The 521,579-nt window shown below is 44.7% G+C and overlaps 3 protein-coding genes and 1 long non-coding RNA gene across 14 annotated transcripts; 1 reads left to right on the top strand and 3 right to left on the bottom strand.

Moving 5' to 3' along the window:
- Positions 1-32,173: 32,173 nt before the first annotated feature.
- On the bottom strand, positions 32,174-33,820 carry LOC141057966 (uncharacterized). The gene is made up of 2 exons (XR_012222056.1): positions 33,387-33,820; positions 32,174-33,275 (listed from the first exon to the last, which is right to left on the bottom strand). It is a non-coding gene; the product is annotated as an uncharacterized lncRNA (long non-coding RNA).
- A 48,826-nt stretch (positions 33,821-82,646) lies between these two features.
- EWSR1 (EWS RNA binding protein 1) lies at positions 82,647-154,297 on the bottom strand. 5 transcript variants are annotated; one of them, XM_073554097.1, is made up of 17 exons: positions 154,169-154,297; positions 147,913-147,949; positions 147,760-147,811; positions 145,725-145,851; positions 125,186-125,372; positions 112,291-112,458; positions 106,791-107,098; positions 95,981-96,158; positions 93,641-93,675; positions 92,966-92,998; positions 92,730-92,848; positions 87,118-87,247; positions 85,490-85,612; positions 85,245-85,380; positions 85,049-85,146; positions 83,378-83,621; positions 82,647-83,253 (listed from the first exon to the last, which is right to left on the bottom strand). In XM_073554097.1, exons 1-17 carry the CDS (start codon positions 154,233-154,235, stop codon positions 83,214-83,216), a joined length of 2,082 nt encoding a protein of 693 aa, XP_073410198.1. In that variant the 5' UTR covers positions 154,236-154,297; the 3' UTR covers positions 82,647-83,213. The 5 variants fall into 5 exon arrangements, with proteins under 5 accessions (XP_073410198.1, XP_073410197.1, XP_073410201.1 ...); XM_073554096.1 differs by having other exon boundaries at positions 93,641-93,678; XM_073554100.1 differs by having other exon boundaries at positions 83,397-83,621; positions 93,641-93,678; positions 154,169-154,235.
- On the top strand, positions 154,275-231,350 carry RHBDD3 (rhomboid domain containing 3). 2 transcript variants are annotated; one of them, XM_073554108.1, is made up of 6 exons: positions 154,275-154,409; positions 169,253-169,418; positions 195,648-196,031; positions 201,961-202,126; positions 202,512-202,757; positions 231,098-231,350. In XM_073554108.1, exons 2-6 carry the CDS (start codon positions 169,283-169,285, stop codon positions 231,285-231,287), a joined length of 1,122 nt encoding a protein of 373 aa, XP_073410209.1. In that variant the 5' UTR covers positions 154,275-154,409; positions 169,253-169,282; the 3' UTR covers positions 231,288-231,350. The 2 variants fall into 2 exon arrangements, with proteins under 2 accessions (XP_073410209.1, XP_073410208.1); XM_073554107.1 differs by lacking the exon at positions 154,275-154,409 and adding an exon at positions 154,467-154,643.
- A 1,902-nt stretch (positions 231,351-233,252) lies between these two features.
- On the bottom strand, positions 233,253-414,695 carry EMID1 (EMI domain containing 1). 6 transcript variants are annotated; one of them, XM_073554105.1, is made up of 17 exons: positions 395,482-395,907; positions 380,486-380,599; positions 379,964-380,067; positions 340,151-340,240; positions 309,852-309,913; positions 309,650-309,764; positions 308,945-308,989; positions 308,656-308,745; positions 296,188-296,307; positions 281,616-281,693; positions 281,472-281,524; positions 280,328-280,381; positions 280,205-280,249; positions 279,220-279,264; positions 271,483-271,567; positions 244,013-244,103; positions 234,164-234,261 (listed from the first exon to the last, which is right to left on the bottom strand). In XM_073554105.1, exons 1-16 carry the CDS (start codon positions 395,652-395,654, stop codon positions 244,048-244,050), a joined length of 1,329 nt encoding a protein of 442 aa, XP_073410206.1. In that variant the 5' UTR covers positions 395,655-395,907; the 3' UTR covers positions 234,164-234,261; positions 244,013-244,047. The 6 variants fall into 6 exon arrangements, with proteins under 6 accessions (XP_073410205.1, XP_073410207.1, XP_073410204.1 ...); XM_073554104.1 differs by lacking the exons at positions 271,483-271,567; positions 395,482-395,907 and adding an exon at positions 414,118-414,695 and having other exon boundaries at positions 233,253-234,261; XM_073554106.1 differs by lacking the exons at positions 244,013-244,103; positions 395,482-395,907 and adding an exon at positions 414,118-414,694 and having other exon boundaries at positions 233,253-234,261.
- Positions 414,696-521,579: the final 106,884 nt, after the last annotated feature.

A 521,579-nucleotide genomic window follows, 5' to 3' on the forward strand; every position in this document is an offset into this window, starting at 1 on the left:
TTACACCTTCTAAGAGAAGGAGCAAAAGAAAGTCTCAGCACAGATCTAGTGTTTCCTGCCACAGATAAGTGTAATCTTAAGGGGGTTTTACACTAAGCGATATCGCTAGCAATATCGCTAAAACGTCACTGGTTTTGTGACGTTATAGCGATATTGCTAGTGATATCGCTATGTGTGATACTTACCAACGACCGGCTCCCCCGCTGTCCATCGCTGATCGCGCGAGAATGTCCGGCTCCATTTCTCGTCGGGCGCTTCCTGCTGGGCTTCCTGCTGTGACGTCCAGCGACGCGTGGAGGCGGGCGGGAGGACGCAGGATCGCTGTGTGTGAATGGTATCGTGCGCTGCGTCGCTGCTGCATCGCTGTGAGATCTTTCTGTATGAAAGCTCACTAGCGATCATTTAGCGATGCACCAGCGATCCTGACCGGGTCGGATCGCTGGTTGGATCGCTGGTGCATCGCTAAATGTAAAAGGGCCTTTAGTGTCTGGGGTGGTCCTCAGCATCTTCCCAGGCAAAGCAGTTCACTAGGATTCTAGCCCAGCGGTGTGAGACAGCGGAGGAAGGAGCCACCTTCTCTCATAAATCTATATCAGGGTCAGGCTGGGATCAGACATGTGAGAAACGCGCACGAGTCTCGCATCTCAATACCCGGCACTGCCGCCGACACTCAGGACCGGAGTGTGTGGCTGCCTGTATTTCTATGCAGCTGAGCGCTCCGGTCCAGAGTGCCGGCAGCAGTGCAGGGTATTGAGGCACGAAACTCATGCGAGTTTCTCGCATGTGTGACCCCAGCCTGACCAAAAATTTCAGTCTAATGTTCCTTCTTACAGCCGTATTCAGGGTCGGACTGGGGTGCCTAGGGCCCACCAGGGGAATTGACTCTAGGGACCCACCCTATGGCTACCATAAACGGTTTTATTACGTGTTAATTTTTTGGCCTCTCCCACTAAAACGTGTGCCTTTTAGCAAGCTGTACAGTGTGCAAAAGAGAACGCTCTCAGCCTCCTTTATATCATACAGACCGCACTCTCAGCCTCCTATATATCATACAGACCATAATCTCAGCCTCCTATCTATCGTACAGACCGCACTCTCAGCCTCCTATATATCGTACAGACCACACTCTCAGCCTCCTGTATATCATACAGACCGCACTCTCAGCTTCCTATATATCATACAGACCGCACTCTCAGCCTCCTATATATCGTACAGACCGCACTCTCAGCCTTCTATATATCGTACAGACCGCACTCTCAGCCTTCTATATATCGTACAGACCGCACTCTCAGCCTCCTATATATCGTACAGACCGCACTCTCAGCCTCCTATATATCGTACAGACCGCACTCTCAGCCTCCTATATATCATACAGACTGCACTCTCAGCCTCCTATATATCATACAGACCGCACTCTCAGCCTCCTATATATCGTACAGACCGCACTCTCAGCCTCCTATATATCGTACAGACCGCACTCTCAGCCTCCTATATATCGTACAGACCGCACTCTCAGCCTCCTATATATCGTACAGACCGCACTCTCAGCCTCCTATATATCGTACAGACCGCACTCTCAGCCTCCTATATATCGTACAGACCGCACTCTCAGCCTCCTATATATCGTACAGACCGCACTCTCAGCCTCCTATATATCGTACAGACCGCACTCTCAGCCTTCTATATATCGTACAGACCGCACTCTCAGCCTCCTATATATCATACAGACTGCACTCTCAGCCTCCTATATATCGTACAGACCGCACTCTCAGCCTCCTATATATCATACAGACTGCACTCTCAGCCTCCTATATATCATACAGACCGCACTCTCAGCCTTCTATATATCGTACAGACCGCACTCTCAGCCTCCTATATATCATACAGACTGCACTCTCAGCCTCCTATATATCGTACAGACCGCACTCTCAGCCTCCTATATATCATACAGACTGCACTCTCAGCCTCCTATATATCATACAGACCGCACTCTCAGCCTCCTATATATCGTACAGACCGCACTCTCAGCCTCCTATATATCGTACAGACCGCACTCTCAGCCTCCTATATATCGTACAGACCGCACTCTCAGCCTTCTATATATCGTACAGACCGCACTCTCAGCCTTCTATATATCGTACAGACCGCACTCTCAGCCTCCTATATATCGTACAGACTGCACTCTCAGCCTCCTATATATCGTACAGACTGCACTCTCAGCCTCCTATATATCGTACAGACCGCACTCTCAGCCTCCTATATATCATACAGACTGCACTCTCAGCCTCCTATATATCGTACAGACCGCACTCTCAGCCTCCTATATATCGTACAGACCGCACTCTCAGCCTCCTATATATCGTACAGACCTCACTCTCAGCCTCCTATATATTGTACAGACCGCACTCTCAGCCTCCTATATATCGTACAGACCGCACTCTCAGCCTCCTATATATCGTACAGACCGCACTCTCAGCCTTCTATATATCGTACAGACCGCACTCTCAGCCTTCTATATATCGTACAGACCGCACTCTCAGCCTCCTATATATCATACAGACTGCACTCTCAGCCTCCTATATATCGTACAGACCGCACTCTCAGCCTCCTATATATCGTACAGACCGCACTCTCAGCCTCCTATATATCGTACAGACCGCACTCTCAGCCTCCTATATATCGTACAGACCTCTCTCAGCCTCCTATATATTGTACAGACCGCACTGTCAGCCTCCTATATATCGTACAGACCGCACTCTCAGCCTCCTATATATCATACAGACCGCACTCTCAGCCTCCTATATATCGTACAGACCTCACTCTCAGCCTCCTATATATTGTACAGACCGCACTCTCAGCCTCCTATATATCGTACAGACCGCACTCTCAGCCTCCTATATATCATACAGACCGCACTCTCAGCCTCCTATATATCATACAGACCGCACTCTCAGCCTCCTATATATCGTACAGACCGCACTCTCAGCCTCCTATATATCGTACAGACCGCACTCTCAGCCTTCTATATATCGTACAGACCGCACTCTCAGCCTTCTATATATCGTACAGACCGCACTCTCAGCCTCCTATATATCATACAGACTGCACTCTCAGCCTCCTATATATCGTACAGACCGCACTCTCAGCCTCCTATATATCATACAGACTGCACTCTCAGCCTCCTATATATCATACAGACCGCACTCTCAGCCTCCTATATATCGTACAGACCTCACTCTCAGCCTCCTATATATTGTACAGACCGCACTCTCAGCCTCCTATATATCGTACAGACCGCACTCTCAGCCTCCTATATATCGTACAGACCGCACTCTCAGCCTTCTATATATCGTACAGACCGCACTCTCAGCCTTCTATATATCGTACAGACCGCACTCTCAGCCTCCTATATATCATACAGACTGCACTCTCAGCCTCCTATATATCGTACAGACCGCACTCTCAGCCTCCTATATATCTTACAGACTGCACTCTCAGCCTCCTATATATCATACAGACCGCACTCTCAGCCTCCTATATATCGTACAGACCTCACTCTCAGCCTCCTATATATTGTACAGACCGCACTCTCAGCCTCCTATATATCGTACAGACCGCACTCTCAGCCTCCTATATATCATACAGACCGCACTCTCAGCCTCCTATATATCGTACAGACCACACTCTCAGCCTCCTGTATATCATACAGACCGCACTCTCAGCTTCCTATATATCATACAGACCGCACTCTCAGCCTCCTATATATCGTACAGACCGCACTCTCAGCCTCCTATATATCGTACAGACCGCACTCTCAGCCTCCTATATATCGTACAGACCTCTCTCAGCCTCCTATATATTGTACAGACCGCACTGTCAGCCTCCTATATATCGTACAGACCGCACTCTCAGCCTCCTATATATCATACAGACCGCACTCTCAGCCTCCTATATATCGTACAGACCTCACTCTCAGCCTCCTATATATTGTACAGACCGCACTCTCAGCCTCCTATATATCGTACAGACCGCACTCTCAGCCTCCTATATATCATACAGACCGCACTCTCAGCCTCCTATATATCATACAGACCGCACTCTCAGCCTCCTATATATCGTACAGACCGCACTCTCAGCCTCCTATATATCGTACAGACCGCACTCTCAGCCTTCTATATATCGTACAGACCGCACTCTCAGCCTTCTATATATCGTACAGACCGCACTCTCAGCCTCCTATATATCATACAGACTGCACTCTCAGCCTCCTATATATCGTACAGACCGCACTCTCAGCCTCCTATATATCATACAGACTGCACTCTCAGCCTCCTATATATCATACAGACCGCACTCTCAGCCTCCTATATATCGTACAGACCTCACTCTCAGCCTCCTATATATTGTACAGACCGCACTCTCAGCCTCCTATATATCGTACAGACCGCACTCTCAGCCTCCTATATATCGTACAGACCGCACTCTCAGCCTTCTATATATCGTACAGACCGCACTCTCAGCCTTCTATATATCGTACAGACCGCACTCTCAGCCTCCTATATATCATACAGACTGCACTCTCAGCCTCCTATATATCGTACAGACCGCACTCTCAGCCTCCTATATATCTTACAGACTGCACTCTCAGCCTCCTATATATCATACAGACCGCACTCTCAGCCTCCTATATATCGTACAGACCTCACTCTCAGCCTCCTATATATTGTACAGACCGCACTCTCAGCCTCCTATATATCGTACAGACCGCACTCTCAGCCTCCTATATATCATACAGACCGCACTCTCAGCCTCCTATATATCGTACAGACCACACTCTCAGCCTCCTGTATATCATACAGACCGCACTCTCAGCTTCCTATATATCATACAGACCGCACTCTCAGCCTCCTATATATCGTACAGACCGCACTCTCAGCCTCCTATATATCGTACAGACCGCACTCTCAGCCTCCTATATATCGTACAGACCTCTCTCAGCCTCCTATATATTGTACAGACCGCACTGTCAGCCTCCTATATATCGTACAGACCGCACTCTCAGCCTCCTATATATCATACAGACCGCACTCTCAGCCTCCTATATATCGTACAGACCTCACTCTCAGCCTCCTATATATTGTACAGACCGCACTCTCAGCCTCCTATATATCGTACAGACCGCACTCTCAGCCTCCTATATATCGTACAGGCCGCACTCTCAGCCTCCTATATATCGTACAAACAGCACTCTCAGCCTCCTATATATCATACAGACCGCACTCTCAGCCTCCTATATATCGTACAAACAGCACTCTCAGCCTCCTATATATCGTACAGACCGCACTCTCAGTCTCCTTTATATCGTACAGACCGCACTCTCGGCCTCCTATATATTGTACAGACCGCACTCTCAGCCTCCTAAAAATCGTACAGACCGCATTCTCAGTCTCCTATATATCGTACAGACCACACTCTCAGCCTCCTATATATCGTACAGACCGCACTCTCAGCCTCTTATATATTTTACAGATCACACTCTCAGCCTCCTATATATCCTACAGACCGAACTCTCAGCCTCCTATATATCATACAAACCGCACTCTCAGCCTCCTATATATCATACAGACCGCACTCTCAGCCTCCTATATATCGTACAGACCGCACTCTCAGCCTCCTATATATCCTACAGACCGAACTCTCAGCCTCCTATATATCATACAAACCGCACTCTCAGCCTCCTATATATTGTACAGACCGCACTGTCAGCCTCCTATATATCGTACAGACCGCACTCTCAGCCTCCTATATATCATACAGACCGCACTCTCAGCCTCCTATATATCGTACAGACCTCACTCTCAGCCTCCTATATATTGTACAGACCGCACTCTCAGCCTCCTATATATCGTACAGACCGCACTCTCAGCCTCCTATATATCGTACAGGCCGCACTCTCAGCCTCCTATATATCGTACAAACAGCACTCTCAGCCTCCTATATATCATACAGACCGCACTCTCAGCCTCCTATATATCGTACAAACAGCACTCTCAGCCTCCTATATATCGTACAGACCGCACTCTCAGTCTCCTTTATATCGTACAGACCGCACTCTCGGCCTCCTATATATTGTACAGACCGCACTCTCAGCCTCCTAAAAATCGTACAGACCGCATTCTCAGTCTCCTATATATCATACAGACCACACTCTCAGCCTCCTATATATCGTACAGACCGCACTCTCAGCCTCTTATATATTTTACAGATCACACTCTCAGCCTCCTATATATCCTACAGACCGAACTCTCAGCCTCCTATATATCATACAAACCGCACTCTCAGCCTCCTATATATCGTACAGACCGCACTCTCAGCCTCCTATATATCGTACAGACCGCACTCTCAGCCTCCTATATATCATACAAACCGCACTCTCAGCCTCCTATATATCCTACAGACCGCACTCTCAGCCTCCTATGTATCATACAAACCGCACTCTCAGCTTCCTATATATCGTACAGACCGCACTCTCGGTCTCCGATATATCATACAAACCGCACTCTCAGCCTCCTATATATCGTACAGACCGCACTCTCGGTCTCCTATATATCATACAGACCGCACTCTCAGCCTCCTATATATCATACAAACCGCACTCTCAGCCTCCTATATATCGTACAGACTGCACTCTCGGTCTCCTATATATCATACAGACCGCACTCTCAGCCTCCTATAACAGATACTTTCTACAAGAGGTTGAGAGTGTGGTATGTACAGTATATAGGATGCCGATATTGCGGTATGTACGGCATATTGGCCTCGTATATGACATACAGGCTGTCGGCCTCCTATTAGGCCACCTATAAGACATACAGACTGTCGGCCTCCAGACCGCACTCTCAGCCTCCTATATATCGTACAGACCGCACTCTCAGCCTCCTATATATCGTACAGACCGCACTCTCAGCCTCCCATATATCGTACAGACCGCACTCTCAGCCTCCTATATATCGTACAAACAGCACTCTCAGCCTCCTATATATCGTACAGACCGCACTCTCAGCCTCCCATATATCGTACAGACCACACTCTCAGCCTCCTATATATCGTACAGACCGCACTCTCAGCCTCCTTTATATCGTACAGACCGCACTCTCAGCCTCCTTTATATCGTACAGACCGCACTCTCAGCCTCCTATATATCGTACAGACCGCACTCTCAGCCTCCTATATATCGTACAGACCGCACTCTCAGCCTCCCATATATCGTACAGACCGCACTCTCAGCCTCCTATATATCGTACAGACCGCACTCTCAGCCTCCTATATATCGTACAAACAGCACTCTCAGCCTCCTATATATCGTACAGACCGCACTCTCAGCCTCCTATATATCGTACAGACCGCACTCTCAGCCTCCTATATATCGTACAGACCGCACTCTCAGCCTCCCATATATCGTACAGACCGCACTCTCAGCCTCCTATATATCGTACAGACCGCACTCTCAGCCTCCTATATATCGTACAAACAGCACTCTCAGCCTCCTATATATCGTACAGACCGCACTCTCAGCCTCCCATATATCGTACAGACCGCACTCTCAGCCTCCTATATATCGTACAGACCGCACTCTCAGCCTCCTTTATATCGTACAGACCGCACTCTCAGCCTCCTTTATATCGTACAGACCGCACTCTCAGCCTCCTATATATCGTACAGACCGCACTCTCAGCCTCCTATATATCGTACAGACCGCACTCTCAGCCTCCTATATATCGTACAGACCGCACTCTCAGCCTCCTATATATCGTACAAACCGCACTCTCGGTCTCCTTTATATCATACAGACCGCACTCTCGGCCTCCTATATATCGTACAGACCGCACTCTCAGCCTCCTATAAATTGTACAGTCCGCACTCTCAGCCTCCTATATATCGTACAGACCACACTCTCAGCCTCTTATATATTTTACAGATCACACTCTCAGCCTCCTATATATCGTACAGACCGCACTCTCGGTCTCCTATATATCATACAGACCGCGCTCTCAGCCTCCTATAACAGATACTTTCTACAAAAGGTTGAGAGTGTGGTATGTACAGTATATAGGATGCCGATATTGCGGTATGTACGGTATATTGGCCTCGTATATGACATACAGGCTGTCGGCCTCCTATTAGGCCTCCTATAAGACATACAGACTGTCGGCCTCCTATTAAGCCTCCTATGAGACATTACAGACTGTCGGCCTCCTATTAGGCCTCCTATAAGACATGCAGACTGTCGGCCTCTTATTAGGCCTCCTATAAGACATTCAAAGTGTTGGCCTCCAATGAGACATACAGACTGTTGGCCTCCTATGAGACATACAGACTGTTGGCCTACTATTAGGCCCCCTATAAGACATACAGACTGTCGGCCTACTATTAGGCCCCCTATAGGACATACAGAGTGTCGGCCTACTATTAGGCCCCCTATAAGACATACAGAGAGTCAGCCTCCTATTAGGCCGCCTATAAGACATACAGAGTGTCAGCCTCCTATTATGCCCCCTATAAGACATACAGAGTGTCGGCCTCCTATTAGGCCCCCTATAAGACATACTAAATGTCGGCCTCCTATTAGGCCCCCTATAAGACATACAGACTGTCGCTCTCTTAGATAATGTACAGACCGCACTCTCTGCCAATGTACGGCATACAGGAGGATGATAGTGCGGTCTGTACGGTCGATATACAGGCCTCATATGACATATTAGGCCATATAAGAGTGTGGTGTGTGTATCTTATATAGCAGGCAAAAAATGGGGCCCCAAATGCTAACATATTGCACATCACACAGAAGCATTTCGATTGTAGTTACATGCGTTGAGTTCAGAACGCTAAATGAGTGCGATCGACAATATCGAAGTCATTCAACACTTGTTTCCCAGCCTCTTTCCAACGTCTGAGAAAGAATGATGGGGACAGAACAATCACTAATGGATCAATCTGTCCCCATACAGTATCATGTTATCAGCAGCACATCTAAAGTTTACACCCCATAGTTCTCCATATAATATAATATACCCCATAGTTCTCCATATATTATAATCCACTCCTCAGTCCTCCATATAGTATAATACATTCCCCATAGTCCTCCATATAGTATAATACACTCCTCATAGCCCTCCATATAGCATAATACACTCCTCATAGCCCTCCATATATTAAAATACACTCAGTCCTCCATATAATATAATACACTCCTCCATATATTAAAATACACTGCTCAGTCCTCCATATGGTATAATACACTCCTCATAGTGCTCCATATAGTATAATACACCGCCAGTCATCCATGTAGTACAATTCACTTCCCATAGTATAATGCATCCCATAGTTCTTCATATAGTATAATGTATTCCCCATAGTCCTCAATACAGAATAATGCAGCCCACATATAGTATAATGCAGCCACCCCTTAGAGCATAATGTAGCCACCCCTCAGAATATAATGTAACCCCCATAGAATATAATGCAGCCTCCCTCATATAGTATAATGCAGCCCCTCCATAGAATATATGGCAGCCCTTTATATAGTATAATGTAACCCCTTCATAGAATACAATATAGCCCTCCTCATATAGTATAATGCAGCCCCAATAGAATATAATGTAGCCCCCTCATAAAGTATAATAAAGCCCCCATACAATATAACCTAGCCCCCCATAAAATAAAATGCAGCCCCCATAGAATACAATGTAGCCTCCTCATATAGTATAATGTAGCCCCTTCATAGAGTATGATGCGATCACCTGCCATAGAATATAGTAAAGATAATACAGCCCCCCATAGAATATAATGTAGCCACGAATAGAATATAATACAGCTCACCTCCCCATAGAATATAATGTAGCCCCCCCATATTACATAAAACAGCCTCCCCCATAGAATATAATGTATAATGTACCCCCAATGGTATATAACACAGCCACATGGTATATAGCACAGCCACAAAGTATATAACATAGCCCACATAGTATATAACACAGCCCCACATGGTATATAACACAACCCCATATGGTATATAGCACAGCACCATATGGTATACAGCATAGCACCAAGGTATACAGCACAGCCTCACATGGTATACAGCACAGCCCTACATGGTATATAGCACAGCATCACATGGTATATAGCACAGCCCCACATGGTATACAGCACCATGGTATACAGCACAGCCCCACATCATATAGAGCACAGGCCCATGGTATACAGCACAGCCCCACATGGTATACAGCACAGCACCACAGGGTATACAGCACAGCCCCCCATTGGTATACAGCACATCCCCACATGGTATACAGCACAGGCCCATAGTATACAGCACAGCCCCACATGGTATACAGCACAGCACCATGGTATACAGCACAGCCCCACATGCAGTGGCGTAACTACAAAGTTATGGGCCCCGGTGCAAACATTCAAATGGGGCCCCTCCATGCCAAAATACACGCACATCTCCGCTCCTTACACCTTGTACACGCACGGTTCCGCTCCATACAACTCGTACACGTGCGGCTTCGCTCCGTACACACGCAGCTCCGCTCCGTTCACTTCGTACACATGCGACTCCGCTCCGTACACTTTGTACACATGCAACTCCGCTCCGTACACTTCGCACACACGCGGCTCCGCTCCGTACACTTCGCACACACGCGGCTCCGCTCCATACACTTCGTACACACGCGGCTCCGCTCCGTACACTTCGTACACACACGGCTCCGCACACTTCGTACACACGCGGCTCTGCTCTGTACACTTCGTACACACGCGGCTCCGCTCCGCACACCTCGTACACACACGGCTCCGCTCTGTACACCTCATACACACATGGCTCTGCTCCGATCACCTCCTCGTACACACACGGCTGCCCTCTGTACACCTCGTACACACACGGTTTCACTCCGTACACCTCGTACATACACGGCTCCGGGCTCCGCTCCGTACACCTCGTACACACACGGCTCCGCTTCGTACGCCCCATAAACACGCTGCTCCACTCCGTACACCTCATACACATGCGGCTACGCTCCGTACACCTCATACACACGCGGCTCCGCTCCGTACACACACAGCTCTGCTACATTCCCCCTGTAAACCTCCCCCTAACCCAACACATAAACTTCCCGGACCCTCATCCAGCACCATGACAACCTGCACAGCAGAGACCTGCAGACCCAGGCTTCTGATCATGTGACCACTGACTCCTCCCCTCCTGCGACCTCATCACAGGTCTTGTGCCAGAAGAGAAGTACACAGCCTAGTGATGCGGTGGCTCTGTGCATGGGGGGCATAGCGGCGGGTACCCAGACAGCGTGAGTGGACCCCCCCGTATCGCCAGGGCCCCTGCACTTGCCTGGGTGCTGACGCCGGCCCTGGCGCTATGGTATATGCACGTGCGTCCCTGTAAATCATGGGACGCGCTTTTAAAGGGCCCACACATTTAAAGGGGCAGCATTTTTAAAGGGCCCCAGCGACCCTCGGGGCCCACCGGGCATTTACCCGGTACCCCGCCAGGCCAGACCGAGCCTGGCCATATTGAACTTTATAAAGGAGAAGTGGTTTCTGAAGATTTCTTCTCCTCTAATGTTATTTTGTTTGCTCCTCAGGGACTGCTGTAGGTAGCTCGTGAAATTGGTCAAATGGAAAACAAATAGGGAGAGACCTGTGAGTCGAGTAGGGCCATGTGAGAAGAAGCCAACGAGAATCTGGTCCGATGACTAGTCTTCTGTTTTCCGGCACCAGTTTAGACTAGGGCCTGATTAATCAAAACTTTTACGACAGAAATCTGACATAAAAAGTTTGGGAAAGTCGCAAAATTTTGGATCAATGCAAGACTTTTCTAAAATTTGGTGACTCTTGGCGTCATCACACCATTGTCACCAGGGCCGGTTTTAGGCAGAGTGGGGCCCTGGGCAAAAGTTTAAAATGGGGCCCCAAATGCTGACATATTGCACCATCATACAAAAACATTTCGGTTGTAGTTACATCTCCCGACTATAACTAAAAGCCTTATAGAGACACACGAGGCTGTAAGTTATGTTGGAACACCCATCTTCAGATTGGAAGTGACCCCAGACTTAAACGGGAAATCCATCCATGAAATGCTGCAGGTCTCAGATGTGAAATCCGTCATCTTGGACCACCACTGATTTCCAGATTCTGTACTGGAAATCTAACATAAAGCTGTCATTCTAACTAAAAGTCCACATTTAGTTCACGGATTGCGATGGCCATGTGGTACCTAGGAGGGTCGGCTCTATATGGAATCCATTTGAGGCTTCTACCAGAAGTACATTCCCACTACATATACCTCCGACACCAGGCTCAGACACATGGCACAGACCAAGACCGGCATGTCTTGGGTTCTGTGTACAGAAGGCAGTGGACCTTTTATCATGATGGTCTTCTGTGTGGTCTGTAGAGCTTTTCTATATGATAATCCATTGTGTACAAGGCCAAAGGCTAAAGGGCACCCCTCTGCCCTCCATCAGGCGAATGGGGCCCAAGAGGTTAAAGGGTGCCCCTCTGCCCTCCGTCGGGTGATTGGGGCCTAGAGGCTAAAGGGCGCCCCTCTGCCCTCCCGTCAGATGAATGGGGGCCTAAAGGCTAAAGGGAACCCCTCTGTCCTCCGTCAGGTGAATGGGGGCCTAGAGGCTAAAGGACGTCCCTCTGCCCTCCGTCAGGTGAGTGGGGGCCTAGAGGCAATAGGACGGCCCTCTGCCCCCCGTCAGGTGAATGGGGGCCTAAAGGCTAAAGGGAACCCCTCTGCCCCCGTCAGGTGAATGGGGGCCTAGAGGCTAAAGGACGCCCCTCTGCCCTCCGTCAGGTGAATGGGGGCCTAGAGGCTAAAGGACACCCCTCTGCCCTCCGTCAGGTGAATGGGGCCTAGAAGCTAAAGGTTGCCCCTCTGCCCTCCGTCAGGTGAATGGGGGCCTAGAGGCTAAAGGGCGCCCCTCTGCCCTCCGTCAGGTGAATGGGGCCTATGGACACGTCTAACTTCTATATAGCGAGAGTTTTATTGCCGTATACAGTAATGAGCACATTCCTATATGTACAAAGGACTCTGCAGTTTTTTATACTATCAACCTAGTATCATCATCCTAAGGTGAATTTTGCAGTAGCCGTTAAGTTGTTTTTCCTTCTGAAGATTCCTCAGTTCTTAAACATGCAATGAATTGCTAAACAGATTCATCTGTAATGTGTAATGGTCATTTCAGGAGAACTTGCAGCAGAATGTCTGTGTCTGCCTCTAGGTCCCCTTCTCCTCTCTCCATAGAACTTTATGAGCACCATCTATCATCTCCTATCTCAGTATTGTGAAAATCTTTATTGCCACAAGAGAGATTTTACCGAGATTTTAGTCAAAATTGCCATGACTGTGCCTGTAGCCAGACCTTTGAGGATTTGACTTAGTAAGTTGTCCCAGAATTTATCACTTAGCACTTAGCATACCAAAGGAGACTACAATCTTTATCAACTTTAAAAATGTTTTTTTTTTGTAGGAAAAGGCTGCTACCTTACCGCATTAACCCACAGCCAATACACATGAAAAATATGGTAGATTGTTGTCACTTGCAGTACACAAACAAGGACTTTCCAGAAATTCCTGCAGCTCCTTTAATGTTGCTGTAGGCTTCATGACAGCCTCCTGGACCAATGTTCTCATCTTTTCATCAATTTTTGATGGTTGTCCAGTTTTAGTTAATGTCATTGTTCTACCAAACTTAAGCCACTTCTTGGTGACCGTCTTCACAGTGTTCCATGGTCCATGGTATATGTAATACCTTGGAAATGTTTTTGTACCCTTCAGATAACTTTCAAAAACGAAATCCCTTTGCAATTAAGGCTATGTGCACGCGTAGATTTTGGTCCTGCGGATTTTTCTGCGCGGACTTGTAAAAATCCGCAGGTAAAATCTCAGGTCAAAAGAGTCAATGGAGAAGGTGTGAAACCGCAGTGGAATCCGCACAAAGAATTGACATGCTGCGGATTTGAACCCGCAGAAAAATCCGCAGCATGTGCACAGCTTTTTTCAGTTTACCATTGAAAACAATGGTGCTGTACAACGCACCTAAATCTGCTGCGGACCCGCAGAGCCTGAAACGCTGCGGGTCCGCAGCAGAATCCGCACCGTGTGCACATAGCCTTAGAAAATTTTACGAATATCCTACTAGAACAACTAAACTTTACATGGAGTTAATCAGAATCTCTGTACATGATGGCAGCTGTGTACTGACTACTATTTAACATGAGTTTACCTGTCACCAGGTATAACTTTTGTGTTTTAATGATTTAATCATCTGCTTTTTCTGGGATTTGCAGTCCATTGGCCGATCCTATCAGTGATTGACAGCTATGCAAAATCCCAGATAGAGCAGAGGTTTAAATGATTAAAACACAGATTCATATATACCTTTGTGATAAAATATTCCAATCTACTTATCTCCCCCTGCTCTATAACATTGCCCGCATATTGGACTACATTTTCATGGTGACAGGTTCCCTTTAAATGTGATTTTATTTTTTTTGCACACAATCGCATCCTCAATTATAAGAGGGTATTAATATGTATACAACAATATTATTTTCGCTCTCTTATTTTATTTACCTCCTCAAAATTATTTCAATTTGTTTCTTATTAGTATGGATTATTGGTGACATTAAACACAACTCAGGTGAGAAATGTTCTTGCCTGGCGATAATTTAAAGCTCTCAGTCATTCATCCTAAAACAGAGTGCAAGGAACCTGCAGGCAGGACAACAAGCAAATTCGATAAATCCCATCATGCAATCCAGCGTGTCTTTAAAATGGTAACTTATTTATTCCATAATGAATAATATCCACATAGAGATAAAAACCAGAGTGAAAAAAACACTATATACAATATATAGTATAGTAATAAAATACAATCTGATTCAAAGTTTCCTACTTTCATGGGTGTTTTGGATTGTTATAGATTAGATAGATCCAATATCACTGGACATGTGGCAGCATCCCATCTGTCCCACTAATGCTATGTTCACGTGTCCAGTAATCATCCATGTGAAATGGATCCAGCAGCAGGCATAAGAAAAGTTGTGCAGACACAAGTTTTCTTGTTGGCTGAAAAAAAACTGATTTCAACTGGATCCGTTTTTTTTAACATTGAAATCTATAGAAAATTGATCCGTTAAATAGCCATCTGATTTCTTCCATTTAAAAGGATCCATTGTTTGCGTACTGGAGGTGGAAAAATAAAAATGTAACATATACTACAGGATATGTGAACTGTGAAATGATCATAAATTTGAAACTGATCTAATAAGCAAAATAGGGATCCTTTTCAAATGGAAGGCTAATTAAGGCCTCTTTCACACTTCAGTTTTTTGCAATCAGTCACAATCCGCCAGGTTTTGAAAAAAACATATCCGCAATTTTTTTTTGAGGATCTGTTTTTTTCCCCATTGACTTCCATTATTGGCGGATTGTGACGGATTGCCGTCCGTTGCATCCGTTTTTTTTGCAGTCTCTCTCTTTCTCTCAATCCTTTTCCAGGCTGCCATTCCTTTAAAATTCTTCATTTGTCGGATCCGTCAAAAAAACGGACGGGTGGCATCCGTTGTTATCAGTACTACAATGGATCCGCCATCCGTCCTTTTGGCGGATTATGACTGATGCAAAAAACTGAAGTGTGAAAGAGGCCTAGCGGACACGGTTTCCATAGACTTCAATGTTAAAAAAAAAAAAACTGATCCAGTTGAAATCAGTTTTTCATTTTTTGTCAGCGGATTGCTGCTGGGTCCATTTCACACGGATGATTTCTGGACATGTGAACTTAGGGTCCCGTTTCACATAGCGACGATCCTGCGATCCCGACAACGATACGACCTGGTAAGGATCGCTGGTGCGTCGCTACTTGGTCCATAGTAAGTTGCCAAACAGGCAGATCTATTCAACGACGCAGCAACGATCTGGCGATCCGTATAACGACCTCGGCGGTCGTTGGTACCTAGTCACACAGCAACTTTTCTGACGACTCACCCCTGCGTCCCTGAGTTCTGCGTCGCCAACGAGGTCGCTCGTTGGCGTCAAACACAGCGATGCGCGCTGGCCAGCAGGACGCCGACAACGAAAAAATGGCCCAGGACATTCGAGCACGATCAGCGATATCCAGGGGGGGGGGGCCGGTCGCCGCTATGTGTCACATGTAGCGAGATCGCTGGCGAGGTCGCTGTTGCGTCACAAAATTGGTGACATTTCAGCGATCTCGCTAACGATCTCACTATGTGAGACGGGGCCTTTAGCCAACAAGTAGTTGACTTTTTCTGGAAGAGCAAACATTTACTCTTTGCTTTATTGTTAGCAAAGATATGCTACATCAAAAGGGAAGATAATTGTCTCTAAGGAAGACAGGTCATCTCTATCCCATATCAGAGACCACACATCGATAATAACTTGATATCAACAACATCGACAGATACATCTGTGATCGCGGAACATGTTCGCTTCTGTGGGTTCAAGTGCCAGAATTTTTGTCAGAAATGTTCTATCAATCCAAATTCTGGATATATTTTAGTTGTGTTTTGTGTGTCTAGAATGGTAAAAGTATGGCAGTTAGAATATTCCACTAGGAGGTTCCTCTGGAAAACTATGACCTACATTAGAATCATAATTTTGATCAACTTGCCAAGCATACAGTTAGCCATCCTACTCTCACCTGACTAGGAGGATGGATGAGAGGTGGGTGATGAGACCCTTTATAATATTTCATCTCGAGAAACTCATTGTAAGATCACAGGAGGACAACGAGTGTTGTAGATGTGGTGACTCCATTGCAAAGAATCGCTCTCCAATCTAATCCTAAGTTTTCTCATTTATTTCTTTTATCTTAAATGCCTTCTGTTTTCATGTATCTTTTTGTTATTTCATCTTTTTGTAACATTCTAAGCACTGCACTCTTTTTGCATATTAAATCGAAAATTTAATAGGTTTTGTTTTTTGGCGCTTTAAATGTACCCACAATCCCAAAGAGGGAAAGTATAGTCTGGTTGTGTTACCTTGTGTATGCCAGAGTGCAAGAAGTGTTCCTGTCAAGTGCTTGGGGAAGCTGTGGTCTAGTGTGTTACCCAGGGCAGGTTCCTTGTTAGCCTGTCAAAACGGTGAGTGGTAGCAGTGAGAAGTGTGGTGTGGATGTGTGAAACTCCTTTGGGGTGCTCTTATGTCACGAGGGTGTCATGTTCCCCAGGAAGATCTGGAGTTAGACCGTCACATCGGGTAATGAATCGCAGGTCTTCTTTAGAGATGGTGTGATTTGTGTCCTATATTAAATGGATTTAGTTTCTTCTGGTGCTAAAGAGGTTAATGACCCTTTCTATGCTGGTCAGAAATATGCAGCTGCATTTCAGCTGCTTCTGATCTGGTCATTATCTGTGATGCATGCTAAAGCTACGTGGTTGGAGTAGAGTTGATGTAGAAGTGTTCTGTGGTTTGCTGTAGTACATGTGTGTGTTTATCTCCTGGCTGTAGAACGTGTGTGTGTGTTTATCTCCTGGTCCCTGTTCTCGTTTAGTTTTCTCGCTGTCCCTATCCTCAGCCCTATTGTTAGTTAGTACTTTTGTATGATATAGGTTTTCTGTTATTCCTGTTTTGTCCTTGTGTCTTGTTTATATTACATTTCTGTTTCAAGCCTCATGGAGTGGGGCAGGGGATAGATAAGGGTTCAACAGGACCATAGTAAGGTCAGAGACTCTGGTCTCTCTACCTTTAAGAGTACCCCCGGAACAGGGATAGTTAGGTTCCCAGTTCCAGGGACAATTTGAGGCCCCCCTTCCTTACTGAAGACCATCACAGCATGACATATAGCAATAGGTGAGTGTGAGGAGAGTTCCCCTTTACAGTCACTTCTGAGTCAGCAGTGTTTGTTTCAACATGTACTATTGATTTATGATGATAATAAAAATAAAAGTACAGATTTAAATTTTTGGTTATTATACAAGGTGGGCCATTTATAAAATGGCCGCCATGGTCACCACCCATCTTGTAAAATTTTCCCCTTCCCATATACTAATGTGCCACAAACAGGAAGTTGATTTCACCAACCATTCCCATTTAATTTAGGTATATCCATATAAATGGCCCACCCTGTATACTGGTTGTTGATCCATGTATTTATTCTTATTGTTATATTCAGAGTTGGAAAAGGATATTTTTTAGCTTGCAGCTATGTGCAATCTTTGTAGGATAGAATACTGATGCACCTTTCCAAACCACGTTTTCTGCAAAGAAATTTTCTGCGTTAAATTGCCTTTTTTCTCTTAAATTTCACAAGAAAAAAAATGATACTCCAATGAAATGCCAGTCTTAATAAATTTGTTCCTATGTTTTACCCCAACACATACCATCATCTGTGAATCTCACCTTAAGGCCGGGGTCACACTTGTGAGAAACTCGTACGAGTCTTGCATCTCAATACCCGGTACTTGGACCGAAGCGCTCAGCTGCATAGAAATACATGCAGCTGCACACTTCGGTCCCGAGTGCCGGCGGCAGTGCCAGGTATTGAGACGCGAGACTCGTGCGAGTTTCTCACAAGTCTGACCCCAGCCTAAGCCTTCTCTACACACAATGAAGAGACCAGAATTGAGTGAGGCAAAGCCAGCCGGTGACTGCATGACACTAGTAAGGACTCTATAGTTTTCTCTTGGATCTAATAGGTAACGTTTCACCTTGTGGAGACTGACAAGCCAGGCCTCCATGTCTGAGTGAGGAGACTTATACACCATGCATGCTTCTCTGGGAATGTACTGTAAATATGCAAATTGCCTCTTTAGATTGGAAGAGGACTAGAACTCTGGTGCCAGCTATTGGAAATAGCAATCTTACAAGTCAATATCGACCCTTTAACGAGCCTTGCCATATTTATCCTAAGTCATATGGCAAGGCTCGTTAAAGGGTTGATATTGCCTTTTAGAATTGGTACTACCAATAGGTGGCTATAGAGATCCAGTCCTCTTCCTCCCGGCAGTATAGAAAACGATGATTGTAGCCACTTCGTGCATGCCCCATGACTGAAGCTCCTGGCAGGTAATGAGTATTTTCTTCCAGTAGCCACACTTAAAGGCATTCAGGCAGTAGTGTAATGTTATTTACATGCAGATTAATTCCATACCTTCACATAAATAGTGTGTTGGAGGTGAAAGGTCCCCTTTAAATAATAAAACAATCTGGTCAACAAATTTCTTGTGCAAGATGAAGAATTTAGTTTTTCTACAAACTATCACCATACTAACCTATTTGTCCTTGGAAACAGAACACTGAAATACCCGAGGGCAATTTTGTTTTCTCCTTACCTGCAATGAAAGAAGTATTGAAGAAACTGGTAAGTCTGCGAGCATACAATGTTAGAGGCTTTGTTTTATATTTGGAAAATACCAGTTTCACCACTCATAAAATTTCTCTGGTGGACTATTCTCTTGTCATGATCCAAAACTAAAGAATAAATATGATGTCCAAGCAGATAGCTTGCAACTATCTTTAAGAACCAATGCACCTGTCAGTGGTAATGAATAGGTCCACATTTTAACGGCAGCTCACTAGACCTGCTGGTGTGACATCTCCTTAGCCTGGGACTGCATTTCAGCATTTTACCACGGTGATACTCAAAATACCCATTTACACATTGCAAACATGATATGCATTGCTATGTAGAAGTGACATAAGCTGCGAATACAAGTGGAGAAATCCAAAAAACTTCTATAAATATAGCAAAAATTACATATACAAACCTCTTTGTTGCCATGGCCTGTATGTGTGTACAATCTAAAGCAATTTTGGTGAAGACTCCAACAATAGTCAAGAAGGTACCTTCCCTTTTACTTGGTATTTGTTTTTTTCCATGTTTTTGATTGGTACTTTAGCTGTAAAACACTGATGCCCTTATAACAACTACACCCCCTGAGGAAGCCGAATTTTGGCGATACATGTATGGATTCTGAATTTCCTATAATTTAATTAATTTATCCTTCTAAACTGGACTGGTATTTATTTAATATTTTAATTCACACTTTATTACTGGTATTGCTCATGTGACATTTGACACTGTGCTACTTTTCTATATTGTTCATTTGTTTGAATCTCTGCATTTGTTTGCCACGTTTGTTTAACAGCTCTAGGTGGTCCTTTCTTGGATATTTATTTATATCTTCTGTGTGGGAGTCTATTATGTAATTATTTGAGCCTAAACTGTTGTTTTCATTATGGCAGATTGGTTTTATGCAGGTTTTTAATTGGTTGTAAACTGTACATATTTGATGGGGTTTTTTTTGTATTACTGAATACTGATTTTTCTTGTGTGAAAAAGTGTTTGCCCCTTCCTGATTTTCTATTCTTCTGCATGTTTGTCACTCTTAAATGTTTCAGATCACTAAACAAATTTACACATTGGACAATGATAACACAAGTAAACACAAAATGCAGTTTTTAATTGAAAATTTTTATTATTAAGGGAAAAAGAAATCCAAACCTACAGATTCATGTGACCCCCCCCCCCCTTAAAACATAAATTAACTGTGGTTTATCACATCTTTGGGAAGCTGAGTTAAAATTTCCTAGCCACACGCAGGACTGATGGGGAGAGTGATGGGGTGCTACGCCAGATGACCTGGCCTCCACAATCACCAGACCTGAACCCAATCGAGATGGTTTGGGGTGAGCTGGACCGCAGAGTGAAGGCAAAAGGGCCAACAAGTGCTAAGCATCTCTGGGAACTCCTTCAAGACTGTTGGAAGACCATTTCAGGTGACAACCTATTGAAGCTCATCAAGAGAATGCCAAGAGTGTGCAAAGCAGTAATCAAAGCAAAAGGTGGCTACTTTGAAGAACCTAGAATATAAGACATATTTTCAGTTGTTTCACACGTTTTTGTTAATTATATAATTCCATATGTGTTAATTCATAGTTTTGATGCCTTCAGAGTGAATCTACAATTTTCATGGTCATGAAAATAAAGAAAACTCTTTGAATGAGGTGTGTCCAAACTTTTGGTCTGTACTGTACATTTTCTCGTCGCTACTCATACTGTGTCCGCATGCATTACCCCATTCGATACCCCTACCTTCCTGCACCTATCCCCCCACTCACTATACTGTCTGCACCCATCCCTCATACTGTTTTCTCATCCATGCCCCCATTCTCCGATACCGTTTCCTCATACATGCTCCGCATCTCCCCTTTAGCTCCTCATCTTGTGTCCTCATTTCCCCACACACATTAAATCCTCCATCCCCATTCCAAATCTCCCCACACACATTAAATCCCCCCATTCCTACTCCAAATCTCCCCCCACACATTAAGTCCCCCACTTCCTACTTCAAATCTCCCCCCACACATTAAATTCTCCATCCCCACTTCAAATCTCCCCCCATACATTAAATCCCCCATCCCCACTCCAAATCTCCCCCCAAACATTAAATCCCCCATCCCCACTCTGAATCTCCCCACACATTAAATCCCTCATCCCCACTCCAAATCTCCCCCCACACATTAAATCCCCCATCCCCACTAAAAAATCTTCCCCCACACATGAATTCCCCCCATCCCCACTCCAAATCCTCCTATCCCTACTCTAAATCTCTCCCCACACATTAAATCCCCACTCCAAATCTCCACACACATTAAATCCCCCCAATCCCCACTCCAAATCTCCCCCACACATTATATCCCCTCATATCCACTCCAAATCTCCCCACACACACATTAAATCCCCTAATCCCCACTTCAAATCTCCACACACGTTAAATCCCCCCCAATCCCCACTCCAAATCTCTCCCACATTATATCCCCTCATATCCACTCCAAATGTCCCCACACACATTAAATCCCCCCATCCCCACTCCAAATCTCCCAACACACATTAAATCCCGCCACACCGAAGCTAAATCATCCCCCGTGCACTTAATATTCGGTGTCTTCACTGGAGCACTCACCACCAATGTGCCTCTGCAGGGCGACAAGTGATGTCACGCTGCTCGCGTCGCTCTGACCCGATGGTCAGAACTCCTTAAGACGCGAGTACAATTGTTCTCTGAGAGCAGACGCGCTGCAGCTTCTGTGTGCCGGCTGTCAGCTTGATAGCCGGAACAGGGAACAACCAACTCCCAGTCCAGGGGACTGCAAAATGCAGCCGTCGGGGGAGACACTGTGGACCTCCGCATTAGGCGGCACTACTGTGCCCCCCTTCCGGCTGTGACAGGGGCACATGCCCTAGTTGACCCCCCCTACCTAAGAGAAAAGCCCTGTACTGCACATGTGCATGTGTCATCCACATCAATCAAGCCAAGAGGAAGGCAGGGATAGAGGAGGTGCCAAGAAAAAAAAAGAAAAAGACTTCCAATGAACTAGGCCGCACCATATGCCAGAAGTATGAAAGGTATAGATCAAATGCAGGGACAGTTGGTGTCTTAGATACAGTAATAGAGAAATTAAAGGTAAGTTGTCATAAAAAAGTAAAGCATTATTTTTTTAAAAAGTATTTCTTTTTAATGGAGTAAAATATAATTTTAAAAGTTTTGATATTTTCCACTTTTAAGCACTAGGGGGAGCAGCTGCTGAAATTTGCCATAAAAACCTAGTGTAATGCTAGCTCACATTACGACTGCAGTAAATGTGGGCGGGATCTGCTCATGTGTGACATCACTCCTCTCCTCACCTTCTGGGTGTCTGCAAAACGATAAGAGAGAATTAGGTTTATGATCACAGTGGTGACTACAAAGTGATACAGAGATGTTGAAAGTGTCGCCAAGGATGGCCGGCAGCTCTGTTTCTGTAAGTCTGTTCTGCTCACTGTATCATATGCTGGGGTTAGATACAGGGCTCAGTGTAGTATCACATGATGGAGTTAGATACAGGGCTCAGTGTAGTATAACATAATGGGATTAGATACAGGGCTTAGCGGACTGTATCACACAGTATGGCCTTAGAAATACAGCATCTAACGTATGTAACTTTTGTCACCACTCTGTCCACTTGTATGGGAGCAGTGGTGTAATATGATGGACATTAGATATACATGACTCTGGTGCAGAACATGAATGATGGGCTTTAGATACAAAGTTCTAGGACATATCATACATGATGGGATTAGATGCATGGCCCTCGGGGGAATCTCGAATTATGGTAATTAGATATACGTCTCTGGGGCATATCGCACATGGTGGGTATTAGATACACAGTTGTGGGGGTATCACGCATGATGAGCATTAGATACACAGCTCTGGGGCGTATCACGAAGGATGGGCATTAGATACATAGTTCTGGGGTGTATTGCGCAGGATTGGCATTAGATACATGGTGCATTATGTTAGTGTAAGCCTCCTACAGACTTAGCCTGGGGTCACACTTATGAGTGTGATGCGAGAAACTTGCGCGATTCTCTCATATTAATACCCGACTATGCAGCTGAATGCTCCGGTCCCAAGTGCCGGGTATTGATGTGAGTTTCTCGCAATTGCACACGCAAGTGTGACCCCGGCCTTACATTGACATAACAGAGTTGTGTCAGTGTTCAGAACACAGCAGCGTGACGTTAACTCTGCTGTGCTCTGAACACAGTGAGGAGTGGTGATCAGCAGCCTGGTATTGTACTACTACGACTGGCTGTGAACACCGCTCACCACTTATATATATATATATATACTAGCTGAAGAGCTCGGCGCTGCCCGGGCATAGTAACTAACTGTGGTTAGCTATAACAAATTATAATTATCCTCCATCCCATAGTCCCGTGCCCATATACCCATCACACATCCTCCATCCCATAGTCCTGTACCCATATACCCATCACACATCCTCCATCCCATAGGCCCGTGCCCATATACCCATCATACATCCTCCATCCCATAGTCCCATGCCCATATACCCATCACACATCCTCCATCCCATAGTCCCATGCCCATATACCCATCACATATCCTCCATCCCATAGTCCCATGCCCATATACCCATCACACATCCTCCATCCCATAGTCCCATGCCCATATACCCATCATACATATTCGCCATCCCATAGTCGAATGCCCATATACCCATCATACATATCCGCCATCCCATAGTCCCGTGCCTATATACCCATCATACATATCCTCCATCCCATAGTCCAGTGCCCATATACCCATCACACAGGCCCGTGCCCATATACCCATCATACATATCCTCCATCCCATAGTTGAGTGCCCATATACCCATCACACATCCTCCATCCCATAGTCCCATGCCCATATACCCATCACACATCCTCCATCCCATAGTCCCATGCCCATATACCCATCATACATATTCGCCATCCCATAGTCGAGTGCCCATATACTCATCATACATATCCGCCATCCCATAGTCCCATGCCCATATACCCGTCATACATATCCTCCATCCCATAGTCCAGTGCCCATATACCCACCACACATCCTTCATCCCATAGTCCCGTGCCCATATACCCGTCATACATATCCTCCATCCCATAGTCCGGTGCCCATCTACTCAACACATATCCTCCATCCCATAGTCATAATGGGCGGCGGCAGGGCTTGCAACCTATGATGACATCAGCGTCGCCATGGCAACCATTGTGACATCATAATGAGGGGCGGGGTTTGATACGCAAACACTGTTTCCCCATTATGCAAATAGGGGCATTATGACATCATAATGAGGGGCGGGGCTTGATGCACACACACTTTTTCCCCCTGTATGTAGATAGGGGCAAAATTGTTTGGTGAATTGGAACGCGCGGGGTTAAAATTTCACCTCACAACATAGCTTAGGATGCTCTCGGGGTCCAGACGTGTGACTGTGCCAAATTTTGTGGCTGTAGCTGCGACGGTGCGGATGCCGATCCCGGACATACACACACATACACATACATACACACTTTGAACTTTATATATTAGATATATATATTGTACCCATAAATAAATATTATTATGAAAAAAAAGACAAAAAAAACCCAATAAAAGTACACATATTTGGTATTGTCACGTCCGGAATGATCCGACCTATAAAACTGTCCCACTAGTTCACTCCTTTAGTGAACATACAGCTGAGCAAAAAGTAGAATAAAATGTGATAAAAACAAATGTAAATAAGAATAGTATCGCTGAAACAGTCACCTTGTCCCACAAAAATCAAGCTGCCATACAGTGCCAATAGCCAAAAAATAAAAAAAAAGTTAGAACTCTCAAAATAAAGCAATGCAAAATAATTAATTTTTTAAGAATAGTATTTATTATGTAAAAGCTCCAAAACGTAAAAAACAATATACAGTTGTGGCCAAAAGTATTGACACCCCTGCAATTCTGTCAGATAATACTCAGTTTCTTCCTGAAAATGATTGCAAACACAAATTCTTTGGTATTATTATCTTCATTTAATTTGTCTTAAATGAAAAAACACAAAAGAGAATGAAGCAAAAAGCAAAACATTGATCATTTCACACAAAACTCCAAAAATGGGCGAGACAAAAGTATTGGCACCCTCAGCCTAATACTTGGTTGCACAACCTTTCGCCAAAATAACTGCGACCAACCGTTTCCGGTAACCATCAATGAGTTTCTTACAATGCTCTGCTGGAATTTTAGACCATTCTTCTTTGGCAAACTGCTCCAGGTCCCTGATATTTGAAGGGTGCCTTCTCCAAACTGCCATTTTTAGATCTCTCCACAGGTGTTCTATGGGATTCAGGTCTGGACTCATTGCTGGCCACCTTAGAAGTCTCCAGTGCTTTCTCTCAAACCATTTTCTAGTGCTTTTTGAAGTGTGTTTTGGGTCATTGTCCTGCTGGAAGACCCATGACCTCTGAGGGAGACCCAGCTTTCTCACACTGGGCCCTACATTGTGCTGCAAATTTTGTTGGTAGTCTTCTGACTTCATAATGCCATGCACACGGTCAAGAAGTCCAGTGCCAGAGGCAGCAAAGCAACCCCAAAACATCAGGGAACCTCCGCCATGTTTGACTGTAGGGACCGTGTTCTTTTCTTTGAATGCCTCTTTTTTTTCTCCTGTAAACTCTATGTTGATGCCTTTGCCCAAAAAGCTCTACTTTTGTCTCATCTGACCAGAGAACATTCTTCCAAAATGTTTTAGGCTTTTTCAGGTAAGCTTTGGCAAACTCCAGCCTGGCTTTTTTAGGTCTCGGGGTAAGAAGTGGTGTCTTCCTGGGTCTCCTACTGTACAGTCCCTTTTCATTCAGACGCCGACGGATAGTACGGATTAACACTGTTGTACCCTCGGACTGCAGGGCAGCTTGAACTTGTTTGGATGTTAGTCGAGGTTCTTTATCCAACATCCGCACAATCTTGCGTTGAAATCTCTTGTCAATTTTACTTTTCCGTCCACATCTAGGGTGGTTAGCCACAGTGCCATGGGCTTTAAACTTCTTGATGACACTGCGCACGGTAGACACAGGAACATTCAGGTCTTTGGAGATGGACTTGTAGCCTTGAGATTGCTCATGCTTCCTCACAATTTGGTTTCTCAAGTCCTCAGACAGTTCTTTGGTCTTTTTTCTTTTCTCCATGCTCAATGTGGTACACACAAGGACACAGGACAGAGGTTGAGTCAACTTTAATCCATGTCAACTGGCTGAAAGTGTGATTTAGTTATTGCCAACACCTGTTAGGTGCCACAGGTAAGTTACAGGTGCTGTTAATTACACAAATTAGAGAAGCATCACATGTTTTTTCGAACAGTGCCAATACTTTTGTCCACCCTCTTTTTATGCTTGGTGCGGAATTATATCCAATTCGGCTTTAGGACAATTCTTTTTGTGTTTTTTCATTTAAGACAAATTAAATGAAGATAATAATACCAAAGAATTTGTGTTTGCAATCATTTTCAGGGAGAAACTGAGTATTATCTGACAGAATTGCAGGGGTGTCAATACTTTTGGCCACGACGATAAATGGGGTATTGGTGTAATCGTACTCACCCGAAAAATAAAGCTGCCTTATTGATTTGACCACACACGAATCAGCATTAAAAAAGCCCAAAAAACAATTCCTGAATTGCTGCTTTTTCTTTATTCTTTCTCCCAAGAATTGAAATAGAAAGTGATTAAAAAATGTCATGTGCCCAAAAATGGTACCAATAGAAACATCAACTTATCCAGCAAAAAAAAACAAACCCTCACATGACTGTCAGCAGAAATATGGAAAAATTCTCAAAATATGGTGATGGAAAAACTAGTGCTTGAAAACAAAAAAAGTGTTTTAGTGTGTGGTAGCAGCGATATAGAAAAACCTGATATAAATCTGCTACTCACTTATACTGCACAAGGAACAGCGTAAAAAATAAATAAAACTAAAACCTCACCTGCTGATTTGTTCATTCTGCCTCTCAAAGATCGCAGTAAGGCTCAACTCACATTTATCCTGCTCTCTACGCTGAGCACTTACATTGGGGTTTCCTTATGATTCTCTGAAATACATGATTCAAATGGAAACCTTGATGGAAGATTCCCTATAATGAGGCAGATGGAGGCACTGTGGACGCCGTTTGACCTGTGATCCGGCAGTGTCCGTCTTTTTATTAGGAGTGCATAAAAGTGCCGTCGGCCGCAGTCTTCCTCACCTCTGGAAAAAAGGACACAACTGACCAGAGGACAGACTGAGTCCAGAGTATGTTTGTTGCCTCATTATAGCGAATGGATCCCATGGGGGTTTCATCTGAATTATGTCACTCGAAGATTTAAAGGGAAACCCTGATGCAAGTGCTCAGCGTAGAGCAGAGGAGAAATGTGATCCAAATTGTTAAGTAAATTGTTCCCAATATAAGCTTCAACTCAGTCCACAAAAAATGTAAATCCCCACTCAGGTCCGTCATCTTTTAATGAAAATAAAGGGGTTTCCTCATTACTGGTAGCAGAAAGGCTCTGGAAAAGCAAAATGGCCCTTGTTCCCCAAAATAAATTCAGCAAATTCTGTGCTCCAAAATCCAAATGCCCCCTCCCGAGTCCCAATGTGCCTAAACCACATACAGTAGTGCTCAAAAGTTTACATACAACGACAGAATTTTTGCATTCTGGACCTTTTTCCGGAGAATATGAATGAACACCAAAACTTTTTCTCCACTCATGGTTAGTGCTTGGGTAAAGCCATTTATTGTCATACTACTGTGTTTTCTCTTTTTAAATCATAATGACGACCCAAAACATCCAAATGACCCTGATCAAAAGTTTACATAACCCATTTCTTAATACCGTGTATTGTCCCCTCTAACATCAATGACAGCTTGAAGTCTTTTGTGGTAGCTGTGGATGGGTTCTTTGTTTTTTCAGATGGTAAAGCTGCCCACTCTTCTTGGCAAAAAGCCTCCAGTTCCTGTAAATTCCTGGACTGTCTAGCATGAACTGCGCAATTGAGATCTCCCCAGAGTGGCTCAATGATATTGAGGTAAAGAGACTGAGATGGCCACTCCAGGACATTCACTTTGTTCTGCTGTAGCCAATGACAGGTCGACTTGGCCTTGTGTTTTGGATCGTTTTCATGTTGGAACGTCCAAGTACGTCCCATGCGCAGCTTTCGGGCTAATGATTGCAAATTTGCCTCTAGTGTTTGCTGATAACATGCTGCATTTATCTTACCTTCAAATTTGACCAAGTTTCCTTTGTCTTTGTAGCTCACACATCCCCAAAACATCAGCGATCCACCTCCGTGCTTTACAGTAGGAATGAAGTTCCTTTCATCATAGGCCTTAATGACCTCTCTCCAAATGTAATGTTTATGGTTGTGGCCAAAAAGTTCAATTTTGGTCTCATCACTCCAAATTACCTTGTTCCAGAAGATTTGAGGCTTGTCTATGTGCTGTTTTGCGTATAGTATGTGAGATACTTTGTGGCATTTGCGCAGTAATGGCTTTCTTCTGGTGACTCGACCATGCAGCTCATTTTTCTTCAAGTGCCTCCTTATTGCGCATCTTGAAACAGCCACACCACTAGTTTTCAGAGAGTCCTGTATTTCAGCTGATGTTATTTGTGGGTTTTTCATTGCATCACAAACAATTTTCCTTGCAGTTGTGGACAACATTTTTGTTGATCTACCTGACCGTGGTTTTGTTTTTACAGAGCCCCTGATTTTCCTTTTATCAATTACATTTTGAATGCTGCCGACTGGCATTATCAATTCCTTGGATATCTTTTTGTATCCCTTTCCTGTTTTATACAGTTCAACTACCTTTTCCCGTAGATCTGTTGACAGTTCTTTTGCTCTACCCATCACTCACAATCCAGAAACGTCAGTGGCTGGATGAAAGATGCAAGAGTCTGTTTGTATCCCAGAAACTCACTCAGCTTTTATTCACACACACTGATTACAAACAAACAGGTCACAGGTGAGGATGTTAGCTTTAGTATCTATTCAAACCCATTTGTGTCAATTTCTGTGCATGTTATCAGGTCAAAATTACCAGGGTATGTGAACTTTTGATCAGGGTCCTTTGGATGTTTTGGGCTGTCATTATTGATTTAAAAAGAGAAAACACAGTAGTTTGACAATAAATGACTTCACCCAACCACTAACCATGACTGGAGAAAAAGTTTTTGTGTTCTCATTCATATTCTCTGAAAAAAGGCCAAGAAAGCAAAAATTCTGCCGGGGTATGTAAACTTTTGAGCACAACTGTATAGCGTCTACACATTTGGCATTTCTGTAGTGATGAGAGCCCGTCTAATTGACAGGTGCATGAACTGGGCATAATGTACTGGTCACTCCAACGGCAGTTTGCAATATTCACTCAGCAACATCCACCGCTGCTTGTTTCTGGAAAACACCCATGGAGTCAATCATCACAGAACCTGTAGATAAAATTCCAAAGGGGTATAATTTCCAAAATGGAGTCACTTGAAGGGGAGGGGGTTACTGCTCTTCTAGCACTTAGGGGTTCTGTATATGGAGTCCACAAACTATTATAGAAAAGTCTTCTCTCCATGATGACTCCTGTATAATATAGTACTGATTAGGCCTGTTTCACACATCAGTTTTTTCAAATCAGTCAAAATCCGCCAAAAAGTGAAAATGGCGGATCCGCTAAAATGTGTAAAAACGGATGCAAGCGGATGGTACGGATCCGTTTTTTGAAGGATCTGCTAGACTGATTTTTCTACGGATCCGTCAAAAACCGGATCCGTTCCATCCGCTGGCATCCGTTTTTGCCATCCGTTGGATCCGTTTTCTGACGGATCCGTTTTTCCACACCTCCAAAATGGGATGCTCCCAAATATGATTGGCTCTTGGAAAATGCTCCCAAATGTGATTGGATACTGGAAACTAGGTAAAACTATATCTATGGTAAAACAATATCTTTGAAAGGTTGTAGAGCTAGTGGCAGCGATGGAAGGAGTTATTGCGAGTATTAACAGCTTTTGTGTGGAATTTGATCTTCACTGCAATCGGTTGGCAATTATTGCTCTCCAGAGGGAGAAAAGAAGACTGCAAATCCTGCATTGGAGAAGGATGAGACGACGGCAGTGGATTCATCCGATAAATGCACAGAGGTTTACCCTTGGCGTGTTTTCTACACTGTATCTTGAATTGAGGGATAATTCGGACAAGTTCTTCAACTATGTGCGCATGAGACAGGACCTGTTCGAGATATTGGTGGAGCGTGTTGGAGCGCAAATCCGGAGACGGGATACCTACATGCGCTTTTCTACTTCACCGGCGGAGCGTTTGATGGTGACCCTTCGGTTAGTAATCTATTTTTTAAAATGTTTCAGATTCTGCAGACTTTTATTGTTATGTTATGGCTTGTAGTTTGCATAAATTTTACTTTTTTCCCTTTTTTACCAGATTCCTGGCAACTGGAGAATCCTTCACCTCCCTCAATTACCAGTTCCGGCTTGGGATTTCAACAATATCTGGAATTGTCCTACAGACCTGCCGGGCGTTGTGGGATTGTCTACACGAGGAATACATCCCACAGCCAACACAGGAGAGATGGCTGGAGATTGCGGACAACTTTGAACAAATCTGCCAGTTTCCAAATTGCGTTGGTGCTGTGGATGGGAAGCATATTAGGATTGTGAAACCCATTGGATCTGGATCAGAATTTTTCAACTACAAGAAATTCTTTTCAATTGTATTTATGGCCATTGCAGACGCCAACTGCAAATTTATTGCCGTGGACATTGGTGCGTATGGTCGTTCAAATGATTCTCAGGTCTTCAAGATGTCCGCAATGGGCCGTCATTTGTATGGAGACAATTTTGATTTCCCACCTCCAAGACCACTCCCTGGAACAACAGGCCCACCAATACCATTTGTGTGTGTTGATGATGACGCATTTCAGCTGTCCACACATCTTCTCAAGCCATATGGTAGTCATGGATTGACACACGGGAAAAAAATATTTAACTATCGATTGATCAGAGCGCAAAGTGTGGTGGAGTGCGCTTTAGGGATTTTAACTGCAAAATGGAGAGTACTGTTGACGGCCATAAAAATGAAAACTGACACTGTGGATGAGGTGGTGAAGGCATGTGTCATCCTGCACAACTTTGTACTTTCAAAGGAACCTGTTTCCATGGAAGAAAATGTTTGTGAAACCACCTTGTGGGATTATCAGCAGACAAGTGTTCGGAGTACTGGGTCAGTGTCAAGAATGAGGGACACATTTGCGGATTATTTTCTGTCACCAGAAGGAAGATTGGAGTGGCAAGATGACAAGGTATAATTTTTTTTTTTTTTACCAAGGTTCCTTTTTTGGATAAGAAATACTTTAGTAATTTTTCCTTTTTTAGTTTTGATACCTTTTACACAATTTTTTTTTATTTTTATTTTTGATACCTTTACAAAAATTTTGGATAATAACAGTGTTGTGTTTTATTACCTGTACACCACCAGTGTAATTTACCAAGTGTTGTGTATTTGTATCTGTACACCACCGGTGTACTTTGAAATGTTACCATGTGTTGTGTATTTGTATCTGTACACCACCGGTTTGCTTTGAAATGTTACCATGTGTTGTGTATTTGTATCTGTACACCACTGGTGTACTTTGAAATGTTACCATGTGTTGTGTATTTGTATCTGTACACCACCGGTGTACTTTCAACCTTTTTCCAAGAACTTATGAAAAAGAGGAAAATACACAATAAAATTCTTTTGAAACAGAAACATGTTTATTTTTCAATTTTTTTTCAAAATTATAAAATGTTTTATAATTTTTGAGAAAACTGGGTTTTTTTTTCAGAAAACTGTTTATTTTTTTAATAAAATTAAATATATAACAGATTACAGATGCCGATATTGTTGGGTGGAGATATCAGCGGAGGGGTTAACAGGGTTGACCACATCGAGGGGGGGTGGAGGACTGGGAAGGGAGTTGCTGAGGATCAGAAGTGGAAAGGGGGTTGAAAACATGAGGTTGGGACGGGAGTTGGACAGAGGAGGTTTGTGGGAACATATAAGGTGTGTGTGTGGGGGTGGGTATGGTGAGAGCATTGGGGTATAATGCAATGGGGAAGGAAGGTACTGGGAAGAATGGAATGGGGAACTAGAGAAAGGAGAGGGAGTGGTAGGAGGATGGATGGTGGTAGGATGATGGATGGTGGTAGGATGATGGATGGTGGTGGAAGGATGGACGGGGGAAGGATGGACAGAGGGAGGATGTGATGGAATAGGTGCATGGGTAGAATGGGATGCTTCGGAGAGTACAGCCACTAGAGCATTGTGACAGGCTTGCATCACATGCATCTGCTGGTGAGTAACTTAAACCTTCCATTTGCCGGACAACTGACTGAAAAAAAATATGTCTCAGCGTCTGGTTTGACTCTGCATTCATCCGTTCCATGTAGCTTCTGAGTTCCATGATACTTTGATTTATCATGTTCAACACAGAAGCTAACTGTTGTCCATAAGTGTGGAAACCATTCTGGACGGATGAGTTCAGACTTAAACAATCAGACAAGGTAATCCTTTCCTGACCTCTCAGACGCTGCCGACCAGAACCAAAAGTTGGTAGAGATGTTGCGGCAGTGTCAGAGGGGTGGGGTAAAGGGTACTGTAAGTTGTCACCAGCAGCTTCATGTGATGAAGTCTGCCCTGCTGCTGCAGAGCTGGTGGAGGAGATAGAGGGACGAGACAAGAGGGAAGGTAGAGAGGGGTCGGATACCTCGATGTGGTCACCGGTGGCGGTCTCCGAAGGGATCCCTCCAGAGGGAGGCAACTCAGAAGCAGGCTCCCGAGTGCTGCAGACGGTGCTAAAAAAATATATATATTAATATATTTATATTTCATTTAACATTGCTGAAAAAAAAATAGGTTAAACATGTAAACATTTGTACTACAGAAATGGTGTGTGGAATATTTACCTTCTGCTCACCATCGTTGACCGATCCAATGACAGATCCACTCGGGGCCTGCATCTCCTTGTTGAAGTCCCTCTTGAAGCGATCCCTGAGCGACCGCCATTATATGATAACCCTGTCACCTGTGAAGGAAAAAAAAAAAAGTGGTTAGTATTCAACACTTCACATGCTGGAATATAAGTTACTGAAATTGGAATACTTACGCACAAAATCCCTGGCCCTCGCAACGAGCTCCTCCCAGGTCTCTACAACCTCCGAACACACCTCATCCCATAGCCGTCGGGTGGTTGGTTGGTCAGCATGTAAGCGGTTTGTCATGAGGTTCATTAATCAATCACCCAAATAAAGTGTTACTTACCGCTCGCCGACCACCAGATGCAGCACCTCGACGACGCTGGGATGTCCTGGGAGTCGCTCTAGTGCGGGCACCGGATTCTGAAGACTGTAAAAAAAAAAAAAAATTAGGGTTGTATGGATGCGTAGTTTTTGTGTGTGCTGTGATGAATGTTTGTGTTGGGTGTAGCATTATGTACAGTCATATGTTAAAGTTTGGGCACCCCTATTAATGTTAACCTTTTTTCTTTATAACAATTTTGTTTTTTGCAACAGCTATTTCAGTTTCATATATCTAATAACTGATGGACTCAGTTATATTTCTGGATTCAAACGAGGTTTATTGTACTAACAGAAAATGTGCAATCTGCATTTAAACAAAATTTGACCAGTGCAAAAGTATGGGCACCCTTATCATTTTCTTGATCTGAACACTCCTAACTACTTTTTACTGACTTCCTGAAGCACTAAATTGGTTTTGTAACCTCATTGAGCTTTGAACTTCATAGCCAGGTGTATCAAATCATGAGAAAAGGTATTTAAGGTGGCCACTTGCAAGTAGTTCTCCTATTTGATTCTCCTATGAAGAGTGGCATCATGGGCTCCTCAAAACAACTCTCAAATGATCTGAAAACAAAGATTATTCAACATAGCTTTTCAGGGGAAGGATACAAAAAGTTGTCTCAGAGATTTAACCTGTCAGTTTCCACTGTGAGGAACATAGTAAGGAAATGGAAGAACACAGGTACAGTCCTTGTTAAGCCCAGAAGTGGCAGGTCAAGAAAAATATCAGAAAGGCAGAGAAGAAGAATGGTGAGAACAGTCAAGGACAATCCACAGACCACCTCCAAAGACCTGCAGCATCATCTTGCTGCAGATGGTGTCACTGTGCATCGGTCAACAATACAGCGCACTTTGCACAAGGAGAAGCTGTATGGGAGAGTGATGCGAAAGAAGCCGTTTCTGCAAGCACGCCACAAACAGAGTCGCCTGAGGTATGCAAAAGCACATTTGGACAAGCCAGTTACATTTTGGAAGAAGGTCCTGTGGACTGATGAAAAAAAGATTGAGTTGTTTGGGTCATACAAAAAGGTGTTATGCATGGAGGCTAAAAAACACAGCATTCCAAGAAAAACACTTGCTACCCACAGTAAAATTTGGTGGCGGTTCCATCATGGTTTGGGGCTGTGTGGCCAATGCCGGCACCGGGAATCTTGTTAAAGTTGAGGGTCGCATGGATTCAACTCAGTATCAGCAGATTCTTGACAATAATGTGCAAGAATCAGTGACAAAGTTGAAGTTACGCAGGGGATGGATATTTCAGCAAGACAATGATCCAAAACACCACTCCAAATCTACTCAGGCATTCATGCAGAGGAACAATTACAATGTTCTGGAATGGCCATCCCAGTCCCCAGACCTGAATATCATTGAACATCTGTGGGATGATTTGAAGCGGGCTGTCCATGCTCGGCGACCATCAAACTTAACTGAACTGGAATTGTTTTGTAAACAGGAATGGTCACAATACCTTCATCCAGGATCCAGGAACTCATTAATAGCTACAGGAAGGGACTAGAGGCTGTTATTTTTGCAAAAGGAGGATCTACGAAATATTAATGTCACTTTTATGTTGAGGTGCCCATACTTTTGCACCGGTCAAATTTTGCTTAAATGCAGATTGCACATTTTCTGTTAGTACAATAAACCGGATTTGAATCCAGAAATATAACTGAGTCCATCAGTTATTAGATATATGAAACTGAAATAGCTGTTGCAAAAAACAAAATTGTTATAAAGAAAAAAGGTTAACATTAATAGGGGGTGCCAAAACTTTAACATATGACTGTATGTATGTGTTTTTTTATCTGCTAAACTTACACTCTGCACGCCCCATCCTTGCATTTCTCCACCCTGCATGTCTCCTCCTGGAAGCTCCTCAGATTCAGCTTCCTGTGAAAACATAATACATGCATATAGGGTTTAAAAATTTTTTTTTACCTCAGCTCGCTGATGCTGTGAGGGGGAGCTCCCAGAAGAAGACATATTAAACTGCTGCGGTTTTGCTGGCGGTTCTGCTACAACCTTGCTGGCGGGTCTGCTGCGGAATTGCTGGCGGTTCTGCTGCAACCTTGCTGGCTGGATCTTTAAGTATAAAGACACTTATTTAGCTACTATACAAAGGATTAAATAAGCTTTCACGCCTTTATACTTACTTGGAAAACTGAAGTGTTTTCCTAGGATGCTCTGCTGCAACCTGGCTGGCGGGTCTGCTGCAACCTTGCTGGTGGTTCTGCTGCAACCTTGCTGGCTGGATCTGCAAGTATAAAGAGAATTTTAGTAACATAAAAAAAATCTTCATTGGTATTAATGTGTGTAATTCCCTGAAACTCTCACTGAGAGTATACCCAAGTGTTTGCATGTGTGTAATTCCCTGAAACTCTCGCTGAGAGTATACCCAAGTGTTTGCATGTGTGTAATTCCCTGAAACTCTCACTGAGAGTATACCCAAATGTGTTTGCATGTGTGTAATTCACTGAAACTCTCATTGAGAGTATACCCAAATCTGTTTGCATGTGTGTAATTCACTGAAACTCTCACTGAGAGTATACCCAAATGTGTTTGCATGTGTGTAATTCCCTGAAACTCTCACTGAGAGTATACCCAAATGTGTTTGCATGTGTGTAATTCCCTGAAACTCTCACTGAGAGTATACCCAAGTGTTTGCATGTGTGTAATTCCCTGAAACTCTCACTGAGAGTATACCCAAGTGTTTGCCCTGAAACTCTCACTGAGAGTATACCCAAGTGTTTGCATCTGTGTAATTCCCTGAAACTCTCACTGAGAGTATACCCAAATGTGTTTGCATGTGTGTAATTCATGGAAACTCTCACTGAGAGTATACCCAAATGTGTTTGCATGTGTGTAATTCCCTGAAACTCTCAGTGAGAGTCTACCCAAGTGTTTGCCCTGAAACTCTCACTGAGAGTATACCCAAGTGTTTGCATGTGTAAATTCCCTTAAAATCTCTCACTTGAGAGTATAACCACACTTGTATACCAAAAACCAACACTTAATGTAACCTTTTTTTACACGTATACACATACTTAATTTTACCTTGTTTTAAAATAATACAACGGACAGTTTTTAAAAAGTTTTTATTAAATTTTTTTATATTTTTTTTTCACAAGTAGGAGCTACTCCACTCTTTATTTTAAATACCACAATAAATGAAAAATAAAAAAACAGTAATATACAACAGAAACACCACATACAACACCACAGTTACACCACATACAATACACAGCACAATTGCAAATATGGAAATAAAATTCCAGTACTATGAAAATAAAAATGCATAATAAAAATACACACACACAGACATGCAACACTGGGAGGCCACGAACATACATGCAGGAAGGCAGACCACACACAGGCAACACAACACAATCACAGCACAATTGCAAATATGGAAATAAAATTACAGTACTATGAAAATAAAATTCAGTACACATGCAACAGAAAAACAATTAAAGTATGAAAAAAAAGGCATAATAAAAATACACACACACACACAGAGACATGCAACACTGGGAGGCCACAAACATACATGCAGGAAAGCAGGCCACACACACACGCAGGCCACACACACACAGACAGACCACACACACACATGCAGACAAGCCAGACACACAGATATGCCCCACACAAATAGTTTAATACTCACACAATTGCAGGCTTTGGTAGCAGGCCTCTCCGTCCTGGCTTGGTGCTGGGCAGGTGCTGTCAGGCCTCTTGCTCCAGGAGTCTTGCAGCTGGGGGTCTTGCTGCTGGGCAGGTTTTATAGCTCAGCTGGGGGTCTTGCTGCTGGGCAGGTGCTGTCTGTCTGGCTCTGTCTCTTCAGTGTGGCTGGTGCCGGATGTCTGGGCCCAATGATTAAATAGCCCACCTTATATAGTTTTTGGACTGTCTGGAAAAGTATCTTTTTTTCTGAGCATGCTCAGTGCGATTTAGCGGATTCCGCCGCGGATTCCGCAAAATAGCGGATCCTGGCGGATCCGCCGCCCATAGGCGCCCATTCTACCGCATGGCGGATGACGGCGTATCCGCCGTCTCCCGCCATTTTGACGGCGCCAAAAACCGTTGCAGTCCGTTCACCTCAGACAGAATCCGCCAGGAATCTGGCGGATCCACCGAATAGCGGACGTAACGGACGACCATCCGCCAAAATCTGCCACTAATGTATCTCTATGGGAAAAAATGGCGGATCCACCATAAGAAAAGCGGATCCGCCATTTTCAAATTTTGGCGAATTTTGACTGATGTGAAAAAACTGATGTGTGAAACAGGCCTTAGCCATACGACGGAGACTCAGGAAGGACAGAGCACTATTTGCCACATTTGGGGTAGTTCTTAAATCAGTAGAAATTGTGGGGAAAATTTTGGTGCCATTTTTACCCATTTCCCAGTATGAAAATGTAAAATCTGGGGCTAAAACTAAATTTTGCTGGTAAATTCTAATTTTTTTTCTTTATTGTCCAATGGTATAAAATTCTTTGTCCCACGTGTAGAGTCAGTGTGATCATAGCACTCCTAGATTAATTGAGAGGTGTAGTTTGTAAAATGGGGTCATTTATAGGAGGTTCTGCTGTTCTGGCACCTCAGGGACTCTGCCAGTGTGACATGACACCCTCAAACCAGTCCAGCAAAATGTCAATATGTTGCTTCTTCCATTCTGAGCTTTTTACTGTGCCTCAAAAGTTGTTTTCAACCACATATGGGGTAGTGGCGTACTCAGGAGAAATTACACAACAAATTTTGGGGTCCATTTTCTCCTGCTATCCTTGTGAAAATGCAAAATTTGGGGTTAAAAAAGCATTTTTGTTGGGAAAATTAGATTTTTTTTCACTGCTCAAGATTATAGACTTCTGTGAAGCATCTGGGTGTTCAAGGTGCTCACCAAACATTTAAATAAGTTCCCTGAGGTGTCTAGTTTTCAAAATGGTGTCACTTGTGGGGATTTTCCACTGTTTAGATACATCAGGGACTCTCTAAACGTGACATGGCATCTGCTTATTCCAGCCATTTTTGCATTCAAAAAGTCAAATGATGCTCCTTCCCTTCCAAGCACTGCTGTGCACCCAATCAGTAATTATACCGCACATATTTAGTTTTGTCAAACTCAGGAGAAACTGCACAACAAATTGTATGGTATAATTTTTCTTGTTACCCTTGTGAAAATGCTAAAACATTTTTGTGGGGAAAATGCAATTCTTTTATTTTCACGGCTCAATGTTCTAAACTTCTGTGAAGCACCTGGGGGTTCATTTTGCTCAAGAGACGTCTAGATACCGTATTTTTCGCTTTATAAGACGCTCCAGATTATAAGACGCACCCCAAATTATGAGGAGAAAAATAAGAAAAAAATATTTTTTAATAAAATCGTGGTGCCTTTTATAATCCATACATCTTATTGCTTACTGGAGGTGGTGGCTGCGGTGAAGCAGGGTCCCAGGGTCGCTGCTGGAGGAGTGGGGTGATGCTGCAGGTTGCAGACAGGGATGAGGGGGTGCTCCGATGGGCACTTTCACAGTTCCTTCTGTGTGATGGACTCCGGCAATATGGCCGCCGCCAGGGGCGGTGCATGCGCACATGGTGATCTCGGGACTAAGATCTCGAGACATGAGTTTTCAGCACTGAGATCACATCTCTCGAGATCTTAGTCCCGAGATCACCATCAGCGCATGCGCCGCACCCGACGGCGGCCATATTGCCGGAGTCCATCACACAGAGGGAAGCGAGAAAGTTCCCCGGGGCTGTGGCCTTTGTAAAATGTCGTCAGAGCCCCGGGCAGTGCCAGAGACACCTCTGGGCACTGGAGACACCACCAGACAGCCCTGTGGCCTTTACCCGGTAAGGCATGTATGCTTTATAAGACGCACACCCATTTTTACCCCCAAGTTTGGGGAGAAAAAGTGAGTTTTACAAAGCGAAAAATACGGTAAGTTCCCTGAGGGGATCTAGCTCTAAAAATGGTGTCACTTGTGGGCGATTTCCACTGTTTCAGCGCAAATCAGGGGTTTAAAATTAAAATTGTTGTGAAAACACCAAGGTTACTTACCGGTAACCGGTTTTTCCAGAGCCCATGACGGCACACATGAGAGAGGGGATCTGCCCAGTCAGGACAGGAACCCTACTGAAGATAAAAGGGCGGTACCTCTCCCTCACTTCAGTTGGTTTCCAGAGCATGAGAGGCCCCCCGGGTTAGTGCACATGGTAAAAGTATCACATTTTATTTACCGTATATACTCGAGTATAAGTTGAGTTTTTCAGCCCCCTTTTGGGGCTGAAAAAGTCCCCCCTCGACTTATATTCGGGTCGCGGTGCCAACTTACCTGGTCCCCGTCGTCTCCGCGGTCCCAGTCGTCTCCGCGGTCCCCGGTGTTCGTCTGCGGTCCCCTGCAGCGGCGGGTGATGATATGGCCACGGCGGCGTTCAAAATCTCTGCGCGCCGCTCTCTCCCGTCTCCGGCAGTGACGTGCAGGGGGCGCGATGACGTGGAAAGCACGCGCCCTCTGCCTGAGTCACTGAAGAGCCGGCGACGCTCAGGAGCAGCTGTCATCAACGTAGGTGAGTATATAGTGTTTTTTTTTTTTAAATTCCAGCAGGGGCAGCGGCAGCAACATGATAGGATTACCAGTAATCCTATCACTTTGGGGGCAGCATTACGGTATTTGGGCCACCATTCACTGTGCAGCATTTATGGGGGCATATGTTGTGCAGCGCTATTTGGGCCACCATTCACTGTGCAGCATTTTGGGGGCATACTGTATGTTGTGCAGCATTAAATTTACCAGTATCTTTGGCAATTCCCACCCTAGACTTATACTCGAGTCAATAAGTTTTCCCAGGTTTTTCAGGCAAATTTAGGGGGGTCGACTTATACTCGGATCGACTTATACTCGAGTATATACGGTAACTAAAAAAGCACACAAACTATAGTGCACACCAAAGAAGTGATAAGGAGGAATATACAGGTGCCGTCATGGGCTCCGGAAAAAAACAGCTACCGGTAAGTAGTCTTGGTGTTTTCCCGTCTCCCATAACGGCACAAGGGAGAAGGGTGTCTAAGGGATACCATTATGGAATATCTCAATGTTAATAAATGTTTAACTCCATATCAACATGGATTTATGAAGGATCGCTCCTGTCAAACTAACCTGATCAGCTTCTATGAGGATGTAAGCTCTCAAATGGACCAAGGAGAATCATTGGATGTCATTTATCTCGACTTCTCTAAAGCATTTGACACTATCCCACATAAAAGATTGGTAAGTAAGATGAGAAAGCTTGGGCTAGGGGAAAATGTGTGTAGATGGGTAGGTAACTGGCTTAGTGATAGAAAACAAAGAGTGGTTATTAATGGGGCATACTCAGATTGGGCCAGGGTTACTAGTGGGGTACCACAGGGTTCTGTATTGGGCCCCCTACTATTTAATATATTTATTAATGATCTAGTGGATGGCTTACACAGTAAAATATCAGTATTTGCAGATGATACAAAACTATGTAAGGTAGTTAACACAAAGGAGGACAGTTTCCAACTACAGACAGATTTGAGTAAATTGGAGAATTGGGCTGAAAAATGGCAAATGAGGTTTAACACAGATAAGTGTAAGGTAATGCACATGGGAAGGAGAAACAGATGCTACAATTACTTACTAAATGGGAAACTGCTGGGGAAATCAGACATGGAAAAACTTAGGTATCTTAGTCAATAAGAAGCTAAATTGGAGTGCCCAGTGTCAGGCAGCTGCCACCAAAGCAAATAGGGTCATGGGATGCATTAGAAGAGGTCTGGGGACACGAGATGAAAACATAATTCTCCCTCTGTACAAATCACTCGTCAGACCACACGGAGTATTGTGTGCAATTTTGGACGTCGGTGCTCAAGAAAGACATTACTGAACTTGAAAGGGTTCAAAGGCGGGCTACTAAAATGATAAATGGAGTTGGTTCACTACAATACCCAGAAAGGTTATCAAAATTAGGTCTATTTACTCTAGAAAAGAGAAGACTTAGGGGAGACCTAATATATATGTACAAGTATATCAGAGGGCAATACAGAGATCTCTCCAATGAACTGTTTGTACCAAGCACTGTGACAAGAACAAGGGGGCATTCTCTTCGTTTGGAGGAAAGACAATTTCTGCACCAGCATAGAAGAGGGTTCTTCACGGTAAGAACAGTGAGGCTCTGGAATTCTCTTCCTGAGGAAGTGGTGATGGCCAACTCACTGAATGAATTTAAGAAAGGAATGGATGCTTTTCTTGTGAGTAACAGTATAGAAGGTTACAAATAACAGAATATTATAGGTAGATGGTTGACCCAGCTTAGGAGAAGGAATTTTTTTCCCTATGGAGAAAATTGGCTTCTACTCTGTGGGTTTTTTTTCCCTTCAACAGGATCAACAATGCAGAACAGCTGCACTAAAAATAGGCTGAACTAGATGGACATAAGGTCTTCCTTCAGCCTTTAAAACTATGTTACTATGTTACATGAGAGACTTTTGTAGAATAAGACACCTTAGGGAGGGACCACCGCTTGTAGCATCCTTCTACCAAAGGTTAGGTCAGTAGAGGACGACAGATCAAGTCGGTAGTGCTTGAAAAAGTTTGAAGATGAGGACCAATTAGCGGTTTTACAAATCTGCTCAATCGATACCTCAGCCTTCTCTGCCCAGAAGGTAGCCACGGCCCTGGTGGAGTGAGCCTTGATGCCTTCTGGAACCAGAGCGCCAGTTGCAGAGTAAGATAACATAATGGCTTCCCTGATACATCTGGCAATGGTACTCTTAGCTACCCCGTACCCTTTTCTACTACCCTGAAAGGCTACAAACAGGGACTGATCTTTCCTCCACTGACTAGTCACTGACATATATTGTAGTATGGCCCTCCTTACATCCAATGTATGGAACTTTTGCTCCCCAGAGTTTCTAGGATTATCACAAAATGATGGCAAGAAGATCTCTTGAGTTCTATGGAACTTGAGGACCACCTTGGGGAGATAGGCCGGATCTGGTCTTAAAAATCTGAGTATATGGAGGGCATGCAGACAGAGCTTGTAGGTCGCTCACTCTACAGGACGATGTTAAGGCCACTAGTAACACTGTTTTAAGTGTGGGTAGTTTTGGTGACAACTCCTGTAATGGCTCAAAGGGGTCTGTGGTTAAAGCCTCCAAGTCTAGATTCAGGTCCCAGGTTGGTATATTTGGGATGGTGACCGGCCTAGACCTACCACAAGATTTTATGAAGCGGGACACCCACCTATTGGACGCTAGGTTGCAGTTGTATAGGGCCCCCAGAGCTGAAACATGGACTTTGAGGGTGCTGGTTGCTAACCCGAGTTGCAGCCCCACTTGTAGAAACTCTAGGATAGGTCCCACTGGAGCTACATCTCCTAAAGGTTCCTCCAGGAAGTCAAGGAACTTTTTCCTGGTTCTACTGTAGATTCTGGATGTGATAGGTTTCCTACTCTTCAACAGGGTGGAGACTAACCCTGGTGAGAATCCCTGGCGACTCAGTAGCATCCTCTCAAATTCCAGGCTGCCAAATGGAAGCCCTTCACCTGAGAGTGGACCCACTGGTCCCTGGGAAAGCAGGTCTGGAACCTCCGGTAAGACCAATGGATCTGTTGTTGACATGAGTCTCAGAAGGGAGAACAAAGACCTCCTCGGCCAGAACGGAGCTATGAGAATTAGTCTCGCTCGGTCTTCCCTGATTTTCCAGACTACTATCGGAATCGTTATCGGGGGGAACTTGTAGGCCAGGGAGAACCTCCAGGGTATTTGTAGGGGCAAACAGTTCCATCTCTGGTTTGCCCCAAGCTTGCACTATTTGTTGGAAAACCTGGGGGTTTAGGGACCATTCCCCCTGTCTCAGGTGTCTGCGACTCAGGAAGTGATGGATAACAGATGACGTTCGGCTAACTGGAACCGTAGGTTTGATATTTCCATGAGGCCCCAGGATCTCGCTCCCCCCTGGTGGTTGATGTAAGCTACCACTGCACGATTGTCCGTCATGATTCGAGTGTGGCGGCCCCGAAGGGGAGAAAATGTTTCACGGCTTTCTCCACTGCCCACAGTTCTTTTACATTTGAATCGTGATCCTTTTCTAGCGACGACCAGGTTCCCTGTATTGAGTGGGATCTCAGGTGTGCTCCTCACCCTGTAGCACTCGCGTCGGTTGTAATGATGTCCTCGACTGGTTTTTGCCACAGGACACCAGCTGTTAGATGCTCCTCTACCGTCCACCAGAGTAGGAAATCTCTCATGGCCGTGGAGAGAAATAGTTCTCCTAAATGCCCTTTCAATTGTTTCTTTGCTGACAGAACTTCCCACTGCAGTTGTCTCAGGTGGAACTGTGCCCACCCTAACGCGGGTATACATGATGTCAACGAGCCTAAAAGGGACATTGCATTCCTCAGTGTCATAGCCGGCCTTTGTATTGCTGTGCAAGCTGGGCCCCTTATCTTGGCCACTTTGTTCTCTGCTAGGAGGCATAGCTGTCGCTCGGAGTCCAGTATTAACCCTAGGAAGGATTGTACCTTTACTGGTGTTAATCTTGATTTGGGAATGTTTACTATCCATCCCAATTCTATTAGCGTTGACTTCACTTCCTTTACTTGCTGAGTGCAGTGGGTCTCCGACCTCCCTACCACAAGGAAGTCGTCCAGGTATGGGACGATCACTATGTCCCGGGAATGAAGAAATGACATTACTTCGGCCATCACTTTGGTAAAGACTCTGGGGGCTGTAGACAGGCCGAACGGAAGGGCTGTGTATTGATAGTATTTGACTTGACCATGAACATAGAGTGCTACTCTCAAGTACTTCCGATACGCCCGATGGATTGGGATATGGTAGTAGGCATCTTTTAAGTCTATCACTGCCATGAGGCAGTGCTGGAACAAGATTTTTATGGCCGTATTGATTGACTCCATTTTGAAAGAGCAATTGTCTACCCATTGATTGAGCCTCCTCAGATTGACTATGGTCCTCCAAGAGCCATCTGGTTTTTTATCAAAAAGAGGGGGGAGTAAAACCCACTTCCTTCTTCCTGAGTTAGGACTTACTGTAGGACTTGTTTCTGCACTAGTCTCACGACCTCCGTCTCCAGGGCCAGTTGTTCCTCCTGGGCTTTTCTTCAGGGTGTCATTATAAAGGTTTGCCTGGGCGGATAAATGAATTTTATTTTTAAACCTTCCTTGATTATACTTAAGACCCACAAACTGGGGGAGATGTTTGCCCAGGCAGAAAGGAAGAAAGCCTTCCCCCTACCTCTGACCTGATGTCATTGGGGAGATTTTTTTGGAGAACGTGGAGGGCCCTTTAAAGGAAATCAGGGAAAGCCTTTCTTCCTATCCTCTGCGTGCTCCAAAATATCCTCCAGTTTTTTTGCCGAAAAGGAATTGACCGTCACGTGGGATGGAACAGAGTCTATGTTTGGATGGCAATTCCCCCGGACACCCTTTAAGCCACAGGACTCGTCTTGCCGCATTGGCCAAGCCTGCCGCTCTAGCTGTTAATCTTGCTGAATCTGCCGAGGCATCCGCTAGGAAAGCCGCTGCTCCGTGTACCATGTCAGGTTTGATAGTATTTCGTTCCTAGGAACTTTATCCCTAATTTGGTCTTCTATTTGTTATAGCCAGACAATGAGGGCACGGGCAGTACAAGTACAAGCTATTGCCGGTTTTAACCCCCCTGCTGATGCTTCCCAAATATGTTTCAAGAAGCCATCTGCTTTTTTTTATCCAGCGGGTCTTTCAGCACGCCAGAGTCCTCTAATGGTAGAGATAATTTTTTGAGGACCTAGCCACGGCACCATCAGTTTTCGGGATCTTTTCCCAAGTTTCAGAGTCTTTCTCCTCAAATGGGTACCTCCTCATTGATGTAGAAGGTAAGGTACCCGACCTCTCTTGCTTTTTCCATTCCCTGTCCATTAAAGCCTTTATCTTGTCATTGACAGGGAAGGAGCATTTTCTCTTCTCTTCTAGCCCTCCAAACTTAACATCCTCCAATTACTTAGGTGTTTTTTCCTCCTTAAGGCCCATTGTAGACCTGATAGCTTTGACCAACTTTTCTACGTCCTCTGTTGGGAAACACGGACGGCCCCCTATATCACTGTCCAAGGAGGATTCTGAGGACTGAATAGAGGAAGAGGAGGCAGAGGGGGACAGGGATCTTTCCCGACCTTCCTGCACTAGAGAGGCTTCTGAACCAGAATCCCTTTTGCGGCTTCTTTTATCCATTTTTTTAAGGGCTGCCTTTAAGGAGCCTTTTACCTCCTCATATTATAGCCCTAAGGTTAGTGACCAAATCTGGGGTCTCATCCCGTATGGTTTTATTTATACAGCCAGCGCAGAGATTTTTCTGCCACTGGACTGCCAGCGGTTTCTTGCATAGGGCACATTCTCTGTTCTTTGTTTTCCCGCTAGACTTCCTCGACCCCTAGTGATCAAACAGAAATTTGTAACCCCATTACTATAAGGGTGACATTCACGTAGATCACTCACCACCTCTGTCAATCAAGGGTACAGATTTCGGAGGTTGATTAGATGCACGTGTGATGATCTTTCTGGACGTCAAAGGGTCTGGCCGGTCAGCACGACTGCCGTTCCGACCACTCGAGCGGCTACTCCTGGTATGCTGGCGGCTCGGCAAGGCATCTGGCGAGAGCTCCTGCAGAAAAGGCTGCTGCTGCGGCTCTTCTTGCCCCACTTCCATTGTGAAGCTTTGAGCTCGAGTGCATCTTCTGTGGTCATCCCTCATTTATGAGGGATCCACTGCACTCCCCGCCTCCACCTGTCCCATCTATGGCCCCTGCCGGGATGATTTTACACCGGCCGGCGCTTTCTTCATGGGTGCCGCCATGTTGGATCCCAGCGTGCCTTGCGTGTGACGTCAAATGGGCACGACTCAGAAGCGGCCGCCCCTCCTGGATGATCTGGATGCCGGCAGAGGGAGGAGGGCGGTGCGGCAGACATGGAGGAGCCCCCGGGGGACCTGTGGATGGCGCTTCCACCCCCGACGCCCAGGCACTACCTGTACATCCATGCTGGCACAGGGGGTGGGCAGGTATGGCAATCTTGACACACCGTCTTTCAGCAGGCAAGTCCCTGTCAGGACAGGAAACTCAACTGAAGCGAGGGAGAAGTACCGCCCTTTTATTTTCAGTAGGAGTCCTGTCCTGACTGGGCAGATCCCCTCTCTCAAGTGTGCCGTCAAGGGAGACGGGAAAATAAAGTTAAATGTTCATTTTTTTTTCTTACACATTGCTTCAGTTTTCAGCACCTTGAGGGGTGCAATTTTTAGAATGGTATCACTTTTGAGTATTTTCTGTCATATAGACCCCTCAAAGTCACTTCAAATGCAATGTGGTCACTAAAATAATTTTTGTGGAAAAATGAGAGATCTCTGGTCAACTTTTAACCCTTGTAACTTCCTAGCAAAAAAAAAAAAACGATGTTTAAAAAATTGTGCTGAGGTACAGTAGACATGTGGGAAATGTTATTTATTAACTATTTTGTGTGATATAACGCTTTGATTTAAGGGTATAAAGATTAAAAGTTTGAAGATTGCAGAATTTTCACATTTCCATTTTTTTCACAAATAAACAAGTCATATCGAAGAAATTTTACCACTATGATAAAGTACAATATGTCACAAAAAAACATACTCAGAATCAGTGGGATCCGTTGAAGCGTTCCAGTGTTATTACCTCATAGTGACATTGGTTAGATTTGTAAAATTTGTCCCGGTCATGAAGGTGAAAACAGGCCCGAGAGGGTGAAGGGGTTAAGACAAGTGTTGTGCTCATACACTTTACACTAGCAAATGCAAATTGCAGCCCCCAGTGGTTTCAGAGAAAATGAATAAATAGAAAAATGTTAAAGCAGTGCATTTAGTTTTGTATTAAATAATTACTAGCTTGGCCTGTGCAAAATTTTTGCATATTGGTCTTCGGGGGTGCAGGCAATTTCAGAAAAAGCAAGCTGGTCAAATGTATGTAAATGTATTTCATGAGATGATGAACACAGACAGGTATTTATATATGTAGATTGGTAATACAATAAATTAGTTTGATCAGTAGAGGCCAAAAAATGTCTTCCGGTTGAGGTGCCACCTGCAGGTCATTGTTTCTTTCTGCAGGTTTATGAAAATGAATGTTTAAACTGTATTTAGTGATAAAATCATGAATGTATGGTTTGTTTGGCTCTTTTCTTGCTGAAGGGGGAAAGTTTACCTTTCAAATGGTGTATCATTTGTGTGTGTGGGACGAAGTAATCAGCGAAAAAGCAGTGCATGTTTACAAATGTGTTTGCATATGTGACTCACCATTTGTGTGTGTGTGTGGTGGGGAGCAAAGTAATCACCCTAAAAGCAGTGCAAGTTTACAAATGTGTTTGCATATGTGAAGTGTGCAATCCTCCAATGGGCCTGAAATAGGCTGGGCAAGCTGGAAAGACCCCAAGGCAAATGTTTGGATTTGTTTGTGATGTCTGTAAGCAGCCTTGTGGTAGTGTGCTTTGGGGTAGTGTGCTGCCACCTGCAGGTCATTTGACCTTTCAAATATTGTATCATTTGTTTGTGTGGGTGGGGTATGAACCGAGCAAGTATGCAATTCAATAGGCAGTGCATGTTTACTAATGTGTTTGCATATGTGACTCACCTGCAGTGAAGTGTGCAATCTTCCAATTTGGCTGAAATAGGCTGGGCAAGCAGTTCGGGAAGCTGGAAAGCCCCCAAGGCAAATTTTTGGATTTGTTTGTGATGTCTGTAAGCTGTTTTGTGGTAGTGTAGTGCCACCTTTTTCCTTACTGCAGGTTTATGAAAATTAATGTTTAAACTGTATTTTGTGATCAAATCGTGGATGCGTGGTTTGTTTGGCTTTTTTCTTGCTGAAGGGGGCAAGTTTACCTTTCAAATGGTGTATCATTTGTGTGTGTGGGTGCAGTATGAACGGAGATACAAAGTAATTACAGAAAAACAGTGTTTAGAAATAATAGAATTGATTGATAATATAATCAATTACATTAATACAAAAATAAATATTGCATTGCAGCACCTTGCCTTTTAAGGGTGGTAGATGTAGAATTGTGAAAACCTGGTGACCGGTTCACTTTCAGACCGAACAGAAGTAACACTGCTGGCATCAGAAACACCAGCACAATTGATTAATTTGGTGGGCGATTATGGCCACGACCCATTCTGCCCCGACTCCACACCAACTGCGCTCATTTTGCAATGTAAATTTTGTGGCCTTTTCAAAGTGTTTTTTACGACAGTTTGGCCCCAATGTCTGTAAATATTGGAGAAATAGGAGGTAATGAACCTTTGCTGTGATGGAGACTAGTGATGAGCGAGTATACTCGTTGCTCAGGTTTTCCCGAACATGCTGGGGTGTCCTCCACATATTTTGGTGTGCTCGGAGATTTAGTTTTTGTCGACGCAGATGCATGATTTGTGGCTACTAGACAGCCTGAATACATATAGGGATTGTCCTAACAAACAGGAAACCCCCACATGTATTCAACCTGTCTAGTAGCCGCAAATCATGCAGCTGCAGCGACACAAACTAAATCTCCGAGCACACTAAAATAGAGACCACCCGAGCATGCTCGGAGAAACCTGAGTAACAAGTACAGTATACTCGCTCATCACTAATGGAGACTTCCAGGAAACCATATTACCAGCGAGTAAAATGCCTCATTTCTCCAGTCGTCTCCATGATAGCACACATGAAAGCTACCAATGAAAATCTAGGGGGCGACTATAGCCTTCCATACCCTCCTACCAAACGCCATATCCTCTAACTAAAACATCAAGTCTGTAATGCTTCCTAAAAGTATGGGGTCTAAGGGGTAATGTTTCTCCTTGTGGAGAATGACATGCCAGTGTTAGGAGAATGATGTGTGATGCAATGCTCCCCTGGGTAAATTAAAAACTGTAGGCAAATTGCCTCTTCAGATAGGAAGCATACTTGAACTCTAGTGCCACCTAGAAGCAGCAATCCTAAAAAAGTTTTGCTTTGCACAGAGGAGGGGTAATATGCCTAATTGTGACTACAAAAAGACAGTCTGGTTTGGTATTCCTTCTAAGTCATGCAACAAAACCAGGGGAAGAGTCTTGAGGAGATCATCTGCATATTCCCAGTGCCTTCTGGGATAAGTGAAGAGTCTCCGCGAGCTCATCGATCACTGGGTTTTGGCTGTTGCAGCTGAAAAGAGGAAATCGGAAAACCAGGGGAAGAGTCTTGAGGAGATCATCTGCATATTCCCAGTGCCTTCTGGGATAAGTGAAGAGTCTCCGCGAGCTCAACGATCACTGGGTTTTGGCTGTTGCAGCTGAAAAGAGGAAATCGGAAAACCAGGGGAAGAGTCTTGAGGAGATCATCTGCATATTCCCAGTGCCTTCTGGGATAAGTGAAGAGTCTCCGCGAGCTCAACGATCACTGGGTTTTGGCTGTTGCAGCCGAAAAGAGGAAATCGGAAAGCCGCGCGCCGAATTTTGGCTCATCTTTCATCGTTTTTAAGAAATCTCAATATGGAAGAGGCCAGGAGCCATTTGGTGAGCTGCATTTCTTGCTACATGTTCCCAGACTTACCAGTGGAAAAGCCAAACTTCACATGCCACAAATGCAAGCTTGTGTCCCTGTTGGAGGAAAAGTTGCAAAGTCTCGAAGAGAGGTTAGCTACGTTGAAGATCATTAAGGAAGGCGAAGAGTTCTTGGACAGAGCAGAATTATCTCTTCATGTTACAGAAAGAGAAGAAATTCGAAGTGCACCTGAAGAAACAGAGGAATGGAGACATGTGACCCAGAGAAGCAGAAGGATCAGGAGGCAGTCAGCACCCATACTCCTCAGGAACCAGTACCAGGCTCTCACACAGGAAACCAATGAAGAAATACATCAGGATAAGACTTTGCCCACAAACAGCAACCTTGTACGCCTTCAGAGTCCTCCTGGATGGAGAAAGAAAAATGTTGTGAAGAAGAAACGGAGAGTGGTGGTCATGGGGGATTCCCTGTTGAGAGGAACAGAGGCCGCTATCTGCAGACCGGATATAACTTCAAGAGAAATGTGCTGTCTTCCAGGTGCAAAAATTAAAGATGTGTCTGACAGGAAATCAGGACTCTTCAGATCTACAGATGACTACCCATTCCTGCTACTACATGTGGGGACAAATGACACCGCAAGAAACGACCTGGAAACCATCTGCAGAGACTTTGAAGACTTAGGCAAGAAAGTGAAAGAACTGGGAGCGCAGGTGGTCTTCTCTTCCATCCTCCCAGTGGATGGCCATGGAACAAGGAGGTGGAATAAGATTCTGCAGGTGAACAACTGGCTACGTCGATGGTGCCGTCAGCAACGATTTGGATTTCTGGATCACGGAGTGAGGTACCTTTACGATGGACTACTTGCTAGAGATGGGGTGCACCTTACGAAGACTGGAAAACATGTATTTGGAAGTCGTCTTGCTACACTTGTAAGGAGAGCTTTAAACTAGAACAACATGGGAAGGGACGCAAAAGACTAGAAAAAGCCATACACCTGACAAATGCTATTGAGAACTCTGCTATTAGAAGTGGAGAGGAAGAACAGGAAGAACAAAGACAAAAGAATCTAATTAATAAAAATATTGGAGATAGAGAAACCAATCACAAACTAAAATGTTTCTATACTAATGCACAAAGCATGGGCAACAAACAAGGAGAATTGGAACTACTAACGCAGGAAAAGAAATATGATGTCATTGGAATCACTGAAACTTGGTGGGACAATACACATGATTGGAATACAAGACTAGAAGGATACAACTTATTTGCAAGAAACAGACTTGATAAACGAGGAGGAGGTGTCGCATTGTATGTTAGAAACGCGTATATCTGCACAGAGATTGAAGCTTCAGAGACTGGGAGTTCTGTGGAAACTGTTTGGGTAAGAATACAAGGACAGAACAATGGAAAGGACACCATTGTAGGCATTTACTACAGGCCACCTGTGCAAGCTGAAGATATGGATGAACTCTTTATGCATCAAATGGCCAAGTTCTCCCAAAAATATGACATAGTTGTCATGGGAGATTTCAACTATCCAGACATTTGTTGGGAATCTCTCTCAGGCAAAACTAACAGGTCAAGGAAATTCTTATCCTCTCTTGCTGACAACTTTATCTTCCAAAAGGTACGGGAGAAAACAAGGGGAACTGCTACCTTGGATCTAATCCTTATAAACAGGGAGGAAATGGTTGAGGAGGTAAAAGTGGCTGGGACCCTAGGAGGTAGCGACCATGCTATTTTAGAATTTTGGATAACTAGAGGAGGAAGACCTGTGAAGACTCAGACGTCAAGGTTAGATTTCAGAAAGGCAGATTTTAAGGGATTCAGAAAGAGAATTGGAGGGATCCAATGGCTGGATATCCTTAAAGACAAAAATGTCCAGGAAGGATGGGAAATCTTGAAAAATGAAATTCTCAAAGCACAATTGTTAACAATTCCGAAAAGAGGGAAGAATAGGAAGCATTTAAGGAAGCCAGGATGGATGAACACAGAACTTAAGCACATGCTAAAAAGGAAGAAAAAAATGTTTATAAAATGGAAAGAGGGAGGCATATCTAAAGAAGAATATAATGCTGTCTGTAGAACCTGCAGGGCACAAATCAGATTATCTAAAGCTGACAATGAATTGAGGCTTGCAAGAGATGTCAAAAGCAATAATAAAGGATTTTGGGGATATGTCAAAAGTAAAAGAAAAGTCAAAGATGCTATAGGATTTTTACAGGATGAAAATGATGAAATGGTAAGACAGGATGTTGAGAAGGCCGAACTTTTAAATTCCTATTTTGCATCTGTTTTCTCTCAGAAAGGAAATGTGACATCAACTGTTCTTCACTGTCCTATTAAGGGTATAGAAGAATCCAGGATATCTATAAACAGAAAGATAGTGAGGAAACACTTAGCTAACCTAAATGAATTCAAGTCTCCAGGTCCAGATGAATTACACCCCAGAGTACTGAAGGAGATAGCAGAAGAAATTTTTGAACCCCTCTCCATAATATTTGAAAATTCTTGGAGAACAGGAGAAGTCCCAGAAGACTGGAGAAGAGCAAATGTTGTTCCTATCTTCAAAAAGGGGAAGAAGGTGGACCCAGGCAACTATAGGCCGGTGAGTCTGACTTCTATACCAGGAAAGATCTTTGAACAAATTATTAAACAACATGTATGTCAGTACCTGGATAAGAATGAAGTGATTAAACAGAGTCAGCATGGGTTTGTAACTAATAAGTCATGTCAGACTAACTTAATTTCCTTCTATGACGGAATCACTGATTGGGTGGATCAAGGAAATGCTGTAGATATAGTATATCTTGACTTCAGCAAAGCATTTGACAAAGTATCTCATACAATCCTTATTGAAAAAATGACTAAGTATGGAATGGACAAGGCAACTGTTAGGTGGATTCATAACTGGCTTAGTGATCGGACCCAAAGAGTGGTCGTAAATGGCTGCACATCCAGTTGGAAGAATGTCTCAAGTGGGGTACCACAGGGCTCTGTCCTGGGCCCTGTATTGTTCAACATCTTTATCAACGATTTAGATGAAGGAATTGAGGGTAAACTGATTAAATTCGCTGATGACACAAAGCTAGGAGGGATAGCTAATACTAGAGAAGAGAGAGAGAGGATTCAAAAAGATATAAATAAACTGGAGAACTGGGCAGCAACTAACAGAATGGTTTTTAACAGGGACAAATGCAAAGTACTACATCTGGGCAATAAAAATGAAAAAAGCATATACAGAATGGGAGGAATAGGCCTAAGCAACAGCACATGTGAAAAAGACTTGGGTATACTAATAGATCACAAACTGAATATGAGTCAACAGTGTGATGCAGCAGCAAAAAAAGCAAATGCAATTCTAGGATGTATTAACAGAAGCATACAGTCTAGATCACGTGAAGTCATTATTTCCCTCTACTCCTCTTTGGTCAGACCTCATCTGGAATATTGTGTCCAGTTTTGGGCACCACATTTTAAAAAAGACATCAACAAACTGGAGCAAGTTCAGAAAAGAGCAACCAGAATGGTGACCGGTCTGCAAACCCTGTCTTATGAGGAAAGGTTGCAGGATTTGGGATTGTTTAGTTTGCAAAAGAGAAGACTGAGAGGAGACTTAATAGCTGTCTACAAATATCTCAAGGGCTGTCACATTGTAGAAGGATCATCTTTATTCTCATTTGCACAAGGAAAGACTAGAAGCAATGGGATGAAACTGAATGGGAGGAGACACAGATTAGATATTAGAAAAAACTTTTTGACAGTTAGAGTGATCAATGAGTGGAACAAGCTGCCACGAGAAGTGGTGAGTTCTCCTTCAATGGATGTCTTCAAACAGAGGCTGGACAGACATCTGACTGGGATGATTTAGCGAATCCTGCTTTGAGCAGGGGGTTGGACCAGATGGCCCAGGAGGTCCCTTCCAACTCTACGATTCTATGATTCTAACAAGGTTCATTAATAAAGATTTTTAGGACTGCTACATCCAATAGGTGGCACTAGAGTTCAAAGTCCTCCTCCTCTCTGAAGGGGCAATTTTCATATTCTAAAAGTATACACATTTTTTCAAGTGGTTGCTCTGCAAATCAGATCTAAAGAAACAGAGGTCCTTTCAGCTCATAAAACTTTTCTTATTAGTCTCACAAATGGAAAGGCAGGATTTATAAAATCTCTAGATCTGTTAAAGAAAGTCTTAAGTTTAGGCAGAAAAAAATAGGGTCAAGTTTAAGAAGATTTTAAGGGTCAGAATTCCGATTGAACCTTTAAATTTTATGTCTAAGGGATAGGAAAATAGAGGCAGATCACCTCAACTGAGATTCCAGACAGGAAAGGAGTTATTTTTTAGACACTAGGCTGTATGGCAACACTTGACTAAGCCTTAAACAGGGATTTTTGTGTGTACTCACCGTAAAATCCTTTTCTCCGAGCCAATCATTGGGGGACACAGGACTGTGGGTGTTATAAATAGAAACACCAGCAAAAATTATATCAAATGTCCATGCTATAAGGCGACTCAATATCATACTTCAATAAAGGAGGAACAACGAGTATTTATAGCCAAAAAGTTGGATGAAAACAATTGTATTTATCAAAAGTTATACTTTAATAAATATATGCAATACAAACATCATATAGTTATTAAACAAAAATGACTTCCCCAAAGCATACAATTCCTATACCGCTAGGTAAACAACCTCCCATGGACACTAATTAGCGCCTTTACAAGTGTATAATTCAATGCACGATAAAGGAGAGATTTATAAGAGAAGTGATATAAGATAATTACCCATAGTGATATGTATAAAGTCCCGTCTAGACCTTGGTCATGTACATGACCAAGATCACAGACTGGATCCATCTGGCTATCGTGGCCTTAGAAGCAGGTAGGCCTTTTCTGTGTCCCTCCGGAAGCACAAAAAGGCATCCGATTTGCGGAAAGACACTGTTCTGGAAATGTAGTTCCTGAGAGCCCTCACCAAGTCTAAAGTATGAAGAGCTTTTTCAGTATGATAGACCGGAGCCGAACAGAACGAGGGCAGAACTATGTCCTCATTCAGATGAAAAGCCGAGACGACTTTAGGCAAGAAGGACGGAGACGTCCTTAGCACCACCTCGTCATGGTGGAAAATCAGAAATGGTTTGCAAGACAAAGGCGCCAATTCCGAGACCCATCTGATGGATGTTATTGCCACAAGAAAGGCAACTTTCCATGAAAGAATAGAGAGCGATGCATCATGTAATGGTTCGAAGGTGGTCTCTTGTAAGGCACTTAGGACCAAGTTAAGGTCCCAGGGTTCCAAAGGCATCTTGTAGGGAGGGACAAGATGCGACACTCCCTGTATGAAGGTCTTAACCTGTGGCTTGGAAGCTATCCTTCTCTGGAAAAGGACGGATAGAGCTGAGATTTGGCATTTGAGAGAGGCCAGCGCTAGGCCAGAATCCAATCCTGCATGAAGAATTCGAGGGGGTGGAAAACACCAATGGGGAGCGACCTTTATCTTTACACCAGGAGAAAAATATTTTCCAAACACGATGGTAAATGTGCATAGAAACGGGCTTCCTAGCGATGATCATGGTAGATGCCACTCAACGCGAGAAACCGGCTTGGGATCCAGGATTCAATGGCCAGACCGCTAAACTCAGCACTCTTGAGTTCTGGTGGCAATTGGGTCCCTGGGAGAGAAGGTCCGGATGATTTGGTAACTGCCAGGGGACGTCGGCGACTCCTACTAGCTCTGCATACCACTCTCGGCGTGGCCAGTCTGGAGCGACAGAAATCACCGGAATGCCTTCTGCCTTGATCTTTCGGATGACCCTTGGGATTAGCGGGAGTGGTGGAAAGATGTAAGGGAGGCGAAACTGGTTCCATGGAAGCACTAGAGCATCCGAGCCGATGACTAACGGATCGCAGGACCAGGCTACGAATGCCGGAACCTTGGCATTCAGCCTGGAGGCCATAAGGTCCACATCCGGAGTACCCCAACGCTGGCAAATCTGATGAAAGACTTCCGGGTGAAAAGACTACTCTCCTGAGGCTAGGCCCTGGCAGCTGAGAAAATCTGCCGCCCAATTCTCTACTCCCGGAATATGAACTGTAGAGATGAGCGAATGGTTTGTCTCGGCCCATTGCCGAATGTGCGTCACTTCGAGCATCGCCCTTCTGCTTCATGTTCCCCCTTGGCGATTGATGTATGCCACCGCCGTGGCGTTGTCTGATTGGATCCGGATAGGACGACCGGCCAAGAGGTGATGGAGTGATGAAGAGCTAGCCTTATTGCTTGGATCTCGAGGATATTGATCGGAAGGTTGGCTTCCTGAGTAGACCAGCGTCCCTGAGCCGTGTGGTGACGAAAGATTGCACCCCATCCGAGGAGGCTGGCGTCGGTGGTCACTAACAGCCAGTGTACCCGAAGAAATGACCTTCCCTGATCCAATGACGACATTGCAGTCCACCACTTGAGAGACTGCCTGATGCTGGGTGCCAGGCGAAAGCGGCGACCCAAGGAGGCTGGATTTCTGTCCCAGGCAGAGAGCAATGCCTGTTGCAGGGGACGGAGGTGTAATTGGGCAAACGGTACTGCCTCGATGGACGCAACCATTTTCCCCTGGACCTGCATGGCGAGCCACAGAGAGTCAGAGCGGGCAAGAAATAGCAATTGGGCTCCCTGGGTTAGAGAAGAAATCTTTTCCGGAGGGAGAATTACCAAACCTCTGGAAGGGTCCAAGATCATCCCCAAAAGGGGAATTTGTTGGGATGGGACTGGGGGGAGGATTTGTCCAGGTTCACTAGCCAACCTAGGCAGGATAGAGTGTCCACAGTGACACTGACACTCTCCGCACAGGCCCGAGAGGACAGACCTTTGATGAGAAGATCGTCCAGGTAGGGTAGAATCACCATGCCCCGAGAGTGTAGATTGGACATAACGGCTGTCATGACCTTTGTGAACACTCTGGGGGAGGTGGCGAGACCGAAGGGCAGAGCAGTGAATTGAAAGTGTTAGTCTTTGGAAGACGAGACTGGAAAAAACGCGTTGGCGGAGGAGACATGAATTCGATTTTGTATCCTGAGGACACGAGATCTCTGACCCATTGGTCGTGTACGACCATTAACCAGACCTGATTAAACAAGAGCAGACGGCCGCCTACCCTGTCTGTGTCATCCGGACACAACAAGGAGTCATTGAGTAGAGAACTTGCGGGAAGAGGTACTTTTGGGTCTGGACTGGGGAGATCTGTTTCTCCAGGAGTTAGGTTTGAACGAAGGATGTGAACCCCTGTCCCTGCATGAGGGACGAGTCAGACCAGCGGAAGCAGCTGTGTATGACCAGCCTGTGGTACTGCGAAAAGGCCGGAAGCGAACCTGGGATTGGTTCCTAAAGGGTGACTAGGTCTACGTTGAGGGAGAAATTGCTTTTCCCACCAATAGCATCTGAGATAATTTGATCGAGTTTATCTCCGAACAAACGCCCGCTCTGGTATGGTAGGGAAGTCAAGGATTTCTTTGAAGCAGTCTGCTCGCCATTCTCGGAGCCAAGGGGTTCTCCTGAAGGTAACGACGTTTGCGGCTGCAAGTGCGGCACAATTAGCCGCATCTAGGGAGGCATGAACTATGTAATCCCCGGCCCGGGCGATCTGGTAGGCGAGACTTGTCACCTCGGACGGTAGGCTATTGTCTCGACTGGCTCTAGCTATGGCCTCTGCCCAGGCTACCATAGCTCTAGCTACCCAAGTGGTGGCGAAGGGAATAGTGTTGCTCCGGCAGCCTCAAAGACTGACCTAGCAAGGTTGTCAATCTCATGATCAGTGGGATTTTTGATGGAGGATCCGTCAGCCAGAGACAGAAGAGTTTTTGAAGCGAGCCTCGATATGGGTGGATTTACTGCAGGGGACTCAGTCCACTACTCTTTTAGAATAGATGCAAAAGGGTACTGTGCTTTTAGCGGCTTTTGGCCTGTGAATTGCTTATCTGGGAGACTTCTATGCCTCTGAACAATGTCCGTAAACTTGGGATGGTTAGCAAAAACCCTGTGAGGACGTTTTATTCTTTTGAAAGACACGGAGTGATCCGGATTAGTACCGGGTTCGTCTACTTTCAGAACCTGATTAACTGCCTCGATGAGAGAATCTATAGACTCCTGGAACTCAGGGGAGTCCGGGTCTGGGGCCACATCTGACTCGTATTCTGAGTCGTGTTCGCTGCGAACCCCTGGTGAGGGGCAACGAGACACAGAGCTAGCAGATGCAGAGGCATCGTAGTTCCATGGCGACGGGTCACAGGTACGTTTCCTAGAAAAATGTGCACCTTCTGTCGCCGTCTGGTCCCTGTCTGAGGAAAGCTCTCATGTGGCTGGGGGGCCTTCCACAGAAGGTAAGGATATACCCTGGCTTGAGGAGGAATCACAAAAGGATTCTAAGGCCTTAGCGAGAGAAGCCATGGACTGTGCCAAGGAAGTGGCCCACTCAGAAGCGCATGAGTACAAAGAGGGTTAGGGTGTCTCAAGGCTGAGAGACATTGCATGTGGTACATGAGGCATACAACACTGTGTGTGCGCCTTATCGGCTTTCTTAGTAGCTTTTGTTTGAGACATACTGTCAATGTCAATTATACAAATGACTGTTGAGAGGCTGCCGTGAAGGGTTAAATGGTGTGCCTGCAACGGAGGGGTTAAACGATGTGCGTCTGCAGTGGTGGGGTTAAGCGGCATGTGCTTGCTTACCCAGGTCCTGTGTCCATGCCCCCAGAGAAATAGCTTGTGCTGCTGTGCCAGAGGTCTCAAGCGCAGCAAATGGCGTCCCCCAGTCTTCCGGTGCTTTAGACGCGCCAGGAAGAAGACCCCGAAAAGAAATTTGGCGCTTCTCATGAGCAACGAGAAGCGCCAGAGAATGGGCGGAGAAAAGGCCAGGGGTCCAGGCTGAATAATGCTGCGTCTTTTAATGAAAGACAACACACGTCCACTTCGGGAAGGGGGCGGAGCCGGCCGGGTAGGCAGAATAGGGCCTACCATGGCCAGAATCCAGGGACTAAATTTTAGAGGCCACGGCGATGACGCGCAGTGGACCGGGCGCCTATCCTCCCGGGGGCCGGGACATCAACAAGGACCCCAGGGAGGGAGGGAAGGGTCCCCCCCCTGCCAACCAGAGATACGGTACTCACGAAGTAGTTGAGTCGGGTGCACCGTGCCATTCATCCTCAATCCACCATCCCTTTGACAGGGAGGTGGAAAGGGCTCGTTTGCCTCCTGGCACCAGCCGCTTTCTGACAGTGGTGCAGTGGGGCCACACAGATGCCGCAAAGGAGCTTCTGCCAGAGTAACCTCAGTGGGAAGCAGGGTAGGTATCCGGCTGAAGGCCTGGCTCCGGAAGGGGGTACGTGAGGGTGACACCCCATATTCCTGTCCATTGTCGGTGTGGCGAGAGTGGACCCATTAAAGGAATCAGTCGCCCCTGAGTATAGCCCAGGCATGACACGGAGGTTGCAGGAGGGGGTACCGGGAGGCGACACTCCGCGTTCCCGCCTGTTGATTTTTGGGAGATCGGGACTTTGAAAGGCCCCATCACCCCTTCAATTACGTGGAAAAAAAGGAAAAATGTAAAAAATAAAATAAAGTTGGGGTCTGAAAGCCTAGAGCCTCCTAAAGACACTAAGCAAGAACTGGTTCAGGATAGAGCCAGCAGAGGGTGTATACTGCAAAGGAGTTAACTCTTTTGTGTATTTGCTTAGTGTCCTCCTAGTGCCAGCAGCATAACACCCACGGTCCTGTGTCGCCCAATGAGGCGAAGAAGAAATTAAGTACTGAAGGCTGAAACCTGCATCTTACGCATACTAGGCGATAGACCCAAATCTAATCCTTACTGCAAAACATTCAACTAGTGAAGGATATCTGGTTGAGGTTCAGATTTTGACAATTACAATAGGTGAACATCCAAATCATGACAAATCATGAGTAGTCTGGATATCATTCTATCCAAAATGGACTTTTCAGTTTAAAGGGGGAAAGAAGAAGCTGGTCCAGATTTTTGTGGTAGACAAGGCTGAAAGCGCATTTTCTTCAAGAGACCAAACAAGCCAAGAAGCTAGTACAGAATTCCCAGGATTGGAATGCAGGATTATCTTAGGAGTTTAAGACTTTCAAAATCTGAGGATGTAGTGGAAAGCCATGGGCCAGATTCAAATGTCTTCATGTGGCATCTACTTATATGGGAAAGTCTCTATGACTGATTAAAAAAGGTCTGTCTTATGGTTTGACCTTGATGCAAAGAAGTCTATTTGATGGAGACCCCATATGGACATCTGATGAAAAATCCTTGGAGACCATAACCATTCTCCCAGATCTACACTCTGAACAAGAATGCAAACTGCACAAGAAAAACATTGTTTGCAATAGACTGTAGCAGATTGTGCCTAGTTCCCCCTTTGTAATGGATGAAAGTGACTGTTGTTTTGTCTGTATAAATGAGAACATGGCTTTTTGGTTAAGTGTTCCTATTGGTGAAGGGCCTTCCAAATTGCTAGAAGTTCCCTGAAGTGTTAGGGCTCGTACTGGGACTATCTTCCCTGTAGAGCATATGCTCCCTTGACCAACCTGCTTGGGTTGATAGTGATGAAACAGACTTGATTCAGAAGCCAAAGGAACCCCTCTGGTCAAATTCATGTTGAGAGCCACCATCTAGAAGACCTGATCCCTACTGGTACAATAAACCTTTCTTTCCACATAGGATTGACTTCTGTACCAGATGAAAAGAATACATTTTTGACAAGCTCTTGTATGAAAATGTGCCCAGGCTAATATTATACGGTCCAGAATAGACCGCATTCAGAGTTAAATGGGAGCGGTGAAGAAAATTTGTATTTGGTTTTGCAGGGCCAATATCTTGGGTTCAGGAAATAAAGTAGTCTCTGGGAACCTAAGAGAATTACCAAGACGACCCCTTGGACTGAGGTCCAACTTCCTCCAGTTGATTAGCCAGCCCAGGTACTGAAGGAGGAGGCATTGTTACTTGAATGTCTTTCAACAGCTGGTCTCTAGAATGGATGACGATAAAGATGTAATCCAAGTAGGGAATAATAGTTATAGAGTTCTGGCTTAGTCTGGCTGAAACTTTTTCATGACCTTGGTAAAGATCCAAAGGGATGATGAGAATCCAAAGGGCAAGAATGTGAACTGATAGATGGTCAGATTTTCTATAATCAGAAAAGCAAACTGGAGAGACAGTTCATGCTTAGGAAGACTAGCAAGATAATAGGCATCTTTCAAGTCTATAGACACCATTGGGACATTTTTCCCTATTAAATTTGAATGTCTTTATCTTGAATTTCTTTTAAAACAACAAATTTGCGTAGTGGCTTTAGTTTTTTTAAGATATTAAAAAGATAAATCTGGAAGAGGAGTGATTAAAATATCCATAAGTCATAGTCCAACAAGTAGAAAGACACTGGCACTGTCTATAGACACGTGTGTAAACAGCACACTGAACGATTCATACGGCAACCAATACCTTCTATAGTGCTCAACCTTACTAAAAAATTCATATGAGTCCATAATTCAAGTATAAGAGGCACTCACTACCAGATATAATACTATATTGTAGATTCACAATGCCAGGGAATATAGGTCCCTGGCATTTTGCGAATCCACAATAAAGTTGTGCTTTTTTTTTTTTAACATGCATATGTTGGCTTAAACCCCTTAAACTTCTTGGATCATGAAAAGGGCTATACAAACCTTTTGTAAGGACATTTTATCCACCAGGATATAAAGCATTTTACAGTTTTTTCATTAATTTATTTTATTTTTTTCAGAAACTTTCCCCTTCCCACAAGTGGAATCATTTTTGGAAGATACTTTTTGATTGGCATAAAATATTGAATAAGTACCTTTTTTTACATATTACTATTTACTTACTGCAGTGTGCCTAAGCATTAGGTTTTTATTCTAGGTTGTATTTGCTTGTTAATGGTCACAGTGTGCATGTGCCATGTATAATCTTAAAAAAAAGTATCATCCAAATCTCCAAAAAAACAAAAAACTTTGTTTGGGTCTCTGAGATCTTTCTTATCAGAAGCCTTCCCTAAAATTGTAGCCTGATCTAGACCAAGAAATAAACTGACCAGGGCAGACCACAATTTAATTTTTGATGCCATAGCCCCCATACCAGGATTTCAACCAGGGGATTTTGAGAATAGTATTCTAAAACAAAGAAATAAAATTTTGCATGCAGTATGAGTATACCACTCGATAGACTCCACTGTAGAATGAACCAAGAAACTGGTTTGTCACTTTGAGGAGGAGATAATTTTAAGTATGATCTTTGGGAGTTTCACTTTATTACTTTTACTCACATAGTACCATCATATCAAATTTTACAGATATAACTGTCACCATTGGTGCTCACAATTGAAATACTCTGAGTAGGTCTTTAGGAGTGTGATAAGAAACTCGAAGAAACAGACAGAACATACAAAATCCTTGCAGATATGGTCCCCCAGCGATTCTAAGCTACAGAGTTAACCACTGATTCACCAGGAGTTTTATTTTGGTGAAAATTTCCAATTGATTTAACCAAACATTAAAAGTACAGGTCACACAGGTGGCTGTGATGTGAGGTTTAAGTAAATAAGAGGCATCTTTACACCAGAGGCACTCTGCTTTCTGGTGCATTGAATTCTTTAACCAAACAGCATACCGTAATCAAAAGGGAAGGGTGGTATACAATTCACCATTTTAGCAACTAGAACATCTACTTTGGGATACACTGTAGGCTGTACTATCACTATCATGGAAAGGATGGAATTTCTTTAGGCCTCTAGGGATGAAGAAAAAAAATGTAATTCTGAATAGTTCTAGATTTATTGGGTTGACGCAAGTTAAGAGCTGCCTCTAACAGCTTTGATTAACTTATCAATATCACCAAGATTGATCATCGGTTCCTTAGTCATTATCAGAAGAACTCCCAATCCTTTTCTAAATATTAGATAGAATATGGTTAGTCAGAAACAGACTGCCAAAACGGAAATATTCTTGGCTGACAGCCAGAGGGACTAAATACGGTATATACTAAAAAAAAAAAAAAAAAAAAAAAAGCGAAGAATGGACTTCCTCCCTGACTAAAGAATATCCAGGAAAGCCAGGGATTTCTTGTTAACTGCAGATGCAATACAAGTCTTTCATAGCAACTTAATATAAACAGCAAGTAGATGTTTAAAACAAACCCCAGTCTGTTTTAAGGTTTAGTTGTAGTGGATCAATCCTTGTCTTCTTGAAAGAACGAAGATTTAGAGAAAAATAGAAACCCAGTACCTGCTGGCAGGTTTACTCATTGGACCAAGGGTTTTAGTAGGCTCAGTAGATTCCTCACTGGAGAGCTCATAAGGAGCAGGATACTGTCATAGAACGCAGTACAGTTGCCAGGTATTCAGAACATCCAACAAAGGTCCTTTCAGAAGAAAATCCAAAGAAGCATAAACATCCTTATCTACTTTATGTGCAACAATATCTTGCCCTCAGTTTTCAAGCCCAGCACCCTGACAGCATCTCAACACCAGAATGTTAATTAACACTTTGCTACCAGAAGTTAAGTGAATGGAGAACACAAAGATGGCAGCGCATGCACATAAAACTGCAAAGGTGCCGTATACCACCATAAGTTTTGGAGGCCAGAAGGAACACATCAATGTAGATCTGGTTCTCCACCAGTCCTTAACATTGCATCAAGCTCCCCTAGGCCACTGTTAAGGACATATTTGTTCAGAGACTATGTATCTCCAGAAATCCAGCCATGACCAAGAAGATGAGATGAGAAAGCTCCATCCTCAGTCAATGGACAGGGTAAGCTTAAGAAAAAAATGCTTTGCTGGGAGGCCTTTACCCGCATCCTCTGAGGTAACCCATCTCCTGCTAGACAGAAAAAAAAAACCACTGGAGGAAAGGTGGAATGGAGTGGGTGGCTATTAAACTTTTTTTTATCTAAACAAGGGAAGGCAATCTCAGGTTTGCAGTCATGGAGATGACTGTAGAAATAGGGATTTTTGTGTACTCACCGTAAAATCCTTTTCTCCGAGCCAATCATTGGGGGACACAGACAGTGGGTGTTATGCTGCTTGTCACTAGGACACTAAGTAAACACAGAAAAAAGCTGGCTCCTCCCCTGCAGTATACACCCTCTCACTGGCTGAGATTTCTCCAGTTCGGGGAAAAAGCAGTAGGAGCATTAAACAAATTACAATAACTATAACTCTGTCAAAACCTAAGAATGCTACAGTGAGCCAATAGGCTAAACAGGGTGGGTGGTGCTGTGTCCCCCAATGATTGGCTAGGAGATAAGGATTTTATGGTGAGTACACAAAAATCCCTATTTCTCCTACGCCTCATTGGGGGACACAGGCAGTGGGATGTCCTAAAGCAGTCCCTAGGTGGGGAGCATACAACTAATAATACCCCATGTACCACTGGCTCAACACTGTGGTACTGCCGATTGCAGGATGCATCTGCCAAGAGCTGCATCTGCAGAGGCCTGAAAATGAATTTGGTAATGTTTTGCCAAGGTATGCAGGCTGGACCAACTTGCAGCCTTGCAGACAGGCCTGAGAATGAATTTGGTAATGTTTTGTAAAGGTATGCAGGCTGGGCTAAGTCGCAGCATTGAAGACCTGTTCTGCCGACGCCTGGTGCCGAATGGTCCAAGAGGCGCCCACTGAGAAGGTAGAATGTGCCTTAGTCCCTGCTGGGACAGGTGTGTCCCTGACACGGTAGGATTCCTGAATAGCCAAGCAAATCCACCTGGCTAGTGTGGTTTTTGAAGCGGCTAGACCCTTCCTATGCCCCTGTGGAAGTACGAACAGGGCATCTGACTTGCGGAAGGGAGCCATCCGCGAGATGTACTGTCTCAGTGCCCTAACCACACCCAGGGTGTGGAGGGCCCTCTCAATGCAATGGACTGGTGCCGGACAGAAGGAAAGCAAAACAATTTCTTCATTGAGATGAAAAGACGACATGACTTTGGGCAGGAAAAATGGGGATGTCCTGAGAGCTGCCTTATCCTGATGAAAATTCAGGAACGGAGGGCAGCAGGACAGGGCCGCCAATTCCCAATCTCATCTGATTGATGTAATTACCGATAGAAAGACCACCTTGCAAGAGAGGATAGCAAGTGGTACGTCTTGCAGTGGTTTGAAAGGAGCCTCCTGTAAGGCTCCGAGAACCAAGATAAAATCCCATGATTCCAATGGCCCTTAATATAGGAAGGCGCCACATGGGAGATTCGCTGAATGTCTTTACTTGAAGCCTGGTAGCAATTTTACATTGGAATAGCACTGAGAAGGCTGAAATCTGGCCCGTGAGCGAGTTAAGCGCGAGGCCTGACCTTAATCTGGGTTGTAGGAATTCGAATATGAAAGGAATAGAAAAAACACCAGTGGGGATCGACTATGGTCCCTGCACCATGAGAAGAAAGGTTCTCCAGGTGCGGTGATAAATGCGCATGGACACAGGCTTCCTCACATTAATCATGGTGGAGATCACATCAGGAGAAAAACCAGCCTGTGCAAAAAAAAACCAGGTTCAACGGCCACGCCATCAAAGACAGGGCCCCGGAGTTCTGGTGGTAGATCGGGTCCTGTGAGAGTAGATCCAAGCGATCTGGAAGTCGCCAGGGAACGTTGGCGACTAGTTGAACTAGTTCTGCGTACCATGGCCTGCGGAACGAATCTGGCGCAACTAGGATCACTGGTACTCCCTCTGCTCTGATTTTGTTGATGACCCTCGGGAGCAAGGGAAGAGGGGAAAAATGCACGGGAGCCGGAACCGGTGCCATGGCAGAACTAGGGCGTTCGCTCCAATGGCACATGGATTGCGCGATCGGGGAATGAGTCGAGGAACCTTGCTGTTTAGTCTTGATGAAGAGACTACTCCTCCTGAGGCAAGGCCTTGGCGACTGAGAAAAACCACCGCCCAATTGTCCACACCCAGGGTCTGAAATGTTGAGATGGGCGAATGGTTGGTCTCGGCTCAATGGAGGATGTGACTCACTTCATGCATGGCCATCCTGCTGAGGTGACCTGCGAGGAGATGGTGGAAACTCAGTAAAGCTAATCAGATCGCTTGAATGTCCAAGATGTTGATGGGGAGACGTGACTCTCGAATTAACCAACGACCCTGTGCAGTGTGGTGACTAAGAAAAAAATGCACCCCAGCCCAGAAGACTGGCGTGAAAGGTCACCACCGACCGTCGTACAGGGAGAAAGAACTTCCCTTAACTCAGGGAGGAATTCAGTGTCCCCCGCTTGGGGGCTCGTCTGACCTGCAGGGACAGAAGGAACCAGCCGTCCAGGGAGAACAGGTTCTTGTCCCAAGTTAACAGCAACACATGTTGTAAAGGGCGGAAATAGAACTGTGCGAATGGGAACGCTCTCATCACTGCCACCATCCTTCCGAGAACTATCATGCTGAAAACATATGGAGTAAGAAACCGGTCGGGAAAGAGTCCGCACTCTCCTGTTGTAAGGCTCGCGTCTCTTATGGAGGGAGAACAACCAACCCGCGGGAAGTGTCCAAGATCATTTCCTAAAAGGAAATCTGCTGGACCGGTGTTGGGGGAAGACTTTTTGAAATTTATCTTCCGACCCAGACGAGAAAGTGTATTTACTGTGATATCCACAGATTCCTCGCAGGCTGGAAGAGACGTACCCTTGTTCAGCAGGTCGTCCAGATACAATAGTACCACCACTCCCCGTGCGTCGAGAATGGCCATGACAGCAGCCATGACCCTGATATAGACCCAGGGGGCGGTGGCGAGTCCGAAGGACAAGCAACGAACTAGAAGTGTTCCTCTCAAATTGCAAAACGCAGGAACTGCTGGTGACGGGTAAGTCGGGATGTGATGGTAAACATCTTTGATACCGATGGATGATAGGGACTCTTCATTTTACATGGAGGCGCCAACCTATCGGAGAAATTCCATTCGGAATCGCCGTACCTTGAAAAACTGATTTAACAGCTTGAAGTCCAGTATGGGCCGCATGGTTCTTTACTTCTTTAGAACCACAAAGAAAGGTTTGAATAAAAAAATTCGTCTTGGGGGACCAGAAGGATGACTCCGTCCCCTTGTGGCGCATGAACGTCCCGAATTAAGGCTGCGACTGAATGACAGCAGACGGCCGCCTACTTTGTCGGCGTCTGCCGGATACCACAACAAGACATTGAGTAGAGGATCCATGGGATCTGCTCCCCTAGATCCAGATGCTCCTGACCTGGTATTCTATGAGCGGTCAGGTCTGTGAGAAACCTGGGAACCCCTGTCTCCACGAGGGGACCCACCTGAACCGGAAGAGAAGATTGTGGAGGACCAGCTGGAGCGGTTACGAAAAAGGTCGAAAAAACGAGTCGGCTGTTGATTCCAAAAAACGGCCGGACAGCCCCTTGTTGGGGAAGAAACTTTCTCTTCCCCCCGGATGTGTCAGAAATGAGCTGGTCTAGTTTTTCTCTAAACTGGTGACCAGTTTGGTAGGTCACAGAATTCTTTGATCTCCTGGAGGAGGAATCTGCCCGCCAGTCACGTAGACATAGGGCTCTTCTGATGGAGACTGCATTAGTGGTTGCCTTAGCAGCGCAATTAGCGGCATCTAAAGAGGCGGCTACTACAAAAAAAAACCCTGCGTGAATTATCTGCTTGGCGACACGGGTTGTCTTCCGGAGGATTGCTACCTTGGAAGGGCAGTAAAAGAGACCTCTGCCCAAGTGGTCATTGCCTTAGCCACTCAAGTCGCCGCAAAAGGGAAAAGAGCCGCTCCTGAAGCTTCAAGAACTGAACAGGCGAGGTAGCCAATTTGACGATCGAGGGGGTTTCTGACTGAAGAGTCCTCAGAAACGGATCGAAGTGTTTTAGAAGCAAGACACAATACAGGAGGATCCACCGAGGGGAACTGAAACCAATCCTTCATTAGATCTGGAGCAAAGAGGTATTTAGCCTCGATAGGCTTTTGCCCTGTGAACTATTTTATGTGGTCGGTTCCTTCGTTTCTGGACAATGACCGTAAAAGTCCTGATGGCTGGCAAATACCCTGCGTCCACGTTTAGTCTTCTTAAAGGAGATAACGTGTTCCGGAGCGGGAATATCCTCCTCATCCAACATCAGAAAACTTGTTGACTGACTCTGTAAGAGAATCCAGCGACTCATGGACATATGGGAGATTCTGAGGGACTGACGTGTCAGACTCGAATTCGGAGTCATGTCCTCTGCAAACATTAGGAGAGGAAGAGCGAGAGGCAGAACTCGCCGATGCTGAAGCACGAGCGTGATTAGGGGACGCGTCATGGGTCCGCTTTTTAGAGACTGAGGATCCCTTGAACGAGCACGGCCCCCTGCTGGTGCACGGTCCCCAGCCGTCGCCAAAGCCCTCCTTGGACGGAAAAGATGCGTTCTGACTTAAAAAGGATTCCCGGAGGAAGTCTATAGCCTTGGACAGTGACTCCACAGACCGTGACAAGGACGCAGCCCACTCAGGGGAACAAATCACAGGGAACACCTTGCAGCGGCGGCAAATGGCGTTTTAGCGCAACCGGGTCGCAATCCGTGCATAGCGGATTAGTCTGGGCACTGGGCAAGACAATCTTGTGGCACAAGCGGTAAAGAAAGCAGTGTGCTTCTTAGTAGCTCCAATTTTGCCTCTTTAGATTGAGACTGTGCCCCTGCAAGGGTTACAAGCAGAGCCTGGGCTGCAGCTGCAGGGAATTTGCAGAGGGGTTAAGCTTTGCTCTGAAGCAGATGCAGCTTATCCGCAGTCCTGATGCTGTGTCCCTGGGAGGAATATCGGTGGCCCTGTAGCATCACCAGGAGTTGTCCATCCGTAGCACACCCCCACAGCTGTCACAGAACCCGAGCAGAGAAGCGGTTAAGGACATGGCCCCTGAGACTAGCAGGGCGCCTCCCGTACAGAGCGAGAGGCGCCAACAGAGGGCGGCGCTATGTAAATAGTGGCCTAGTAGGCCAAAAAGCCGGGGACTAAATTTTTGGGCCTACCCACGGCGAGCGCAGGGTGAAGGGGGGGGGGGGGAGTGGGGGGCCGCCGGTATATCACCACTGAGACTCGGTCAGCGCTTCTCCAAGGGACCAGGACCCGACCCCATACCTCCAATCCGGTGCTTGCGCCTTCTCCGCTGTCCAGGAGCCTGCAGTTTACATCCCATCTCAGATCCTGAGGTAAAAAAGCTCCCGGGCGATGTAGCAGAGCCGGAGGGTTTGTTACAGGGGTATTGCTCAATCGATCCACCCTATGGCAGGGGGCCGGAGAGCTATGGGGCTGATTCAGGGCATCCGAAAGCGCTGCTCAAGTCTTCTCCATGCACTGTGTGTGCTCCGCGCTGGCCCTCGTATCCGTGTCGGGTACGGGGACCGTAAAGGAACCATTGCCAGAAAAATCAGCCCCAGTCGTCGCAGGAAAGTGTACGGGGAGGTATACTCCACGTGCTTGCCTGTTGTTGGTTTGGGGGAGAGCGGGCCGTAGAAAGGAACCGTCGCCCCCTTCACTCCGTTAATTAAAAAATAAAAATTTACAGAAAACTAAAAAAAAAATAAACGGTGGTGTCTGAAGCCAGACCCAAGTGCCTCCTACAGACACTAAGCAAGAACTGTGGAATTCCCAGCCAGCGAGGTGTATACTCCAGGGGAGGAGTTAACTTTTTTCTGTGTTTACTTAGTGTCCTCATTTGGCAAGCAGCATAACACCCACTGTCTGTGTCCCCCAATGAGGCGTAGGAGAAAATGGAATTCTTAACAGACTTGAACATAGCCTTAATATTTTACATCAGTAATTAGTTATTTTCCAGTATCAAAATTGTGTAGTATAGAACTGAATTTTAACAAATCAAACTCTAGTATTACAGATACACATCTTTGTGCTGTCCGTTCTTAAACTGTCGGTCAATGTGCTGCTCAGTGTAACTAAGCACACTTAAACAGATATGTGAATGGTTCCATGAAAGGGTTTCCCTACTAGTTTTAGGTTGACCTATTGGATGGACCAATACTAGATCTGTGTCTGTTCGACAGTCAGGACCCTCAATCAGCTGCTCTCCGTGCTTAACCGTTGCAGAGCTGAACAGTACAATTCAGTCAACTGTAGTGGCCACAGTCAGGCACTGCAGATCCATCCCTATTCATATAGTGGCTGCTGTACAGTACCTAGTCACTAATCAGTTGCTAAGCAGTACTTTTCAGTTCTGCAACTGCAAACAGCTGGCTCGTTTGAGGTGTCAGACCCCATTGATTTTATATTGAAAGTAGTAAATATCAGAAGTAGTGGCATAACCCTTAAAGCTCAGTGCATATTGTATTCTCATCCGTTTTTGCGGAAGAGACTGCTATTCAAATCTACAGAGGTTTGCCTAAAATGGATAAGCTGCAGACATCAGTCTCCCATCTGTTTTTTTTTTTTACCAATCTATTGCCAAGTGTCAATAGAATTAAAGTTGACTGTTTAACGGAGTTTTAAATGGATGTTAAAAAAAAAACACGAATAAGTGAACATAGCCCTAGGCAAGCACTGTACAAAATTAGTCATTTTTGAATAAAGTGAAGCTGCAAAATATCTCATGCTACATACAGGCCGATTTGTGTGCTTTAAACTAATTCTCTGGTTGGCCTGTCTGATTCAGAGTACCTAGAACTGAATATTTGTTAACTACATTGTAAAAACAAGTATATTTTCATTAGCTGCAGTATAAATCTAGAGCATGGAAGCTGCAGACAGTTCATATAGCAAAGAGTCCGTCTTAGGTTCTGTTTAGCAAGGCACAGGTGGCAGATAAATTAAGTCATTTTGTCAGCAATCTACATGCTGGACGTTACTGGAAGGAAGTTTGCCCAAGTGTCACCATCTGCTGTCATACACAGGATCTTTCCCATTCATGTAGCCTGTCCAGAGACTGCTTATCAGTTCCTGTTGCAGATGCCAAACACTTGACAAAGAATCTGAAGAACTAATATTTCAAATATTAAAGCCCTCCCATCAAAATTTGCATCCTCTTAATATATTGCAGTCATCATACTATATAGCACAGTGTACGTACAATTGCTCATTTTGTCCTTCTAACAGAAAACAGATTAGCTGGGTAGGCCTGACATCACAAGATTCAAAATGGACTAGCAGACTCCTAAGCGCTATGTAGAAATAGGAAGCATTTTTCCCTGCATGAGTACATGGCCAACAATTTTGTCTGCCCTATTTTTGGGTTTGTGCGTGAAAATATGTCCAATTTGCCTTTTTTCCCGTTTTCCAATACACAAAGGAAATAAACATGTGTATAAGATCATCAATATAAGAAGTAATGGACCACCCCTTTAAATTTAGACAGCATAATACTAGACCAGGAAGAATTTGCCAAATTTATCATAGAAATATGTTGGATATCTGATACATACCTGCCTAAACTTGTTTCCTCATGCCACCAATTGGCTTACTTTATATGCAGTGCCTCTTTTCTAGATACAATTTGCACCTGACAGTCTTCAACACATAATAAACTTGGAACAATCTGCACCAAAAACTCTTGTGTGCCATATGCCAAGTCACTTAGCAAGCTGCCACATATGCTTTCTATAGACGGGAGGAGAGAGAATTCATGGGGTGGGGAGAGAAGGGACAAAAACCCACACCTCTGTTACATACATTGATTTCTTTCTGATGTCAAAATACTTGGCATGTATAATAAAGATATCATTGATAGCATTTTGGAATTTCTCCTACGCCTCATTGGGGGACACAGAGACAGTGGGTGTTATGCTGCTGGCCACTAGGGAGGCCACACTAGGTAAACCAGAAAAGTTAGCTCCTCCCCTGCAGTATACACCCTCTCGCTGGCTGAGATTTCTCCAGTTCTTTGCTTAGTGTCTGTAGGAGGCACTTGGGTCTGGCTTCAGACCCCACCGTATTTATTTTATTTTTGAATTTTCTGTTAATTTTTATTTTTTAATTAACGGAGTGAAGGGGGTGACGGTTTCTTTCTACGGCCCGCTCTCCCTCGAACCAACAACAGGCAAGCACACGGCGTATACCTCCCCGTACACTTTCCTGCGACGAATGGGGCCGATTCCTCTGACGATGGTTCCCTTACGGTCGGTACTCCACGGATACAAGGGCAAGCGCAACAGGACGTAGCACAGGAGTGCATGGAGAAGGACTTGAGCAGCTCTTTTTCGGATGCCCTGAATCAGCCCCAGAGCTCTCCAACCCTACCACAGGGAGTTGAGGTATGATGTCGGGTCCTGCCTCCCGGGAGAAGCGCTGACTTAAGGTCAGCGGCGGTGCACCGGCGCTCCATCGCGCCCCCCCCCCCCCCGCTCTCGGCGCTCGGGAAGGTAAAAAATTTAGTTCCCGGCTTTTCCGGCCTACTAGGCAGCAATTTAGTTAGCGCCGCCCACGCTAACGTCGCCGCCCCCTCCTCGTGGCGCCTCTCATTACTTACAAGGCGCAATTCTATTCTCGGGGGCCATGTCTTCAGCTGCAGCTAACATTTTCATGAGCGTTATGTCTGCTCTGGACAGCCGGATACCGGGTGACACCACAAGGCCACCGTTTTTTTTCCTCCCGGGGGGACCCAGCACAGGACCGGGTAAGCTGCATCTGCCCTCAGATTAAAGCTCAACCCCTTCACGGCACATTCTCTGCAACTGCAGACTCTGCAGTTAACCCTTTCAGGAGCGCCATGCCTCAAAGGAGGCTAAACAGGCTGTTAAAAAGCACAGTTTCTTACCGTGTGTACCACTTGTAAGTCTGCCTTACCCAGTGCACGGACTATTCCGTTATGCACGGACTGCGACCCGCACTGCGCCCTGACCTGCGCTCCAATGTCCCTCGCCGCCGCTGATGACGGGCCTCCTGCGTTTAGCAACCCTGAGTGGGCTGCATCCCTGTCACGGTCGGTGGAGTCTCTGACCCAGGCAGAAAGCGTCCTTACCTCCCTTGGAGGGCTCTGGCGTTGGCCGGCCTCCACCAGGGGCCATACTCGTCCAAAGGATGGTCAGCGCCTCAGCATCGGCGACTCCTGTCTCTCGCTTGTCCTCTCCTGATGTTCACAGCGAGCACGGATCTGAATTCGAATCTGACACGTCAGCCCCTCAGAATGCCCCAACTCATCAACAGTCGCTTGATTCTCTTATAGAATCAGTCATCAGGAGGTTGGATGAGGAAAATATTCCCGCTCCAGCACACCCTAGCTCATTTAAGAAAACCTAGCGGGTGCGCACGTTATTTACCTGCCATCCAGAAACATAGGGATCGGCCATATGAGCGGTTCACGGCAAAAGTCTACTCAGGCTAAATACCCTTTTCATCCAGACCTAATGTACGATTGGTTACAGTCCCCTTCGGTGGACCCTCCTGTATCGCGTCTTGCTTCTAAAATGCTCCTATCAGTTTCTGAGGGTTCCTCAGTCAGAAACCCCTCCGATCGTCAAAATGACTACCTTGCCCGTTCAGTTTTTGAAGCTTCAGGAGCAGCGTTTTTTCCATCTTTCGCGGCAATATGGTCACTAAGGCAATGGCCGCTTGGGCAGAAGTTCTGATTACTTCCTTCCAAGGTACCAATCTTCCTCCGGAGGCAACCACTGTCACCAGGCATAGTTCACGCAGCTGACTTTGTAGTAGACTCTTCTTTTGATGCCGCCATTGGGGGGCTCAAACTGCCGCTAATGCGATCTCCATTAGAAGAGCCCTATGGTTCCGTGGCTGGCGGGCAGATGCCACACCTAAAAGATCGTTGTCTTCTCTCCCCTTTCACACGGGTCGTTGTTTTGGAGAGAAACTGGACCAACTCATTTCTGATACTACCGGGGGAAAAAGTAAATTCCTTCCTCAACAATAGGGGCTGTTTCGCAATCAACAGCCGACAAGTTTTCGATCTTCTCGCAACAATTCCGGTTGGTCCTCCACTACCTTTTCCGGATCAGGTCTGTCCCCGCGCGGACACAGAGGCTCACAGGTCTCATACAGACCAAACCGCTCTTGGAAACCCAGGCCTAGGGCTTCTGGATCTAGGGGAACCAGATCTCATAGATCTACCCAATGACAAGTGGGTCAGGGAGCTGGTGTCCTCCGGATACAAGATAGAATTTTCTTCTCCCCCCTCCAACTCGGTTTTTTCCTTTCCTCTCCCCCCAAGAAAAAGACAAGAGCCTTCCTTCGGGCTGTTCAGGCTCTGCTAAGGGTCGACGTCATCATTCCGGTCCCTCATCACGAAAGGTTCAGAGAATTATATTCAAACCTTTGTGTTTCCAAAAAAGGACGGGACGATGTGACCCATTCTGGATCTCAAACTGTTAAATCAGTTTGTCAGGGTACGGCAATTCCGAATGGAATCTCTGCGATCAGTTGTCGCTTCCATGGGAAAAGGAGAGTTCCTAGCATCCATCGATATCAAGGACGCTTACCTTCACATTCCGATCTGCCCGTCCCTCCAACAGTTCCTGCGATTTGCAATTCACAAGGAACACTGCCAGTTTGTTGTCTTGCCCTTCGGACTCGCCGCCGCCCCCAGGGTTTTTACCAAGGTCATGGTGGCTGTCATGGCCATTCTCCACTCTCGGGGAGTGGTGGTGTTACCGTATCCGGACGATCTGCTCATCAAGGGTCCATCCCTTCCAGCCTGCGAGGAATCCATGGATAACAGTAAATACACTTTTTCGCCTGGGGTGGAAGATAAACTTTGAAAAGTCTTTCCCAAAACTGGCTCAGATTTCCCTTTTAGGGATGATCTTGGACACTTCCCGCAGGTTGGTCATTCTCCCTCCAGGAGACCCAAGCCTTACAACAGGCAGCGCGCCGGTTTTCTCACTCCATTCATTTCGGCATGAGAGTTCTAGGAAAGTTTGTGTCAGCGATGGAAGCCGTTCCATTTGCACAGTTCTACCTCTGTCGCTTACAACACACGTTGCTGTTAGCTTAGGACAAGTACCTGTTCTCCCTGGACCGTTGGATCCCTGTCCCTGCGGGTCAGGCAATCCCTCAGGTGGTGGACACTAAGGTCCTCCCTGAATCAAGGGAGGTCTTTTCTCCCAGTAAGATGGTTGGTAGTAACCACGCAAGTCTCTCGGTTGGGGAGCGGTCTTTCGTCGCCACACGGCACAGGGTCATTGGTCAATCTGAGCCAGTCTCCCCATCAACATTTTGGAGATGCAAGCGATCAGATTAGCTCTACGGAGTTCCACCGTCTCCTCGCAGGTCTCATCAGGATCCAATCTGACAACGCCACGGCTGTAGCGTATATCAACCGCCAGGGAGGTACCCGGAACAGGATGGCCGTGCACGAAGCGAGTCACATCCTCCATTGGGCCGAGCGTAGAAAATTGGCCAGCAGATTTTCTCAGTCGCCAAGGCATTGCCTCAGGGAAGTGGTCTCTTCGTCCGGAAGTCTTTCAACAGATTTGTCATCGTTCGGGGACTCCGGATGTGGATCTCAGGGCCTCAAGACTAAACAAGGTTCCTTGGTTCATTGCCAGATTGCGTGATCCATGAACATCGGAGCGGACGCCCTAGTTCTGCCATGGCACCGGTTCCGGCTCCCATACATCTTCGCTCCTCTTGCCTGGCTTCGAGGGTCATTAAGATCAGAGTGGACGAGTACCATTGATCCTTGCCGCGCCAAGCATGGTATGCAGAATACAACTAGTTGCCGACGTCCCCTGGCAACTTCCAGATTGCATGGATCTACACTCGCAGGGCCCGATTTACCACCAGAACCCCAGGGCCCTGTCTTTGACGGCATGGCCGTTGAATCCTGGATTTTAGCACAGGCTGGGTTCTCTCACGACGTGATTTCCCCCATGATGAGTGCTAGGAAGCCTGTGTCCATGTGCATCTATCACCGCACCTGGACATCCTTCTTTTCGTGGTGCAAGGATCATGGTCGATCACCTCTGGTGTTTTTCCCATTCTGGCCATATTAGAATTCCTTCAATCTGATTTAAAATCAGGCCTCGTGCTTAGCTCGCTCAAGGGCCAAATTTCGCCCTTGTCAGTGCTTTTCCGACGCAAAATTGCCACACTGTTGTGAGTTCATTTTCCCCTCCGTCACTGAGGCCTGGTGAACTCCCTATTCTAGTGAAGGAAGGTAGTGAGCCTGATTATCAGGCACCTGGGACTAATGAAGACGATTGGCTGAGTGGAGTCACTGACTGGATTTAAGGCAGCCTACGCCCTTTCTGCCCTGCGGGTGATTTCTCTGTGGACTCCTGGACACCAGTCTGATTCCTGCTCTCCTAAAGCTAAGTTTTCTGTTTTGCCTTTTTGCATCTAAGATTTGTTTTTGTTTTTCTTGCTTTTTGGATTCTGCCACTCCCTGCTGGAGTGTGCAGTGTTCCTTGAGCTCTGTCTTCTGAAAGTACCCGAGTGCTGATTTAGTTTTTGAAGCTTAGTTGCTTCAGGGCCATTTTTATATCAGCTTGTTGGCTTTTGTCTCTGATAGGGTTTTGGCAGATTGCAGACAGCAGCCTTCCTATCCGTTCCTATCTAGGTAGTTTTTGGGCCCAGTCTTTGCTCAGCCTGTCTTTCTGTCTGTGTAAGTGTTTTCATCTTGCTTCACCGTCATATGTGGGGGGCTGCCTATTGCTTTGGGGTCTGCTCTGGGGCAGTTAGATTTCCCCTTTCCTTCTTTAGGCCTATGTATCTCTCCGGCTGTGATCGAGGGGTCTAGGTCTTCGTAGGAACCCCCCACGGCTACTGCTAGTTGTGTTGATAGGTTCAGGGGTCTGCAATCTGATAGTTGCCAACTTCTCTGGTTTTCAGGACTTAGCTAGCATTTCTGTTTTTGCCTCCTACGGTGACTCAATCATAACACACCAAACTTCAGGTCAAGATGTTCATTCAGAGTTTCCCATGTGGCACCTCCTTATTGAAGGCCATTGGAATCCTTGGGACCTTCTCCTGGTTCCTCGGGGCCTTACAGGAGGCTCCTTTCGAACCGCCGCAGGACGTGTCACTGTCCGTCCTCTCTTGGAAGGTGGTTTTTCTAGTGGCAATTACGTCTATCAGACGAGTTTTGGAATTGGCAGCTCTGTCCTTCCGTTCTGTTCCTAAATTTTTCATCAGGAAAAGGTAGTTCTCAGGACGTCCCCGTCCTTCCCGCCCAATTTCGTCTCCTCTTTCCATCTCAACGAGGAAATTGTTTTGCCTTTCCTTTTGTCCAGCGCCAGTCCATCGCATAGAGAAGGCCCTCCACACCCTGGATGTGGTTAGGGCACTGAGACGGTACATCTCACGGATGGCTCCCTGCCACAAGTCAGATGCCCTGTTCATGCTTCCAGAGGGGCATAGCAAGGGTCTAGCCATGTTAAAGCAACGCTAGCCAGGTGGATTCCCCTGGTGACTCAGTCCTACTGTATCAGGAAGCCTGTCCCACTGGGGATTAAGGCGCACTCTACCTGGTCAGTGGGCACCTCTTCGGCACCAGGCCTCAGCAGAACAGGTCTGCAAGGCTTCGACATGGTCCAGTCTGCATACTTTACAAAATATTACCAATTTCATTCTCAGGCCTGTCCGCAAGGCTGCGGCATGATCCAGCCTGCATACCTTTACAAACATTGCCTAATTCATTCTCAGGCCTCTGCAGATGCAGCCTGCAATCAGCAGTACCTCACTGTTGACTCAGTGGTACATAGGGTATTAGCAGATGCGCATGCTCCCCACCCAGGGACTGCTTTAGGACGTCCCACTGTCTGTGTCCCCCAATGAGGCGTAGGAGAAATAAGGATTTTTATGTACTCACCGTAAAATCTTTTTTGCCATTCTACATGACAGCACCACGAGAGGGGATCCGCCCAGCGAGGACAGGAAACCTTCAAGATAAAAGGGGCGGCTCCTCTCTCCGTATCAGTTGGTTTCCTGTCCTCGATGGGGAACCCTCAAGATGAAAACCTCTTGAAGATTCTGGAAGAGGATGCCTGGGTCGGGTGATTACTGGCAGGTACCGGTAGTCGCCTCGGGGGCCATATATTCCTATGCCCCCCTGAGCGAGTGCATAGCCAAAGCCCGCGAGGCAATTGCCCGGGTGAAGTTTGATGCCTCGGAGACCACATTGGGTGTAGCCTCCCAGAAGCTGATATACCCCATAGTCCACTTTCCGTGCTCCCTCCCTGTCGACATTCGGTGGCCATGCAGCCCGTGTGGCACATCGGTGCCCGGGCAGAAGTAAAGCTCCTTGGAGGCTACATATGTGTACCACCCTCCCTGTTGAGGCCAGACCCCACGGAATGTGAGCCTGGAATCAAGTTGAAGTACCTGTTATCAGTGGTTGCCAGGGTGACGTCCATATTCCTCCACAGAGGTCCAGAGACCGCAGGTATGAGGGGACAGGTGTCATGGCAGCCGGAAGGGAAGCCGGGTACGCGCTGCTGATGGGGACGCTCGTACAGGTCGGCAGGACGCACGCACTGGAAGCGCACATGACGGGCCCGGAGGTGTGAGTAGACCCCGGGTATGCCCACCTAGCGGTATGCGTACCGGAAGTGGACCCCGGGTGCATGCGTGCAGTCTTTTTCGAGACATACACCCGAGGGGGCGCAGGCATCGGTGGAGAGCACGCACCGGATGTGGTTGCCGGGTGCACAACCAGGAAGCTCAAGCGGCCGGCAGGATCAACCAGGTGTGCCAATTCGTATAAAAAAAAAAAAAAAAAAAAAGGAGAATGCTATTTAAAGTTAACAGGAAGGGCTGGCAGGCGTCACCATACCATTATTGGTTTGGATGTGACTGCTCTCATCACAAAACAGCAGCAGCTAAGCAGTTAATAGAATGGAGAGCCCTTCGCCAGAGCACATGCAACCGAGCCAGGAGGCAAAGGAGAGGCAGTCACACCCAGAGGAGAAGAGCCAGACACGCCGCAGCAGCAGTGGGAGCCGCTCGGGCGGATCGTCACCGCAAAAAGGAGGGGTCCCTAATCTCTTTGGGAGACAGTGAGAAGACCAGTCAGCCTCCAGATCCGGTACCCATTCTGTGAAGCGTCCGAGTGGTGAGTGAGCTTCGAGTAAGTCCAGCACTCTGTCTGTTCTCTTTCTCTTGCAAAACAGAAGCCGCGGAGACACCATCACGTTCCTCAACGCAAGCAATGACTAGCCAGGTCTTTCACCGGGAAGGAACAACCACGGGAAGGGCAGTCTCCAATGAAGGAAACCACCTATGCCAAAACATGGTATCCATCCACAGACAGCTGTTTCGGGGTATTTGCCCCTCATCAGTGTGGAGTAGGAAACTGGCTAGTAGGAGCAATGCCTAGTAGAAGACTGTGAAAAATGAGGATGATTGACCTCATGGAGATCAACATCCAACACTGCGGAGACACCATCACGTGTTTCTCAACGCAGTGATTCTAGAGCACTGCCCCCATCCCTTATGGGAAATATGCAAAACATGCAAAACAGAAGCCGCAGAGACACCATCACGTTTCTCAACGCAAGCAATGACTAGCCAGGTCTTTCACCGGGAAGGAACAACCACGGGAAGGGCAGTCTCAAATGAAGGAAACCACCTATGCCAAAACATGGTATCCATCCACAGACAGCTGTTTCGGGGTATTTGCCCCTCTGTTTTGCATATTTCCCATAAGGGATGGGGCAGTGCTCTAGAATCACTGCGTTGAGAAACACGTCATGGTGTCTCCGCAGTGTTGGATGTTGATCTCCATGAGGTCAATCATCCTCATTTTTCACTGTTCTCTGTCTCCTCTCCCCTCTTTTTACATACATTGGCAGGGTGGAGTATAGGAGGTCCCTAAGAAGACTAGGGAAAAATCTAAAAATAAAGAATGTCCTTTATGCAATAGTCCCCTAGGAGCATCCTGGAATAAAAGACTGTGCCAGGATTGTATTAACAAGACAGTAGTGGAAGAGACACCCTCATTCTCTGACTGTCTGAGATCCCTAATTCAAACAGAGGTTTGAAAATCAGGGAGGGCATTACAATCAGCAGATACAGATAGCAAAACTGGAGACAGCTCCAGCCCCTCAGTGTTCTCTCAGGAGGACTCCACAGGGTCATAGGAGGACTCAGATAAAACCCGCTATTCACACAGTAGTTCTGACGAGGAAGACGCATTCCCAGTAGAAGCTACAGATAAGCTTATAAAGGCAATCCGGTCTACCATGGGGTTGGTAGATGAGTGAGCAAAAAAGACAGCTCAGGAACTCATGTTTAGTGGACTACAAAAGAAAAAACGTAGAGCCTTCCCTATTAATGAACAGCTGGAAGGACTCAAAACGGGAACAAGAGAAGTCCCAGATAATCAATTCCCTAAAAAGGAGGTACCCCTTTGAGGAAGAGGCATCCTCATCCTGGGATAGAGCTCCAAAAATTGATGTAGCGATATCAAAAGTCACCAGGAAATCCTCCCTACCCTTTGAGGATTTAGGTTCTCTAAAGAACCTCTGGACCGAAAGACAGACAGTTGTCTTAAAACAGCCTGGGAGGCCTCGGCTGGGGCACTAAGGCCCGCCATCGCGGCCACTTGTGTGGCTAGGTCCTTAAAAATATGGGTTGACAACCTGGAGGATCAGCTAGAGCAAGGAGTCCCCAGGGAGTCTATTCTGGAAGCATTGCCGGCCATCAGAACAGCGGCAGTCTCTCGCTGAGGCTTCAGCAGATTCAGCCAGGCTAGCAGCAAAATCAGCAGCCTTAACCAATGTAGGACACCGTGCATTATGGCTCTAATGCTGGCCAGGGGACACAGGAAATTTCCCTCACATGGCAGAGAGCAGAGTTTCATCTTTGCCTGTTTGGAGCGGCATTGGATGATGTATTGGAGAAAGCCGGCGACAAAAAGAATTTCCCAAAACAGCCATTTCAGGCCTTTCGGCGCTCCTTTCAGAAGGGCTGAAAATTCAGAAGACAGCAGTACAGGGATCGAGACAAACAACTCTGACAAGCGATCCAGAGGTGGGAGATGCTCTATTTCGGCAAGCCCTCCAAAGACGCCAAAAAACCCTCCCAGTGACGGTCCTCAGGTGGGGGGGGGGGGAATAAGGCTCTCTCACTTCCTACCAGCCTGGGAGAGGATCTCATCCAGCACCTGAATCCGACAAATTGTAGGGTCGGGTCTGGAATTGAGTCCACCACTGGCCGCCATGAAGATACATGCGGACTCAAGTGCAGTCATCTCAAGAAAAACAAGAAAGTCTGGATGGGGAAGTATTATCACTTCTAGAGAAACATGTCCTGGAAGAAATTCCAGAAAATAAGTTTTTACTCCCCCCTATTTCTCATAAAAAAGCCAGACAATTCCTGGAGGACAATAATAAATTTAAAAGGCCTCAACAAATATCTGATAGTCCCATCATTCAAGATGGAAACGATAAGGTTAGCGGTGAAGCTCCTCTTTCCTCGGTGCTACATGGCAGTCCTGGACCTCAAGGATGCTTACTATCATGTCCGGCAACAAGACCGCAAATATCTCAGAGTGGCGGTCCAGATAAGGTCTCAGTGGCATCACTTTCCATACAGGACTCTGCCCTTTGGTGTAGCAATAGCTACAGTGATTCCTCTCTAAAGAGAATACAAATCTCTAACTCTCTCGTGGTGCCGTCATGTAGAATGGAAAAACACGGGTATTACATACCTGGTAATGTGTTTTTTCATGAGAAATGACGGCACCCTTATATTCCCTCCCTATTGATCACGTCATTAACTTTTTCTGGTTTACTTAGTGTCCTCCTAGTAGCCAGTAGCATAACACCCACTGTCTGTGTCCCCCAATGATTGGCTCGGAGAAAAGGATTTTACGGTGAGTACACAAAAATCCCTATTTTGCATTACAGTTTTAAAGAGAATTACAACTGTGATATTGATCCAAGTTCTTATAGGAACAAGCTCTGCACTCAGAACAGTAGCAGATGTACAGGGGACCATAAGCCCATTAAAAGTCGGTGAGGAAAGAATAAAAACTTGTACATTTTGTATCCACTGGAATCCATTTTGGTTTTATGAAGCGAACAACAGAGTCAAAATCTTCAAAAGCGAAGTAGGTTGATGTATTGACATTTCTTAAATGATCTCTTAATTCTGCCCTGTGTTCAATGAGCATTCCAGAAATCCTCTAAAAGGATTAAGCTTATTTTAGTTAATCATGGCTGATAATCAGAACCAAACGCCTGGGGATATTTATACCCATTCTTTAAGACTATGAAAAGAGAAAATGACACTATAGAAAACTATACTAAGTTTTGTTTATATTGGCAAACATTTTGTTCTATTATGATGTGTGGATTTTCCACGCTTTTTTTTTTTTTTTTTAAATACCTGAAGGTTTATGCAACAAGACCAGAAACCATAGATTAGACACTGGTTTACAGAGTTTTATTACTGTAATGTGGAGTCAACAACCGGTACAAGCCAAAAAGTATAAAATTCATAACATTCCCCCAATAATTCTTGCAACAGAAATAAGCAAAACATGTATCAATCATACTAAAACCCTGATCTCTTCAAATGCTTGAAAGGGAAAACAAGCCCGATCGTGGCCCACAAAAATGGGCCATGTATGCTGGAACAAGCGGACAAATAATAAAGATAATATTGTCACAAGAAATGGTCATAACCACACACTCTTCAACCTTATTTTCATCATAGTTATACATGCTGACAAATCCACTTCTGTAAAACTTAGTATATTTTACAGACAAAGCCTGGAATTATGAGGTGCAAGGAAAATTATAAAATAAAAGAAACATTGGTACTACCATTAAACTTCCATTTTAATATCTCCACAAATTGTGAATACTACAGACAAAGTATAGTCATAATGTAACAATGGAAGGACTCCATGCTAGCATTATAAATATGGAATTATAAATTTAAAACATTTCTGGCTTAAAAAATAAATCTGGTAGTAAAGGAGGCTTTAAACTGCTAGTAAGGTCTTTCCCTGCGCTCCTGGCGGTGATCACTCCTAGTAGAAACGAGGGAGGGGGGGGGGGAAAAAAAACAAAAAAAAAAAAAAACACAAGAAAAAAAAAAGTTATTTCTTTAATACACAAATGAATCCACTACAGTTTTTTTTCTTCTCAACTTACTTGTCCAACTTGCCTGGACCACCACCACCACGTCTACCACCGCCTCTTCCTCCCATAGGTTCCAAAAGAGGTCCTGGAGGTCCAGGTGGGCCACCTCTCCTTCCACCACCAAAGCCTCTATCCATTCCACGGCCTCTAAAGCCTCTATCTCCTCCACGACCACCTCTAAACATCCCAGGCCCACCACGATCCATTAATCCTCTGCCTCCCCTCATTCCTGGTCCTCCTCTACCTCGTTCACCACCTGAAAAATGGGAGAAAAATGGAAATGGATAAAGAAATTTACAAAAAAAAAAAAAAAAAAAAAAAAAAACTACCCAGCGCATAATGCTGGAGTCGTAGTTTGTATCTTAGCCTTAAAGTCCAGATGGGAAGACCTGTCTACATGCAGTGGCCGGCGTAACGGACAGGAGTTACAGAGGAAGTAGCACAGCACGATCTTTTGCTTCTGTAAATCTACCCGCCACGTGCAGACAGGTATTTCCATCTCAGCCTCACCACTAAAGTCATTGGTTTTACAGGTAACTTTGTTCAGTCAGTATTTGAAGAGCACTGCTGAATACATGCCTAAACATAGCACACCATAGCTGGTGAGATTTGACAATAATGCCCACTAAATTTAGGAATATAGGTTTACATTAACCAAGAAATGTAGTTGCCCTCCCTATTCATGGCATTTTCTACACAATCCTGGAGATAGACAAATCAGATACTAACCCTGCAGACGACAGAGGGTTTAAAGTTCTGATGTGAAAGTGAGGCAAAAATAACAAGAGAACATGTGTATAGTGGAAGTCAGAAAAGTTCGCTGTCTGCCAACAGTTCTCACGTATATAGCCAGCTTTAGACTGAGCATTCATCCAGGCACCTCTCTCCAAACTCACCACCCTCACGCAAATATTTGACTGAGCATTCATGTGTTTTCAATGGTAAAGAAAGCCACTTGCAAACATCTCTGGTGACAGCTTATCGCCTGGATTGGGTAGTTGAATTCAATGTGTATGGGGTGGTTGGACTCCATAGTCAGTCGTTCAACAATAAGGACCGGGACATGGCTGAGCTTATAGAAACTCAGATTTCATTATATATTTATTTTACAAGGGACTATCCACTTCTTGAACAATCCCTTAAAATAAACATGGCCTAGTTGAAAATAAAAACAGCTTATAATCTTTTCCCATACTGGCAGCATTGCAGCAATGAGCGCGCTATGGTTGCTGCGATGTGTCACATGAGCGCAGCAGTTAAACAGCCACTGTCCTCACATCCCTTGAACTGCACCAGTAAATAAGGAGAGCATAACTTTTTTTTTTTAAAGCAGGGGCAGTCAACCCTTTAACTGCAATAGTAGTCAATATTGGATAAGATTAAAAGGAACAGTCACCTCATTTTTAGCCATTAAACTGGCCCCAGTGTGGTGTTTGTGATGCATCACTAACATGTTTTAGTCAAAAAATCTCCCAGGATTAGGTTTGAAAAACACTTTATAAAGAAAATATAAATTTTTTTTTTACATTTCTGCATTTTCTCTTTAGGCAATTTTAAGAAGTATGCACGACAGGAGGAAACAGACAGGAAAACATTCATCAGTGGATCAAAAGTGGTAGGAAAATGTTTCTGTCCAATGCTGGGTGTAAAAGCATTTTAATAACCGCAAACAATTCAGATTACCTGGTGGTGGGAATGGAGGAGGAATGAAGCCTTCAGGTTTGGGTGCCTTGCACTGGTTACACTCAGTCCGCCAAGCAAAATTTTGATTTCCACACTCCCTAAAAAAGAAAACAAAATGGAGTTTAAATAAATGAAGAAAAGGCCTGGTATCACCATTTTAGAGACCAGGTTTATTTTCTTCACTATAAAGACTTACGGGTTAGGACACTGCCAGTCTCCAGCTCTGTGCTGTACATTGGGGCCACTAACTGGGCTACCTCTTGGTGCCCTTGGCCCTCTGGGCATGAATCCACCACGTTCACCACCTCTGCCACCCATACGCCCCATAGGACCTGAAAGTTAAACTGTCGATTAATCTCTAAAAGCAATAAAAAGTCTAATGGTTCACTTGAGTGTTAAATCAAAACAGAAAAGACACTTGCAAATAAACATAACACTTACCACCTCTAAGGAGTGGGGGATGACCGCGACCATCACGAGGCAGCAACCCGCCTCGCATGTTACCAAGAAGAGACTTCTTGCGGGCCAAGGACACTTTCAATTTGTTCCCCTGAAATTCTTTTCCTTTAAAAAAAAAAAAAAACAAAACATTTAAAAACACACAAGCTTTAATGAGCAGAATGCATGTTGGTTAACAAACAATATCAAGAATTCATTTAGGCCATTTATGCATATATTTCACCCAACCCCCCAAAAACCAAGACCTCAGGCAGTTTCCATCTCAATGTATTCAATCACACATACCATTTTGACTTTTTTCAAGTTTGCAGCCTGTACAGTAGAAGGGTAGAATAAAAAAGAAACAAAAAAAAAAAAAAACACAACAGGCAAAGCTAAAATTTTTACTCTGAGACATGAAAACATTTTATTCCTCTAATATCCCTGGTCCTATTCATCCTACAGCCATTGCTGACCATTAAAACACAAGCAGCTCCAAGAAGGGCAACTTAGTAGTGAGCACAGGAAACATTACAGCTGAAGGGCTTGACTGTTGTAGTTTTACCTATGCTGGCTATCAAGTAGCTTAGACCTACTGCTAGTGGTTTTCATAGCCGAAAAACCTTAACTGCAGTCTACTAGAAGACAGCAGGTAATCTTGGAAATGAGGGCATAAAATTAAAAACAGACATGCATAGACTTCCACTGGACAAGCCAAAAGCTGCTCAACTTTTGCCAAAGTTCCAAATCGGCTTCTGAATATCATACATTTAAAAGGGTTGTCTAGTGCAAATCGATGTCTGCAATCACTGACTGCAAATTTGTGCATCCCCCCAGCGCATGCAGCGAGGATTTGCATTTGGAACACTGTCACACACACCACACACTGTATATGCCGTACGTACCAAACACACTGTATATGCCGTACACAGCCTCTTGCGAGACACCACCAGCGGAACACCGTTGCGAACACGCCGCTGCCGGGATCAGCCGAAAGATTCACTGACCGTCACCATCTTTGTACAGGAGGAGCACATGCGTAGTTTTAATGTGACAGCTGCCATCTGTCTGAACAAAGATGGCGGTGGCCTGATTTACTGCGTCTGCGCGAATTCCGTGCAGGCGTAGTGAATCATTCGGCTGATTCCGGCGGCAGATGCGAAACAGCAGACAAGGGGGATATAGCACATGGGGTAGACAGGTCAAAGAAGAAAGCACAGACGGGAAAAGTCAGCACATGGGGAAAGAGTGGAGAGGTGGATGAGCACATGGGGGGGGTTGGGGGGATTCTCAAAGCTACAAAGCCTGCCCCCATCGTGACATTACCGCCCTCCCGAAGCGATAGCATCGGGCCTCCATCTAGTACGCTTGATGAATTACAGTACAATCTCTGGGACGCTTACGCTAGTCAAACCATGGGAATCCCCTTACCCCAACCCCCTTTGACGCAGTCTGGCATGTGCGCCAAAACACCCCAGAGTGGGCACCATGAAACTGCAAACAGTCATAGGACCATTACCCTTGCCACAGTATGCTATAAACATTAAGTACTTTTGAAAGAATTCAATCTACACTTTCATGAATAAAAAATTACGAATCAACCTTTGTAGGTCAAGACTGTAGATACAAACCATCAAACATCTCCACGGCAGTCTTTGCAGAAGGTGGATCCTCAAACGAAACTGTTCCATCACCCTTTGGTTTACCAGTCTCCTTGTCCGTAAATATGTTCACTAGAGGCTGTCCAGTTCTTTTGTTAATCTATAAAAGGAAATATGATGATTATAAACAACCACAGAAATGTAACTAGAAAAGTACATTCCCAAAGAGCATTTTCCACTGTTCATCACCCCCAGCGAAAGACTTGCGTAAATAACGCTGTGTATAGCAAGTTAAAGTACACATTTTACCCTTCATATTACAACAGGTAAAATCTGCTGCACATTGCAAATCTACAACACCAAGTCAGTTTATTCCGTGGAAATCCTCAGCACAGTTGTAATGACAGACGTCACATACAATTTTTACGTGAGTAAATCTTAAGCCAATTGGGCAAAGTTACATGCATCTTGCAAACAAAAATCCAACCGGTTTAAATTTTGTAGTGTTGACACTGCATGTCACACTATTGGCAGTCATGTGACAGTGCAATCCAAAATGGAGATCTTCATGTAGAGCAGCACTTGTTGCCACGTAGCCCGCATTTTAACCATACTCAAGAATGAAATTGCAACAAAGGAAAAAAGTAGTGGAATTAAGAAAATCACAGGATGGATATACATGGTAGCATACAAAATGATTAAATAAAGGAAAATTTTCAAAACCATTCGATTCAGCATTGAGTATGAGCGCCACATGCAGAAACAGATGCACTTATGCCTTTTCATGCTAACTGAGGTCATAAAAGCCTCACTCCAGTGATTTTTATTATTTGCCCCTTTGCTGGGCACCACAGTGGTACGCATTATGAAGGAAGCAACATCCTCACCTGTCTGGTATCCCAGCACCATGTGACTGTATCAGTAACTTCCAGATTGCTGTGTGAAACAGTGATTACTCTCTCAATGCAAGTCTGAGAATAAAATTGAGACTCTAGACTTGTCTGAAGTCTCAGACTTGCATTGAGAAAATTCAAAAAGCAATCTCTGCTCTGCACAGTAACCACTGTTTGGCAGGTCACAAATGCAGTCACTTAGTGCTAAAACAAAGCACAATGCCAATTAAACCAGGACAAGGCAGCAATCAGTGAATATGTTACCACCTTCATGGACACACACACGCTCCCATTGGCCTATAATGTGGTCTGAGGCATATGTAGCTACAATAAATGCACTTGAGCACGCAAATCATCAAGATCCACTGCTGGCAGCTTCCTTTGCGATTGCTGATCAGTGAAATTCCAACAGTGCTTGATAGGAGACAAGTCCATTGATGCTGCATGGCATGGTAGCCTGTTTAGGCCTTGCAGGCAGCTCACAATACCACGAACTGGCAGCCTGGAGTTGTCTTGTTTGAAAAACGCTCCTGGGACTTTGATTTGGTAGTACCACCAGTGGTACAGCCGCTCTCTAATGTTACATTAAGCTGTTTGTGTTCCTGGGATGAAGACTACAGGGGTCAGGCAACTGTGCATTATAGCCACACCATAACCCCAGAAGTAGGACTGGTGTGATGTTCCCGCGTGAATGCCTTTTCATGGCACTACACATTATCTTCAGATCAAACTCTGGTTATAATTCTGTCCAAGATAAAACTGGTACTTGCAACTGAAAAGGATAGTCCACCATTCCAGTTTTGTGCTGCATCACGATAACCTGAAAGTGATGTTGTGATGTCAATGGAACACCGGTATCTGGACCTGTGTCTTGTAATCCATTGGCATGCAAATCTTCTGGTGGTTTGTCTAGACACTGACACCTTATTAGGCTTCAGGTCCAATTTCACTTGCAGTACAGAATGGATCAATTGTTGAACCAGTGGTACAGCCATTTCTCCAAAACGTCCTAGGAACCATGTTACCATGGCCTGCCGCATCTCTGATCTGGACTCTCATCGAGCAGGCACAGGATGTCATTGGGACTTCTCCTTCCTCAGACAACTACTAACCTCAAAGATAGCATGCAAAGGCTTGAAAATGCATACATTTCTGCATGTGGTGCTCATATTCTAGGCTGAATAAAATAGAGATGTTCTGTTCCCATTTTTTTTAATCATTTCCATACCACCAATGTGCATCAATCCTGCAATTTAAATATTCCATGTCTTTTTCTGTGTGTTATAATTTCAATTGTGAAGTGTATCGAGTGGACAGAGGGTACTTGCAACACAAAAATGCACACAATGACTCAAACTAATTACTTTAAGGGTATGTGCACATGTTGCAGTTTAGCCTGCGGAATTTTCTGCACAATCTGCATCTCTTGGCAGAAAACACAGGGCAAAACACTTGTGGATTTTAATGCATTTTTGCTGTGCGGATTTGTTAGGTGGTACAGGGAATGGTTTCGGTCTGTGAAAGAGGAGAGAGAATATATGTGCCAGACTAAAAAACGCTGCTGCGGATCCACCAAAAAAATTGACATGCTGCGGAAAAAAAAAGGGCTACAATTCTGCGTGGATTTTCCCACAGCATGTGCACAGCAGTTGTTAATTTATCATTGACTAACATTGGTTGTGCACTACACTGTGGATTTGATGCAATTCCACGCGTCAAAAAAAACAACCCAAAACAGACCTTCAGTGACATTTTTAGCATCATTTATTTTTTTCTTTAAACAAACAAAAATATGACAAGACGTCAAGCATCATCTATGTACCATTTATTATTTTCAAGGATTCCCTAGACACAATGTTTAGGCAATTTTTACTCACAACCCATCAAAATTACTAATGACCTACTTACAGCCAAAGTTAACGGACACTTCTCTATACTCCTCGATCTAGACCTGTACTCTGCTTTCGACACAGTTGACTGCCTCCTACAACAGATTCTCTCCCCCTTTGGCATCAAAAAGACCTCACCCTATCCTGGACCTCCTCATACCTTTCCAACCACACATTGTGTCTCCCACTCCCAAACTACCTCCTCATCCCACCCACTCTCTGTTGGGAGTCCCCCAAGGCTCTCTTCTAGAACCCCTACACTTCTCAATCTATACATTTGGACTGGGACAACTTGAAGTCCTATGGATACCACCTTTATGATAATGACACTCACATATACCTCTCTGGCCCAGACATCACCTCTCTGCGGTCCAGAATCCCGGAGTGTCTACCAGCCATATCCTCCTCCTCTCACTTCCTCAAACTCAATGTGGACAAATCTGAACTCCTCTTTCCTCCATCTCACTTACCTGATCTATCACAATAAATGACATCACGCTTTCCCCTGTACCGGAAGTCAGCTGCCTCGGAGTAACCCTTGACTCTGCCCTGTCCTTCAAACTACACATCCTAGCTCTTTACATATCCTGTCGCCTCAAAAATATCTCCAGAATCCGTTCTTTCCTCAATTAAAATGCTTGTGCATGCCCTCATCTCCCACCTCGACTACTGCAACATCCTTTTCTTTGGCATCCCTGCTAACACTCTTGCACCTCTCCAGTCCATCCTTAACTCTGCCGCCTGACTAGTTCATCTCTCTCCTCGCTGCCGCCCGGCTAATTCATCTCTCTCCCCTCGCTACTCCCCCTCTGCAAATCTCTTCACTGGCTCCCATTCCCCTCAACGTATCCAGTTCAAATTACTAATACTGACCTACAAAGCCATCAATAACCTGTCTCCTCCATAGGTCTCTGAACTAATCTCCCAATATCTTCCCTCACGTAATCTCCGGTCCTCCCAAGACCTTCTTCTCTCCTCCACACATATGCGCTCTTCACCTAATCGCCTGCAAGACTTCCCCCGAATATCCCCCATACTCTGGAATTCTGTGCCCCAACACGTCCGACTATCAACCACATTCAGATCCTTCAAACGGAACCTAAAAACCCACCCCTTCAAGAAAGCTTACAGGCCTGCAATGACCCCGCTGGCTCCTCACCACTACCAGAGCTACAGTCTCACCAACACCAGAGCTGCTGCAACCCCCCCAACCTACTGTCTCCTTCCCCACCATCCTGTAGAATGTAAGCCTGCAAGGGCAGGGTCCTCTTCCCTCTGTATCAGTCTGTTATTGTAGTTTGTTTACGGTAAGTGACACCTGTAATTTGTATGCAACACTTTCTCATGTACAGCACCATGGAATCAATGGGGCCATATAAAAATTATATTAAAATTTTTTTGCAGACCACTTGTTCTGTAGGTACTGTATATAGACCCTAGGCTAGGCAGATATTGCAGAGAGATCTTTAAATTTTAACTATTAAAGCAAATTGGTCATCAGAAATGAGTTGTCTAATGTCTGAAGAGAGGACAACGCCCACCAGATGAAACCAACACCTTCATCTAGTTTCAAGCCCCAGACTGGCAATGCTATCAACAAGAAAATCCATATTTAAAATCAGGTTTCTGAGTAACATGTATTTTTTTTCCCCACTCCACAAAGCAATTCTCATGGTTTGTCTACATAATGCCAGGATTGATAAGACATGCTAGACATGATGTGAGCAGCCTTATAAGATATTCAGTGCCAATGCCTACAGGAGTCTACTTTCTTGTAATTTGAAAAAAGGTCATCCCCTACAAAAAAAAAAAAAAAAAAAAAAAAACAACCCATAATGATTTTCTGTGAGCAGTCCTCTACATTTGACAGCTGATTTTTAGACATTGTGCCAACAGGAGCAAAGACTGACAAAAGAGACCTGTACATTTCTTTCCCCAGAAAACAGTGATGCCAAAATAGCCTGAACAAAAGTTAGCTTTACAATCTGATGAGCAGCATTTATACAAGGCACTATTCTATAAAACCCTTTCATTTTAATATATCAGCTCAACAAGCCTGATCTGAATGTGTTTGGCAATGTTTGCTGCCGATGTTCATTAAAGGGAACCAGTTACCTGGTTTTCCTCATACGAGAAAACCACCACCTTTCAGCCCTCATATACAGGATACCAATATACTGTTTTTCTGCCCCCAACCTGCAGCAAGAGAAAAACTTAATTATACTCACCTGCACAGTGGTCAGGTCCAATGGGAGTCACTATCTTGGTCTGGCTCCCTTCTTTCGATGCTGTTCTCTCCTTCTGTGCTTCGTGTGAAAGACACATTCTACGTCATCCACACGTTTCCAGCATCGCGCTCCTGCACACAAGCACTTCTCTTGCCTGCTGAGGGCAGAGTGAAGTACTGCAGTTCGTATGCGCCAGGAAATGTCAAAGAGCCCTGGCGCATGCGAACGGTAGCACTTTGCTCTGCACTGGTGAGGGCAAAAAACGTACGCCTGCACAAACGTACGATGGATGCTGGGTATACTGTGTGGATGACGTAGGACGCATCATGTACACCAAGCAAGGCACAGCATGGCATTGGACCAAGACAGTGACGCAAATCGGACTGGAACGCAGGCAAGTATAATAAAAGGTGGTGTTTCTCTTTTGTTGCAGGCCAGATACAAAGCATTCTATAATGCTGTATATGAGCCCTGAAAGGTACTGTCCTTACCTACCTGCGTTTCTAGATCTAAAAAACATAAAAACCTTCAGAATACAGATGTGGTGCCTTGCTTAGCACATCAGAATAATCATTTGGTGGAATGCACTTGGCTGTGTAGAACAGAAAATATACATAAAAGGCACTCCTCACCTTCACATCGCCACAGTCTTTGAAAAAGTCTACTAAGTCTTCAACAGTCACATCATCGCTCAAGCCCTGTAAAAAGATTGTGTTGTTCTCAGGTTCCTCTTCAGGTTCCATAGGGGGCACTAAATAAAAAAATAAAAATAAAAAATATTTCACTTGAAATTCACATGTTTTTCTCAGCTACTTAGGGTTACGAGCAGCGTACTGTGTAGTATATTTTTTCTTCAAAAGGTACTTACTGAAATCAAGTTCAGGGCCGTCATCCAGAAGGCCTGGCAGATGAAAGCACAAAGAGAAAATCAGTTAACTAGAAAATGCAACCTATGCTACACAAACATTAACATCAAAGCTAAATCATACCAATGTAAGAAAGGGGCTTCAAGGGCACACAAATAGGGGCCAATATAAGAACCATCTCTGGAGGACTGGTTCTTGAATACCTCAGAATTTATAGGGATTAAACCCTTGAAACCATATGAATACTGCACAATTACCACAACCTACTGCTAAAGGAGTAAGTTGGCAGTAAAAGGGCAAGCATTTACGTGTCAACATGGATTCTTAACACTTAAAACCAAGAGTTGGAAAAAGTTTGTGTGCCCAAGTGTGTGTGCAGATTTCACACCGAATGTTGTGCAGTCCTTTTCACTTTCCCCATGTTACACACAATTTTGTATCCATTTGTGTTAGCTTCTTGTGGTCTAACCACATAAACCATGTATACCCCTCAGTAATGCCGGCCAGAACCTTTTGTACATGAGACTTTACACCATGGTTTTAATGTGACCAAAGAAAAAAAATGTAGCTAAAATTTTTTTTTTTTTTTTTTAAATATAATCAATATTATAAAAAAAAAAAAGGGAAGGGACATTGTTCTGTGTTACACTACCCATTTGTAATACTCAAAAACTTACCACCAGGCTTACTGAAGCCAGCTCGCTCTCCACCGCTGCTGGGAGAATAAAGGTGAAGAAATGAAGGCCTTTTCCCTTTAAAGAGCCATAAAGCATTCTGGGCCTCGCAGGGGGTTCAAGGGTACAGAGCCGGCAGTGGCTTAACATGTCCGTACAAATCATCTCAGCGCAGCACTAATCTTCTAAGTATGTCGTATTGTTTTAAAAGTCCTTCTTGTAAGTTTATACACTTCTAAACACTGCACTTTTAAAACCTTAATGACTGTATTAAGCGTGCAATGCTTAGACACAGAAACCACCATAATACTCCATAAATATAAATCTTTATCGCTGAGCACTGTCATTAAAGTTGATTTGAAGAGGACCCATGCCTGTTGTCCCAACCATATCATGCAGCAGGGGCATGGTGAACACTACATAAGACTCCCTACATGTGTCACATTTTATTCTGAGATTTAGAAGTCAGATCGGCAGTACCCGAAGAACACCTTTAAGGTACACCTACAACCAATGATTAGCATTGCACCTTTAATACTAGTAGCTCCAGCTTTATTATAAAGCAGTAAAGTTGATAAAAATTTCTGCCCTTCAAACCTTTACAATTAAGTGTTACAGATCTACAATGGAAATGTACATAATTGCATTAAACCTTGGCCCATATAACTACTCTACAAGATTTACATTCTAGGATATTTACATAGTATTCTGATTAAACTAGTGGTCTGATAAAATTAGATATTCTCTCCATTTAGACATCGAGTCCCACTTTTCATTATGCTGCCGGCTGAGTGGGTACTTTTAAGAACTGAAGTGTATACAACGCTCTCACTTTGTAACCTGTGGCATATAAATTTGACAAAGCATGTTAAAATAAGGGATTTTCATGTGCATCCAAGTATAGCAATACAAATCCAAAAACAGTCAATACATATATTAATTTGGGGGTGAAACATGTTACCTACCTTGAGATAGTTTTGAAAAACCTGCACAGTTCACACGCTATATAATTTTCGCCAAAACTCCCCCACCACCCAAATCATACAAGTTTACTGAATACAGAAGTCGATTTGTACTACTCCATATCAGGACAAAAGAATACAGAAAAACATTGTGATTTTCCTGTTTGGGATTTGCATTTAGATATGGACAAGAAACTACACAAAACAGCAGGTTTTTCAGAACTCAGTAACAAAACAGGTACATCAAAACTGCCAATATAAACACAGACTGAAAGGAAAAATAGAGAGGGCAGCACAATGAAGCTGAACAGCTCCACAAGAGTTGTTTTCTGTTGACTAAAGCTGCACAAAACAATACAGTGTACCCCCTGCTGATGTACGAACGTCAGTACAGAGTGGGTATTACAAAAATAAAATACAGAAAAATATTAAAATGCCATGAATACAAAACTATAGAGCTCTGTGCAGCTTTACATGAAATGAACAAGCATACTTACTGAAACCCTCCTACTATTACTGGAGTGTAAGGGGTGTGATAACATTGAAGTGGCGCCCAAACAAATCAATTATAACCCAATGAGTGTCATGGGTCTGAAAACCCAGATACCCCTAATAGTGCTGCTCTGAAAGGTAAAAAACAGAACCATTAATATTGCAGTAACCATTAAACATCCATTATGCACTTTCACCAATAGGACTCTTCAGAACAGCACACTGGGGCCATCACTGTCAACATTCACTTCATCAGCAATTCCAGAACGTTAACAGATGCAAATCACGGACTGAATGTACAACCATGAACGCCATGCCTGCTCCTTAAAAAGCATTTTTTGTTAATATATAAAATAAAAAAACCTGACTGCAGGTTACAAGTTTTAGCATCCTCACCCCATCTATGTGTGCAACCACAAGAGAGGTCAGTCAACTCCAATACGAGCTAAATTCTTGGAGAAAACCCAGCAGTCGAATCACCAATAGTTAGAGATGGCTAGTAAAGCCATATATACCATTACCGCATTCTGTTTTGAGTTGATACTAAAGAAGAGAAGATCAATTTGTGGGACTGAGGTCAGTAGCTGGCCGCTAGGCTGGAGGCATGCAGATCTTTTACCTTCTGATGTAAGTTTTGATTAACCAGAGCAACAGCATCTCTGCAATGTGATGCACAGATGACATTGTGTGAGCCCTGGCTAATCAAATGTCATGTAGAGAACACTGGAAAGAAAGATTTGTGGGCCGCTCTACTAGCGGCCAGATACCACTGACCTGGACTATAGTTCCGTGAAACGATTCGCTCATCTAAAGTTGATACCTTAAGAAAATATCCTCTGCAGAGGAAAGAATTAAATGTTAATTAAATAGATTGCAGATATCCTCTTACCCCATGCCTCCACGGCCTCCCCTACCACCACGGCTCATGCCACCTCTGTCAAACATGCCCCGACCTCTGCCACGAGAATCAGAACCCCCAGAATTGCGCCCTTCAGAACCAGAGAAACCTTGGCGAGACTCCTGACCATATGGTCCTTTGCTGCTTGAGTGATCTTGACGGTAACTGCCTACAAAGATAAAAAAAAAATAATACATGTGAAGTAGACTTAAAAATTTAATACTTTAAGGTTTGAGTTTTTTGTTTTTTTTTTGCCATTAGTAAAGCACGTAAATGTCTTTTCAAATGCATAAATATAGAGCAGACATGTCGAGGAGGTCTTCCCCTACAAAAATAAGCGTTCACAGGAGATCATGATTTTTTTGCTACAGATAGCAGTGCTGAAGCAACAAAACAAGAGTTGAGATCACCCCCATTTTACTGCAATGAAAATAAAACAAAAAAAAAAAATACACATTTGGTATCACTGCATTCATAAATGTCCAATCTACCAAAATATAAAGTAAATCAGATCAATTAATGGCGCAACATTGCAATAAAATGCATTAACAGGCAATCAAAACATATCTACCCCAAAAATGGTATAAAAAAAATGGCCAGGAAGGAAAAAAAAAAAAAAGGGATTTGTATTCTCATGAAAACCTTTTCTCAGAGCCACTCATTGGGGTACACCGGACCATGCGTGTATGCCGCTGCCACTAGGAGGCTGAAAATAAGTGAAGAGAAAAAAAAGTTAGCTCCTCTTCCTCTGCAGTATACACCTACCACTGGTTCCAGCTGAACCAGTTGAGTGACAAAGCAGTAGGAGAACCATAACGACATAACAGATCAACCTCACGTACCCACTGTGTAGAGATGCGCTACCGCCGCTTGCACGATCCGTCTACTCAGACCCAAATCCGGGGAGCCCAAGTGTGAATGTTGTAGTGCTTTGAGAATTTACGCAGACTGGACCAGGCCGCAGCCTTGCAAACCTGTTCAGCTGACGCCTGGTGCCGAATAGCCCAAGAAGCACCCATTGACCGAGTGGAGTGTGCCTTAATCCCATCAGGGATAGGCTGGCTCCTGAAGCGGTAAGACTCGAATAGCTGAGTATCCATGTGGCTATTGTAGACTTTGAAGCAACAAGTCTCTTCCTGTGACCCTCAGGAAGAAAGAAGAAGGTGTCAGTCTTCCGTAAGGACACCGTCCATGCGAGGTACCGTCTAAAAGCTCTCACCATATACGGAGATGGAAGAGCCCGGTCAACACGATGTACTGTTGCCGGGCAAAATGAGGGCAGGACAATGTCCTTGTTAAGGTGAAAGGAGGAAACCATCTTGGGCAAGAAGGACAGGGATGGCCCGAGAACCACCTTATCCTGGTGGAAAACCAGGAAGGAGCTCGACAGGGCTGCTAGCTCCGAAATGCACCTGATTGACGTTACCGCGACAAGAAAGGTCAAGAGAAACATCCTGCAGCAGCTTGAAGGGAGCCTCTTGTAGAACACTGAGGACCAAGTTACGGTCCCAGGCTGCCAACGGCAATTTATAACAGTACCACATGGGAGAACCCCTTGAATGACTGTCCTCAGCTGCAGCTTGAAAGAGATCCTGCGCAGGAACAAAGCAGATAAAGCAGCGACCTGGGCTTGAAATTCTAAGTGCAAGGTCTGATTCCAAGCCGATCTGAAGGGAATCTAAGATGGAGAAGACGAGAGGACGACGGCCAGGGTGCCTGCACCAAGCGAAGGTTTTCCAGGTGCAGTGATAGCTGCACACCAATACAGGCTTCCGAGCGTTAAAAATGGTGGAAAAAACCTCCTGGGAGAACCCAGATTGTGTTAAAACCCAGGATCTAGCAGTCAGGCTGTTAAACACAGGGCACCTGAGTCCTGGTGGCCAATAGGAGAGCAAATCTGGTCGATCCGATCGTGGCTGGGGAACTTTGACGATGAGCAGCATAAGCTCTGCGTACCATGCCGAGCGCGGCCAGTTCGGGGCAACTAGGATCACTGGAATTCCTTCCGCCTTGATCTTCCTGATGACCCTTGGGAGTAACGGGAGTGGGGAAACATACACGGAAGCCGAAACTGATGCCACGGAAGGACTCGTGCTTCCGCCCCAATGGCTTCTGGATCCCGGAAAAAGGCTATGAACTCGGGCTCCAAGGCGTTTAATCTTGATGCCATCAGATCCACATACGAAGACCTCCGAAAAGAGAAACCACTCTCCCAAGGCAAGACCCTGTTGGCTGAGGAAGTCTACCACCCAGTTTTCCACCACCGGAAAGTGCACTGCTGAGATGACAGTGGTTCCTCTCAGCTCAGGGGAGGATGTGTTCCACTTAGCACATTGCCGTCCTGCTACGGTTGCCCCCTTGGAGACTGATATATGCCACAGCCGTGGTGTTGTCCAATTGTATTCGAATGGGGCGACCTGTCAAAGTGATGGAACTGCCGCAAGGACAACTGAATCGCCCGAATGTTGATCGGAAGGTGCGACTCCCGAGGTGACCAGTGCCCCTTGGCAGTGGGACAACGAAAGACCGCTCCACAGCCGAGAAGATTGGTGTCGGTGTAGACCACCAGCCATTGAATCTGGGAAAGGATTTCCTTTGGGTTAGGGAAAGACCATAAACGCCCACCACCTGAGCGTCTGCTTGACCCGCGGAAGGCAAGCAACACAGCCGGTCGAGGGAGAATTGGTTCCTGTTCTAGGGTGCCAGAAACGCATGCTGCAGGGGACAGAGGTGTAGCTGGGCAAAGGGAACAGCTTCAATCGCTGCCACCATCATGTCAAGTACTCCTGTGCCGAATCAGATGGAATGAGGCTATGGGGGACAAGGTGCCCAGGCTCCCTGTTGCAGGGCTAAAACCTTATCCTGAGGGAAAATCACCAACCCTCAGGAGGTGTCCAGAAAAATTTTCTGGACAAAAATTTATGAGCCAGTCTAGATGAGAAAGTGGGTCCAAAGTGATACAGACACGATTAAAATGTCTTCTAATTATGGCAAAACGGCCATGCCCCAAGTGCGCTGAATGGACAGGACAGCTGCCATGACTTTTATAAACACTTTGGGGGTGGCAGCGAGTCCGAAGCTGTGCCAGAGGGTGGAAAGAAAATTGTATTTTATATCCGAAGGACACCAGGTCCCTGGCCCGTTCGTCGAAAACAGAGCCAGGCCTGACAAAAACGGAGTAGGCGGTCGCCTGCTCTGTTGGTGCCGACAGGATAATACCATGAGTCACTGAGATGAAAATCTATGGAACCTGGATCCCTTAGATCTGGATTCTTTGGGCTTATATGAAACCTAGGGACCCCTGTCCCTACGCGAAGAGCACCCCGATCAGGCGGAGGTGGACTGACTGGGATTGTTGCGAAAGGACTGAAAAACGAGATTATAGCTGATGGCGAAGAGGTCGCCTGGTCCTTTGCTGGGGAAGGAATTTACTATTCCCTCCTGTGGCGTCAGATATAAGCTGATCCAGCTTTTCCCCAAATAGACAACCGCTCTGGAAAGGCAGAGAGGTTAGGGACTTCAGGGCGCAGAGTCAGAACACCATTCTCTGAGCCATAGTGCCCGTCTAATGGCGATAGGCTACAAGTGTGGCGCAGTTAGCCGTATCCAGGGAGGAGTGCACCAAAGTCTCCCACTAGGGAAATCAGATTAGCCAAATCCGCTGCTTCTTCGCGAAGATTACTATCCTGAATCGTTTTGGTCAGGGTATCCGCCAAGGAAACCATAGCTTCAGCAACCTATGCCGCGGCAAAAGAGGGAGTGTGGTGTCTTCCATCCGGTAAGGATCGTAGGGTTCTGGAAACCAGGCGAAATACGGGTGGATCGACTGGAGGGATTCAGCCCATTTCATCCGCAGTTCCAGTGAGAAAAAAAAAAAAAAAAAAAAAAAAGTCTCTCGACAAGAGACTTCTGAAGCATTTGTCCAGCTGCTCCCCATGCTGCCAAAATATGTGCTGAAAATCGGGGTGGATGTCGAACACTGAGGACATGTGGACCTCTTGAAGGACACTGTGATCCGGGGCAGGAATAGAGTCCTCGTCCACCTTCAAAGTTCTGGTTCAACGAGAGTATCTACCATCACCGGATACTCCGATGAATCTAGGTCGAGAGAACCGTAAGACTCGTACTCAAGAGTTCTGCTCGCTGCGAACCCCTGGTAATGGGGAGTGAAAAACGGAACACGAATGCGGACGCACAAGATGGCCCGGGAGACTAGCTATGGGTCAGTTTCCTAGATGCCTGTGAAGATTTGGGCTGAGGGCAGCCCCTACTGGCTGACTGTTCCCATGAGGCAGAAGAACCCTCTATACAGGCAGACGAACGCCCCCTGAACTGTGGAGGGATGTTGTAGGGGCTCAATCACTTTAGCTAATGAAGCCATGGACTGACAGTGACGAAGCCCACTCGGGGGGGGGGGGGGGGCTAGGTACACTGGGTTCGGTAGCAGCGGAGGGCTCCCAAGAACATTTGGGATCATAGGTTTGCAGAATGGCGTATTCTGTATGTGGCCTGTTGGGCTTCTCTGATTCCTTAGAGAGTGACATCACTCATGACAAATGCATGATCTCACCCTGCCATACTAAAAACTCCACTCTAGAGACAGAAGCCAGCAGCCTTACCATTGTAAAGGCAGGGGAGGCAGTGTAGAGCCTCGTATGCATTTGTCTTAAGTTCTTAGCGATATTGCCCATGGATCCTGGGACCACACAAGACCAATGGCACAAACAGCAAATAGGTACTCTGTCCCGGTGTGTAGATTAGATATTACTCAGGTCCTGTTCCCCCTGGTCTTCTGAGCAATTGCTCAGTCAGAATAAGCTAATATGCCAGCATGCCGTCCAGATTGCCCGCCGGGAACAGAGAGCAGAATGCAGCCCCAGGAAGTAACAAGTAGGAAGGCGGCCGGTATTAAAAATGGCTGCCGGGAATCTCAGAAGGTGGTCTCACCCCATGCGAGAAGCGCCAAGAGAGTGGGCAGAGCCGCCTGCGTGACGCGAGTGAGAGAACGGGGCTTCCGGCCTAGCATAGGCAGAAGCGGACGGCTAAATTTTTGGTGCTGGCGAAATGCACCCGGAGGGGAGAGGATGAAGAAAAAACATGATGCAGCACCAAGAAACACGCGCTCAGGAGCTCCCTCCCGCTGAACCAGACCCGGTCACTTACCGCCATGATCCAAAAAGCCTGTTGAGAAGTGCAGAGCTCGACTGCTCTGCCTACAGGTCAGGTGCTGCAGCATGGACGACTGCATCAGTGGTGATGCAGTGGGGGCCGCATGGATGCCATCAGTGCCTCTGGACATCCTAGAGGTTCATTCCCCCAGGATGGGACAGGGCTATTGTCCAGCTGTAAGTCTGGCTGCAGAAGGGGGTACATGGAGGCGACACTCCACGATCCCACCTGTTGTTGCTTTGAGGAGATCTGAGCACTGAAGGGACCAGTCGCCCCTAAAATCAGCTCAAACATGGCTTTCTACGGTGCAGGAGGGAGTATTTGGAAGAGACACTCAACATTCCCACCTGTTGGTTTGGGGAGATCCCTGAAGGGATCTGTCACCCCCTGTAATCCGTTAAAAAGATTGAAAAAGAAAATAAAGGAAAAAAAAATTGGGGTCTGAAGACCATACCCATGTGCGTCCTACAGACACTAAGCATGAACTGGTTCGGCTTAAGCCAGTGGTAGGTGTATACTGCAGAAGAGGAGCCAACTTTTTCTTCTATTGACTTAGTGTCAGCCTCCTAGTGGCAGCAGCATACACCCATGTCCTGTGTCCCCCAATGAGGTGAAGGAGAAATAAGCCCTTACCAAGCCCCAGATCATGAAAAGTGGAGATGCTACGTACGGGTCTCAGACAGGAATTCTTACAGATTGTGGAATTTTTTTTCACCACTTGGTAGAAAAACAAAAAAACAAACCTAAACATATTTGGTATCTGTGTACTCAGACTGACCTGGGGATCATTGTCAGGTCAGTTTTAGCATTTAGTGAACATGGTAAATAAAAAGCCCCCAAAAAACCCACAGTGGAATTACACTTTTTTTGCAATTTCACCGCCATTACAAAAACCCTGCTATAATTAAATAAGCAAAAAGCAAAAGTGCATCTAAATAACAGTTCTTAGTAATACTGTTTTTGATCAAAAATACCATAAAAGCCATCCCACCGTGAACAAGGTGACTGATAGGGACGGTCCTACACTGTCTAATATTAAAAACCTTACCATGTGTCAAAGTTGACCTAGTACACTATATTGTAAATGGTGTTATTCAAAATTACAACTCGTCCCGCAAAAAACAAGCCTTCACATGGCGCATATTGTCAAAAATAAAAAAAGTTATAGCTCTGAAAAGGAGAGCAAAAAAACAGAAGCACAAAAATGGAACCCAACAAGGTGATTGAAGGGGGTTAATTCTAGCGCCATCTATTGGATGCATATCTGCAAATAGAAAGAACAGGGCAACCAAACAAGGAATACGCAAGTAAGCTGTTGATAATGCAAGACTGTTGGATTGTGATTTTGCAGTACAAATATTAGCTCCAGGTCAGAAAATGACAGGTAGGGGTAAGTTAAGCAGCTGTCTAATTGACTTTGTATTGCTACATTCAGTAGGTGGCACTAGAGTTCCAGTTCTTTTCCTCTTTGAAAATGTTATTTGCATAACTGCTTTATAACAAAGAAAAAAATCAATATGCTGGAGAGAACAGACTAGGATCTCATGAGTTAACTCCTCAGCCTGGAATGTAGCTACTGTACTCACCCTCAGGCTCTGGTGATTTCCTTGGCAACAAGCAGTATACTTCGCATTAAAAATTTCTTAACTTCACACCGTTGTCCACTACAACGTGCTGTGGGAAGATTGATTTATCCCCTTTGCAACATGCACCGTACTAGTACAGCACTGCGGTAGGTGCCTTCATGCAAAGACCAGTACTGGTATGGTGCTGCGATCGTAACGCCTCACACTGAGCGCCGCAGCGATCGCATGCAGCTGACACCTTGAGGTGTTACCAGATAAAGAACCAGCCGATATGATCAGAGGACATGCAAGGCAGCAAAATGTCCATTTGGAGATAAATTGTCATGTGCAGCCTGGGGGACAGGTGCCCCACGCTTATCAACACTATAATGTGTCTTCCTCAGGAGTGAAGCTGTGTCTGCAGCCAGTATCCACTCTTGGTACCCAAAAGATGATGTAAATAATTGTTACCAGCTGTGAGGAAGCAGACAGAGCATGTCAATCCATGTGCTGTAGGTAATGAAACCAGGGTACAGTGTTCATTGGTGTGCTTGTGCGCAAGCGCACAATAGCCAAATCATGCCAAACATATGTCGGTAATGTAAACGTCTCAGGGTGCATGCACCGATTATGCCAGTGCCACAATAAGGCCATAGGAACAAGCAGCGATATAGGCGTATAACACATGCCATCTCTAATATTCTCTACCTACCTTGATTAATATGTTCTCACCCTATAGAGGCAGTTTTTCTTAACAGGGCTGGCAGCACACCATCTATTCTTTGGAGTCTTGCACGGTGCTTCAGCACATACCTATGTATGCATTTTTTACTGTTTTGTATATCACTGTACTAACATTGTGAAATGCTATTGATTATTGCATATCACCTTGTCACGTGCCATGTGAGCCTGGTCTTGGAGAGGACCTCATTTGGTCAGGTTACTCTTTTCAGCCATTGTGGCATTTTAAATGGTTTTATATTGTGGTGTATTTCTGCTTTTTGTAGTAGTACTCAAATAAAATTTGTTAAGGTGATCCCTGCTTATATGCATATTCTTTGCTTGTCATGCTTTTTTTCCCCCATGTATGCTTCTGCATGCATAAGGTTGATCTCTGTCTGGTACTATTTCCATCTAGCTTCTTTTTTGGAGCCCACAAATTCTTTTTATACATCTGACACCCTACAGTAACAATGGTTGGTACTTAACCCCTCTGATGCCACTGTCAGTAGTGACAACAGCATAGTGAAGCATCGCACAGCAAGAGGGCTCCCTGCACGCTTCCATTAGAACAACAGATGCGATTGCATTGTTCTGATGGTCTCCATGGAGACCACCAACTCCAAGACGGCTGCGGAGTCCTTCCGGGTCCTGCAGGGAAGGTGGCTTGTAAGCTCCTGCAGAGAGCAGGCACTTACCTACCTGTCAGATCCTGATCTGATACTCTGCAGTGCAGAGTCAGATCAGCGATCTGCTGTAAAATAGTAATGTCCCACACTGGGACAATGTATTCAAGTTAAAAAAATTTTTAATATATATATATATATATATATATATATATATATATATATATATATATATATATATATATATATAGTAAAAAAAATTTTTTAAAAAATCTCCAAAGAAAAAAATAATTTACCAATACATTTATGTAAATAAAAAAAATAATAAAAGTATACATTTGGTATCGCTGCCACCATAACGGCCCACTCTAAAAAACTGTCACTAGTTAACCCCTTCAGTGAACACCGTGAAAAAAAAAAAAAAAAAAAAAAAAAAAAAAAAAAAAAAAAAAAAAAAGGCAAAACAATGCTTTATCATACCACTGAACAAAAAGTGAAAAAACACGATAAGACTGAAGTAAATAAAAATGGTACCGCAAAAAATAAGCCACCCTACAGCGACAGAAAAAAAAAAAAAAAAGTTATAGCTCAGAATAAAGCGATGCAAAATTTTTTTCATAAAATAGTTCTTATTGTGTAAAAATGACAAAAAAAAAAAATGATAAAATGAGGTATCTCTGTAATCATACTGACCCGAAGAGTAACTAAAGCTGCGTTATCAATTTTACCACACGCGGAACGGTATAAAAAACACACAAAAAAACCAAACAGCATTCTCTAATTTGCTGGTTTTTGTTCATTCTGTCTTCCAAAAATCAGAAAAGAAAGTGATCAAAAAATGTCATGTACCCGAAAATGGCACCGATAAAAACATCAGCTCGTCCCGCAAAACACAAGCTTACATGAACGCTGGCCGAAATATGAAAAAATTATAGCTCTCATAATATGGTGACGCAAAAACTAGTTTTCACAATAAAAAGCGAATTTTTAGTGTTTGACAGCTGCCAAACAAAAACCCGATACAAATCTGGTATCGCTGTAATCACACCGACCCGAAGAACAAAGTCACCTAATCACTTATACCGCATGAGGAACGGAATAAAAAATAAAACCAATTCTTCACATGTTGATTTTTTCATTCTGCCTCCCAAAGATCGCAGTAAGGCTCGGCGCACATTTATCCTGTGCTCTGTGCTAAGCGTTTACACCGGGGTTTCTGTGTAAATCTCTGAAATACGTGATTCAGACAGAACCTTTGGCTGAAGATTCCCTATTATGAGGCAGATGGAGGCACTGGATGCCATAGGACCTGTGATCCGATGTCTGTCTTTTTATGCAGGATTGCATAAAACTGCCGTCGGCCATAGTTTTGTGCACTTCTGTAAAGGACACTGCGGAACAGAAGTCCAGAGTAACTCTGCTGCCTCACTGTAGTGAATGGATACATCGAGGGTTTCATCTGAATCACGTCAGATTTTTATGGAAACCCCAAAGTAAAGCGCCGGATAACTGATCCCAAACGTTATGTAAAGTGTTCCCAATAAAAGCTTCCACTCAATCCACAAAAAAAGAAAGACCCCGCTCAGGTCTGTCATCTGTTAAAGGAAATATAGGGGGCTTCCAAGTTACTGGTAGCACAAAGGCTCTGAAAATTAGCCTGGTCATGAAGGTGAAAACAGGCTCCAGGGCAAAGGGGTTAAACCTTGGAAATAATGCTTTGTTTAAATACCTTGCATTTCCAGAAATGCCTGCGAGCACCATCTGCTCATCCCCATCAAGCGATCCCTGAATGCAGCTTCCGTTGATATCATGTCAACTTCCGGAATTGGAAGCAGACCCGGCATCACCGAGGCGGGACCGTGTCACTGAGTGACTTGGCTGTGGGCGGAGCTTCACCGCACATCACAGCCCAGCATCACTGCTTTCATTAACAGAGTAAAGCAAGCCCGCAAGATGCTGGGCAGCTCACATCAGCAATTTTCCCATGCAGATTCAACATGCTAAAACAATCACAGCATGCTGCGAATGGAGATGAAAGCCGGATCGCATGCACCCATACAAGTCTATGGGTGTGTGTGTGTGTGTGTGAAACATCACACTGCACTCGGATGTTACACGAGTGTACAAAGATTCTTGAGGACGCTGGCATTGGAGAAATTAATTTTTCAGTATCCTCCACACCAGTGCTGCGATCCTTTCATGCCAGAGGTTCGGAGCAGAACACTGACACTCGGTTCACGCTTGCAGCAGTTTTGAGTCGAGTGGCATTAGCATCTTGCATCGGATGCCTTACACTGAAAGTAAGGATGCGAGATCCCCCTTATGGCTGGGCCCAACAGGCCTCCGTAGCTGGTAGACTACAGGGCTACCATCACGGGTTGACAGAGAAAGAGGTAGGCTCCCCTCAAATAATATGGACATCGGCATCAATATGCTTAACAGCGGCATTTGAAGGGCTAAACAGCAAGGTGTCAGCTTTGATTCACCGCTGCGGACATCTGTTGAGGCTTTTGCCAGCTCAGCTTCAGAGGTATCAAAATAACAGTGCCCCACATGTAACAGCTTTGCTGGACTGCAATACTTGCTGCGCCATACATTACAGTGGATGTTGGAAAGGGATTATTGACATCAGAATGACCTTTCAATACATTTTGTGTTAAGCAATTTGGTTTCAAATATTTCTAACCATATGAAGTATATTTTGAAGTCATTTTTACTCACTCTGCTGTCCATAACCACTACTCTGCTGGCCATACTGACTTGGGGGCTGGCTTCCATAGGAAGAAGTTGGAGGTGGGTAGCTTGTGGGTGGCGGCTGCTGCTGCTGCTGTTGTTGCTGTTGATAGCTGCTTTGCTGACCATAGCCACTCTGTTGACCATAGCTTCCTGCTTGGCCATAGCTACTCTGCGGAGTGTAGGAGCTCGGCTGTCCATAGCTACTTTGTTGAGTATAGGAGCTGGGTTGACTGTATGAGCTGGGTTGACTGTATGAACTCTGGTCATAGCTTGAAGGCTGAGATGTCGAATAGCTAAAAAAAAAAAATATTTCAGAATTACTACAAAACCTGAAACAGTTTTAATTATTTTCCTTGGCTACCACATATATTTTTTTGGACCAAATAATTAAAAAACAAAATCGCATTTTTTTTTAACCATGTCTAAAGAGTATAGTTGACTGACAAGTTTGTAGGCTGCTGACAAGGGAAATAAAGACTACATATTTCTAAGAGTTAATGTCTACAATTTAACATCTAGTAAGGTCGTACAGTCACTTTCAGAAGACCATAAGGAAGCATGTGACCAGAATATTTTATGCAACAGGGCAAGTCAGTAGGGAAATCTTTCATTACACGCAACAATCATTTTTAACGGCACCTGTCTGCAGGATTGTGCACAGTAACCTACAGACAGTGTCAGGTCAGCGCCGTTATACTGATTACAATGATACCTTGGTTTATGAAATCCATCTTGTAGTTTAACGACTCTCAGTTTTGAGTTAATGATATGCTTGTGCTCCGGGGCGGCCTGTGGGGGATGGGGGTCTTCACATGGTGCTCTGATAAGCTATTCATACTGATGGCTTATGACAGGTTACTGATCTCAGTGACCTGACCCCTATTTTACATACTGGATATTATATATAGTTGAGATAGGGGAATCATTATCAGCAGGCTGCAGCATGATCGCATTTATAATGTGCATTTAATTATTTTATTAGCTGGTATAAATAAATTCAGAAGAAAAAAACATTTGTCTCAAAATGGCGCCGGCCACATCTGCGCAGTAGCATCGATTGGCAATCCAATAGATGCTACTGTGTAGGCGGCGTCATCATGGTGGAGACCATATAATTTTTTTTCTAGCACGATGGCGCCTCCGGCGCAGTAGCATCAATCGGATTTCCTATAGATGTTACTATGCAATTTGAGAGTTTTTTTTCTCTGAATTTATACTAGCAAAAAAAATTATTAACTTATTGTTCGGACTATAAGGCTGGGTGCACACGCTGCGGATTCATCCGCGCGGATTTTGTAAAATCCGCAGGTGAAACCTGCGGTTTTACCTGCGGATTGCTCTGCGGTTTTTCATCTCCTCAATGGAGGAGATGGCAAACCGCAGGAGAATCCACAGAAAGAATTGACATGTCAATTTTCTGCGGATTGAAAACCGCGGAAAATTCCGCACCGTCTGCATTGCGGTTTGATTCCCATAGGGAATCATGGTACTGTACACCGCAGCAGAAACTGCTGCGGGTCCGCAGCGGCCAAACCCGCTGCGGAACCGCAGCAAAATCCGCAGCGTGTGCACACAGCCTAAGACGCACCGGACCATATGATACACCTAGGTTTTAGAGGTGGAAATAAGGGAAAAGAATTGAAGCAAAAAAAAAAAAAAAACCATTACACTTGCCTCCCTCCGCTCCCTGCTTAATGCTTGTAAGCAGCGCAAGGACATAATGCGCTGCTCACAAGCAGAGCACAGCTGCCGGAATACTCATCGCAGTGAGTATTCATTGCTGCTACCGGCGGTCACGTGTGCCAATAATTGAGAAATGAATATTAATTTCTTTAAAAATCGGCACACGTGACCGCCAGCAGAAGCAGGAAGGCTACAGCTGACACTGCTACTGAAGAGCAATGAATACTCACTGCGATGAACAGTCCCGCAAACACCAGGCTCTAATACTTTGAATAGAGCAGTGCTCATACTGTTATGCTCAATGAGCCAGATTTAGCAATCTTGGCTAATATTTGCTTCAGGTTAACATAAGTTTACACTGTCTAAACATATCAGTGACTCTCACTAGATGATAAATTGCAAGTTTAAGTGCAAAATCTGAAGAATGCAATACAAAACACCAGGCTTAATGAACTGGCCCCAGTCTGAACCGGGAGTCTGCTGCTCCTAATTCATATAGACTTGGGCACCTATTAATACATTTGGTGCACGTTTCAGCTGCTGTTTACCTACATACAACACACACTACAGTCATTGGACTGCCAGAACAATGACAGAGACACCACCCCCCCCCCCCCCCCCCCCCCGAGACCGACAGAGACACCCCCCCCCCCCCGAGACCGACAGAGACCCCCCCCCCCCCCCCCGAGACCGACAGAGACACCCCCCCCCCCCCCCCCCGAGACCGACAGAGACCCCCCCCCCCCCCCCGAGACCGACAGAGACCCCCCCCCAACCCCGAGACCGACAGAGACCCCCCCCCCCCCCCCCCCCCCCGAGACCGACAGAGACAGACACATACCACAGCTCAAGTATACAGACAGCATGGGATAGCAGCTAGAGTTGAGCGAAACAGGTCGGTCAGATTCAAAAGTCACCGACTTTCACCAAAGTCGGGTTTCATGAAACGAAACCCGACCAGTGTGAAGTTGGCCATGCGGTCGGCGACCCAAGCGGCCAAGTCGGGTTTCGCCAAATGCTTGCATGTGACTTTTTTCAGCCAATGAGAGAAGCGGAGCGTAGCTGGAGTGGGATTTTGCCGCCTCTGGGGTTAAAATTCATGCCAGGTGTTTACAGTCCTCCACTCACTGCCGACTTTTCTCCCCATTGACTTGTATTGGGTTTCACGACTTTTCCCTCTAGTCGGCCGATTTCGTTTGACTCGACTTTTGAGAAAGTCTGGTTTCATGAAACGCGACTCGACCCTAAAAAAGGCAAAGTCGCTCATCTCTAATAGCAGCTGATTCTTCTTGTGAGGCAAAACATTTTGCTGTCCATTTTAAGCTATGTTTTACCTAAAAAAAAGAATCTGCTGTAATCCCGTGCTGTCCTGTCTGTATACTCTTGCTTTTGCCCCTGCTCAGGAGCTGTGGTATGATCACACCAAGTCCCTGTATGGCAAGACACAGTTGCTATTACACAGCACATAGCAGGGGCACAAACTCTGACAGCAGCATATAACAAGCGCTTCCGGAAATCGCGCCGGAAATACGCCCACCCACGTCAAGTGATCGCAGGTGGTTTGGCATGACAACCGTAGGTCTCCTGGGGACCTCTATGGTTGTCACTGCCGGCTTGCTGTGAGTGCCGCCCAGTGGTCGGCTACGCCATTTAGCAATCAGGTTAATCCTTGATTTTATTTTGTTTTTTTTTTTTTTAATTGGACGATTCTGAACGTAGCGATACCAAATATGTTTGATTTTTATTTTTTCATGGTTTTATTTTGTATGAGGGCGAAAGGCGGGGTGACGAGTTGAACTTTTTAAAAACATTTTTTGCTTTTGGCATGCTTCAATAGTCTCCATAGGAGACTAGAAGTTGCCATAACCCAATAGGCTCTGCTACATACAGGCGATCAGATCGCCTGTATGTAGCAGAATTACTCACTTGCTATGAGCCACCTTCAGCAGTACTAAGGCTGCATTCTGTGAAGGTGGCTCTAACGTTTCTGACCCCCAGTAACCAGGGCTGTGGAGTCGGAGTCGTGGAGTCGGAGTCGGTGCTCATTTTGGTGGAGTCGGAGTTGGAGTCGGTATAAAATGGACCGACTCCTAAAATATATAATAAATTGGGTACAGTAATTCAATGCAGGATGTGCTGAATATTTTTTCATAGGAATTTGGGAAAGTTATGAAATGTCCTATAAATGGCTATTCTATTCCTGATCTAAGGCTACATTCACACACAGCGTTTTTCCTGTGTTTTTTGAGGATACGTTTTTCAGCTGCAAAAGCTGATCATCTTTTTAAAAAACCGCATCACCTGAAAGGTTTTTGAGCTCATAGATAATGTTTTCAATAGCAAAAGCAGATTAGAAATCTGCTCTATTCATTTATCCATATCTGTCTATCCATATCGTATCTGTACCAAAAAGAATGAAAACCGGGTAGTACACCAATATATATTCTGTTCTAAATATCTTGATTATGGGATCATAAAAATGATTAAATGTCTGAGGTTCACATTGTACTACAATAAATTTTTCACTTAAATATAAGCAATATGTGTGGGAGTCGGAGTCGTGGAGTCGGAGTTGGAGTCGGAGTAAGAGAAATTGAGGAGTCGGAGTCAGAGTCGGAGTTGCAGGTTTGGCTTACCGACTCCACAGCCCTGCCAGTAACGCCGAAATATTAACTTTTATAAATAGGTCCTCATACATGTATTCAGTCCCATAAGTATGGTCTGTAGCAGCCGACCTCCCCGCCATCAATCAGGTCTCTGTAGTGTCTGGGCCCCGCCTCCCATAGCAGGCCATCATGCCCCTGCGTTGCCGTCTGGGCCCCGCCTCCCATAGCAGGCCATCATGCCCCTGTGCTGCCGTCTGGGCCTGGCCTCCTGTCTCCTATGCCGGCGACTGCTCGGTGCTAACAGTTCTCGGGCATGCGCAGTGTGCGCTGCCCGTGAACTGACATCAGGCGGTCACACCTGCGTTTTGTGGAGGCCCCAGATCCTGCCCCGCAGTGTGAATACATCATAACACACACAGCGGGGCAGGATCTGGGGCCTCCACAACACAGGCGTGATCGCCTGATGTCAGTTCACACTGCGCATGCCCGAGAACTGTTTTCACAGAGCAGGCACAGACATAGGAGACAGGAGGCGGGGCCCAGACGGCAGCACAGGGGAATGATTGACGACTATGGGAGGCGGGGCCCAGACGGCAGCACAGGGGCATGATTGACGACTATGGGAGGCGGGGCCCAGACGGCAGCACAGGGGCATGATGGACGACTATGGGAGGCGGGGCCCAGACGCTGCAGAGACCTGATTGATGGCGGGGGGGGCGGCTGCTTCAGGGGGACAAGCCATACCTATGGGACTGAATGTAGGTATGAGGACCAATTAATAAAAGTTAATATTTCGGTGTTACTGGGGGTCAGAAACGGAAGAGTCACCCTCACAGAGCAGAGCGCAGCCTTAAAGCCGCTGAAGGTGGCTCTTTTAGTTAAAACTGCCGGGGGGGGTTCCCTTTAACACAAAACTGAAGAAACAGCCACAAGACGGATTTCATCAACCAAGGTATCATTTTACAGTATAACGGCGCCAACTTGACACTGTGTAGGTTACTGTGCACAATCCTGCTGACAGGTTCCCTTTAAAGAACTTCCATTAATTGTGGTGCAGTTGTGAGGTTCTATATTTTCCCAGCATCACAACCTCTAAACTTGCTAAGAAGTGAAGCTACCCAACATGTTTTGGTTACATGGTGTCATCAGGGAAATAGTCTTGATATTAACAAGAGTGATTGGGAACAAAACAATACCTTGTAGGTGGGTAAGATGGAGGAGCAGTCACTTGTTGCATAGGGTAGCTTGATGGTACTTGGGGATAACTATAGCTACTTTGACTGTAGCCCATGCCGGTCTGAGCATAGGAGACTGTACTTTGAGGAGGCTGACTAGTGTCTGCTGGTTTGCTTACATCTTGAGGCCTAGTGGGGAGGAAAAGGGAAAAAAAAAAAAATTTTAGTTCTAGCTTCCACTATAGTATATAGCAAAAGCATGAAACAATCACTGACATTGACATATTTATGAAGATTTGTTCCCTGTACAGTATGCATATTATGTTATTAGTTTGAGTTTGATGTAATGACTTCCACACGAAAGTGTCACACAGGACCCATGAAGTGTCAAATATTTATTGACCCCTTCTCGAGAAAGGCCCATCTTCCAACTGGCTCAGGAAAATGAACATACTGACACTTTCAGTAATCTGGAGGCCACAAAAGCTGTGCCCAGCAATGGTCACATGTTGCTTTTTTAATGCAAATTAAACTGTGCTTTACCATACCAGCAAAAGCTACGAGATTTCAGAAGTCTTATGCACACTTTTTTTTCTTTTTAACCTTACTGAATTGTCACTTAGTGTTCTTTAACACCTTAATGTCAATACGTCTTTTAACTGACCTGAGATATAAGAGAATAGCATCCCCATACAGGTGACAATCCAGCAGCTGTCGGCTGTATACTATAGCTGACAACTTGCTGTATCACAAACGATCAGTGTTGTCACCGTCCATATCTGTTTAACCCCTTAGATGCTGCTGTCAATAGTGACTATATCAAAAATAAATATTTAAGTGGTTTCTCCCTCTTTATCCCCATCTGCACCCTGAGATAATGATTGTGCGGTCCTGATGTTTGACATGGCAATTCATGAGCAAATAGCGGCCTTAGAGTCTGCCGGCTACACTGACCTGTTCAAAAGTCAGCGACGTTTAGATGGTAAAAATCAACTTTTTCATTCCTATCATGCCAATTTGTCTTAAGTCCTGAAAATCACCTGAAGGGTTAATAAACTACCTGATAGCAGGGGCGGGGTTTAAAATAGTATCACTTTTGGGGGTTTTCCAATACATAGAACCTCAAGTCACTTCAAACCTGGATAGGTCCCTAAAAAAATAATTTATAAAATTTCTTTGAAAAAGTAATAAAATTGCTGCTACATTTTTAAACCTCCTAAAATGCTAACAAAATAAAATAGCATTTTACAAATGGTGCTGATGTAAAGCAGACATGTGGGAAATATTATTTATTAATGTTTTGCTATGGTATGACCATTTGAATTAAAGGGATAATCATTGAAAGTTTGAAAATTAAAAAATGTATAGTTTAGAACTTGCGCTATGAATGTACACTAAAATAAAATACTATCAGCTACATACGGTAATAAAAAAAAAACTTAATAAAGCGCTTATTTTTTATTACTAATTGCCAATAAAAAGTTACCTTGGTATGAGTTCTGAAACTGAATAGATGAGTAGTAGCCTGTAGAGGAAAGTCCTCTAGGTAAAGCTGGATGATCCTCTTTTCAGTCCAAGCACCACGCACAAAAACAAGCCGGCAAGGTGCAGAGTTGCTGCAGGACCTTGCGTGACGTCATGGTCACATGATACAATCACGTGACTGGCTAGAGAAGGCACAGGGGGCCAGAAAAGTTGTCCTACGCGTAACGGAATGCACCGATTCCTTCGTCAGGGATCACTGACGCGGGCGTCTGTCACCGGCCGGGACAGCGTCCTATTTGCATCTCCTGCAGCACTTCACCAACTGGAGAGTTTCAACTGTGAACGGAGGTATTGAGCTTTTTTCATATGAAGCAAGATCCAGCTTTTCTCACAGGACCTTCCTAAAAAAGCAACCCCTTTTCCTTTTAGCTCTGAAAAAAGGACTATCCAGCTTTCCCAATAGGACCTTCCTTTAAAGGCTACCACTCATCTATTCAGTCTCAGAACTCACATTAAGGTAACCCTTTATTGGCAGGATCACCCAGCTTTTCCTACAGGACTTTCCTTAAAAGGTACCCACTTTTTTTTTTTAGCTCTGAAAAGAGGATCATCCAGCTTTCCCTAGAGGACTTTCCTCTACAGGCTACTACTCATCTATCCAGTTTCAGAACTCATACCAAGTTAACTTTTTATTGGCACTTATTTTTATTACTAAGCTTTTTATTATCAAGTTTTTTTTTTGTTTTTTTTATTAGATAGCTGGCAGTATTCATTTATTATTTTATTTTAGGGTACATTCATAGCACAAGTTCTAAACTATACATTTTTTTATCAAATAGATTTTTATTAATCAGAATTCAAAATGCAGAATATACAGTAAATCTTCCACAAACAATAGATTTACAAATTGAACATCCCTGTTCCCAACCCTCCCCCCCCACGTAGACAGCTTATATAACTCTTTTCTCCATAAGATTTCTCTTACACCGTAATTTACCATTAGTCATCCTTTTTACCCATATTGTCAATCAAGCCATACAAAACAGAAATGTTCCTATGTCCGGGTATTAATGGTTTATCCACAACACCAGCATTGTAAAATATAGCACATTCCCATCAGTTAACTGTACCGTATTGTAACCAGGGATTCCACAACCTCTCATAGGTTTTAGAATTGCCTCTTTTAGCATATATCCTTTCCTCCAGCTGGATGATACAAGACACCTGTTTCACAAACTCTCTCCCAGAAGGTGGTTCTTTCCTGATCCAGTTCCTCGCAATCAGCTTCCTTGCTACATATAGTAGTCTGGCTATAGCAAGCTTTGCACTATTAACTATGTCAATTTCCTCCACATATCCCAGTATGCAGACCAGTGGGTTTTTGGGTATAACACTTCCGTAAGCCCCTTCTATTCTGTTAATGACATTAAACCAGAACGCAGATAGCCTGGGACAAGTCCACATCATATGAAGGATATCGGCATCAGACCCCCAACATCTTGGACAGTCAGTTGTCCCTCAGCCCTATTTTAAACATCAGAAGGGGGGTACAGTACACACGATGGATCACAAAGATGGGACAACCTAGCTGGTTCACTCAGTGAGTTTGGGGACATATTCTAGGACGCTGTCCCATACCTCGTCAGTCATCACCCCAATCTCTCCCTCCCATTTGGATCTTGCTTTAAGTGGGAACCCCATTAAATGTGTATGCAATATATCTTTGTAGGTGTTAGAAATTACCCCTTTTGTAAGTCCATCACCACCACATATATAGTCCAACACTATGTCAGATTGTATCTGCAGGTTTCTGGAAAGTTTTTGAGCCGTAATGGCATGCCGTACCTGACAGTGATACCATTCAGAATTCGGCAACTGAAACTCACTCTGTAATTGCACAAACGGTCTCAGCTCCCCGTTATCCATAATTTGAGACATTAATGTCAGCCCCCTACGTTTCCAGCCTTCCAGTCTCCCAAGTTTCCGAATCTCTGGGAGGTTACTATTATCCCATATAACTGTGAATCTAGTCAACCCGGTCACCCCTCTCACCCTCTTTAGTCTGTTCCACAGGTCTTTTAAGAGTCGCAGAGTGGGACACCCGTCTCCCATTACACCCATCTTCCCATCCTCTAGGCCAAGTATCAACGGGCTTCTATTTAGTACGTATTCCAGCACTCCTCTGATTCCTGCCTTCTCTTGATTAGACCACCCTCTGAGATGTTGACTTTGGGCAGCTAAAAAATACAGTTCCGGATTTGGCAGTGCCAGTCCCCCCTCATCCTTTGGTCTTTGCAAGGTTTCAAGCCTTATTCTAGGTTGTTTCTTACCCCATACCAAGGCCCTAAACAGTGAATTCACGACTCCGAACCTTTTCTGCGGTATCCAGATTGGGGAGTTGTGTAATATATATATAAAAGCTTGGGCATTAAAACCATTTTAAGTAGATTAATCCTTCCCACCACCGACAAGTGTAATTTGTTCCAAGTATCCACCTTAGTTCTTAGAATTGCCATTAGGGGTACTAGATTAGTATTAAGGTACTCAGTCACCGGTAGGGAAACCTGAAACCTGTATCCCCAAACATTTAAACATTCCACACATTGTAGTTTGTTGGCCCCTATGTCTTCCTGAGTCCATACCACCTCCTTGTCCACTTTAAATAGGCTTGATTTAGACCAATTTATGGTCAGTCCTGAGATCTCACCGAACCCATCAATGGTCTGCACAGCATGATCCAATGAAGCCGAGGGGTCCCCTAGGAATAACAAAAAGGTCATCCGCATACAGGGCCACCGTTTCCTCCAAATCGCCATATTGAAACCCCTTTATTGCCTTGTTGCGTCTAATAGCAGCCGCCAATGGCTCTATCGCTATAGCGAACAGGAGCGGCGACAGTGGACAGCCTTGCCTCGTTCCTCTATGCAGCTGTATTCCCGCGGACATTACCCCATTAATCTTAACTCTAGCTGTGGGTTGAGTATACAATAGCTGAATCCACGCTGTAAATTGAGGACCAAAGCCCATACTATGCAGCACTCTCCACAGGTATGACCATTCTACAGAGTCAAAGGCTTTATGGGCATCAAGTGAGGCTATCACCCTCCCACCTGGGTTATCGAATGGCAACTGCAGATTGAGATATATAGTCTCCGTATATTGGCTGCTGTTGATCTGTTGGGCATAAACCCCGACTGATCCATATGGATCAATGTATCAACACCAGTTAGTCGGCTCGCCAGCACTTTAGCCAGTATTTTCACATCAGCTGTCAGCAAGGATATTGGCCTGTATGAATCTGGAATTCCTGGATTCTTACCGTCCTTAGGAATCACCACCATCACCGCCTCCCGCATAGACGCAGTCAAAATCCCTTCTTTCATAGCCTCCTTAAACACTATTAATAGCCTGGGTAGCAGAATTTCTTCTAGGTGTTTGTATATTTCCGCAGGAAGACCGTCTGCTCCCGGGGCCCTCATTAGTCATGCCATGCAGAGCCATCTCCAACTCCTCTACTGTGATAGGAGACTCCAACTTATCCCTATCTTCCATAGAATCCATAGATAGTGTCGGAAGTAGTCCCGCTCCTAGAAATGCCTCCGCCCCCCCTTCCCCTCCCATTCTACTCGATGAATAGAGGTTCTGGTAAAAACCTGCGAAGACCTCCAGAATTTCGGGCGTCTCAGTAACCCTTGTCCCCTTTGCAGTATCCATACTATGTATAAGTGAGCTGCCTCTCTGGGCTGCAGCTATAATCGACAATAGATGACCAACTTTTTCCCCCTTCTTCATAGAATCTAATCTTCTGAAAAGCCTGCTTCTTAGTTGCTTTATCTAGTAGTAACCTATTGACCCTTTCATGTGCCTGCCTAAGTGTCAGTTGAGTGTCGGGTGTAGCATGCTGTGCCATTTCTATTTCCGCCCTAGTTAGGGCTTCCAGACTATCCACCTCATCTCGCTTAGGCTAGTTTCACACTAGCGCTTTTGAGCGCAGCGACGGCCTGCGCACGGCCGCCGCAAAGCCCCGCCCCCGCCGGTAGCTCCGCCTACCGGCGCATGACGCTGCATGCGTCCCCTATCTTTATCACTGCGCCAAACGCAACCTGCTGCAGTTTGGTTGCGCTCGGCTCACCGTCAAAAAGGCGCATGCGCCGCCAAACGCATACTGCGCACGTCCTGCGCCCCCAGTGACAAAGATAGGGGAAGCATGCAGCGTCATGCACTGGTAGGCGGAGCTACCGGCGGAGGCGCGACAGGGCTTAGCGGCGGCCGTGCGCAGGCAGTCGCTGCGCTCAAAAGCGCTAGTGTGAAACTAGCCTTAGTTTGTGTCTTTCTCCTACATATATCCCTGTATAGAATTCCCCAGAGATATGCCTTCATGGCGTCCCATACCACCAGAGGATGAGCACTATCATTATGGACAAAGAATTCCCCAATCTCCCGCATGATGCCCTGCATATTTATATGTTGTATCCAGGCCGGATGTAACTTCCACTCTCCCCTTATCCCCCCTCTCAAACGCTCCCGTTTAATGGACACAAGGATGGGACTGTGGTCCAAGATCACTCTCGGTAAGTATTGCACATCCCCCACCACTGCATTCATCAACTCATTAGCTAATGCCATGTCGATGCGGGATAGGGTATTATAAGAAGCTGAATAGCAGGAGAAGCACTGTTTCCCGTCATTTCTTACCCTCCAAATGTCCATCAAACCCATTTCCCGAACTAAATTGCCAAATGGGGTTATAGTATCACTCAATACTCCCAACGGCCTCCTATTCCTGTCCCAATAAGAGTATTACATTATTATAGTCACCCACTATCAAAAGAGGCAATACTCCCCCTCTTCCTGAGAATTCCCAAGTCTACCTCAGCTTAGTACTCGAGTAGGGGGGTTGAATATAAATAGCGGCAATGCACATAAGGTGGCCAAATAATTTACATTTGATGACTACACACTGCCCATCCGGGTCAATATGCACCTCTATTTCCTCATTGTATTGAAGTATGAATCAGCACAGATACCCCCCCTTGCGTAGCTAGAAAAAGTAGAGTGATAGGCCCTCTGTATCCATCGCCTATTCAAGTGTCTCGTTGTGTCCGGTAAAAGATGAGTCTCCAGGAGGCATACCACCGATGGGCCCTGGTCTTGTATATATTTGAATATAGCTGCCCTCTTAGTTGTCAGATAAACCCCTAACATTCCAACTTAGTACCTTAATTTTCCCCCCCTCCATAGTGTCGATAACTAGAATTATTAATCGGTGTAGTTTTCCCCCTTGCTGTCTGAACCCATCCCTCCTCCCTGACCCTCCCCTTCACCCATCCCCCTCCTCCTCTTCTCCCCCTCCTTCCTAGTGTATATACACTCTCAAAGAGAGCTGGGTAATCTGGTCCCTGGCCCCCCTCCCCTCCCACTATGCTTCTAAATTCATCTAATTGCATACGTTGAGCAACTATCTTCCCAGCTTCCCCCCCAGTCCTGTTGTGTAGGATAGAAGATCCCATTGTATAACATCAATAATATTATAAAACATATACAATTCAAATTTTGGAAACTATAACAATAAACACCCCCGCTGTGCCCAACATTGGACAACCACCAAATCTCAATCATCTCACCTCACCAAAGCCTCAATCTCAACCATATGCCAGTGGATCTAAAGATGATCATATTCAGGAGATCAAGAGGCGTATAATAAAAGGGCCAAAGAACGGATGGCAAAAAAAACCAAAAAAAAAAACAAAAAAACACACAGACAGGAAAACCAGGAATAAGGCCGAAGCCTACCAAAAATCAGTTCTTCGACAGGAAAAAAAACGGTTAAGAATTCCTTGCGAGACACTGAAAGATGTAATATGTCCTCAGCCGACCATCTCAGGCATAGCCCTCTTGACTAATCAATCAATTCCAGATCATGTCTTCCCCCGGAGTTTATGCGCATTAATGTCAATCCATTGGTTAGCTTCTATCGGATCGATGAAAAATTGTACTTTATCAAGCGCCACCACCCTTAGTTTAGCCGGGAAAATCATGGAGTACTGCACTCCCAGCTCTCTAAGACGCTTCTTCACTCCTCCAAATTGCATACGCTGTTTTTGGACTGCAATAGAAAAGTCTGGGTAGATAGCTACTTTTTCACCATTCATGGCAAGATCCCCCATCTCTCTCGCCCTCCTTAGAATTATGTCTCTATCCCTATAATGGAGACGCTTAGCAAGCATAGTGCGTGGTCCCCTACCCGGTGGTTGTGGCTGCATGGGAACTCTGCACGCTCCACAGCAAAAAACTTGGTCAGAGTATCTGTGCCAAATTTCTCCCTGAGCCACTCTTCCATAAATTCTGTGGGGTTTCTCCCTTCGGATTTTTCTGGGAGGCCAACAATCCTTATATTATTAAGTCTAGAGCGATTCTCTAGATCATCATTTTTGCCCACTATTTCAGAGATTTGCTGAGCGAACCTTTTTTTCTGCTATCTGGAGGTTAGTGATGTGGTCCTCTGATTGCCCCACTCGCTTTTCTACCTCTTTTATCAGCTTTTTTTCATATTTTTTTTAAATCAGATTGAATTCCCAGAACCTGCTGTGTCAGCGTGGTTAAGGCATTCTTACAGAAGGAGACCGCAGCAAATATGTCCTTCAGTGTGGGATTCTCATGATCTTCCCCTGCCTTATGGGTCTCACCTGCCCCCACCACAGCTCCTCCATTTCGCGGCTGCTCCTCTTCCTCCCCCATCTCTCCGAGGGAATCCTCTGAATCATTCTCCTCCTCCTCCCCTTGTTTACCTCCAGATCGCAGGGAATCCTCCTCAGTTCTAGCAAACTTCTTCAGCTTAGCTGCATCCTCCATATGTCTGACATTCAGTGTTGGCTCTCTCCGCCTCCTTCCTGGCCTCAGCTCCATCTTGTGAGCTGAGTACATCTCCCCTTCCTGCATCTTTCTGTCTCCTGCGGGACATGGCTCCTCACCAGGGCTTCAGAATGCAGCTGCAGGTAGTCTCCCCCCTTGTCTATATGATCGTCTGGCTGAGGATATCAGTGGTGTCAGCGGGGCTGCGAATTACTCCAGGCACCAGAGGGAGAAACAGACCCTGCATCCTTTCACATTGCCTGCCAGGCCACACCCCCAAACTATACATTTTTTTAATTGTTTTTATTGGACAAACTAGGTGGTTTTGTCTTGTAACCTGCAGCTTTGTACCTTTAATTGCGCTTAGCTCCCTTGACTATTTTAAAGTTTGAAAATTGCTTATTTTTACATTTGTCATATTTCTGATATTCTTTATAGACAAAACATATCGACCTAAATTTACTATTATCATAAAGTATAATGTGTCACGAAAAAAAACAATCTCAAAATCACTAGAATTTGTCGAAGTGTTCCAGAGTTATTACCAATAAAGTGACACTGGTCAGATTTTTAAAATTTGGCTCCGTCACTAAGGGGTTAAGGCTATGTGCACAAGATGAGTTTTCGTGGAGTTTTTTCCATGCGGAAATGGTCCAAAACCGCAATGGAAACCAATGAAAACCCTGAAGAGTTGTGCACATGATCAGTATATTTCAGTGTGCAGTTTGTGGGGTTTTTTGCAGCATGTCAATTGTTTTCTCCACCCATTAACTTCATGAGTCAGTCAAATCTGCAGCAAAAATGCAGGTATAGAAAGTTTTGCGGACTTGCTGAGTTTTTGCTTTGCGTTTTACCGGCTTCCTATGGTATTTCTCACACACCTGTGTAACAGTGTGGGAAACACTCTGAAAATTGAGCGCACTATATCACATACAAATAAAGGGAGGTGCAAAACCAGAAGTAATGGATACAATGAGCAAAAAAGAGAAAGCACTACTGTAAGCATGCACACTACACCATTGTATATGAAAATTGAGCGCACTATAGCACATACAAATAAAGGGAGGTGCAAAACCAGTAGTAATGGACCTCAGGGTTTCTTTGATGGATGGCACCATCTCCACCACTCTCTTTAGTAAGCCTACGGCCACAAATAGCCTCCTGGACTACCCGGAGCTTCCATCCGCTCCATACAAGAAGAGGTGTGCCCACTGGACAGTTTTTAAAGATCAGAAGGAACTGTATGAATGATGATTTTCGTTGCGAGGCCTCTAAATTAACTTATCGTTTTTAAAATGGGAATTATCCACGCAAAACTATTTCTACAGCCTACCAACGTGTTAGGACCGAAACCCAGGACTCCTTATTGGTTGCTCGTGATAAGTCAATGGATCACAAGCCATGGATCATTACCAGATTCAATATTCCCTGGACACAGGTGAGAGGGATTTTACAGAAACACTGGGGTATTTTGACCACAGATCTTCAGACTTCCAGTATTCGTGATCAGCCCCTCCTGACGCCAGAAGAGCACCCAATCTTAAAGATCTACTTACTAGGAGCCATTATACTAAACAGACAGTCTTAAATAGTGGAGTTATTCTGAGAGGGTCCTTTGCATGTTGCAACTGCAATATTTGTCCTCATATGTGTCCAACTAGTGGGGTATTTGTTAATCCCCTGAACGCAACAAAACACAAACTAAAAGCTTATATTAATTGTAAAACGAGCTGCGTTATTTACGCTTTGATCTGTCCTTGCCCACAGGTTTATATGTGGGTCAAACATCCCAAGAGTTGCGGCGTAGAATCCAGAAGAACTTTTCCACTATCAATTTGGCCTCGTCTGATTTATCAAAAGGAAAGACTAACTTCTGTGGCATCCCATTTCCTTACTTCTCATTCTGGTAAGACTGCTAACATTCAGGTGGTGGGATTGGAAAAAAATTATAGTTTCAAACAGGGGTGGTTGACCCAAGAAATTATTACTGCAATCTGAGTCTCGCTGGATTTTTAATCTGGGTTCTACTACAACAGGTCTTAATGAAGAATTGCTGTTTACAGGGTTTCTGGGCCAACGGTGGAATTGCCCTAGCTGCATCCTTCGTCTGCGAGTATGGAGTTTTCTGCACTTCCAATTGGCACCTACCTATACCTACTTTGGAACTGGATTCAATCCAACTAAGAGGCAGCCTTTCATTTGGGGTCTTCATTGGTTTTAAGTCTTTTATCCTATGTGGGTACAGTCATCATTGGAAAATCCCTCTTTGAATCATGGACAGTATTTGGTCATGCCATTATGGTTAAAACTTGTTTGATATACTGTTGGGAGAGAATTAACATGTGCGCTCACTAGGATATTGGCTTTTTGCCTAAACAATTTGGATCTGTACACATTTTTACCATACCGTCCCATGTTCTCATTTTATATCTTTAGGCTCTTTTACATCTTTGGGACTTAAATTTGCATGAACATCCCTATTTTGGGGCCACGTTTATTCTTATCCCATAGCTTCTTTGGGCTGGGCATACATGTCCTTTTTTTCTCATCACTTTTTTCATTCTATTCTTGTATATATTCTTTAAAAAATAAGGCTATTTAATATTCCACATTATATTTGTCATAGATACTATTGTATATCTTGACATCGATATAAAAAAATTTATAATATATACACACACACACACACACACACACACACACACACACACACACAGTACAGACCAAAAGTTTGGACACACCTTCTCATTTAAAGAGTTTTCTTTATTTTCATGACTATGAAAATTGTAGATTCACTCTGAAGGCATCAAGACTATGAATTAACACATGTGGAATTATATAATTAACAAAAAAGTGTGAAACTACTGAAAATATGTCTTATATTCTAGGTTCTTCAAAGTAGCCACCTTTTGCTTTGATTACTGCTTTGCACACTCTTGGCATTCTCTTGATGAGCTTCAAGAGGTAGTCACCGGAAATGGTTTTCACTTCACAGGTGTGCCCTGTCAGGTTTAATGAGTGGGATTTCTTGCCTTATAAATATGGTTGGGACCATCAGTTGTGTAGAAGTCTGGTGGATACACAGGTGATAGTCCTACTGAATAGACTGTTAGAATTTGTATTATGGCAAGAAAAAGGCAGTTAAGTAAAGGAAAACGATTGGCCATCATTACTTTAAGAAATTAAGGTCAGTCTGAAAAACTGGGAAAACTTTGAAAGTGTCCCCAAGTGCAGTGGCAAAAACCATCAAGCACTACAAAGAAACTGGCTCACATGAGGACCGCCCCAGGAAAGGAAGACCAAGAGTCACCTCTGCTGCGGAGGATAAGTTCATCCTAGTCACCAGCCTTAGAAATCGCAGGTTAACAGCAGCTCAGAATAGAGACCAGGTCAATGCCACACAGAGTTCTAGCAGCAGACACATCTCTACAACAACTGTTAAGGGGAGACTTTGTGCAGCAGGCCTTCATGGTAAAATAGCTGCTAGGAAACCACTGCCAAGGACAGGCAACAAGCAGAAGAGACTTGTTTGGGCTAAAGAACACAACCAATTCACCTCCCCCAACTGTTACAATTGTAATTGTGTATTTTTTTGTTAAGTTTTTTTTGTTCAGAAGTTATTTTGTGTCTGAAAAAAAATAGTCTTTCAACTAAATTTCATAAAATTGCTTTTTTTTCCCCAAAAAAAATTGTTTTATGGTTTCACATGTCTTGCGTTGCTGACCTAACACCTAGCATTGTTCATACTTCTGCGGTGGAAGCAAAGCTGAACTTTGGGATCCTGGAAAAAAAAAAAAAAAAAAAAAAAAAAAAAAAAAAGCGCGTTTTGTAAGCAGCTTCTTTACTGCCAAGAGAGCAGTTTTTGCCTGCAGGGAAAAAAAACCCTCCGCAACAATGACTTAAATATCAAAAGTTTAGTGGCATTTTTTCTTCAAAATGTATCAAATCTCAAATATTTTTAAAAGCATACAACTTAAAATATTCCACTTAAAGTACAGGTGTCATGAGAAAATAAAAAATCAAATGTGTTATGCAGATACAATCCAGAGTTACCACCACAAAATGACAAAGTGACAAGTCAGATTTGAAAAGTTCTGCCTGGTCAGTAAGGTGAAAACTTACTACCATGAGAAGATATTAAAGTTAAGATTCAGACAGGTTGAGACAATAGGGTTTTGTCACACATTTCAACAATACTGCCAGAACAAAATAGCTGTGAAAATAAACAAGCTTTAGGCTAGGTCCACATTGCGTTAGGGGCATCAGTTTAACGCATCCGTTAAATGGATGCGCCAACGCTGATGTCAATTTTGAAATCTTGTGCCCTAGCACTAATGGTATGCGCTAATGCATGGTAGCATTTCGCTACCATGCGTTAGCCATACAGGTCTATGCACAGCGAACGCGTTTGAGGGTGCGTCGTAAAGTAACGCATTATCGGCATGCGTTAGGATGCGTTATTATTGCGGCCAATGGGGGCGTTACACATCCGTTACATAGCGTTAGTGCCGCTGTGTAACGGATGTGTTAAACGCAGGCCCCTAATGCAATGTGGACCTAGCCTTAGTCCTGTTCTTACCTTGCTGGAGCTGTGGTAGCAGGTTGTTGCCCGTAGGAAGGGTATGTAGGCTGGGAAGTGTAAGCAGATGGAGCTGCATATGCAGCTTGGGTAGTTGAAGTGGTTGCAGTGCTGCTGTCATAAGCTGCTGTTCCATAACCCTGTATTGGCTGAGTATAAGCCTGAGGTGCAGCTGGAGCAGTATAACCTAGGGGCAGATGGTAGAAAATACATTATAAAACACATCCTATGGAAATTTCTTCTCACTGCATAAAATGAAAGCTTTTTTTAGTGGGACTAGTTATCCATTTTAGGTAATTTGGCAAGATCTACACAATTTCCTTAATGGGTTGTTCACTCTGCCCACAGAGACCGTACTCCTCACTCAAGAGCCACAGAACTCAGTAATTTGCTTCCATACTCTCAAAATGTCAGTGTGGAAGCAGATAGGATGATGTGTCGGGGACACTTTCTGAAAGGGTGAAACCCCTTAAAGTAATGTTTTTATAGTTTTACACAGTAAAAGTTTTTTTTCCTGCTCAGTGAACTTGATTGTGGCTTTGTAATGCAAAGCTGAAGTTTAAATATGCAATTTTAATCCATAAAACAATTATACATAAAATGTGGAAAAGACGACTAAAAAATATGAACAACAAGACACCTGACCCAACAAAAACCTATGGGATAGTTTCATAAGGGACTGGTCCTGTCCAACTAATCTGATCAGCTTCTATGAAGGAGAGGATTGGAACAGGGTAAAACCGTGGATGTCCTCTCCATCTGGCTATCTGGACAAAAGGTGTGTGATGAAGTGCCATATAAGATTGGTTAAAAAAAAAAAAAAGTAGTCATTAATGGAACATTCAGATCGAGTCAGTTAGCAGTGCGGCATCACAGGGGTTAGTATTGGGCCTTCTTATGAATAACCTGGCAGACAGCATAAAAATAAGCAATTCAATATTTGCAGAGGATACTAAACCCTGCAAGGTAACATAGTAACATAGTTTTGAAGGCTGAAGGAAGACCTTATGTCCATCTAGTTCAGCCTATTTTTAGTGCAGCTGTTCTGCATTGTTGATCCTGGGGAAGGCAAAAAACCCAGAGTAGAAGCCAATTTTCTCCATAGGGAAAAAAATTCCTTCCCCTAAGCTGGGTAAATCATCTACCTATAATATTCTGTTAATCGTAACCTTCTATACTGATACAAGAAAAGCATCCATTCCTTTCTTAAATTCATTCAGTGAGTTGGCCATCACCACTTCCTCAGGAAGAGAATTCCAGAGCCTCACTGCTCTTACCGTGAAGAACCCTCTTCTATGCTGGTGCAGAAACTGTCTTTCCTCCAAACGAAGAGAATGCCCCCTTGTTCTTGTCACAGTCCTTGGTACAAACCGTTCATTGGACAGATCTCTGTATTGCCCTCTGATATACTTGTACATATATATATTAGGTCTCCCCTAAGTCTTCTCTTTTCTAGAGTAAATAGACCTAATCTTGATAACCTTTCTGGGTATTGTAGTGAACCAACTCCATCATTTTAGTAGCCCGCCTTTGAACCCTTTCAAGTTCAGTAATGTCTTTCTTGAGCACCGACGTCCAAAATTGCACACAATACTCCAAGTGTGGTCTGACGAGTGATTTGTACAGAGGGAGAATTATGTTTTCATCTCGTATCCCCAGACCTCTTCGAATGCATCCCATGATCCTATTTGCTTTGGTGGCAGCTGCCTGACACTGGACACTCCAATTTAGCTTCTTATTGACTAAGATGCCTAAGTCTTTTTCCATGTCTGATTTCCCCAGCAGTTTCCCATTTAGTAAGTAATTGTAGCATCTGTTTCTCCTTCCCATGTGCATAACCTTACACTTATCTGTGTTAAACCTCATTTGCCATTTTTCAGCCCAATTCTCCAATTTACTCAAATCTGTCTGTAGTTGCAAACTGTCCTCCTTTGTGTTAACTACCTTACATAGTTTTGTATCATCTGCAAATACTGATATTTTACTGTGTAAGCCATCCACTAGATCATTAATAAATATATTAAATAGTAGGGGGCCCAATACAGAACCCTGTGGTACCCCACTAGTAACCCTGGCCCAATCTGAGTATGCCAGGTAACTAGTAAGGTAACTGACAGGAGCATAATTTATGGTAATATTGGAGGGATTTATTTAAGGTGGAGGCTTGGTTGAGAAATGGCAAATTAAATTTAATGTAGACAAATGTAATCTCATGTAATTGGGCTGAGGAAGTCATACAATTTATGCACTAAATGGTAAAGCACTGGGTAAAAGTGTGACAGATTTGGAAGTGTAGGTTGACAGCAAATAAAGCTTTAGTGACCAGTGCCAGGCAACTGCTGTCAAAGTAAGTAAATCATGATATGCAATAGCAGGCATAGTTGCTCAGGATACACTCACTGTTTTAGAATACGGTGTAAAATTTTGGGTTAGTGAGGTTAATAAGGGAATGGGTGACATGCAGTATCAAGACAGGCTATCAAACTTTGGGTTATCCATTTTAGAAAAAAGGTTTAGCAGGAATTTTATTACGTTGTACAAATACATGAGATCTTTCAAATGATGTTTCTATATCTGCAACAAGGTCTAATGATAGCGATTCTTTACTGCAAGAGCAGCAAGACTATGGTTCTGCCACATGTTTTAATTCTCTAAGAAAATTCAAGGAGGTCCTGTATGCTTTTCTTGAATATATAATCACAGATTATAGGGTGCTGTATTCTGTGATGGAACATTGATCCTATTGCTTTATGTGAAGTCAGGATTTTTTCTCCCCTAAATTTAAGGCAATTAGCATCTTTTTTTTTTTTTTTCTCCTTTCCTGTGGATCAATAGGTAAGGCTATAAGTTGAAGTTTATGGACTTGTGTCTACCTACAACCTTAACCCTTGAGGGTGGTTTGCACGTTAATCACAGGCCAATTTTTACAATTCTAACAACTATGCATCCCGGTGATTCTGCCATTGTTTTCTCGTGACCTATTGCAATTCATGACAGGGATAACATTTCTTTGATAAACACAAGTCCTATCTGTGAAAAAACAGAAATTTGTCGAAAACCTTGAAAATTTCTCAATTCTCCAACTTTGAATTTCCATGCCTTTAAGGGTATGTGCACACACTGCAGATTCACCTGCGGGTTTTTTCCCGCAGAACCGCAGGTAAAGTGACCTGCGGTTCTGCCCTGCGGTTTGACACCTGGACAATGGAATAGGTGGCAAACTGCAGCAGAATCCGCAGAAACAATTGACATACTGCGGAAAAAAAACACGCAGCTTTTCTGCAGGTAAAAAACCGCAGCGTGAGCACTGCGGTTTTGAAAACCCATAGGCTAACATGGTAAAGTACCATGTCAGCGGAACTGCTGCAGTTCTGCAGGGCCAAAACCGCAGCGCTTGCACATACCCTAAGGCTGTGAGCACGTTGCAGATTTGCTTATGGAAATTTCTGCCTCTCTTGGCAGAAAACGCAGTTAAAATTCCGCACGTTTTTGATGCGGATTTTCATGCGTTTTTGTAAGCTAAATAAAGATATATTTAAAAAAAAAAAAATAGTGATGTAATTTCCTTGTTCAACCTCTTTCATTCTGCATTGAAGACCATAATATCATTACATACCATGTTCAAATTTATAATGTTTACACACACAAAACAAATAGGTGAAATATACAGAGTGGGCCATGTATATGGATACACCTAAATAAAATGGGAATGGTTAGTGATATCAACTTCCTGTTTGTGGCACATAAGTATATGGGAAGGGGGGAAACTTTTCAAGCTGGGTGGTGACCATGGCAGCCATTTTGGATTTAACTTTATTTTTTCCAATGGGAAGAGGGTCATGTGACACAAACTTATTGAGAATTTCACAAGAAAAAGAATGGTGTGCTTGGTTTTAACTTAACTTTATTCTTCCATGAGTTATTGACAAGTTTCTCTGTTTACAGCCATTGACATGTCGCAGAGGATAACATGTGAGGAGCAGATAGAAATTGTGTTGATGTCTGGTGAATGCAGTACTCGGGTCATTGCAGCAGATTTCAATGCAAGACACCCTACGCAAGAAAACTGTCGCCATTCCCATTTTATTTAGGTGTATCCGTATAAATGGCCCACCCAAAAAAGTGTGCCTCATCACTGAACAATGTTCTGTGTAAACTGGGGAGGTCCTGTTCCAATTTTTGTTTTGCCCATTCTGCAAATTCAGTGCGTCGATCTGGCATCAGTCGAACATCCCTTCGGTGGATATTAGCTACTCACAAATGGCACCCTTACTAAATCGAGCTCCTGCAGCATCTCAATGAGGATGACCCAGATCAGCAAGCTGAATGGGCATGTTGGGCTCTCCATGCATGTATAGTGACTGTCACACAGTCGTGACGCATGCAGCTGTGGCACCGAACTGATCGGGGGCACTCCAGGTATCCGGGTTCCCGATGCAGCTATTCGGTAAGCCCTATAGCTACTTGGATAAGGAGTTATCCGAAGCCATTTGCTCATCCCTAGTAAACACAAAAGACCTCTCAATCAACTGGCAAAGAGCAGCAAGAAACAGCAAGGGACAAGTGAATTCTCTCCGTATAGACCACATCCTGTTTCTACAAGTATGAAAAGCCTCAGCCAGGCGGATTCATGCTGGCTGTGTCTCAGGCAACATGAATCTATTGACAGGTTTCCTTTAAAGGGGTTGTCTGGTACAAATTGATAAGCCTGCAGTCACTCTGTGTGACTGCAGACTTAAGAGTCCCCCCAGCATACACACTGTACAATGCAAGGATTCGCCAGTTTCTGAGCCGGAACCGGAGTGTATGTACGAGTTATACATACTCCAGGGCCGGAGCCCGTCCGGGCATAGCCTGGCTAAATGCAAGTATAGAGCAAGGATGTTCCTTATCTTGTACTGAGTGCACACTCATCTCCTTCCCACTTATTTTAATCTTTCCCACCCCAATTATTCCCTTTCCCCAGTCTTGATTACATCATGTCTGTTGCGACTTTAATTGTTTAACAAAGTGACAATTATTCTACAATTCTATTATTTGCCTAATTTTGGGATATTATTCTCACTTATCTAGATTACTGCAATAAACGTATGTCGTCATAAGCAATGAGAATATAATACAAGAGATATCTGTTTAAGTTAAAGAATGCACCTTGTACATATTGGGACTAGAAGCTATGAAAGGAAGGTTATAGAGGTAAAATCTCAAGAAACAATGGTGCATCATCTTCTTAAAATTCAGTGGTTCACCATTCCATTGTTACCCAATTTAAAGAGAATCTGTCAATAGGATCAACCCAACCTAAAGCCCCCTTCACACATTAGCAATATCGCTAAAGCGTCACAGATTTTGTGACGCAACATTGATATTGGTAGCGATCTCGCTACATGTGACACTTATCTCCGACCCGGCTCCCCGCTGGATATCGCTGATCGCAAGAGAACGGGATGGTCCATTTCTCCTCGTTGGCTTCCTGCTGGCGCCGACGAGCGACTCCATGGACGCGGGCAGAAGACGTCACACTCGCTGCGTGTGACAGGTAAGTATCGACCGCTGCTGCATCGCTAGTGAGAGCTGCCTGTTTGGCAGCTCACTAGCGACCATTTAGCGATGCACCAGCAATCCTGACCGGGTCGTATCGTTGTCGGGATCGCTGGTGTATCGCTAAATGTAACGGGACCTAACGCCATCTACACAGGCATATAGGTCATAGAAAGCTGAATAAGATGACACCTTGATATCAGTAATCAGTTGTCTTATTCCAGAGAGAGCCATGTTTTTCTTATATGTAAAGCTGGAGTCACATAGCAACTCACCAGCGATCCTGACAACGATATCAATGTGTCAGGATCGCTGGTGAATCACTATGTGATCGCTGGTGAGCTGTCAAACAGACAGCTTCACCAGCAATCAGCACAGCGCCGCCCGGCGTCGCAGTGCACGTTAGTAACCAGCGCACTGATGCAGGAAGCTGGTAACTAACGTACACAGCGGGTATCCAAGGGACGTGCGTCCCTAGATACCCGATATTATCGGTATTATAGTAAATGATAGCGGGAGTTACCAGTGTGAGACACGTACCAGAACAGGAGAACAGAAATATCTCTTCAACACATTTTTTGCTTCTCTCTCAGTTCTGTATTGCCACAATATTGCAGCCCTGTCTGCCTGTGAGATGGAAGCTGAGAGGAACCTGCAGATGTGTCAGTTATAAAACCACAGTTCTGCACTGAGATCAGAGAGCGGTCATTATAAGTCACTAGTTACTCTGCCCTTCATGCAAAATCTCTGCAGGCAGATTCTCATGCAGATCAGTCTCATTTTATTCAACTTCCTATGACCTACATGTTCATACAGACTACTTAGAAGGGTTGATCCTACTGACATTCCCTTTAACCCCTTCATGATATTTGATGAACCTATACGTCATGGTGGGGCAGGGGTTGCCGACCAATGACGTATAGGTATGTCATGGCGACCGTGAGTGACAGGAGCTGGGCCAGTACGATCACTGCCGGAAGCCATCACGCGATAGCTGAGCCCCGGCTGTTTGAACCTCTAAATGCTGCAACATTTAGGAGGCTCCATAACCAATCTGCACCCCCCACAACATCATCATGGCAACCACAGTTCTTCATAACCTCCGGGTCTACCAGCGATGCCAGCCAGCTTAGTCCATGTCAGGAACATGGTCTAAGAGGTTTCTGTCAGTGTAATACTGATATGTATAATGTATTATGCCAGTTATCAGAGTAATAAAAGTTCCACAGAGGGATGTAAAAAAAATAAAAAAACTTTACACCCATAAATAAGCATCTTTATGGAAAAAAAAACAAAGGGTGGGGGAGGCATCAGAAAAAAACAAAAAAAAAAGCCAAACTACATAAATATGGTATCGCTGTAATCTCACCGACCCGAAAAATAAAGTCGTTTAATCACTTACATTGCACGAGGAAAGGCATAAAAAAAAAACAAAAAAAAAAACAAAACAAAAAAAAAAACACAATTCTTCACCTGCTGCTGATTTGTTCATTCTGCCTCCCAAAGATCACAGTAAGGCTCTGCTCAAATGTAACCTACGCTCTACGATCGCTTACTTTGGGGTTTCCGTGTAAATCTCTGAAAGGGGTGATTCAGATGGAGGCACTGTGGATGCCGTCTGGCATATGATCCAGCAGTGTCAGTCTTTTTAAGAATGCATAAAAGTGCCGTCAGCAATCTTTGTGCTCTTCTGAAAAGGAAATTGCTGAAAAGAGGCCAGACGGAGGCCATAGTAAAAATGATATATGTCCACTTAGAAGACTTAGGCACCAAATATATCAGTTGATGACTGTACTTTCACTTCAAGTGATACCTCACTTATAGTATTAAACACCTCTGCTTACACAGTAATGATATACTGCACAGACCAGAAGAAAAGAAATCTAGCACTCACCCAGTCTTTCTTGTTGAATTCCTTTAATCCATATTAGATGATATCAACATCTCAAAGTGCATGTAGAATCGCAGCATCAGTGCAAAATGGTCGTCGTCCGTCAGGCTTGGTCACTCCCCCTGTCTCCTACACACCGCACCATGCACTTTAAGATGTTGATATCATCTAATGTAGATTAAAGGAATTTAACAAGACCGGGTGAGTGCTCCATTTTTTCTTCTTGAGGAGTCCAGAGTAACTCTGCTGCCTCATAGTGAATGGATCCTTTGGGGGTTTCATATGAATCACGTCACTGGGAGATTTAAATGGAAACCCCAATGTATGTGCTCAGCATAGAGCGCAGGATAAATGTGATCCAAAATGTTATATCAAAAGTTCACAATAAAAGCTTCAACTGAAGCTACAAAAAAATAGCAAGACCCCACTCAGATCAGTTAACAGAAATATAGGGGGCTTCCACATTACTGGTAGTAGAAAAGCTCTGGAAAACAGGGCTTTGTGTGTTCTCACCGTAAAATCCTTTTCTCCAAGCAAATCATTGGGGGACACAGGACCATGGGTGTTATGCTGCTGCCACTAGGAACTAGGAGGACACTAAGTAAACATAGAAAATTTTTTAGCTCCTCCTCCGCAGTATACACCCTCCTGCTGGCTCAGATTGAACCAGTTTGGTGCCAAGACAGTGGGAGCTCATAACTATCAAACAAAAATACAATATGTCAAACTTAAGAACAAACAAGCCGTCAGGCTAACAGGTTGGGTGCTGTGGCCCCCAATGATTGGCTTGGAGAAAAGGATTTTACGGTGAGTACACAAAATCCCTGTTTCTCCTTCGCCTCATTGGGGGGGGGGGGGGGGTTTACACGACACAGGACCATGGGACGTCCCAAAGCAGTCCCCGGGTGGGGAGCACACAGCTGAGTCCTCGTGTACCATCAAACTACAGATGTGATACTGCTGACTGCAGAAATCGTCTGCCAAGGGCCGCATCTGAAGAAGCCTTAGAGGGAATATTGTAGTGCTTTGCAGAAAGGTGAGCAAGCTGGACCACGTTGCAGCTTTGCAGACCTGTTCTGTCGACGCCTGGTGCCAAATGGCCCAAGAAGCGAACACCGACTGAGTGGAGTGTGCCTTAATCCTTGCTGGGATAGGCTTGCCTCTGACACGGTAGGACTCCTGGAACACTGAGCGAATCCACCTAGCTATTGTAGCCTTTGAGACTGCTAGACCCCACGAGACGTACCTTCTAAGAGCTCTTACCACATCTAGTGTGGAGAGCCTTCTCGATACGATGGACTGGCACTGGTCAAAATGAAGGCTAAACAATGTTCTCGTTCAGATGAAAGGAAGAGACAACTTTAGGCAGAAAAGACGGGGACGTTCTTAAAACTACCTTGTCCTGGTGGAAAATCAGGAAGGGGGCTCAGCAAGACAGGGCCGCCAACTCAGAGACTCGTCTGATTGACATTATCGCCACCAGAAAGGCTACTTTCCAAGAGAGAAAAAAGTCAGTGAAACGTCCTGTAGGAGGTCAAAAGGATCATCATGTAGGACACCCAAGACCAGATTAAAGGTCCCATGACTCCAACAGCCTTTTTATAGGGAGGCAGCACATGGGAAACCCCCTGAATGAAGGTCTTCACCTGTAATCTGGTAGCCATCCTGTGTTGGAACAAGACACATAAGGCAGAAATCTGGCACTTAAGGGAACTAAGCGCAAGACCAGACTCCAGACCAGCCTGGAGAAATTCCAAGATGGAAAGAATGGAAAAAGAGGGGAGAAGGTCCACTGTCTCTACACCATGAGAAAAACCTTCCAGATCCAATGATAGATGCACATCGACGCGGGCTTCCGAGCACTAAATCATGGTGGAAACCACCTGTTGGGAGAACCCGGCTTATGTTAGAACCCAGAATTCAACTGCCAGGCCATTAAACACAGGGCCCCCGAGTTCTGGTGGCAAATCAGACCCTGGGAAAGCAGATCTGGACAATCCAGCAACTGCCAGGGAATGTCGGCGATGAGTTGTACCAGCTCGGCGTGGCCAATCTGGAGCGATCAGGATCACTGGAATTCCTTCTGCTCTGATTTTCCTGATGACAGACGGAAGTAGCGGGAGACGAAACTGATGCCACGGGAGGACCAGTGCATCCAGCCCAATGGCCACTGGGTCGCGATAGCAAGCTATGAACTCTGGAACTTTGGCATTTTCCCTTGAGGCCATCAGATCCACATCCGGCATCCCCCAGCACTGACAAATCAGCTGAAAAACTTCAGGATAAAGAGACCATTCTCCCAAGGCAAGACCCTGACAGCTGAGAAAATCCACCATCCAATTCTCTACTCCCGGGATGTGAACAGCTAAAATGACCGCATGGTTCCTCTAGGCCCTTTTGAGAATGTGAGCTTCTTCGCGCATGGCCCTCCTGCTGCGGGTGCCCCCCTGACAACTGATGTACGCCACCTCCGTGGTGTTGTCTGACTGAATTCGGATGGAACAAGCCGAGAGAAGAGGAAACCGCAGAAGAGCCAATCTGACTGCTCGCATCTCCAGGATGTTGATAAGAAGACACGACTCCAGAGCAGACCAGCATCCCTGGGCCATGTGGTGACTGAAGACGACCCCCCAGCCATGAAGGTTCACGTCGGTGGTTACCACTAGCCAACAAACCGGAAGGATTTCCCCTGATCCAGTGAAGCTCTCAACGTCCACCACCTGAGTGTCTGTCCGACCCACCGGGACAGACGGAATCGACGGTCGAGGGAAAACTGGTTCCTGTCCCAGGCCTTCAGATGCGCATGTTACAGAGGACAGAGGTGTAGTTGGGCGAATGGAACCGCCTCCATCGCTGTTACCATCTTGCCCAGAATCCCCATGCTGAATCTTATGGAGTGAGCAAAGGGGCGGGAGAGGATCTGAGACCTTGTCTGGGGGAGAATCACCAATCCTTGAGAAGTGTCCAGGATCATCCCTAAAAAGAATATCTGCTGAGCTGGTATCAGAAACAACTTGCTTAAGTTTATCCTCCAGCCCAGGCGAGGAAGTATCCACGGTGATACGCATTCTGCGCAGGCCTGAAAGGACGGTCCCTTGATTAGCAGGTCGTCCAAGTATGGTAAAACCACTATGCCCCGAGAGTGTAGAATGGACATGACGGCGACCATGACCTTGGTGAACACTCTGGGGGCGGTGGTGTGGCCAAAGGGCAAGGCAGTTAATTGGAAGTGTTCTTTTCGAAAGGCAAAGTATGGGAAACTTTATTGTGGAGGAATGATCGTGATATGAAGGTAAGCATCCCGGATGTCAATGGATGCTATGAACAACTTCCCTTTCTCCATCGAGGTGACGGACAAACGGACAAACTCGTTTAACAGTTTTAGATCCAGTATGGGCCATAATGTTCAGTCCTTCTTTGGAACTATTGATAGGTTCAAGGGGTACTACTCGAACCTTTCATCTTGCGGAACCAGAACGACTCAGTCCTCATGGAGTGCATCAATGGCTTGGAAAAAGGACGTTGCCCGTGCCCGTTTTGGGAGGGCAGGACTGGAAAAAAGCGTCGGAGGGCGAGAAAAACTATTTTGTATCTGTAAAACACCAGATCTTTGACCCACTTGTCGTGAATGACCAAGAGCCAGGCTTGACAGAACAAAAGCAGGCGGCCGCCTACTTTGTTGGTGTCCACCGGATACCCTAACGAGTCACTTCACAGAGAATCTATGGGATGCGGATCCTTTGGATTTAGAGATTGTTTTGGCCTGCTCTTTCAGGAATGGTTGGGTCTATAGGAGACCTGGGAGCCTCTGTCCCTACGCGAAGGAAGTCCCGATCCAAAAGAGGTGGCCGTGGAGGACCAGCTAGTGTTGCGGCAAAAAGGCCGGAACCAACCTTGTTGTTGACTCAGAAAAGGCCGACTAGGCCTTTGCTGGGGAAGAAATGTACTTTTCCCTCCAGTAGCATCAGAGGTAAGTTGATCCAGTTTCTCTCCAAATAAGCGACCGCTCTCATAAAGCAGAGAAGTTAAGGACTTTTTTGAAGCAGAATCCGCTCGCCACTCCGAGCCATCATGCCCTCCTGATGGCGATGGCGTTTGTGGCTGCCAGCGCAGCACAGTTTGCTACATCAAGAAAGGCATGAACCACAGTCCCCGGCCTGAGCAATCTGGTTACAAGACTTGCTGTCTCAGGAGTAAGGTTACTGTCCTGAATGGCTTTAGTCAAAGCCTCTGCCCAATGTGGCTTTACGTGGCTGGCTTTAGCCACCCAGGTCGCCGCGAAGGATGGGGTGAGTGCAGAGCCAGAGGCTTCAAAGACTGACCAAGTGAGGCCTTCAATCTGACGGTCATTGGGATTCTTGATTGAGGAGCCATCAGACAAGAATTGGAGAGTTTTGGATGTGAGGCGTGACACGGGAGGATGCACTAAAGGCGACCATCCAATCTTTACTTAGATCAGGGACAGAGGGGTATCTTGTTTCAAGGGGCTTTTGCCCTGTGAAACATTTGTCCGGTCATTCCCTGTGTCTTTGAACAATGTCCTTAAATTCGGGGTGATCGACGAACACCCTATGAGAACGTTTGGTCCTTTTAAAAGGCACCGCGTGCTCTGGGATAGACGTCGAGTCCTCTTCCACCCTCAGAGTCTTTATGACTGCATCTATGAGGGTGTTTACGGTCTCCTGATACTCCTGCGAGTTCAGGCCAATGGACACTTCAGACTCAAAATCTGAATTGTGTTTGCTGCGAACCCCTGGAGAGGGGGAGCAAGAAACAGAACTGAAGGATGCCGAAGCACGAGTGTGCTCGGGGGACGTGGTATGGGTCTGTTTTTTGATAAGAACGACCCCTGCTGGTTGACTGTTCCTACACAGCAGAGGGGCTCTTCACATAAGGCAGACGAATGCCCTAACTCGAGGAGGGGTCCTGGAGAGACTATCGCCTTGGCGATAGAAGCCATAGACCGTGACAGATACGTGGCCCACTCAGGGGGGCTAGGTCCACTAAGGTCGGCCGCGAAAGAGGGCTCCTGAACGCATGCAGGGTCACAAACCGTGCAGAATGGAGTATTGTGGCCCCAGGCAAAGGAGTATGGAAGGTGGTACATGAGGCGAAAAACATTTTGTCAGCTTTCTTGGATGCCTTAGATTGTGACATAGTGTACACTTGTAGAACCCTGCAATCAGGAAATATAGGCCAGTACTGCAGAGAAGGGGTTAAGCTAGGGCTTTTTGCAGCTTACCCTGTGTCCCAAGGATGGTGTCCCCTGTCTGCGCTCCTTACAGCATTAATGTCAGCGCTGCTGAAAAATGCCCTGCGGCTGCCGCTGACTGGGGTCCCACACGTGCGTGGTGGAAATGCCGGAAAGATAGCCGCCAAAAGTAGAAGAAGCGCTTCTCGTTCAGAACGAGAAGCGCCTGAAGTGTGGGCGGAGTCGTGCCGTTGGGCGGAGCCATCAGAACATGCAGCCTAGTCCGCCCAGAAGCCGGGGACCAAATTTACAGCGCCGGCCAGGCGCGAGCTGAGGGAGTCCTAAAGCGGTGAAAAAGAATTCCGCCGGATGCAGGGATACCCCTCTCCCCTAGGGACCACCTTACCGACAATGTGCATGCCAGTCCAGAGACCACCGCAGCTCAGGACCTCTGCTTCTTCAGGTCAGCTGAAATATGGACGGTGCAGGGAGCAATCCACCATCCCTTTGATGAGGTGGAGAGGGACCATCGGCCCTCCATTCGTCGCTGCTGTTCAATCAGTAGCGAACCAGTGACGGCTGCATGGATGCCATGAGGGTCTCTGTACATCCAAGGGGGTTCAATCCCCTACGGTGGGACAGGGCTGTTGTCCGGCTGTAGCCTGGCTTCAGAAGGGGGTACGTGGAGGCGACACTCCATGTTCCCATCTGTTGCTGGTGCGGGGAGAGCGGTGCCCTGAAGGGACCCGTCTCTCCTAGAAGGCAGCTCAGGCATGGTTTACACGTTGCAGGAGAGGATACGTGGAGGCGACACTCCACGTGCTCGCCTGTTATTGGTTTGGAGAGACTGGGCCCTTGAAAGGATTGGTCACCCCTGCAATCCATAGTAAAAATGGTGAAAATAGAAAAAAAAAAAAAAAAAAATTGTCTGACCAGACCCATGTGCCTCCTACAGACACTAAGAACTGGTTCAATCTGAGCCAGCAGGAGGCTGTATACTGCAGAGGAGGAACCAATTTTTTATACGTTTACTTAGTGTCCTCCTAGTGGCAGCAGCATAACACCCATGGTCCTGAGTCTCTGAATGAGGCGAAGGAGAAAGCACTATTTGCTGCATTGTTTATTTTTTATGGTGTTCACAAAAGGGGTTAACTAGTGGGACACTTTTATAGATGGGTACACAAATATTTATAGATATATCTGGATTTTTTTATTTTTAAATTTTTATTTTTTACTTTGTTCCACTGTGGGATCATCATTTTTTGCAGGTTGATCGCTTGTATATTATGGGGATGCAAAAGGTCAGATCTGCACTGACTGGGAAAGTTGCTGACCATGCAATGCGCATGATAAAGCAACTTTCCTAGCTCTGGTTACCCGGATGTTGTCATGACGATATCAGGTCACCATGACAACGATCGGGACCCCATGTCACACCACGGGGTCTCCGATCCAAAGGCAGATGGGGCTGTCAGCCCTCTGCCGAAATGCTGCAATCGCAGCATTCGGGGGGTTAAAGCGCTGGGAGCGGTGCATGACAGCTTCTGGCACTTGGTGCCGGGTGTCAGCTGTCAGTATTAGCTGGCATCTGGTGGCAATCATTCGCATGCTACCCAATGTCCGCGGGCGATCGCGATGACGTAATAATCTGCCTCTGATCAAATAGGTTAATGATCATGCAAGGCGTTTAAAGGAAACCTGTCACCCATTTTGGCCGCTATAAGATGTGACCACTCTCTTTCAGGGCTTATCTACAGCATTCTATAATGCTGTAGATAAGCCCCCGGTTCGACCTGAAAGACAAGAAAAATAAGTTTTATTATACTCAACAGGGGGGTCCAGTCCGATGGGTGTCACAGGGCCGGGTCCGGAGCCTCCCATCTTATGATCGCCGACCTCCTGTTGCTGCATCGGTCCCAGCATAGCCCTGTTGAGGGTAGAGTAAAGCACTCTGCCCTCAACAAGGCAGATAAGTACACCTGCGCAGGAGCACAATGCCGGGGAGCGATGCCAGGAAGCAAGCAGAAGGGCGGAGTCGCAAGAAGATGGGACGCGCTGGACCCAGACCTGCGACACCCAATCGGACCCGACCTCAACACCCCCCCACCCTGGGCGGCTAAAACTGCTGACAGTTCCTTTAAATCTCATACGGGGCTGCCAGACCTGGCATGTCACTCTCCACAAAGGGAAATCTTACCCCCTCACCAAGCCAAATCAGATCTCATACTTTTGTACTGACGAGGTGAAACTGTCAACAAATTGAGATTCTGATTTGGCCTTTATATTAAGTCGTATATAACCAGGCTCAATAACCACTTTCAGGCATCAGACGTACTATTCCGTCCATATGCGCTGGGCCAATTTGACCACGGACGGAATAGTACGTCACAGCAATCGGCTATGCACACAGGTGGTGTGCGGCCAATCGTGGCCGGGTGTAAGCGGATTCTCACAGCTGACACCTGCCACTAAGTGCCAGGAGCAGTCATGGACCACTCCCACCACTTTAACCCCCGAAATGCTGTGATCGAACATGATCGCAGAATTCCGGGAGCAGCCAGAGGGCTGACAGCCCCTCTGCCTTTGAGTCGGAGACCCTGCGGCATGACACAGGGTCCCGATCGCTGCCATGGTAACCCGATGTCATGTAGACAACCGGGTTACAAGACCTAGGAAGTTCCTGTCATACGCAGTGCATGATCAGGAAGTCCATCAGTGTCAGTGCACCAAGTGCAGCGCTGACAGCTTCTATAGCATGCAGATGCTGCTTCATCTGCATACTATAGAAGCGATCATCCTGCAAAAAAGGATTGTCCCATAGTGGGGCAAAGTGTAAAAGTTAGACTAAAGTAAGAATTTTTTTTTTACAATAATTGTAATAAGAACAAAAAAAAAAAAAAAAAAAAAAAAATCAATATTTATTATATCACTAAATAAATTTGAAGAAAAAAAAAATCTAAATAATAAAAGTACATATTTGGTATCCCTGCTTCCGTAATGACCCAGACTTATAAAACTATCACACTAGTTAACCCCTTTAGTGAACACCATAAAAAAAAAAAAAAGGCAACATAAGATGCTTTATCATACCGCCGAACAAAAAGTGGAATAACACGCGATCAAAAACAGATATAAACAAACATGGTACCGCTGAAAACATCATCTTGTCCAGCAAAAAACAAGCCCCCATACAGCTCCATCACCGGAAAAATAAAAAAAGTTATAGCTCTCAGAATAAAGCTATGCAAAATTCATGTTTATATATAAAATAGTTTTTATTGTATAAAAGCACCAAAACTTAAAAAAAAAAATGAGGTATTGCTGTAATCGTACTGACCCGAAGAATAAAACTGCTTTATCAATTTTACCATACGGGGAACGGTATAAACGCCCCCAAGAGAAATTTATGAGTTGCTGATTTTTGTTCATTCTGCTTCCCAAAAATCGGAATAAAAAGCGATCAAAAAATGTCACGTGCCCGAAAATGGTACCAATAAACACGTCCCGCAAAAAAGACCTCAAGACTGTGGGCCAAAATATGAAAAAATTATAGCTATAAAAACAATTTTTTTACAATAAAAAGCATCTTAGCGTGTGACAGCAGCCAAACAGAAAAACCCACTGTAAGGCTGAGTTCACACGTGGCTTTTTTTGCGTTTCCGCGGTGGTTTTAACCGCGCGATTTCACCGCGAAAACTAAGCATCCCATGCACTCCTATGGGATTCCGCAATGCTGTGCTAATGCTGCGGTTTTTACCACGGCGGAATCGCTTTGCTGTAAAAAACGCAGCATGCTCATTAATTTGCGGAATCGCAGCGATCCCGCACCCATAGGAATGCATTGTTCCGCTTACTTCCCGCATGTGGCTGTGCACACCATGCGGAAAGTAAGCAGAACAATTGCGGATGGTACCCACGGTCCGGAGGAGAGGAGACCATCCTCCCGGCTTTGGGGACCATATCCCTGTAAAAAATAGAATTTAAAATAAAAAATATTGTTATTCTCACCTTCCTGCGTCCCGCGCAGCATTCCTGCCTCTCTCCACGCTCCCGGTCCCAGTAATCCTTTGCGAAAATGCCCGCGATGACGTCCAGTCTCGCGGGATCGCGAAGTCTCGACGTCATCGCGAATTACCGCGAGAACGGACGTCATCGCGGGCATTTTCGCAAAGGATTACTGGGAACGGATGCGTGGGACGTCGGAAGGTGAGAACAACACTTTTTTTTTTTTTACTACTGATGCCGCATAGGCGGCCTCAATAGTAAAAAGTTGGTCACACTTGTCAAACACTGTTTGACGAGTGTGACCAACCTGTCAATCAGTTCTCCAAGCGATGCTACAGATCGCTTGGAAAACGCTAGCATTTTTGCAAGCTAAATACGCTTGCAAAATGCTAGTTTTTCCACGGGAAAATCGCGGGAATTTAAAATGCGATTTTCCCGCGGAATGGAATTCCGGAACTCTCACGGTAATTTCCGCGAGAGTTCCGGTACGTGTGCACTTAGCTTACCACCTCTTTTCACACATCCTTATATTTCCGGTACTGGATAGGTCAGTGTCCGTGTGTGTAACACTTACAGTGTGCGTCTGACGCATCAGTACAAGGACAGGAGCCAGAGAAGCAGCGTTACAGTAAGCGCTGTTCCCCGGCACCCAACACTGCTCTCATCGTTCCCCCCTGCTCTGCCAGCGATTGGCACAAGCAGGGGAGAATGATGAGAGCCGTGTTCAGCACCCGGTGCCGGGGAACAGTGCTTACTGTAACACTTCTTCCCCAGTGCCGATGCACGTCACATGGATGACATCCATGCGTGTTATGTGTATGCACGTGTGCTGGATGCTTTGTGGCCTGTGCCGACATTAAAAAAATGGACATGTCAACGTGTTTTGCCCACAGACACATGGTCTGTGGAAACACACTGACATGTTCACAGACCCATTCACTTGAATAGGCAAATAGCGCTCCGTTCCTCCCGAGTCTCTCCGCATGGCTAAGTAGCACTGTACAGCCACATATGGGGTATTTCCACGTTTAGTAGATATTGTGGGACAAATTTTGTTGCCATTTTTACCCACTTGTGTGAAAATGTATAATTTTTGACAAACATAATTTTGGTTGTAAAAATGTAGTTATTTTGTCCTCATTGCCCAATGGAATAAAATTCTGTGACACACCCATGGTGTCGATATGATCACTGTACCCCTAGATTAATTCATAGAGAGGTGTAGTTCGTAAAATTGGGTCACTTATGGGGGGGGGGGGGGGGGTTGCGCGGTTCTGCTGTTTTGGCACTTCATAGGCTCTCCCAGTGGGTCATTGCACCTGCAAACCATAACAGCAGTGTCTGGCGCTCCTACCATTCGGAGTTCTGCCATGTGCCCAAACAGTGGTTTACTCCCACATATGGGGTATTAGCGTACTCAGGACAAATTGTACAACAACTCTAGGGGTCCAATCTCTCAAGTTACCCTTGGTAAAGTATAAAAATTGTATCTGAACTAAAAAAAAAAAAATTGTGAATAAAAAAAAAAAAAAAAGGACATAACTTTAACATCCCAAAAATTCCGGTGAAGCACTTGAAGGGTTAATAAACTTATTGAATGTGGTTTTGAGCACCTTCAGGGGTGAAGTTATTAGAATGGTGTCACTTAGAAAATATCTAAAAGAGAAAATATCTATCATATAGACCCCTCAAAGTGACTTCAAATGTGATCCATAAAAAAAAAAAAAAATGGTGTTGTGAAAATGAGAAATCGCTGTTTAACCTTTAACACAATTTTTTTTTTTTTTTTTTTCACAAATAAAATGAAGTGATATCAAAGAAATTTTACCACTACCATGAAGTACAATATGTCACGAGAAACCACTGTCAATCACAGGGATTCATTGAAGCATTCCAGACTTATTTCCTCAAAGGGACAGTGGTCAGAATTGTAAAAATTGGCCCGGTCATTAACGTGCAAAACCACCCTTGGGGGGTAAAGGGTCAATATTGACTTGTAAGACTGCTACTTCCAATAGTTGGTACTAGAGTTATAGTCCTCTTCCTCTCTGTAAAGACAATTTTCATATTCAACTCTGAGGCTCTGAGGTAAAATCTGTAGTCCGTGAGATGGCGGCTGTTATAGGAACATCTCTATGTAGACAGGAGGGAGGTGCTAGAGGCAGAGCTCTGATGGAATCTCATCCGTAGCAGCCGCCATCTCCTATCTCAGTAATAGGAAAGTCTGTCCATTATGTACAGATTTTACCTCAGAATTGAGAATTTTGATAATGACCAATCCTGGCAGAGAAAGAAGCAGATTTCTCTGATAAGATATATTAAAAAGTTGATTTTCATGTTAACTATTGATTTATGAATTAAAATGGTACCGTACTTACTGTCTTTTTGAGTTGCTCCTCTTTGCCACACGGAGGATATGCCTATGAGGTCCTACCAGTAGTGGCACATGTCCTGGACTAAATTATACTCAACGGTCACCAGCTACGCATAGTGCATACACCTAATATCGCACCTCACACATGGAGCATATAGTCAGTAAATGGAGCGTACAGACTATAGCAGCACTCTCCTGCAGGGCAGATACCAATCTTCTATAGGGTCCTGTTCAGCATCATCTGGCATATCACAATCTGGTACGTGATGCATGCTTTTCATGCTTGCCCTGTCTTTCTACTGCTTGGTTACTTTTACACCCTTATCTTTCTGCGCCTTCAGTCACACAGTGGCTGCAGTTTCCTATAATCTACATTATATTGCTCAGCAATATAGTACAACTACACATACGTTAGAGATCATTAGCTCTGAAGAGAACTTAATGGATTTTATGAACAAGTTGATTTGCATGACGAGAATCTGTCAGCGGATTTTTGCTACCTCATCTGAGAGCAGAGTGATGTGGGAAAAAAGAAACTGAATCCAACAACGTATCACTTAGGCCTGTTTCACATTTCTGTTTGACAGTCAAAATCCACCAGTTTCAGACAAAAACGGATCCGCCCCTTTTTTGGTAGATCTTTTTTTTCGCCCATAGACTTGCATTAGCAGCAGATTTTGACTGATGGTCGTCCGTTGTATCCGTTTTTTGACAGATCCGCCTGAATTGTAGCGTCTCCCGGGCAGAGGAGACGGACTGTGAAACTTTTTGTAGCGGCGGACGGTCATTTTTAAGTGCGCATGCCCGATAGATTTCTCTCTTTAAATTTCATCCACTTCCCGCCTGCAGGAAACGGGTCCGGTGCCACCTGTTGGGGCCACAATGGAAACAGATCCGTTTTTTCACATTCTGGCAGATTTTAACTGACCACAAATGACGGAGATGTGAAACAGGCCTTAGTTTACTGGCTGGGTGCAGAGGTTCTGACACAAAGGTTTTAGCTTTAGCAGGAGGCAGAGCTGAGAAAGCTTACCCTGCCTAACCAGGCTCTGAATATCTCAATGTACAGTGTCTACAATCAGTGAACTGCTTATCAGAGAGGGCGGAGTCAGGCTTGGAAGCTGGCAGCTAATCACAGCAATGCTGATCACCAATTGATAAAACCTTCAGCCTAATTAAACAGCTTGATATGTGACATCCTTGAATTCTGCATTTTAACTGCTGCCTCATGTCATCAGATTACATGGAAAAACCAGTGGACAGATTCCCTTTATAGCAAACCTTGGCTTTGTGGACAGCGCATTCTGAATGCAATGTGCTTAGCTGGTTTAACATTGTAATATACTATACCTAAAAAAAAAAAAAAAATCTATGGTTTGTTCACTGTATTCTTTTCGCTTATCTTCATATTCTTGTCTGAATACAGACTGAAATATCACTGTGGATTGTTGTAATAGAATCATATGCATCTTTAATGTCACTGAGAGCGCCGAGCATCTTGTTGCCCTAAAAACTGGGATGGATATGGAGTCCTTACCAGCAGGAGGCTGCCCATAAGCGGTAGCATAAGCTGCCTGGGCATACGTAGCAGTGGTTTGCGCCTGTGTGTAAGTGGAATCACTTGGTTGTCCATAGGTGCCGTAACTCTGCTGGCCATAGGTAGCCTGTGGAAAATACAAAATCAATTACTACAGCTAAAGTGAGCATAAAGCCTCATCACAAGACTTTACTGCTTTTACAAATTACCATAATATTTTAATTTTGCCTTCTAATTTCAGGATTGAACAAGTTATGCTTTAAGGCTACTGAGATTAAAGGAGTTTTAACATGATTGTAAATGCATTCTGTGAAAAAGATCTTCAAAAGAAAAACAATTCATTTTTAACATTGCCTTATTTTCCTCCTTCAGACTACTAATGATCTAGCTCATCCAATAGCAGGGTGTGCTGCTCTGGTTGAGCATGCGCAGATGCTTTTTTCAGTAGAGAATGGGTTATGTGTGCAGAGCTCAGGGAGAGCACACAAAACCTGAACTCCGCTCTGGCGCTCATAATACCGAAGAGTGGACAGTGGAGTGTCCACGTGAGGGAGACATGCTGCAACATTCTATGCAGTTGCCTGCCTGCACTATCACTGAGAACCAATAAGTGCTTCTTCTGTAACTGCTGGGTTGCAGCTGTAGACAGAAAGCTATATAGAACACCACTGACTAGGGCATGCACAGTTAAAAGTCAGCAGTCACAGATGGCGCACTATTACTTCCCTAGAAAGCACAGGCAGACAGATGTATAGAACAACATGGTCTGTCTCCCGTCACATACATGCTCCCATTTCCTTTCTGCAGTATTAGTGTGCGCTACTCACAGTGGGTTGTGCACCCCACACACAATTCATTTTCTACAGAAAATTACATGTACATAAGTACAGGTATGCATGTGTGCTATGAAGAAAATGCTCAAGAAAACGTTTAAACATTTAGAAACTGCATAAATTAGATTTTAGACCTGATGAAGCTGCTGTATTTACTTTGGAAATCCATGGCTAAATTACTGTATACATTTGGGGACGTTTTATATTTATATTAAAGAGCATTTTAATATCAGGATTATACAGCAATTCAGACATGGATTGTCAAATACAAAAAAAAAAAAAAATAATAATTTTATTTTGTGAAATTTGGCGACCGAACCAAATGGGCTGTCCAGGATTATTCAATTGGTTACTTTCACTCAAGTCTTATTTTGCTGCCACAAACATAATGGAAATGTAGCTGTAAGGCTAGTTTCACACTAGCGTTCTTCGGCGCAGCGCAGGGCTGCCGTGCCCCCTCCGGTCAGTTCCTCCTTTGATCGCATGCGATCAGCGTATCCTATATTTAGCGCTGGATACGCTGATCGTGCACTGACCGTGCGCTGGTCTGATTCTGCTGGCGCTGGCTGCGCCCAGCGCACAAAAATGCAGCCTCATGCGATCAGAGGGGGAACTGACCGGAGGGGGTGCGGCCAGGGGCGGGGCTTAGCAGCAGTCCTGCGCCCAAGAACGCTAGTGTGAAACTAGCCTTACACACAAAACTTACAATAACTTTAATTAGGGTTGCCAACTTAAGTTGTCCAGAAAAAGAAAAATTATCCAAAAATCATAGCCAATTTAAAAAAAAACCAAAAAAAAAAAAAAAACCCCACAAAATTGGAAAATCATAATAAATCATCAAGGCAGTGTGATCTAATTCGATAACCCATAACACTTCTATGAACACATTGACAGCATTATCTGTAAAATAATGATAGTCACAAGCACCTCCTGCTTCTTAAAAAAAAAAAAAAAATAAATAAAAAATATATATATATATATATATATATATATATATATATATATATATATATATATATATATATATATATCTTCAAACACCAGAAAAAAAAACAAGACAAAGCTTTAATTTTGTGCAGGCTGTCCAGGAATTTCTGGATGGTTAGCAACCCTGGCTTCAATGCTTTTGAATGACATATATAGAGCTGTGATCAATGAAGGTTAATTTTCACTGAAATTAATTAGTCCAGTGAACCCGATACCTGAGCAGTCTGTGTGTATCCTTGAGTTGGCTGGGCAGTATAAGCAGCATAGCTAAATGGGGACAAAATAAGAAAATCAATATATAAGTTTGATTATACCATTCTCATATGGAAATGTAAAAAAAAAAAAAAAAAAAAAAAAAAAAAGCTTACCTCTGCTGAGCACCAGCTTGGCTATAGGTGCTATAATCTACGAGAAAAAAAAAGCAACTATTAGAAAAAGACACCAGTCTATCCGGATATTGTGAATATTACAAGAAAAATATATATATTTGGGATAAGCAGTGCAGTGACTACCTAGTCTTGTACCATAGATTTTTTTTATCACAGTTAAAAAGTTCAGCTACATAAGCAGGGCTGTGAAGTCTGAAAGCCAATTTCCTCAATTTCCCTAACTCCCGACTCCAAAGCCCTGTACACAAGAGAAATTGCAGCATCTTCACAAATAACTCCCCTGGATCCATTATACTTATTGCACAGATTACCAATAATGTAGCTGGAGTAAATTATCCCTATGTGTACTCTTCCCATATCCTCCTAGTCAACCCTGCAATGTACTTGTGATTATGCCATCTTTACAAAAGTCAAAAGAGACTTAAAGGGCACCGGTCACTAGGTTTCTCCCATACGAGGTAAGGCCAGTACTGGGACACTCCCATATACAGCATTCTAATATGCTCTATAAAAGGCCCCCAATGTGGCCTGCAAGACAAGTAAAATGACCTTTTATAACAATCATCTATGCAGCGGTCCAATCCAATAGGCGTCACTGGACTAGATCTTCTACTCTGCCCTCAACACGGCATAGAGAGTAATGCAGCGCGCATGAGCAGGAAAAGGCCGCTGCAGGTGCACAATGCCGGGAACATAGGATGCATCATCCACACGAAGCACAGAAGGAGAACGGCAACGCAAGAAGAGAGGAGGCACCAGATCAAGACCAGCAACACTTATCAGACCACTCAACGGGTGAGTATAATAAGCAGACTTTTTGTCTTCCAAGCCAGATTGGAGGCATATTAGAATGCTGTATATTAGGGTGCCAAGGAAATGCATGGTAAAAATTAAGTAGCAAGTTTTTGAAAGTCTTACCTCCTAATTTTGTTCCTTTTTGGTCATAGATATTTTATAATTTTCTTTTTTAAGATTAGTTATTTACTGGTTGCTCAATGACACATATTGCAGTTTTAAATGTTTGTTTAGTATTTATCGTCATGCATATCCCACGTTATGTATGGTATGTTACACCGTTTATCGATAAGATTAATTGATTATATTTTGATAAATCGGGCGTTTCTGAACGCGGTGATACCGAGTGTGTGTATTATAATTATTTTGTAATTTTCAAACTTAACTCTGATTTAATGGCATAAAAAATGTCACACTATAGTTAATAAATAACGTTTCCCACAAGTCTACTTTACATAGGAATAATTTTTTAAACTTTTTTTTTTTGTTTTTCAACAAAATTTACAAAACCATTCTTCTTAGGGACCACATTTGAATTGACATTGCGGGCCCTACACGACAGAAAATACCCAAAGTGACACCATTCTAAAACATGCACCCATCAAGGTGCTCAAAACCACATTCAATAAGTTTATTAATTCTTCAGGTGCTTCACAGGAATGGAAGCAATGTGGCAGGAAAAAATAAAACGTTTAACTTTTCACAAAAAATTTACGTTACACCCAATTTTTATTATTTTCGCAAGGGTAACGAGAAAATGGACCCCAAAATTTGTTGAGCAATTGCTCCTGAGCACACCGATACCTCATATTTGGGGAAAATCTACTGTTTGGGCGCACAGAAGAACTCGAAAGGGAAGGAGCACCATTTGCCTTTTTGAACGCAAAATTTGCCGAAATTCAGAGCAGACGCCATGTAGCGTTTGGAGAGCTCTTGATGTGCCTAAACAGTGGAAACCCCCACAAGTGACAATTCTGTAAAGCACAGGATTTTATCCAAGGGTATATTGAGCATTTTTAACCCACAGATACGACACAATTTGATAACATTAGCTTGTCATATTGAATATGTAGTCATTACTGTTTGATTGTAAGTGCCCACTACTCCAGTTTATATCGGGTGCTCTAGTGACATGCTAAAGCCCCCGCCCGATTCGCAGCTGACAGGCATGATGGACGGATGGCAGGCGGCTGATACAGGGGGACACACCATACCTATGGGACACATTACAGGTATGAGGAGCTATTTATAAAAGTCGATATTTCAGCGTTACTAGGGTTCAGAAAATGAAGAGCCACCTTCACAGAATGCAGCCTTAGTGCTGCCGAACGCCCGGGGGGGGGGGGACAGGTTCCCTTTAAATCTGTCTTGTGGTTTTTGTTTAATCTTTATTTTACGTTTTGAGGCAGTGAGAATCTGGAATTCCCTGCCTGAGGTGGTGGTGATGGCGAACTCAGTCGAGGGGTTCAAAAAAGGCCTGGATGTCTTCCTGGAGCGTAACAGTATTGTATCTTTCATTTATTAGGTTCTTTAGAAGGACGTAGATCTGGGGATTTATTCTGACAGAATTTAGGCTGAACTGGATGGCCTAATGTCTTTATTCAGGTACGATCTGCCACACAGGGCTCGACTCCTCTAGAAGCCCACATATAAAGCCTTTGTAGATCATGACAGGCAGTGCTGACATGCTAAATAGAGAGTACAACTGCCAGTCGCTACAGCATTGTATGGCCACCACAGTATTTAGCTGGGTCCCAGTTGAAAAAAAAAAAAAAAAAAGTGTCAGTAATAAATGGCTGAGGTCCTGCAAACAGACATACTTCTAAATGCAACTAGCCAAACTTTTAGTTTGAATTTTACAACTTTAGCCCATAGTGTCGTAATACTAATTTTTGGCGCAAATCCAAAAGTGAATCCAGCAAGAAGACAGCCATGTCCTGCCTTCGTATTTCCAGTTCCCATTGAATCTTTTTTGGCTCAATTTGGCGGATGGGCGAATTCATTATGGCATTACAATACTTGGACAAAAAAATGTAACAAACGTTTATAAACTGGAGATATAAGATTTTGGTACATGGATAGCTGAAGGTGGTGGGCCCTTCTTAAAGGGGCCGGCATCATAACTTTAATAAACATGTAAGGGACAGGATTTTGCTGCACTTCATGTAATAAGCAAAACAGATTCTGCCCACAAATTATTCCTAGAAAAACTAGCATTTGTAAACAAAATGTATTGGGGTGGAGGAGTCTATACAGGTTTGAGTTTGGAAGCAGGGCTAAGGAGTCAGTAAGTCAAACCTCCAACTCCTCAATGTCCATGACACCGACTGACTCCGACTCCACAGCCCTGTTTGGAAGTTCACTGCCATATTGGAAAGTTTCCCCATTCTGCCCTTGGGAATACAGAACAAAGTTAAAGCCGATCTCCATAATACAACCCCAACCCGGGACTTAGAAAGGTAATTACTAGAAGATCCATCAACCATATATACTCGAGTATAAGACACCTAATTTTGCCAAGAAAAACTGGCTAAGCTTATTGGCTCGAGTATAAGCTGGGTATGCATTGTCCCCTCGCCCCCCTCTACCCTTGTCTGCGTGGCTCCTCGCCCCCCCTCTACCCTTGTCTGCGCGGCTCCTCATGCCCTCCACCATTGTATGCATATTAAAAAAACAAAAAAAAAAAACATACACATCCTGCTCACCTTCTTGCAAGCCCTCACTGCATTCCGTTCCAGCGCCAGCAGCTCTTCCTGCCGAGCAATCATGTGGCCCCGCTCATTAAGGTAATGAATATGGAAGTGGAGAATCGAGCATATTCATTACTTTAATGAGGAGGGAAACGTGATCGCTCAGCCGCATATGCTGCTGCCGCCAGAACCAAAGAGATGCAGCGAGGGCACGCAGGAAGGTGAGTAGGAGGTCTTCTGGAAGCCGGCGGCTGCGGGTGTCACTGTGTGCGCTATAAGAAAAATGAATATTCATTTCTCTTTAGCAGCGGGCAGTTAAGGCCCTTTTACATTTAGCGATGCACCAGCGATCCAACCAGCGATCCGACCCGGTCAGGATCGCTGGTGCATCGCTAAATGATCGCTAGTGAGCTTTCATACAGAAAGATCTCACAGCGATGCAGCAGCGACGCAGCGCACGATACTTACCATTCACACACAGCGATCCTGCGTCCTCCCGCCCGCCTCCACACGTCGCTGGACGTCACAGCAGGAAGTCTCAGCAGGAAGCGCCCGACGAGAAATGGAGCCGGACATTCTCGCGCGATCAGCGATGGACAGCGGGGGAGCCGGTCGCTGGTAAGTATCACACATAGCGATATCGCTAGCAATATCGCTATAACGTCACAAAACCAGTGACGTTTTAGCGATATTGCTAGCGATATCGCTTAGTGTAAAACCCCCTTTACAGCAGAGAGCTCTTGCCTCCTGTGACCACTGACTTGCGTATAGCTGAGGGGGGTGTTTTCAGCATAAAAAATGTGCTGAAAAACTCTGCTTATACACGAGTATATACGGTATTTAACTATTATCAAGCATCTTAAAAAACTGGAGCATGAGGTGACCTATGGACCACCCACTTTTATTGTTTTTGAAATGTGCCAAGTTTCATTTTGTCAGGAGGATATCGAACTCTGGTAGACTTAAATGGATTAGAAGTTCTCCTCCTGCACTTGTTAGTACAGCCTTCCTCACAACAGGGGCGGATGGTGGAGCTTGTGACCTGTGGATCAGACTCCTCCATTTGGAGGCCGCTGCACACAGGAAGCAGTTTTTTAATCTTAAGAGGCTGATGGACAGGTCTGGTCACAGGGTTTACCATTTTCAAAATTCTCAATTACCAAGTAAACGCTGTACTCACTGAAGACAGATTGTAAAATGGGAGATGGTAGTGGCTTCTGATAATATTGTAAAATTACTGAGAATCTTGCCTTCACGGAAAACAGATTGTACCTGTGAATTGAGAATGAAGTATCAAGCTTGCAGAAGAAAAAAAAAAAGCAGATTTTTCTGATACAATATATTACAAAGTTGCTTATTTTCTTGTGAAGTACTGATTTATGAAATAAGTGATCATTATTCTTTAGGTGCAACCAGGGCTGTGGAGTCTGAGCCTATTTTGGTGGAGTCTATCCTGGAAATTGAGTCGTCGGAAGTTTGGCTTACCAACTCCACAGCCATTAGAGCAACAAAATCACGTACACAACACTTGTTTTGGATAGAGTCCCATTCAAAGCTTTTACACCAGAACTCTGGTGTAAAAAGCAATGAAACGTCACAATTTTAGCAAAACTCGAGGCTGCGCTAAAATTGTGACTGTTCTCACGCCATTTTCATCCAGCTCCGACAACGTGGCACAGCAAGCAGCGACATCAGTTATGTCACTAATCTTACTCCAGCAGGGACTGGAGTAGGAGTTGTACGCCATACTGCCGACACAATCAGAAGAGTCTGACTCCATCACACATACAAATAAAAACCAGCATGAACAATTGCAGTTTTGTTGAATCGGGGCCAAAGTGGCCAAACAAATTAAATGTGGAGGTGGGGTGGCCCCCATTAAAATTAGCCTATACACCGGGGAACAAAAAATCATGCTAATGCAATAAGCTAATACGGGGATAAATAACAGAACAGCTACGAAAATAGTGGTGGCATATCATCAGGTTAGGCCACCAAGCTGTAAGATGGGAAATGCCTTCACAAGAGGTTTCCGGTGGTTGAAAAGAAGTCATGCTAGTCTATGGTCATCTGATAGCCACAAAGAAACTGGACCTGCACCCCTTCAAACTGGGGGGCGCAGTGGACAGACCCCCACGATCCTGAGAGCACATGCCAATGTACACCAGGGAACACTAGTAGAGGGCAGCCTCCCCATCCATAGGCACCATGTGGGCACATGCCCACCAGAGGGGCTGCACTTCTGGCCTGCAGACCCCAGCAATACCTGCTGTACAGTCGGGGGTCTCAGGCCTGATCTGCACATACCGAACCCAGATTCAGATAAACAAAGATACTTGGAAAAAAAACCCCCCCATAAAATAATGTCCCTATAATTGCCTCTAACAGGCTGCGCCCCAGCTGGGAGTTGTAGTCCCTAACCTCCTGTTGCACTGCAGTATACATAGCTCTCTTACAGTATGCAGACATCAGAGGGCGGCGAGGAATAGAGCAGATACTGCAGCGCTATGGCGCCGTCACTGGACACATCACACAACGGCCGCAGGTCGCGTCCCCACCGCGTGGATCGGCGACGCGAGCAACGACTGAGGCCTAGGAGGAAACCAGCGGCCGCATGTCGCCGCCTCCCGGCCGCAGCCACTCCAGCGTTACAATAGGAGCCAGAAGACACGCTGGCCGCTGCTACACTCAGGCCGGGCCAGCCTCGCCCACACAGCGGCCGCACTGGAAGCTCGCAGTCCGTTACTCACCGGTGGAAGCCATTTTGTGTACTCTAACCACCTCAGCGTCCGTGTGTGGGGAGAGCGAGGCGCGCATGCGCAGTACTGAACGACCTGGACTGTACCATTCATTGCCGGGATAAAAGAAGATCCGGGAACCTGTGGCTGTGCGTCATGTTTTGGTGACAGTGTGCCACTTAAGTCTTATAATAGTCGGAAATGAAAGGATAACAGGTAGTTGAAGTGGAACGTTCCATGTAGCACCCAGAAGGTAAGCTTCTCTTATTAGGAAGCCCCCCTAGATTTAGGTAGTGGTGTGATCCTTTAGTCCCGGGTAGAGAGGAGGACTAGAGAGATGGAGCCAGAAAGTCGTGTGAGGCGGGAGCTGTCTCCTCCTCCGCCGTCCATTGTGGCTGCTACTATGTGTTGATGAGAAGTGAAATGGCGCAAACAGTCAGTGCGGGCACCACACAGTCAGGGGCCGCGTGTGGCTCTGCAGGGCACGGTGGGTACAGACACCTCTGCAGGGTACGGTGGGCACTGACACCTCTGCAGGGTACGGTGGGTACAGACACCTCTGCAGGGTACAGACACCTCTGCAGGGTACGGTGGGCACTGACACCTCTGCAGGGTACGGTGGGCACTGACACCTCTGCAGGGTACAGTGGGCACTGACACCTCTGCAGGGCACTGACACCTCTGCAGGGTACGGTGGGCACTGACACCTCTGCAGGGTACGGTGGGCACTGACACCTCTGCAGGGTACGGTGGGCACTGACACCTCTGCAGGGTACAGTGGGCACTGACACCTCTGCAGGGCACTGACACCTCTGCAGGGTACGGTGGGCACTGACACCTCTGCAGGGTACGGTGGGCACTGACACCTCTGCAGGGTACGGTGGGCACTGACACCTCTGCAGGGTACGGTGGGCACTGACACCTCTGCAGGGCACTGACACCTCTGCAGGGTACGGTGGGCACTGACACCTCTGCAGGGTACGGTGGGCACTGACACCTCTGCAGGGTACTGTGGACACTGACACCTCTGCAGGGTACTGACACCTCTGCGGGGTACGGTGTGCACTGACACCTCTGCAGGGTACGGTGGGCACTGACACCTCTGCAGGGTACGGTGGGCACTGACACCTCTGCAGGGTACGGTGGGCACTGACACCTCTGCAGGGTACTGTGGACACTGACACCTCTGCAGGGTACTGACACCTCTGCGGGGTACGGTGTGCACTGACACCTCTGCAGGGTACGGCGGCCACTGACACCTCTGCATGGTACGGTGGGCACTGACACCTCTGCAGGGTACGGTGGGCACTGACACCTCTGCGGGGTACGGTGGGCACTGACACCTCTGCGGGGTACGGTGGGCACTGACACCTCTGCAGGGTACGGTGGGCACTGACACCTCTGCAGGGTACAGACACCTCTGCAGGGTACGGTGGGCACAGACACCTCTGCAGGGTACGGTGGGCACTGACACCTCTGCAGGGTACTGTGGGCACTGACACCTCTGCGGGGTACGGTGGCCACTGACACCTCTGCGGGGTACGGTGGCCACTGACACCTCTGCGGGGTACGGTGGCCACTGACACCTCTGCAGGGTACGGTGGCCACTGACACCTCTGCGGGGTACGGCGGCCACTGACACCTCTGCAGGGTACGGCGGCCACTGACACCTCTGCAGGGTACGGCGGCCACTGACACCTCTGCGGGGTACGGCGGCCACTGACACCTCTGCGGGGTACGGCGGCCACTGACACCTCTGCAGGGTACGGCGGCCACTGACACCTCTGCAGGGTACGGCGGCCACTGACACCTCTGCAGGGTACGGCGGCCACTGACACCTCTGCAGGGTACGGCGGCCACTGACACCTCTGCAGGGTATGGCGGCCACTGACATTTATGCAGACGAATGGCGGTCATTGATATTTCTGTAGTCAGATGGCGATCACTTGGATTTCTGCAGAAGAATGAGGGTCACAGAGATTTCTGCACACGAATGGGGGTCACTAACATTTCTGCAGACGAACAGTGGGCACTTAGATTTCTGAAGAGAACGATGGGCATTGGCATTTCTGCACATGAATGGGGGTTTCTAGATCTAATAGATGTGCCTTTCTGGACCGCTGCGGGCAGCTATTTTTAGGCTGGGGGGCTTATATCAATGGCCCCTTACCTTGCCTGAGAATACCAGCCCACAGCTGTCAGCTTTAGCAAGGCTGGTTGTCAAAAAATGAGGGGTACACCACCGGTTTTTAAATTATTTATTTAAATAATTTAAAAAAAACAGCGTGGGAACCCCACTATTCTTGATAACTAGTGTTGCTGAAAGCTGAGGGTTGTAGCCCCTAGTAGTCCGTTTTGCCTGGCTAGTTATAGAAAATAGAGGGGAACCCACTCCGGATTTTAAAAAAAAATTATTTATACATTGCACTGTTTTTTCGGCCGAGGGAATGAGACCCCATCTCTTCTGCCCCTGGTGAACCCTCAGCATCGTGGAGGGGAAAATGCGTCGGGCTGGGCTTCCTATCTACCAATGGCTGATAAGTATTGATGGTTTATATTCTATATTTTTTTTGGCAACATGCACACTGGTTCTATTGGGGCATTATGATACCCCTGACTGTAGGGGGTAATTTATGCTGCTTTTTGTGCTCTTGTCTGGACTATTATGTCCAGCATGGATTATTGCTCAGCACTTCTATGCCATTGGTATCTTTTCCACCTGGTGGATTATTTTGATTTGTGATTAATTTTGAGTGCATTAACTGTGCGATATCTATTATTGTCCATGGGATCAGTGTTTCAATTTTTTTTTCCCCCTTTATTCTGTGTAGATGTTTTTCATTTGAGCTTTTTTGTGAAAATATTTTTTCATGGTCTGTCATTGCTTGCAGCATAAGCTCTTTTTACTCCGAGATAAGATATTTAAGCTGCATTATTAAGAATTTTTTACTCCGAGATAAGTCTACCTCATTGTCTATATTGTGGGTTGTGTGCCCACTTTTGTTACAACGAGATAAGTTTACAGCATTTTTGCACTTTTAAAGAGACTTTACCTAGTCTCTCCACTACGGGTTTTTCGGGTATATATGTATGTGTGTGTTTTTTTTCTGTGTATCCTCTTTTTTTGATTAGGGAATATTAGGGTGTTCTAGGGCTACCGACATTGAGCGGGGGCGCCATATCGTCAACAACTAGGGTGCCAACCTCCGCAGTCAGGAAGGGACCTATTAGGGCAAGCGTAGCTGCCCCTGGTATCTTTATTTTTTGGTGATATATTGCCCTGTACCCTATGAGCTGGGATTGTCTAAAGCAGTGGTTCTCAACCTTTCTAATGCCGTGACCCCGCAATAGAGTTCCTAATGTTGCGGTGACCCCAAACCAAAAAATAATTTTGGTGGCTACTTTAAAACTGTAATTTTGCTACAGTTATGAATCGGAATGTAAATACCTGATATGCCTTATGTATTCTCATTGCTACACACCTGTTACTCTTACCAGGGGGCCGTATTCACATGCTTAACTAATGGATCTGTTTTTTTCCAGATTAGTGGCAAGTTTTCTATATAGAACAGTGTGAACTACGTCATCGGATACACTGCAGTTTCTGCACAGCATCTCGCAGGCTCTCTTGGCTCTCCGCCTCTTACCTCTCCGCCTCCTAGGCTTCTGTCCTCCGGTGCTTGCTGCGTCCGCCCACTGATGGCGTCAGCAAGCGCCAGACACACGTAATGCGCTGCTATGGACTGTGGAGCGTTCCCCCCGCTTCCCTCGCCCCTTTAGGCCCCGGACGGATGATGCAATCATGTCTGCGCATGTGCGCAGGCATTCAGTTTGGAACACGCATCCATTACGACATGTGTTCTAGCTGAATAGCGCTGCTGCAGACGGTATCACACTTCTCAGCGGCTAAAGCTATCGGAAATATGTATTTTCCGATGGCTTTAGGCGACCCCTGTGTTTTGGTCGTTCGACCCCCAGGTTGAGAACCGCTGGTCTAAAGTTTTTAATTATTCAATTAAAAGTTAATTTTTAGGGGTCAATTTTGTTGCTTTCTTGTTTTTTTTTCTCCTGTGTTGCGCCAATCCTCTGGAATTCTCTACCCCAAGAAATTAGGACTATCCAAAATTTGCACAGTTTTAGGCGCTTCCTCAAAACACATTTGTTCAGAGCGGCCTATCACGTTCCCTAATCAAAGTAATTTTATGTGTAAGTGTGCGGGTGTAGCCCATTCACTATCTCCATCTATCCCTCACTCCCTCAAGATAGCTGGACCATCATTGTAAATACATCATTGTAAATACACACTTCTACTTTGTATCTCCCCCACCTCATTGTAGATTGTAAGTTCTCACAAGCGTCTTATTTTGCTTTAATTATTGTATTATAGTTAACGTTGTTACTTATGACTAGTGTTGAGCATTCCGATACCGCAAGTATCGGGTATCGGCCGATACTTGCTGTATCGGAATTCCGATACCGACTTCCGATATTTTTTCAATATCGGAATTCGGCATCGGAATCGGAAGTTCAGTTGATTGACGGCCTGACGTCATCATGATGCGCGGTGTGTGCGCATCATGATGCGCCGTCATTTCGGGCCTTCCGGGGGTCTCTGCCGGCCTGCCGGGGGGCTGTGCCGGCCTGCCGGGGGGCTGTGTGGACTGCCCGGGGTCTGTACCGGCCTGCCGGGGGGCTGTGCCGGCCTGCCGGTGGTCTGTGCACCCTGTGGGGGTCTGTACCGGCCTGCCGGGGGGCTGTGCCGGCCTGCCGGGGGGCTGTGCTGATGTCCGGGGGTCTGTGCAAGCATCGTCCGATGGGACTACAAGTCCCATCGGGCGATGCCTGCTACCATGACAGTGATTGACACATTAGCCAATGATGGGACAGTAGTAGTCCCATCATCCGGCTAATGTGTTAAATGTTAAAAAAAAAAAAAAAAAATACTACATACATACTACATGCATGCTACATACATGCTACATGCATGCTACATACATACTACATACATACTACATACATGCTACATACATACTGCATGCTACATACATACTACATACATACTACATGCATGCTACATACATACTACATGCATGCTACATACATACTACATACATACTGCATACTACATACATACTACATGCATGCTACATACATACTACATATATACTACATGCATGCTACATACATACTACATGCTACATACATACTACATATATACTACATACATGCTACATACATACTACATGCATGCTACATACATACTACATATATACTACATGCATGCTACATACATACTACATGCTACATACATACTACATATATACTACATACATACTACATACATGCTACATACATACTGCATGCTACATACATTCTACATATATACTACATACATACTACATACATGCTACATACATACTGCATGCTACATACATACTACATACATACTACATACATACTACATGCATGCTACATACATACTACATGCATGCTACATACATACTACATGCATGCTACATACATACTACATGCTACATACATACCACATATATACTACATACATACAATACATTCATACAATACATACATAGACATACAGTACATATAACATAGAGTAACATACTTACCAATACTTGTCACATTGTTCCCCGAAGCCATTGTCGTCTACGGAATAAATATTAACATAACAAACCACAAAAATACTCACCCACGATCCGAAGCAGTCCACGAGTGTGTCCCACGACGATCTTGGGTAGAGAACTGCAGCATCAGATGATGCTGCCGTTCTCTACGGGCTGCAGGAATCCAATGACGGAAGGTAGGTATCCTTCCGCACTGTATTCCTCCGCCACTTAAAAAAAAAAAGTCCCTAGTCTCACTTTATGCCATTGCTGTGTGGGAAATTCCCACACAGCAATGGCATAAAGTGAGACTAGGGACTTTTTTTTTTTAAGTGGCGGAGGAATACAGTGCGGAAGGATACCTACCTTCCGTCATTGGATTCCTGCAGCCCGTAGAGAACGGCAGCATCATCTGATGCTGCCGTTCTCTACCCAAGATCGTCGTGGGACACACTCGTGGACTGCTTCGGATCGTGGGTGAGTATTTTTGTGGTTTGTTATGTTAATATTTATCCCGGAAAAGACAATGGCTTCGGGGAACAATGTGACAAGTATTGGTAAGTATGTTACTCTATGTTATATGTACTGTATGTCTATGTATGTATTGTATGAATGTATTGTATGTATGTAGTATATATGTGGTATGTATGTAGCATGTAGTATGTATGTAGCATGCATGTAGCATGCATGTAGTATGTATGTAGCATGCATGTAGTATGTATGTAGCATGCATGTAGTATGTATGTAGTATGTATGTAGTATGTATGTAGCATGCAGTATGTATGTAGCATGTATGTAGTATGTATGTAGTATATATGTAGTATGTATGTAGCATGCAGTATGTATGTAGCATGTATGTAGTATGTATGTAGTATATATGTAGTATGTATGTAGCATGTAGTATGTATGTAGCATGCATGTAGTATATATGTAGTATGTATGTAGCATGCATGTAGTATGTATGTAGTATGTATGTAGCATGCAGTATGTATGTAGTATGTATGTAGTATGTATGTAGCATGCATGTAGTATGTATGTAGTATATATGTGTTATGTATGTAGCATGTAGCATGCATGTAGCATGCATGTAGTATATATGTAGTATATATGTGGTATGTATGTAGCATGCAGTATGTATGTAGCATGCATGTAGTATATATGTAGTATGAATGTAGCATGTATGTAGTATGTAGTATGAATGTAGCATGTATGTAGTATGCATGTTGTATGTATGTAGCATGTAATTTTTTTTTTTTATTTTTTTTTTTACATTTAACACATTAGCCGGATGATGGGACTACTACTGTCCCATCATTGGCTAATGTGTCAATCACTGTCATGGTAGCAGGCATCGCCCGATGGGACTTGTAGTCCCATCGGACGATGCCTGCACAGACCCCCGGAGCCTGCACAGCCCCCCGGCAGGCCGGCACAGCCCCCCGGCAGGCCGGCACAGCCCCCCGGAGCCTGCACAGCCCCCCGGCAGGCCGGCACAGCCCCCCGGCAGGCCGGCACAGCCCCCCGGAGCCTGCACAGCCCCCCGGCTGGCCGGCACAGCCCCCCGGAGCCTGCACAGACCACCGGCAGGCCGGCACAGACCACCGGAGCCTGCTCAGACCCCCTGGCAGGCCGGCACAGCCCCCCGAAAGGCCCGTACAGACCCCAGAGAGGCTGTACAAGGGCAGGAAAGGGTTTTTCTTATTCCGATACCGGAAGTCCCATAGACTTGAATGGGACTTCCGGTATCGGAATCGGCGATACCGATACTTTTTTTTAAAGATCGGCCGATACCATCCGATACGATACTTTGAAGTATCGGACGGTATCGCTCAACTCTACTTATGACTGTTGTGTTTGGAACTGTTAAACTGTAAAACGCTGCTGAATATGTTGGCGCTATATGAATAATGATCATTATTTCGTGTGTGGGCCGTTTTGCGGCCCTTGCTGACGGTAAAAATCGGACATGTCAGCTTGTTTTGCCCATGGGCACACGGTCAGTGGAAACACACTGAGATGTGCACAGAGGGTCTAAGTGTGTCAGTGTCTCCAGTATGTGTGAAAACTGTCACCACACGTACTGGAGACATGGATGCAAGAAAGAGCCCTAAGATGTATATTTTAGTCACAATTTAGTAAGGAATGTATGAAACAGTTTCAGGAGCTGAGCCTGCTTCATACCAGACAGACACCAGCTGTTTTACATAGCCGACAGCATCCAGATCTGGTTCTGATCGCTTAACCCCTTCCTGACATGAGACGTACTATCCCGTCCATGGGACCCGGGCCCCTATGCCCATGGACGGGATAGTACGTCTAGCGCGATCAGCGGCGCCCACGTGGTGAGCGCCGCTGATCGCGGCCGGGTGTCAGCTGATTATCACAGACCGCCCCCGACACGTTAACCCCTTGCACACCGCGATCAAACATGATCGCGGTGTACCGGGGGTTAAAGGGAAGCATCGGCAGGGAGGGGGCTCCCTCCGTGCTTCCCTGAGCCCCCCACGGCAGCGCAATGTGCAGCGCTGCTGCGGGGGACTCCTTTCCTCCAGGCCCCCGGATCCAAGATGGCGACGGGGGCCTGAGGAAGCTGGCTTCCTCAGTGCCTGCAAAGCGCAGACATGAGGAAGCCTTCTGCAGTGCCTGTGTCAGATCGCTGATCTGTCACAGTGATCTGTGATGTGACAGATCAGCGATCTGGCACAGGACAGTGATGTCCCACCTGGGACTATTTAATAAAGTAAAAAAAAAATAAAAAAAAGTGTTAAAATAATTTAAAAAAAATCGCCAAATAAATTAGAAAAAAAAAAAAAAATATTCCCCCAATAAATCCATTTTTTGGAAATAATAAAAAAAAAAAACAATAAAAGTACACATATTAGGTATCGCCGCGTCCGTAATGACCCGCCCTATAAAACTGTCCCATTAGTTAACCCCTTTAGCGAACCCCTTAAAAAATAAAAATAAAAAACGAAGCAAAAAATAATGATTTATTATCATACCGCCAAACAAAAAGTGTAATAACGCGCGATCAAAAAGACGCATATAAATATCCATGGTACCGCTGAAAACGTCATCTTGTCCCGCAAAAAACGAGCTGCCACACAGCATCATCAGCAAAAAAATAAAAAAGTTATAGCTCACAGAATAAACCGATGCAAAAATAATTATTTTTTATATAAAATAGTTTTCATTGCATAAAACCGACAAAAACATAAAAAAATGACATAATTCAGGTATCGCTGTATCCGTACTGACCCGAAGAATAAAACCGCTTTATCAATTTTACCGCACGCGGAACGGTGTAAACGCACCCCCCAAAAGAAATTCATGAAACGCTGGTTTTTGTTCATTCTGTGTCCCAAAAATAGGAATAAAAAGCGATCAAAAAATGTCACGTGCCCGAAAATGGTACCAATAAAAACGTCAACTCGTCCTGCAAAAAATAAGACCTCACATGACTCGGTGGGTCAAAATACGGAAAAATTATAGCTCTCAATATGTGGTGATGCAAAAACTATTTTTACAATAAAAAGCGTCTTTTAGCGTGCGACAGCTGCCAAATATAAAAACCGCCATAAATAGTAAATCAAACCCCCGTTATCACCCCCTTAGTTAGGGAAAAATAATAAAATGTAAAAAAAAAAGTATTTATCTCCATTTTCCCGTTAGGGCTAGGGTTAGGGCTAGGGTTAGGGTTAGGGCTAGGGTTAGGGCTAGGGTTAGGGCTCAGATTAGGGTTAGGGGTGTGTTGGGGTTAGGGTTGGAGTTATAATTGGGGGGTTTCCACTGTTTGGGCACATCAGGGGCTCTCCAAATGCAACATGGCGTCTGATCTCAATTCCAGCCAATTCTGAGTTGAAAAAGTCAAATGTTGCTCCTTCCCTTCCAAGCTCTGCCATGCGCCCAAACAGTGTTTTACCCCACATGTAGGGTATCAACCTACTCAGGACAAATTGCAAAACAATTTTTGGGGTCCAATTTCTCCTGTTACCCTTAGGAAAATAAAAAATTGGGGGCAAAAATATCATTTTTGTGGAAAAAAATGATTTTTTTTATTTTCACGTCCAAGTGTTATAAACTTCTGTGAAGCACTTGGGGGTTCAAAGTGCTCACCACACATCTAGATAAGTTCCGTGGTGGGTCTAGTGTCCAAAATGGGGTCACTTGTGGGGAGTTTCAATAGTTTAGTTACATCAGGGGCTCTCCAAACGCACATGACACCCGCAGACCATTCCATCAAAGTCTGCATTCCAAAACGTCACTGCTTCCCTTTCGAGCCCCGACGTGTGTCCATACAGTAGTTTTCTCCCACATATGGGGTGTCAGCGTACTCAGGACAAATTGGACAACAACTTTTGGGGGTCCAATTTCTCCTGTTACCCTTGGGAAAATGAAAAAATTGGGGACTAATTGATCATGTTTCTGGAAAAAATATGATTTTTTTATTTTCATGCCCTGGCATTATAAAGTTCTGTGAACCTCTTGGGGGTTCAAAGTGCTCACCTCACATCTAGATAAGTTCCTTATTGGGTCTAGTTTTCAAAATGGGGTCATTTGTGGGGGGTTTCCACTGTTTAGGTACATTAGGGGCTCTCCAAAGGCAACATGACACCCGCAGACCATTCCATCAAAGTCTGCATTCCAAAACGTCACTACTTCCCTTCCGAGCCCCGACGTGTGCCCATACAGTAGTTTTCTCCCACATATGGGGTATCAGCATACTCAGGACAAATTGGACAACAACTTTTGGGGTCCAATTTCTCCTGGTACCCTTGGGAAAATAAAAAAATGGTGACTAAAAGATCATGTTTGTGGAAAAAATACGAATTTTTTATTTTCACGCCCGGGCGTTATAAACTTCTGTGAAGCACTGGGGGGTTCAAAGTGCTCACCACACATCTAGATAAGTTCCTTGGGGGGTCTAGTTTACAAAATGGTGTCATTTGTGGGGGATTTCCACTGTTTAGGTACATTAGGGGCTCTCCAAAGGCAACATGACACCCGCAGACCATTCCATCAAAGTCTGCATTCCAAAACGTCACTACTTCCCTTCCGAGCCCCGACGTGTGCCCATACAGTAGTTTTCTCCCACATATGGGGTATCAGCATGCTCAGGACAAATTGGACAACAACTTTTGGGGTCCAATTTCTCCTGGTACCCTTGGGAAAATAAAAAAATGGTGACTAAAAGATCATGTTTGTGGAAAAAATACGAATTTTTTATTTTCACGCCCGGGCATTATAAACTTCTGTGAAGCACTGGGGGGGTCAAAGTGCTCACCACACATCTAGATAAGTTCCGTAGGGGGTCTAATTTCCAAAATGGTGTCATTTGTGGGGGGTTTCCACTGTTTTGGTACATCAGGGGTTTTCCAAACGCGACATGGTGTCCGATCTCAATTCCAGCCAAAAACGTCAAATGGCGCTGCTTCCCTTCCGAGCTCTGCCATGCGCCCAAATAGTGGTTTACCCCCACATGTGGAGTATCAGCGTACTCAGGACAAATTGCACAATAACTTTTAGGGTCCTGTTACCCTTGGGAAAATAAAAATTGGGGTGAAAAGATCATTTTTGTGGAAAAAATATGATTTTTTAATTGTACCGCTGTACGTTATAAACTTCTGTAAAGCCCTTGTGGGTTCAAAGTTCTCACCACATATCTAGATAAGTTCCTTGGGGGGTCTAGTTTCCAAAATGGGGTCACTTGTAGGGGGTTTCCACTGGTTAGGTACATCAGGGACTCTCCAAACGTGACATGGCGTCCAATCTGAATTCCAGCCAATTTTGCATTGAAAAAGTCAAACGGCGCTCCTTCCATTCTGAGCTCTGCCATGCACCGAAACAGTGGCTCCCCCCCACATATCAGGTATCTGCGTACTCAGGACAAATTGCACAATAACTTTTGCAGTCCAATTTCTCCTGTTACCCTTGGTAAAATAAAAAAAATTGAACCTGAAGTATTTTTTTTATGAAAAAAAGTTAGATGTTCATTTTTTTTTAAATATTCAAAAAAATTCCTGTGACGCACCTAAAGGGTTAATAAACTTCTTGAATGTGGTTTTGAGCACTTTAAGGGGTGCAGTTTTTAGAATGGTGTCACTTTTGGGTATTTTCTATCATATAGACCCCTCAAAGTGGCTTCAAATGTGATGTGGTCCTAAAAATAAAATGGTGTTGTAAAAATGAGAAATCGCTGGTCAAATTTTAACCCTTATAACTTCCTAACAAAAAAAAATTTTGGTTCCAAAATTGTGCTGATGTAAAGTAAACATGTGGGAAATGTTAGTTATCAAGTTTTTTGTGTGCCGTATCTCTGTGATTTAAGGGCATAAAAATTCAAAGTTGGAAAATTGCGAAATTTTCAAAATTTTCGCCAAATTTCCGTTTTTCTCACAAATAAACACAAGTTATTTGAATGAAATTTTACCACTAACATGAAGTACAATATGTCACGAGAAAACAATGTCAGAATCACCGGGATCCATGGAAGCGTTCCAGAGTTATGACCTCATAAAGGTACAGTGGTCAGAATTGTAAAAATTGGCCCGGTCATGAACGTGCAAACCACCCTTGGGGGTGAAGGGGTTAAAGGAGTTTCCCATGAACAAAACTTCATTTTAATCAATAGATCTTAGAATAATAATAAGTTCCAGAATTGGATGTGTTTAAATAAAATATTTTCTGTGCTGAGAAAATCTAATAATACCACAGCTCCTGGGCAGGAGAGGAAGCAAAAGAGAGTATACAGACATTACAGCATTGGATTGCAGCAGATTCTTTTTGTGAGGCCGGGGTCACATTGCGAGTGTGATGGGAGAAACTCGGGAATCAAAACCTGGCACTGTCGCCGGCACTCAGAATCGGAGTGTGCGGCTGCATAGAAATGGAAATCAAGGTCCCAGAGTCTGGAGAAAGAGTGCAGAGGCACACAATCCAAGCTTCTTGAGGTATAGTGTGAAGTTTTAACAATCAGTGATGGTTTGGGGAGTCATATCATCTTCTGGTGTAGGTCCACTGTGTTTTTTCAAGACCAAAGTCAGCTCAGCCAAATACCAGGAGGTTTTAGAGCGCTTCATGCTTCTCTCTGCCGACAAGCTTATTGGAGATGGAAATGTCATTCTCCAGCAGGACTTGGCACCTGTCCACACTGCCAAAAGTACCAATACCTGGTTTAAAAACAACAGTATCACTGTGCTTGATTGGCCAGCAAACTCACCTGACCTTAACCCCATAGAGAACCTATGGGGTATTGTCAAGAGGAAGATGAGACACCAGACCCAACAATGCAGATGAGCTGAAGGCTGCTATCAAAGCAACCTGGGCTTCCATAACACCTCAGCAGTACCACAGGCTGATCGACTCCATATCATGCCGCATTGATGGAGTAATTGATGCCAAAAGAGCCCCGACCAAGTATTGAGTGCATTTACTGAACATACATTTCAGTAGGCCAACATTTCGGATTTTAAAATCGTTTTTTCAAGCTGGTGTTATAAAGTATTCTAATTTACTGAGATAATGACTTTTGGGTTTTCATTGGCTGTAAGCCATAATCATCAACATTAACAGAAATAAACCCATGAAATAGATCACTGTTTGTAATGACTATATAATATATGAGTTTCACTTTTTGCATTGAAGAGCTAAAATAAATTTACTTTTGGATGATATTCTAATTTTGTGAGATGCACCTGTAGCAGCAATCGAAATGGCGAGAAAAAAATAAAATCTTAAATGTAAGATAAAAAGTGTAAAAATACATAAAAGCACACAAAAAAATCCCAATAAAAATGTTTTATTGTGTAAAAAAAAAAAAAATAGAAATCCAGGTACATATAAATAATTGGTGTCACTGCATCTTTAACGACTCGTACTATCAGTATAAAGGGATCAGGTTATTTAACCCACACAATAAATACTGTAATAAAATAAAACCAATGCCAAGATGGTGTTTTTTTTTTTTCTTTATCTCGCCTCCAAAAAAAAGCAGAAAAATCGTGATAATGAAGTTATATGTTCCCTAATACTGTACCAATATAAGTCAACTCGGCCAGGAAGTAACAATCTAACCATGGCGGTGCTAACATAACAAAAGACACTTACTGAACCTCTGCCAGTCTCCTGGCTTCCTCCTCAGCTAGGGTGCTTAAAGTGATCACTGCACCCAATCAATAGTCACTGACTGGCTGCAGTGGTCATCTAATGTCACATGCGAAAAGAGAAAGCCAGGAGGATGTTGAGGGACTCTGGCAGCAGTGCGGCAGGAGCTGGGGAATCCAGTAGTTGAGTGTCTGATTTTTTTTCTTTTCTATTAGGACCCCTTTAACACGATATTTATAAATCTGTCACTTTATGTGGTAATAACTGCATGGCTTCTACATATCCCCGAGGTTCTGACGCTGTTTTTATGTGAATGTTGTGCTTTATGATAGTAATAGGTCGATAGGATTTGCATTTATGAAAATGTGAAATTTGATGAGAATTGAGAAAAACTTGCAATTTTCTAAATTTGAATTTTTATGCCCTTAAGGCTCGCTCATATGGCCGTCGATTCTGTCATGCGAGAGAATTGCGCCAATTATACAAATGACACCCAGCTCATACTTTGTCAGAGAGTCTGTGCTTCCATCCTCTCGCAAGAAAGAATGGCAGCGGAGGAGACAGAGAAAGTAATTTCTCTGTCCATTGCCAGCATCCGCAGTAATCGGACTGCACATGGATGACAGCATGTTGAGTTTTTTATTTTTTTTTTATTTTTTATGGTGTTCGCTGTAGGAGTTAAATAGTGTGACATTTTATAGCTCAAGTCTTTCCAGAGATGGTAATACCAAATATACGATGAGTACTGAGGTTGTTCAGAGCAGTCACAAACTGCTCCTATCAGAGATTCTGCGCCTTCCGCTGACATCACATTGACAGAGCAGCTGCTTCTCATCCGGATAATTTGTTTACGGGGTGTAAAGATCGATGTCATGCTGATAGATAGCCAGCTCCTTGCTGATATCGGCAGTTGTGCCCCATCGACAGATCAGTTCCTAAGAGCGACTTTTGTTGTGAAGCAGCAGAATCGCCGGCTGGAGTGGTCTGTGATCGCTCTGAGCCAGCACTGGGCAGAACAGGCAGGTAGTGAGCAAGTATAAGTTTACTGCCCTGTAATACTTAAGTATTGCAATGTTTTAGACCTGTCTGTTACGTTGACAAGAGGCCTGCTTGCTTAATAGCCCATCTTACCCAGCAAACCTGGAGGTTATTCTTTGGCCACCTGTTGTCTTGACAACCAACGGCACCCCGAGATCGTTTTGTGGGGTGGCCATTGGGGTGAGTGAGGGATACCCTTCACTCTCACAGCCTTCTAAATGGAGAAAAACCTGATGAGCTTAGAATGCAGTGATGTACACATTAAAAGCAACATTTTGCCCTCATATCCTACATGTTTATTGTCATGTGCTAGAATAACTCTTCTGTTTTGCAGGTATTTAGGAGATTCACACCTTCTACACAGATGCTGAGACTGATGATTAGAAAGAGACCACCACTAGGATGCCTCTTGCTGATGCTTTTTTTGGTACTGGGGAATATCATTCTCTCGTGCAGTGACTTGCTTTTGCATCTGGAAACGTTACAAGTATTTTCGGACGGTGAGAAAAATCATTACATAAATTGTGCAAAACAACTGTAATAATAGTATGTTAAAGGGAACTTTCCATCTGATTCATGCTACCCATTATGTATCAGGCACTGGCTGTACGATCTCAGCCAGGTATGCTTTACTGTGAAACGTTTCAGAAACAGACATACTCTTAATATCCGTCTAGGACCAAGCTGCCTGGGTGGCTATTCATACAGGCAGGTCCCTGGCGGCTTGTGAGGAAGCTGAGAAAGTGGGTCATCTGTTGAGAGTGAGCAATATTCAGTCACTTTTTTTTTTTTTTTTGCAGTGAATCTGCTCGAAAATGTTCCTTAACCCCTTTACGACCTTGGGATTTTGCGTTTTTGTTTTTTGCTCTCCTTCTTCCCAGAGCCATAACTTTTTTTTATTTTTCAGCCAATATGGCCATGTAAGGCAATGTTTTTTGCGGAATGAGTTGTACTTTTGAACTACACAATTGATTTTACCATATAGTGTACAAGAAAACAGGAAAAATATGCCAAGTATGGTGAAATTGCAAAAAAAGTGCAATATCACAATTGTGTTTTTGGGGTTTTGTTTACCATGTTCACTAAATGCTAAAACTGACCTGCCATTATGATTCTCCAGGTCATTACGAGTTTGCACATACCAAACATTTATCAGTTATTTTTTTTATTTAAGAGGTAAAAAAAAAAAAGTTTGTAAAAAAAAAAAAAAATTGGCGCCATTTTCCGAGACCCATAGCGTATCCATTTTTCAGGACTTTGGATGAGGGCTTATTTTTGGCGCACCGAACTGATGTGTGTATTATGATGTTCTGCAGCAGCTGAGGTGTGTATTATGAGGTTCTGCAACAGCTGAAGTGAGAATTATGAGGTTCTGCAGCAGGATATAAAATAGGAAAATGGAAAGAGGAGATAGAGCTCAGATTCTCAGTGCAGCAACTAGATTCAAATGTATGTTAAACAAGTGCTATTTGCACTTACCTTTTTGATGTCTTTTTGGACTTGTCTATAATTCCACTGGGTGAATTAGTTGTTGTTCCCCTGTTCCGGATTTGCAGCACAATCCTGGTCACTTGTGAAGACACTCAAGATGTTTCAATAGGAAGCCGCGTTTGTAGTTTAGTTATTCTCAAGGTGTTGTGCGCTACTTGATCACAGTAGGTATCATACGATGATATATTCCAAAACCAAGTTTTATTAATACAGCATACAACGCGTTTCAACTCTTATGAGTATTCTTCAGGTATTACATATAAACTATTACTGCTTTGTGTAGTATAGCGCTATCACCACTGTGGATATGATGTAAGTATGTGTAAAGCTCTATCACCACTGTGGATGTGAAGTGGAAAAGTGACGCTCAATCACCACTGTGGATTTGATGTGAGTATGTGTGAAGCTCTATCACCACTGTGAATGTGATGTGGCTATATGTGAAGCTCTATCACTACTGTGGATGGGATGTGGAGATATGTGAAGCTCCATCACTACTGTGGATGGGATGGGGGGATATGTGAAGCTCCATCACTACTGTGGATGGGATGTGGGGACATGTGACGCTCTATCACCACTGTGAATGTGATGTAGGGACATGTGACGCTCTATCACCACTGTGGATATGATGAAAGTATGTGTAAAGCTCTTTCACCACTGTGGATGTGAAGTGGAGACGTGATGCTCAATCACCACTGTGGATTTGATGTCAGTATGTGTGTAGTTCTATCACCAATGTGGATGTGGTGTGGGGACATATGAAGCTCAATCACCATTGTGGATGTTATGTTTGTGAGGACATATGAAGCTCAATCACCATTGTGGATGTTATGTTTGTGAGGACATGTGACGCTCTATCACCACTGTGGATGTGATTTGGGGACATGTGACGCTCTGTCACCACTGTGGATGTGATGTGGGGACATGTGACCCTCTGTCACCACTCTTGATGTGCTGTGTAGTGTAGTGAACAGGATGATACCAGGAGGCAGTGCTGCAGTTACTCACTAGTTTTTTGCATCGCTACCCCCTCTGAAGATGTCCTGGATCCTGGCTGATCCTCGTGAGTGAAGCCCCCGTTACACATAGCGATATCGCTAACAATATCGCTGTAACGTCACCGATTTTGTGACGTAGCAGCGATATTGCTAGTGATATCGCTACATGTGATGCTTACCTCCGACCGGCTCCCCCGCTGTCTGTCGCTGACCGCGCGAGAACGTCCTGGATCATTTCTCGTCGTCAGCTTCCTGCTGGGCTTCCTGTGGCGCCGACGAGCGACGCGTGGACGCGGGCGGGAGGATGTCAGGATCGCCGCGTCTGACAGGTAAGTAACGACCCCCGACCCCTGCTATGTCGCTGGTGAGATCTGCCTGTGTGGCAGCTCACTAGCGACCACTTAACGATGCACCAGCGATCCATATCGTTGTCGGGATCGCTGGTGCATCGCTAAGTGTAACGGTACCCTAACTGAAGCGCTGCCCCCTGGTGATGTCCTGTTCCAGGAGTGACGATGTGCGCTGCAGGGAGTGAGTGCAGCTCCAGCCTCCTGTGATGTCCCAAATGGATACTAATTGCATATGCCTTCACCTGAAGGTGATCACATATTTATGATAAAATCCCTATAATCAAACCTTCACCCAGCAGCCAGCTAATGACAGAGTATTTTTAAGGCTTGGTAATCGGGATTACAGTTGCTCTGGATGCTGAACACTTCAATTTTGCCTCCAGTGAGAGCCATTCAGAAACTGCAAGCAAATCTCACTCAGGTGCCGGCTCCAATTATTCACAAAGAGACGACTCTTTTTACTATATTGTTTATAAACATCCCAACACTAAATTCTGCACAGTTGCTGGTTTGGTGTAGCTGTCAGTATGCGGCAACCTGCCTTTACAAAACCAGAAACTCCATTTTGAATGCAGTCCTTCATTATTAGTGTGTTTATCACTGCATTTTGAGATTAGAAGAACTTTTGGTGACAAAAAACAACATTATGCACAACTTTGGAACTTATTTCCAAAATAATAGTTCCTGAAGATGTTAATACTGTTTTTTCTTTAACATCAATTCAGACAGATATAGATGAGATTTTCCTTTTGTAGCTTTTATAGGTGTCAATAGGCAACTTCTTTGTGCTATAGAAAATAAGATGTACAAAACATGGCAATCCACAATAGTGAATATCCACTGAACCAGAAAAAGAGTGCAAGTTTTATTTCTACTTACAAAATGTCATAGATAAAACAGCATATCCTAAATAACTAAGCAGCCCATCAAGTGATCTCAGCAGCCCAGCTCAAGTTTCACTTTTTGCTTCCTCCGGGGCATAGTAAACAAATTACATTCAACTAAAATTTATGCTAACCATTCTCTCTCCCATTTTAAGATAAGATTAACAATATATTCATATTAAATATGAAAAGACCTTAAAGAATAAAGAAAACACAACAAAACACATAGGGTGGTGGGAAAAAATGCATTATAAACTTCTCATTACATTATAAAATTCACATTACATCCAATAATGGATACCTTTACAAACTGGTAACACAACAATGGAATATCTGTAAAAACCTTCAACAAAGAGCCATAGCCCAAGAGCCCCCAAGAAATAGAGGTACTTACATGAATACATCATTAGAAACATTGTCACCATCAGTACAGTACATGGATACAACACAAGAAACACCATTAATATAGGAATGCATAATCAGAACCACTGTCAGTACAATACATCACTAAAACATCATCAATACATGAATAGCTCACCAAAACCAACATTAGTACAAGATTACACGCCAGAACCATGATCAGTACATGAATACAGCACCAGAACCACTAATAGATTAGAGGGGAGTGGAGAGCCACTCAGACACGACCACAGATCCGGTATAAAAATATATAATATATCTTTATTGGGACATACAAACAGAACCTAGACAAACAATGCTAAAGTGCACAGGATAAATCCACGCATTATGGAAAACACAGCGGATCTCCCTAGATCATACAGATAGTATAGTCCAACTAGGACAAAAAATTCTCCTCACCAAGATATACCATAAAGACACTATACTCCCTATCATTAGTCCTAATCACATAGTATACACATACTAATACAAGGTCAATGGATAAACATAGACAGATATATATGTACATAGACACTGGAGCAGGGCAATGATACTACATAAACATATTGTCAAAAAGGTCACTATAATAGCGGCTAAAGGATGTCACCATCAGCATATAACACCCAATGGTGGTGTGGCATCCTCATTATAACCATTACATATGTAATATATTGCAACCAGGCCTTATAAGGGAGATGAAAAATATTTGAGGGAAGAACTCTCTAACCCTCACCCTCCATGACCAACAGGAGTGACGATGCTACCATGCACAAAATGACAGGCAGCAAAAAAACGGTAATATTACCAAAATGTACAATGGTGGGTGAGGAGTCACAGGGGAGACCGCACGTGTGCCCCGACGCGCGTTTCGGAGGCTCGTCCTTCGTCAGGGGGCGTCACAAACAGCAGAGCCAGGCAGCTAAAAAAGGCCGTGACCGGAAATGGGGAGGTGTCGACCGGAAGTGACGCATCCGCCGTTATGGCAACCAGGGACGCGGAGCGGCGCCGACGTCACCAGTACGCAGCCCGCGTCAAAGACGCCATGGCAACATACCGGAAGAGACGCCAGAAGCCGCGTCGCGGCCCCGGGCCACAACGCGCATGCGTGCAGGTCAACCATTCTCCTCATCTGGCCACACATAGATTGAGTGCAAACAGAGAGATAAAATATTCGCATACCATGGCCGCAATTAATAGCATCAAACATGGAGAACACCATTAAATATTCATAGTCGATATGAAATAACGAGCAAGTTATCCAATAACATCGTGGGAAAATATATAGAGATTTGGGCACAGATATCTCACAAATTATACCATAAGTGTGACCTTCCACATTATAAAAGATGGAGTAAAGCTGACAATCACACAACCAATACATAGATTATCATATAATATATATACCTCAAGACTCATTGGTGCATAACACATATAGATGGCACATAAAACAAATTATTCCATAGATTATAGATGATACACAGTAAATAATGCAGAGTAAATAGCCGTGTCCCACAGATAAACGGCTTGAAATCCAATTGTTCACCAATATGGCTCCACGATGTAAAGTCCTGATATGATGGTATGCAGTATCCCATGACTGTATTGGACCAATGCCCCAAACTTCAAATACAACTAAAGATGTTCTCCAGTAATTGACCCAATGCTGTGATAAATACTAAATACGTGGCCTAAAGTGAAAATATAAGAAAAATTAATAAATAAAACATCGATAAAAACAAAATAAAAACAAAAACAACCACGTACACGTAGAAAAATTCGATGCACTAGACAGTACAGACAGGAGGTGATCATAGAAACGATGCAAAATTTAAAGATTCATTAAGCCCATTAGGCTGGACCGTATTTAGGGTCCATATCCATCTACTCTCAATTTGAGCCAAACGTTGTGATACTCTACCACCCCTAATACCAGGATCTAATAGATCAATCCCTCTAACTCTGAGGGTCCTGCCATCACACTGGTGATATAATTTAAAGTGCTTAGGTATAGTCTTGAGCACTGATATATCATTTTCACTTGCCGCAGCCTGTATACCTAAAACATGCTCCCTGACCCTAACCTTTAACTGACGTGTAGTCAAACCTACATAGATCAGGGAGCACGGACAGGTGGCATAATATATCACACATTTTGATTGGCAGGTAATCCTCTTTTTAATTTTATACACTTTGGAGCCAGATGAGTCCGTAAAGCTCTCACTTCGATCAATGTTAACACAAGCCACACATTGACCACAAGAGAAGCACCCATTACGTTGGGCACCACCCCGTAAAAATGTCAATGGTGGATCAGTCTCATAATGACTCTTAATTAAGTGCCCTCGTAAGTTCTTTGCCCTTCGATACGCTATTCTGGGTTTATTTGATAATATCTTGGCTATTATGGGATCAGTTAGCAAAATCGGCCATGACTTCTCCAAAATCTTACTTACTCTATCAGATTGAGAGTGAAAGGTTGTTACAAATCTTAATTGATCTAATTTAGATACAGTGTCCTCATTCTTATACAATAAGGCATTACGCGTACTATGTTTTGCACGATTATACGCTTTTTTAATAGATCTATGACTATAACCCCTTTCTCTAAAACGCTGTATTAAATTATCAGCCTGTTGTTCAAAATTAGCATCAGTCGAACAGATACGCCTTAAACGAAGGAATTGTCCTATTGGCACTGCATTAATCATATGATTAGGGTGAGAGGAGGAGGCATGCAACAAAGAGTTCGTGGAAGTGGGCTTTCTAAAAATGTTAGTCTGGATCATATCTCGGCCATCCCTCTTCAAAATAACATCCAAAAATTCAATCTTGTTCACATCGTGAACAGTAGTGAACCTAATATTCAGTATATTATCATTTAACTGTTGAAAAAAATTCTCTAATGAACATTCGGAACCCTGCCAGATCAAAAACACGTCATCTATGTACCGCGTCCACAAAAGGACGCGGTCCACAGATGCGTGCAGATCTGACTGGAAGAGGTCCCTTTCCCACAGACCCAGGAACAGATTAGCATAAGAAGGCGCATAGGCCGCTCCCATGGCTGTCCCCTGGGTCTGTAGGAAAAAGGACCCCTTAAATGTGAAAAAATTATGCGTCAATGCAAATTCCAAAATCTCTAACGTAAACCGTTTAAGACCCATCGGCAAACTAGAAGTACCTAGAAAAAATTCCACTGCTCTCAAACCATCGGCATGCCGAATGCTAGTATACAGTGACTCTACGTCAGCCGTCACCAGTATCGCATCTCTATCAAGAGAGAGCCCATCAACCTTCCTCAATAACTGGTTGGTATCTTTAAGAAAAGATGGCAAAACCTCCACTAACGGTTGTATTATTGAGTCAATCCATCGGCCCAGCACCAGAACCACTAATAGTTCACTAATAGTTCTGGTGTGTGTGTGCATTCACTATTAGTGGTTCTGGTGCTATATTGATGTACTATCATCAGTACATGAATACATCACCAGAACCACCATCAGTACATAAATATATCACTATAACCATCATAAGAAGATGAATGCAACACCAAGACTAGTAGCGTAATCAATTGCAATGTCAGATCAGCCCCCACAATATACGCTTGTATCAAATGAAACTGCAGTTCCCTGTATGTCTTTAACAATGGTAAAAAAAAAATTCTAAGAAGTTATTGTTACCAGCCACCATCAGACTCCTCACAGTACAGGGACCACAGCATTGAATAGACACAGTCAGTAACAAAAATAAACATTTACATCCAGGTACCTTAAAGGTGATGACTGTCCACAATTTGAGAAAATAGATATCCGGCACCCTTTTGTGGAAAAATGTGTGCACATATATTTTTCACATTAATAAAAAACACCTTAATCCCACTTGGAACGGGTGCTCAATCCTATATTGAAAAAACAACATTTCGTTGTGGAGAAAGAGAAAAAGCAGGATGGCACTCACCGTTCAGGACCTGTTGAAGCGTATTGAGCGCGAAACGGCTGTTGTCCGTCTTCCAGCACATTGCTCTCGTGCCTATGCCGATGCCTTGTGTATGTGAAATAAAGTGATTTGATTCACATGAACGGTGAGTGTCATCCTGCTTTTTCTCTTTCTCCACAACCTTAAAGGTGATGTCTTCTCTGATTTAAGTACTTGCATCCCATTTGTCTTCATCTACAACAGATGCCATGATGAGATTTCACTGCCATAACATGTCTGATTTTCTACGGCCTATGGCATGTAGCACATCCCAATAAAGTACCCTTAAAAATAAAAGTGTCGTTATAAGGCCTCATGACTAATAATATCTCCCATGTGGAGCTTCTGAATAAATAAGTTCCACTTACCGTGTTTCCTGCACAAAAATATGACACCCATACTTTTCCTCTTTTTATACATTGCCTTCACCTAAATTTTAACCACCATTCTGTCTTCCATGATGAACCATAACCACGATGTCCTTTCTTACAAAATATGACCTCCACATTGTCTTTCCTTACTCTGTTATCATTTTTAATGTCTCCCACACTGCCATTTCTCCATATTGTGCCCTATTTGCTCCCACCTCACTATATTATTCTCCTTCCCGCGCACTCTCCCACCTTTCATACTCTCCCCCCATACTATCCCTGTCCATACTGTCCCTCCATGCTGCCACATCTCCATTCTGGCCTCTGGTTCTCCCACATCTCCAACAGGTCCCCCAAAACTGCATTTTTCCATAATATCCCCTCATACTGCCCCTCTCCATACTGATCTCTCACACTGACCCCTCTCCATACTTTCTCCACTATCTTTGGTATCTCTTCAGCACAGCAGTTGCATAATGAACTCCTCACACCTTTACACATTTGGGCGGACAGCTTATGAACGCTCCTCTGTCTCAGACTAAGCACTGCTAGGTTGAAATGTATTCACATCTAAAAGATGCAAATACAATTAACTACTGAAAGGAGGGAACCGGCCTTCTCTCCATGCCATGGGATGCCAGAAATACTTTGGCAGGCTGCATGTGGCCTGTTGGCAGTTTGTTGTGCAGACCTGCCCTAAATCAATGCATTGAGGGTTATTTTGAAAATGGTGTTACTTCTTAGAGAGTTCTAATTTTTTGCAACTTAAAACTTCTGGAAACATGAAATAGTATATGAAAATCTAGCAATGTTGTGTCCCACGATTGGGAACAACCTGTAATGTATATTTCTCTGTGTTTAGTTCTTCCTCCAATCAGCAAATTTCCCTGTTGTTGCTAGGTAGAATTAGACTGTGAAAATTGTCCCTTTGTCCCTCCTGTAGTTGAGCTCTGTATTAGGTTGCTCCTCCCTTCTTCTTCAGTTTAGCCTACAGCAGCCATTACTCAAGACTCATGTGTACTCCCCTGTACAAATTACTCCTTTTTATCTACTGTTCATTGTAAAGTAATACAAGATTTTGGAAGAAAACAGCATCGTTTCTCCTGGTCTTTCTACAGTTGCATTGCCAGTGGAGTTAATACTGACGATGCCTGGTTTTGTGAGTACGAGTTATACAATTATCTAAGAAGCTGATATAACGCTTGGGACTCGCAATCATCAGTAAGAGTCAGAATATTAAAAAGGGGTAGCTGTGACCAGGAACAGTATACAGCTGTAATCCAAGAAGAGGACTGTTTTATAAAGGCTGATGTAAAGCCACAACAGCAGCAGCTTACATGGCTGCAGACATTCTGTGCTCTTCACCTCAGAAAACTGTACAGTGAAATATTTAACCTGTTACTAAGAACAGTTCACAGCCTGTAATCCAGAGAAAGGATCCATCTATAAACTATTGAGAAGCTGCAGTTTACATAACGTGTATCATTCTGTGTTCTCCAGCCCAGCTTGTTGCAACTTTGTATTGGTCTCCTTGACAACCAGGAGCAGAACAGCCCCCACCTTTACTCTCCTGCCACTATGTCCCAGACCAAAAGAACCCTTTCACTGCCAGTCCTGCAGCAGCAAGAAATGGAAACAGAACTTCACAGTTTGCAGTGAAATATCCAAAAGATCAATCAATCCTACATGGAAAGTAAAAAAGGGAACCTAGAATCCACCAAAAGTGAATTGCTCCACCACACAACTTCCCTATGGAAAAGAGTACTAGACCAAGCTACTGTCTTGACTGTGCCCAGCTCCCACGAATTACCACCAGAGGGAGCCCTTGAACAATTGTACTCTGCATGCCAGTCTTATAAAGACACTAGTAAAAAAAATACATCTCCACGCTGCTGAAATTAAATTCACAAGATTCAATAAAGGAATGTCAGGACTTCCAACAGCTCAATGCCGAACGAGATAGCACCGTGCGTGACATCGTGAACAAGACAGAAGCAAAAATCCCGCAGATGTAAGAAGTGACATCGCACAGATCCAGGTCTGCTAGGAGCTCAAAGCACTCAGTCAAGTCAAGCTCATCAAGGTACTCAACCCTCAGTGAGCAGCTCATAAGAGTGTGTGCCGAAGCAGAATCTACGAAAGTGCAAGCCATTTTCGCCCAAAAGAAAGCAGAGATGGAAGCTGAATCTGCTCGCAAGAAAGCAGAGATGGAAGCCGAATCTGCACGCGAGAAGGCGGAAATAGAAGTGTTGCAGAAGGAATACGAACATGCAGCAGCCATGGCAAAGCTAAAGGTCTTCGAGCAGGCTCTAGGTGGGAGCCAAGGAGGCAGCCTCAATTCGTACAAACTCGACACGGAAGACCCACTTAAGCGTACAAGACATTACGTGCTGAGCCAAACCAACGAACCCCTGAACATCAACAACCTTCCCGTCAGCACCGACCTCTCTCTAGAGCATCAGGACGTTGATCCGCCTGCAGCTTCCAGCTTTCAAGGTCAGTACAAAGGACCACAAACATTCAAACCCGAACCTCCTTCATGTGTCAATACACGGCCTGACCCTACACCTCAGCAAACACCATTCGCTAACGTCTACATGCAACCTAACATGCAGCCAAGGCACTACGCTCCCGACAACTGTGTGGTTCCAGCCCCGCATACAACAGAGATCATATGCCACAAACCGGTTGCTGGTCTAAATGCCTACGCCACTCGTATCTTCCCATGTTCTTGAACCAAGAAGCTACGACCCACGCTAATAGCATCACTCAGCGAGCAAATGCTCCTCCAAAGTCAGAAAGAACAGACATGGCCGATCTTGTGAGGTACATGATACGCCGAGAACTCGCCAACAGCGGTCTCACAAGGTTCGATGACCAGCCTGAGAATTACAGAGGTTGGAATTGTACCTTTAAAGCCGCAATTAGTGACCTTGGCATCACTGCTGCTGAAGAGCTGGATCTGCTCATCAGGTGGCTCGGACCTCAATCCACGGAGCGGGTCAAGAGGCTCAGATCCGTCCACATCAGTAATTCAGCCGCTGGTCTCAAGGCTACATGGGAAAGACTAAAACGTAGCTTCGGCAGTCCTGAAGCCATAGAGAATGCACTGTTTAAGTGTCTACAGGATTTCCCCAAAATATCTGGCAAGGACAGTTCAAAGTTCCTAGGGCTCAGTGACCTACTCCTAGAGCTCCAGTTAGCCAAGGCAGACACGCACCTACCTGGTCTCAGCTACCTGGATACCGCTCGGGGTGTTAATGCAATAGTTCCTAAGCTGCCATGCAATATACAAGAGAAGTGGGCCACTATTGGGTCAAAGTACAAAAGCTCTGTATTAGGTTGCTCCTCCCTTCTTCTTCAGTTTAGCCTACAGCAGCCATTACTCAAGACTCATGTGTACTCCCCTGTACAAATTACCCCTTTTTTATCTACTGTTTATTGTTACTAATACAAGATTTTGGAAGAAAACAGCATCGTTTCTCCTGGTCTTTCTACAGTTGCATTGCCAGTGGAGTTAATACTACTGAGGACGCCTGGTTTTGTGAGTACAAGTTATACAATTATCTAAGAAGCTGATAGTTAGAACGCTTGGGACTCGCAGTCATCAGGAAGAGTCAGAATAAGCACCGTGCCATGACAACCACATGCCACTTTTTCCTCAAACTGAACTCCCCTAGATAGCAATTTTGGCATCTTTCTGAGAAAAAAAAATCCCATATTTTTTCCTATACCACCCTATTGTATATAAACTAATGCCAATTACTGTACTTATGCTGACAAAATGACCAATATACCTCTAAATAAAAACTTTAATTGTCATTATAAAAATGAGGTCAAGCAAAAGTGATGTCATAATTTCAAGAAAATATTATTTTTTTATTTTGCATAATAAACTGCATATTTCCATTGATTCATTTATCAAAATGAATCAGTCACACATTTAACCCCTACCTGGAATGGCATTTTTCTTTTTTTGCTCTTTTGTTTTTCTTCCTTTCTCCAAGAGCCATATCTTTTTTATTTTCACATTGATATACTTGTATGAGTGTTGTTTTTTTGTTGCAGTTTTGAATGACACCATTCACTTACCATCCAATGTACTAGAAAATGGGACAAAAAAATCCAAGTTTGCAAAAACAGCAATTGTTTTCTAAGTTTTGTTTCTACAGTGTACATTGACAATTGACAGAGAAGCTGGTCAGAGTTGTTGGAAAGATGGACAAAGCTAAATACATGGCAATCCTGGTAGAAAACCTGTTAGAGGCCGCAAAAGACTTGAGACTGGGACATAGGCTCACCCAGCAGGACAGTGACCATAAACATACCTTAAACTGCCAGGCTACAATGGAATGATTTAGATCAAAGCGTATTCATATGTTTGAATGGCCTAGTCAAAGTCCATACCTAAATCCCATTGATAGTCTTTGGCAACACTTGAAAATTGCTGTTCAGATGCTCATCATCCAATTTCACTGAGCTACAGATAGTTTGTGAAGAAGAGTGGGCAAAATTTTCAGCCTCGGTCTGCAAGGCTGGTAGAGACATACCCCAAAAAACTTGCAGTAGTAATTGAACAAAAAAGGTAGCCCTGCAAAGTATTGACACAGGGGGGCCGAATACAAATACATGTTACTATTTGGTTGTAATGTAAAAAAAAAAAAATGTGGAAGCGTTCACAGGGTACGAATACTTTATCAAGAGCATTGTGTGTGTGTGTGTGTGTATGTATATGTGTATATATATATGTATATGTGTATATATAATATATATAATATATTAGCTGAAGAGCCCGGCGCTGCCCGGGCATAGTAACTAACTATGGTTAGTTATAACAAATTATAATGAATATATATATATATATATATATATATATATATATATATATATATATATATATATATATATATATATATAGTGTAGAGCTCCCCATAGCCACATTCACTATAATATCCCACATCATCCCGTCAACCAGAGCTACCGGACTACTACCCCTAATATCCCACATCATCTTGTCAGCCAGAGCCACCGGACTACTACCCCCTAATATCCCAGATCATCCCGTCAGCCAGAACCACCGGACTACTACCCCTAATATCCCACATCATCCCATCAGCCAGAGCCACCGGACTACTACCCCTAATATCCCACATCAGCCACAGCCACCGGACTACTACCACTAATATCCCACATCATCCCGTCACAGCCGCCGGACTACTACCCCTAATATCCCACATCATCCCGTCAGCCAAAGCCACCGGACTACTACCCCTAATATCCCACATCATCCCATCAGCCTGGGATCAGAACCAGAGCACTGAGGGGATTTGCCCTGACTTCCATACCAATGATCCCTTTAATAGAAGCCTGGGGTGAGAATCGGAGCGCTGAGGGATTTACCCTAACTTCCATACCGGAGATCCCTTTAAGAGAGGCCTGGGGTCAGTACCAAAGTGCAGAGTGGATTTGCCCTTACTTCCATACCAGGGATCTCTTTAAGAGGGGCCTTGGGTCAGAACCAGAGCGCTGGGTGGATTTGCTCTAACTTCCATACAGGGGATCCTTTTAAGAGAGCCTGGGGTCAGAACCAAAGCGCTGAGTGGAACGGTCCTAACTTCCATACCGGGGATCCCTTTAAGAGAGGCCTGGCGTCAGAACCAGAGCGCTGAGTGGATTTGCCCTGACTTGCATACCAATGATCCCTTTAATAGAACCCTGGGGTCAGAATCCGAGCGCTGAGGGATTTGCCCTAACTTCCATACAGGAGATCCCTTTTAGAGATTCTGGGGTCATTACCAGAGCATTTGAAGGCAATTGCCCTGACTTCCATACTGGGGATCACTTTAAGAAAGGCCTGGGGGTCAGTACCAAAGCATCGAGTGGATTTGCCCTAACTTCCATACCAATGATCCCTTTAAGAGACCCTGAGGTCAGAACCATAGCGCTGGATGGATTTGCTCTGACTTCCATACCAATGATACCTTTAAGAGGGAAGATGTGCCTATTGGATGGAGGATGTGTGATGGGTATATGGGAATGGGAGGGGGGATTCATTTCTGTCATGTGCTCTCTGCTCCTTTTTGGAGGGCAGGCACTGGCTGGAAGCTTATGCTCCCAGGGATGCTAGATTTCTCCCACCATGTCAGTGTCTGCTGAGGTGTTGTCAAGTGGGAAAACTAGCTCATGGCAACCAATCACAGCTCAGCTTCTTTTAACCAGCTCTGGTGAAATGAGAGATGCTTAGTGATTGGTTGCAAGGAAAACTGTTGCTTATAGCAACCGATCACAGCTCAGCTTCTTTTGAACAGCTCTGGTGAAATGAAAGATGCTTCGTGATTGGTTGGTGATACACACACATACATACATTCAGTTATATATAATCATCTCTATTAGTCCAATCCTTATGGTCTTTGGCAAACTTCAGCCTGGCTCTCCTTTGCTTCTCATTGATGAAAGGCTTTTCTTCTAGCTTTACACGACTTGAGCCCTGCCTCTAGGAGCCTGTTATGAACTGTTCTTGCCATGCACTTCACCCCAGCTGCCATTTGCCATTCCTTTTGTAGGTCACTTGGTGTCATCCTGCGGTTGCTGAGTGACATTTGATTAAGATGACGGCCTCCCGGTCAGTGCAGAGTCGTTTTCGCCCTCTGTTGGTCTGTAGCTTTGTTGTACCCAATTTCTGCTGCTTGACCTTGTTGTAATGGACTGCAGTCTTAGAAATTTTAAGGATGGAGGCAACATGACGCTCACAGTATCCCTCTGCTAGATCTCGTTGCCGAGATTTGAATCTCGCCCCCCGAGATCTCGGCACGAGATCTGAAGCTGCGCATGCGCCGTCCCCGGACCGGCGGCCATCTTACCGGCGTCCATACTCCCGGAGGCCACCGCAACATGGCGGCGCCCAGCAAGGGGTGTGCGGGGGGCCTCCAGGCTGCGAAGAAACGCCGGCGGAGCCGCCGCCCCTGCACCGGAGCACAGCCCGCTGCCACCACCGCAGAGCCTACCTGCCCCTGCCACAGCTGCCCCTGCCACAGCTGCCCCTGCCACAGCACAGCTGCCCCTGCCACAGCTGCCCCTGCCCACCTGCCCCAGCACAGCTGCCCCTGCCACACCTGCCACAGCTGCCCCTGCCACAGCACAGCAGCCCCTGCCACAGATGCCCCTGCACAGCCCACCTGCCCCAGTGCAGCTGCCCCAGCACAGAGCTGCCGCCACCGCAGGAGCCTGGACCACTGAATGACCCCTGTGACTACTTCTCCACCTGTGCCGGATCCCTTCCCAGGTAAGCTGAATTCGGACTGTAAGACGGACCCCCATTTGACACATTATTATTTTTTTCCCTATTTTCCTTCTGAAAATAGGGGTACGTTTTATGGTCCGGTGCGTCTTATAGTCCGAAAAATACGGTATATACAATGCACAATAGCACTTCTCCTTTTCTGTTTATTGGGTGTAATTCTCAGTATCTGTTGTTCTGTGTGTATACACAGCTTCAATAGGTTGGGGGTGTTTAGTATGAGGGCTGCTGGGAATTTTGTGCCAAGGTTGCTTTTTAATCCTATTCCGGCCCTGTTGTATACATATGTATGTGTCACACTGCCGATTTTGCAAGTTTTCCCATCTACAAAGAATGGAGAGGTCTGTAATTTTTATCGTAGGTACACTTCACCTGTGAGAGACCGAATCTAAAAATAAAATGAATATCTGAAAATTGCATTGTATGATTTTTAAATAATTGAATTGTATTTTGTTGCATGAAATAAGTATTTGATTATCTACCAACCAGCAAGAATTCTTTCTCTCACAAACCTGTTAGTTTTTCTTTAAGAAGCCCACCTACTCTGCACTGATAACTTGTATTAATTGCACCTGTTTGAACTCGTTATCTGTATAAAAGACACCTATCCACACACAATCCCACTCCAACTTCTTCACTATGGCCAAGACCAAGGAGCAGTAGACATGCACAAGGCTGGGAAGGGCTACAGGACAATAGGCAAGCAGCTTGGTGAGAAGGCAACAACTGTTGGCACAATTATTAGAAAATGTAAGAAACCAAGATGACTGTCAATCTTCCTCAGTCTGAAGCTCCATGCAAGATCTCGCCTCGTGAGGTACGGATGACTCTGAGAAAAGTCAGGAATCAGTCCAGACCTACACGGGATAACCTGGTCAATGACCTGAAGAGAGCTGGAACCACAGTCTCAAACATTACCGTTAGTAACACACTACGCCATGTAGCCGACTGGCTGGTGGAACCACCGTGCCGTGATCCGAGGAGAGCCTGGAGGAGCATGACTAGGTACCTAGCAAGCAGGGCTGTAGAGTTGGAGTCAATGTCCATTTTGGTGGAATTGGAGTCATTATAAAATGGACCAACTCCAAAAATCTATATTAAATTGGGTTCAGTAGTTCAGTGCAGGATATGCTGGAAATGTTTTCATAATGATTTGGGAAAGTTATAAAATGTCCTATAAATGTCTGTTTTATTGCTCATCTAAGGATCTAGGCTCTTAGTTGCTACGAATCAGTGCTGCACTTTATGTACATGCTCAGTAGTGACCAGCGCAGTGGAGTCAGAAGTCAGGGAAATTGAGAGGTCGAAATCAGTGATTCGGCTTACAGCTCTATTACCAAGCAGAGATGAGGGAGACGGAACCAGGTGCTACATTAGGACTGACTTCAGGTGGATGGCCCAGAATGATGGACAAGCAGGCGAGCACGGCTGATGGACAAGCTGGCTGGCACGGCTGATAGGCAGGTGGGAACGGCTGATGGGCAGGCGGGCACGGCTTATAGGCAGACAAGTATACAGGAATACGAGCCCTGGGACTTGACAACTAGCAAGTGTGTTGGACACAGTATATAACGTTACACAGGCACCTCCCACCTGGTGGAGGTGCCTTAAATAGTGTCTCCTAGCCATTGGCTGGTTACATTTTAGGACAGCATGCGCTGTACCTCGAAGAGGCTGGGACTGCACATGCCCTTTAAGCACAGTGCTCGAGGATCTGTGAGCCATGCACAGACCCCGAGCAGCAAGAGGATGATGAGAGAGAAGTGCGAGGCCGTGGTGGTAAGTGTGTCAGCGTTTCTGCTGGGGAGGAAGGCAGAGTTCAGAGACACTGGAATGACAGCAGCAGCAGGAGACGTGTGGGACCACGGCGATTAGAGAGCCCGTGTCTGTGCAGGGGAAAGGAGTGTGGACATGCCTGCTTTACATTACCTCCCCCCTTACGCCCCTCTTTTTCAAGCTTGCAAGAAATCTCTCCAGGAGGAAAGGGGCATGGATGTTCTCCCCGGGCTCTCCTGAAATCTCAGAACCAAACCCCTTCCAATCCACAAGAAGAAAGGTTTTTCCTCTTACCTTCTTGGTGGCAAGAATGTTCTCTATCTCAAAAACATTTTCAGCGCTGACTGGAGCAGGAGTGGTGCCAGGATCTTTAAAAAAAAAAAATTACTGAGGGCCACAGGGTTGAGGAGAGAAACATGAAAGGAATTGGGAATCTGTAAAGAGGCCGGAAGTTAGAGATTGTAGGCCAAAGGATTAATCGGTCTAAGAATGTCGAATGGACCGATGACGCAAGAAACCAGTTTATAGGAGGGTACCTTGAGACAGTCATACTTAGACAATAGCCAGACCTTGTCCCCTGACGTCTCTTATTTGTGTGTCTTTTCATCTGTTCCGAGGACTTCAATAAAGTGGACTTGGTGTCCTTCCAGATGCTAGAGAAACCCTTAACAAGGAACCTTGGAGGTAGTGGAAACAAGAAACGGCATCAGCGTAGGGCTGGAGCACCTTGGGCCCACCAGAGAAAATCATTCTTGGGGCCCACTATGTAGCTACATAGAAATAAATACAAGACCACCAATTGTGCGGTAAAACACGCAAATATCAGGGTATAATATAAGGTAGTACACGTCTTAATTATGTAGCAGGGGTTGGGATAGAATCATAGAGTGGTAGCCCCCTCATAGAATATAATGTAGCCCCCTCATACAATATAATGTAGCCTCCCTCATAGAATATAATGTAGCCCCCTCTCATAGAATATAATGCAGCAAACCAAAAAATATAATGCAACCCCCTCATAAGGTATAATGCAGTCCCCACCATAGAATATAATGTATCCCCCTCATAGGGCATAATGCTGCCCCCCTCATATAGTATGATGTAGTCCCCTGAGAGAATAATGCAGCCCCACCACAGAATATAATGCAGCCCCCCATAGAATATTCTGTAGCCCCCTCATATAGTATGATGTAGCCCCCCAGAATATAATGTAGTCAACTGAGAATAATGCAGTCCCCCACAGAATATAATGTAGCCCCCTCATAAAGTATAATGCAGCCCCTCTCCACCCCCATCATTGTCCTCATCACCACCTCAATCATTGCCTCCTCACCCACCACCATCATTGTCCATTTCATCACCTCCATCATTGCCTCCCCCACCATCATCATTGCCTCCCCCCACCAACATTGCCTATCACCTCCATCATTGTCTCCTACCACCACCATCATTGCCCATCACCTCCATCATTGCCTCCCCCACCCCTCTCTCTCAGACACACACAAAGCACTGCACCACATACAGACACAGCACATCCCGGCAGCCTCTTCCTCGCAGGCAGCTTTCTGTCTGAGACAGCGCGCTGGATGATGATGTCATCCAGCTGGGCTGTCTCAGACAGGAAGCAGGACACTGGGATGTGCTGTGCTGTGTGTCTGTGTGCCTGCGTGTGTGTATGTGTTGCGGTGCTTTGTGTGTGTGGGGGGGGGGGTGTGGTGCGGTGGTGGGGCTTTACATGCGGGCAGTGTTAGCTGCAGCCTGCGGCTAATGCTGTCCACTATTAAAGAGAAATGGTATTCACGCCTCTCCACGCCCATAGGTGAATATTCATTTCGCTTTAGCAACGGGGACAGGATTCTCCAGCTGCTGCTACGTTGGCACAGGATGAGCCTCCTTGACTCAGGGGCCCCATAGCCACTGGCTGGGGGCCCTTGGAGCAGTGGGGGCCCTAGTCAGCTGCTGGCCAGTATGCCAGCAGGTGTCAGTGCCTGGGCCCACAGGAGAATCCTCCGGTTCTCCGGTGGGCCAGTCCGAGTCTGAACGGCATATTGGGGTGTTGACCGTATACTAAAAAAAACGGAGATTTAGCATAAAATTATCTCGTGATTGTTATAGGAGAATTTGGCCCATGGCAGGAGTTCGGATCAGACACTAGGGTATACATTGACGAAGTGCTGTAGGAAATTAGTCAGGATCTGATTGACCCACTTTACCTGGCCATTCCATTGAGAGTGAAAGGCTGAAGAGAAATCCAGAGAGACATTAAATCATTTTCAGGTGGCCATCCAGAAGCAAGAAGTAAGCTGGAAGCCTCTATCCGAAACCATATGGAGCAAGAAACCATGGAGGCGGAAAATAAGTAGAATGAACTTCTCTGCAAGCACTGGAGCAGATGGGAGACTAGACATTGGAGTGAGCCATCTTGGAGCTTGTACCAGGCAATGGTACACCCTGCCGATAGTGGGAGATCCGTCTAACTGTTCAGGTTTAAGTCCCCGAACACTGGGTGTTTGTCACGCTGTCATGTGCATGATAGCACAGCAAACACTGATTCTGATCAGCTGTAAAATCATTACCACCGATCAGACAGCCACGGTTCCCACGCTGTCAGCTGACGCGTGAGCCCGCAGCTGTGATCAGAGGTATAAAGTTTACCTCCAGTCACTGGTGTAGGCTGATGGAACTACTGCTCCCATCAGCCTATGCTTATTAAGGCTAATAACAGCGAGAGCAGGAGCGGCTGATGGGAGTTTTCATCAGCCTGCACGTGCTCTAAATAAATAATTTAAAAAAAACGGCATGGGTTCCCTTGCATAACCAGCCAGGCAAAGCTCACAGCTAGAGGCTGCAAGAAAGGTTATCAAGAATAGAGGGGTGCCCACGCTTTTTTTTTTTTTTTTTTCAATTATTTAAATAAATAATTTTAAAAAAAAAGGCATGGTGTCCCCTCAAATTTTGACAACCAGCCTTGCTAAAGCATACAGCTGAGGGCTGGTATTCTCAGGCTAGTAATGAGCCATGGAAGTTGGCCACCCATCAACCTAAAAATAGCAGCCTGCAGCAGCCCTGAAAAGTTGCATCTATTAGATGTGCCAATTATGGCGCTTTGTTCGGCTCTTCCCACTTGCCCTGTGGCAGTGGCAAGTAAGGTTCATATTTGTGGGCTTGATATCACCTTTGTATTGATCAAGGACTACAGGAAACATCAGACTTCTGAAACTGCAAAAAAAGGTTTCTGTACCAAATATTAAGTTCTGTTTTTCTATTGTATCAATTACTTATTTAATGCAATAAAATGCAAATTAATTATGTAAAAATCGTACAATGTGATTTTCTGGATTTTTTTTTTCTTAACTGCTTCCAGACCGCCAACGGTAGATATACGTTGGCGCTTACTGGGCTTTGTGCAGCGCGGACGTTTATCTACTGTCGGCGGTTTGTGCCCGCCGGGACCCCCATGTACCTTATAATGCCGGGATCCCGGCATACAATGCTTGCTGCGACCCCTGACCTCATCGAAACCTGATTGGTTCAGGTCCTGATGACGTCCGCGTCACAGCAGCCAATGAGAGAGCTCGCTGGGAAAGCTTGTTGTTTCCCGGCGATCTGACTCGTAGTAACGCCACTTCTCCTCTGATCTCGCACTAACAGGAGATCAGAGGAGAAACAGCGTTACTTTGTGACAAGATCGCTGCCTGAGTCAGATCACAGGGATCAGAGGAGAAACTGTGACAAGCACTCCTGGCAACAGCTGTGCCAGGCAGCGATCTTGTCAGAGTAACGCTGCTTCTCCTGTGATCTGTCAGTGCCAGATCAGAGGAGAAACAGTGTGACAAGCGTTGCTGGCAACAGCTGTGCCAGGCAGCGATCTTGTCACACAAAAAAAGTAAACAAAAAAAAAAAAGCGGGTTAGGGCTAGAGTAAGGTAGTTAACACAAAGGAGGACAGTTTGCAACTACAGACAGATTTGAGTAAATTGGAGAATTGGGCTGAAAAATGGCAAATGAGGTTTAACACAGATAAGTGTAAGGTTATGCACATGGGAAGGAGAAACAGATGCTATAATTACTTACTAAATGAGAAACTGCTGGGGAAATCAGACATGGAAAAAGACTTAGGCATCTTAGTCAATAATTATTATTATTATTATTATTTATTGTTATAGCGCCATTTATTCCATGGCGCTTTACATGTGAGGAGGGGTATACATAAAAACAAGTACAATAATCTTAAACAATACAAGTCATAACTGGTACAGGAGGAGAGAGGACCCTGCCCGCGAGGGCTCACAATCTTCAAGGGATGGGTGATAATACAGTAGGCGAGGGTAGAGCTGGTCGTGCAGCGGTTTGGTCGATCGGTGGTTACTGCAGGTTATAGGCTTGTCGGAAGAGGTGGGTCTTCAGGCTCTTTTCGAAGGTTTCGATGGTAGGTGAGAGTCTGATATGTTGTGGTAGAGAGTTCCAGAGTAGGGGTGATGCGCGAGAGAAATCTTGTATGCGATTGTGGGAAGAGGAGATAAGAGGGGAGTAAAGAAGGAGATCTTGTGAGGATCGGAGGTTGCGTGCAGGAAAGTACCGGGAGACGAGGTCACAGATGTATGGAGGAGACAGGTTGTGGATTGCTTTGTATGTCATGGTTAGGGTTTTGTAATGGAGTCTCTGGGCAATTGGGAGCCAGTGAAGGGATTGACAGAGGGGAGAATAAGAAGCTAAATTGGAGTGCCCAGTGTCAGGCAGCTGCCACCAAAGCAAATAGGGTCATGAAATGCATTAGAAGAGGTCTGGGGACATGAGATGAAAACATAATTCTCTCTCTGTACTCTCTGTGCAAATCACTCGTCAGACCACACTTGGAGTATTGTGTGCAATTTTGGACGCCGCTGCTCAAGAAAGACATTACTGAACTTGAAAGGGTTCAAAGGCGGGCTACTAAAATGATAAATGGAGTTGGTTCACTACAATATCCAGAAAGGTTATCAAAAGTAGGTCTAATTACTCTAGAAAAGAGAAGACTTAGGGGAGACTTAATATATGTACAAGTACTGTATATCAGAGGGCAATACAGAGATCTCTCCAATGAACTGTTTGTACCAAGGACTGTGACAAGAACAAGGGGGCATTCTCTTCCTTTGGAGGAAAGACAATTTCTGCACCAGCATAGCAGAGGGTTCTTCACGGTAAGAGCACTGAGGCTCTGGAATTCTCTTCCTGAGGAAGTGGTGATGGCCAACTCACTGAATGAAATTAAGAAAGGAATAGATGCTTTTCTTGTGAGTAACAGTATAGAAGGTTACGAATAACAGAATATTATAGGTAGATGGTTGACCCAGCTTAGGGGAAGGAATTTTTTTCCCTATGGAGAAAATTGGCTTCTACTCTGTGGGTTTTTTGCCTTCCCCAGGATCAACAATGCAGAACAGCTGCACTAAAAATAGACTGAACTAGATGGACATAAGGTCTTCCTTCAGCCTTCAAAACTATGTTACTATGTTATGGCTAGGGTTAGTGCTATAGTTAGGGTTAGTGCTATTGTTAGGGTTAGGGTTAGTGCTAGAGTTAGGGTTAGTGCTATTGTTAGGCTTAGTGCTTTTGTTAGGGTTAGTGCTATAGTTAGGGTTACTGTTATGGTTAGTGCTATAGTTAGGGTTACGGTTAGGGTTAGGCTAAAGTTATGGTTACTGTTAGGCTAACGTTAGGGTTACTGATAGGGTTAGTTTTACTGTTAGGGTTACTGTTAGGTTAAAGTTAGGTTTATTGTTAGGCTAAAGTTAGGGTTATTGTTAGGCTAAAGTTGGGGTTAGGCTAAAGTTAGGGTTATGCTAAAGATTGGGCTAGGATTGAGGCTAAAATTAGGGTTAGAGTTGGGGTTAGAGTTGGGATTAGGGTTAAGGGTGTGTTAGTGTTAGGTTTGTGGTTAGGGTTATGGTTAGGGTTGAGATTAGGGTTAGAGGTATGTTGGGGTTAGGGTTGGAATTAGAATTGGGGGTTTCCACTGTTTAGCACATTAGGGGCTCTGCAACATGACACCCGCAGACCATTCCATCAAAGTCTGCATTCCAGAACGTCACTACTTTCCTTCCGAGCCCCACCGTGTTTCCAAACAGTAGTTTTCTCCCACATATGGGGTACCAGCGTACTCAGGACAAATTGGACAACAACTTTTGTGGTCCAATTTCTCCTGTTACCCTTGTGAAAATAAAAAATTGGGTGCTAAAAGATAATTTTTGTGGAAAAAAAAATTTTTTTTTTACTTTCATGGCTCTACATTATAAACTTTAGTGAAACACTTGGGGGTTCAAAGTGCTCACCACACATCTAGATAAGTTCCTTCCTTGGGGGGTCTAGTTTCCAAAATGGGGTCACTTGTGGGGGGTTTCTACTGTTTAGACACATCAGGGGCTCTGCAAACGCAACATGACGCCCGCAGGCCATTCCATCAAAGGCTGCATTCCAGAACGTCACTACTTTCCTTCCGAGCCCCACCGTGTGCCTAAACAGTAGTTTTCTCCCACATATGGGGTACCAGCGTAATCAGGACAAATTGGACAACAACTTTTGGGGTCCAATTTCTCCTGTTACCCTTGTGAAAATAAAAAATTGTGGGCTAAAAGATCATTTCTGTGGAAAAAAATTATTTTTTATTTTCATGGCTCTACGTTATAAACTTCTGTGAAGCATTTGGGGGTTGAAAGTGCTCACCACACATCTAGATAAGTTCCTTAAGGGGTCTAGTTTCCAAAATGGGGTCATTTGTGGGGGGTTTCCACTGTTTAGGTACATCAGAGGCTCTCCAAATGCAACATGGCGTCCGATCTCAATTCCAGCTTATTCTGCATTGAAAAAGTCAAGCGGCATGCCTTCCTTTCTGGGCTCTGCCGTGTGCCCAAACATTAGTTTACCCCCACGTATGGGGTATAGGCGTACTCCGGACAAATTGCACAATAACTTTGGTGGTCTAAGTTCACCCAATAACCTAGGGAAAAAAAAAATTTTGGGGCGAAAAGATCATTTTTGTGGAAAAAATTATTTTTTATTTTCATGGCTCTACGTTATAAGCTTCTGTGAAGCACTTGGGGGTTCAAAGTGCTCACCACACATCTAGATAAGTTCCTTAAGGGGTCTAGTTTCCAAAATGGGGTCACTTGTTGGGGGTTTCCACTGTTTAGGTACATCAGGGACTCTCCAAATGCTACATGGCGTCCGATCTCAATTCCAGCCAATTCTGCATTGAAAAAGTCAAACTGCACTCCTTCCTTTCTGAGCTCTGCCATGTGCCCAAACAGTGATTTACCCGCACATACGGGGTATCGGCGTATTCGGGAGAAATTGAACAAAAAAATTTGTGGTTCATTTTCTCTTTTTACACTTGTGAAAATAAAAAAAAAAATTGGTTCTGAAATAAAATGTTTGTGGGAAAAAAAGTTAAATGTTTATTTTTTCCTTCCACATTCCATTCATTCATGTGAAGCACCTGAAGGGTTAATAAACTTCTTGAATGTGGTTTTGAGTACATTTAGGGGTGAAGTTTTTATAATGGTGTCACTTTTGGGTATTTTCTGTCATATTGACCCCCCAAACTCACTTCAAATATGAGGTGGTCCCAAAAAAAAAATGGTTTTGTAAATTTTGTTGTAAAAATGAGAAATCGCTGGTCAACTTTTAACCCTTATAACTACCAAACAAAAAAAAAAAAAAATTGTTTCCAAAATTGTGCAGATGTAAAGTAGACATGTGGGAAGTGTTATTTATTAACTATTTTGTGCGATATGACTCTCTGATTTAAGGGCATAAAAATTAAAATTTTGAAAATTGCGAAATTTTCAACATTTTTGCCAAATTTCCATTTGTTTAACAAATTAACGCAAGTCATATCAAACAAATTTTACCACTATCATGAAGTACAATATGTCACGGGAAAACATTGTCAGAATCAGCAGGATCCGTTGAAGCGTTCTAGAGTTATGACCTCATAAAGTGACACTGGTCAGAATTGAAAAAATTAGCCCGGTCACGAAGGCAAAAACAGGCTCTGGCGCGAAAGAGTTAAGATTCTGTCTCTCATAGTTGAAGTGCACCTACAATAATAATTATAGACCTCTATATTCTTTCTAGGTGGGAAAACTTGTAAAATTGGAAATGTATCAAATGCTTATTTTTTTATCATCCTATACTGATTTCATTGACAGCTCTGTTGACCTATCTGAGACTGGGAGGAGAAGAGATTTCTCCAGGTGCTCCCTGTTCCTAGTAACTGCCCTGCTATTTAGGTGAGCTTCCGGTAAAAAGATTCTGCTCGCTGGTGTGTTTTCCTGCCTCCTGTGCTGTGAGTTTTGGTCTACTGCTGCCTGGCCATTGGACCGTGTTTTGACTGCCTGTTTGTTATTGCCCCTTTGTTATCCGCTATTTATCTGGTATTCTGACCCTGGACTGTGACCTGACTTACGCCTTCATCTTTTCCCTTAGTTTCTTACATGCTCTCTTGGTACTGACCTTGGAATGTCTGACATCTCTGCCTCATGGCCTGTCCGTGAGGTGTGACTAACTTCACACATAGCTTTTCTTTTGTTCCATAGACATGCTTTATATTGTAAAGTTGATTGATTATCTTCCCTCCATTTTGAAATGCTTTGCCCATCAGTTCAATTTAAATTTGTTTTTACTTTTTTCTCAAGAGCGTCAGCATCTGCACTATTAGGCTCTGTTATGAAACGGCATGAATTATGTACTATGCATTCTCCCAACAATGATAGGCAAAACTCCTATCACATATACTGATGATGACTGAATAGCTTCACTTCTGCCACAGTTATAATGAAGAAGATAATATTTTAATCTCCTAACGGTATCCTGGTATTTTATTAACATACTTAGGTGAATATAGATGAGAGGAAAAATGCACTGTTACCACAGTAGGCGGACATGTTAATAGCTCTATGTTCCCATGTGACACTGTGATCATGGGATTTATAGAAGAGCATAAACCAATAAAGTTCAGGTCGAAATCTAAGAATCAAACTGGAGGCTGAAGAGCAACAAACAGGAAGCTGAATTTCATGTAAGTACACCATGTATAGTATTCGTACAAAGTGGGTGTGATAGAAATCACGTGGGGTGCAGGGATGGAAAAATAAATGGTTAACTGCTTCTTTAAATATAATAATAGTAAGTATTCTCTTTTTTTTTTAGGGCATCGACTCTTTACACACATACTTTGTGCCACTGACAATCAGCAAATTATATTATCATTGGTTCTCTTCCCACTTCTGTTCTGGAGGATGGAGGAACGTCTCGGCACCTTTTATTTTCTGCAGTTGTCCTGTCTGGGCACACTGTGTTCTGCCATTCTTTACCTTCTGATATCCTTCCTCCTGCCAATGCCACCAGTGCCTGCTTCAGGATACCTTGCCACCCAGTTGTCATTATTGGTAGCTAAGCACAAAGCCGTCACATGGAGACTTGGCAAAAAAGTGTCTCTTCTGTTACCTTATGGAATTGTATTGATCACTCAGCTACTCTTTCCAGAATCTTCACTTCTATTTCATATGAGTGGAATAATCTGTGGAATGGCTAGTATCCTTTCATGTAATATTCATTAGGAAAAGTAATGGACTCATATATATTCTCATGCAACCTTTTAAGTACTAAGTACCAGTATATCATCTTGTGGAATAGAGGCCAGCTCTTTTTTTTTTTTTAAAGGGGGGTTAACAGTATATTTTTACAGCCTCAGTAGCTGTGAGTTAAGGCCCCGTCACACTAAGCGACTCACCAGCGATCCCGACACCGATATGAAGGTGTCAGGATCGCTGGTAAGTCGCTATGTGATCGCTGGTGAGCTGTCACACAGACAGCTTCACCAGCGATCAGCACAGCGATGCCGAGCGCCTGGCATCGCTGGCTATCGCTGTAGAAAATAGTATCAAAATAAAAAATATAGTTATTCTCACCTTCCGACGTCCCGTTTAGCCATCCCGCCTCTCTCCACGCTCCGGTCCCAGTGATCCTTTGCACGAATGACCGCGAGATGTCACGGTCTCGAGGGATAACAAAGTCTCGCGGTCATTCATGCAAAGGATCACTGGGACCGGAGCGTGGAGAGAGGCAGGATGGCTGAACGGGACATCGGAAGGTGAGAATAACTATATTTTTTATTTTTTTTTATTATTTTTTTACACCTGATCGCTGGTCTCCCGCTGTCACACACAGTGATGCGTGCTGGCCAGCGGGAGACCAGTGACCAAAGAAATGTCCAGAGGTTTCTTGCAGCGATCAGCGATACCGGTAGGGGGGCCGCTCGCTGATCACTGTCACACACAGCGCTCTCGCTGGTGAGATCGCTGTTACGTCACAAAAGTTGTGACTCAGCAGCGATCTCGCTACCGAGATTGCTTAGTGAGACGGGGCCTTTAGTTTCAGTCCTAGCAACTGCATAGCCATAAGTTCTTTTGTGCAATCTGAAATCTCTTGGTATCTTCATGTGCACAGTAAAGCCTTATACAGTAGTTCTGGTGCCAGCTTTCATCTCAAAGTTGGATTTTCAAAACGGATTAGTGAAAAATATAGTAAAATAAAAAGTAATATGTCTAAGTCAGGTCAGTTTTAGTATTTAGTGAACATGATGAAAAATAAACCCAAAAAAACAAATGTGGGATTGCACTTTTTTTGCAGTTTCACTGCACTTGGAATTTTTCTTCCCATTTTCGAGTATACGGCATGGTGAAACCAATGGTGTCATTCAAAAATACAATTCGTCCCGCAAAAAACAAGCCCTCACGTGGCCAATTTGAGCAAAAAATAAAAAGGTTATGGATCTGGGAAGAATGAGAGCAAAAAATGAAAATGCACATCCAAAAATACCTCTGGTTGTTAAGGCGTTAAAATACATGTTTTAAAATGAGGGTATTCACATTCTAATTGGAGTAAGAGGCCAAAAGTAATTGGACAATTAATTCAAAAGCAATTTAATGGGCTGCATGGGGTTTTTCTTCATTAATCCATTATCAATTAAGAAGGTAACAGGTCTGGAGCTTATTCTAGGTGTGGCATTTGCTTTTGGTAGCTGTTGCTGTGAAGTCACAACATGCGGTGAAAAGAGCTCTGTTAAGAGCCATTGTTAAGCTGAAAAAAAAAAAGAAATCCATTAGAGAGAGAGCAGAAACATTAGGAGTGGCCAAATCAACAGTTTGGTACATTCTGAAAAAAAAAAAAGGCCACAGGTGAGCTTAGGAGCTGAAAAAGGCCTGGACATGTACTGAAGACAACAGTGTGGATGATTGCAGAATCTTTTCCAGGTTGAAGAAAAACTCCTTTACTACATCTGTGTGGTGTGAACAACACTTTCCAGGAAGTATTTTAGTATGTAATAAATGACACTGTAGGAGAAAGGAGCGCGTATAGGGTCTTATCTGATAGAGATTTCAGGATATACAATCAGATTGCACTCACCTGATGTATCTTTACATTAGAGCATAGAAACTCATCAGAGTTGATAGCAGCTGCAGATCCACAGATCAAACTGGTGACCGTATCATAACATTAAATCTGGAAAATTCGTGGATACCATCTGTGCTGCTACATAAAGAAAAGGTCCAGGTGAGTTGAAGATCTGGAATGGTGGTTTCCTCGAATTTTCATATTCATATCTTCAACTCGCCTGGACCTTTATGCAGCAGCGTGGATGGTATCCACAAATTTTACAGATTTAATGTTATTTCAGTATGTAAGGCTACCATTAAGCGAAGACTTCATGAGAGGAAATACAGTTCACCACAATGAGCAAACGATTAATGAACCTTTTAAAATAGAGAGGCCAGGTTATACTTTTCCAAAAAAACATCTAAAGAACCCAGCCCAGTTCTGAAAAAGCATTCTTTGGACAGATTACAGTAAACCAAGATCAACCTGTACCAAATTGATGGGAAGAAGAAAATATGAAGAAGGTTTGGAGCAGCTCATGATGCAAAGCGCTCCACATCCTCTCTAAAACATGGTGGAGGCAGTGTGATGTCATAGGCATGCATGACTTCCAACGGCACTGGGTCATAGTGTTTATTGATGATGTGACTGAATACAGAAGCAGCCGGATGAATTCTGAAGTGTACAAGGCTATCATTTCTGCTCGGATTAAACCAAATGCAGCAATGTTAATGGCCAAGTCAAACACCAGATCCCAGCCCCATTGAACATGCCTTTCACATGCTTAAGGCTAGTTTCACACTAGTGTTTATTCGACGCCCCGCCCCCTGCCGGCTCCCTGCCCGCCCCATACGGTCATCGCCGCCTACTATCGCACATGGACGCTTGCGATCTGCACACCCTATCTTTAGCATAGGGGACGCAGATCGTGCGCTAGTAGGATTTTGGCATGTGCTGCGCACTTTTGAAGGTGCGCCGTGCGCGCCGAAATGCAACATGCTGCGTTCGGCGCGCACGCTATATAAATGCATAATAATAAATTGTCTTCATCATTATGGCGTGCCAGGCAGAGAGCGATCCTGCAGCTCTGCTGCCTACAGCTTCCTGTCTGTGAGACACAAGCAGGTGTGCGCACTGTGATGATGTCAGCATGCCGTACGTGTTGGCGTAATTTAGAAAGTACCTGGGAAGAAGAAGACAAAAGAAGCGATACCGCAGGGCAACATATGGATATCTGGGGAGACCACAACACAGTGGATGTGGTGGGATGGAAGAATGGATGACAAGAGACTTACAGTCAACAGTGGTGGGAGATGACAAGAGCCTTGTAATGAACAGTGGGGGACGTTACAAGGGGCTGATAATGAACAGTGACGCTCAATATAAGGCACGAAAAGTGTCTTCTCCCGCCCCTCAATTCATTGTGATGTTATCAGTCTTATAATGAATTTAAAGGTGGTAGAGGATACTGAGACTTATAATGAATAGGGGGATGGAGGCCGTTGTACAGAGATTTATATTGAATTGGGGGCTAGAAGAAGATGCTATCAAGGACATATAATGAATTGGGAGGTAGGGGAGGATGCTAGGTACCTGATTGTATGTAAGTATTATTTGGCATCTGTACTATGACTTGGAGAAATTCTGTTGTTTGTAGAACAACATCCCTTAGGTCACATTCACCCATTTGTGGGAAATGTCCGTGTGCTGCAAGATTTTTTTATCAAGACGGCACAAGGACCCAGAGTTTTACATATTAATTCATATATCCATGAAAATCATGGATCTGAGAATGAGATATGTAAGACTCAGAGGATGTCCATTTATGCTCCGATTTTGGGGATCAGATAAGGCCATACTCAATGGGTCTGTGTACTGACCTAGAAAAAAAATAAGGCAGCACACCGATACTTAACAGGGATACAGGAATGTACCTTTATTATGTATAGCACAGTCCATTAGAATATAATGTCCTTTCTTGTATTATTTATATATAGTGCTGTCCTGCATAGTTTCCTTTTTTATTATGTATAACCCCGTCCCTTATAATGTAGTGTCCTCTCTAGTTATGCATAATGCCATTCCTTATCATATCGTGATAATATATTGTATATTTAATTTTATATCTAACAAGAGAGGACACTATGTATTAAAGTTAGGGCGCTGTGAATAATTATTTAACACGTCACCAATTTTCTACGTACCGAATATACTCGTGTATAAGCCGACCCCCCCCTTATTTTGCCACAAAAAACTGGGAAAACTTATTGACTCGCGTATAAACCTAATTTGGAAAATGCAGCAGCTACTGGTAAATTTCAAAAATAAAAATAGATACCAATAAATGTAAAATTGATACATCAGTAGGTTAAATGTTTTTGAATATCCATATTGAATCAGGAGCTCCATATAATGCTCCATACAGTTCATGATGGGCCCCATAAGATGCTCCATACAAAATACACCCCATATAATGCTGCACAAAGGTTAATAATTCCCCCATAAGATGCTCCATAGAATAATATGCCCCATATAGTGCTCCATAAAGGTTATGGCCCCATAAGATGCTCCATAGATAATGCCCCCATAAGATGCTCCATAGATTATGCCCCCATAAAATGCTCAATAGATCATGCCCCATATAATGCTCCATAGATTATGCCCTCAAGCTGCTCCATAGAATATGCCCCCATATGCTGCCCCATAGAATATGCCCCCATATGCTGCCCCATAGAATATGCCCCCATGTGCTGCTCCATAGAATATGCCCCCATGTGCTGCTCCATAGAATATGCCCCCATGTGCTGCTCCATAGAATATGCCCCCATGTGCTGCTCCATAGAATATGCCCCCATGTGCTGCTCCATAGAATATGCCCCCATATGCTGCCCCATAGAATATGCCCCCATATGCTGCTCCATAGAATATGCCCCATGTGCTGCTCCATAGAATATGCCCCCATATGCTACTCCATAGAGTATGCCCCCATATGCTACTCCATAGAATATGCCCCCCATATGCTACTCCATAGAATATGCCCCCCATATGCTGCCCCATAGACTAGGCCCCCATATGCTGCCCCATAGAATATGCTCTCATATGCTGCACCCATAAGATGCTCCATATATTATGCCCCCATATGTTGCTGCTGCAAAAAAAATGCCATACTCACCTCTCCTGCTCTGGACCCAGCACCTGAGATATTCACGTGTCCGGGGTCCATCGCTGCTTACCGCTGTTTGCTGTGTCAGTGACTGTTCAGCCAGCAGAGCGCACAGCGCGCACTAACCACGTCACCGCACCCTCTGCTAGCTAAATGTCACTGACACAGCAGACAGCGGTGAGCAGCGATGGACCCCGGACGGGTGAATATCGCTGTACTTACCCCCTCCTGGCGCAGTCTCTGCAGCCCTGCTTCTCCATGGTCTCCCTGCCTTCAGCGGCCACGTGATACCGCTCATCACGCTCATGATTATGCGCATATTCATGAGTTTAATGAACGGTACCACGTGACCACTGAAGGCAGGAAGGGAGACCGTGGAGAAGCGGGGGGCTGCAGAGACCGCGCAGGGGGGGTGTAAGTATGATCTGTGACACCCCCGCTCCGCCGACCCCCCCCCCCCCCAGGTATATAACTCGTGTATAAGCCGAGAGGGGGACTTTCAGCCCAAAAAATGGGCTGAAAATGTCGGCTTATACACGAGTATATACGGTAAATATATATTTTTACAGGTGCTATTCTAACCAGATGTCGGTAACAACCCATCCAATCCACACAGGCAAAGAAATCAAACTATAGATATCATGAATTAAGTTATGTGTAATCATGAGAAATCACATTAGTAAAAAGTATTGAACACATGAAGGAAAAGAGGTGCAAAAAGCCATGGAACGTCATGACGGCAGCTGAAATCTATCGGTAATTATCAATCCTTCCCTTTAGTGAAAAATATATATTTTACTTAGTAAATTGGCGACGTGTTCAGTACTTATTTCCTCCGCTGTACACATTTTAGCAGCAGCATCCCTTATAGTATCTAAGCAACTCAGATTGTTGGAGATATTCCTTACAGTTAGCCTGCAGCTCGTGCTGGATTACTTCACTGCCTAGAGCTGCCAGTTTCAAAAAGACAGGCACTGGACAGCATGCGCTTCTGCAACTGCCTGGCCACTTTTAACCTGGCACGGTTTATACCAACTCAAGAAGAAACTTCTTTATTATATGGTGGGAATTCCACAGGACAAGAGCCGTAAGTAATATATACATTCAGTGTCAGATTTGAGTGCCAGAGGCCCACCAGTAACCAACTCCAGGGCCTCACTTTTCAGCTACATGTAAATGTGACATTATCATCAATCACAAATTTATATAGCAATGATCGGGATAGATTGATAAATGAATAAGATTCCGCCTTTGTCTGTACATAGTGATTCAAGTATATTGTGCCAAGTGCTGCTCATATAAGAGGAATGGCTGCCCACTCTTGTACAGGGGCCCACCGGAGTATACTCCTGTTCTTCTCTGAGACAGTCCAAGCCTGCATACATTAACATTTCATTACTTCTTTATACAAGATGTTAACTTTACAAAGTGATTTCCTACTTTAATCTTCTAATATTCTTCCCCTTTCTCAGGCTTCCATTCTCCTATACAGATGTCTATGAGACTGTTCTTTTCAACGATTTGACTATACCTGGGGAAACTATAGAAGCTTCTAATATTTCTGATTTTAGAGAAACTCCTGTTTGGTTAGGAGATCGAGTATCCTTAGAAGAGGACATGTTGGAAGCAGGTATTCTGGCTTCTCTGAGGGAATATGAAGAACAGGAAAAGCTGAAACAAGAGCCAACCTTGAACAAATCCAGTGTGTCGGCACTTAGGTGAGACAGTTAATTCACAATCAAATGACAGACATGAAGACCACATATTCTGCAGTCTCTTGATATTTCTCAAGCCCTATGGCTGAAATCCACTGCACAAATACAGTACTTTTCTTGTAAATGTCAGACTTTCATATACAGTTATCCTGAGAATTGATTTAAGCCCTCTCTGCCATCCGACTAACTATTCCGTCCATGTGACCTGGGCTTTACTTCACATGGACGGAATAGTACGTCATAGCGATCGGTCGCGCACACGGGTGGTGTGTGGCAGATCGCGGCCGGGTGTCGGCTGATTCTCACAGCTGACACCCAGCAGTAAGTGCCAGGAGAGGTCATTGACCGCTCCCCGGTACTTAACGCCAGAATACTGCAATCAAACATGATCGCACCATTCCGTGAGCAGGCAGAGGGCTGACAGCCCCTCTGCCTTTGGATCAGAGACCCCGCAACTTGACGCGGGATCCCGATCGCTGCTATGGTAACCCAATATCTTTCATGATGACATCCAGGTTACCAGAGCTAAGAAATTTCTGTCATGCACCGTGCATGTCAGGAAGTCTCTCAGGTCAGTGTGCAGAAAGTGCAGCACTGACAACTTCTACAGCAGGGGTCCCCAACCTGTAGCTCGGGAGCCACATGTGGCTTGCAGTCCCATGAATTGTGGCTCGTGGCTGTCTGCCAGCTTAATGTATTAGCTCCAGGTCTAGCAGACAGGTATGAAGAGAACATTTCACGATGTACAATACAAAATAATATTGTGGTACCGTGTTAGCCAGAAAAATAGATGTAAATACTTATTTCCCAAAAAAATTTGAGAAAAGTATTCAAGGAGTGATACTTTATTGGCTAGCCAGAGAAATTATATTTGCAAGCAAGCTTTCAAATTTATAAATGTGTTTCAATCTCTAATAGGACTGAATTTGACACCTGGATTCATGACTCATTACATGGACACAGTTCACACCTCCACAAGAAGGTCTTCAGATCTCTAATAGAACACTTCCACCTCATTTACATGTGTAACAAAAACCTTAATTTGATTTCCTTGGCCTGTATCATCTCAAGTTCTGTTGTAATTCCTATTTAAATGTTGCTGTCTCTTCTCAGTAATTCACTTGTAATCTAGCCTGATGAAGGGGCCTTCTGAGCCCTGAAAGCTTGCTTGCAAATATAATTTCTCTGGTTAGCCAATAAAGGTATCACTCCTTGAATACTTTTCTCAGTTTTTTGGGGGACCTAAGTATTTACACCTAAGAGAACATCTCAAAATGGTGAATTTTGTGGGTAGCCCTGCACAGAAGAGCAGATCTGGATGCACATATACTGATCTTAGGGGTTTAGAGATAATTTAAGTATGGTACGCTGTAGACAGGATGATACTACTGGTCAGAGAAGGTGCATGAAGATGGATGTGAGTGTGTTGGGAGTCTTGGAAGGGAGAATACTGAATGGGGGAATTGTGGGGACCACTGAATCTTGTTATACTGCTTGGGGGGGGATTTCTGTGGAAAGGTTTAGTTATCATTATACCCATAATGGTGGCTTTGATTGCCACTACTGTGAGTGGAGGTGGATGTGGCTCATGACCCTCTCTGAGCTGATTGTGGCTCTCTAGGTCTGAAAAGTTGGGGACCACTGTTCTATAGCATGCAGATGCTGCTTCATCTGCATGCTATACAGTCATGGCCAAAAGTTTTGAGAATGACACAAATATTAATTTTTTACAAAGTCTACTGCTTTATTTTTTCTAATGGCAATTTGCATATACTCCAGAATGTTCTAAAGAGTGATCAGCTTAACAGCAATTACTTGCAAAGTCAATATTTGCCTAGAAAATGAACTTTATCCCCCAAAACACATTTCAACATCATTGCAGCCCTGCTTTAAAAGGACCAGCTAACATCGTTTCAGTGATTGCTCCATTAACACAGGTGTGGGTGTTGATGAGGACGGGGCTGGAGATCAATCTGTCATGATTAAGTAAGAATGACACCACTGGACACTTTAAAAGGAGGCTGGTGCTTGGCATCATTGTTTCTCTTCTGTTAACCATGGTTATCTCTAAAGAAACACGTGCAGTCATCATTGCACTGCACAAAAATGGCCTAACAGGGAAGAGTATCGCAGCTAGAAAGATTGCACCTCAGTCAACAATCTATCGCATCATCAAGAACTCCAAGGAGAGAGGTTCCCTTGTTGCCAACAAGGCTCTAGGGCGCCCAAGAAAGACCAGCAAGCGCTAGGACCGTCTCTTAAAAGTGTTTCGGCTGTGGAATCGGGCTACCAGCAGTGCAGAGCTTGTTCAGGAATGGCAGCAGGCAGGTGTGAGTGCATCTGCACGCACTGTGAGGCGGAGACTCTTGGAGCAAGGCCTGGTCTCAAGGAGGGCAGCAAAGAAGCCACTTCTCTCCAGGAAAAACATCATGGACAGACTGATATTCTGCAAGAGGTACAGGGAGTGGACTGCTGAGGACTGGGGTAAAGTCATTTTCTCTGATAAATCCCCTTTTCGATTGTTTGGGACATCTGGAAAACGGCTTATTCGGAGAAGACCAGGTGAACGCTACCACCAGTCTTGTCTCATGCCAACTGTCAAGCATCCAGAAACCATTCATGTGTGGGGTTGCTTCTCAGCCAAGGGAATGGGCTCTCTCTCAGTCTTGCCTAAAAACACAGCCATGAATAAAGAATGGTACCAGAATGTCCTCCAAGAGTAACTTGTCCCAACCGTCCAAGAGCAGTTTGGCGATCAACAATGCCTTTTTCAACATGATGGAGCACCTTGCCATAAAGCAAAGGTGATAACTAAATGGCTCAGGCAACAAAACATAGAGATTTTGGGACCATGGCCTGGAAACTCCACAGATCTTAATACCATTGAGAACTTGTGGTCAGTCATCAAGAGACGGGTGGACAAACAAAAACCTTCAAATTCAGACAAAATAAAAGCATTGATTTTGTAAGAATGGACTGCTATCAGTCAGGATTTGATCCAGAAGTTGATTGAGAGCATGCCAGGGAGAATTGCTGAGGTCCTGAAGAAGAAGGGTCAACACTGCAAATATTGACTTACTGCATTAACTCATTCTAACTGTCAATATAACCTTTTGTTACTCATAATATGATTGCAATTATATTTCTGTATGTGATAAAAACATCTGACAAACACACATAAAAACCAGAGGCCAGCAGATCATGTGAAAATATAATATTTGTGTCATTCTCAAAACTTTTGGCCATGACTGTAGAAGCGGTCAGCCTGCACAAAATGAGTGCCCCATAGTGGGACAAAGTGTAAAAGATAGAGTCAATTAAAACCAAATAAAATAATTGTAAAAATATATAATAAATACATAAAAAAATCAATATTTATTCTATCACTAAATAAATATTTGAATTAAAAAAAAATGTAAATGGTTTACCTGCACATATTGGGGTATCAGCGTACTCAGGACAAATTGCACAAAAACTCTTGGGGTCCAATTTCTTCTGTTACCTTTGGGAAAATAAAAAAATGGGGGCGAAAAGATCATTTTTATGGAAAAAATATGATTTTTTTTATATTTACGGCTCTTCTGTGAAGCACTTGGGGGTTCAAAGTGCACCTTCAGGAGCACAGTTTTTAGAATGGTGTCACTTTTGTGTCACTTTTGGGTATTTTCTATCATATAGACCCCTCAAAGTGACTTCAAATGTGATGTGGTCCCTAAAAAAAATGGTGTTGTAAAAATGAGAAATCGCTGGTCAACTTTTAACCCTTATAACTTCCTAACAAAAAAAATTTTGTTCCCAAAATTGTGCTGATGTAGAGTAGACATGTGGGAAATGTTACTTATTAAGTACTTTTTGTGACATATGTCTGTGATTTAAGGGTATGAAAATTCAAAGAGGAAATTTTCAAAATTATGATATATATGTGTGTGTGTTAATAAAAATATATACTGTGTATGTGTATGTGTATATATATATATATATATATATATATATATATATATATATATATATATATATATATATATATATACACACACACACACAGTCATATGTAAAAGTTTGGGCACCCCTATTAATGTTAACCTTTTTTCTTTAGAACAATTTTGGTTTTTGCAACAGCTATTTCAGTTCCATATATCTAATAACTGATGGACTCAGTTATATTTCTGGATTAAAATGAGGTTTATTGTACTAACAGAAAATGTGCAATCTGCATTTAAACAAAATTTGACCGGTGCAAAAGTATGGACACCTCAACATAAAAGTGACATTAATATTTCGTAGATCCTCCTTTTGCAAAAATAGCCTCTAGTCGCTTCCTGTAGCTATTAATGAGTTCCTGGATCCTGGATGAAGGTTTTTGTGACCATTCCTGTTTACAAAACAATTCCAGTTCAGTTAAGTTTGATGGTCGCCGAGCATGGACAGCCTGCTTCAAATCATCCCACAGATGTTCAATGATATTCAGGTCTGGGGACTGGGATGACCATTCCAGAACATTGTAATTGTTCCTCTGCATGAATGCCTGAGTAGATTTGGAGCGGTGTTTTGGATCATTGTCTTGCTGAAATATCCATCCCCTGCGTAACTTCAACTTCGTCACTGATTCTTGCACATTATTGTCAAGAATCTGCTGATACTGAGTTGAATCCATGCGACCCTCAACTTTAACAAGATTCCCGGTGCCGGCATTGGCCACACAGCCCCAAAGCATGATGGAACCTCCACCAAATTTTACTGTGGGTAGCAAGTGTTTTTCTTGGAATGCTGTGTTTTTTAGCCTCCATGATTAACGCCTTTTTGTATTACCAAACAACTCAATCTTTGTTTCATCAGTCCACAGGACCTTCTTCCAAAATGTAACTGGCTTGTCCAAATGTGCTTTTGCATACCTCAGGCGACTCTGTTTGTGGCGTGCTTGCAGAAACGGCTTCTTTCGCATCACTCTCCCATACAGCTTCTCCTTGTGCAAAGTGCGCTGTATTGTTGACCGATGCACAGTGACACCATCTGCAGCAAGATGATGCTGCAGGTCTTTGGAGGTGGTCTGTGGATTGTCCTTGACTGTTCTCACCATTCTTCTTCTCTGCCTTTCTGATATTTTTCTTGGCCTGCCACTTCTGGGCTTAACAAGAACTGTACCTGTGTTCTTCCATTTCCTTACTATGTTCCTCACAGTGGAAACTGACAGGTTACATCTCTGAGACAACTTTTTGTATCCTTCCCCTGAAAAGCTATGTTGAATAATCTTTGTTTTCAGATCATTTGAGAGTTGTTTTGAGGAGCCCATGATGCCACTCTTCATAGGAGAATCAAATAGGAGAACTACTTGCAAGTGGCCACCTTAAATACCTTTTCTCATGATTTGATACACCTGGCTATGAAGTTCAAAGCTCAATGAGGTTACAAAACCAATTTAGTGCTTCAGGAAGTCAGTAAAAAGTATTTAGGAGTGTTCAAATCAAGAAAATGATAAGGGTGCCCATACTTTTGCACCGGTCAAATTTTGTTTAAATGCAGATTGCACATTTTCTGTTAGTACAATAAACCTCATTTGAATCCAGAAATATAACTGAGTCCATCAGTTATTAGATATATGAAACTGAAATAGCTGTTGCAAAAACCAAAATTGTTATAAAGAAAAAAGGTTAACATTAATAGGGGTGCCTAAACTTTAACATATTACTGTATATACGCACCTATCTTCCACTTTCCGACTGGCGTTCAACCAACAATGAATGGAGAGATGCGGCACATTCACTGGCTCTCTCCATTCATTGCCATAGGTGTTTTGAATGCAGCCGGGAAGGAGACCAACGAACGGTGCCGAAACGCAGTGTAAGAGCACCCTTACCATCATACGCCACAGTCCAAGGCTGCAAACCAGATCTTGCATAGTTTTCTAGGGTAAGAAGTAGATATAGTTGTAACCAATGTTTACAGGGCTTTCTGAACTACTCGTAAATACTTCAGCAGAAGCCTCACAGAGTTCTCTGCTAGTTTGTTACAATGCATCAGACTGGAGTTCAGACTTTTTATCTCATCTTACTGGATATAATTGCACTTTTCAGCTTTGTAAGTTTGTTGCCTCTGACTGTAAACAGGAATGTTCTTATTCAGAGACCGCAAACAATAAAATATAGCAGGCTGGCGCTATTCGATCTTGTAGAACTACAAGGCTCACATTACTCATGCTTATGGATCCAACAACATCTTATTGATTGTGCTCTGTGGCACAGATATAGTCCATAATCCATTTATTATGTCAAGAATAGAAATGCATGTCAATTACCAAAAGATATAGTATACTTCTAATTTACTCCATCAGCTGCATAAGAACATGGTTAAAAAAAAATTGTAAATTGTATTGATTTTTATTGATATAGTGATTAAGCATTGTTTTCATAAAAGCAGAAAATCTCACTAAGCAGGAATTGAGATGTGGGATTTTTTTAAAAAAAATTGTAAAAGATCTCAGTATTAGGCCGGGATCACACATGCAAGAAACTTGGACGAGTCTCGCATGTTAATACCCGGCATAGCAATACAAGCAGACGCACGTTCCGCTCCCGAGTGCCAGCGGCAGTGCCGGGTATTAAAATGCGAGAATCATCCGAGCTTCTCGTATGTGTGATCCGGGCCTTAAGGTGATTTAACATGCCGTGTCACGCAGAGTGCATTCCAGCAGTCTGACATACTATAGCGATACCACAGGGTCACTTGGACTGCCGGACTTCGCTCTGTGTGACCCAGAGACTGTGAGGCCCAGTAACCATAAGTGTCCCTTTAAGGGAGACTTTAACGTTATTAGAGTTCCCAGCTGCTAGAAAACCTGGAGGTTGTGAACTCTGGTAAACTTAGTTCACAGCCTCCAAGTGTCCGCCCAGTAACCTTAAAGTCTTACAGCTGTGTGAACACGGTCCATTTTTAATGCATTTTTCATTACATTTTTTACCTGCATTTTTATACAGCATGGTTATTGGCTCCTTCCCACCCTAAAAATACCAGCCCTCAGCCACACCAGAACTGTCACATCACATTATATGCGCTGGTTCTGGCGCCCTGTCTCAGCTCTTCCAGATTGCCTTGATGCAGTGGCAAGCGGGGTAATGGGATTATGGATTGGCCTCAGCAGCTGGCACTGACACCAAACCCTGGGCTTAGTAATGGAGAGGTGCAAGTCAGACATCCCCTTTACTAAATCTGAAAGTAAAAATCAATAAACACACACGAAGAAAAGTCCTTTATATTAGCAAAAAAAACAGACACCCTCTTTCACCAATTTATTTCCCAAGAAAAATCCCACTCCGGTCCGTCGTAGTCCGTCTGATTCTCCGTAATCCACATCGATGTTTCACAACAAGCTCCGTCCAAAATTCCAGCATATGGAACCCCATTCAGAGACAATAAGGTTACCGCCGGTCACAGACTCTGTTTCCCACGCTGTTACACAGCGTCTGTGACCGGCGGTAACCTTTCTGATCGTCACAGCGGCTGCTACAGCATATCAAACTTTGCTCTGTGAACAAAGCTTCATATGTTGTGGACATCGGAGCAGTGATCGTGGTGCCGTGGACTACGTCAGACCTGGACAGGACTTTTACTTTCTACTAAATGGGTAAACAAGGGAATTGTCAGGGAGTGTTTTTTAAACAAAAGGATTTGCGTGTGTTTATTTGTTTTTAAATAACTAATCTGCCAGTTAAGCAGATGTAAATGCTTAATAAATAGTCACTGCTTCCCCTGCCCATATCTTGGTGCCGAGAGACGGGTGAGGGAAGCAGTGAATATTCATTTATACTCTGATTTCAGAGGTCCGTGAGCCAAGCATCGAATTTCTGGGTCTTGTAAAGATCCAGTGACGTAATGCGGCCGGCCAGTCACAGTACTGCCAGTAGTCAACAGTAATGGGTTCAGTAATGCCATGGTTACTGCATTACTGTGTATGGCAAGCAATCCCCACATGTTGATTGGCTGTCTAACAGCCACGAAACATACAGGACATAGACTCGAGCATTGTGCTCGAGTACCCCCGAGCTAGATCAAGTAATAAGCAGTGACGAGCACACTTTTCATTGGTTGTTCAACTTCCCTGACTTCCTACTTTGCAGGGGGTGTTGCGCTCCTGAAGACTGACAGTTCAGACTGGGAGTATGGTCGCACCGCTGGTCTGAACTGTGATGAACTGAACTGTGCTCTGCCTCAGACTGCTAGCAGAGGAAGAGTGGCGTGAGCAAGCTCTAAAGCAGACCTGATTAAAGTATAGTCTATGAGCCACATCCAGCCTTCCGACTGGTTCTTTTAGCTCATGGACCAAAGCTTCCAAAGGGCAGGAAATGGTGATGTTCTGCACCATGCAGCTGCACCACCCTTCTAGCATCTCAATTTCAATAGTATCTGCATCCTCAGAAAGCAGATACTGTTCTGTGCCACCATTCAGACTGTGCATCTGTGTCCCGGAATAGTAGGTGTAACGACACCACTAGATCGCGCTTGCTGCTCAGAGTCTCAGACCAAATGATGCACAGACCGTAAGAGCACATCTGGGGAATGGGGTTAGGTGAGTAGTTTTATATGTGTGTAAGTATATATATGACTGATAGTGCTTGGGGGAATCTTTTGGGGCCATCTCACTGTGTGGGGCGTCCATCATACTGCAGGGGGGCTCTGTGGATATTTTTTGGCACCATGTGAGCTCCATGATGCTTTGTGTAGGGGGCTATGGAATCCATTATACTGTGTGTCATAAGGGGGATATGGAGTCCATCATACTGTCTGTAAGGGCTATCATACTGTGTGGTGGGGTACATCATACTATATGTATGTGGTGGAGTACATCATACTATATGTATGTGGGGGCTGTGGGATCCATCATCCTGTGTGTGGTGGTGGGGGCCCTGTAGCGTCCATCATATTGTGTGGGGTCCATTATACTATGTAGGGTCCACCATTCTGTGTGTGACTGTGGGGGCATTATAATGTGTCAGGGCATCATACTGCCTGAGTGGGAATGAGGCTGTTGGGACATCATACTTGTCTCTGGGCCGACAAACTGTGGAGGGGGCTGTTGTGTCCATCATATTGTAAGGAATCGGCTGAGTGGGCATCATGTTGTGGGTGCCCTCATACCTTGTGGGGACTGTTCTGACCATCAAACTGGGTGTAGGGGGCTATAGGATCCATTGTAATGTCTGAGTGCAGGGGGGCTGTAGAGTACATCATACTGTGAGTGGAATACTGTAGAGTGTCATACTGGGGTCTGTTGGATTGGTAATACAGTGTGTGGGGGCTATGAGGTCATCACACTGGGTGAGAGGGTTATGGGTTTCATCATACTATGTGTGGGGACAATCCTCGCACATCAGAGGAGAGAGAAATAGGGTCCTCGATCCCCCCTCGGTACCTCCCGGTGGTCCTCGGGCCCTCCTGCCTCCTCTGGTGTGTGCCGCCATCTTGGTCCAGGAAGAAAATCATTCATTCATTCAATGTACATTTTTATCACTGTGATAAACCCTATCACAGTGATCAAAATAAAAAAAAATAGTAAATAACCCCACCCCGTTATCACCCCCTTAGTTAGGGAAATATAATGAATTAATAAAAATATATTTATTTTCTTTTTTTCCGTTAGGGTTTGAATTAGGGTTAGGGATTAGGGTTAGGGTTGGGATTAGGGTTAGGGTTGGAGCTAGAATTGAGGGGTTTCCACTATTTATGCACATCAGGGGGTCTCCAAATGCGACATGGCACCACCATTGATTCCAACCAATTTCAAAAAGTCAAATGGTGCTCCCTCCCTTCCGAGCCCAGACATGTGCCAAAACAGTGGTTTACCCCACTCGGCGTACTCAGGGCAAATTGCACACCAACTTTGGGGGTCTAATTTCTCCTGTTACCCTTGGGAAAATTAAAAAAATAGAATTAGACTTACCGGTAATTCGGTTTCTAGGAACCTTCCACGACGGTATACGGAGGTTGCCTCTTTGCCCTGATGGGGGACAGGAAACACAGAGAGGTTAAAAGGCCCTCCCATCTCCCACTTGCCAGTGACTTATAACTGAGACCATAGCACCGGTTTACCTTCTGATTCCCAGATTTTATCCAGGAGTATAGGGTGGGAATTAGTGCTGTCGTGGAAGGTTCCTAGAAACCAAATTACTGGTAAGTCTAATTCTATTTTCTCTAGTCACCTTACACAACGGTATACGGAGGAATTACCAACTAATTTTGCATTAGGGAGGGACAGTGGCCTGGAGAACTTTTCGGCCGAAGACAAGATCCCTACTGGATGATACATCCAGTCTATAATGTTTTGAGAAAGTATGCAGTGAGGACCACGTTGCTGCTCTGCAGATGCACCTGCTTTTCTGCCCAGGAGACTGCTGTGGACCTGGTTGAATGGGCGTTGATCCCCACTGGGGGAGACATATTTTGAGCGATATATGCTTCCGCTATCACTTTATTTATCCAATTGGCGATAGTGCTATTTGCACCTTTTTCCTCTTGTTTTGGCCTGATGGATGGACAAATAGGTTCTGATCAACTCTGCAAGGACGGGTCTGCTCCAAGTAATGCAGATCAATGCGTCAGACTTCAAGAGTATGGAATTTTTCCTCTTTATCACCTTTCTGACATCAGACGTACTATCCTGTCCATGGGACCCGGGCCCCTATGCCCATGGACGGGATAGTACGTCCATTATCACAGCTGACACCCGGCACAATGTGTCAGGGGCGGTCACGGACCGCCCCCGACACGTTAACCCCTTGCACACCGCGATCAAACACGATCGCGGTGTACCGGGGGTTAAAGGGAAGCATCGGCAGGGAGGGGGCTCCCTCCGTGCTTCCCTGAGCCCCCCACGGCAGCGCAATGTGCAGCGCTGCTGCGGGGGGCTCCTTTCCTGCAGGCCCCCGAATCCAAGATGGCGACGGGGGCCTGCAGGAAGCTGGCTTCCTCAGTGCCTGCAAAGCGCAGGCAAGAGGAAGTCTTCTTCAATGCCTGTGACAGATTGCTGATCTGTCACAGTGATCTGTGATGTGACAGATCAGCGATCTGTCACAGGACAGTGATGTCCCACCTGGGACTATTTAATAAAGTTAAAAAAAAATAAAAAAAAGTGTTAAAATAATTTTAAAAAAATCGCCAAATAAATTAGAAAAAAAAAAAAAAATATTCCCCCAAATAAATCCATTTTTTGGAAATGAAAAAAAACAATAAAAGTACACATATTAGGTATCGCCGCGTCCGTAACGACCCGCCCTATAAAACTGTCCCATTAGTTAACCCCTTTAGCGAACCCCTTAAAAAATGGAAATAAAAAACGAAGCAAAAAATAATGATTTATTATCATACCGCCAAACAAAAAGTGTAATAACGCGCGATCAAAAAGACGCATATAAATATCCATGGTACCGCTGAAAACGTCATCTTGTTCCGCAAAAAACGAGCCGCCACACAGCATCATCAGCGAAAAAATAAAAAAGTTATAGCTCGCAGAATAAAGCGATGCAAAAATAATTATTTTTTATATAAAATAGTTTTCATTGCATAAAACCGACAAAACATAAAAAAACGACCTAAATGAGGTATCTCTGTAACCGTACTGACCCGAAGAAAAAAACCGCTTTATCAGTTTTACCGCACGCGGAACGGTGTAAACGCACTCCCCCAAAAGAAATTCATGAAACGCTGGTTTTTGTTCATTCTGCGTCCCAAAAATCGGAATAAAAAGCGATCAAAAAATGTCACATGCCCGAAAATGGTACCAATAAAAACGTCAACTCGTCCCGCAAAAAATAAGACCTCACATGACTCGGTGGGTCAAAATACGGAAAAATTATAGCTCTCAATATGTGGTGATGCAAAAACTATTTTTACAATAAAAAGCGTCTTTTAGCGTGCGACAGCTGCCAAACATAAAAACCGCCATAAATAGTAAATCAAACCCCCCGTTATCACCCCCTTAGTTAGGGAAAAATAATAAAATAAAAAAAATGTATTTATTTCCATTTTTCCATTAGGGCTAAAGGTAGGGTTAGGGCTAAGGTTAGGGCTGAGATTAGGGTTAGGGGTGTGTTGAGGTTCGGGCTGGAGTTAGAATTGGGGGTTTCCACTGTTTGGGCACATCAGGGGCTCTCCAAATGCAACATTGCGTCTGATCTCAATTCCAGCCAATTCTGAGTTGAAAAAGTCAAATGGTGCTCCTTCCCTTCCAAGCTCTGCCATGCACCCAAACAGTGTTTTACCCCCACATGTAGGGTATCAGCCTACTCAGGACAAATTGCAAAACAATTTTTGGGGTCCAATTTCTCCTGTTACCCTTAGGAAAATAAAAAATTGGGGGCAAAAATATCATTTTTGTGGAAAAAAATGATTTTTTTATTTTCACGTCCGAGCGTTATAAACTTCTGTGAAGCACTTGGGGGTTCAAAGTGCTCACAGTCACCACACATCTAGATAAGTTCCGTGGGGGGTCTAGTGTCCAAAATGGGGTCACTTGTGGGGAGTTTCAATAGTTTAGGCACATCAGGGGCTCTCCAAACGCACATGACACCCGCAGACCATTCCATCAGAGTCTGCATTCCAAAACGTCACTGCTTCCCTTCCGAGCCCCGACGTGTGTCCATACAGTAGTTTTCTCCCACATATGGGGTGTCAGCGTTCTCATGACAAATTGGACAACAACTTTTGGGGTCCAATTTCTCCTGTTACCCTTGGGAAAATGAAAAAATTGGGGACTAATTGATCATGTTTGTGGAAAAAATACAATTTTTTTATTTTCATGCCCGGGCATTATAAACTTCTGTGAAGCCCTTGGGGGTTCAAAGTGCTCACCACACATCTAGATAAGTTCCTTAGGGGGGTCTCATTTCCAAAATGGGGTCATTTGTGGGGATTTTCCACTGTTTAGGTACATTAGAGGCTCTCCAAAGGCAACATGACACCCGCAGACCATTCCATAAATGTCTGCATTCCAAAACGTCACTACTTCCCTTCCGAGCCCTGATGTGTGTCCATACAGTAGTTTTCTCCCACATATGGGGTGTCAGCGTACTCAGGACAAATTGGACAACAATTTTTGGGGTTCAATTTCTCCTTTTACAAAATGGTGTCATTTGTGGGGGGTTTCCACTGTTTAGGTACATCAGGGGTTTTCCAATCGCGACATGGTGTCCGATCTCAATTCCAGCCAAAAACGTCAAATGGCGCTGCTTCCCTTCCGAGCTCTGCCATGCGCCCAAATAGTGGTTTACCCCCACATGTGGGGTATCAGCGTACTCAGGACAAATTGCACAATAACTTTTAGGGTGCTGTTACCCTTGGAAAAATAAGAATTGAGGGTGAAAAGATCATTTTTGTGGAAAAAATATGATTTTTTAATTGTACGGCTGTATGTTATAAACTTCTGTGAAGCCCTTGGGGGTTCAAAGTTCTCACCACACATCTAGATAAGTTCCTTAGGGGGTCTAGTTTCCAAAATGGGGTCACTTGTAGGGGGTTTCCACTGTTTAGGTACATCAGGGACTCTCCAAACGTGACATGGCGTCTGATCTGAATTCCAGCCAATTTTGCATTGAAAAAGTCAAACGGCGCTCCTTCCATTCTGAGCTCTGCCATGCGCCGAAACAGTCGTTCCCCCCCACAAATCAGGTATCAGCGTACGCAGAACAAATTGCACAATAACTTTTGCAGTCCAATTTCTCCTGTTACCCTTGGTAAAATAAAAAAAATTGAACCTGAAGTATTTTTTTTGTGAAAAAAAGTTAGATGTTCATTTTTTTTTTAAATATTCAAAAAAATTCCTGTGACGCACCTAAAGGGTTAATAAACTTCTTGAATGTGGTTTTGAGCACCTTAAGGGGTGCAGTTTTTAGAATGGTGTCACTTTTGGGTATTTTCTATCATATAGACCCCTCAAAGTGGCTTCAAATGTGATGTGGTCCTAAAAATAAAATGGTGCTGTAAAAATGAGAAATCGCTGGTCAACTTTTAACCCTTATAACTTCCTAACAAAAAAAAAAATTTTGGTTCCAAAATTGTGCTGATGTAAAGTAAACATGTGGGAAATGTTAGTTATCAAGTTTTTTGTGTGCCGTATCTCTGTGATTTAAGGGCATAAAAATTCAAAGTTGGAAAATTGCGAAATTTTCAAAATTTTTGCCAAATTTCCGTTTTTTTCACAAATAAACGCAAGTTATTTGAATGAAATTTTACCACTAGCATGAAGTACAATATGTCACGAGAAAACATTGTCAGAATCACCGGGATCCATGGAAGCGTTTCAGAGTTATGACCTCATAAAGGTACAGTGGTCAGAATTGTAAAAATTGGCCCGGTCATGAACGTGCAAACCACCCTTGGGGGTGAAGGGGTTATAGTTTGCTGGATTTTGGCAAAATGATGGTAGGATGATCTCTTGGGAATGGTGGAACTCAGAGGCTACTTTTGGAAGGAAGGAAGGATCGAGACTAGGGACTATTGAGTCGTCTCTAAGGCTACTTTCACACTAGGTTTTCCTTGCTCTGCGGAGGGATGCACATGGCCGCCATGAAGCTCCACCCACAGCCGCACCTCCTCCGGTCAGCTCCGCCTATGTGCGCATGACTCTGCATGCGACCTGCGTACCCTATCTTTACATTGGGTACGCAGGAATCCGTTTGCCGGCGCATGCGTCCTTTTGACGGTGCATTTGGCGCAGGACGGCGCACCATCAAAAGGACGCATGCATACCTGCGCAGGCCTGCGTACCCAATGCTAAAGATAGGGTACGCAGGTCACATGCCATTACCTTGGAGAAAACTCTTGGCACTGAGGAGATGCCAAATGGAAGGACGTTGAACTGATAGTGCTCCACCCGATGACTCCCCTGTACCGCAAACCTGAGGTATTTTCTGTGTCTCGGGTGGATTGGGATATGAAAATAGGCGTCCTTTAAGTCTATGGTCGACATAAGGAAGTGTGGCCCGATCAGGGGGATGGCTGATCTTACGGATTCCATCTTGAACTTGCGATATTTTATGTGCCGGTTCAATCCCTGTAAATTTATAATAATACGTGCTTCGCCTGATGGTTTGGTTACCAGAAATAACCGAGAGTAATCGCATTTGATCCCACAAGGTCTCTGAGACCCAACCGCAGCATTGTCTGATCTTTTGGAGCTGGAAGGCAAGTGACTTTTAGACCTTGTGGAGGGGAGGAGATGAACTCTATCAATAGGCCCTCCTTGATGACATTGAGGACCCAGTGAGAACTGGTGATGTTTTCCCACTGTTGTGCATATCTTGAGAGTCTCCCCCCCCCCCCCCCCCCACCGGGTTGGAGTCATCGCTTCTCCGGTTGGGCCTGCTGCTGCTGCTGCTGTGGGATGAGAATATTCTTTCTACCCTTTGCGTAGCTCCACCTCCCTGTCTTGCCTTTACCTCTTGTTTGGGAGGTTTAAGACTGTGGGGCACGAAAAAGCCGTATTTTGAAAGGTTTTTGTTCCGGGAGGGCTTTTTTCTTGTTGGTGGCCTTTTCTAGGATCTCATCTAGGGCCGGTCCGAAGACACTCCCCCTTAAAGGGTATGGCACATAATCTGGCCTTGGAGGTGATGTCACCGCTCCACATTTTGAGCCAGAGCACTCTCCTAGCGGAGTTGGATTGCACCAGAGTCCTAGCGGCAACTCTAATAGATTCCATGATGGAGGCATCAGCTAAAAACCCAGTAGCTTTATGAAGGATGGGTAGGGAGTCTAATAACTCACCCCTGGAGGTACTCTGACATATATGGGTTTCTAATTCTTCAAGCCATCGAAACAGAGCTCTAGCTACGCAGGTGAAGGCGATGTTAGCCTTTAAAGTGGACGTAGATGTCTCCCAAGATTTCTTTAGGAGACTCTATTTTTCTGTCCATAGGGTCCTTCAGTTGTGAAGAATCCGCAAATGGGAGCGCTGTTCTCTTCGCGACTCTTGCCACCTGAACGTCGACTTTGGGAATGTCCCATTTCACAGGATCACCTTCCAGGGGAAATCTATGTTTCATCTCCGAGGAGGTGCTGAGACGTTTTTCTGACAGTTCCCACTCCTGCGAATTCATGTCTAGTATGTTGGCATGCACCGGGAACCCTATACGCTTTTCTGTTTTTAGCCCGACAAACATTTTGATCCTGAATGGATTGAGGCTCTGATTCCTCTTCTAACTCCATGGTGCTGCGTACTGCAGCTCCTCAATATAGTCAGAGGAGAAGAGGTACTTTAGGATCTCAGAGGCCCTGGGCGATACGGGTTCCTCCCATCTACCAGAGGACGATGTATGAGACAGGTCAGACTCGGAATCAGAGTCCTCAACCTGTATCTTTCTTTTCTTCCCTGGAGAATGGGGTGGTGGTGGTGGCGGAGGAGTAAAAGCCGCTAGGGAAGACTGCACTTCTTGTCTGACCAGCGAGCGAATGTCCTTTTAAAAGGCATGGCTGCTCTGCTCTAACTACTTTGTCAGTGCAAGACTGGCAGAGTTTTTTATCCCATAATGAGGGCAATTTTATGTTACAAATTGGGCACTTTTTCCTATATCCGGCTTTGTGGGGTAGACTTTTCTCCCTAAAACAAGAGGGAGAGATACGTCAGGAGAAAGGGGCCCCCTAATTATAAACACCACCCCATGGACTTCCTCCCTGCATACACTCACTGTGGCAGGGGCAGCGCTGGGCTCTGCAGACACAGGGCATGAAGTGCTATCCATGTTGAGGGATCAGTCTTACCTGATTGTCGAGTTCAGCAGGATTTTTATGCTCATTGGAGCCAGCACCTGCCCCAGCGTTTCGGTTTCCCCCTCCCCATCCTGGGTCCATGTGCCGGCGTCAGTAGCGGGCACCGCACGCTGTTGGGCTGGCCATTAGCCGGAAATCAGTGCTCTCCATCCTGAAGCTCCAATACCGGAAGTGATGCGTGCGTTCCATTGAAGTCACGTCCGGGGACGCCCAGACGTCGCGTGTGGAGGGGGAGAAGACCGGGGAGCTCCGGGAGGCCCCCGGTCGGGGATCCCTGACCTGCTTTGCCCTCTCGGGGGCGCGGGAAGGCTAGAGGGGACGACGGGAGCAGCATCAAGGAGGAGGCGGAACGCGACCACCAGCTGCCCGGCATTTCTTATACAGGTAACAAGCCTGTGTCCACGCTACTTCAGTCGCCGGCCACCACAGTATACGGACCTCTCCCTACCCCATGGGGAACAGGAAAGACAATGGCAAGTGGGAGGGCCTTTTAACCTCTCTGTTTCCTGTCCCCCATCAGGGCAAAGAGGCAACCTCCATAAACCATCGTGGAAGGTGACTAGAGAAATTGGGGGTTAAAAAATCACTTTTGTGGAAAAAAAAGATTTTTTATTTTCACGGCTCTGCGTTATAAACTTCTGTGAAGGACTTGGGGGTTCAAAGTGCTCACAACACATCTAGAAAAGCTCCTTCGGGGGTCTAGTTTCCTAAATGGGGTCACTTGGGGGTTTCTACTGTTTAGGCACATCATGGGCTCTGCAAACGCAACATGACGCCCACAGAACATTCCATCAAAGTCTACATTCCAAAGCGTCACTCCTTCCCTTCCGAGCTCTCCCATGCGCCCAAACAGTGGTTCCCCCACACATATAGGGTATCAGCATACTCAGGACAAATTGCAAAACAACTTCTGTGGTCCAATTTCTCCTGTTACCCTTGTGAAAATAAAAAATAGTGAGCTAAAAAATCATTTTTAAAGAAAAAAAAATGATTTTTTATTTTCACGGCTCTGCGTTATAAACTTCTGTGAAGCACTTGGGGGTTCAAAGTGCTCATCGGGAGGCGTGGTTTGCAGGGGAAGGGAGCAGACCTGTGCTTCAGGAGCTCCTGAAAAATCCCCTATTTAAGCTACTAAAAGCTTACTAAAAGTGGAATTTTTTGGATTAAAAGCTGAAGAAATATGCCTGGAACTGACTACAGGATGCTTGGACTCAGATCTACAAAGAAAAATCCCCTAACAAGACATGTGAATGGTCGGGGAGAACCTGGCAGGGGCCCACTCCCAGCTGGAGGACAACACAGACCGATGCTACAAGCAAAAGCCTCCAGCTCACCAGCAGTAAAATCGGGACTCCCAAGAGACTTACAGGCCCATGGGTCGCCCTCGGAGAAGCCGACGCATGTTGCGGCTCCACTACCAGCTGACGGTAATGTGAGGAAGCGCTCAGGCGTCAGGAAACAGCTGATGTGGCAGGGAAGAGACAATGGTGACTCAGCAGCTTCAGCCCTGGGGCCACAGCTGATTGTAGAGAATTCCATAGCGCAGGGAGACCCAGGAGAGACCCACCATCTGGATGCCCCAGGAGACTCACCAGCCCACAGTTTGCCCTCAGAGGAACTGATGTCTGTATCTGCTCTGCTGCCTGCTGGCAGCAATGTGAGGAAGTGCCTAGGAGCCGCAGTGTGTTCAGAAGCAGGGGAACAGCTGATGAGGCCGGGGAGAGAGAGCAGTGACTCAGCAACTTCAGCTCTGCAGTCACATCTGATTACAGAGACTTCAACAGCACTGCGAGACACAGCAGGGACCCTCAGTTTAGATGCCCCAGTGTTTGTGCCAAGATCAGCTCGTAGTGAAGAGAGTCGGGCATTGGAACCGCAGGTAAAACCAGAGGAGGGTGCCTGTCAGCTGCTGCACACCAGGGGGAAACGAGACTGCCACTCCGGGGAGGGGGATCACTGTGAGGCTGGGAAGAGACAGATTTTAGGCAATGAACCCCCTGTGTATACCACAAATAAAGATGAGCTTTTAACTTTAATTAGAGAGACTGCTAATTTAATACAGGAGATGGGAAGCAACACACAGCGATTCTTTCATACACCCACAGAGCTAAAATCTCCCCCTGATGACAAAATACAAGCTGACAGGTCAGAGGAATATAGATCTGTTCCAGGGGTTAATAATGGAGAGATATCCCCTAACCCATTTGTTAGTATTCCTATGCTTAAAGGGGAAGTGTATCAATTTACTGAGGGAGTGCAGCAGAATGGAGCTGCTAACACACATGATGGTAAAAGTTCTGATCTTTCTCAGTCATCCTTGGGGGACTATTGTGACATGAATCTCCATTTGGATCAAGGCGGAAATTCTTTAAATTCCTCAAGTCCTTTGGAAGATCTTGATAGTCTGTATTCAGAGGAGTTTGTGGTGGAGGCTGATTCATATAATGATCATGGGAGCGATTCCTCTATGGACAGGGTGTCTAATGAGACTTCTTCATCACATTCATCTTTAGAGGTAAAGGACAGGCTCGAGAAAATTACCTCATTATTAGATGACATACCTGCCTCAGATGACTATCCCACAGAAGGCTTTGTAGCCAGGATGTTTAGAGCTTTTTTGGAATCTTTGGATGTTTCCGTTGGAAATCACGTTGTCCAGGGAAACCCACTTAAGCAACATACAGAATCTAAGGCATCTGAGGTTTTTGTAAAAAATTTCTTTAAAGACACCTTGCTGCGTTTAACTGATGATTCCTATCCAAATTCCACTAAGGATTTTGATAAATTTACAAAAAATCAAAAAATACCAGATTCTCTTAAAAATAATGACACTATAGATTCAAAACTACCTCAGATCCTCCCTACATTCACGGAATCAATGGATAAATTACGAAAAGACATTATCACCTTTAGGGATTCCTTGGCTAGTTTTTAGGATTATAAGCGGAGAAATAACATAAAGATTAGAGGAATCCCTGAATCAGTGCAGTCCTCACAACTGAAAGAATACATTTCCATGATGACCTCCCATTTGATCCCGAATCTTAAACCAATTTGATTGAAAAAGCTTTCAGAATACGTAGACCGCCTTCACTGCCCTCAAGTGTAAGCAGAGACGTTATTGTCTCATTTTACCCCAATTGGGTAAGGAATACACTTTTAGGGATATCAAAAGACCCGCTACTACTACAGTCTCCATATAAACACCTGATGTTCTTTAACGACCTGTCTAGATCAACCCTACAAAAACGCAAGCTGTTTCAATTTACCACCCGTAAGCTCCTGTGTAGCGGAATCTCTTATAACTGGACTCAATTTTCTACTTTGCAAGTGAAGTTTGCATCCAGAATAATTCCTGTTTCCTCACCAGAAGAGGGAATCGACTTTTTAATATCTGCTGGAATAATCTCTTCTGGGGCCTCAATTGGATCCTCCTCGCCGCCCAATTCAGATCCGTGTCCAAACTGAGTGTCTTGGGGTTTATAAGTATTTTGATTGGCAAAGAAGTATTTTCCACTTTATGGCTTTTGAATGAACCGGACTTTACATCCCCAAGGTCTTAGGGTCACTTATATGTGTACCCGGACGCGACATGTCTATATATATTTATTAAGCGATTACTTGCAGTGATCTGTAGTCTCAAGTATTGTAAAACTATATACTTTGTGTACTGTCTTTTTGTATTTTAACAAGTGTTGGCGTTTATAATAAGCAACTTTCTCAGCTTCTGTATTAAACTGTATGTGTTTTGCTAGGAGTAACTTAGGATTCATTGAGGTATATTGTTGTATTGCTTTTTTATTTACAGGTGTTGGTGTTTGTAATAAGCAACTTAAACCTTGTGCAGATTTACTGTATGATATGCACACAATCCTTTACTGGATACTTTATTAAGCTTTACGTGTTCAACTGTATATAACCCATGATAGTGTATATATGTATGCCTGTCTTTCCCCTATCTTTATAGGGTTTTGTTTTTTTACTTCTTTCCCCATCCCTTCTTTCCCTTGTTCCATTGCCCTTTCCTCCTTATCACCTTACTTTCCTACCGCTTTTCCCTACCCTTTACCCATACCTAAAAAAAATTTAAAATACCAATAAAGATCATTTGAAAACAAAGTGCTCATCAGACATCTAGATAAGCCCCTTGGGGGGTCTAGTTTCCAAAATGGGGACACTTGTGGGGGGGTTGTACTATTTAGGCACATCAGGGGCTCTACAAACGCAACATGATGCCCACAGAACATTCCATCAAAGTCTGCATTCCAAAATGGCGCTCCTTCCCTTCCGATCTCTCCCATGTGCCCAAACAGTGGTTCCCCCCCACATATGGGGTATCAGCATACTAAGGACAAATTGCACAACATCTTTTGTGGTCCAATTTCTCCTGTTACCTTTGGGAAAATAAAAAATAGCGGGATAAAAAAATCATTTTTGAGGAGAAAAAAAGATTTTTTTTATTTTCACGGCTCTGCGTTATAAACTCTGTGAAGCACTTGGGAGTTCAAAGTGATCACCACACATCTAGATAAGGCTAGTTTCACACTAGCGTTTATTCGACGCAGCGCACGGCGCCACTAAGTCCGGCTCCCTGCCCGCCCCATCCGGTCATCGCCGCCTACTATCACACATGGACGCTTGCGATCTGCGCACCCTATCTTTAGCATAGGGTGTGCAGATCGTGCGCTGGTGGGATTTTGGCGTGCGCTGCGCACTTTTGAAGGTGCACCCGTGTGCGCCGAACGCAGCATGTTGCATTTTGGCGCGCTCAATGCACCTTTAAAAGTGCGCAGCGCATGCCAAAATCCTACTAGCGCACGGCCAGCGCACGATCTGCGCACCCTATGCTAAAGATAGGGTGCGCAGATCGCAAGCGTCCATGTGTGATAGTAGGCGGCGATGACCGGATGGGGCGGGCAGGGAGCATTCAGGGGGCGGGGCTTAGCGTCGCCGTGCGCTGCTTCGAATAAACGCTAGTGTGAAACTAGCCTAAGCTCCTTCGGGGGTCTAGTTTCCAAAATGGGTTCACTTGTGGGGGGTTTCTACTGTTTAGGCACATCAGGGGCTCTGCAAATGCAACATGACGCCTGCAGAACATTCCATCAAACTCTGCATTCCAAAATGGCGCTGCTTCCCTTCCGAGCTCTCCCATGCGCCCAAACAGTGGTTTACCCCCACATGTGGGGTATCAGCGTACTCAGGACAAATTGCACAATAACTTTTGTGGTCCTCCTGTTACCCTTCGGAAAATAAAAATTGGGGGTGAAAAGATCATTTTTGTGGAAAAAAATGATTTTTTATTTTCACGGCTCTATGTTATAAACTTCTGTGAAGCACCTGGAGGTTCAAAGTGCTCACCACACATCTAGATAAGTTCCTTAGGGGGTCTAGTTTCCAAAATGGGGTCACTTGTTGGGGGTTTCCACTGTTTAGGTACATCAGGGGCTCTCCAAACACAACATGGAGTCCGATCTCAATTCCAGCCAATTCTGCACTGAAAAAGACAAACGACGCTTCTTCCTTTCAGAGCTCTGCCGAGTGCCCAAAAAGTGGTTTACCCCCACATATGGGGTATCCGCGTATTCAGGAGAAATTGCACAATACATTTTGTGGTTCATTTTCTCTTTTAACACTTGTGAAAATAAAAAAAAATTGGTTCTGATTTCTGAAGTAAATTTTTTGCAAAAAAAAAGTTAAATGTTAATTTCTTCCTTCCACATTGCTTCAGTTCCTGTGAAGCACGTAAAGAGTTAATAAACTTCTTGAATGTGGTTTTGAGCACCTTGAGGGGTCCAGTTTTTAGAATGGTGTCACTTTTGAGTATTTTCTGTCATGTACACCGCTCAAAATGACTTTAAATATGATGTGGTCCCTAAAAAAAAAAAAAAAAAATGATTTTGTAAATTTTGCTGTAAAAATGAGAAATCGCTGGTCAACTTTTTTGTTTCCAAAATTGTGCTGATATAAAGTAGACATGTGGGAAATTTTATTTATTAAGAAATTTGTGTGACATATCTCTCTGATTTAAGGGCATAAAAATTTAAAGTTTGAAAATTGCAACATTTTTAAAATTTTCGCCATATTTCTGTTTTTTTCATAAATAAACACAAGTCATATAGAAGAAATGTTACCACTAACATGAAGTAAAATATGTCATGAAAAAACATTCTCAGAATCAGCGGGATCCGTTAAAGCGTTCCAGAGTTATAACCTCATAAAGTGACAGTGGTCAGAATTGTAAAAATTGGCCTAGTCATTAAGATGCAAAATGGCTCTGTCACTAAGGGGTTAAGGCTGAATAACAGGAGTAATATGAATAACTTCTTTTTATAAACTTTATAAAAACTGTAAGTTACAGTGGTGACCAAAAGTTTTGCTTTTTTTTTCTTAAAAAAAAAAGTGTGATTACTTCTGTCTGGTTGTTGTGATGCGATTTTCCTGGTGATTTTAGTAAATCGGAAGCAAATGATTGTCAGCTATAAGGATTAAAATTGTATTTCACATTGGTTTATCCCTTTGTGTGGTAGTTTTCAACATTTGCTCGGCCAAATGTTTTGCATATTTTGTCACGGGTAGTCGAATTTTGCCTAACTTTTTTTGTGTGTTTTTCGATTAAAACATGGCAAAGACAAATTTATCGCCAGATGTCAGGAAGCTTATAATTCTGAGAGTGAAGTCAAGCAAAAACCAAAAAGAGGTAGCTGTAGAATTCATCTGCTCTCAATCAAGTGTCACATATAATAAAGAAAGGAAAAGAAGGTTATGGAACAGCTGACAAACCTAGAAGTGGACGACTACGGAAAACTTGCTCCAAAGTTGAATACATTATTAAGAAAAAGTCAGTATCTTATGTCCATAAAAGTGCTTTACAGATTTCACATGAACGAAGAATATGGGGTCAAAGTGAGTCGCTGAACTGTGGTTCGATGGCTGAGATCTGTAGGGTTCAATGCACGAGTTGCAGTCAAGAAGCCTTTCATCTCTGCAAAGAACCGGAAGGTCCGACTTGAGTTTGCCTAAGAACACAGCCAATGGAAAGAGACAGCTTGATCTAAGATGTTGTGGTCGATTGAATCCAAGTTCAGTCTGTTTGGTAGTGATGGCAAGCACTACATATACCGCCCAATTGGAAAACGTAATGATGTACGGTACCAAACACCTACAGTGAAACATGGTGGTGGTAATGTCATGGTTTGGGTCTGCTTTTCTGCATCTCCCATTGGCTCTCTGCATAGAATTGATCAAAATATGAATGCTGCCATGTACAAGAATATACTGGAGAATGTAATGCTGTCACATGGTAAAACCAAAGTAGGCAGGGGCTGGAAATTCCAACAAAACAATGATCCTAAGCACACTTCCAATTTAGTCAAAAATTGGTTAGCAAAGAAGAATGTTCACCTGTTCCAATGGCCAAGCCAATCACCTGATTAAACAATATAGAGTCCCTTTGGGATGAGTTAGGGCAATGAGTTGGGGCCCGTACCCAAAGCAATAAAGATGAATTGTTTGCAGATTAGCAAATGGAATGGAGCGAGATCCCTCAGGATGTCTTGAATACTCTAGTGGCTTCAATGCCCCGTCGGTACGGTGCAGAAATTAAAGCAAAAGGTTAAGCTGCAAAAATACTAAGTTATGGCACTGTAAACAATGAATTACTCTATGTTGTGATCAATAAACAGTATACCGTATTTTCCAGCGTATAAGACGACCAGGCGTATAAGACGACCCCCCCCAACTTTTCCAGTTAAAATCGTAAATCTTCTTAAAAGTCGGGGGATCTTCTTATACGATTGTGTCATCTTACAGTTATGGCCAAAAGTATTGACACCCCTGCAATTCTGTCAGATAATACTCAGTTCCTGAAAATGATTGCAAACACATTCTTTGGTATTATTATCTTCATTTAATTTGTCTTAAATGAAAAAACACAAAACAGAATGAAGCAAAACATTGATCATTTCACACAAAACTCCAAAAATGGGCCAGACAAAAGTATTGGCACGCTCAGCCTAATACTTGGTTGCACAACCTTTAGCCAAAATAACTTCGACCAACCGCTTCCGGTAACCATGACTGAGTTTCTTACAATGCTCTGCTGGAATTTTAGACCATTCTTCTTTGGAAAACTGCTCTAGGTCCCTGGTATTTGAAGGGTGCCTTCTCCAAACTGCCATTTTTAGATCTCTCCACAGGTGTTCTATGAGATTCAGGTCTGAACTCATTGCTGGCCACCTTAGAAGTCTCCAGTGCTTTCTCTCAAACCATTTTCTAGTGCTTTTGATGTGTGTTTTGGGTCATTGTCCTGCTGGAAGACCCATGACCACTGAGGGAGACCCAGCTTTCTCACACTGGGCCCTACATTATGCTGCAAAATTTGTTGATAGTCTTCTGACTTCATAATGCCATGCACATGGTCAAGCAGTCCAGTGCCAGAGGCAGCAAAGCAACCCCAAAACATCAGGGAACCTCCGCCATGTTTGACTGTAGGGACCGTGTACTTTTCTTTGTATGCCTCTTTTTTTCTCCTGTAAACTCTATGTTGATGCCTTTGGCCAAAAAGCTCTACTTTTGTCTCATCTGACCAGAGAACATTCTTCCAAAACATTTTAGGCTTTTTCAGGTAAGTTTTGGCAAACTCCAGCCTGGCTTTTTTATGTCTCGGGGTAAGAAGTGAGGTTTTCCTGGGTCTCCTACCATACAGTCCCTTTTCATTCACACGACGACTGATAGTACGGGTTGACACTGTTGTATCCTCGGACTGCAGGGCAGCTTGAACTTGTTTGAATGTTAGTCGAGGTTCTTTATCCAACATCCGCACAATCTTGCGTTGAAATCTCTTGTCAATTTTTCTTTTCCGTCCACATCAAGGGAGGTTAGCCACAGTGCCATGGGCTTTAAACTTCTTGATGACTCTGCTCACGGTAGACACAGGAACATTCAGGTCTTTGGAGATGGACTTGTAGCCTTGAGATTGCTCATGCTTCCTCACAATTTGGTTTCTCAAGTCCTCAGACAGTTCTTTGGTCTTCTTTCTTTTCTCCATGCTCAATGTGGTACACACAAGGACACAGGACAGAGGTTGAGTCAACTTTAATCCATGTCAACTGGCTGCAAGTGTGATTTAGTTATTGTCAACACCTGTTAGGTGCCACAGGTAAGTTACAGGTGCTGTTAATTACACAAATTAGAGAAGCATCACATGATTTTTCGAACAGTGCCAATACTTTTGTCCATCCTCTTTATTTATGTTTGGTTTGGAATTATATCCAATTTGGCTTTAGGACAATTCTTTTTGTGTTTTTTCATTTAAGACAAATTAAATGAAGATAATACCAAAGAATTTGTGTTAGCAATCATTTTCAGGAAGAAACTGCGTATTATCTGACAGAATTGCAGGGGTGTCAATACTTTTGGCCACAACTGTATAGGCCGGGTGCGGAGCAATCTTCACATGACGGGGGAGTGGTCCCGATGAAGAAGGGAGGGTGTAAGTGGAGTTATCATCCCCCTTTTACCTCATTGGTGGCAGCTGTGCTGTGGGGATCGGCGGCTCCTCCATCTGCAGTGTGGCGGCCCTGTGCTGGGTGTCGTCGTCAGCTCCTCTTTGTCCAGCGTGGGGGCGCTGTGCTGGGGGGCGGCTGCGGCGGCTCTCTGTCCAGCGTCGGGTCACCGGCATTTCCCCATAGCCCGGAGGCCCAGGCAGCTCCATTGCTGCGATGCGGTGGCCTCCGGAAAAATGGCCGCCGTAGCCCACGCAAGCTCAGATTCAGATCTCGTCTCCCGAGATCTCGGGACGAGATCTGAATCTGAGCTCACACAGGCTCCGGCGGCCATTTTCCCGGAAGCCACCCCATCGCAGCAATGAAGCTGCCTGGGCCTCCGGGCTATGGGGAAATGCCGGAGGAGCCCCGAAGCTGGACAGAGAGCCGCCGCAGCCGTTCCCAGCACAGCGCCCCCACGCTGGACAAACAGCAGCCGCCGACCCCCAGCACAGAGCCGCCACACTGCTGAAGGAGGAGTCGCCGCACCGCTGCCACCAAAGAGGTAAAAGGGGATGATAACACCACCTACACCCTCCCTTCTTCATCGGGACCACTCCCCCGCCATATGCACTCGGCGTATAAGACGACCCCCGACTTTTAAGCAGATTTTCAGGGGTTAAAAAGTCTTATACGCCGGAAAATACGGTACACAAAACTTTTGGCAGTCAGTTTTCTTTAATTAAATGACCATATCTATATTTTAAAGCATTTTGGTTAAAATTAATGTCTTGCTTGAGGGCAACTTCATGCACTTTCAATTAATCACCAGGAAAATGGCATCACAACAACCAGACAGAAGTAATCACACTTTTTAAAAACAAATGCAAAACTTTTGGTCCGCACTGTATATGGTTCTTGATTAGCTGACAATGGTAAGAATACATGTTACAATACCCCAATACTGTAAGCTTGTGACCAGGACTTTCACTCCTCCTTGAACTGTTGAATTATGAGTTACTTTGTTTTGCCTTTGTCTGTAGATGTCCCTACTTAATTGTAAAGTGCTGCAAAATTTGTTGGCGCTTTAAAAATTAAATTTTCATTAATTTCTATTAATTGTAACATGTATTAGCAGTAGCAGCTAATGAACATACTTAAAAGGAATCTGTCACCAAGTTATGCCACTTAATCTGATAGCAGCATAATTTCCAGTGATTGTCTACTGGGCTGCGTACTATAGTTTTAATAAAATCACTAGCAGATTATCACTAGAGGACTAGTAAACCTGCTGCCATGTAGTCCTCCATATTCATGAGCTCTGTATAACCCCGACCCCTCCACTGATCGGCAGCTTTTTGTGTGTATTGACCATAGGTAGAAAGCTGCCAATCAGTGGTGTGGACGGGGCTATACATAGCTCGGCATTCATAGAACTGGTAGATCTTCAGCAGATAAAATAGTGATTGTATTGAAAGTACACTAAGCAGCCCAATAAGTGATACATAACAGGAATCAGGGTCTCTTTCCCTTTATTATGCTTATCTCAGATAGGGTAGCAAAAATCTGGTGACAGATGTGCTTTAATTCTGCTCAATACTAAGTGATACAAATTGATATAAATGAATAATAAGCATAACTAAGTTCAGCTTGTTGATTCAGAACTCCAGAACAGTTCTGGTCTCCCATGTGGCCATGTGGGAAAATTATCTACCGCTGCTCTAAAGCACAGAGCCTGCTATCTAGGTAACCTGTCATTTTAAGATCTTTAGGACAGGCAATGAGCTGTAAGCGGTAAAATTAGAAATCACTCCGGTTTTAAGAATGGACAGGACTTTTAACAAGATGTAAATTTCAAAGTTGCTTGTTTTTTTTAACCTCATAAGAACTTGAGACCATTTTTTTAAGAAGTCATATTTCATTTGACATCAGTCCTATAAACAGAAGAAACGATATAACTAAGAAATTGTTGAATAGAACAGTTTAACCCTAACAGAACTGGAGGCATCAGGAAAATATCTGTTTTATATTTTGTTTGTTTTTGCTTTAAAAAAAAAAAAATGCTTTTCTGTGTATTTTTTTTTCTAATTGCACACTGGCTTCCTTTTTCAGGCTACAGCAGCTAGAACGCATGGGATTTCCCACAGGACAGGCGGTTGTGGCATTAGCGGCCACCGGAAAAGTAGAGCGAGCTGTGTCCCTTCTTGTGGAAGGAGAAATTGGTGGAGACATTAGAGTGACTAATGAAAGACAGCCTTCTTGTGGACAACTCAATCCAGCTGATACAAGACACTTACCCTGAACGTGGCAATACTTTCACAGATTTGTAGAAGATCAATAAAATGTGCAAGTGTTATAAAGGGGAGTGTGTCATCAGAAAATCAAATTTTTATCATACATAGTTTTAGAAACATTTTTTTTTTCCCTATATAAATTAAATGAAGAAATCCTGAAAGCTTGCAGTTTTCACTTTGGTTGGCACTTTTTGCTCTGCTTCATCAGTCATTATCATCCCAGGCAGGATTACAATGAAAAGTATCTCCAATAAATAGATAGCACAGTATCCATCATTCACAATAAGTTCTCGTCACAACTCCATCTCGTTGTACAATGACTTCTGCACAGGGCACAGAGCATGACTCGAAAGCCGCTATACAAGCAAATGAGTCACTCCAGGGTTCCTTAAACATCCCGATGCAGTAAAGCAAGATGGCCATCCCCATAATCATGTAGCCAAAATAGTAAAAAAAAATTAATCTGCAATCAGAAAATAAAGATTAGCTAAAAAAAAAGTTCCAATATCTTGTTTTAGTGATAAAAAGGGATACATTCCCTTTAATAGCCATATAATTAAAGGGTTTACCTCCTGTCCATATACCTTGTCAGGAGATATGGTTATCATGGCATTGGCCAATGATCAAAAAAGAAAAAAATGATATCAGCTCATCAGTACGGGCTATTAAACAATCCTGGAGAGTCCTTCGGCCGGTTTCCCAGGTAAAACAATAAGAATAGACGAAAGATATACAACTGCCACCCAAAAATACTTTACAATAAAAATATATTTTATTGATATGCTCTAAAAAATTATAGAAAATGTATAAAATAAAAGATGTGACATGCACGTTTTCAAGCATTTAAAGCTCTTAATCATAGCAGGCTCTGATTTTTGGGCTGTAGTTGGATATCTTTTCTGACTTTTATAACCTCACCCAATGAACCAAGGCTTTGGAAGACTTGAGACATGCATGTATTACATGGAAGACTATTCATCTGAATGACCCCAATGTAAAATCACAATCCCCAACAATGAGCGCTGATGGGATAATGTCCGACTGCCAGCAACTTTCTAGGAAGCTTCAATGTGAGTAAGGTTGCCTGTAAAGAGACTGGGGGTACCTCATTTTATCGCGTCCGTTGCGGAGAGTCAATACATCGGCGCGAGATGAAGCAGAACATGAGCGAGGTGAGTATGTGGTGGGTTTTTTATGTGTATGGGATGCTTCACTAGATATGGGGAGACGATGGGGGTCTCATGCTAGACGAGAGGAGGCTATGGTGGTCTCATGCTGAACATATGGAGGCTATGGGGTCTCATGCTAGACGAGGAGGCTATGGGGTTCTTATGCTGGACATGAGGCTATGTGGGTCTCATGCTGGACTAGAGATGTCTGTGTGTGTCTCATGCTGGACACGGGGAGGATATGGGGCTCTCATGCTGGGCATGGGGAGGCTATGGGGATCTCATGCTGGGCATGGGGAGTCTGTGGGGCTCCCATGCTGATCATGGGGAGGCTATGTGGGGTCTCTGACAGTATATATATGGTATATAGGGGCTGTGTGTGCTCATGTGATATATAGAAGAGGCTGTGTGTGAGCTCAATCGGTACATGAGGGGATGTCAGCTTACTTAATTCTGCTCAGTATTGAGTGATACAATTAATATGAAATAATAATTAATATTTTAACAATTATGAGCAGAATTAATTTCAGCCTATTGGTTTCTCATGTGGCCTCTTGTCCACCTCTGGTCTAATACATACTCGTATAAGCCAAAACCAGGAGTGGCACAATCAGAGGAAAAGTATAATCGTAACACGTCACCACTTCTGTAGTTATCACCCACTCCTGGTTTTGGCCTACAAATACTTAGGTAAAATACAGACCAAATACTGAAAGTGTGAACCTGGCCGTAGGGTGATAGAATAATACAGAGAAAAAAAACTTTATCGTAATTGTTGCGTACGAGTAACTTTGCCAAATAACATTCAATAAAAAATGTTTTATTTTTTTATACAACTTGTTTTTCCTATTGTGGATTTCAAATACACGTGAACACAAAAAATAATATTACACAACCTTTTATCAACAGAATCACACCAATCTGATTTTGTAACCTCTTGATTTTTTTTTATTATCGCTTCTCTTTCATATAAAGTGTGGCACTACACCAATCTTATCTTCAGAATTGGTTGCAGCCATCATGATAACCTCTTTATTACTATTATTAATGTCTTCTTAATTATAATCTGTAGTAAATAATCTGGAAGGTGTTTTCTTTTTTGTTCCACTTAATGTCTACTAGGCAACTTATTGGTCGTGATTTCTGCATATCATTTGTATTACCATATAGACAGTTGAAGCAAAAAGTTATTTTAGAATCAGCCATTATGGAATCTTTCTGGAGTAGCTGAATGCCGACCTCACAAGCTGGTGCCCATGTAGAAATTACAAGTAAAACCTTCCATTTTATTGAAGGTAATAATTTAAGTACCATTCCCACGCTCTTCCATAATTTCCCATTATATTCACACAAAATGTATTATGAAAAAACAACAAAACTGGAATCCTTTTTTGTTGTAGCTCACAACTTGAAATGGTTTCAAACCCATATGCAAGGAGACTTATAGACGAGACTTATATAGATGTCCTGCCGGAGCATATAAACTGTATCAAAGAACCACAAACATGGATATGTCATGTGAATTCGTGCAGTAATATCTTTAAATCCGGACCTTGAACATGCCTCCAGAAAACCACAACCCTTGGACTCTCGTTAAGAGTAAAAAAAAAGTGTACAAATATGAGCCACAGTGGATATAAAAGCCTAGTAAGGATGTCAGTGGCAAAATGAAATATTCAGTAATTCTCATCTTCTTCCTCATCGTTTTGTGATAGTAGTAGATTTTTGTGAAACACTGGACCATTACGCCTTCCCCTGTAGAATCCACTGGCGCTGGTTGGCGGTGGTTCTGTACCAGACCCTGGGTCTGTTTCTAAATGGAAGGAAATAAAAGGTGATAATAAATGAGAGACAAATTCAAAACGGGATATGTCAAAACCTTATTATTATTCCTTCCACTTCGTAGTTTACCAATTAATCTTATGCCACCAAAAGAGTGAATAAATGCTGAATACATAAGGAACACAAGTAAACATTCCAGATTAATGCTAACTCTTCAGCAGGTAAGTTCTTTCTATATCAATATATCTACAACTACTGGGTGCAGTTATTGGACATACACATACAGTTATCCACGAACAGCGGAATAAAAATGTAATTGCCAGATAATGTTAGTATTTCACTTTCAGCAGTAGGATAAGTCTACACTGTTACTTATTATTGTGTAAACGTATTTTATTGAAAATTGTATGAAAATGTATACTTTTTCATAGTTACTGGTGACTAATGTATTATACGTATTTAATACATGGATTCTACTTTCTTCAAAAGATCACTGATGTGATTCCCCCACCATCCTTCTGAACTCCCGTTTAGTTTTTCCGACATTATTATAGGGACAAGAGCATTTAAATAAATAACTCCTGTAGTATGCCAGTTTGTAAATTGTCTGCATTGGTAGATTTAGTTTGTCGCTTCACTCCTAAATGTGTTGGTTACTTTCATATATTTGGAGAACTTTCATCTGCCGCATCTAAAAGTTCCCTTCTCCCTATTTTCTAGCCATGTCGGTGTTTTTTTGGGTGATGAATAGTTGCTATGGACCAAATAATCTTGAATTGATCTGCCTCTACGATAGGTGATTGATGAAGAGTGGGGTAAGAGACCATATAGGTCAGGATCTCCTTTAAGAATGTCCCAATGTTTGTTCAATGCATCTCTAATTTCCTTCGCTCTATCATTGAAGGTACCAATAATTCTTAGGATGGAGTCAACCTCTTCTTTCTTTTTACACCTTAATAACTCTGATCTCTCACATGATATTGTCTGAAATGTAAAGTGCTGGAACTTTTCAACCTTTTCCCACATATCGTGCTTCAAACATAAAGATACAAAATGTAAATTTTTGGTGAAGAATCAACAAGTGGGACACAATTGTGAAGTTGAACGAAATTTATTGGTTATTTTAAATTTTTGTGGAAATTCAAAAACTGAAAATATTATTCGTCCCCTTTACTTTCAGTGCAGCAAACACACTCCAGAAGTTCATTGTGGATCTCTGAATGATCTAATGTTGTCCTAAATGACTAATGATGATAAATATAATCCACCTGTGTGTAATCAAGTCTCCGTTTAAATTCACCTGCTATGTGATAGTCTCAGGGTTCTGTTTGAAGCACAGAGAGCATCATGAAGACCAAGGAACACAACAGGCAGGTCCATGATACTGTTGTGGAGAAGTTTAAAGCCAGATTTGGATACAAAATGATTTCCAAAACTTTAAACATCCCAAGGAACACTGTGCAAGAGATCATATTGAAATGGAAGGAGTATCATACCACTGCAAATCTAAAAAGACCCGGCCGTCCCTCTAAACTTTCATCTCCTACCTCTTTCGACAAGCCTACAACTTGCAGTAAACACCGATCCACCAAACCGCTGCACGACCTGCTCTACCCTCGCCTACTGTATCCTCACCCATCCCGTTGAAGATTGTGAGCCCTCGCGGGCAGGGTCCTCTCTCATCCTGTACCAGTCGTGACTTGTATTGTTTAAGATTACTGTACTTGTATGTATTATGTATACCCCTCCTCACATGTAAAGCGCCATGGAATAAATGGCGCTATAATAATAAATAATAATAATAATCTCAAACAAGGAGAAGACTGATCAGAGATGCAGCCAAGAGGCCCATGATCACTCTGGATGAACTGCAGAGATCTACAGCTGAGGTGGGACATTCTGTCCATAGGACAACACTCAGTCGTACACTGCACAAATCTGGCCTTTATGGAAGAGTGGCAAAAAGAAAGCCATTTCTCAAAGATATCCATAAAATGTGTTGTTTAAAGTTTGCAACAAGCCACCTGGGAGACACACCAAACATGTGGCAAACTGTGTACAAGTACAGATAGTCACATTTTCCATTCTGAGTAGGAGGTCAGATGTGTCCCTTATATAGGAGGGAAGGGCAACAACAAAGGGTATAAGGATCTTATCAACATACACACTGTAATTTTGAGAGATGAAATTGTTCCCAGAGACAATGGGGCGCCCCTTCAATGGACTCAGGCCCTTGTGTATTTTGGGGAGTGCATAGAAGATCGCCAACATGGAGAATTTTTAATGCATGAAGTTATATTCGCTATTGGAAATAAGTTTCCATTTAAATGCTCTAGACAGAATATCCTCTAACTGTTGTTCAGATTCTCTAGTGGGATCCTTCATCAGAGTCATGTAGGTGGTACTACCTTCTAAGATATCCATGCACATGCGCCTGTAAATCTTATGGTCCATAATTATCAAATTTCTGCCTTTATCAGAGGATTTGAAAATAATATTTTTCATTACTAGCTAGATCGTCCAATTCCTTTCTCTGATCATAAGATAAATTGGATTAATACTTTTGTTTGAACCCATTCTCCTAATTTCATCAGTGACCAACTTGGTAAATATGTCAATACTGGTGAATTCCGTACCATTGTTCATCTTTTTGCTATTTGCTCTTAAGTTTGTAAGCGGACCCTCCCCTATCTATCTGTTACCCTCCTCCTAAAAATCAGCGAGTGGTATTCGTACATTTGGAAAATCTTCCTCCATATTGCCCAAAGAGAGACACTCTGCCTGATCATGGGTTTTGAAAAATGTTTTCCACTTTAATTTGCGTGAGAACAAATTGATGTCTTAACCCATTCAAATTCATTGTACCTATTTGTGGGAACAAAAGATTGTCCCTTAGACAGTATTGTCTCCTCCAGACTAGAAAGGGGTACAATGAAAAGTTAATAATCCTAATCTAGTTATACTGTGCAACGTCTGTGCGTTGCCAAGGCCTTCTATTCGTTCGCTCAAGTCGTATGGGATATTGCTCTTTTCTAGAAAAGAAGAAGAGGATGAGCTGGAAGAGGGGACTGAGGGCCCTGAAGAATGGGCGGGGGGGGTGATATCTATTGCCCGAGGTGTTTTTTTAGAAATGTATACTCTGTGAATGCATATTGACTATTATGCACTATTTTGAGACGGACGGTGATTCGATTTCATTATTTATGGTGGGATTCTAATCAGGACTGATAAAGACAAACGATTGATGCACAAAATTCCTTCTCAGAAACAGAGCAGGAAATAGAAATAGCAAAGTCTCTCAACCTCCTTAACTTACTTCAAGATTTAACAACATGCAATATGGATGATATCAGATCCTGGTTGGAAATACAATCGCTAGAGCATTACATCATATTGTTCCTAGAGGCCTGAGATTATCATACCGGCAAAGCGAACCAGATCTCAGAACCTGCTAAGTAAGTGGGAGAAAACTGACAAAGTTCAATTAGATTTATGAACATACAAGGGATTTCAACGACTTTAATGAGAAAAAGGTCTATTTATTTCTACAGGAAGTAAAAGAAACATAGGAAGGACCTGAAATTTCTTCCTCCAACCCAGAATTTTCTGATTCAGATCAAGGCAGGGCTGATCCTAGAAAAGGTAGGGGTACATTTACACGTAAGAGGACGAATTGCCCAAAATGGCGAAGGCAGGATCGCAGAAATTACACAAAGTATCCAAATCGGGCAATGGATATCACCCCCCTCATTAATCAGTGCCCTCTGGCCCCTCTTTCACCTTTTCCTCTTTTTTAGAAAAGGTGAATATGCCATATGACTTGGGAATGAATAGGAGGCCTTATCAACACTCTGAGGTAGAACAGTATAATTAGAAAATATTATTAACCTTTTAGATGTACCCCTTTCTAGTCTGGAGGAGACAGTTCTGACTAAGGGACTATCTTTTGTTCCCACTAATAGGTACAATGAATGTGACTGGGTTAACGACATCAACTTGTTCTTGCGCAAATTAAAGTGGGAAAAAATTTTCAAAACCAATGATCAGGCGGAGTGTCTCTGTTTGGTTATTACTGAGGAACATCTTCCAAATGTAATAATTCAGGCAGATAGGGGAGAGTCCGTTTACAAACTTCAGAAGACCAAATAGCAAAAAGATGCCCCAAGGTACAGAATTCACTACTATGGATATTTACCAAGTTGGTCACCGATTAAATTAGGAGAATGGGTTAAACCAAAAAAATTATCAATGTCATTTATCCTATGATCATAGAAAGGCATTGGTAGTTCTAGCTAGGAATGAAAATATCAAAGTCTCTGATAAAGGCGGAAACTTGGTAATTATGGGCCATTAGACCTTCTCTGCACTTTTCAAAATACACAAGGGTCTGAGTCCATTGAAGGGGCTCCACAATTTCTCTGGGATCAATTCCATCTCCCAAAATTGCAGTGTGTATGTTAAGTTCCTTAGACCCTTTGTTGTTGCCCTTCCCTGCTATATAAGGGACACATCTGACCTCCTACTCAGACTGGAAGATGTGACTATCGGTATGGGCACACAACCTCAATAGACATTGAGGCGCTTTACAGTAGCATTCCTCATGATGCTGGTCTCAAAGTAATGGAACGCTTCCTTAGATCTAGGGGATACATCTGATTCCTCACAATTTTGTTTTGGAGGTGCTAGACTTCATATTAAAACATAACTATTTCACCTTTGGCAAGTTCTACCACCTGCTCAGGAGCACTGCAATAGGGGACCCATGTGCCCCTACATATGTAAATTTGCTCCTGGTCTGGTAAGAGGACACCATCATTTTTGGTGAGGGAGTCGCATCTTGGTGGTGTCCCCTGATAATTTTCTGGGGGAGCCACATAGACGACATTCTCATCCTGTGGTCAGGGGATGTAAAGTCGTTCAGTATCTTTGTTGGAGAACTTAACGATAATATCTTTGGCTTAAGATTCACTTTTGAAATTAATCAAGATGTGATTAATTTTCTAGACATTGAAAAAGAAGAGATGAGCCAGGGCATCTATTGACAGAAATGTTCTATAAACCTACCAGTACGAATGACCTATTAAGATTGGACAGCCATCACCCGACTGCCCTAAAAAGCTGGATACCAAAAGGGCAGTACCTTTGTGTCCGAATGAACTGCTCATCACTTCCTAAGTTTTTTGATCAGACTTATGATCTGCGCATTAGGTTTCGAGAAAAAGGTTATCCAACAAATGATCTGAATGAGGCCTTCAAGACGGCAATTTCATGTCATAGATCAGAGTTATTCAGACCTAAAAAGAAAGACGAGACCGACTCCATCCTAAAGGGGGTTTTACACATAGCGATATCGCTAGAAATATCGCTAAAGCGTCACCGATTTTGTGACGCAGCAGCGATATTGCTAGCGATATCGCTATGTGTGATACTTACCTCCGACCGGCTCCCCCGCTGTCTGTCGCTGATCGCGCGAGATTGGCCTGGTCCATTTCTCGTCGGGCCCTTCCTGCTGGCGCCGACAAGCGACGCGTGGAAGCGGGCGGGAGGACGTCAGCATCGCTGCGTGTGAAAGGTATGTAACAACCGCTGCTGCGTCGCTACATCCCTAGTGAGATCTGCCTGTTTGGCAGCTCACTAGCGACCATTTAGCGATGCACCAGCGATCCTGACCGGGTCGTATCGTGGTGGGATCGCTGGTGCATCGCTAAATGTAAAGGGGCCTTAAGAATTATTGGTACCTTCGACGACAGAGTGAAAGAAATTAAGAGATATATTGAACAAACATTGGGTCATTCTTAAACAAGATCCTGACTTATGTGGTCTCTTACCCTCCCATCATTCACCTATTAAAGAGGTCGATCAATTGATCCATAGCAACTATTCATCACCCAAAAAAAACACAGACATGGCTAGAAAATAGGGAGAAGGGAACTTTTAGATTCAGCAGATGCATGTTCTGCAAATATATAAAAGTAACCAACACATTTAGGAGTGTGATGACAAACAAAATCTACCAATGCAGACAATTTGCAAACTTCCATACTACAGGAGTTATTTATTTATTTAAATGCTCCTGTCCCTATGATTTATGTCGGAAAAAAAACAAAAAGTTTCTTCAAAAGATATTGAACTCTGTGCTGTGAACAATATCGAAACTGTTTGAAATCTTTAGAATGCTGTGCACAAAAAAAAACAAACAAATATTGATACACACTGTGTATTGTGCACCCAGTGATATCAGGCTGCAATGTTTTTCAAAGGAAGCAGAATCCAGTGATTGAATATATAGAAGCGATCTCCTTCTATATAAATGCTGTCCTAATCTATTTTCTCTAGAGTACACTTAAACGGAGTCTGTCAGCAGGTCCCACGCAGGCAGCAGAATGTCCCTGTGCAATAACAGTATGTGGGCCAACTGCTTTCCAACATTGAAATCTTCTCATATTCAAGCATTTGCAAACAATGAAATTATTTAGCTCTCTTTCATGGCATCTAATAGACAATCGTAAGCTGCTTAAATACCGGGCCCCTTACCCACCATCAGTAAGAATACTTTAAAAACTAAAAGAGCTAATAATATTTCAAATCAATTAACAAGACTGAACAAACAAAAGAGAATTGTAAATCAAATCAATATTTGGTGTGTACATCCTTTGCCTTCAAAACAGCATCAAATCTTCTATGTACCCTTGCACATAGTTTTGGAAATAACTTGGCACGGAGGTTTTTCCAAACATATTGGAGAGCTGACCACAGATCTTCTGTGGATGTAGGCTTGAGAAAATCCTTATGTCTCTTTCATGTTATCCCATACAGACATGATGTTAAGAGTTGGGCTCTGTGACAGCAATGTCATCACTTCCAAGACTTATTATTTATGCTGAAAACAGTTCTTAATGACTCTGGCTGCATGTTCGGGATTGTTGCCCTGTTGCACAATAAATTTGGAGCTAATTAGATGCCTCCCTCATGGTACTGCATGATGGATATGTATCTGTCTATTTTTCAGCAGTGAGGACACCATGAACCCTGACCAAATATTAAACTACATTTGCTGAAATTAAGCCACATACTTGCAAGGAACCTCCCCCATGCTTCATTGTTACCTGCAGATATTCATTATTGTACCTCTCCCCAGCCATCCGGAGCGCAACTAGTTTCTGTTACAGCCAGTTACTTCAAATTTGATTAATCAGTTCAGAGCTCCTGCTGACATTTTTCAGCACACAAGATCTTATGTTTTCTTGCATAACTGAGTTGCTTTGTCTTCTTTCCATGACAAAAGTATGGGGTTTTGGCCACAATTCTTCCATGACCACTTTTGGACATACTTCTCTGAACAGTAGATGGGTTTAACTGGCTCCTACTTATTGCTTATAGTTCTGAACTGATGGCACTGCTGAACATCTTACGATTTTGAAGCATGATGTGTGCTTCATCTTCTGCACTAAGTTTCCTTGGCTGTCCACAGCATCTACAGTCCTCAAAGTTGCCTCCTTTTTAGTGTTTCTTCAAAAACGCTTGAATAGCACATTTTGGAACTCCAGTCTTTGCTTTGAAATTTTTTCATGGGAATCTTGCTGATGCCTTATAACTACCTTGTGTTTTTTGCAGTTTTCAGTGTGCCTGAGTGTATGACCTGTGACACTGACTTCTACAACCTCACCTTTTTAGCAGAAGTTGGCTGTTCCTCATCCAATTTTGAGACTACTACACAGCTGTTTTCCTGTTTCAGTGACTGTGTTTCAACTCACATGAAAATTATCATAATCACCTGTTTGGTACAACTGGTTAATCATACATCTGACTATAATTCTTTAAAATCTCTAATTTTGTGCTGGTGTAACTATAAGAATTGATGCTGTTTTGAAGGAAAAGTGTGATCACACCAAACATTGATCTGAATTGGGTTTCTCTATTCATTTTGTTAATTGATAAAAATAAACTATTGACACTTCTATTTTTGAAAGCATTGTTACTTTGCAGCATTTTTTGCATAGTAATGTATACTATGTCCACGATACCTCTTTATATCTAATAAGCTTTAGGTCTTCTGCACATGGCAGACCTGAGTGAACGTCTTTACAATGGACCCTTTTGTGCCACTGTATGGTTCCTTCTAATGAAAGAAGAAATACATATAGGGGAGAGGTGTCTCAGGGATCATTCACATGGCTGTATTTTCAATCCAAGAGCCGCCCGTGAGAACATTAGCCATCACTAGGACCATTGTTATTCAATGGGACAGTGCTGGTGCGTGATTCTTTTCACTAACTGAATCTGCGGGTGAAAAAGATCCTGTAAATTGGACAAGACTCGTCTATTCAAGTCTGTGGATGCGTAAAAAAAAAATCTGATGCCATACGAAGCCACAATATAGGATCAGACTGCATATGGACTGCACTTGGATAACAAGTGAGATAAAAATCGTCAGAATTTTCTGGTTGAAATTCCGAACGATTTTTTATACGCTCGTGTAAACCTACCCTTTTGCAATACTCAGTAAAACATGACATTCCGTATGAATCAATCAATCAAAAAAAAATATTCCTTTATTTGAAATCAAAGGCAAACAAATATACATTTTAGCCTTATGGACAGAATACATAACACAGTCATGTGCGTTAAACCTTTTGTGCAGAGCATCAAGCTTGATTAAAAAGCGAAAACTGGCATCCCAGTGGAACCCCATCCTCTCATTTTATGGGAAAGTGGCCACTACTCACTACAGAGACATGTAATGAAACATCTGCTCAGGACTGAAAATCCATTACATTCCCATGGTCTTCCTAAGTTTGGGTAGTAGGCAATGGCATTTGTATATGCACCTATTCCAGTAAAGATCTGTACTTGGCTGTGGCATCTGTGCGACAAATTTGCTGTTCTCGAAAAAGAACGCGCTGAATAAAAAGGCAATCCAACACCGCAAAGGACCTGCTGACAGTTACCCTTTATGCAATAGAAACGTGATCCACTTGTAATTATGGGTTAATGAAATACAGAGAAATAATATCTCCGTTATTGCACACAGTGCTTCAAATTGTACTAGTTCATCTCTGAGAATAGTTGAAAATCAGTTCCAAAACATGTCACAGTCAGAAGCGTGCAGTTGTTGTTACACACATGCCTCGTGCATAGTTACAGCACATGCACCAAGACTACACAGTCAACATGCACACTTCGTGATCTACCTAATTGTATCACAAGGGCTGTAATGTCAGCTATACACCTTCTGTGCCAAATCAGGGTAAATAATTGAATACGTTGGTAGTAGTGATGAGTGAACGTGCTCGGATAAGGCGTTATTTGAGCATGCTCAGGTGCTGACCGAGTGTCTTCAACATGCTCGAAAAATATGTTCGAGTCCCTGCACCTGCATGTCTCACTGTTGTTCAACAGCAACAACACATGCAGGGATTTCCTGTTTGTTAGACAATCCCTGCATGTGTTGCAGCTGTCGAACAACCGTGAGACATGCAGGTGCAGGGACTCGAACATATTTTTCGAGCACACCAAAGACCCTCGGTTAGCACAGGAGCATGGTCGAATAACACCTTATCCGTTCGCTCATCAATGGTTGGTAGTACAACCCGGCTCTACTAACAGTCTTCTCTAATTGTAGATCAAAAGTCACAATCTAGAAATTACTTGATTTGCATAGAAATATTGAAATTACAAGATGTATTTCGACCAGCTGCATTTCCAGCCCATGGATACAAGGGGTGAGCAGGGAATGTTTGCAAGCACTCCATCAGCAAGGAGTAGTACATGGCTACTGTTACCTGGCCACATTATGTACTCAAGCAGAGTGACCCTTTTAACCAGCAGCTCCAGCTGTTCTTGAAGCTGGAGAAATGAGGCTAAGCTGACCACCTGCCAGACCGAAAACAGAATGGGACAATGGACCAAGGTGATGGAGGTTAAGAGAATTTTGAGAGGGTGTGAATACAATGGCAAGATGCTGTGTAGTAACATATAAATAGGAAGTGAAGGTTTGTGAAGGACATTTGAAATAAATGAATTCATAGAATGTAGAAAATGCATGGAAATATAAAGGAATATGAAGGAACAATAAAAGCAAACAGTCACATGATATAAAGAATGCACTGTTTATTGGAGAATTATTATTATATATATTAATATTATTATTATAAAATTGTGTGGGTTATGATCACGTTTGGGTCTAAGGGTTAATATGAGCTATAAAAAGTAGACTGTTCATAGAATATCAATATAATATATTACATACAGGTGGTCCACCAGAGGGCAGTATCAAAAATTATCATCGTTATCTAGAACTAACCTTTGAAGATAATACATTATCTGAGCTTAAATGGAACCTCTGTCATAACAGCTTTATACCCCAAATTATTTATATGCGCATGTAGATTTTTCAAAGACAAGCCCAGCAATACCTTTACATGGCCAATCTGTTACTGAAAAATCAGTGTTTGAAATTATATGCAAATGAGGCTTAAGAACTATTTGTAGATCTGAAGCCTCTGTCACCCCAGCTCTATTCCCTGCCCAGCGCCGACTCCTCCTGATTTAGTGACAGCCTCTATGCTGTGTGACTTAAGGCAAAGGAGTTGTCAGTCAAGCAAGTTGGGGTGGTGCTGAGTGGGGAATAGCGCGAAAGTGGCAGAGGCTTCAGATCTACCATTAAAATTTGCATATCAATTCAAACGCTGATTTCTCGGTAACGCAGGGATAGACTCGCCTTTTCAAGGTATTGCTGGACTTGTCTTTGAAACAGCTATATGCACATGTAAATAGTTTGGGGGGTGAAATTCCTTTTAAGGGAGTTTTCTACTTTGAAGAAACTGACCCGAAAGTGTTCTAAAATAACAAATAGAGCAAGAACTTGCCAAAGCTCGCTCTGCAACGCTGCTCGAGTCTCTGTGTTTCACTGCATCTGTGATGTCACGTCGACAGCGTGCATCATCACCGTAACACATCAGCAACTATCTTGGCACTGCCGCTGAGCTCAGTAATTGGCTGCATCTGTGAAGTAACGGCTGCAGCCCAAACACAGTGTTTCGATTCGGAACGTAGATTCAGCACTGATCCCAGGTATGGTGAGTACCTCTGTTATTTTAGAGTGTTTTGGGGTTGAGTTTCCTGAAAGTGGGAAACTCTTAACAAATTGTTGTGAACATCTATTCTATCATACTGACTGAACTTCCAATTAAAAATGGTAACTAAAATGATCTATATGTGTATTAAAAATGCAGAAATAGAACGAGTATCAGAAAAATGAAAAATAGACTATTACACAGGTCAAAAGTTTACAAAAGCAAGTCATTAACGGGGGTCCTCAAATATGGATAATCCCGACTTGTAAGACGTTTTCGTTTCCAATACGTTTACCATAAAGTGTACAGAGTTCACATTTAGCCACAGGCTAAAACGATGCTTGTTAGCTGAGGCTAAAGGCTGTGCAGTGATTTTGGTCACACAACATGAAGATCACAGTATCGTTTCGTGAATGATTCAGTGTGATCATGTTGCAGCATATGACATACCACAAACTAATGAGACTGTTGCCAAAAATCCAAACCAGCTTGGTTTTTGGTAACAAATTGCAAATTACTTTGTGAACACAAACCATAGTGTAAGTCGATTGTGACGTGTCTGTGAGCAGTCAGTAATTTTATTTTACAGCCAAATAGCAAGTCTAACACAGTTTTATGACAGCAAGTCACAGACAAATCTGACAAATTTTTGAGTTGGGAGACCAAAGCCACGGTATAGTCCTGACCTTATAGCACATAGTATAAAAAAAAGCACAAAGAATATTGGGCACATAAGCCAAAAAAACAGATAAAACACACTTAATTTAACCAATGGGTTGATAAGACTCTAATTCATAAGAAGGAATCTGCATTGTCACTCTTTGGATTTTAGTGCCCTCAAATGGATAGATACTGGCGCTCCACATTAAAAGTAATCACAATACTCTCTTGGCATTAGCTATTAGGATTGCAGTTTTCAAGATTTGTGAATTGAAGGGCAATCTACACGAGTAATGTCATAAAATCTCAGCAATGTGTCTCTTCTGGGCCAATGCGTTGTTCCATTACTGAACTTAAAGAAGCACTCCCATCATAGTTTGTATCCTAATATATTTCAGTCAATATATTATACAGCACTGTGCACTTAAGGTCCCGTTACATTTAGCGATGCACCAGCGTTCCCGACAGTGATAGGACCCGGTAAGGATCGCTGGTGCATCGCTAAATAGTCGCTAGTGAGCTGCCAAACCGGCAGATCTCACCAGCGATGCAGCAGCGGTCGGCGGTCGTTACTTACCTGTCAGACGGCAGCTCTGCTGACGACTTCCTCCCGTGTCCATGGAGTCGCTCGTCGGCGCCAGCAGGAAGCCAACGACGAGAAATGGACCAGGACGATCTCACACGATCAACGATAGCCAGCAGGGGAGTCGGTCGGAGGTAAGTGTCATATGTAGCGAGATCACTAGCGATATCGCTGTTGCGTCACAAAATCAGTGACGCTTTAGAGATATCGCTAGCGATCTCACTATGTGTGAAGGGGGCTTAACATGTGCTCATTTTGCTTTTCTACTCAGTTAACTCTTCTCTTTTCTCTGCTCTATGTAGAAACAAGAAGTCTTTTGTCCCTGAATGAGTCATTCCTGTCTTCAACTTCTGACCCAGCTGCTCCACTCCTCTCCAGTGCCATAGACTTTTGCAGCGACTCATGACTTGTGCAGAGAAAATTATCTTCCTTTTCTACATAGACCTTAGAAGGAATCGGCTAGTCAGTTTTTAATCATGTGACGTCATAGACCTAATGGAAAACAGAAGAATTAGCTGGGTAGAAGTGCACAATGAGCAATTTTAAGAAGTACACAGTGCTATATAATATGATGACTGCAATATATAAAGGATAAAACTTTGATGGGAGAAATGCTTCTTTAATGCTGTGGGCAATCCAGTGAGACCGCTGCATGCTTGGCTCAAATATTTGCGGATGAAACTTTGATTTTGTAAGTGTTTGGTAAAGGCTTCTCTAAATGTTTCACTTTTCACTGTCTGACTCCACCTTAACGCTACCTGCAGTGATGTTTGAGGCTATGGCCTGTCTCATCCAAGTGAAAACACGCACGTGTTGTATGTGAAATCCAAGGTACAGTGGCATGTAAAAGTTTGGGCATCCCTTGTCAATATAAGGCTGGGTTCACATTGCGTTAGGGGGCAATGCGCTGACGGATCGGTTACATAGCGGCACTAATGCTATGTAACGGACCCGTTAACGCCGCCATTGCCCGCAATGAATGTAGTGCATCCTAACGCATGCCAAAACCGGCATGCGTTAGCAAGTGTGCGTTAATTCATGATGCAGCCTCGAACACTGCTTGCAGCGTTTTTGGGTGCGTTGGCAGTAACACACAGCGGACGGACCCGTTCACTGTGCATAGAACTTTATGGGCTAATGCATGGTAGCGCATGGTACCTTAGCGCTAATATGCATTAATGCATACCGTTAGCGCTAGGTCACTAAAGATGTCAAAAATGACATCAGCGTTAGTGCATCCATTTAACGGATCCATTAAACGGATGCCCTAACGCAATGTGAACCTAGCCTTACTGTTATTGTGAACAGTTAAACAAATTGAAGATGAAATGATCTCTAAAAGAACTAAAGTTAAAGATGACACATTTCATTTGTATTTAGGCAAAAAAAGTCATTTTTTACATTTTAAAAATAATACAATAAGGAAACTACAATACTACCAAATAATACAATTAGGAAAATGGACCAGTGCAAAAGATTGGGCCCCCTTAGAGATTTGTGTGCTTAGATAACTTTGGCCAAGGTTTCAGACCTTAATTAACCTGTTAGGGTTATGGTCTGTTCACTATCATCATTAGGAAAAGCCAGGTGATGCAAATTTCCCAGCTTTATAAAAACCCAGCTTTCTCTAACCTTGTGCCAAAAAACAGCAGCCATGGGTTCTTTTAAGCAGTTGCCTAAAACTCTGATAATGAAAATGGTGGAGGCCCACAAAGCAGGAGAAGGCTATAAGACGAGCAAAGCGTTTTCAAGTTGCCCATTCCTCAGTTCGAAATGTCATTAAGAAATGGAAGTTAATGGAAACAGTGGAGGTCAAGATAAGGTCTGGAAGACCAAGTAAAATTTCTGTTAGAGCTGCTCGTAGGATTGCTAGAGAGGTAAATCAGAACCCCTGCTAGACAACAAAAAACCTTCAGAAAGATTTAGCAGACTCTGGAGTTGTGGTACATTGTTCTACTGTTCATACACACCTGCACAAATATGGCATTAATGGAAGATTCATCAGAAGAAAACCTCTCCTGCGTCTTCACCATATAATTCAGTGTCAGAAGAATGCAAAAGAACATTTAAGCAAGCCTGATGCATCTTGGAAAAAAAGTCCTGTGGACCGATGAGGTTAAAATATAATTATTTGGCCACAATAATCAAAGGTATGTGTGGAGAAAAAAAGGGCACACAATAACAGGAAAAGAACATCTCTCTAAACATTAAGCATTGTGTTGAATCAGTCATGCTTTGGGGTTGTGTTGCAGCCAATGCCATGGGGAACATTTAACGGGTAGAGGGAAGAATGGATTCAATTAAATTTCAACAAATTCTTGATGCAAATGTGGGGAGGAGGACTCCCAGACGGTGACTGGGCCAGTACCCAGGGGACCGCCATCAGGGTTCCTGAGGGAACAATACTGGGAGAATAGTAAAGGGAGAGACATGACTGGAGTTGTCAGGGCAACAGGGGGTGGGGCGAGGATAAAAGGAGCAGGGGGCGCGCTTAAGTGGCAGTTGGGAGTGAGTGTGACAGGAGGCAGGAAGCCGGGTGACTTGAGGAGACACGACAGGGGCCTGTGAGGAGGATACTGCGCACTCACCGACAAGTGAGATGTGAGAGACTTTTACCGGAGGCCGCTTCCCGCCCACGTTCACAGAGAGCCCCGCCCTTGTGAGACAGATCCCTTACCTCAGGTCGCGGTGGCAGCTATGCATAAAACGGCCACAGAGGCTTGGACACTGCCCCCCGGCCTCAGGGGACGCCACCTCGCCATAGGGGACATTATAGAGGCCCTTGTCCCGGCTACGGAGGGACCCTTAGCGGAGGACAGCCACTGGACATTTAGGGGAACTGCGTCATTACTGCGCCCCACCAGCATCGTTTCTTCAGGGCCTGTTGCGCCCCACCAGCATCATTTCTTCAGGGCCAGTTGCGCCCCACAGGCATAGTTTCTTCAGGGCCTGTTGCGCCCTACCGGCATAGTTTCTTCAGGGCCTGTTGCGCCCCACCGGCATCGTTTCTTTAGGGCCTGTTGCGCCCCACCGGCATAGTTTCTTCAGGGCCTGTTGTGCCCCACCGGCATCGTTTCTTCAGGGCCTGTTGCGCACCACCGGCATCGTTTCTTCAGGGCCTGTTGCGCACCACCGGCATCGTTTCTTCAGGGCCTGTTGCGCCCCACCGGCATCGTTTCTTCAGGGCCTGTTTGGCCCCAGCGACACCGTTTCTTCAGGGCCTGTTGCGCCCCAAGTCTTCCCGGAATATCGAGGCGTCAAGACAGCCGCATCAACGATCTCAAAGCGGCCGCATCTGCGATCCCAAGTGACGCAAGGAAGGATAAGTGGACTATAGCAATAAGTACCATAGTTTGGCCATATTTCTGTCTTTGACACCCGGACTAGCCGGGTACTTCCCGCTATTTAGAAACGTATTGCTTATTTTATTGAGTCCCTGCGAGGACAGATTTGTGTTACCCCTTCTGCCTGTTCAGCATAGCCCTAGTGGTGCCAGTTTATAAAAGTTAATTACACAAGTCATACCCTGTCTCTTGTCTCGTCACTGCATCCTGAGAATCTGCTAGACCCTACACTTGGCGTAGTCGGCAGGATGCAGTCTCCAAGCGCGGACAGTGGTGCTCCCGATCAGGGCGGAGCTGTCAACTCTACAAATAATGAGGGACCAGCATTTCATTGGGGGCCATGCTGAACAACCTGCCTAGATTCTCCGGCTCCAATACTATGTTATGGAGCTGGACAGAGCGGATGCGGGGGCTCTTTCGGATGCACCCCATGACCCCTGATCTGGAAGCCGAGGAGGCACTCATGGCACTGGACGGGGAGGTGCGGAGGTCAGTGATGTTGAAACCTCCGGGGCACCGCAACACTTTTGAAAAAGTGTTACAGATAGTAGAACAGATCCATGGGGACCCTACTAATGTGGGAGAGTTAAGAACCCGTTTGTTTAGTTGGATGCAAGTAAAGGGGGAGACGATCACAGAGTATATGAATGTCCTCCAAGAATTGCATGCGGCTATTGAAAGAATGGACGGGGTAGGGGTAGGACCTGTTGACATTACCCTACGTGACCTACTGGTGACTGGTTTGCGAGATCCATTAGTCAAACAGGCACTGCGGGAACAGATCAGAATGAATCCCCGAATAGACTTTTCAGAAGTGGGAAGTCAGGCACGTGCTCGAGAGCAGGAGCAGGGGATGGCGGTCCTCGTGGGGAAAGTCCAAGGTGTGGAGGCCTCCGCAAATGCAGTCGAGGAGCCTCAGTGGGTGGAGGAGATGAAGCAAGAGCTGAAAAATATTAAGGGCGAGTTGGCCGAAGTAAAGAGAAGAACCGGGAATCGACGACCTAGCTTTAATCCCGGCTCTTGGGGATCACGCTCCCCGCGGGGTGGTCAGCCTACACAGGCCCGGTGTTTTGAGTGTGGAGAACCAGGCCACTTCGCCCAAGAGTATCCGCGGCGTGGGAGATACCCACCCCGGCGGCCATTAAACTAAAGGGCTCCGGGCTGGGGGGACGCCGCTCGGAGCCGAAAACCACAACTAGGGGTGGTGGAAGTCCCGAAGATTTGGTAGCAAAGTGTCCGGTGGTTTGGGCAGAAGTGGAGGGCCGGGCCGTCCGGTGTCTGGTAGACATGAGGTCACAAGTAACCACCATGCCTGCAATGTACTTTCAACAAAACTTCCCGGAGGCAGCAAGACCCCAGTGGGGGCCCATGATTAGACTAATAGCCGCCAACCAATTGCCGGTCCTGGTTGCTGGGGTAGTGTAGGTGCAGGTGACGTTGTGCGGTAAATCCCTTGGTCGCAGAGGGGTGGTGCTTACTCAAGGAGAAGCTGATCAACGGCACCCCGTCACCCTAGGCATGAATATTTTACGCGAGTTCGGCAACTTGCTACTAAATGATCCCACACAGAAGATTCTGAAGCAGTGGGGTTCTCGCACAGCTCAGGGACAGGTATTCCAGCAGCTGGTGTGAGGCGCGGGTGCATCAGGAGGGCGAGGCTCTGGGCAAAGTCGTCGCGTCAGCAGCTCCCCTGCTTGTGCTACCTCCTGGACAGACAGTGGTGGCCCTGCCAATTCGAGCCCTGATACCTTTGGAGAGGGTGGAGGTGCAGATGGAGCTGTGTCACTCAGAGCGCTTACCTCCTGGCATACTGGTGGCCCGTTCCCTGGCTACGGTGCAAAAAGGAACCGTTCTGGTATGCTGCATTAACCTTGAAGACCGAGACACCGTTCTAAAAGCACGGACTGTACTGGCCAAACTAATAAGGCCTTTAGAAGAAGTGCTGCCAGCTCCTGCGGTTCAATTACGAGTACACCCCGAGGATCCTTGGAAAGTAACAATACGAACCTTACAGGCCCACGAATTCTCGGCACAAGAGAAGGGCCGGAATATTTTGGAGCAAATGCGGGCCGAGCTTTCTGGATTAACTGCAGCCCAACTCTCACAGATAAAAACATTGCTTGGACAGTACCATAAAGTATTTGTGTTGTGAGTTCATTTTCCCCTTCATTACTGAGGCCCGAGGAACTCCCTCTTCTGGTAAAGAAAGGTAGTGAGCCTGATTGTCAGACACCTGAGGCTGATGATGATGACTGGCTGAGTGGAGTTACTGACTGGATATAAGGCTGCCGACGCCCTTCTGCCCTGCGGGTGATTTCTCTGTGGGATCCTTGGAGACCAGTCTGAATTCCTGCTCCTCTAAAACTAAGTTTGCTGCTCGGCCTTTTGCTTTGGTGCTTTGACTTTGTTTTGCTTTGTTTTTCTGGATTTCTGCCATTCCCTTCTGGGGAGTGCTGAATTCATTTAGCTCTGTCTTCTGAAAATACCTGAGTGCTGATTTAGTTTTTGAAGCCTAGCTGCTTCAGGGCCTTTTTCATATCAGCTTGTTGGCTTATGTCTTTGATAGGGTTTTGGCAGATTGCAGACAGCAGCCTTCCTGTCCTTTCCTATCTAGGTAGTTTTGGGCCCCGTCTTTGCTCAGTCTATCTTTCTGTCTGTGTTAGTATTTTCATCTTGCTTCACCGTCATTATATGTTGGGGGCTGCCTATTGCTTTGGGGTCTGCTCTGGGGCAGTTTAGATTTCCCCTTTCTTTCTTTAGGCCTATGTAATTCTCCGGCTGTGATCGAGGGGTCTAGGGCATCGTAGGAACCCCCCACGGCTACTGCTAGTTGTGTTGATAGGTTCAGGGGTCTGCAATCTGATAGTTGCCAACTTCTCTGGTTTTCTGGACTTAGCTTGTATTTCTGCTTTTGCCTCCTATGGTGACTCATTCATAACATATTTGCTAGTCATGAGGACGGTTTTGGGTGTACCACCGCCATCACTCATGAAATCCCCACAGCAGAAACGGCCCCTATCCGGGAACGATATTGACAGATTCCACCACAACTCTATCAGGAGGTGAAAACTTTGCTAGCCCAAATACTGCGAAAAGGGGTGATACGGGAAAGTCAAAGCCCCTGGGCGGCCCCAATCGTGTTGGTCCGGAAGAAAGATGGTACACTACGATTCTGTGTGGATTATTGTAAACTGAATGCTTGCACTATTAAAGACTCATATCCACTGCCCCGCATAGAAGAATCCCTGTCCGCCTTGGGAAAAGCAACATATTTTTCAACCCTGGACTTGGCCAGTGTGTACTGGCAGGTGCCCATGTCAGAAGAAGATAGAGCCAAGTCGGCATTTATATTGCCCATGGGACTGTTTGAGTTTAATCGGATGCCGTTTTCGGTGGCCAACGCCCCCGGGACCTTTCAGCAATTGATGGAGCGGTGTCTGGGAGATCTCAATTTTGAGGCTACGTTGATCTATCTGGACGACATCATCATCTATGCCGCCACCTTTGAGGACCACCTGAAGCGGTTGAGATAGGTACTCGGCCGGTTGCAAAAGTACGGGTTGAAGGTGAAACCTCAGAAATGCCAGCTGTTTCGCTCTCAGATTGAATATCTGGGTCATGTCGTTTCGGCAGAGGGTGTGAGGCCATCCCGGGAGAAGGTTGCTGCTATCCAGGAATGGCCTACACCCGAGACAGTGAAAGATGTGCGGGCATTTCTGGGGTAAGCCGAATATTACCGTTGTTTCGTGAAGAATTTTGCATGTCGAGCTCCTGCCCTGCACGACCTGCTGAAGGGGGCTCCCGCAGGGGCCAATGGGCTAAAAATCCAGTGGCAACACCCTCAGGAAGAGGCCTTCCGAGACCTCAAGGCTGCGATCTCGGATGCCCCAGTGTTGGCTTATGCGGATTTCTCACAACCGTTCATCTTGCACACTGACGGGAGTCTTCACGGGCTGGGGGCTGTGTTGTCACAGGTTCAGGATGGCCGGGAGAGGGTGATCGCATATGGAAGCCGCTCACTCCATGACTCCGAGCGTAACCCTGACAATTACAGCTCCTTCAAACTCGAGCTCCTCGCAGTGGTGTGGGCCATGACGGAGAGATTCGCAGAGTACCTAGCGGGCTCCGAGGTGGTGGTGCGAACTGACAACAACCCGCTGGCTCATTTGGAAAACGCCAAGTTGGGGGCTCTGGAACAGCGATGGGTGGCCCGGATGGCAAAGTACAATTATAAGATTATCTACAAAAGAAGGGCCGAGAATGTCCATGCAGACGCCCTCTCCAGGATTCGACATACAACTCCAGGACAGGATCGACACGAAGAATTAGAAGGAGAGGAAATACCGTTCGCTCTCACTGCTGCCGTGCTCACAACTGACAATAAAAAAAATCTTCCTCTGAGACCCCAAATGGCATACTGGAACAATCCCGGGATAAGTAGATACAACAGCAACAAGAAGACGAAGACGTTGGCCTCCTCAGAACTTGCTTGCTGCCGGGCACCCACTAATTCTCAATGACAAAATTTGACTCAAGACCTGTTGCTTATGCTGCGACAATGGGAGAGGTTGGTTATCCGAAATGGACTATTGTATCGTAAAATAATATCACAAACAACCTCGATGACGGTTTGGCAGGTGGTTACGCCAGGAGCCCAACTTCACATATTAGCTCAGGAGCCTCACGAAAAAGGGGCCCGCTTCGGAGCAAAAAAAACTCTGCAATGGCTGCAACAGAAAGCTTACCACCCGCGCTTGCTGGCTGTTGTGGATGAAATTTGCCGGACCTGCCGCTTATGCGAATTAGCCAAACCACCCGCTCAGCGAGCCACAACACAGACTATTGTGACCTCAGCACCCCTTGAGCTCCTGACGGTGGATTATTTGACCATTGGGCCCGCATTTCAGGGGTACGAACACTGTCTCGTTATGGTAGATCATTTCACCAAGTTCGCTGTGGTCACCCCCACTCGGGATCAGACCGCAGAGTCTGCTGCCTCCGCAATTTGTAGAAACTTTATACAAGTATACGGCTGTCCTCAACGAATACATTCTGATCAGGGAGCATGTTTTTTGGGAAAAGTCATGGAAGAACCACATCACCTCTATGGAATTGACAAATCCCGGACCACACCGTATCACCCGCAAGGGAATGGGGCTTGGGAACGATTTAATCGGACATTGATTCAGATGTTGCGCACTCTGGAGAGTGGCAAGAAGGTCCGTTGGCCCGAATATGATTCTGAACTAGTTTGGGTCTATAACAATAGGGTACATTGAGTGACTGGCTATACCCCCTACTCCCTGTTGTTCGGACGAGAAGGTAAAGGGATCACGGAGGTGGAGTTGGACCCCGAAGAGCCTCAGCCCTGGACTGGAGTGTCGTCTTGGGTCTGAAATCATCGCCACCGGTTGCAAACTCTTCACCGAATTGTACACAACAAGCTCTGAGACTGGGAGCACCCAGGGAAGGATGCAACCCCACCCCCCTCACCTCCAAAGCGGGGACCGGGTGCTTGTACTAGATCATCGCCCCCAGAACAAACTAGAGCCGCGTTGGGAAGAAAGTCCTTATCGGGTCTTACACCGTATCCATCCAGACGGACCGGTGTACGAAATACGGCCCGAGGAGGATGAAACACTGCCCACGCGTATTGTACATCGTAATATGTTACGCCCGTGTACTTCCTCCGACCCGAAGCAACTGGAGCCTACCCCGTCGACATCCGAACCGTCTTCCGTATGTTGGGACCCGGACGACGACGAAGACTGTCTTCCAGGACATAGAGGCCCTCCACTCAGTAATGAATCATCTGACACAATTAGCCCGCCCGCACCAATCAGCCCACCGATGTCCACCACCCCAGATGACTCTACTCCAGTTGAACTTAGACGCTCCGAGCGGTCAACATCCGGCAAACCCCCTGAACGATATGAACAGGATCAATTTATATGGCAACGCACAATGAAACCCCTACAGACCGATCTCAATAGACTAAGGCCCTCGCCCGAGGACTGGCGAGCTTACCGGGTGGGGGAATGTGGGGAGGAGGACTCCCAGACAGTGACTGGGCCGGTACCCAGGGGACCGCCATCAGGGTTCCTGAGGGAACAATACTGGGAGAACAGTAAAGGGAGAGACATGACTGGAGTTGTCAGGGCAACAGGGGGTGGGGCGAGGATAAAAGTAGCAGGGAGCGCGCTCAAGTGGCAGTTGGGAGAGAGTGTGACATGAGGCAGGAAGCCGGGTGACTTGAGGAGACACGGACAGGGGCCTGTGAGAATACTGCGCACTCACCGACAAGTGAGACGTGAGAGACTTTTACCGGAGGCCGCTTCCCGCCCACGTTCACAGAGAGCCACGCCCGCCGACCCCTGCCCTTGTGAGACAGATCCCTTACCTCAGGTGGCAGCGGCAGGTACGCATAAAACGGCCACAGAGGCTTGGACACTGCCCCCCGGCCTTCTCCCACCACGGCGACCCTGTCATCACCGGCCTCAGGGGACGCCACCTCGCCATAGGCGACATTAGAGGCCCTTGTCCCAGTTACGGAGGGACCCTTAGCGGAGGACAGCCACTGGACATTTAGGGGAACTGCGTCATTACCGCACCCCACCAGCATAGTTTCTTCAAGGCCTGTTGCGCCCCACCAGCATCGTTTCTTCAAGGCCTGTTGCACCCCACCGGCATCGTTTCTTCAGGGCCTGTTGCGCCCCACCGGCATCGTTTCTTCAGGGCCTGTTGGGCCCCACCGGCATCGTTTCTTCAGGGCCTGTTGCGCCCCACCGGCATCGTTTCTTCAGGGCCTGTTGCGCCCCACCGGCATCGTTTCTTCAGGGCCTGTTGCGCCCCACCGGCATCGTTTCTTCAGGGCCTGTTGCGCCCCACCGGCATCGTTTCTTCAGGGCCTGTTGCGCCCCACCGGCATCGTTTCTTCAGGGCCTGTTGCATCCCACCGGCATCACTTCTTCAGGGCCTGTTACGCCCCACTGGCACCGTTTCTTCAGGGCCTGTTATGCCCCAGTGACACCGTTTCTTCAGGGCCTGTTGCGTCCCATCGGCACCGCTTCTTCAGGGCCTGTTGCTCCCCAAGTCTTCCCGGAATATCGAGGTGTCAAGACAGCCGCATCAACGATCTCAAAGCGGCCGCATCTGCGATCCCGAGTGACGCAAGGAAGGATAAGTGGACTATAGCAATAAGTACCATAGTTTGGCCATATTGCGGTCTTTGACACCCGGACTAGCCGGGTACTTCCCGCTACTTAGAAACATATTGTTTATTTTATTGAGTCCCTGCAAGGACAGATTTGTGTTACCCCTTCTTCTGCCAGTTCAGCATAGCCCTAGTGGTGCCAGTTTATAAAAGATAATTACACAAGTCATACCCTGTCTCGTGTCTCGTCACTGCATGCTGAGAATCTGCTAGACCCTACACAAACATAACACCATCGGTAAAAAAGCTGAAGTTGAAAGCACAGTCGCCTGATCTGAATATCATTGAAAATCTGTGGCTAGACATCAAAATAACAGTGCAAGGAAGATGACCCAGGAATATCACAGAACTGAAAGAATTTTTCAAGGAAGAATGGATGAAAATCCCTCAAACAAGAATTAAAAGACTCTTGACCGGTTACAAAAAGCATTTACAAGCTGTGAAATTTTCAAAAGGGGGTGCTACTAGGTACTAACTATGCAGGGTGCCCAAACTGTTGCATCGGCCCATTTTCCTTTTTGTAATTTTTAAAATGTAAAACATGAAAATATAGACTGCTCAAAATAATAAAAGGAACACTCAAAACCACATCCTAGATATCACTGAATGAAATATTCCAGTTGCAGATCTTTATTCATTGCATAGTGGAATGCGTTGAGAACAATAAAACACAAATGATCAATGTAAATCAAAATTAATATCCCATGGAGGTCTGGATTTGGAATCATACACAAAATCAATTTGGAAAATCATCCTTAAAACCCATCCTGCGTGATAATATATATGAATCTAATGAAAATGTAGAGTCCCTGTGGGTGGAGATAAGGGGAGGGGAAAAAATAAATTATTGATAGGGGTTTGTTATAAGTCTCCAAAAATAATGGAAGCAACAGAGAATATCCTCATAAAGCAAATAGATGAAGCGGCGACTCAAGGAGAAGTCATTATTATGGGGGACTTCAACTACCCTGAAATACATTGGGGAACCGAAACCTGCAGTTCCAGCAAAGGTAATAGGTTTTTGACAACTATGAGAGACAATTACCTTTCACAACTGGTTCAGGACCCAACAAGAGGGGGTGCACTGCTAGAACTAATATTAACCAACAGGCCAGACCCCATATCAAATGTAAGGGTTGAGGGTCACTTGGGTATTAGTGATCACAAAATAATAAGTTTTCATGTGTCCTTTAATAAGATGTGTAGTAGAGGGGTTACAAGGACACTAAACTTCAGGAAAGCAAATTTCCAACGGATTAGGGATGATCTTGGTGCAATTAACTGGGACAATATCCTGAGACATAAAAATACACAAAGAAAATGGGAGACGTTTATTAGCATCCTGAATAGGACCTGTGCACAATGTATACCGTATGGTAATAAACATGCGAGAAATAGGAGGAAACCACTATGGCTAAATAGAGCTGTAAGGCTGGTTTCACATTTGCGTTTTTTAGCGCTGGAAAAAAACGCATACCTGCGCATGCGTTTTTTCCCCTATATTTAACATGGGTGCGCATACCTGCGCGCTTGTAAGCGCATGTATGCGATTTTCATGCGCTGCGTTTTTTTGGGGTGTGCGTTGGTAATTTCCAGACGCAGCATGTTGCATTTTTTGGCCCTGCAAAAAAGCGCATGCGCACATATGCGCACGTTTTGCGCTAAAATGGCCATTATAGCCTATGGATGCGCATATGTGCGCACTGGCATGCTCATGTATGCGTTTTTTTGCATATGCGTTTTTTTTTTTTAACCATGGAATTTAGGGGTTTGGGTTAGAGTTAGGGTTAGTTAAGGGGGTTTAGGGTTAGGGTTAGGGTCAGGGTTGGGGTTTGGGTCAGGGTTAGGGTTAAGTATGGTTTGGTTAAGGGTTAGGGTCAGGGTTAGGGTCAGGATTAGGGTTAAGTATGGTTTTGTTAAGGGTTAGGGTCAGGGTTAGGGTTAGGGTTAGGGTTAGGGTCAGGGTTAGGGTTAGGGTTGGGGTCAGGGTTAGGGTTAGGGTCAGGGTTAGGGTTAAGTATGGTTTTGTTAAGGATTAGGGTCAGGGTTAGGGTCAGGATTAGGGTTAAGTATGGTTTTGTTAAGGGTTAGGGTCAGGGTTAGGGTTAGGGTTAGGGTCAGGGTCAGGGTTAGGGTCAGGGTCAGGGTTAGGGTTAAGTATGGTTTTGTTAAGGATTAGGGTCAGGGTTAGGGTCAGGATTAGGGTTAAGTATGGTTTTGTTAAGGGTTAGGGTCAGGGTTAGGGTCAGGGTTAGGGTTAGGGTCAGGGTTAGGGTTAGGGTTAGGGTCAGGGTTAGGGTTAAGTATGGTTTTGTTAAGGGTTAGGGTCAGGGTTAGGGTTAGGGTCAGGGTTAGGGTTAGGGTTAGGGTCAGGGTTAGGGTTAGGGTTAGTTAGGGTTTAGGGTTTGGGTTAGGGTTAAGTATGATTTGGTTAAGGGTTAGGGTCAGGGTTAGGGTTAGGGTTAGGGTCAGGGTTAGGGTTAGGGTTAGGGTCAGGGTTAGGGTTAGTAAAGTCATGGTTTGGGTAGTGTGAGGGGCCACCTAAAAATGTTGGAAAAAAACGCAAACGCGGTAAAAACGCACTAAAAACGCATACAAACGCATAAAAACGCTGCGTTTTTTTCATGCATGCTCATAAAAATGCTTGAAAAAAACGCAGCAGTTGTATGCTTATGTATGCGTTTTTTCAATGCGTTTTTTTGCGGGAAAAACGCGCTGCAAAAAAAAGCAAGTGTGAAACTAGCCTTAGGGGTGCAATAAGAGATAAAAATAAAGCATTTAATGAATTAAAGCAAGTAGGTAGTGATGAGGCATTAAATAAATACAGAAAATTAAATAAATTCTGTAAAAAGCAAATCAAAACAGCAAAGATTGAGACAGAGAGACTCATTGCCAGAGAAAGTTAAACTAATCCCAAAATATTCTTTAACTACATAAATAGCAAGAAACTAAAAAATGATAGTGTTGGACCCCTTAAAAATAGTCTGGGTGAAATGGTGGAGGAGGAAAAAAAACAATATGCTAAATGACTTTTTTTCAACAGTATTTACACAAGAAAATCCCATGACGGATAACATGATCAGTGATAAAAATTCTCCATTAAACAGACATGCTCCGTGCCTCGACTACTGCAACATCATTATCTACGGCCTTCCATCTAACACCCCTGCACCCCTTCAGTCCATCTTCATCTGTGCTACTCGATTAATCCACCTGGAACTCTCCACCTCCGCATATCAGATTGACTCCCATCAATGAAGGCAATAGACACAACTTGAAAATCTATCTCATCAGAAAGGCCTACAAGCTTCAATAACCCTATTGCCACCCCATTACCCCCGATCAGCTTCCAGCCTTCTGACCTGCTGTCTCCTTCCCACATATTTTAAGAGTCTAAACCTGTAAAGGCAGGTTCCTCTGTACCAGTCTGTTACTATTAGTTTGTGTTTTATTGTATTTGATTTGTATTTTATGTACAATACCAATGCCAAAAAAGTTGGGACGCTGCGTAACATGTAAGGAATGCAATGATTTTAAAATATCTTATAACCGTATTTTATTCATAACAGAACATAAATCACAGATCAGAAGATGAAAATTAGTTATTTTTTTCCAAATGCAATGTGTGGTAGAGTGGCTCACTTGGCTGGACAAAGAGGTAGAAACGGAACACTGTCTCTTTAAGAACGTGCTTGGTTTACTAAAGGCAGCAAAAAACAAGCTGGTAAAATAAATACGGTCCTCTGGGCAAAACAGAAAAACAAAAATACAGTCCTTCTCCTACTGGGGATCAGCCCGCTGAAGGTCAGCAATGTGCACAGTTCAGGTCCTTTAACACCTGCACAAACCCTTTCCTGGAGTTCTTCCTCTACAGACACTGAACACTGCTGCCTTTGGAGCCCAGGTACTTAAGCCCCAGACCATGTGATTCCTCCCCCCATGTGACTGATCACATGACTGTGACACCACACAGGTCCTGTGTAATGATGTATAGTAGGTTTCTATGAAGACAGTGGCTAGATGATAGAGTCACAGACACAGGTATACGTGAAAGTAGTTTGTATTAAACAAGCAGCACAGAACAGCACAGGTGCTGGCGGAGCCAGATAATGACAGCAGTGGTAACAGCAGCAGAACTCAGTCCAGTAGATAGCAAGTTGTACACCGGCACTGTGTAGATGTAAGCAGACACAGTCTGAAGAATGCAGGCAAGGACAGTCACTTAGCCCTCTCCCTTGCGGGAGGGGAATCTTCGGGCACAGTGCAGTGGCAGAGAAAGTCACTAGGTAATTGATACTGGATGTGCAAAGGTAGCAGGGATAGTCTCTCAGGTGGAACGCACACAGCAGTAGAGATCTTCAGCGCATACCGTGAGTGCTGTAGTAGCGGTGAGAGGTGGAGGCAGAGCTGGAAGGAGCCTTCAGGCAGACACCGTCAGAGGGTCCAGGCGGCAGTAGGCAGCAGGTAATCCAGGTGGATTCAGCAGGAAGGAAGGAGGTAGCACAGCGTGCAACTCCCAGCTAGCAGATCAGGTACAGGACGAGATATACAAGCAAGGTAGTCACGTCCAGGAAAGCTATTTAAACCCGGCGGGCGGGACCAACAGGCGGTGATGTCACAGGAACCAGTATGGCCGAACGAAGCCAGGCTTAAGGGCAACAGTAAGGGCAAAGTCCGGAACACAGCAGAATAGGAACGATGCTTACATTATTCCCCCCTTAAAGAATGTCCTCCAGACAATCTTCGACCAGGCTTGTCCGGGTACCTTAGATGAAACTGCTCCAGCAGCCGCGGAGCACAGATATTCTCCACCGGTTCCCAGGAATTCTCCTCGACAGAGTATCCTTGCCACTTGACCAGATATTGCAACTTCCTTCTGAAGATCCGTGAATCCAGAATCCTCTCCACGACATATTGTTCATGTCCATCAACGAGCACTGGAGCTGGAGGAGAGGAAGTACGCCCTGGGAAAGAATTTGGTACAACTGGCTTTAGTAGGGAAACATGGAACACCGGGTGAACCTTCCAGGCAGGGGGTAATTTCAGACGCACCGCTACCGAATTCACTAGAGCCACGATCTTGTATGGCCCTACAAACTTCTGCCCCAGCTTGACAGTCGGTGCCCTCACCCTCAGATTCTTGGTAGACAACCAGACCGTATCTCCCACCCTATACACCGGAGCCGGCCTCCTGGTACGATCTGCTGCTCTCTTATACCTTTCCTGCGCAGTCGTCAAGGTGGTCTTCAGAGCTTCCAAATTCTGCTGTAAGAAAGAAAGATGGTCAGACACAGCAGGCACTGCAGCCTCCTTGGGGAACTGCGGCAAGATGCTTGGGTGGTAACCCTGATTAGCAAAGAACGGTGACTGCTTAGTCGAGGAGTGCTGCGAGTTGTTATATGTGAACTCTGCCAGGGGAAGCAGATCTACCCAATCGTCCTGCAGATGACTTAAGTAGCAACGGAGGTACTGCTCCAGGGTCTGATTCGTACGTTCCGTCTGTCCATTAGTCTGTGGATGGTAAGCCGAAGACAGACTTACTCTAATATCCAGAGCCGCGCAGAAACACCTCCAGAACCTAGACGTGAACTGCACCCCACGATCCGAGATCACCTCATCCGGGACTCCGTGCAGACGGACCACCTCTTGAATCAACAAGTCTGCAGTCTGTTTTGCTGTGGGTAATCCAGCGCAAGGGATAAAGTGTGCTGCCTTAGTGAGGCGGTCCACGACCACTAGAATGGTGTTCTTACCCTTGGAGACCGGTAGTTCAACAATAAAGTCCATTGAGATGGATCTCCAGGGACGAGATGGTATAGGCAAGGGTTGTAACAACCCGGAAGGCGACGCACGAGGCGTCTTGAACCGAGCACATACCTCGCAGGATGACACGTATCCCTCCACGTCCTTCCGGTACGAAGGCCACCAGAAGTACCGAGCCAGGAACTCTTGGGTCTTCGTTATTCCACGATGTCCCCCAATCTTAGAATCATGGATCAGTCGGAGGACTTCAAGTCTTGTCACCTCTGGTACATACAGCCGATTCTCCTGTAACCACACTCCTCCATTGTATTTTAGGCTTACTTCGGGGGTAGGTTGCCTTAGCAACGGATCTGCTGCGTATGCTGCTTTGATCTCAGACAGAAGATCCTGATGATGGATTGCAGAGATGAAATGAGCGGGAGACACAACAGTACTAGGAGACGACTTAACCACTTCCTCAGGAGCAGCAATCCTAGATAGCGCATCTGCCTTACCATTCCGTGCCCCCGACCTGTAGGAGATGATGAAGTTGAATTGGTTTAGAAACAAGCTCCAACGTGCCTGACGTGGGTTCAAACATCTTACGGACTGCATGAATTCCAGGTTTCGGTGGTCGGTAAGAACTGTAATCGGAGTTGAGGACCCCAGCAGCAAGTGTCTCCACTCCTTGAATGCCGTCACAATCGCCAGTAACTCCTTGTTCCCTACGTCATAGTTCTTCTGCGCCGGGGATAGCTTCTGAGAAAGAAAGGCACAAGGATGAAGAACTGCCTTCTCACCTCCTCTCTGTGACAACACTGCGCCGATGGCGACATCCGATGCGTCCACCTCAAGAGTAAAGCTCAGGTCTGGGTCTGGATGTCTTAAGATGGGAGCCGACACAAATTTGTCCTTCAGCCGTGTGAACGCCTCCTGGGCTTGCGGAGTCCACCGGAACGGTACCCCCTTCTTGGTCAGTTGGGTGATGGGAGCCACAATCTCAGAGAAGTTACGGATGAAGCGCCTATAGAAGTTGGCGAATCCCACAAACCTCTGAACTTCCTTCACCGATCCTGGCGCTGGCCACTCCTGGATCGCTCTGGTCTTTTGATCGTCCATCTGGAGACCCTGTGGAGAGATGACATAACCGAGGAACTGCACTGTTGCCCTGTGGAACTCGCATTTCTCCAATTTGATGTAAAGATGGTTATGCAGCAGGCGTTGCAGCACTGTCCTCACGTGGAGCCGATGTTCCTCGAGATCACTGGAAAAGATTAAAATGTCATCGAGATACACAACCATAAATACATCAAGCACATCTCGGAAAATGTCATTAACAAAATGCTGAAAGGTTGCAGGAGCATTTCATAGTCCGAACGGCATGACCCGTGATTCGAAGTGTCCATAACGGCAGCGGAAGGCCGTCTTCCACTCATCTCCAGACCGAATTCTCACGAGATTGTAGGCTCCCCGAAGATCCAGTTTGGTGAATATCTTAGCCTGCTTCACCCTCTCCAGTAGTTCAGAGATTAAGGGTAGCGGGTGCCGATTCATGACCGTTACCTTGTTTAAATCACGGTAGTCCATGCAAGGACGCAGACCCCCGTCCTTTTTCTTCACGAAGAAGATTGGTGCACCCGCAGGAGAAGTAGACGGTCGGATGAAGCCCTTGGCGAGATTCTCGTCGATGAAGTCCTTCAAGGCCTTTAATTCAGGACCAGACAAAGGGTAAATACGCCCGAATGGGATCTCCGCCCCAGATATCAGTTCTATCGGGCAATCATAAGGCCGGTGGGGAGGTAACATATCTGCCCTCTTCTTATCACATACCTCTGCCAGATCCTGATACTCCATTGGTAATTGTCCCTCAGTCGTAGCTACTACCTTGGGGATAGCAGCGACCTTAGGAATAGCGGGGTTGCTGTTAGAACTTGGAGGGAACTGCACTTCCCTGGTCTCCCAGTTGATGCGAGGATTCTGAACCTGGAGCCAAGGTAACCCCAGGATAATAGGAAAGTGAGGAGAAGATATTAGTAAAAAGGACAAATGTTCCACATGTTCCTCTCCAATGCATACCTTCACCGACTCAGTCTCCATGGTTACCGGTCCCGATGTAAGTGGTGACCCGTCTACTGTCTCCATCAAGACTGACGACTCCCTCTTCACTGCCCTGATTCCATGCTTCCTTGCAAACGCGATATCCATGAAGTTTCCACTGGCCCCGGAGTCCAACATGGCGGCGCTCTCGACACACCGACCCTGGAAGCAGACCCTCAAGGATAGGTAATAGTGGGAATTCTTCTTAGTAGCGAAGGAGGAAACGACGGATGTCATCGAGATCACCACTGCGTTCAATGGAAGAGATGCCAGCGAATTCATATCGGCAAAGTCCAGGTCTCTCTGATTGTCTCTGCCCCCCGAATTGTTCAGATCTAGGACGCAGGACTCCCCCGCCTCGGAGTTACAATCAATGATAGCCGCAGCCGTCTTACGTCTCCTGACTGGACACTCGGAGATGAAGTGACCGGTCCCCCCGCAGTAGAAGCACAGGTTTTCCTTAAAGCGATGCTCCTTGCGGGCATCAGGAGGATTTCTACGTACGGCATCCACCTGCATCGGTTCGGGCTCGGGCTCGGGATTCCTCCTGCTGGCGACATCTCTGGAGGGAGAAGAGAAAGGAACAGTGTTATTAAACCGTAGATCAGACCAGCGCTCCTGTCTGCGCTCAGAGAGTCGATTGTCAATGCGGATGCAGTGGTTGATGAAGTCCCCAAGAAGCACGGGCGAGTCCCCGCGTGCCAGTTCATCCTTAACTGCCGTAGACAATCCCCTGCGGAAGATGGCCTGCTTGGCTGCCCCGTTCCAGGTGGTGTCTAAAGCCCATCTACGGAAGTCCAATGCATACTCCAGCACCGAACGCTTCCCCTGCCGAAGGGTCAGCAGCGTCGTCTCAGCAGTATTAGCTCGGTTCGGGTCATCAAACATCTGCGTCATTGCAGCAATGAAATTGTCCATAGAGTTAAGCAGAGGGTCGTCGGTCTCAATCAAAGGGTTGGCCCACGCGAGCGCCTTACCAGACAGCAGCATGACTATGGTCAGAACTTTGGAGCGTTCCGTAGTGAACTGTGGGGCATGAGCAGCAAAGAAGATCCGACACTGGTTCAAAAATCCTCGGAATTTATCCCTCTCACCAGCGAACCGGAAGGGTGGAAGCTTCGGGAAGGTCGGTGTAGTATCCCGGGCAACACCTGCTACCTGCGCGGCTGGGGCCTGTTCCAGAGCAGCAATCCGATCGAGCTGCATAGGAATCGCTTGCTCCAACGCCAGAACACGATCACCCTGAAGAGGAGCTGCTTGTTCCAGCGCCGTAATCCGATTTGCCAGTCGTTGCAACTGTGCCTCTGCTGCCCCGGTGTTGTGTTCGATACGTTGCTCCAGCGTGTCCAGCTGGGTCCTAATGCCTGCCACATCCTGCCGTATCAAAGCAAGCTGCTTGCTTACACGTTTCTCCAGGGACTCTACACCTGCGGTCTCCATATTGGTGGCTTGTATATCCTGTAATGATGTATAGTAGGTTTCTATGAAGACAGTGGCTAGATGATAGAGTCACAGACACAGGTATACGTGAAAGTAGTTTGTATTAAACAAGCAGCACAGAACAGCACAGGTGCTGGCGGAGCCAGATAATGACAGCAGTGGTAACAGCAGCAGAACTCAGTCCAGTAGATAGCAAGTTGTACACCGGCACTGTGTAGATGTAAGCAGACACAGTCTGAAGAATGCAGGCAAGGACAGTCACTTAGCCCTCTCCCTTGCGGGAGGGGAATCTTCGGGCACAGTGCAGTGGCAGAGAAAGTCACTAGGTAATTGATACTGGATGTGCAAAGGTAGCAGGGATAGTCTCTCAGGTGGAACGCACACAGCAGTAGAGATCTTCAGCGCATACCGTGAGTGCTGTAGTAGCGGTGAGAGGTGGAGGCAGAGCTGGAAGGAGCCTTCAGGCAGACACCGTCAGAGGGTCCAGGCGGCAGTAGGCAGCAGGTAATCCAGGTGGATTCAGCAGGAAGGAAGGAGGTAGCACAGCGTGCAACTCCCAGCTAGCAGATCAGGTACAGGACGAGATATACAAGCAAGGTAGTCACGTCCAGGAAAGCTATTTAAACCCGGCGGGCGGGACCAACAGGCGGTGATGTCACAGGAACCAGTATGGCCGAACGAAGCCAGGCTTAAGGGCAACAGTAAGGGCAAAGTCCGGAACACAGCAGAATAGGAACGATGCTTACATTCTGTCAGCAGACGGCAGTGCCGATTCTGCAAGTGGATATAAGCTGGACATCCTCCCACTCACTCTATGGATGTCCACATAAAAGCCAGTCCATTATGCAAATTAGCTTAACCCTCACAACACTTAGTGTGCTGGAGGAAAAACTCTAGGTTTTATATCACTGAGGCCATTAGGCGTAGTGAAACATATCTCCCCTCCAGCACTTTATCAGTGACTTTGTCACAAATGGAAAAAATATCTAATTTAGAAATTGATGGCAGCACCACATCTCAAAAAAGTTGGGATAAGACAATGTCTACACTTGTGTAGCGTCCCCTCTTCTTTTTACAACAATCTGTAATAGTCTAGTAAGTGAGGAGACAGTTGCTGGAGTTTTGGGAGAGTAATGTTACCCCATTCTTGTCTGATGTAGGATTCCAGCTGCTCAGCAGTCCTGAGTCCTTGCTGGATTTTTTGTTTCATAAAGCGCCAAATGATTTCTATTGGTGACAGTATCGGACTGTGGTGCCAAGGGCCCACCAGTAACATTGACTTTGAGGGCCCCACCTTTCACATGCATACAAATATTACACTACTCTCATTCACAATTGTACCTACTGTATATCTCTATATAAAAAAAACTGGGAAGTTTGGTTAATGAATGATGATATGCTGTTTTTGTTTTTTTCTACAGAGTGAATCAAGTAAATTATGCTAATTACAGCCCATACAAAGGGGCTGGTGGCTCAGATCTGCACAGGGGCCCACCAAGGAATTTCCCTGTTCCCCTATGGGCCAGTCTGAGCCTGAATGGTGAAAGGTCTGTACTGCAGATGCCCTGTTCATCCCCCAAACTCTTCTGTGAAGCCATGCTGTTGTGGTGGATGTAGTATGTGGTTTAGCTTTGTCATTCTGAAGTATACAAGATTTTCCCTGAAAAAGATGTCTGGATGGGATAATATGTTGTTCTAAAACATCTATATAACGCTGCAAAAAAAATAGTGTTTTTCAAGATGTGCAACCCCCATACCATTAGAGATGCTGCTTTGGAATGGTCAACTGATAACAAGCTGGATGGTCATTCTCTTCTCTTGAGTCCACAGGACACAGCGTCTTTAATTTCCATAAAGATTGAAAATTTTGATTCATCTGACCACAGAACAGTTTTCCATTTAGCCTAAGTTCATTATAAATAATCTTTCGACTGGAGAAGACGGCAGCTCTTCTGTATTGTGTGGGTATATGGCTCCTTTCTTGCATGATAGATCTAGAACTTGCATTTGTGGATTGCATGTTGAACTGTGTTCACAGATAATGATTTCCGGAAGTATTCCTGATCCCATGTAGTGATTTGCAATACTCAAGTCATGTCTGTTTTTAATCAAGAGTCACCTGACGGCCCATAGATCACAGTATTGTCCCTTGTGCACATGGATTTCTCCAGAATCTCTGAATCTTTTGATGACATTATATACTGTAGATGGTGGGACATTCAGGCTATGTGCACACATTCGGAATTCCCATGGATTTTATGCGTTTTTGCTGCGGTTTTTCGCCCCAAAAACGCATAAAATAAGCAACCCATTGAATTCAATGGCATTCCACACATGCTGTGCTAATGCTGCGTATTTTTCCGCGGCGAAATCGCATCACGGAAAAATACGCCGCATGCTCATTCTTTTTGCGGAATCGTGGGAATTCTGCACACATAGGAATGCATTGCTTATTTTCCGCATGTGGCTATGCCCACCATGCGCAAAGTAAGCGGAAGATGTGTGGATGGTACCCAGGGTCTGGAGGAGAGGAGATTCTCCTCCAGGCTTTGGGTACCATATCCCTGTTAAAAAAAGAATTAAAATAAAAAATCGTGATATTCTCACCTTCCGGCGTCCCACGCAGCGTCCCCAGGCCTCAGTGATGCTCCCGGCAAGTCCCGCTCCCAGCAATGCCTTGCGACAATGACCTTTGATGTACGGTCTCGCGAGATGCTACGGTATCGCAAGACCGCTACGTCATCAAAGGTCATTGTCGCAAGGCATCGCTGGGAACGGGACTTGCCGGGAGCATCGCTGAGGACTAGGGACGCTGTGTGGGACGCCGGAAGGTGAGAATATCACGATTTTTTTTTATTATTATTATTATTTTTAACATTATATCTTTTTACTACTGATGCTGCATAGGTAGCCTCAATAGTAAAAAGTTGGTCACACTTGTCAAACACTATGTTTGACAAGTGTGACCAACCTGTCAATCAGTTTTCCAAGCGATGCTACAGATCGCTTGGAAAATGCTAGTATTCTGCAAACTAATTACGCTTGCAAAACGCTAGTTTATCGTGGGAATTATGCATGCGGATTTCTCGCGTATTTCCCACGGCAGGGAGTTTCGGAATTGCTGCGGAAATTTCCGCGGGAATTCCGGACGTGTGCACATAGCCTCAAAGTCTTTTTCTGAAATTGTTCCACACTGTATAGACACAGTTGTTCACAGATTGGTGAGACTCTGCCTCTCTAACATGCTTATTTATACAAAGTCATGTGACTTAGCTGAAAATTGACCCTGCGGCTGTTTTTCATTAGTACCACTTACTTTTCCGGCCTTTTATTAACCTTGTGCCAACATCTTGAGATGTGTATCTGCCATCAATTTCAAGATTTTTTTGTTTTCTTTTTTTCAAATTAAATGGAAAAATGTCTAACTTTCAACTTTTGATCTGTGAATAAAATATGGCTATAAAAATTTTACAAATCATTGCATTGTTATTTTCTTTAGATTTTACACAGCGTCTCAAATTTTTTTGCAATTGGGATTGTATTTAAACCCCTTTTCCAGGTACAGCACCTGTGATTATTGGTGCGTTTAAAATAATATGAATACCATTTATCTTTTATCTATACTCTACATTCATTAGAATCATGAAGAAACCTGTTGAGGACCTCACGCACATTAATGTGTGCATGTCAATTCATACAGAATTCATCACAGAAAAATGTTTTGAATAAAAGCTGTGAAATCAATGCTTTAAAGCCCCTTTCAGAAATCTGTGAATCTCACGTGTCACTGTGTATTTTTTTTTTACGTGAGCCGTGAGTCAAAATCACCCATATATTTCTTATACGTTAAAGATCGCTGACCTCACACATTGCCATCCCTGTATAATTTGTGATTAACATTGCAATGAATAGGAGACGCTTTGTAATTTAATTTTTTTTTCATACAAGAAAATCACTGATTAAACTCTGATGATAAAAATTGAAATACTGATGAAAATCGCTCAAAACACTCCTGAAACTTGGACACCAAAATCACTGGTGTCTGAATAAGGCCTAAAGGAGATATTTGCCCGCTATACAACTTCCGTTGCAGCACACAACCCCATGTTTCCATACTGTGGTCACACTGAGAAGCATTAACAATGTATTTGGGATCTGTGTGATGCAGATCCCTAAAACATTCAATAACATGCTTCCTTAAATTGAAGTAGTAATTTCCCTACACTTGGACTAGTAACGTCTACACCTTAGGGCTCGTTCAGACGACCATACTGAAATATGACTGAATGTGAAAACATGAAATTTCCTGATAAAAAATAAGTCACTTCTTAGGCTGGTTTCACATTAGCGCTTTTTAAGCGCACGCACGGCCGGGGGTAGCTCCGCCCCGAGCTGGCTCTCTGCCCGGCGTGCCCGCCCCTTGCTTGTAGCGCCGCCTCCTAGCGCACAGCGGCGCCTGCAATCGGCGCACCCTATCTTTAGCATAGGGTGCGCAGATCGTGCGCAGGCCGTGCGCTAGTTGCGCTTTGACCTGCGCTGCGTACTTTTGACGGTGCGCCGTGCACGCCAAAATCCGAAAAGTTTGATTTTGGCGCGCATGGCGCACCGTCAAAAGTGCGCAGCGCAGGTCAAAGCGCAACTAGCGCACGGCCTGCGCACCCTATGCTAAAGATAGGGTGCGCCGATCGCAGGCGCCGCTGTGCGCTAGGAGGCGGCGCTACAAGCAAGGGGCGGGCACGCCGGGCAGAGAGCCGGCTCGGGGGCGGAGCTACCCCCGGCCGTGCGTGCGCTTAAAAAGCGCTAATGTGAAACCAGCCTTAGATATATACTATACATATGTGTTTTTATACCAGTTTCTTTTTAGCATTTAGCCCATTTTTATCATAGTTCCATGATAACCCATGCAACTGAGCATTTTTAAAATTATGGAAACATTTATGAAAAAAACAGAACTGAATAAATATGGAAAAATTATAATGTCGTCTGAATGAGTTCTCACTCATATAAATGTGGCTCTCCCTCCATTGTCATGCCCTCTGTGATTTCCTATTAGTAGTTTTATTTTCTCCCCTTTGTTCCCACAAATTCACATACTCACCGTGAATGCCAATCATTGTCTCCAATATTAAAACTCTCTCTGCTAAAATCTTCAACGCTTCTCTGATCTGCAGCATCCTTTCCCCCTGTACAAGCAAGAGACAGACACAGCTGTGAGGGATTAACCCCCTCCCACCCAGATGCAACCCTTACAACATCTTCACTTTAGCATTTTACAGAGCTATTTCTGCTTGTGATTTTTCTAAGAAAAAGTGAGAAGGCATGGGAGAAGTATAAGGGCTTGTTCGACATCAGACATTTTTCATCAGTGTTGTATGCCAAAATCAGGAGTGGAACATTAAGAGAAAACTATACTTGAAAGATTGACACCTACTTTGTGTATTAGAGACACTACTGGTTTTGACATGCAAATACTGATGAAAACATCAACAATGTCTGAAAGAGCCCTGAAGAGGCTATTTTTCTTTGAAATGTCACAAAAATTTTGACCTTCTATGCCAGTCCTGACCAGCAGAGCTGAGACCGAGGATGTGGTGAAGCTCGTCCGTCAAACTAATCTTAACTTACACGACAAAAATTGCTTAAATTAAGCCAGAAATGCACACCAGCCACTGTAATATGTCTGGTGGAGGCCTACAACAGTTTTAAGATGTGCAAAATTAATTTAAAGGCATGTGCCATATAATGAATTTGATGCTTTTATTCCATTTCACGTAGCATTAAGACTGGTGTGCAAATGCCAGTCTGAAAGGGGTTGTCCACTACTCGGACAACCCATTCACAATTACTATATTCCCCCTAAGTAAAATGATTTAAGCCTGTACTCCTGTTTAGTGCTGGTACAGTTCCAGGGATGTCGGCACCGGGTCTCCAGGGGCTTGCGTGGCATTGTTATGTCATGTGAGCCCTGCAGCCAGTCAGCAGGTGCTAATGGGCTGATTCACTCTCATTTTCTTCAAACGAAACTGACATCCGGAAACAGTGAGAGTGGCTGCTGCTCTCTGACTTCCTCCGCCTGTCATTTACGACCAAAGGAAGCCAGAGTGAAGTGGCCAATTAGTGGCTGCTGATTGGCTGCAGGGCTCACATGACATAGCAATGTGTCCCAAGCCCCGGCTCTGACATCGTTGGAATGGTGATGACGCTGGAGGCAAGTACAGACAGTTTTTATTTTACACGAGGATAAATAGTTATTGAAAAGGGGTTGTCTGAGTATTGGACAACCTCTTAAATGAATCAGGGCCAAAGTAGAAGCCACCCATGTTGGGGGTTGGGGAATACTACATGTAAAACCTGTGCAGCTGCATCGGGCTCAGTAGTTATTGGGTCCACTATCAGATAATTACTCTAGGTTTGCTGCATTTAAGGGTCAGAACTAAAGAATTTCATAGTTCACCATTACTGGTGAATTGATAAAGATATGAGGTGAGCTAATGCAGAGCAAGGGCCCATAAAATGTTCTTGCACAGGGGCCCTTGGCTGTCTTTAACCATTCCTTGCATCTAGGACTTCTGTTCCCTCTTTGTCTTAGAAAAGTGCAAGCTGAAACTGCACAATAAATCACTAATGTGAAAAAGCTATTTGTGATTAATACATTTTGTAGTTGCAACTTGCATTTATAATCAAGACAGAAATGCATGAGGGGATTAGTGGATCATGCGGGATCATTATAAGTTTGATACAGAAGAAAGAATAAAATGCAAATATTGTCTACTGCGAGCAATCAGTAGCCATACTTACAAAGCATATAGTAATGCTAAGAAAATAATCAAGTTTTCTGTGAGATAAGTAACAGAGAACATTTTTTCCTATATTCTTCTTAACCCTTTGAGTTCCAAGCCTGCTTTTGGTTAAAATAATACATGTAAAAAGGCAAAGTGTGGCCTTAGCAGGTCTATCTTCTCAAGTGCTACACTTGGGTGAGTCTTCAAGTCACTTGACTCAATAATCCCACTAGTTCCATATGAGCCAGATTAGGGAATCTCATTTTATGGTATAATGTGAGCCAGTTGGTTGAAAGTCTACATGGCTATCTTTATGTGTCAACTACTGTCATTGTTGTTTCCTTGTGCAGCTGAATCTGGATCCGCATCTGTTGCAAGACTCCTTATCAAAGAATTATCTGATATTGATATTAACTGTCAAGCCCCAAAGGCTTACAGGAATACTATCACTAATTTCTAAGCTACCATTTGTAAAATGTGCGATATAGGCCAGGTTCAATATTGGCACAGCAAATAGATCTCTTAGACCTGATTGAGGCTGATGTACTTACTCTGCAAATTCATGTGAGAAAAGCTGTATAATCCTGATATTGAATCCAAGTGGACTCGTAAAATGCTCATTTTAATACAGCATGGGAAAACTTTCAAAATATATTGTAAAGCAATTCTGACATGGTTTTCAAATTACGTACACCAGCCTCATGAGGTCTAAGAAATCTAGTTAAAGGGAGTCTGTCGTCGCAAATTTACACTTCAAAGTAACCACATAGCCTCCTAGGGGATGCAGTAGATTACAAATCATTCCTTTTGTTTTTAAATCTGTTCATCTTTTGCCCCCAAAACAACTTTATTCTAGTATTCAAATCGGGGTGCTCAGTGCACTCTCGGGGTGGTTAAATGCCTCTGTGCACCATCATTTCACCCACTTTTTTAGACTGCTGGCACTCATTTTGTTGACTGACAGCTCTGGCTTACCTACAGCCAGCACAGTCTGAAGATAAACCGTAGGTATGTGATCACTTTATGTGAGGTTTATCTTCAGGCAATAGACATAAATGGAGTAGAAGTCATCTAAATAAGTGTGTGGAGCTGTGCACTGAGGCATTTAGCCATGCACAGAGCACCTCTTTTTGCAATAAAGATTTTTGGGAAGGTGCAAAGGAGGAACAGATTTAAAAACGAAAAAGAATGATTCATCTCCAACAAGGCTATGTGGTTAGTTTGAAGTGTAAATTTAGGATGACAGACTCCATTTAACAATGCATTCAGCTTGTATTGTAAATTCTCATCAGACCTCCATTAATATGTGCCATCAGCTTTTATATTCTAATCAGCTGATTTTAATTTTCTGTCCTTTGATTTTATTTGGATCTATATTTAAATTTGTTTTTAATACAAATGTAATTGTGCACTGACTCATTTCACAGCATTGTGGAACTGTATCATAACCATTAAGGTTAGCAAAGAATAAATATAATTAGTACTTCTCATCAAGAAGCCTGTTAGTTACTATGATTATGATCATGAAATTACATGCTGTTATTCTGATGCATATGTAATTAATACCTTCACTGCTGGAGCTAAAAAGTGTAAAAATTAATTTGACTAGGTCTCCATTAACCTAATTTTTACGAAAAATATTTAATTTAGTGGCATCATTTTTTTAGCTGTACAGGTTCAGCAGCATTTGTCTCATCTCTTCAAAGGAAATCTGTCATCAAGCACTTCAGTATGTGATACATTGCTGGAATCACAGTCTTCACCCCCACATCATGAAAGGAACATGATGTGGGGGGGGGTATCCTGATTCCAGCACTGGGATGTTTGGTGCAGTTTTGGTTTAGTGACTTTAGGCGTCAAAAGTCACAAAAAATTGCACCAACATTGTGGGGTGCTGTAAAATAGCCAAGTTTTGCTACTTTTAAAAAAAAAATTGCAATTGATGAATCCTGCAAAAACATCTGGAGTTGTTAGAACAGGTGAGCACATATAAAATGGACCTAAAAAAAAGGCGCAAATAGAAAAATTAATTGGGTGCAAAAAAAAAACAAACGCAAAACTAGATTAAAAAAAGGAGCAAAGGCAATAATGAATCAAGGCCCAAGTCTCTACCTTATGCTGCTCTCAGAGTAGGTAGCAAAAACCTGATTACAGACTCCTTTTAATATGAAACCAGAGTGGTTTTACAACATACTACTCTTATTTTTATGCCACGTTTCAGTAAACCATTTGTGGTTGATCATTTATAAAACATGACTACTATGTCGAATATCTGCAGTTCTCCAGAGGGGAAGGGGCCACAGGTAAAGAAAGGGTTAAATGGCAGGCTGTGGGGTAAGTGGAGTATGTGAGACAAAGGAAACCCCCACAGCTGTATCAGTCTTTATCATGGAAACCATCACCCCAAAATACAACCAAGAATGATACACAAGAATAGTGTAGGTAGGTGTTCATTTCTCAAGATGTATATTACTGATTCATCAACTTAGTCAAACTTTTCTGGCTGAAATGTGTTCCTATTGGTTATATAGTAACTACCGGTCTCCTAGAGTAAATTATTTTGGTTACTGTGTACCTAGATTTCAGTAGATGTTAACTCAGAAAGACACTTCATACGGTTCACTAGACTGATTCATAGAGGAGATTTGGAAGCAAATGAAAAAGAGAAAAAGAAATACAGAAATGGAATTTTGAGAATAAGGAAAAATATACCTTATAAGCTGGCACTGTATGTACTTAATTTCTAAATAATTGCTGATGGATCCAAGACCAATAGTACACATTTAAAGGGAATCCGTTGGTAGGATCAACCCTCGTAAGCCATCTATTTGGGCATGTAGTTCATAGGAAGCTGAATAAAATTATACCTTGATATCTGAGATCCAATGTCTTATTCCAAAGAAATCCTCATTTTCTTATATGTAAATGAGCTGTTCGGGGCTATGGGCTGGACCCTGATCTGCATGAGAATCTGTCTCCAGAGACCATTTTAATAAAAGGGGGAGTTACCAGTGTGAGACATGGAACTAACACTACACAGATGAACTGAGCTTTGTCGCCTTACAAACACATTTGCTGTAGCTCTCACAGCTCTGCTGTATTGCAACACATACTGTCTGTGAAATGGAAGCTTAAGCACTGAGAGGAACCTGCAGATGTGTCATTTATAGTCACACACAGTTCTGCAGTGAGATTAGGAGAGTAAACAGCGACCATTCCTCATCACACTGGTAACCATTACACTTCACACTGGTAATGCCCCTTTTATTTAAAATAAACACTCTGGAGGCAGATTCTCCTGCAGATCAGTCCCCATGCATGGACTAAATTATATTTACAAATAAGAAAAACATGGATTTCTCTGGGATAAGACATTGGATCATAAGGTATCATTTTATTTATCTTCCTATGACCTACATGCCCAAATAGATGGCTTTGGAAGGTTGATCCTACTAATAGATTCCCTTTAAGATCTACAGTTTATACATTAGTTTTTATCAGTATTTCACATAGTATAAATCTATTAAGTAACTGAGAAATCTTGCACTTATTTAGCTTCATTTGTACTAGGTTTGAGTTACATCATGTCACTATCTCAGTCGCATTCACAGTTCATCTGCGCACTGTGACATGACTGGCAGGCCGGATTAATTCATTGCTTCTTTTTGACCTACGAATTATTGGATTTCTAAACTAATAATAAGTGTATATTCTTCAAATCTCAGTTAAGGATTTTACAGTTAAATGTAGACAAAAAGGGTAAGCACTTATATAATATAGTGAAATTCCACAGCTATGGAAAGTTTGGTCCAGGCATGTGATGTACGAGGGCCGCCTGAAAACTTCGAGGCCCACCAATGAAATCTTTTTTGCATGGTCTTGTTTTGCAATGCAATATGTTATTTAGTTAGTTGAATGGTCTCATGAGCAATCTGGATTTATTTTGATTTTTTTTGTTTCCGTTACAGCATTTTAAAGTTGGGTCGCAAGGCTGAAATATGGAAATGGAGAAGTTGGCTTGCGAGCAGGGCCCTCACTCCTCTTGGTATTTGTTATAATCTACTGTATGTGATTATTGTTATGCTGTAATGTCTATTGTCTGTACAAATCCCCTCTGAAATGTAAAGTGCTGCGGAATATGTCGGCGCTATAAAAATAAAATTTATTATTATTATTATTATAAGTTGGCAAAGTTCACACATCGGCTGCCCCTCGTATATTGGACTATGAGAAGTTAAAGTACAATGGGCCTTTATTTTGATACTTATAAAATATTGATTATTTATCAATCGAAATGTGCACCAAAAAACCTCTTTCATGACTTGTACTTTTTTTAGGAAGTGTTTTAGACACTTTTTACGACTTGTCTGACATGGAGGCGTGGTCTTGCTGGAAAGGGGCATAGTTAATAAGAAATGGGTGTGGACAGTTAGTCAAGAGATGTGCCAGAATTGCGTATATTTCTATTGCAAAGTAATCCAACTAATAAGTGGTCTGAACTTAGACTAGGCATGAACCACTTGGATACATATGGAGTAATATAAGACAGATTATTCTAGGTTTACAGTGTCTAAGAATTTGACAGTGCTGATAAATAAGCCCAAATCTCTTTTTCCATCTCTTGTCACCATAAATGCAAAACCTGTAGCAGAGCTACTACCATGAGCAGGTCACAATATAGGTGTCTCCTTCAGGGTTCAGGGGCCTTTGTGCCCAACTTCTACACCAGGGCCCTAGTGTCTCTGCTATTTCTCATCCCCTTATAGGTATTCCCCTGGGTAGAACGGCTTATTTTTATTTCTAGATCCCTCACTGCTTTCAAAGCTGCTTATAGGAGGTATATTTTATAAAGTATGAGTATTTTTATACTTTCATGAGTAAAATGTACCTTAGTTTAGGATCTCTTTAAAGGATATGGATACTTTTGGTGGCATTTGCTATTGAAATGTGTTGTATTTTTGGCTGAAAAAGCATATTTGCAAAATTTCTTGATAATCAAATTTTGTATTACAGTTAGAGATGAGTGGATCACTGTGCGCAACCCTGGTCCATGGCCTGGGTAAGTGCTCGTTTGTCGTGGACGGGAGCTACATGATGTTGCTGAGCTTCCAGGTTGGCGTTTGAGTCACTGGCTTGACGGCATATGTCATCTGTGCGGTGTGTGGCATACATGTGACATTTTGCCAGACCAGTTAATCATAAGCCAAACCTGGGATCCAAGATGGTAAGGAAATTCCCGCATCTTCTGTGCAGCTTCTGTCCATGGCAAGAAAGCACTGACCTGGACCGTGTACAGGGGATGGGGAAGCGATCTGGTCATCTCTAATCACAGTATATAGCATATAGCAATATACAACACTTATTTGGTCATGTTTCAGCTTAGAAGATTCTGACAAATGGTCCAAAATTTTTAATGAAACCTTTATGCAACAATGCTTTCCAGCCAAATAGACATGCATTTAAGGTAAAAAATGCCTTAAAATGTCTATATCCTCTAAACTATAGTTGTTAATGGAGAAGAAAACATCAAGTAACTCATGGTTAGTACAAATGAAAGCACAACAGTTGCACTCTTACTCAACAATTAATGCAGATGAAGACTGTGAAGAGTAAAATAATTGGCAAATTTGGAATGATTGGTAGTGATGCCATCAACTGACTGCTTGACTTTGGAGGACTACTACCTTGAAGTTCATAGTCTTCACGGTAGAAATTGTTGCCACTTTTATTGTTAGAGTCCAGTATATGGAAAAAGCTGGAAATCTCATTTTACACATACAATATGTTCCTGCCTGATCGTTCTGCTGCTACTGAGAAGAGGTACTGTGTTGTAGAAATACAAATGTTTTTCACAGTTGCATATCCTCAAATGAGGGACAAAATAGTTCTCCGGATCATGAGATGTCAGTTTTGTTTGGCTTTTGGTTTTAAAATGCTAGGAAGTAATCTACTGAAATTCTCTGTACAGCATATGTCAGGGTTCTCCAGTGGTGGTTAGGTGGTGTGAAAAAGGAGTGAGTTTGAAAGAGGAATGGGGATAGTGGAAAACATACCGACTCTCCTTTTTCCCCAGGTTCACCTTTCAGCCCAGGAGGACCCTGTGACAGCATGTAAAATGACAAAACACAGTTATATCAGAAAAAGTTTTGGATCAGCACACATAATGTTATACCTTTCATGAGTGCGCAAAGTCAGCACTTCAACTGGTAAAATAATTCATCTTTATTCTGGATACATTAAAAATGAATTCCCATACGGTAGAAAAAACTGTCGCGTTTCTGGCTCTAAGTATGCCCTTAGTTGAACTGTTTATTTTCTTATGTTTCTAGTTTCTTTATTTTAATTTTTTTTAAATTTTTCTAACTTTTTTCTATTACTTTTATTTTTTTATCTCTCTTAGGGTACCATCACAGTTGGCCTCTGGCTGCCATGGCAACACACTGACTCCCTGCGATCTCGCTGCAGGGGGCCAATGGGCCCTTCAATAGCACCACATAATTACCATTGAATGACAGCGGCCTTTAAATAGTTTTAAACAGCAGCGACTGGAGCTAACTATTATAACATTGTGAATTAGCTAGTATAATACAGCCAGCACCTGCCGTGTATAGTACATACTGAATATCCTCTTACTGGCGGCTATGGGCAGCCGGATTTTACTAATTCTCTCTGTAATAATTTATAATAGTTTCACTTATGGCAAACAAATGGAATTTACAAGATGAGACCCTAACAGCCAATGAGCAGCGCTCCAATCATACAAGGGCTCCCAAGTAGGGTAGCACCCATAAGGTCCATATGCTTTACTAGGGCAAATGGACAGGGATTGTCTCCATGAGACTACTCCTTTACCTCTATAGCTGCCTACCATAAATAAGGGTATAAATATTCTCTTTTAAAAGAAGAAAAAAATAAACAGCTGCGTTCAGCTAATTTTTTTTGTTAGATGTATTACAATTTCAAAAGATTATGGGTCAGTAAAGACACAGATATACAGTAAATTAGTGTAAGTGGGAATAAGTACATTAAAATGCTTACAATTTCCCCTTTTGACCCAGAGTCTCCAGGCAGGCCTATTTCACCCTACATTGCAAAACAGATCTGTAAGTCATAATCATTACCATGAATTAATGCAGAATGCTATGTTTCACTCATACTCACACTGTCTCCTTTCTCCCCTTTGGGACCATCTCTCCCAGGTGGACCTAGTAACCCCTGCATAGTGAAACAAAATTCCTTTATTATAAGAAACATTATATATGTATGGTTGTTCAAGTCAACAGATTACAGCAACAGATGTGTGAGCAGTGGGACCTTTCCCATGCCAAGGGCCCACCAGTAACATTGATTTTGGGGGCCCAATTTTCACCTGCATACAAATATTACACAGCTCTGGTTCACAAATTTACCTATATCTCTATATAATAAGAAACTGGGTAGTTTGGTTAATGATTGAAATTCTACTTTTTTCTGTACAGAGTGAATCAAGTGAATTATGACAAGTACTGCCCATACAGTAAGGTTGGGGGCCCAGGGGCCCTCCGGGGGATTCCCCTGTTCCCCTATGGGCCAGTCTGAGCCTGAATAAGGGAAACACATTACAACTTTAAGCACTTCTCAGAGCACTTTAGCTATGGAATCAATGATTGTCTGAAATCACAAATGTCACCATTGTTGAAGAGATTCAAAAAGACGTCTAATGCCTAAAATGTCTGTCCATAGTACAGCACCCAAATGAGTCTACAGAAATACTGGGCATGATGCAGAATTTGTCACCCATTTTTTGGGGCATTTGACCATCTTATATAATTCATCATAATGCATAAATTCCAGCACCCTTCCTTTTTACCTAAACATCTAGTGATGATAATCAAAATAATGGTACATTAATTTTATTCAGATTTCACTGCTATTATTAAAAAATATTCCACAGCACAGTTCATTTTGTCTCAGATCTATAATTATGGAGAAGACATAATAGATCACTCCATGAATACTGCCAATCACACATCCCTTGTAGACAAACTTGGAAAGTTAAGCAATTTCTAAATTAAATTCCACCAATTCTACTTATAAAGTTATTAATCTAGGCCTGGAATTTGCTGATCATAACAGGTTATAATCAGTTACTTTAAAGAGCATTTCAGCAGTAAAACTCTAGATTAATGTTTGTGATCTACAGTGATTGTCATTTTTCATTCACTCACCTTATCAAAACTTATTTTTCTGATGTAGTAAATGTATCCACTTTCATAAAATAAGATCTATTCATTTACTTTTTTTTCATTTGGCATTCTCAACTTACGTTATTTCCCATGGGTCCCGGAGGCCCAGATTCTCCCTGAGGTCCTGGTGGCCCTGTTAGGTTAATGAAGCTCTTATGAAATATGTTTTCATTTCATGTACTATAAATTATTAAAAAGATGAAACATAAAGTAGTCATTGGTACCTGATGGTCCCGGGGGGCCCCTTGGTCCCTGAATGGGGTTTCTTCCATTCTCAGTAAAACGATTGGAATTAAACAGATCTAAAAAAAATATAAACAATCACAAATTCGCTTTCTAAAAGTCTTTAGAGAAGGAAAGAACATGAACTTATGTCCCTTAGGTCATAAGAAAGTGATCATTACGTCACATAGCTATTGGCATTGCAAATATCGGACATGTGCTCAGCCCCATAGAATATCAAAGGTACGAGTGCTATCCATGAAGACCACGAACAACACTTCTCCGAGAAAATCCGTCACGTGCACGAACCCTTGTAGTGTATTTGACTTTTAAAGGGAATCTGTCACCCTTTTTTTCCCCTATTAGCTGCCGGCATAGACATCGGGGGCTTATCTACAGCATTCTGTAATGCTGTAGATAAGCCTCCGATGTAACCTGAAAGAGAAGAAAAACATGTTATATTATACTCACGGAGGTGGGCGGTCCGGTCCGATGGGTGTCACCGTCCCGTCCGGTGCCTCCCTTCTTCATGCGATGACGTCCTCTTCTCCCGTCCTGTAATGGCTCCGGTGCAGGCGCACTGCTCTGCCCTGTTGAGGGCAGAGCAGAGTCCTACAGTGCGCAGGCGTCGGGAGAGGCCTGGCGCCTGCGCACTGCATAATTCTGCTCTGCCCTCAACAGGGCAGAGCAATGCGCCTGCGCCATTTCAGGACGGGAGAAGAGGACATCATCGTATGAAGAAGGGAGGCGCCGGACCGGACCGCAACACCCATCGGACCGGACCGCCCACCTCCACGAGTATAATATAACGCGTTTTTTTTCTCTTTCAGATTACATCGGAGGCTTATCTATAGCATTACAGAATGCTGTCGATAAGCCCCCGATGTCTATGCTGGCAGCTAATAGGGGAAAAAAGGGTGACAGATTCCCTTTAAAATCTATCAATTTCAACTCTCTAAAACTGTAATCTAGCCTGATGAAGGGGCCTTCTGAGCCCTGAAAGCTTGCTTGCAAATATAATTTCTCTGGTTAGCCAATAAAGGTATCACACCTTGAATAGTTTTCTCAATTTTTGGGGGACATAAGTATTTACACCAACTCTCTAAAACCAAATCTAACTTGATCCCACATGACAATTGGATCTCACTAGATCAAGTGAGCATCATTTATCAATTTACGGTAATAATTATAACTCTATCTGTAATTAGTTGTGAAAATAAAACCTGTTTTGAATCCTGTCATTGTATCCAGGAACGGACTGGGACTGAAATTCAGCCCTGGCATTTGAAAGCGCACAGACCCTTGGTGTCCCCGCCCCAGAGCTCCAGATGGGAATCTCTATTAATAATATTACTCTGCCTGGAGAAAATCAGGATTTACTAGAAGACCAATATTTCTAATAATACTGATATACAAGAATTAAATCTAATAATACCATAATAATAATATTGTAATTTAATAGTCAAATATTATCAAACAGTATCCAATTATTACCAACATATACAGTAGTGATACCACCATAAGACTGATCATAAAGGGGTCGCCCAGGCTTGAGATTAAAATCTGCAGTCACTCTATTTGATTGCAAACTTCTGAATCCTCTCAGCCTTGCAGTCAGGATTTTCTGGCGCAGGGTGCAGGCAGTTATGTAATTACAAGTATTCCATTTGCATACATGCAGTCTTGTTCCGACTAGACGTGCACAGCCTCGCTCAAAACAAGTGAATTGAAAGAGGCCTGGGCACATCTTGTCAGACGCACACTTGTGGTCACATGGTCGCCCGCTCACGGTGCTAGAGTATCCTGAGAGAGCATGATGCACATAGAGTGACTGCAGACTTTAATCTCAAGCCTGGTTAAGCCCTTTAACCAAAACAACTGCACTAAGACTGATATTACCACCATACAGTGACCACATAATGATAATATCAGTATTACTCCAGTGCTCTGAAGGCCATATATTTGTATACTGTACAGATTCTCACCAGTGACGTTCTTGCTGATTGTTGTCATTCATTTTCCCTTTTCTTTTTCATTCAGCCCAGACCACCACGAACACTTCTTTCATCCATAACTCATCCCTGCAAAATGTAATACAGAGATATCATTCGCTTACTGCTTTTCAGCCTCCTCCTCCTCCACCTCTACTCAAACCATATAATGCTATAACCAGTCCTCCAGACAGAAATAATGTCCCTTCTGTGCCCTGTGTAGTAATAGTGCCTCTGTGCCCCTACAGAGTAATAATGTTCCCTCTGTACTTCCTCATAATAATTGTGCTCCACTTTGTCTTCTTACAATTAAATAGCACTTAATGCCTCCTGTGCTTCCTCTATAATGCTAACAATCCTCCAGTGTGCCGCCATAAAATAATACCGCCCCGCACATTGTGCCTCCTTATAGTAATAACCCTCAATGCATCTTTATTGCAAAAATGCCCCTGAGTAGGGGCTTACATGAAAATCACAGGGCCCCAGAGCAAAAGTCTTATCAGGGCACATATGCGGAGTCACAGAACGGCATATGTCTCAGCTTTTTAAGAAACTGAATGAGATATGTATTACACCATTTACACAGTTATTTTGCCCTTACTAAAGCCCTTAGTATGTCATGACTAGAGTTGGACGAATTTGTTTGGATTCAGCTCCGAATACGATCAGAATCGAATATTGTTTTTGCAATATTCATCGAACACAGCCGAACGTCATTAGAGTCAATGGAAGTAGAAATTACCGAATATGTTCGGAACCGATCATAAGACATGCATTCAGCCCGAATAGTGTTCGAATATGGAACGACTATGTCAAAATCCGATTCTGGGCCAAAATCCGAACAAATTCGCTCATCTCTAGTCATGACCCCAAGAGTATGATGCCCCACAGGGTATGATGGCCACACAAACTCCACACAGCATCCCACACAGTAAAATGGTTACCACAGCCACATACAGTATAATGATCCCCCACAGCCTCCCAGTCAGTATGATGGTCCCCCACAACCTCTCACACAGTATGATGGTACCCCACAGCCCCATATATAATATGATGAACCCCCCCACAGCCCAACATACAGTATGATGGCATCCCTACAGCCCCCATACAGTATGATGGTCCCCCACAGCCCTCTATATAATATGATGGTCCCCCACAGTCCCCACAAAATAAAAAAAAATATAGACTCATCTAATCCGGACTCCTTGTCCTCCTCAGCCTCCATCTCCTCTTCTATCCTGTCTCTCAGTGGACATGGACACAGCGCTTGCCTCACGTCCCCTGAGAGGCGCCGACCTTCAGCAGGCCACTGACCAAAAGTTTATTGCGGACTGCAGGAGTAACTGATGTTGAATTTAGCCAGTGGCTCTGTGCTCTGTCACAACTGTTAACATGCATCCACAGGAAGGTGATACTGCTAAAAGTATAGCAGGCAATGTGGCCCACGAGTGGACAGGCCCATCAGGCATTTGCCAGATTTCACCAACGGGCAGTCTGGCCCTGATTGTATCTATATTTATTACCGCCTGGTGATAGAGCACTTCAAATTTTAACTGCTCTAAAAGTAAAGAACCCTTTCCTATAGTCATGATTAAGCAATCTACCAAATTTCACTGATCCTGCATATAGATTTTGTAATTAAGGCATTATATGTCATATTTTTTAATGTTCCTACCTATAAATTCAAAAGAAGCACAATTTTTTCAATCATGTAATATGGAAGAGATTGATTACCCATTATTAAAAGGAATTTGTTAGCAGGATTTCACCCCTCCAAACTATTAATATGTGCATTTATCTCTTTCAGAGACAAGTCCAGCAGTAATGTCATGGGTTTACCGTAACAGTCCTGCACTGACTAGAAGCACATCACCTTTATATTAAACTGTGCAGCACAGGGGTTAATCTGCTCAGTTGAGCGCTCCTGGAAGCTTTCCTGCATTAAGGCTCTCAGCTGTTCACTGTTAGCCATTCCCATCTCCTATATAAACTGGGTCCTGGCTAGCACTCATTGCCAGAGTAGCTTATGCTGCATGGCTGGAGGTTGTTGGTTGTTATTTAAGAAGGTATTTGGTGGATTTATCTGTGACTGTTGCTAGGTTTTTGATGTGTGCTAATTCCTCTTCTTCTTCTACTTTGGTTTTACCACACCATCCACTCCCCGGTGTATACCACTGTTGTTTGTCTGAGTATATTTGTATGATTGGTATGTTCCTTTATCTGTGTTCATTTTAACTTGTTAGTCTGGTTGGTGTATTACGGTACACTACCACTCCCCTCTTCCCTGGGTGGGAGAAGGGTACAGACTGAGGGCGGATTCAAAAGCTAAGACAAGGTACATGGCCGCGGCATCTTCACCATCAGAAGAACAGGGAACAGGGCGAGCTAGGGCGCCCATAGCGTTAGGGACAGGAAACGATCCCCTGGTCCCAGGACACCTTACAACAGAATTGTAACAAATACCTTAACATAGCCAGTCCATTCGTCCACTATTGTGAAATCACAATTGATATGAATTTGAGTCTATATGGAAATGGCTTGGTAACTCTGAAATCTCTGTCACTCCAGCTCTATTGTTATATAGCACACTGTAAATATTTTCAGTGCACCATTTATTCCATGGTGCTGTACATGAAAAGGGGGTTGCATACAAAATGTAAATATAAATTACAGTGAACAAACTAATAATGACAGACAGGTGCACAGGGGAGATGACTCTACCCTTGTTGGCTCACATTCTACCAGATAATGGCTGAGGAAACAGTAGGTTGAGTGGGGGATAGAGCTGGAGTGACAGAGGCTTCACATCCGCCATAACCATTTGCATATCAATTACAAAGGTGATTACTCAGTAATGGAGATAGGGTCTGGCCATCTAAACATATTCCTGGGCTTCTCATTGAAAGAGCTCCATGCACACATAAATTGTTTTGGGTATGAAATACTGCTGACAGATTCCATTTAGTCTAGTTGTGCTTCTTTGAACCCTCTCCAGAAGAGAGTGTGGAGGCCAAAACTGTACTCTGCATTCAGAGAAAGTCTTACAAAGGAGTTACTCAACTTGGGGTTGCTGCTGATGTTCTCATTTTTTTATGAACAGAGCAGGTATCAGACTCATTTCTAAATCATGAATGGGCTAAAATACCAAGAAACTCACATAAATTAATGACGTGGCACACTCCCTTTGTGATGTGTTTTTAAGCGTACTAATCAATACTGGGTGGTATATGGCAGTGCTATGATAATACATTGGATCTGAATTTCAAACTAGAATTCTAAAATCAGTATAGACTGCCATCTACTGGTAAACATTAGGAAGACATGTGCTAGCTAAATGTATGCAGCTATCAGTCATCTTACAGTGAAAATACTTGTGATCATGTAATGATTGCCTATGATTAGTGAAGCCTGTTCTCCAAAACACTAATGTCCTGATTCATCAAAGTGTTTATGCCACAATTCTGTAAAAATGCCTTGAAAAGTTGCAAAATTGAAAATGTTTTTTCTTCATTTTTTAGCTGTTTTCTTATATATATATATTTTTTTAAATTCATTATACATTAACTAAAACACCTACAAAATGCACAGGATTTTTTGTAGCCTTCCCGTTAACTTCCATTCTAAAGAATGAAGAGGATTCGCAGCTTAAAGGGAACCTGTCAGCAGGATTTTGCTAAGTAAACTACAGACAGTGTCAGGTTGGCGCTATAACACTGATTAAAATGATACCTTGGTTGATGAAATCCGTCTTGTGGTTGTTTAATCTTTAGTTTCAGTTTAGAGTTAATGATATGCTTGTGCTCCGGGGCGGGCCTGTGAGCAGGTCTTTTTTGGTGCTCCGTTCTCATATTCATCCTTATGGGCTTAAATGACAGGTCACTGAACTTTCAGTGACCTGCCTCCTATTTTAAATACTGCGCTTGTGCATTTCCTATTGTGGTCTTTAGAAAAAAAATATCTACAACAAAATGGTGGCGGCACTTGCACATTAGCATCAAGAATCATAGAATCATAGAATTGTAGAATTGGAAGGGACCTCCTGAGCCATCTGGTCCAACCCCCTGCTCAAAGCAGGATTCACTAAATCATCCCAGACAGATATCTGTCCAGCCTCTGTTTGAAGACTTCTATTGAAGGAGAATTCACCACCTCTCATGGCAGCCTGTTCCACTCATTGATCACTCTGTCAAAAAGTTTTTTCTGATATCTAATCTGTGTCTCCTTCCATTCAGTTTCATCCCATTGCTTCTAGTTTTTCCTTGTGCAAATGAGAATAAAGATGATCCTTCTGCAATTTGACAGCCCTTGAGATATTTGTAGACAGTTATTAAGTCTCCTCTCAGTCTTCTCTTTTGCAGGCTAAGCATTCCCAAATCCTGCAACCTTTCCTCATAAGACAGGGTTTGCAGACCGGTCACCATTCTGGTCGCTCTTTTCTGAACTTGCTCCAGTTTGTTGATGTCTTTTTTAAAATGTGGCGCCCAAAACTGGACACAGTATTCCAGATGAGGTCTGACCAAAGAGGAGTAGAGGGCAATAATGACTTCACGTGATCTAGACTGTATGCTTCCGTTAATACATCCTAGAATTGCATTTTCCTTTTTTGCTGCTGCATCACACTGTTGACTCATATTCAGTCTGTGATCTATTAGTATACCCAAGTCTTTTTCACATGTGCTGTTGCTTAGCCCTATTCCTCTCATTCTGTATATGCTTTTTTCATTTTTATTGCCCAGATGTAGTACTTTGCATTTTTCCCTGTTAAAAACCATTCTGTTAGTTGCTGCCCACTTCTCCAGTTTATTTATATCTTTTTGAATCTTCTCTCTCTTCTCTAGTATTAGCCATCCCTCCTAGCTTTGTGTCATCAGCAAATTTAGTCAGTTTACCCTCAATTCCTTCATCTAAATCGTTGATAAAGTATTGAACAATACAGGGCCCAGGACAGAGCCCTGTGGTACCCCACTTGAGACGTTCTTCCAACTGGATGTGCAGCCATTTACGACCACTCTTTGGGTCCGATCACTAAGCCAGTTATGAATCCACCTAACAGTTGCCTTGTCCATTCAATACTTAGTCATTTTTTCAATAAGGATTGTGTGAGATACTTTGTCAAATGCTTTGCTGAAGTCAAGATATACTATATCTACAGCATTTCCCTGATCCACCCAATCAGTGATTCTATCATAGAAGGAAATTAAGTTAGTCTGACATGACTTATTAGTTACAAACCCATGCTGACTCTGTTTAATCACTTCATTCTTATCCAGGTATTGACATACATGTTGTTTAATAATTTGTTCAATGATCTTTCCTGGTATAGAAGTCAGACTCACCGGCCTATAGTTGCCTGGGTCCACCTTCTTCCCCTTTTTGAAGATAGGAACAACATTTGCTCTGGAATATTGTGTCCAGTTTTGGGCACCACATTTTAAAAAAGACATCAACAAACTGGAGCAAGTTCAGAAAAGAGCGACCAGAATGGTGACCGGTCTGCAAACCCTGTCTTATGAGGAAAGGTTGCAGGATTTGGGAATGTTTAGTTTGCAAAAGAGAAGACTGAGAGGAGACTTAATAGCTGTCTACAAATATCTAAAGGGCTGTCACATTGTAGAAGGATCAAATTTATTCTCATTTGCACAAGGAAAGACAAGAAGCAATGGGATGAAACTGAATGGGAGGAGATACAGATTAGATATTAGAAAAAACTTTTTGACAGTTAGAGTGATAAATGAGTGGAACAAGCTGCCACGAGAAGTGGTGAGTTCTCCTTCAATGGAAGTCTTCAAACAGAGGCTGGACAGACATCTGACTGGGATGATTTAGCGAATCCTGCTTTGAGCAGGGGGTTGGACCAGATGGCCCAGGAGGTCCCTTCCAACTCTACGATTCTATGATTCTATGATTCTTCTCCAGTCTTCTGTGACTTCTCCTGTTCTCCATGAATTTTCAAAGATTATGGAGAGGGGTTCAAAAATTTCATCTGCTATCTCCTTCAGTACTCTATCGTAGATCAATGCTACTGCACAGGCACCACTGCTGGCACCATTTTCCTGCAGCCAATTTTTTTTTCCTGCAACAACATGGCGCTGCGCAGAAGCATCTATCGACAAGCCATTTAAGCTCATTAGGATAAATATGGGGAAAAAGCACCAAAAAAAGTCTGCGACACATGGCAGGCCTGTGCCGTTCACAGAACATGCGGTGGGTACTGCGTTCACCACGTTGCTTTTTATCCTGACTAGTACACTGATGAAGATTGTTTGCGACCGAAATGTTTGTACTTATTTATGGACTGCAATTATAATCAAGAAATTTGTTCCAAAATTCCTTTTAGTGCCAAATTTTTGATATATTTAATTGGTTTTGGACCCTACTTGTGCACGGATTCAGGAGTGGCGTGATTTTTCTTCATTATATTACTGAAAGTTCAGTGACCTGTCATTTAAGTCCATAAGGATGAATATATAAGCAGAGCATCACATGAAGCCCCCCACAAGCCTCCCCAGAGCACAAGAATCTCATTAACTGAATATAAAGGTTAAACAACAACCACAAGACAGATTTCATCAACCATTATATCATTTTAATCAGTATACTGGTGCAAACATGACACTGTCTGTAGTTTACTTAGCAAAATCTTGATGACAGGTTCGCCTTAAAATGAAGAACGGTGAGGTCACTTATGTTAAATGCTTGACTTTTTTGAAAAATCAAAGTTAATAAAAACAATTAAAAGCCTGAACGTATGAACAGCAATGTAATTGTCCAATAGACATGAACAGGAAGCATTTTTTAGCCATTTTTTTTCCAAGCAGTTTTTGGTGTGGTTCCGCCCCAAAGACAATTGAAAAAAGTTCTGTGTGAACAAACCCTGAGCATATAGAGTCTTTTGTGGAGTCTATTAGAGCCATGAAAAAACACTCAAAAACACTTGAAAGTCTTTATTTTTATTATAAAGCGCATGGTGATATGTTCAGTCTTCTAAGCGTTATTTCAATTCAAGTTTTGAAAAACGCATTTTGGAAGAAATGAAAGTGCATGTTACTTCTTTGAAGCAGCTTTTCATGAAAAACACTTCAAACTGGGCACAGCCCAACTGTTCAATCGAAAGGCTGCAAAAACTAGGGAGAATACTCTGCCAAAAATGCTTCAAAAACTCTTCAAAACTGCTTCAGGAAACAAAAACCTCCTCCAAAAACTCTCCAAAAAGAGAACATTTCCTGAAATGATTTTCCACTAGAAAACTAGTTGTTTTTGACCAGCTCAAAAATCCTTTGTGTTCACATTCCTTACTGAAAAATGTCTTTGTTCTTCATATGTTCAGGCTTTTGAATGTCTTAATTGCTTCAGATTTCCAAAAACACCAAGCAATTAATAGAAGTGAGCTTACCATTCTTCAGGCGCTTTTTTTCTGTGAAGTTGCTCCATACTTTATAATAGAAGCCAATGTGAAGAATAAAAAAATGTCCGGAAGACGCCTGGACATCTTGTTGAGTGTTTTTAACCCCTTCACCCCCAAGGGTGGTTTGCACGTTCATGACCGGGCCAATTTTTACAATTCTGACCACTGTACCTTTATGAGGTCATAACTCTGGAACGCTTCCATGGATCCAGGTGATTCTGACATTGTTTTCTCGTGACATATTGTACTTCATGTTAGTGGTAAAATTTCATTCAAATAACTTGCGTTTATTTGTGAGAAAAACGGAAATGTGGCGAAAATTTTGAAAATTTCGCAATTTTCCAACTTTGAATTTTTATGCCCTTAAATCACAGAGATACAGCGCACAAAAAACTTGATAACTAACATTTCCCACATGTTTACTTTACATCAGCACAATTTTGGAACCAAAATTTTTTTTTCTTAGGAAGTTATAAGGGTTAAAAGTTGACCAGCGATTTCTCATTTTTACAACACCATTTTATTTTTAGGACCACATCACATTTGAGGTCACTTTGAGGGGTCTATATGATAGAAAATACCCAAAAGTGACACCATTCTAAAAACTGCACCCCTTAAGGTGCTCAAAACCACATTCAAGAAGTTTATTAATCCTTTAGGTGCGTCACAGGAATTTTTTTGAATATTTAAAAAAAAATGAACATCTAACTTTTTTTCACAAAAAAAATACTTCAGGTTCAATTTTTTTTATTTTACCAAGGGTAACAGGAGAAATTGGACTGCAAAAATTATTGTGCAATTTGTCCTGAGTACGCTGATACCTGATATGTGGGGGGGAACGACTGTTTCGGCGCATGGCAGAGCTCAGAATGGAAGGAGCGCCGTTTGACTTTTTCAATGCAAAATTGGCTGGAATTCAGATCGGATGCCATGTCACGTTTGGAGAGTCCCTGATGTAACTAAACAGTGGAAACCCCCTACAAGTGACCCCATTTTGGAAACTAGATCCCCCAAGGAACTTATCTAGATATGTGGTGAGAACTTTGAACCCACAAGGGCTTTACAGAAGTTTATAACGTACAGCGGTACAATTAAAAAATCATATTTTTTCCACAAAAATGATCTTTTCACCCCAATTTTTATTTTCCCAAGGGTAACAGGACCCTAAAAGTTATTGTGCAATTTGTCCTGAGTACGCTGATACCCCACATGTGGGGGTAAACCACTATTTGGGCGCATGGCAGAGATCGGAAGGGAAGCAGCGCCATTTGACGTTTTTGGCTGGAATTGAGATCGGACACCATGTCGCAATTGGAAAACCCCTGATGTACCTAAACAGTGGAAACCCCCCACAAATGACACCATTTTGTAAACTAGACCCCCCCAAGGAACTTATCTAGATGTGTGGTGAGCACTTTGAACCCCCCAGTGCTTCACAGAAGTTTATAACGCCCGGGTGTGAAAATAAAAAATTCGTATTTTTTCCACAAACATGATCTTTTAGTCACCATTTTTTTATTTTCCTAAGGGTAACAGGAGAAATTGGACCCCAAAAATTGCTTTGCAATTTGACCTGAGTAGGCTGATACCCTACATGTGGGGGTAAAACACTGTTTGGGCGCATGGCAGAGCTTGGAAGGGAAGGAGCACATTTGACTTTTTCAACTCAGAATTGGCTGGAATTGAGATCAGACGCAATGTTGCATTTGGAGAGCCCCTGATGTGCCCAAACAGTGGAAACCCCCAATTCTAACTCCAACCCGAACCCCAACACACCCCTAACCCTAATCTCAGCTCTAACCCTAACCCTAGCCCTAACCCTAACCCTAGCCCTAAGCCTAACCCTAGCCCTAACCCTACCCTAACCCTAGCCCTAATGGAAAAATGGAAATAAATACATTTTTTTAATTTTATTATTTTTCCCTAACTAAGGGGGTGATAACGGGGGGTTTGATTTACTATTTATGGCGGTTTTTATGTTTGGCGGCTGTCGCACGCTAAAAGACGCTTTTTATTGTAAAAATAGTTTTTGCATCACCACATATTGAGAGCTCTAATTTTTCCATATTTTGACCCACCGAGTCATGTGAGGTCTTATTTTTTGCGGGACGAGTTGATGTTTTTATTGGTACCATTTTTGGGCACGTGACATTTTTTGATCGCTCTTTATTCCGATTTTTGGGATGCAGAATGAACAAAAACCAGCGTTTCATGAATTTCTTTTGGGGGGTGCGTTTACACCGTTCCGCGTGCGATCAAATTGATAAAGCGGTTTTATTCTTCGGGTCAGTACGGTTACAGCGATACCTCATTTAGGTCTTTTTTTATGTTTTGGCGCTTTTATGCAATGAAAACTATTTTATATAAAAAATAATTATTTTTGCATCGCTTTATTCTGCGAGCTATAACTTTTTTATTTTTTTGCGGATGATGCTGTGTGGCAGCTCGTTTTTTGAGGGACAAGATGACGTTTTCAGCGGTACCATGGATATTTATATGCGTCTTTTTGATCGCGCGTTATTACACTTTTTGTTTGGCGGTATGATAATAAATCATTATTTTTTGCTTCGTTTTTTATTTTTATTTTTTAAGGGGTTCGCTAAAGGGGTTAACTAATGGGACAGTTTTATAGGGCGGGTCGTTACGGACGCGGCGATACCTAATATGTGTACTTTTATTGTTTTTTTTTTTAATTTCTAAAAAATGGATTTATTTGGGGGAATATTTTTTTTTTTTTCTAATTTATATGGCGATTTTTTTAAATTTATTTTAACACTTTTTTTTATTTTTTTTTTTACTTTATTAAATAGTCCCAGGTGGGACATCACAGCGATCTGTCACAGGCACTGCAGAAGGCTTCCTCATGCCTGTGCTTTGCAGGCACTGAGGAAGCCAGCTTCCTGCAGGCCCCCGAAGGCCCCGTCGCCATCTTGGATTCGGGGGCTTGCAGGAAAGGAGCCCCCCGCAGCAGCGCTGCACATTGAGCTGCCGTGGGGGGCTCAGGGAAGCACGGAGGGAGCCCCCTCCCTGCCGATGCTTCCCATAACCCCCGGTACACCGCGATCATGTTTGATCGCGGTGTGCAAGGGGTTAACGTGTCGGGGGCGGTCCGTGACCGCCCCTGACACATTGTGCCAGGTGTCAGCTGTGATAATCAGCTGACACCCGGCCGCGATCAGCGGCGCTCACCACGTGGGCGCCGCTGATCGCGGTAGACGTACTATCCCGTCCATGGGCATAGGGGCCCGGGTCCCATGGACGGGATAGTACGTCTCATGTCAGGAAGGGGTTAAATACATTTCAAAAAACGCTAGTGTTTTCTTGTCTCCTTGATGTATTTAAAAAAAAAAAAAAAGCATGAAAACTGCCCCACACAAAAAAAGTATAAATAAAAAATCTTTAAAGAAAATGCAAATTTTATTTTGCTCACTTCTATAGCGGCATTAATTCCGCAGCGTTCTACAGATATTATCAGCACTGTTCCCAATGGGGCTCACAATCTAAATTCCCTATCAGTATGTCTTTGGAGTGTGGGAGGAAACCGGAGTACCTGAAGGAAACCCATGCAAACACGGGGAGAACATACAAACTCCTTGCAGATGTTGTCCTTGGTGGGATTTGATCCCAGGACCCTAGCGTTACAAGGCTACAGTGCTGCTTCGGGATTTTTAAAAAAAATTGATGATTGAAGTGGTTTTCCACCTGAAAAAATGTTGTGTTGACTTTTCCCAAGGAATTATTTCCCTAGAAGATGTGTAGAACCCTAACTACATGTATTTGTAGCTTTCAAAAAAGTCCTTAAGGCCCCGTTACACGTATCAATGTCCCAGCGATCCCACCAACGATCCAACGTGGATGGGTTCGCTGGGACATAGTTAGCTGATCGCTGGTGAGCCGTCACATAGACAGCCCATCCAGAGATCAGGACCAGCGAGCACGCTGGTTTCCAAGGTAAACAGCGGGTATGTAAGAGCCGCGCGGCTCTTACATACCCGCGGTTTACCTTGGAAACCAGCGTCGCTGATTGCTGGTCTCTTGCTGCCACACGCAGCGATGCGCGCTGGCCAGCGGGAGACCAACGATCAAAAAATGGCCCAGGACGATGGAGCACGATCAGCGATACCCAGCAGGGGGGCCGGTCGCTGATCCATGTCACACAGCGATATCGCTGGCGAGGTCGCTGTGGCTTCACAAAATCAGCGATCTCACTGGCGATCTCGCTGTGTGTGACGGGGCCTTTATTCTATCTTAGATAAAGAAAATTATAAGCTTCGTTCACTTCTACATTTGAGCCTTCGTTAGGAGATTTGCCATTTTAACTGGTATAAAAAGCTCAGCATAGTGCACTATTTTTTTCAATAGTGCAGTTTGAAATGACCAGCATCCTTATAGAAACTCAACTGATGCCATTAAGCGGTCTTTCAGAAGACCGTATTAGCAGTCCGAATCCGATGTGACAAAACATCCGGACCCATGTTATGCTATGAGGCCATGCACATGAGCACTGTAAGGATTTTCTGGTGCTGCTGCAGTCCGACTTACACAAGCTGACAGAATGAAGAAGATATAGAAATTTTTTTCACCATCTTCTCCTCGTCTGAGAGAATTTGATGACACTATGATTACACTCTGATGAAACTCTGATCAAAGCTTGAGTTGCATAATCAACTTGATTCTCTCGGATGGGAGAATGCACGGTCGTCTGCTCCTGCCTGAAGTGTGGGTGGGTGCATGACCACATGGTGACTAGAAGACCTCGCTGCATACACTTGACAGACACCGAAGAATCCTCACAGAGCAATGGAAGGATTCACAAGTCTGCAGTCACATAAACTGACTGCAGACTTGTAGCCTAAGGCCAGACAACACCTTTAAGCTTTATTTTCACATTAATTAAGACAGCAATTTTTCAGTCAGAGAGAAACAGATTGCATCAGTAATGGAGTACATTATATCTTTCAGAGAGTAACATAACCATATAAACTGTTTAAGGAGGGGGCGTTGGATTATTACGACAGATTCTTTAAAAGTTCAATCATCAGGCGTGTTTTTTTCCATCACGTGATGAATCTGTTTTCTACCTGTGTTCTGTTTTTTGTTCCTACAATGGGATGCTAGTTGTACTACAACATATATTTAGAAATAAAGTACATGGGCTGAAGTAATTGTGATAATTACCCTGATCCAATAGTCTCTGCATTGCCGGAGCAGGAGGACCTGATGGGCCAGGAGGGCCTCTTTCTCCAGGAGCACCTACTGGGCCATCCCTTCCTGGGGGTCCTGGGGCACCAGGAGGACCTAGTGTGTGACAATGTTAAGACTGTTGAAGATGGTTTACAGGTCAGTTAAACATCATGCACACAAATCTATACAGTGATTCCAAAAGAACATAAAATAGAAAGATATTTAAGAAGTAAATACAAAGAATTAAGAATGAAAGTTAAAAAGGAAGATCCCTATCATACTATATATGAATAAATACTGCAGTGTCAATTCAAACCATGAGAAGGACCTTTCAGGGCTTCTTTTCACATTTTGTACAATCTTAAACACTTAAAATACACAGCAAACTATTGAGATGTTTCTGAGTCATTTGTAATATAGTTGATTATCAAATTTATTCAGCCTTGTCATATACAATAAATGGCTTATCTTAAAGATTAACCATGAATATTAGATAGGTGGGGTCTGACTCTCAGGATTTAGACTTTGGCCTCTCCAGAATGCTCAGACCTCAGCTCAGCATTAGAGCAGATCTCACTGTCTCTAATGTACTCATCTTGCACACACTCCTCAGAGGTGCCAAGCGTACGATGTATGGGTACACAGTAACACCACTTACAGAAAGGGGTGTAACGATTGCGGTCCCAGGCCAGTGCAAGAGAAAAGTCCGACCAGCCATTACATACTTCAGCTGGATGTGCATCCAACACACATTCAGCTGAAATGAATTGTGACGCAGAGACCCTTCAGGTCCCTGCACTGCAATACTTACAGCCGGCGAATCAGAGGCCGGCAGCTGACGTCAGTGAGTTTGTCACAAGCTGCGCATGGCAGTGATGTCATGCGCTGCCCATCACTTGTACACTGAAGCCAGCTGCTGGCTTCAGAAGAGGATGCCCTACAGAATTGTAGCGGAGGAAGGAGGTTAGAATAAGTTATTTTTTTAATGTGTTAAAGTACAGCAGCAGAAAGGGTGGCATATATATACAATACATCATCATTCAAATTAGGCACTTTAACATACAACTGGTGCACTTGCAGCAAAATGGCTGTGTCTACCTCTGGCTCACTCTATGTCCTACCTCCTGGACCACTACTCTTTCCATAGTGCCTCAGTGAGTTGAATCTATATTCACTAAAGATAGATTTTACAAGGGAACTGAGAGTAATCAGTCCAGGAGAAGGAGGAGGCAATTTCCTGTAATAAAGTATATTACAAAATGTCTTATATTCACTTATCTTATTTATTTCTGAATAAAAATAATATTACTGTGATAGTTACTCTTCCTAGGGATCCTATCTATATTTGTACATTGTAGAGAGATATCCCACAAGCCTTTCCTATTTCCAAATTTTATAATCCCGAGTTTGATAACTTGCCCTGGTATTGTAATCCACCCAAACGCCTAATAATCTTGGTCACTCATCTCTGCACCCACTCTAGTTCAGCTATGTCTTTCTTATACACTGGAAACCAAACTTGTACACAGTATTCTAAGTGTGGCCGTACTAATAACTTGTATAGAGGTAAAACTGTGTTTTTGTCATGACAATGTATTCTTCTTTTAATACATCCCATGATTTCTTTGGATTGGCATTAGCTGCCTGGCACTGGTCGCTAAAGTTAAAGCACCACTCCAGCGTTTGTTTTTAATTGCAACGCTGGAGTGGAACTTTAAATGTAACTCCCCTGTCTCATACTCAATGTTTTCCAGTGTCGCCCTAGTCGGTGTCCAGCAAAAAGTGACTTGCCAGTAGCTCCGGTGTTTCATAGAGCGGTGCAGAGGTCAAGTCTATAAGAGACTCATTCTGGCTCTCATAGACTTGCATTGAGAGCTTGTGATGTAGCTTCTGGCTTTTCGCCAGTCAGAAGCTGTGCTCACAAGATGGCGCTGCCAGACCAGAGTGGTGCTGAAAAATGAGGAAGATGTGGAGGGTGAGTATATGACTAGGGCAGGGACTTACATTTAAAGCACCACACCAGCCCTGAAAAAAAGTCTGGAGTGGTGCTTTAAGTTTGCTGGCCACAAATATACCCAAATCTTTTTCAGTGGCAGTTCAACTCAGTGTGTTACCATTTCATACATCATTCAGCATTTTGTCTCCTCTCCTTAAGTGAATGACCCAAGCCAATAGCTTCCCTAAATTCCTCTGTAATATTAAATTATCCTATTCTTTGTTGAATACTTTGCAGACTTAAGTACTGTATCATCTGTAAATTTTGAAATTGCCTTCTATATGCCAGGGGCGTACATTGAAATCATGGAGCAACATAGTAGAAGTTCTAATTGGTCACTCCCCCCTCCAAAAATAACCAACTAATATTCTGTGGGGTCGTAGAAGAGTATAACTCACAACTTTACAGCCCTTACAAAGTAATTTTGCCCCTATTTAAGTTCCTTAGTGTTACCACACATTATGATACCCCTTTCTTGGTCCCCATAAAATATGATGCCAATAAATGTTCGCCCCAAACACAGTATGACATTCCCAAAGTGAATTCCTCCACAGTACCCGCCACATGCACAGTATGATGACTTTACAGTAACCCTCACAAAGTATGATACCCCCACAGTGACCCAAGAGTATGATGGCTCCACATAGTCCCCCATACACAGTATGATGGCTCCCACACAGCTCTCCATACAGTATGATGGCCCTCCATACAGTACAGTGGCCCTCACATAACCCTCCACACTGTATAATGATAATTGTTTAATTCTACAGCTCCAACATATTCCGCTTTACATTGGCCTGCGCACATTTTATTTGCCTCCCCACTAGCTCTCCAAACAGCATAAAGGCCCCAACACAGCCCTCCAGACTGTATAAAGGCAACCACAAAACCCTTCCCACAGTATAATGGACCCCACACCACCCTGCACACAATATAATAAACCCTACACTGTTCTCCATCAGTATAATTGGACTTTACTCAGCCCTCTAAAGAGTATAATTGGCCACCGTACAACCCTCTAAACAGTATAATGGCACCCATATAGTGCTCCAAATAGCATGCTTGTCTCTCAAATAGTCCTCAAAATAGTGTGATACCCCACCGAAATAGTATGATGGCCCCCACATATCACTTTAAATAGTATGATGGCCCTCACATAGCACTGCAAATAGTATGATGCCCCCCAAACAGTATAATGGCCTCACAAATAGCCCTCCAAATAGTATGATGATCTCCAGATAGCTCTCCAAATAGTGTGATGGCCCATCACATAGCCCTCCAAATAGTATAATGGCAACCACATAGCCATCCAAATAGTTTGATGGTCTCCCAAGTAGAATGATGGCCACCACACAACATTCCAAATAGTATGCTGGCCCCACAAATATACCTCCAAATAGTAAAGTGGCATCCATAAAGTACTCATAGAGTAAAAAAAATACTTACCTTTCCTGATTCTTCCAAAACTCCAGTCTCTGCAGCATGTGGTCTGCAATGCTTGGTACAGCGGTGGCGATGTAGTGATGTTATCGTATCTTCTTCGGACCACCCATACTCGCGGGCCCCAAAGTGACCGTGTTTCTGCCACTATTAGTGTTATACCACAGCTATATGGCCTCTACAGGGTTATTAAAGGGCATCTGTCCGTATGATCTACCCTCCTAAACTGTCTATATGGGGTTATTCCAGAGAAATACATGTTTTCACATATTTAGATGAGCTGTTAAGAATTATGAGCAGGAAACAGTTCTTTATGAGAATCCAGAGCTTACTTCAGATGAAAAGGGACATTACCAGTTTAATGTGTAATGGTTGCACTCTGCTCTTCTGATCTCATTGGTGAGCTGTGAATGATAATAAATGACACAGCACAGCATTAAACACATCTGCAGGTGTCCTTTCATTGTGCTTCAGCTTCCATACAACAGGAAAGTCAGTGTTGCAATAAAGCAGAGCAAAGATAAAACACCAAAGAGAAAGTAGAGCAAATAGGGTATTATTCGGCGAACAATTAAAAATGTTTTTATCAGATTATGCCAACCTGATTCATGATTTAATGTGTTTTTTTTTAATCATTTGATCCACGGGTTGTTAAACTAATGAGAATGAAGATATGGAGTATTTGTGGATACCTCCCACGCTGCCAAAGTGGTTGTTTCCTGAAAATGTGCTTGTCACTTCGAAATGCGTTTAAAAACCGCATGTTTCATAAATTTCTGAGAATTGACATCTTCAATAATCGGCACCATGGTAGGTATCCACAAATTCTCCATGTCTTCAATACAGTAGAGCTATAAGAGGTGCTGCTGCAATTGTGTTTGTAATGAGACAAAGTTCAGTTCTACTGCACTGAGTTAGTTACATGTCTAATACTGGTAATACCCCCTTTCCCTTTCATGTAAAATAATCTCTGTAGATTCTCATGCAGATCTGTGTCCAGCTCTTACTTGCAGAACTGTGCCCAGTCCATAGTCCTTAACTGCTTATTGATATATTAAGATAATTAGGTTTTCTCTGAAATAAGACATTGGATTAGAGATATCAAGGTATCATCTTATTTAGCCTCTGATGACCTGTATGATCATATACATGGTTTAGGAGGGTTGATCTTACTGACAGATTCCCTATAATAAATATATTGAAATGAAAAGGACCCAATACTGACCCCTTTGGTAATGCTTTGACAACTGCAACCCAATCAAAGTTTCTTCCGTTAATAACCACCTTTTGTTTCCTACCACTGAGCCAGTTGTTAACCCATGCACACATATTTTCTCCTAGTCCCATTATTCTCATTTTATGTACAAACCTTTTGTGCTGCACTATATTGAATGCTGTTAGTAAATTGCCATCTAGCCCATGTTTTTTCTGAAATAGTGCATCTTTGCATGATTATAAGATTGTTGCTTGTAAGGGTGTAATTTGTGGCTATTTTATGCTGTGGTGGTCCGGTAGCATGAATCTCTTTATAGGCTCACCTTAAAGTGAACCTGACTGGAAATTCATGCTGTCCAAACTACATGCAGAATGAATCAGACCCTGGCTACATGACTGCAGTTCTATATATTTAGCCCCTTCCTTACATGGCTATTTTTTGTTTTCTTCCAAGAGGCATAACTTTTTTTTTTGTAATCAAAATAGCCATATGAGGGTTTGTTCTTTGTGGGACGGGTTGTACTTTTGAATAACACCATTCATTTTGTCATGTAATGTACTAGAAAGCAGGAAAAAAATTCCAAGAGAGGGTGAAATGGTGAAAAAAGTGCAATTCTACAAATGTTTTTTTTTTATTTACCATTTTCACTATACAATAAAATAACCTGGCAATATGATTCTTCAAGTCAGTACAAATATGGAGATACCAAAATTTAATCAGCAGAAAATTTCAAATGGTGACTAAAGAAGTGCAACAAAGCGTGTAACAATGCTACTATCATGGGTTTGCCGTATCAGAGAGGAGCCAGAAGACCGTCTGATTTCTCCTACTCCTACACTGATTAGAAGCACTTCACCTTCTTATTAAATGATGTAAATTTATTTTAGCAGTGCAGAGGTTAATCTGCTCAGTTGAGAGCTCCTGGAGCGGTTAAAGCTCAGCTGTTGGGTTCAGACTGAGGGCGCATTCAGGAGCTAAGGCAAGGTACATGGCCCCGGTCTCTTCATCATCAGAAGTAATCCGGGGAATAGGGCAAGCTAGGACGCCACTAACGTTAAGGACAGGGAAGGATCCCCTGATACCGGGACACCCGACAACAGAGTCAAGACATTAGCTCTGACCGAAACAGTTTTTTGATCCATTATGGATCCTATCGCTGGTCTGACAGGGCAACTGCAGCAACTCAGCCTGGAGGTGGCAGATCTACGCACTGTTGTTTTGCAGCATCCCAACACATCAGGTTTGGGAACTGTGACACTCAGGCAACCCTTAGTGGAGCCCAAGATCGCTTTGCATGACAGATTCTATGGGGTGTGACAACATTGTTGCTTTCATGGAGGCCTGCAAGCTATATTTCAGGTTACTTCCTTGTTCCTCAGAAACCAAGGAGCAACGGGTGGGGATAATAATCTTTCTCCTTCAACGTGACTCCCAAGCATGGGCATTCTCTCTCCCCTCTGACTCTCAGTTGCTCCAGACGGTGGAGGAATTTTTTCTGGAGCCGGGTCTGATGTATGATGACCCCAACAGCATCTCCCTGGCTGAGTTCACACTAAGTCAGCTGCGGCAGGGAGACCGACTGGTGGAGGAGTATTGCTCCGAGTTTCGGAGGTGGATCACTGACACTAAGTGGAAATGACCTGGTGCTCCGTAGCCAGTTCTGCCAAGGGCCATCAGTAAGGGTCAAGGATGCCTTAGCCCTGTATGAGACATCAGTTTCCATAGAGGCGGCCATGTCTCTGGCTATCCGGGAGGATCGCCGTCTTTGCCAGAGACATAAAGAAACACCCCAATGAGCGGGAGGTCCGGTACCAATGGAAACATAGTCTTGTTATTTGAGGATCCCATGCAGTTGGGTGGGGCAAGTCATTCTGGAAATCAGACTGTAGTTCGGCATAAAGGGTGAGTATGTTTTAACTGTAAGAGAGAGGGCCATTTTGTGGGTGCATGTCCTTCCCTACCTCACTGTAAACAGGTGCTGGAAAACTAAGGAGCCCTGGTTGCGGGAAGTTGTGAGCATGTCTACATATCTCCACCTCGGGTAGGACACAATTTTTTCTGCCTCTGCCATCAGGCAACCCTTAGTGGAACCAAAGATTGCTTTTCCTGACAAGTTCTCTGGCATAAAGGCCCCGTCTCACTAAGCGATCTCGGTAGCGAGATCGCTGCTGAGTCACAACTTTTGTGACGTAACAGCGATCTCACCAGCGAGATCGCTGTGTGTGACAGCGATCAGCGAGCGGCCCCCCTGCCGGTATCGCTGATCGCTGCAAGAAACCTCTGGACATTTCTTTGGTCGCTGGTCTCCCGCTGGCCAGCACGCATCGCTGTGTGTGACAGGCGGGAGACCAGCGATCAGGTGTAAAAAATAATAATAAAAAAATAACAAATATAGTTATTCTCACCTTCCGATGTCCCGTTCAGCCATCCTGCCTCTCTCCCCGCTCCGGTCCCTGTGATCCTTTGCACTAATGACCGCGAGACTTTCTTATTCCTCGAGACCGTGACATCTCGCGGTCATTCGTGCAAAGGATCACTGGGACCGGAGCGTGGAGAGAGGCAGGATGGCTGAACGTGACGTCAGAAGGTGAGAATAACTATATTTTTTATTTTGATTCTATTTTTTTCAGCGATGCCGGGCGCTCGGCATCGCTGTGCTGATCGCTGGTGAAGCTGTCTGTGTGACAGCTCACCAGCGATCACATAGCGACTTACTAGCGATCCTGACACCTTGATATCGGTGTCGGGATCGCTGGTATGTCGCTTAGTGTGACGGGGCCTTTAGAAACAGGGAAAGATCCCCTGGTCCCGGGACACCCGACAACAGAGTTGTGACAGTTGTTCTTATCTGTCCACAAGACGGTTTCCCAGAAGGATTTTGGCTTACTCAAGTACATTTTGACAAACTGCAGTCTAGCTTTTTTATGTCTCCGTATCAGCAGTGGGGTCCTCCTTGGTCTCCTGCAATAGCGTTTCATCATTTCATTCAAAGGGATAGTTTGCACAGACACTGATGCAACCTGAGCCTGCAGGACAGATTGACTTTCTTTGGAACGTGATTGGGGCTGTTTATCCACCATTTGGACTATACTGCGTTGCAACCTTTCACCAATTTTTCTCTGCCATCCACATCAAAGGAGAGTAGCCACAGTGCCATGGGTTGTAAACTTCTTGAGTATGTTGAGCACCATGAACAATGGAACATCAATATGGAGATGGAATTGTAACCTTGAGATTGTTGATATTTTTCAGCAATTTTGGATCTCAAGTCCTCAGACTGGTCTCTGTTCCTCTTTTAGTTCTCCGTGCTTTATGTGGCACACACAGACACACAATGCAAAGAGTGATTCAACTTCTCCCCTTTTTACCTGAGGTGTGATTTTCATATTGCCCACACCTTTTACTGTACTTGCCACAGGTGAGTTTGAACAAGCATCACATGCTTGAAACAAAGTTGTTTATCCACAAATTTGGAAAGGTGCCATCAATTTTGTCTGGCCGATTTTTGGGGTTTTGTGTGAAATTATGTCCAATTTGCCCTGTTTTCTCTGTTTTTCTGTGTTGTTCCAATACATACAAAGGAAATAAAGGTGTATAACAAAACATGTGCAATTGCAATAATTTTCTGGGAGAAAAACGGCATTTTGTGGAACAATTTCAAAGGTGCTAACACTTTTGGTCATAACTGTATGTGCTTAGATATGGAAAGGATAACATGTAAATACTTCCATGCTTCAGAGATCAGTATTGTGAGAATATGTGCTATACTAACATAGGTATAAGTACCAGGATTTTGCCTTGCACAATTATCTATGCCAGTGTTTAGTTATAATACAACGTGCTTTGTGTTCAAAATGCACCATAGACAAATGCTTCCAACTACTTGTTTGAGCACAACTGTCTCTTTTTATTGCAAAACATTTACCATTTCTTCCCCAAGGCACAAAAAACAAGTAATAACAGTGTCCTAATGTTGACTACTCTATAGACATTTATTCTGTAGGGTCGCTGCAAACAGTAATGACTATTGTTGTATGTCCAACGTGCTTCATGTGGAATGTATTAATGCTCCATTATTTCCATATTAAAAAAGCAATAATGTTCTGATTGACCATTCAAAAATTGTAATGCCATCTGATTGTCACCTTTAGCAAAAAAATAAAGTTTACACTAACCAATCCAAACAACCGAGTCCTCTTTTTCCCCTGCACACAGATTGGGCTGACACAGGCAACACAATGCAGAGATGTCTTTGTGCAGCCTGCATTCGCCATATTTATAGTGGTTTGAAAAAACCACTATATTGTAATCCGAACGCTGCTAACTTATTCTTCTTCTTATTATTAAGTTGATTTCCGCAATTAATGCGGCCCGAACCGCTACACGCACAGACTCCGTTGAGGTGTCGTTTCGAAGCCAGCGTCCATGAGAGGTGTGCTAAGTATTTTTCGTGTCGATCGGATTTGTAGTTTTTGCGCAATTTGCGTTTGAAAATTTTTTTTCCCGTCATTGGAATGCACTGTCTCAATGCTTTTCAATAGGAAATGGCAAAACGTGCCCTGAGGCGATTGAAATGACAGTTGAGCTCATTGATATGCGCAGGCAGACCCAGTTACTATGCCAACGCCTACGAACTTCACTTGAACCCCAGCACAGAGCCTCTGCCACATAATATCAGCTCTTAAAGCGAAACCCACAGCACAAATGCAAATCTAGCTTCATCACATGACACATGCCCCTGAGAGAGAATGTGTGCGCCAAAGTGGATTTAAAAGAAGCCCAGTCAGCCAAACTAGCTCTTAAAGGGCCAACGCGCCAAAGTGATTGTTAAAGGGCCAGCGCACCCAAATGAGTCTTAAAGGGCCGACACACCAAATCGGAGACTGAGCCACCCCAGCCTCCAAATCGGACAATGAGCCACCCCGGCCTCCAAATCGGAGGCTGATCCACCCCGGCCTCCAAATCGGAGCCTGATCCACCCCGGCCTCCAAATCGGAGGCTGATCGACCCAGGCCTCCAAATCGGAGGCTGAGCCACCCCGGCCTCCAAATCGGAGGCTGAGCCACCCCATCCTCCAAATCGGAGGCTGATCCACCCCGGCCTCCAAATCGGAGGCTGATCCACCCCGGCCTCCAAATCGGAGGCTGATCCACCCCGGCCTCCAAATCGGAGGCTGATCCACCCCGGCCTCCAAATCGGAGGCTGAGCCACCCCGGCCTCCAAATCGGAGGCTGAGCCACCCCGGCCTCCAAATCGGAGGCTGAGCCACCCCGGCCTCCAAATCGGAGGCTGAGCCACCCCGGCCTCCAAATCGGAGGCTGAGCCACCCCGGCCTCCAAATCGGAGGCTGAGCCACCCCGGCCTCCAAATCGGAAGTTCATCGACCCCGGCCTCCAAATCAGAGGCTCTTTGACCTCGGCCTCCAAATCGGAGGCTGAGCCACCCCGGCCTCCAAATAGGAGGCTGAGCCACCCTGGCCTCCAAATCGGAGGCTGAGCCACCCCGGCCTCCAAATCGGAGGATGATCCACCCCGGCCTCCAAATCGGAGGCTGATCCACCCCGGCCTCCAAATCGGAGGCTGAGCCACCCCGGCCTCCAAATCGGAGGCTGAGCCACCCCGGCCTCCAAATCGGAAGTTCATCGACCCCGGCCTCCAAATCAGAGGCTCTTTGACCTCGGCCTCCAAATAGGAGGCTGAGCCACCCCGGCCTCCAAATAGGAGGCTGAGCCACCCTGGCCTCCAAATCGGAGGCTGAGCCACCCCGGCCTCCAAATCGGAGGCTGAGCCACCCCGGCCTCCAAATCGGAGGCTGAGCCACCCCGGCCTCCAAATCGGAGGCTGAGCCACCCCAGCCTCCAAATCGGAGGCTGAGCCACCCCGGCCTCCAAATCGGAGGCTGATCGACCCCGGCCTCCAAATTGGAGGCTGAGCCACCCCGGCCTCCAAATCGGAGGCTGAGCCACCCCGGCCTCCAAATCGGAGGCTGAGCCACCCCGGCCTCCAAATCGGAGGCTGAGCCACCCCGGCCTCCAAATCGGAGGCTGAGCCACCCCGGCCTCCAAATCGGAGGCTGAGCCACCCCGGCCTCCAAATCGGAGGCTGAGCCACCCCGGCCTCCAAATCGGAGGCTCATCGACCCCGGCCTCCAAATCGGAAGTTCATCGACCCCGGCCTCCAAATCAGAGGCTCTTTGACCTCGGCCTCCAAATCGGAAGCTCAACGACCCCGGCCTCCAAATTGGAGGCTGAGCGACCCCAGCCTCCAAATCTTACCCAGAGTGGCCCCGCCCACCAAATCGGACCCTGTGGGGCCCCACCCACCAAATCGGACCCTGAGAGGCCCCGCCCACCAAATCGGACCCAGAGTGGTCCCGCCCACCAAATTGGACCCAGAGTGGTCCCGCCCACCAAATTGGACCCAGAGGGGCTCCGCCCAGAAAATCAGACCCAGAGGGGCCCCTGCCACAAAATCAGACCCAGAGGGGCCCCTGCCACAAAATCAGACCCTGAGGGGCCGCGGCCACAAAATCAGACCCTGAGGGGCCGCGGCCACAAAATCGGACCCTGATGGGCCCCAGTCACAAAATTGGACCCTGATGGGCCCCAGTCACAAAATCGGACCCTGAGGGGCCCCAACCACAAAATCGGACCCTGAGGGGACCCAACCACAAAATCGGACCCTGAGAGGCCCCGCCCACCAAATTGGACCCAGAGTGGTCCCGTCCACCAAATTGGACCCAGAGGGGCCCCACCCACAAAATCGGACCCAGAGGGGCCCCTGCCACAAAATCGGACCCAGAGGGGCCCCGGCCACAAAATCGGACCCTGAGGGGACCCAACCACAAAATCGGACCCTGAGGGGACCCAACCACAAAATCAGACCCTGAGGGGCCCCACCCACAAAATCAGGCCCTGAGGGGCCCCACCCACAAAATCAGACCATGAGGCCAAAGTGGCCCCTGAGAGGCACCCACAGTTAAATCGTATCCTGAGTTGAAAGTCTTGCAGGGACAGCAGGCAAGTCTCTCTTAAAGGGGCAGCCCGGGCACCATTTCAAACCACTATCTGTACTTCCTTCAGGAAATACACATCTAGTTGAATTATGTTGTCTCCAATACCTATCAAAGGGGCATTCTCACCGATATCCAGAGCACCCTGCTAGAAGTCCAGGGTATGTGCACTACCTTAGGAACTTGCAATGCTACTTCATAAAAAGCACAACTTTTAAAAGAAAAAGAAAAATTTCCTGCTTCTGAAATTTTGCACAAAGGGAAACAACGTCTGCTACACACTGCTAGAAAATTACTAAATCTCAAATGTCTACCTAATTACCCTTTACCGTTATTGTTCCTCGACCCGTAGCCAACCATTAATACTTAGTAGCAGCAGTGGTATTTTTCGTCTTGCGTGCTAGGTTCACTTCCTACCTGCTTACCAGGTTGTCTCAAATTCTTTCTACTGGGACCTCACCTGACTGACCAAGGTAATGCCTGGGGTGCACTATCTTTGGAAGTCTATGTTTAAATTAGAAACCTCAGAATTTTTTGTTTCCTGACCTCTGTATAACATATTAAGTACAAACAGAGCCAATTTTGTTGCCAAACCAGAAATTGCTGCAGCAATAGAAAGGACTGTGTTGTTTAAAATCACTTTTGAGAAAACTCTTCCCCTCTAACTTTGAAGGGGCATCTTACAATATGTAAAAAAGAAAATAAGATAAAAGGGGAAACAAGAAAAACAAGGGAGTGGCGCACTAATACAGTGGGACACAAACACATCAGTGCAACTCCTTTTTAGGTGTTCTCTTACCTGGAAGTCCAGCTGGACCTTTCATTCCTGGTGACCATTGGGTTCCTGGAGTACCCATTGGACCTATAGGTCCCTTCCTAGTGTTCATACCTAAAAAAAAAAAAACCCCCACAAATCTTCACTTCATGCATCTATACATTTTTACAATGAATAGAACAAGGTCTCTTTAGTGAAATTTTGTTCTACTTTCTTTGATGTCAGTACCAGGGCACAAGATGAATAGTACTTTTATGTTACCCATTTCACATTTTATTCAATTGTGCAAGACCGTAAATAGGATTTTGCTCACCTTCCTGGACTAAGAATGACCCTTTTTCCTGATGCAACATAGACCCTGCAAAAGGAAGTTACTAAGAAATAATGAAGTTTACCAAAGAACAGGAGAATGTTTAGATCGTATCAGCTCAATGACAAGCAATTACGGTTACGGAAGAACCCTATGAATAATCGTAATGTACACAGCTGTGTATGTGACACTTGCATGTAACAGGTTAATAAATTGGATTTATGGAAGGGAAGACACAGGATGTAAAACAACCTCTCCAGTTACCGGTTCCTTCCTATATCCTGTGACACATGCTGTATACTTCTAAATGTTCGATCATGGAATGTGGACATGGGTCATATGAGAAGAGAAAGAGGTTCCACCAGTGCACAGCAGGACAAGGAGTTCAAAGCTGCAGCCATGACTAACATCTACATCATTTCAGGGGCTTTCTGGAGATCTTTCTGCAGTCCTTACCAGTCTCAGTTTACATCTCTACAGTAATGACAGTGGTCATGTGTCATCATTGCAGCAATCTACATAGAGAAGAGCAGGGGATCAAAGGACTACCCGTGTAGGATCATCCTTTGCTTTATTAGGTTGAGTAGATGTTATAACCAGTGGCCAGGTTTTTTTTTTAAAGCCTAGGTAGCCCCTTAATTTTTTAAAAGCTTTATTTTTGAGGAAAAGATTGTATATAAAAAAAAAACAGTATCATTCAAGTCCTACCCTTCATGCCCACCTCCCCAGGACTACCACGTGCTGGTGGGCTTCCCAACAGCCCAGCGGATTCAAGAGGTGATCCATTGCTTTGCGCAATATCGGATGCCAAGATGATTGCAACCTATCAACATAAATTGTTTATGTGTGTGAGTAAGGTACCTTATAAGTATCAAAGACGTACAGTAGCAACTCTGACACGTGAAATTACCTTTGCTTCCAGGGAGCTGAGGCGATCGGTGAGCTCTGGAATTTGGCTGCAGTTTAAGCATCCTAGTTAAAGAGTACAAATAAGTTTAAAAAATGTAAAATAGAACAAAAATATATTCTCATGTACATCTGATTTTATAGCAAACATACCTTCTTCAGCTGAAAAATTCTAAACTCAACCTAGTTCAATCTACCATCCTGCAATATTACTTCTGCCTTTAACCCCTTCACCCGAATCCTGTTTTCACCTTCCTGACCAGGCCAATTTTTTCAATTCTGACCACTGTCACTTTATGAGGTAATAACTCTGGAACGCTTCAATGGATCCCACTGGTTGTGAGAATGTTTATTCGTGACATATTATACTTCATGATAGTGGTATAATTTCTTTGATACGAGTTACGTTTATTTGTGAAAAATTTGGAAATTTGGCAAAAATGTAGATAATTTTGCAATTTTCAAACTTAAGATTTTTATGTCCTTAAGTCAGTTATGTTACCCAAAATAGTTAATAGATAACATTTCCCACATATCTACTTAACATCAGCACAATTTTTGAAACATAATTTTTTTTTTACTATGAAGTTATAAGGGTTAAACGTTGACTAGCGATTTCTCATTTTTACAACAAAATTTACGAAACCATTTTTTTAGGGATCACATTATATTTGAAGTGACTTTGACGAGCCTTTATGACAGAAAATACCCGAATGTGACACCATTCTAAAAACTGCACCCCAAAGATACTCAAAACCACATTCAAGAAGTTTATTAACCTTTCAGGTGCTTCACAGGAATTAATGGAATGTGGAAAGAAAAAATAAACATTTAACTTTTTTTTTTACAAAAATTTTCCTTTAGACCCAGTTTTTGTTAACTTTCACAAGGGTAACAGGAGAGAATGGACCATACAATTTCTCGTGCAAGTTCTCCTGAGCAAGCCGACACCCAATATGTACAGGAAAACTACAGTTTGGGTGCACGGCAGGGCTTGGAAGGGAAAGAGCGCCATTTGACTTTTTGAATGCAAAATTTGCTGGAATAATTAGCGGACGCCATGTCGCGTTTGGAGAGCACCTGATGTGCCTAAACAGTGGAAACCCCCAATAAGTGACACCACTTTGGAAACTAGACCCCTCAAGGATCTTATCTAGATGTAGATCTGATCTAGAAGTTCAGAAGGCTGAACTTTTAAATTCCTATTTTGCATCTGTTTTCTCTCAGAAAGGAAATGTAACATCAACTGTTATTCACTGTCCTATTAAGGGAATAGAAGAATCCAGGATATCTATAAACAGAAAGATAGTGAGGAAACACTTAGCTAGCCTAAATGAATTCAAGTCTCCAGGTCCAGATGAATTACACCCCAGACTACTGAAGGAGATAGAAGAAGAAATTTTTGAACCCCTCTCTATAATCTTTGAAAATTCTTGGAGAACAGGAGAAGTGCCAGAAGACTGGAGAAGAGCAAATGTTGTTCCTATCTTCAAAAAGGGGAAGAAGGTGGACCCAGGTAACTATAGGCCGGTGAGTCTGACTTCTATACCAGGAAAGATCTTTGAACAAATTATTAAACAACATGTATGTCAATACCTGGATAAGAATGAAGTGATTAAACAGAGTCAGCATGGGTTTGTAACTAATAAGTCATGTCAGACTAACTTAATTTCCTTCTATGACGGTATCACTGATTGGGTGGATCAAGGAAATGCTGTAGATATAGTATATATTGACTTCAGCAAAGCATTTGACAAAGTCTCTCATACAATCCTTATTGAAAAAATGATTAAGTATGGAATGGACAAGGCAACTGTTAGGTGGATTCATAACTGGCTTAGTGATCGGACCCAAAGAGTGGTCGTAAATGGCTGCACATCCAGTTGGAAGAATGTCTCAAGTGGGGTTCCACAGGGCTCTGTCCTGGGCCCTGTATTGTTCAACATCTTTATCAACGATTTAGATGAAGGAATTGAGGGTAAACTGATTAAATTTGCTGATGACACAAAGCTAGGAGGGATAGCTAATACTAGAGAAGAGAGAGAGAGGATTCAAAAAGATTTAAATAAACTGGAGAAGTGGGCAGCAACTAACAGAATGGTTTTTAACAGGGAGAAATGCAAAGTACTACATCTGGGCAATAAAAATGTAAAAAGCATATATAGAATGGGAGGAATAGGGCTAAGTGACAGCACATGTGAAAAAGATTTGGGTATACTAATAGATCACAGACTGAATATGAGTCAACAGTGTGATGCAGCAGCAAAAAAGGCAAATGCAATTCTAGGATGTATTAACAGAAGCATACAGTCTAGATCACGTGAAGTCATTATTTCCCTCTACTCCTCTTTGGTCAGACCTCATCTGGAATATTGTGTCCAGTTTTGGGCACCACATTTTAAAAAAGACATCAACAAACTGGAGCAAGTTCAGAAAAGAGCGACCAGAATGGTGACCGGTCTGCAAACCCTGTCTTATGAGGAAAGGTTGCAGGATTTGGGAATGTTTAGTTTGCAAAAGAGAAGACTGAGAGGAGACTTAATAGCTGTCTACAAATATCTAAAGGGCTGTCACATTGTAGAAGGATCAACTTTATTCTCATTTGCACAAGGAAAGACTAGAAGCAATGGGATGAAACTGAATGGGAGGAGACACAGATTAGATATTAGAAAAAACTTTTTGACAGTTAGAGTGATCAATGAGTGGAACAGGCTGCCACGAGAAGTGGTGAGTTCTCCTTCAATGGAAGTCTTCAAACAGAGGCTGGACAGACATCTGACTGGGATGATTTAGCGAATCCTGCTTTGAGCAGGGGGTTGGACCAGATGGCCCAGGAGGTCCCTTCCAACTCTACGATTCTATGATTCTATGTGTATTGAGCTCCTTGAACCACCAGGTGCTTCACAGAAGTTTATAACGTTGAGTCGTGAAAATGAAAAAAAAAAATAATCACATTTTTCCCACAAAAATGTTTTTTGCTCCAAACTTTGCATTTTCATAAGGGTAACAGGAGAAATTGCACCATAAAATTTGTTTTGCAATTTCTCCTGAGTATGACGATACCCAATATGTGGAGGAAAACATCTGTTTGTGTGCATGGCAGGGCTTGGAAGGGACGGAGCGCCATTTGAATTTTTGAATGCCAAATTTGCTAGAATAACTAGAGGACGCCATGTCGTGTTTGGAGAGCCCCTGAAGTGCCTAAACAGTGGTAACCCCCAACAAGTGACACCATTTTGGAACCTGCAGGGAACTTATCTAGATGTGTATTAAGCATCTTGAACCCCCACGTGCTTCACAGAAGTTTATAATGTTGAGTAGTGAAAATAAAAAAATAAAAAAAAAATCACATTTTTCCCACAAAAATGTTTTTTAGCTCCAAACTTTCCATTTTCATAAGGATAACAGGAGGAATTACACCATACAATTTGTTGTGCAATTTCTCCTGATCATGCTGATGCCCCATGGGGAAAACCACTGTTTGGGCGCACGGCAGGGCTTGGAAGGGAAGGAGCGCCATTTGACTTTTTCAATGTAAAATTTGCCCCACAAGTGACAGCATTTTGGAAACTAGTGAATTTGTTAAAATGCAAAATGAATGGGTGATCCTCAGAGGATATTTGAAAACACCCAAAAGCATAGCATTAGGGATATAGAATGTAGCTGAAAAAACAGACAACAACCTATATGATGGATACAGCATGAAAAATAGCACAGTACTATAACCAATCGCACATGTATACACATGTATAATGTTTGAGACCAGACCAAGGGTTCATAGCCCCAAATAACGAGATTTCAAAAATAGGAATGAGATTTCAAAAAAGCAACAATCTCACCAGTTAATGCAGATGGTCAGGAGTCATCAGGGATACTCTGTATACCTACAGGAAGGTAGCGACGGGAAGGCAATACCCTGTCAATTCCCTTACATGCTAACCATTAAACTGATCCCCAGACTCCTGCCCTTACAAGGGCAGTCCACAACTAGCCCTATATTGCACATGCCCTGCACTTTCCCTATAAGGAGCGTCCCAACACGTTTCATCCAAGTAACTCTTCAGGGGACTAACTTGTTTAAAGTGCCATAGTGGAATAGCTAAGAGAAATACATCCTCCCGCTCTCCATACTATCTGCTGTCTGCAGAGAATGGAAGGAAAAGGGCATATATATATTGTTATGTTAATGCACACATATTGCCGCAATTAGGTAATTAGCATATATATGTTTGATCATACTTCACATACCAGTCATCTCTCGTTGGGGGATTTCAAACTCACAGGGCGCGCGCCATAACCCACGCTAAAAACGCCCCGCAATGACATCACTGGAAGGGGAAAGAAACACCTATCCAATTGGTGGACAGAGCCCCATTTCCGGTATACTCACAAAATGGTGGATGCCCCACTTCCGGTAACAAACCCAATACATAAATGGCATATTTCTAATCATCAATAACCACTCATAGTTTGCGCGCTGGGTAAACAGCATAAAATGACTTAATTAGGGAACGCGCGGCATAATTCGCGCTAGACAACGCCTCAGTCAGTCTCCCAAAGCCGATGTCGCCCCACTTCCGGTAAGGGCAAGATGGCAGATGCCCCACTTCCGGTGGCGTCCATTAACAAAACTCTGAGTCTGAGAGTAGGAGTCGCCCGAACAGAGGGAGGAATAGAGGACGGGGCAGAGGTCGAGGTACACGGGGACCTTCTGATAGATCGGATGTTTCTAGTGGGCATTTTTTTAGATCAAGTTTATGCACTAAGGAACAGACCACCTCAAACCAAGAAGTGACTGGCTTTGTAACAAATGATAGGCCCTCCTCTGAGGGTATACAGATTGTTAATCTATCAGATAGAATCTTAGACGGTGTTGAGAGGGCTATTCTATGTAGGGGCCTTTCATTTGTTCCAAATACTGATTTTGACCTATTTAGGTCAGTTAAGGACCTTAATTTATTTCTGCGGAAAGTGAGGTGGAGGAAGTTTTTTCGAAAGCAAGACTCCCGTATGAGTTCGGAGTTGGGTATACCAGAAGATATGTTACCTGATGTGAGGTTACTTGATTCTCTATCTGAGATAAATCCTAATACCTTGGGCCAAGGTCCTTTCACTGAACTAAGAAATAAGAGTACAAAAATGCCACCATTCACTGGTGATTTGTCTGCAATTGATGTTTTTTCTAATTTGGTAACTGAGGATTTGATTAGGCTCTCACAAGATCGAATCTACTGCCACTATAATTGTTCCAAAGAAGAGATGGATGCTATCGCGCGCCTGGAACGGGATGACAGCATTGTTATAAAACCCTCAGATAAGGGTGGCAATGTTGTCATCCTGGGGGTGGATCTTTATCAGCAGATGTGCGATAGTATCCTTTCAGATGGTGACACTTATGAGGTTCTGTCCAATAATCCTATGAATACATATAGAGAAGAATTACGGCAGATTCTATTAGAAGCTTTGAGTAAGAAGATCATAAATAAGACTGAATTTGAGTTTTTGCTCCCTACTCATCCCGTTACTGCAACTTTCTATTGCCTACCCAAGATACACAAGGGGCTAAGTCCCCTTAAAGGTAGGCCAATAGTCTCAGGAGTGGGCGGTCTTTGCCAGAATGTGGGAATCTATTTGGATCGGATTTTGTCCCCTTTTGTCTCCTCACTTCAGTCCTTTGTTAAAGACACACCGGACCTCCTCCGTCGATTGGATGGGTTAACCATCGATCCGGAGGCCTATCTTGCAAGTATTGATGTTGAAGCATTATATTCATCTATTCCGCACACACATGGTTTGGAGGCAGTGGCATACTTTTTGAACACAAGAGGATGTCAATACCGAGAACATAATATTTTTGTCCTGCAACTCCTTAGATTTTGTCTTACTAGGAATTTTTTCATCTTTAACCATAAGGTGTACCACCAGCTGAGGGGGACCGCTATGGGGAGCCCCTGTGCCCCGGCTTATGCGAACCTCCTCCTCGGCTGGTGGGAGGAGATTCTGGTTTTTGGTGGTGATGAGGATGGGGGGTCGTCTGTGTGCCGCATCCCTGAATTGTGGACGCGGTACATAGACGACATTTTCATTGTTTGGAGAGGCTCCGTTGAGTTATTTAATGAATTTGTTGTGGCACTCAACCACAATCATATAGGCCTGTTTTTCACTTCAGTCATTGAGACATGTAGACTGCCCTTTCTGGATATATTGATTGAGAAGAATGTGAAGAGGGAGATAGGAACTTCTACTTATAGGAAACCTACATCTACCAACTCCCTATTGCACTGGGGTAGTCATCATCCACAACATCTTAAGAAAGCAATCCCTAAGGGACAATATCTCAGAATTCACAGAAACTGTTCTGAGACATCGAGTTTTGAGTTACAGGCTAGAGATTTGAGGGATAGATTTTTGAATAGGGGCTACCCCAGGCATGTGTTGAAACAGGCCTACCAAGGAGCTAAGGAGAGCAGACGTTGCGATCTGCTGACCACAGACAATGGAAAGTCCCCAGATAGTGATATCCTCAGATTCATCACAACGTATGACAATGGTGCAATTCCTGTAAGAAATATTATAAAAAAGCATTGGTCTATTTTACAGATGGATAATGACATTTCTCCGTTTTTGAGTGATTCGCCTATGATCACATATAGGAAAGCACGCTCCTTAAAGGATAGACTGGTGCGTAGTCACTTTTCACCTTCAGTAAATAGAACATGGCTCCACAGTGATACTATGGGCTGCTTTAAATGCGGCCATTGTGTAGCATGTTCGCATATTGGTGTGAGTAAGACTTTTGTAAGTAATGTGACTGGTAAAAACTATGTCATTAGACATTTCATGAATTGCAGCACAAGAGGTGTCATATATAAAATGACTTGTAAGTGCGGATTGGAGTATGTGGGAAAGACGATTCGAGAATTTAAGAGGAGAATTGGTGAACATGTGGGAGACATAACACATAAGAGGGACACCCCAGTCTCGAGGCATATTCATGGTATGCATGAGGGGCAGATTTCATATCTTTCTTTTACTGCCATTGATAAGGTTTCTAAACCACAGAGAGGTGGCAATTGGGATCAATTGCTATTGCAACGTGAGGCTAAGTGGATATTTTACTTGGATACTGTAACACCTAAAGGCCTCAATGAACAGATCAATTTTAATTGTTTTATTTGAATTCCTTCTTCTGTCTTTTCCAATTTTCTGATCCACAACTCGGATTTTCCTTAAGCCTGAATCATTTGTCTGTCACCCATTATTGGAGATTGGCATATGTATATACATATACATTATATGCTTATATTTGTATTTTCATGTTGCCGCTTATTTTATTTTGTTGGTATCTTATATTGGCACCTAATTGGGCGCCATCTGTCTTTATTGACACTTAGATAAGTATTAATTGGGCCCAATTTGTCTTTATTGACATTTAGACAAAAATTGTGTGCTTATACGAATATCCATTTTTGAATTAACGTGCCTTTCCGGTTTAATTATATATGATTGCCTTTCTTCATGATGGCGATGCTGGGGGCGGCGCCGCATTTTTAGGAGGGTGGTAGGAATTGTTCCCTGCTAACCGGTAGCGTGGCGCTTTCTGTTTAGATAGATAACACTGAAATGTGGCAGGGCATTTTCCCTGGGAATCGGAAGTGTGGCGCCGTCTTGCTTAATGTACGCTACCGGAAATGGGGCATCAGCCATCTTGCTCCTACCGGTAGTGGGGCAGGGTATTTTCCCTGCGAGCCGGAAGTGTGGTGCCGTTTTGTTAATGGACGCCACCGGAAGTGGGGCATCCGCCATCTTGCCCTTACCGGAAGTGGGGCGACATCGGCTTTGGGAGACTGACTGAGGCGTTGTCTAGCGCGAATTATGTCGCGCGCTCCCTAATTAAGTCGTTTTATGCTGTTTACCCAGCGCGCAAACTATGAGTGGTTATTGATGATTAGAAACATGCCATTTATGTATTGGGTTTGTTACCGGAAGTGGGGCATCCACCATTTTGTGAGTATACCGGAAATGGGGCTCTGTCCACCAATTGGATAGGTGTTTCTTTCCCCTTCCAGTGATGTCATTGCGGGGCGTTTTTAGCGCGGGTTATGGCGCGCGCCCTGGGAGTTTGAAATCCCCCAATGAGAGATGACTGGTATGTGAAGTATGATCAAACATATATATGCTAATTACCTAATTGCGGCAATATGTGTGCATTAACATAACAATATATATATGCCCTTTTCCTTCCATTCTCTGCAGACAGCAAATAGTATGGAGAGCGGGAGGATGTATTTCTCTTAGCTATAGCACTATGGCACTTTAAACAAGTTAGTCCCCTGAAGAGTTACTTGGATGAAACGCGTTGGGACGCTCCTTATAGGGAAAGTGCAGGGCATGTGCAATATAGGGCTAGTTGTGGACTGCCCTTGTAAGGGCAGGAGTCTGGGGATCAGTTTAATGGTTAGCATGTAAGGGAATTGACAGGGTATTGCCTTCCCGTCGCTACCTTCCTGTAGGTACAGAGTATCCCTGATGACTCCTGACCGTCTGCATTAACTGGTAAGATTGTTCCTTTTTTTGAAATCTCGTTATTTGGGGCTATGAACCCTTGGTCTGGTCTCAAACATTATACATGTGTATACATGTGCGATTGGTTATAGTACTGTGCTATTTGAACACCTTGAATACCAAGGTGCTTCACAGAAGTTTAGAACATTGAACTGCGAAAATAAAAAACAAATCACATTTTTTGCACAAAAATGATTTTTAGCTCCAAATTTTGTATTTTCACAATAGTAGCAGGAGAAAATGTACTCCAAATTTGTTGTGCAATTTCTCCTGAGTTCACTGATACCCCATATGAAATAGAAAACTACTTTTGAGGCACAGTGTAAAGCTCAGAAGGGAAGGAGCGCCATATTGCAGTGCAAATTTTGCTGCGCTGGTTTGAGGGTGCCGTAACAGCAGAACCCACCATAAGTGAACCGATTTTACAAACTACTCGTCTCAATGAAATAACCTAGGGGTGCAGTGATCACAGGAGTCACAGAATTGTATACCATTGGGCAGTGAAGAAAAAATAATTTACATTTTTACTACAAAGATTGTGTGTTAGCCCAAAATTTTACATTTTCATACTGGGAAATGGGTAAAAATGGCACCAAAATTTGTCCCACAATTTCTGCTGAATGTAGAAATACCCTATATATGGCTGCACAGTACTGTTTAGCCACACGGAGAGACTCGGGAGTCCGGAGTGCTATTTGCCTCATGGAGCGCAGATTTTCCTAGAATAGTTGAAGGACTTCCTATACAGAGCCCCTAACTGCTAGAAAAGTGACCCCATTTTGGAAATTATGCCTGTTTGGGAATTTATCTACAGGTTTTGTGACAGTTTTGACACCATGGGTGTTTTCCAGAAACAAGCAGTTGTGGATGTTGGTGAGTGAAAATTGCAAACTGACATTGTAGTGAGCAGTATTGTTGAAGTGACCAGTACATTGTAGTGACCTGTACATTGTAGTGACCAGCTCATGCTTCTGGACGCAAGCACCCGTAAATTAGGTTGGGTCTCATCACTAGAGAAATGCCACACATGTTGACGCTAAATGTGGTTTAGACAGACTGGGTCTCAGAAGGGAGGGGGGCATTTGGATTTAAGAGCGAAGAATTTGCTGAATTTCTTTTGAAGGGCGAGGAGCCGTTTAGCTTTTCCAGAGCTTTTGTGCTACCACTATCATGGAAACCCCCTATATTTCCGATAACAGATGATGGATCTGAGTGGAGACTTGCTTTTTTTGTGGATTGAGTTGAAGCTTTCATTGGGATCATTTTACATATTATTTAGGATCACATTTATCCGCCCATCTATACTGAGCATTTACTTTAGGGTTTCCATTTAAATCTCCGGGTGACGTGACAGATGAAACCCCCAAGGGATCCATTCATTATAATGAGGCAGCAGAATTACTCTGGACTCCATCTGATCCCTGATCAGCATTGTCTTTCTTTTCAGAAATGCACAAAACTGTGGTCGACCACGCTTTTATGCTTGCCTAAAAGGACGGACACTGCCGGATCACAGGTCACACATCGTCCACAGTGACTCTATCTGCCTCATTATAGGTAATCTTCCATTGGGGGTTCTGTCTGAATGACGTATTTCAGAGATTTACATGGAAATCCCGGTGTTCACATGGAAACCCTGGTGTAAGCGCTATGCGCAGAGTGCAGGATAAATGTGAGCCAAGTCATACTTCAATCGTTGTTATGCAGAATGAACAAATTATCAGCATGTGAAGAATTTGTTTTATTTTATTTTTTTTACACCGTTCCTCATGCAGTAGAAGTGATTAGATGACTTTATTCTTTGGATCGGTGCGATTACAGCAATACCAGATTTATATCGGGTATTTATGTTTGGCAGCTGTCACACACTAGAAGACACTTTTTAATTGCAAAAATTAGTTTTTGCATCCCCATATTTAAACAGCTATAATTTTTCCAAATTTTGGCAGACAAAGTCATGTGACAGATTATGTTTTGTGGGACGATTGGATGTTTTTTTTGGTACCATTTTCGGTCTCATTAAATTTCGCTTTCTATTGATCTTTCGGAGGTAGAATGAAAAAAAATCAGCAATTCAGTTTTTTCTATACCGTTCCGCGTGAGGTAAAATTGATAAGGTAGCTGTATTCTTCGGGTCAGTACGATTACAGCGATACCCCATTTAATTATTTTTTTATGTTTTGACGCTTTTACACAATAAATACTATTTTATAGATAAAATAATTATTTTTGCATCGTTTTATTCTGAGAGCTATAACTTTTTTATTTTTCTGCTGACGAAACTTTATGGCAGCTTGTTTTTTGTGGGATAAGATGACATTTTCAGTGGTACCATTTTTATTTAAATTCGTCTTTTTGATCACATTTTATTACACTTTCGTTCTGTGGTATCCGCTGTCGCGCTCAGTGTGAGCCCACACAATCGCGGCGCCATACATATACTGCAGTTTGCGGAAACACAGCTCCCACAGCACTGTATGTGTACGACACATGTCTTGTTCAAACCAAGTACCGAAGCTTAGTGCATCCTTTTCGTGGCTGATCATTACTGTACACCTTTTCATCTCCTTGATTTCCATCTATCTCCACCCTACTTTAGCACTGACTTATTTTCTAACAAAACAACAAAGGTTTTGGCATGCTGAAATTATTTCCTGTTAATATTGGTATTTTTGGACTTTATTTGTAAATTTATATGCCCAGCATAAGTACATAGGCCTTGATTCATCAAGACTGGCATTCTTCACCCGTTTCCTGATGATGGACTTGATGGACTCAAATGTAGCTGAATTCATTAAGTAAGATGTGCACACCTATTAATTAATCAGGCACTCCTAAATAGTGTGTGTCTCTGTTTGCCTCATTATAAATCTTAATTCAGTAAGAGACTGTAGTAAGATTTGTGGCGTAAGGTACGCCACAGCTCGTAATGAATTAGACGAGTGGGCCTGTCCCAGCTCCAAATATTTACTCTTAGACCTGTGACGGGGACAAAGGGGCATCCTCTACGTCTGGAGGAAAGAAGGTTTAAGCATACTCACAGACGCGGATTCTTTACTGTAAGGGCAGTGAGACTATGGAACTCTCTGCCATATGATGTTGTAATGAGTGATTCCCTACTAAAATTTAAGAAGGGACTGGATGCCTTTCTTGAAAAGTATAATATTACAGGGTATATACACTAGTTTCCTTAATATTGCGTTGATCCAGGGAGCTAGTCTGATTGCCGTATGTGGAGTCGGGAAGGAATTTTTTTTTCCCCAATGTGAAGCTTACTGTTTGCCACATGGGTTTTTTTTGCCTTCCTCTGGATCAACATGTTAGGGCAAGTTAGGATAGGATATGGGTTGAACTAGATGGACTTAAAGTCTCCCTTCAACCTTAACTATGTTACTATGTTACTATGTATTTTGGTTGCACTGGTCAAGACTGTCACGCAAACTTTTCAAATCGCTTTATGCTAGATTTCTGGTGTAATCTAGTTAATAAATCGGGGCCATAGTGTCTACATAGTCAACAAAGTGTTAGTTTGTTACGCTAATCAATGGAAACCTTGAACCACTAAATCCAAGTTGGAAGACATATAGCCAGTGCACCAGGACCCAGAGGGGGCTCGCCAACATCGACGACTATTTCAGCTGAAATGTATTGTGGCACAGCGGGCTTTTCTGGGCCCTTAGGAAGGGACTAGGATGGGCAAAATAACCCCAGGAAGGGGACCAGGATGGGCACAATAACCCCAGGAAAGGGCACAATAACCTCAGGAAGGGGAGCAAGATGGGGCACAATAACCCCAGAAAGGGGACCAGAATGGGCACAATAACCCCAGGAAAAGATTCAGAATGAACACAATAACCCCACAAAGGGAACAAGGATGGGACACAAAAACCCAAGGAAAGGGCACAATAACCCCTGAAAGGGGATGAGGTTATGGGCACAGTAACCTCAGAAAGGGGTCAAGGATGGGTACAATAACCCCAGGAAGGGGACCAGGATGGGTACAATAACCCCAGGAAGGGGATAAGGATGGGACACAATAACCCAAGGAAAGGTAACAGCATGGGCACAATAACCCCAGGAGGATCAGGATGGGCACATTAACCTCAGGAGAGGCATAGTAACCCCAGGAAAGAGACCATCATGGACACAGTAACCCCAGGAAGGAGACCAGGATGGGGCACAATAACCCCAGAAAAGGGACCAAGATGGGCTCCGTAACACCAGGAAGAGGACCAAGATGGGCACAATAACTCCAGGAAGGGGACCAGGATGGGAACAATACCTCCAGGAAGGGGACCAAGATGGGGCACAATAACACCAGGAAGGGAACCAGGATGAGTGGACAATAACCCCAGCAAGGGGTCTAGGATGAGGAACATTATTACTGGAAGTCAATTATTACCTGATAGTATACTCTCCCACCCACCATTTCATTTTAAAACTGTGATAACATCTTCTCCCACCCCCTAATTCATTTTGTCGCTATCTCAGGAACATATAATGAATGTGTGTGTTGGGAAAAGGACAGGGTTTAAAACTATGTGCACATGTTCAGTATTTGCAGCAGAAAATTCTGCTAGAAATCCTGATTTGTTGACAAGAAAATACGGTGCAAATTAGTGCTTTTTGCCGTGTTTTTTTACATGCATTTTTGTTGCATATTTTCCTCACTCATTAGTATGGATGAAATAGATGCAAGAATTGACATATTGCATATTTTATTCTGCTGTAAATCTGCTGGGAAAAAAAATAAGCAATGTGTACCTGATACTTCAGAAATCTCATTCACTTTGCTTGCAGTCTAAAACTTAGAATATTTGCCACAACAAATCCATGTGGGAAAAATGCAACAAAAGCAGAATGTGTACACATTGCCTTCAAATTAATTGGGAGAGTCACAGAGAATGATTTATATTTATTGGGTGGTGGAGATTATAAATAATTTTAGACACAGTGCTGACCTCAGTTTATATTTTAATTGGTGTGTGGCTAATAGTATATTAATGGTGGAGTAGATATTTATATTGACAGGTGCAGTGGAGGGGATTTATTCAGGAGACAAATGTATATACTGTATACAATATATGTGACCTTGTTATTTTCAGGGATGTGGTGATTAGTCTGATAAGTCCGATAAGACGATTCGTGGCTGGAAGATGTCGACATGAAAACAACTTTAATCAGACAAGATGTAAGCAGTCACTGGATGTAAGTATTTACTCTTTATACTGTATGACTTGGGAATAATTTTGTTGTTTGTAAAAGCCATAGTAATGATGAGCAAGCATGCTCACCACTACTCGGTACTCGCCCGAGCATCTCAGTGCTCGAGTTGCTCGGAGCTCGACGAGTATTTCCGGAGTTGCTCGGCGGGAGCTTGGGTCCCTGTTCTGCATGTTTGGCACTCTTTAGAGAGACAATAAACATGCAGGGATTGTCTGTCACACACTGTAATGCCGCAGCCATTTAAATTTTGCTGCAGTGTGTTAGCGAAGTTATTGACACCAGTTTGCTGGTAAAAATCGTTACCTACAGGCCAACTATTCAATTGACACCAGTTTGCTGGTAAAAATAGTTACCTACAGGCCAACTATTCAAAACTGTGGTTTGTCCGTCATGCGGATCACATAAACGTGCGCTCAAAATTCTGCCATTTCTGACCTCCATTTAAATTTTGTTGCAGTGTGTTAGCGAAGTTATTGACACCAGTTTGCTGTTCAAAATAGTTACCTACAGGCCAGTTATTTAAAACTGTGGTTTGTCCTTCAAACAGATCATATATAAGTTTGCTCCAAAGTCAGCCATTTGTAGTGAACGTGGAAAATATTGTCCTCCATGTAAAATGGGCAAGGCGCATAGCAAGGGACGGGAAACGGGACGTGATGGTAATGGTGCATGCAGAGGCCGAGGCCATAGACAAGCTGAAATTGTGCCACAACAAACACCCACATCTTCTCAGCCGACCATCCTGTCCCAATTACTAGGGGACCGCAGCACACCACTATTAAACCCATAGCAGTGTCAAAAGGTTGTTGGTTGGATAGCTCATAATGCTTCCAGTCACTTTGCCACCACCACCACCCTGTCTTCCACACGGTCAAGTCTCAGTAGCCATGAGTCTGGACCGCATATTACTCACCCTGATCCTCCTTCCTCCCACCATGCCGAGTGCCCAGAGACAACTGATCCCACACTTGGACACTCCGAAGAGCTGTTCACTTTTCCATTTACAGATACGGGCCTCTCGCCCGGTCCACTTGAAGCGGGGCAAGAGGAAATTGCATGTAGCGATGCCCAAATATTTGAGCAGCCACGGTCACAAAAAGGCGTCAATGGGAAAGTGTCACAAGAAGTGGACGATGATGAGACACAATTGCCAGAAAGTCAGGAGGAGGACCAGGGTGCGGAAGTGGAAGACGAGATGGTGGATGATATAGTAACTGACTCAACCTGGCAGGAGGACATGCAGAGTGAGGACAGCAGCACACAGGGGGAGGGAGGTATAGCACCCCAACAGGCAGGAAGGAGGAGTGTGGTGGCTTCAGAGAGAAGGCGGTCAACCCCCCTCCGTAACACCAACACAACGGAAGTTGCCAGTCCAACTGTTAGGTCTTCCCGAGTCTGGTTCTTTTTTAAAGACTCTGCCGATAACCCCAAAAAGGCCATTTGCATCAACCGCCAGGCCAGGATAAGCAAGGGTAGCAAAACTACCAGCCTGACCACCACCAGCATGATCAGGCACATGGCAGCAAAGCAGCTGACTTTGTGGGCTGAACCCCATGGTCCAGGAACAGTGTCTGCAGGTGACACTACTGCTTTTTCCACTGTTGTGCATGCAAGCCAATTCCCTGTCCATGGTGCATGTGAAGATACCTCCTGCCCTGCACCTGTCATTGCACACACACTCAGCCAGCACCATCAGCAAGCATGTCCATGTCCTTGTCCCAGCGCAGCGTTCAGTTGTCCATACCCCAGTCCTTGGAACACAAGCACAAATACGCAGCCAACGCCCCACAGGCCACACTACTAAATTCACCCATTTCAGGACTGCCTGCACTTGGAATGTTGCCTTTTAGGCTCGTGGAGATGGAAGCTTTCCATAAACTGATGGCGACGGCCGTCCCTCGGTACTCGGTCCCCTGCCTGCCACTATTTCTCTTCGTGTGCCGTTCCCACATTACACAAGCACGTGTCCCACAACATTAGCCGTGCCCTCAACAATGCAGCTACTGTGAAAGTCCATCTAACCACGGACATGTGGGCAAGTACTTTTGGGCAGGGATGGTACATCTCGCTGATGACATACTGGATTACCGCAGTGAAAGTCGGGACCCAGTCGGACCTTGGGATGGAACACGTCCTCCCGACGTTGAGGATTGCGGGCTCTAGGTCAATCAGGTTTGCCCCCACAGTCTACAGCTCCTGCACCTGCTCCTCCTCTTCAGCCTCCATCTCCGAAATGACCACATCAGTCACAAGTTGGAAGCACTACAGCACTGCCTCAGACAAGTGGCAACAGGCTGTGCTGAAGCTAATATGCTTGGGTGACAAACAATGCTGAAGAGTTGTGGACAGCTCTGAAAGAGCACGCACATCTGTGGCTGACACTGCTGAACCTACAGCCAGGCATTTTCATGTGTGACAATGGCTGGAACCTGGTGGCGATTCTGAGGCAAGGCAAGCTCACACACGTACCATGCCTGGCCCATGTGCTTAACCTCACGATTCAGCGGTTTTTCAAAACCTACCGAAGCTGTCGGATCTGATTGTCAAAGTACGCTGCCTGTGTGCCCATTTTAGAGTCAGCTGGAGCTTCCACCGCCCTTGAAGTGCTTCAGCAGCGTTTGCAGCTTCCGGCTCTCCCACTGGTGTGTGATGTCCCCACGCCTTGGAACTCTACACTGCGGATGTTGGAAAGGATTTGTAAGCAGAAGAGGGCAGTTGTTGACTACAAGCATCAAGGCAGTCGGTATTCAGTTCAGACTCCACACATAAGACCTCAAGAGTGGACATGGATGTCAGACACATGTACCATCCTCCAAAACTTTGAGGACTCCACCAAGATGGTGAGCGGCGATGATGCCATAATTAGCGTCACCATCCCGCTTCTCTGTGTTCTGAAATGCTCTCTGCTCACAATCAAAGAGGATGCATTGCAGGCAGAGCATGATGAGATGGAGCAAGGAATCATACAGGGTGATTACACACAGCCCAGCCTCATCTCATTCCAACATGGATTGGGTGACAATGAGGAAGAGGAGGAGGAGGAAGAACAGGAGCTAGTTTCATGTGCTATAGACGGTACTACCTGCACAGCTGTCATACCGTCTGTTCAGCGTGGATGGCCTGAGGACAGAAAGGAGGAGGAGAGCATGGTTAGTCATCCTCTTGGTGAGGACATGGAAGTCTTGCCTGTTAGCAGTCTGGAACGCATGGCTGAGTTTATGTTACGCTGCCTTTCCCGTGACTTTCGTGTTCTCTAAATTTTGGGTAGACCCATGCTACAAGTAGAACTTTTTATCTCTTATTCCCGAGGCGGACTGGTCTACTAAAACGGGGCAGTACCAAAAGGCCCTTGTTGCAGAAATATTCTGAAAACGCTGGCGGCAGAGGTCACAGTTCGTTAGACAACCAAGGAGTACAGGTGAGAGAATCACAACTCCAATCCAGCAGAGGCATGGGAACACTGGCAAAGTTCTAGGAGAGTTTTCTCAGACCCTCCCATTGCACAGGCCCTGAGGCACGGGAGTGCAAAGTTTGGGAAGATGCTGAGGGGGTAGCTTGCTGACTTTACCAACGTCCTCTGTGATTCCTCTGTGCCTTATAATTATTGGGTATCCAAGCTGTACACGTGGCATGAACTGGCTCTCTATGCCTTGGAGGTCCTGGCCTGCCCTGACGCTAGTGTTTTGTCAGAGCGGACTTTTAGTGCCACTGGTGGAATTATAACTGATAAGCGCATCCACCTGTCAACTGAAAATGCTGACAGGCTGACTCCTATAAAAATGAACAAGGGCTCGAATGTGCCAGACTTCTCAACACCACCGAATGATAGCAGCGTAACAAACTGAAATCCAGTGTCTTTTTTGGGAGGTCTATTTCCATGCACCTCTTCACACCCATACATGGGTATACGCTTCCTGATTTTGGCTATTTGCTGTTGTCCTCCTTCTGCTCATCCTCCACCACCATATCACCAAGGTGACCGTGGTCCGTGATGCAACACCCACATAATTTTTTTAATGGATATTTATGATGCCCGTAAAAAAAAATGTATACAGTATGTTCATGTATACCCGCCAGGGGTAAAAGTCTGTCAGCCCATACACTTAGTGAATGGGTATTACAAGTATAGAAGACCCGCTCCTTTCTAATGGGAACTTTTTTTTTTTTATAAGGCCCTCCAACACTTCTCTTCCAAGGGGCATTGAAGTGCCTCCAAATTTTTGGCAGCCCTTACATTCACTGCATAGGCAAACAATATGAGAGACCCACTTCCTAATAATGGGAACATTTTTTCATGAGGCCCTCCTCTACGTCTCTTCAAAGGGGCATTGGAGCGTTTCCAAATTTTTGGCAGCCCTTGCATTCACTGCATAGGCAAACACTATGGGAGACCCACTTCCTAATAATGGGAACATAATGGGAACATTGTTTTCAGGAGGCCCTTTTATACGTCTCTTCAAGGGGGTATAGGGGTATGTCCAAATTTTGGGCAGCCCTGCCACTCACTGCATACACAATAACAGTATAGGAGACCCACTGTTTAATAATGGGAACAAAAAAGCATAGCTGGCTGATGGCTCTCTAAGAATAGTGAGGGCCAACTGCTGGCCCTTTAAGAATAGTAAAGGCCATCTGATGGCCCTATAAAAATAGGCTTTGTGACTTTCAGAGTCCCTCCTTCATAAATGAAACAGGATGTGTCTGATGATGTGTCACACACCACAACGCCAGATAAGGTTGTAAAATGTTAAAATGACATTTCCCATTGAATGCATGTGTCTTGGTTGAAAGCAATGCTAAAGTACAAATAAAGTACAAAAACGCATGAAAAACACTACCGTGTGAACAAAACCCAAGGTAAGGAGGAGTATTTTTTTTTGGTTATTTATTTTGCCTTATATACTGTATAATTCATTACCCTGGAAAGTATGTTCCTTAAAATATTTCCCAGGAAAATCCATTTTGGTTTTGTTTTGTATGTTTTATTGTGAGTCTGTAAAAGTGGCGTAAGACTCTGACAAAATTGTTGACAGCAGTGGCCTGGGAGTCAGAAATGCTTCCACGGGTCTTCCCCATGCTGTTCCCATGTCATTTGAGCACTGTTCCCATCGATTTCCACAATTTCTAGTCCCTCTGCAGACCGCTGGGAGTGCTGCTAGAAAAATGTTCGAATTTCCCAGAGACTTACATTGGGCTCGTTGCTCGGATCGAGTACCCGAGCATTCCAATTTGCTCGACCCGAGCAACGAGCACCCGAGCATTTTAGTGCTCACCCATCACTAAACTATAGGCCACATTCTCACCTTCATGTGATATATCCATGTGCTGCTAGATTTTTTTATTTGATGACACACAGACTTAGACTTTCATAACTCCATTCACATATCCGTGAAAATCATGGATCCGAGAATGTGAGACTCAGGGCATGTCTATGTAGTAGGGGCCGGGATTGGGGGGTGGTCCACTGCTTACCACGACCGGACGATGCAAAGACGAGACGGAGGCAGAATTCAGTTGTAACAGATCCGGGTTTATTGGCCGTCCTCCTGACGACCTTAGCTATGCACCGCAGTTCCTTTACAGCTCTCCGTTTTCAGGCCCGGGTACCTTTCACCTTTCCTTTAGTCGTGATGACGTCCCTCGCGGAACTTTCGCTGGGGCTGTCCTAGACCAATCTACTGCCAGCGCTTCACCTGCCCGAGGTCGTCGTCCAATCGGTACCCCCGGAGCCTCGTCTGTCCTGCGGTCCTTGATGTCAGGGCCACCCCCCTGACTGTCTTCTCCTGTCAGTCCCCTGGTCTAGCTCTTCACCGTTTTCCGTCTTCTGTCCTGAGTCTTCCTCTGCTGAGCTCCTCCTGGGACTAGCCTCTCTGGAACCCCAACCTGTCCTATTTATCCCCTCACTCACTGGGAATTCCCCTCCTGGGTTCCTATCTCCCCGCCCCCCATGACTAAGCAGTTTCTATAGCCATAAGCTGATGTTAAGTCCTGAACTACACTCCCCCCTGCCATCTTGTGGTCGAATTTCAGTACTGCACTCCCTTTTCTGTCTTTCCCTGCTGTTTCCTTTCTGTCATTGCCAATCTCCGTCTGTAGTGCACAAATTGTCCCCTCCTACTTCCAGTCAAGTCTGTTCGTCAAGTCACCTTCCCCACATCTATTTCTGATCAGATCTGGAGGATCAGAATAGGACACACAGAAGGGGTCTGTGTGCTTTCTGAGAAAGAAATCAGACAGCACACCGACACTTTAAACAGATACAGGAATGTACCCTTATTATAGTATAGTACAGTCCCTTAGTGTATAGTGTACGTTCTTGTCGTGCCCTTCTTAATCACATAGTTTCTTCTTATTACACAGCATCCTCTATTGCTATGTATGGAGTGGTTCTTTATTATATATGTCCTCTGTTATGTAAAGTGTCATCCCATTATTACATAGTTACTCTCTTAATATGTTTAGCACTGTCCCTTACATAACGTATTTTTGTTATTCACTGCGCTCTTTCTCTATCTCATAGTCCTCTCATGTTAGATATAAAATAACTGCTGATGGAGCAGCATCTGACCAGAAGACCAGTCCAACAGCCACTTCCATTAGAAAAGAAGCTTTCCCATGCTCCATCAGCCGTCATTGCATTATATATCTAACGGGAGAGGACGCTATGTAATAAAGAACAGAAATAACAAGAGAATCCGATACATAAGGAATGGTGCTGTATATAACAAGAGATGGCATTATGTAAAAAGGGAAGGTGCTATTTATAATGAGAAGTGATATATGTAATATATAATATATAAAACCCGTAGCTTGGTCGCCATAAAGGAGGGGGACACAAACACATTTCCTGCACAAGGGCCTCAAGCTGTCATCAGTGTCTGTCCCTGTAGGACACTCATAGATATACATTATAAATTATAGTTTACTTGTTAGAACCGTGATTATTTTTTCAAAAAGTTTTATATATATATATATATATATATATATATATATATATATATATATATCTCTATCAATTCGCATAATACAAAAATGACAAGTTATGTGTTTTTACTGTGTTTTTATGCTGTTTTTCTTTCATTCAGCTTTGTTTTAAATAGCTTGAGGATTTCACTGAGAATTAGCAATTCCATCTGAACTCATGCTCAAGCTACTTTCAAGCTGGAGAGAACACAAACCATTCAGAATTTCTCCATTAAATAATGCAACATGCCCATTAAAATATTAAAGCAATTTCTGTTGAGAGGCTTTTTATGTGGTAAACAACATGCTGGATATTGTGACTCTCACTGTGTTCTGAGAGCAGTTTTCTGCTGCAGGTGCTGCTTCCCTTGTCTACATGGAAGTCAATGATCTCACAGTATCCACACAGCAAGAATACTTGCTGCCTGCCATGGATGACATACAGATTATATCTGCACTTGGATCATGGATACATTTTCATGTATGAAGTTCAAAAATGAAATTTATGATTCAGCAATTCTGCAAAAATAAGAAATGCCAACTGTGTAACTTGCGCAGAACAGTATTCAGTTGTACAGCTTCAACCTTCATATTTAAATGCTTTTTAGCTTGTAGGTTTTACATAAGTCTTTAAATTAGATGTTTCGTAAAGAAATTAGGAAATGTTCATAAAACATGTCAATGCAAATCATATATATCAGTGTCATAAAAAATGTGTATTCAATAAACATGTCGCTATAATGTTGGATAAAATTCTGAAAACATTGCTGAAGTAAAGCAGTGATGGAATTGGACCTGTGCTATCTCAAATCCAGGGTGTAAAAGAACAGGTGATCGCCTACGCAAGCCAATCCCTCCATGACTCTGAGAAGAATCTGGCAACTGCAGTTCCTTTAAACTAGAGCTGTTGGCGTTGGTGTGGGCCATGACAGAAAAGTTTGTGGAATACTTGTCCGGTTCCGAAGTCTGTGCGTACGGATAACAATCGCTTAAAAAGGGAGAAACTTGGGGCGTTGGAGCAATGTTGGGTGGCTCGGATGGCTAAGTTCCAATATAAAATCACCTATAAGAGAGGGGCTGAGAATACCCACGCTGACGCCCTATCCGGAGTGAATCATGGGAAGCCTGGACCCAATCGGAATGAAGAGCAGGAAGCCGAAGAATTTCCAGAGTTCCGAGATTCTGCCAGGACGGTGGCAGCCATGCTGGAGAAGGTGCAGACGGCGCCCCAGGAGTGCATATTGGGGCAATCCCGAGATGAGTGGGTCCGAGTACAACAAGAAGACGCAGAGCTTGCTCAGTTCAGACAGTGAGTGTCGTCCAAGCGATTGCCCAGGAAGCAAGAAAGACAAGTTCTGTCCCCGGGAGCTCTGCGAATACTGCGACAATGGGAAAGACTACAGTTGAGAAAAGGAATATTATATCGAAGAGTTCAACTACCACGGTAGCTGGGCATCACCTGGCAAACGGCAGTCCCCGAAGCATTGTTATCCAAGGTGGTCATGGAGGCACGTAAAAGGGGAGTTCACTTCAGTCCAGAAAAGATGTTTCAGTGGCTGCAATGATTGTTTTATCATCCTCGATAGAAGGCAGTAAGGGAGAAGATCTGTCGCCTATGTAGAAGCTGCGAATTAGCCAAGCCGGTTGACCGTATCGGGTCATACCGAGAAACAACTCCGAGGGGCCCATCTACGAGATTCAATCTGAGGGAGAGGAGAACGCTCCCACTTGTGTCGTTCATAGGAACATGTTACGGCCCTGTTTGTCCAGAGATCCTGACCACGATGAAGAGGTGCAAAATGCACTGGACTTAGCCCCGTCAGTCGTTGCTGATTGTGAAAAGGAGGAAGTCCAGAACCATCTCTGGAAGATTTAGGAGAAAGGCAAATGCCTGGAGTACCTGAAGCAATCATCCCAGCAGAGGTGGGTGTGTCTCCGTCCTCACCTGTTCAGTCAGATTCAACTACTCAAGTGGACTCAACCGCTCCTTCTGACTTACGGCGCTCCGAGTGAAAAACAGCTGGCGTACCTCCCAATCGCTACAATCAAGATCAATTCGTTTGGCGACAAATCGTTCAAGGACTGGAGGAGTGTCAATGTGAAATAAGGAAGCTCTCGGCCGTGGAATGGCGAGCAAAAAGAGAGGGAGAATGTAAGGGGATGAACTGGACCGAGTGTACCTTTTTTGCGCCAGTTCCGGAACTGTCAGGACTGCCACCGTTGTTGCACGGGGGACCGTATTGTGGCACAGACCGACCTTTGCACCTGTCAGCAGGGGACGGGCCTGAGATAAAGAGGGCTGCTTGCGGGAAAGGGGGGAAGTTTCTGGCGGGAAGAGAGAGCACACAGCAGGTTGAGGTGACGGTCTTGGCAGCAGAGCATCGCGCAAGTGCAGGCCCACCTTGTACATCCCTCGCGACCGTGTCCACTGCTCGTGAACACCAGACTGAAAAACAACCATTGTCCCCCGAGCCGGGAGGTATCTCACATGTGAGACGAGTGACTGCTGCATGTGCACGGCACAGCCGAGACCAGGTGACTGAGTCAGAGCCTCTTGACCCCTCACCTGCATACACAGCGGAGCAGAGCTACGCTCCGGCGGTATCTCACAATGAACTGAGCACACTACGTAGAAGCTGTGGAAACAGGAGCCCAGCTGACCCAGCAAAGACCCCTCGCCTGCATTGGATACCGGAACTCCGTCTTCACAGGACGACTCCGAGACTACACGTGCCGCTGTTGTCGGTGCCAACGTTGGAGACCGAGGAGCTGCAATCAAGAAGCCAACAGACTGATAAGTTTATTTTCTCTTGAACATTCTTTTGCTCTTGTTTTACCTCATCCATTCCTTCCTATACAACATTGCTCCACACCACGCATAACCACTTTCTCCCTGCGAGGAGTATATATCTGTTAATAAATTTGTTAACTCTTGATCTGCCTCCTGTCCATGACGACATCTTGATTCCTGTGGTCTCACACATCGAAAGTACTCCCCTGCTTGGCTAGCCGGTAAAGGGCTTAAAGATGAAAGAAAAATTACATGGCCCCTTCCTCACCTGACAGTGCCCAAAAAGTTGATTGTCAACAGATTAAGAAACTAACAGATTCCATAGATGGATAGCTTATAACTGTTCTTATAATTGAAAAGAAGGGGGGCTGTTACGAATGGGTCACCGAGGAGGATAGCAGGCCCAGGCTAAGCCACAGAAAACCAGAGGTTGATAACTAAGCGGATTGCAGACCCCTGATCCTATCCACACAACTAGCAGTAGCCGTGGAGCGTACCTACGATGATCCTAGACGCCTCGACACAGCCGGAGAGCTAACTAAGCCTAAAGCAAGAAAGGGGAAATCTAAACTGCCCCAGAGCAGACCCCAAAGGAATAGATAGCCCCCAAACATATATTGTCGGTGAGACAAGATGAAAACACAAAACGCAGGTAGGAAAATAGACTGAGCAAATGATGGGGCCCACACTGACTAGACAAGACAGGAAAGGAAAGACACTGTCTGCAATCACGCAAAAAACCCTGCAAAAAGTCCAACACGTCTGATGCACAAAAAACAGTGAAGTCGCACGACTTTGCCCCCACTATATCAGCACTCTGGTATATTCTTAAAGCAAAGCAAAAAGAGACCAATACTGCAGGGGACAAAACAAACTGGCACAAGCAGTAACATATGGGCGGTGATTCAGCACAGCCCCAGCCAGAGCTGGCTGACCCGCACAAAGCAGAGATAGACAAAACCAGATCAAATGCAAACAGAAAAGCAAATGAACCACTTAGCTGAACCATGCAGGGACAGAGCAGGAGATATCAGACCTCTGAAGGCACAGGAAGAAAATCACCAGCAGGGATAGAGGGAGTCGGCTGTCTTAAATCCCAATCTGAAACCCCAGATCTCCAATCGTCATCCTCATTATCAGTTGGAAAGCCTCTGTCAATCAGATCAGCTCCACTACCTCCAGTAACCACCAGAGGGAGCCCAGAAAGAGAACTCGCAACTCCTCTGTCAATTTGACCAGCTCCACTACCTTCAGTAATAACCAGAGGGATGCCAGAAAGAGAATTCACAACAGTACCCCCCTTGAGGAGGGGTTACCGAACCCTCATCCACGCCACCAGGCCGGTCAGGATGGGCCTGGTGAAAGGCACGAACCAATCTTTTGGCATGAATGTCAGAAGCACAGACCCAAGAATTATCCTCCTGGCCATAACCCTTCCATTTGACCAAGTACTGGAGTCTCTGTCTAGCCAAACGAGAATCCAACATTTTCTCTACCTCATACTCCAAATTGCCTTTAAACAATACAGGGTCAGGAGGTGCCGTCATAGCAACTACTGGCCCCACAAACCTCTTCAACAAGGATTTATGAAACACGTTATGAATCTTAAACGTAACTGGAAGAGCCAAACGGAAAGAAACGGGATTAAGGATTTCCAAAATCTTATAAGATCCAATGAATCTTGGCTTGAATTTTGGAGACACAACCTTCATAGGAATATTCTTTGAAGACAACCAAACCATATCACCCATTTTAAACCGGGGACCAATGGTCCTATGCTGGTTGGAAAACCGTTGGGCTTTTTCCTGAGAGTGGGACAACTTATCCACCACTTGGTCCCAAATCTGCTGCATTCTCTCTACCACAGAATCCACACTGGGGCAGGCCGAAGATTCCACCTGCCCTGAAGAAAGTCGAGGATGAAACCCAAAGTTACAGAAAAAGGGAGACATCAAAGTGGCAGAACTAGCTCTATTGTTTAGCGCGAATTCGGCCAAGGGCAAAAATGAGACCCAGTCATCGTGATCAGCAGATATGAAACATCTCAAATAGGACTCCAAAGTCTGCTTTGTTCTCTCAGTCTGCCCATTGGTCTGAGGATGAAATGCAGAGGAGAAAGATAACTGAATTCCCAGTTTGGAACAAAAAGCTCTCCAAAATCTGGAAACAAACTGGACTCCTCTGTCCGACAATGTTCTCAGGAATCCCGTGCAACCGAACCACCTGTTGTAAAAACAAGGGCACCAACTCAGAAGAAGATGGCAACTTTGGGAGTGGTACAAGATGGACCATCTTCGAAAATCTATCACAAATCACCCAGATAACTGTCATTCTCTGAGAGACAGGAAGATCAGAAATAAAATCCATTGAGATATGGGTCCATGGCCTCCTGGGCACCAGCAGGGGCATCAACAACCCACTAAAACGAGAACAGGGCTTGGACCGAGAACAAGTCCCACAGGACTGCACAAAATTCCTGACATCACGAGATAAGGCAGGCCACCAAAAAGACTGACTCACCAAATCTCTGGTACCAAAAATACCTGGATGACCAGCCAACGCGGAGCAATGAATTTCAGACATTACGCTTTTCCTCCACTGGTCAGGGACATACAATATTCCAATAGGGCAACGTTCAGGTTTGTTCTCCTGAAATTCCTCCAAGGCACGTCTCAAATCGGGTGAGATGGCGGAAAGAACTACACCCTCATTTAGAATGGTAGTAGGCTCGGTCACATCAAGAGAATCCGCAAAGAAACTCCTAGAAAGGGCGTCCGCATTAACATTATTAGTGCCCGGAAGAAAAGAGACCACAAAATTAAAACGCGTGAAAAACAAGGCCCACTTAGCCTGTCTAGGATTCAAGCGTTTGGCTGATTCAAGATAAATCAAATTATTGTGGTCGGTGAGGACCACAACTTGATGTCTAGCTCTCTCCAACCAATGTCTCCACTCTTCAAATGCCCATTTCATGGCCAACACTTCCCGATTCCTCACGTCATAGTTACCTTCAGATGGGGAGAATTTTCGAGAAAAGAAGGCACAGGGATTCATCTTAGAAATCACCGGATCTCTTTGGGACAAAACGGCTCCTGCACCAATCTCAGAGGCATCTACCTCCACCTGAAATGGGAGTGAGACATCAGGTTGCCGTAGAACCGAAGCAGAAGTGAATCTCCGCTTAAGCTCCTGAAATGCCGAAACTGCCTCTGAAGACCAATTCACCACATCAGCGCCCTTTTTGGTCAAATCAGTCAGTGGTTTAACAATACCAGAAAAATTACTTATAAATTTACGGTAGAAATTAGCAAAACCCAAAAACTTCTGGAGAGCCTTCAAAGAAGTGGGCTGAACCCAATCATAAATGGCCTGTTTCTTGGCTGGGTCCATTTCAATAGCAGACGCGAAGAAAATGAATCCCAAAAATGAAATCCTCTGTACACCAAAGAGGCACTTCGATCCCTTAACATACAGAGAATTTTCCCTCAAAATCCAGAACACAGTCCGGACATGTTCCACTTGAGAATCCCAATCACTGGAAAATATCAAAATATCATCCAGATAAATGATCAAAAACTTATCCACAAAGTCCCGGAAAATATCGTTCATAAAAGATTGGAAGACAGAAGGGGCATTAGTGAACCCAAAAGGCATCACCAGGTACTCAAAATGTCCCTCCGGAGTATTAAACACCGTCTTCCATTCATCCCCGTGCTTGATGCGAATAAGATTATACGCCCCCTGAGGTCAAGCTTAGTAAACCAACAGGCACTTTTAACTCTTTTGGCGCTGCGCCCAGAGCACAAAAATGCAACACAGCGTGTTTTTGTGCGCTGGGCGCAGCGCCAGCAAAATCAGACCAGCGCACGGTCAGCGCAAGCTCAGCGTATCCAACGCTAAATATAGGATACGCTGATCGCATGCACCTTCATGCGATCAGAGGAGGAACTGACCGGAGGGGGTGCGGCCGGGAGTGAGGCTTAGCGGCGGCCCTGCCTCCACGAACGCTAGTGTGAAACTAGCCTTAGAATGGTGTCTTTGGGGTGATATGCAGTGTCTTTTGGCCTCCAAACATGGTGTGTATTATGGCATCCAAAGAGTAAAATTTTGGTCTCATCTGATAAGACTATATTCTTCCAGTATTTCCCAGGCTTGTCTAAATGTTGTTGAGCAAACATGCTTTTTGTAAAGCAATAGAGTCTTGCAAGGTAAGCATGCATACAGGCCATGGAGGTTGAGTGCATTACTTTTTGTTTTCTTTGAAACAATTGTATCTACTGTTTCCAGGACTTTTTGTAGCTCTCCACAGGTGGTCCTTGGCATTTGGACAACTCTCTTGATAATTCCCAAGAGCACGTAGTCGTGGCTGGTTTATGTTCTTTCCACTTCTGGATTATGGCCCCAACAGTGCTCACTGGAACCTTCAGCAGTTTAGAAATTCTTCCTTAACCAATGCCATCTATATGTTTTGCAACAATAAGGTTGGGAAGGGCTTGAGACAGATCACTGGTTTTAGCCATCATGAGATGTTTCTTGTGTGGCACCTTGGTAATGAGACACCTGTTGATAGGCCATCAGATGAACCAGATGTTATTATGTTTCACTCAGTGGAAGGATTGCTTTCTAATTACTAAAAGTTTTCATCTGATGTCATGACTTTCCATGGCTTTTTGCACCTCTCTTTCTTCATGTGTTCAATCCTTTATCTTATGTCATTTCTCATTATTACACATAACTTAATTTATGGACATTGTATGGTTTGATTTCCTTGCCTGTGTGGATTGCATGGATTATTGCCGACATCTGATGAGTTTTCATGCATATAACATCTATTAATCTATATATATATATATATATATATATATATATATATATATATATTATTGCATTCTTAAAGCAGAGGTCAAACGCACATACAGTAGGGAAGAAAAACAACCACTGATTTACTTCCAAAAAATTCTTGCGTTTTCAGCCTTTTTTTTCAACAACTTTATGGGTCATATCTTATATGAACAAAGCCATGAATAAAATGCAGGATTCCTAGATTTTCAGCATGCGTGTTGAGTTTGTGTTCTTGCTTTCTCGATCTGCACATAATTCCAGAGCTGTGTGTGTAGGCTTCTCCATCATATTGTAACAGATGTTTTTAATTCAATCTTTCTCGTCCTCGTTCCCTCCACTTCTTTCTCATACCCCTCCCTTCTTGCTCATGCAATCACTACTTCAAGCCCGCCTTGCCATCCATTCTGTCTGCAGTCATTTCTCATCTCCCTGACCTATTCTCCTGTTCTGTCCTCGGTTTCCAGCCTGTTTAGTCTTTCTAATGTTGTTTTCCTCAGTTCATTTATCACTCCTGCGCTGTTATTCGCTCCTTTATTGCTAAACATCGTGAACAATATATACCTTCTTTTTTTTCAGTGTGATGGCTGAATTATTGTGCCCTTTACTGGAGTCTTCCCATTACTAATTTGCCAGTGTTCTATACTTTTCACTCTTCTTTTGCCATCCTATAATCATCTCATTTCCTGGCCACATTTCAGCCGTTGCTCCGGCAACAAGTGGATCGCACTGTGCAGTGCCGGCCCACCCCACTCCAACCCCTAGAAGGTTATGGGTAAAAGCCAAAACCAGACCTATTATACATTGTGATGTCATCACATCTCTCAGGCAGGAACCTAAAGAAGCCACCGAAATCATTTATGGCACAGATTTTGCCTTTGTTCTCTTTGGCCAGCCCCAGGCAATAGGCAATACTGAAGTATAAAGAGTTCAGCTACAAGGGGCCATGTTGGAAGTGGCTCTGAGTGGGTTAATAATCTTTAGTAATCTTTATTTTTATATAGCGCTAACATATTCCGCAGCGCTTTACAGTTTGCACACATTATCATCGCTGTCCCCGATGGGGCTCACAATCTAAATTCCCTATCAGTATGTCTTTAGAATTAAGGGTTAAGTAGTTTTCCCACTGATTCTCTCACAGCTGCCCACTCTGTCCCAGCTGGCTTGGCAGAGTTTGTCAATTCTGCTTTTAACCCCATCTGACCTCAAGAACAGTCTGGAAAACAGGAAGGTTAAAAGCAGAACAGACTTCTGTGACCCATAATGAGCATCGGAAAATAGTAGACTGTAGGCACCATGCCATGCCATGTCATATGTACAGCGCTAAAATCCTGCGGTTGGATGTACTTATTGGAGTCAATCAGCCCCAACATTTGTGCTTAATTTCATATTTTTGGCTACTATTCTCATTTTTTTTTTTATGCAATAATACATGCTAATGATTATTCCAGACAAAGTGGCAAGCAGTGGTATACATAGCACAGAGGAGTCCAAGTTACATTAATCAAGATAGTGCACCCCAACAGTTTTTGGTTTATGCTACATGCCACTCAGAGGGGCCCTGTGCAATACCGGTATTTGGGCCCTTCTTTGTGTCGGTGATTGAAGCTGCTTGCTGATTTGAAGGTAGAAGTAGCCCCCTTACATCTTGGGCCCCTGTGCAGCTGCAGAGGTTGCAAAAATGATATATCCGCCCCTGTTCCCACTATTCTGGAACAGGACTGCAGGGGCTTCATGCCCTCTACACCCTACCCTACCCCATTCCTGTCTCTCGTAATAAAGATGGGACATTAGCATCTTGCCACTTCCCTCCTTTGTTTCTCAATGTTGCTGGCAATATTAGAACCTAGCTTTTTCCACTTATTTTATTTTAATATCCTTCACATTAATTACATTGTTACATTACATGTGTTTGTTACCTGAGAAGCTAGCTCCTTCTCTTGGAGGCATTTTACGAATGACAGTACTGGTGCGTGGAGCATCCTGTACCTCAGCCAAGGATGTAAGACCTATAAAATAATAAAAATACATTTTATATAGAGCAGTTGAGTTTACTACTTCCTATACTTGGTAGAATCTGTATAATTACTTTGTTGTGTACCACATTGTTATGTTCTGTACACACAAGTTTAGCCCGCTTTTCTAAGAAGTTAAATGGTTGCTACTTGCTGTGCGCCTCTTAGACTGCTTCAATATCATATTTATAAGCGAAACTGCCACTTAATCCATTATGAGCATGAATTGCTCTGTAATAGATTAATTCCCACCCAACAAGTATATCAACACTTCCATTATTGTAAGATGAGATTGCATGCTCAGTTCATGCAGTGCCGGGTAATTTTATACTGTTAATGTAATGGTTTTACATGCCAGTGGTTATAATTCATTCAAGAATGTAAAGGAGTAGGAAGCATCTAAGCAGACATTAATGGGGCCAGGGGAACGATGGCAAGTGGTCAACCAATCCTCATTGTAAAGCATAAAGGCAAGCTTGTGACCATTAAAAGCTACATTCTAATATACAGTGTGGCAAAAGTATTAAATACTCAGCATTACCAACATAGAAACTTTGTGTTGTCCAGGAGGCCCTACATTTTATTTAGAGATAAAGTCATGGTGTAATTTTGAAGATGGGCCATATAGCAGAGATCAAACAAAGGTTCCCATTATGGAGCTATGGTTTTGCTATCCTGCACCTGATGCTTGTTTTTCCCTTCCTTTTTTGGCCTTTAGGCCAATTTCTTGCTCTCTTTTATCGTTTCAAATGAATGCAGTTCATCTGTCCATATGTAGAGGGGAGTCTTGTACAGGTTCCCACCAAAAGGGATAGAACCAAGCAGGGCTGAGTCCACTCGCTAATTGCCCCATGACAATTGCCTGTGCTTCCTCTTTGTCATGAAGACTCTTGAATAGAGCTTGAGCAAAGTTTGCACTTACAATATGTATGTTTTCTCTTCAAGACTTGAGCAAGAGAAACACACAAGTAACTTTTTATATAAAAGTATATACAGTTCTGGACGGGATAGTACATCATACGCAATCAGCCGTGCTCACAGGGGGAGCGTGGCTGATCACGGCCGGTTGTCAACTGATTCTCACAGCTGACACCCGGCACTAAGTGCCAGGAGCAGTCATGGAACGCTCCCGTCACTTTAACCCCCGGAACACTGCGATCAAATATGATTTCAGCGTTCCGGAAGCACGCAGAGGGGCTGTCAGTCCCAATCGCTGTCATGGAGATCCGATGTCGTCTCCAAAGCTGAGACTTCCTGTCATGCGCAATGAATGTCAGGAAGTCTCAGCTTAGTGCATAGAAGCTGCAGCGCTGACAGCGTCTATAGCATGCAGATCTGCATGCTATAGAAGCGATCAGCCTGCACAAAATGAGTGTCTCATAGTGGGACAAGGTGTAAACATAAGAATTAAATGCAATTTTTAAAAAAAATATTTTAAATAATAATTAAAAAAAATCAATATTTATTCCATCAATAAATAAATATTTAAATTAAAAAATCTAAACAATAAAAGTACACATATTTAGTATCGCCGCGTCTATAACGACCCAACCTATAAAACTGTCCCACTAGTTAACCCCTTTAGTGAACACCACTGAAAAAAAACAAGGCAGAAAAACAATAATTTCATCATACTGCTGAACAAAAAGTGGAATAACATGCGATCAAAAAGACGGATATAAATAAACGTGGTACCACTGAAAACGTCATCTTGTCCCACAAAAAACAAGCCAAAATATAGCACCATCACCGGAAAAATAAAAAAGTTATAGCTCTCAGAATAAAGCGATGCAAAAATAATTATTTTTTATATAAAATAGTTTTTATTGTATAAAAGCGCCAAAACATAAAAAAAGATATAAATGAAGTATTGCTGTAATCGTACTGACCCAAACAATAAAACTGTTTTTATTTTACCACACGCGGAACGGTATAAACACCCCCCCCAAAGAAATTCATGAATTGCTGGTTTTTGTTCATTCTGTATCCCAAAAATCTGAATAAAAATAAAAAAAATGTCATGTGCCCGAAAATGGTACCAAAAAAGTCAACTCGTCCCGTTAAAAAACAAGACCTCACATGACTCTCTCAATTTGGGTCAAAATATGGAGAAATTATAGCTCTCAAAATATGGTGATGCAAAAACTATTTTTTTGCAATAAAAAGCGTCTTTTAGTGTGTGACAGCTGCCAAGCTTAATCTGCTATAAAAACCCACAATAAATAGTAAATCAAACCCCCCTTTATCACCCCCTTAGTTAGGGAAAAATAATAAAATAAAAAAAATGTATTTATTTCCATTTTCTCATTAGGGTTGGGGCTATAGTTAAAGTTAGGGCTAAAGTTAGTGTCAGGGTTGGGGCTAAAGTTAGGGTTAGGATTGGAGCTAAAGTTAGGGTTAGGGTTGGGGCTAAAGTTAGAGTTAGGGTTGGGGCTAAAGTTAGAGTTAGGGTTGGGACTAAAGTTAGGATTAGGGTTAGGGTTGGGATTAGAGTTAGGGGTGTGTTAGCGTTTGGTTTGTGGATAGGGTTATGGTTAGGGTTGGGATTAGGGTTAGGGGTGTATTGGGGTTAGGGTTGGAGTTAGAATTGGGGGGTTTCCATTGTTTAGGAACATCAGGGGCACTCCAAACGCAACATGCCATCTGATTTCAATTCCAGCCAATTTTGCTTTGAAGTCAAACGGTGCTCCTTCCCTTCCGAGCTCTGCCATGCACCCAAACAGTGGTTTATCCCCACAAGTAGGGTATCAGCATACTCAGGACAAATTGCACAACTTTTGCGGTCCAATTTCTCCTGTTACCCTTGGGAAAATAAAAAATTGGGGGTGAAAAGATCATTTTTGTGAAAAAAATATGATTTTTTATTTTTTCAGCTCTACATTATAAACTTCTGTGAAGCACTTGGGGGTTCAAAGTGCTCACCACACATCTAGTTAAGTTCTTTAAGGGGTCTACTTTCCAAAATAATGTCACTTTTGGGTGGTTTCTACTGTTTAGGCACATCAGGGGCTCTCCAAACGTGACATGGCGTCTGATCTCAATTCCAGCATTGAAAAGTCAAACGGCACTCCTTCCCTTCCGAGCTCTGCCATGCGCCCAAACAGTGGTTTACCTACATATATGGGGCATCAGCATATTCAGGACAAATTGTACAACTTTTGAGGTCCAATTTCTCCTGTTACCCTTGGTAAAATAAAACAACTGGATCTGAAGTAAATTTTTTGTGAAAAAAAGTTAAATGTTAATTTTTTTAAACATTCCAAAAATTCCTGTGAAGCACCTGAAGGGTTAATAAACTTCTTGAATGAGTTTTTGAGCACCTTGAGGGGTGCAGTTTTTAGAATATAGACCCCTCAAAGTGACTCCAAATGTAATATGGTCCTTAAAAAAATATGGTTTTGTAAATTTTGTTGTAAAAATAAGAAATCGCTGGTCAACTTTTAACCCTTATAACTTCCTAACAATAAAAAAATTTGGTTCCAAAATTGTGCTGATGTAAAGTAGACATGTGGGAAATGATACTTATTAGGTATTTTGTGTAACGTATCTCTGTGATTTAAGGGCATGAAAATTAAAAGCTGGAAAATTGCAAAAATTTTCAAAATTTTCACCAAATTTCCATTTTTTTCACAAATATATGCAAGTTATATCAAAAAAATGTTACCACTGTCATGAAGTACAATATGTCATGAGAAAACAATGTCAGAATCACCAGGATCCATTGAAGCGTTCCAGTGTTATTACCTCATAAAAGGACAGTGGTCAGAATTGTAAAAATTGGCGTGATCATTAACATGCAAACGACCCTTGGGGGTAAAGGGGTTAAAGTTATCTGTCATCAGACTGAGCTGAACTACAGTATATAAGGGTGGTGTAGGCCACTCTCCTTTTAGCCAAAATGGTACAAAAAAAATTGTGACATTTAGTTATGTTGCAACTCTGCTAGTCATCTCAATAATGAATGACCTTATGATTTCTTATCCTCAGTATTCAAAACTGCGAAGAAACCCATATTATTATTAATTATTATTATTGCGCCATTTATTCCATGGCACTTTACATGTGAGGAGGGGTATACATAATAAATACAAGTACAGTATTCTTAAACAATACAAGTCACGACTGGTACAGGATGAGAGAGGACCCACATGGGTTTTTTTGGCCTTCCTCTGGATCAACATGTTAGGGCAGGTTAGGAAAGGATATGGGTTGAATTAGATGGACTTAAAGTCTCCCTTCAACCTTAATAACTATGCTACTATGTTACCCTGCCCGCGAGGGCTCACAATCTACAAGGGATGGGTGAGGATACAGTAGGCAAGGGTAGAGATGGTCAAGCAGCGGTTTGGTGGATCGGTGGTTACTGCAGGTTGTAGGCTTGTCAGAAGAGGTAGGTCTTCAGGCTCTTTTTGAAGGTTTCCATGGTAGGCGAGAGTCTGATATGTTGTGTTAGAGAGTTCCAGAGTATGGGGAATGCGCGGGAGAAATCTTGTATGCGATTGTGGGAAGAGGAGATAAGAGGGAAGTAGAGAAGGAGATCTTGTGAGAATCAGAGGATGCGTGCAGGTAAGTACCGGGAGAGGAGGTCACAGATGTATGGAGGACTCAGGTTGTGGATGGCTTTGTATGCCAAGGTTAGGGTTTTGAACTGGAGTTTTTGTGTAATGGGGAGCCAGTGCAGGGATTGACAGAGGGGAGAGGCCAGGGAATAGTGGGGGGGGGACAGGTGGATTAGTTGGGCAGAGTTTAGAATAGATTGGAGGGGTGCGAGAGTGTTAGAGGGGAGGCCACAGAGCAGGAGGTTGCAGTAGTATATTGTGCATATACTGTTCAAAAAATGAATTTCAACAGCAGGAGGTTTGGGGTTAATTGGAACTCATGAATATTAAGGGCTATGCAGCACCATGCAGACTAGCTCATCACTGAGAGCACTAGCAGAGCAAGGTTGACAATTGTAAAAAATATATATATATATTGTCATTACCTGATATCTGATTACTGAAATATAACATTTTTTCAGTGGCCAGTGGCTATGAAGCACTAACAAGTGAATATGTGAATGTATAGATATATCAACATATGGTGACAAGTGTTAAGAGTTAAGACTAGACCTAAGGGAATGGAAAGATTCCTTGTTTGTGCATACCAAGTGCAATCCTGCATACATTGTATGCTGACCCTTAGTGTTACTGGGTGACAGGTACAAATCTTTACCTAATCCCTGTGAAACACAGAAAACCTTCGGTAATCTTCTACTATATGGCATAATCCTTTGCAGGAGATTTAATACTGTTCTGTATGCATATATGGGTTTACCTCCTCCTTCTTGCAAGACCCATGTGAAAAGCGGTACTCTACAGCCAATTTGGATGGTTTATGTTAGTCACATGTTTTCCATTTTCTGCATTGTTTCCTATTAGAATTTCCTAGCCCTAAAGGCTGTAAAGACTGCTGTAAAACATGACTCAAAGGAATATGTAGTAGAATGGCTGATTTTTGAATATGCAGTGAATGAAAAAAGTATTGAACACGTCACCAATTTTCTAAGTAAATATATTTCTAAAGGTGCTATGAAATTCTCACCAGATATCGGTAACAACCTGTCCAATGCACACAGGCAAACAAAACAAAACCATAGATGAAAAAATATTGAACCCGCTTACTGAAAGTTATTTAATGCTTCATACAAAAGCCTTTGATGATGATGACAGCTTGAAGATGCCTCCTGCATGGAGAAACTAGTTGCATGCATTGCTCAGGTGTGATTTTGTCCCATTCTTCCACACAAACAGTATTCAAATCCTGAAGATTCTGTGGGCTCCTTCTATGAACTCTAAGCTTTAGTTCCTTCCATAGATTTTCTATCTGATTCAGGTCAGGTAATTGGCTGGGCCATTCTAGCTGTTTTATTTTCTTTCCTTGAAACCAATTGAGAGTTTCCTTGGCTGTCTGTTTGGAATCATTGCCTTGCTGAAATATCCACCCTCATTTCAACTTCATCATCTTCGTAGATGGCAGATCTAGGGTCATTTGTCCATTCATCCTTCCTGCAATTATATGAAGTTTGCAAGTGCCATTTGCTTAAAAACAGCCCCACACCATGATGTTCCCACCTCCAATTTCACTGCTGGTATGATGTTTCTGGCTTGATATGTAGTGCCTTTTGGCCTGCAAACATAGTGTGTATTATGCCAACCAAAAAGCTAAATTTTGGTCTCAGCTTACCAGACTATATTCTACCATTATTTCACAGTCTTGTCTAAATGTTGTTGAGCAAACTTTAAACGCGCTTGAACATGCTTTTTTGTTTTGCAATGGAGTCTTGTTTGGTGAGCTTGCATACAGGCCGTGGAGGTTGAATGCATTACTTATAGTTTTCTTTGAAACAATTGTACCTGCTGATTCCAGGTCTTTCTGTAGCTCTTCACAGTTGGTCCTTGGCTCTTGAACAACTCTTCAGAAAATTATTTTCACTCCTCTATCAAAAATCTTGCGGGGAGCCAGTTTATGGTGAAATTATATTCTTTCCATCTCTGGATTATGGCCCCAACATTGCTCACTGGAACCTTCAGTAATTTAGAAATTATTCTGCTACCAATGCCATCAGTATGATTTGCAACAATAAGGTTGTGAAGGCCTTGAGACAGTTCACTGGTTTTACCAATCATGAGATGTTTCTTGTGTGTCACATTGGTAATGAGATACCTCTATATACATTTTATTTTTTAAAGAGAGGAAATCTCTCTAATTTTTAAGCCATAAACAGCAAAAGAAAAGCTTGTGGAGTACAATAATAGAAATCTAATATTAGGATATTGCTGTTTGTGTCGTTGCCTTACATAAAAATGTAGGTTGAATAATGGCAAATTGATTAAAGCCTAAATCTATATAAAGGGGTTGTCTGGTCCAAATCAATAAGTCTGCAGTCACTCTGTGTGATTAATGAATCCCCCCCGCACACACACTCCATAAACTTGTATTGAGCCGAGACTGCGCCCCGCCTAGTGACCCTGCCGGCCAGTAAGGTTGTCCAACAAGAGGGTGTGGCCTCGCTCCATACAACTGTATGGAGAGCGAGCCTGCTCCCACTAAGTGACTACAGACATATTGATTTGGACCGGACAACCCCTTTAACGTTAGGACTGAATATTCACTATGTCTGGTAAACTTAAAGGCTAATAAACTATTGCAACTTTTGATGGAGAATATGGTCACAATGTGACATATGAAAGAAACTACAAACGCAACAAGACAGTCATCAGAAATCCAATCTTGCTGAATTTCAATTAGGTCACATACATATTGGATATCATTATGCTGACATAACCAGTACTTATGGCCGGGGCTGCTATAAATAATATTTAGATGATGCCTTCTAACATCTTCATTTGGGTTCAGTGGCAGAGGTCACAGAGAGGGTAGGAATTGTGCTACCTAATATAGTGCATGACTAGAAAATGGATGGAGGAAACATTTGAATGTTGTGTGTCATCCCACATTACTGGAGGGAGCTTGGCCTGTATACAAGGAGAGCAGGAAGATATCACCTGAGTAGAGATCCCAGGGAGCTAGTGGCATGGCAGACACATGAAACTGGTTTCCGGCTGGAAGCACATAGGAAAACCAGTATGCCGGACAGCACTTGTTCAGCCTTATCTTTCCTGACTGTTTGAGGCTTCACTCCTTTGTGGAGGCAACTATGTGGAGAATGATGTCCCCTCAGCTTGGACTGGAATGGATTCAGGGAGAAGTGGAGCTTCCTTGCTCCCCCTTGACTAGACAGGACTAGTACAAATTATGATAAATCCTCAGTGTACGCACATGCAATGTATTATACATCTTCTAAGTCATAGTGCAGTGCCCAAAGTAGTTCTGGCACACTGGAACAAATCTGCTGCCACACTTCAACTGTTTCACTCAGCAACAAGAGACAGGGTACTGGGATCCCACAAATGTTAAAGGGGTCGTCCAATACAGGAGAAATCCTGCTTAGTCAGTTGAGGGACCCATAGAAAATTAAAACAATGTACTGTATGTATACTCATGTCTCTGCACTGCCGTTCCAGAAATGTCGGTGTTGCTGTTTCTGGAGGGTAACATGACATTACTATGTCAAGTGACCGCTGCAGCCAATCAGCCACCGCTAACCCTTTAAGAGACTATGTGTTTTGTCTGTGCTTCTGCTCCACCCTGAATGGAGACTCTAAGGCTGTGTGCACACGCTGCGGATTTTGCTGCGGTTCCGCAGCGGTTTTGGACGCTGCGGACCCGCAGCAGTTTTTGCTGCGGTGTACAGTACAATGATTCCCTATCGGAATCAAAAACCGCAATGCAGACGGTGCGGAATTTTCCGCGCGGATTATGTGCGGTTTTCAATCCGCAGAAAGAATTGACATGTCAATTCTTTCTGCGGATTCCACTGCGGTTTGCCATCTCCTCCATTGAGGAGATGAAAAACCGCAGGGCAAAACCGCAGAGCAATCCGCAGGTAAAACCGCAGGTCTTTTAACCTGCGGTTTCACCTGCGGATTTTACAAAATCCGCGCGGATGAATCCGCACCTAATCCGCAGCGTGTGCACACAGCCTAAAGGCAGTAGCGTCCTCCAACTTACAGTGATGTGGCTATTTACCATGCAGAATCCACGCAACTTTTACAAATACACTGCATATATGCCATAACATGAACCGTGCATTTGTGTTTATTTGGCTCTTCATAACACTGCTTTTTAGGATAGATCATAGATATAAAAACATTGACAATTTCTATTTAAATTAGTGACCGGGGAAGTTCCTGTTTGTCATTTACCATGCCATCTTTCCTGCACCCTTCACCCAAAGTTCCCCTCGGGCGATGCAAGTGTTATATATTGTGCTGTAGGAAACTGTGAGATCCAGCACGAAGGGCACAGGTCACAGGGACTGAAATAATCTTAGATCTGCTGTAGATTTACATCTTCCTTCTGTCACAGCCAGGAAGAGACACAGCTGTTTTGCCAAACTGTACAACGCCCAAAAAATGCATCGTATGATGGAGTGCAAGGTCTCTCGCACCTCTAGGATTGAATCGTGACTACTTGGAGCAAATGACTATGAATACAGAAAACTTAGCAACATTATTAAAGTGTTCTAGAATTTTGGAGCATATCAATATTGTTACGTATTTTAATTATTTTATTAGACAGTGCGTACATTTTAAATCTATAGTAGGTCAGTTTTGAATCTTCTTAATCTCATTTTGCTCACAACACTAAATTATTGGCAGCGCTAAACAACCGCTCAACACCTAGGGTTCAGTAGTCCACTCTGCCCACTGTCAAGTGTTATCATGGCCAACAGGCTAAACATGGAGCTTCAAATAAAATTTGGCATCCACTGTGACCATGGCATGAAACACCACATCAAACGTTTTTGATTGTTTTGAACCCTCCTCTTCCTACAGTCATTAATCTGCTGGTGACCTGTCCATAGCTTTACTCTTGCCCCTTCACGTTTCTCTGCCACCATCCACTGTGATAATTAAGTGGCAGGCCTTACTGCACCAGTAATTCAACTTATGTGCACTGTATAGTTGACATATACTGTAGGTCATTTCTATGTTGAGCACATGAAAATGTAATACACAAACTGTATTTGAAAACAGAATATATTACTGCTTTAAAGAACCACTCCAATGTTTTTTTTCATTGCAGTGATGGAGTGTTGCTACTAATCCAAGTTTCCTGCCTCTAGTCTTCTACTTACCAGCTGCCATCTTTATCTTTTATCAGCGCTGCTCCGGTTGGTCTTCAGCAGTTTGTGACTTGCAGATCGCTTTAGTGCTTGCTGGAGTGATCCGGAAGTCACAAAACAATGTATGTCTATGACAGCCAGAATGAGATTCTCATAGATTCTCTGGTCAGTGAGAAGTTGCGTTCACAAGATGGCGGTGCAGGACCGGAGTGGCGCTGAGAGCAGTAGAAGATGGCGGCCGGTAAGCATTATATAAAGTGCTCGGAACTTAGATTAATAGCACCATTCCAGTGTTGAAATGAAAAAAATAAACCTGAAGTCATGCTTTAACATAAAGACCCCCTGTGGGAAGAACGGCCCCCGTTGGGTGTCCGGGCCGGAACCAAGGGGGACGTCATCTAGGTTCGTGGACGGACAAGTGAGATGGACAGCTGGGCTAGGGGAGGAGCCAATATAAAAGGGGCGGGGAGCGCTAGTCACGATGAGTCAGCAGACCGGGACAGAAGCAGCAGGAGACTCGCAGCCATTGCTGCCTCGCCCCAGCCCGCAGCCCATTCCCCGCCACCGCCCTGCTCTCACCAGTGGCCGCGGCAAGTCCCGTGCCATCGGCAGCCAACACTGTCCCGCTCCGGTCTGCGGCAGGGGCCGAGTCTTTGCCCATCGCGGAGTCCCCGTCGCAGCTGCTGGCTGCACAGGTGGCCTGTCACCCGCCACCCCGCATCGCTGCCGTCTGCCCCAGTCCAGGGGCTGCGACCCACTCGTCCAAGGACTCCTCCGGGGCCGGAGGTGCCCCAGCACCACAGGAGCGGCAGAACGCTCGAAGACCACGCCAACTCTTCAGTAGCTGGGCCCAGCGGCTACTCCGCCGAAGGACCACCGTCCAGAATGCCGAGGGACGTCAGGACGGCTACGTTGACTATATAATTAAGGACCCGTAGTCGCCCATACCGTGGCCCTATAGTGACCGACTTCCGCCGGACGTAGTCGTGTTCTCTTCTGTTTGTGTTTACTTGTATTGAGCCCCTGCGAGGGCAACCCTTGTTACCCCTTTTGGTTGGACAGGCTGAGACTGAGGAAAGTTTCCTCTAGGCCATAAACATTATTATAAAAAGCACCAAACCGACTCGCGACTCGTCACTGCATCCTGCGTACCTGCTAGCACCACACTCCTGCTTCCAAGTAACACAAGTAACACTTATATATATTGTAGAAGCTAAGGATTTGGAATACATTGTGGCTTTAATAGCACCTGTCGTTATTTGCGATTTGCATACAGAACTATTGTGCGCATGTTGTGGATTTGCTTGCGAAAATTTCCGCGCGAGTGTGGGAAGAACGGCCCCCGCCGGGTGTCCGGGCCGGAACCAAGGGGGGCCGGCATCTAGGTTCCGGGGGAAAGCATTCCCGGGGGACAGAGTTCGGGGACGGACCGTTGAGATGGACAGCTGGGCTAGGGGAGGAGCCAATATAAAAGGGGCGGGGAGCACTAGTCACGATGAGTCAGCAGACCGGGACAGAAGCAGCAGGAGACCGTGGGAGCGACTGAGAGCGAGAGTGATTCACCAGTGCCAGGGGAGACGCTCACTAAGGACATCAGAGGGGAGGCGCCGAGATGACCGTCCGAGACCTGCTGCCCCGCTCCTGCCCGAGGCCGCCCCACCGCAGCCCGCGGCCGCCTCGCCCCAGCCCGCGGCTGCGGCCTGGCCGCGGTCGTTCGTGGCCGTTGCCGCCTCACCCCAGCCAGCGGCTGCGGCCCATTCCTCGCCACCCGCAGCCGCCCTGCTCTCACCAGTGGCCGCGGCAAGTCCCGTGCCTTCGGCAGCCACCACTGTCCCGCTCCGGTCCACGGCAGGGGCCGAGCCTTTGCCCACCGCGGAGTCCCCATCGCAGCTGCTGGCTGCGCAGATGGCCTGTCACCCGCCACCCCGCATCGCTGCCGCCTGCCCCAGTCCAGAGGCTGCGGCCCACTCGTCCAAGGACTCCTCCGGGGTCGGAGGTGCCCCAGCGCCACAGGAGTGGCAGAACGCTCGAAGACTACACCAACTCTTCAGTAGCTGGGCCCAACGGCTGCTCCGCCGAAGGACCACCGTCCAGAACGCCGAGGGATGTCAGGACGGCTAAGGTGACTATATAATAAAGGACCCGTAGACGGCCATACAGCGGCCCTATAGTGACCGTCTCCCGCCGGACGTAGTCGTGTTCTCTTCTGTTTGTGCTTACTTGTATTGAGCCCCTGCGAGGGCAACCCTTGTTACCCCTTTTGGTTGGACAGGCTGAGACTGAGGAAAGTTACCTCTAGGCCATAAACGTTATTATAAAAAGTACCAAACCGACTCGCGACTGCATCCTGCGTACCTGCTAGCACCACACGGTTTCTACATCTCTTGGCAGAATACGCTGTAGCAATTCCGCACATTTTTGTGCAGATTTCATGAGCTTTTGATGCGAATTTACATAGGGATTTGGCTTGGTTTGCGGATTTGTAAGCTAAATTAAATTTTATTAATTTTTAAAAAAAATGTAATTTTGAAGTCAAACCTTCATTGTTTATATGCTTCAACCAAGACAGGCTCAATTCTAGATTCTCCGCCCACACACTCTTCCTCCTTCCGACATCATTTCCTTTTACAAATTTGCTGTGTTTTTGGCACCAAATCTGCAGTAAATCCGCAGCAAATCCGCAAACCTTTTTATACCTGTGTGTAATGGCCTCCATGGACTGGACAGAGATAATAACACACAGGTAATTTTTACATTTTTTGTGAGGTAATGCTTAAGTTACAGATGTTACTGCATATTTTGCTAGTGCAATACATACTGTATGTTTAATATGAACTCATGTCTCTGTTGTTCTGAATGTGTTAAATACACAGGCCAATATCATGTACTGTTGTGACATGGTGACATAGTGGTGTGCAGGAGAAATTGGCCCTTAATTGTCATTATGGAAAAGGTAACTTCCTATCCATCAGCCAGTGGAAGGACACAAGGGTGGCAAGAGAATAGAGTCACCCTTGTGGACTTGAATGGTCATGAGTTAACCCTCAGTAGTTAGGGTGCTTCTTACGTTTGGCACAGTCAGCCAGGAATGTAGTGGGCTTTGCAAAAATAAGGGAAAACACAGATGGTATATAAGCCAAAGATGTGTCAGGGTGTTGATGGAGAAGCTACGGAATTTGTCTAAGATAAAGAGTTAGGACAAACAAAGAGTGCTAGTAAAGAAGTGAGAGAATCAGTAAAAATATATATAGTGGTTGGATCACTGGGTAGCTTGAGGAGTCTGTGACCTCGATCAGGGTTGGTGTCAGCACCTGGCATACCTGGGCTAGTGCTGGGGCTCTGGACAGATGAGGGTGCGGCCCACTTGCTGTCGTGGACACCAAGAAGCTATGGGCCCATGAGTCGGGGTTGCCCGATGGAAGCGCTGGTGACTCGCCCCCCAGAGGCCGTGGGGTACTCGTTGCCGGGCCCATTGATTTCAATGGGAGATGTCACAGCGGCAGGGACCCGGTCTGTGGCCTCAGGCAGTCAATGTAAAAGGGGTAGAGGGATGGGGATAAAGTTATTGAGATGACTCGTGACGCCACCTGTGGTTTCTGGTGGGACCTGATAGTAGGAAGTCCCCGAAGTGGGCTACAGCTGTCTGCCGTACGAGTGGAGTTCCAAGTAACATCTAGAAGGAGGAACTTGAGTTTAATTCACAACTACAAGTACTTCAGTTTAGGCGCTAGTGAGGAGACGTTCAGGAAAAGCATATGTTGGAGGAGTGCTGGAAAGGTGTACTCTATCTTGCCTGGGAGTTGGCTGAGCCCCTGACCTGGAAGACACAGCACCGAAGTGGGCATCTGTATGCGCAACAGACTGTGGGTAAAGCCTTGGAACTACAAGCCCTTGTGTCCTCCACTTATTCCTGTGCCACTCATCTAGCACTGCTACATCTCTGTGCCTAACACTGCACCATCTACCTCAACACCTATTACTACTGCCCTGGGACTACAGCTCCACCTGTGGGGAGCGTCATCCTCATTGCTGCACCACACCATCTGTCCCAGAGAAGCAACCTCACACACATTGCTATTGTGCCCCCGAGTCTTAGGTGGGAATAAAGTGGTGACAACTTCTAATCCTCCGATTTCTGCTGCATGATCATGAAAATCCATACAACTTCGGATACCGGACTCCGAACCATGCGCTTTAACTTAAGGAAGGGCTCTGCTCTCACCCTTGTCCTCAGTTCTCTTCTCCCCACGTTCCGTACTAATCTATCTTACTTCTGAAGAATTAGACTTTCTCTTGCTCTTTCACGTGCCAACAGCTCCGACTCCCAACAGTCTGCTGCTGCACTTGCTTCCAATCCATCCCTCTCCAGGGATCTTCTCTCACTAACTGACTCCTTCCTAACCTTCTTCGCTCTCTTGTGCAGTCTAAGCTCCACCTGCTTCCCCAGCACCCTTTGTGAACCAAAGCAGCTGACTTACAGAGTGCTCCGCTATTCTAAAGTGTCTGTGCTGGGTGCAGGTGTTGGAGTGTGGTCAGGCGTCTCCACCTTACCTGGATAGTGGGGTACCACACCTCAGGAGAAGGTGCATTACCCCTGTGGCGACTGAACCCTCAGGGGCGCCACACTGGCACCACCTCCCCCACCCTTCACTTTGAACTGTTTCCAATACTCACCTCTCCCTGTTACCCGCTGCTACAGTCTCCTCAGCATCTTCTGACTCTGTGATGTCTCAGTGCAGAGGGCGCAATGACGTCACTACAGTATGCCTTCTGTGCAGACAGTCAGAAGACGCTGAGAAGATGTGAGCAATGGGGCATTAGGGAATGGGGATAAGTGATTATTTGATTGTTTATTTTTTTAAAATATATGGGGCCCATTATTCTGTATGAAGCAATATAGAGGCACATTGTACTGTATGGAGCAATATAGGGGGCCATTATACTGTATGGAGTACTATGTGGGGCCCATTATACTGCATGGAGCAGTGTAGGTGTCCCATTATACTGTATGGAGTACCCACTGGGACACATTATACTGTATGGAGCACTATATGGGGCCATTACACTGCATGGAACAATATAGGTGGCTCATTAATCTGTATGGAGCACCCTCTAGGACCCATTATACGGTATTCAGCAATATATGGGGCCATTATACTGTATGGAGCACTATGTGGGGCCATTATACTGGATGGAGCATTAGATGGGGCCCATTATACTATATAGAGCAACATACGGGACCTGTTATACTGTATAGAGCATTATATGGAAAAATATATGGGGCCCATAATACTGTATGTAGTAATATATGGGGCCCATTATACAGTATGGTGGACTATGTGGTGCTCATTACACTACATGGAGCACTGTGTGGTGCTCATTATAGTGTATGGAGGACTATGTGGCGCTCATAATACTGTATTGAGGACTATGTGGTGCCCATAATACTGTATAGAGGACTATGTGACGCTCACGATATGGTATTCAAAATTATGTGGTGCCAGAAATACTGTATGGAGGTCTATATGTTGCCCATAATACTGTATCGAGAACTATGTGGTGCCCATAATACTGTATGGAGAACTATATGGTGCCCATAATACTGTATGGAGGACTATACTGCCTGATCTAAAATGAAAAATCTGCAGTCACTCTGTGTGACTGAACACTTTTGAATCCCCCCAGGACACAGTGCCATGAGGATTCGCTGGTTTCTGAGCTATTGTGTAATTTACAATAGATATCACTCATGTAATGTGAGAAATAAGTGAAATCTTTGACATATACTATATCTATACTTCTCTGCCGCATCTGTGAATCATGAATGTGTGTTAAAGGGGCCCACTGAGACACTTTCACCTGGGCCTACGAAAACCTGGAGCCGGGCCTGAGCTCGATCATCAGCTTGTGAGTGCTCCATGTCGTGCATGCTGCCATGGAAAGTGACGAAGGCTTTGTGTGTCCCAACTCAATCCTCTGGAGCTGAAGAATGAGCATCCAAAGTAAACTGATTGCTAAGAGAGAGACTCCTTTACTTGTGAGGCTTGTGATATATAGCTTATAGTTACTTACGGTAATATAGATTACAGTTAGTGTTCACGCTGCTGCCATTCTAAAATACCATCAGACTGAGGGAGCGATACAGAAATATTGCAAATAAAGCTGCTATAGAAGTGAGTATGTATGTAGATGGAAACTCTAGGAGAATCTACTTTATCAAACCTTGGAGGAACTTATAAATCTCTGGGACAAAGTTTGGCCATAGATCTAGTTGGGAGGGAAGACACTGGATAAACTAGGGGTAATATACGGAGTTAAGTGACACTATTGCTCCCCCCAGGAACTGAACAGGTTCTCTCGTGTCTCTGTGTGATAAAGTTTATTTGCAAGATGTAATATTTATTGCATGTTTTGTTGTTGTGATAATGCAATGTTGCAATAATGTACTGCACTATTACCTGAACATTTCAAGTAAAATGACAAACAACCTAATGGAAATCTGATGACCCCACTTAGGTCTGTAGGGTTTGTCTAGTGCAATTGGGTCCATCTGTAATGGATTTATCCTTGCCATGATTTGCTGTTTTGTTGCTAATACAATACAGAAAAGCAGAAGTGAGAACCCAGCCTCAAAGATCCACTGTTGTTTGTTTTAGTGACATCTTGTTTATCATTGTGCCTCGGAAAATTCAGTAAGACCATCATTGCGAGGAAAGTAATAAGTATTTGACGGATCGCACAGGGGAAGGGGGTGTCGACTTCGCTCACAACGGGGGAGGGGAAAGAAGGATCCAGCATGGATCGGCTCTCTTGCGCCACCACTTGCCCCAGGTCAGTCAGGGAACTGCACCGAGGGCAAATAGTCGCCAGAAAGGCTTCCTTTATAGGTACGAGTTATTGAGGCACTCCCAGTGAGGGGGATATACATCACCAGTCCAGGCTGGGGATATATATAAACCTCCTGACCATCACTGTCAGGGCTCCTCACTAACGCATTACCATATGCTGCCACCAGTTCCTCGTTCAACATAAGCCCTGTCCGATAACAGGCTTATATCAGGTCAGAAACCAACCCGTGTAGCGTATAATATAACCAACCGAGCGTGCGGATGTGGGTATTCATGTATTGAGATAAAAGAGCAACCCAAGATTAATTTTACATTTAATCTCCAAAAAGGCGCACTAGAAATATACAGGTATATATTTACAAGAACAATATACAGATATACAGTCAGTAGTTTAGTACAAAGGTAGGGTATCGATAGGGTATAGATAGGTTGCAATTACTGTGTTATATGGCATGTGACCACAGGGAGGCGCTGATGGATCACAGATACAAATCTTAGTTACGTGGTTTTCCTGGCTGCGTCAACTAACGTATCCTCCTGCCAGTAGAAAAACTCAATCCAAAAGGAGGGTCTGCCTTATATCTCCTGGGCTGCTCCCTCCCACACTCTGCGCCCACCCCTGGGCTTGTGCAGACTCTCTCCTCCCACATAGGAGAGTATGATTTTCTGCCTAGAAACGCGGAGGCTCATAACTGTTGTGAATTCACTTTCTGGCCTGCCTCTGGTTGCTAGTGAAGGTAGTAGAGCTGGTTGTATTGACAGAGGAGTCACGAGTTCTCTTTCCAGGCTCCCTCTGGTGGTTACAGGAGGTAGTGGAGCTGACCCTGTATTGGTTAAAGGCAATGTGGAATATGAGGTAGAGAAAATATTGGATTCTAGTTTGGCTAGATGTAGACTCCAGTACTAATGGAGGGGTTATGGCCAGGATAATTCTTGGGTCTCTGCTTCTGACATTCATGCCGATAGATTGGTTCGTGCTTTTCATCGGGCCCATCCTGATCAGCCTGGTGGCGTGGATGAGGGTTCGGTGACCCCTCCTCAAGGGGGATACTGTTGTGAATTCACTTTCTGGCCTGCCTCTGGTTGCTAGTGAAGGTAGTGGAGCTGGTTGTATTGACAGAGGAGTCGCGAGTTCTCTTTCCGGGCTCCCTCTAGTGGTTACAGGAGGTAGTGGAGCTGATCTAATTGACAGAGGCCTGCCATCTGATAATGAGGACGACGATTGGACATCTGGAGTCTCTGACTGGATTTAAGACAGCCGACTCCCTCTGTCCCTGCTGGTGATTTTTCCTGCCTCCTGAGGTCTTAGTTTCCAGTTCAGTCCCTGCATGCTCAAGCTAAGTGTTCTTTGCTATTGTTCACATTTGATTTGGTTTTGTCTATTCAGTTTTGTGTGGTCAGCCAGCCCCTGTTACTGTTTGTGTCAGTTTGTTTTTTGTCCCTTGTTAGATTGGCCTCTTTTTGCTCTGCTTTCAGAGTATGCCAGAGTGCTGATATAGTGGGAGAAGTCTAGTGACTTCAGAGTTTTTGCTATCAGAAGTGTAGGACATTTTTGCAGGTTTTTTTGCGTGATTGCAGACAGAGTCTTTCCTTTCCTGTCCTTTCTAGTTAGTGTGGGCCCCATTGTTTGCTCAGCCTGTTTTCCTACCTGTGTTTGTGTTTTCATCTTGTCTCACCGACATTATATGTTTGGGGGCTGTCTATTCCTTTGGGGTCTGCTCTGGGGCAGTTAGATTTCCCCTTTTCTTGCTTTAGGCTTATTTAGTTCTCCGGCTGTGTCGAGGCATCTAGAATCATCGCAGGCACGCTCCATGGCTACTGCTAGTTGTGTGGATAGGATCAGGGGTCTGCAATCCACTTAGATACCAACCTCTCTGGTTTTCTGTAGCTTAGCTTGGTCTTGTTTTCCTCCTCGGTGACCCAATCATAACACAACTTTCCACCCGTAGATCTGAATGAAATGGCAGTAATGCCATTGGATTCTTCTGGATGTTATCTGCGCATAGAGACTAAATATGCCTACTGTATGGAATTCCTGGTGGCTAAGCTTTATAACTCCATAACGCAGGGTTCTGGAGGTGGCTAAATGGTATGAGCGTGTGGGAGAAGGAGTGCCGCTTCCGATTATGTACTCGGCTAGTCTCAGAGATATTGCATTCTGTTATTATAGGTCATTTTCCAGATTCAATGTCTCAGAGCCTTGCTGTGACCAATAGTGCCTCACTGTCTCCATGTGCTTGAGTCAGACAAAAAAATTCTAGCTTGGCTGATCCTGCACAGAGTTCACACCCTTGTGGTAAGAGCTTCAAAGGGCTTGAGTTAATTAAAGGTAAACAATGATCTTGGGTAATGAATGCCAAGGGTGGGGGCACATTTCAGGAGTGGAGAGGCGTTTACTTAGTCCCTCACAAAATGAAAAAATGCCTCATAGGAGTTATTTTGCCTTCTTTAAAAATTCAGAGAAGGAGTCATACTGATAATGCATTTGATGATATCACAACCATCTCTGTGACCTCGGTGGCCATAGATATCATAGGGTATATAACAAATATGAGGTAGACATGTCATGGGGTAGTTAGCACATCAAATTCCAACACAAGTGCCGCAGTATGTAGCCCATAAGGCTTACACAATATGCTACTATCATTCCCACGGTGTACTACAATAGCCCAAAAGAGAACATTAAGATACATATGACCTTGTGGTACCGTGGTCCCCGACGCGTGTTTCGCGTGAGCTTCATCTTTTTTTATTGTTACCAATAAGTAGTTCGATGAGGGATCTTGAACATATATTACAGGCATCTTCCCATCTCGTTCTAAAAGTGGAATCCTCCACAGGGTATGATGGCATAATCATATTGGTAACAATAAAAAAAAGTCTTGACAAATTAGACTCCGATTTTGAACAAACCAGAATCAAGCTACTTGAAAAATTATCAGGGTCAGAAGTGGAAGCATTCAATAAGGATATAGATGCCCAACTTAACATATGGGAAAAAGAGGTGAAAGACACAAAGGCTAAGAAATTCCAGAGGGATCTAAATGATTTTAAGAGCGGACTAATCTATAGATGGCAACCAGCCACAAGAGATGGTTTGGAGATGACAAGATCGTCCTCAGTAGAGTTGAGCGACTTTTGGTTTTTTAGGGTCGCGTTTCGTTTCGTGAAACCCGACTTTTCCAAAAGTCAGGTCGAGCAAGATCGTCCGATTATAGGGAAAAGTCGGGGTCGTCCCGAAACACGAAACCCAATGTAAGTCAATGGGGAATAAAAGTCGGCAGTGAGAGGAGGACAGGAAACACACCTACAGTGCCCATTTGAATGCCAAAAGCATCAATTCTTCTTACTTAAGCTTGTCAACCTTAATTAACTTCATAATACAAGTTACGCACTGAAAAATGGGGGTTATTTGGCTAAAGTTGTGGGGGGGGGCTGGCTCCAGGTTTTCATGTGCCCTGGGCGAAAGAGCGCCCCTTTAACACATACCAAAACTCATCATGCTCCGATACGGCAGAGAAATAGCGGTATAGTACAATGAAAAATACTTCACTTTTTACATCTCATGACGAGGCCCATCTATTTCTCCATATAGAATCATTGGTCCCATATAATGTTTGAAACAGTATATGATGAGCTCCACATAATGCTACAGTATATGTTGGTCCCCATGGATGAAGCTCCACTGTCTTATGGGCCCAAATAATGCTCCAAACATAATGGGCCCCATTTCTAATGCTCTAGTGTATAATGGGCCCTGTAAATGCTGCTCCAGTGTCTGATGTCCACCTTTGGAATGTTCCAGTGTATGGTGGGCCCCATCTATCATTCTCCAGAGTAACGTGCTCCCCAAAAATTGCTGTCCCAACATTGAAAACAATCAAATAAGTCTCCTCGCTAGGGAATCCCTGTACTAGTCTGGACTCCTCGTCGTCCCCATCTTCCATCTCACTGCACAGTATTTCAACCTTGCAAGTGCTGTGATCCTGAGCAAGCAGGGGGGGCCCACTCGTTGGCGACGGCACTGGCACAGGGCCCCTGATAGTACGGTGGTGTGTCTGATGGCGGGTGGGCCGAACCTGCACTTTCATCTGCAGCTTCCTCTTTGTCACCGTGTAAGATGGAACTGTATGTGGGAAGGGTAACCTGAGTTTCATCAGGGTCAGATTCAGGCCGTGTAGCGTGCGAGGGGAATGTAGTGGTCTGGGTCAATGTACCAGCAGATTCATCGAGCAGTGGCTGGGCATCAGTGCACTTGTGTCGCCCCCAGGAGTACGGTCGCCACAGTGGCATTACCTTCCTCCTAGGGAGTGTGATGTCATGCTTGGGAGCAACGAAGGATCTCTCTAGCAGGTTAACTGATTGGGCGGCGTTATTCCCACGAGTCATGACCCTCCAAACAGCGTTCATGAAGGCAAATTGTTTGTTTTACGTGGGCAGTATGGTTGCAAAGCTGAACCTTAAAGGAATGTCCAGAAGGGCACCACCAGGAGTGGAGCCTACGGTTAAATTCGACTCCACCTGGGAAACCTCAACCATGCCAGCTACAGAACAGATGCACACATTGCAAGCTTAATTCCGTTAACGAACGAGACTCCGTCATGCCCCGCGGTCCGAGTCCGGCTTACTAGAGGGACACGTGAGGCTCTGGAACATGAGATTGGCCAATAACTGGTGTGTCATGCCCTTACATGTCCGTGGCTGCATGTGCGCTACACTGAAAAGGCCAGCGTTTGTCGCTTACAGGTGCAGATAACCCGCTGAACAACGTTAGTGATGGGGATCACTGATTACAATTATTACCCGCGAACAATGATTTCCCAGTAAGTGCAGGTCAACTGCAGTTCCGGAATTAGGCCTAACCGTCATTCCTGAAAAAATGAAAAACTTATGTGTGCAAACCACAGGTGCTGTAGCTTGCTTAACAGCTCGCCAGCCGTTCTCACGCCCAGTATGGATTACACGTGATTGCACAAAGGTTAGAAAGGGTACCGTATCCCCAGATAACATGTATGGATAGCGTACACATTCAAAATATATGTCTCAGGAGGCAGGCTCAGACGGTGTTAGGCCCAGTATGGATTGCACGTGATTGCACAAAGGTTAGAAAGGGTACCGTATCCCCGGATAACATGTATGGATAGCGTACACATTCAAAATATATGTCTCAGGAGGCAGGCTCAGACGGTGTTAGGCCCAGTATGGATTGCACGTGATTGCACAAAGGTTAGAAAGGGTACCGTATCCCCGGATAACATGTATGGATAGCGTACACATTCAAAATATATGTCTCAGGAGGCAGGCTCAGACGGTGTTAGGCCCAGTATGGATTGCACGTGATTGCACAAAGGTTAGAAAGGGTACCGTATCCCCGGATAACATGTATGGATAGCGTACACATTCAAAATATATGTCTCAGGAGGCAGGCTCAGACGGTGTTAGGCCCAGTATGGATTGCACATGATTGCACAAAGGTTAGAAAGGGTACCGTATCCCCGGATAACATGTATGGATAGCGTACACATTCAAAATATATGTCTCAGGAGGCAGGCTCAGACGGTGTCAGGCACAGTATGGATTTGACGGCCCAGATTACACAGCGGAGGAGCAGGGAGCGGTAAAGATTGCAAATGCTGGGGCCCTGCCCAAGCAAGGGGGGCCCACTCGTGGGCGTCGGTACTGGCACTGGGCCCCTCATAGTACAGCGGTGTGTCTGACGGCGGGTGTGCACCACCACCGTCAGAGACACTTGATTGCACTATGAGGGACCCTGTGCCAGTGCCCGCGCCCAAGAGTCGGCCTACCCACCTGTCCAGGGCAACGGCACTCGCACGGTGTCGTGCGCTAGGTGGTGACCCCGGCCATGGGGGGGGAGGCAGCACAGTTAGGGAGTTTTAGAAAGTGGCATATGTTGATGTTGGACATTCAGCTGATGCAAAAGGCGAAATAGGTCAAGTCCCAGGAAGAGGTGGACCAAAGCAAGCCATTTTTCTGTCACCCTATGTGTCATCAGGGGAAGGTGGGACAAAATCCTTGGAAACCCATGCATGGTTCATTTTAATGAAGGTTAGATCATCCACATTTTGGGTTGACAGACGGGTCCTTTTTTCTGTCAGGATTGATCCAGCTGCACTGAAGACTCTTTCCGATAGCACACTTGCAGCTGGGCAAGCGAGCTCCTGTAAGGCATATTGGGCCAATTCAGGCCAGGTGTCCAGTTTAGCGGCCCAATAGTCAAAGGGGAATGACCTGTGTGGGAGAACATCGATATGGGAGGAAAAGTAGTTTGTAACCATGGTTGACAACTGCTGTCTCCTGTCACTTTCCATCGATGCAGTATTACCAGTTGTGTGAGCGGTATTTGAAAAATCAGTCCACAACATTGTCATGAAACCCCTGTCTCCAACGCCACTTCTGCTGTGTGCACCACGAACACCTCTGCCAAGCTGCCCCCGGCCCGTACGGCTCGTGTGAGAACCATCACCGCTGCTGTGTGCGGGGAATGCCTCAAGCAACCGATTTACCAGAGTTGCTTGTTTATTAGCCAATATTAGGTCAAGGTTCTCCTGTGGCATGATGTTTTGTAATTTGCCTTTATAGCGTGGATCCAGGATGCTGGCCAACCAGTAGTCGTCATCGTTCATCATTTTGGCAATGCGGGGGTCCCTTTTTAGGATCCGCAAGGCATAATCTGACATGTGGGCCAATGTTCCCGGTGTCAATGATGCACTGCGAGTGCTGGTTGGAGGAGCACTTTCTGGCAAATCCACATCCCTCCAGTCACGCACAAACCCTGTACCAGACCTTGCCACGCCAACATTTTCACTTGCCCCATGAGATGCATCCTCCTCCCCTAAGTAATCATCCCCATCATCATCCTCCTCCTCCTCTTCTTCCTCCACCTCGTCCAGGAGAGGTCCCTGAGCAGACAATGGCTGAATGTCATCAAAGATTCCCTCCTCCTCTTCCTCCTCATCAACATTGGCTGCAGACGCCTGCTCCTTAAGGTGCGTCAAAGTTTGCATGAGCAGACGCATAAGTGGGATGCTCATGCTTAGGATGGCGTCGTCTGCGCTTACCAGCTGTGTGCATTCCTCAAAACACTGAAGGACTTTACAGAGGTCTTTCAGCTTCGACCACTGCACACCTGTCAACTCCATGTCTGCTCTCAAAGTGCCTGGCCGTGTATCCTCCCACAAATGCATTATGGCCTGCCTCTGCTCGCACAGCCGCTCCACCATGTGCAGGGTGGAGTTCCACCTTGTTGCAATGTCGATAATGAGGCGGTGGTTGGGAAGGTGGAGGAATCGCTGCAGCTTCTGCATACGACCGGAGTGTACAGGCGACCGGCGGATGTGCGCGCACAGTCTTCGCACCTTCTGGAGCAGGGCTGTTAACGCCGGATAATTTTTGAGGAAGCACTGCACCACCAGGTTCAAGGTGTGAGCCAAGCAAGGTATGTGGCTGAGTTTTGAAAGGGCTATGGCTGCCACAAAATTACGGCCGTTATCACTAACTACCTTGCCTGCCTCAAGATGTACACTGCCCAGCCATGACTCAGTTTGTCGCTTCAAGTACTCGGCCAGCACCTCGGCGGTATGTCTGTCGCCCAAACACATCATCTGCAACACAGCCTGCTGACGCTTTCCACTAGCTGCTCGATAGGGGGACACATCGTGTGCAACAGTGGCAGCTGCAGATGGAGTGCTCGTACGACTGCGCTCTGTGGACGAGCTTTCGCTTCTGTAGGAGGAGGAGGAGGGTGGAACGCCTACAGCCAACTGTTTCCTATACCGTGGGCTAGGCAGCACTGTCCCACCACCGCTGTCCCCTGTGGACCCTGCATCCACCACATTAACCCAGTGCGCAGTGATGGACACGTAACGGCCCTGGCCATGCCGACTGGACCATGCATCAGTAGTGAGGTGCACCTTTCCGCTCACTGACTGCTTGAGTGCATGGACAATGCGGTCTTTCACATGATGGTGGAGGGCTGGGATGGCTTTGCGAGAGAAGAAGTGGCGACTGGGTAGGTCATAGCGTGGTACTGCATAGGCCATGAGTTCGCGGAAAGCTGTGCTTTCCACCAACCGAAAGGGCATCATCTCAAACGAGATTAGTTTGGCAATGTGGGCGTTCAAACCCAGTGTACGCGGATGAGAGACAGAGTACTTTCTTGACCTACTCATAGTGTCTGGGAGGGTGAGCTGGACTTGAGAGCTGCATATGGTGGAAGTAGCGGTGGACAGGGCGGACTGAGAGAGGGTTGATGATGGTGATGGAGTTGGTGTTCTTTCTGATGGCCTAGAATCAGTCTTTCGTTGATATAACAGTGGGATTCCCTGACTGCTGTGGCCTTGCAACGACACCTCAACATTTGCTGCTGTGCTAACCGGTGGGCTTACAGTGGGGGAAACAATGTAGCGTTGCTGACTACCTTCGTTGTGATCAGTTGCACATGTGGCACTTGAGGTTTGGTGTTGTGTCCACGCTTGCAAGTGCATGCTGGTTAAATGTCTAAGCATGCAACTGGTATTCAAATTTTTCAGATTTTTCCCTCGGCTAAAGGTCTTTGCGCACTTCTTACAGATAACCTTGGCCTGATCATGAGGATTTTGTTCAAAAAAGTGCCACACTGCACTCTTCCTACTTTGGCAGACATTTTGCGGCCTAGCACGCTGTGATCTTTTGACCCTCTGGACAAGCTGTCCAGCAACTCTTTTGATGTTTGGAACCTGTCTTTGGAGTGCTCCGGGCCTGCCAGATAACAGCTGTTGCGATGTCGATGTCTGCTGTGGATGCTCCTCATCTGAGCTATTGGAAGCAGCACCCTCTTCCCCCAATGGATGCCAATCTGGGTCAACAACTGGGTCATCCATCACCTCCTCTTCTATGTCATGTGCACCTTCCTCTGTGTCACCGTGTATGGTGGTATAGTGTGCGGGAAGGGGCACCTGAGTCTCATCAGGGTCAGAATCTGGCTCTGTACACTGCGAGGACAATGTAGTGCTCTGAGTGAATGTACCAGCAGAATCATCCATCAGCGGCTGTGCATCAGTGCACTCCATGTCAGATTCATCTTGGCCTGGGTAATTCACCATTTCACTTGATAATCCAGGCATGGTATGTGAAAACAGCTCCATGGAGTAATCAGTAGTATGGCCTGCGTCATCCTTCAATCTTGGTTGGGGTGAAGGACACAAGGAAAGGTGTGGTTCATGAACATGAGCCTCCAATGACGACTCAGTGCTTTTACTTTTTACAACTGAAGAAGAGGAGGCGATAGGGCTGGAGGCTGAGTCAGCAATGTAAGACAAAACTTTTTCCTGATGCTCTGGCTTTAAAAGCGGTTTGCCAACTCCTAGAAAACTAAGCGTTCGAGGCCTTATGTAGCCAGACGATGACGCAGGCTCAACACCTCCTGCATTCGGTCCTATTTTGCTCTTGCCACTACCATCAGATCCACCACCAACACCATCATTACCAGCTGCCAACCCCCGCCCAATTCCACGGCCTCTTCCACCAGCCTTCCTCATTTTTGGTAGAAATGTAGACAAAATCCAACAAACTATATAGTATGTAAAACAAGGTACAAGGTGTCTATAGGACAGGGGAGATTTTGAATTTCTGCACACACTTTTGGACACTGGACACTTTTGGATTGTGTGAGGCCCAATGAATATCTGAGCGCTATGTGACAGGCTCGATGGCACAGCTGTGACCTAAGTGACTAGAGGATAAGGGAGATTTTGAATCTCTGCACGCACTTTTGGACACTGGACACTTTTGGATTGTGTGAGGCCCAATGAATATCTGAGCACTATGAGACAGGCTCGATGGCACAGCTGTGACCTAAGTGACTAGAGGATAAGTGAGATTTTGAATCTCTGCACACACTTTTGGACACTGGACACTTTTGGATTGTGTGAGGCCCAATGAATATCTGAGCGCTATGTGACAGGCTCGATGGCACAGCTGTGACCTAAGTGACTAGAGGATAAGTGAGATTTTGAATCTCTGCACACACTTTTGGACACTGGACACTTTTGGATTGTGTGAGGCCCACTGATATCTGAGCGCTATGTGACAGGCTCGATGGCACAGCTGTGACCTAAGTGACTAGAGGATAAGTGAGATTTTGAATCTCTGCACACACTTTTGGACACTGGACACTTTTGGATTGTGTGAGGCCCACTGATATCTGAGCGCTATGTGACAGGCTCGATGGCACAGCTGTGACCTAAGTGACTAGAGGATAAGTGAGATTTTGAATCTCTGCACACACTTTTGGACACTGGACACTTTTGGATTGTTTGAGGCCCACTGATATCTGAGCGCTATGTGACAGGCTCGATGGCACAGCTGTGACCTAAGTGACTAGAGGATAAGTGAGATTTTGAATCTCTGCACACACTTTTGGACACTGGACACTTTTGGATTGTGTGAGGCCCACTGATATCTGAGCGCTATGTGACATGCTCGATGGCACAGCTGTGACCTAAGTGACTAGAGGATAAGTGAGATTTTCAATCTCTGCACACACTTTTGGACACTGGACACTTTTGGATTGTGTGAGGCCCACTGATATCTGAGCGCTATGTGACAGGCTCGATGGCACAGCTGTGACCTAAGTGACTAGAGGATAAGTGAGATTTTGAATCTCTGCACACACTTTTGGACACTGGACACTTTTGGATTGTGTGAGGCCCAATGAATATCTGAGCGCTATGTGACAGGCTCGATGGCACAGCTGTGACCTAAGTGACTAGAGGATAAGGGAGATTTTAAATCTCTGCACACACTTTTGGACACTGGACACTTTTGGATTGTGTGAGGCCCAATGAATATCTGAGCACTATGAGACAGGCTCGATGGCACAGCTGTGACCTAAGTGACTAGAGGATAAGTGAGATTTTGAATCTCTGCACACACTTTTGGACACTGGACACTTTTGGATTGTGTGAGGCCCAATGAATTTCTGAGTGCTATGTGACAGGCTCGATGGCACAGCTGTGACCTAAGTGACTAGAGGATAAGTGAGATTTTGAATCTCTGCACACACTTTTGGACACTGGACACTTTTGGATTGTGTGAGGCCCACTGATATCTGAGCGCTATGTGACAGGCTCGATGGCACAGCTGTGACCTAAGTGACTAGAGGATAAGTGAGATTTTGAATCTCTGCACACACTTTTGGACACTGGACACTTTTGGATTGTGTGAGACCCACTGATATCTGAGCACTATGTGACAGGCTCGATGGCACAGCTGTGACCTAAGTGACTAGAGGATAAGTGAGATTTTGAATCTCTGCACACACTTTTGGACACTGGACACTTTTGGATTGTGTGAGGCCCACTGATATCTGAGCGCTATGTGACAGGCTCGATGGCACAGCTGTGACCTAAGTGACTAGAGGATAAGTGAGATTTTGAATCTCTGCACACACTTTTGGACACTGGACACTTTTGGATTGTGTGAGGCCCAATGAATATCTGAGCACTATGAGACAGGCTCGATGGCACAGCTGTGACCTAAGTGACTAGAGGATAAGGGAGATTTTGAATCTCTGCACACACTTTTGGACACTGGACACTTTTGGATTGTGTGAGGCCCAATGAATATCTGAGCACTATGAGACAGGCTCGATGGCACAGCTGTGACCTAAGTGACTAGAGGATAAGTGAGATTTTGAATCTGCACACACTTTTGGACACTGGACACTTTTGGATTGTGTGAGGCCCAATGAATATCTGAGCGCTATGTGACAGGCTCGATGGCACAGCTGTGACCAAAGTGACTAGAGGATAAGGGAGATTGGATTGCTTTTAAAAAAGCAGTTTGTGGAGCAGTGGGTAAACAGCAATGCCAGCCTGTCAGGAAGCCTTAAAAGGCAGCCCAACAACCAACACTACTGATACACCACAATATAGCCTCCCCTTGCACTGCACACACAGTGACTGGTGTGTTGTGCAGGCCAAATTGCTATCAGCAGCAGAAGCAGTTTTTTTTTCTTCTCAGCAGGACAAAAAAAAAAAAAATTGGGCTTGCTTTTAAAAAAGCAGTTTGAGGCCCAATGAATATCTGAGTGCTATGTGACAGGCTCGATGGCGCAGCTGTGACCAAAGTGACTAGAGGATAAGGGAGATTGGATTGCTTTTAAAAAAGCAGTTTGCGGAGCAGTGGGTAAACAGCAATGCCAGCCTGTCAGGAAGCCTTAGAAGGCAGCCCAACAACCAACACCACTGATACACCACTATATAGCCTCCCCTTGCACTGCACACACAGTGACTGGTGTGTTGTGCAGGCCAAATCGCTAGCAGCAGAAGCAGTTTTTCTGTCTTCTTCCCTGCCTAACGCTCTCCCTACAGAATCAGCAGCAACCTCTCCCTATGCTAAGATCGGCAGAAGTAAGATGGCGGTCGGCGTGCACGCCCTTTTATACCCCCTGTGACGCCCACCAAAGCAAGCCAATAACTTGCATGCCCTTCTGAAAGATGGTGGTGACCCGTGCCTATGTCATCACGTTGCCCACAGTGTCCGTGGATCCTGATTGGCTGAAAAAGAGCGCAAAACAAACTTTCGAAACGCGACTTTGGCGCGTAAGTCGCCGACCTCGTGGCCGACCTCATCCTAGGGTCGGGTTTCGTTTCATGAAACCCGACTTTGCCAAAAGTCGGCGACTTTTGAATTTTTTCGACCCGTTTCGCTCAACTCTAGTCCTCAGTATCCTCCATTTCATCTAGAGGGGATGAAAATAGGTCCAGCAACCGTGTGTACAATTTAAGGAAAAATATTAATAAAAGAAGAAATGATTATTATAGAAAAAGGGACAAGAGGATGGATACAACTATATCCTCCAGACACCAGGTAATAAATCTCTCTGAGTTAAAACTGACCCAACCACAAATAGAGGTTCTTAGTTTAGGACTTTCTTTCTCACCTACAGCCCCATTTAACTGTTGTACAGCGATAAAAGACCTTCATTTGTTTGCACGCAAACTAATACTTAAAAAATTGCATGACAAAAATGAGAATGGAGATGAGTGGAGCACCAAAGAACTAGATGCTATACACGGATAGAGTGAAATGTACACGGGCGCTACCCAGCCACAAAATAGCTCAGATGCAGCGGATAGGGAGACAGGACTGTGTCGATTCCTGTTTGAAACCAAGGTCTAAGAAGTAAGGTTTCTCCTTGCGGAGAGTGACATGCCAGCTGTGGATCGCTGGATACCAATCGCTACTACCAATAGGTGGCGCTGTAGAGTAAAAGTCCTCTTTCTTTCTGAAGAGGCAATTTGCATGTTTGAAACCAAAGAATTGTGCAATTAAATACCTTACCGCGCTATACTGAGCAGATATAAAAAACAGAACCAGGGAATCTATAATGGACAAGGAAAAAAGGAAGGGGGGGAAGGAGAGACAGAAGGGGTTTGTAACTAATACTTACTTTTAATTGAAGGGATTTTGAGGAATATTCTTAGTGATATAGGGCGTTTGTCTGGCGGATACCTCGCCTGTGATGTTGTATTCGTGATTTCTTGTAGTAATCAGTGATACTGATAAAAGAATATATTAATAGGATTAAAATGTCAATAGTGTTAATATCCTATACTAAACCTAAATAAATTAACTGTACTCACTATGATTTACTGAATATTGCTATTTCCTACAGGTTGGTACCGTGGTGTTTACTGTGGTGCTTGCTGATAGCCCACTATCACAGTGCTGACCAAATAAAATTAAATACAATTAATATTAATAACCGTGATAAAATATCACAGCTATGGAATAGCCGCTGCACTTACTTATATTTGTATGTAAGAAGTAAGCAGGGACAGTATCTTCTCATGTAAGCATTGCAATGAGGCTTTAGCTGTAAAGAAACTTTCACTTGTAGAGTGCTTGTGATAATTCCTGCTATTTGGATAAAGCAGGAGCAAGGTTTGCTGGTTTTGTCAGGCACTAGACAGGAAAAAAACCACTTAATATAGTGATGTTATAATAATCGGTCAGTCCAAAAAGGACTTATTTCATCTGGACTTACTGTTACCGCTTGCTGAGTGCCGCAAAATTCCTGCACACGGGGAGGATGAGGCTGCACCGCACGTAGCGGGGGAGCGGGAGAACGCCAGCACCTCGTGTGCTCCGGCCGGAAGCAGCAGCGAGGACGCGGCGCGATAGGGGGGCGGAGCTTAGTGACGTCACAAGCTAGGTACACAAGGACGGGTGCACAGAGGGTTTGTGCCCTCTGTGCACCCGTCCTTGTTTACCTAGCTTGTGACGTCACTAAGCTCCGCCCCCCTATCGCGCCGCGTCCTCGCTGCTGCTTCCGGCCGGAGCACACGAGGTGCTGGCGTTCTCCCGCTCCACCGCTCCCCCGCTACGTGCGGTGCAGCCTCATCCTCCCCGTGTGCAGGAATTTTGCGGCACTCAGCAAGCGGTAACAGTAAGTCCAGATGAAATAAGTCCTTTTTGGACTGACCGATTATTATAACATCACTATATTAAGTGTTTTTTTTCCTGTCTTGTGCCTGACAAAACCAGCAAACCTTGCTCCTGCTTTATCCAAATAGCAGGAATTATCACAAGCACTCTACAAGTGAAAGTTTCTTTACAGCTAAAGCCTCATTGCAATGCTTACATGAGAAGATACTGTCCCTGCTTACTTCTTACATACAAATATAAGTAAGTGCAGCGCTATTCCATAGCTGTGATATTTTATCACGGTTATTAAATATTAATTGTATTTAATTTTATTTGGTCAGCACTGTGATAGTGGGCTATCAGCAAGCACCACAGTAAACACCACGGTACCAACCTGTAGGAAATAGCAATATTCAGTAAATCATAGTGAGTACAGTTAATTTATTTAGGTTTAGTATAGGATATTAACACTATTGACATTTTAATCCTATTAATATATTCTTTTATCAGTATCACTGATTACTACAAGAAATCACGAATACAACATCACAGGCGAGGTATCCGCCAGACAAACGCCCTATATCACTAAGAATATTCCTCAAAATCCCTTCAATTAAAAGTAAGTATTAGTTACAAACCCCTTCTGTCTCTCCTTCCCCCCCTTCCTTTTTTCCTTGTCCATTATAGATTCCCTGGTTCTGTTTTTTATATCTGCTCAGTATAGCGCGGTAAGGTATTTAATTGCACAATTCTTAGATGCTATATCCACTTTAGAAGAATTGAGTGAGGAATGTGAAGGACCAAGCCCCCTGTACCAAAAAAATGTCCCCCTCTTAATTTATGCTCTAATGTTGAACTTTTTGTTAGATTGGTCACTGATGAGTTTGAAAAAATTCCAAGACACATTACCCACGGCAATCTCTCCTTTGTCCAAAGGAAAGCACTTAAAGAACTGAGTAACCTTAAAGAGGTGGTCATTAAACCCACGGACAAAGGGGGGAATGTAGTGGTGTGGCCTACTTCATTGTATGAGAGGGAAGCCCTAAGACAATTGAGGGATAGCAGTTGCTATCAAAAAATGACTTTCAACCCTACTTCAGCATACCAGCAAGAAATTGGGGTGATTTTGGAGCAGGCCTTCTTGGATGGCATTCTCATAATCTTGTGCCTGAATATCCCAGGGTGGCGTGCATATATTTCATACCCAAGATACATAAAAACTGCACGGTTCCACCGGGACGACCCATTGTTTCGGGTAATGGCAGCCTGTGCGAGATTATCTCTAAATACCTTGACTTTTATCTAAAACCACTGGTTTTTGATCTCCCATCCTTTGTGAAGGATACTGGTGACGTTCTTAGAAAGGTTGAAGGTATACCTATTGAAGATGACATATGGCTTGTAAGCTTTGATGTTGAATCCTTGTATACATCCATCCAACATCGGGATGGTATGCAGGCCACAAATTCTTTCCTGATGATGTCTAATCTTGATGAGGAGCTGGTCAACCTTTTGATGACACTACGCATAATTACTTTATGTTCAAGGAAACCATTTATCTGCAAAAACAGGGAACAGCAATGGGGGTGGCTTTTGCCCCCTCTTATGCCAATTTATTCTTGGGCATGTGGGAACGGAATATTTTCCTTACCCACCCTGTAGCTTTCATTGAGAAGGTCCTGTTCTGGGTCCGGTATATAGATGATATCTTGATGATATGGCAGGGGACAGAGCAGGACCTTCTCAGCTTCTTAGACATACTCAATGATAACTCAATCAATATCAGACTGACGTGTAAGTACAGTCAGACTGATATTGACTTTCTGGATATTAAAATCTCAAAGGGAGAGAATAGGGTTCTGCACACTGATGTATACCGTAAAGAAACAGTGATAAATTCCATTCTGCATGCTTCATCTTCACACCCAAAACCTTTGATAGAAGGTATCCCCACTGGCCAGTTTCTTAGGGCCAGGCATATATGTTCAAGTGAAGAAGCCTTTCAGGGACAGGTTGAGGATCTCACACAAAGATTTGTATCTAGGGGTTACTCTAGAAGCTGTATAAGTAGGGGAATGAAAAAAGCAAGCCGGGCAAAACGGGCAGACTTACTTGTACCAAAGAAAAAGCCCATGGAGACACAGAAAGAGAGATTTATCTCTACTTTTAATGATAGTTGGCATGAGGTTAGGAGAGCTCTTGAAAATTACTGGCCAATTCTCATGACTGATAGGACTCTGGAGAGATTTGTCCCTAGACATCCCTCTATTTCGTACAGAAGATCCAAAAATCTTAGGGATAGTCTGGTGCACAGCTATCATGGGGGCCAAAAACTTGAGAAAATATTTGGGTCCAAGGGTCCAAAATGGGGTTTCTTTCCCTGCAAAGAATGCATCTTGTCATGCTCGCCATGTCTGTCATTTCCGCCATGTCTGTTTTGCCTCAAGAACCCCTGGAGCGGTGTGCATGCGCATCTCGTGTCTGCTATCCTGCATGTTCCCTAGAGCAGTGTGCACACTCACCTCATGTCTGTTGAGCTGCAGGATGCCTGCATTTCTGCTCTGCCTTCTGTGATCATCTCGTCATGTCTAGAATCCCTGATCATGTGTCCTTCCTATGTTTCAGCATAGGCTGGCTCTGCATTTGTCTCTGCATGTCTGAAACCCTGATCATGTGACCTTTCCTAGGATCCTGCACTGTCTGGTTCTGCAATCGCCTCTGCATGTCTAGAAATCCTGATCATGTGACCTTCCCTAGGATCCTGCACTGTCCGGTTCTGCAATCGTCTCTGCATGTCTGAAAACCTGATCATGTGACCTTTCCTAGGATCCTGCACTGTCCGGTTCTGCAATCATCCCTGCATGTCTGGAATCCTGATCATGTGATTGCGTTCTGTGATCCTAGAGCAGTGGTCCCCAACCTTTTTTGCACCAGGGACCGGTTTCAAGCAAGACCATTCTTCCATGGCCCGGCAGGGCGGGGATGGAGGTGTGGCAGGGGCGGGGCTTTTGTCATAAGGGGGCGGGGCTATGGACACGGTTGTAGTGTAGCAGTGCATACTTATAATTAAATAACATTTATAATGTGACTCAACTCACCATAGGTTTTGAATGAGTGCTCCATCACCCCCTTCTCCCCATCATTGCCTTCACCCCATCACTCCCTTCTCCCCATCATTGCCTTCACCCCATCACTGCCATCTCTCCATCATTGCCTTCACCCCATCACTGCCATCTCTCCATCATTGCCTTCACCCCATCACTCCCTTCTCCCCATCATTGCCTTCACCCCATCACTCCCTTCTCCCCATCATTGCCTTCACCCCATCACTCCCTTCTCCCCATCATTGCCTTCACCCCATCACTCCCTTCTCCCCATCATTGCCTTCACCCCATCACTCCCTTCTCCCCATCATTGCCTTCACCCCATCACTCCCTTCTCCCCATCATTGCCTTCACCCCATCACTCCCTTCTCCCCATCATTGCCTTCACCCCATCACTGCCTTCACCCCATCACTCCCCTCTTCCCATCATTGCCTGCACCCCATCACTGCCATCTCTCCATCACTCCCCTCACGGTCTTCTCCTCATGTCCCCATCTCCTCCAGGGCCAGGCTACACAAACACAGACCAACACACACACACACACACACAGACATACATGTACACACACAGACAGACATACATACACACACACACACACCACCTCTCTCCTCTCACCTGCCCGCCGCCCGCGCTTCCTCACTCTGACACAGCAGCGGCCGCGCTCCTCTCTGTGTCAGTCAGAGACAGGAAGCGCGGGCGGCGGGCAGGAAGCTGGACGCAGTGGACGGGTCCTTGCAGCTCCGCTCCTGCTATTCCCTCTTGCAGGCAGCGGAGCTGCTTGGATCGCTCCCTGGCCGCCGCTAAGAACTGCTTCACGCCGCCCCAGTCCCCGCTACGCCACTGACCGCCCCTGGCTCCCCTTGTGTCCGCGGACCGGCAAGGGCACTGCAGCGGCCCGGTGTTGGGCCGCGGACCGGCGGTTGGGGACCCCTGTCCTAGAGGATATGAACTGGAAGCTCTTCCCTGGTCCTGACCCGGAAGTGTTGGTGCTATGCCCTATATCAGACCGCCCCTTCCTATGCTCAGGGCCTGAGAATTGTGTTGCTTCTCTGCATGGCTGCTTGGTCTGTGGGGTTGCTCCCTCTATTCTGTGCCCTTGCACTCTGCTCTGTCGTGCGTCTCTGCACACGCTCCGTGCTCGTATTCCGTCTCTTGTCTTGTGCTTTGTCTCGTGTTGTCCTCCGTGCTCTGTTTGTCCTTGCTATGTTTCCTTGTTATGTTTTTCTCTGTCCCTGTCGTGCCTCTTTACACGTGCAGGCCCCCCTCTGTGTCTGTCCCTGGCATGTCTCCTACACGTGCAGGCTCCGCTCTGTACCCTGTCTAGTCCCAAGGTTCTCCCTTGGCCCGGCTCTGGGCTTCGGCCTACGCTCCGCTGCTAGACTCTGTCCCTGACGTGTCTGTCTACACGTGCTAGCCTCCGCTCTGTACCCTGTCTAGTCCCAAGGTTCTCCCTTGGCCCGGCTCTGGGCTTCGGCCTACGCTCCGCTGCTAGACTCTGTCCCTGTCGTGTCTGTCTACACGTGCAGGCCTCCGTTCTGTGCTCTGTCCCTAGCGTGCCCCTCGGTACGCACAGGCCTCGCCTTGTACTTTGCCCCTGGCATGTCCTTTGCATGCGCAGGGTCCTGTCTACTACTCTATGCCTTGTCTCTGATACTCCATGCGCTCTTGCACTTTTTGTACTAGGCTTTGCCGTGCTGTCTGCACGCGTCTCTGTGCTGTATCTTTGCCTAGCCCTGCCTTATGGCTCCGTGCCTCCGTGCACATGCCTGGTCGCCTGTGCCTGCCTGGTGTGCCTCAGCCGTGCCGCCTCTAGCCGTGCTCACCTGTGTGCCTCAGCCGTGCCCCCGTCCAGTGCTATAGTGGTTTCCGGCTGCGTGGCCGCAGTGGTGCCGCCTCTAGTCGTGCCCGCCTGCTTATGCCATCGTCGGTACCACCTGCCGGTACCCCCAGCTGTGGTCTCCATGCTCCCTTGCACGCACGCTGGTTCTCGCACTGTGCCTTTTCGTGCTACTCTTGCACAAAACCTTTTGCCTCTTTTGCTCTGCTCTGAACCCTAGTTTGCCTGCCGGATTCCGTAACCTGCCGACCGCTGCCAGAGGTCCGGACCTAGATGACTGCAGCCTGATGTCCGGAGCTGATGTCCGTAGCCTGATCCCCGGACCCTGTCGGTCGATGTCAGCACCCCGGATTCCGATGCCATTGAACCCGTCCCTGGCGTGCCCTCACACTCGCAGGCCACCGTCCTTGTGCTCCTCCCTGGTGTGCCCTCGCACGCGCAGGCCTCCGTTCTCGTACCCGTCCCTGGCATGCCCCTCGGCATGCGCAGGTCTCCGTTCTGTGAATCTGATCCTGGCGTGTCTCCTTGCACGCACCCTGTTTTGTCTCCTAGTTTGTCTGCCGGATTCCTGAAGCCAGCTGACTACTGCCGGAGGTCTGGAGCCAGATGTCTACACTCTGATGCTTGGACCCTGTCAGCCCTTGCCAGCCTTCCGGAGTCTGATTCCTCGCACCCTGCCTTGGACTTTGGCATGCCCTGGCACGCACCTTGTTGTATGGATTCTGTGTGTTCACGTTTCGCACCTGTTTTACCTTGAAGAGTTCCTCATGCCTTGGACCTCGGCATGCCCTTGCACGCATCTTGCTTTGTGTTCTTTGTGTGTTCACCTTTGCACCTGTTGTACCCTGAAGTGTTCCTGAATGAAGTTTACTTGAACTAATGCCTTGTCTCATCTTGTCTTGCTTCCTGAGCCGGCCGTCTGGTCCAGCAGCCGTGGTGGCTCACCCCCTTGGTCTTGCCCCTGACACTCCCTGTACAGGGGGTGGTTCCTCACTAAGTCAGCTTGCCCTAGGTGGGTGGGTGCCACGGCCCAGAGGGTCCACTCATTCAAAGAAAAACGACTCAGCGTAAGCCGACGCTCGTCACACATCTCGTGCCCCAATATGGTACAGGCATCTTCCTTTTCTTCAAGTGATGGCAGAAGAACTTTTAATATCACCCAGCACATCACCTGTAATTCGGTTGGTGTGGTCTATTACGCCACATTCCCGTGTATGAGAATATTTGTTGGCATGACCTCCAGACCCCTAAAAACCAGAGTGAGGGAACACTATAGGGATATAAAAAATGCTCTGGAAATTGAGGATAGCACTACCCTCAAACCAGTTCCAAAACTTTTTAAGATGTTCCATGACAGTAATCCAAAATTGCTTAAAGTTACTGGTATAGATAAAGTTTTTATTGATCAGCGAGGTGGTAATTGGAGAAGGAGATTGGCTCAAATAGAAGCTGAGTAGATATATAAGCTGGGAACAGTACAACATAGGGGGCTTAATGAGGTCCTGAGTTTTGCCCCTTTCCTGTAAGTGTTGTTTGGTTATGTGTTTTTAATAGGCTTTTATTTTTTCAGTTTTTATGATTTAGAGAACCATTCACTTTCATATCTGTGGTGTGACCCGTTACATGGAGCATATGGAGTATCAAGATTTGGGTCAACTACTTGGTGTGCCTGTGACCCTTGCAAGCAATTTGAGGCCCTTTTATTCTATGGCATGGAGTTTCATTTGGAGGAGACGATTCTTCATCCTTGTGGACATCAGCATGAATTTGGACTTCTTGAACTCCTCGGGAAATATAAAAATAAAAATGTATCCACTTGGGAATTTATTTCACATAAATTCCATCAAATAGATATGTCCTGGACCCGTAGAAGAGAGTAATCGCGAAATGGCCGTTGTCCGGCACCTCCCCTACCATTCCTCTAACGTCCTGCATGTCCACATATCTATTTGATGGAATTTATGTGAAATAAAGTCACACAGTTTTTCAGCTATATCGGTGAGTGCTGCAAATTTCTCTTTTTATCGCTTCACATTGAGATGTATAGTTCTGTATAATATACCTGGGACATTTTATGCAAAAATGTGCTGCACTTGTTCACTTTATAAGGTAATGGTATGCGCAGTGTGCTATTTAATGTAGTCCATTTTTGTACTGTTATATGTAGCTATGCATATATCTTCCTCATAGTAGGTAATCATGATGTTAATTTCAAATCCACCCAATTCTGTCCCCTCATTATATCACTCTCCCTGCAAACTCTGTGTGGATGCGTTCGCTGGTTAAGCTGAAGCGGCCTCTCTGTCTAGACACGCCGGGCGGGGGTGCGGCTTGGCTGCCCGTGACGTTATCACGCAGTGTTGTGCGTTGCCTTGGGAACGCGTTCTTCCTGGTTCGCTGTAGCCGCTTCCGCATCATGACGTGTCGGATGGGGGAGTGCTAGCGGCCGAGAGGCGCGTCCCAGGATGACGTCACACGCCGGGAGTTGTGCTTTTGCAACTATGCACATGAAAGGTATTTCCTTGATTATGGCCTTATATATAGGGTCATGGTTGACATGTAGCCACAACGACTTACCCCCCCCAGGACGAAGCTCACGCGAAACACGCGTCGGGTCCCACGATACCACAAGGTCCTATGTTTCTTAATGTTCTCTTTTGGGCTATTGTAGTACACCGTGGGAATTATAGTAGCATATTGTGTAAGCCTTATGGGCTACATGCTGCGGCACTTGTGTTGGAATTTGATGTGCTAACTACCCTATGACATGTCTAGCTCATATTTGTTATATACTCTATGATATACTTACTTAACTTTTGCAATATACTTTGCTGCTATTTGTTTACCACGTGACGTCACTAACGCTGTGCACTTCATATTGCGATCTCTACTAGTTCATGGTGAGGTGTTGTCATTATCTCCTTTTTTTAGCTGTGGGCTTATTATAATCTTGGACACTATTGTCCTCTGTTGGGTATTTACCCTTAGACGCTACTCAATCATTACATTAATATATTTGAATTTTGGAGTAATTGCATGAATTATGACATATCTCTCAGCGGTGTCTCATGCAGTTTGCATATCATTAGGGAAGCACCCTTTGCAGTGCTCCTTACATTCTGAACATTCAGTTGACCTACTATATTTATTGATATCTATGAGTATGCCCCCCTTTTGTAGCATGTGGCACAATATTGTATAGATCACTACGCATATTTACTTTTTGGTATCCTGTTGGATATTCACCTCCTTTTATGATTGTCTACATCTTTTTTGTATTGACTCTAATAAAGCTATGTTATTTTATGGCGAAGTGCTTCCCTGATCTTTTTGGATGACTAGTAAAGTTGTTGCCTGAACAAGCTGGTGACGGGTCTTTGTCCGCAGCTAGAACCAACACCACACTCATGGAAAGGCTGGCAGTATCTCAGGTGAACCTTGCAAGTACCTACAGAAGGTTGGAAAATCATGCTTTATTTCACACCCTACCAATACGCACAATTAAGCAAAAAATTTCACTGAGCATGTACATTTTTAGTAGGCTTTCCTATATAATCAAGCAAACTAAAACTACCCCATGACACTCTTGTCATCCGTTGAACCCTTGGGAGTACATTGACATGTTTGATGTAAGTGCTAGGAGCATTTTCCAGCACATTCAATGCAAACACAATGTAAATAGAGCCGAAGACATCAGTTCACATTTGCATTCCTTTGCCCACCGAGTCACCAGCACATACAACATTTAGTAAAGTCAGATTTATTACCTTCATCACAGCTTGGTCCTCTGTATCCAGGACAGCATCTCCACTCCAGTGTAGTCACCGTCTTATAGCTGAGTCTATAGGTTGGTCGGACAACTGTCCTATAACTAAAAATCAGATAAGATATTAATGAATACAGGAGACAAAAAAGAAAACATTAATTTTGCAGAAAATGTGAAATAAATCACAAGTAGGAACACAAAGAATGGCATTTCAGACTGGCCAGCCTTAATGAATGCATTGTTGGAGTAAAAAGCTTTCATTTATCTTGACGTGTCGTTCGAATTGAAATTTCTGTCTGCTATGATTTTGCTATAGCTGCTGACGTAAGTAATATCATGCCTCCTCCTGTATAACCTCATCCGCTTTTGTCACCAAAAATGAGAGCCAAAAAAAAGGTCTCAAATAATTTTGTAAATATGAAACGCGAAATAGTTTGGAACTTTCAATTTCTAGAAAACTGTTGCTCAATGTTTATTCATTTCCCAAATTGTGCCTTCCAAGCTCAGTAGTCTGTATTCTTACCTTCCTCCAGAGCAGCCTGCTGCCCAGTGGCAGTTCTGGTACACCCTCTGCAGGAAAGTGCCATTCTGAACTTGACATGTCACAGTGCGAGTGATGGGCACAGAGCACCAATTTCTACAATAACAAAAATGTCACAAGTGGAAAGTAAATCACAATAGAATTGTATTAAGTGATGGTTTATTGCAATGCAATGAGTTTGATCTAAATTTAGGAGAATCTTTCCTAGGACTTGGACAGACAATAGACATTACAGCATAACAATAAACATTACAGCATAACAATAAACACAGATCAACAATTGCTTTCATTGTTCGGACCAGCCATAGTGTACGTACGATTCGAGTGTTCCTGTGATGCTGCATGAACCAGTCAACAGCCTAAGTATGCAACAGTACAGACACCGAGGGCTATTAAATGCATAAAGCGTGTGAGAACGTGATGCGAGGAACCTGATTATGGTAAAGAAATTTGAATGGGCCACACAGGGATAGTTAGGTTAATGCGTTGAGGCGGTAGGCCATTCTGATCAAATGCGTTTTTAGGGCAGGCTTAAAACTGTGGGGATTGGGGATTAATCGTATCAACCTGGGTAGTGCATTCCAAAGAATTGGTGCAGCACGTGAAAAGTCTTGGAGATGGGAGTAGGAAGTTCTGATTATTGAGGATGTTAACCTCAGGCCATTAGCAGAAAGGAGGGCACGGGTAGGGTGGTAGGCTGAGACAAGGGATATCATTTTAATCGATGACAATGCCTGTAGCTTACTTAGCAAAATCCAGCTGACAGGTTCACTTTAAGGTCGGGGTCACACTTGTAACTGGAATGCGAGAAACTCATGTGAGTCTCTCGCATCAATACCCGGCACTGCCACCGGTACTTGGACCGGAGTGTGTGGCTGTATGTATTTCTATACAGCTGAACGTTCCGGTCCCGAGTGCCGGAGGCAGTGCCATGTAATGATGCGTGAGTTTCTTGCATTGCAGTTGCAAGTGTGACCCCAGCCTATGGGTCCATTCAGATACCTGTTTTTCCATGTATGAGACAAACAGACAAAGTTTCACTAGTGATTTTCATCAGTGTTTCATTGGATTTTCCTCAGAATGTCATCTGAGTCTCATCAGAGTTTGGTCCAATTTTCATCAGTTTTTCTCGAAAGTGAAAAAAAATCTCCACCTGTTCACAGGATTGTATAACATGGCTGAGTGCTATCTGATGTTTAGCACTTGGATCAATGTTATACTATGGGGCAGTGCAGATGTTCTATTTTTTTCTCATTACGATTCAATGGGGAAGATGGAGAAATTAAGTTCTCCATCTTCTCCACACCTGTGCTGCGATTCTCTCATGGTAGAGAATCTGATCACTCTAAGAGGACACGACTCTCACTCCCAGAACACTGATGTATGATACTAGCCTTACAGTCAATCAGTGTTTTATGCAGCATATAGCATGATACCGCTGATTGGCTGCAGTGGTCACATGGGGTATATGAGTGGTGTGGGCTGCAAAAAAGTAAGCAGAAGACCAGCAGAGAGCATTTGGGAGGCAGCATTGGAGCGGCGGTGATTGAAAGGTGAAGCATAAATTTTATCATTATATTAGATGTATTGCTGCCTCTGCGCAGTTTTGTAATTATCTTGAACCTTGATGTAAATATGGAAAAAATATGTTTTAAGTAAAAATGTAAAAAATAAAAATACTATCAGAGAAAGCAAAACAAATTTAAAGTTGCTGCTAACTCAGTAAACTATTTTTTACTGCACAACTTACTTATAATAAAATATTAGGAATTGTTTTATGACTTCAAATAAAGGTCTGCATGCCACAAACAATTTCCAAGTATTTTGGGAGTTTTTTGTGAAATTATGGCCAATTTGTCCTTTTTATGGGGTAGTTTATTTTTGTGTTGCTCCAATACACACAAAGGAAATAAACGTGTATAACAAAATGTGTGATTTTCTGGGAGAAACACTTCATGATCTGGAACAATTTCCAGGGTGTCAACACTTTCGGCAATGACGGTATGCTTGGAAATGAACTCTCTCATACACTATAGCTTAGGTTCTCATTGAGCAAATTTATGCAAAAAGAGTACGACTATTAGCTTTTAGTACAAAGACAGCCAGCAAAAAAGTAAGGGTATACCTCGCCATGTATGTTTAGTCGTCGTGGAAGATTCTAGACAACGTAAGCCACGGTATGCGGTATACTGACATATAGGCTACAGTCAGATGGCCATAGATTCTCTCATCTTAATCTCATCAGGCGGATTATGCAAATGACACGCTGATCAGAGTTTGATCAGTGTCAGCATAGTCTCTCGGGTGAGAGATTCGGAGCACACTATGAGAAGAATATAGAGAACTAAATTTCTCCATTGTGTCAGTGCACTCATTCGAGTGCAGTCTGATGATTTCCACACACCCATGGACTTGAATGGGAGAGTGGCAGAATCTGACAGTGAAAAAAATCGTGCATCAGATCTGCCCCATTAAATAACGCATGTCCGAGTATAGGATAATACATCATAGCACTCATCCAATGATCATAAGGAGTTTGGCGAAACGTGTTGTAGATTTCCATGCCCATACACCAAGCGTAATTAATATTGTGATAGTGCTTCCCCTGACTAGGGCTACACTTACATGTCCTGCTCACAAGAGCTTACAATCACCTGTATCTAACTCTTCAAACTTCATTTGCAGCAGTCATGGATCAGCATATTTGCAGACATTCAGTACTCAAGCTGACAAAAATGAGCATATATTTCTAAGGCACATTTACCTGCATACCATACTACTCATATACATACCAATAGACGCACCAGGAATGCTCAGCGACTATATATTGCTCTAGGGAAGCGAGTCTCCTTTCATGGGGCTGAGGGAGTGTCACAGACAGAATGAGACTGCTCCAGGGGTAAACATAAAACGTTTCCCATAACTATATGCCAGAGACCCCCACAGATACAATGTGTGAGTTAAGGTATGTATAGGTGGAGGTGGGGTGTGAGATCTTGAATCAGACAGGAACTGGATAAGCTGTGCACTTAAAGTCATTCCTATGGCAAACATATCAGATGGAGCCAACAGAACTGTTACAGCTCCTCACATTCCTAGATCGTGTTCCCTTAAATTATAAGAAGGGAATAAAACCTAGGAATGTGAAGTAGGGCCTCTACCCCTTGTTCTCTCTGCAAAGGTAGGATAGGCTCGTTTGGTGCAACTCCATACACATTAGATACAAACAGGGCCGGTTTTAGGCAAAGTGGGGCGCTAGGCAAAGTTTAAAATGGGGCCCCAAATGCTAACATATTGCACATCCTACAAAAGCATTTCGGTTGTATTTACATGCGCTGAGTTCAAGATGCTAAATGAGTGTGATCGACAATATTGAAATCGTTCATCACTTGTTTCCCGGCCTCTTTCCACCGTCTGAGAAAGAATGATTTAGACAGAACAATCACTAATGGATCAATCTGTCCCCATACAGTATCATGTTCTCAGCAGCACATCTGCAGTTTACACCGGTGATGTGCTGCTGAGAACAACGATTTCTGTTCCGGCATAAATAATCCAATCACTTGATTAAAACACCCCATAGTCCTCCATATGTTATAATGTGCACCACAGTCCTCCATATTGTAATTGCACACCCCATAGTTCTCCATATAATATAATGTGCCCCATAGTCCTCCATATAGTATAATACACTCCTCATAGTCCTCCATATATTAAAATACAGTGTTCAGTCCTCCACATAGTATAATACACTCCTCATAGTGCTCCATATAGTATAATGCACCACCATAGTCATCCATGTAGTACAATTCACTTCCCATAGTATAATGCACCCCATAGTTCTTCATGTAGTATAATGTATTCCCCATAGTCCTCAATACAGTATAATGCAGTCCACATATAGTATAATGCAGCCACCCCATAGAGCATAATGCAGCCACCCCACAGAGTATAGTGCAGCCACCCCACAGAGTATAATGCAACCACCCCACAGAGTATAATGCAACCATCCCACAGAGTATAATGTAACACCCCCCATAGAATATAAATACAGCCCCCTCATACAGTATAATGTAGCCCCCTCATAGAGTATGATGCAATCACCCCTCATAGAATATAAATATAATACAGCCCCCCATAGAATATAATGTAGCCCCATCAAAGAGTATGATGCAATCTTCCCTCATAAAATCTAATACAGTCCCCCATAGAATATAATACAGCCCACCTACCAATAGAATATAATGTAGCTCCCCATAGAATATAATGCAGCCCCCCCATAGTATATAACACAGCCTCCCCCATAGAAGATAGTGTACCCCTCATAGTATATAACACTGCCTCCCCCATAGAATATAATGTGTAATGTACACCCCATAGTATATAACACAGGCTCCACCATAGAATATAATATACCCCCCAATAGTATATAACACAGCCCACATAGTATATAACACAGCCCGCATAGTATATCGCACAGCCCGCATGGTATATAACACAGCTCGCATAGTATATAGCACAGCCCACATAGTATATAGCACAGCACACATCTCCTCCCCCTGAGAATGGCCCCAAAATCTAGTACTCACTGTTATAGAAAAAAAGCCCACAATCCTCACCTCTCCTCGTGCCCGTGCTGCTCCCGGCTGGCTCCTGTCTCAGCGGCTGCACTGCCGGCTCACAGTGAGTGTGCGATGATGTCATCGTGCACCTGCAATGTCAGAGGCAGAGCGAGGAATGATGGGAGAGGGAGCGCCAGCTGACGCTCTCTCCTCCATCATTGCTTTGAACTGTACCGGCAGACGCGGTATAGTTCAATGCGGCGGTGGTGGAGGGAGTCGGCGCTGGCGGCAGGCGGGCCCCGCTGCCTTACGGGCCCCATAGCGGCTGCGTGATGTGCCGCTAGCTGGGGGCCCCTGGGGAGAGTGGGGGCTCTAGGCAGCTGCCTGGTCTACCTGCCCCTAACGCCGGCCCTGGATACACACAATCCACCAAACCTACAAATGTGGGCATGATCAGCCAACAATCCAATGTGTATGGGAACCTCCTAACTTTCCCCAACAGATGAGCTCACAGAAAAAAAGAAGGATACGTCTAGTAGAGAACACAGGAGCGCCCAGTGTTCCAATGTATATTCCTACATATGGGGGTGTAAGGAGAGATAGTTGCCGGCTGAGGAGACTGGGAGGTAAAGAATTCAGCAAACAGGATGTATGGCATTATTTTATGATATCATCTTAATATAACCTGCATTCTCTGCCTCTGTGTCTATCTGTGACCTGAAAGGAAAAATATGAACACCTATTAAAGGGGTTGTCAAGGATTTACTTATTATATACTGTAAGATAGCACTTACTGCGTGTGTTGGGGGCCACTCTCTTGGCAACAAGTTTGGAGGCACACAGGAACATTTTTCTTCATTAAACAGTCCATGTGGTTTATTATCTACTCATAAACCACGGTTTATACAAAACATACGTAACATACAGTTCATAGTACACAGCTTCCTTCATTTGACAGACACTACACCCGCCAATCCTCCTCTGACTAGTTCCTGGGAGTGTCCATACGCTGTATCAATGTCTCTAATCACATAGCATTACACGACATTAGGTCACAGTCTCTAATCATGCTGGACCTCACTTCATCCAGTTACTGTGGGTGACCGCACAGTTCATAGTAACCCCTTTTGTCTGGAGTTACCTTACAGGAGCTCCTGCTCCACATGCTGACTCCTCGTCAGATGCCTACCTGGGATCACCGTTCCAGACAATGCCTTGCTCACCAGGCCACCCGACAGTTCCAGACCCTCAAAAGGACAGTAGCTTCCCCAAAGCAGTGCCGTCCCAGACTCTGCACCTACACAGCCTCTCCATGTGCTCTTCAGGAAGTCAGGACCTTCCAACACACAGGTCTTCCAGGACCTTACATCACAGACCATGTGACCAGACCTCAGTCACATTATATCACTGCAACCACCCCTATAGGTGGGAGGTGTGTGAGGTTTGTCAGTCCTGCCCAGCTCACCGACTAACCCTGTAAGTCCGCTTAAAACTAAACAAACACTTGTGGGACTACAGGTCCCAGAACAACAACATTTCGGGCTTACAGTGCAGAGGACATCCTCCATCTCTGCGACACATACTGGCCATTCACAATGATGCCAGTCACTGTCTCACCAAAACAGTTACTCCTGCGACTGCCACCACTCCCTTAGCCTCAATACACCTCCGTGTGTTACCTAAGAACATACAGCGCACCCTAGCTGTAACAGGGGTAACTGCCTCACAATATCTAGAGTCTGATGGGCTCTGGAGCAACATCACCCTGGACCCCAATTTGCTTGGTGGTCAAATGTGTGGGTCATTGTAGCATTCTAGATCCTATAAAGACATAAGTGTTCACCCCATGTGTAATAATGTCCCCCATCCTGGCTCCTTCCTGTAATAATTTCTCTCATCCTGGCCTCTTCCTGGTATAGTGTCCTCCATTCTGGGCTCCCTCTTGGTATAATGCCCCCAATCCTGGACCCCTTCCTGGTGTATTCTGCATCTCATCCTGGACCGATTCCTGGTCTTATGCCCCCCCATCCTGGGCTACTTACGGTATGTTCTTCTCCAGCACATTTTATAAAGAAAAAAACTATTATTCCAACCCTCCCTGGCTCTCACAACGTGTAGCGTCCTCCTCTACAGCCATTGCAGAAGCCAGCAACAGATCGGTGTATCAACACGGGCAGCACATGACATCACTGCCTGGCCAGCAGTGTGTATTGCAGTGCAGGGAGCCAGCAGAACTCTGCACTGCAATACATTTCAGCTGAATGTGTTTTCCAAGAATGCGCATTCAGGTGAAATTGACGCTGGTGTCGGTGGACTCCCCTTCCACACGAGGTGGTTGCACCTTATGCAATCCTCATCATTACACCCCTGATAGTATGGTGAGGGATACCCCAGTTCTGTATATTCTCTAGGGTATGCTGTTGAGTACTGCAATATATCTCTCATTCAATTGAATGAATTTACTGACATACGTTTGACAGGTGCTTCCAAAATGTGCAAGTTGTAAAGCAGCAGTAGCACCGTACTCAGTGAAGAGGCAGTGACCAACAAAATTCAAACACAAAAGTCTCTTTAATGTGTTTCCTCACAGCATTAACAGTCCAATCCACACAAGTGCATATAACTTCAGTGCATATACTTTAATTAGTATCCATTTCATCATTTGCAGAATATATATGCAGCAGCCTTCATTTTACAGACACTAAACACGCAAGTCTTTCTCTGATTAGTTCCTGTGGGCAGGGCTGCCACTAGGAATTTCGGGGCCCCATACTGGCAAAATTTTCGGGGCCCGTTGAGACTCCACCCAGACTTCACCCCAGCCCCGCCTCCACCCCTCAAGCTGTCCACAGTCCCACCTCTCTCTTGGAAAAACTGCACTTCTCATCAATCACACATTAACAGTTCCCATTACCAGATCACACATATAGCCAGCATCTCTTGTTTTCGCCAAAAGATTTTTTAAATCTGCCACCACGACAAGGTAGACTCTTTTGGCCGGGCCCTACTCTACTCTAACCTATTAAACATTTTCTAAAATATCCAATACAATTTAGGGATATTTTTTATTTATTTTTCAATTTTTAAAATGACTAATATTATACACATCCAAAAGGGACAAATACCACCGCACCATGTCCAGACCACATACAGTATTACCACCACAATGACCTATAATACCACATACATGGAACAAATACAGCCACACCATGACCAGACCACATATTACCACCACAGAGACAGAATAATAGCACATGCCAGAGACAAATACCACCACACCATGTCCCAAACACATATTACCACCACACAGTGACCAATAATACCACATACAAGTAACAAATACAGCCACACCATGACCAGACCACATATTACCACCAGTGACAGAATAATAGCACATACAAGGAACAAATACCACGGTACCATGCCCAGACCACATATTACCACCACATGACTGAATACTACAATACTGATCATTAATAAAAAAATCATAATACTATCACCATAAGTGCTATTATACACAGGAGAGCTGTACTTAGCATGTAGTGTCTGTGTACAGGTAATACAATAATCACTGGTGACATTATGCACAGGACCTCTGTATATAGTGCCAGTGTACAGGTAATACAGTGATCACTGGTGACATTGCACAAAGGCACTCAGTATATAGTGTATAGTGTACAGGTAATAAAGTAACCACTGGTGACATTATACACAGAAGCTCTGTATATAGTGTCAGTGTACAGAAAACACAGTGATCACTGGTGACATTGTACAAAGGCACTCTGTATATAGTGTATAGTGTCAGCAATGGCGGATCTTAATAGGGGCGGATGGGGCGGTCGCCCCGGGCCCAAGGTTTTTTGGGGGCCCAGGGGCAGGGGCAGGGGCGGGCTGGGCCGGGTGGCAGAGAGGCAAATGCCACCTGGACCGCTCCCCCAGCACCTGTACAGGGCCGGCCGTGCCCTGTGCTGTGACGCCGCCGGCAGCAGACAGCCGCCCGCGTCACATTCTATGAGGGGCCGGGAGCTGTGCACGGCCGTCACCTTGACGGCTGCTCAGTTCCGGCTCCCTCCGGCTGTACTTCCGGGTCAGATGTCGGGCGTGCGCGATGACGTCATCGTGCACGCGCCGACATGTCCCGGAGGATGCTGAAAGCAGAGGCGCTGCTGGGGAGCGAGCCGGCTGTGAGGTAAGTATGGGGAACTTTTTTTATTTTTTTTTATTTATAAAATGAATTAAATGGGGGAGGGGGTGGGTGGGGGCTGTACACAATGAAGGGGGGGGTGACTGGGGCCTCTATATGATGACGGGGGGGTGAGTGGGGGCTGTATATGATGAAGGGGGGTGAGTGGGGGCTGTATATGATGAAGGGGGGTGACTGGGGGCTGTATATGATGAAGGGGGGGTGACTGGGGGCTGTATATGATGAAAGGGGGTGACTGGGGGCTGTATATGATGAAGGGGGGGTGACTGGGGGCTGTATATGATGAGGGGGGTGAGTGGGGGCTGTATATGATGAAGGGGGGGTGACTGGGGGCTGTATATGATGACGGGGGGTGACTGGGGGCTGTATATGATGAAGGGGGTGAGTGGGGGCTGTATATGATGAAGGGGGGGTGACTGGGGGCTGTATATGATGAAGGGGGTGACTGGGGGCTGTATATGATGAAGGGGGGTGACTGGGGGCTGTATATGATGAAGGGGGGGTGACTGGGGCCTGTATATGATGACGGGGGGGTGACTGGGGCCTGTATATGATGACGGGGGGGTGACTGGGGCCTGTATATGATGACTGGGGGCTGTATATGATGACGGGGGGGATGAGTGGGGCTGCACATGATGAAGTGGGGGGTGAGTGGGGCTGCACATGATGAAGTGGGGGATAAGTGGGGCTGCACATGAAGTGGGGGATAAGTGGGGCTGCACATGATGAAGTGGGGGATAAGGGGGACTGCACATGATGAATTAAGGGGTAAGTGGGACTGCACATGATGAATTAAGGGGTAAGTGGGACTGCACATGATGAATTGGGGGTAAGGGGAACTGCACATGATGAATTAAGGGGTAAGTGGGACTGAACATGATGAATTGGGGGTAAGAGGGACTGAACATGATGAAGGGGGTGAGTGGGGCTGCATATGATGAAGGGGGGGTGAGTGGGGCTGCACATGATGAAGTGGGGGGTGAGTGGGGCTGCACATGATGAAGTGGGGGATAAGTGGGGCTGCACATGATGAAGTGGGGGATAAGTGGGGCTGCACATGATGAAGTGGGGGATAAGGGGGACTGCACATGATGAATTAAGGGGTAAGTGGGACTGCACATGATGAATTAAGGGGTAAGTGGGACTGCACATGATGAATTAAGGGGTAAGTGGGACTGCACATGATGAATTAAGGGGTAAGTGGGACTGCACATGATGAATTAAGGGGTAAGTGGGACTGAACATGATGAATTGGGGGTAAGAGGGACTGAACATGATGAAGGGGGGTGAGTGGGGCTGCATATGATGAAGGGGGGTGAGTGGGGCTGCACATGATGAAGTGGGGGGTGAGTGGGGCTGCACATGATGAAGTGGGGGATAAGTGGGGCTGCACATGATGAAGTGGGGGATAAGTGGGGCTGCACATGATGAAGTGGGGGATAAGTGGGGCTGCACATGATGAAGTGGGGGATAAGGGGGACTGCACATGATGAAGTGGGGGATAAGGGGGACTGCACATGATGAATTAAGGGGTAAGTGGGACTGCACATGATGAATTAAGGGGTAAGTGGGACTGCACATGATGAATTGGGGGTAAGGGGAACTGCACATGATGAATTAAGGGGTAAGTGGGACTGAACATGATGAATTGGGGGTAAGAGGGACTGCATATGATGAAGGGGGGTGAGTGGGGCTGCACATGATGAAGTGGGGGATAAGTGGGGCTGCACATGATGAAGTGGGGGATAAGTGGGGCTGCACATGATGAAGTGGGGGATAAGTGGGGCTGCACATGATGAAGTGGGGGATAAGTGGGGCTGCACATGATAAAGTGGGGGATAAGGGGGACTGCACATGATGAATTAAGGGGTAAGTGGGACTGCACATGATGAATTAAGGGGTAAGTGGGACTGCACATGATGAATTAAGGGGTAAGTGGAACTGCACATGATGAATTGGGGGTAAGGGGAACTGCACATGATGAATTAAGGGGTAAGTGGGACTGAACATGATGAATTGGGGGTAAGAGGGACTGAACATGATGAATTGGGGGTAAGGGGGACTGCACATGATGAATTGGGGGTAAGGGGCACTGCACATGAAGTGGGGGTAAGGGGGACTGCACATGATGTGGGGGTAAAATTAACTGCACATGATGATGGGGGGAGTGGGGCTGCACATGAAGTTGGGGGGGAAGGGGACTGCACATGATGAAATGGAAGGGGGGATAAGGGGCTGCAAATGATGAAGCGGCACTGCAGATGAAGTGAGTGGGTGATAGGGGACTGCAATGGATGAAGTAAGGGGACTTCAAATTAAAGTGGGGACATTAAAGTGGATCCCCTATGGCCAGGATCACGTTGGGCGATTTTGTGCGTATTGGCCGTAGGCCTACAGCTTATGTGCAACGTCTTTTTAGGCCATGTCCACACGTGGTGGAATGGTGGCGGGTTTTCCGTATGGACCCGCAGCAAACCAAGTGCTGCGGTCCGTACGGCGGTCAATTCCCGCACGGGGACCGCAGCGCTCAGGTGGGAAGGGGGGTACAGGGGCCCAGGTTTTATGAACAGCCCCGGGCCCATAGTCCACTTAATCCGCCACTGAGTGTCAGTGTACAGGTAACACACTGACTCACCATTGACGTCTCTATGTAAAGTCCTTCATCTTTGTTTTTCATCTTTCATACAGCACACACCGCCATCATGTCTTCCAGCCAGGGCTTGTGTCTGCAGGAAATAACAGATTTATCTAGAGCTCCGCTTGCAGAACACATTACTTATTTTTTTCCCAACTTCTACACTATACCAGATGAAGAAAAAAAGGCGACATAGTGTCGCTCTGCACAGCAACAGGACCGCCCCCCCATTTAAAACAGTATCCTCAAAAAAATAAAATAAATACATCACTGCAGTAATAATATCCCTTAATTAGCCCCTATGGTAATAATATCCTCCATCCTGACCCCCGTGTGTCTCATTCCTGGCTTCAGCCATATTTTCTCTCATCCTGCCCCCATGAGTATCCATTCTGCCCCCATATGATCTCCCGATCCTGCCCCGTCTACATCGTATCCATCCTGCCACATGATCCTGCACCATGTGTCTCCCATCCTGCCCCGTGTCTCACATTCTGCCCGTCCTGTGTCTCACTTTCACATTCTGCCCCCTCCTGTGTCTTACTGTCACATTCTGCCCCCGTGCCTCACATTCTGCCCCTCCTGTGTCTCACTGTCGCATTCTGCCCCCTCCTGTGTCTTACTGTCACATTCTGCCCCCCTCCTGTGACTTACTGTCACATTCTGCCCCCCTCCTGTGTCTTACTGCCACATTCTGCCCCCCTCGTGTCTTACTGCCACATTCTGCCCCCCTCCTGTGTCTTACTGCCACATTCTGCCCCCCTCCTGTGTCTCACTGTCATATTCTGCCCCTCCTGTGTCCTATTTTAACATTCTGCCCCTTCCTGTGTCTTACTGTCCCATTCTGCCCCAGTGCCTCACATTCTGCCCCCTCCTGTGTCTCACTGTCACATTCTGCCCCCTCCTGTGTCTCACTGTCACATTCTGCCTCCCTCCTGTGACTTACTGTCTCATTCTGCCCCCCTCCTGTGACTTACTGTCACATTCTGCCCCCCTCCTGTGACTTACTGTCACATTCTGACCCCCTCCTGTGTCTTACTGCCACATTCTGCCCCCCTCGTGTCTTACTGCCACATTCTGACCCCCTCCTGTGTCTTACTGCCACATTCTGCCCCCCTCCTGTGTCTTACTGCCACATTCTGCCCCCCTCCTGTGTCTTACTGCCACATTCTGCCCCCCTCCTGTGTCTTACTGCCACATTCTGCCCCCCTCCTGTGTCTTACTGTCACATTCTGCCCCTCTCCTGTGTCTCACTGTCACATTCTGCCCCCCTCCTGTGTCTTACTGTCACATTCTGCCCCCCTCCTGTGTCTTACTGTCACATTCTGCCTCCCTCCTGTGACTTACTGTCACATTCTGCCCCCCTCCTGTGTCTTACTGCCACATTCTGCCCCCCTCCTGTGTCTTACTGCCACATTCTGCCCCCTCCTGTGTCTTACTGCCACATTCTGCCCCCCTCCTGTGTCTTACTGCCACATTCTGCCCCCCTCCTGTGTCTTACTGCCACATTCTGCCCCCCTCCTGTGTCTTACTGCCATATTTTGCCCCCCTCCTGTGTCTTACTGTCACATTCTGCCCCTCTCCTATGTCTCACTGTCACATTCTGCCCCCCTCCTGTCTTACTGTCGCATTCTGCCCCCCTCCTGTGTCTTACTGCCACATTCTGCCCCCCTCCTGTGTCTTACTGTCACATTCTGCCCCCCTCCTGTGTCTTACTGCCACATTCTGCCCCCCTCCTGTGTCTTACTGCCACATTCTGCCCCCTCCTGTGTCTTACTGTCATATTCTGCCCCATGTCCATTCTGCCCCCTCCTGTGTCATTACTGTCACATTCTGCCCCCTCCTGTGTCTCACTGTCGCATTCTGCCCCCTCCTGTGTCTGTCACATTCTGCCCCCTCCTGTGTCTCACTGTCACATTCTGCCCCCTCCTGTGTCATTACTGTCACATTCTGCCCCTCCTGTGTCTCACTGTCACATTCTGCCCCCTCCTGTGTCTCACTGTCACATTCTGCCCCCATGTCTCGCATTCTGCCCCCTACTGTATCTCACTGTCACATTCTGCCCCCTGCTGTGTCTTACTGTCACATTCTGCCCCATCATGTCTTGCATTCTGCCCCCATGTCTCACTTTCTGCCCCCTCCTGTGTCTCACTGTCACATTCTGCCCCATCCTGTCTTACTGGCACATTCTGCCCCCATGTCTGCATTCCGCCAGGGAAACATATTGCCCCTTTCAATAATAAAATAAAAACTTTTTTCTTACCTGGCCTCGCTCCTGTGTTGAAGATGGAGCTGCAGCTATCTGAGCTGAAAGGACCTGTGGTGACATCGTCATATGATCAGGGGGCGGGCTGATCAATGGTGAAGGCCTGTGGTAATGATGACGTCACCACAGGTCCTTCAGCACTTCTGTAGCTCTGATGTCGGCGGCTGTGGGGGCACTGCTGATGTGCGCGCTGCAGGCCCGGCCGCAGCGCACACTTGGGGCCAGCCTGGCGCCCCATGACACGCAGCACTTGGGGCCCGATGTGTTATGAATGAGTCACCGTAGGAGGCAAAAACAGAAATACTAGCTAAGTCCAGAAAGCCAGAGAAGTTGGCAGCTATTGGATTGCAGACCCCTGAACCTATCAACAACAACTAGCAGTAGCCGTGGGGGGTTCCTACGGTGCCCGAGACCCCTCGATCAGAGCCGGAGAACTACATAGCCTAAAGACAGAAAGGGAAATCTAAACTGCCCCAGAGCAGACCCCAAAGCAATAGGCAGCCCCCAACATATAATGACGGTGAAGCAAGATGAAAAAACACTCACAGAGATAGAAAGATAGGCTGAGCAAATGATGGGGCCCAAGCTAACTAGGTAGGACAGGATAGAAAAGCTGCTGTCTGTAATCCGCCAAAACCCTATCAAAACAAGAGCCAACAGCTGATAGGGAAAAAAGCCCTGAAGACGCTAGGCTTCAAAAAGACTATATCAGTACTCAGGTATTTTCTGAAGACAGAGCAAAAAGGAATTCAGCTCACTCCAGCAGGGAATGGCAGAAATCAAGGAAAACAATGCAAAACCAAACCAAAACACAAATGCAAAAAGTAGAGCAGAAAACTTAGCTTTTGAGGAGCAGGAATCAGACTGGTCTCCTAGAATCCCTCAGAGAGATGACCAGCAAGGCAGAAGGGCGTCGGCTGCCTTATATCCAGTCAGTAATTCCCATCACCCAGTCATCATCATACTGCCCAGGTGCTTGGTAATCAGCCTCACTACCTTCCTTCACCAGAAGAGGGAGTTCATCAGACCTCAATGGTGAAGGGGAAAATGAACTCACAACACCGATGACTGGAAGAACAGGAGCGGGGCCCCTGATCTGCGGGGCCCCCTTCTGTACTGCTGTTCACGGGGCCCCATACAGCAGTAAGGGCTGTCATGCCCTGATGGCGGCCCTGCCCGTGGGGGTCTATGTGCCGTATCCAAGACTCTATTCACACAGCATTATATGTTGCAGGCACTACACACGCTAGTCCTCCTCTGACTAGTTCCCGTGGGTGTCTTGCATCGCTGCATCACAGTCTCTTTACTCACACAGCCGTACACAGTCCAGGATATCCACCGGATTGCAGCCGGGCACCACATCCACCTGTTTCGCAATCGTTACATGTGCCAGTCTTCTTTCGGGCACAGGACATCCACCTCTGGTTCACCTCCGGGCACAGGACTGTCCACATCTGAGACCAATCACCGTGGATGACTTGCATCTCTGTGTACAATGCGGGTTGCCAGGCCTCTCTCTGGCCCTGACACACCTGAGTCTCACTAAGTACTCACTAAAACCTACTCAGATCTCTCTAACCCAGAGGTCTCAAACACGCGGCCCCTGAGGCAAGCATCTGCGGCTCGCGGTGCACCACATGTCTCACTCCCTGAGGCAGGGGGAAGGCGCGCATTCAGGAGCGTGCGATCCGCGATGGCTGTACTGTGTGCACACACTGCACAGGACCTGGGATGAGGTCACAGGAGAGGGAGGAGTCCAGGGTTCACATGATCAGGGGCCTCCATGTATGCAGGACGCTGCTGTCTGTGCTGGTTGTCATGGTGCTGGCTGAGGTAAAGTTTCTGTGTGGGGTCAGGAGGGGTTTACAGGGTGCATGTAGCAGAGCCGTTTGTGTGTGTATGAGGTGTATGGAGCCATGTGTGTATGGAGTTGAGCCGTGTGTACAAGGTGTATGGAGCAGAGCCATGCCGTGTGTGTACAGAGCCGCATGTGAACCAGGTGTATGGAGCAGAGCCGTGTGTGTATGAGGTGTGCAGAGACGCCTGTGTACGAGGTGTACGTAGCGGAACCGTGTGTGTACGAGGTGTACGGAGTGGAGCCGTGTGTGTACAGAACGGAGCAGAGCCGTGTGTGTATGAGGTGTACAGAGCGGAGCCGCGTGTGTACGAGGTGTACGGAGCGGAACCGTGTGTGTACGAGGTGTACAGAACGCAGCAGAGCCGTGTGTGTATGAGGTGTACAGAGTGGAGCCGTGTGTGTACGAGGTGTACGGTGCGGAGCCGTGTGTGTACGAGGTGTACGGAGCGGAGCCGTGTGTGTACAGAACGGAGCAGAGTCGTGTGTGTAGAAATGTAGAAATTTTGGCAAATTTTTAAAAAAAGAAAAACTGAAATATCACATGGTCATAAGTATTCAGACCCTTTGCTCAGTATTGAGTAGAAGCACCTTTTGAGTTAGTACAGACAACCATGAGTCTTCTTGGGAATGATGCAATAAGTTTTTCACACCTGGACTTGGGGATCCTCTGCCATTTTTCCTTGCAGATCCTCTCCAGTTCCATCAGGTTGGATTGTGAACGTTGGTGGACAGCCATTTTCAGGTCTCTCCAGAGATGCTCAATTGGGTTTAAGTCAGGGCTCTGGCTGGACCAGTTAAGAATGGTCACAGAGTTTTTCCGAAGCCACTCCTTTGTTATTTTAGCTGTGTGCTTAGGGTTATTGTCTTGTTGGAAGGTGAACCTTCGGCCAAGTCTGAGGTCCAGAGCACTCTGGAAGAGGTTTTCATCCAGGATATCTCTGTACATGGCCTCATTCATGTTTCCTTCAATGGCAACCAGTCGTCCTGTCCCTGCAGCTGAATAACACCCCCCATAGCATGATGCTGCCACCACCATGTTTCATTGTTGGGATTGCATTGGGCTGGTGATGAGCAGTGCCTGGTTTTCTCCACACATACTGCTTAGAATTATCGCCAAAAAGGTCTATCTTCGTCTCATCAGACCAGAGAATCTTATTTCTCATAGTCTGGGAGTCCTTCATGTGTTTTTTGCAAACTCTATGCAGACTTTCATATGACTTGCACTGAGGAGAGGCTTCCGTCGGGCCACTCTGCCATAAAGGCCCGAATGGTGGAGGGCTGCAATGATAGTTGACTTTGTGGAACTTTCTCCCATCTCCCTACTGCCCCTCTGGAGCTCAGCCAAAGTGATCTTGGGGTTCTTCTTTACCTCCCTCACAAGGCTCTTCTCCCACGATTGCTCAGTTTGGCTGGATGGCCAGGTTTAGGAAGATTTCTGGTGGTCCCAAATGTAACGCTCTTGGCCGTGCCCGGCCTCGCCTCCGCTCCGGCGGCGCCAGCTGTTACCACCTCCCACTGGTACCCTCGCCGCAGTGCGATCTCTCACCCAGCTCTCTGTGCTCCGACGTCCCTGCGCCCCCTCCTTAGGTCGCGGGCGCGCGCCAGCGCTCTCTCTTCTGTCGGCGGTGGGTGGCGCTGAGGGCGGTGCGTACCGCCCACTTCCGGGTCCTATGATATTTCAGGCGTTCTCTCTGTAGAGAGGACGCCTGAGGATAGTGTGTTACCTTACGCTCTGTTCTGGCCCTCTCTGTCTTTACAGGGATCTAGTTTAGGTCCTCTTCCCGTCTTCCTGCTGGTCTCCGTTCTGTCTCGCCTTCTCCTTGTCTCTCCCTCTTCCCGCTCCCTAGGTCTCGTATGTAACCCGTCCCTGTACTTTCATCTGTGTCCTCCTAGTGTGCACTCCCTCTGCTCCGGTGCCTCCTCCTGTGTCCCTACTAGTAGCGGCTGCCTGCCGTCTCCTCATCCTACAACCCTGCTCGGGTTCTCTACACCTCTTTCCAGTGTTCTTGGTCTCGCTGTTGCTCCGTGTCCCCGAGCCGTCCCTCCTGGTACCGGCTGTCGCGGTTCTGTCCTCTGCGGTTTTGCCCCTAACGATCCCTGTATAGGGGTCGGTCATCACCTGGCGCTCGACCCAGGGGCTCCAGATCCGTGACCCAGAGGGTCCACTCTCGGACATTGTCCATTCCCTGTCCGCTACAGTATCCTCAGGCCATGGATCCCGCCGGTGCCGCGGCCGCTAAGCAGAAGGAACTGCTGTTCCTGCGTGAAAATCAGACCCGGATAATGTCCTTCATGAAGTCCATGGACACCCGGTTGTCTGCTCTGCAAACCTCTGACCCAGGGCACGCCCCCCTCCTAGTCAGCCTTCAGCAGGAGCTTGCGCAGCAGCGCGATGACCAGTCCCACATTTTGGGTTATATGGCGTCCGTTGACGACCGACTGCTTGCCTTGCAGTCCGCTGCTGCCGCTACCCCACCCAGGGACGCAGCCTCGTCTCCGCCCCCCCGACTGGGAAAGCCTCCCCGGTATAGCGGAGATCCTAAGCTATGTCGGGGATTTTTAAAACAGTGCAGACTGCACTTTGAGCTCTTGCCCCAACAATACCCCACTGATCGCGCCAAGGTGGCATTCATTGTTTCCCATCTTGAGGGAGAAGCCCTGGCCTGGGTGAATCCTCTATGGGAGAGGGACGATCCTGTCGTGTCTAGTATTCAAAACTTTCTGGAAACGTTCCGCAAAGTTTTTGACGAGCCCGGACGCTTAGCGTCTACTACAGAGGCCCTCTTTAACCTCCGCCAGGGGTCTCTTACGGTGGGACAGTACGCCATCCACTTTCGGACTTTGTCGTCGGAACTTGGATGGAATAATGAGGCACTTGTGGGGGCCTTCTGGAGAGGCCTCTCAAGTAAAATTAAGGATGAACTTGCCGGTCGGGATACCCCAACCTCCCTGGAGGATCTCATATCCCTGGCCACGCGCATAGGCCTGCGGTTTCTGGAGCGCGCTCGAGAGTCGGTTAGGGAGCGCAGACCCTTCAGGCTGTATCAAGCGCCCATTCCGCGCTCCTCAGCTCCGTCTACTAGTACCGGTCCCGAGCCTATGCAGGTAGATCGTAATAGGTTGACTGAGCAGCGTCGCAGGGAGAGGATGACGAACGGGCTCTGCCTGTACTGCGGTGGAGCCAATCACTTTGTGCGCACCTGTCCGGAGAGACCGGGAAACGCCTCCACCTAGGTCAGATAAGAGGGGTCTCCCTAGGTGATCATAATTCCTCTCTGCCCCTTACCCTTTCAGCTTTAATTATTTCAGGTCGGGAGCGCAGATCTGTGGAGGCGTATGTGGACTCGGGTGCGGCGGGTAATTTTATCCGGCAAGATGAGGTGGATAAACTCCAGATTCCGGTGGTCATCTTAAAGGATCCGCGTGCTATCACCTCCGTCGATGGAAAACCTCTTCCCGAGCTCGTCACCATGGTTACGGCCGAAGTAGACCTACAAATTGGAGCGCTTCATGTTGAAAGAATTGCCTTCTATGTCCTGCCTAATTTGTCCCACGCTGTCCTCTTGGGATTACCCTGGCTCCGGCTGCACGAGCCAGTCGTCGACTGGCGCTCTGGGGAGATTCTACGCTGGGGTCATTCCTGCCACGCACGGTGTTTGCTGCCCATCCTTCTTCCTCGTTCCCTGCCTATGCCAGCCAATCTTCCGGGTCTTCCCGCACCGTACTACGCGTACGCCGACGTTTTTAGTAAAAAAGAAGCCGATTCCCTGCCCCCGCATCGGGCCTATGACTGCCCCATCAACCTGATTCCCGGAGCCAAGCCGCCCAGAGGGAGAACGTATCCCTTATCCCCAGCTGAGACCACGGCCATGACTGAGTACATACAGGAGAACTTGGCCAAGGGGTTTATTCGGAAATCCGCGTCCCCAGCAGGCGCAGGCTTTTTCTTCATTCGGAAGAAGGACGGATCCCTCAGACCATGTATCGACTATCGGGGCCTGAACAATATCACGGTTAAGAATCGATACCCGCTCCCGCTGATTCCGGAATTGTTCGACCGGCTGAGAGGGGCTCGGATCTTCACGAAGCTGGATCTACGGGGAGCCTACAATTTGATCCGGATCCGCGCAGGGGATGAGTGGAAGACGGCCTTCAATACCCGTGACGGCCATTATGAGTATTTGGTCATGCCGTTTGGTCTCTGCAATGCTCCAGCCGTGTTCCAGGAGTTCGTTAATGAAGTGCTTCGGGATCTCCTGTATTCGTGCGTAGTAGTGTACCTGGATGATATTCTTATCTTTTCGCCTTACTTATCCTCTCATCGGAGAAGCGTATGCATGGTTCTGCACCGACTCCGGGAGAATCACCTCTACGCCAAAATTGAAAAGTGTCTCTTCGAACAGACCTCGCTACCCTTCTTGGGGTATATTATCACAGACTCCGGTCTAAAGATGGATCCCGAGAAACTCTCTGCTGTACTCAAGTGGCCCCGTCCTGTCGGTATAAAGGCCATCCAGCGTTTCCTTGGATTCGCGAATTATTACCGACAGTTCGTGCCGCATTTTTCCACGGTGACCAAACCCCTCACGGCCCTGACCCGTAAAAGGAACTAAGCCAAACAGCTTGTCTCCCGAGGCTGAAGACGCTTTTCTGGCGCTAAAACGCTCCTTTGCCTCAGCGCCGGTCTTACATCGGCCGGTGGTCAGTAGGCCTTTTGTTCTAGAAGTGGACGCCTCTTCCACCGGAGCTGGGGCGGTTCTCTCTCAGCAAGCCTCCTCAGGACAACTGGTGCCCTGCGGGTTCTTTTCCAGATCCTTCTCACCTGCAGAGTGCAACTACTCCATTGGAGACCGGGAATTGCTGGCCATTAAGATGGCTCTAGAAGAATGGCGGTACTTGCTCGAGGGGGCGGTGCATCCCTTTACTATCTTCACGGACCACAAAAATTTGGCCTATCTGCAGTCCGCACAGAGGCTCAACTCCAGACAGGCCAGATGGGCCTTGTATTTTTCTCAGTTTGATTTCAAGCTGCACTTCCGGCCCGGCGGTAAGAACGTCAAGGCGGATGCACTCTCCAGGTCCTTACAGTCGCCTGAGGAGGACGAGGGTCCATCATATATTATTGAGCCTACCAAAATGATCACTGTGGCCCCTGTGAACTTTTCTGCCCCTCCACCAGGCAAGACCTTCGTGCCTAGCAATAAGCGTCTGGAGGTGTTACGCTGGGGGCACTCCTCCAAGGTTGCTGGACACGTCGGGACCAAGAAGACCCTCTCGCTTCTCGCCCGTTATTACTGGTGGGCCACCCTCCGCCAAGACGTGGTGGATTATGTTGCTTCTTGCACAACCTGTGCTCGGAACAAGGTCCCAAGGATCCTTCCCTCCGGCCTTCTCCATCCGTTGCCTGTTCCGGAGGCTCCATGGCAGCAAATTGCTATGGATTTCGTGACTGACTTGCCTCGCTCAGCCGGTTGCACCACCATCTTAGTCGTAGCGGACCGCTTCTCTAAGATGGCTCATTTTGTCCCCCTGGCCGGATTGCCGTCAGCTCCGAAGTTGGCTGAGATCTTCATCCACCAGATCTTCAGGTTACATGGTCTCCCCCTACGGATTGTGTCTGATCGTGTGGTTCAGTTTATGTCTCGCTTTTGTAGGGCTCTATGCCGACTTATGGGTACATCCACCGATTTCTCCCCTGCTTATCATCCACAGACCAACGGGCAAGTGGAACGGATAAATCAGGGCCTGACAACCTATCTGCGTCACTTTGCCAACGCTCATCAGGACAACTGGGTCTCACTTCTACCTTGGGCAGAATTCGCCCATAACAACCACCCCAGTGAGTCGACCACCAAATCTCCGTTCTTTGTGGTCTCTGGCCGCAATCCGGGTGTTCCACTGCCATTTATCACATCATCAGGAGTTCCCGCAGCTGATGCTCTCGCCATAGAATTTTCAAAGATTTGGAGGGAGACCAGAGTCCCTCGTGAATGCCAGTGCTCGAATCAAGAAACATGCGGACAAGAGACGAAGGGACCTTCCTCCGTACCGTCCTGGCGACAAGGTCTGGCTCTCGACCAAGCACATCCGCTTGAAAGTTCCTTCCTATAAGTTGAGTCCTCGTTACATCGGCCCCTTCGAGGTGCTAAAACGCATCAATGAGGTGGCTTATAAACTGAGATTGCCGGCTTCACTCCGGGTCCCCAACGCCTTTCATGTCTCGCTCCTGAAACCTGTAGTTCTGAATCGGTTCCAACCGGTCTCCATTGCCCCTCCTTCGCCTGTTGGCTCGGATGACATCTTTGAAATAAGGGACATTTTAGCCATGAAAAAGGTCAGGGGTAGATCCCTCTTTCTTATTGATTGGAAGGGGTTTGGCCCTGAGGAGAGGTCCTGGGAGCCTCGAGAAAACATCAACGCCCCCCTAATATTGAAAAGATTTCTGGCCAATCACAGAAAGGGGGGATGTAAAGGGGGGGGTACTGTAACGCTCTCGGGCGTGCCCCTGTCGGCGGTGGGCGGCGCTGAGGGCGGTGCATACCGCCCACTTCCGGGTCCTATGATATTTCAGGCGTTCTCTCTGTAGAGAGGACGCCTGAGGATTGTGTGTTACCTTACGCTCTGTTCTGGCCCTCTCTGTCTTTACAGGGATCTAGTTTAGGTCCTCTTCCCGTCTTCCTGCTGGTCTCCGTTCTGTCTCGCCTTCTCCTTGTCTCTCCCTCTTCCCGCGCCCTAGGTCTCGTATGTAACCCGTCCCTGTACTTTCATCTGTGTCCTCCTAGTGTGCACTCCCTCTGCTCCGGTGCCTCCTCCTGTGTCCCTACTAGTAGCGGCTGCCTGCCGTCTCCTCATCCTACAACCCTGCTCGGGTTCTCTACACCTCTTTCCAGTGTTCTTGGTCTCGCTGTTGCTCCGTGTCCCCGAGCCGTCCCTCCTGGTACCGGCTGTCGCGGTTCTGTCCTCTGCGGTTTTGCCCCTGACGATCCCTGTATAGGGGTCAGTCATCACCTGGCGCTCGACCCAGGGGCTCCAGATCCGTGACCCAGAGGGTCCACTCTCGGACATTGTCCATTCCCTGTCCGCTACACCAAAGTTCTTCCATTTAAGGATTATGGAGGCCACTGTGCTCTTAGGAACATTGAGTACTGCAGAAATTATTTTTTAACCGTGACAAGATGTGTGCCTTGCCAGAATTCTGTCTCTGAGCTCCTTGGCCAGTTCCTTTGACCTCATTATTCTCATTTGGTCTGACATGCACTGTGAGCTGGAAGCTCTTATATAGACAGGTGTGTGCCTTTCCAAATCAAGTCCTATCAGTTTAATTAAACACAGCTGGACGCCAGTGAAGGAGTAGGACCCTTTCAAGGAGGATCACAAGGAAATGGACCACATGTGACTTAAATATGAGTGTCTGAGCAAAGGGTATGACTACTTATGACCATATGATATTTTGATTTTTCTTTTTTAATAAATTTGCAAAAATTTCTACATTTCTGTTTTTTTCCATGAAGTTGGGGAGTGTTCATTAATGAAAAAAAATTAACTTTTTTGAATTTACGAAACGACTGCAATGAAACGAAGAGTGAAAAATTTAAAGGGGTCTGAATACTTTCCGTACCCACTGTATACGCAGATTACATAAATAGATATACATATACAAAAAATAAATCAAGAGCAGCACTAACACGTAGTATTTGGGTGCCAAGCCTCCGAGGTATCGACCAAACCTTCAATATACTTCAAGAGATTGGAAGCAGCACACCATTGAAAGTGAAAAAAATCCTGACTAACCCCTTCACCCCCAAGGGTGGTTTGCACGTTCATGACCGGGCCAATTTTTACAATTCTGACCACTGTACCTTTATGAGGTCATAACTCTCGAACGCTTCCATGGATCCCGGTGATTCTGACATTGTTTTCTCGTGACATATTGTACTTCATGTTAGTGGTAAAATTTCATTCAAATAACTTGCGTTTATTTGTGAGAAAAACGGAAATTTGGCGAAAATTTTGAAAATTTCGCAATTTTCCAACTTTGAATTTTTATGCCCTTAAATCACAGAGATACGGCACACAAAAAACTTGATAACTAACATTTCCCACATGTTTACTTTACATCAGCACAATTTTGGAACCAAAATTTTTTTTTGTTAGGAAGTTATAAGGGTTAAAAGTTGACCAGCGATTTCTCATTTTTACAACACCATTTTATTTTTAGGACCACATCACATTTGAAGCCACTTTGAGGGGTCTATATGATAGAAAATACCCAAAAGTGACACCATTCTAAAAACTGCACCCCTTAAGGTGCTCAAAACCACATTCAAGAAGTTTATTAACCCTTTAGGTGCGTCACAGGAATTTTTTTGAATATTTAAAAAAAAAATGAACATCTAACTTTTTTTCATAAAAAAAATACTTCAGGTTCAATTTTTTTTATTTTACCAAGGGTAACAGGAGAAATTGAACTGCAAAAGTTATTGTGCAATTTGTCCTGAGTACGCAGATACCTGATATGTGGGGGGGAACGACTGTTTCGGCGCATGGCAGAGCTCAGAATGGAAGGAGCGCCGTTTGACTTTTTCAATGCAAAATTGGCTGGAATTCAGATTGGACGCCATGTCACGTTTGGAGAGTCCCTGATGTACCTAAACAGTGGAAACCCCCTACAAGTGACCCCATTTTGGAAACTAGACCCCCCAAGGAACTTATCTAGTTATGTGGTGAGAACTTTGAACCCACAAGGGCTTTACAGAAGTTTATAACGTACAGCGGTACAATTAAAAAATCATATTTTTTCCACAAAAATGATCTTTTCACCCCAATTTTTATTTTCCCAAGGGTAACAGGACCCTAAAAGTTATTGTGCAATTTGTCCTGAGTACGCTGATACCCCACATGTGGGGGTAAACCACTATTTGGGCGCATGGCAGAGCTCGGAAGGGAAGCAGCGCCATTTGACGTTTTTGGCTGGAATTGAGATCGGACACCATGTCGCGTTTGGAAAACCCCTGATGTACCAAAACAGTGGAAACCCCCCACAAATGACACCATTTTGGAAAATAGACCCCCTAAGGAACTTATCTAGATGTGTGGTGAGAACTTTGAACCCCCATGGGCTTCACAGAAGTTTATAACATAAAGCCATACAATTAAAAAATCATATTTTTTCAACAAAAATGATCTTTTCACCCTCAATTCTTATTTTTCCAAGGGTAACAGGACCCTAAAAGTTATTGTGCAATTTGTCCTGAGTACGCTGATACCCCACATGTGGGGGTAAACCACTATTTGGGCGCATGGCAGAGCTCGGAAGGGAAGCAGCGCCAATTGACGTTTTTGGCTGGAATTGAGATCGGACACCATGTCGCGTTTGGAAAACCCCTGATGTACCAAAACAGTGGAAACCCCCCACAAATGACACCATTTTGGAAACTAGACCCCCTAAGGAACTTATCTAGATGTGTGGTGAGAACTTTGAACCCCCATGGGCTTCACAGAAGTTTATAACATAAAGCCATACAATTAAAAAATCATATTTTTTCCACAAAAATGATCTTTTCACCCTCAATTCTTATTTTTCCAAGAATAACAGGACCCTAAAAGTTATTGTGCAATTTGTCCTGAGTACGCTGATACCCCATATGTGGGGGTAAACCACTATTTGGGCGCATGGCAGAGCTCGGAAGGGAAGCAGCTCCATTTGACGTTTTTGGCTGGAATTGAGATCGGACACCATGTCGCGTTTGGAAAACTCCTGATGTACCAAAACAGTGGAACCCCCCCACAAATGACACCATTTTGGAAACTAGACCCCCTAAGGAACTTATCTAGATGTGTGGTGAGCACTTTGACCCCCCCAGTGCTTCACAGAAGTTTACAACGCCCGGGCGTGAAAATAAAAAATTTGTATTTTTTCCACAAACATGATCTTTTAGTCACCATTTTTTTATTTTCCCAAGGGTACCAGGAGAAATTGGACCCCAAAAGTTGTTGTCCAATTTGTCCTGAGTATGCTGATGCCCCATATGTGGGAGAAAACTACTGTATGGGCACACGTCGGGGCTCGGAAGGGAAGTAGTGACGTTTTGGAATGCAGACTTTGATGGAATGGTCTGCGGGTGTCATATTGCCTTTGGAGAGCCCCTAATGTACCTAAACAGTGGAAACCCCCCACAAATGACACCATTTTGTAAACTAGACCCCCCAAGGAACTTATCTAGATGTGTGGTGAGCACTTTGACCCCCCCAGTGCTTCACAGAAGTTTACAACGCCCGGGCGTGAAAATAAAAAATTCGTATTTTTTCCACAAACATGATCTTTTGGTCACCATTTTTTTATTTTCCCAAGGGTACCAGGATAAATTGGACCCCAAAAGTTGTTGTCCAATTTGTCCTGAGTATGCTGATACCCCATATGTGGGAGAAAACTACTGTATGGGCACACGTCGGGGCTCGGAAGGGAAGTAGTGACGTTTTGGAATGCAGACTTTGATGGAATGGTCTGCGGGTGTCATGTTGCCTTTGGAGAGCCCCTAATGTACCTAAACAGTGGAAACCCCCCACAAATGACACCATTTTGTAAACTAGACCCCCCAAGGAGCTTATCTAGATGTGTGGTGAGCACTTTGACCCCCCCAGTGCTTCACAGAAGTTTACAACGCCCGGGCTTGAAAATAAAAAATCCGTATTTTTTCCACAAACATGATCTTTTAGTCACCATTTTTTTATTTTCCCAAGGGTACCAGGAGAAATTGGACCCCAAAAGTTGTTGTCCAATTTGTCCTGAGTACGCTGACACCCCATATGTGGGAGAAAACTACTGTATGGACACGCGTCGTGGCTCGGAAGGGAAGCAGTGACGTTTTGGAATGCAGACTTTGATGGAATGGTCTGCGGGTGTCATGTGCGTTTGGAGAGCCCCTGATGTACCTAAACTATTGAAACTCCCCACAAGTGACCCCATTTTGGACACTAGACCCCCCACGGAACTTATCTAGATGTGTGGTGAGCACTTGGAACCCCCAAGTGCTTCACAGAAGTTTATAACACTCGGACGTGAAAATAAAAAAATCATTTTTTTCCACAAAAATGATATTTTTGCCCCCAATTTTTTATTTTCCTAAGGGTAACAGGAGAAATTGGACCCCAAAAATTGTTTTGCAATTTGTCCTGAGTAGGCTGATACCCTACATGTGGGGGTAAAACACTGTTTGGGCGCATAGCAGAGCTTGGAAGGGAAGGAGCACCATTTGACTTTTTCAACTCAGAATTGGCTGGAATTGAGATCAGACGCCATGTTGCATTTGGAGAGCCCCTGATGTGCCCAAACAGTGGAAACCCCCAATTCTAACTCCAACCCGAACCCCAACACGCCCCTAACCCTAGCCATAACCCTAGCCCTAACCCTAGCCCTAACCCTAGCCCTAACCCTACCCTAACCCTACCCCAACACACCCCTAGCCCTAACCCTAGCCCTAACCCTAATGGAAAAATGGAAATAAATACTTTTTTTTATTTTATTATTTTTCCCTAACTAAGGGGGTGATAACGGGGGGTTTGATTTACTATTTATGGCGGTTTTTATGTTTGGCGGCTGTCGCACGCTAAAAGACTCTTTTTATTGTAAAAATAGTTTTTGCATCACCACATATTGAGAGCTATAATTTTTCCGTATTTTGACCCACCGAGTCATGTGAGGTCTTATTTTTTGCGGGACGAGTTGACGTTTTTATTGGTACCATTTTCGGGCACGTGAAATTTTTTGATCGCTTTTTATTCCGATTTTTGGGACGCAGAATGAACAAAAACCAGCGTTTCATGAATTTCTTTTGGGGGGGGTGCGTTTACACCGTTCCGCGTGCGATAAAATTGATAAAGCGGTTTTATTCTTCGGGTCAGTACGGTTACAGCGATACCTCATTTAGGTCTTTTTTTATGTTTTTGTCGGTTTTATGGAATGAAAACTATTTTATATAAAAAATAATTATTTTTGCATCGCTTTATTCTGCGAGTTATAACTTTTTTATTTTTTCGCTGATGATGCTGTGTGGCGGCTTGTTTTTTGCAGGACAAGATGACGTTTTCAGCGGTACCATGGATATTTATATGCGTCTTTTTGATCGCACGTTATTGCACTTTTTGTTTGGCGGTATGATAATAAATCATTATTTTTTGCTTCGTTTTTTATTTTTATTTTTTAAGGGGTTCGCTAAAGGGGTTAACTAATGGGACAGTTTTATAGGGCAGGTCGTTACGGACGCGGCGATACCTAATATGTGTACTTTTATTGTTTTTTTTTTTATTATTTTCAAAAAATGAATTTATTGGGGAATATTTTTTTTTTTTTTTACTAATTTATTTGGCGATTTTTTTTAATTTATTTTTACACTTTTTTTTTATTTTTTTTTACTTTATTACATAGTCCCAGGTGGGACATCACTGTCCTGTGACAGATCGCTGATCTGTCACATCACAGATCACTGTGACAGATCAGCAATCTGTCACAGGCAGTGCACAAGGCTTCCTCATGCCTGCGCTTTGCAGGCACTGAGGAAGCCAGCTTCCCCAGGCCCCCGTCGCCATCTTGGATTCGGGGGCCTGGAGGAAAGGAGCCCCCCGCAGCAGCGCTGCACATTGCGCTGCCGTGGGGGGCTCAGGGAAGCACGGAGGGAGCCCCCTCCCTGCCGATGCTTCCCTTTAACTCCCGGTACACCGCGATCGCGTTTGATCGCGGTGTGCAAGGGGTTAACGTGACGGGGTGGTCCGTGACCGCCCCTGACACATTGTGCCAGGTGTCAGCTGTGATAATCAGCTGACACCCGGCCGCGATCAGCGGCGCTCACCACGTGGGCGCCGCTGATCGCGGTAAACGTACTATCCCGTCCCCGGTCATATGGGCCCGGGTACCGTGGACGGGATAGTACGTCTCATGTCAGGAAGGGGTTAATGGCCCATCATAGTGACGTTTCGATTTTAAAGTGAGAACCTTTCTCAGTGCGAGCGCCATTAGAACTTTTCCCACAGCACTCACGCTGACATAATTGTGCTGAACTGAGTTCTGAACTCCGATGACCTTTCTGACGGCACCGTGAGAGTGAGAACTTTCTCACGCTCGCAGTGATGTCAGTGAGGTCAAAGGAGTTTATCAAGTCACCGCGAGGCATTGAGCTGAGCAAGCATGCTGGATGGCAAGCTGTATAGTCGCATCATGCAGCAATTCAGCCTGCCATCTTCTTATCGGACAGGTGAGGAATATGGTTGTTTATTATGTGAATTCTTTTACAGGGGACAATGGCTTTAGTGGACTGAACGTCAGGTGAGTATAAGTGTTTTGGTTAATTTAGAGTCAATACAAGAGTCTGTGTTATTTGTTCAAGTAAAGGACTTTATTCTGGCTGTTATTTTTTGACAATTTGACTATTGGGTTAGTAATTGGGGTGTCTTATAGACGCCTCTCCATTACTAACCCCAGTGCTTGATGTCACCTGACAATACAAAGGTAACATCAACCCCAATACTATCACCCCACTTGCCACTGCACCAGGGCAAGTAGGAAGAGCGAGGCTAAGTGCCAGGCTTTGCTCATCTTATGGATGGCGCCATTTCTGTGGCAGTTGATGTTTTTAGTCTGGGACAGGGCCAGTATTCATAGGCAATTAATATCAGCCCATAGCTGTCTGCCTAGCCTTTGCTCATTATTGCCATAAATATGGGGGGACAATACATCATTTTTTGAGAGGGTCCTCCATTTTAATAACTAGTAAAGGCTAAGTATACAGCTGTGAGCTGATATTAATAGCCTAGGAAGCTCCCACCTGGGAAGCCCCCACCTGTCCGCTTTCCCTCCGCTGGTTAATAAAATGTTGGGAGATCCCACACATTGTTTTCAGAAAATAATTTATTTAGTAATACATGTACAGGAACATACATAAGCACTGTACTAATTACATACAGTATGTGACTGACATTTTTATATCTATCTATTCTATGTATATATATCTATTCTATTGTGTCGGGTCACGCTGTCAGGTTACGCATCGGACAGCACTCGCATGCATGTTTTTTTTTTAATCACACCCATTGGCAAGTCTCATCCGAAATATGAGGATAATTGCAGCATGCTGTGATTTTTTTCTCAGCCCAATTTCAGCTGAGAAAAAAATTTCAGATGAGCACGGACTCATAGATTAACATTGGTCAGAGATCAATCTGATTTTTCATCGGCTTGCACTCGTCTGTTTTCTCGTAAATGAGTATGAATCCTGAGGAAAAAAAATTGCAGCATGCTGCAAGTAGCCACACATATCGGATGAGACTCGCAAATGCAAGTTAATGAGAGTGAGGAAAAAACGGACAGCACACAGACCATGCGTATGCCGTCCGATTTTCATAGATACATTACCATTCTGTAGCATAGAACACTGTAAATGATTGTAAACTAATAGTTGCAGGCAGGGTCGGACTGGCCATCTGGCAATTCTGGCAAATGCCAGAAGGGCCTTTTTGGTTGTGGGCTGCTTTGTCTGCTACATTGTTAACAGAATCCATGTCTAAAGACACCCATACTGTTAAGAGTTGTGATGGAGCACAAAGTCGCTGGCTCCGTCACTTACCCCAGCAGGCCACAGGTATTAGAAACATTGGGCTTGTAGTAAATCTTCCTTTCCTCCATCCAGGGTAATATTAGTAATATATCCCATCTGGTGCTTGGGGACGGGGACAGCATGGGCCTGTGTGATTTCAAATGCCAGGGCTGAATTTCTATTCCAGCCTGTACCTAGTTGCAGGGGAAAAAAAGCATTTCTCAAGCATTTCATGCTATGTGTGAAAAATCGCATTGTACTTGCATGACACTCGTCCTATTTTTCTGGATCAATATTGTAGCAATTTTTTAAACGCTAGTGAGAGCGAGGCCTAAGGCAAAGATTGCATTGCCCATAATGTAAGAATTCTGGAGCATTTTTTCTTAGAACTCTCCCATGTGCTGTCACTCTGTTATTCTGTGTTAGATGAGGGTGTGTGTCTGCACTGTCTGGATTGAACTTTCCTATAACCTGAACCTGTCCCACTAGGGCTCGTTCACATGACTGTATTTTCAATACAAGTGCTGTCCCTGAAAATATTCGGACAGCACTCAAACCAATTTTATTCAATGGGGCAGTGCAGTTGAGCGATTTTTTTTCACTGGCTGAATCTCATATCTTCCATAAATTGCATAAAACTGACCCGCTCAAGTCTACGGGGCTGTGAAAAAAATCAGATGCCATATGGAGCCACAGTGTAACATCTGCTTTTAACGGATACTTGTAATGGTCTTGTAAATGGTTAATAGCTGCTGCTTTACAAAAAAAAACGGATTGTATACGGACTGCACATGGATGACACGTAAGAAAAAAATCATCCCACTTTTCTGGCTGAAACGCTGTATGATTTTTTTATAAGCTTGTGTTAACTTAACCTATGGGCAAGTGCACATGACAACATTTTCAGGCCTGGAACCAGCCTTAAAGTGCTAAAAAACTCCTAAAACAATGAATATGTTCACAGCAATGTTAACACGACTTGCTGTGCTTATGTTCCGCCCTTTGTAACTTCATAGAGCAGCTAAATGGCATCACATTGGGATCCACAGGTCGCAACAATTGAACTGGTTCCAACATTTTGTGACTTGCTTGCCTTGGTCATGTTACCCTGCCAGGCGCAATACTACCTCATTCATGTACATTACGCTGCGATGTAGCGGTGCAATACAGTGACCATTGGCTGCATGACCTGGGTCGCTGACAACGTTGCCAAGCAGTCATGATTTTTATTCGGACAGCACATGTCCGTGTAATACGCTTATGTGTAATAGCCTTTAGGGAAACACTGGAATGTAAATTTCCTAATAATCATATGGGAATGACCTAAGACGAGCCTTTGCTTTATTAAGGTATGTTTCCATGGTCAGGAAACGCTGTGGATTGAACGGTGCGTACATCCGCAGCGTCCAGATGTTACAGCATAGTGGATGGGATTTTATGAAATCCAATCTCCACTATGCGTTCAAAGACGCAGGTGGCAGACCTGCGTATACGCACATGCGGCGCGTCTTTATAGACCGCAGCATGTCTATTTATTTGGCGGAGACGCTCCGTCTCCTCAAAATAAAGATCACAGTCCATCGTATAGGATGCGGTGATTCTGCACGGTTCAATGAACACATGCGAAATCAGCGCACGTACAAAGCCGGCAGCGTTTTGGACGGACCGAGCATGTGCTGCGCCCAAATCGCTGTCATTTCCTGAACGTGGAAACATACCCTTACTGTAGCAATATTCGTTGTTTTTGGAGACAGCTGCCACCTACTGATATGATGAGTATTCTTTCTATGGAACATGTTGTAATATAAAAATTAAAATGTTAAATGGTAATATATTACATGTGACTGTAAAAGATCTGATAAAACATAATATTTGAATAATAAATCATTGTAAAATATGATACCAGTTTATGGCAAGGAAGGATGGGATGTCACATCGGTCATAAAATTTGAGGAATTGCAGTAGTAAACCAAGGTCAATGTAATTGGCTTCAAACGGCAGGGCCAAAATATATTAAAGACAGGTTCTGAATGGCAGAAAGCCTGCATCATGAGCAGTAGATATTACATGTCATCATATGGGTATGTGCTTATTTCTTTGTTCTGTATCTGCAATGGCAAAGTGCATACATAAAAAACGACGGAAGAATGCCGGGATCGCAGAACAATTCTCGCTAAGGGGCCTGTGCTGTTGACAATTTGTTTATCTCTGCTTTTCCTCTGTTGATTTTTCCCATATAAATTGTGTACGCTTTCCAGCATCCCTAGGTCACGATCACTCCACCAGAAATCTCTGTCTCAAGCAACAATGGACAAAACATTGCATCCCACAGGCATTAACATTCACGTAAAACTGAAGTGCAAGGGTGAATTCTTGCTGTAAGATGTACCGGGTCATTTCACAAATTACACCCTATTAAACTGGATTGTAAATAGCATAATGGGCAATTCTATAAAAAGTTGCTGACTGGTCAACCCTGAATGACCCTTAGAAATCATCTCAGCTGGCACCCAACAGACACAAGGGGCTCTCTCTGCAGCCGAAATAATGAGCGCCACATTAGCCAACTCTTCTTGCCTTCTGTTAGCGCAGTGTGATCACTTTGGCCGTGAAAGGGTTACAACGTCAGAGCTCATCAGCTACCAGGGGCCCTTTATTGTCTGTACATATAGCAATTCCTTAATCCTAAAATAACCTTTAAAAATAACTGCATCTGTTAAACTCTGAGGCAGCCAGAGGGGCGGGCAAGCAGAAACACATTTTTTCTTAGCAAGACGAAAAAAAAAAAGAAAGAAAGAAAAAATTAAAACCATTCCATCAATGAGATGACACAGAATCTACATCTAACCCATGTTTTCTATGTAAAGGCTTCTCTTAGATTGCAAGCTCTTGTGACACTGAATTTCCTTACTTTTTTAGTTAATATCATCTAAAATGCAGAAATGGGATATCGGGTCCTAGGGGAGTAGATGTAGTATCTGTCAGAAACCTGAGATTTTCACACCTGTCAAAAACTTCAGATAATGTGACTTTTTGTTTTTATTGGTGAGTGGGATTCCTGAAAAATACAGTATTTGCCCACTTTAAAGACTCGTGGAGACGACCGTATTTTCAGTCCAAAACATCGGTTCACACTCGGACCAGTATAATTCTTTAGGGACATGCACATGTCTAATTTTTTCCTCGGATGGAGGATGTCGGAGGAAAAGTCACAACATAATCAAATTGGAACCGTACATTGGATCGCACTCTGATCTAACTCTGAGCAAAGTTTGATTGGAGTGCGATTAGCATAATTGCAACAATTTTCTTGGATGACAGAAAAAAGAGAACCGGGACCCTAGCCTAAATGTGTTTTCACGTTATCGTTAAAAAAAATCGAGAGTCCTCAGTTGTTGATACCTTTTAATGGCTACCTGAAAAGATGGTAACAAATTGCGTCATCGTTAAGACAGTATAGTACTATGCCACTATTTAAATGACTACAGCAACGTTTTTGGTTACCTTTTAGGACTTGTGAGGGATTCTCTGGTTTTGACTTGTAGTGTCGGTGAATATCGGTACTGAACGCCGGATGTCCACGTGCAACAACCTTTGTCCAGGAGGGCACAGAGGCAAAGCAGAACATGCCAACACGAACAGCAGGGCACTGACAAATGCATGATTCTTCGGGGAATCCCACTTTGTTGTTCACAAGGCCAAATTTGCCAATATTGAATTACTTCTGATTGAAAAGTTACTTCGTGATGCCTACTCCATACATCCAGGTAACAGGTAGCATATGTCCAAATGCTGTGTAGGGAAATTGCCTTGTGATCCCAGATAAACCCACTTCAAAGTCACTAAGGACAAATCCGACCTTCAGACGGCCCCTTAAGTGAGAAGTCTCACCCCCCCTTACCTCCTGCCTTTCATAGAATGTGCCCCCCACGCTGCATGGAGAGGAGAAAAAAAAAAATTGTGCAGACTCTGCCTACTTTCCGTGAACCGGCTTAGAAATCCCAAACAATTGAGTTTTTAAATCACTGGGATAGCATCTCCCCCTCCCTCCTTCACAAACTCTCCTCCTTCCTTACCTACCCTCTCTTCCTTCCCCTCCTCTGTTCACTTCCTAGCTGCTGCACTCTATCTTCCTCCCTCTTTCTTTTGCTCTTTTTTTTCCTAAAGTCTCCTACCCCTCTCTCATTTCCTCCACCCCCTGCACTTTTTTATTCCTCACTCAGACATGGAGACAATTCGTGTCTTTTGTGTGATGTTTTAAAATTCACAGACTCAGCTTGTCGTCTCGTCCTATTTCTCCTTGCTTTTTTATCCTCTACCCAGTGATTCCCATTCAACCAACTTTTTATTTTTTTCCTGACACATCTCATGGTAAATTTAACTCTTGTCACTGGAATGATATTGTTCACAAGACAGGCCAATGCGATACTATATGTAGGTCTTAACAAACTACTCAATCCCCACAAGAAAGCTCCATAGCACACATGAAGGACAGAGCTTTCAACATACAGAAAAGACAGTTAATCCTAAAATATGCATTCTCATTCACTGTATAGGTTTCATAAACAGTTTCCTTACATTTCTCACCAAGTCTTACACAAAACATTATCATTAGCTGTTGGAAGTGCAGCAGAAACAGTTGAGCAGATACCTGACAAAGAAAAGAAAAGTAAGCATGAAGTCTATAAAACAAGCATGACTAAAGTGTCTCCACTTATGTGACATACTTTTAAAGGATTTTCCATCACTATTAGACTTATGTTCCCATAGTGGGGATAAAATACAAAGGCAATCTTTATTCCCCGTGGACAAAGAAAATCTGCAAGATTAAGTAGCATGCTACTTTTTCCAATAGATTCTGCACTGAAAAGCCGTGAGATTAGTGTTTTTTTTTTAATGCAGATCTTATATTAAAATACAGGTTGGATTTCCAATAAGAAATTGGATTGAGAATTAGGGAATTTGAAGACCTTGCCAACTCCTTGAACTCTTTATCATGTTCCTGCAATCATACGTGATCACTTTTTTTAGTGTGGCACATTTATCCTACTTAAAGAGACTACTGATATTAAGGAATGCATTTACCATGGGAGCATTAGTCCCATCAGCTGACACCAGTGGCCGGAGGTAAACATTTTACCTCCAATCATAGCTGCGGGTTCACTTAACAGCATGGGAACCGCGGCTGTCTGCCCAGCGGTAATAATTTTACCGCTGATCAGAAGCAGTGTTTGCCATGGCAAACACTGGATATTCGGGCCTCCCATTCAAGTGAATGGGGTCCGGGTTTGAGATCGGGTCTGGGTACTGTGTTGGTACTCAAACCTAACCTTTTTTTAACTGTTCGGCCGAACATCCAGGGGTCCGCCCATCTTTAGTCTTGGTGAGCCTTATATAGGCCTAGGCAGATGATCATATGGGATGACACCAGGCCATCTGTAAAGCCTGACAGAGCACAACACGGTTTAGCTGATCAACGTGAGGGAAGCTCGGTGTCACATGGATACTGCTACAGAGTGGGGTCAGACGAACGCAGTGTCTAGTGACACATTTACCTTGAAAAGTTAGAATGGCTTCACCGTCATATTAGCGGTTCTAGATTTCTTTGCTGTGATGCTGCAAGGGTTAAACTGCTTAGTTGGATACCTGGAGTTCTTGGTCTTGGGTTGTATTAACTGTTCTGAGTTTGTTACTCCCAGCAGGTATAAGAACCCACTTCCTTGTTTCCAACCTTGCCAGTGATAGTTACCACTACCTGGTTTGGAGTTGAAGGTTACAGTAGTTTAGTGTTTGGAATAGGCAGTTGGGGAGTTTTTCAGGAGATGGCTGTGTAGTGTTGGTTTGCATTTTTATCCTTAGCCTCTTCCATTTGGTTTCTTCCTTCCTATTTCCCGTTTCCCACTCTGTTGTTTTGTGAGTATATTTGTATGATTGTAGTTTCCTTTTATCTATGTCTGTGTACCGCTGCCTGTCTGGCTATTGATTATCTATGCACTTCGGCCTCACACCTCCCTTGGTGGTGGAGGGAACAGATAAGGGTAAGATAGGACCATAGCAAGGTGCAAGACCTTGGCTTCCCCACCATCCGGGGGGACAATGCTAGCCTAGGGCGCCCCAAGTTCGAGGAATTGGGTAGGTGCCCATAGTCCTTTGTCACTACGTGACACCCAGATCTGAGACAGGTTTGTACAGCAGCGATGAAGGTATTCATCATCACAGGAGATATTAAATCTAGATCTACTTGAATAATGAAGACATTTGAATATCCCTAAAGATGAGAAAACTGTGTTGAACAAATTAAGGGAATGGGATTATATAGTCTATAAACAATCCCATAGTGGAGAGAATATAGTGATTTGACCTAAAGACAAGTATGGAAAGGTAGTCAAAAGATAGTTGACTAATGCTTTAGATCACTTTGACGAGATTCTACCAGTCAATTTCTGACAAAATATATGGACGTCATCCAAGAGGATTTTGAGGATGGAGACATAGTCAAGAATGAAAAGCTCTACCTATCATTGTGCTCCCTAAAGTTACTAAATTTTGGAAACCACCCCTGGGGGATCACTTATCTCTAGTATTGATAGTTTGATAGAGAAGACCAACTTCTGGGTATACCAGGAATTGACGAGTTTTATTTACAAACTTCCCTCATATACTAGGGACACAATGTAGGTTCTTAAGGATGTAGAGAGGTGTACTTTACAGTAAGATTAACTATTAGCAATGTGTGATACAGAAAGTTTCTACAAAAGTATTGATAATGAAAAGCGGATTGCGGCTGCAAATTTTTTCTTGTCCCGTAATCATGGATATAACCCCATATTTACATATTTTTTTACTCAGTTCCATCTGGCAGCACAGATATTTCTTCTTCTGTCATGCCAACCTTTGCAAACTCTATTTCCAGGTATGTTGAACAAAATCAACACCTGGTGTTGTTATATAGATGAAATATTGTTAATCTATAACAGCAATTCCCTTCAACTCCAGGAGTGAATAAATATACTCGATTCCAATAAATGTAATCTCAAAGTAACGGTATCTTTAGATTGTAACTCCATTCCCTTTTTGGACATACTTATAAGAAGAGATATTGAGAAGAAGTTACAAACTGACCTACACAGGAAAGATATGTCAACTAATAAGTCTTTTAATATGCCTAAAGTTATTTGGAATGATCTGCACAACCAATTCATACTGATAAAAGAAAGACATGGATGAAGGAAAGCCTGAGGAATTATGGACACTTACTGTATAAAGATTATTTCTACTGAAGAAGCCTGTAAGAAAATAATCAGGAGGCAGAAAAGACCCCCGCAGCCATGGTTAACAGGAGAGACCCTAAAGATAATCGATGAAAGACAAATGGTACAAGCAAAAGGTTATAGGCAGGGCACACTAAATATCAGTAAAAGGCTAGAGAGCCACTTGAGCAAAAAACCTTATTACTAAAAGATATGTACAGAGAGAGAAAGTGAACATCTGGGGGGGGCAAGACCAGTAAGACATGACAAAAATTTAAACCTAGAGTGTACATGTTGAAAGATGCCAATGGGAACAAACTAACTGAGCCAGAACAGGTCAAAGAAAGATGGATAGAATACATGGAGCACCTCTACAAGAATGACTCAGTGATATGAGACTGGAAATGATAGTTTTTCAGGGTGTTCACCTCTCTAAGTTGTTGCTGCGATAAAGCTTCTGTCAAACAAAAAACACTCCTTGATGTGACAATATTCCAATAGAGCTAATAAAGTCTTCTGCAGCAGTAGTTGTCATCACACGTGTCAACAGTTATGGACAACTGGTAAATGGCCCAAGGACTGGACAAGATTGGTGTTTATTCCTATTCCGAAGAAGGGAGATGCTAATGACTGTGGAAACTATTGGGCCATTGCGCTCATACCTCATGCCAGCAAAATACTACTGAAGATCCTGCAAAGACGATTACTGCCTTTCTTTGGCAGAGAGATACTAAAAGAACAAGCAGGATTTAGAAAAGGCAGAGAAACAATGTAATTGTAATTGCTAAAATTAGATGGGTAACAGAAAATGCCAAAGATTACAACATGGAGATCTATTTTTGAGTCATCAACTACAGCAAAGCCTTCAACTGTGTTGATGTTAGGCGTCGGGTTACTGCCACTGCACAGGAGGAATCCGGAGACTTGCCTACTGCGGTCTCCCATTCGGTCCCAGCCGCAGCAGAGCCTGCTCAGCAAAAGCGGCAATCCCGGTGTCTTGCTCAAGCTAGTGCTGTTGGGTTGGTTGCTGCTGTTTTCCCTGGTTCAGCTATAGCAGCCTGCTATAAAAGGGTCACATGGCCGCTCGGCCATGAGCTAGTATAGACTCATTATGTTATTAGTATGTGTGATGATGGTTGCATGAAACTGGTGAATGGCTCATTATATTACCCCCTCCTTTGATATGCAGGTGTTAGGGTATCTGAGTCAGCGCCAATGGGTGTTCTCAAGTAGGGCTTGTTCACCACGAGACAACGCCCACGCCGGCTTTGGGAGCTGTACGAGAGAGACCACACACTGACTACGTATGGCTGGCGGTTTATACACACCAAAGCTCCCTGAAGGCAGAGAAACAGTCATTGGCTTCACAGGACAGAGACCAGATTCCGGCTGCAACTTTGCCCGCTTCTTCTTTTTAGACCTCTTGGATCTTGCATGGGAGACTGCATCGGCAGACTGTGGAACAGGTGATGGCTGGACGGTCATAGGTGGTTGAGACGTTTCACCCACAGGTTCCTCTTGTCTGGTCTGTCTCTGGAAGCTTGGAGGGGAAGACATTTCAGGAGCAGCTGGACGAGGCATGTCAAACACTTTACGGAAGGCCACGAGGCTCATGACGACAGGGTCCCATGCTTCCCAAAGGGGACAGATCCACATCAAGGCATCACCAGCTAGGTAGGACATGATGTATCCCACCTTGACCCGGTCAGAGGGGAAACAAGCTGCATTCTGCAGGATGTAGTGCAGGCACTTTTTCAGGAACCCTTGGCACTCTTTAGGGTCCCCATAGAACCTAGGCGGGTCATCTGGGTTGTGCTCCTCATAGGCCAGAAGTTGCTCATGCATAGCCCTGGAGACAATGAGTGGTTCAGACATCTCAACAATTGGAACCACGCAAGGCGGAACAAATTCTTCCGGTGGCTCATACTGGCAGGAAGAGAGTTCATCATGCTCTGCGAGCGGAAGGACATGGGACTTAGCGGGGACCATGGCCTGTGCAAACTGTCACGCTCGTGCCTTGGCTGAGTGGCGTGAGCCGGGGGGTTGTGGCCCCACTGTGCCACAAACCAGACTACCCTGGAAGGGGCGTAACTACGGCAGCTACCTCGGTCTTCGCTGGAGCCTCTGATGGTGAGGTCAGGCTTGTGCGGCAGGTAGCTGCCGGGTGCCACTCCAGGGTGGTGTCTGGCTGTGTCTGCTGATCCCACTCGGGAACAGGACACCTGGACAGGTGTGAGTGACAAGCAGGCTGAGACACAGGGCAAGTGGACACGGCTGGGACACAGGGCAAGCAGGCACGGCTTGGTACACAGGCAGGCAGGCACGACTTGAAGACACAGGGCAGGCGGACCCGGCTTGGAGACCCTGGACAGGCGGGCACGGCTTGGAGACACAGGACAGGCGGGCATGGCTTGGAGACACAGGACAGACTGGCGTGGTATGAGAAGGGACAGGTAAGGACCTGTTCACACAGCAGGTGTAGGCAGGAAGGAGTGGTGTATGTTGGAACAGGATTTGGACCTGTTTACACAGGAGGTGCAGGCACGGATATAGGCTGGAGTGTGGAGTAGGCAGAGCCGCAGAGCAGGCTGGGCTGCAAGGGGGCCGGGCAGGCAGAGCGGCAAGGGAGCCGTGCAGGCAGAGCGGCTAGGGAGCCGTGCAGGCAGAGCGGCTAGGGAGCCGTGCAGGCAGAGCGGCTAGGGAGCAGATGCACAGACAGGGAGGACACAAGGAAAGACACAGCAGGGAACGAAGCCACGGACAAGGAGAAAGGGAGACTAAGGTAGGACAGAGTACAGACAAGGTACTGGAATCAAGACTCAAGGGCCAGGATATTCAGCCTCCTGGCAGGCGGACAGAGAAGTACTAGGCAAGGTACCAAGACACAGGAATATGCAATAAGAGCCTTCAGAGAGGGCATGACATAGGACAGGGCCTGGCTAACTCAGCAGCAAGGAGCTAACTGAGTTTAGATATTGCACAGGCAATGTTTCAGTGGGTGTGGTGGAACTAAGTAGTCAAGGGCTCTAGGTGATTGGTCAGGGACAGATTAGACAGGTGCGCCCTGACTGCATAAGAACCAGAGAGTTCTGGCGCCGCCCCCCTATACACACATAGCCAGGAAACATACAGAAGAGCAGAGGCACAGAGCACAGGGCTGGCAATAGACAGAATTCACAGCATGACCCGGAGCAGTAAGTTGATGTGCGGGGGATGGGATGCCATGCAGTGACACAAGCAGGGTTGTTACAGACTTCAGCCTACTTGGATCAATGATCACACTAGAAGTCACTAGAATAGCTATGGGCAAAAACAACAATGAAGTCACTGGACAATGTCTTCAAATCGAGGAATATTTCACTGGCGAAGAAAATATGGCTCGTACATAGTCTGTTTTTTTTTCTGTTGTATAAATGGATGTGAAATCTGGATGATAAAGAAACAAGAGAGAAGAAGAATCGATGCCTTTGAAATGTGTTGCTGGAGAAGGATGTTGTTAATACCAAGGCTAGCAAGAAGAACAAACAAATTAATTATGGAACAAATCAAGCCAGACATGTTACTCAAAGAAAGGATCACCAAGCTACGAAATGCCTATTTTGGACACATCTTAAGAAGAGAATAGTCACTGAAGAAGGACCTCATGGTCCGAAGAATAGGAGGAACAAGGCAAAGCAAGAGACCAGCAACCCAATGGCTTGATACAATTAAGATAACAGTGGCGAAGACTCTGGTGGACTTGCAGAAGATTGATCTTTCTACAGAGCGTTGATCTATCAAGTCACCATGGCTCAAGATCAAGCCAAAGGTCATTAAATACATAAATAAATAAGTCTTTTGGATTCTCGAAGTGCCCATTCAAAGAGAACCATCAGGGCAATCACGAAAGGAAAATTTCTGCATTTAAACAGGTATTGTTCAATCATTGACAATTTAAAATTAAATAAATAAGATGTAGAGGTTTGAAAGGCAGATTACTTTAAAAGAAATACATTAATAGGTTAGATAAAAAAAATCCTATGACATTGCTTTTAAAACTTAAGGCCCCGTCACACATAGCGACTTACCAGCGATCCCGACAACGATATCAACGTGTCAGGATCGCTGGTGAATCGCTATGTGATCGCTGGTGAGCTGTCAAACAGACAGCTTCACCAGCGATTAGCACAGCGACGCCGCGCGTGCGGCATTGCTTTGTTCAGCGCTGATTCATGTCAAAAATAGAATTAAAATAAAAATTGTTATTCTCACCTTCCGACGTCCCGCGCAGCATTCCCGCCTCTCTCCACGCTCCGGTCCCAGTAATCCTGTGCGAGAATTACCGCAATGACGTCCATTCTTGCGGGATCGTGAAGTCTCGCTGTCATTCTTGCAAAGGATTACTGGGACCGGAGAGTGGAGAGATGCGGGAATGCTGCGCGGGACGTCGGAAGGTGAGAACAATAATTTTTTTTTGAATTTTATTTTATTGCTGATCGCTGGTCTCCTGCCTGTCACACGCAGCGATGCGTGCTGGCCAGCGGGAGATCAGCGACGAAAGAAATGTCCAGAGATTTCCCAGAGCGATCAGCGATACCGGCAGGGGGGCCGCTCGCTGATCGCTGTCACACACAGCGATCTCGCTGGTGAGATCGCTGTTGTGTCACAAAACTTGTGACTCAGCAGCGATCTCGCTAGCGAGATCGCTATGTGTGACGGGGCCTTTATAGACAAGATTTGTTAAACCCAAAATCCAGGAAAAACGCAAGCTGAGATTTATTACCAATTTCAATTAGGGCTGGGAGATAACGCTATGCATTTTGAATGCATCTAATTTCTTAGTGACTAGCTTGGAATAGTATACAAACTAAAGTAGATAAATATTTGGCACTCAAAACTCTTTTGAGTGCCAAGTATTTATCTACACTATTTACGGGTTGGAACCCTACATGGGCACCACTGCACAGAATAGGAGTGCCCTATATTTCTCCATATAGTATACAAAATAAGACCCATGATCCAGGGTTAAAATGAGCAAGGCCTGTAAAATATTTATTTCACTCAAGAATTTTGCAGATGGCTTTGGTAAGAAACATTAAATGCGAGAACATATGAGTTGCTCCTCCCAAGTCTATTGGCTTGAATGCCCGTTTGGCTTGAGATATGAATGTCAAACTATAAGGGATTTAAGAACCAGAATAAGGGATCATATTGGAACTCTAGCTTCCTAAAAGAAGATGAAATCCACTCACTTACAGCAGTATAAACCTTTTTTTGTCCAGCCCAAAGGTGATGGAACCGAGAGGCTGGGTTATATACCAAACTAAAACTGGTATAAAAACCAGAACTCTAGATTCAATGTGAAAATGAGTGAATCTTAAAATTCAACTCAATGAGTCAATTGGGATTAAATTCGAGTTTTGAATGTTTCATGTAATGACTACCTTTTGAATCATTGGGATGGTATATAATTAAAACATTCACATATGTATGCATACATGGCTATATCAATAATGGTCATTTCTTCAGTCTTCTCTCTAGACTTATACAGCTCTGGCAAAAAATTAAGAGACCACAGCAAAATTTTCAGTTCGTCTGATTTTTCTTTTTATAGACATTTTTGCGTAAAATGTAAATTACTCTTTTATTCTATAAACTACTGACAACGTCTTCGAATTTCCAAGCACTAAATTTTGTATCTATTTTCAGAAAATGAGAAATGGTCAAAATAACAAAAAACTGCAGTGCTTGCAGACCACAAATAATGCTAAGAAAACAAGTTCATAATCATTTAGAAACAACATTACTAATGTTTTAACTCAGGAAGAGATCAGAAATCAATATTTTGTGGAATAACCATGATTTTTAATCACAGCTTTCATGCATGCTTTCCACCAGTCTTTCACACTGCTTTTGGGTGACCTTATGCCACTCCTGGTACAAAAATGTAAGCAGCTCTTCTTTGTTTGATTGCTTGTGACTATCTTCCTCTTGATTACATTCCAGAGGTTTTCAATGGGGTTCAAGTCTGGAGATTGGGCTGGCCATTTCAGGGATTTGATGTGGTGGTCCTCCATCCACCCATTGATTGACCTAGCTGTGTGGCATGCTGCATTGTCCTGCTGGAAAAACCAGTCCTCAGAGTTTGGGAACATTGCCTGAGCAGAAGGAATCAACGGTATTTTTCCAGGATAACCTTGTATGTGACTTGATTCATATGCCCTTCACAAAGATTAACCTGTCCAATTCCAGCCTTGCAGAAGCATCCCCAGATCATCAGCGATCCTCCACCAAATTTCACAGTGGGTGCAAGATACTGTGGCTTGTACGCCTCTCCAGGTCTCCGTCTAACCATTAGTCGACCAGGTGTTGGGAAAAGCTGAAAATTTGACTCATCAGGGAAGATTACCTTACTCCAGTCCTCTGTGGTCCAATCCTTATGGTCTTTGTCAAACTTCAGCCTGGCTCTCCTTTGCTTCTCATTGATGAAAGGCTTTTTTCTACCTTTACATGACTTGAGCCCTGCCTCTAGGAGCCTGCTAAGAACTGTGCTTGCCATGCACTTCACCCCAACTGCCATTTGCCATTCCTTTTGTAGGTCACTTTATGTCATCCTGCGGCTGTTGAGTGACATTCGAATAAGATGACGGTCATCCCGGTCAGTGGACAGTCGTTTTCACCCTCTGCCGGTCTGTAGCTTTGTTGTCCCCAATGTCTGCTGCTTGACCTTGTTGTAATGGACTGTCATCTTAGAAATGTTAAGAATGGAGGCAACATGACGCTCACTGTATCCCTCTGCTAGTAAAGCCAGAATTGATCCCTTCTTTTCCTCACTCAATACTTTTCTCTTTAACTCCTTTGGCATGGTTAAAAGTTATTTTTTCATTCGTATTACTTTTGGGATATTACTACCACTTGTTTTGCCATCCGGCTTGTCCTATTTCAAGAGGATTGTGAACACCACAACAGGGTTTTTTATACTTTTTTTTATACTTTCCTTCGCTAAATAAGATTTGGTTCAGGTGATTGCCTAATCAGAACCACATTAAGTAGAATGAGGTGTACTCTGGTTGGAATTCAACTGACAATGGAATGGAATGGCTGGCAGACATGTAGAGAAGCTGATTTTTATAAAACTGATCTTCTTTCATGGCTTCTCCACCATGACAGAAGATCAGCTCTCCACCCTTCTGTCAAGATCACATCTCACCACTTGCACGCTTGACCCACTTCTGTCCCATCTTATCCCTAACCTCGCCACAGTCTTCATCCCAACCCTAACACATCTCTTCAACCTTTCACTTACAAATGGTGTCTTCCCCTCATCCTTCAAACATGCCTCAATCACACCCATCCTTAAAAAGCCCTCCCTCAATCCATCCTCTGTATCACTTCTCCCTTATGCCTCTACTGGAACAGCATGTCCATCTTGAACTCTCCCCCCACCTCTCCTCCTGCTCCATCTTTGACCGGTTTGACCAGTCTGGCTTCCGACTGCATCACTCAACTGAAACTAGCCTAACTAAAGTCACCAATGACCTACTAAGCGCCAAGAACAAGCGACACTACTCTGTCCTTCTCCTGGACCTGTCTTCTGCCTTTGACACTGTGGATCATTCTCTCTTGTTACAGATTCTCTCATCTCTTGGCATCACAGATTTGGTCCTATCCTGGATCTCGTCATATCTAACAGACCGGACATTCCCTGTCTGTCAGTGTTCCCCAAGGCTCAGTTCTAGGACCCCTACTCTTCTCCATCTACACCTTTAGCCTGGGACAGCTCATAGAATCCCATGGTTTGCAGTATCATCTCTATGCTGATGACACACAGATCTACTTATCTGGACCTGACATCCCCTCCTTACTGACCAAAATCCCACAATAAGTTCAGAGAAAATCACTGCACATGCACAAAAAAAATAATGCTTCAGGTGAGTTTATTGCTGATAGGTGAAGCGACAATTTAAGCGACGTTTCGGCCAATCATTCGCCTTTATCATATAGTCGCCTTTTCAAAAAAGCAGCATGGGAAAACCAGGTAAGTAATGTCACCGCAATGCAATATGATATGTCATAGCCTATTGGGTCCAGTTTAGAGTCAATGCCCAGTGTATGCAGTGGGATCAGAAGGAGCCGCTCTCCATTGAGTATGGGCTTGATTCATTGGTGGCGCAGTGGAGGGTGCAGACACTTCTGTGTCCCAGCGGTATTCCCCAGCCTCTCCTCTCTGCCAAGCCCTTCACTGGCTTCCTATTGTCCTGAGGCTCCAAGTCAAAACCCTAACTATGACATAAAAAGCCATCCACAATCTGTCTCCTCCATACATCCATCCATACATCTGTGACATGGTCTCTCGGTACTTACTTACATGCAACCTTCGATCCTCTCAAAATCTCCTTCTCTACTCCCCTGTTATCTCTTCTTCACACAACCTCATGCAAGACTTCTCCCGTGCTTCCCCCATACTCTGGAACTCTCTACCCCAACACATCAGACTTTTGCCTACCATGGAAACCTTCAAAAGGAATCTGAAGACCCACCTCTTCCGAAAAGCCTACAACCTGCAGTGATCCTCAGTCAACTGAACCAGTGCACTACCAGTTGTACCCTCTCCTAGTGTATCCTCATCCATCACCTGTAGACTGTGAGCCCTCGCAGGCAGGGTCCTCTCTCCTTTTGTACTTGTGTGTGCCTTATATTGCTCATGTGTATTGTACTTGTCTATGTATGCCCCTTTCTCACATGTAAAGCGCCATGGAATAAATGGCTCTATAAAGATGAATAATAATAATCTTATATATTTTTGTGTGTGCCAATAACACTTGCTTTTTTCATGGAGAGCATTCGTACTTAAGATAGTCTATTAGGCCTTTCAAATGTCAAGGATTTTTGCTGACAGGGAGTCCTGCTGAAAATGGCAGACATATCTAATTTTGATCAGCAATGCAAGTCAATGAGTCCATGGAAAAAATGGACTGCACTCAGATGATGTCTGTAAAGCGCAGTGGATGTAATGGAGCTATGAAAGAGAGTAAAATAAGTAAAAGTAACATTTTAATAACAATGAAATCAAATCTTTTGACCCCTGTCTTTTTATTCTCTTTTTGCTAGCATGTATTATTACCTAGTGGTGTATGCTAGTGGTGTATTATTACCTAGTGGTGTACATTACAGTATATGTGAATGACATCAAGGTCTAGAAGTGTCAACATTTCCAGTTATTTTAGTACTTAGAACACCTTTTGGTTCATATGACCTGATGTAAATAAGATACATAGCAAGACCTCAATATCTGGCAACATTCCTGAGGAATCTAAGCTCATACCTTATCGGATAAGGCCTTCAGGTTACTTTAGAATCATAGAATTGTTTGAAGTTGGAAGGGACCTCCTGGGCCATCTGGTCCAATCCCCTGCTCAAAGCAGAATTCACTAAATCATCCCAGACAGATATCTGTCCAGCCTCTGTTTGAAGACTTCTATTGAAGGAGAACTCACCACCTCTCGTGGCAGCCTGTTCCACTCATTGATCTCCCTAACTGTCAAAAAGTTTTTTCTAATATCTAATCTGTGTCTCCTCCCATTCAGTTTCATCCCATTGCTTATAGAATCGTAGAGTTGGGGTGTCAAGAAAGTGGTCCAAAAATTTAAGAGAAGAGATTACTGCTTTGCACACACAAAGAAATAGATACACAACTATAGCAAAGACACCTATCTAAAGATACAGAAAAATACATAGTTCACAAAGTCTACTGATAATTATCGGAGCACTGAACTGGCTACACTACCTGGACATGACAGAAAGAAGATGCTATTGAAGCGATGGCCGGGGGACCACCACAATGCAAGGAGACTACGGTACACAAGATGAGGTGCAAACAAAGGGTTAATTTATTTACAGGCAAGGAATGCAGTGTTAGGAAAGTGTAAACAGGGGTATGCAATGACATAAAACAATTTACAAAAGTGATATTCTCTAGCTGGGCCGTACAAATGGCACGGTGCACCAACTATTACAGATCAGTGTATTCTTTCAAAAGGCAAACAATGCAATAAAGTACAGTATGCTGCTACACTAACTGTAGCCTGACTGGCCGCTGCTACTTCGGCCGCACGGCTACCATGCTCTGCTATTGCAGCCTATCCTAAGCCCTAAACTTGCGCACACGGGGTAAACACTCACGGTTGGTGTCTCAGTTCCTTTCTGGGGGGACCCTGCAGTTCTCTGCAAGATGATGCGATGTCCTCCCTGGAAGCTCTGTGCATCGTGGTCCTGTCCTTGTGTGAAGATTCCAAGCCTGTTCCTAGAAACGTGAACTCCCTCTTCTGAATTCCTTCCTTGTAGCTCTTCGTGGCTCCTCAAAGTATCACAGGAAAACCACCTTCGTTATCCCCAGAAGGGTCTACACAATCCACAAGTTCAGTCAGTTACAAGCTGCACGTTTTTCTCCTCACGTCAGTCTCCTGCAGACTCCCAGCTCCAAACACACTCTGGGAAAACAGCCCCTCCCCTCTCCATAGCTGGAATAGCAAACCAAAGCAGACTTTTGAAGGGTAGAATAGAATGTACCATCACATCAGCCAAGGGGGTGCTTTCTCTTAAAGAGCCAGCGTGTCTCTGCTGTCCATAGCAATGTCAGCCCCTTACACTATCACCAGGCTCCACCTGATTATACAGGAGGAAGGTGGTCAAAAACACTGAAGTGCCTGCAAAAGACTTGCAGCAAGTATTCATAGAATCATAGAATGATAGAGTTGGAAGGGACCTCCTGGGTCATCTGGTCCAACCCCCTGCTCCAAGCAGGATTCACTAAATCATCCCAGAAAGATGTCTGTCCAGCCTCTGTTTGAAGACTTCCATGGAAAGAGAACTCACCATCTCTCATGGCAGCCTGTTCCACTTATTGATCACCCTGTCAAATGTTTTTTTCTAATATCTAATCTGTGTCTCCTCCCTTTCCATGTGCAAATGAGAATAAAGATGATCCTTCTACAATGTTACAGCCATTGAGATATTTGTAGACAGCTCTTAGGTCTCCTATCAGTCTTCTTTTTTACAAGCTAAACATTCCCAAGTCCTGTAACCGTTCCTCATAAGACATGGTTTGCAGACCGGTCGCTCTTCTCTGAAATTGCTCCAGTTCGTTGATGTCTTTTTTAAAATGTGGTGCCCAAAACTGGACACAGTATTCCATTTGAAGTATGACCAAAGAGGAGTAGAGGGCAATAATGACTTCACGTGATCTAGACTGTATGCTTCTGTTAATACTTCCCGGAATTGCATTTGCCTTTTTTGCTGCTGCATCACACTGTTGACTCATATTCAGTCTGTGATCTATTAGTATACCCAAGTCTTTTTCACATGCGCTGTTGCTTAGCCCTATTCCTCCCTTTCTGTATATGCTTTTTCATTTTTATTTCCCAGATGTAGTACTTTGCATTTTTCCCTGTTAAAAACCATTCTGTTAGTTGCTGCCCAATGCTCCAGTTTATTTATATCTTTTTGAATCCTCTCTCTCTTCTCTAGTATTAACTATTCCTCCTAGCTTTCTGTCATCAGCAATTTTAATCAATGTACCCTCAATTTCTACAGCTAAATCATTGATAAAGATGTTGAACAATACAGGGCCCATGACAGAACCCTCTGGTACCCCACTTGATACAGTCTTCCAACTGGATGTGCAGCCATTTACGACCACTCTTTGGGTCCGATAACTAAGCCAGTTATGAATCCACCTAACAGTTGCCTTGTCCATTCCATACTTAGTCATTTTTTCAGTAAGGATGGCGTGAGATACTTTGTCAAATGCTTTGCTGAAGTCAAGATATACTATATCTACAGCATTTCCCTGATCCACCCAGTCAGTGATTCTGCCATAGAAGGAAATTAAGTTAGTCTGACATGACATATTAGTTACAAACCCATTCTGACTCTGGTCAGGCACTGAGGTTTAAGTGTGCACAGTAAGGCATTTACTAAAAACTGGATGTCTCCCAGATGAACTCCAAGATGTACAACTCTGCTGACAATAGCACAAGAAAAGTCAGGTCTAATTTGCCCAAAACCATATCCAACTACAATTAAAAAAACTGATGGGACACTGTGTAAACCTATGTGCACACATTGAGTATTTGCTTGCAGAAATTTCTGCAAGGTTTCTGCATCTAATGGCAACAAAAACGCTGCGGCAAAATGTGTATTTTGCCGTTATTTTTAGTGTGTTTTTGTCGCGGTTTTGCATGTGTTATTTGCATGTGTTTTTGTCCAGCATTGAATGCTTTTTTGAGCTAAATATATAAAAAAAAAAGTTTTGAGCTGTAATTTCTTGGTTCAACACCTCCTTTTCCATTCTGATGCAGTAGCATCAGAGTAATGAGATTAGGGCTTGGTGTCAGCAGTTGTCATTGACAGCAAGCGCTAGACTTAGTAATGAAAGGGTGTCAGCCTAACACCCTTATTACTAAATCAGTAAATAAACACACACAAAACACAGTCACCAGCCTATGTAGCAGCATTAACAGAATGAACCTACATATGCTGTAGCCAAACAGCAATTCTTAAAGAAAAAAATGAAAAAAAAATTGCGTGGACTCCCACACAGTTTTCATAAGTTAGTCTGACATGACTTCCCACTTGCCTTGTAGCGGTGGCAAGTGGGGTGATGGTTGGGAGGTTGATGTCAGCTTATCAGATGACATCAAGCTCACAGGTTAGTAATGGAGAGGCAACTGTAAGACACCCCCATTACTAACCCCGTAGTGTTATAAAAAAAACACTCACCCAGAATAAAGTCATTTATTCTGACACCGACTCCTTTAATGAATCTAAATTAAACCATACTTACCAAACGCCTAATCCACTGAAGCTAATGTCTCCTGCAACAAAAATCTATATACAGCTCCTGAAAAAATTAACAGACCACTTCACAGTTTCATAAAAATCAGCTTCTCTACATGTCTGCCAGCCATTCCATTCCAGTGTCATAGAATCATAGAATCATAGAATCATAGAATCGTAGAGTTGGAAGGGACCTCCTGGGCCATCTGGTCCAACCCCCTGCTCAAAGCAGGATTCGCTAAATCATCCCAGTTAGATGTCTGTCCAGCCTCTGTTTGAAGACTTCCATTGAAGGAGAACTCACCACTTCTCGTGGCAGCCTGTTCCACTCATTGATCACTCTAACTGTCAAAAAGTTTTTTCTAATATCTAATCTGTGTCTCCTCCCATTCAGCTTCATCCCATTGCTTCTAGTCTTTCCTTTTGCAAATGAGAATAAAGTTGATCCTTCTACAATGTGACAGCCCATTAGATATTTGTAGACAGCTATTAAGTCTCCTCTCAGTCTTCTCTTTTGCAAACTAAACATTCCCAAATCCTGCAACCTTTCCTCATAAGACAGGGTTTGCAGACCGGTCACCATTCTGGTCGCTCTTTTCTGAACTTGCTCCAGTTTGTTGATGTCTTTTTTAAAATGTGGTGCCCAAAATTGGACACAATATTCCAGATGAGGTCTGACCAAAGAGGAGTAGAGGGAAATAATTACTTCACGTGATCTAGACTGTATGCTTCTGTTAATACATCCTAGAATTGCATTTGCCTTTTTTGCTGCTGCATCACACTGTTGACTCATATTCAGTCTGCGATCTATTAGTATACCCAAGTCTTTTTCACATGTGCTGTCACTTAGCCCTATTCCTCCCATTCTATATATGCTTTTTTCATTTTTATTGCCCAGATGTAGTACTTTGCATTTCTCCCTGTTAAAAACCATTCTGTTAGTTGCTGCCCACTTCTCCAGTTTATTTAAATCTTTTTGAATCCTCTCTCTCTCTTCTCTAGTATTAGCTATCCCTCCTAGCTTTGTGTCATCAGCAAATTTAATCAGTTTACCCTCAATTCCTTCATCTAAATCGTTGATAAAGATGTTGAACAATACAGGGCCCAGGACAGAGCCCTGTGGTACCCCACTTGAGACATTCTTCCAACTGGATGTGCAGCCATTTACGACCACTCTTTGGGTCCGATCACTAAGCCAGTTATGAATCCACCTAACAGTTGCCTTGTCCATTCCATACTTAGTCATTTTTTCAATAAGGATTGTATGAGAGACTTTGTCAAATGCTTTGCTGAAGTCAAGATATACTATATCTACAGCATTTCCTTGATCCACCCAATCAGTAATACCATCATAGAAGGAAATTAAATTAGTCTGACATGACTTATTAGTTACAAACCCATGCTGACTCTGTTTAATCACTTCATTCTTATCCAGGTATTGACATACATGTTGTTTAATAATTTGTTCAAAGATCTTTCCTGGTATAGAAGTCAGACTCACCGGCCTATAGTTGCCTGGGTCCACCTTCTTCCCCTTTTTGAAGATAGGAACAACATTTGCTCTTCTCCAGTCTTCTGGCACTTCTCCTGTTCTCCAAGAATTTTCAAAGATTATGGAGAGGGGTTCAAAAATATCTTCTGCTATCTCCTTCAGTACTCTGGGGTGTAATTCATCTGGACCTGGAGACTTGAATACATTTAGGTTAGCTAAGTGTTTCCTCACTATCTTTCTGTTTATAGATATCCTGGATTCTTCTATTCCCTTAATAGGACAGTGAATAGCAGTTGATGTTACATTTCCTTTCTGAGAGAAAACAGATGCAAAATAGGAATTTAAAAGGTCAGCCTTCTCAACATCCTGTCTTACCATTTCATCATTTTCATCCTGTAAAAATCCTATAGCATCTTTGACTTTTCTTTTACTTTTGACATATCCCCAAAATCCTTTATTATTGCTTTTGACATCTCTTGCAAGCCTCAATTCATTTTCAGCTTTAGCTAATCTGATTTGTGCCTTGCAGGTTCTGCAGACAGCATTATATTCTTCTTTAGATATGCCTCCTTCTTTCCATTTTATAAACATTTTTTGCTTCCTTTTTAGCATGTGCTTAAGTTCTGTGTTCATCCATCCTGGTTTCCTTAAATGCTTCCTATTCTTCCCTCTTTTCGGAATTGTTAACAACTGTGCTTTGAGAATTTCATTTTTCAAGATTTCCCATCCTTCCTGGACATTTTTGTCTTTAAGGATATCCAGCCATTGGATCCCTCCAATTCTCTTTCTGAATCCCTTAAAATCTGCCATTCTGAAATCTAACCTTGACGTCTGAGTCTTCACAGGTCTTCCGCCTCTAGTTATCCAAAATTCTAAAATAGCATGGTCGCTACCTCCTAGCGTCCCAGCCACTTTTACCTCCTCAACCATTTCCTCCCTGTTTATAAGGATTAGATCCAAGGTAGCAGTTCCCCTTGTTTTCTCCTTTACCTTTTGGAAGATAAAGTTGTCAGCAAGAGAGGATAAGAATTTCCTTGACCTGTTAGTTTTGCCTGAGAGAGATTCCCAACAAATGTCTGGATAGTTGAAATCTCCCATGACAACTATGTCATATTTTTTGGAGAACTTGGCCATTTGATGCATAAAGAGTTCATCCATATCTTCAGCTTGCACAGGCGGCCTGTAGTAAATGCCTACAATGGTGTCCTTTCCATTGTTCTGTCCTTGTATTCTTACCCAAACAGTTTCCACAGAACTCCCAGTCTCTGAAGCTTCAATCTCTGTGCAGATATACGTATTTCTAACATACAATGCGACACCCCCTCCTCGTTTATCAAGTCTGTTTCTTGCAAATAAGTTGTATCCTTCTAGTCTTGTATTCCAATCATGTGTATTGTCCCACCAAGTTTCAGTGATTCCAATGACATCATATTTCTTTTCCTGTGTTAGTAGTTCCAATTCTCCTTGTTTGTTGCCCATGCTTTGTGCATTAGTATAGAAACATTTTAGTTTGTGATTGGTTTCTCTTTCTCCAATATTTTTTTTAATTAGATTATTTCGTCTTTGTTCTTCCTTTCCACTTCTAATAGCAGAGTTCTCAGTAGCATTTGTCAGGTGTATGGCTTTTTCTGGTCTTTTGCTTCCCTTCCCATGTTGTTCTAGTTTAAAGCTCTCCTTACAAGTGTAGCAAGGCGACTTCCAAATACCTGCTTTCCAGTCTTCGTAAGGTGCACCCCATCTCTAGCAAGTAGTCCATCGTATAAGTAGTTCACTCCGTGATCTCATCCGTGATCTCCCATCTCTAGCAAGTAGTCCATCGTATAAGTAGTTCACTCCGTGATCCAGAAATCCAAATCGTTGCTGACGGCACCATCGACGTAGCCAGTTGTTCACCTGCAGAATCTTATTCCACCTCCTTGTTCCATGGCCATCCACTGGGAGGATGGAAGAGAAGACCACCTGCGCTCCCAGTTCTTTCACTTTCTTGCCTAAGTCTTCAAAGTCTCTGCAGATGGTTTCCAGGTCATTTCTTGCGGTGTCATTTGTCCCCACATGTAGTAGCAGGAATGGGTAGTCATCTGTAGGTCACTTGAATTCCAGCCAGAGTACACCTCATTCTACTTAATATGCTTCTGATTAGGTGATCACCTGAACCAAATCTTATTTAACGAAGGAAAGTATAAAAAAAAACCCTGCTGTGGTGTTCACAATCCTCTTGCAATAGGACAAGCTGGATGGCAAAACAAGTGCTAGTAATATCCCAAAAGTAATAGGAATGAAAAAATAACTTTTAACCATGCCAAAGGAATTGAAAAGAGAAGTCTTGAGTGAGGAAAAGAAGGGATCGATTCTGGCTTTACTAGCAGAGGGATACAGTGAGCGTCATGTTGCCTCCATCCTTAAAATTTCTAAGACGACAGTCCCTTACAACAAGGTCAAGCAGCAGACATTGGGGACAACAAAGCTACAGTCCGGCAGAGGATGAAAACGACTCTCCACTGACTGGGAAGGCCATCATCTTATTCGAATATCACTCAGCAACCGCAGGATGACATAAAGTGACCTACAAAAGGAATGGCAAATGGCAGCTGGGGTGAAGTGCAAGGCAAGAACAGTTCGTATCAGGCTCCTAGAGGCAGGGCTCAAGTCATGTAAAGGTAGAAAAAGCCTTTATATGCAGGAGAGATAACATACAGGTATATACTATATACAGGGGAGATGACATACAGGTATATACTATGTACAGGAGGAGATGACATACAGGTATATACTATATACAGGAGAGATAACATACAGGTATATACAGGAAAGATGATATACAGGTATATACTGTATACAGGGGGAGATGACATACAGGTATAAACTATATAAAGGGGAGATAACATACAGGTATATGTTGTGAGTTCATTTTCCCCTTCACCATTGAGGTCTGATGAACTCCCTCTTCTGGTGAAGGAAGGTAGTGAGGCTGATTTCCTTTTTGCTCTGTCTTCAGAAAATACCTGAGTACTGATATAGTCTTTTTGAAGCCTAGCGTCTTCAGGGCTTTTTTCCCTATCAGTCTGTTGGCTCTTGTTTTTGAGAAGGTTTTGGCGGATTGCAGACACCAGCTTATTTGCTGAGCCTATCTTTGTCTGTGTGAGTGTTTTTTCATCTTGCTTCACCGTCATTATATGTTGGGGGCTGCCTATTGCTTTGGGGTCTGCTCTGGGGCAGTTTAGATTTCCCTTTCTGTCTTTAGGCTACGTAGTTCTCCGGCTGTGATCGAGGGGTCTAGGGCACCGTAGGAACCCCCCATGGCTACTGCTAGTTGTTGTTAGGTTCAGGGGTCTGCAATCTGATAGCTGCCAACTTTTCTGGTTTTCTGGACTTAGCTAGTATTTCTGTTTTTGCCTCCTACGGTGACTCATTCATAACAGAATCAATGAAGCACTGGAAGACAGAAGGGGCATTAGTGAGCCCAAAAGGCAAATTGATTGTTATGAATGAGTCAGGGGTTCAGTGGGTGTTCTGGATTAAAGCGGGTTCAGATGTACCTGTGGATGAAAGCAGATGGATCAGGACATGGCAGCATGAAGGAGAATATACCATGGTTTATCAATCTGGTATACTCATGTATCACTTTAAAGATGTCACATCTGACCAAGGTCATATCTGACCTGCTCTGCTCAACTTATACCATTCAAATGTCCATGAAATGAAGTCAGGTGAGTGAGAGAGGGAGGGAGGAGAAGGGGGCTGGAGGACGGTTCACAGCAGGGAGCAATTAACACATTGCAGTTAATAGGACATTTGACTAGCATCAAGGCTGAAGAAAGAGACAGGATAAGATGGTAGTATAAAGGTACTGTCACACTTAGCGATGTACCAGCGATCCCGACCAGCGATATGACGCGGTCAGGATCGCTGGTACATCGCTAAGTGGTCGCTAGTGAGCTGCCACACAGGCAGATCTCACCAGCGACATCGCTGGGGAAGGGGTCGCTACTTACCTGTCACACTAGGCGATCCTGCGTCCTCCCGCCCGGCTCCACGCTCGTCGCTCGTCTCTCCACAGGAAGCGCCGCAGGAAGCTGACGACGAGAAACAGTCCAGCCTGTTCTCGCGCCATCAGCAATAACCAGCGGGGGAGCGGGTCGTAGGTAAGTATCAGACACAGCGATGTCGCTAGCAATATCGCTATAACGTCACAAGTTATAGCGATAATGCTAGCAATATCGCTTAGTGTGACAGTACCTTAAGAATAGGTGTGTAGAGCATGGGCATATCAATATGCATACAGTAAGTTTGAAGTATGAGACATGGAATTAAAGTCAGGGGAAAAAACAGAGTTCAGACGTACCAATTAAAACACAGAGGTCGAGGAGTGCATGAGGGTTCAGGGGTCTAGTGGGTATTCTGGATTAAAGCAGGTTCACACGTACCAATTAAAACACAGAGGGTGAGGAGTGCATGAGGGTTCAGGGGTTCAGTGGGTATTCTGGATTAAAGCAGGTTCAGATGTCACTTCAAATGATGTCAAATCTGAGCAAGGTCATATCTAACCTGCTCTGTTCAAATTATACCATTCAAATGAGATGACATACAGGTATATACTATATATAGGAGGAGATGGCATACAGGTGTATGTACTATATACAAAAGGAGATGACATACAGGTATATACTATACACAGGGGATACTCTGCCCGGGCAACGCCGGGGTCTTCAGCTAGTAAACTAATAAACCACAATATTCCTCACCTGTACGCAGAAAAGATAATACATAATGTCCCATGACGATCCTGATGACTTTGAGAGCAGTCACTGACAGGAGCTAATCACTCCCGCGCTGTATCACTGAACTGCCGTGAGTGAGTTCAGAGTTCATCAGCTGATCAGCTCCGGTGCTTTCACTTACGGCACCACAGCTGAATGAGAATTTTTTCACGCAGCAGTGGTGCCGTAAGGGAGATCACCGGAGCTGATCAGCTGATGAACTCTGGTGAACTCTCTCACGGCGGCTGAGTAATACACTGCTGGAGCGATTACCTCCTGTCGGTGTATCGCCGGCGGCCAGGTAGAGCAGTCACATCTCCTGATGTGACTGTTCTACTCGTGAGTTCGCCGTGGGACACTTGGGATTATGTGGAATACTGCGAACAGATGGGGATTGGGCGTTAAGGTGAGTATAGTTTTTTATTTTACATGTTTTCCTGGAGACAAGGGCATCAGGGATTTGGTGTTAGGTGAGTATGAATGAATATGTATGTAATTATTTTACATGTTGTGTTTTTGTTTTTTTTAAGTGTGAGCACAGGCGCCGGCTGATGAGACTATGTCTCCCATGAATGGCTCCTGCTGTCACTGTTATCAGACATAGGCTGCTGGGAGGAGTAGTCTCATCAGCCCACGACTGCTGACCTGTGGTAAGTGTTTTACCGCGGGTCACAATTACAGTTCACAGTCTCAGCTGTGGAGTCACGCTGACATCTGACGGCATGATCTCGCAGCGCTCTGACCGATGGGCTTACTAGTGGTGGCGTTACCGCCGATAAGAGCCTCCACGCCGGTGTTCTCTACGCTGTCACACAGATGACAGCGTTGGAAACACCATAGGAAGCCGGTTAAAACGAAAACAAAAAATCAGCAAATCTGCAAACATTTTTATACCTGCGTTTTTGCTGCAGATTTGACTGACTCAATTGATGTCAATGTGTAGAAAGCGCTGCAAATCCGCACAAAGAACTGACATGCTGCAGAAAAAAATGCACTGCAAATACTCTAAGGAAATTTACTGATTATGTGCACAGCACTTTAGGATTGTCATTGAATTCGCTTGCATAAGGATTCCGTAGCGTTTTTGGACCATTTCCGCACAGAAAAAACACTGTGAAAACGCATCAAATGCGCACTGTGTGCATATAGCCTTAAATGTAAAAAAGAACAGAATGATTGAGAAATATCTTATAGCCATAATTTATTGTCAATGGAACATAGAAGAAAGATCAGAAGATGAACATTAAACATTTTTCCTTTTCATTTGAAAAAAAAAAAAAAAACTAATTTAGAAATTGATGGCAGCAACACATTTCACAAATGTTGAGGTAGTGTTAACATAAAGGGCTTTACATAGTGTCCCAATATTTTGGAATTGGAAATTGTTCTTGTTTGAATAATTTATTGCAAATAGCAGAAAGTTTTCTATATTTTGTGGAAAATCCAATTTACAATGGGGATTGAATAATTTTGGATTCACCGCTTGCCTTCAGTCTTTGCTTTTTCAGTTACCTGCCTCCTCTGTTTCAAATGTCACACTGATGCCACCATTGCCATTGGTGGCTTGTGCACAGATTGAATTCCTGGCTGGTCTTTAACCCCTTAACGACTGCCAATACGCCTTTTAACGGTGGCAGCAGTAGCGTAGCTACCGGGGGGGGGGCAGAGGAGGCAGTGGCCCCCGCGCTTTGAGGGGGCCCACCCGAAGCTACGCTATGTATCAGCGAGCACATCATGCCGATACAGTTACATTCTGCGGCAGAACAGAGAGAATCGATCTCCCTTCTCTGCCACCCAGCCACTATGGGGCCCCTGACGAGACGCTGTGCCAGCAGTGGTCCCCCTGCTAGTCATCGCAGGGTCAACTGAGAGAGAGAACATTACGCTCCCTTTCCCAGCATCCCCCTCTCAGCGTTTGACACCACCGCCGCTGACAGGGGGTCGCGATGACATCAGTACTAGGCGCCCGCGGTCTGGAGGATGTGCGAGTGCTCAGAGCACCACGGGAACAGCAAGGAGGAAGAAAGGTGAGTATTGGATATATTTTTTTTATCTGGGTGCATTATACCATACAGGCTGCCTATGGGGGTGCATTATACTATACAGGCTGCCTATGGGGGTACAATATCCCATGCAGGCTGCCTATGGGGGTGCATTATACTATACAGGCTGCCAATGGGGGTACATTATAATGTTCTGGCTGCGTATGGGGTTGCATTATATTATACAGCCTGCCTATTGGGGTGCATTATACTATACAGGCTGCCTATGGGGGTGCATTATACCATACAGGCTGCCTATGGGGGGTGCATTATACCATACAGGCTGCCTATGGGGGGTGCATTATACCATACAGGCTGCCTATGGGGGTGCATTATACTATACAGGCTGCCTATGGGGGTGCATTACACTATACAGGCTGCCTATGGGGGTGCATTACACTATACAGGCTGCCTATGGGGGTGCATTACACTATACAGGCTGCCTATGGGGATGCATTACACTATACAGGCTGCCTATGGGGGTGCATTACACTATACTGGCTGCCTATGGGGGTTCTTTATACAATACAGGCTGTCTATGGGGGGGTGCATTATACTATACAGGCTGCCTATGGGGGTGCACTATACAACACAGGTTGCCTATGGGGGTGCAATATACCATGAAGGCTGCCTATGTGGGTGCATTATACTATACAGACTGCCTATGGGGGTGCATTATACCATACAGGCTGCCTATGGGGGTGCATTATACCATACAGGCTGCCTATGGGGGTGCATTATAGTGTTCTGGCTGCCTATGGGGGTGCATTATATTATATAGCCTGCCTATTGGGGTGCATTATACTATACAGGCTGCCTATGGGGGTGCATTATAACATACAAGCTGCCTATGGGGGGTGCATTATATTATATAGCCTGCCTATTGGGGTGCATTATACTATACAGGCTGCCTATGGGGGGTGCATTATATTATACAAGCGGCCTATGGAGGTGCATTACACTATACAGGCTGCCTATGGGGGTGCATTATGCTATACAGGCAGCCTTTGGGGGTGCATTATACTATACTGGCTGTCTATGGGGGTTCATCATACTATACATGCTGTCTATGGGGGGTGCATTATACTATACAGACTGCCTATGGGGGTGCATTATACTATAGAGGCTGTCTATGAGGGTGCACTATACAAAACAGGTTGCCCATGGGGGTGCATTATACTATACTGGCTGCCTATGGAGGTGCATTATACTATACAGCTTGCAGATGGGGAATGCATTATACTATACAGGCTGCCTATAGGGAATGCATTATATTAAACAGGCCTATGGGGAGTGCATTATACTATACAGGCCTATGGGGAGTGCATTATACTATACAGGCGTATGGGGAGTGCATTATACTATACAGGCCTATGGGGAGTGCATTATACTGTATTAATGACTATCTGGTACATTATACTATATGGAGGCTATCTAGGGGGCCATTATACAGTGTGGGGATTACAGTGAAGGGGTCATCAAGCAGTTTGAGGGATACTAAAGAGTCAGTATACTGTGTGGGGGTACATTTCAGTGAGGAGGCATCATGTTATGTATAAGCGAGCATCATAGTGTGTATAGGGGACATTATTCAATGTTAAGTGGGCAATTATTGTTATAGGGTAACTCAGGTTACTGTGACAATCAAAGTGGCACACAGGGCACTATTACTTTCTAGGGGGCAAAATGTGGGCACTGTTTTCTAGGGTACTTGCGCCCAGCAGCACACATAAGAAAAAATTCAAAAAAACTCATTTGAAGGGTAACTCACCAAAACCCTGACTGATGCACTGGCAGGATGCAGCAGACCTCCATTGATAAAGGCTGGGGCAGCACAGGTGCATTCCACTGATGAGAACAGCCAGTAACCCATTATGGTCTGGCTGCCTAGTGGAAAAAATGCACACAAATAAGGCTTGCATAAGACATAAGTCACACAGATAAGTGTGATGCAAAGTGTCCGAGCAGCCTATTAATGACGCCCATAGTATTAACAGGCGGGCCGCTCAGCACCGTACATATGCATCACACAGAAAAAAGCCAAGCCAACATAAAGAGTTATAGCTGCATCCTACAAAAATGATAAAAAGTGCAAAAAGATAATTAGATATGGGGTATTGGTTACTATTTTGGCCAAATTAGATAAGCTCACAACCCGACGTCAAGGGTCCCCAGATATTGTGAGTCCCTAACACTAAATCTGAACAGCGCACATAAGAAAAAATTCAGAAAAAATAAGAGAGCATCATAGTGTGTATAGGGGACATTATTCAATGTTAAGTGGGCAATTATTGTTATAGGGTAACTCAGGTTACTGTGACAATCAAAGTGGCACACAGGGCACTATTACTTTCTAGGGGTCAAAATGTGGGCACTGTTTTCTAGGGTACTTGCGCCCAGCATCACTATATTCTAGAGAGTTGCTTTAGAATTTAGAGGACACACAGAACCACACACAGGTGCAGTAATAGGGACACATATGGCAGCAGCAGCTCAGCATTGGGGTATCAGGTGCAGTAATAGGGACACATATGGCAGCAGCAGCTCAGCATTGGGTATCAACAGGATGAGGAGTTTCTGCAGGTTGGGAATAGATGGTGACGTGCTGAAAATATGAAACGTGAAATGTGTCTTTGTTGTAAACTCTGCAGCCAATGACTGGGTGGAAGAAGTTGTGTTGGTCTGGGCCAGATGGAAAAGACCGGAAAAGTGAACAACTCCATCAGAAAGAACATCATTTGTAAGTCACCATCTGTAACTGCTGTAATCACTTATATGTTCCGTAGAACTGGTGTCTACCACTGACTATATGGTGATAATATCCATGTTGGTCTTTGTATAGAGATTATTTTCAGCAACAGCGCAGTTATCTGCTGAGGTTCTCCTCCACTGCTAGGGTGCGTCACCCAGTTGTAATCAAGGTTACCTGGTTGCGGCCCACTCAGAAGCTTCTTCCCCCCCCCCCCCCCCTGAACCAAAACCCTAGCTGCGCTTCTGGGCGGCAGTTAAGGGTACTTACTCCTCAGCACCGCTTTTTAACGGCGCTGAGAAATAAGGTTATTTCAGCCACCAGCGTTGAAAATTCCGAGGTTTCGGCTACCCTGGAGAATATGATGTGGGACGGTTTTTACTGACCCTAGTGTTGCGATCACCATAATAACAGCGATCGCAAAAAAAGTCAGATTTCCTATTTAATTTCTCTCTCCTCTGATATGATCGAGCACATCAGAGGAGAGAGAAATGGAGTCCCCGGAGCCCCTTGGTACCTACGGTGTCCCTGGACCAGCCTGCATTCCCCGGTCCTGTCCCCCGGCCGTGTCTTCTTCCGGGAAGAAAGTGGCGGGCGCATGCGCAGTGCGTCTGCCGAGATCTGCCGGCCGGCACCTAGCAACAATGAGAGATTTCTCCTATTGGTTCATTTTGATCACTGTGATAGACCCTATCACAGTGATCAAAATTAAAAAAATAGTAAATCAAACCCCCCGTTATCACCCCGTTAGTTAGGTAAAAATAATAAAATAAAAGTATTTTTTTCCATTTTTCCATTAGGATTAGCGTTAGGGTTGGTGTTATGGTTGGGTTATAGTTGGGGTTATATCTAGGGTTAGGGTTGGCGCTAAGGTTAGGGTTATGGTTGAGGTTATAGCTAGAGTTGGGGTTGGGGCTAGGGTTGGGTTAGCGTTGGAGCTAGGGTTAGAGTTGGGCTAGGGTTAAAGCTCGGGTTAGGGTTGGGCTAGGGTTGTGTTGGGGTTAGGTAGGGTTGTGGTGTTGTGGTTATGGTTAGAGTTGGGATTAGGGTTAGGGGTGTGTTGGGGTTAGGGTTGGAGTTAGAATTGGGGGGTTTCACTGTTTAGGTACATCAGGGGGTCTCCAAATGCGACATGGCACCTGCCATTGATTCCAGCCTATTTTGCGTTCAAAAAGTCAAACAGTGCTCCCTCCCTTCTGAGCCCTGCCATGCGCACAAACAGAGGCTTTCCCCCACATACGGGGTATCGGCGTACTCAGGAGAAATTGCACAACAAATATTGTGGCCCATTTTCACCTGATACCCTTGTGAAAATAAAAAAGTTTGGTTCAAAAATACTTTTTTTGTGAAAAAAGTAAAATGTTCATTTTTTCTTTCCACATTGCTTTAGTTCTCGTGAAGCATCTGAAGGGTTAATAAACTTCTTGAATGTGGTTTTGAGGGGTGCAGTTTTTAGAATGGTGTCACTTTTGGGTATTTTCTGTTATATTGACTCCCTAAACTCACTTCAAATGTGATGTGGTCCCTAAAAAAAACGGTTTTGTAAATTTTGTTGGAAAAATGAGAAATTGCTGGTCAACTTTTAACCCTTATAACATCTTAACAAAACAAAGTATGCTTACAAAATTGTGCTGATGTAAAGTTGACACGTGGGAAATGTTATTTATTAACTATTTTGTGTGACACCACTCTCTGATTTAAGGGTACAAAAATTAACTGAAATCTAATTAGCAGAAAACTTCAAATGTCAATTAAAGAAGAACCACAAAGTGGGTTTCCTCAACAAAGGTATCAGTTTAACAGCCCCATTACAGCCATGTATAACATCCCCATTACAGCCATCGGCGGCGCACAACACTTGGGGCCCGATGACGCACAGCACTTGGGGCACGATGACTAGAAGCACAGGAGCGGTGTCCCTGACCTGCGGGCCCCCTTCTGTACTGCTGCTCACCGGGCCCCATACAACAATAAGGGCAGTAATGCCCTGATGGCGGCCCTGTAGCCATGTATAACAGCCCCACTACAGCCATGTATAACAGCCCCATTACAGCCATGTCTTTACTTTACATTACCAAATTGTGCTGACTGATTCTTTGTAACCAGTCTGTGAAATTGTGGGTCGTCTTGTACAGAAAAGCTTTCTGGGTATGCGCTCAAAGGTAATTTTAAAATTTGGAGAGCAGGTGAGCTTTGACATCAGCTTTTATGAATGGTGGATTATGTCATCTTCTTTATATAAAAGTGTTATCTTTCATTGTATTCTTGACTAGTTAACATAAACACCTGAATTAACCAATAGGACCTTGTCTAATGAATGTATCAATACATTTAGAATAGTCCAAGTGCACTGACACGCCCCAGTGCACTTTCAGCCTCATTTGCATATAGTTTATATGCTACAATTCTCATTAACAACACATCAGATCTTTTCAAAAAAGGTATCACATTTATCAGGTAACATGCGCCTATACAGATATAGCACTACTTACATATGTAAAAATGTGCGGACATATTCACAGGCTTTGAGGGACAGTGCATATCAGTAACTCACTGGGGACACCTTGCTGCAGTCAGTCTCTTTGTTCTCATCAGACTGACCCCCCCAAATTTTATACATTGATGAAACAATCTAAGGATATTGTGTCAATGTTACAAATCAGAAAATCCCTGAAAATGATTGACATTAGCAACACACACGAAAGCAAACATCAGATTTTGCGTTGCACCTTCTTAGCTGAAACCAAGTACTATAAGTCCCAGTAAGTGATGAATAACATGATGTTGGATTTTGGTGAAATTACTACATTTATATTGTAAATTAGACACGCATCATCAACATGAAAAGCTATGTGTGCGCTGCCACCCACTGGCGGGATGACGTATACACCACCTGCCATTTCATTTAATACAGCAAGATATTTTCTATATAAAAATTAACCATCGGCTAAAAAAAAAAAATAAGATTAATAGAATATATCTGTTCATCGTCTACCTACTGTATACCATATGATGAAAGGAAAGCTATCATGTACCATATTGCAGTGATCGTCATGTGACTGCGATGGTTTTCTGCTATGCTTTACCTGTAATAAGCAGGGCTGTGGAGTCGGAGTCGTGGAGTCGGAGTCGGTGCTCATTTTGGTGGAGTCGGAGTCGGAGTTGGAGTCGGTATAAAATGGACCGACTCCGACTCCTAAAATATATAATAAATTGGGTACAGTAATTCAATGCAGGATGTGCTGAATATTTTTTCATAGGCGTTTGGGAAAGTTATGAAATGTCCTATAAATGGCTGTTCTATTCCTGATCTAAGGCTACATTCACACACAGCGTTTTTCCTGTGTTTTTTGAGGATACGTTTTTCAGCTGCAAAAGCAGATCAGCTTTTTAAAAAACTGCATCACCTGAAAGGTTTTTGAGCTCATAGATAATGTTTTCAATAGCAAAAGCAGATTAGAAATTTGCTCTGTCTATCCATATCTGTCTATCCATATCGTATCTGTACCAAAAAGAATGAAAACCGGGTAGTACACCAATATATATTCTGTTCTAAATATCTTGATTATTGGATCATAAAAATGATTAAATGTCTGAGGTTCACATTGTACTACAATAAATTTTTCACTTAAATATAAGCAATCTGTGTGGGAGTCGGAGTCGGAGTCGTGGAGTCGGAGTCGGAGTTGGAGTCGGAGTCGGTGTGAGGGAAATTGAGGAGTCGGAGTTGGAGTCGCAGGTTTGGCTTACCGACTCCACAGCCCTGGTGATAAGCATCCTGTTTGTAAGTGAATGTCCATTTTGAGGACCCCTCAGCCTCAGGTTGTTGAAATTAATTAAAGCATAACTTTACAGTGAAAAGTTTACATTACAGAAAAATAAAGCGCATCATTCCAAGGAATGTTCTGATTTCCCTAGAGAAGATCAGCAACCCAAAAAAAACAGTACTGAAAATCTAAAAGATAGCTCATTGAGACACTGTTAGTTTAGCTTATCGGCCATGTAAACAAGCAATCTGCCTGTAGCAATTAACACAGATCTGTCATGGTCACAATGGCTCATTCCAACTTTGTTTTTACAAAATTCTCAAAATATCTAAAAATAGCAAAAACACAAAGGGCTGTACTTCATACTCTGACATATTTGGAACAATAAGCTTCTCCTTCTCTGCAGATTATTGGCATCCGTGATTTATATGCTGTGTAGAAATTAATAAAAAGACATTAAAACGATTTTCCAGGTACAATTTTCTATATATGTAAGATGAAGCTATGATAACCCTGAAGAGCCCTTGTGTGATGTGACATTAGTAAGGAAAGACTGCCATCTGCTGGCCGGGTAAATCAGGTGGAATCAATAGATACCAGAAGAATTGCAGGGGAAGTGAGTTCTTGTACTGGACCTAGTCACATGACTTGCAATGACAGAGTTTCTGGATATAAAAGCTGTTACACTTCGGGTGCCGGAAGCGAGAGTGGACCCACTGGGCCGCGACGCCGAACCCTCCCCGAGTGAGCGCACCAAGTGGACCGACCCCTATACAGGGATCGTTAGGGAACAGACTCGGGGAGTTCAAGCGCCACGGCAGCCAGGACCAGGGGTCGGCTCAAGAGGGTGAGCGATGAAGAGGAGTAGTGGGAGATCCGGGGGGGAGACGGGTACACCGGGATCCGTAGGCGGAAGGAGTGGAGGATGGAACGGCGGGACCAGCAGGAGGCAGGAAAGGGAGCAACACTAAAAGGAGAGAGGACACAGAGGGTTAAACAGCGGACAGGAGCAGGAGACACAGCGATAACACGATGGCACAGCTGGAAGCACGGAGACAGGGAGCAAAGGGACAGGGAGCCCAAAGGCAGGCAGCACAAAGGGTAAACAGGAAAGCGGCTGCTACTGCAGCAAGCACGGCCTAGACACAAGAGGAAATAACTCAATAGTCAGGTGCCTCCCCTAGGGGAGGGCGGCCTGAAATACCTAGTGGAGGACGCTGATAGGTCGGGCGGGGATCCTAGCAGGTCACGCCGACAGACTGCCATAGGCGCACGATCTACCCCTCCGGCGCGTGCGCAGAGGTACCATGCGCGCGGCCGAGGGGAGTGGAGGAGGGCGTCGGGAGACCAGCTGCCGGAAAGCGCGCAGAGCGGGGGCGCGCGTCAAGGCAGAGACTGAGGAGGAAGCCGGACCAGGAGCGGGAGCGGTGAGTACAGCCGGGGAGCGGGGAGCGGTGCTAACAAAAGCCCTGGGCACCAAACTCCAGGGGAATTTGGCACCAAGGAAGAGAGTGAAGCAAAGGCAGACCCGAGATGGCGCTCAGACAGGAAGCAGTAAGCGTATGCCACCAGGTTGACCCAAAATGTGCTGGTCAAGACCCAGCATTCAGACTGCGCCGGTGAAGACTAGAACCTATGCGCTATGCTGGTCAAATTTAGGAAGCCAGACGACACCCGTTGAGAGCTGGGACCCAATCCTTTCCGCTCCAGGCCTTGGAGACTTCCGCCGACAGTCAAACACCAAAGATCTGTTTGGAAGAGGTGATCAGGGAAGCATGACTGTGGTTATAGAGGGACAGCATGAGTAAGCATGGCCATCACTTCCGGCTATAACATAAAGTACCAGGGCTGGCTTGGGTTAGGACGACAAGTGGGGAGGGGGCAAGAAAACCCGGTGACCCCCGCTAGGGCCAGAATTGCTGGAAGAATCTATGTGAGAACTCCCGTGAAGGGGCGTACCAACTCTAGAGAGATAATATTAGCATTATATATTGCAGAACTTTCATTGATATTGTAGTTGCAACGTTATATGATTTATTGCTGATTTACATTGTTTAATAGCACTGATTGTCTTATAACTACTGTAAATTACCGCTGTGATTCAGCAGAATTACACTGTTCACTGACTGTTCTTGCTTCGTGTCTTCTGTGTGTTGCATCCAGTTACCTGCATGACATATCCATAATTTTGCCCAGTGTAAAAATATCAAACTGAGCTCTAATCCACCAATTCTACCTCTGTATAGCTGTCCTCGTTTTATTCTGACAGGCTGCAGTGGTGAAGTTGTAACGTGATGCGGGTGGTAGCCATGGGTGAAGTACTCGTGCTTCACGCCTCGGCATCCTACATAAAAATGGGGGTCCTGTCTGGGTGTGTGGACTTTAGCTGTGATGGTGATATGCCCTTGCAGACTGCATGGTGCCGTTGTATTCACTCAGCCTGGACAGGTGTTGCAGACTTGAATGAGAGACGCTATAGTTCAGAGGTCTCAAACAAGCGGCCCGCGGGCCGCATACAGCCCCTGAAGCGGTCATCTGCGGCCCGCGGTGCACCACGTCGCACTCCCTGAGGTAGGTAGAGGGGAAGGCAGTGGCACGCATTAGGAGTGTGAGATGGCTGTGTGCACAGGACCTATGATGAAGTCAGAGGTCACATGATCATGGGCTTCAGTGTATGCAGGATGGAGGACGCTAATGTCTGTGCTGGTTGTCATGGCGCTGGATGCCGGTAAGTTTATGTGTGGGGTCAGGACGGGTTTATAGGGTGGATGTAACAGAGCCGAGTGTGTACGAGGTGTATGGAGCGGAGCGTTATGTGTACGAGGACCGAGGTGTACGGAGCAGAGCTGAGTGTGTACGTGGTGTATGGAGCGGAGCCGTGTGTGTACGAGGACCGAGGTGTACGGAGCGGAGCCATATGTGTATGAGGTGTACGGAGCGGAGCTGCGTGTGTACGAGGTGTACGGAGCGGAGCCGCGTGTGTATGAGGTGTACGGAGCAGAGCCGCGTGTGTACGAGGTGTGCGGAGCGGAGCCACGTGTGTATGAGGTGTATGGAGCAGAGCCGCATGTGTACGAGGTGTGCGGAGTGGAGATGTGCGTGTACGAGGTGTGCGGAGTGGAGATGTGCGTGTATTTTGGCATGGCACCAGGGCCCATAACTTTGTAGTTACTCCACTGCTCATGCTAGAAGAGAGGAGGAGTGCGCCGCTCCATAGTGGCTGTGGCCCTGCGTCATGACTTCCCTCTGGCGCTGTATAATGACATCTCGCCAGCGCACAGAGAACGGAGGCGTGACTTTCCTCCCATTGCTGGATTTTGCAGGTGACTGTGGATGTACAGCGAGATGATAGCGCCAGCTCACATGCAGAGCTGATATTATCATCTGCTGAGGTTAAGGCTCCGCTAGAGAAATCGCTGATTTTGTGTACTACTACTTGGTGTAGTATCTTGGACTGAAAGATCCAACAGTGATATAGGGATAGAGTCTGAAAAATGAAATGAAAAATTGTGGATAAAAATCCTGTCATTAAGCAGACAAGTGATATAAGAATCAATATGAGTACTACCAAAGCATCCCCAAGGACTGCTAAGGAAGATATTTTAAATCACTCCCAGACTTTATCCGAAGCCAGAAAACACCTCGAAAATATTAGATCTCAAATTAATAAACTTAATGAAGAAAAAAAATAAAAAGAAAGATAAAAATACTCCTGACAAGAATGTAATTAATAAACCCTCTCAAGCAAATAACTCCCCTACAAATTTTTCAGACTCTATCCCTATATCACTGTTGGATCTTTCAGTCCACGATACTACACCAAGTATGCTAATTTCATCTCAACCGAATAACACCTGTTTAATTGATAACTCAAATATGTCCAACACTGGCACTGTTCCTTTTTTGCCCCGGGTTTTCAAAAACTCCCAAACAAATCAGTTTTTTCTTCCAAGAGTGGGCAAAAGAAAAAGCGTCACAGAGGTTCTAGGGGAGGGAGAAACAAAAATAAAAAAAGGGAAAATGACTTCCTCATAAAAGAATCCTCTTCTATGGAAGGAAAGGCAAAATCCAGCATTTTTAACCTGTCTGATCATGTTTTAACAGAAAATGAAAGTTCATTATTATGTAAAGGTCTATCCTTCTGCCCAACTAATAGTTCTAAAGAATTTGATCTTTTTTTGGACTTACAAACATTTGTGAGAAAATTGACTCTCAAAAGACATTTTTTTATTAAAGGAAAATAAGAATATTAATACACCTGTTGAAACTAAATCTGAAACAAAAATTTTTTTTCATCTAGATGTTCCAGTTAAATCAAATTTTTATCCTATAGAAACAAAGGTTATCATATCAGTGTCTTTTGTGACATTGTACTAAAACAACTAGAAAAAATTACAAAGAAAAAAACTTCAATCATTAGTAGTAATAAAAAACTCAATTTAAGTTCGGCTGAAAAATTGGCAATGAAATCTCTGGCCTCTAATAAAGATATTGTAATCAGATCAGCCGACAAAGGCGGAGGAATAGTGATACAAAATCGCAAGAATTATATTAATTATTTCGCTTCACATTGAAATATTCATGTTTTTCATGCAAGCACCTCCATTTTTTGACTGAATTATATGCCGCAATACTTCAGATAAATAGCTCCGTCTGGTAATGTGGTGATTTGTGTGCCCTAGTATGCCGTTCATCTGTTTGCTCTTTGCTGGGATTATATTAATGAAGCTATGGGGATTCTCTCTGATGATAATTATTATAAAAAAGCACCCTTAAAGAATATACTTCATCTATAGTGAAATATAATAAATTCATTTTAGAAAATTTTGAGTTGAATATTTTTAATAAAAAAGAAAGGAATTTTTTAAGTATAAAAAACCCTAGTGTCCCATTTTTTTACCATCTCCCAAAAATACATAAAAACAGGCAAAACCCCCCAGGCAGACCAATTATCGCAGGAATTAACTCATTAACTTCCAATTTGGCACAATACATTGAGGGTGTGTGCACACGCTGCGGAATGGGGTGCGGATTTGGCCGCGTGGATTTTATAAAATCCGCAGGTAAATCTGCAGGTCAAAAGACCTGCGGTTTTACCTGCGGATTGCTCTGTGGTTTTGCCCTGCGGTTTTTAATTTCCACAATGTCAATTCTTTCTGCGGTTTCAAAACCGCAGAAAAACCATGCGGAAAAATCCGCACCGTCTGTACTGCGGTTTTTTATTCCAATGGCGAATAATGGTACTGTACAGTTGTGGCCAAAAGTATTGACACCCCTGCATTTCTGTCAGATAATACTCCGTTTCTTCCTGAAAATGATTGCAAACACAAATTCTTTGGTATTATTATCTTCATTTAATTTGTCTTAAATGAAAAAACACAAAAAGAATTGTCCTAAAGCCAAATTGGATATAATTCCACACCAAACATAAAAGAGAGGGTGGACAAAAGTATTGGCACTGTTCGAAAAATCATGTGATGCTTCTCTAATTTGTGTAATTAACATCACCTGTAACTTACCTGTGGCACCTAACAGGTGTTGGCAATAACTAAATCACACTTGCAGCCAGTTGACATGGATTAAAGTTGACTCAACCTCTGTCCTGTGTCCTTGTGTGTACCACATTGAACATGGAGAAAAGAAAGAAGACCAAAGAACTGTCTGAGGACTTGAGAAACCAAATTGTGAGGAAGCATGAGCAATCTCAAGGCTACAAGTCCATCTCCAAAGACCTGAATGTTCCTGTGTCTACCGTGCGCAGTGTCATCAAGAAGTTTAAAGCCCATGGCACTGTGGCTAACCTCCCTAGATGTGGACGGAAAAGAAAAATTGACAAGAGATTTCAATGTAAGATTGTGCGGATGTTGGATAAAGAACCTCGACTAACATTCAAACAAGTTCAAGCTGCCCTGCAGTCCGAGGGTACAACAGTGTTAACCCATACTATTCGTCGGCGTCTGAATGAAAAGGGACTGTATGATAGGAGACCCAGGAAGACCCCACTTCTTACCCCGAGACATAAAAAAGCCAGGCTGGAGTTTGCCAAAACTTACCTGAAAAAGCCTAAAATGTTTTGGAAGAATGTTCTCTGGTCAGATGAGACAAAAGTAGAGCTTTTTGGGCAAAGGCATCAACATAGAGTTTACAGGAGAAAAAAAAGAGGCATTCAAAGAAAAGAACACGGTCCCTACAGTCAAACATGGCGGAGGTTCCCTGATGTTTTGGGGTTGCTTTGCTGCCTCTGGCACTGGACTGCTTGACTGTGTGCATGGCATTATGAAGTCAGAAGACTACCAACAAATTTTGCAGCATAATGTAGGGCCCAGTGTGAGAAAGCTGGGTCTCCCTCAGAGGTCATGGGTCTTCCAGCAGGACAATGACCCAAAACACACTTCAAAAAGCACTAGAAAATGGTTTGAGAGAAAGCACTGGAGACTTCTAAGGTGGCCAGCAATGAGTCCAGACCTGAATCCCATAGAACACCTGTGGAGAGATCTAAAAATGGCAGTTTGGAGAAGGCACCCTTCAAATATCAGGGACCTGGAGCAGTTTGCCAAAGAAGAATGGTCTAAAATGCCAGCAGAGCATTGTAAGAAACTCATTGAAGGTTACCGGAAGTGGTTGGTCGCAGTTATTTTGCTAAAGCTTTTGCAACCAAGTATTAGGCTGAGGGTACCAATACTTTTGTCTGGCCCATTTTTGGAGTTTTGTGTGAAATGATCAATGTTTTGCTTTTTGCTTCATTCTCTTTTGTGTTTTTTCATTTAAGACAAATTAAATGAAGATAATAATACCAAAGAATTTGTGTTTGCAATCATTTTCAGGAAGAAACTGAGTATTATCTGACAGAATTGCAGGGGTGTCAATACTTTTGGCCACAACTGTAAACCGCAGCAAAAACTGCTGCGGACCCGCAGCAGCCAAATCCGCTGCGGAACCGCAGCAGAATCCGCAGCATGTGCACACACCCTGATAGAACCATGCTAATACATGTTTTTAACCTCAAGAGTCATCTACGAGACTCCTCTCATCTACTGGCGCTACTACAAAATATTCCTTGGAAAACCAGTTATGTTTTTTAACCATGGACATAGCATCACTATATTCTAATATCCCACATGATGTGGGACTACTTTGCTTTTATTACTTTCTTAAATTTGATGAGAGACTCTATTGTACAAAAAAACTTTTTAGCCAAGGGACTAGAATTTATATTAAAAAACAATTATTTTACATTTGAAAATGAGTTTTACCATCAAACGAATGGGACCGCGATGGGCTCGAAAGTAGCATCTACGTTTGCGAATCTTTTTATGGGGGTTTTTGAAGAAATATTTGTTTTTAATGAAATTTAGCAAAAATATATTGTATTTTATAAGAGATTTATTGATGACCTATTTTTTATTTGGGACAATACAGAAAACAATATTAATGATTTTATCCAACAAATGAACAACAACAACAACCGGGGTATCTCCTTTACTGCTTTTTATGATGTTTTTAGCTTTAACTTTACATGTCACTCTTTTCGTAGAAAATAACAAGATCTGTAGTAAAACCTTTTTTAAGAAAGTTGACTCTAATAGCTACAGTGGGGAAAAAAAGTATTTAGTCAGTCAGCAATAGTGCAAGTTCCACCACTTAAAAAGATGAGAGGCGTCTGTAATTTACATCATAGGTAGACCTCAACTATGGGAGACAAACTGAGAAAAAAAAATCCAGAAAATCACATTGTCTGTTTTTTTTTCATTTTATTTGCATATTATGGTGGAAAAAAAGTATTTGGTCAGAAACAAGCAATCAAGACTTCTGGCTCTCACAGACCTGTAACTTCTTCTTTAAGAGTCTCCTCTTTCCTCCACTCATTACCTGTAGTAATGGCACCTGTTTAAACTTGTTATAAGTATAAAAAGACACCTGTGCACACCCTCAAACAGTCTGACTCCAAACTCCACTATGGTGAAGACCAAAGAGCTGTCAAAGGACACCAGAAACAAAATTGTAGCCCTGCACCAGGCTGGGAAGACTGAATCTGCAATAGCCAACCAGCTTGGAGTGAAGAAATTAACTGTGGGAGCAATAATTAGAAAATGGAAGACATACAAGACCACTGATAATCTCCCTCGATCTGGTGCTCCACGCAAAATCCCACCCCATGGGGTCAGAATGATCACAAGAACGGTGAGCAAAAATCCCAAAACCACGCGGGGGGACCTAGTGAATGAACTGCAGAGAGCTGGGACCAATGTAACAAGGCCTACCATAAGTAACACACTACGCCACCATGGACTCAGATCCTGCAGTGCCAGACGTGTCCCACTGTTTAAGCCTGTACATGTCTGGGCCCGTCTGAAGTTTGCTAGAGAGCATTTGGATGATCCAGAGGAGTTTTGGGAGAATGTCCTATGGTCTGATGAAACCAAACTGGAACTGTTTGGTAGAAACACAACTTGTCGTGTTTGGAGGAAAAAGAATACTGAGTTGCATCCATCAAACACCATACCTACTGTAAAGCATGGTGGTGGAAACATCATGCTTTGGGGCTGTTTCTCTGCAAAGGGGCCAGGACGAGTGATCCGGGTACATGAAAGAATGAATGGGGCCATGTATCGTGAGATTTTGAGTGCAAACCTCCTTCCATCAGCAAGGGCATTGAAGATGAAACGTGGCTGGGTCTTTCAACATGACAATGATCCAAAGCACACCGCCAGGGCAACGAAGGAGTGGCTTCGTAAGAAGCATTTCAAGGTCCTGGAGTGGCCTAGCAAGTCTCCAGATCTCAACCCTATAGAAAACCTTTGGAGGGAGTTGAAAGTCCGTGTTGCCAAGCGAAAAGCCAAAAACATCACTGCTCTAGAGGAGATCTGCATGGAGGAATGGGCCAACATACCAACAACAGTGTGTGGCAACCATGTGAAGACTTACAGAAAACGTTTGACCTCTGTCATTGCCAACAAAGGATATATCACAAAGTATTGAGATGAAATTTTGTTTCTGACCAAATACTTATTTTCCACCATAATATGCAAATAAAATGAAAAAAAAACAGACAATGTGATTTTCTGGATTTTTTTTTCTCAGTTTGTCTCCCATAGTTGAGGTCTACCTATGATGTAAATTACAGACGCCTCTCATCTTTTTAAGTGGTGGAACTTGCACTATTGCTGACTGACTAAATACTTTTTTTCCCCACTGTATATCCATTTCAGCAGTGGGCACTATCCTAAATGGCTGAAAAATATTCCCAACAATCAATTTCGCCGTATCAGAAAGAACTGTACCACTGATACTGATTTTAAACACCAGTCTGCTATTCTCAGAAAAAAAAAATTTAACCCAGAAAGATCCCTCACATCTGGTAAAACGAGCCTATAAAAATTCTTTGAAATTCATAGAATCATAGAATCGTAGAGTTGGAAAGGACCTCCTGGGCCATCTGGTCGAACCCCCTGCTCAAAGCAGGATTCGCTAAATCATCCCAGTCAGATGTCTGTCCAGCCTCTGTTTGAAGACTTCCATTGAAGGAGAATTCACCACTTCTCGTGGCAGCTTGTTCCACTCATTGATCACTCTAACTGTCAAAAAGTTTTTTCTAATATCTAATCTGTGTCTCCTCCCATTCAGTTTCATCCCATTGCTTCTAGTCTTTCCTTGTGCACATGAGAATAAAGATGATCCTTCTACAATGTGACAGCCCTTTAGATATTTGTAGACAGCTATTAAGTCTCCTCTCAGTCTTCTTTTTTTCAAACTAGACATTCCCAAATTGAAACAGACAGCGCTGTTAGAGAATAATGTTAAAAATGGTACTGATAATACATTTTGCATGAATTTTATAACTCAATATAGCAATCAACACAAGGAAATCCACGAAGTTTTACAGAAAAATTGGTACATCTTACTTGATGACCCTGTCCTCAGTAAAATCCTCCCAAGAAACCCTGGAATAACGTATCGTAGAGCACCTACTATCAGGAGCATCATAGCACCTAGTCGCCTCAAGCCAGTAACCAACAGCCATGAGAGGCATATTTCAAACACAATGGGGCTTTTAAATGTGGTACTAAGAACTGTTTATGCTGCCAGAGTATTGGGCATAAGATGATGGATATTATCTCCTTTTCCACTAAAGAGAAATTCAATAAACCCTACTTTCTAAACTGTAATTCTGAATTTGTTATTTATATGATTGAATGCCCCTGCGGAAAGCAATACGTAGGAAGAACTACACAACAACTTCATCTCCGTCTGAATTCCCACAGACACAACATAAAAAAGGTCTTCTTACCCATGGTCTTTCGAGACATTATACCTTAGTTCATAAGAAAGATTTTAATAAGTTAAAGATTATTCCTATTGATCATATCCCTGCTCATATTCCAAATAGGATTATGAAATTAAACAGGAAAGAGGTATATTGGATCTATAAATTAAGAAGCCTCAAACCACAGGGTCTTAAAGGGAATCTGTCACCCCTTTTTTGAGATATTCCCCCTGACCCCGCACCTTTCATGCATAAATACCCTTTTTATATCGGTTCAGATGTATGTAAACTGCCGCTGTCCGGTCCGCTGGGTGGGGCTTATTCACCTGCTCCCCCTCCCTGTCTTTCTCTACGCATTTCTTCTTGTGAAGAGCAAGACAGGGAGGGGGGGAGCAGGTGAATAAGCCCCGCCCAGCGGACCGGACAGCGGCAGTTTACATACATCTGAACCGATATACAAAGGTATTTATGCATGAAAGGTGCGGGGTCAGGGGGAAGCAAAAGTACTAAGAGAATCCTTATGTGACACACAATTGAATATCATTATATGATATCTCAAAAAAGGGGGACAGATTCCCTTTAATGAGATCACAGAGGTTTTTATTTAATTTATTAATAGAGTTTGTTATATGTATTTATTTATATTTTTGTATTATTTATGGAAGTCTTTTAATATTTATTTTTCTGTGGGAGTTTTTAAACAATTTCACCATAAAATACCTGATGGGCTGATTATTTAATTGTTACAAAAGATCTTATTCATGTTTTATAAGGGAAGTATTTTTAATGTGCGTTTATTATATTTATTTCCATCATACTCCTTTATGTCTAGTAAGCCCTTTAAATTTAGAGACTTATTAACTATTAGTGCTCCACAGTAAGGCCGGGGTCACACTGGCGAGGAATACGGACGAGTGAGAGGCGTTAAAAGCACACATTACACACGGACCAATGATTCTCTATGGGTTTGCTCCCAACAGCCGTATATTTCTCGGGCGTATTCTACGGTCCGTGCCAATCGCAGCATGCTGCGATTGTCAGCGTACTATGCCCGTAATACGCCAATGCAAGTCTATGGGTGCGCAAAAAATACGGATTACACACGGACCATACGTGTGACTTGCGAGAAATACGCAGGTCTTTTGGCTGGTGACAGGCAATGGCCCAATCCATCATCAGGAAGCCTAGACATGCAAATCACCACAAATAGCGCTCCAGACATCCAGGAAGTCAGCCTCCACGGAGTACAGCAGCGTCATGGCGCCATATTTCCTAAATGTGGAGATGCTCATTGTACTTGTACAGGAGCAGCCAGAACTCTGGGACCAACGGGATGCCAATTATGCAAACCAGGCAAGAAAGGAGGCATCATGGAGGCGCATATGTCGCCAGATGTTCCATGACTTTGGTGATCGGCCACGTGAGGAGCAGCAGAAACTGAGTAAGTACAAGGCCCAAAAATCATTAAAATTACCTCACAACCAAAAATACATACAGATTCTTCCCCCCTCCCCTTCCTGTGCTTCTACTTTTTTCCTCATGAGGCGGTTAGATTTTGATGTGACACATAGTTTCACACTGCCATAATTTTGCCCAGGCCACAAGCTCCTCATCCTCTTAGCCAACCAAGTTATTAAGTGTAGTTACTTGATACATGAACTATTCAGACCCTGTGTATCTGGCCTGGATGGGCCAATTAGATATGCCCACCTGCCTAGAAAGCACACCCCAGAAGGCCACATGCCTAGACTACTGGTAGCAAATGTGGCCGATCAAATATGTGAAATTGATAATATTTCCTGTCACTTTGCAGTGGAAGATGTTATGAAACTCTGGCGCAGCATCCGGGATCAGTACCGGCGGGAACGTCAGCAGCGGTCCAGGAGTGGGGATGCGGGCTACGTAAAAAGAAAATACGTATATTATGACCGCCTCTCCTTCCTCGCCCCAATTCTGGATCTGAGACCATAAGTAGATATCTCACACCACATTGCACCCATACTTTACAGGGCCAAAAATATTGATGTATTTCATAACAGAACTCAATCCAACCTTACAGATCGAGGAACGGGCTCAGAGACAGAGGCCATAATTGATCCTGTAGGGGATGAGGTGGCTGGCCCATCTTCTCCCCCAACAAGAAGCATGGGTGAAGAGTCATCACAAGAGAACCCATTGCCTGCCCAACAAACACCACCACCAGGACCGTCTGCTGCTGGGCCATCACCCATACTGGAGGAGCAGGGCAACATGAGCAGCAGCCCAACTGCCCAGATCCGGGGCTCCCCACAGGCTGCTGTAACATCCCGGCGAGGACGAAGAAGGCAGCAGATGGCTGTTCAAGATACCAGGACCAATGTGGACACTGGGGTCCTAAATTACCTATCTAGAGTCAATGCAGATGATGGGGAGGAGGCCTACTCACGTAGCCTTGCCCTTTATCTCCGTGCCCTTTCCCGTGAGGTGAGGCTCCGTATTCGAGGATGTTTTCAGATCCTGCTTGATGCAAGCATACACCCCAATACCCCATATGAGCTTTTTGAATATCTGGAGAGCTGGCAGCTTTCCCCCAGAAATCTTATGCACAAGAGACCACCCACACAGATGCTTGCTCAAGCAGGGTCTGAACATCCTCAAATACGTGGTCCTACACCTCACCCCCTTCCTCCCCCTACCCAACCTTCCCTACAGCAGCAACATATGTCTGCCTCTAGCCAACCCCACCAATATGGCCACTTTTTCCAACCCAGTGTTGGAGGCTGGTCCCAACCTGGTTGGGGACGAAATGGCTATATTGGTGGGTATGAGACACGGGCCTACCCGCCCCAACAAGAAGCCCCTCAGCAGTATTACTCTGGCCACTACCCCCAACAATCACAGGAGGAAGGTCAGTACCAACATCATGGGCAACAGTATGCCCCCACACAGGGCGATGATGCTCAAAATAGTCAGCAGCAACCACAGGCTGCTCTTCCGCCTTCTCCTTCCCCAACATTCCACAATTTATAAGTGGCTACAAACATGCATATTGTTGATGCATACTGTACATCAGTGTCCATAAGCGGACTGATGGCAGGAGATGTCCAGTGTGTTACAACTGGTGCTAAAAATCACAATCCTATGTAAAACAGAGGTGCTCTACATCATCAAAATGATGTAAAAACTATAAAACTAACATTTATTATGTAGGTTTTCAAAGCATATTAATAAACCACCATGACAGGCAAGGCTACCTTACGCATTTCTGAGACATATTACATGTCTGTAAGAAATACAATATTTCACCGCGCTATACTGGTAAAGTCAAAGGATCAAAATAGACTACTCACTTGATAATACATAGAAAAGCCGTGCTGTCCATATAAAATTTGTAAATTTGTGGGCAGCTAACTTTCTTTCCAAATCAAGGCAAACAGCCTCAAGAACATCACGCTCTCTCTATGTATTATCAAGTGAGTATTGTAATGTGATCCTTTGAGTTTCCCTGTATAGTGCGCTGAAATATTGTCTTTTTTGCAGACATGTAATATGTCTCAGAAACGCGTAAGGTAGCCTTGCCTGTCAAGGTGGCTTATTAATATGATTTGAAAACATTCATAATAAATGTTTGTATTATATTTTTTATATCATTTTGATGATGGAGACCTCCTCTTTTTTACTTTGGAATCCAATTGTCTAATGTTGCAATGTTGTAATTGCATTATATCTTTTGTTGGATATGTTTGTAAAGTTTATTTTGCAACAATGTTCAAATCTGCAAAATGGCCAATTTGGCCCATTGCCCAAGTTTTACATAGGGCAAGAATATGTTTGCCTTTAAGAAAAAAAAAACCCTAAAAAAAAGGCAAAAGTAAAAATTTGTCTACTACACTTTACGTCTCAGTCTCAATTATCAAAAACCGTATCAACATACGCTTACCAATGCAGTTAAACAGTCATAGATTCAGAAGGGGTAGAAATATATATTTTTGAACACACATCAAACAAAAATTTACAACATAGAGACAGCATGCTCTTGCCAAGAAGTTTCCCCCTCAGGTGCCAGAAAGTAATTAGTGAAAATATCACGCACTTTGAGGCCAGAGAGCGGTCTACGTTGAGGGTTGATAGGCGGTCTCACCCTACGCACATTGTCCGGCCTACGCACAACACCAGCAGAGGAGGAACAATCATGTATCCTGGTGAAGTTATGAAGAACCACACAGGCTTTCACTACTTCATTAACATTTTGTTCACTCAGCTGAATGGCAGACTGAAGTACACGCCATTTGGCACAAAGAATGCCAAAGGAACACTCCACCAGTCGCTGAGCACGTGATAGGCGCAAGTTAAAAATTCTGCACCTGTGGTCAAGGTTGCGCCGGGGATATGGCCTCATGACATTGCGTGTTAACTGAAATGCCTCATCTGCCACAAGGACATAAGGGACAGATTCTTCAGTGGAGCCTGGTAGCTGGCGTGGTGGTGGTAGATCCAACTGGTTGGTGCCTAGCCGCCGAGCCATAATGGAAGTATTGAAGACTCTAGAGTCTCCCGTCCTTCCATAGGCCTCAATGTCAACAATTATAAACTTGTATTGAGGGTCGGCCAGAGCCAACAATACAACAGAAAAGTATTGTTTATAATTGAAGAATTGGGAGCCAGAGTTCGGCGGCTTACGCACCCGGATATGTTTGCCATCAAGGGCCCCGAAACTGGCATTCCTCCTCAAAGTCCCTTGATATCCTCAACCAGTCTTCCATCCTGGGCTCGGGCATGACGACTTGATGTAGTCTTGTCCAGATTTCACTACATGTTGACCTGACTATGCCAGAAATGGTAGATCTTCCAATCAGAAACTTATGGTGTAGGGCAGCATAAGACAGGCCAGTGGCCAGGAAGCTGAAGAACAACAGAAAAGGAATATTTTAGAATGCACACATTTCCAAAACAAACAGGTCCAAACATAACAAACTTGGTAGGATTTCAGAGCAAATAACACACATCTTTGTTTGCACAATGAGTTAGTGATATTCAGTACATATTACACATAACATTCTGGTCTGTAAGTTGACACATATGTGGACTAAGATGAGGACATAAAAGTTACTCCAAGAAGCAAAAAATACATACTTTGGCCAACACATCATGAACATAGAGAATATGGTTGTGTAGTACATACCGTATTGTGAGTCGAAGTCGCACCTCTGCAGATATAGCTTTGTGCATCCTTGTGTCCTGAAAGGTTATCCCAGGGTGCACTGTCTCCAAGAGTCTATCAAATGTTGCAAGGCTCATGCGACAGTATTGATAGAATTTAGCCGGATGCTCCCGCAGAGAAGAATAGAGGCGGTGAAAATGACCTCTTGTGAGTTGTTGCCTCAAAAGTGGATGTACCCACATGCGTCTCCTCCTCCGCGGATCCACTATCACTGGGTATGGTTGGCCAAAGCGGTGTGACAAAAGCCAGTTGAAGAGAACCTGCTCAGTTGTGTTGAAACTCAGACTGTTTGCCATGTTGCACACACAACACCAACACACCTAGTCAAGGCAAGGTCACAAATGGACAGAATGGAGGCAGCCACCTGTTCCTGAGGCAATAAATAGGGTGCAGGCTAATGATTTAACACTAGAACTACTGGACTCGTGACACCTAATAGAAATACATAGTGCGAAGTAGTCAAAATGACTACCTCAGTAGTTCTAGTGTTTAGTTTGCAAGCCTCAAAACCATTAAATGTCAATTTTGCAAGGCTGCGAGAAAATCTCGCCATACGGAGTCCATACGGATGCCATACGGATTACATACGGATGCTGACATGCGCAAAATACGCAACACCTTGCTTACGGATGACATACAGAGCACTATTTAGGGGTCATTCATCCGTATTACGCCTGTAAACTACGGACCGTATTTTGCGTCGGTTAATGTGACCCCGGCCTAATAGGAATAAACCGATGGTGCTGCGGTTAGAAAATTAGGTGAGTAACCTAGACCCTGTTTTTTTTCTTTCAATTTTTTCTATTCTATCTCCACTCAGAGAAATAGTAGTTCTACAGAGCATTAACTCCTCTCCTCTTTCTGGACTTTTCTTTGGCCCCAGTAAAATAAATACTGGTATATTTATTTTTATTTTTAAGTTTGTTAATAATATTCCTCTCAGAAATAATTGTATATAACCAATCATTCCTTTGTCCTAAAGAAATCATCCTCTGACATGATTTGCTATGCTCAGGTGGTGTTAATAACGCTGCTGAAGGAGTGAATTTTTTATTTATTTTTTTAAACTTTGGTATGTGACTTAGGCCGGGGTCACACTGGCGAGGACTACGGACAAGTGAGAGGCGTTAAAAGCACGCATTACACATGGACAAATTATTCTCTATGGGTTTGCTCCCAACAGCCGTATATTTCTCGTCCATATTCTATGGTCCCTGCCAATCGCAGCATGCTGCGATTGTCAGCGTACTACGCCCGAAATACGCCAATGCAAGTCTATGGGTGTGCTAAAAATACGCATTACACACGGACCACACGTGTGACTTGCGAGAAATACGCACCCGGTGTCTTTTAGAAAAGCCAGCAATTCAGTGCGCTATACAGTAAACTCACACTGACAGGTTTAATAAAGATAGAAAGAATAGATATATACACATAGAATGCATACATATATATATACATACATACATACATGTCATTGTGACAAACATATATATATATTTCACAGAGTTCTTCATAGCAGAATAGCCGCTAATTCAATTGCCGGCTTCTATCAAATCATTCCCCAACCCGACATGAAATGACACATGGTTTACATTCAGTAAAGCATTTCATTTCATGTTTTTTTTATATGTCCCTGACTAATAATTAGATGAGGGTTTGTGTGCAAAAGTTGGGAGTTGTAGTTGTTATTTTAAGGGGTTAATTCGTTGTTAAAAAATGCGTGGGCTTCCCATTGCCCTATAGTGGTGGCGAGTGGGTTAATCTAACAAAGGGTTAATGTCACCATTCGATTGTAAGGTGACATTAACCCTTTGTTAGATTACCCCATTCGCCACCGCTACAGGGCAATGGGAAACCCACACATTTTTTAACCACGAATTAACCCCTTAAAATAACAACTACAACAACAAATTTTGCACACAAACCCTCATCTAATTATTAGATGGATGCTATACGGATTACATACGGATGCAGACATTCGCAAAATACGCAACCACACCTTGCTTACTGATGTCATACGGAGCACTATTTAGGGGTCATTCATCCGTATTACGCCTGTATACTACGGACCGTATTTTGCGTCGGTTAGTGTGACCCCGGCACTGGTTGCTGTATAATTTGACTGTGCTGGAGTTTTTAACAGCTATGTGGTATTTGGAGAAGCGCTGTGTGCTCCTCCTTTGGTACGATCCTGAAGGTGTATGCAATATTGCAGGTGTGGAGCACATTGTCCTTCCAACTCTGCCACTGAGCTTTGGCAGATGACTGATTCCCCCCTTTTTTTTTTCCTTTTCCCTTTATTCTAATTCATCATTAAATAGGAATAAGGCTGGTTTCACACTTGCATTTTTTTGCGCTGTTTTTTAGCGCAAAAAAGCATGCGTTTTTTCAACATGGGTGCGCATACACATGCGTTTGTACGCGTTTGTATGTGCATGCGTTTTTTTTTTGCGTTTTTTTTTGTAGTGTGCGCTCAGGCGCACAAAATGCATCCTGTTGCATTTTTTGTGCGTCCGACTTGCCCCCCAAAAATGCATGTGCACGCAATGCGTTCTTTTACAGCAAAATACCCATTATAGTCTATGGGTGCGCATTGTAATGCGCACGTATGCGCAAAAAAACGCATGCTTTTTTTTAAAAAAACGCACACCAAAACCCGCAAAAAAAAGCACACAAACACATGATGCGGTTTTTGCATGCGTTTGTGTGTGCAAAAAACGCACAGCAAAAAAACGTAAGTGTGAAAGTAGCCTAATAAGCCGAACCTAAGTTTTATAAAAAATATATATATATATTCTATATTTTTTATTAATAAAACATTTATTTTTAATTGATTAAAATTTAGATCCTTACAATTTAATTTTTAACTAATGGTTTATTTCAACATATGTCTCTTCCACATTGGATACACTTGTAGGAACCTGTTAGCATAGCCGAGTGGTCTAATTGTCAGGCAGCAGATCTGGAGGAAGCTGAGGCATATCTCTAGGAGTTTGTGTCCGAGATTTGCTTTTCTTGCTCAGTATATATGTGTTTTTTAACTTTCCTTATTTTTTTCCTTTTGTTCAGCAAGCTGTGAAATTAAAATAGACATGTCAATATAAGAACAGTTTCTAACTATTACTATGAATTTCTATACTATCTGCTAACTATGAACTTTGACATGTGTCATCTGACTGTTTGGAGCTATTTTTTTTAAAATCTGTGTGTACTTAATGCACCACCTATGTATGCTTCATGTGGTATTTCCTGAAGAAGAGGTTGCAAAAAACCTTGAAACGCGTAGAATAAACCACTGTCAAACTTTATTAACCTTCTGGAATTTCATCATTTGGGCAGCGCGGACGAAATCCAGGTATTCCTTTGCAGAGCTCTAACTTTGACGCCAGTCACTTCTCACGGCCAAGCCGTGAGTCGGAGTGCTCAAGGTGTCCAAGGTCAGAAGCCAGGAGGGTACGTCATAAAAAGAAGGAAGAGACAAAAGCGTAGTCAGGTAACGTTCTGAGGTCAGAGTACCGGGAGGTTAACGGATCAGAACTGAAGGGGTTGATAGGGAAGCCCTGATTCTTTGGGGTCCCTTCATACACTCTTAGGGTCCTGCTCCCCATACTTATATGAAACATTTCATATATGAGCTCTCAGAGAAAAGATCACCTCTTACCTAATCTTGTTATTCTCATTATTTAAGCTATTCTTGCCTCTCACCTCTGTACCTCTTATGATTCATGTAACTAATGGACATATCACAAGTTTCACGTAGGCCTAATGATCAGGCTAGGTAGCTAATGAGGATACAGTCTTAGAATTAGATGAATCATTATAGATAAAGGGGTTATGAACCCTTACTAAGGCAGGTTAATGAGACTAATATTAGGGTCTTGTATAACTAATACCTGTTTTCACCTTTTTCTGGAATTTCCCGAATGCATTAATGACATCTAATGATTAACATACAAGGAACAAGAATCTGATTGGTTGAAAACCATTTATGCTTATTACTGATTAAGTTATTGTCCAATGAAATAAAATTATGTAATGTTAACACCCACTGAAAAGGGTATATATGAGCAAATCTTTTCATTAAAAGTGTGCTTGGACAGTATCTTTGATACAGATACACCCTGTCTCTGTGTTGATCTGTCACATTGCCTGGGCAACAAGCTTATTAATCTGGCTACCATCCGGTATATCTGAAGATCTCCCCTTGAGAGATAAAGATCAAACCATCAGTGGCGTCCCTGGGTGGGCTGGTCGCAGCAGAAGACCCCCGGCATCTGAGATCCGCCAGCCGCAGACTGAGGCCTAGAGGAAACACAGACCAAAATCACCAGTGAAGGTAAGAGCCATTGTTTCTTACAACCTTTCTGTGTCTCCTCTTGTCACATGCTCTGCAGCTGGGTTTCGGGTACAGTATAGTTGTCTTCTTACATGACCAGCTCACTTTGTTTGACAAAGAACCGTAGAATATCCTAGTGATACATAAACAGTATACCAGATTGGAGAGTATTTATTAGGTGTCGGGTTCCTGTTGCTGCACAGCAGAAATCCCGAGCCCTGCTCCCGGCAGTCTCCCATTCCTCCCCAGCCACAGAGGAGGTTGCTCAGCAAATTCGGCGGTCCCAGCGCTCTGCCCAGACCACCTCCGTGGGTGTGCTTGCTGCTGCCACCACCTCTGGCACAGCTATGGCAATGCAGGCTGCTCAGCAGCGAGATTCTCCAGGGACTAAGTCCTCATGTCGGGTCACTGAGCATGCCCGTGAAGTGATCTCCCGTTGGAGATCGAAGGTCACGTGCTCAGGTCCTGCTCCTGTTCGGATTGGCCCATCCAAGAAGCCAGGAAGGTCCCGGACGCTCGCGGCTATAAAAGATTCGCATGGCCGCTCGGCCATGCGCTAGGATACACTGTATTTTCAGACTATTAGGAGTGAGTGATGTATGCACGTATGAATGTCTCTGGTGACTGACTCATTATGAAACCCCTACCCTTGGTACGCATGTGCTGTGCAGCCTAGCCTGCTAGCGCCCAGGCTTAGCTGTAGGTAGGGCACAGTCGGAGTCGGGCATTAGTCCCCATCAGTGACTTGGCACGCCACAGTGCACGTGCTCCACACTCCATAGCCAGCATCTATAGCAGCATTCGTGGCAGCGACACTGTGCGCTCAGAGGGCCTAGAGGAACTCTAACTCCGTGTCCTTGGGGTAGGGTTCTGTGGCCGCTTTCTGTGCGCTTTTTGGCCGGGCTCTGTGAGCTAAACAGGCTCCGGTATTTGTGTTCAGCGGCTATGCGGCTCTGTGAGTCAACAGAGTTCGCTCCTGTTCACACTGGGTGACATAACCCACGTGTGACTGTTTTCACGCCGCTCTATTCTTCCGCCATTACCTAGCAGCAGTATACCACCTCTGCACGGTGGACCCCAGGCTGCGAACGCACCTACTATTTATAATTTGGTGCGTTCCGCCAGCCCTAACATTATCCTAGCGCCAGGGTCTGGCTAGTAATTGCGGACGAACAGCGACTGCTGCAGCACATCCTTCAGCTGCAGGGCAGGTTGGCGGCTCTCGAGCGTTCAGCCTCAGCTGCGGATGTTACTGCGGTCGCTGTTCAGGCAGCCACAGAGGCTGTCTCCCGTGTGACCACTTCCGTCCCTGCCCCGACTTTGTCCCGCCTACCGCTGCCCGAGAAGTTCTCGGGTGATAGCGCCTCTTGTAGGGGTTTCGTGAGCCAGTGCTCGATACAGCTGGAGCTGCTGGCAGCACGATTCCCCTCCGATCGGGCCAAAGTGGGATTTATTATTTCCCTCTTGTCGGGCAGGGCTTTGGAGTGGGCTACACCGCTGTGGGAACATGGTGATCATGTGGTGCAGAGTGCCTCACGGTTCTTGGACACTCTGAAGCATGCCTTCCTGGGACCGGGAGTCACCCATGACACCGCGCTCCAGCTGCTGGCATTGTCACAGGGCTCGTCCATGGTCAGCCACTTTGCCATCCAGTTCCGGACGCTGGCCTCGGAGTTAGAGTGGCCAGATAAGGTCCTCATTCCGGCATTCTGGAGAGGTTTGGCTGGCCATGTGAAGGACGCTCTGGCCACCAGGGAGATTCCTGCTACACTGGAGGAGCTTATCACCGTCTCCACCCATATAGACCTTCGCTTTGCCGAGCGAAGGTTGGAGCGGTCCCAGTGTAGGCAGAGCTTTAGGTTGGCACCCAGTTTTGCTAAACCTCTGGAATCTCCCGATCGGGCGTCCGAGCGTCAGGGGGCTTCCCGCGAGGGAACCAGGCCCCTGCCCGCTCGAGCCCCTGTGATCTGTCATGGTTGCCGGTAGTCCGGTCACTTTGCCAGCCAGTGCCCACAGCGGCTGGGAAGACGCTCGCCCCTAGTGGCCGTAGGAGGCGGCTCACTTGAATCTGTGGTGTTTTCCTCCAAGTTGTCCTTTAAGGGGACACTTGGGTTTGGTTCTTCCACTCTGGCGGTGGAGGTTTGCGTGGATTCCGGAGCGGAGGGCAATTTTATGTCATTTGCCTTCGCTCAACGGCACGCGATACCACTGCTTATGATGTCCAAGCCAGTCACCGTCAGAGTAGTGAATGGCGCGACTCTGCCCTCACAGATTACCCACCAAACCGCTCCACTGTCACTCTCGGTGTCTCCATCTCATCAGGAGACGATATCCCTCCTCGTCATGCCCGAGGGTATCGACCAGGTCCTTCTAGGGGTCCCCTGGTTGCGGTATCACTCTCCCCATATAGAGTGGTCCTCGTGGAGAATTCTTGGTTGGAGTAAGTCATGTGAGGGTAGATGTCTGAGGGAATGCGTCCAGGTTGCCTCCACCGAGGCCCCCCCTGATCTTTCCTCGCTTCCCAAACACTATCGACAGTATGCGGACATGTTCTCCAAAAAGGTGGCGGAGACACTTCCACCGCATCGCCCCTATGACTGTCCTATTGACCTCTTGCCTAGTGCTGAGCCTCCCCGGGGTTGAGTCTCTCCCCTATCTCTCCCGGAGACAGAGGCCATGTCTCAATACATCAGGGAGAATCTGGAAAGAGGATTCATTAGGAAGTCAGTGTCACCAGCGGGGGCGGGATTCTTCTTCGTCCAGAAGAAGAGTGGGGAACTACGTCCTTGCATCGATTACAGGGGTCTTAACGCCATCACCGTTAAGAATAAGTATCCTCTACCCCTGATATCGGAGCTGTTTGATAGGCTATGGGGAGCGAGAGTGTTTACCAAACTTGATCTGCGGGGGGCTTACAACCTGATTCGCATCCGTGATGGGGAAGAATGGAAGACGGCATTTAACACCAGAGACGGGCACTATGAATATCTGGTGATGCCCTTCGGGCTCTGTAATGCCCCAGCCGTCTTCCAAGACTTTGTGAACGATATCTTCCGGGATATGCTTACCACCTCGGTAGTAGTCTATCTGGATGATATTCTCATCTGCTCTCCAGATATTGACTCCCACCGGAGAGATGTTTGCAAAGTTTTCGACCTCCTGCGGGCAAACTCCCTCTATGCCAAGCTGGAAAAGTGTGTGTTTGAGCAGGAGGCCTTGCCTTTCTTGGGCTATGTCATCTCTGCCCAGGGTTTGGCCATGGATCCTGCCAAGCTACAGGTGGTGATGGATTGGCAGGAACCCCATTCTCTCAAAGCGGTGCAGCGCTTTATGGGGTTCATAAATTACTATAGCCAATTAATTCCCCACTTCTCAACTTTGGTAGCGCCCTTGGTAGCCCTCACCAAGAAGGGTGCAAACCCCAAGTTGTGGTCAGAACCTGTCTCCAAGGCCTTCTCCTCTATTAAATCCCATTTCGCTAGCGCTCCCATTCTACATCGCCCCTATGTGGATAAACCCTTCATTCTGGAGGTGGATGCCTCTTCCGTCAGTGCTGGAGCGGTCCTGTTCCAGAAGGACTCGCAAGGTCGGAAGCACCCATGCTTCTTCTTCTCCAAGACCTTCACTCCGGCGGAGAGGAATTATTCCATCGGGGACAGGCAGTTGCTAGTAATGAAGTTGGCCTTTTCAGAGTGGAGACACCTCCTGGAGGGGGCCTGCCACCCTTTCCAGGTGTTCACCGACCACAAGAATTTGGTCTACTTACAAATAGCCCAGCGGATGGTCCTTGTTCTTCTCCCGATTCCACTTCACCCTGCATTTTCTCTCCGGGGAGAAGAACGTTCGGGCCGATGTTCTCTCCTGCTCCGTGGTGTCATCGGAGGAGCCTTGGCTGATAGTCCCATCTGAGAGCCTGAGGACCGTGGCTCCGGTCGCCCTCGAGTCTGTACCTCCGGGCAAGACTTTTGTCCCTGCTCATCTGCGACCGGAGGTCCTCTCTTGGGCTCATTTGTCCAGGGTGGGTGGACATTTTGGGACCAAACGGACCTCTGAGCTTCTGGCGAGGACGTACTGGTGGCCTCATATGGCCGGTGACGTCAGGGACTATACTATATTCAGGCGTGCGTCTCTTGCGCCCAGAATCGGTCCTCTCGTCAGTGGCCCGCTGGGTTACTCTATCCTCTGCCGGTAGCGGACAGGCCCTGGGAGATGGTCGGTATGGACTTTGGGGTGGGTCTGCCCAAGTCCAGTGGCAGCACCGTCATTTGGGTGGTCACCGATAATTTCTCCAAGATGGTGCGTCTGGTGCCACTCTCGCGGCTACCTTCTGCACGTTGTTTATTAAACATGTCTTCCGCCTGCACGGCATGCCGGATAAGATTGTCAGCAACCGGGGTCCTCAGTTTGCATCTCGGTTCTGGAGAGAGCTCTGTTCTCTGCTCAGCATCGAACTAAATCTCTCCTCGGCCTATCATCCCGAGACAGGTTGGTTGAGAGAGCCAACCAGACCCTGGTGACATATCTGCGACATTTTGTCTCGGCCAGGCAGGATGACTGGGCATCCTTGCTGCCGTGGGCGGAATTCGCTTTGAACAACGCTGTGGCCGACTCCGCCGGTCAGATCCCATTCCTCTTAAATTACGGCCAGCATCCGCGCGTCCCCGTGCCCATGCCCTTGTCATCCACCGACTCTAGGGTGGCAGACTGGGCGGCGGAGGCACGTGACATTTGGGATCACATGCAGGATGCTATTCGGGCCTCCAAGGAGAGAATGAGGGCCTCCGCTGATACACACAGGCGTCCTGCTCTGACCTTTGCCCCTGGCGACTTAGTGTGGCTTTCTGCCCGAAATATCAGGCTGCGGGCTGAATCCGCTAAGTTCGCACCGCGCTATATTGGCCCTTTCAAGGTCCTCGAGCAGATCAATCCTGTGGTCTACCGCCTGGCCCTTCCACCACACTTGGCTATTTCTGACACGTTTCATGTGTCCCTCCTTAAGCCGGTTCACATGTCCCGGTTTTCTGAGCCACCTGCCAGGACATCAGACCTGTCGTCTGACGAGTTTGAGGTCAATGCCATTGTGGGATGCAAGATGATGCGGGGCAAAAAGTTTTATTTGGTGGATTGGAAGGGTCCAGAAGCTCGGTCCTGGGAGCCGGTGGAGAACATCCACTCTCCACTTCTCATTGCGGAATTCGAGCGGAGCGAGGCTCAGAGAGGGGGGCCCTAGGAGGGGGGGTAATGTTAGGCGTCGGGTTCCTGTTCCTGCACAGCGGGAATCCTGAGCCCTGCTCCCGGCGGTCTCACATTCCTCCCCAGCCGCAGAGGAGGTTGCTCAGCAAACTCGTCGGTCCCGGCGCACTGCCCAGACCACCTCCGTGGGTTTGCTTGCTGCTGCCACCTCTGGCACAGCTATGGCAATGCAGGCTGCTCAGCAGTGAGATTCTCCAGGGACTAAGTCCTCATGTCGGGCCACTGAGCATGCCCGTGGAGTGATCTCCCGTTGGAGATCGAAGGTCACATGCTCAGGTCCTGCTCCTGTTCGGATTGGCCCATCCGAGAAGCCAGGAAAGTCCCAGATGCTCGCGGCTATAAAAGATTCGCATGGCCACTCGGCCATGCGCTAGGATACACTGTATTTTCAGACTATGAGGAGTGAGTGATGTATGCACGTATGAATGTCTCTGGTGACTGACTCAATATGAAACCCCTACCCTTGGTATGCATGTGTTGTGCAGCCTAGCCTGCTAGCGCCCAGGCTTAGGTGTAGGTAGGGCACAGTCGGAGTCAGGCATTAGTCCCCATCAGTGACTCGACACGCCACAGTGCACGTGCTCCACACTCCATAGCCAGCGTCTATAGCGGCGTTCGCAGCAGCAACGCCATGCGCTCAGAGGGCCTAGAAGAACTCTAACCCCGTGTCCTTGGGGTAGAGTTCTGTGGCCGCTTTCTGTGCGCTTTTTGGCCGGGCTCTGTGAGCTTAACAGGCTCCGATATTTGCGTTCAGCGGCTGTGCGGCTCTGTGAGTCAACAGAGTTCGCTCCTGTTCACACTGGGTGACGTAACCCATGTGTGACTGTTTTCACGCCACTCTATTCTTCCGCCATTACCTAGCAGCAGTATACCACCTCTGCACAGTAGACCCCGGGCTGCGAACGCACCTACTATTATTTTATCATTTGGTACGTTCCGCCAGCCCTAACATTATTTCTCCCCTTGAGAAATAAAGATCAAACCCATCAGGGTTAAACAGGCTTATGGTCAAAACGAAGTCCAAAGTCAGGCAACAGATCATGCAAACAGATCACAAGGCACAGGCGACCACAAACCTCACAAGATGAATGTATGTCTGGCAGTGGTCTGGGAGAAGCTGCTCAGTTATGTAGGCATTGCAATTAACCAGAATAGTGAACACCTGAGACAGCCGATGCCTCCCAGTCACAGATTGGCTAGTCGAGCTGTCAATCAACACACTAACAGCTTAGCGCGCCCCTGTACGGATTGGACGGCCGACTGCATCCCAGACACCCTGAGGGGTGGAACCGTGACACTAACAATATGAGTCATTAAACACTTCAATCACCATAACGTGTAACATCATTTACATATTCTGGAGGACAAATGTGGGCAACTACAGCATATGATCACTACAGCCAATCACTGTGATCAGCAGACTACATTGGGATCACCTCTGAGGCTAGTTATTGGCTACAGCATTCACTTGACCTGTAGTTGTGACCTAAATGTTGCAGCCTAAGGCTACTTTCACACATCAGGTTTTCGGCGTCAGGCGCGATCCGGCGTCGTGCCGGAGCGCCGGATCCGGCAAATATTTCGTAAAACCGGATGTGACGGATCTGTTTTTCTGCCGGATCCGTCTTGTTCTTGACAGACAAAACCGGATCCGTCTCATCCGGTTCATCCGGTTTTTGTTCCGTTTTTCGACGGATTACGCCGGATCCGGTTTTTAAAATCGCCCCTTGTGGCCTTCCGAACGGGATTGGCTACTGAAAAACTATATATAGAGTGTTCCTACAGCCCTTCTTTGACAGGTTGTAGAGGAGAAAGTGCAGGTTGGAGAGAAGAGCAAGTTACTGGCGAAGATGGATGTTGTGATTGGAAATATTTTGAAGAATTTGGCGGATTTTACAGCGGAGGCGAATCGTTTGAGGGTGATTGTTCTGGAGAAGGAGAGAGCGAGACAGCAGCGCATCAGGCATCGTAGACGACGTTTGTGGATCCACCCCATCACAGCCAAGAGAATGACGCGTGGGGCAGCACGGTGGCTCAGGGGTCCTGGGTTCAAATCCCACCAAGGACAACATCTGCAAGGAGTTTGTATGTTCTCCCCGTGTTTGCGTGGGTTTCCTCCGGGCACTCCGGTTTCCTCCCACACTCCAAAGACATACTGATAGGGAATTTAGAATGTGAGCCCCATCGGGGACAGTGATGAAAATGTGTGCAAACTGTAAAGCGCTGCGGAATATGTTAGCGCTATATAAAAATAAAGATTATTATTATTATTATTATTCTACACTCTGCATGGACCTTAGACGAAACCCGGATACATTTTTTGGATATGTTCGGATGAAAATGGAGAATTTTGATTACTTGGTGGAGCGCATTGCACACCTCATAAGAAAAGCGGACACCTATTGCCGCTTCTCTGTTTCACCCGCAGAGCGTCTGATGGTGACTTTAAGGTAAGCCACATTTATTGGATATGCTCGCATCAGAGCACACTTTCACTGCAATCTTGTTGGTGGTAGTTTGTATCTCCAAGTGTTATAGCTGAGTTTTGGTATGTAATGCTGTGATTTTAAACTAATTGATTGTTTTTTAATTCCCCACAGATTTCTTGCAACTGGAGAATCCCTTTCGTCACTGCATTTCCAGTACAGACTCGGGATTTCCACCATATCTGGAATAGTGAAGTACACATGCCGTGCACTGTGGGACTCCTTAGCTGAAGAATTTTTACCAGAGCCCACAACAGAGAGGTGGATTGAAATTTCAGAAAAGTTTCAACAGATATGTCAGTTTCCGAACTGCTTGGGCGCTGTGGACGGGAAACATATCCGCATAGTAAAGCCAGCCGGATCGGGATCGGAATATTTGAATTACAAGAAATATTTTTCAATTGTCCCCATGGCCATCGCTGACGCGGAATACAAATTTATTGTTATTGATATTGGGGCATATGGCCGCTCCAATGACTCTCAAGTTTTCAAACTGTCTGCCATGGGGCGTAAACTGTATGGAAACACCTTCCAGTTCCCACCCCCTAGACCGCTGCCGCAAACATCTGGTCCACCTATGCCATTTGTCTGTGTAGGGGATGAAGCCTTCCAGCTGTCAGAACACCTTTTGAAACCGTACGGTAGCAGAGGATTGTCAAGAACAAAACGCATTTTTAATTACCGCCTCACAAGAGCAAGAAGAATGGTTGAATGTACCTTTGGTATTCTGACAGCCAAATGGTGGGTCCTATTGACTGCGATCAACCTCAAGACAGAAACTGTGGACGAGGTGATCAAAGCTTGCGTGGTACTCCACAATTTTGTTATCTGCAAGGAACCCATTTCCATTGAGGACACCTCTAAAGAAACCACCTTGCAAGATTACCAGGACATTACCACTAGAAGTTCTGTGACGGTTTCAGTAATGAGGGACAATTTTGCACTATACTTTATGTCACCTCAAGGCAGAGTACACTGGCAGGATGACAGAGTGTGAAAGATTTGTGCCCTTAACCAAACTTGTGTACCTTCTGTACCAACAGTATATCATAGAATCATAGAATCGTAGAGTTGGAAGGGACCTCCTGGGCCATCTGGTCCAACCCCCTGCTCAAAGCAGGATTCGCTAAATCATCCCAGTCAGATGTCTGTCCAGCCTCTGTTTGAAGACTTCCATTGAAGGAGAACTCACCACTTCTCGTGGCAGCCTGTTCCACTCATTGATCACTCTAACTGTCAAAAAGTTTTTTCTAATATCTAATCTGTGTCTCCTCCCATTCAGTTTCATCCCATTGCTTCTAGTCTTTCCTTGTGCAAATGAGAATAAAGTTGATCCTTCTACAATGTGACAGCCCTTTAGATATTTGTAGACAGCAATTAAGTCTCCTCTCAGTCTTCTCTTTTGCAAACTAAACATTCCCAAATCCTGCAACCTTTCCTCATAAGACAGGGTTTGCAGACCGGTCACCATTCTGGTCGCTCTTTTCTGAACTTGCTCCAGTTTGTTGATGTCTTTTTTAAAATGTGGTGCCCAAAACTGGACATAATATTCCAGATGAGGTCTGACCAAAGAGGAGTAGAGGGAAATAATGACTTCACGTGATCTAGACTGTATGCTTCTGTTAATACATCCTAGAACTGCATTTGCCTTTTTTGCTGCTGCATCACACTGTTGACTCATATTCAGTCTGTGATCTATTAGTATACCCAAGTCTTTTTCACATGTGCTGTCACTTAGCCCTATTCCTCCCATTCTATATATGCTTTTTTCATTTTTATTGCCCAGATGTAGTACTTTGCATTTCTCCCTGTTAAAAACCATTCTGTTAGTTACTGCCCACTTCTCCAGTTTATTTAAATCTTTTTGAATCCTCTCTCTCTCTTCTCTAGTATTAGCTATCCCTCCTAGCTTTGTGTCATCAGCAAATTTAATCAGTTTACCCTCAATTCCTTCATCTAAATCGTTGATAAAGATGTTGAACAATACAGGGCCCAGGACAGAGCCCTGTGGTACCCCACTTGAGACATTCTTCCAACTGGATGTGCAGCCATTTACGACCACTCTTTGGGTCCGATCACTAAGCCAGCTATGAATCCACCTAACAGTTGCCTTGTCCATTCCATACTTAGTCATTTTTTCAATAAGGATTGTATGAGAGACTTTGTCAAATGCTTTGCTGAAGTCAAGATATACTATATCTACAGCATTTCCTTGATCCACCCAATCAGTGATACCGTCATAGAAGGAAATTAAGTTAGTCTGACATGACTTATTAGTTACAAACCCATGCTGACTCTGTTTGATCACTTCATTCTTATCCAGGTATTGACTTACATGTTGTTTAATAATTTGTTCAAAGATCTTTCCTGGTATAGAAGTCAGACTCACCGGCCTATAGTTGCCTGGGTCCACCTTCTTCCCCTTTTTGAAGATAGGAACAACATTTTCTCTTCTCCAGTCTTCTGGCACTTCTCCTGTTCTCCAAGAATTTTCAAAGATTATGGAGAGTGGTTCAGAAATTTCTTCTGCTATCTCCTTCAGTACTCTGGGGTGTAATTCATCTGGACCTGGAGACTTGAATTCATTTAGGTTAGCTAAGTGTTTCCTCACTATCTTTCTGTTTATAGATATCCTGGATTCTTCTATTCCCTTAATAGGACAGTGAATAACAGTTGGTGTTACATTTCCTTTCTGAGAGAAAACAGATGCAAAATAGGAATTTAAAAGTTCAGCCTTCTCAACATCCTGTCTTACCATTTCATCATTTTCATCCTGTAAAAATCCTATAGCATCTTTGACTTTTCTTTTACTTTTGACATATTCCCAAAATCCTTTATTATTGCTTTTGACATCTCTTGCAAGCCTCAATTCATTTTCAGCTTTAGATAATCTGATTTGTGCCCTGCAGATTCTGCAGACAGCATTATATTCTTCTTTAGATATGCCTCCCTCTTTCCATTTTATAAACATTTTTTTCTTCCTTTTTAGCATGTGCTTAAGTTCTGTGTTCACCCATCCTGGTTTCCTTAAATGCTTCCTATTCTTCCCTCTTTTCGGAATTGTTAACAACTGTGCTTTGAGAATTTCATTTTTCAAGATTTCCCATCCTTCCTGGACATTTTTGTCTTTAAGGATATCCAGCCATTGGATCCCTCCAATTATCTTTCTGAATCCCTTAAAATCTGCCTTTCTGAAATCTAACCTTGACGTCTGAGTCTTCACAGGTCTTCCGCCTCTAGTTATCCAAAATTCTAAAATAGCATGGTCGCTACCTCCTAGGGTTCCAGCCACTTTTACCTCCTCAACCATTTCCTCCCTGTTTATAAGGATTAGATCCAAGGTAGCAGTTCCCCTTGTTTTCTCCCCTACCTTTTGGAAGATAAAGTCGTCAGCAAGAGAGGATAAGAATTTCCTTGACCTGTTAGTTTTGCCTGAGAGAGATTCCCAACAAATGTCTGGATAGTTGAAATCTCCCATGACAACTATGTCATATTTTTTGGAGAACTTGGCCATTTGATGCATAAAGAGTTCATCCATATCTTCAGCTTGCACAGGCGGCCTGTAGTAAATGCCTACAATGGTGTCCTTTCCATTGTTCTGTCCTTGTATTCTTACCCAAACAGTTTCCACAGAACTCCCAGTCTCTGAAGCTTCAATCTCTGTGCAGATATACGAGTTTCTAACATACAATGCGACACCTCCTCCTCGTTTATCAAGTCTGTTTCTTGCAAATAAGTTGTATCCTTCTAGTCTTGTATTCCAATCATGTGTATCGTCCCACCAAGTTTCAGTGATTCCAATGACATCATATTTCTTTTCCTGTGTTAGTAGTTCCAATTCTCCTTGTTTGTTGCCCATGCTTTGTGCATTAGTATAGAAACATTTTAGTTTGTGATTGGTTTCTCTTTCTCCAATATTTTTATTAATTAGATTCTTTCGTCTTTGTTCTTCCTTTCCACGTCTATTAGCAGAGTTCTCAATAGCATTTGTCAGGTGTATGGCTTTTTCTGGTCTTTTGCTTCCCTTCCCATGTTGTTCTAGTTTAAAGCTCTCCTTACAAGTGTAGCAAGGCGACTTCCAAATACATGCTTTCCAGTCTTCGTAAGGTGCACCCCATCTCTAGCAAGTAGTCCATCGTATAAGTAGTTCACTCCGTGATCCAGAAATCCAAATCGTTGCTGACGGCACCATCGACGTAGCCAGTTGTTCACCTGCAGAATCTTATTCCACCTCCTTGTTCCATGGCCATCCACTGGGAGGATGGAAGAGAAGACCACCTGCGCTCCCAGTTCTTTCACTTTCTTGCCTAAGTCTTCAAAGTCTCTGCAGATGGTTTCCAGGTCGTTTCTTGCGGTGTCATTTGTCCCCACATGTAGTAGCAGGAATGGGTAGTCATCTGTAGGTCTGAAGAGTCCTGATATCCTGTCAGACACATCTTTAATTTTTGCACCTGGAAGACAGCACATTTCTCTTGAAGTTATATCCGGTCTGCAGATAGCGGCCTCTGTTCCTCTCAACAGGGAATCCCCCATGACCACCACTCTCCGTTTCTTCTTCACAACATTTTTCTTTCTCCATCCAGGAGGACTCTGAAGGCCAACCAAAGTTGGCTATCTTGTCATGGTCTTACTATTTTTACCTTTAGGCCACAGGTGTGTACCTGGTTGTGTTTTATGCAAAGTATTTCACCTTTTAACAAAAGTTGTGTACATTGTTAGGAAATCACCAACAATAAACACAACTTTTTAGGTGAAATACTTTGCTTCAAACACAACCAGGAACACAACTGTGGCAAAAAGGTAAAATTTACCCACAGTTATATACCTGGTTTTGAATACCTTTTTACCTTTGAAATACCCTGTATTTAACCTTTTTTTTAAACATAGTTCGCCGCAGAAAGAAATGACAGACAACCATTGTGAAACGATAATTTAACTTTTATTTAAAATATTTTTTTTTTTGTAAAATGTTTTTAATGTGCAAAAAACTTTTTTAATAAAGGTTTTAAACCCAATGGGCATTTTTATTAAAAAACACATTATAAATCTGTGTAGTGTGGGGTGGAAATACTGCTGGAGGGGCTGCAGGACACTTCGACACTGGGAGTGTGGAGAGAGGACTGGGATCGTGGTGGGGAAGGAACAGTTAGAGGTGAAGGTGTGGAAAAAGCTACAGAATGGGTGGACATGTGGGAGGCAGAAGAGGTGTTGGGCGGTGGAGTGGAGGGTTGGGCAGGGACTGTAGGAGCAGATGATGTTGATGGCAAGTTGTATGGGGAAGGAGTTTGGTACGGGGAAGGAGTTTGGTACGGGGCAGGTTGCTGGAAGTGGGGAGATGTCTGGTACTGGGGAGGTTGCTGGTACTGGGGAGGTTGCTGGTACTGGGGAGGTGGATGGTATGTAATAGGAGGGGGAGGATGGAAAGTGGCTGGAGGGGGTGCAGGTGGAGGAACTACTGGGGTGGGAGGAGGAGGTTGGGAGGTAACGTGCTGGAGAGCACCGTGGCATGAATGCATTACATGCATCTGCTGGGTAGGAGAGAGCGTTTCCATGCGCTCCACAACAGACCTGAAAAAGGTGTGGTTTGGCGAAGATCTTGCTTCTGAATGCATGGTTTGCAGAAGTGTCTTCACCTCCAGAATGCTGGAGTTGATCTGCTGAAAGCCTGCGGAGATTTGCTCTGACAAGACTTAAGACAGTTCTGGAAAGATGCATTCAGATGCAAGAACTCTGGCGCATAAGTCTTTTCCTGACCCCTCTGCCGCTGCCGCCCAGTACCCGCAGGTGTACTAGAGGTGGCAGGGGCAGAAGGGTGGGGTAAAGGGAAAGCGATCTCCTCACCAGCAGCTTCATGTAATGAAGGCGTGTCCGGCTTTTTCGCCGGAGACAAAAAACGTTACAGTAGCCGTTTTTTCCAGACGCCGGATCGCGACACATTGCCGGATCCGGCGAAAACCGGATGAAACGCATGGCCATCCGGCTCGATCCGGCTCTAATGCAAGTCAATGGGGGGGAAACCGGATCCGGCATTGCATTTCGCCGGATCCGGTTTTTGTCAAAAGTGCCGGATCGCGCCTGACGGCGAAAACCTGATGTGTGAAAGAGGCCTAAGGGCTGAGTCAGACAGCCGTATAACTCGTGCGAGAATCGCATCACACTGCATGGACTGCACCTCTCCTGACCTGACAGGAGAGCCGACAGCCAGTACGAGGCTTACCATGTGATTCACGCACGAGAAATACGACAGTCTGTCTCTGCCCCAACAAAGACAATGGTCAGCGTCGGAGCGCTATATAAAGCTCATTTTGGTATTTTCACACTGGTGAAGCCTATGGACATAGAAAAGTTATTTCTGAAAACCCTGTAAGTAGCATGGATGGTAAGGACTGTGTTAATACATACAGTACATGTAAAAAATATACACACCCCTGTTAAAATTCCAATTGTTTCTCATTTAGAAAAAAATCATACCAAAAAGAATAATATCAGAACTTTTACCAACCTTGGGCCACGTTCACACATTCAGTATTTTATCTCATTATTAGAGTTGAGCGAAACAGGTCGGTCAGATTCAAAAATCGCCGACTTTCGCCAAAGTCGGGTTTCGACGATCGAAATCCGACCCTAGTGTGAGGTCGGCCATGAGGTCGCCGATCAGCGCGCCGAAGACGTGTTTCAAATTATGCTTTTAGCGCCTTTTCTCACCCAATGATGGAGGATGCACACTGTGGGCAACGCGATGACATGCGCAGCGGCCAGCACCATCTTAGAGAAGGGCATTGAAGTGATTGGCTGGCTTTGTGTGGCGTCACAGTGGGTATAAAAGGCTGTGAACGCCAACCGCCATCTTACTTCTGCCGATCTTACAATAGGGAGAGGTGCTGCTGCTGTTTCTGAACAGGGAGAGTGTTAGGCAGGGAAGAAGAAAAAAAAAATTGCTTCTGCTGATAGTGCTTTTCACTGTACAGTTAGTGTGCAGTAAAAGGGGAGGATTTTTGATGTGTGCAGCAGTGCTGGTGGTGATCAGGCTGCCTTTTAAGGCTACCTGCTAGCTGTATTGCTGTGTGCACACTGCTGTTCAAACTGCTTTTTTCAAAGTACTCGAATTTTTATTATTTTGTCCTGGTGAGTTACTGAGTGTTCATTTTTTCACACACCGTCTAGCGGTGTACGCTCCTCACACACTACCGTGTACCGGTTGGTATCACGGACAATAGAAGCTATCTGGGTGTGACTCTGGAAGAAAAAGCCGAGGAGTTTGTCCACTTTTTCAGACCTACACCTTAGGCCGGGGTCACACTGGCGAGGAATACGGCCGAGTGAGAGGCGCTAAAAGCACGCATTAGACACGGACAAATGATTCTCTATGGGGTCCCTCGCACCATCCGTATTCTACGGTCCGTGGCAATTGCAGCATGCTGGGATTGTCAGTGTACTACGGCCATAGTACGCCAATGCAAGTCTTTGGGTGCGCAAAAAATACGGATTACACACGGACCACATGTATGACCTGCGAGCAATATGCAGGTCTTTTGGCTGGTGACAGGAAATGGGCCAATCCATCATCAGGAAGCCTAGACATGCAAATGAGCTCAAAAAGCGCTCCAGACATCCAGAAAGTACGCCTCCACGGAGTACAGCAGCATCATGGCGTCCACTTACATTAATGTGGAAATGTTAATAGTCCTGGTGCAGGAGCGTCCCGAACTATGGGACCAACGTGATGCCCATTATTCCAACCGGGCAAGAAAGGAGGCGTCATGGAGGCGCATCTGTCGCCAGATGTACCATGACTTTGGTGATCGGCCACGTGAGGAGCAGCATAAAATTCGTAAGTACAAGCCAAAACATGAGTAAACCTTAGCGCTCAACAAAAAAGGAATATAGAATCAGCACCCACCCTTCCTGTGCTGGTACTTTTTTCCTCATGAGGCCGTTAGATTTGGATGTGACACGTGGATTCACACAGCCATAGTTTGGGTTTAGGCCACAAGCTCCTCATCCTCCTAGACAAACAAATTATTAAGTGTAGCTATTTGATACATCAACTAAAGAGACCCTGTGTATCTGCCCAATTAGATATGCCACCATGGGTAGCACACCCCAGAAGGCCCCATGCCTAGACTACTGATAGCAAATGTGACCTATCAAATATGTGAATTTGACAATATTTCCTGTCACATTGCAGTGGAAGATGTGATGAGACGCTGGCGAAGCATCCGGGACCAATACCGCCGGGAACGCCAGCAGCGATCCAGGAGTGGGGATGCTGGCTACGTGAAACAAAAATATATATATATTACGACCGCCTCTCCTTCCTCGCCCCAATTCTGGATCTGAGACCGTAAGTAGATACCTCACACCACATTACACAGATACTTTACAGGGCCAAAAATAGGTATTTATTTTTGGCTCTGTTCTATTTCTTCAAAGAACTCAGTCCAACCTTACGGACAGAGGCACTGGCTCGGAAACCGACCCCATCATTGATCCTGGGTCTGCAGGGGAAGAGGTGGCTGGCCCATCTTCTCCCCCTACTAGGAGCAGGGGTGAGGAATCAAGTCAGGATGTGCCATTTTCTGCACCCCAAAGCCCACCACCAGGACCATCTGGTGCTGCTGCTGCATCAGCACCAGCTGAGGATCAGGGCAATATTAGCAGCAGCCCAACTGGCCACATCCGGGGCTCCCCTCAGCCTGCTGCCACATCCCGGCGAGGAAGAAGCCGATGATGCCAAATACCTGCCCCTGATACCCGCACTAATGTGGACACTGGGGTCCTGAATTATTTATCCAGAGTTAACACTGATGATGGGGAGGAGGCATACTCTCGCAGCCTGGCCAATTATCTCTGTTCCCTTTCCCGTGAGGTCAGGCTCCGTATTAGAGGATGCTTTCAGATCCTGCTTGATGCCTGCACATACCCCAATACGCCCTACGAACTATTTGAATACATTGAGAGGTGGCAGCTTTCACCACGAAATCTCATGCGCCTTAGGCACCCCCACAAATGCAAGCTCAAGCAGGATCTGAGGATCCTCAAATACGTGGGCCTACACCTCACCCCCTTCCTCCCTCTACCCAACCTTCTATTCAGCAGCCACAAATGTCAGCCTCTAGCCAACCCCACCAATATGGCCACTTGTACCCACCCAGTGTTGGAGGCTGGTCCCAACCTGGTTGGGGACGATATGGCTATCTTGGTGGGTATGAGCCACGTGCCTACCACAGCCAACAAGATGCCCCTCCCCATTATTACTCTGGCCAGTACCCCCAACATTCCCAGGAGGCAGGGCAATTCCCACATCATGGGCATCAGTATGGCCCCACACAGGGCGATGTTGGCCACAGTGTCCAGCGGCACCCACAGGCTGCTCTTCCATGTTCCCCTTCCCCAACCTATGAGGATTTATAAGTCTGATGGCCGGAGATGTCCAGTGCGGTTTCACTGGTGCTCCAAATACAAAGGAAAAAACAGGTGGTCTCCATCACCAAACTTTGTTTAAAAATTTTAACATTCAAATTTTTGCACAATGTTTTCAAATCATATTAAGAATCCATCATGACAGGCAAGGCTACCTCACGCCTTTCAGACAGATATTACATGTCTGTAGAACAGAGAATATTTAAACGCGCTACACTGTAAAGTCAAAGGATGAAAATACACTACTCACTTGCTAATGCCTAGGAAAGGCGTGCTGGCCTTAGTGAAGTAGTGACCTTTTAAGCAAGCAATCTATAGTAACAAATCAAGGCGACCAGCCTTCAGAATATCACACTCTCTCTATGTCTTAACAAGTGAGTATTGTTTTTTCATCCTTTAACTTGACCAGTATAGCATGGTTAAATATTCTCTGTTCTACAGACATGTAATATCTGTCTGAAAGGCGTGAGGTAGCCTTGCCTGTCATGGTGGAATATTAATTTGATTGGAAAACATTCTGAAGAAATGTGAGTGTTATCTTTTAGCAATAATTTTGGTTATGGAGATCACCTTTTTTTTCCTTTGTATTTAAATATTCTCATGCAGCAATGTTGTTATTGCCTAATTTTTTGGGGGTTATGTTATATAATGTTACTTTTCAAAAAAGTTTTATAATGCAAAAAGGGCAATTTGGCCCATTGCCAAACTTTTCCTATGGCAATATTATGTTTGCCTTTAAGAAAAAAAAACAAAAAGGCAAAACTAAAAATTAGTCTACTACAGTTAACGTCTCTGTGTGATTTCTCAAAAGCCCTGTCAACATACTAACATACGCTAACCAATGCAATGAAACAGTCATAGAATCATAAGGGGTTGAGTAATATATATTTAGACACACTTAAAGAAACAAATTATAACAAAGACACAGCATACTCTTGCCAAGAAGTTGCCCCCTCAGGTGAGATAAAGTAATTAGTGAAAATATCACGTACTTTGAGGCCAGAGAGCGGTCTACGTTGAGGGTTCATAGGTGGTCTCACCCTGCGCACATTGTCCGGCCTACGCACAACCCCAGCAGAGGAGGAACAATCATGTATCCTGGTGAAGTTATGAAGAACCACACAGGCTTTCACTACTTCATTAACATTCTGTTCACTCAACTGAATGGCAGACTGGAGTACCAGCCATTTGGCACCAAGAATGCCAAAGGAACACTCCACCAGTCGCCTAGCACGTGATAGGCGCAAGTTAAAAATTCTGCGCCTGTGGTCAAGGTTGCGTCGGGGACATGGCCTCATGACATTGCGCGATAACTGAAACACCTCATCTGCCACAAGGACATAAGGGACTGATTCTTCAATGGAGCCTGGTAGCTGGCGTGGTGGTGGTAGATCCAACTGGTTGGTGCGTAGCCGGCGAGCCATTATGGAAGTATTGAAGACTCTAGAGTCTCCCGTCCTTCCATAGGCCCCAATGTCAACAATTATAACAGAAAAGTATTGTTTATAATTGAAGAATTGGGAGCCAGAGTTCGGCGGCTTACGCATCTGTATATGTTTGCCATCCAGGGCCCCAATACAATTAGTAAACTGGCATTCCTCCTCAAAGTCCCTTGATATGCTCAACCAGTCTTCCATCCTGGGCTCGGGCATGACGGCTTGATCGAGTCTTGTCCAGATTTCTGTACATGTTGACCTCACTATGCCAGAAATGGTAGATCTTCCAATGAGAAACTCATGGTGGAGGGCGGCATAAGACAGGCCAGTGGACAGGAAGCTGTAGAACAACAGAAATGGATAATTTTATAATGCATAAAGTCCAAAAACATCAGTTACATGCCCACCAAACTTGGTAGGAATTGAGATAGAATAACACACACATATTTGGTTGCATAATGACTAAGTGATATGCAGTACATATTAGAGCTAACATTCTGGTGTGTAAGTTGAAACATATTTGTAAAAATGGCTGTAAACGTTGGGGTGCAGATAAATGAGAGAAAGACACAGAGAGGTGCAGTTTCTTTACCTTTTACTGGTAATAGGTTGCAGTCCGGAGTACCACATACAGGTGATGGAATGAGTCCGGCTCGCCTGGAGGCATTCAGGGGATCCACCTTGCCAGGTGGGGATTTAGGACCTTCCTTTCTGCGCTTTGTGTGTGGGTCTCCGCTGTATATAACTATGCTGCGACCCTCTATTCGTGATGGTTTCACTAACCTGTATGGCTGTCAGCGTGAGCCTATTCCACGGGTACCGTTCTCTTCACCGTCGGCCCCGGCTCCTTATCCGCTGACGTGCCCTCAGGTGTTCAATGTGCACAGGAATTTACAATCCCCTGTACTTTCAGATTTGGCTATCAGGGTGTACAGTTCCTGTCAGTCTAGGACTCTGATGTCCCTTTTCTCTTTATTAGCGCTTTACTCAGGGGTCTGCTATATGCAGTATTTCAGCTTCCCTGGAGTCTCTTAGCCTCTGCTCTTGTCCTTTCCCTCTTCACAGATCAGCTGCCTGTCTTGAACTGACAGGATCTTCCAGAAAGATTCTTTTACCTCACGTCCTCACGTTTAACTGTCATCATCATTTCTCCTCACAGCTCACAGCTGCTTCGTTTCCATGACACCTTCCTCAGCTGATTTCTAGCTGACTCACCAACCCCCTCTGCTGGCCAGAATTTATAAGGCATCTCCCTTTTCTGACCTGCAGCAGGAAATTGTGATTAAATCTATGCTGCCTGGCATGGGGGTCCCTTTTCTGCCTCCAAGGATGACTTTACCCATTAGAAGGAGGTAATGTCTCTGTGACAACCAGACTCTGGGGTGTCACATACGCTCCTCACACACTACCGTGTACTTGCTGGTATCACGGACAAATAGAAACTATCTGGGTGTGACTCTGGAAGAAAAAGCCGAGGAGTTTGTCCGTTTTTCCAGACCTACACCTTAGAGTTGTGTCCGTTTTTCAAACAGTTTTGTATATCTGCTGTTTGATTACAGTCAAAACTAGACAGAGACAGTGTGTGTCAGTCCGTATACAAATACATGGAGCTTGACAATTTTCCATACAGATGTGGTAGGGGGGCTGGATTGGGGGGGTGGTCCACTGCTTACCACGTCCGGACGACACATACACCAGGCGAAGCAAGGACAAGACGGAGGCAGAGTTCAGTTGTAACAGTTCTGGATTTTATTTGTCGTCCTCCTGATGACCACAACCACGTATCGCAGCCTCTTTACAGTTTTCCGTCTCCAGGCCAGGGTACCTGCACCTTTCCTCCAGTTGAAGTAACGTCCCTCACGGATCTTTCGCTGGGGCTATCCTAGACCAATCTACTGCCAGCGCTTCACCTGCTCGAGGTCATCGTCCAATTGGTACCACCGGGGCCTCGTCTGTCCTGCGGTCCGTCGGGTCAGGGCCATCCCCTTGACTGTCTCTTTCCTGTCAGTCCCCTGGTCAAGCTCTTCGCTGTTCTCTGCCTTCTGCCGAGCTCCTCCCGGAACTAGCCTGCCTGGAACCCCAACCAGTCCTATTTATCCCCTCTCTCACCGGGAATTCCCCTCCTGGGTTCCTATCTCCCCGCCCCCCATGACTAAGCGTTTCTCAAGCCCTAAGCTGCTGTTGAGTCCTGAACTACTCCCCCCTGCCATCTTGTGGTCATTTCTAGGTACTGCACTCTCTTGTCTGTCTTTCCCAGCTATCACCCTGCTGTCACCTTTCTGTCATTGCCAATCTCTGTCTATAGTGCACACATCGTCCCCTCCTACTTCCAGTCAAGTCTGTCCGTCAAGTCACCTTCCCCACACAGACACCGTCTAGCGGTGTACGCTCCTCACACACTACCGTGTATCGGCTGGTATCATGGACAAATAGAAGCTATCTGGGTGTGACTCTGGAAGAAAAAGCCGAGGAGTTTTTCCGTTTTTTCAGACCTACACCTTATAGTCGTGTCCGTTTTTCAAACAGTTTCGTATATCTGCTGTTTGATTACGGTCAAAACTAGACAGAGACAGCGTGTCAGTCCGTATACAAATACACGGAGCTAGACAATTTTACGTTCACACACCATACAGCGGTGTACGCTCCTCACACACGACCGTGTACCACCTTCTAGCTCGGACAAATAGAAGCTACCTGTGTGTGACTCTGGAAAAAAAAAACGAGGAGTTTTTCCGTTTTTCCAGACCTAGACCTTAGAGTCATGTCGGTTTTTCAAACAGTTTCGTATATCTGCTGTTTATTTACGGTCTAAACTAGACAGAGACAGCGTGTGTCAGTTGGTATACAAATACACGGAGCTTGACAATTTTACATACACACACCGTACAGTAGTGTACGCTCCTCACACACTACCGTGTACCGCCTTCTAGCACGGACAAATAGAAGCTACCTATGTGTGATTCTGGGGAAAAAAAGAGGAGTTTTTCCGTTTTTCCAGACCTACACCTTAGCGTCGTGTCCGTTTTTCAAAGAGTTTCGTATATCTACTGTTTGATTACAGTCTAAACTAGACAGAGACAGTGTGTGTCAGTCCATATACAAATACACGGAGCTTGACAATTTTCCTTACACACATCGTATAGAGCTGTCCGATTCTTCAACAGTATTGTATATCTGCCGTTCGCATTACAGTCACTTTTATACCTAGTCAGCGTGTGTGACACTCCGTAAATACATATACGGAGATTGTTAGTTGCACAAAAATCGTATACAGCTGTACACTTCTGATACAGTTTCGTATATCTGCTTGTTGGATTACGGTCCAAAACATACTGTGAGAGCGTCTGTGACTAACATAATATATACGTTGATTTAATTTGCTTAATACACCTTACACAGCTGGATGCTCCTCATACAGTACCATCTCTCTGCTGGTATTTTTGGTACATTTTCCCAAACATGAGGAAGTATGGTGGAAGAGGCCGCGGACGTGGGCAAGGGGGCGCAGCTGGTACTGATGGTGGTGGTGCATCGGCTGGTTCTTGCAAAAGAACAATAGAAGCTAAGGCAGGAGGTGTTGAGCCTGCGTCATCCTCTGGCCCAAGAAGGCCTGTAAGGTTGCCTTTTCTTGGAGTAGGAAAACCGCTTTTAAAGCCGGAGCATCAGGAACATGTTTTGGCGTACATTGCCGAAACAGTCACCAGCTCTATTGCCATCTCTTCTGAACGGTCGAAACCTGCAAGCACGGAGTCATCAGTGCAGGGTTCTGGTCATAAAAACCCCTTTCCTTCTGTCCTTCACCCCCACCAAAAGTTAAGGATGCGGCAGCCCACACTTCAGATTACTCTATGGAGCTCTTTTCACATACCATGCCTGGGTTGTCCAGCCAAATCCTGAATTCGCCAGTCTTAGATGAATCTTACATGGTGTGCACTGATGCACAGCCACTGCTAGATGATTCTGCTGGTACATTGACCCACAGCACTACATTGCCCTCGCAGTCTATTGAGCCAGAATCTGACCCTGATGAAACCTAGGTGCCCCTTCCTGCATACTATACCACCTTACACGGTGACACAGAGGAAGGTAAAGAGGAAGGTGCAGATGACTTTGAAGAGGAGGTGATGGATGACCCAGTTCTGGACCAAGATTGTCATCCATTGGGGGAGGAGGGTGGCACTGGCAATAGTTCAGATAAGGAGAAGGATCCGCAGCAGGCATTGATATCGCAGCAGCGGTTATCTAGCAGGCCCGTAGCTGTCCTAAAATGTGGAACAAAAACTAAAAGAGTTGCAGGACAGCTTGACCAGACGGTCAAGGTCAACTTAGCACAGCGTGCAAGGCCAGAAAATGTTTACCATAGTAGGAAGATTGCAGTGTGGCACTTCTTTGTCCAAAATCCTACTGATGAGACAAAGGGTACCTGTAAGAAGTGCGGAAGGACCTTTAGCCGAGATAAACAACTCAGAAATTTGAATACCAGTTGCATGCTTAGACATTTAATCAACATGCACTTGCAAGCGTGGACGGACTACAAAACCTCAGGTAGCACATGTGCACCTGCTCCGACTGAAGGTAGCCAACAACGCTCCATCGCTACCCCCACTGTAAGACCACTGCCACCATTAAGCACACCACCAGCACTAAATGTGGAGGTGTCGTCGCAAGGCAAAAGCACTCAGGGAATCACAATGGTTTTGCAACACAACACTGAATCTAGCCCATCACCACCAATACCATCACCAACCCCCTCTCACTCCATCCGGTCCACCGCTACTTCCCCCATATGCAGCTCTCCAGTCCAGCTCACCCTACCAGACACTCTGAGTAGGACAAGAAAGTACTCATCGTCTCATCCGCGTACACTGTGTTTGAACGCCTACATTGCCAAACTAATCTCATTAGAGATGATGCCCTACCTTTTGGTTGAAAGCGAAGCTTTCCGCGACCTCATGTCCTACGCTGTCCCACGCTATGACCTACCCAGTCGGCACTTCTTTTCTCGAAAAGCCATCCCTGCTCTCCACCGGCATGTGAAAAACCGCATTATCCATGCACTAAAACAGTCAGTGAGTGGAAAGGTGCACCTCACAACGGAGGCATGGACCAGTAGGCATGGCCAGGGCCGTTACGTGTCCATCACTGCGCACTGGGTTAATGTGGTGGATGCAGGCTCCACTGGGGACAGCGGCAGTGGAACAGTGCTGCCTAGCCCACGGTATAGGAAACAGTTGGCTGTAGGCTTTCGCTCCTCCTCCTCCTCGTCTATCAGCGAAAGCTCGACCACAGAGCGCAGTCGCACGAGCACTACATCCACAGCTGGCAGTGTTGCACACCAGGTGTCCCACTATTGAACAGCTAGTGGTAAGCGTCAGCAGGCTGTGTTAAAGATGATGTCTTTGGGGGACAAAAGACACTGCGAAGGTACTGGCCGACTACTTGCAGCGACTATCAGAGTCATGGCTGGGCAATCTACATCTTGAGGCAGGCAAGGTAGTCAGTGATAACGGCCATAATTTTGTGGCAGCCATGGCCCGTGCAAAACTCACACACATACCTTGCCTGGCTCACACTTTGAACCTGGTGGTGCAGTGCTTCCTTAATAATTATCCGGAGTTAACATCACTGCTCCATAAGGTGTGAAGACTGTGCTCGCACATCCGTCGCTCGGCCGCACACTCCAGTCGTATGCAGAAGCTGCAGAGATTGCTCCACCTCCCCAAGCACCGCCTAATCGTAGACCCTGCACATGGTTGAGAGGCTGTGCGAACAGAGGCAGGCTGTAATGCATTTGTGGGAGGATACACGGGCAGGCAGTTTGAGGGAAGACATGGAATTGTCGGGTGTGCAGTGGTCAAAGCTGAAAGACCTCTGTAAAGTCCTTCAGTGTTTTGAGGAATGCACATGGCTGGTAAGCGTAGACGACGCCATCATAAGCATGAGCATCCCACTTATGCGTCTGCTCATGCAAAGTTTGATGCATATTAAGGATCAGGCATCTGCAGCGGAGGAGGAGGAGGGAAGCCTTGATGACAGTCAGCCATTGTCTGGTCAGGGAACTGTCCTGGATGAGGTGGAGGAAGAAGAGGAAGAGGAGGATGAGGATGAGGGGGATGATTATTTTGGGCAGGAGGATGTTTCTCAGGGGGCAAGAGAAAATGTTGGCATTCCAAGGTCAGGGACAGTGTTTGTGCGTGACTGTAGGGATGTGGATTTGCCAGAAACTGCTCCTACACCCACCACGGGCAGTGCATCATTGACACCTGGAACATTGGCCCACATGTGCGATTATGCCTTGCGGATGCTAAAAAGGGACCCCCGCATTGCCAAAATGATGAGGGATGATGACTACTGGCTGGCCAGCATCTTCGATCCACGCTACAAAGGCAAATCACACAACATCATGCCACAGGAGAACCTAAAGATAATATTGGCAAACAAACAAGCAACTCTGGTAAACCGTTTGTTTGAGGCTTTCCCAGCACACAGCAGCGGTGCTGGTTCTCCCACGAGCCGTAGTGGGCACAATGGAAGAGGTGTTCGTGGTGCACACAGCAGAAGTGGCGTTGGAGACAGGGGTTTAATGACCATGTTGTGGAATGATTTCTCAAGTACCGCTCACACGACTGCTAATACTGCATCGATTAAAAGTGACAGGAGGCAGCAGTTGTCAACTATGGTTACAAACTACTTTTCCTCCCATATCGATGTTCTCCCTCACAGGTCATTCCCCTTTGACTACTGGGCCTCTAAACTGGACTCCTGGCCTGAATTGGCACAATATGCCTTACAGGAGCGCGCTTGCCCTGCTGCTAGTGTGTTATCTGAAAGAGTCTTCAGTGCTGCTGGATCAATCCTGACAGAAAAAAGGACCCGTCTGTTGACCCAAAATGTTGATGATCTAACCTTCATTAAAATGAACCATGCATGGGTTTGAAAGGATTTTGTCCCACCTTCCCCTGATGACACATAGGTTACCAGAAAAGTGCCTTGGTTTTTCTTCCTCTTCCTCGGACTTGCCCAATTACGCCCTTTGCAGCAGCTGAATGTTCAGCCAACACATCTACATATGCCAATTTTTAAACCTCCCTAACTGGGCTGCCCACCCATTTCCCAATGACTGGGGTCAAGACCTGGTGCACCCGGGCAAGTGCCGTTGCTCTGAACAGGTGGACGGGCCCACTGATGGCCGACGGCAATTGCACAGGGCCCCTCATAGTACAATACAGTGTCTCAGATGGTGGGAGGGCCCACTCACCGTCAGACACACCAGTGTACTATGAGGGGCCCTGTGCCAGTACCGTCGACCACGATTGTGCCCCCCCGCTTGGTCATGGCCACAGCACTTGCAAGTTGCAATACTTACCTCTCCCTGCTCCAATGCTGTGTAGTCTGGGCAGTTAAATCCTTCACAGGGACAGCCACTAGAAATTTGGTGTATTGATCAATGATGGTTAAGATGTAGCTATGGCCTGTCCTGCTGGCCTCTACCTTCAGATGATCAATGGCTACCATTTGAAATGGACGTCAACTTACAAGCGGATGTAGTGGTGTGTGACATCGGCGGTCGTGCCCGCCGATGCCCCTTTAGCGGCGGTGCCCGCCGCAGCTTCCTCTCACCTGCGCCTCCCGGTTCGCGCGTTCCTCCGCACTGCTTGCCGCTCTGCTGCGGGTAACCGCGACGGCCTTAGGCCGCGCACGCGCGTTCCCCCGGCCTCTTCCGTTGGCAGGGGGCGTCGCTAGGGGAGGGTCTGTAGGGCGCACTTCCGGTCTCCGCATATATCAGGCGTCCGCTCTATTCTGAGGGCGCCTGATGATTGTTTGTGACTTGCAGCACCCATCGGCCCTACCTTCTTCTGTGTACCCTGCCTATCCTTACTGTTCCTTTGTCTGCCCTGTTCCTGCTCCGTGTCTGTCTGCCTGTCCCCTTCCTGTGGTCCTCGCTGTACCTTTCCTGTAGGCTTCCAGCCATTTCCTTCTGCCCTCCACCTCGCTACTCCTGCTCTGTCTGCCAGTCCTCCGAGTCGTCCCTGCTGGCTCCGGCTGTCGCGGTTCCGCCCCCTGCGGTCCTGCCCCTAACGATCCCTGTACAGGGGTCGGTCTTCACCAGGTGTGCTCGGCCCAGGGGCTCCGGATCCGCGATCCAGAGGGTCCACTCTTGGACGTATTAGCCAGAGGCGTCACATGGTGGTTTATGATCCCCTTTCACAGTTGTGATAGTCACAGACGTGTGACATTCCTGCCACCATTTTTCAATGTCTCCTCTCATGCCAATCCAATAGAATCGCCTACGGCCTGTAGCTTCTGTCTTTTGCGCTCCAAAATGACCAGACACATCATGATAGGCAGTGAGGACCATGGGTACATCTCTCCCTGTGATCACAATTTGATGGAGACGAGTAACGGTGATGTGATCCACGCTACTGCGATAAAGCAATCCTGTCTTCACAAAGAACCTTTTTCGCTTTCTCCACAGACACAGTAATTGAGGGTCTGCATCGCCTCTGCAACATCTACCGGGAGGTTTTCCCGCGATGAGTAATTCCAAAATTTCTGCTAACACTCGACTTTGTGTCTATACTTGTATCCATGTAGTTTCCAGTAGCGGAGATTCTTGACTGGCTTACTGAGATTGAAATATATACGAAGATTTAAAAGTACCACAACACTGTATACTGGTGTACGCTATGAATACCTATCCCTTTTTCAACTTTTTTAATTATGGTGTAATACATAGTGAGCCTGTGTCTGTGTCTGACTCCGGAAGTACAGACGGAAATTTAACCCTAGACTGGACACACCTGGTATGTGCTGATACAGTACCTTGTTTCAAAAATTTGTATTAAGGTATCATCTGTAGGATAACCAACTGTGGGGGGGGGCCCTCTTCTTGACGCAGACAAACACGAGACTGAGACAGAGTTTGTATTGAACAGGTCCGTTTTTAGTGCCCATCCTTCTGTCGACAGCAGCAAATCACCACAGCCATTTCACATTTCTCTGTACACAGGCCCGGTACCTTCACTTCCTTTGTAACTATAATCGAGACGTCCTCTGTGGCTCTTCCACTGTGGCTGGCCTAGGCCCAACCACCACAGCACTGCACCAGTCTGAGCACACTGTCCTTATGATAGCCCCAGGCCGTCTGCGGCTACCGTCTTCTGGCCCACCCCCCGTGACCGCCTCAACTGTCAGTCCTCTCTGGAGCCTTTCCACTGTCTCTGTTTCCTCAGCAGAACTTCCTCTTTACTGTGCTGCCTTCGCTGACTGACTCTTCCAGAACCTTCCCTCAGCCTTTTATACTTCCAGTTCTGTAACTCCGCCCACCTTCACCTAACAGTTTCTCTGACCAATGGCAGTTATTCAGTCCTACTCCAACACTCTCCACTGCCCTCCAATGGGCAAGCTAAAACACTGCACCCTTTCTCTTTATCTTAGCGGTTTCACACCTACACTGCGCTACACCTCTGCTTCTCACTACAGGCTGGTTTGTCTGTCAGTCCACCTTCCCTACATCATCCATAGTGAGTGAGCGTGTGTGGGTTACGCCTTCTATATACGGTGAATCGGAGAAACAAATTTTTACACTGTACTTGATAGAGCTTGTATCTTGTTATACAGTACCTTTGTTCGATATTTAGCATTACGGTCAAATCCATACTGTGTAAGCGTCTGAGAGTGACTACGGGACTATTTATACGGAGATTTCAATTGTACCCTAAAAAAATATATACTTGCTATCTTGTTATCCAGGACCTTTTTTACAACATTTTTTATTATGGTCAAAACCAAACTGAGTGAGCGTCTGAGGGTGACTACGGAAATACAGTGGGGCAAAAAAGTATTTAGTCAGTCAGCAATAGTGCAAGTTCCACCACTTAAAAAGATGAGAGGCGTCTGTAATTTACATCATAGGTAGACCTCAACTATGGGAGACAAACTGAGAAAAAAAAATCCAGAAAATCACATTGTCTGTTTTTTTTCATTTTTTTTGCATATTATGGTGGAAAATAAGTATTTGGTCAGAAACAAGCAATCAAGATTTCTGGCTCTCACAGACCTGTAACTTCTTCTTTAAGAGTCTCCTCTTTCCTCCACTCATTACCTGTAGTAATGGCACCTGTTTAAACTTGTTATCAGTATAAAAAGACACCTGTGCACACCCTCAAACAGTCTGACTCCAAACTCCACTATGGTGAAGACCAAAGAGCTGTCAAAGGACACCAGAAACAAAATTGTAGCCCTGCACCAGGCTGGGAAGACTGAATCTGCAATAGCCAACCAGCTTGGAGTGAAGAAATCAACTGTGGGAGCAATAATTAGAAAATGGAAGACATACAAGACCACTGATAATCTCCCTCGATCTGGTGCTCCACGCCAAATCCCACCCCATGGGGTCAGAATGATCACAAGAACGGTGAGCAAAAATCCCAGAACCACGCGGGGGGACCTAGTGAATGAACTGCAGAGAGCTGGGACCAATGTAACAAGGCCTACCATAAGTAACACACTACGCCACCATGGACTCAGATCCTGCAGTGCCAGACGTGTCCCACTGCTTAAGCCTGTACATGTCCGGGCCCGTCTGAAGTTTGCTAGAGAGCATTTGGATGATCCAGAGGAGTTTTGGGGGAATGTCCTATGGTCTGATGAAACCAAACTGGAACTGTTTGGTAGAAACACAACTTGTCGTGTTTGGAGGAAAAAGAATACTGAGTTGCATCCATCAAACACCATACCTACTGTAAAGCATGGTGGTGGAAACATCATGCTTTGGGGCTGTTTCTCTGCAAAGGGGCCAGGACGACTGATCCGGGTACATGAAAGAATGAATGGGGCCATGTATCGTGAGATTTTGAGTGCAAACCTCCTTCCATCAGCAAGGGCATTGAATATGAAACGTGGCTGGGTCTTTCAACATGACAATGATCCAAAGCACACCGCCAGGGCAACGAAGGAGTGGCTTCGTAAGAAGCATTTCAAGGTCCTGGAGTGGCCTAGCCAGTCTCCAGATCTCAACCCTATAGAAAACCTTTGGAGGGAGTTGAAAGTCCGTGTTGCCAAGCGAAAAGCCAAAAACATCACTGCTCTAGAGGAGATCTGCATGGAGGAATGGGCCAACATACCAACAACAGTGTGTGGCAACCTTGTGAAGACTTACAGAAAACTTTTGACCTCTGTCATTGCCAACAAAGGATATATCACAAAGTATTGAGATGAAATTTTGTTTCTGACCAAATACTTATTTTCCACCATAATATGCAAATAAAATGAAAAAAAAACAGACAATGTGATTTTCTGGATTTTTTTTTCTCAGTTTGTCTCCCATAGTTGAGGTCTACCTATGATGTAAATTACAGACGCCACTCATCTTTTTAAGTGGTGGAACTTGCACTATTGCTGACTGACTAAATACTTTTTTGCCCCACTGTATATACCGATATTTTCAATTTGGCCAACACTGTATGCAGCAGAACGCTTCTGATACAGTAAACTTTTTAGCTACCGTATATACTCGAATATAAGTCGAGATTTTCAGCCCAAAAAATTGGGCTGAAAGTCCCCCTCTCGACTTATATTCGAGTCATATACAAAGGGGTCGGAGGGGGCGGATGTGTCAGGTCATACTTACCCGTCCTGACGCTGTCTTGAGCCCACAGCTTCTCCCCGTGCTCTCTCTTCCTGCCTTCAGCGGTCACGTGGTGCCGCTCATTGAAACTCATGAATATGCGCATATTGATGAGTTTTAATGAGCGGCACCACGTGACCGCTGAAGGCAGGAAGAGAGAGCGCGGAGAAGCTGGGGGCTCAAGACAGCGTCAGGACGGGTAAGTACAGCGATACTCACCTGTCCTGCGTCCATGGCTGCTTGCTGCTGTCTGTCATCGGTCAGTGACTTCAGACAGCAGAGGGCGCGGTGACGTGGTTAATGCGCGCCGCGCCCCCTGCAGTCTGAACGTCACTGACTGATGACGTGCAGATAGCGGTGAGCAGCCATGGACGCAGGACAGGTGAGAATCTGACACCCAGCGACGGAGAGGTGAGTATGTCATTTTTTTTATTTTTACATGCAGCAGCAGCAGCGGCAGCACATGGGGGAATAATCTAAGGAGCTTCTTATGGGGGCAGCATATGGGGGAACAATATGGAGCTTCTTGTGGGGGCAGCATATGAGGGAACAATATGGAGCTTCTTATGGGGGCAGCATATGGGGGAACAATATGGAGCTTCTTGTGGGGGCAGCATATGAGGGAACAATATATGGAGCTTCTTATGGGGGGGCAGCATATGGGGGAATAATCTGGAGCCTCTTGGGGCAGCATATGAGGGAACAATCTATGGAGCTTCTTATGGGAGCAGCATATGGGGGAATAATCTATGGAGTTTCTTCTGAGGACATCATATGGGGGAATAATCTATGGAGCATTTCCCACCCTAGACTTATACTCGAGTCAATAAGTTCTCCCAGTTTTTTGTGGCAAAATTAGGGGGGTCGACTTATACTCGGATCGACTTATACTCGAGTATATACGGTATTTAGATTCTGGTGTAATCCATAATGAGCGTGTAAATGTCTGTCTGTTACTCCGGCAATATATTTGGAACTTTAAGATTGCCCCAACACTGTATACAGCTGTACGCTTGTGTTACATAACTCAGTTACAGCTTTTCATATTCTTGTGTAATCCATACTGGGCCTGAGAGTGTTTGTGTCTGCCTCCTGAAATATATACGGAGAATCAGAATGTTTACCCTATACTATATACTTTACTATTTACTGTTATCCATAGACTGTATAGAGCTGTACGCTTCTGATACAGTACCATATATCTGCTGGTATTTTGGGTCCATTTTCAAAAACATTAGGAACTATGGTGGAAGAGGACACGGATGTGGGCGTGGAGGGCCATCTGGTACTGATGGTGGTGGTGGTGCATCTGCTGGTAGTGCCAAAAACACAATAGCAGCTAAGGCAGGAGGTGTTGAGCCAGCGTCATGGTGTAGCTCTGGAAGGCCTGTAAGGCTCCCTTTTCTGGGAGTAGGTAGACTGCTTTTAAAGCCGGAGTATCAGGAACTGTTTGTGGCTTACATTGCTGAAACAGCCTCCAGCTCTATCGCCTCCTCTTCTGAAGTTGTAAAAAATGCAACCACTGAGTCGTAACTACAGGCTTCTGGTCAGGAGCAACCCCTTTCCTTGTGTCCTTCACCCACACCAAAAGTGAAGGATGTGGAAGCACACACCTCAGATTGCTCCATGGAGCTCTTTTCACATACCATGCCTGGGTTAATTAAAAATAGGGCCCATCATGTACTGGAGCAATGTAAATGGGGCAGATCAGACACTGGAGCAGCATCTAAGGGGCCCATTAAACACTGGAGCATTGCAAATGGGGCCCACTATATATGGAGCATTATTGGAGCCCATCATACACTGGAGCATCATCCATGAATCCATGAGGCCCATCATGTACTGGAGCAATGTAAATGGGGCAGATCAGACACTGGAGCAGCATCTAAGGGGCCCATTATACACTGGAGCATTACAAATGAGGCCCATTATATATGGAGTATTATTGGAGCCCATCATACACTGGAGCATCATCCATGAGGCCCATCATGTACTGGAGCAATGTAAATAGGGCAGATCAGACACTGGAGCAGCATCTAAGGGGGCCATTATACACTGGAGCATTACAAATGGGGCCCATTATATATGGAGCATTATTGGAGCCCATCATACACTGGAGCATCATCCATGAATCCATGAGGCCCATCATGTACTGGAGCAATGTAAATGGGGCAGATCAGACGCTGGAGCAGCATCTAAGGGGCACATTATACACTGGAGCATTACAAATGGGGTCCATTATATATGGAGCATTATGTGGCGCTCATCAGATACTGTATGGAACATTATATGTGACTAATTATTTGGTATGGAGAAATATATGGGGCTCATTATTCTGTATGGTGCACAATGTGGTGGCCATAACACTGTATGGAGTAATATACTATCCTGTTTTTGAGCTATTGTACAATTTAAAATAGATCAGTCATGTCATGTAAGCAGTGAAGTATGTGTCATTGTACTATACCTATATTTCTGTGGCGTATCGGAGCATCATGAGTTGTGGTATGTGTTAAAGGGGCGCACTGACACTCTTTGGCCCAGGGCACACGAAAACCTGGAGCCAGCCCAACCCCCCCACAACTTTAGCCAAATAACCCCCAGTTTTCAATGTGTGACTATTATTAGGAAGTAAATTAAGGTTGACAAGCTTCAGCTATAAGAATTGATGTTTTTGGCATTGAAATGGGCACTGTAGGTGTGTTTACTGTCTTCCACTCCCTGCCGACTTTGCTTCCCCATTGACTTGCATTGGGTTTCGTGTTTCAGTCGCCCTCCGACTTTTCCCTATAGTCGGCCGATTTTGTTCTACCCGACTTTTGCCAAAGTCGGGTTTCATGAAACCCGACTGGACCCAAAAAAAGGCAAAGTCGCTCATCTCTACTCATTATCTGTAGGCCAAAACCAGGAGAGAAACAATCAGAGGAAAAGTATAATAGAAATGTGGCGCCCAGGAGTACGGTCGCCACAGTGGCATTACCTTCCTCCTAGGGAGTGTGATGTCATGCTTGGAAGCAATGAAAGGGTCTCTCTATCAGGGAAATCCAGCACTCAGCACAGTTCCCACTCCAGGACAGCAGAGGGAGCTCTGAACCAAACTGGGGGAGGAGCTGCTCTCTGTGGCCAGGAAAGGGAAGTTAGAGGAGTTCATGTTGAGAGGGAAAAGAGTGTAGATGTGGAACGAGGAGCTGGAGGATTGAGCAGAATTCAGGCTGACTTCTAGCTGTAGCGCATGGTCCGGAGTCTGGGATCTGAGGTTGTATGGATGCTGATGGTCCTGCAGCATAAACCGGAGGAACGAGAAGCTGTAAATGCTCTGTTCCCAACTAAGACTCGGAGGCACAGCAGTAACTTGTGTGAGCAAGAAGAAATAGGAGGCTACGGCGGCCTGCCATACTGTGAAGTACAGTATTCAGATGTACGGGACATCTTGTTCTCCAGACTCCATTTTTGTGCTTGCGACGCCATTTTGTTGTTTACGAGTTAAATTTTGTAACTTAACTAGATAAAAGTTCACAGTTGTTATGAAACCAGACTGTTCCAGCTTGTACAAGATATGAGACCCTGAAGAATGTGCTATTGTTCTATTTTCTACGTCACGCAGCTAGGGACATATTCCGATTTTCTTGCAATACTATTGGCTTATAAAGTAAATGTATTACGACGGTGTTATTGGTAGCTATGTACTTTGCATAATTAAGCAAAATACTATAAAAAGAGGTGACAAAATAAACGGGCTTAGTGATCTGCCTTGATCCTCCCATACAGAGACCCCCCGTCTCCGTCTGGTCATTCCCAGTTGCTAGCAACGCCCCGTGGATTAATTTGGAAATCACTTGGTCAACCGTGAAGGGTTAATTTAGCCCTCCCTCAAAATCTACCTCAACAGTTTGGCTGCCCAACGTGGGGCCCCCGAATAGGGACGCCTCTGCCCCCAGAGGACAACAAGACAAGGACACTTGGACTGGACACAGGTGCTGGAAAATTGGGATCATCCCCCACGACAACCACGGTAAGTTGGCAGTTATACTGTTCAGACTGACCATTGGTGTGGTTTTCCTGTGCTTGTTGCTGCAAAGAGGATCTGAGGTTTGTCCTTGAAGGTGGGGTGATTCTTGGGTGAAATCATAAAAAGGTGCAGTCCTGTTGGGGGCCCAGTGCTCGAACTGTACCTCATAAGGGATGGACACCCCGGATTGACCAGTGATTGTGACTCTCTTTATAGTCAAAATATCCGGAAATCCTGATCACTGTTAGAGTCAGGCATGGTGAAGTGATCGAAGATTGGGTAAGATACGTAACTCAGGTATATATAGATATATATATATATATATATAAACAGAGGTGTCCGGAGGGATAGTCTGAGACGCCCTCCTCCTTTCACTGAGTACCACGTTGAATTTTGGGTATCCCAGAGGGGGATTGACCCTGTGGAACAGACTGAATGGCCGCTCCAGTACTGTGCACAACTGAAGTAAGGATATTTAGCTCTAAAGGTGAGAATCCGTGGAAGAAAAAGAAGAATTTCGTGGCTATTAATTGTGTGACGAAGGTGTTAGGAAGATCAGAGGAAGTGAATTCTGATTGTGTCTGTTACTGCTATGTTGAAGAAGTAAAAATTGTCCATTATTATGGCAAGGACTGGATGTTTTGTGGTACAAGAAAGTGACTGTGGTGTGAGAAAGTGATTGATTAAGAAGGAACTGAGATTGAGACTAATGTATCAGTTAAAAGTGATGATTTGAAACAAGAGGTCTCCCTGCTAGATGATAAGATGATAAGCTCTGTGCCCCTTAACCCCAGGGCACCAATATATCCTGGACTACCAAAACTCAGTGCGCCCCCACCCTATGATCCTGTAGGGTGGATTTGTGCCGTATGCGGAGTTACTAATCCTCAGTGGAGAGAGGTCTGTTAGGCTACTTTCACACTTGCGCTTTTTTTGTGGTGTGTTTTTTGCGCACACAAACACATGAAAAAAACGCATACAAACGCTGCGTTTTTTTCATGCATTTTTATGCGCATGCAGGATAAAAACGCAGCATTTGTATGCGTTTTTAGTGCATTTGCATTTTTTTGCACATTGTTTGTCCTCACCTAAAAAAAATCTAGATAACAATCTTGCCTGGAATTGTTGCGGACACCTGCCGGGCTCTCTGGAAGTTCTTTGTCCCGAATTTATGCCCCTGCCAACCGCTGAAAAGTGGATGGAAATTGCTGACAAATTCTGGACAGTCTGCAATTTCCCCAACTGTTTGAGAGCTGTTGATGGTAAACACATTCGGATCATCAAACCCAAAAGAACTGGATCTGAGTACTATAATTACAAAAAGTACTTTTCAATAGCACTCATGGCCATTGCGGATGCCGGATGTATGTTTGTAGCAGTGGACATTGGAGCATTTGGCCGTGGTAATGACTCCCAGGCTTTTAAAAACTCAGACATGGGCCGGAGGTTGTATGGCAACCAATTTAATTTCCCTATGCCACGGCCCCTTCCCCACACCGAAGCTCCGCCACTGCCCTTTGTAATAGTTGGGGATGAGGCTTTTCAAATGTGCGCAAACCTACTGAAACCCTACTCCACCCGTGACTTGGACCACACCAAAAAAATCTTTAATTACAGGCTGACCAGGGCCAGAAGAACTGTAGAGTGTGCTTTTGGGATTCTTGTCTCCAGATGGCGAATTCTCGGCACAGCCATTAATCTTAAACTTGAAACAGTGGATGAGGTGGTGAATGCGTGTGTGGTTCTACATAATTTTGTGATGGCTAAAGAGCACCCGACCTTTGAACTCGATGATGCTGGTCCTAACCCATTGCCTGAATTCACTCAGCACCGTCTCAGGTCATCTGTTGAAGTTGGCCAAATGAGGGACCAATTTGCGGCCTACTTTATCTCTGATGTAGGACGGGTGCACTGGCAAGATGAAATGGTGTAAAAATGTTTTCGTGTGTGTATGTTAATAAAAAACCTGTTTTGATACCAGTACCGAGTGCACTATGTTTTTTACACTCCAATAAAATAAAAAACTTCCCATGTATACCTGTGAATTCATGATGTTTTCACACCTGGGTAGGTAAATACACATATGAGTTAAACTGCAGCATCGCTAGTCTTCGTGAAATATATTGGTACGTAAGCAACGCTGCAGGTTAAATATGATATGTGTATTAACCAGGCCATGATTGATAAATAGTTATGATTAGAGTTGAGCGACTTTGGTAGGATTGGGTTTCATGAAACCAAATTCGTTTCAAATGAAACTGGTCCGTCTAGTGGAAAAAAAGTCAGTTTTGTTCAAAACCCGACCCCAATGCAAGTCAATGGGGAATAAAAGTCTGCATTGAGTGGATGAATGTAATCCGCTCAATGCCGACTTTTATTTCCCATTAACTAACATTGTGGTAGGGTTTCGAACGAAACTCAACTTTTTTTTGCCCGAGTTTCACCAGTTTGTGTTTCATGAAACCAGATCCTAGTCGGTCAACTCTAGTTACTATACTAGGCCTTGGTATTTAACATATGACGTGTATTTTACCCATCAGTGGATTCAACACACACATAATAAGAGTATGTTGTTAATTACAAGGTATAACAATAATCCCCCTTGCCTAGTATCACAATAAGTGAAATGAGGATGGTAAAAACAGCCAATCCTCAAAACACTTTTTATGACACCTTGCAAAGTTTAAGGTGCATTGTGTGTACGGCGCAGTGTGTGTAGGCGGCGCCAAAAACATTAATCAAACTTTGTTATGGTGAACCAGAAATTTAAATTTTTTAACCAAAAAAATTATAAAAAACTTTATTTTTTTCTGCGTTTGGGGTCAGATGGTTGCAAGTTGGAGGTGTGCAGTGAAGATGAACAGCTTATAGTTGATGAAGGTGTTCTAGGGGAAGGGGCAACAAAACTTGTGGGGGAAGGGAGTCCAGTTATGGGAATGAAACTAGACACACTAGGAGGAGAGGACAGAGGTTCAGCTACAGTGGTCCTAACTGTTTGTCTCCTGGTCTGCCTGGACCTACTTGGGCCCAATGCTCGCCTTGATTGTTGGCGCCGCCTGGAACTTTGGGCAAATAAGGAATGTGGGTCCCCCGTCTGCTGCTGTGGCTGCTGATGTGCCTGCTGCTGTGCATGCTGCTGCTGCTGTGGCTGCTGCTGATGCTCTGTGGTGGCGGTGGCAGTGCTCATCCTTGCAGGAGGACTGGTGGCGGCAGTGATGGTCCAGGTTTGCGTAGTGGTGGTGGCAGGGCTGCTACATGTTGAAGTGTTTGCGGCAGGGCTGTTCCATGTTTGAGGAGTGGTTACTGTGGCTGTGCTCCAAGCATGCATGGGGGTGGCGGTGGTGCGCTTGCCATGGTGGTGTCGGTGAAGTGACCAGCAGCACTCAGACTTGTGGTGGTGTAATGGTGGGTGTCCTGGCTTTGAATAGAGGTGTCTGTGCAGTGGTATGCAGCACAAGTCGGTAGTGAGGTGAAGCGAGTCAATGGTGACACAGTTGGAAATGTCACCACTGACTGCTGCCCGTACCGATTATGCTGCATAGCCTGCAAGAAAGCATTGTTGCAGGCCTGCAGCACACTCAGCTGTTTCTCAGGACTAAGGTGTTCCGCCATGCTCTTTTCAATCTTACTAAAAAAATATTGCTCTGGTCTGTTGAGGTCGGCCTCCAGACGGTCAAGGCGCTGTTCGACAGAATGGAAGCGGTGTTCCATGTGGTTAAAACCACGTTCCACTCCCACCCTCACAGTCAGCACAAGAAGCAGAACTCCAGGCTCTGTCTACTGCATGTACTTTGGCCAAGAACCGAAGGGCTAGTATATACACGGACTCACGGTATGTATTTGGTATTGCTCACGATCTTGGGGCTCTGTGGGCCAATCGAGGGTTTATTACTACTGCCGGAACCCCAGTAAAAAATGTTGAAGCTGTTAAAACCCTCATGGACTCGATCAAATTACCTACTCAGGTGGCTATTATCAAAGTTAAGGCGCACGGTCCTAGGAACAGTCCACAGACTGTTGGCAATGCATTTGCGTATATGCAAGCGAAAGCCGCCGCTCTTTAACCCATTGAACCAACCATACCAACTATGGTAACCACACGCTCTCAGCGTAAACAGTTACAAGAAGCATTGACCCTACAAGAACCTGATGATCTACCACAGACTGAAGTTTTCTGTCGGACCCCGCGAGACAGCTTAATGACGATGCAGAGAATGTCTCCAAAGGAAGAGAAGCAATGGAAGACTGATGGGGCACGTATGGATAATGGTCTCTGGAAAAAGGACCAACTCATGTGTCTCCCTAAGCGGATGTATCCTGCTGTTGCCACATGGGGACATGTGCCTACACATCAAGGAAAGAATCAGGCCCTCGCACTGGTGCAAAAATTCTACTGGGCCCCAGGAATTTCCACAGTTTTGACAGCGCTCTACCGTGCCTGTAATATCTGTCAGACTTGCAATCCCGGTCAACTTCAATGTGTACCCCCGAAGCATTTGCTAAGCCCAACTACCCTTTCCAAAGTCTCCAGATGGACCATATCACGTTACCTATGAATACTGTTTGGTTGTTGTTGACATTTTCTCCAGTTGGCCGGAAGCATTCCCTGTTACCAACATGACTGCAGAAACCACAGCGAAGAAACTGGTGATGGAAGTCATATGCAGGTACAGGGTTCCAGAAGTTGTTGAAAGTGATCAAGGTCCGGCCTTTTCTTCTCATGTGTACCAAGAAGTTCTGATAATGCTTGGATCCACTGTAGCCCTCCATACTCTGTACCACCCACAATCCAGTGGGAATGTTGAGAGGCTGAACGGCACACTGAAGGGACAATTGACCAAAATGATGCAGGAGACTACGGCTCCATGGCCAGAGCTCATACCCATTGTACTATACCACATTTGTACTACCCCTATTGTAAAACATGGCTTATTCCCAAATGAGATATTGTTTGGTGCTAGGCCCCAGTTGCAAAATTCCAGCCTTAGCAGTTCAGAAGAAACTGACCGTGCTGTTTAATATGTTTTTCAGCTTAGTAAAAATCTTGCTAACACCCATGCTCTAGTTTCCTCTTCTCTTCCAGATTCAGCAGAAACCAACACCTGTCATAACCTGAAGCCTGGTGATTTTGTAGTCGTGAAAAGGCATGTCAGAAAGTACAGACTAGAACCCTTGTATTACGGTCCCTATCAAGTGCTCCTCATCACCCAACAAGCCAATAGCAAATAAAGGGGGCATAATGTTTTGGTTTTTCGTGTTTTCCATATTATTATTATTGGTAGAAGTTAAAGTTAAAGTTAGAAGATATTCAAAGACTCAGAGATCAATATGATAAAGACAATGATCGTAATAAGGACAGTTGGTGTTCAGACACCTTCTCCTTTCTCAATCCAGCCAATTGGTTTAAAGAAATTGGGGGCTGGATAGCTGGGATCTTACAAAGCTTGTTATACATTGCTGCCTGTATCCTTGTTGCAAATGTGATACTAAAACTTGTTCTTTGGTGTATTTCGGTATTAGGAAATTCTGCACTAGAACAGCTAATGATGATACCAAAGGTGGCGTCGCCCCTGCTCTTCTCTGCACCGATCTCAAAAGGTTACTTGATGAAGATGTTGAAGCCAAGCGCATGACTACCTTCAAAAGATCACCACCACCGTCATCAAAAATTGTTATTCGTAAATTGCAGCATACAGGGGGGATGGGTGCGCCGCAACAGACATGACTGATAACACAGCATCAGCCATGTGAAGACCAGTACCCCTCGAGCTTATGGCTTGGGATAGCAGGTCTGATACTGAATATTAGTTAACAAAATTTATCTAGGGGGATTGTGAAGTACAGTATTCAGTTGTACGGGACATCTTGATCTCCAGACTCCATTTTTGTGCTTGCGACACCATTTTGTTGTTTACTAGTTAAATTTTGTAACTTAACTAGATGAAAGTTCACGGTTGTAATGAAACCAGACTGTTCCAGCTTGTACAAGATATGAGACCCTGAAGAATGTGCTATTGTTCTATTTTCTACGTCACGCAGCTAGGGACATATTCCGATTTTCTTGCAATACTATTGGCTTATAAAGTAAATGTATTACGACGATGTTATTGGTAGCTATGTACTTTGCATAATTAAGCAAAATACTATAAAAAGAGGTGACAAAAAAAACGGGCTCAGTGATCTGCCTTAATCCTCCCATACAGAGACCCCCGTCTACGTCTGGTCATTCCCAGTTGCTAGCAACGCCCCGTGGATTAATTTGGAAATCACTTGGTCAACCGTGAAGGGTTAATTTAGCCCTCCCTCAAAAGCTACCTCAACCATACCAAGGGTGTTCTAAAGAGAGCAAGCAAGGAGAACTTCAATGTAACTCAGTACTGCAAGTGCCTCAGATAAGCGCTAGAAAGGAGACTACACAACCCATCTGCATAGACAGATTCCTAAGTTGCTCCCAGGCTGATCAACTCCTGTTCCATCTGTAATCTGGATCCTGGACTGCACTTACAAAGCAAAGTAAAGGTAAAGGAAACTACACCCTGTTGTGTCATTGCCTTCTTCCTGCAACCCCTTCAGCACTGCTACATCTCTGTGCCTAACACTGCACCCTCTTCCTCAACACCTACAGTTAGGTCCATATATATTTGGACAGAGACAACATTTTTCTAATTTTGGTTCTAAACATTACCACAATGAATTTTAAACAATTCAGATGCAGTTGAAGTTCAGACTTTCAGCTTTCATTTGAGGGTATCCACATTAAAATTGGATGAAGGGTTAAGGCGTTTCAGCTTCTTAACATGTGCAATCCTGTTTTTAAAGGAACCAAAAGTAATTGGACTATTGACTCCAAGGCTATTTCATGGACAGGTGTGGGCAATCCCTTCGTTATGTCATTCTCAATTAAGTAGAAATTTGATTGGAGTTGATTTGAGGTGTGGTGCTTGCATTTGGAAGGTTTTGCTGTGAAGGAAACATGCGGTCAAAGGAGCTCTTCATGCAGGGGAAACAAGCCATCCTTAAGCTGCAAGAACAGAAAAAACCCATCCGAGAAATTGCTACAACATTAAGAGTGGCAAAATCTACAGTTTGGTACATCCTGAGAAAGAAAGAAAGCACTGGTGAACTCATCAATGCAAAAAGACCTGGGCGCCCATGGAAGACAATAGTGGTGAGTGGTGGATGATCGCAGAATAATCTCCATGGTGAAGAGAAACCCCTTCACAACAGCCAACCAAGTGAACCACACTCTCCAGGAGGTAGGTGTATCAATATGCAAATCTACCATAAAGGGAAGACTGCATGAAAGTAAATACAGAGGGTTCACTGCACGGTGCAAGCCACTCATAAGCATCAAGAATAAAAAGGCTAGACTGGACTTTGCTAAAAAAAACATCTAAAAAAGCCAGCACAGTTCTGGAAGAACATTCTTTGGACAGATGAAACCAAGATCAACCTCTACCAGAATGATGGAAAGAGAAAAGTATGGAGAAGGCATGGTACAGCTCATGATCCAAAGCATACCACATCATCTGTAAAACACGGCGGAGGCAGTGTTATGGCTTAGGCATGCATGGCTGCCAGTGGCACTGGGTCACTAGTGTTTATTGATGATGTGACATAGGACAGAAGCAACCGAATGAATTCTGAGGTATTCAGAGCCATACTGTGTGCTCAGATCCAGCCAAATGCAGTCAAACTGATTTGTCGTCGTTTCATACTACAGATGGACAATGACCCAAAACATAAAGCCAAAGCAACCCAGGAGTTTATTAAAGCAAAGAAGTGGAATATTCTTGAATGGCCAAGTCAGTCACCTGATCTCAACCCAACTGAGCATGCATTTCACTTGTTAAAGACTAAACTTCAGACAGAAAGGCCCACAAACAAACAGCAACTGAAAACCACCACAGTGAAGGCCTGGCAGAGCATCAAAAAGGAGGAAACACAGCGTCTGGTGATGTCCATGAGTTCAAGACTTCAGGCAGTCATTGCCAACAAAGGGTTTTCAACCAAGTACTAGAAATGAACATTTTATTCACAATTATTTAATCAGTCCAATTACTTTTGGTCCCTTTAAAAACAGGGTGGCACATGTTATGGAGCTGAAACTCCTAAACCCTTCATCCAATTTTAATGCGGATACCCTCAAATGAAAGCTGAAAGTCTGAACTTCAACTGCATCTGAATTGCTGTGTTTAAAATTCATTGTGGTAATGTCTAGAACCAAAATTAGAAAAATGTTGTCTCTGTCCAAATATATATAGACCTAACTGTACTACTACTGCCCTGGGACTACAGCTCTACTTGTGGGGAGCTATTACATCTTGCTGCCTTATACCATCTGTCCCAGAGGATCTGCCTGCAGCGTCGGCTTAACCCCTTCATTGCCGAGCACCACAGGTGCCGTCACGTATCATCCACCTATAAACTTTATTCAGCCACGTTTCACCCCTTTTGCATGGACGCCCAGGGCCATGGACCGGGTCACTGCCACCATGACACATCCCTCTGAGACACCGGCCCGGTACCGAGTAACCCCACTGCCCTGGCGGGCGATCAAGAAACATGTCACCACTTCTGTATTTATCACCCACTCCTGGTTTTTGCTTACAGATACTGAGGTAAATAACTCACATGGCCTTAATGTCATCTAGAATCTGTACAAAAACACCCAGAAACTAAGTGAAATCATTTCGAGAGGGAAAATAAAAATAACAAAAATAAAATAATGTGGTTGCACAAGTGTGAACACCCTCTTATATTTGGGGATGTGGTTGTGTTCAGAAGCAGCCAATAACATTTAAACCCATGATAATACTAGTCAGTATACAGCTGACATATTTTAAAGTGATTATGATTAACCCCATAAATAGTTTAGCTGTTCTAGTAGGATTTTCCTGACATTTTCTTAGTTGTATTTTTATAGCAAAAGCCATTGTACGTAAACAGTTTACAACACAGCAAAGGTATCTCATTATTCAAAGTTATCAGTCAGAAGAAGGTTTCCAAAAAATTCAAAAGCATTAGATATACCATGGAATACTGTGGAGACAGTCATCAAGAAGTGTCTTAAATATGACACAAAAATGACATTACTTAGAAGTGGTTGTCCCTCAAAAATTAATGAAAAGAAAACGGACTAAATAAAAATAAATAGTAAAGTGCGTTTGCTGCTTGGGGTCCACCGTGCAGTAGAAGTAAACACTGCTGCTAAGTAGTGACAGACGAGCAATATGGCGGAAATGCGCACGCTGGTTGAACGTCACCCAAGTGTGCTAAGCAATATCTTTGCTCACAGAGATGTCAGCAGAGGTAAACACAAAAGGATGAGCCTCTGTTAGTGTCACAGGTCTCAGGTAAATGCACACACAGTATCTGGTCACAGGAGCAGGACCCAAGACACAGGAGCTGCGTCCGTCTAGACCTACCATGCGTGTGGCGTCGCTACTGCGGACGCCAAAGAGGGCTGCAACTTCAGCGCGGCGTAGGACACTGCCCCTGATCGACAAAGCAAGGAAGCAGGCGCAATGTCGGACGCTAGCACTGTAGATGATGCTGCAGTGGCTTGAGGCTTGCCACGCGCTGGCGCTGACTCTAATCTAAGTCCCTGTACACATTCGTAATATCAGAGGGAGGGGATCTTAATGAGTCATTCGCAGGTTCATACATTCATCATCATTCACACAGTAGCAACTAGAGACTATACTAGCGCATGGCCGAACGGTCATGCGCGCTTTTTATAGCCGGGACCTTCCGGAAGCTTCCAGATCTCTGAGATGGACCAATGAGATCTGGAGCAGGACCTGGGCACATGACTCCCGATCTCCAATGGGAGATCGTCTCGTGAGCATGCCCAGTAGGAGAAAAGAGGGACTTAGTCTCTGGAGCGATCTGCTGCAAAGTAATCTCTGTGGTAGATAGACAGCAGGAGACACCTGCATCAAATCTGCCAAAAGCATGTGGGAAAACGTTTTATGGTCTGATGAGACCAAAGTTGAACTTTTTTGACATAGTTCCAAAAGGTATGTTTGTCACAATGCTAGCACTGTGCATCACCAAAAGTACACCATAACCACAGTAAAGTAATGGTGGAAGCAGCATTATGCTTTGGGGCTCTTTTTTGGCTTTAGTAAAGTTGGAGGGAATTATGAACAGTTCCAAATGTCAGTCAATTTTGCAATAAAACCTTAGGGCCTCTGCCTAAAAGCTGAAAATGAAGAATTTCACCTTTCAGCGCGACAACGACTCTACACATACCTCCAAACCAACAAAAGAATATTGCCAGAAGAAGATCAAAGATCTGGAATGGCCCAGCCAAAGCCGAGACCAGAATTCAAATGAAAATCTGTGGGCATTTTACACAGGCGATGCCCTCACAATCTGTGCGATTTGGAGCGCTACTGCAAGGAAGAGTGGGCAAAGATTGCCTAATTTAGATGCGCCATGCTGATAGACGCTTACCTAAAAAGACTGAATGCTATCAGAAATTTAAAGGGTACTTCAACAAAGTATTAGGTTAAGCATGTAGATATTTATGCAACTACATTTTTATTATTTAGTTATTTTTATTTTTCCCACTCAAAAAGATTTCAGTTTATTTTTTCAATTGAATTGTTCAGGTTATGGGTGACATTAAGTGTGGGAAATGTTTTGAAATGATTCTTCTTGGTGTGATTATTTTACATGACAAAAACTTGGCATTTGAAGGTGTGTAGACTTTTTACAGCCACTATAGCTTATAGTGCTATACTCATATCTTACTGAGTCAGCAATATTATTCTGTTTCATCTTGGGAAGTAATAGTTCATTATGTTGCTGAGTTGGGTGAATATTTGTCATGGATGTAATATGCCATTTTGTTCGGCTTCTGTCCTTCATACTCTGTTTCAAACCTCATTGTTCCTGTTCCTAGACTTTGCCTACATTTTATTCCCTTGACTTTGGTACTTTGTTGACCTATTGGTTCTGATCTATCTCTACATTACTAGCTCCAGGTTCCATTCTACTTTCCAAATTCAACTCCTGTGTTTGCATTCCGGCCCTCTATGTTTCAGTCCAGTACCTCTATTTCCTCATCCAGCTTCCATCTTTTTCTGGTCTGTTGCAGCCTGCCTCATCCTGACCTGTCATCTAACTGCCAGCTTAATGCTGTAGAAGAGAAATGGCGCAATAGTGTATTATCCGAGATATATGTAGCAATTGCAGGCAATACACTCACCAAATGGAGCTTATGACAGGCAATGGAGGTTTTGCTGCTGCAGATCCACAGATCCACGAGGGATCGGCGTTGGAGATACAGAGTAGGAATATGTGGTCAGAAAATCCACGCTGCAAATCACTGTAATCAAGGATTATTATTAAAGTGGTCTTTATTCAACGCGTGTCAGAGTTTCACAGAACTCCTTCCTCAGGTGTTTTGTCCTGAGGAAGGAGTTCTGTGAAACTCTGAAACGCATTGAATAAAGACCACTTTAATAATAATCCTTGATTACAGTGATTTGCAGCGCGGATTTTCTGACCACATATTCCTACTCTGTATCTCTAACTGCCAGCTTGGGACTTGTAGATTATCCTGCAGCAAATATCACACCTGCAAGCTAGGGTTAAAGCAGTTGTTGGATCATAAGATTTTGATGACCTATCTTTAGGGTAGATCAGTATCAGACCGGGGTCTAACATTCAACAAGCCCAATGATTCGATCTTATAATGTACTATTCAAGATAGTGGAGCTGCATATTATAGAATTGTTCAATTTGGTTAAATTTAGCCTTGGCTGGAGCTTAGAAAAGCTGATTGTGTGGATGTTTTGGTATCAAACCACCACCGATTTGCTACTGACAATCTAGGTTAAGTATAGCTTATGAATAGCTATAGCTTATGAATATCTTGCTACCTGAAAAACCCTACAGAGATGATAAAGTTTATACAACTTATACAATCACCAGGAATGGTGTCATGGCGAAGTTAGCACACTTGGGCAGTTGAATACACATATGAGGTAAACTCCAGCATCGTTCCAGTCTGCGTGCAATAGATAATGCAGACTGAAGCGACTCTGCAGGTTAACTCATGTGTATTCACCTGCCCAGGTGTGATAGTTATGATACGAGGCCACGGTATAGTACATATGACGTGTATTTTCTCCATCATCTCCTCAGTTTATTCACCACACACCTCAGTTTATTCACCACACACTGAATAGAGGATATAATTAATTTACAAGGTATATCTAGAATCCACTGGCCTTGTGTCACAAAGAGTGAAATGATGATGGTAAAAACACACCATCCTCAATTAACTGTTTATGATACATGGCAAGGTAACAATAGATATGCCTTGCACTCAACACCATCCTCTATTCAGTCTGTGCAATATTAGCAGACTGAAGAGACTGGTGGTGAAAATACAAGTCATATAGTGGTGTTTTTGACTACACATATCTCCAGGACTGACACAAGAAACGTGTCAGTAATGGAGCTATGTGGTGGCAAAAACACTAAGTGTACGGCGCAGTGTGTGTACGGCGCAGTGTGTGTAGGCGGCAAAAGACACATTAATCAAACATTATTATGGTAAACCAGAAATTAACACTTATTTAAAAAAATTTTTTTATTGGGAACGATGTTTGGGGGAAGATGGTTGCTCGTTGGGGGTGTGGAGAGACGAGGAACACCTGGAAGGCGAGGAAGGGGAAGGTGAAACGAAAGGTGGGGCTGAAAGAAGCTCAGGGATGGAACTTGAGACAGGTTGAGACACAGTGGTGTTATGATTGGGTCACCGAGGAGGAAAGCAAGACCAAGCTAAGCCACAGAAAACCAAAGAGGTTAGTAACTAAGCGGATTGCAGACCCCTGATCCTATCCACACAACTAGCAGTAGCCGTTGAGCATACCTACGATGATTCTAGACGCCTCGACACAGCCAGAGAACTAAATAAGCCTAAAGCAAGAAAGGGGAAATCTAAACTGCCCTAGAGCAGACCCCAAAGGAATAGATAGCCCCCAAACATATATTATCGGTGAGACAAGATGAAAACACAAATGCAGGTAGGAAAATAGACTGAGCAAACGATGGGGTCCACACTAACTAGACAGGACAGGAAAGACATTGTCTGCAATCACGCAAAAAACCCTGCAAAAAATGTCCAACACATCTGATAGAAAAATACTGAAGTCACTCGACTTCGCCCACTATATCAGCACTCTCGCATATTTTGAAAGCAGAGCAAAAAGGGACAAAAACAAACTGGCACAAGCAGTAACATAAGGATGGAAATTCAGCACAGCCCCAGCCTGGGCTGGCTGACCACCCAAAACTGAATAGACAAAACGAAATCAAATGTGAACAATAGCAAAAGAACACTTAGATTGAGCATGCAGGGACTGAGCTGGGAACCAAGACCTCAGGAGGCAGGAAAAAATCACCAGCAGGGATAGAGGGAGTCGGCTGTCTTAAATCCAGTCAGAAACTCCAGATGTCCAATCGTCCTCCTCATTATCATGTGGCAGGCCTCTGTTAATTAGATGAGCTCCATTACCTCCTGTAACCACCAGAGGGAGCCTGGAAAGAGAACTTGCAACCCCTGTGTCAATATAACCAGCTCCACTACCTTCACTATTAACCAGAGGTAGGCCAGAAAGTGAATTCGCAACACAGTGGGAGGTGTTATGAACTCATTTTCTGCTCCATCAGTTGAGAGTTCCCCTTCCATTCTCCCTCTGGTGGTGACGGGAGGTAGTGCGGTTGGTTTAAGTGGTAGTGATCTGCCACCTGATGAGGAAGATAACGATTGGATCTCTGGAGTATCAGACTGGATATAAGACAGCCGACGCCCTATCTGGGTGCTGGTGATTCAGTCTGCTTCTCAGGTCCTGGACTTCAGCTCTCTTCCAGTCTTCTCAAGTTAAGTGTGTTTTTTGCACATGTTCACACTTGCGCTTGTTGGTCAATTCAGTTTGTTGTGTAATCAGCCTGCCCCTGCTGGGGCTATGTTGAAATTCCACTCCTATTAATCAGTATTTGCCAATCTGCTTTTTGTCCCTTATTAGACTGGCCTTTTTTTTGCTCTGTCTCAGAATATTTCAGAGTGCTGATATAGGTTTAGAAGTCTAGTGACTTCAGGGTTAATTTTGCTATCAGAAGTGTTGGACAATAGTTTTGTAGGTTGTTTTTGGCAGATTGCAGACAGTGTCTTTCCTTTTCTGTCCTTTTTAGTTAGCCGGGCCCCATTGTTTGCTCAGCCTATTTTCCTGCTTTTGTTTGTATTTTCATCTTGCTTCACCGTCAATACATGTGGGGGGCTGTCTTTCCTTTGGGGTCTGCGCTGGGGCAGTTAGTTTTCCTCTTTTCCTGCTTTAGGCTTATGTAGTTCTCCGGTTGTGACGAGGCATCTAGGATCAATGTAGGAACGCTCCACGACTGCTTCTAGTTGTGCGGTTAAGATCAGGGATCTGCAATCTGCATAGTTACCAACTTCTCTGGTTTTCTGAGACTTAGCTTGTTGTCCTGTTTTTCCTCCTCGGTTTCCCATTCATAACAGAATCACCAGCCATACCGCAGATTCTAGGGTACTCAAAAGCAGGAAAGAATTGTTAGAGAAAGAAAAAAAAATAAAGTGTCAGAATTTTTATTTTTTTTTAATGTATTTTTTCCTCTTTTTTTTTCTGGGGCCGTAGGAGGATTTTTTTTTCCTAATGGAGATTAAGCAACTGTCTGATCGTGTGGAGCAGCTTGCTGCTGAAGTGCAGGGAATTTCCACCTACATTATTCAGTCACATGCTGCTGAACCCAAGATTCCTACTCCTGATGTGTTTTCTGGGGATCGGTCTAAATTTCTGAATTTTAAGAATAATTGTAAATTATTTCTTGCTTTGAGGCCTAACTCATCGGGGAGCTCTGTGCAGCAGGTTAAAATTGTCATCTCCTTGCTGCGCGGTGATCCCCAAGATTGGGCTTTTTCTCTGACACCTGAAAGTCCTATTCTGACTAATGTGGATGCATATTTTCAGGCCTTGGGGTTGTTGTATGATGAACCTAATGCCTTTGATCAAGCTGAGAGAACCCTGTTGGCATTAAACCAAGGTCAGGATCCTGCAGAGTTATACTGTCAAAAATTCCGAAAGTGGGCGGTCCTTACTACATGGAGTGCATTGGCAGCTCTCTTTCGGAAAGGTTTGTCAGAGACCGTAAAAGATGTTATGGTGGGATTTCCTGTTCCCTCTGGTCTGGATGGCTCTATGTCATTAGCCATTCAAGTTGATCGGCATTTGCGTGAACGTAAAACTACACGGGAGGCGCTGCCACCTATTGAACAAATGTCTGAACCTATGCAATGTGATGGGGTTTTGTCTAGGGCGCAACGTCGGGAGTTTAGAAGGCATAATAAGCTGTGTTTTTTCTGTGGAGACGCCTCTCATACTATTTCTGTCTGTCCTAAATGAGAGAAACGTTTTGCACACACATTTGCTGTGGGCAGTATACAACCTAAGTTCCTTTTGGCAATTACTCTGATCTGCTCCTTGTCCACATTTTCCACTAAGGCTTTTGTGGATTCAGGAGCAGCTCTGAATCTGATGGATTTGGACTTTGCTAAATGTTGTGGTTTGTCCATGACGCCTCTGCAGACGCCCATTCCTTTGAGGGGTATTGATGCCACTCCTTTGGCGGAGAATAAACCTCAGTATTGGACCCAGGTGATAATGCGAGTTGCCCCAGACCACCAAGAAAATTGTAAATTTTTGGTGCTGCATAATTTGCATGATACTATTGTTCTGGGGTTCCCCTGGTTGCAAACTCATAACCCAGTTTTGGATTGGAAATCTGTGTCTGTGGTGAGTTGGGGTTGTCAGTGTGTTCTTAGGGACGCTCGTGTTTTCTCCACCTCTCCTCAGTCTCATGATATTCCTGATTATCTGGCTGATTTCTCTGATGTTTTTAGTGAGAGTAAGTCTGCGTCTTTGCCTCCTCATAGGAGTTATGACTGTGCAATTGAGTTAATGCCTGGGTGTAAATTTCCCAAGGGTCGGCTTTTCAACTTATCTGTACCCGAACATGATGCTATGCGATCCTATATTAAGGAGTCGTTGGAGAAGGGTCATAATAGACCATCCTCGTCACCGTTAGGCGCTGTTTTTTTTTGTGGCCAAGAAAGAAAGTTCATTAAGACCGTGTATTGATTATCGTTCGCTTAACAAGATGGCGGTTAAATATCAGTACCCGTTACCTCTGATGTCTGATTTATTCTCCAGAGTTAAGAGTGCCTGCTGGTTTATTAAGCTTGACCTCAGGGGAGCGTATAATCTCATTCACATCAAGCACGGGGATGAATAGAAGATGGCGTTTAATACTCCGGAGGGACATTTTGAGTACCTGGTGATTCCTTTTGGGCTCTCTAATGCCCCTTCTGTCTTCCAATCCTTTATGAATGATATTTTCTGAGACTTTGTGGATAAGTTTTTGATCATCTATCTGGATGATATTTTGATCTTTTCTAGTGATTGGGATTCCCATGTGGAACATGTCCTGACTGTGTTCCGGATTTTGAGGGAGAATTCCCTGTTTGTTAAGGGATCGAAGTGCCTCTTTGGTGTACAAAGGATTTCATTTTTGGGATTTATCTTGTCTCCATCGACTATTGAAATGGACCCGGCCAAAGTACAGGCCATTTATGATTGGGTTCAGCCTACTTCTTTGAAGGCTCTCCAGAAGTTTTTGGGTTTTTCTAATTTCTATTGTAAATTTATAGGTAATTTTTCTAGTATTGTCAAACCACTGACTGATCTGACCAAGAAGGGAGCTGATGTGCTGAATTGGTCTCCTGAGGCTGTCTCAGCATTTCAGGAGCTTAAGCGGAGATTTACTTCAGCTCCAGTTTTACGGCAACCTGATGTCTCACTTCCATTTCAAGTGGAGGTGGACGCTTCTGAGATTGGTGCAGGAGCTGTGTTGTCCCAAAAAGACCCTGTGACTTCTAAGATGAATCCCTGTGCCTTCTTTTCTTGAAAGTTTTCCCCATCTCAACGCAATTATGACGTGGGGAATCGGGAATTGTTGGCCATGAAATGGGCATTTGAGGAGTGGAGACATTGGTTGGATGGAGCTAGACATCAATTTGTGGTCCTCACCGATCACAAGAATCTGATTTTTCTGGAGTCGGCCAAACGCTTGAATCCTAGACAGGCTAGATGGGCCTTGTTTTTCACGCGGTTTAATTTTGTGGTCTCTTTTCTTCGGGGCACTAAGAATGTTAAGGCAGACGCCCTTTCTAGGAGTTTCTTTGCCGATTCTCTTAATGTGACCGAGCCTACTACTATCCTAGGTGAGGGGGTAGTTCTTTCTGCCATTTCGCCCGATTTGAGACGCGCCCTGGAGGAATTTCAGGAGGACAAACCTGAGCGTTGCCCTATGGGAAGATTGTATGTTCCTGACCAGTGGAGAAAGATAGTGATGTCTGCAGTCCATTGCTCCGCATTGGCTGGTCATCCGGGTATTTTTGGTACCAGAGATTTGGTGAGTCGGTCATTTTGGTGGCCTGCCTTATCTCGTGATGTCAGGAATTTTGTACAGTCCTGTGGGACTTGTTCTCGGTCTAAACCCTGTTCTCGTTCTAGTGGGTTGCTGATGCCCCTGCCGGTGCCCAAGAGGCCATGGACCCATATCTCAATGGATTTTATTTCTGATCTTCCTGTCTCTCAGAGAATGACTGTTATCTGGGTGATTTGTGATAGATTTTCGAAGATGGTCCATCTTGTACCACTCCCAAAGTTGCCATCTTCCGCTGAGTTGGTGTCCTTGTTTTTACAACAGGTGGTTCGGTTACACGGGATTCCTGAGAACATTGTGTCCGATAGAGGGGTCCAGTTTGTTTCCAGATTTTGGAAAGCCTTTTGTTCCAATCTGGGAATTCAGTTATCCTTCTCCTCCACGTTTCATCCCCAGACCAATGGGCAGACTGAGAGAACAAACCAGACCCTGGAGTCTTATTTAAGATGTTTTATATCTGCAGATCAAGATGATTGGGTCTCCTTTTTGCCCTTGGCAGAATTTGCGCTGAACAATAGAACTAGTTCTGCCACTCCGATGACACCCTTCTTCTGTAATTTTGGGTTTCATCCTCGATTCTCTTCAGGGCAAGTGTAATCTTTGTCCTGCCAAGGTGTGGACACTGTGGGTGTGAGAATGCAGCAGATATGGGACCAAGTGGTGGATAAGTTGTCACTCTCTCAGGAAAAGGCCCAGAGTTTTTCCAACCGGCGTAGGACCATTGGTCCCCGGTTTAAAGTGGGTGATATGGTTTGGCTGTCATCTAAGAATATTCCTATGAAGGTTGCATCTCCAAAATTTAAGCCAAGATTTATTGGACCTTATAAGATTTTTGAGATTCTTAATCCTGTTTCTTTTCGATTGGCTCTTCCAGTTACGTTCAAAATCCATAACGTATTTCACAAGTCACTGTTGAAGAGGTTTGTTGAGCCAGTAGTTCCTGAGGAGGCACCTCCTGATCCTGTATTGGTTAAAGGCAATGTGGAATATGAGGTAGAGAAATTATTGGATTCTCGTTTGGTTAGACGGAGACTCCAGTATTTGGTCAAATGGAAGGGTTATGGCCAGGAGGATAATTCTTGGGTCTCTGCCTCTGATATTCATGCCAATAAATTGGTTCATGCTTTTCACCGGACCCATCCTGATCGGCCTGGTGGCATGGATGAGGGTTCGGTGACCCCTCCTCAAGGGGGGGTACTGTCATGAACTCATTTTCTGCTCCACCAGTTGAGAGTTCCCCTTCCATTCTCCCTCTGGTGGTGACGGGAGGTAGTGCAGTTGGTTTAAGTGGTAGTGATCTGCCACCTGATGAGGAAGATAACGATTGGATCTCTGGAGTATCAGGCTGGATATAAGACAGCCGACGCCCTATCCGGGTGCTGGTGATTCAGTCTGCTTCTCAGGTCCTGGACTTCAGCTCTCTTCCAGTCTTCTCAAGTTAAGTGTGTTTTTTGCACATGTTCACACTTGCGCTTGTTGGTCAATTCAGTTTGTTGTGTAATCAGCCTGCCCCTGCTGGGGCTATGCTGAAATTCCACTCCTATTAATCAGTATTTGCCAATCTGCTTTTTGTCCCTTATTAGATTGGCCTCTTTTTTGCTCTGTCTCAGAATGTTTCAGAGTGCTGATATAGGATTAGAAGTCTAGTGACTTCAGGGATAATTTTGCTATCAGAAGTGTTGGACAATATTTTTGTAGGTTGTTTTTGGCAGATTGCAGACAGTGTCTTTCCTTTTCTGTCCTTTTTAGTTAGCCGGGCCCCGTTGTTTGCTCAGCCTATTTTCCTGCTTTTGTTTGTATTTTCATCTTGCTTCACCGTCAATACATGTGGGGGGCTGTCTTTCCTTTGGGGTCTGCTCTGGGGCAGTTAGTTTTCCTCTTTTCCTGCTTTAGGCTTATGTAGTTCTCCGGTTGTGACGAGGCGTCTAGGACCAACGTAGGAACGCTCCACGACTGCTTCTAGTTGTGCGGTTAAGATCAGGGATCTGCAATCTGCATAGTTACCAACTTCTCTGGTTTTCTGAGACTTAGCTTGTTGTCCTGTTTTTCCTCCTCGGTTTCCCATTCATAACAGGGAGGTGAAGGGGAAGGGACGGTTAAAGTTTTCCTTTTTTTGTCTCTCTTGTGTGTGTCTCGTTGTGTGTCTGCCTGGACCTCCTGGAGCTGGCTGACCGACTTGATCTTTCTGACCGTCTGGAGCTGGTTGACCTTTGCTGCGTGGGAGCAAAAATGGAATGTAGGTCCCCACTTTGATGCTGCTGCTGTTCAGTGGTGGTGTTGCCAGTGCTGGTCCTTGCAGGAGGATTGGTGGCAGCAGTGCTGGTCCAGGCTGCAGTAGTTGTGGCGGCAGTGCTGGTCCAGGCTGGAGGTGTTGTGTCGGCAGTGCTGGTCCAGGCTGGAGGCGTGGTGGCGGCAGTGATGGTCCAGGCTGGAGGTGTGGTGGCGGCAGTGCTGGTCCAGGCTGGAGGAGTGGTGGCGGTGCTCCAAGCAAGCGTGGTGGTGGCGGTGGTGGTCCAGACAGGAGCAGTGCTTGCCATGGCGGTGGCGGGGGAGTGTCCAGCAGCACTCGGCCTTGGGGTGGTGTAGTGGTGTCCGGCTTGGCTTGGAATGCAGGTGGCTGTGCAGTGGTATGCAGCAGAAGTCGGTAGAGAGGTGAAGCGAGTCAGTGCTGGCACAGTTGGAAATGACACCACTGACTGCTACATGTACTGACTCTGCTGCATAGCCTGCAAAAAAGCATTGTTGCAGGCCTGCATCACAGTCAGCTGGAGATCTGGACTAAGGTGTTCCGCCATGGCCAATTCAATTTGGTGGAAAAAAAATGATGCGCTGGTCTGTTGAGGTCGGCTTCCAGACGGTCAAGGCGACTGTCGACAGACTGGAAGCGGTGGTCCATGTGGTTAAAACCGCTTTCCACTCTGTCTGACAGCGCCTTGAGGGCTTGCTGAAAGACCGAGCTCAAGTGAAGGAGCTGGGGCATGACATTCCTGTCCGAGGCCCTCTGCCGCTAGCGGGAAGTGCCCGCAAAACCAGTGGCAGAGACCTGGGACAGGGAAACACCTGATTGACCAGCTTCCTGGTCTCCAGCTGTCTGTATTGCTGACCTGCAAGATGCTTCTTGGCTGTAGGATGGCTGGGACGGGTCCGAGGTCGTTCGATGAAGGACCGCTCCATGGACAGGTTGCAGGGTGCTGCTCCAGGTGCTGTGAAAAAAAAATTAAAAAATTACTATCATGCATTTACAAGTGCCAACTCCTGGGGAAAAGAAAAGCACAGAGTAAAACACAATACAATACAAAAAATACTTACGCTCTGGTGGCAAGGACCGGTCTTAGGAACGCCAACACCCGATGATATCGGTATTTTGTTTTGGTCCTTGCCGCTGAACCACTGCGAACCTGGCCCTCGTTATGAACATCCCTGTTGAAAGGGTCCTTCATCGAGCGCCAACGAGTTCTGACTTTGTTCACTGTGGGAAAAAGAAATAAAAAAAGTTATACAATGCACTGATGGCCAAATCTCTAGCATCACACACACCTGTGTGAGCACAGCCAAGAGTCACTGCGGCATCACACAACAATACAATAGACAATGCACTCACTGTTGGCCATGATAACACAAATGTGTATCATGCTAGAATATATCTAGCATGACACACACCTGTGTGTGCATGTCACAAAATAAATGACATCATGAGAAAAGATTATGTGGCAATACTGAAGCAACATCACAAGACATCAGCCAGGAAGTTAAAGCTTGGGCGGAAATGGATCTTCCAAATGGACAATGACCCGAATCATACTTCCAGAATGGTAACAAAGTGAATTAAGGATAACAAAGTCAATGTTTTGGAGTGGCCATCACAAAGCCCTGATCTCAATCCTATTGAAAATTTATGGTAAAAGCTGAAGAGGTAGGTGTGAGCAAGGGGACCTACAAACCTGGATCAGTTACACCAGTTTTGTCAGGAGGAATGGGCCCAAATTCCAACCAACTATTGTGAGAAGCTTATGGAAGGATATACCAAACGTTTGACCCAAGTCATTCAGGTAAGGGCAATGGTACCAAATACTAATGAAAAGTATGTAAACATTTCACTTTGCAGTAAGTAATAAAATGCCTTAAAACATTCTCTCTCTCTCATTATTCTGGCACTTGGCAAATATCAATAATTATGGTAATCCTGTTTTACCTAAAACGGGAAAGGTTTATTCTGATTTCAGGTTTGATATTGAGAAAAATATGAATATGTGTCTTTTTATATAGTGTATGTAAACTTCTGGTTTCAACTGTATATACATAAAGTGCAAGATATAAAAGTGATATATACTGTATATACAGTATATATATATATATATATATATATGTACTGTATATACACACACCCCTGTAAAAAACCCCTGTAAAAATAAATATATATATTAATTTGAGACACACACACCATATATAATTTGTAGGTTGGCTGGTCTTCCTATATATTAATAGTATTGGCATTTTTCCTCATACACTTGGA

This window comes from Dendrobates tinctorius, unplaced genomic scaffold (assembly GCF_039654945.1).
Source record: "Dendrobates tinctorius isolate UK_male_01 unplaced genomic scaffold, ASM3965494v1 ptg000206l, whole genome shotgun sequence".
NCBI classification, from domain to species: domain Eukaryota; kingdom Metazoa; phylum Chordata; class Amphibia; order Anura; family Dendrobatidae; genus Dendrobates; species Dendrobates tinctorius.

Coding starts and splice junctions, on each gene's coding strand:
- EWSR1 (XM_073554100.1), bottom strand. CDS start 154,235: ATGCGCGCCTCGCTCTCCCCACACACGGACGCTGAGGTGGTTAGAGTA. Junction 147,812..147,912: donor CAAGCTGGTGCTCAGCAGAG/GTAAGCTTTTTT, acceptor GTCCCCATTTAG/CTATGCTGCTTATACTGCCC. Junction 85,613..87,117: donor TGCCGTGGAGATGTTTGATG/GTTTGTATCTAC, acceptor TTTTTTTTAAAG/GAAAAGAATTTCAGGGGAAC.
- RHBDD3 (XM_073554108.1), top strand. CDS start 169,283: ATGCTGAGACTGATGATTAGAAAGAGACCACCACTAGGATGCCTCTTG. Junction 196,032..201,960: donor AATAATCTGTGGAATGGCTA/GTATCCTTTCAT, acceptor GTTAGCCTGCAG/CTCGTGCTGGATTACTTCAC. Junction 202,758..231,097: donor TCCAGTGTGTCGGCACTTAG/GTGAGACAGTTA, acceptor TTCCTTTTTCAG/GCTACAGCAGCTAGAACGCA.
- EMID1 (XM_073554101.1), bottom strand. CDS start 395,654: ATGCAAGTCATCCACGGTGATTGGTCTCAGATGTGGACAGTCCTGTGC. Junction 281,694..296,187: donor GCAGAGACTATTGGATCAGG/GTAATTATCACA, acceptor TATTTTTTTTAG/ATCTGTTTAATTCCAATCGT. Junction 280,382..281,471: donor CGGGACCCATGGGAAATAAC/GTAAGTTGAGAA, acceptor TTCACTATGCAG/GGGTTACTAGGTCCACCTGG.